Here is a 483,347-nt window from a genome sequence, read left to right on the forward strand (position 1 = left end):
GATAAAATTGGCCTACTTGCCCCATTAGTACATTTCCGAAAAAAATTGTAGTATGCAAACAATAGTGAATAAAATAAAAATAAATTGCAGAAATGTATTAAATAAAATCTACTTATTATCTAAACAAATACTCAGAGAGCTGCATAACAATGTAAGAACGAAAAACTGTAAGTAATTGTTTGCTTATATGATTTTTTGATAATGCTTCTTAAACAATATGCATTTGTGCCGATATTCCTATATTCAATTAGTCTTAGTCTCTTCTGTCTAAAATTTGATCGTTTCTTGCAGTCTAATTTGTGTGCTAACAAACATTTACAACAAATATATACTTATACATTATGTGTTATGCATGATTTCATGCGATAAAGGAACAGAAATAGTTGAACTTTCGTGTTTCATGTAAATTATATCTTCCAACGTTAAATATTTATACGTGTTTAAAAGTATTATATATTTGCAAGAGATATGAATTTATGTATGAAAGCGTAGCAGTACGCATTGGGAATACTCTGCATCTAGTAGTGTATAACAAGTTACTTTGCAGTGCAGAGGTGTAGTCACGTGCCAACTCGAAGCCCCAGAGAATTTTATATTGATGCTGTAGTTAGTTTTCTGCTCATAATTTTTTAAAGTTTGGCTTAGTACGCATGCCTGTATTATTCCCTAAAGAAAAATAAATTTACTGCGGTCAATGTATCAAGAAATACAATCTTCAATGAATAGGGAAATATTAATGGTACAGCGATCGACTAATCGTAGGCTGAGTTCAATTATAATTCACTACAACTTTATATTCTAAATTATCTTTTGCCCTTTTACAAAAAGATTACGAGTTTTGGCTAAAATAATTAAAGACTAATTAAATTGACCCAAAATTAGAGAAAATAAATTTTCATGATAAGTTCCATTGTTTTTATCGTCACTATTTTCCATTATTTTTTTATCTTTTGACACGAAAAAAATATAAAAACGACATTTGTCCAAACATTAAACAAAAATTCATACGTGGACAATATTAAATTTTGAAAATACATGTAATCATATTTCATGCATGTATATTATTTAAGTGTCTAAATGTTCAGTAATAAACATTTCAAGCTTCCGTATTTTTTCAGATAACAATTTTTTGCCGTTTCTTCTGTATATTCGGTAGTTTATTTTGGTGTATAAAATACTACATATTTTCGGAATACTTTCACGTCAAATAATACAGCAAAGCCATTACTTTATTATCAGTTGGAAAACAACTCATTGCACTCCGAATTAATCAGCAGAGAAGCGATGCGAGCTGCGCGGATTAAAAATTCTACATGCGCTGAAACAGTATTTTTCTTCGCTGACAGTTTTCTAGCGAAGTGAGCGACTCTATCTCTTCGTTGGCGCGTATATGTGTACGTATTCGTGTTCAATAGTTAACAAACTTAACAACATGCGACTGGTCCTTCATATATTCGATTGATACGCGCGCGAGAGAAGGTGTCTGAAGCGGTACGAAATTAATCCTAGTCCATTGCAAGGAAGGCTTTTATGGCTTTTCGATGCAATCCGGCCACCTGCGTGCGATTTTGCCTGCATTCGCCTGCGCGAATTATTTAGCCGGATAGAGTGCGATGAAACACGCACTTGGCGGTATTAACGGGGGATTATGGTGCATTTGAACCTGTATCTCGCCGGCAATAATTCTAGCTTTCCCTACATATGCAATAAGAAATGCATTCATGCTAGATGCATTCTAGCAAAATGTTTCCGAAAAAGATCGGTTTGCAACTAGAATGGCGTATTCGTGCACCATCTGCAACAGCGATATTTGTGCAGGTTCGGATTTACAGCGGCGGAAAGTAAGAACCGAATTGGTTCAGAACATCCCAAAACGACCGGACTTCTTTTCAATCACGGATATTACACGGAAGACCGAGAGAAATATATTGTTTTAATAACAAGAAGACAGGTAAATAGCAAACAGAATTTATGTAAATCTTAATTTTATCTTAATAGAAATTGAAGGCCTGAGTTTAATTGTCGAAATATTGAAAATTTATGAAATTTCAAGATTTGCCAATAATTTTTCATAAAATCGATAATACGCGAATGCAAAAATTGTCTCTTGATATTTACATCACGATTATAACTTTGAGGAATTCGATATATACTTACACTGAAAAAAAAAATTTAATTAAATTTTTCGACTCGATTAAATTCCTTCAGTTCCAATATTGATGTGTTTGACTTAATTACATAAAATATTTGAATCGCAGTTTAAGATTTATATATTTAATTCAAATGCATAAATACTTGAAGGAATATAATCAAGTTAAAAAATGTATTCTTGAGTTAACAACTTTTCTTTTTCAGTGTACAAGAATTTTATACTCCCAAGAATTTTATACTCTAATTTCATAACGCGCTGGCAGAAGATAATTTATAATTATCGAAAGAGACAAAATATTCACACATCACGAAATAATGTCGAAGTATTCTGAGCGACCTCGATTATGCTTCACGGCCTCGGTCGCTCTTTTATAAAATCGATTTTGTATACAAGCGAAATCTGTGCAAGGGGAAGGGGGAATGCAGCGGAGTGCATTATTGTCCTCGTTATTTACCGACGTGCCATGCGAAACGATCGTGCATCGTCTAGCCTCCACCATCGTGCAGTCACTACCGTTTCCGTTATGCCGACGTGTCTGGGCGCCGTCGATGGTTTGTTTACGCGACAGGAAAATTTGCGACGTTAGGAAGTTTTTACTGCCCGCTCGTACTCCTATCCACGGTACGATGATGATGCACTTACTTTGTAAGTGCAGTTAGTCGCCGGAGACTAATTGCTTGTCTGGACTGTCGTGCACTTTTTTACATTGAGCGAGCGTTCTCTCGAAAATCTATGCTCGTAATACGTGACCGGTTTTGCGAGAAGATACCCGAACGGTCGTTCCTATCTCGGCTACTAAACGGACAAACTATGTAAATTTTTTGAACTAAAGCGCACGAATCTTGTATCTTATGATATAATCTAGAGACGTAAAATTCCAAACTTTAACTATGTTATTTTTAACGAAACTCGCGTTAATTTAATTTTACCAATTTAATTAAATTGTTTTTCCCCGATATAAAAATTTTAATGTTTTGCAACAAATTATGGATCGCGTTTAACGTCGACCGTCATTGATAACACAATTCACGTCAACTACACATTATTCTCTAACCAGAGAGGTGCCATGGCTAGGTCAAACCGGATTGTGCACGAAGTTAATCTAGGGCAGTGTACACGCTGCGTAGAATAATCTTATTAAAGTTGCACCAAAGTCCAGTTAGATCATATCGCGAGACAAATAGTCCACGGTATATACATCATGCGGAGAAATCTGGCAATGGACCATAGAGTTCTATTCTTCTAAGTAAATAAAGTCATCCATCATGCAACGTATATCACGCAACACATTGACTTGTCCTTTGGTAAGAAAATGTATCTTATTGTGAGAAAAGTTCGTACTGCAGGAAAGCTTTTCCGCCAAGGGAAAACTAAGTTATGAGAAGATGGAATTTTCAAATTATATAAAAAGAATACTTGTGTGCGCGGAACATGAGTATACAAAAATGAGTAAAGGTATTTACAGAAAACGTTGCCTTTGTACATTTCTTTAAGTTTCTATATTTAAGCAAACTTTTGCGAGCACTCCAATATTTTTATTAAAGAATTTATTTCTGAAATAATTATTTCAAACGATCTAAAAGACTATATCTACCTCAATCAAATGGGATAAAAAGAAAGGAAAAATGATGTGCCACTTTTACATATTAGATTAACTTTTAATTTATATATTGGAGAGCAACTGTTTTCCAATAAAAGTAATTTACGTCATCTTCTTATACGATTACTTCGTTAATAGATTTGTTACATTTTCGAACTCGACTGTGAAAAATGTAGATTGTTAACCGCCTAATAGTACTAGGCGTTTATTGCACACGTATCTGGCGATGCATTCGGTGTCACGTATGCAGTTTACACTACGTTACGGAATGCAGAATGCATTTGCGATGTTCGCAATATCCAAGTACACGCAGGATATAAATTGTATCCGATACTCTCATCGCCAATCGATTAATCTAACTATGGCCGTACGTGCTACACGTCGTATAATCGATCTTTATATTACGACGCGCTATGTGTTAAACATGCACGACAACCATCGTAAGCCAGATTTATTTGTGTAATTTCAAGATTCCAAGAGATTCCAATATCCGTATTAAAAACGTTAATGGAATAAAACTAATTTAATTAAGCTTTGCATATTTCATCATTTTCATTGGAGATAATCATTATTTGAATCTAGAACAAACGCTGTTCCTTTTATATCAATGTACATTCGCAGTTTTAACGATTTTGTAATTGTTCACACCCAGATTGAAATCTCATTTGTGAAATCAAAGTTTTATACAATAATTTTATTTAAAATGTTTTACTGTAAGCTAATCTCTTTACCGATACCAAGAACGCAATTTTATTGTGATGTTGAACAATGGTTTCTATTTTTTCGCGTGTCACGTGATTATTAGTAACAACGAAGCTTCAATTTCAATGCAATTAACGCATTCGTTAGCGTTGCTTATTTTATTGTCTATGTGGAACTATTATATTTCTCTACGTGGAACAAGAAAACATTTATATAATTAATTTCCGTATAAATTGTCGGCCGTTCTCTCTGTCTCCATTCCGATTTGCGGTAATATGACCTGAAAAATCCCTCGAAATAATCGCTCGTGTAACGGGAGCGAGATGCGCGGCGGCGAAATCTACGAGCACGCGACTACATTTTCATAAATTTCATAGTTTATTGCATAAACGAAACTTGGCGTGTGGGACGGCTCGACGCGTTTGCGCCATTGTGCATTACGGGTCCACGTGTAGATACTGTCCTGTCGCGTTAAGTAATTCCATTAAAACGTGCGCGCATTTATCGCCGATCTCATCTCGTTTGATCGCGTTTCATTAATACTGGATCAACATCGGCTACGGAATTCTAAATGATATTTCATTCCGTAAACTATCTATTAAAGTTGCGAGTTCCAATAGTTTCTCGGTCTGACGTTAATTGACAATAAATGCGTTCCTCCAATCCCGTCTGATAATATTAAATTACTATCACTGCTTGTCTGCCAATCAGTGGCGAACGATTGACGAATAATGGATCACCATTGTATCTTTAGCCTGTCGTATTTTATTTTGAAACAATCACGTCTTTTTATTTGCGAATCTTTCGGTCAATTTATCACCGCTAATTTTTCTTTAATTATAATAAATTTTCACAGATGTTATCTATTTTCGTAACTCATTTCATTTTCAATTGGAAATAATGTTTCTGTAACATTTTTCAATCATTAAATCATTCAATTGCTATTTTTCCACAAATTCATTAAATTTCGAATAATATTAAATAACAATAATAATAATTGTTATTATAGAATTAATCTTTTATAAGAATTTTTGAAAATTTTATATATCTTTATAACAAACTTTAATAACTTTAATTAATAATTCTATTTTAATATAAAATGATGTTTACAAGATATCTCAGACTACCTAATACATCCTTTTTAAAATAAAGGAAAGTAAATTTTTAAAATTTTGATAAGTAAATTGGGTGTGCTTTATAAAATAGTGATGTTTTCAATTTCCAGCCAGAAACAGATTATTCAAATCAAATATTAAATTTTTTTAATGTAACATATATTTTTTATGGCAGATTCGGCTTGCATATAAAAAGAAATAAGAAACTTTTGTTTTCAAACTTTTTTTCTGGAAATACCTCTATTAACCTTAAAGTAAACGTAATGGAAAAAAGTAAACTTAAATAAAAGGTTAATGAAGGTAATTTTTAGAAAAAATGTTTAAGATAAAAGTTTATTATTTCCTTTTTACGTGTAATCTGAATCTACAATAAAAAAGTATCATATCCTTTTCATTTTAAAAAGGATATCCAGTTAGTCTGAGGCACTCTATATATTCTGTACATACTCATAATTATTTCTATAAAAATAATAGCAATGTATATCTTCCCTACGTTTCTTTACATTATTAATAACGAATGTGTTCTCAATCGCGAAATAAAATAGAAAGTTTGAAGCACTTATTTAAACCTTTAAGCGGATGTTAACAGTTTCTCGGGAGCTTCCCGAACCGTTAAAATTAATCATTTATGAGAATTTTTTAAAATTTTACGAACCTTTTGAATAAACGATAATTTTTAATTAACAATTGTTAAAAAATCCTCTAATTTTTAATAAAAATACGTTTGCATAGCCGCAATTATATCTACGAAAACAAAATTATATATATTTTTTTTAATTCAAGGCGTTCCTGTTATTATAAATAACGAATACGTTCTTAATTGCGAACAAAAGTATAAGAAATTTTGAAGCAGTTTTCATTGAATTTTCTGGACCATTCTGGGATATTAAAATTTATTTAAAAATTTTTTTAAATTTATGCATTTTTAAAATAAAGAATAATCTTTAATTAAAAATTGTTAAAAAATATTCTATGTTTAAATAAAAATACATTTAATATACCCTGTGCTTATCCGCAATTATTTTTACGAAAATAGCGATAATTAATATCTTTTTTACTTTTTTTGTGTTATTAATAATGAGTATATGCTTAATCACAAAACAAAAGGTATAAGGAATTTTGAAGATATGCACCTTCAAACGTTAACAGTTTTCGTGGGGCTGCCCAGAGTATTTTACGATGTTGAAATTAATCATTTATGAAAATGTTTTTTTAATTTCATGCATTTTTTGAATAAAGAAATTACCTTTAATTAACAATTGTTTCAAAATTCTCCGTTTTAAACTAAAAATACGTGTTGTATCCTGTGCGTATCCACAATTATTTCTACGAAAATAACAATTACCTATTTTTTTTACGTTCCTACGTTATTAATAACGAACGTGTTCTCAATCGCGAAATAAGGTATAAGAAATTATGAAGCACTAATCTGCACTTTGAAGCGTTAGCAGTTTTCCTGCAGAGGATGCCCGGATCACTCTGGGAAACGTTGCGAAAAAATGCTCTTCTTTAACGGGGATTTACGGAATGCGATAAGACCTGCTGGAGCGGGTGAAAAAGATGCTCGCGCGAAGTAGATAAGGAATTTCGAGAGGTGCCTCTTCTTTTTCGGCGAAGCATAAATCCTTTTGCCGGGCGAGAGGTCCTCTGCCCTCCAGGACGGTGCAACGAGAGAGAGAGAGAGAGAGAGAGAGAGAGGGAGGGAGGGAGAGGGACGCTAGGGCGCCCGTAGCGCGAATTAGATTGCACCCTACGTACATACATATAATGTAAATTGGATTCACGATGATTCGGAAGAGCGGCGCGTTCGTGCTCCGCGAAAAACTGTCACGTTTCGGGAATTTCTCAGCCAGGTGGGCGATCCCGCGTCCCGATTCTCATGAATATTTATGAAGTGGGAAATCTTCCCCCGAGTACGCGAGACTACTTGTCTCTTTCCTCCCCTCTCTTCCACTCTCCTCTCACCCTTTCTCACTCTCTGTCTCACGCAAATTGCGTGTGAAGCGTGCGACCTTTGCAACACATTTGTCGCGTTTAACGGTGCGAGAGTACCGAGATTCCTTGCCGCGACAAGGACGTTTCGCGTCGATTGTGCGCGCGTGTTTACAGACGCGTTGTACACGTTCTTTGCGCGCCGCTCGCTCGCTCCGAGCGAGACGGAAGGTAAACAACGGAACACTCGCGGAGACGCGTGCTACACCTGACTACACCTACGTCGCAGTTGATTGTGTCGTGCGCCGCGCCACCGGTTCGACGAAGAGACGCCTCCGTGTTACGCGTAAAGCGATTATTCCCGATATGCAAATCCGTGTGTCTGAAAGCCTCGTCGACGTTATTAAAGTCAAAATACTCTGACCACCACCGGCCGTGTTGGCGCGAAACCCTATCCCGCTTCCGGAGCAGCGCGGCATTTTCCTCGTGGCGCGGCGGTACGTTTATCGTGCTCCCATTGTGCGTAACTCTCTTGACTCCCGCCGCAGGAATCGTATTGACATTTCCCGGAGAATCGACGGATTTAAAAGACGCACAATGGATTCTCCCGCTCGTATTGCGTTCGGCGAGTTATTCCGGCGAGAATACCCTTCCATATATTATATACGTATACCGCAGCGTACAATCCGAGCATCGGTGCTCGAAATCAAATCGCATTACACCGCATTAATACCTGCAATTATCACAGAGCCGGTATCGTTGAATCATTAGTACGGTAATCGTATTGAGGCACACGATGACCGGGCGGTCTTTGTTACGGACACATCACGTTCGAACGCGCGACGATAATAAAGTCCCGTTGGAATCTCGCGACGCGAGCCCTCTATGCTTGATATATTTGGATGGTCACACTGTTTTGACTAGCGCGCCAACTTCGCGTTGTGCCAACGTCACGCGGGTGTGTGTATCGCGGCCGGCAGCCAAGGGTAAGACGCTCCTCGTTTTCGTCACATTCTTTATGTCGCGGCTGAATTCCGTGACACGGGAATGTCGAATCGAGAGAGATTGACGCACGACGATCACCGTAAGCGTTGATTAGCGTGATTCACTGTCGTTCGTTCCATGATTCTTTTAGTTTCGACGTGCATACATCTTGGGACGAGAGCGCGGCGACGGGGGGGGAGTCCGCCGAACGGACGGTTTCAAGACGGTTAAAGTGCGTGAGATAGCTATTAGCCGACTCGTAGATAGCAATTGAGTTCATATTTTGGATGCGAGAAGGTTTTCGACTCGCAATCGCGTCGCGGAATCGCATGATGCAGCGTAAATTTGGCGGCCTCGTCGTTCAGACTTGTCGGAACGCGCGCGAACGACACACGAACTCGCGTCTCGCGTTGTGTTCATGGCTCACATCCGATCTCACGCAAAATACGGGGCGCAAAATACGGGGCGGGATGTATCGGGAGTGCCGTGTGAATTGCGGGCGACGAGTGATTTATTCCTTATGGCGTTGCGACGCGATCGCGAAGGTGATCCGCTAGGAGCAGAAACGGCGAGATGGCGCTCGGGACGGCGAGACGATGGATCGGCCGGTGAGCAAATCCAGTTATTATATTTAACGTGATTAACTGTCTCGCTTGTTTGACTCGCGATGATTGAACGTTGTCGCGCCATAGGAATTGCGCTTTGGCGCGCGCTTTACATATCCTGCGTCAGCGCGTCGTCATGAATTAACCTCTGGATCGAAACACTGGCCTCCGGATACGTGACGTTGATTTATAATTCGAACGCTCGACAAAATGAAGTAAGTGGCAAAGTGAAACAAAGGAATGGAGTAACGAGGTTGATGAGATAAACTGATTAAATAATTTTTGTTTCATTGCTATCGCTTTATTCGCACGTTATGATATTGTAATTTCTTCGCCGAGAAGAAAAAAATTGTTATCGTGACTTTTTCGACTTGATTAAATTTTTTCAGTTCAAACATTTATGTATTTGACATAAAATACTTGAACTTTAGTTTAAACATTTATATATTTTTATATAACTTAAATACTTAAATACTTGAATAGAAGAAAATCAATTGAGTTGAAAAATTTAATTAAATTAACAAACTTTTTTTTCTCAGTGTTTTTCATAATATTATTATATTATAATATTATATTCTTCATAATAATATGATATTGTTATATTATATTATTATATTATATTATTTTCATAATATTATTATATTATATTATTGTTACTTCTTTATTAAAATTGTTTTTATTAATTCTCTATTATTGAGAAAAGTCACCAACACACTTATCTTATCCCTTCATTCCCGTATTTTTCGGAAACTGAATATTACACTGTTTTAATACGGATAAAAATATTATCTGTTTTAATAATTAAAGAAATAGAAACCCATAATTTATGCTTTTTTTCTGTATAAAATCTGCTGGAAATAAATTCTTGGAAAAGGGAAATAAAATTTGCACATGTTTCTTTTGCAAATTTCATATACAGTTAAAACAATAACGAAGATATTATTGATAATATTAAAACATTTTACATGTTTGCAGTATTTTAAAATTGTTTTGTTTATATTCTTTTTTATATTTTCCTCGTAATACAGTTTGAAACACAAAATCGCTGTGCAGCGTAAAACGGGTCACCTCTCTCTCTCTCCGTGAGAATAAAAAATAATTACGAAATCTTCAATATTGACAGATGTTTTATGAATTTTCTATACCTTCTTTAATATCTTAAAGTAGAAAAAATAGCGTCGGACACGACAGATCTATTATTAAATTACTAAAAACTGTAGAGATGCAGGAGGGTTCAATTCTAGTCTTTTAATTTTATTTTGTTTGATACATAAAAATATTTTTTTTATTACTTAGTTTATCAAGTTATTTTATAGTTAACTCCCACCCTGCTGTGTTTCAATGTTGCTATTACTGCCAGTTTTGGGCCCCAATTTTTCAGACGCTCTTTTTGGTTAATGTTGCAAAAACAATTATTATAAAATATGAAATAGCATTATGAAAACTGCCATTTGATAAAAAACATTTTTTAGTTTGTATTTGTGTTTTTAAATTTTTATTTTAGCCTTTTGTTTAAGAAATATTTAAAAACAAAATGTCATTGATGGTCCTCTATATTTTTTTCAAACAAAATAAAAGCTTTTAACAAAAACATGTTTATTTAATTAAATACTTTTACGAGATATTTCCATTTAAAAATTAAATCCACATTTATAACAGTTATCGTTTAATTGGAACATTAATTTAAGTTTGACGCTCTACATATTTGATAAATACACGTATAATGTGTGCATGCATTTGCGTAAATACGTAGTCAAGTTTATTTATTTCTTGATCTGCTTGTTTCTCATGATAAACAGAGATACATAAACACGTAACTGAACGCCATGATTAAACGCCGCGTTCGCTAAATTTATTGGAATCAGTTTACATCTATTTGACGTTTAACTTCCGTAAAAGCTGCATCTCGATGCAGACGTGACTTTACGTAGTTAATAGCGCCGCGCGCCGCGCGCCGCGCCGTCGAGAAAATATCGCTTATTTCCTGCCCTGCGCTTTTGTAAGAAGCCATTTTACTTTCCATCGTCGTGCATCTCGTCATCGTCGCATCCTCCTGCGGATGACGTTAAAAACCTACTTAAGGGAAAAACGGAGCGCGGCAGGATTACATCGCTCTCCCTTTCCCTCTCTCTCTCTCTCTCTCTCTCTCTCTCTCTCTCTCTGTTCCCGTGGCAAGGGACGGCTTCTTTTGCCTCCCAAGTCCATTACACGTCGAGATAAGCTCGCTCGGAGTGGCTCGTTTAAGAAAGCGCGGAATACGCGACATTTGGGTTGACCGCGTATCGAGCGCGCTTCCGTTAATATCTAAGATTTATAACGCTTCCACAAACGACAACTTCCGTTTTACGCGGACTATGCGCGCAAGATAAACGAGCGCCGTGAAACTTTGCTGCACTTTTGAAATAATTAATAACGGCAAAAAATTGTAGCGGTGCTGAATTAGCGGCGCGATCGAAAGCGCGTGTTCGCATCTCTATATAGAGCAGAATCTTAAATTATGTTTAAGTCAGCTTGAATGCACATACAGTACCTAGGACGTGAATAAGATTGCGTATTCACGAGAAATGACATTTTAGAAAATACGTTGCTGGCGTATAATTGCAATACAGGGTGTCTATGAAGTCTTTCCATTTCTCACATTTTGAAAATGGTTCGAAATTATGAGAAACTGCGAAATAATGTATTCGATAATTTCGAGAGGCTACTAACGGTTGGGAAGGAGAGATTAACTCCTCGAAATGATCAAAGATATTTTGCAGTTTTTTGTAAGATGGAGACAGATTTTATAGACATCCTCTATATTTGAAAAAAATATTGAAAATAGCTGGGATTATTTAATGTAGACTATACATCGTGATGTACAGGAGAGCAAAAAGTATCAGAGATTAATTTTTAAAAAAGTTATTTTTTGAAAATGATTATATGAAGAGTTTTTAAATTGTATTATTTTTTTAATATTATATAATTTCACTAATTATTTTTCATATAAAAGCATTAAAGTAGAGTTATTGAAAAGTTAATTGTTTACGAGATATTTTATACTTTATGTTGAAATGCCAAAATAAAATATGAAATATTTCGTAAACAATTTTTCGATGATTCTACTTTAATACTTTTATGCAAAATAATTAGAGGAATTGTATTTTGTGAAAAAAAATCATATGATTCTAATGACTTTCGATGTATTCCAACGTTTTCGAGAAATTTCACTGGTCTGATGCTTTTTGCTCGCTCTGTATACACGCTCTACTTTTGTGCACGTAATATTGTGGAGCATTATTTTGAAGATTTTAATGAGTTACGAGACATACGCTCGCTTCGATTTTACCGTGATTTTGTGAGCGAGAGAGAGAGAGAGAGAGAGAGAGAGAGAGAGAGAGAGAGAAAAGGTCGGGAGCATCTAATTTACAAATTAACGCACATCTCTTGCGAGACACAGACGACACCAGCAAATTGGATAAATAAAACTTGCAAACGGGAAACCACATTAACGTTAAATGTGTAACGTGTAGGAGCAGCATCAGTTCGTGCAACTAGCGACTAAATACATATTTATGAAAAGTGTTTACCTAATGATAAATTTGTTGTCATACTAGAAATGTACTAATTCCATTAGTATTTTTATTTTTTTATATATGCGTACACTGAGAAAGAAAATTTGTTGAAAAACTAAAATATTTAAAAAATTAGAAAATAAATACAAGGTTCAAGGCTCCTAAAATATTTAGTCCAATACGTGCAACTAAATAATATTGAACTGATTTAATTAATTCTTGATTAAAAAATTTGAACGGTTGACATGAATGAACTGTACCTTTTTTTGTGCAACTAAATAATTGTTGAATCAATCAACGTTTAGTCGATCGTATCGAACTAAATATTTTATTTTTTTAACACATTTTTTCTCAATGTAATATTGAATAATGTATAATGTTCCTTCTTAAAATATTTAGACTATACGAAAATAGGTCTAATTTATCTAATAATAGTTGAAATTATTACAAATGTATTTGCAATTGATCATACATTATAACGTAAAATAATGGATGTTTATTGAGCAGCGGCTTAATATTTGCGTATACCACAATTATTATACTTGTTTCAAACCTCACGGTAAATGCAATACCGGATGAATAATTTTGTCTCTACTGAAAACAACCGTGAAGATATTACAACCATCTACAACACGATGTTTGAAGCGTGGTGGAGATATATGCGTACAGAATCAGATTCGCTGATGTTACGACCGCGAATATATTTACGCGATGTTTTCCAACTTAATCCGATACAAAGTACCGAAAGATAATACAGTTAATTAAATAATCTGCAATGGGGAGGGAGAGGGAAGGAAATTCATTAAATCCGAGGAACATTGAAATGTGTGCACAATGGTATTATACATCCTGTTGTACGAAAACATTACGAAAGCATTACGAAAACAATTCAAGAAATGCGATCTATCTGCGATCGCATTACGCTTGGCGTTGATTTTTACCGATCGGAGGTGTCTTTTTCCCTCTACTTTTTTCCCTGTTTCTTTTTTTCATCCTCTCGCATCAGATAAACGAATGCGAAATTATCGGCAGTAGCAGAGCTAATAGTCGCGCCCTGGTCGGTTTATCTCGGGGTAGGGATGTGCGCACCGCTGCTCTTTGCTGAGCGACCCGGAAAATCCGCACACGTGTGCCGTTTAATCGAACATCGTGTAGAGACTTGCGCGCAAAGAAAGAAGAGTGAGAGAGAGAGAGGGAGATACAGAGAATGAGAGAGAGAGGGAGATAGTGAAAGAAGAGCACTGCAAAAAAAAATACGAGAGAAATCGTATGCCATTAAGTCAGAAAACTAAAGGGCCGATATCGATCGCGCCTGAAGAGACTGGTTTCATTTATTGCAGGATGCACTTCAGAAAATACCGAGCGTGCATACGGAGCGGTATCAAATACGAATTGTGCAGAGTACGCGCGAACTACAGCAGCTCTTTCTCTTTCTCTCTCTCTCTCTCTCTGTCGCTCTCTGTGCCGTCAAATGCACTTTGTCGTGCATAGAGCACGTAGAGCGTGGTTCGGGACGCAGCGACTTAATGGTCCTCGTTCAATTACCGTTATTAATTGTCATTGTGATATATATCGCGGTACATACATAGCGGTTGCTATTAACGTCTGACTGCGCTTACAGGAGCCTTTCAGACCAATGAGTGCTTGGTTCGCGTATTACCAAGTGTGCTTGTCGATTAGAAAATTGCGTTTCGATACATTTCGCGCCGATTACGAAATCATTCGTTCGCCACAAGCGGATACAAATGCAGGGGAGAATGCGCACGCGCGGTGAAATAAGAATGGGATATTGAAGTTCATTGAACATGAATACTGATTTGCAAACCTCTATTGCCATCAAAAGCTTTTGTATTTAGTACCAATTTCCTTAATAATGAAGTTTCAAATTAACTTTTTTACAGAGAACAAATATATGGCGAATTAATTACAAAATGAAAACACGCGCTACACGTAAATTTTTGATGCTGACAATAAGCTCGGTAAAGCTTTTTAATTATTGGTTATTAATAATCTTGATTATGATGCGAAATAATATTCGTCGAAAAAAGTTAAATGAATGCAGAATAAATTTTTGTTTTGCAAGTTTTTTATATGTTGGACTTAAAAAATGTGTGTGTGTGTGTGTGTGTGTGTGTGTGTGTGTGTAAACAAAGTGTGCAAAAATATTAAAAAAATCAATATTTAGTATTGTATGCAAGCGATGCTTTTAACACCGTAATGTTATATGCATAAACAAAAATGGTAGACTGTAACAATATTATTTTTTCATGAAAACTGAGTTACTAAAATAATGAAGAAAATAGATACGAAAATCCATTATGTTAACACTATCCAGGTTTCGCAGCGGTTGTGAGATATAATTAATATCGCGAAATTTTGTTTAGCAAATTAAGTTGGCTTAAATTTAGCATAGTAATACGCTTATATTTATAATTTATTTTATAAAAATAATCATATTATGTATTTATACATTAAATAGTTCTTATGAAAATTTTATTTGTTTTTTTATTAAATATAAAAATATTGACAGCTAATTTCTGAATAATTTTAGTTTTGTGAATTTTATTAAATCGTCTATAAATTATTAGCATTATATAATTTTGTTGCTATTATTATTAAGTATTTAACCGTTTATTATTAACTAGCTGATATAAGATAAAGATAAATATGAGACATTTATTTTATTTTTACAATTTCATGTTTTTTACTTTAATTTGATATGTTTTTAGAACTTCAAGATACTTTTATTTTAACAGTTTCTTTAAAATACTTAGTTAAAAGTTCTTGGATTTTCATCATTAAAGTAACAACGGGAATAAGCAGGAACTAAGGTATTGCCATCATGTTCTGGAGCCGTCAACAAGTTAGCGTTGAAATTCAATAATACTCGTATGACAAGTTCGTAGTTACTGATATTAATAATGGAAGAGGAGTTTAATTGGAAACTAACGCAATTCGAGCATCGCTATACATGTGAACGACGTCGACATGTTTTTGAATATGCAAATTTTACTATTACAAGAATTACATACAGCACAAGAAATAATTTTGATACCCCGGTCCGTGTACGATTATTTTGCGTTGACGAATGCTTCGTGTTCATTCACTTCTCATTATTTCTAGAATAACATTTATGTTCCGCATAACGGTCCGAATTTACTTCTCTCTGACATTTATTATTTTGCCGGAACTGCTTGACATGCAACTCGGATGTCACATATCATTCGAACTTCAAAATTTTATTATTTTTATGGAAAAAGAGACAAAGAGAGAAAGAGAGAGAGAGAGAGAAATAAAAATAGAGAAATGGAGATAGATATTAAATACTTAATTAATACTTAAAATTACTTGCCGTAATTTCAATCAGATTGAAGATTCAAACATTGGATTGAATAATAGACAGCTAATAAACAGCTTTCTTCCGTTTTTATGATTTATTTTTGCAAAAATATTAAAATATTTTTGAAAGCTAGAAAGAACTTCCGATAACGTTATTATATTATTCCATTTGAAATTGAACGATAAATCAGCAGAAAAAGAATTTTGTCTCCACGAGACTTAAGAGAAATTTATTTTTATCGATGTAAGAATTGAATCGCGGAAATGTTGGCGAGATCTCCGTTCGCGTTTTACCTTTATTAAAGCTGATATTACATATAAATCATGCATTAAACGTAAAGTTTTATGATTACCGACTTGATCTGGAGTATTCGGGTCGATATTGTAATAAAGTCTGGAATCTCATTTTCGTAAAGTTCATAAAATTGATTAAACTCAGAGCTTCCAGAAGCATTGGAGCGTCATTTTTGATATATTATAAGCGTAGGAAAATAATGGATTTCTAAGGAAATAAAGGGAGATGTTTTTTTTTACTGATAATCAAAATTCTTTCAGAAAAATCAACTCTCGGTTCGTACAATATAGAAAATCGAAATAAGTTTAAAGTCAATCACTCTAAATATACTTAAATTTCTCATTAAGAAGTTTAAAATTCAAATTTCCCATTAAAAATTTTAAAAAGATTTACGTAAACGATGTTATATAGGTTTCATTAAAATTTAAAAAAAAATTTACATTTTATAATAAAAATACGTTCATAATATTATACCAAGTCTAGAAAAAATATCGAATAATTATTATTATGTATGAAATATTAAATTAATAAACAAATAATTTCATGCCCTGTAATACATTGTAATAATCGATTTTTATCCTCTCTAGCTGTTTTTTACACTGAAGACAAAAATAGTTCCATAATTTAACAATAATTTATAATCATTTTCAGTGCCAACTATGCAGTTGTTTTAACCATGTAAATTAAGTACAGCTATAAATTACTATTCTACATACACAATGAGTAAATGATTAAAAAGTGATTGTATTCATTATAATTGCAATTGCATTATTTTGATTATGTATGTCTTGATGTTATATATACTGTACAATAATATATTTATATTTGAAATTATCAAGATTTATGGTATTAAAATGTTTTCATAACTGTGGTACAACATATAAGATTGTTATTAACATTACGCCATAATTATAAAAATGGACTTCTTAACCATAATTATTGTACTATGCAATTGTAGTACCAAACACTTTTCTCTCAATGTACTTACATCTCTTCATATTTCAATAATATTAATTCAAATAATATCAATTAATGTGACACCTGAGTTGCATATCAAACAGTTCCGTCCAAAATAATAAATGTCAGAGAGAAGTAAATTCGGACTATTATATGTGGGACATAAATGTTATTTTAGAAATGATGAGTCTATTAAATGCGAATTTATGTATATTAAAATATGGAGATCGTCGAAGAGACGAAGAGAAACTTAATCATTCTTTGATTTTGATTGCAGAAAGTAAACTGTGCCTGGACATATCTATGATTCATCTGCACAAACTACGGAACGAGACCCTGCGTGGACGCTGTGTAAACTGTAAGTCGATAGTCAATCCTCTATTGTAGCCGCATGCATGGCATATCGCGAGTAAGACAAAGAGGTGTCGGAATATCGCCACCGGCCGCACCGTTTTGCACATTCATCCTAGATTACAGGGATCGTTGGCCGAGTTCTATACTCGCGCCTGTATACTCGGCGTATTGTCATGGAAGCTTTTGTGGAACATCCCTTTTTTTACGTTCCGTTTGACTTTGTTGTTATCAATTCGGTCAAATCAATTCCGCCCATATCCGCCGATTGTACAATACGATTAAAGTTGATTGAAAAATGGTACGGTATCGAAGCGCCTTGAGCCTAAATTGAAGTTAAATGGCAAATTTTAACGTGATATTACGTGCGAGAAACTGACACGTTGAAGTGTGACATGTAATGCACGAGACATCTCTCTCCGCTTCTCGCACTTAAATAAGAGCTATTGCGAACAAAATGGCGATTCTATCTATTAACTTCAACGAAATTAGATACTTAACTGAAATGAGAATTAAATTCCTCGTTACATTTCTGATGGGAAACTTCATAATTTAACTTCAATAAAATCTAGAAATTTTTAAGATAGAAACTTTATTTTAGTGCCATATTTCTATTATTAAATTTTTCGTGTCATAGGATGTATCTAGATTTAAAATTGCATAGTAAAATATTTAGAATTCGTAAAAGCTTTGTAATTTTAAAATTGAAACAATTCTTCGAGAAAATTTAAGCAAAAGATCTCATGAAAGATTTTTTCAGTGTGTAAAGTTATAAAAAATGATGTTTAGTATACACGAAAAGAATTTCGCAATTTTTCTGAACTGTTTTGTATGCAACAATTCTGATACATAAATTATCTCAGCTCAAGGCTTCCGCGTTAATCTCCGTTGTAAGAGCGAACGGCATAAAACGTAATTAGTCGCGAACGTGCACTACTTTTGCTCGAGAATTCCAGCATAAAATGTAGAAATTGATGAGTAAAGCCTGCGCTCGTATACACTTTATTTTACGTTGCGGTTGCACTCGGTTTTATGGAGAAGCTCGTACCTAGCGTGGACGTGATGGTGTCCAATAAAAGTTAGGGTTTACATGTTTGCTAGGAGCTTGTCTCTATGCCCCAATATTATTCCATAGACCATTGGCGAAATGCTAGTCATATACCCGACTGAAGTCAAAGATTGCAAGATTGGGATCTTTATTGAAAGGACGTAGTTTTTGAAATATAATACGTCGTCGCATATCGAATTGCATAAAATTACAATAATTGATATATGCTGTTGTCTGTAAAAAAACAGATTGTACACAAAAAACTGTAATTTTCAAATTATTAATAGAACATATAAAATTTTAAAAGTTACCAAATCGAAATTACAATACTTTGATATTTAATGTCTTAACGCATGTATTAAAAAGTTAATAATTGAAAAAAAGTAGAAAAGTCTAAAAAAATAAAAAAAAACTGAAAAGAATGAAAAAATAAATAGAACGAAAATGTAGAATTTTCGACGCGATAAAAATTTTTCCATTAACTGGATTTTTCGCGTGACAGAAATGTGTATAAAATGCAATTTGTCGATTACACGAAAAATGGATTAAAAATTGCTTTTTATTTTATAGTAACTTATAGGCTTGTACAGATATATGAATTTTATTAAATTATTTACTGCTATCGGATATTTGATTCATCTCTTTTTATTTTTATTTCATTGTTAAAGGATTATTACTATGTGTGGATATATATGAAATTTAAACGCATCATATCTCTAAATGTGATTAATCAAGAATATAAAAAAGACTTTTTATAAAATTAAAAGATAGATAATAAATTACAGACATGTAACGAAAATGACAACGAAATACGAAAGTTTGAAAAGTGACGAAAAGCGCTATTACTTTACAATTCCATTGACAGTCCTTGACGCTTATTAGAAGTTCCGCAACAAAATTAATGGCTGTATTGTCCATCGTGTAATGAAGCAAAAACTTTGCGTTATAAAGACCAAGTCCAACATCACGCTTTCAAGAAGTAAATAATAGACGCTGTTCGCAAAGCAGCGTAGTACGACGTCGATGCATTTGATAAAAGTGACTGTTCTTTTATCAAAGATATGGCACGTTTGTTGAATAAACGGTTATTTTTGCGGTGATTATCAATTTATTATGCTTTGATCGTCTCATAATTACGTCATAATTAATTTGCTTTCCTGAAAGGTTAATTACGTTAAGAATTTTCTAGCTTCATTGCTGTTCATCACGAACAATTGGATCGGAAATCTAATTTTAATAATGCTGAAAGACGATGCGCCAATAGCTGTATTGAAAGAAAGAGAATGTCGCGTAATTATAATTTATTGCAATCATAATATTTCATAAGAAATAACAAAATTATATAGAATGATAAAATTCACGCAATTCCTAAACAAATCCCCTTCCGACTATAATTATTTTTTGATCAAATCGAACAGAATGCGTCAAAACATTTTATTCAAGTCTTTTATTTAATCATTATTTTATCGACTACTGTACTTGCCGCATAAGTAAAAAGATAGCAATGAGTGCATAGCAAATGCGTAACAAATTTAATGCCGAAAATAATTTCGCTTATATTCAGCCAAAAATAAAGAAATTCTATTCTTCCATAAATGAAAAATGAATCTACTATTTTACAACACATTTCTGTCATTGCAACAAAAATTGCGTAAAGCTGTGTAATAAATATAGCATTTTAATATTGCATGACCATATTCGTGATCGTATTTATAAATAGGAAATATCTTTTTTAATACAACTTTCAGAGAGAGAAAATTCTTGGTAGTCATTGAACATTACATTACGATTTTCTGGAGAAAACGTAAAATTCTTCATAAATATTGACATTTCTGCAGAAATAGGGAAACTATCCGTACGAAGCTATCTGGTTTAAAAATTGCGATATCGCGATTTAAAGAACTCATATATTGGAGTTAAAATCTTCCAACCGTATAATGCCAATTCTTTTCGATAGTAAGCCGATCAGTGTGAGTTAGCTTTCATGTAATCCAACATCAATATCAGTTCACATCGAAATACCTCGACGTGAAATCAATTTTGTTTCAAAATAACTCAAAGTGAACGTTAAAGGTAGCATTCTCATATGAAAGAGCACTTTAATTAATTTCGTTTAATGGTTTATTACATTTAAAAAGAGAATTATATAGGCTCATGTTGAGAATATTACTGTTAAAATTATTTTGGGATAATAAAATTTCAATTCTGAAAATTTTTCAAAACAGTACAATTGCTTATTCTTAAAACATTAATATGCAACTTTTTTTTAGCATTATTATAATTGTATAAATTTAAAAATTTATTTCGCTAATTGCAACTTTACAATAAGTCTGAAAAGTAAATAACTTTTACTATCTTTGTCTTGATTTCTTTTTCTTTTAAACAATTTTTTTTTTTTTACAGCATTGCTAAAATGTGTAAAAGATGAACATTTATTATATTTTTACTATATATCACAAGAAAGTTAAGTTACATTCCGATTATTCTGTTAAACATTTTCAATATTCTCTAATTTTTTTTTTGTTAAAGCTAATTAATATAATGCTTCAAATATTTCCAATATTCATAATAACTATGTAATCGATATTTACGAATTCTATAAATTCTCTGAAACCGTTGCATCGCGGCATAGCCTAAACTGCAATATTGAATTGCAGCGTTCGTTCTCTTGCAGTGCTGCTCGAACAACGTGCTGTAAAAGTACAGGCACCGAAATGAAAGTTTCACATATTCCTGCGGATTGTTTCAGCTCGTGTTATTTCGATACGGTCCATCATTGGCGATTTATTGGCACGTGAAATTATCCTTCGAAACTCCGCGGGCAAAATTCCACGCTTGCGTGATTCCACAGTTCTCTACGCGAACACGCATACGTAGACGCGCGCGCCTACAACAAATGGGAAACGTGTTAAACGATATCACATTGCATGCAACACTCGCGACGGACGAAAGTGCAGCAATCGAAATTCAGAGACGGTCGCCATCACGCGGATCTCGTTCCCCTTTTCTGTTCCACCAATGGTGCATTGAACGAAGTTAAACTCGCGTCCATCGATCCAGAACTTCCGCGGTGAATGGACCTCGCTCTTAAAATTTTATTCTACCGCGAGCTGCTGCATAGTAACAGAGGTGATATAAAAAAATCGTTCACGGAAAAAAAAATCTGTATTATTCGACAGGATATTGTAAAAGTACATGTACAATTGGCTCGAACCATTGGATATTTCAAAAACTTCAAAGTTACATGTTAAAGCACCTCACATGTTGAAACTGTATCCAATTACAATGTTAAACGAGAATTTTTTTTTTTTATAATATGGCAAAATGAATTTTTTTGCCTTTTGATATATGTATAAGTAAAAGATTTTTAAATGTTTGACATTATTTGGATGAAAATTGAATAAAAAAACCGTATATTTTATTTCTTTTCCGCAATTACAAACAAATTTTTAACGATTTTGTTGCCGCATACATAGTATGCGGAAAAAAAATAGTTACCAAATGTTTAGTGACATATCAATTAGATATTTGATCAATATAAACACAAATAATTTTATTTTTCTAAATATCTAGTAAGTATTACCAAACATTCGAAAAGTAAAATTATTTTTCAGCATATTGACCAAATATTTAATTAATATTATTTCACTGTACATTTGGTAGTTATTATCAAACTCTTTTTTCAGTTTATGCGACAGAAAAATTTGTTAAACATTTTTTTGTAATTGCGAAAGAGAAAAAATACATAGGTTTTTATTAAATTTGTTCGAATATCAAAATGCGATATGTTGGATAAATACTTCGTTATTTCATTTTTAATTAATTCAAAAGTTTTACCGATGTATGATTTATTTCGACAAGTGTCTAAGTGATTAAAATTACTGGAAGCCATCGTATCGTGCGATTGCCTTAACATAGAATGATGTGGTCGACAATAACTGGCGTGGTTCTACTGTAACACAACCACTGACGCGATAGCGGAGTCGTATCGCGCGTCACGAAAGTCGAAAGGGACACAAGTGGCTCTAGCAATCAGAATTCAGAGACCGTTTCCTTTGGCGACCAGCCCAGCCCGGGCCGACCCGGCCCTTAAAGTCGCCCTCTACCTCCCGGGGCTCTCTGTCGCCACATTGCGCGCAGATAAACAGGAGATCGTACGCTCTCGCTTTGAAACTTTCCCGGGTAAGTTTGCCAGCTGCCGGGGTCGGCGAACCAGAGGCGAGCCAGTCGCCTCTGTGTGGTGGTTCTTCGTGTCCACAGAGATTGCGTCGGACAGAATCGATATCCTGGCGGAAGCGCGCTGCGAGACTGCTGAAATGCTCCTAATTGAACAGCTTACTTCGAAAAAAAGATCTGGATCAGCGTGCATTTTAATTCCACGAGCGTTATATGATCGAATTGATCTTTTACATTTTTTTCTCGTGATAGAATTACCACCCCCTTTTTTTTAACTTTTTGATACATGTCGAAATTTTAAATGGAGCACTCAGTACAAATATGTTATTAAAGATATTTCTTTTTCTTTTATTTTTTATTTACGGAAAAGTAAGTTTTAAAGTTCTTCTCAAAGAGTAAACTCGTTGAGTCTTTATTTTAATTAAATTGATTGCACAATTACTAAATATGATTTTTTTACACTTGATCAGAATTGAGATTCGATTCATATTATATGTATATGTAACTTTAAAGAGAGCAATATAAACTCGCTTTCTAAGAAATTGTGGGTATACTAAACAAATCAAAGCAATGCTTCTTTAACAAACTAGAAGCATGTTTGAGGAACCGTTGCAATAACAAAAATTTCTATCGACATAGGATGAAGAATATTTTCTTCGCGTCCTTCCGTATCGGAATGTAAATTTCTCGTGTAATAAGAATATCTTATAATTAGGATAAAAGCGATTTAATTAAACAATTTAGAACATTATGCTCAACACAGGCAACAACATCGTCACGCATATACAGAATTGTTACAGATAATACGGGAAGGAAACCTTTCCGATCTACTGATCTATTGAAACTTTAGTTGTTGTTCTCTTGGTCCTTCAAAGTTCGTAATGGGAATTTTGATTCATCGTATATAGGGCATCCCATGTAACAATATGCTTCTTGTTTGCTACTGCATCTTGTACAAATAACGTTATCTTCGACTAAAATAACCAAAATAATTAAAATGACACTAAATGATGAAATAGATACGTAATTAAAAAAACAATAAGTAACAACAGATATTTCTGGAGTAAAATAGTTCAATAATAAATTGAGTTCTGTAAAGTGGATATAGTAAATCAAAAGGAAACTTTCTCAAAGCAACTTTTTTTTAAAAGGATGATAATATATTTTATGGTATTATACATATATGTTAGCGTAATTAATTTAACGCGTGATATACATTTTCACATCTGTAATTTTGAACAACTAGTTGTTTCTGAATCAAGTTGGATTTGTAAGTTCATTACGAGAGCAACTAGTTTTAGTTCGATCCTAACCAAATCCGGACCAAAACTCAATTCGTTCGCCACGTAAGTTTAACTGACGCCAAATCGAAGTCTCGGACACCTAAACCTAATGTCGATCAAGTCTTAACTCCATCTTAACTCGTTCGAAATTCTGTTGCGTAACAGCTCGGACTGACGTCTAAATTTATCTAAAGCGATTTTGCTTCACAATGCAAATTAAATCTTTTTCTAGATTTTACATAATCTTAAATGATTCTAACGGAACTCTAATTTGAATTCTGTAATTTGCTGATATAACGCGAAACTTCTACTAATTTTACCATAATCTGGAATAATTTTGCCACAAGGTAATCCTCAAATCAGAAAACCGAAAGTTATTAAAACTGTTATTTCTTAGGACGTAGCAAAATGAAAATTTTGTTAGTAGGTACCGATTATATAGAACCATTATTTACGCAAGATGTTCAACAACTATTGTATTTTCTTTCGTGTTTTTTTTTACGAGCTTTAATGAGATTAATGAGTTTTGCTTCATGGAACATTATAAATGTTATTTTCCTTCACTACTTTTTAAATTTAGAAATTTTCCTCACTTCTAATTCTCTTCGTGATTGTTTATTTTACACGTATATATTAACAACTAAATCTTAAAACTGTATATTACAAGGTCGTAATAAGCTTTATTATTTTAAGATTTAATGAAAGAATATAAAGATATTCACTGCATCATATATTAACAGTATCATATCTACCAAATATAAAAAGTATTTTTGTACAACCAAGCGTTAGCTCAAATAAAAATTTTGATATCGATATGTAGTGAAGAAAACAACTTCTCTTATAAAGGATTTATCCGAAATGGGAAGTGATTTATTGTTTCGTATAACATACCTTTCTTGTCGGCGCGTTTGATCTATACGACACGAACCAATTTCACGAGAGCAACCGCTATTTTTTCAAAAATTCGAATGCACAGGGTGTGACCAATTATACCTAGCAGAGAACCTAAACGTTCCATCTGTTACGAACGTATACAATACGTGATACTATAAGCTATATGTGTCAATCGAAAAAGCTGTTTGAAATGTTCAGATCAATACTGATACGTGCTGCAATTATTGTTCATATTGAATATCCAGTACAATGTTCAAGAACGTGCTTTTGGGAAAATCATGAAAAGACAATCAATAATATGTTCAGGTTTTTTTCCGATAATCTTTTCTACTCATAATTATAATGATGTTATTCAGGAGTCTAAGTACATAAAATAATGTATTATCAATACTAAAATCTTGTATTTCTTTCTCTCATTTTCTTTTGATTCCTATTTTACATGTGAATTACACACTGATCATAGATTACTTGTACATGTTATGAATTATCTCACACTATACATTATTATATACTAGTAAAATGAGAAAAATAAATTTATACATGATATCTAATTCTGAAAAATATAATTTCAAAGATTATAATTTTCGTCACAATAGAATTTAATATTCTTCTTATCAGTGTAGCGCGACATTAAAATTAATTTTTACGTTTCCATATTAGATTTCACCCCACGTAATTATGATGCAAGTATGCATCATACATTCATTTAGTAGTTATCGAAAGTTAACAATTAAAATATATTCACATTTAAAAATGTGTTCATATACGCGGCATAAAGTTTCCATATATAACCCTGCGCTTTTTTAACGAGAATTTAAATTGCTTGCAATGAGATTACACGACAAAGACGAATATAACATTTTCGCATATTTCTGCATCGCAGGCTGTGTCATACTGCGAGCGCGAGTAGATAGACATGACGAAGGCAATGGAAATTCTTTTACATTATTTTATTGTACATCGCTCTGCAAACACTAGACAGACGCCGTAATTTCTCTACGGACTCACACTAATGCGACTATTTTACAATGCCAGTAAAATGGCATCTCTGAGATTGTTTTAAAATGTGAACAATTAAGTTTAATCGACAATTAAATCGAAATCTGTAATATTTTCGATTGAGATACCTGCAACTGAATATTCCTAGCACTTAATATTCCCTGTGATTTTTGGATTTTATTAAATCCACATTTTTTGCATTGAGAATCAAAATACACTTATACTAGAGGTACATTTTAGTTTCGCCATTTCCCGTTGGTATAAGAACTGCAGTTCTCAGTTCGAATTAGCATAGAGTTTACGTGAGAAATAATCAATGGATTTTACATAATCGGGCTCTAATTAACAAAGTTCAATTATCAAAGTTGTCTGCATTTTAAATTGTCACTGAAATCTAATTATTCCGTCAGTAAATTATTGCAACTTTTCTCGTAACGTTTCTCAAGTTTTCTATGTAACTTCGTGTATTTGTTAGCCATGTTGCGCGACAGTTTTAATTCGCTTTGCACAATTAACGCAAATCGCGGTTAGTTCATTGCTGAATAAGTGCGGCATGTTTAGATAAACTTTAGAACAGCCACTTCAAAGAATCCTAATAAATTCATTGTTCTGTGTTACATTGTGAATGCCAAAAATTCTTTCATGTTAAATGCACACAAAAAATTGCATAATTATTTTTTAGTTTTTTATATTATTTAGGAACAAAAAAATATTCGAATAAAGTAAAATCTCTAAGATCTTGTAAGGCACTTTTTACGCGCAGTACGTTACTTCTATTTTCCAAAAGTGTTGAGCAAAATATAAGAAAAGTTTCTCTTTATTACAAATCCTCTATATTTTATACCTCATATCTTCATGCCGCTTATTTCTCCGTACCGTACCGTTCGTATTTTACGGTATATCATACAGGATTACGTCATGTTACACGCGAATGCAAACGCGTGTCATTCGAGCACAGGTTGAAACGCAAAGAAAATTGGATTTTGTTTTACGTCTCTGTGGCGATTCTTCGTCTCAAGCTCAGATGTTCGATAGTTCCTTATAGCACGGCTTCTATTCATTCGCCTTGGGCGAATGCTACGAAATAACGTCACCAGTAGCTCAGCTGCACTGATCTCTGTCAAACGGAAACTAATGAATGGCAATTTCGAGCTGTACAGTCTCTCTATTAAAATCACAATTTCATGTGAATATCGGTAACCTTATGTAGAGAAGTCAGAGAACGACATGAAACTGAAGACATTGGAAAGCTGGGATTTTTTTTTTATAATTGTGACATTAATCCCCTTGAAGCATGTGATTCGCAAAATTGTCACATAATATTACTTTAAAGATATATATACTAATCTCATTGCTTTTTTCAAAAGTAACGGGTATATTGAATGAATCTTAAATATCAGTGATATTGTACATACGAAGGATATAAGATGTTAAAAGCACTGCGCAACGCTTTCAAAGCGTTATAATGGAAGCTGTTCTCGAAATTTTATTAATACGAAAATACTTTTTTATCTTAATTAGATGCGTTATATCTATGAAATACATCATATTTAATGAGAACATTTTTCACCGAGGAAGTTTCCGGATAATTAAACAGGGCTGTAATTATCCCGAGCCTCTGAGCTCGAACGTAACCCTATCCCTGCATCTGGCGATGAAAGATTCATTGCTCATTCACAACGATCCCGATGTTCGCTAATTATTCATAGCACAGATGACCGTACTTGCGTCGCGTTTTAGAAAAGAAAAACATGTACAACGGAGAAACTCGGTGTAGAAAAAAAAAGCGAATCGCGCGGGGGTTCCGTTTCAGTATTCATGTAGACGCAGCTCCTGCGCGGTCCTCTATTCCGGAGTTCTATTCACATTTATCTCAGTCGATTTTTTTATTTTCCATTCAGTCTAACCGCCCATTGTTGGCATTTCGCCGCAACTAGCAAGAAAGTAAATAAATAAGTTATGCACTCGCGCACTCTGAATGCACTCGCTCGCGCACTCGGCATGTCAATTGTCACCCCGGGGAAACCAGCTGCATCGCGACGCGCATAGTTCGCTGGAAATTATGAACAGCAGCAGAACGTATCATTTGTTCCGTTTTTCAACATTTTCTCCGTCCGCGACAATCCGTTATATTCTGCCTATTGTTTGCACGAGTCATACTCTGCACGTAATTGTAAATGCAATTTTTTTTGTTTTTTTTTTAAAGCAAAAGTTGAATACACAAAGAAGCTCTCTATCTCATAAAAAAAAAAAAAAAAAAAACTACAAAGAAATGCGCTTGGAAATATAAAATTAAAAATAAAATTATATTGAATAATTTATGTTTATAATTTATGTATTATGTTATTTAAGTACACATATTATCTGTTTGAAAAGGATATCAAAGTATCAAGTTTTAATAAAGCTCAATAAATTGAAACAACATCGCATGATAAGCGAATGTAAATTGTAAAATTGTGCTGCTTACTTAAAACATTTTCCCGTTTCCAACTACTTTTGAGAGTGTTAAATAAACAATGTCGCGGTCGTCAGTTCAAACACTTAAAACTCATCTTTCAGCCTTTTCGTCGACCCACTATTATTTTAACATAATGCCAATTTTTCTCGTAAGATAGTTTTATTTTTGCAGTATAACAAACGTATGGTAACGTTAACACTAATTATTACTCGTGACAATATGACGATGACACAATCGAACAATGTTTTTTTTAAATTGGAGATGTCTAAAATAAAATTAGAAAAATATAATATTCCTATCATTTTCTCTTAGAAGTTCTTTATAAAGCTTTTTACATCCAATAGTATCTTCGACATCAAAATCGTCCAGTGAAATAGAATAAAAATATAAAAGAACAAGAGCGGAATAAAATCGCGTATTTCCTTTTTTCTTTTAACCTTTAAAAAGTGCTCGCCAACGAGCGCAACTTAAGAATTCCGAAAATTGAATTTTCTGCATATTGAATCATATTTCTCCGCTCTTGTACCACGTCCACAGAAACCTGCAATTCCCACGTGAAAAATTCTTTTTTGCGGAAACGACGAAGTTCTGAGTTATGGTCTGTGTTATGTTTATGTGCGCATTTGCATTTGCAAAATAAATATATTATGAGCCAAGACGCCGTTAGAATCCGTAACGAATTTTTTGCTACACCGAACTTACGTCAGATAAAGAGATTGAAGAAATAAGATTATGCAAACTAAATTCAAAACAGTAATACGAAATTATTAATTAATTGTTTTAGATAATAAATACTATATTAATATTTTATACATTAATTTAATTGATTCATTTATTACAATTTAGATTAAATTATTAATTTAATATTACATTTAATAACTTGAAATTTAATAATTTGAAAATTATATTAAATATTTCCGGAAAATTTCCGCGGCTAATGATATAACTGCATATTCTCTATTACATATAAATATAGGCATACAAATATAAAATCATAATATATCAAATATATTATATATTGCGTATTTTCTAAAAATACCAACCTTAATTAGACATGTGTTCAACAGTTATTTAAAAAAGTACATATTTAATTCTCTATTGTCATTATTACCACTTCGTTTGTCCATTCCTTCTATTGCTATTACTCCATTTTTATCGTTCTTAAATGCATAAAAAAAAATAGTTCGAGGAAGAAGTAGGACGCTGATTGTGAACTATCGCGCCATATTCCTTTCCGCGACCCCGCGCGAAATGAGATTTGCAAGGGGCTTAATGGACCGACGAACGACAATTGGATCTTACCAACCAGAGTATCTAATGTAGATACTCAGCCTCTTATCTTGAAACGTCACTGATTCCAACTTCAAGTTTCGTGCGTCTCGCATAATACCCGTTCGCGAAGAGATCTGGAGAACGCGAACGTCCGACGCGTCACCAAACTCGCGAAAGCATTCTCCTAGAAAATTATATCTTGCATCGCGTTATCTTGCGGTAGTGCGTGTCAATATCTTGTCAAAGTAACAATTTGAATATTGACGTTTCGCTCATCGTAAGTAAGATTCTCGTAACCGTGACGCGCGCCGCGCTGTCTGTCCTTCGTATGCATCAGATATTTTCAATTCAAACGCTTTTCCACCTGACAGACGAGAAGCGAATTATATCGCGGAGTGATACGAATTTCTCGCATATTGCATAGGAAATATTTAGAAGAGAGAACTTCACTCGAACTGATATTATCGTCTAGTTCAAATGTAAGGAAACATTTATCGATAGATATCTTTCACATGCTAAATTGTAAGTTAAAGATATTTTGACTATACAATATGAGCTAAAAGTTATCGAAATTTAAAAACTAAAAGCTTCTCTATTCTTTTTTTTTAATTAACGGCAAAAAATTTGGGTCGCGAATACCCGAATTTTGGCCCTGAAATTAGTTTCGAAGAAAAAAACAATGAAAATTTTGATTTATAATAAGTTTGAAGCGAAAATTATTTTATTTTGCTGCAGCTTTGAATAATTAGCTTTTAAATGAGTACGTAAAATTAAATGAATTTTTGCACGAATATTTATTATAATTTCATTAGTGTATGTAAAAATTTTGAATTTATTACCTACTATCCCCATTAAATTTGCAAATAAGTATAATATAATATTAGTATAAATGTAATATTAATATGAATACTACAAAACGCAATTTTACATAAGAATCAAGAATAAACAAAAAATTAAATAACATTATACCAATAAGTGAATTGTGCTCAAATTTCACAGATACTTAAACGTAATACTAGAATATTCTGTAAAATTTTTATATTTTTAGTAAGGTTTTGAAATATGACTCATATATCCTTAAATTGCACAAGTAAAATTTACAAGTTGAAATCTGGAATTTTTTTTCCAATTTAAACGCAAATCTTTGTAAGAAAATTTTTCATTAAAAAAATGTAAGGACATGATTTTGAAATAAAATGCCGACTTTGTGAAGTAAATCTCAATAAAAGTTATTACGTTATTTAACAATTAAGTCAGAAAGCTAGTAATTTTGTAACGGCTGTTATTATTTTATCACTTAATACAGGAAATTTATTTTCGTTTAATAAAATATATTTGTTTTCCTATAATGTAAGAATTGAGTTTGACACTCGATTTCCAATATTTGCCAATTTGTGCATAAAAATCGTCCTTCTATTGGATTTTGGATAGTCGAGAAACGAAAATTGCTAGTTCTAAATTCATCAATGAGAAACTCGTTAGCAGAAAAGCAAATATCGGTGGGCAGTTGTGTAACCATGGGAAAGATATAACGTCGATATCTCGAAACTCAAAGAGATACCAGATGTTATTGATTGCACACGTACACTGAACGCATTCCGCGCCATTGTGCGCGAAAGAGTAAGAAACTCGCGTTAACCCCGAAAAGAGATGAACGCGCGCGTTTACTCGAGCGGTAGTACGGTTCCGCGGCCAAAACTGCGAATGCAATTTAACCTTCCCGTTTGAGGAGCGCGTCCGGAGAAAAACACAGAAGCGGTCGGTATAGCTGAAGTTGCAACGTAATTCGGCTACCAGGCAGTATGCATATACCTTGGCTGCGCTCGACCCTTTAACCCCCGCGGAATCAAGAACATCGTCCGAAAAGACTGCAGACCATGGATGCAGCGAGCGTGAAACGCTCAGTTTTTCTACCTCGCGAGTGAGCGCACACGTCGGCCGCCAAAGCCACCACTTAAAACCCCGGGTAAAATGCTGCTGGCGAGTCACGACAATAAAAATAATCATCCTGGAAGCGAGTAAAGATCATAGAACCTCTGGACCCTCTGTGCGACGCATATTCGTTATCTTTCTCAAAAACAATCCCGCGCTCGCGAACAAATCTTTGATGTTTATCAACATTAAAAAAGCAAAACTGGAATTTCGACAGGATATTTTCGTACGTTATCCGTTGCATAAAGCGAAACACGAAAAAAAATTTCTTTTGGTCTATTGTGGAAATCGATGCTTTATTTTTATTTTTGAAATCACTGTTTTTTTTGGTCATAATTCGCAACGCTGACTGTAGATATTAGCAGCGGGGTTTTACATAATATTCATGTTGCAACGAAGTTCTTTTATTCGTTTAACTCACATGAAACTTTTAATTTTTACGATAAATATTTATAACGTTTACATATCGATTATAAACCTATCAACAAGTTTACAATCAAATCTTTTTGCTCCATTTTTCTTGTATATATAAAACGTATTTTTTAATTATTAGAAGAATCATATTTGCGCTTTCTATATAAAAGTGGACAAATGTAATTTATCAGAATGCAGAGAGAATTGCGTACTATTCAATAAACAGAGATTCTAAATTATATTTGGTCTTGTACGGCTGAAAAATCGTACATGAATAATTCGTGTGCTCTCGAATTTTTAACTTTATTGCTGTATTTGCCATTAATTATCGTTATTGCGCGATTAATTGCCGACAGTGTAGTTGAATGTGCAAGTCTGCAGCAAAGAACACGGACGAAATTTTACAATGGTTTGGCCGCATTGTTAACAGCGCGCCGTATTGTTAACGAGCGTGTACCTACGATATAATATGCACGTTCACGCCCCGAAAATGCCGCGAGGTGCTCGACGCAGTTTAGCATAATTGTTATTTAACACTCGCCACTATTACCGCTGAGCGTCGCGCTTACTGTTGAAATGCATACAAAGAAGTAACCTCGATCATTTGCAGCGATGTTACGACGTTGTTTGAAGTGAATCCGAATAGTTTAACGTCGCTTTTATTTACCTCAATCGTATTCCTACTATTTAAACTATTTAAAGTAAGCATTTGCGCGGTAAAGTAGAATGATAATGCTTTAATCGTGTTATTTGCTGAATGATTACATATACAATAATTTGAATAAAATAAATCATCGCTCACAATATTAAATATTTTTAAAAAAGTTAAACTATTTAAAGACAAAATATTATAGAGAAAAAAGATATTTTTAAAGGAGATTATTAAGTTAAAAGTTCTGAAGTTTTTGGAATCTTTATGCGATAGAAAAAAATTGAAAGTTTATTAAAATTTAGATTATTGACGTTTAAAGGAGTCACATAGTGATTTAATTCTTATATACGTAAATTTTATAATTCCTGAGATTATATTCTCGGGTATTACGCGTAGTAAATGTGTTTCTCTATTTATTTCTTAAAATTCACATTTCTCGTGTACGTTTTTATATGTGCGACAAGATTAGACTAATATAATCCGTTAGCTTAAGATCGAGCTACCTGCACCAAGAGTTTCTCTTGAAAATTCACGGTTGTTCGTTCCATTTTCTGTTTAACATCCAATGGCGCAATGCATAATTTAATTTTGCATAATTACGATTTAGCGTTCCCTTCATACTCGTACATGCTTTCGTTCACTCTTTCACGGCGATACGGCTGCACTTTGTTAAACGTAAATCGATGCTAATGCGAGTCTTGCATTTCTTATGTTAATCTTGGATTTAAAAATATAGAACGTTAATTTCTAAACTTTTTATAGAATATGTAATCCTGAAAATCTAAGCAAAAAGAATCAAGAATGTGGAAAAGTATAGAAATCTTTTTTCTCTTTTCAAATCGAGAAACGGCCAGCGGTCACGGCAAGATCTTAATGCTGAAAATAATGCTTTTCGTATGATTTTTAAATACTTTTTTTTCCTAATTTTTTGCGCGTAATTTTTGGTTTCAAATACAGCTCTTTAATTGATTCACAATGAGAAAAAGGACTTTGCTAATTCAACAAATGCCCAGTATTCGTAACGAATATTTGTACATATAGTGACAACAAAATAACATTTGCAAATTTTGTTAAATTAACAAAGTCTTTTCTCTCAGTGCAGAACAGTAAAGTATCACAGAATTAAATTGACAATCAATTTAATGGTATTGATGCTAACAAGCGTCGTTAACATCCTTGTCCTCGGAAAATATAAAGATTTTTTTCTCTTATATCTTCTGCTTCTGTCGTCCATAAAAATATTATTTGAGTATCTTCGAGTTTCCACTTTGCACGGATCGTTTCATATTTGTGAATATGTATAAAAATGCATACAAAAATATATTGCATACAGCGTATGGTACCGTCGAACGAAGGAAGGAAAAGTTTGCACGTTTACGATATCCGATACGTCTAAGCGACGACCAACACTTTCTTCTCGAGATAGTAGTCAGACGGATATAAAATCAAGTGAAAAATAAAATTTGACGACTGGATTTTCGGAAGTGTAGAAAATATTTTTTCTAACATATATAACAGAGATTATCACATAATATATAGTATTGCATGCATGATGCGTTGTATGTGTGTATGTTTGATTATAATAAATATACGTACAATAAAATTGCAGAATACTCGTTGAATTAAAATTTAAATATTTCCATTTATTAAAATTTAATGATTTTTTTATTGAGTTTTCGAAATATTAATTCAGAGAAAGTAATTTTTAGATGATGACAACAAGTCCTCAAAATAAAGCAGATAATTTATTTGTTCAAATTAATTAAAAATATGAGAAAAAAATTTTTTGCTGCACATTAATTTTATAAAGCGTTGAATATTTCGTAATACAACATTCGATGTTTAGTTTTTGCGGCGGTTTAGTTTTCGTAGTTTTCGTGTTTGCATCGAAGTCGCTTTGTTTATTATTCGTGTGGCGACTCGAGTGCGGGCAGGCAGTTCCATGTGCCATCGTATTAGTCCTCGTAACGCGACAAGTACCAGGGGAAAACGCAATTATTTCCCTGTGTACAATTAACGATTATCAGCCTACGCAATTGATTCACTCTCACGATTAACGATTCGTGAGCGTATCGAGGCGGTGGCTATTTATCCAAGCAGCTATTCGATGCAATTTATTCATTCGAAGTAAAGCGATAAGAGATGGGAAATATAAATTATTGTTTCATTGCGATATTTACGAGCGATTTCCAGTACAATTTATGTATTCGAAATGTATGGCGCGTACAACAGTGAACTCTTATTGTGTATTTTCAGATGATCAATCGTGTTTTATTCAGTCATTATTCGAGTTTATCAATTGCACTCTATCAGAATATTATTTTTAAATTTTTTGTTATTAACGCAATTTATGGACTAATAATCATTAATTGTTACAGAGAGAATGATCGATCGTACGCGTACGGAGATAGGTTTTAATAGTTACGCAGAGTACTATTACAATTAATCTCGCATTTTAATGTTTGTATCGTAAAATATAACTGCGATGTTTGTATTAAATTAGTGATTTGTTAACATTTTTTATTGAAATTTATTTTTGTAGATATCGAGCGAGTCGTTTCGTTTAATTATATACTTTGTTTTCTATTTTTTTTTTGTCATTGTAATGTAATAAAGCGTTTGATTAAAGGGAGTATCGTACAAAGTGTGATCATCATATTCTGATAATTAGCGCGATCGTAATTAACTGTTTTTCGAAAGTAAATGTGTGTTTTATGAAAGAGTAAAGCGAGAGAATAAGAGGAAAAAAGGGAGAAAAGAAAGAGATACAATGGCGGAACATGATATGAGTAGCTAATAGCATTATTCATTGTTTATTACTTGAATTATTTATATTAAATTATTTTTATCAAATTCTTGTAAAGTTTATATTAAAGACAAAGGTTTTTTTACAATTATTTTATTATTTATGCATAATACTTTTTTTTATCAATATTATTTTTTTTGAGCGCTAAAGAAATAATCGTACGAGCAGTCGATTTATTAGTTCATTATAATCAATCAATTTTTAGCGTATCATAAAATGGGAAATTTTAGTATATTCTCTATTTATTTATTAAAAGAGATAAATGGTTTTTACCATTTTAGTATTATTACAAGCATGTTTTTTTTCAATATAATTTTTTAAACTACTCACGATTTAAGCCGAAATGTAATAAAACATACAGTGATTTCTATTTTTGACGGTCGGAACAACGATCGATTATCGAGATTTAAAATCCATTTTATTTTTGTATTCATTTTGATGTTGCCTAGCAAATTAATTATTTAAGATAAATGATTTTACACTTAAAAGCATTAGAGTTTTATCTCTTGAGACCAAGAACAATTTGCTACCAGCTTGTTTAAAGATAAGGATAATTATATTAATCTGTGATCTCGATCTAGAGATGGAATTGACCGGCGCGCACGAACTTCATTAACTTCATACATAATCGGGAAGCACGTGACTACTACAAATCAGCTGATCAGCCGAGCGTATAGCATAGTAGCGTACACATCACATGTGTGCATCATTCATAATGATGCGCGCGCGCTGGATTTTTTGAAGACTATATCTCAATGAAATATTGACGTAACGATATGCGACTAATCGTCCGCATTTCCAGATGCTTATATTTAATGCATATGCGCGTATCATGTCCTTTCACGGATATATCATGACGTTGGTAAGAGGGCTTAACTGGAGCTTATCCTAAAGGAGAAAAGCTAAATACCCAAGAAGAGCACGATTTGATCTTGAGGATCGACACCAACCGGCACCTTTAACTCTTCATGTGTCTCTACCGTATGGACTCACTTCTAGCATTTCTCATGAATAGCAGTTAACCAGTCGACTGTATTAGACATGATTTATGCATGGAGACAAGAGGTTAGAACAATTCTCAATGGTTAAACTCTTGTCGCGTCTATTTATTATAATACAGTTTGGTGCCTAACAATGAGTCACAGTAACTAAGTCAAATTGGCGTTAAAAACGCATTAAAAAATATTAGGCATTCTATTCCGATTGATCTTGTTATCAATTTCGAATCCACGTTAATCGTTTTTTGACCTCATTTTTTGCGTTATCTCAAAAAAAAAAACAGATACGATATGTTCGTGGAGGACATTACATTAATAACAATATAAAAATATTAAATATAAGTATGACATTACGTTTGATTTCTTACATGTATATGCCGATTTTTTATGAAGATAAAAGCTAATAAAATTAACAATTTTTCTAATGCTTGTGAAAGTCTTAAAAAAGAACGCGACACAAAACAGAATTACTCTTTCAACGTACAGTAATTTAAATTTTATGCGGAGAATTTTTTACATATCCATAATTCTGGCGATTCATAAATCTATAATGAAGCGCGGCTATATCACTTTGTATTTCCTAGCTTTATATAACATTTATCTTACGAGCATAATATCATATTTTTTCATTCTTTTTGTGGAGAGATTTATTTTTATTGAACATCGCGTGTAAATTGTATGTTTTAAAAACGTATTTGCAATTTTGAATGATACTAAAATCTGCTAAAGCAATCTAACTTTGTCGTTAAATTGATAATATTTTCAACGATGTGTTGCTCATTATTTTTTGAAATAAAGCGGCTTACAAAATATTACATTTTTATATTTTTACACATTAATAAGTAAATCATTTTGAATCATCTGCTACAATTCTATCAAAATTTATATTTTTTGCTGTGCAATGCCTGCATGTTTATAATAACCAAACATTTATAAACAAAATTTGCTATTTTAAATTTCAAGTAAAACTTTTAAATATTGTTTTATTTAATCAGAAATAATATTTGACGACATAATAAAATTGTATTTAGATAGTATTTTAATGTTTTATTAAAAACACTAAAATTTTGTTGTCCGATTATTAATATTTACGTAATGTTGAGCTTTATACGTTAATTAAAACAATTTCTATATAGCTTTTACTGAAAATGTAGCCTCAGGCCATTTTCACGATGGCCATAAAACATGTTCTGGATAAGTTGAGCTTTTAAAAGCGATATGAAAGGGATACGTAGTGACTTGTCTCTCGATAATTTGGGAAGCTGAATTGAAGTCTGTAAAATAACGAATTACATCGCCTTGACGTAGCTGTAAAAATTCTCACAGGAGCGGAGCTCCTATGTAAGAAATGTCTAATCTCGCGCAGCTTTCACAGACCGTCGTATATCTTCTTCAACGTTCAATTTTCTCAACGGCTAATAGCGGGAAAGGGACGCGTATCGACCACGTATCAATCTTATTTAACGATAGCGCACTATACGATGCGTGCATTATAATACGACATTATAATGCAATTCGATGCGGCACGTGACAACGAAGATAACTATGTTAAAGGCTAATTATCTATTCGAGATTCTTAGATCTAGCTTTTAATTAACAAAAGCGCGTGTTATCTACGAAGAATCTTGATACAGTTCGAATCACGTTAATTAGCTGAATATTTTATATCGTCGAGAACGGCAAAGGTGTATAACTGTACGTGCGTTCATATCGATCGATAAACCGAGGCTTTGATGCTTAAAATTTCATGAAGAATGTAACGTGCCACTCTAGCGATGAAATGTATCCATTTCACAAAAAAAATCTGTTGAAGCGTTCAAAAAAAGCCTGCTAGTTCTTTATGAATTCTTGAACACTTGAGGGAGGAATGTCAAAAAATATAACATGGACAAATTCTAATTCCTTTAATACTTTAACACGACTCCAAATTTCAAAAAATTTTCGTTCCTCATTTACAGAAAAGAAAAAAAATTTAACAAAATTTATTTAACCTACTAAATGTGTAAAAAAAATTTTCATTTGATTAGATTAAATAATAGAGACGATTGCGTTTGTTTTCGGATAATAAGTTATGTATGCAAAACCGTTGGGTAAAATTTTTCAACCTCGAAATATGATACTGGACAAAACGGAAATTAACGTTACAGAATGCCACAAGTTATGAACAGTAATTAAACAAGATTAATGCTTGGCACAATTAAACCAACTATCAGATTATATACCTATCGTTAATCTTACAAATGTAATTACACGAATTGACTCAAAGCGATTTGCAATTTGTGTAAAATCTCTTCAAGGTCCTTGATTATTCTTTTATCTCTCTAATTGGTTAAAATTCAATAGACATATAGAAATTTAATTGCAAAACGCATTAATATCCATTATATTGTCATTATCAGCTTTATGTAATTATTTTTATTTTATTGTATATTTTATTATTTGAAAAAAATTTATACTTGAGATATTGTATATATAATACAAAAATTTTTACAGAAAAATCGCTTATGAGCTGCGTTACACTACGAGTGTTATTGCGTCATGCAAAATACTGATGATTGTAACTCTGCTCGTAGCTTCTTTAAACAGAAACGTATGACGTTCGTATAAATTATTTCTAATCAATTCCCTCAAATCGTGAGTATAGATGTGTAATCAACTAATGCAAGACGTAAGCTCGCTTGGGAGACGAGAGACGACATCGTAATCACGTTAATGCACGAAAGTTCACACCATAAAAGTTCGATAATGCAAATGACGTGTTGTGTGAAAAAAAAATCCTGAGAAGCTTTGCCGGTCGAAAACGCTTTCGCGAATTTCCCCGAGGGCGACACACTCACTTTCTCAAATTATAAAATTCATTGGTACTTGGTAGTTCACTTATCAGTACGAATCAATAACCTTATGTAAAGTTTTTGTATTTGCGCGCGTGTCCATTTTTAGCGTGTGAATTTAGAATGAAATAATTTGATGCAGCGCATGTATCTTTGTTATTAAGATATTCGAATTTTAATTTTCAATATTTTTTAACCATGTATATAATTTTTTTTATAAAATAGACATATAAAATGTCGTGAACATATTTTACATCTACGAATGCCGATTTCACTTAAAAAAATATATACATATAAATTATAACATAATATTGTGAAAATAGATTTGAAAATTCATAACTTTATTTTTTCTCAAGAAATTGATTGAAATGCGTAAAAAATCATTTCAAGAAATTTTTTGAGAGAAAAATGCAGATGCAATTGTAAAATGGAAAATATAAATATACAATTAGCATATTTTATATTTTTGAAACGCGTTTTTTTGAACGAAGTTATCAATTTATAAAATTCTGGGCTACGTGACTTTTTTCCTTGTTTTTGGAAACTATATACGATCGGGCGATAAACGAGCTATTCGAATTTTATACGGTAATTCTATCTGGTCTGCACATATTCCGCATGAATATAAATGTTGCTCTTTTACAACCGGCTATTTATTCAACTTTATAAAACACTTGTGTCGAACGTAGAACGTATTTCTTTTACTCCTTTCACATCTCATTTATTTCAGTACGAAGCTACGTGTGTCTTACACGGAATTGATTTAAAAGCGAACGTTAGTTTTAATCGTTTTTTGACAATTAATCTTCTTGCATTTCAAAACCTGCGAATACACTTTTCATGTGTTTTTCAGAAGGCATAAACTCATATAAAATGTGACGGCCTTGATATTGGCGTCATAGGAGTTGCATAGCTCCATCGTAAGTTTCATCATAAATTCTCTACCCATTGAATAAGTTATCTAACATTCATTGAATAAGTTATATTTTTAAAACTAGTTTATAAATTTTAGCTAGATGATTTTCCCCGATATACTTCCGTATATATCCATTTCGTACGATGATTTAACTTTATATAGTTCTCAATGGCTCATAAACCTGAACGTAAATACATTGTTCCCACGATCTGCTGTTTAGCATAGTATATACATGAGCACAAGTAATACGGTCTGCATGGGGTGCGCGCAGGCGGCTTTTAAATAAAATTTTCCGTACCACCTACCTGAGTTAGGTTGGCCATTGCTGTTAGGTCGTGCGGAAGGTGCTCCGTCTCGGGCTTCCACCTCCAGGGCGTAAGCACCCTGCTTCTCGCGATCGAACATTACTTTCGTGAAGATCTCGCCGGTTTCCCTGTTGATCTCGAAGTAATCCTTGCCCTCGTTCCTGTCGCTGTTTACCACGTAATATGTGACCTAGATAAATAACGTCAAATTTATTGACTCCACCTACGTGTCTCGCATGCGTAATTAACTGACAAAAATGTCATAATTCCGCTGAATATTGCATTATTAGCGAAGAAAGAGAATGAATTTATTTACATTTAATAGAATAATACTACGTCTCGTGATTCTTTAATTTAAAATTTTGTTACATTTTTGCGTAAAATATGAAACTACAGATGTAATAAATCGTATTAGAGTTATAACAATATTACATTACTATATAATATTTTATTCGCTACTGTATTTCCTTTTCTATACTAATATGTTTTATATTAATAATAATTCTTTTTTCCCTATAGTTACTAAAAGTTTTAAAAATCTTTCTAAAGCTTGTATAATAAATTGATTATAACTGGCTTTAACATATCTTTTATAAAGCGATTTAAGTCATCCGGATTAAATTTCAGTTCTTGCACAGTATATTGCGAACGTATGACCTATTCTACAATCCAAGTCGCTTCACCTTTATTCGCGGAAACTTTCTATTTTGTATTAAAATGCATGTATGTATGTAAAGTACGCGAAATGCATAAAAATGCCATCGTCCGCGCTGTATAATGGCGCCGAGAGCACGAAACTTTGAGATGATCGCGAAAGAAAATTTGAATGAATTTCTCACTACGAGACTTCACTCGGACAAGTTGTGAACGCGTCGGCACTTTGTGCCACTTCCACTTTTACCTTAATGAAACGGCAAACAATGTTACTGTAACCCGAACAGAAAGGTGCAATTTTATGTAACGACGGGATGGTTTTCTTTCAACGTACCCTTCTTTGTAATCCCTCAATTAACAGACGAAACGGAAAAACTTGATTAAGTCGATGTTAACAGTGTTCTTGTTACATAGTCCATTCAGCAGATCCCAAAATACATTGCGTAGCACACTTTCGCGTTGGATCTTGTGTAAATCTTCTTCTACATTTTACATCGTGCGATTACCATTTCCTAGTTATTACATTAGCATTCAGATTTCAGACGGAATTGACGGAATTATATGTTTTCTTTTCAAAATTATAATGTTTTTTTGATCGAATTCACAGACGTTTCTCAGTCTGTCTTTGTCTCGCGTATGATAAAATGTAGTACGTGAGACAAAGGCAGAATCTTGAGATCTAAGAGATGTGTATGAATTCGTATCTTAGACTAGCTTTCATTATGAGTATGAGAAATTTATATGTTTACGACCGAATTTTATCTTCTCCATTATTTACTAGCAAGTTTTGCAATTTTTGCATCTTTTTGCTCTTACGACATTCTTTATTTGCTAACACGATTGCCAATAACGGTGTGCATGCAAGAAGGAAGGAACGGAGAAAAGACGATATCGAGTTTGCAGCAACGCGATTACCGCGCTCGACTACATGTCGGATTCACGTTCGTCCTTTTGTCTCGGCCATTGTGCGTATTTCCGTTCCGCAGTCTCTACCGTCCGTTCACACTACGTACAAAATAGAATGTGCATATTTGACAAATCCTTCGCGCGCTTCCTCGTAACTAGTACAATTTACAATTGCACATATCTCATTTAATCGGCAAATTTCCATCCGGAAATTCCACAATATTTCACAGTTGCTCCACTCACGTTTACTGCTAAAGTAAAATTTTTCTTTTATTTTCCGGCAGTGCGCGTCACTTTTCTGTTGCTTGGCTATATAAGAGCAATTTTCATTTTTTGTTCAACGAAGAAAAAAGATATAAAAAAAATGTTCATTAGCTCATCGATTTAAAAAATCAGAAAGATTTTTTTCTTAATAAAAACTTGAAAATTGCAAGAAAAATTCCATCTCAACTTTTAAATCGCAAGATATTATATTACAATAATTTATTTGCAAATTCAAAGACCATTTACAGTACTGCGGTCTGTCTCTCCCAGAAACCAGCAGCTGGTTTGAGGAATATTCAGCACGTTTGCATCCACGTAATCAATGGTTGTATCGGCATTACAAAATGTATTTGGTAGCATAGCAACCCGGTTTCCGTGTAAAACGAAGAATGATAATCACGTGATTAAATGTCGGCGCGATATACATTCGCATTGCTGGTATCCGTTAATGCGATCATACGTGATAAATTCAACGCCACTCAAACGCGCTCGTCGGAATTGCGTTACTCCGTTACAGAGTTTATAACGTTCCGCCAACAGCGGCAGTGCATTTCTGCACGAAACATTAAAGTTTCGACGCGACATTCCAAGTTATGGCTACGCGTTTAAGTACCCTGTAACCACCCTTATTCCCCAATTCCCGGCTGCTCTTCGTCTCTCCTCAATCAGGACTTTGACGATTGAGCTGCCTTAAGTCCTACTCAAGCGCAATAGCGCAATATCAAACGTGTTCTTCTCGTTTCTTTTGTGCTTCGTCGCAATTCTCCTACGATCGATTACTCGGAATCGCATCTCTAAAGAAATGGGAAAACCTATGTCGAGTGTAATGCCTCTTCTCGAATGTCTTATTATTAATAATGATGTTGTTAATAAAATTAATCTTCAAAATTGAAGTATTTTATACGCGCATTTATTCTCACATATTTTAAATTAAAATCATTATAAATGCCGTAATATCTATTTACTAAACCAAATATAATAAAACAAAGAAATTTAGGTCGTTTAGTATAAAATATCGCTAAGATTTTTTACTCAAGTGAATACAACTTTCGACTGCATATTTTTATGCAAAAACTGATACCAAAAGATTTTATATTATATGATTTTTGTATGCTTCTCACAGTGTTTATATTTTAAGATTTGTTTTTTTTGTGATGAAAAGACGTCACATAGAAAGAATTTAGAACAAGCACGTTGTTTCTTAAATTGACCATTATCAAAATTAATTGAATGCTGTCTCAAAATACGTCTGTTTGTCTAACTACGCCATAACACGCGATATTGATTTACCTGATTATTTGGGAATGTCCCGTCCTTGTCGATTGCGTTCACTTGGGTGACTTTGCTGCCTACCGGTTCACCCTCGAGTACGGTTTCCTGTTCTCGTTCGGTGAACAGCGGTATCTCGTCGTTAACATCCTCCAGCATGATGTACACGGTTGCCTCGGAAGCCAGCTGTTGGGCTCCATTATTCTGGTAGGATTAAGTTGACCGCGATTACAAAACGATTATGCATCGTGTATTTCTTGATGCCGACTCTTTGTCTTTAATCCCGTGTAAAATTACAAATGCAGTTACATTTACTTGAAGCTACTCTTAAATTATGTGGCATTCAGCATTTTAATACAGTAATATAGAATTTACTACTTGATTACATCAATCTTTATTTCTTTATAATAATTTATATCTAATATTTAATGCTGAATACGCTAGACTTTAACTTTGACGCACTTATTTATTTGGCGTTAAAAGTTAGCATTTTATTGTCTGTGCAACAGAATATTATTGTATTAAAATTTTATTCTTATCAATCGTTGTAATGTGCGATTCGATTCTTATTTTTATCCATTGAAGTGAGATGCTTTTTTTTACATTTTTTTCTAAAAAAATATTTTAATTATGTGAAAGTTTTATCTACTTGCAAAAACGCGTTGTGCATAGAAAAAGAAAAAAAACGAATCGTACCTCCACTCGTATGGTAAGATTGTATTCTTTTATGCTCTCGTAGTCCAGCGGATGATTAACCTTAATATCGGCCCAAGTTGTCGACATTTCGGCGCGTTGCTGAAGGTAAAACGTATGAAACTTGTTCGTCTGCGCCGTGGAACCCGGCATTAAGTGGTAAAAGACCGTTGGATTATTGTCGATTCCAGAGCTGTCGACACACACAAAGGGGCGTATTACAAAGGCGCGCACCGGCTGCCCGGGAGCGCCGAGACAACTTAACGAAACGGAAACGGAAAACGGAAAAACAGAAACGAGAACGGAAATTTCCTAAGGTAGAAAAGAGAAAGAGAGAAGGACTCGTATATATACATATTGATATTTTGAAGTTGGAACAACCGATATATATCTTTACGTGACTCGGAAATAAAAAGGCAATTGTTACACATGTTATGTAATGTTTGTCCTACTATTTCCGATTCATAAAACGATACTGGTTGCTCTAATTCCAAGATACGGATATACGGGATGCTATCCGCCATATAACTGATCGCTATTCCCGTTGCCGATGCTATCCGCATTTAGATCGTACATTAAACGTTAAATAAAAAATATATAAAATTTGATTTTTTTTTTAGATAAAAAGTTGCATTTAATGTTATCGTATTGAAAATATAGTCGTATTCTGAAAATACAGCTCTAAATACATAATTGGATGCGGATTTGTTTGCAGAAAAAATGGTATTTACATAAATTTTTTACAACTTTTAAACAAAAGCTAATTTAATCTACTATATATGATGATGTAAATATGTATCTTAATATATTTAAACATACAAATCCATTGCGTTATATTTATTTGAACTTTGAATCTTAACTTTAGCTTATTGTTAAGTATCCATACTCCTTGTTTTTAATTATTTATAATATAAATATACATTTACTATGAACAATAAAATAATGCAAGTTATAAACACACATATAACACATTTTTTTTTAAATAATATTCAACACTGAAATAATATTCTTAATTTATATACTTCATTTTTTGGCTTTTATTAGTCCTAATAAACTTTATTGTAAGTAATGGTAATATTGTTTAATTGTTGAAATATTTCATATATGATTCAAGATTGTAGTAAATCAAATTCGATTAAACGTTTTGTTGAGGAAAAAAAATCCATTTTAATTGATTCAAAGACAAAAGGAATAGCGGTTGTTTCGGGATATCCTGTACATATGTATATTGAAAATAGGTCACTGATATAATAAGAGGAAAATATTTTGAAATAAAAAGATCGTCATGCGATGTGTCGCATACGCGTTCATTCACGCGCGAGCGTATGCGTACACGACTAGAGAAGAAAAAGAGAGAGAGAGAGAAAGAGATAAGTAAACGAATTAAACGTTCGATCGTCGTTATGGAAAAAAGAGACTCCTTCGCTGGAGCATGTTAATACATCTAGGGTAAAACGAGAGATAATAGTTCGACAATGGCATCTCACTGATCTCTATACATTAAACGTACGCGGCAGCAGAGCTCATCAACCGTATCTTTTTCTCATTATCTTCGACAACGCTCGGTGCAACGATCGCGACCGGTATAATCTCGGTGATTACAGAATCTCCGAACGGTGTTGTGCAAAAGTGGGTTAATCCGCGAAATAAAAAGGAAGAAAAAGGAGTTGTACACACAACTGGGCCAGCAACATGAAACTCCGCATTTCAAACTTAATTTACTGAAAACTACTCTGCTTACAATGAGTTAATCCGCTTTTTCATAACACCGTTTTCCTCTATGCTGCAGACGCGCGAAGCCGATCTCTTCGTTGCGATACTTAAAACACATAAAGATTATTATACACGTCTCCCAATTTCTTTTTATATCGGAAGTTAAATAGGTATTGAAACTATACCGGTCAAAATCAGTCTAACGCGACGTATAGTGATCAGTGGTGATTTTACCTAACGCGCCGCACGTCTTTGCTTCCCGTCGTCGCCCGTTCCTTTTTTTTGTTTCCCTTCCGTTTCTCTATTCGGTGCGCTTGGACACACAACTGCGCGTGTGTACAATTGTAAGTTATATTATATATGCGCGTGTTAACAAGAGCTCTTACCGAGAAGTGACCATAACCCTAGGCAAAGTTCACGCAGTCAAAAGGCACATATTTGCTGTTCTAGCTACATTCCCGTTCGCTCGCGCGGGCCAATTACTATCCACGACTGTTATCATTGTTAATTCGATGGCAGAAGTGTTGCAACCCTATTGCGTGTGCTGTATGTTAAAATGAACGAGTTCGAATGCGGAGTCGAGAATGAGCGATTTGTTGATCGGACTGTTATGTTTCAATGACGTATTATTAGTTGCTAATGTGGTTTGCAGATTATATTGCATTCCTGAACAACGGTAACGTATTCCAAGTTTATCTCACTATTGAAACTTATTAATGTTAGGTAAGATTAGGATTAAATACACTTCGAAACATGTTTCATTGCTCTTTTCTATAGTTCTTTAAAATCTAAAAAGCGATATTTGTTATTAAAAAAATAAGAAAGTTCTGCAGGAAAACGATATGATAAAAGAAGAATTAGTTTTATTACTTAAAGATTATATTGTATCATTACTGCATTCTCCACGGAATTTCTTCGGTAATTTAATTTGTTACAATTAGAAAATACACTGATAGTAAATGGCGTGTATTGTAAAAATTAGTATTGTTAATACGTTGAATAAAATTGGAAATTAATTTCAATTATGATGAAGATGAACTAAAATTGGCGTATCCTGTAAAATACTCGTTAACTGCAAAATTTGTTTAAAATCTAATTAGTGTGCATAATTAATTAACAAATACGTAAATTAAAATTAACTTTTGTTTAAATTACTTATCGTTCAATGCAGATATTGACATTTTTCTTTTAGTATAACCATTCAATATGTTATAGTGATTTATTATATAAATAAACAATTTAATAAAATAACGCTAAAATCGCTAATTAACGGAGCCAATCGATAAACAGCGCGTAGATGTTTATGCAATAAAATATTTTATTTTAAAATTTGATAAATCATTGAAATTGTTTCTATATGAGAGTTTATATCATGTAAAATATTAATTAATATTATAATTAAATACCGAATGAAAGAAACAGTGTAAACTTTTACCTTTGAAATCTCGCTCGAGCAATTATTGCACTCCAAGGCAATGAATATTATGCAGAATTCATTAATAACAATTAGCTTTTATTTACTAATTTATGATTCGCATAATTGCGCATAGCTCGTTCAAAATTAATTATTTTAATTATTCGTAAGCGCCAAATTTCTAATCTATTTGACAATAAGTTAAATTATTTGCCTTGCCAATAAGTTCATCATATAGGAATAACGATATTAAACCGAATAAATCGGAAATCAATATAAATTTTTTATAATCTTACTTGGCTATTGCTGACTCAGTATGTGATACAAATTTTTAATTTAATCTTTATTATTCGTATAGATTAAATGTCCAAATCTTCTCGTAAACGTGAATTGCTTTTAATTTATTTTAATTAAATGCATTTCTACTGGGATTGTCTCAAGGATAGCTTTCTTAATTAATTCCTGAGAAACCATAACAGTCTGATTCAATATAATCATTCTCATGTCCGAGCTCATCTCATTGATCGAACGAACCGCAGGGCTGTATTACATGCGTGTTCGATCATCCGCTCGTCCGATGTATACCGTCTATACACGCGTTTGCGCGTGTGTGTTTGCACGTATGTGTTTGCGTGTGTGTGTGTATATATGTATGTATGATGCGTGCGTTTCCTTGTCCCGCGCGTATGAACGTTGTACCGCGTTTACATACACATGGCTGTAGACAGCCGTCGTGTCATCCGTTAGACGTCCACGAAATGTTCATCGATCCGAAAGGAACCCGCTCTGTCTCCTGAGAGGGATTTCTCCCTGGTTCAAAGGGCGCACGATCGAAATTGACAGCGTCATTTGTCAATTCAATGGACACGACATCGATTCTTCCACAGAATGTCCCAGAACCGCCGGTCAATTTTAATAATTCATTAGCCACTTTTGAGAATTGTTTATATCTACTTAGAATATCCGAAAAAGAGGAGTGATTTTTAGATATAAAATAAAAAATAGGAAAACGTTTTTAAGCAATTAGACATAAGGAGTTTTTAAAATTAACTAGTATTATTTTTATGTAATTTTAAAAGATCTTTTCTTTTCTAGATTTTAGAAGTTTAACTGCTAAAGCGCTTAATATTGCATTTTAATAAGTGCCGCAAATGATAGTTTCCCGCAGAATTTCCAGGAAAGCTTTAAATTTGTAAGGTAATCTATTATTAAAATTGTGGTTGGTTCTGAAATAGAATATATATAAGAGTCGCGCAGATAGAAATAAGGAAGAAAAATAAAATCTTATTGAACTGTTTTAGAGAGAGTTTTTCCTTAGCGAAATTTTCATTGGAAGCGATTTTGTCTATTATAAATTTTTAATCTTAAATATTGCATTTTTAAGTGAATTTTCTTGAAGTTAGGTAAAAAAAAATCGAATTTTGTTATTTATTCGTGTTCTTTACAGAAGCTTATTTTAAAACTGTAAAAATCTTCACTAGACCTTTTAATTTATTAAATAATATAATCTTGAAAAATGTATTCTTATCACAATTTTTATACAGAGTGAACAAAAAATATTGGACCAGTAAAATATCTCGAAAACCAGACATTAAAAAAAATATTGTATAGAAAAGTAATATGATCTGGAAGAGAACAAATAATGGTAAAATTAATTTTCAAAAGAATTAATTTTTTATGATCATATCAAAATTATTTTTTAAAATAAAATTATGATAATTTATTTATATAATGTAACTCCTCTAATTATTCTGCATGAAAGTATTAAGATAGAGTTATCGAAAAATTAATAATTTACAAGATTTTTTATACTTTATTCGACATATTCGGCATAAAATATAAAATATAAAATATCTTGTAAACTATTTCTCGATAACTCTACCTTAATATTTTTACGTATATGCAGAGTGATTAAAGATATACATATTATGTGAAATTTATATATTACATAAAAATATTACATAAAATCATATAATTCCAATGTTTTATTTTCAAGATTTTACCGGTGCGATACTTTTTTCATTCTGTATAAAAGTGATTCCCACCCTTCCCATATGTAACCCTGTATATATAGAATCTTGAATTGAACGCGTTATTTAATGGCTGCTCGTAAAAGTCAAAGTTCGCTCTCGCAGACTACCACTTTTATTACATATGATTTACAGTATGGTATTAAAATGCCAATATAAATGTCAACTGTAAAATCATTGCCTTTTACAGGAAGATTATTGCGAACGTAGTAGTACTAGAAGGTACTAAAACGAGAACAAATCTTAAAGATTTATCTGTACTTTACATCTTGTAACATGTGCCTTGAAGAGATTTTGAATGGAAATGAAATCGCGTACTTTTATTACGGAGTCAGTAGTCTTATTACATAATATAAAGTCACGAAAACTAGATAAGACAATACAAGATAACGTAATAATAATTTTAATACGATAATGTTAATATCGCAATCTACCTTTGTTAGTTAACGAGTTGTATTCTCTGCAATTACCTCAATTATCCAATACCAAACGAGATAATTTCCATTAAATCAGATAATAGGTAGATAGCAAGCTCGTGAAAATTAAATCAAACGCATCGTTAAATACACGCGATCTTCGATGCAGATACAAATCCCGGATTTGAAGAGTTAAATGCAGCGAACGTCTCCAGCTATTGTACATCACGCTTAACGAGATCTTTGAAAGATTTAATCTTCTGGCATCGCCCCGGCAGCGTTGTTAGCGGAACAAGCTCGTTTGTGAATACGCGAGGATCTGTTAAGTGCTCATGTTACGCCCGGAGCTCAATCATTTACGCGGCGCCGTGTTACATTTTAAACATCGTCGCGTTTAAGTTCGCCGGAACCTAGATATTGCGAAACGTGCACTATCTCTCCCGTTCTTGTCGTTTAACTTCGAACGGAAAGCGAGTTTCAGTATTAAAATGTCATTTCCTGCGAATTCTTAAAACGTCATCCGGATCTTAAGTCACGTTTGTCTCCGGAGCGAAATGTATCTTCCGAACGCGCTTCGAGAACGATTTTATATTCGGATTTACTAGAAATTACGTCAGGACAAAGATTTTGTTGAAAAATCTGGAGGAGATGGTCTCGCGCGCGGACACGTTTCGAACAACTTTATTTAAATACGTGAAAGTATGTCCGAATTGCGGGAAATAGCACTTTCATGTATAGACGGAAGGATTTTCCGTGAAAAATGTTGGCATCTTTTTTCTGGAGATGATAAAACTGGCGTGGCTCGACATATTTTACGATTAATCCCGATAGCATCTGTTTTTTACGTCGGTCGTATTTTTTCTGGTCTAACATAGAAATCGAGCGACGTTATCTCTTTCATTGCGATAGCAACCAGTAAACGAAGTTTTTATGCTGTATAAATCAAATTTGTTTAAACATTTTTATCTTTTGTGTGTTAATGTTGAACGACAATTGAATTATTGACGAACAAAAAATAATTTCATAAAAATTTTCGTTAACGTTTACTGATACTGAAAATAAATACATTTCGTGACAAAAATGTTTTTAAGTATATATTGGTTTATACTTTTAGTCGCATTTACGACGATTTAATCATTTTTAGTCACTTACGATTGATAGAACAATCAATATTTTAGATTTTTGTCAATAATCCATTTATTATTTTTCGTAACAGAAAACATTTCGCTTTTTACGTTTGTCGAGCAAAAATCCGCAGGACGCCGAAAGCTGTGTGTGTGTCCTAGCTGATGCATCGAATTCTGCGATTGGCAGCGGTGCGGTGACGAGAAATACCGCGATCTATTGCATGAACAATAATATTGACACAAACATTTTTTTGATCATTAAAACTAGCGGAAGGCACTTTGTCGAAATGCAATAGAATATGAAAAGCGGCCATTTTTTTCATCATACGCAGTGTGTGTACATCACGACGTGTTTTTTCATATCGTTCGACGACCCGTATTCCGACGGTCAATATTGAATTTCAAAATAAATTTCTAGCGAAACTTAAGTGCACACGCGAATGCTCAATTCAGCTTGCGCGATTATAAATATATGAAAATGTATACACTTCCGATCTTTTGCTTTTAAATTTTGTGTTTGCAATACGTGCAAATAAATTATCTAAGGTTCGTCAATTTTACCGTTACAAACTCTTTAATTAAGTTAAGTAATAACATAGACGATCAAATAACTATCTTGAAATTAAATATACATATATCGCAAACTCACGAAATAAAACCTTACATTTCAATCAATTTCAAGACGTTTTTGCTTCAAAGAAAACTTTAACAACTTGCACGACTATAAATATATGCATTAAATGATTTTTTGCCCGTACATTTTCGATAAAATGTATTTTTTCTTTGTTTTGCAATGCAAATATACTACCCAAAGCTAATCAATTTAGTTGTTACAAGTTTTTAATTGCATTAAGTAACAGAGAAAATTAACAACTATCTTAAAAATTGTATACATCGTAAATACACAAACTAACATCTTGTATTTCAATTTCAACATATTTTTGCTTTGATAAAATTTTTAAAAAATTTTGTTATCGAGACGTTTAATATGAATATTGTTAAGAGAAAAAGATCAAATGGCTTCCAATTAAATTTTTGTCAAGGAAATGGCTGCGATAGTTGAAACGACTGCAAAGAATTTGTCGTTGAAAGAAAGACAGAGAATCTAGGACATAGTGCGTAGCCCATCAGATAATAAATAACGGTTCGAACGATTATCAGACCGGTGATATTGGGCACTCTATAGCGAGATTATTTCGATCAAAGGATAATTTTTGCAATATCAAAACTGTTCTGAAACACTCATTTAAAATTCGTTTAAAACACGGAATGCATATAGAACACATTAATATCGACAAAATCGAAACAGCTTTGAAACGCGCGATTAATATCATGAAATATATGACGATGCAACGCTCGATCAAATTTCAAGTCTGCCATTAAACACAAAAGATTCTAACAATGCCGCCATTTATTACACTGCATCTTCGGAAGATAAATTGCAATCAATTATATCATGTACTCTATACAACCGGAAAACACATGTTCTAATCTTTGCGATTTACGATCGCTCAATCAATTAAATTTAGCTCTAATCTCGACTGTTATTTTCATGTCTTATGTATGTGAAAATGAGATTATACCGAACATAATTGCATTGTTTCTCACAATGTAACATTAGTATGTAATTAATGTAAAGCATTAATCAATGTGAATGAATAGAATAGACTAATATATATATATATATACACACGGATAGATTTTTGCGAATCGCGAACAAATATCCTTTCAAATTTTTATTTGTTAAATTTTTCTGTGATTTTTTTACATTTTGCACTACGTTGTACAAATGGTTCGTGAAAAAATTCATTCGCTGAAATCGGGCTGACAGTAGAAAGGTTGCCCATTGCTTTAAAAAGCACGTTGGTTTACCCTCCGCAAGAATACTCTTGCGAAATTACACATTGTTAATGTTAGCTCACATGAAAGCCCGGAATCTCGTAATGTCAATATTGATTGACTGTTCTCCGTTTGGATAAAATCTCATAAAATTTTTCCGTAAAATTTAATTCTGTGCTTTATTAATATCACATGATATATATATATATATTGTAGTAAATTCACGTCGCCATACAATTTTTCTCTGATTAATTCCGATTGCTCGTTAGCGGCGCTATTGAAGCCGAATGTTAATTTAGGAGAATTTCTACATTACTGCCAGAATAATAGCGCAACCCGTGCCCCTGACAAATGACGCTCGTACGGCGATTTTAATTGCTCGTTACCTGTGGGCGACGTCTGACGGACGATATCACGTTTGCGTGTCGAGTGGTTGTGTACACCCGTAGTGTCGGTTAGTATGATAGTACAGCTCATAAGCGTGATCCTTAGTCCGAAGGTTTGCATTGTGAGTGTGTGAGTGTGTGCACGTACATGTTGTACAACTACGTTAAGTATGTGGGCAGAAAGCGAGCTTGTAAGAAGTAAGACTGTCGCATAGTGTGATTACGTGTAGTTAAGTTATGATTAAAAAAAAAGGACAAAGTTAGAAACCTTACAAACCCAATCTCTGTGCATAACCACCCCTGAACCACTTGGTGCGTGGTGACGATGCAAGTATGTCTGTGTATGTGTGTGTGTATGTATGTTTACTTATGTGATTACGAATACTAACGCGAGCGTATCATTAATTGTTTCCAATACAATTTTATCTCTATGCAAAAGAGAGAGAGAGAGAGAAAATTCTTTTGACATTATAGTATTTACGTTGATGCATATCTGGTCATACATACCCAATTAGACATGAAAATGTAATGGGAGATGATAGATTTGACTTATTTTCAATGGAAATGTTTTTTTCCCGCGATAAAATCGTACTGGAAAAATCTGCGTCGGATCACTTGCCAGACGTGGGAGATCAATAATACCGTTTTCATTTCGAGTTTCATGAATCCACAATGCCCCTCTCTTTCCTTTCTGCAAAGAGAGGAACGAAGAGGAAGAATTCCTCGCCGGCCGGTACGTTTCAATCCGCGAGCGTCACGTAGCGTCGCAGGTCAATTAGCAGATGCTCTTGCTCGCTCAATTTTAATTGGAGAGATATATAATCACTACTGTACTGTTCCGATATGATACGAGACGGTGACTTCAGCAATCAAAAAGATGCTCTAGCTATGTTCATCAATCTAAATCGTTACTCAACTTGCTGTCGAACGGCGCACAAGAAAGGTCTCGCCGACAAAAAGACACTACGAGAACACACTACGCTCTCGAAGAATAAGGGGGGAAAAAAGGGGGAAAAAACGAAAAACAAAACCAGAAAAAAAAAACGTGATTACACGTCATAACCTAACGCAAGGTAAGCAACTGACGAAACATGCCCAAAAATTAATTACGGCATTCATGAAACGTATGTCGATGATTGGAATACTGAATGAGTATGCATGTCCTGGCGACGAACCAAGATGTGAATCGATAGCGATAACGGACAAACTGATAATAACCAAGAACGGAGTATAAACGTATAACGTATGTACATACGACATACTTGAGACATACGCTCGACTGCGACTGCAAAGTCAGGCATCTGAGGGGAGGGGGGGGATCGACGAAAATCATAACTGCTCGATCATTTGCGGCCGCAACTATTATATAATACTCGACTGACTCACGCGACTCCGATCACCGCGGGTGACGGAGTCTCAACACGAGCACACACAACGAGAAAAACGAGACCAAAGTAAATTTTGAAAAAAGCCAATCCGGTGTGAAAAGAACGTGTGATAACTCAAACGGAGGAGAAAACAAACGAGGCACGCATGAACGATAAACTATATAACGAGAAAGAAATGAGAAGACGACAAAATGGTCAAAATCAATAATATATAATTCAGGGAAGCATCTATTCGTAAAACATGCCCAAAAATATGTTTACGGCACACACAACAAATGTATGAAAGATAGATAGATAGATAGATAGAGAGAGAGAGAGAGAGAGAGAGACAGAAAGTTCTGCGTTCTAATTCCGGGCGCGAGAGTTCGTCATATGATACAAAATAGCTGGCAATTACTGTAGTATACAATATCGCTATTGAATCGCAGCGCAGAAACAAACACGTGACTTAAAACACCCATCGCTCGTTAACGTTGCGGCTTAAACTCGCTGTGTGGCACGAATTAATGTTAATGCGTTTCTTGTCGGGCCGCGAATTCCCGACGAGAGAGAAGCGATTAATCGGCGGATAATGTCATGATGTGTGTGTATGTGTGTGTGTAATTATTATGGCTGGTGACATCTTTGCATTGAGGCTCGCGTGCGTGGCGCAACGTTGATGAGGAAAGTTCGTGGAAAATGGCGGACTAACGCGAATGACGAAACGTTTTGCTGCATCCCTTTCCGGCTGTCGTTAAAGCAAGGTCCTAACGAGTAAACTCTCCGGAATTAATCCTCCGAAATGTCACTAACGTTACTAACAGCGGTGTGTGGAATTTGTGATACCGCGAGAACATCGCCTGAATGTACAAGTTCGGCTGAATCTGACTCAACAAGAATACAAATGTTTATCACGTTGAGAACGTTACCCAAAGAAATTGCAAAAGAATTTGTACTGTAAAAAAGATGTTTATTCTTTTTAAGATATTTTTATTGTTTAACGGAATATGTTCTAAATACCACGTAAAAATGATTAATCTATCACATTTATAAAGTTATACAATGACATATCCTTGTCACGGGAAAAAAGTGAAAGAAGTAAGTAGAAAATAATTGGAGAATTAAAAAAAAAAGTGTTCTTGTGCAAATTATATCCTTCGTAGGATGTAATTTGCATCATGCAACGCGTGCTTTCTTTTAAACAAAAAAAAAAAAGTTGAATCAGATTACGGCTTTGCTTGCTACTTTGAATTATGCGCTGGCATTGTGTTCCTTGCTAATATACTAGCGAAGAATCGAATTGGCGCGTGTTTAAGCGAGATAAGCCAACGGAATATTTGCGTGACGCGGTATATAGAACTCGTAAACTGAATTTACAATAAAACGTCCTATCTTGCACCGACAAGCGCGTGACCGTTGCATCTGGCACCTCTCGTGCGGCGTGTACGTATGTAATTAGCCAATTCGTTCTCGCCGGAAGTCCATGTGTCTCCGCGAGAGACCGCTGTTAAAAGCGGTACGTCAAGCGCAAACTACCCATTACTAACGTTTTTTTTCGACGCAGCTTTTGGTGTGGCCGCTACAAAAAGATGCATTTGCGCCAGTTCAGCTATATTTTTCCGCCAACATGCTATCGCACCATTTCCATCGTGACTTATTAGCAATATTTTTTTGCAAAAGCATATATTTGGAAATTTTAAATAAAATATAAAATATTTTCTTCAATTTTTGTGAAACGTAATAAATATGATGTATAATATATAAAACACGTAAATCTCTCTACGTATATCTATATCTTAAACATCTAGCCATCAAAGTCGTAATATTAATTATAATACAGTTTTTTCCAATTTGTATCTTTCTTTTCATAATTATAAATACTTGTAAATATATTAAAAAGCTGTAAATAACTTAAATACATTAAGTTATTTACAGCTTTTTAACATATAGCATCATTATTAAATTTGACGATCAGACTGATTTAGTTATTATTTCAGCTTCAGTTTATGATTGCATTTTAAGTCCGACAATATTGACACATAATTCATGGAATTGCAAAATTGTATTTAATACTTGATACAAAGATGAAGAAAATGTTATTTAGCACCAAAATCCGCTTAGTCCGAGAAATTCGAGACACTCCCTCCAATTCTATTGCAATCGACATCTCTTGATCGTTAAAACTATCGTGTCTGCTCTTCCCGTTCACGCGAGTTAACAATAATTTTCACGCAACAATGGGCGACGCATAATTAATATTTAACGTAGTTATAGTTACGGCACCACTTGTGTCGATTACTATGTAACAATAGGGCTCGCGCTTTGTTCGGAGAATTGCACTTTAGTGATAAATCCTCGGAGACGGATACTCGACACGGATCTTCCTCAGTCCCGTTTCTTATATTCCCGCGAATTGCGAGGCACGAAAAGCCTGCGGATGAAAAGCCTTTGCGTCGTTATTCCATTTTAGTATACATGAGATACGCTTTACTGGTGTCGTGGTAAAATGAAATTAAACCTCGCTGGGGAATTGATTAAAGCACTCGCGGAAAAAAAAAATGAAAACATCTTTGTACCTGCGTGTCGAGATGCAGCAAAACGCTTCAAGAACATGATCCGCTCAACGGAGTCTACATAATCGTATTATTCGCAAGTGCGTTCGCGTTTAAACTGAAAAAGATAAAACGGCAACGCTAACGAGGCCGGCATCTCGCGAACATGTCATGTATATATGTATCGTGCACCGCGCCTACGAATGCATGTATCGATGTGCCCTAATCTGTGTAAATGCGTCTCGCGTGTTTTTTTTCCGTATGAATGCAAAAGTTTTATTTTCGAACGAGAGTTGCTCTGAATCGGAAGCGATGGTTCCTACGCAGTGTTTCGAAGAATTTAGTAGCTATCTTGAAAATAGAAAAAATGTTTTGCTTGCTGTTGATAATCGCGATAGTAACAATCAATATAAGGAATCTAGTTGCTTTTATCGACTTTTGCTAATTCTTCTGATCGTTATTTTGTTTTCACGGGAAGCGAGGTGTTGTTATTTCTTTGTCTGTTAATTCTATTATACAACTCAATGGAGATACCTCGATATACTTGAACTTTCTCTTTACGTTACTTAATCCGTTGCTAATCTGAGTCCCCAAGTTTTCACCAAGAACCATCGCTCTAGTGTCCACGTCCTGCGCCTCGGAAGATCCTCCAGTATTCTCCACGATCCCTGATCGTGTCTTCCACGAGCCACGACCCTATTATGCGAACATAAGTGTGTCTGCGTATGCTTGCGAGCGAGCGAGCGAGCGAGTAGTGGCGCGCGCCGCCTCTGCGAATGTTCGTGTGTATGAGTTGTGTTAAGATGCGTGTAATGTGGATTCGAACACAATATCAATTAACGTGCACAAGAACAATACTGCCACGAGATTGCGTGCAGGGCGGGTTCGTGCAGAGAGCCGCACGGAGCATTGACAGTGTGACAGACCTGGCTTTAATAGACACAACTTTAGCCCCGACGGCCATGTTCTCTTTAATGTAGATCGGGCCATACACTACGTGGTCCCATACGGGCGGATTATTCGCACGGTCCACAACGTCAATCTGAACCTCCACCGTTCGCGACAAGGGTGGGTAGCCCCTGTCTTTGGCCATCGCCTCCAGCTTGTACGTCTCGCGCTATGGCCAGACCGCGTGTATAACAAACGGGAACAAAAAACAACGGCGTTAGTGTTAAGGCGCCAAGGCCCGTGGCAGAGGGAGGAGAGTACATGGTACATGTCGCTCCCCGTTGTTCTTTCTCGAGAGAGAGAGGAGGGAAGAAGCCTCTCTCTCATCCGCTGGGCGCTCTCTTTCACTCGCGACGCCCTGCCTCGGTCATCCGCCAACGCCTGGAACGTTTGGCGCGAGCGCGAGCTCGCATTATGCACGCACCCTCGTGCACGAATTTGCACGCTCGGTGAGACTATACATTATAGCAAAAGCGCTCGCGCGATTGCAAGTTGCATGGTTCTCGAACAGTACGAGCTCCGGGTGACGAACGGCGTGATGGACGATCGACGATCCGCAACCTGTATTCTGCGCGTAAATATCGCAAAGACACAGCAGGTTCTCTCGCTACATCCTTGCCTAAACTATATGAGCACGCTATATGAAACGCCTGTAGGTCACCGCTCCGCCTTCCCGCATTTGCACAATTATGGTGTTGTTATTGCGAATATTCGCTATGATCCACACGGCTGTCGCTGCATCCTCGGAATCTTTGAAGAAGCGTGGTTCCTCATGGTCGCTCGTATTTGCCGAGAAAACGAAAGCCTGTTGAACTTTCAAGTGGAGTAAGTTTAGAATTATGCAACGACTTTTAATACAGACTGATATCATTTGATGTAATCTGTAATAATCTTGCAATTCTTTGTTACGTAAACCTAGCTAGAAAAAAAAACTAACTCCAAAGTCTGATCACGTAGTACTTTATTGTCAATTTAAAGATAAAAATTGTTGCTATTATTAAATTGCATGCGCAAAAAATAAATTGCTATTAGACAGTTTTTCAGAAAGATTTAATATAAATTTTTTTATTTTTCTCAAAAAGAAATGCTAAGAGAACTATTGAGACATTTTTTTTTCGAAGGTGATAACGCGATGTAATCACAAGACAATCAATTTTACGTTTATTTGCGATATTTAAAACTTACTCCACTTGAAAAGCAAGAGACTCCATCATTTCCGAAAAGATTTCTGCCCGATCGAACCCTCGCTGTCTCCAAATATCGTCGAAGAGCGATCGCCGCGGCTCGCTACAGTACATATTGGGAAAAGATAGTGGTAGCAGTATAGTAATAGTAGTTGTTGTAGTAATAGGAAAAGGAGTGTCCGCCAATCAGCGATCTACCGCGCCGCGCTTAACCATAAGTGCTCCCGTAACCAAAAAAAAAGAAAAACAAAAAGATAGTGTGCTCTGTAAAGAATCTAAAAAGGGTATGTAGAGATGAGAAAATTAACAAAATAGAAAGATCAAATGTTGTGTTAGGATCAGAAAAAGAATAGAAGAAAAGTAAAAAGAAGAGAAGAATCCAGAGTGTATTGGAAAGTAAATCCAAGTACATAAAGGAAATTGATTGGACAGAAAAACAAATAGAATACGTGAGTAATTGAATGGGAAATCAAAAAGTGGAAGAGACAAAATAAGTTAGGGGATGGTCGCAACGGACCAGAGAGAAAAAAAGAGATAGAAGGGACAGCACTGCATGGCACGGCACGGCATGTCACGTGTCTTGTCTCGGTCATGTCGTGGCATACAAACCTGGCTTTCACCGACGTCACTACAGTACCCACTGTGACATTTTCTTTGATGTGAATGGGGCCGTATACATTCGCATCCCACACAGGTGGTTTATTGTTTCTGTCTACGACGTCTAACTCAACGTCCACGTCTGCGGACAAGACTGGCATCCCTCTGTCGGAGGCCCGTACTCGCAGGCGATAGCTGTCACGCTAGTGGCAAAACATTGGGCCGTCAACTTATAGGACATTTTCTTTCGGGATTTTATAGTTGGCGGTTTTTTTTTGTTTTTGCGATTGTTTTCCGTTTCGTCACTCTTTTTACTTTTCTTTTCTTTCGTTTTTTTTTCTATTTCGTCTTTTTCGTTGGAGTTTACGAAAGAGTTAAGGCGTCACTCGGCGTCGAGCACGTCCACATGTGAAAGTACCCTCGACGGTCTTTCCGCTTTTTATTTCGCGAGCGAAATTGAAACAGAAGAAGAAGAAGAGAGAAAGACGAACAGATAGAAAAGATAGAAAGAAAAACAGAGAGATAAAGGACCGTGCAGTCTCGTAGGTATCCTGGTGGACATAGGATGACTCCGTTGCGTGTTACCTCGGTGATAGATCCACTGTCCTCCGAACGTACAAATCCATTAACTTCCCTAATAATTTTTGTCCAATTTAATAAAAGTGCATCGGTTAAGAGCAAGATTTACTGCAATGAACTCAAACATGCTGTAAGGTGGATTTTTCGTGAGTAATTCCGTGAATAATTGCAACATACAGAGTGACATGATGACGGTGATGAGAATCATGATGACGATGAGGGTGATGTTGATCGTGATTATGATGGTAATAACGATGAAGATACTACATCGCCGACTTCTGTTGATTAACAAAGCAATGATAACATCGATATAAACATGTGCATTCGATAATCAATTTTAATTAGATAAACAGATTACGTAAATTATGGACAAATGTAGACGATGTAGTTGCGATGGTATACCTACCTGTCGAATGCTTACGCTTGCATATTTGAGCTCATTGCTGTATTAATTGTATCAGTTGATTAATGCAAACAGATACTCTTGCCGGTGCCATTCGACTTAATTTGATTATATCAACAAAAGTGTTTGATTGCACAACATTATGTAGCAAATATTAAATCAGAAAGAATCTTTTTAATAGAAAAAGTGTGCGTTTTAAAGATCACTTATTAAACACTACATTAATTGTGTTAGAAAAATGCTGTGCTTATCCTTGCTCATCCGAGATAACACGAAAGCGGAAGTATACTAGATATTCTAGAATCGCTTCCTTCATCTGTAGATTCTTTGACCAACTTGCAGTTAATATTAATTCTTACATGTATTAATTATGCATTATTAATTTTTGATGTATCTTATTATTCCAAGCCAATATGTGCTAAAGTACAAAATGAAAAAAACAAAAATTTACTTGAGAAACTAGAAGACGCAAATTTTCGCATCCTTTGCAGCATATCTAATTTCCAAATATTACTTTATCTTCTAAGTATTACAAATTCTTATTAAAGTATTTAGAAGCATCAAAGAATCTATATCTATAAAGTAACAGATACTTCTAAAATTCTAAACTATCTAGTATAATAGAGTGCAATAGCGGGTGAATAGTAATAAGAGATAAATATATTGAAGTTATAATTAAAAATTATATTTAAAATTTGATAAACGTGAAAAATAGAATAAATCAAGACACAAATATATAGAAAAATTACTTGAATTAGATTGACAGAATTAAAAAACTGAGTGAATAAAGTGTTAATTTTTGAAACGTAATTTTTAACATTTTAATATAAAATTCTTTGCGATTCTATTCACCCGCTGATCTCAGGATAAATATCGACATCGTGATTTATATTAATAAAAGAGCCGCATTATGTCAGTCGTTCGGAAATTGATTCTACATTCGGCTTCGTTCCCAAGTGAACGTTTGTTTGCGAACATTTGTCTATAATCGGGATCTTGCTATCTCAAGATTTCTAGTAATGAAAACTACCGGCTCTCTTCCTGGAACATTAAAAGTAATTATTGAAGCTGTTCCAGTAAAATGGAACCAGATCCCCGTATAACATTTGATATCCAACGGACGGTTTAATCAAATGTATAGAACATGTACATTTTGAGTATGATCCTATTAAATATGTGATTTAAATACATTGAATATTACAAAAGGTGCTGCTATGTGAAATATCATCACAAACGGTGCTATTGCAAACTATACTAATACAAACAACAAACATATTATGTGACTTCAGCAAAGCAGATTGTTCTATTTTGTGCACAATTAAATTAAAAATATTGATGATATTATAAATTAAGTCAATTATAACGTTAACTTTGAATTTTTCATTGTATTGTGTAAATTTACTTTTATTAAAGATCAATGTATTTAAGTTTCTTCATTAAGACTAATTATATCAAAGCGCTAGTTACTCAATATTTTATGTAAAATATTTCTTTTAATTCTTAAATTTTTTAAATAATTTAGAAAAATAAAATTCCTTTAAATTCGATATATGTAAAGAAGATTTAATATAGATATCCGTTATTTATATTTGAAACGTCCGTTGGATATTCGGTACCGCGGACAAATTGACAGGTCACTGGTGGCGCAATATCGGCACAGTAAAGGCATCCTTCACCTACGGATACATACGAGACCAGGATGAAAGAGCGAAAATAGACAGCGCGATAGCACGTGTGTATGTACATATAAAATACATCGCGCGTGATATAAACTTTCGAACAAAAATGCTCGAGACGAAACTAGATATAGAAATTTTGTAGAAATTGAGCAACAAGAAGAGAAAAAGAATAGATTGAGAGAGAGAGAGAGAGAGAGAGAGAGAGAGAAAGAGCAAGAGAAACAGAGAGAGAGAGACAGAAAAAGAGAGTGACGTCTCCGAGTGACAACGATAACAACAGAGGCGAAAAATCATCGAAACGATATAATGTTGAATAATTGAACGGAAAGGCGCTCTAGTATTAGCAACGAATATTATACTTTTCTTTTGCGCTGGTATAACAATGGTCACATCATGATGTGTCTCGATGCAAGGTGTGAAACACAAGAATATAGATCCTACTTACTGGAAAACAGCCCTTTTTTTTTGTCATCATCAAATCCGAAGAAAGTAAATGGTGCAATGAACACAAACATAAACAATAAGAAGTTCAAATTAGTTTCGTTACGAAATCAACCAATGCAGGCATTTTCATGCAAGCGAGAATGCGATAAAGAGGCATCGGGAGACGGGGAGAGGGAAAAGAAAGAGGAAACACAAAGATTGGTGATAAAGGGTGAATTCGGAGGACGACTTTGGGGAAGAGGGTTGAGAAAAAAAACTATGACGACCCCTCGTCTGATTCGTTTTCGTTTTTAACGACACTCAAAAACCGATGGACGTTATTTCGTCGTGATAGTTAATCCGCACGTTTTCGGCTTTCCTTTCATTCCGTGATTACTTCCGTTCACTTTCATTCTTCCCGTTTCGACAGTGGTATGCCGCCCCAATCACAGAAGAAAAAATGTCACACCACGGACAGTTCTCTTATGATCTATACATATGTATATACACATATTTATACATTGGTAAACGCTCTCAATCAAAAATACTTTTCATGTTCTTTTCCTTTTCATTGTCAGTCACGTCGTGGTACACTGGGAGAGAGGGATGAAAATCGGGAAACGTCAGAGAGAAAGTATATTAGATAAAGAGAGAAAGAAGTAGAATGATAAAGAAACATACGAAATGTCATATAGATTAAAAGAAATAGCATCAAATAGAAAACTCAGGCTTGTATAACATACCAATAGATTAAAATATAGATACAGAAACTTATCAGAAAAGTTATCGACATAGTCAAAATCATAATAAATATTCAAGCAGATACTCAGGAAAAATAATTATCGACATGACAACCAAATGCAACATACTGAAAAATACTTTTTGTACGGAATTTTGAAATGGAAAATAAGAAATGTCAGAGATAAGAAATTAGAGATAGATGTAAGTAGAAAAAAATAATAGAGATTAAGATAATGAGAGAAAGAGAGGGCGAGGATGGATGTAGGAGCGAGAGCGAGATCCGTTCCTGTAAAGGAATCAAAAACACATTCATATAAAATATGCAAGCATTGTCAAAAATTGTTTATGTCTGATGCACCACAAAATGCGTAGAGGTTGAAGTACACCGTACGTGGGGCTCAAAAAATGTTGTTCCCACCTGCTCCTGGAAGTTCAAAAAACATCACTTCCCTTTTGAAAAACATTCACAATTAATAATGTTAGTTGAATTAATTAAAGATCATTAGTTTCCTCCGAACGTTTCCATCTCTTTTGTCATATCTCATATTATCATCGTATTTTTGCATCTTTCCTTTCCATTTTTTTCCCGTTTCTCCACAACGCGTAACACGTACAAAAATCACATACAATCTTTTCTTGGCTACTTTTGGGAAAAGTATGAAAAGTGCACACGTTCGCGTTCGGTCGGCCGTGCACACGCACGTACGGGGCCGATCCGCACGCGTCTTTTTTTTTCTGCAAAATCACACGCGTCGGCATTTTGCAACTCATCAAATCGATCGAAAATCATGATTGGCGTCGCGGCATAAAACCGGAAAACGCGACAAAACGAACGACGCACAAAGAAAATTAAGTGAAGAGAAAAAGAAGGACGAAAAAGAAATAAGTATGCGCGAGCGATTTCTTTTTTGGATTTTTCTCTTTTCTTTTCGACCGCTCATACGTAACTCGACGACCGATTTTCGACGAAAAGTGAATGAAAAAACTGGACAAGAGGCTTCGTTTGGAATCATTTAAAAAGGTACTCGCGCCGCGAGTATGTTCTCAATAGAGAGAATGAGAGAGACAGAGAGAGAGTGTTTTGTTGCAAAAATAGCCCGAACGGTCGATCGATTCAGGTACATGAAGCGTTTGAGGAAATCAGGCATAGCTAAGTATTTACCATAGTGAACACATTGTGCATATCAATGGGAATTAAAAAGTTCTATACATGTGCCGTAAAAAGGAAACTCATTTCGTTGCATATTAGTGATGAGAGAAATAATTGCCGACCAAACGTATATTAGTATACAAGTTTATCCGCTCAGCAACAAAACGGATTCGTGTTAAATATAACGTAAGTCAACGCAAACGTACAATATATCGGCAGAAGGTGTACACTCAAGTTTTATATATTTATACGAGATTTTATATATATATGTACGTATATATATATAAATAGACAATAGTATACTACGTATATAGCCTACACATTCCTGGGACACGCGACACTTGCTCGGGACGAGTAGAATCCGCAGGATCTCATTCTTGAAAATGTCACGAATAATATTAAATATCGTTTAATTATATACATATACAATGCAACAAAGATTATTGCGCGCGCTGTTAACATCGCTTGTATTGCTGAGACTTATCGTTTCCGAGGTATCGAGTGTATCTGAGAGCAAAAGAAGCTGGCAAGCCGCAAAGAAAAATTGCAAGCCTCGCCCACGAAAAAGTGGGTGTGTTCCAGGAAAACGATGCTGTCCATACTGCTAAAGAGAGACGATATGTAGATCAGCGATTTAATATGGATACTTACGTCTAGGGGCTTCTTTAACACGATCCAACCAGACTCTGGTTGGATCTCAAAGTACTCCAGATTCTGCTCGTTGTTGGGTGAGCTGAGCGAGTATACGATCGCACCATTGTTATCAGCATCCTCGTCGGATGCCGACACTCTCAATATGTTTGTTCCAATGCTCGCATCCTGCTTCACGTTTTCCACGTACCTCTGCGAAAGAACGAAGGATGTGTTCGATACTTTAGTTTGATATTTTTAAAGCTATCGCGAGATATTTAATTACGTCTGCTTTGCTAAAAGACATAATCACGTTATTTCAAAACCGAAAATTATATAATAAAATATTTAATTTCATAATTGTATTTAGTCAAACGACTCGTCTCTTTCGAAACAATATCCTTTAATGAATTTCCGGTCTCTTTCGACGAATTTTATCGACTAAAAAATATGGTAAAATAATTTAAATCTTCTTCAAATACACACGTAACGTGTTTAAAATAGAAAAATAGGCCGAGACTATAATTTACGAGATCCACTTTAGATACGGTTTCGTGTTACGGACTTTACAAATTACGGACTTGTTCTCCGCTTGCTATTACAAACTCTCGTCGGTACGTGTATTAAATCGATGGAGGGCAAAATGTATGTACTTCGATCAAGTGCATAAACGATAAAACTAGTCCAAAGTTACGCTGCGAACATTTTTGAGTTAAGTGCGTGCAGGTATAACGCACTGATGGCGGCTTCGTCACGCTCAGTCCGGAAGTAGTTCCGGACATCTGTTCTCGCGTTTCTAACCCGTATGGTATTCTAAATGCTTGTCTTGGGGCCGAGTGTACCCACCTGTCGGTCAAACAACGGCGGGTTGTCGTTCACGTCGGTTATTTCGACGGTAAATGAGCAAACACCTTCCAACGAGGGCTCGCCCTGATCTGTCGCCTTAACGGTGACGGATACAAATTTTCCATCGTCGCCTTCGCGATCGAACACCTGGAAACACAGCCGTTACTAAATGCAAACACATTAACGAAACATCTACAATAACTGTATGTAATTTGCAATATAAAATTTTAAAATTTCGCTGAGAGAAAAATTATTGAATTTTAATAAATATTTATTCGAATAGTACTAATGAAATATTTGTTAAATGTAAATATACATTTATTTAGTACATGAACCACTAATTGAAAATAAGTATCGTTTTTTTCTTATACAGTAAATATTTATGCAAATATTTCATTACTATTTGAATAAATGTTTCTTAAAATTTAGAAATGCTTTCTCTCAGTACATGTTATAACGAAAACTATAGGAAAAATGGCTTCTATATGCAACAATGATAAACTAGGTGATTAAATTAACAACTGGTCAAATTTATTATATTTTTGGAAGAACATAAAATTCATGTCAACACAGAAAAGAAGATTTGTTAAAATAACTTTACTGATTCAGCAAAATCTACTTTTTTTTATGAAAATTTTTTTGCTGTTTATTTAATAACAATAAGATTTTATTTTTATATTTTAACAGTGTATTCATATACTGTTTCTGATTACAGTGAAATAGATATCAAAAGCAAAGAGTAATAAAAATGTATAAAAAATAGCAGTAGATATATTGTTATATTGTATATACAATAGTATCTTTTTGTTAGGAATCTTTATAGACTCGTGGCACGAATAGTAATTACAATGTTAAGTACCTTGCATGCTTATCGTTCGGTCTAAAATACAAAAGATGAACGAGTAGAAGCTAGAGTTAACGAGTGTTAGATGTTTTTAATGCGTTTAGAATATTAAATGCACTCTCCAACGCGAATTGCATTCGTACTATCTTTCGAAGCTACATTCTGATACAGTCAACACGATATTTATAACTTTATCAAATGTTTGTTCGTTACTTCAAATTAAATATAAAAATGTTTAGACATGTACTTATAATTTATGCATCTATGAAAATAAGAATTTAACAATGGAATTAAAATATAGTATAATATAGAAATATAATAAAATAAATATATTGAAAATACATTAAAATATTTTCGCAGGAAAAAATAGCATGGAAATAGATGATCGTTAATCGAAGTACCTTATTGGTTAAGACCTGACCGGTTTCTTCATCAACAGTAAACTTTGTACCCTTCTGATTAGGCTGTTGCACGATCGAATACTTGACTTGTCCGTTGACACCTTTGTCCTCGTCAGTCGCCTGCACTTTAATGACCGTGCTGCCATTTGGCGCACCTTCCTCCACTTTCGGATAATACATCCCGCAATCCTTAAAGACCGGTTTATTGTCGTTCACGTCGGTTATAAAGACCACGACAACCGCGGTGCTAGTGTGAATGGTTTTGTCGCCATTCGGACAACACGCGCCGTCGTCCAAAGCAGTGACGTTCAGCTCGTATTTGTCCCTGTCTAACGAAATCTCCTTCCCGTGAAGACGAATCACACCCGTAATCTCCTCGATGACAAACTGCCCCGACGTAGTGTTCCCGCCGACAAAACGGAACCGCACATTGTCGCCGTCCTTGTCGGAAGCCACCACGGTGGTGACCAGGGTGTTCGGTCCGGCGTTCTCGTCGACGTTGGGCGTGTAAACCTGCTGAGAGAACTTTGGCTCCTCGTCGTTTTTATTCTTCGTATATATTCGTACTGTCGCTGTGCCAGTTTTCGATGGCTCACCTGAAAAGCGAACTTGTTTAATGATTTATCAAACACTTCGATCTAACAATTGGAACGTTCTAACTGAATTAATGATCAACAATAGCGTGACGCTTGCAGAAAGCGTAACCGTAAGAGATACATGACTTTTTAATCCGATTAAAACACGATACGAATCGCGAAACGTAACAATGACACGTATTGATTTAAATGTTACGAATCGCGCTATATAGTAATTTAAATTATTGAATTTGGGATGCGATGCGCATATTACGGAATATTTACTACAACGTCAAATTTCCCGATGTACTCGCGCTGCGTGGATGCGCGATAAATAAAAGCAGACGTGTTATACGTGCCAATTCGGCCGCTTTATTTCCAATTAAGCCGCGACTTGTTTGAAAACCATCCCGCATTCGCGCCGTATGCAAATAACGCAAATTCGCGTCTACGGATGTGAGCTTCATCCCGTGCGGCGGGGATTTGGACCTCGTTTGAAAACCAAATCCGTGAGATTTAGTCGCTCGGGCTGATCCTCGACTTGCTGACGGAACGCTAAAGGCGGGCCCGATTTCTGCTTTCTACGTGACCAAATCACTGCGTAACACGGGCATCTACTTTACGGTATTTGAATTTCTTAGAGCGAGGCAAACGTCGAGGAACTTTGGCGAAGCGATCGTCCGCCGACGCAAATCGACGATACGCGAAGTAGAATAAGCTACGCATAGAATTTAATTAATGAAAACATGGAGACGGCTCGAATCACGCAAAAAAAAATATATATATATTCTTCTACATTTCAAGTCACATTGTGTGTTGTAATCCAAGTGTAATTACTTTTTTCATTTAACTGACTTACCCTTATCCTTAGCAGTAACAATAAATTCGTAGTAGGCATTATTGTTGTCCGCATCGAGCTGCTTATTATTGACAATGATACCATTGTTGTCCACGCTGAAGTGATCGTCGGAGACTAAATACTCTATTTCCGCATTTGTTCCCGAATCGGCGTCAGTCGCTTTGACTTTCAGTATATTCGTGCCCAACGGGATATCCTCGTCAACATTGTGAGCTTGGTAATCCGGCAGCTCAAATTTAGGGGCATTATCATTCACGTCCGACACTCGGATTGTCAGCTATAAAAATGAAATAATTCGTAAGATGATTAATATAACGACGTCAATTCGACATTTGGTTTGAAATTAATATTCAACAAGAAGAGGAAAGATCGAACTCGTATTCAGATTTTGGTTGGTAGGCTGCATTTTCCGAAGGGAGAAATTGTTATTGCTCGGGGCGAAACAAAGTTTGAGAAACATAGATCTAGTTACCTCGACCGACGTTGAGAAACCACCAGAGTCCTCCGTGGCCGTCACTATCAGAGAATAAATGTGAGGCTGCCGAAGATCCTCAAAATCCAGTTCCTTCGCAAGTTTCACAATTCCGGAAGTCGGTCCGATGTTGAATGTACCCGCGGCTCCTTGACCTTGCGCTTTCAGCGTGTAGCGTATCTCTCGATCGGCGAACGACTTGGCTTTCACCGATATTATGCTGAAAAGTTTGAACACGTGACACTTGCACGAACATCCCGTTCGACCTGACAGCTCGGGAATAAGCAAAAGCTACGGAATAAATTTCGAGAAATCTTGATCATTTGTCACGCGAGCGGACAACTTGGTCGAATTTAGATTGAACTTTGAAAAGTCAACTAACCTCCGAAGATAAACAATTCCGACAGTAAAGTGAACTGAAGTCAAACAGTTACGATATTCAAATGCAAGCAATCTTGTACAAATAATGCTCCGGGAGAGCAAATGAAAGAATATTAATAAGCTGAACGTGAAAAAATAATCATATAAAAACAACAAATAAAACGTAATGTTTGTATATCCCATAACGAACAATTTTTAGAAAAAAAGAAGTGTAAATATTTTAGATTTTTACTTGTTTTTTTATAATATTTTATATTTCTCTAAAAAGAGCTATTACAAAAGATATTTTTAAAAGCACCATTAATTTACTGAAGCGATATAGTTATGACTTTTCATGAATTTTCGGAAACGTCATTCAGATTTTTTTTAAGAATTAACAATATTTTAGATGTCAAAATTTGGAGATTTATCTAAAAGTTGGGAAAATTATTTAATTATGCAAAAACGTCTTGAAAGAAGTTAAGGCCTCTTTAGTAAATACAAACTGAAAGGGTTAATTTGTTGTCGAAATAGGCTTGCGAACTAACTCGGAGTCTTTCTTCTGGTTTTCTGGTATCTCGGCCTCGTACGCCGTCATGTAGAACTGCGGTGCGCGTTTTCCACCGACGATCGATAGTCTCTCCTCAGGAGTCGACTGGAAACGCCTCTCGTCGATACGGCCGTTCTGATCCTCAGCTTTCACATAAAGGACGTACTCCATATCCAGCTGAAAGAGGTCGGTACCTCGAGTACGCACCACCCCTGATCTCTCGTCGACCTCAAAGCGACCGCCAGCTGTGTGCATATTAATTAATTAATTAATTAATTAATTAATTAATTGGTTAAAGGAGTCTTAGTTAGGATACATTATATCCGTTAGTTCTACCAATGAAAATCTCTCAGTGGACCTATATGAATTACATAGTAGTTATATTACAGTTTCTAGTTTTCGTTTGCTATTTAAGATCGAAATTAAAATCAAATTAGATTTCGATTAAAATAATAACTGATTTTATCCGTAAATTTAGTTTCGGAAGTATTCGAAATTTATCTAGGACTACAAATTTCATTAACAAATTTCATCATATTTTAATTATTTTAATTATTATTAGTTATCTGTCAATTTCATGCACTGAGCGTATCGCATTAATAACGTAGAATGAATTTATATATCATATTGTGCCGCGAAATAAAAATTGTTTGTGATATCGAAACACGATTGCATTGCATGTGTCGGAAAGCATTTCGCGTAATGGCGTCATTACTATATAATCCCGTAAATTGCGGAATATGATACTAGGTCACTGTTGTAATCATCAGGTCCATTTTCGATGAGAACAATGCACGATTTTACACCGACGCGATGCATGTACATAGATTAATAATTGGGCCGCCTGTAATCGTTCAGCATATTTCTATGTGACGGTTGTTAAATTCAATATATATCCTCTTATAATTAATGAAATATTCGACTGTTCAATTGACAGAATATTCTCCCGTTTAAAAAAAAAATTCGGTATTGAATTCTCGATTGATATTTTACTTAAACAAACGAGACAATTAGTTTTTCTAATTGATAGTAATATATCATTTGTCATGAGCGAGTTTTCATGTATTTTCCTGTCGTTATGAAAATTAATTTCTTCCTGACACGATTAAATAAGTGCACGTGCAATACTATACAGTAATCTCTACTATAAACAATATTGATAAAGAAACACTACTACAAATTACTTTTTACGATAGGTAATTAAATATATTTGCAAAAAGTTAATTGATTAGACTGGGTTATCATAGTAAAGGAATTTTATAACAATTGTTACGTTTACAAGTGTAAGAGTAATACATATATAGTTGATGTAAGGCAAACATTCAAAATGTCCATATAAAAACGAGCGGGGGAGTTATTTTATATAAAAAGGTTGTAATTTCATATCTTTATTTAAAATTTTTCTTTTGTGAAAATATTAATTACTCGTTAAAACAGAGATTTATTAAATTTTGTTTTAACATTCGATACCACGATGTGGATATACATGTATTCTCTCCATCTAGCTTTTCAAATGTAACATATATTTATCTGTTTTATTAACGAAAAGATATTTTAAGTAATTGTTGCTTAAATATTGTTCAAATGGACTATCGCTGCGTAACAATTATTGGAAAGTTGTACAGTATTCCACGTGCAAGATTACGTTCATTGTTTATTATTAGCCTGTACGCGGAACGTAAGCATTAATGCTCGAAATATCGAATCTCGATTACTTGTGATATTACGTACTTCGATCTCGCACGATGAAGTAATGGATGTTGTGGTCGGTGTCAGGATCCCTGGCTTGAAGGGTGAACACGTGAGTGTTCGGCGGTGCGTTCAGCTGAACGACCGTTTGCATCGGTAGTGGCCGATTAATGAAATACGGAGGCTCGTCATTCACATCCTTCATGTTGATGATGACGCGCTGATTGTCGGTATCTATAACGTCACATCGATTATCGCGTATACGTAACAGCCACGCGAACGCATTAACAATGTAGAGCAGCGTTGCTGGTACGCCACTTGCGTGTTGCGAAATTTTAATCGCTATTGCAATGCTATTTCAATGCTATTTTTTAATAGGGCACTTCAAAGATTAACGACCTCGAAGCGAATCTATATTTAACCGTACAATGAAAATAAATGACATGTTATTTTTTTTTATTATGTTTCACATGAGAGATACTAAATTGGATTTTATAAGGAAATGTATTGTTGGGAAGAAATTTAATTGCACAATACTGTATTCTTTCATATTGCTGATACATAGTTATCTTATATTTCAAAATGAGAGAAATTCAATTTAAAATTCAAATAACGTTTTCCTTTCTGTACTGCTTTTTGTGATAATATACATTGTATATATTCCCAGTTTTTCGTATGCAAATAGCGTTTGTAGCAGCGCTGATTGATAAACAGTAATTCGTTTTGCAATATCTAAAATACTACTCGAAGCGTGTGGGCAATAAGAATGCGCTTCTACGGAAAGATCTTTTGAGAGATATGAAAATGCAATATGAAAGCAATATGAAATATGTATGTTATAATGTTTGATTTATTTTTTTTTAAGTATGTAATGTAAGCGGGCGAGATATTAGAGATTGTTACTTACATTGAAATCCTTCGAAAGCCGATGATGCGAGAAAATAAAAGAGTTATAATTAATATTGGAAATATATTTGGCGGAAACATATTTTCCGAGATACACGGCAAACAAATACGACAATAAATATTCATATAATTAATTGCAATTATACTGGTTGATAACGTGTAGATAAAAAATACATAAGTGTCTGTGTAATTATTTTTGTATTACAATTATATACATATATTATTCTGCACTTGAAATGTGAATATTAGAAATGAGTGAAAAACAAACGTAGACAGAAACGTATTTATTGTCGTATGTATGTATTATAATGTCGCATATCTCTACCAAGTATACTTGATGCTAATCTTCTTATCTACGTTCGAAATCACTTAAATCAAAGATACCGCACCCTTTAGCGTAGAGCCCCAAAGATAGAGCATGAATTAAAAGAAAAGCATGAATGTGTTTGAGAAACGGGCCGTGAAATGTGCCAGTTGAGACTATTTCAGGCAATATACTTATCAAAATAAAATTTTACCATCGTAATATGGACACGGGACACCGGGTGGATATCGCACGCACGGCTCTTCACATGCGAAGAATACCGAAGCAAAAATTAATTAAACAATATAAAAACCTTAAAAAAATATATCCAAATACCATGGCATAAATTATACTAGAAAAATGCAATCAAAAATGAAATTATGCAAAATAAATATTTTCCAGAAAATATAGCTTCCGTACATAGCGATAAAATTAATAAAAAAGTTATGCGAAAACTTTTTTTTTTCACTAAAAGTCGACATCAAGTATGATTGTAATATTAATAGTTAAAAGTTGTGAAAATCTTTGTGATAGTACCTGTACCTGTGTTCGTAATGGTAACCCAGAAATCGATAGTCTTTTCTGGGCCCAGCTCTTCATAATCCCACTTTTGTTTGACCATCACAGAGCCATTGGCGCCCACGGTGACCCACTTGTTTTCGTCTCTTATCTTGTAAGTCTCCTTTTCGTTTTCCTTCTCTAGGTAAAACGCGATCTTGCCCTCGATATTTCCGTCTGCTTCTGTGAAGTCAACTTTCTTCGTCGGTCGCACCGCTCTGGTGACTCTCCTTTTCTGTATACGATGCACTTCCGGTGGGTCGTCCGGTTCTGAGGTAAGGAACCTCACGATAACCTTGGCCGGTTTTTCTGTGCTGCGGCTCGGCATGCGTAAGTCGTGCGCTTCAACGACCAACTCGCACGCGCTGTCCTGGTCCGGATTAACTTGGTCCGGATTAACTTCCGGCTCGCCGGCCAGCAGCAATTCACCGGTCTGCGGTACGACGATCAGTAGGCTACTAGGCGTGACCAACTTGTACGCGACCTTGTCCCCATCGGCGTCCTTGGCCGTGACTTTCCCCACGGTGGAGAACCTCTTCCAACCGGGCTGCGCCACGTTACCTTTGCGCATGGTGTCCAAGTTGGTCGGTCTGATCTCAAAAATGTACAGCTCGCGTTCGAAAATGGGACTGTTGTCGTTTTGATCGAGCACGTGAACGATACCACTGATTTTCGAAGTGCTGAGGAAATTACCATCCGACGCGTGTATCACGACGGTGTAGACACCGCGAATCTCGCGATCTAGAGGTTTCGCGGTGACCACCCTGACGCCCTGCATCTGACTCTTCAGAGTGAGATTGAAACCGGTGTTGTTGGATTCGCTCTCTCGAAGGGCGAAGGGACGTTCTCCGTCATCGTCCGCCAGGATTTTATAGTGAACCGGAAAGCTGCCGTGTGCTCGCAGAACCGGAAAACCGTCTATCCGCGTTCCAACCGGTGAGTTCTCTGGTACTTCACCCTCACCCAGACGGTCATGCGAGAAGGTCAGCATGTTCCGGCGATTGATGACGTACAGGTGAAGGTCGTGAGTCTGCGTGCCGTTGGCCAGTTCCTCCAGAACGATCAGGTTCACTGGACGATCCACCAGCGGCGTCAGGTCCGACGTCGTCATCACCAGGCCGTTGCCCAGCACGGTGAAGTACTTGGAGAAACCGGTCTCCAGAAGACGGAAATTAGAGGCGCGACTTGCATCGCGCCGGAATTGCGTCACCTCGTAACCGGGGTAGACATCGTGCGGCAACACGGCCACCTTGGCATAGATGACGGAAGTGATTGCTAGTAGGAAGACGACGACTCGTGCGCGCCACATCCTGCTCTTTTGTCTGCTCCTATTTGTACTGCTCTCCTGCTCTCTAGCCTCTCTCTCGCTCTCTCTCTCTCTCTTAGTACGCCGGGTACCTTTACTAGAGCATCAGTGTTGATACCAACTGAAAGTAGATCACAGAGAAAAATTGTTAGTCAAGGAGTTGAAATGTGATAAGTGTATATAAAATCTACGCTCGAGAAGTAAAGCACTGCGGAGTTTTGATGAACGAGGTCAAATAAAAGTTAGCAAAATAAAAAATTGACTTTAGGATATTTTTCGACTGAAAAATTTTTAAATTGAAATAAATAAATGAAAAGAATGCCACTACGAGCCAGCACCAGATTTTCGTGATGCACGTTCAATAATTTTATTCGGTAAAATAGTTGAAATGACGCTTATCTAATTATTGTACTGAAGAGAACTTGAAATTGTGAGTCGAAACGTTTGCTGCTATATTCACATTTTGCACTCTAGCATTAGATAAAAGCCCTTTTCAACCATTCATGCGCACGAACATTCAACGTTGGCTTTTTGTAACATTTGTTTTTTACATTTATTTATTTTAATTTAATTCAGTATTCAGTAGTCTTTGATTAAACTATTGTTAAAAATTTTACTTCTTCTTTGGATTTAAGATTATTTACAATAAGTTTTGCATAACAAAATGTGACACGTTACATTTAATTAATTTATCGTTTAAATATTATATAAAAAGTTATACATGATGAATTAATTATTATACGTTTTCAAATTATCTGTCAACATTATGAATGAAGTCAATCTAATGTCTGAATTAGATGTAGATTGGATAGTGTATGCATAAATTTTGTGATTAATAATAGACAAGCGATAAAGAATTATGCTGCGGGTAACACTTGTGCGTGACAAATACGCATCTATGAATTTATTGAAATAGATGAATTAATATAGCGATAATGAGACCGTGATAGCTAATGTTCGCGTTTAAGCGTTTCCAGTGATTTTGCATGCATTTTCAATCATTGCATTTGGAATTTGAACAGCCGAGCCGTAAATTCATTACGCGTGAACAATTTACGCGCGCATCCTGTGACGCTTATATATTCGCGTGCAATTACACGCGCGTCGGCCGCAACGTGAGAAAGCCCTCATATAACGTCATTAACGTGCCTCGCACAAAAGCTCATGACCCGTGTTACGTATTGGAAGCAACGCAGCAAATTAACCTTAATTTTATTTTCGATCGAACACTCCCTATACGCGGCCATAACGTGCATTTAACAGTCACTTCCTAACATAGCTTGTTGTGAAGTGCTATCGAGTGCCTCACATCGTTTATCTTCGAAAACGATGCAAGAGATATTAGGGAAATAAAAATAGTAATTTAGATAAAACTCGAAATATAATTGCTTCTGTGTCGTAGCGCATTTGTAATTTTAATTTTAAAAATACAAAAACGTTAAAAAGTTGATGAATTAAACCGCAATTATATTCATCTACAAGATACAATATCATATTGCAATATTATATCTATGAAATTATTTTATAACGTTATTTCATCGGACATATTTTAGTTTAATTTGAAATTGATAATAATATCAATTGTGTTAATAGTATTTCGCGAAAATTCTCATATCACGGTTACATAAATTTTATTTTAGTTTTATTATATGGTAAAACGGTATAAATAGCGTACAGCTTTCGTGGAATCTAATATGATCTCATATATCTTTTCGAAATGCGACTATCTTAATCTTGTGCTTTATATTCAATTACGGTGAGACTACTGTTATCATTCGCATAAAATCCGCATTGCACGAAACGCTTACTATTTCGGTATTATGATAATACTGCTGGAAAAGGGAAACATCGTAATTCTAAAGATAAAGATACAAGCCGCATGTAAAACAGTGCAAATTGAGTAATATGAATCGTAATGCTACATTTATGATAATCCCTGAATCAAACTTTTTATTTCAGACATATAAGTTTATATATTTACTGTATTTATACTTGTCTCGTAATGCGATTATAATTAAAATTTACAAAGAGTTGAATACAAAATAAAATTGACAATGTAAGTTGGTTTGGATATAAAATGTATACGTAGTATCCCATTTTAATCAATTATCTTCGAAATGATTGATATAAAAAATGTTTCAGATGAAAGTAAAACGGTTTTAAAAAAAACGTATTTTGATGTTCATGTTATTTTTCTCTGATGGTGTCAAAAAGATGTGAAGGTTTATTTTTTTACTTTTTTTAAATAAAATTATATAATTTTTTTACGTAATATTATCTCATCATTCTGTGCATAAAAGTATTAAGATGTAATTATTAATCGTTTATGAGATATTTTATACTTTATGTCAAAATATGGCATGATAAAATATAAAATACCTCGTAAACTTTTAATTTTTTTATAACTTTATCTTAACTTTTATATTCAGAATAAGTAGAAAAATTATATTATGAAAAAAATGATAAAATTCCATTTAAAAAAAGTGGAGATGGCTTTCATATCTTTTTAGCGTCTCTACCTAGAAAAAAAAACAACGTGACCAAAATACGTTCCCTTCAAAACCGTTCTAACTTTTATCTGAAACATTCTTTCAGTATCATCAATAAATTTGGAGAAAGTTAAATGGATTGATGAAAATGGAATATCCTGTATGTTAGCATTTTATGTTCATTACAAAAGAGAGCACATTTATAATGCATAATTTGAATTTTAAAGAACAAATGGTAACATCTTTCATCGGTCAATTTATTCTTCCCGAAATTCGATTGAAATGTAAATGTGTCTTATGAAGGAACATGAAGGTATAAGTTAAAAATTTAATTTAAAAAATTTCAATCGAAATTGAAATTTTTATAGAAATCGCGTATTGCGATTAAACATGCTTTAAGAAAGTATCTGAAGCGATCGGACTGTGCGATAAAGTGTGACGGTCAACGCGCCTTTGGCTGTCATACGCTACGCAGGATGCGCTGAACAATGTCCGCATGTACCGGAAATAAGAACCGGCGCGTACGAGTTGACCATTGTCATTTAGTAACCCTCCGTTCCATTTGATTCTATTCACGCCCCAAGAGAACCGGATGTGAGGTCAGCCGCGGCTCGTTTAAGTTCGAAACCGCTCCGACGGTCGTACCGAAAAAAGAAATGTGCAAACATAACTGTCTTTGTGATGTAGTACGGTTGTAACGTGAGCTGCAATATTGCCTTTATGTTATATCATCATACCAAATAAAACATGGATTTATATTTTCGACAGTTATCGATCCCCAGAGAGGACATGCGAAAATTATCAGCAAATAAAAAATTGAAATATGAGCAGATCAATTGTAATACGGGCTTTGGAACAATTTCGAAAATTTTGTAATTAGTAATTTAGTAGATTATTTTGATTGATTAGTAATTTGATAATTATTCTACAATAAATTTAATTAATGAATCTGATATGTATAATAGTTAAATAAAAACAGGATAATACAATTCCTGTATAATATTTACAACATTTGAATAGAAAGAAATGATATTCTTTATACTGTTATGTAAAAGCTAAAAACACTGTCGTTGAAAGTAACCAAAATTACGTCAATCTTTTATTAAAACATGTAAAGGTAGAGAAATGTATACATTCGACTTTCATTTGGATAATGTTCTTTTGGTCAATTAATTTCGACTCGCAATATAATTACACCGAAACGCGTCGGAAATACGCGCCGTCTACATTTCTGAAAATTATTTCGCACAGTCCCAGTCCTGTTTGCATGTTACCCGGCTTCTCTTACTTTTTGTTCGTCTTTTCTTCCCTAGTCTTTTTTATCCTTTTACGTAGTTACAAGCAGATGTTGTAATGTGCTGTTGAAAACTCGTTTCGCTACCAACTGTTGCGTTAATAATAAACAAATTTCTCGCAATTGCACGCAACGATAACAAATTCACGTGCGTCTTTTCGTGCGACGACACGAGCCGCCAAGTGTCTCGTTGCGAGTGCGCAAACCGCGTACTCGCAACAAGACAATACCGCAGAGTGTTTTCAAGAACTCAATCCATACCGCGAGGCAACTGTTCCTAACAACGTATCAGGTCCCGCATCCTCCGGTAACCGCTCGCAATGCAGGTTGCGCGAGAGTTTCCAATCTCCCGATACCTCGTGGTAATGCGCATGCAAGGGACCAATTCAAATTCGAAACCAGCAGCCACCGCAAAAGCGCGAACAAATCTTGAGACTAACTATTGATGGCGACAGTACCAAATTTGGAAGAAAGAATAGTCATGATCTTCGAACAAGTAATATTTTGTTTATTTAAATTAAGCAAAATTAGAATTGTTCGTGAACTCTCTTATATATTATTAATTAATGAAATGGGAACGATGAAGAAATTTACTTAATACTGTACATTTAAAAAAAAGGTATATTAAAAAGTTCTTCTAAAAAGTGTACAGCTGTCTGTTAAAATGATCAAGTTTTGATATCTATAATATATTGTATAATATTAGCAAACACGAAATTAGATTCCTAATTCGATATTAAACTATTATTAATTTATAGCATATTAATATTAATTGATCTACATATATAGATTTACAATTTGATAGAACACTGATATTTTTTTATAACTAATGAATTTGTTTAATTGTTAAGTTAAATGTTAAGTAATACAAAAATTTGAAAACGTTTGCAAAATTTGTACCGGAATATAATCAAATAACTTCGAATTTATTTAAATTCATCAGGTTATTGTTACATTTATATAATAATTATTGCAATAATAATTATAATAATAAAAAACACATCATAAATTTATAATAATAATTATTACAATAATTATTTCCACAAATTTACGATGTGTTTTCTATAATAAATAAAATAACAATCTAGACATGCGATGTTTTCTTTCAGTTTATATTATCTGAGTAGTGTCAAGATTTAATCCAGCACGTTCGAGCGTGCATGGATATGACATTTTAATACCAAGTACCTATCGGACACTTATTCGAAAACTCTCTAATTGATTTCTTGACAATTGAATCGCGTTAGCGGCAACGATACGTATTGAATTAACCCACCGCTATGTCATCCCCGTATCTATTTTCATCGTGGCCGTTACTCGTACACGTTCGCAATCCGTTTACGCCCGCGCAGAATAATCCTCTCTCTCTCTTACTCATTCTCTCGGCGTTTCCAATCTCCTCTTAGTCGTCTCCCCAGCGGCCTCTCCTGTCTCGAGAAGTCGAGACCTCGAGTCCCTCGGAGGGACCGGAGTCGAGGGCCCGTGGCTTGGGAGCAGATGCTCCGCCGGTTTGCAAGCCTACATTATACGGTTAAGACCGACGGAACACGACACCTAATCCCTTCTCGAAACGTATTAAATGACTTCAGCTGGGACAGCCGGGGGCCGGCCTCTCGAGCAGAAAACGATACATTCGCGCGCGGCCCTCAAAAAAAGATCCGGCTTATTCCGGCGCACTGACCTTGCGAGATCGACGACGATGCACTCGCGGGCGTAATACACCCGCATAAGATGCCCTAGTCCTTTCCAGAGATGATCGAAATAACGCCTTGAATTTTCTCACGGGCAAACAAAGTTTCTCAGAAGAACGCAGAATCTCAGACAGATGCCCGCTCTTTTTGAGTAATTCTCTAAAATCATAAATGAAAAAACTAATTCTCCCGTATCTATTTACCAAAATAATAAAATCTTATAATCTAATCTTGTGAAGAGGAAGTATATTTTCAATAAAGCAGCATCTGGATCATTTTTTGTTCAAAGAGACATCTCTAAAAATAAAATAAGTGCAAATTTAAGTAACGGTTTACATTTTTTAAATAAATTATAGCACATTGTTTTTTTTTCAAATTTTGAATATATTTCAGTTTTATACTTTATTAAATAGGCAATAAGGGTGCAATTAGTGAAATCACAATATCCAACTGAAATCTATTTTGTAGAAACGGTTTTGAAATATCATTTCCATTCATGTATTCTTCGATTATTGATTATCATCCATCATTACCTGAATTTAATTGTTGTACTTTGCTTTTCTCGAATGTAATTAAAATTTTTATTATGTATATTCTATTATTTTTAAATAAGAATTCATAAAATTGAATGACTAATTAATAAATAATTCCTGTCTAACAATTATTTGAGAAAATTGTTAGACAGGAATCTGTATTGAAAATATTTAACGATTCATTCAAACGCGTGTAAGAGTGTTAATAATTATACTACTGTCATTTAAATACGTCAAGGGACCAATCAATCTTTCTACGATTCCTCATTTTCATGACTAATGCACATCCATAATTATTGTTAGCAGCAAAGAGCATGAATCCGATGACTCGACTTTAATCAACGGAATTAATAACTATCCTGCGAAGTGTAATAGAGTCGGCATCTATCAAAAAGAGAATGGTAATTAAATCGTCGTTGAAACGGCACGATTACAGCGGAACGTAAGTTGCGCTACAAAGTAGGTACAACAATGCGAAGCATCCCCATTTGTGAAGCTAAATACTTACGAAGTGAAACGGAAATCGCACATTTACATCTAACAACATTCAGGAGTTCAGTGTCATTTAATTATTCTCAATGTTCGTATTTCCAAATGAGAGGCCTTACAAAGTTATTGACAAGAATCTGTTTCAGCGAAGCACAGTATTAAAACACAGATTGTTTAAAACAGTACGATAAAATTTCGTCATAAATTAAGAATTAGTATAAATTAGAAAGTCACAACGCTCTTACAAATATTACACGGGATGATTCGAGCAATTCTAGTTTTCATAAGTATTTTGTAAGTACATTGTCTCGTCAAAGTACAGCACACTTCTCCAACACTATCTCGTTTCTAGTTCTATTTTGCTCATAGCGATAAGAGTGACAAGAAATGCGCGAAATTTAGAGGAAAACTTTGTTCTATCACAATGTGCTGGAAATACCCTGTGCACCTTGATGTGCACATACGAATAATAATAGCGCATGCATAATGTTGCACAAGAGAAATACGTAAAACTACGTCCCTGCAAAACAAGCAATATGTTAAACATTGCAATTTTAGTTACCAACTCAATTTGCAAAGCCAACTAGTGTTTCTTATTTTTGAATGCCTTTTGCTTTTCTAGAATAAAAAAAATGTATTCTAATCCGTTGAAAACGTTTGTCAATTTCAAGGTAAAGGGATAAATTTTTTAAACTATTGAAATTTTATTTAATAGCAAATGTTTAATATTTTCAGCAACAAATAAATCACTGCCAAGTAATCTATTTGTAGACTCATAAAATTCCCTAAATTTTTAGATTTATTTTATATTATATAACAATATATTTTTATATAAATTGGTAACTTCAAGATTTTCTGATTTCTTTGATGTTTTTTTTTTTGTTAATATTATTAAAAAACTCCAGATAGTGTAATCAAAACTTTTCAAAATTCCATGTGTAAAAAATCTAAAGTCGAATAAATTTTACTTATTACAGATTTTTAAGGGCTATGTAATTTTAATTCTTTATTTCGCGAAATTCTCTCTGAGAGTATTCATTTCAGAGCAATATTGGAGAAAATATTACAGATAAAATACTGAAGACGCCGGAGCAGTTTCTTCCAATAAAGGTTCGTTGTAATTCCTAACGAAACGCGCGGTATAATAGATGAACTTCGGAAGAACGCTCAGGACCGTTATAAAATCGCTCTAAATGCGTGAAACCGCGGGGGCGCGCGTACTGCCGGCCAAGGATAAATCTTGTCAGGCTAATAGGCTTATGTAGCGGTTAAAACTCGCTCTCTTTAGATTGTTCGGCGAAGAGACGAGAGAAACTCTACTCTCCGTGGTTATGGCTACTTTATTCGTGAAAAAGAAAAATTAGCCATCACTCATCGCCCCCTGTGGGAAATCTAATTTTTCTATCCGAATCCATTTCGCTAACTTTGAAAACCATTTCTGGAAAATCAGTGACATTAATCTTTTCGTAGTTCATAAAATTCATCATTTGCGAAATTGCTTAAAATAGATATATTCTATCGATGCTTTATTTAAATTCACTTTTCTTCAATACTTGATTTGTGTGTGCCAGTTTTATAACCAAGAGTGTAGTAATGAAGTAGCAAAGTTTAGATTGCCAGGGCCGTAAACATTTTTTATTTGTATTACAGTGACTTATTTACAGAAAATCGAAATCGTTCAGAGCGTAATAAATACTGCGAGCTGCTTCGATTCAACTTGCTTGTAAAGGACCGCCTCAAACTTCATTCGTTTGCGCTTTATTTGTTCTCTATCGTAATTTCAAAGGCTCAGTTTATAATCTTATCAGCGAAGATCGTAGGTACGATCTTTACAACAACGGAAGAAAGGGCTTTTAAATGCACCAAAGGGTATATTGTCACAAACCTTTCGTGGCGTAAAGCCCTCGGCTTTGTGCATCGCGGAATGTTCATTACGGTTGTGATTTCTATGAAGGAGCACAACTCTTAGTCGTCGTAAGTTCTCAAACGCGATCGTCATCGAGAATTCTTAGTGAGTATTTTTTATCTGTCATTGTGCGTTAAAGTGCTTTCTTGAATTGAGTATGGAATATATCCAATTTAATTAGCTCTTATAATCAACTTATTTCTCTTTATATCAAATAAATATATAATACTTATACGTATAACTAAAAATATATATAAATTTATAATTATACAAAAATAATGATCATTTTTTATTCAAAAATATAGAGAACAAATTATTATTTAAAAATTTATGTAGCAATTATAAATATTTATATTAAGCAATTTTCTAAATTAATTTATTTCAAAATTTTGATATTAATTAAAATTTTGTTTTATAATTTTGTTTGCTTTATTGATATTTAAAAAAAATTAAATGAGCACATTTTATAAAATAGCACAAACTCTGTGATTGCATAATTCATTATGTATGCAAATTGACTAGTTAAAAATATACAATTATTCATGGAGCAAGTACTTGTAATTACACAAAAATACCTATAGAAGCTTGAAGCATTTGATTGATTTAACTCAACATATATGATCTTGTAGATAACGTATGTAGATATAAGATATTTCTTAATTGACAATACTATCGTAAAAAATTTTATCATAAAACATAATACCTTTAAAAATAATTTTTTCATCTAAAGGAACAGCAGCATCTCTTTTTCACAATTTAAATGGCTGCAAAGAGATAGAGAGAGAACAACTAATTAAAGTTGTTTTTAAACGTAGGTAAAATACATATTTGCTCAAATCTATAAGCGACTAAAATAAATCTGGGACGCATCATGATTGAAAAACATGAAACTGTAAACGACTACATTTATTTATCGTTGTTTGCCGTTGTAAATAGCAAGTTGTATATGCAGCGCGTATATTTGCAAATTACTGTGACCACTGTGTGCATATATAACAAACTTTGATCGTCATTGATTAAAAATTGGAGTTGTCTTTTTAAAACTGTTCTTGCAAATCAGCTTGCTAAATGATTCTTATTAAACATATATTTAACAAATATCATAATTTAACATTTTTCTAGCAAAATAAATTATATGATTCTATGTTAAAATTAAAATAATTCTTATCCGATACGCCGAATACATAATTAATCAATACAAATATGTAATTACGAGAATTTTGCATTATATATGCATTATATTATATTTAAAGTACGGTAGTTAATAAAATTGAAATGTATATATTTAATTTTGAAAATAGATTGAAAATAAAAAATAAAATTTTATGAATGTACAGATGAATTTACATGTTTACATCTATTAAAAATGTTAGAAAATAAAACAAGATGAATAATTAATAAATAAAAATTGCAAGAAATATATATATATATATATATATATATATATATATATGAAAATAAACACAAAGAGATAATGGTTAAATTATAGTTTAAATTGCGTTGTTGGCTTTATTTAACAAATTATTTCGAGTTGTACTTGCGTGTACGCTTGCGTTTATTACGGCCGTCGAACGTTATTTTCAATTAGAAGGTAACTGTTAGCGTTGTCCGAAAAAATATACGCTAATTGCTAGGGATACGAATTTTAATCGGGCATCACTATTCAGTTCGGCGTACGTTTGTACAAGCGTAGACACTGTTTGGTTGGCCGTTACGTATCGAAACAACGTGACTGTTTCGAACAAGTTATCTGATTCGATATATAGTGTGCAATTATTTGACCAGCTATTTTGCCGCAAATGCCTAATAAAATATCATTGACGTTTAATCGAAAATTCAACCTTGATTTTTTCACTGAACTCTCTCAAAATCAAGATGTTAATAAGCCGTTGATGTAAAATTACATTTTGTGAAAGCTGTCTTTTTTTTACTAAAGATTAAAGAAGTATTGAAGAGTAGAATAAACAATTAATTTTCACTTTTTATTTTAGAAAACTTTTTGCAGCTATTGTCTGCAATATGAGCTAATTGACTGCATCGTGGTAAGTGCAGTTAAGCGAAGTCTGTGTATTAAATTAAAGATCTTGAAAGAAGTTTGTTAAAATTGAATCAGATGAACTTCTACTCTTATATGAAGCTTTAACAATTTTTTGAATATTGAAATTGCACATTTAATTAAGCACATTTTAATTAATTATATAAAAATGTGATCAAATTTTTTTATATGTTCAGTGACAAGTATGAATAATTAAACTCAAAAATTCTTAATTTTTCATTTTTTTTACGTGAGATATAATAAGCGTGTCAGCAATCTATCTAGCGCTAATCAAAAGTGCTGAGAACAAGATTTCTTCACGACTCAAGAATTTGTTGTTCAACAAAGTTTTGTCGGCACTTCATACCACGTTCCGATGACAAATCAATATTTGTCTATACGTAGAAATTCGACACTACGAGGCGCGAACGCAGATTAAAAATTTTACCACGGCAAAAATCCGCCGCATTCGATGGAAAAAAAAGCATATCGGAAAGCGAGGTAGCGCGGATCGAGTGCAACCTGCATTGGGGAGGTCATCAGCGCTTATGAAATGAGGCAGTTGCAGCGCAGTGGGGATGGACGGTGCAGTTCGCAAAATCGACAAGCCGTCAGTTAACGTCAGTATCAATTTTAAAGTAAACCGGCCGGTTGTAGGGCAACATCGCTGCGGAAACAAAAAACGCTAACGTGACTGACGGCGATATGTTTGCTCTGATGCCGCGACAATTTTAATCAACCAATCAGCGGGTCAAGAACCTGTGAACTAAATGCTTTTACTATTCTAAAGTTTCGGTATATGCTCCGATTGGAAAATGTAAGCATGAAGCTGTAAAATATTACATCTATTAATTCTCCGCAATATCGGATAATAAAACTATTTCCGAATGCGCGACATGTTTGGTAATTACTCGCTTATCATCATCTTACTTAAAGCTATTTATATAAAAAAATTGTTAACAATCTATTCACAAATTCTCTCTGTTTAATAACAATCTTATACGCTCGTTATTTCTAAACAGTATAATGGTCTAGAAAGATAGGTCAGTAAGCGAGCAATTAAATGAATATAACAAATATATTATAATTTTATATTATAACACAGATTGAACTGTAATAAAATTTTAATAGTTTCTTTTATTATAGCTCAATATTGTGTTTTAAAATTATAAAATTATAATATCGTTATACCCTTTTAATTGCTTGCTTACTGTCCTATCTTTTAATATCATTCTTTCTGTTTAAATCTATTTTTAATATTCATTATGATATTGAAATCATATATGTTGTAACGCTCACAAAGGGAAATAAATTTGAGTCGCCACGCTCTTTGACATCTCTATCTTAAAGAGGGAATCGTTTTCGAAGGTAACGAAGCGATTGTCCGGACAAAGTATAACGACTCACCACGCATAGTGCATGATCAAGTGGCGGAACGTAGATCGAAGTAATATACGTAGGATACACTTTCATGGCGATGAAAATTGACATGCCATACGCGTCGTTTAACAAACACTTTGCACGCGCACGTGAAGACGATAATTTAAGACCGCTGGCGGGTACTGTTTGCGGGGTAGTATCATTATTAGAAGGAGCGATCCACTCTTTTATTAAAGACCGCACGCGCGATATTTCCTCTCGTGCGCACGTATCCCTATGATCCTCTTCTCGAGGATTAGAGAGACCTTTTAATCTTTTCAGCTGCTGCCCGCGTCAAAAGTTTAGCGAACGAACTCCCGTCGCGCATGTTACCGGCATTCTTTCAGAAGTTTAACCTTCGCTTTATCGACATACTCGTCTATAAAAATAAAGTGGATGACCGAAATCACGCAAAATCCGACGAAAGAAATTTGCTAATGCTTGATATTTTCTATTTTTTCTTTCCACAAACCGCACTACAGCACAATCTGACACCTCAAATTTTGTTTGAAATGCGACGATTTTTTTCGTTTTTTTTTTTTCAATTTTCGCTGTTCGAGTAGCATGAAAAAGCAATCGGAAATTACTGCAGGATGATTCTCCGTGAAAATGCGGCAACAATCGTTGTGTATTCAGGACTGAAAATTTTGCCAGCGACTTCTTTTTATTTTTAACACAACTCCGCGTGGATAACTCTTAAATCAATAAGACAGACGGTTAGTATTGAGAACAACTTTATAAAAATTTTTTCATTTTACTCGATTTTTATATTTCAAAAATAGTTTTTCCCATGAAATATTTCGCGCGTGTCTACGTGTTAAAACTTAAAAAATCTTTTGTACAAACTGTTGGCTGTGCTTGCGACTGTTGCCAATGCATTTTAGGAAAAAATAATTCGGTGTCAGATTACACCGACAAAATTCTATTCTCAAAATAAAAGATCTATATTTGTACTTTGCAAGAGCCCTTTTAATAAATAAAAATAAATTCTTCTTTTCTAAAATATTTGTTGAGGCTAAGAATATATTCTTTTGAATCTCTAAACAATATTAACAATGTCTACTATTGATCTATCCTTTAAAAAAATTTATTCTGAAGCTAAAAAAATCCCCCTGGTGCTTATTTTAAAAGAGGCTGCTATATAAATAAGAGAGAAAATTCTTAAGTTAAGAAGACAATTTTTTCGACGTACGACCGCGCTTTCGTGTCAGCGATTAGTGATGAACGTGAAGAGATCCATTGAGCCAATTAAGAGGTTGGGGAGAGCACATGCTAACGAGCTGCGTAATGCTTTCTGAGAAAGTGACGCGACCGTCTGGACAATGACGGAATGTCCGTTGCGACGAACAAAGGAGGGACGCGGCGAGAGAAAAAAAAGAAGCAGTAGGAGAAGATCGATGATGACTAAACAGTCCGGGGAGGGTTGAACGCGCACTGTAATCGCGTTCAACGGGGTTAATGAGGGGTTACGAGCGCACCGGCACAAGTCGTCGCGGCGAATGGAAAAGGGAGACAACCGCCGCCAAAGAGAAACTTTCGATCGATCTTTCCTTTTTTTCTCACTCTCCCCCCTCCCTTCTCCCCCCCCGTAGAGACGGTAATTCACTGTGTAAACTCGGAAACCGTAATATCACCACGAATATTCCCTCGCGACGTCTTCTCCGCGAAACGCGAATCCATCCGAGCTTGCTCTTGCGTCTGACGTTTTAATTGCTTGACGGATTAATCAGACGAGCTATGTATAACATTATTGCAAATTCTGCGCCTCCGTTATGTTAACTATAATACTATATCTATATATGTGTGTAATATATAATCTCGTATTAGCTATTGAATTGATCTTATCTCTCGCAACTATTATCTGGAATTCATGTTAATTGCGCTATTGGCGGTCTTCAATGCCAACTACTTTACAACAGAATTATAATTTGCATATTTATTTAAGAAATTGCTTAATTAATGTGAACTTTTAATTATTCGTTTATTATGCATTTTATTCGCATCAGAACTGCACTCTCTTTAAAATATAGTGCATAAAGGTGAAGTTATTTTCTGAAGTTTAGAAACAAATTAGCCATTTTCGAGTTGTCACCTGATTCTAATTAGCCGCAACGTTAGCGTACGCTGCATGCAATATGCAGCTCGCCGTAATTGCTTCTAGAGAAAAAGCACTTGTCGTTCAGCAATGCCCCTAATTAACACAGAACATTTCGAGCGATAAAATAAAACTGCCGTGTAATCTCAATGGCAAAATTGCTCTCAAATAATTATTTAAAATTATGCAAAATTAAAAACACTGAATCCAATGAATCGATTTAAAAACTACGCAGTATCGAAAGTTTTTTACATTATTGTTTATAAGTGGGAATGGAAAGTCTTCAATTAAGGCCAGACAAATTTTATTTTAATGGAGTTGTGATTTGCATATTTACTTACAGCTTTTATTTATAAAGATCTTTACTGTTGGACTCGAAAACAAAAAGAAAATATCTTGACTAGTTTTGTAAGATAATCCTCAAATTCATTATGAAATATTCTACGGAAGTATGATGTAATATAAACCCTTGCGACGCACCGCGCGGATTGTTTTACATTTCTCACAGTCAAAGAAGAATGTGATCCCCGAGCAGTCTTATGAAAAAAGAAAAATTACCAGAATTAATCCGTATTATAATACTTTCTACGGTCGAAAAACGGATATATCTATCTCGAAAATTTTCGAGAATAATTGTGCCTCTAATAATATCATTAAGCGAGATACCAGCATGGATCCTACGGAAATATCATAACGAGGACCCGCGTACTCGAGTCGGAGACCATTAGTTTCCACAACGAACTCTACGTCTCACGATCACTTCGAGATAGTTCGCCGGTATCTTCGATAAACTTGACAGGCAAATCTCTCTGACAATCGGCAGCTACGGACATAAAGGATGCAGAAGGTCTCTCGAGTTATCTGCGCTTCCTTTCCATTCATCTCTTGAAACAAGATAACGCTGTGACAATTTGATTTTAAATTCCCTTCCTAGTTAATTGAAGACACTTGATAATTTAAAACGTGTTCTGACAAGTAACATTTTCATCTACTAAAATTTACATAAGAAAAAAAAACGATCTTGGAAATTGGAATATTCTATAATAATACATCTTTGTCCTTTCTGCGTTAGTCTTAGGGTCGATTTACCCTATCTTCGAACATGCTCGATCGATATTACTCTTTGAGATGGACGGTACTCCGCGATCGATCGAGTATGCACGGAGCTTCTTTGGATAATCTGCAGTGGAGAGCGCGGCACGCGGCCGATTTTCCATCGTCGACGGATTTCACCGCGACGAAAGCTAAATCCCGATAGCGCCGGATAAGGGAAACTTGGCGATAAAATGGGAACCGTGGAGGAAAATGGCGGAATACGGCTATATGAGATTTCGTACGTGTGAAAGTGTATTACTGTGAGGCAGCAGAAAATTCGGCGGCCATTCTCCACATTCGTGAATTGAATTTTGCTTACACGGTCTCGAAAGATTCTGCTGACATGGGTTTGGAGAAATCTTAAGGCAACTTATTTTGGGTGCTTTGTTAGAAAACAATTTTTTACTCTCTTTTTATTTTAATTAATTATTACGACTTATTAAATTATTATTTATCTTATCCTGGTCTTGACAAAAATAAAAGTACCGCGATTATATTACTATTAAATTTTTGTTTTAGAAAAATTTTTTACCAATCTGGCAATCTTATTAATATCAATCACGACTCTTTTTTAACAATTGAAGGAATTCGATCCATTCTCGTTATTGAACGAAAAATAGCTGATAGAATTTCAATTCTGACCATGCTGAAATTTTTTATCACATTGCCGACTCAAGGGGAAAAAATTCTTTAATTATGTCAATTAAACTGTATAATTTTTATATACATCACGTAATTTTACGATTAATGTGGCTTTTGCAGTTTTCAATTTTTACAAACAATTAAGTTATATAGCGTTTCCACGTAATAAAATTGTAATTTGATTTAATATGTATGATTTAATATGTTGCTAACGTTTTTTGTTAAAACTATAATTTATTTAATATTAAAATGTGAATGCTATCACCGAAGAAGACTTTGTGCAGTGGAAACGTTTGATCAATACAGAATTTAAAATATCGAATAAAAAAGTATAACATTTATAATAATCGTTGTTAATCTGCTTGTTAGAGATTACGTTTGTAAATAAGCAAACCTCTCTGAATTTATTATCAAAAATAAGAAGTTGGAGAGTAAGACTGATTTCAGGGTTTTTATTTTCACGATATAAAAATTTTTTTTGTGATGGACTCAGTTAAGTTTTCGTTGCTTTTGATTTATAAATGATAAAAATATCGAGACTCGAAAATAACTTTAGCAACTTTATAGTACAGCATTAAGCTATCATCGGATGCTTCCGTTCAATCCTCTTCGGTATCTCGTATATCCTATTTATGGTTAATGCTCTCGCCGTAATTCAAAAGTTACACCTCCTGTAACTTCTTCCCTTGTACACGGTCGAACTTTATACTGATTTATGTGCGGCTTGTAGCCATGCATCTCCTCCTCATTGTCAACCGCGCACGACCATTATAAACTCCGAAAACCAACGCTTAATGGAATTTTACATGCCTCTAATTGTGCATAAAATGTATAGCTCTCGGAGCGTCTGCAAGAGGCGAGTATCCAGTTTCAGTTGATGCGGGGCCGCGGGATTGCGGGGAATCAAAATCCAAAGCTTGTAGTTTATTCTGCACGTACTTTTCCGACTCGACGGCAAACGCGTCGCGGGCGAGTAACCAATACCGCGAAGAGTTTTCCCGGCGGATCGCCGTTGGCGTTTGGTTAACTAGATTTTCCACTTTCTACTCGAGTGAACTCCCCGTTCCCATGGTCGCTTTATCTCCTTCGATAATTACGATTTCCGGACCCGATGTCGTCGGCGACGCCGACTTTTCGCGTTTGGGAAGAGAAGCGTTCAAGAAATCGAAAGGCTCCTGCTTCTGCCCTGCGGTCAAGAAGGCCTCACTTTCTCCGGTTATCGAGCAAGCTCGCGAAAAAGAAGCCTCCATTATAGCTTCGGTGGCGACAACGACGGCGGCGACGTCGGGACGGAAGGAAACAGACACCACTCCCGTCGCGACGTCTGATCTTCGCACATCGATTCTTGCGGCTAAAGGCCGCCGGCGCAGTTTAGCTCGTAAAATATTTCGGCTGCTGCCGTTAGAAGACGACCATTTCCCTCCTCTATCTGTCTATCTCCCTTGCTCTTTTTCTCTCTCTCTCTCTCTCTCTATTTAGCTCCTCCGCGTCGCTCGCTTTTTCTCCATCTTTTTCTTCGCTTCCCGTTACTCCCGTTCTCTCTCGCATTCTCTCTTTTTTGGCACTGCGCCTTTTAATATATCCGTCTTCTTTTCGCCCGCCTCTCGTTTAATATCCCTCGGTTTATCCTCGTCGCATCCTCTGTTCGTCTCCTTCCTTTTCTATCCCCTTTTAACGTCTTTGATCCTCTGCCTCCCGTCTTCTTGCTTCCCTCTCGCCCCCTCCCTCCTTCTCTTTCTCTCTTTCACAGCCTGTCGAGAGTCGGAGAAGAGGGGTCAGAACTTAGCGATCTATCTGTCTCTTTCCGTCTCGCCTGCTGCGCTCTGAGCATCTCTTGATATAAGGGAGAACACTAGAACAGGGGTTCGCGGAAATCCCGCAGCGACATGGGGAGTCGACCGAGACGATGACGACGACGACAAACTCCCAGCGGGAAAGGCACTCCGGAGTACAGCAGGCGTACAAGAGAAAGTGCGGAAGAGACGGAAGGGTGGGCGACGAGAGGGTTCTGGAAGGTCGAAAGAGAGATGAGAGAAAGAGAGAGGAAACGAGTGCGGATAAGAGGGATCGGAGGGAGAGGCGACTGCGTTGCGAGATGTGGAGGAGAGTCGACAAACGAGGAGACAAACGCGCTCCGGTCGAAGAAGCACGCGTGCAGTAGCGCTAGAGAATGTTGCAAAGAGGAGCAGAGACAGGATGACTAAAAGGACAGAATTGTAGAAATACGATGGAGGGAGAGGAAAATTGTCAGAAAAGGAGAGACAAAACGTGGGAAATTTATTTCCTTCTGGAATTAAACCCCCACGGACGATCAGAAATTTTACATATGTGAGTTTTATAACGATTTTATGTGACTATAAATGTGCGAACATGCTCCCAGAAAGAGACGGAAGCAAGATGAATAGGAGATCTATTGAAATATGGGAAGAGATGAGAAAAAGAGGAAAAAGAATTAAGGGAGACAAAGAGAGTGAGATTTACTTCGTTCTGGAATTAAATCTCCTGAGAGAGCGGTCAGATATTATAAAAACTGATACGAGATGTGTAATTTAATATAACTATAAAAAAAGGCGAACAGAATGCGAGAGAAACAGAAGCGAGACATGGCGAAAAAAGAAATGTAAAGAGGGAGAAAGGGATACGTAGAAAGATAGAAAAATTTATTTCATCCTAGAATTAAATTTTCCAAAGGTAATCAAGCTCGTTTCGATATTTTATTATACAGGTAGTGAAAGTTCAAATACTTATAAAAACATTCAAGCATGCGTAAAATAATAGGTTATAACGCAGAAAAAATCGTTAAAAAAATATGGGAAAAGATCAGGTACAGAGAAGGAAAAGCGACAGATGGAAAAGTTTATTATGCCCTGGGATTGAAAATCCTCACCAAAGACGAGATTATACAAAGTGGTCCGGTAAGACCTAACGTCATGTAACGCGCTAGCGCGCGCGATTCCAAATTAAGGCTAGATTCCAGGCGGTTCAGATATAAATTGTTGAAACGAGTTTGATAAGAGCGGATAAGAGAGATAGAAAGAGATAATACGCGGGAGGGGGGAGGTGTGTGGAGGTTACTTGAATTGATTAAGAGAAAAGTCAGAAGACGGTTGTTGGTAGAGGCTTGAGATGGTGTAGTAGATGGTGTAGCACTGGTGGTAGTAGCGACAGCGGTGAGGGTGATGGTGGCGACGGCAGCGTCGGCGGTGGTGATGGCGTAGCGGCGCTAGTGGGGTCGAGGGTTGTCAATCGATAGCGGTTGCATGCGTCTGAAACCACCCTCGTTGCTGCTCCGCCGCTGCGCTCTCTCGCTTCCTCTTCTCTTTTTCTCTTTAGCGCCGTCGCGCGCTATATCATTGCCAGAGGCAGTTAATCTGCGAAGTTTCCCTCGGCGGTTCCTCGCCGATGCGGAACGTATACGCAGCTTACTGTCGCGATAGCGTTTAAAACTTTCGGGATACGGTCGCGCTTACCGATACTTTTACGACGAGCGCACGGACGTGACACACGCGGACTGCTATTAGAGTCGCTTTGTGGCCGACACACTCTGCGTAATTGCGGTGTAAACGCGTCTACGGCGTTTAGCGAGATATCTTAAATCGTCTCTCGGTTAACGTTGCAACAACAGCACCTTCGCCATTGTATCGGTGACAATAGTAATGTCTTTATATATACGATAACGTTTACTGCACCTTTGTGAAACGGACCTAGCATTCAACAATCTTTTAACACACATGGTTCGTTTCCCAATAATGAAGCAATAACGTTATCTATCGTTTGATATGAGTTTAATCCCGCATAAAAGTAGATTATGCGTGAAATTAATGTTGGCAGTAACGTATTCATACTAACGAATGTTGGACGGATTTAATCAAAAAGAATAGCACAAGGCTATAATTTATTTAATGCCCAATCTTTTAGCTCGATTCTTTTTTTATTAACGAGGGAATGACGGCATCTGCGACATTTGAAATAAATAAGCGTTATAAATTTTGTACGAAGGTAATAAATGAAGATAAATGTCCGTTATATTTAGTTATGCATTTAGATAAAAATAGTTATTTCTTTATTTATAAAAAGAAAAGTATCATTTAACATCTTTTGGACTCCTACAAAATTTCATACATGTTTGTATGAACGTAGTTACAGCGACGCATCTGGAAATATGTATCACTGAAAAATAGCTCGCTCACATATAAAAAGAATCCAAGAATCTCGTTTTCACAAGAGCCGATCCACTTTTTGCGACGCGTCAACGCTTGAAAGCTCCCATTTATTTCTACGTTCCAAACGCAGTGACACACGGACGTGCCGCGGTGATATCGCGAAAAAGTGACTCGTGTAAAAAGGTTCTAACATACGATATCCCTTGCGAGTATCGAATCTTCCTATTGCACGATACAGCTTTCGCGGTACGCGGGTACTATGTAATACGGACGGTTCGCGGTTGTGACGAGATCGGGAAGCAAAATTACTGTGCGACTTCTAGTGGTGGGCGATACATACCAACAGTATCGATATTTCAAACTGATACGTATCGAAAGGCTTAGTTTCGACACTCGCAAATATCATCAGCAGAAGCATCGATATTGCCAATGTCGATACACAAATATTGGATTTTTATTTACATAATTTCAATAAATTTAATAATTTGTATTAAATTAATGCAATATAACTTCGTAAATGTTTATTATAAAAATGTAAGATTAATATTACATAGATCAAATGGTTTTACCAAATAGATTGTTTGGACCAAACCAATGTAGTAAATAATCCATGTGGATTTTTTAATAGAGCTTTCTCGACTCGCTTAAAATTACAAAAATATTAGATTGGAATTACGTGAACCCCAATCGTCAAGGCCCAAACAACCTAAAAATAATAAAGTTTGCAAATGTTTATCTTTAATCCGATTTCTCGACTCGCTCATAATTTGGCCTGCTTTAGAAAATAAACGCTCAGTAGGTACTGAGATTGCTATTACCAAGTATTGCATTGCTATCTATGATAACGGGGAATCTGATTAGAACTTGCTACACAATAAACTAATTGTAAACGAAGAAAAACAACTTTATTGTCCTCGCTGAACTCACCATCTTACCACAAGGTAGTTGATTAGTTCTTTTTAGAATCTCGCATACAGGAGTATGCATACACCAAGACACATATGTACAGCCCTCAAGGAAACCGATATTGAAAACCGATACAGGCAGACTAAGAATCGATATGGAAATATTGTTGCATGAAGTATCGATACAAAATATCGATATTCAAGATAAAAAATATCGATACTACTAGTATCGCTCACTCGCGCGCGCATAATGACCGAGCTCGTGATGAACACTAGGATCACGACATCTGGTAATTAGGGACTGTACGGAAAAACGCTGGATGTCAGTGTAGTCGCTTAGTAAATATAACATTAGTCGGGGTTAAATTTCATCGTTTGTCATAGTAATTGTCACGTTGATAACGGTTTAATGAAAATGGTTTAATAGAAACTTGAAGATGAATTTTTTCAGTTGCGCCTTGGTGCAATAAAATTGTTCTCATTATTTATTTTCCTCTAAAATTGTTTATCCATATTATAGTACATTATAAAGATTAGTACGTTTAACGTGTCAGTAGAAAGTTTCCAAGTATCTTGCTAGATAATCTAAATTACCCTTTTTTTTTATATTTATACCTTGCGGGTTTATTTACGTTAAAAATTATAATTAAGAAAATTACGAGACACTTTTACTTTATCAGATAAATAGAAATAAAAATTAATATTAATGTATGTCAAAGATAATAATTAATAATAATTTACGAAAATTATTCACCATGATTCATTCCTTTTTAAATAAAATTATAGAAATTTAATTATTTTACGAAATATTATTGCTGAATATTCATTCTACGATATAAAAATATTTCACATCGATTCGTCTTTCAAAATTATCTTTGATTCCGAATTATTCCGAGGATTAATACATGCAGTGCATATACAACTCATTGTTATGCTGTAAAACGGTGTCGACGTGGTAGTCGCACGCTCGTACAATGTTGATAGAAGGATGTCCGTGATGGGTTAGCAACCTGCCATTGCTCGACCCAACCATCTTCTCTAAATCAATGAACACGCTGGGACACAGCAGATGTTTGGGCAAAGCCGTGTCATTAGACACGGAAGAATATATCAATTTGTACCGCTGAGGTTGGATTGCCGTCTCGCATATTCCTTTGATACTGCGATCAATACTTTGATCTCCAACGCGCCTCAGGCCGCCATTTTTCAACGACCCTTTTGTCCGCACGCCGTAATTTATTCTACCTACATCTGGGTTTACTTAGTGACTCTAATCTATCTCAATTGATCTATGTCGCCGTCAATGGTTAGGTTTACAAATACGATATTTATCGAAAACTTTATTCTATTTTTCTGAAATAAAATATGGGTCACGAAAAATAAATTTTTCCGGACAAATAGGACAAACCGTGAAATAATTCTTCGAAACGAACGTAAATGTATTTACAATTTTTGAGCTTTGAATTGTTTTTTTTTTTTTAATATAGGTATATTTTTCTATATTTTCTGTATTTTCCGTTAGCCATTATGCCACGTCACAGTTCAGAGTAGATTAAACAAGGTCGGTTTTAGTCGGTGAATTTGCATGAAAATTACTCGTGGATAAAAAGTATTGACAGATGGACAGATCGTTAATAGGATTCATTTTATCGGGAGCAATTGCAGATAAAGCATACTGCGTCTAATTTATAATTTAAAATTAACTTTCAGTTCAGGGCTATGTATGTGTAAACATGTCCAGCCTTAAGAGTAATCAAAACTAAAATGGACAAAAATTAAACGTTAAAGACAGAATACTTTACGCACGCGAGATTTATTCATTTACTTAAAAGTATCCAGCGCTGAAAGGGTTAATGAACGGATAACAGACTCAGACACATAAATCATTTCAGATACGTATGAGATAGGAAGAGCATGCATATATGCGCACATATATTATCTTTGGTTGTTCAGTTTTGGCACCGAGATACGCATTTATGTTCAACTTTAATCTCAAAGGCAGTCGTACCGCTTCTGTTCGCGACGCAAATATTTTATGTTAAAATTTTCGATCTCTCTTGTAGAAATCAGTATAGCTTTACGTCCGCTCGAATGTCGTGCCCTACGATTTTCTGTGATGCGCGAGGGAGTATTTCTATCTGATGGAATAAATATGCCGGAATTTCAAAGAGAGAGAGAGAGAGAGAGAGAGAGCGCAGCGTGCACATGTATCTGAATATACGAAATTCAAACGGTGAAAGATATATTGTCGCGTAACGGAATAAATGACTTGACAGAATTGCGTGCCAACGTTGTCGTTTCGCCTTCGTGCGCGCTACAATTTTATAATCGCGTTAAACGACTTTTGTACGTAGAAGTAACTAGGAACGATATTTAACGTAATATTTTATTTATAATTCAATCTACCACCTCGATTTCGTTATACACGCACATTTTATTACATACACGTTGTTGTGAAGATAAAAAAATATAAAATCCAAAGTATAAATATTATAAATTTGTTTCCTGAAAACATTCAAATATTGCAAATATATTAAACATGCAAATATCACATTTATATTTCTTGTCAAGCTAAGTTTAATTTGAATTTAAAATATCTGAAAGGTATTAACAGAGAAAAATAAGATAAAAGTATTATCCACAGAAAAAAAAGTTGAATTTGTTTTACGATAATTATTGACGGAACAATCTTTTTCACAAAAAAAACTTTGGAAGAAGATAATCTTTTCGATAACTTTTTATAATATTTAACTTTAAAATTAAATTATCCTTGGCAATATTAATCTCGAATTTTAATTTCTTGTGTAATACTCTATTAACGCTTTTAATATTATCGATACATTCTGTGATATAAAAATGGCTACGTAAAAATAGTTAACTGCCTTTGAACTTTAAGCGGGGTTGCATTTTGCAACGTTTATGCAACTTTTTCTAAATGTAAGCCCAATCCTAACGCCTGTACGTAAAAGGAAATGAGCAAACTGCCGCAATGCAAGTAAACGCCTGCTGGTTTGCTGGTGGCTTTTGAGTACCGAGAAGAAATAGATGAAACCGGCTGGGCGTGCCGTTGCAAAACACACCACATCTACTTTGGCCAAGGTTCTTATTCCTTGAGCAATATTACGGGGACATTAAGAGTAAAGTAGATCAAGCTCGTATTGCAGTGACCCACTTGTATTTCTCGGTTTTCGATCTATTTTTTAGTCCGTCTGGAAAGTCACATAAGCCGGGATAAGCCATCGCTCGACGTGTGCTTGAAAAGCGTATACGTAACAGGATTTACACGGTGTACAGAATTTGGTGTGAGACTTGAAAAGTAATGCTCTGTAATTCTTCACGCAATGAAAATGCCAATGAGAAGCAGCACTTGTTTTGGACTTTATCTCTTTGTGCTTTAAAGCGCATTTAAAATGTTTCTTACGAATTACAGTATGCGAATGTAATTTTAAATGATTACTAACTCGAGATTATCAGCATGCAAATCAACATGAGCCGTGAAAATGCATTTTACAAATTTTATATATTTTCAAAGAATATACTATTTAAAAAGTAACAATTTGTATTGTTTCGAAATTCACGTAACATAAAAAGCACATACAATATTTGTTTTTCCTTTGCTTAGTTAACAGTAATATTATTGCAAATTTGACATATAAACACTTTATATTTGCTGGGTTTCAAATAGTTTTGCGGAATCAAACAGCAAAATACAAATATACCAAATTTATTTTTAGCAAAAATCTATTTGAAGAGAAAAATATATGCTTGCGTGTGCGTGGCAGATTTTTTAATTTAAAATTTGATCATCTAAATCGTTTATTCACAGCAGTATGATGTACGGCAATTAAAGGTAAAAATCTACAGGCGAATATTCCGCAATACCGGAACATGTTAAGAAACGTTTTTGCGACACCTTGCACCGCCTGTTGCGTGCATTATGCACGGCGAGGGGACCAATGACAATCACCAGACGTTGCAACGAGTCATTAAAATTGCCGAGCCCATGGTACCTTCTGTCTTTGCATTCACGCGTCACTGTCTCCAGAAATGAATAGCACCGTTCGCAACAGACGTCGTTGAAGAAACCGCGGAAGCGCATATCCCGGTCTGCAGTAGACTGTGAAACGCGTGTAAAGAGTGCCGATGGCCCGAACAAAAGGTTCCCGGAATCTTTCTGTAATGGTCTTGAGGAGCCTGTCGTGAGCCGAAGTGAAGAGTGAGCGCGAGTGCCGCGCGCCCGGCTTTCGAGAGTCTCGAGAACCGGCGGTAACCCCTTTACCCTCCATCGACACCATATGGCGTGACTAACACACTATAATACTCGGCGGATATGTAAAATCCGGGCGACGCGGAGTCAGCTCGGCGATTTACGTGAATGCCCGCTGCGACCAATCCGAAAAATACGCGCTTCGATGTCGAGCACCCTGAATAGGTCGTTCCTGCCTTCGTGACTTTCGCGAAATTCGCGATGCATTCGCGAGAATGCGCTTGCCGGCCGCGTCGACGCGATATTGTCCAGTTTCCGCATTATATTTTCATCACAGTTTGATTTCGACATGATTCTTGTTTAATAAAAGTGTAGAATTGTTGGCGTTTTCTTTTTTCAAGAAAATTCTACGAAAGTAAGGCCCTTTCCATAAGAATTATTGCGCAAATTAAATTTCTTGATAAAGTATGGGCTACCATTTGATATTGATTTTTATTTGATAACCAAGATTCTTGAAATAATAATTCGAAGTTGTAAGAATCCGAAGAATAATCTCCTCTTCCTGTGTATTTATTAACTTTTTAGTAATACAAAAAGAATGATTCAATGTATTTTCTTAACGGAATATTCTTAAAAGGTATTTTATCTATTTCATAAAACAACAGAAAAGTAATTAGATATCTCTTGTTTAATCCAGAAGAATATTTAATCAAAATAAAATATCAGAGTTAAGATATTAATTCATTTTTCTTATTAATATCCAACCGCATTAAAACGGTTATGAGTAATGTCCATCTTCATTCATCTGTGTAAAAAAAAAAAAAAAAAAAAAAAACAACGACTCCATGAACAAATATCCGTTAATTGACCAAGAACTGCAATTCTCCTGACAGCATTCCAACAAAATGGACTCGATTAAAGTCGATGCCAGATTTATTGCGTCTCACCATCATCTTTTAAACGAACGATCGCGAGTAAGTAACAGCGATAATGGGCAGTGATAAAACAAGCGTTACGTCGTCACGGCGGTCGTCGGGACGTTATTCGCTCGCGTAAATCGGCCGCGAGATAACCACCGGTGGTTGATATCCTCGACGGTGCTTAATCAGCAGTTAAATCCCCCCCCTCACACCCTCCCCCGTCTATTGCCTCTTTCTCTTACTCTACGAACCCCCTCACTGAGATTCGCAGCTGCTGGCTATAAAATTGTCCGATTGAATCATTCTAGCGCCTGGAATAATCCCAACGTAGCTATTTTCTATTTACAAAATTGCGCTTCGTCCTCGTATAACTGTCGACCTTCCCCGCTTCGATTCCTCCGTTCTTCATTGTACTTCCCCTCGATAGCACCCCTGCTCATTGTGTTACCGACCTATGAGGACCGTGGTTCGAGAGTGGTGAGAGATTTCCCTTGACAGCGACAGCACACCCCTGGGTCCGTTATTGGCTTGTGTGCGGACGCACTCCTAATTAGTATGGATGCGTGGCCTATTGCGGCCCTTCAATATTAGCGCGTATCCCGCGGAGCTTGCTCTCGATCAAGGTCGAGAGACGAGATACAAATGCCCGAAGGCACTGAAGAAGCGACGGGAGGAAGTCATCTAATTTACAAGCGTCTCACGTCATTTTTCTCGGTTACTTTTTTTTAAACGCTCTTAAAAACTATTTAGAATTTTAAAAATCTTATTAAATCAAAATAGATTTATGAACAGTTCAATATTATAATATCATTAAAATGTATATTTAAATAGAGACGAGGAATTATTTTAAATGATAATTTTATTTTATCTCGAAGTCAGTTATTTTTGTTTTTATACAGAAGAAATTAAATTTTGCATGATAGCAGCCGCTACTTATCTCCAACATACACAGGAAAAATTGCTCGTTAAATCATAATGTTTCCGCAAGCAGTCGCCTTTTTTTGCCCTCACCGTAAGGCCACTTTTTTATCCGTATGTTCCTACATTCGTGTTTTACCGAATAACCGCGAAGATTCATAGCTCTCATTAATAATCATTACAAGCGGAAAAGTCTCCGATTTATCAAGCAGATGGAGAAGACATGGAAAACTACGCAGCATGTAATCGTGCGTACGTTTATAGCTAACTGCGCAACATGCGAAACTTGTCTTGCTTTAAAGTTGTATTGACCTCTTTCGCAATATCACAACAAAATTATCTGATAATGAATATTTAACGCAAAACATGAATAATCCATTTATTGCGAAATTTTGAATACAAACGGAAGAAAGGGAAAGTAGAAAAAATTTTATAAAATGCATTTTTATTAAGTAATGAATTATATGCCGCAAATGCAATGCATTTTTTGTTATTTTTTTCTGCATTACGTAGAATGAAATCTATATCTTTTATACTCAAATAATAAATTTATTTTTATTTTAAAATAAAACGCTATAAATAAATTGCGCAGTCTCAAGTTTCAACGGTAATAATTTTTATTGATTGAATGTTTTATATATACATATATATATAATTGAGGAAATAAGAAAAGAGGATAACAGAAGAAATAAAACACACAAATTATTTGTATATAATTTAATCAAAATAATATATTTGAACATTTTGTGAAAAACAAAGAAAAAATACATTTTTCACTTTTACATTTTTAATAATGCTTAAGAAAATTTGTGTAACAGAATGTAACGCGCGACCACATTCGTATTTTCACATAACTTCCCAAAGTTATTTGTCAGGTACGATACGAGAGATTACGAATGCGATTACCTGCCAAGAACCGATATGTTCTAAGAAAGGTGACAGCATCGAATTCCGATATTACATAATAGCGCCTCGATATCGGAATTACTATAATGATACGTCACAAAATGTGCTTATCCGTGTCATTGGTAAGCAATCCGTGATACGACTCGAATAGAACATTGGAGAAAATATATAAAATATATAAAATTTACTCAGCTTGGCAAGCTGCGCTGAAATCAAATTGAAAATAGTTTTGTATTTTCCTGACCTGAATTTAAGCTAGATGTGAGCTCGCTAAATGCAGGAGAAATAAATTTTTCAAAACAATATAAATTTTATTTTATAATTCTCTTCTTCGATAGATGTTTTTTATTTAAAAAATGGAACAATTCAAGAGAAGCTATTTGACATACATATTGTATTTTTAAATAATCAAATAATTAAATATATTCCAAAAATATGGTAACTATCGTAAATCTATTTTAAAAACGTTATCAGATGAAGTGTCAGTAGTCATACAGACGTGGAATTATAATGAAATAGCAAAGAATATAAGATTTTTAACGAAAAAAAAATTAATTTTGCAAATTTTTGTTATTGGAGTGTATAGTTCGAGTTTCTGTAGGTAATCGCGTACTAAAGACCGACGCTGTGAAAGTTATACTTTATGCTTACGATACTATCTGGTCGCCTAAGTCGCGCTTGAAAGTTCGCTCATGAAGAGACGGCGCGATAACCAAGCGGAACGAAAGCGTTTTCATACCCCGGCCGTCCCAGCTTGCATACGATGAAATTTAAGTCTCATACGTGCGCAAATAACAATGAACCCTAATTAGACCCCGTTCCGGGGGATGTGGGATGCACGGCTTCGCAGGAACACCCATTCGCGGTAACGGGCCCTCAAAGTTCGCGCGATGCGACAAACTCGCGGGGGTGCGGGACGCAACGGGGGGCGAAGACTTAGCGGGTGCCTTCCCAATGGAGGTCCGCGCCCGACACGGTGCCGGCGTCTCTGAAAAGGCTCCTCCACGGCTCGTTAGCGACCGTGGCGAAAGGGCGCGAGAGCGGGATGAAGAGACAGCGCGCGGGGGACGGGGGAGGGTTGTATTCGGGGAGAACTATGTAAATTTCGTTCCCGATTCGCGGCGACATTACCTCAGGAATCGCGCGGTATACCGGGTGGAACGCCACGCTCGCACGAACGACGGAGATAACTCGACCTAACTTGGTCGCACGGACAATGACAAACGTCAGACGCCGGCGCTGCATATTTCAGGACATCACGGCGGCGGAGCTGTCGGTCGGTGGTGTGTCCTGCTTCGTGCCGTTCTACTCCGAGGCTGCGCGAACCGCGTGCGCGATGAGGGGTAGTTTACTCTCTTTCTCTCCCCCGTGAGGGAAACGAGGGTGGACGTCCGCCGAGAGTATACTGTGCAATTCATGCCTGCGCGTCGTGAAAAACCGCAAGGCGCACGCATTTTATTTCATCCTCTTTGTGGCGTTAATTTTTAATCATTCTCCTGAATAAAGCCGACAATTACTATAATGCAGCAAGTAATCTCTGCTATTAGCTTTAAGGGGCGCGAGTGATTTCGTAGCTCAAGCATACGACGGATGTTAGACGTGAAATTTTAATGAAACGACTAAACCTTGTATCATATATTTTATTAAAGACAAAATAAAATATTTTATTGGCATTTGACGTCATAAGTAGACATTTTAATTATAAATGAATGTAAAATGGATGTGCGATTATAAGTAAAGCAAATATTAACAAACGTATAATACATGTTTTAACTATAGACTTGAAATAGATACGTCATAAATCATCTCGCTTTAAATACAAATAGACCGGCGTGCTAATAACAACATACGCGGATTTGCAAATGTCACTTTCAGGATATATCGAACTGTTTTACATGCAGCAAGTCTCTGCGTGCAATATCTGGATACTTGTACAGGAACTGTTAAGATAAATTAAGATACTTAATAACGCTGCTCATGGCATTAAGAGTTTGAACATGACAGAATACTTAACGTCGTGAGGAGAATTAAACTCGGAGATGTTATATTGCGGCAACTCTAATTAACCCTTAACTGGTTTCATGAGGTCTTAGCCCGGACCATGATATCACATATGTAATATTATTCCTTAGGACCAGTCAAGAGTTAACAAGAGTAAATGGCAAGAAATATATTTTCTCTTAAGAATTTAACTATAATAGCTTCTCATCGCGTGTACAAGCTCGACATTACAATACAAACTTGATTCTCATTAATTAAGATTGTTTAAGATCTTATTCATTAACATCTCTCTAATTTATTAATATTGTGAAGTAAAATACTGTTTATATCTTCAGGCTGTTAGTTGTGATCCAATTATCATTAAAAAAAAAACGTAAGCAGAGATATATAAATAATTATAATTAAGCAGAGAATAGCAGAGAAATTATAATGATAGGAAATGTTAGAAAACTAAGAATAATGGCTATATAAATTTCAGATTTTGATTAGATGTATTTTGAAAAATAATTTTGATGTAAAATTGTCGCGTGTTGAACAGTGTTTACTTTATGAAACTTCAAGATTAATATTTGATACAAATGCCATATTCAGTAATGTGTGCCTATGTGCAGAGTTTCAGCGAATTCGCGACTTTGTCGATGTTTTCGTGCATGACTGCGACATATTTTTACGGTCAATCGGAAACGGCCAATTTTTGTGCCATAATTTCACGTTTGTTTCCAAGAATTATAATAGCCTTAAGGTCGTGATATAGTTATGCCCTCCCTCCCCCTTGTAATTACGAGGAAATGTACCTAGGTACCCTCATTCCTCGCGAATCGATCGACCACGAAGCGTACGTGAACTTTGATCTAAGCCATGGAGCTTAGAAATCTCGTCTCACGCAAATGTTAAAGAGTCTTACAATTAGCCGTGTACCGCTGGCGACAGGACGAGCGACAGAATCGGCATTAAGCCCCGTGCACAATGTTGGACTAAATCGGGAATTAACGTCTCGAGACTGACTCTCGATATGACTTAACAGCGATACTGGTGGGATGAAAGGTTTCGCGGGATTTGTAGGACGAAGCCATCTCGGGCGGTCGATAAGCAAGACTGTGTTAAGAATAACTAGTCCCATCATTTATTGACCGACAGATGAATCCGAAGGATCCAAAAAGCGTCTTCGTCGCTCTCTAACTCAGCTACAATTTGTCTAATCAAAAATAGTATGAAATTAAGATTAAATTAGAGAACTCATGTTAATCCTAGCTCCCCACACATGGCTACGACGTATCCTGTACCATTTTTTACATTGCACTAACTTTTTTATACAATTTGAAAACTAAGATTGAGGTTCAAAAGAAATTTTAACTATCCATAGATACAATAAACTTGCAGGCACATTTTTTTCATTATTCTTATTATCAACATGAGAATGCACGAAAGTTTAAAAAAGTATCTGGGACCCTTGTATGAATAATTTTTATAAATTTTTGGCATTCTAGATTTTCCTTTATGTTTTATTAAATATATGTTTACTGGGTTCCAAGTAATATGAAAGTAAATACATGAAACTGGAGAATTAAAAAAAAAGATTATTTTAATGTAGTGTATATGAATTATTACGCATTGTAATATTCTTTTGCCTTTTGCATGCTAACGCGCGCAAACATAAAATTTCCGGCGCTCTCCTCGAGATTCGTGTTCATTAATTATATGTACATAATAATATTTATTCATTACAAACTTTTATTTATCATTTTATATTCAAATAATGAAATTTTATTCATTAGTGTAAAGTCACGGTTTGCCAATTTTTCAAAAATAGAATCGATTTTCGATACTTTAAATAATTAAACTTTTTGGAACAATTCATATCGAGTTTTTTTTTGTTAGTTCAAAGGGTCAACTAAAACCTCGCTAGTTTTTTTTTGCTTTAAGTTAAAAATTGAGACTTTTTTACTGAAAGTACTTATTTTTGCGAATTTTTACAACACAATTTAAAAAAATATTGATTAATTACTTGAGAGTAAAATATTTTTTATTCGAGTTTCATTTATTGTCTTTAGAGATGACTCTGAGGTATTGATTTCATACATTATGTGAACTAAAATATATCCTTTCTGTTTAAAAATATAGCGTTAGAGGGTTCAAAGTTACAGGATTCTACAAACTCCATAGATGGAGAGAAAAGTAACCAAAAATACGTGTGGAGAGTTAGGGTTAATTTTCGATATTTTACCACCGACAATGTAACGTGGAGAATAGGAATCATTTTTCAACGAGCAGATTTCGATTCCTGTACAAATTATCATAGCAAACGTTAAATAACGATATCATAATAATTCATAATTAATCATCCACCGCATAATCATCACGATAATTTGTCGTACCTTTGTCACAAACGAATAGTTACTAACATATTAACTATTACCGCTTTATTGTCGACTGTTGCTCTTAAAAGTAATTTCTGTTGTCCCCATTTTTCTAATGCGCATGCCATACCTCTATTTTTACCCGACCAACTTTTATTGATGGATGGTACAGCAATTGGAGAGTAATCTTTCAAAATTTTTTGCCGCGTCCCAATATATATTGGATTTCTACTTTCTCTTCCGCATTTATTGAACAGAAAATAGTCTACATTGACCGACCAGATGCGGAATACTTCACATATACAAACAATCGCTGTCATCCGAACATTGTGTATGTACGTAGTTTAACGTAGACGCGCTCTGAATTCCACGCATCTCATGGCGCTCGGCATCGCGCTGTTCTCTGTCTCTCTCTCTCTCTCTCTGTGGTCCTCTACGCCACGAGTTCTCGGATACAAAAGAAGAGAGAACGCGTTTGGTTAGATGCGCATGCATCGCGTGCATATATCAACCGCGTCGGAATCGGATTAATATTTCCGTAAATCATCTGATGTTTTTACGTGCACGAGTATTTACGAATAATTTTATGTACTATTTCATGTACTGTCCTAGGCTTGCCAACAATCTCTAGTATTATTATTATTTTTCTGTAACATGATAACTAAATAGCAATTATAAATTTATTTAATATGTTTATAAGACTGTGGAATATTTTTAACAAATTTATTATTGCGATAAAATAATTTTTTATATTAAAATTCGAATAATTATGTGGAAACTTCCAATACCGAGTAGAAGAAAGTTTCATATCAATTTTCTTGAATTCAGATCAAGAAAATGTAAAATAGCTTTGGAAGCTAATAATGATTTCTCAGGAACCAAGAATAAGCGAATGCACCCGATGTCTTCTACATGAATACTACTAATTTTCATCACAAAACAGCGTTCGAAAAGTTCACGTTACTCGAAAGATATAAATACATTTTGAGCTCGTGAATTCCAAATATGACATTCTAAATTGGTCTAAGAATACTGATCGAATCCCGTTTGTCCCCAATGAATATCCCGGCCTGTGCAGAACACGCCGGAACTTCGCCGGTGCGGCACGTACGGCCGGTTTGGAAAACGTTGACCCGCGAATAGTACTTCCGCTGTATTTCGGGACACTGGCAGGGTTCCACGCTACCGCGACCGCTTGGTCATTGGCCTCATTTTGCAAACCGCTCGAGGGGATCGTAGCCAGCGACTTTGTTTTGATGCGACGAACACAATTAGCGTGCGCCGCGGCCGCTCTGCGGTTGCAGCGTTACGTCTGGGCTCCATCGACGTTGCCCTACGACATTATTCGGAAATTTCTGTTTGCGGAGATTGTCCCGAAAGTGCCAGCGTCCGGGGAAGCCTCATTACCGAAGGTGGATTGCGCTGGGATTACGTGTACTTGAATAATCACATAGCTGAATGTTTCGATGTAACTCGAAACTCCAAATAACACACGATGCAAAACGGATACGAATGTCATTACTTTTTAGATCTTCTGGCCTTTTAGACATACTTTATATTGTTCGAAATGAAATCTTTGACTCGTCGGTAAGCAATTATAACGTAAAACATACAGAAAAGTCACAAAAATAATAGTTGGTTAAACCGATTTGTCATGTATAGTGATGTAAGAATATCAGATGTAGTAATATTAATGTAATGGAAGCAAGAGATAAATTTGGACCTCTCCCAAATGTGCGCGCGTGCACATGTGTGTACATACGTGTATGCAAGTACGCGATATTCAAGTTTTAGAAAAAAAAAAACCACCTTTAAAAATAGGTAAGGAAAAATAAACGAAAAGTATAATGATCATTTTTCGTAAAATGAAGAATTCCTTAATAATGGCGATAAAATAATCAAAAAGTTTAACCCAGACGAAGAAATGTAACCGTTAATTTCATTAATGAGAGTTACCTACACCGCCCCATTTTCCAAAGTTCTCAATTATCCCAATTAAACATACCAGATAAATTGCGAAACTTCGTAATTCACTTAAATGCATACTGGTCTTACTGCTATTAGAAAATAGGTTGCAGCGTGTGACCATATTGGATATTCGCTTTTGGGTCAGAGTTTTGATGGAAGAGCCGCCATTAATTGGACAAACGGACACCTCCGTATATCTACGGCTAGACCTAATAATTTTACGTCACATAACTGATGATACATACATGTTTTAGAATACGGCAATCGCATACAATTGTGCTTTTGGAACCGAGAATACCAATAGTTTGGTAATACATCGTGCTTTATCGGGTGAATAGATTGTGGATCAAAATGCGATTCCAAATACCTAAATTTCGTGGCGAGCGCTTTTATGACCGCGACGCTTATTTCTGAAATTAATGCTTCAAATATTTATAGTGCGGGATAATGTACATTGTACCGTCTAATTACATCAGCATTGTGTTCACTACAATTTCATGCTATTATTTAACAAATTCAACTCCTCTTTACAGTATACAGCGAAAATGTCATTGTTTCTTCTCAATTTAACAACATTAAACATTAGCTGTTATAAATCTATACATAATTGCTTAAAATATTAATTAAAGAATAATGTTTCCCATAGGTGCACGAAAAGAACGGCTAAAGTGTCTAAAAGTTTAACTAGATCTTTGTGAAAATAATTTTATTAAGTACATCAATAATTATGTAAAACGCTAAAATTGGTTGCTAAAATTGCCTTGCTCATCATACCTGACTATCTTGCACAATTAGTTTAACAGTCCAATTATTTTATAAATCTATCTAGGTAAGTTTTTAGATACCTCAGCAAAACTATTTTTTTCGTGTACTATTAAAATTTAATTCTTGTTTTTTGATTTTGAATTCTCTCTATCTCCTTTCGAATTTTAGTGTTCATGGATAAAAGGATGTGCAATAATTTTGATTACGGATAAGCGCATATTTGTGTATAATAAATTTTATTTTATTTTGTTGACCGTTCTCGCGACGAAGGTAATCCGCCTTTATTTCCTGGACGTCATGACGCGGTCATGCCGCCGCTGCTCGATATTATTGACGTTTTCACCGAGATATTTGGGCCGTATTGATAAACTCGTTTTACGGAGCGACTTGCGCGCGAGATGAAAAACAACGATCGGTGATTCGATGGGACGAAAGCAATTAACCGTGCTCTCCCGATCGAGCTTCCGTGCAGTCATCAAGCGACAGATCATCATTGTCACAGATATATCGCGTCGCTATATCTCCGGCTTGCTGTCGCTTTCGTTCAGATCTCATCGATGTGAAAACATCATACAGAGAGAGAGAGAGAGAGAGAGAGAGAGAGAGGCACGAAGACCCACGATGCGACGCCACGAAAGCAATTAAATTGCGCGCCCGGGAATATAGTTACTGTGGTCGCGATGCTATACCTCGAGACTATTGACCGTTTCCCACCCTCCTACCGGAGGGACATACGGCGGGGATTTAGAGATGAATCCTATTTCGCGGGGCATCAAAAGCGAGGAAATTATACGAATCACTCCAATTTCGGGATTAACTCGAAAGCACTGACTGCACAAGTTTACCTACGCTGTTAAAGCAAACATCTAGTGCGCGTATTACAAGATAACGCTCGTACGCGGGTAATATCAAAAACGTCCGGAACGTTCTACCTTGTCCAATAAAGCGTACTCTCATTGAAAAAAAAAAGAAAAAAAAATGAAAAGCATCGTGAACCATTATGAACGCGGAGGCCTTTGAACGGTCGGTGAAAGGAATGTTAATGCACGATGTCTTTTGATATGATCCGCGCCGCGCTGAGTTTATAAGTGAGCTTTTTCCACGTTACGAGGTATTCCAGGCATGCCGTTGATGTGTCGCGGCGTGCCAAATAATTTCAAAAATAGTTGCGATACTTCTACTGCTGTCGCATGTGGCATGCACGGCGGATGCGCTGCGCTTCTATTTCTATTCGAGAAATACCCCCTTCGAAGACTCGCTTGACTCCGCGTTATTTTTTGAGATATCGCGAATATTTATAACGAGGCACATGTGTTAGCTGAAACACGAAATCCTTAATGAGACGGCGGTCATGCATATTTAAATCTCGCTCGCTTTAGATCTCCCGCGATAGCATTTGGGACAGAATTTTATTTATAATTTTTATACGCTGTATATTATAATACGCGCGTTTATACATACATGGACGTCGCATGCCGATATGTATTTATATTCCAATTCCTCGCGTGACACATAAATAAATATAATTGTCTTGAATCCCGTTGGGAATTATAGACCGTTTAAAATTGGTGGCTGGAATTACGTGTTCTTATTTTATCGTAACAGATCGTTCGTTATTTTAACAGTCGCGTTAACCGAGTAACGCAAGCTTGGTTGGAAATGTGAAGGGCGGTTTAATTATACATATAAATCCCGAATGTCCGACGGACGGGTTGATTAATGTTACATCTCTGAATAGCTCCTTTGTGAATTACCGGCGAAATCTGCACAAGAAGCGTTACGCGTGTTATTTATTCGATAACTCGCGAGTTGAGTAATTCTATACAATCGCTATTTAATTCATAAAACGTTTTACAACACTTGTGAAACGTGTCGTGTCACGCGTCTGCCCACACGCATCATCACGTCTTATCGCCACATTGGAGCGCGCAATATTATCAAAACGACAATTGTTTACGCAGGCACTTTTTATCACAAAGACTGGAGTTCATTATTCATCGAGAAATCTCATCTCTATAAATCCAAATAAGAGCACGGCGGATGTGTTTTCGACGGTATATTCCGGAGGATATAAACTAAGAAAAATGGCGAGAGATTGATGACGTTATAAAATTATTATTTCGATATCAGACGTTGACGAATTGAGCCTTAAGGATGCGAGATGAACGAAATATGGTTCATTTAATTTCGAGTGTATCTGAAGAAAAATGCAATTTATGATATTAAATTGATGACCCGTAAAGACTTTATTAAAGAATAATTCTCAAAAAAGAGACATTCCATGATTGCAGGAAATCCTGTACTAAACAAACATATTTATCATTTGCACTACAATATCGATCGGAATTCTCTACCACAATAGCTGTTGAGAGCCAATTAACTATTTATAGCAGAGGAGTCCTTTGTTCAGATTACGTTATTGAAAGTCATGAGCTTTACTACTTATTAAAACATCGAGTTGCATAAGAGCGGTTCGATAAGGAGTAAGTCCGGAAAACTGTCAGAGTTCAAAGGGTCAAATCCTTCTCGGAGGCGGCCTCAGCCGAATTATTATCGATCCGCTCTCGCTCGTCGAATTCACGAGGTCGCGCGGCCTTTCACGGAGCGTGACAGAGCGATCGTCCGTCGCGGGTTCACGTGGCTTCTATTGATTTACTACGAGCCCGCCGATTTCGCGAAAGACCACACCGCCCGTCGCCTCCACCGCCGCCTCTGCGACTGCCCGCCGTGAAAAGTTCCCCCGCGCGGCGGATCGATCCGCCGTGTCAGTTGGAATCTGCTCGTAACCTGCTGTCTGAAGTATACGGTCACGCTACTCCGCAACAATGTGTCACGGAGGTTCGTTGACACGGCGTGTCGCGAGCGACACGGCGCCAATTCCGCTTGACGATTCTCGAGAGTTTTCACAGAAGCGAGAGTTTCGATTCAGGATGTATTATTGTTCGATAAATCGCATAACCGTTGAAGATTAGTAGAACTGAGCTAATGTAATGATGATAGCGCGATTCTGACATTTAGTTGGCGCGAAACGTACCGAATTATAAAACCAAAAGTTCCCTGCTCGCGTTTATCTGCTCTTTCAAACTAGATGTCACTTACAAGGAAATCTCGCGGAGTGTTAAATTCTGATTTTAATGAAACTTTGTATACGTATAGGTTACATAAATAGAATTTAAAAAATATCACTTACTGTCCAAAAATGATTTTAAGGGATGAAATCACCCTTTATGTGTAAAACAATTTTCAGCTTTTTTTGCTATATTAAAAACTATTCAGGATATCAAAAAATATTTTATACAAAAGTTTAACAATTACTTCTATTTATCTCTGTTAATAATATTTTGAAAAAATAATTATTTTAAAAAAATTTCACATAATTACTTAACACTTTGCCGAATTCACTTGTTAGACTCAAATTTATGTTCATAAAAGTTTACGAATAAAATAAAACAACACAGCACTCTTTGACTCTTTAACGCGGGTGTTTTGAAAATCTAATAAATGTTATATACTTAATTTTAATATTTTACTTAATACATATATAATAAACGTGAGATGAACGATAATTTCATTTAGCAAAACGCTCAAGTTATCCACTTAACCATATTTTCTAAGTGGTCATTCAATGGCACGCTCGCAATGAGAAATCGATGGCGCGTTATTGCTTCAAGAGTGAAAGAAAAGTGAGAAGTGAGAAGTCATAAATCTTTTTGAACTTCTTGTTGAGTTATTCAAAAGAGATAAAAGAAACGTCGAACAGCCATCGCCAGTTGAACGGTGCACGGAATTCGTATCATCTCATTTTTTTCAAACGTGAAAAAGCAAAATTAAAAATAATTGGAATACTGGAATAATCGATATTTTAATGCCACGTAAGAGTTATGCTCTACACTGTGCAATCCATCGACGATGTACACGATAAGCTTTCACGTCGGACAACGTCAGTCGATAGAATTGAATATTTTCTGAATAAAGTATCAACTATATATTCAATAGCTTCTCTTATCGTTGAAAGACGTCGTGAAATCGTAATCGGCATAATAAATATTCGGCATGCCCGACTCGAAATATGTTGCTATATTAATACTTTATTCCGTGATAATCTCCGTCTTAATATGAATAATTATTGTTCATCTAAGTATGTAAAATTTTACTACGAGAAAGAGAGAAAGAGATTTGACCCACCAGAAAAAAAGAAGTACACAATTATATAAAGTACGTATTATAACAAGAAGCAAGTAAAAAGTAACATCGATTGCTTGTCTAAAGGCTTAATTAAACCTAAAGTTTAATTAAACGTTAAGTCGTGAGAAATGAATGATTGCTTGTATTGAGATTCAGAAGAGATCTGTTCCAAGAATACCGTCACGAAATAAAGTAATATTTCTTGGCACAGGCACGTCAGCGATCACATCAGTTGCGGTTGTAAGAATGTTTATCATACTAGAGCGTGATGCGTAGTATTCGATAAATCAGCCGAGGTTTTTAATTCTCTTACATGCGACTGCCGATTGATAGCGAGCTCAACGTGTGTGCATGTATTCTACTAGACGATCCAATCGCAAGTGTAACTCGATGCCGCGTGTCTTCCTCTATCTCAGTTACGTCATCTCAAGTGTCCAACACTCCATCCTTTCTCAATTCTCTTTGAAAACCAAATTAAGCGTACACCCGATACGGCGCGACGGTCCATGACGTATCGTCTAGCAGGATGCAACACAGCAACGCCACGCGCATTTTCCAAAGGAAACGTGTACGTATACGTATACGTATATATCTGCGGAAGGATCACGTAAGTCCACCTGCCGTCAGAGGCACGCAGGATCAAGGACAAGTCGCGCGACGAGGATGCGACGAGGACGGACAGTCAGACAGACGAACGTACGGACGCAGAGATGGATGGAGGGATGAAGCACGAGGGAGGGACAGAGAGAGAGAGAGAGAGAGAGAGAGAGAGAGAGAGGGAGAGCGTCGAGGGAGAGGACACGAGGGTGAAAGAGAGCAGGTCGCAGGGCGTACGCGGGCTACATCCGTACCTCCTTACTTCGGCAAAATCAATAACCTGTTTGGGGGGTGTAGGAGAGAATCTAAGGAGAAAGGCCGTAGCGCGGCACCGCCACGCCGAATCCGCGCGAGGTGATCCAGGTGATAGCGATTTTGATACATACGCTGTCCGTCAGCCAGGTGCTACAGCGTTCCCCGTGTGCGCCACCAAGTGTACGGCTCCTCCCGACCAGGTCTCTCCTCCGGTGCTTCGGTGTTGCGCAGGAGTGCAAGGACACACACCTTCCCTCACCCCCCCGCCCCCGATATATACGCCACCTTCCCTCCCCCGCGAACCGAGTTCCTCCGCACCTGCGACACTCCCCGGTTATACGGTATGCAACCTCCACCCCGGAAATCACCTCGGCAGGAATCACCTAACCACCGCGCTCCCGCTCTAAAGCAAACGAGGAGCACAGGCCAGGTATAATATCCGGATTCGTCGTAGGAGCGACCGCGAAATTCGAGCGGCGTGTCAACCTTCTACGCGACTCGCGTCTCGCTCGTCGGATTACACCATTCAGTCCACCGCTCACACTGGGACCGGCAACCTGGACGTCGACGATCACTGGAACTACGACGACCCCGTGTCAGAGGCGACAGGCGAACGCGGGTCCCCCCCGCGCGCACTTCCGCTCCGGGCACTTTCACCCGCAAGTCCCCACGGGAGCCGTGGCGCTCTCCTTCCGCGGCGGTGCATCCACCGGCGCGGCCCGAGTAACGATCGACGCGGTGCACGAGATTAACACGACTACTCTTGAAAAAAAAACTGACGCGACCACGCACTCCTGCGCGGCTGCTCCCTCTTCAACGGGGCACACTCTGCGAGCCCTTTTTCCGGATTTTAACGCGGGGAACGTTATCGCGCCGCGACCCCCTTTCGCGCTGGGTGGCGCCCTCGGGAGAGTCAGAGTACTCCGGTACGCGCGCGATCGTCGCTTACTCCGTACATACACCGTAGTACCGCACCACGCTTCTTCTCCTCTCCGGGCACCTCTGCTCCTCCGCTCCCTCACGCGCAACTCCGAAGCGAGGCGCAACTCGAGAGACGCGGCGCGCGCGCTTCGAGCTGTCGCGGCTGTGGGGCGCGGACCACTACCTCGACGAGCCTCCCGGATCGTTGGATAAAACTTGGTGGGGCCATTCCGGTCGACGTGCGAACTCCCCACCTCTTCGTCGTCGTCCCCACCATCGCGGATGGTCGACGGATGGTCCCTTCACCGCACCCTCTTCGTTCCCTGTACACGCGGCCCCTCGTCCTCTCTCACCCCTCGTCGTACGCGACTCCACTATCACAGCCAACACTGCCGCCGCCGTCACCGCCACCGCCACCATCGCTGCCATGAGGAACACCGAGCGGCGTCGTCACCCCCTTAGCAGAGGGGTTGCAGGGTGCGCGAGCGCACGTTCACCCTCGTGCACGAGCCACGCTTCGGTCGTGTACGTTGCCTGCGTGCCGTTAAAGTTGCCCTCGCGCGCGTCACCCCAACGCCAACATCCACGATCGAGAATGAAGATAACGGCTCTGAGTAGCGTGGTCGAGGGTGACCAAAGGGGGAAGGGGGGGGGTGGGTCAACGCGACGGGGTTGCCTCTTGGATCTGATGGCCTGCGGATTCTTGGCAAGCGAAGCGCTCGCCAGATAGAAGCTCAGGGGGAAACTTCTCATAACGTATTACACACGCGGAAAGCCAGAAGTTTGGGCGGAGGCAAGGGGAATTTGGCGAATCTGATTCTTTCACAATCGAATTTCGTGCGATTTCTTTTGTTGTCATCTCTTGTCTCACTGCCGGCGTTTGAGAAGAGCGAATGATAAATCGCACTCTTGCGAATCGTCGGGATTTTCTTGACTGAAGCAATATTTGTTCGTGTCGCCTTAGCGCTAATTTTTAGTCTTTTAACCATTGGATTCCAATAAGTTGTATACGAATACTTTTACTACTTCGTTCGAACTTCTACACAGGCATACGAAATTAAGGATCTTATTAAAATTGTTTGAGAATTATAAGTGATTTTCTACGTAATTTTGTACGCAGAATCAAGCCGCAAAAATTACCTCAAGTTTTAGCCTATCGTGTCAAGTTTTTGAGCTAAATGGGGTAAAACGGTCCAAAATGACGATTTTGGTTCATAAAAATATTACGGAAAAAAAAAAATTATTTCCAATTTTTTATCGATGGCCTCATATAATACTGCTCTTTCTCTTCAAAATTAATTTTTGTTTGTCAACGTACACTTTTTTTCGCTGAGATGTATCAGTTAGAAGTTATGAACTTTTGAAAGTGTAGGAGTATAGCCCTTTAACAGACTGAAGAAGCTGAGCACTAGCACAGGTAAACTGAATATATTTGAATGGCTTTCAATAGGCTTTGATTTTGACTTTAACTCACAAAAAGATGCGCGCACGTGTATGTATGTATATGTATATGTGTTTTTTTTTACTCCTATTCTTTCAAAAATTTATAACTTCTAATTGGTATCTCTCAGCAAAAAAAAATCGCAAAAATTGATTTTGGAGAGGAAGGATAGCACTAAATAAGGTTAAAATATTAGAAATAATTACCCTAAAATACTTTTGTGAATATTGCCAAAATCGTTATTTTTGAACCATTTTAATCCATTTATTTCAAAAACTTAATGTGACGGGCAATTTTGCGACCAGATTTGTGTTCAGCGTCTGCACAAAATTACATTGAAAATCATAATCCCTAAACAAAAAATCTCGCTGTGTAACCAATGATGGATAATAGATACATGTGAAAAAATGTATCTATGTACGGATACAGATTAAAATTTATACAGCTGTAGATGCTTAAATACTTTTAAAATATTTCAGATAAATATCAGATACTATTTTAACAGCTTAAATGTTGTGTTTTGTATTTAGATAATAGTTATAGATGCTTCATTTCAAATGTATCTTATTGTTAGATACAGACTCAAATATACAAAATGCATCTCGATACCGCTTATAGTTTGCTTTTGTAAAACTTAAAAGCTATATTCGAGCATACGTGACTCGTTATCGCAAAATTGTTAACGTACAAAGCTTACAGATAATGGATTCGATGTTATCGCGTCATTATTACAGAAAAATCTTTGTAATAAAACATGTAAAACATATAGCAATCTTCTCGCTGATACGTGAGTATACAAAGGTAGGCAAAGGTCCGCAGGAAGGCGAGTAAAGCGATCGTTGAAAAGATCGAGAGAGGAAGATCGCTTTGACGAGACCGTGTCATTTAACGACATTTTGAAGTTAATTAACGTTGCATATTCATTTTTTTTTCTATTTCCCTTTTCATACTTTCTTTTTATTACCGACGGGGTGAGCCGTCTCATTTGCATACTTTCTCCGAGGCGGTAGAGCATCTGGTTGCGATAAGGAATCGAAGCGGTAGACCGTATCTAGCTCGTTAATGAACCGGAAGATATATTAAACGCAAAAGAGAGACGCGCGGGTGAATAACTCCACCCTGGTGCGCGCCGTCTCGAAAAGTTTCGGTCTTTTCCACCTCACGATACCGCAATAGATATTGCGATACGTGGTTTTACTTCGTACAACATTAAGACATACCTAAAATTCATCGCGGCATACTTCGAACATCCAGTATCATAAATGTCAAAATACCTGAACGTTCCTTCTACGAAAGGAACTCCAAATCTTGCACGGTGTGCACGGATTGCGCGTCTATCTTTGCAGCTTTCGATTTCATGAGAAACGTCGCGTTGTTACGACGTAGAAATCATACTTTGCACTTATCTTCATGAATAAAATCAAGCCTGGTCGTACGTTATAGGGTCGAAAAAAATATTTTAGATACACGCATTACGTTTATTTGTTAATAAAACAGAGATGTATAGACAGATATTTTGCAGAAGTTGGTTAAATGTTCCAAAAGTGAAGTTATTTCTTCGGTGTTTATTTAAAGAACTGTAGACTGTAAACGCTAAAAGACTGTGACAACAGAGTCAGCAAAATAAGATTGAAAGGTAGAAACAGTTGCATGCTACGAGACACGTATTTGGGGTGACACGAATAACGGAAGGGTGAGAACTATTGATCTAGAATAACATGGAGCGAAATAGTGGCAATTCTCTTTTCCAAAAAAATAAGGATGTAATTATATCGATATAATTACAGTGTTTCCAACATCGACGTATTCTAACAATTCTAATAACCAAACAAGTTATAAAATAAAGTTTTGCTAAAGTAAACTTCACTTAAAGTAAATCTGAAATCGAAATTTCCTTATTTAATTATGTTCCCTTGAAACTTGGTTCTTTGAAAATTTTTAATGTAACTTCGTTAGTTCTGTAATTAACTTTTAACGTAATTGTTAGAAATCTTCTCATGTCTAATTATTTGACAAGAATAGAGTATTAAGAGCTTCAGTTGTCGTAACAATGCATAATTAATAACATCCTTTCAAAAAAATCAATGTAAATTCTTTTCAGTTTAATTTTTTCGTATCAATATTCTTTTATTTTTTTATTTTTAGCAAGTTCGTTTAAATAATGTATAAAACAATTACGGGGTAAAGACTGTTACATTTTTAGATGTCTAAAAAGTAATATCAGAAAGTATGTCAGCGTTAGTGATAATAATTTAATCATCTTATTGTTAGATTGATTTCTGGAACGATATTATTAAGTACCTATTTAACTGCGTCCTATATTCCCCATTATTCTCCACGTATCATTGACTCATCATTAAAATGACTAACCAAGTAACCATTGTTCTTTAAGTTCGTTCTGTAACAGTTTCTCTAATTATCTGTAGGACTGAACTGTAAAATAAAATGCCATATGGCAATACAATATTATGACAGTACCCTGACATCACTTTTCCGCATCAAAGCGTGTTTCCTCAGTGTATTCTACTTAAGTTTTGCCTACTCGCAAAAGTTTGTCCGAAGCCATTATTCCAGCCCTTATTATTATCGGCAGCCGGCCTCTACACACGTATGTTGCGTATTATGCACGACCGGATGCAAGAAGTGCAGCACGCGCCGTGCTCACTCGTGCACGATCCCCTTTTCCCCGTGGTTCAGCCGGTTATTGTCTTTCCCGTTCTTGGCGTTCTCGCTCCAAACGCCGCCGTCCGTCGTAACCCTCGTCGCGGGGTGCCCGAAATACAAAATGTCACGATTCACGGCTGCAGTCCGACGAATCCTGATAAATGACGCAATGACGATATCGACGCAAGTTGGAAGATTAATGGTCACGTTGTCGCATGGCGTTACGAGTCGATGCAAATCCAATATGGGACAAAATGTAATTGAATACGATTGCAATGGCAACGACTTAGTTAACTAATAAATTTTTTATTATCTTTTACGTAGTGATTTTTAAAAAATTTTTTATAAAATTTATTCAAAATTGAAAAAATGTAGAAGAAAGATATAATTCACAGTATAATGATAAAGTTTTTTTTTTGTAAAGGTTTTTGAATCACTTATATAGTTTTGGAGCAATTTTACATTGCGCTACTATTTTCTGATCTGTGCAATTTGTTATCACTTAAAAAAATTTTCTTGTAAGGATAAATGATAACTTGGACGTTGAAGCTAAGAACAATATTTCATACTCATTGTTCACATTAACGTAGATAATTTGAAAAGGACAACACTTCTTTTTTTTATTTAAAATATTGATCGAGATAATACAAAAATCTAATAAATTAGATAAAGGCAAAATAAAATTATTTTTTTGTCTAGATAATTATTTAGATAATTTTATATATAATAGATAACGGTAAACACTGCGATTAATTTGCGAGTGTTGAAATCATCGTCCCGAGATCAAAGATCCAGGACTTTTCTAGTATTTTACCCGCACGCATGACTTATGCGCGCACTATCTCCACGAATGCATTCAATTCAAACGGAATTATTCATGTATCTATGCGTTCATGCCACGCGAATAAACCGTCTTTACAGTTTCATCGGTTTCACCAGTTTATATATGGCACTACCGGCGAGAGAGATATACAGCGTGTACATATTAACGATATTTATTAGTGAAAACCAGTAAATTACGGCTCGTTGTTATACGGCCGTATCCTGTGGGAGTGCATGTAACGTCCGCTGTAATTCCTCTCGAAGTTGCCGGTATTATTTAGCGTAGAGTAACGCCCTTAACGAGAATTTACGACTTTTATGAAATATACGCATCTCGATTCGTGCGTGCGGAGGATCCAATACAGGGCTCTGAATTTTTCCGGCGAAATGAGATTGTCGCAGAAACGTAAATTAACGAGCTCACTTCTCTTTATGATCTTTCCGCAGACGCGTCTCGTCGTGCCAGCATTCAGATGCAAATTTATTGCCGATCTTAAATCCGCGTTAACAGTTTAAAGCACATACATAATGACGCGCTCGACTTTTTGTTCCGCGGAGACAATATATTTCCGAAATGTATTAAAAGCTATGTCGTATATATTTGGTGTCTGTGGCTAGATATCTACTTGTTTAATACATGAATTTGAGTCAGTTATCAAAGTTCCGATATCTTCACGTTATTATTTATAAATTCTAAGAAAAGTCACGTTGCATAACACTGACGTAAGTAATACTTCGAACATCTTTATCTCTTGTTTCGTGCAATCTCAGTCTTAGCTCATGTCTTATTTTCTCGAACTTTATAATTGAAAAATTATACTACAGATATTCAATGAAGAAGGCGTGTTAAGAAAAAAGTGATTATTTTTTGTACGTTCTACATGTGTCTCTCTCCTCTAGAAACTCAAACATCGCAAAATCGCCGGACAATCGAAACAGCGTATTGATATACAAACGTCTTAAACACGTAATTACTGAACTAATATGGCTGAAATTTATTAAATATGTAGAGGAAAGATGTACTAACGCATTAAAAATTTTTTAGAACATGTGTAGAACATGAGTGTTATGTCAAAACCTTCTTTTTGAACACATCCTACGTAACAAATAGCAAGTTAACAGCAAGATGTATGCAACACAAGACTAGGTGTATATTGAAACGATATAATTTTTGAGTTAATTTTTAGATGTGTATACATATGTGTGTACATTCGAGTACTACATTCAAGTTAGCGATGACATGCCCACCTGTTTTATAAGGAACTAGCATGAAATCGAGATATAAATCTTGGTTACCATTTGAAAAATATATTACTCTAGTTTTGTTATTATTATCTCGTCTGCTATTCGTTATTTTAACAGCAAAAACGGTGAAAATAATTATCTTTCTGACAGTATCAATAATGGGGAGAATGAATTATCGAAAGTAGCAGCGCTGTGAAGAGGAAACGTTTATTGGAAAAATTCTCTCAATTTTTTATTTCCTCGGATATTCGTTGCTCTGAATTATTTGATATATGTATAACGCGATATTCGGCAGTGAAACTCGTACATTGTACTCATCCTCAGCATATTCTACGTATATATTACGTTACTTAATTTTATTCATTCAGTAAATTAAGAAAATAATAATTTTATTGACTTTGTACTGAAAGCTGTCGCGCACATGTACACGCATAAATACTACACGGAAAAAACGGTTTTGCTAAAGTATCAACAAATTTAGCTAAATACAGATTTGAAAATAATTTTATTGGACTATTAAAATAATTATGTAGCCGTTCAAAAATGATGAGCAAATTGTTTTGACATTTTAGCAACTCATTTCACTGTCCTACACAATTATTTTGACAGTTCAACAAAATTATTTTTAGCTTCTTTGCATCCAGCTAAATTTCTAGCGAAACCGTTCTTTCTGTATGATATAAATTTCGATAAATTAAAAACATTATAAAGATTACAAAAGAGATTTATATTTAAAAAATTTGATATGAAGGGAAAATATTTATCAATATTACGAAATGGATTTATAATAAAAGTTTTTTAAATATGTTTAATAAAAACAATTATATTTATTATTTAAAAAATTTTTACAATTACCTTTATTCAAATTTTTATCAAATTTTATTATTTTTAATAATCATGCTATTTTAATAATCATACTATTTTATATCAAAAATGCGTCTAAAAAGATGATAGGGATATATACGTATACATTACATTGCAAGAAAGACAATTGGACTTGAAATCTGGGTGCCGACCCGGCATTGCGGCTGAATGTACCAGGTTGATCCAAGGCTGTTCAAAGTCTATGTATTCGCCACGGACGAGAAAATCCTCCCTAACAGCATCTGAATATTGCAGCCTCATCCACTCTGACGCATCCACTCCCCGAGCTTCGCTTACTCTGCTCGCGTGCGCGAGTTTACAATCTACTTTGAAGACCAATAGGTTCATTGCAAACACGCATACCAAAAACCCCAATAACAAAAGTTGGCGTACGACAACCGTTCACGTACAAAGAACATCTTTTTAAAGTTTAAATGTCTTAAGAAAATAAGTATTAGCAATGTACTTGAAAATTAATCGTGTTTATGTAATCGCTACCATACACTGTCAGTTTATCAATTATCACACATCTTTCGTAGTTAAATATTCCTTAATCTTTGATTTGACAACGTAACACATGATATAAAAAAAACATTCGTTCTTTGAAATTTATAATATCGTTTAGAATTAATACACGTACAAAACATTGAATTTTAATACATTAAAATAAACGATATTGTACTGGAAATATTTATCGGAGCAAAAGGTTTCTCGTATTATTAAAAATTATAAATATTTTACAATGTTGCACAAAGAACAGTTTTGCTGAAATATCTAAAAATTAATTATTTAAATAGAAATCTGAAAATAATTTTGTTGTACCATTAAAATAATTACGTATAACGCTCAAGCATAATGATAAATGCTGTAAAAATTTTTAACATTTTAGCAACCAATTTAAAAGTGTTATACATAATTATTTTGGAAATCCAATAAAATTATTTTTAGTTATATCTAATTAAATTTTTAGATACTTTACGTCTTTCTATATATGTATACAACTAGTAATTAACTTAATCTTATTATTGAATATAATTACACAAATGATTTTTGAATCTGATTATTAATTGCAATAAAAAGTAAAAAAAAAAACTAATGAGAGTGCTACGTGGTTATTTTTACACGAATAGTCAGTTATAGACTATTAATTCGTTAGAAAGATGCGTTTTTCTTGTAATTTTTGCTAATGAAGACTCCAAAGAGATTCGAAACGTTCAATTAAATAATTTTCGCTCTATAACTGACTACTCCACTTTCGTGCAAAAATAACCACGCAGCACTCTCATTAGTCTGTTTTACTTCTTATTGTATTTAATCTCGAGAGTTCTTATTAATTTGTTGTGAATTATTAATGTTTCCATAAAATCTTGATAAGATAGGATTTTGTGACAAGAATTTGAAGAACGTAACATTCTTTTTATATTTTCAAATTTATTCATTTTTTTACAAATGTTAACAATATTTTATTCTATATTTATTATAGGAACTCTGTTGAGTGTAAAATTGCTTGTAAAATAATAAACAAATAATTATTATTCCGACAATTGCATACGAGAAGATACATACAATGAATACACATAATGTTTTCTTTTGATGTTACGTGTAAGGCATTTAAAAATATTTAGTTTTTTTCCAGAGAAAGATAAAGGTAAAGTAACACTGACAGATCGCTTTGTAGTAATCGGCTTTTATTCAGCGGAAACAGCGGTTGAGTTTCAAAGTTCCGATCCGAGCATTGAATTAGATTGTCATTGCTCCTTAACCCTCTTCCACTTTAAGCGTTTGTTAAGCTTTCAAATAAGTCCAGCAACTCCCCGGGCTTTAACGCGGTTCAGATCGATAGACTTGTTTTCGCTGTCTCCAGACACCGGCAGTTCCGTCTAGAATAATATTTTGTCGATTGAAGATTAGTTATCAATCTGGACCATTCTACACGATCTGATCAACGCAATTGAATTACACTGAATTCGATAATTTCCACAAACACGAAGGACGCTTTCGCAATTTCTTCATTGTCGAGCCTTGATTTATCACAATTGATAATAGAGCGGATCGTGATAAAGATCGACCCGTTTCCGATTTTTCACGATCTACATTCGCGACGATGGATGGGTATGAAGACCTCGTCCGCGCGCGCGGAGCAATATCCGCTCGACTGCATTAGCGGCTGCTCGTCGTCGTCGTCGCCTTGATGAGATTAGTACTTAAAGCCTATCAAACCCGTTTCCCGACCTCGGTCTATTTATTGTCAGGGCGCATCCGAAGACGCGAGTGGATGGATCGAAGACCCCAATAGGAAACAGCAGGCGATGCGGTAATCGACCACTTTAGCCGAGGCATTCCGCCGAAAATGTCCCGCCTCCATTAGCCGCGACAAGACGTCGAACGTCTTACATATAATCTTATACAGGCGAGGAAAGATCGATATACGACAGCCACGGAATTTAAACTGCGATTGACCCGGTGGGAAAAACTCTTTTGAGACACTATTCGCACGGATGATGAGGTATTGTACGAAGATAACTTCTCTTATCCGAAAGCGAGACGCGCTGAGAATCGATGCAGCGCTTCTTAAATCTTCTATCACGATCGAATATGTGTGTAGGATGACATTTTAAAACCCGTATAAAATTGCCTTCTCTACGATAGCCGATTTGTTGTTCGTATAGAAAATCGATTTACTGATATTATTTCGCTCGTAATGTGTTTGATTTTAATTGAGACATATCACTAGCAATATACTGCGATAGTTTTTGTCCTAAATAAAATTTTAAGAATTATTACCATAGTAATCGAGTTCCAATTCTCATATATTTTTAGATCTGCTCAAATTAAATATTCTTACGTTCTGTGAGTATCAATAATAATGTAATTAAAAATGTCTTTTTGTGTTTTTAATAATTATACGTAATTTAAAATGCGTTTAAATTTTATGCTAAACTTAATTAATACATAATTATAAACTGTCAGTAAGAACATTTATATTAAAATAAAACCCTTACATAAAATGTATTGTTGAAGAGATTTTGCATCGATAATGAGTGAATTATATAAAACATTAATATGTCATATGAATATTACATTGTCTATTAAAAGTTTTTATAATTTAAAAGATGACTTTGTTGTCGCACGAAAATGTCAAAGTGACGCGACGATCTTACATAATAAATGGGCCAATCCGAGACTGGGATAAATTGTCCCAGAGAATCTACGTCATGACTCATGACTATAGATGCAGCGTTTAATACTTAAGTCTTGAGTCTTCACATCGTGTCATCGTACGTCGTGTTAAACCCCATCATTTTGAAGATAAACACATCTCAACGCTGATAATTGTATTTCTAAATGTGTCTGCAAACGCTTTAAGCTCAAAGAGTACTCCAGTTTTGACATGTTAAATTATTGCTAATATATAAGAATAACGTTGGCATTTTATCATTAAAAATATCAAGCTTTTTTGAATATGTATTTTATATATGCGTAGAACGTAAAAACAATTTTAATTACCATAATTACAATTATTTTATGCGTTTTACGTTTTCAGGAAATTCTCTGAAGCGCCATAAATCTTACATTCTTTTATGGACTTTTAATATCAAAGTGCTATACTTCTTTCATTAACTTTGCAACAGTAATATTTTGCCCCTGTAATATTTTATCGCACTAAACGTAATTTACTGTTAACGGATACATTCATACGCTTACGTGACTTATATTTTCCAATAATTTTGCTCCGAAAATGATGAAAATAACTGAAGCTGTATTTCTCTTCTCCATTTCTGTTCAAACTATAAATTGTAAATACAGCAAACAGTTGAGTGAATAAAATATTCACTTTGTTATTTCGATATTAATCCGTACTGAATACATATATTATGAAAGAAAAAACGCATAATTAAAGTTTCAAAAACAATCTTTCTATTGTTAAGCTGTAATAATTATTTTATACATTTTCTATTTTATTATTTTATTTTTATTATTTATTATTTTACCTTCCATCTTTTGTCACATTTTTTAGTTTACTATCTTGATGCCTCTTCGTTATATTTAGTATTCAGAGTGAATATTTACTTAAATGATACTTAGTATTTGTCCTTTGTCGGTATTATCTCTCACGTGAGAATTTACAACTTTGATGATCGCGCGCGTTCGCGAATCCAATTATACAGCCACGCCGGGCGTGCCGCCTTGAAATTATTAATCGGAGATCGCATTCGATTCGTACTAATCCCGTATTACATCCCGCTTTATCGGTTTCTATCTAGGACGGGCTATTCTGCACGTTCGCATTTACCTGCAATCCAACACTCTCGACTTTCGGTGGAGCGGAAAATTCCGCTGCGGAAAGCATTACATAGTGTAATGAAAAAAAGCTGGCTGTAAATTTATTTCCTTTCTACTTGTGTTTCAATTACAATTTATTATTTACAATAAAATTATTGCGATAAAAGTTACAATTTATTTAATTATTTATTTTTATAGTAACTGTACAAAAACATTATTTAAAATTAATTGTTGTTTTTTTTTATTAAAACAGAAATGTTGTCAATATAACGATTACATTTTTTATAAAGAAATTGTACACATATAAAATTCGCTATAATTATAATTATAATATAGTTATATTCCTTATAATTATAATATAGTTAAATTAACGTTATATGAATTCTTATATGTACTTACTAAAAAACGTACTAAAGTACCTACTAAAAAAAAAACCTTATACAAAATATTTAAAGAAACATCAAGTTAAAATAAATTTAATCAAAAAATTGATAAAGATATACATTCGAGTTTTATTGTGGCAGCGACGTATCCTTAGGCAAGAGTTAACTAAGTTCTGAATGGCTCAAATACAATGATGAGAGGCGCGAAGATTTACTCGGGTCTAACTTCCGCTTTCTTGGTAATGATATAATACCGCTTAATCATATCACACCACATCTCTTATACGCTTATGTTCACAAATTAATTGCTGCGCTTGACAATGTGGCATTCTAAACTGAAATTTCCATGAGCATTATTATTGTCGCTATTATACAAATCAAAGAAAAAGCGAGAGAGAGAGAAAGAGAGAGAGAGCGTGTGTGTGTATATGTGAACTTACTTTTACTCATTTTTATTTTGAAATGCTTTTATATAAATCTAGAAATAACTTAATTATTTACATGGTCTACTAGACGCTCTTAGTTTTATAAATATTTAAATAAATTTTATAAAATAAAGATAATTGATAATTTTAGATATTTTAGCACAAAATCTCGAATATTTCTGGTTTTATAAGTACTTATTTAAATCAGAAAATGAAAATGTCAGCGTCTGAATTTTCTTCATGAACAGTCGGATAAAGTGCAACATGTTTCCACGTTTACTACAATTACCAGCATCATTTGTCACGCGTACGCTCTGTGTACAGACTTAAAGAAAGAAAGTGTAACTTATGTTACTCCGTACTTTACATTTTATTACATATTTTGTTTGTTTGTTTCGTCGTTTATAATAGTGCAAAATTGAAAAGAGTTGTTTAGATTTATGTCAAGAAAGAGTGTTAGTTATCGTTCAATTTTCGCATAACAAAAAAGTGTTGAAATATAAATAAATGAGTTGTTGAAATGAGTTGAACAAATCGATTGATTACTTTAAAAGTTACAATATTTTATGTGAGTATAAAAAATTTTCAAAAATTTTTTTTTTAACGTTTCAAAGCACCTCCCTTAATTTATAAAAAAAAACTAAATTTTGAGGCTTATGATTAATTAAATTTTTTTATTATATAATATTTAAGCGACAATTTTTAATGAGTGCAACGTGTTAAAATATTTCCAGACGCTAATAATTAGAAAGAGAAAGATCTTCAATCTAAAATATTTAAAGATTATATATCGTGAAGCTCTTGTAATTAAAGGTACCTTTTGCCAAACAAGATGCGCGATATAAAAGGAGTAAATAACTTCTTGTTTCATAACTTGGGACACAAACGCTTAGTCAAGACTTTGACGTTTAAGCTTATCTTTCCAGCTTTCATGTTGTCTTCATAAGATACCGCTATAAAACTTTCCTTACGGTCTTCAAAATAAATAAACCTGCCTTGTTTTCCATCACAAGCTTAAAAAATTGCGATTCTAATAGCAATATATTTAAACCTTTTTTCAACATTATGTAGCTTCGCTATTCGCGAACGACTCTAATAATTAATAATATTAATGTAAGAGTATCGAAACGTCGACGACGAACAGTGAAGTAATGAACATATCGCAAATTACTGAAGAAGCGGCGAAGTTTCTCTTTTCTTTCGTTTCTCTGGCATGTCATACTCTTTTTTTTTACCAGAAAAACACGAATAGCAGTACAGCGTCTATGATTTATGATGAAAATAAATATCTATTAAAATATCGATTGACGTCATTCGGTTTTCCGATACCACGGCGCGCAGTTTGGATAGAAAACACATTCAGCGGATTTCACGAAAATTATTGTTCTCTTATTTTAGAAGGTAAACGCGCGCGTGCGGAAAAAAGCAGTGTAAGATACATGGAGAAGCTTTGGCGTAGCTTCAAATACAGAACATCTGAGATTTTTCATACTTCCTTTTATATAGGAACAATGTGCAATAGATTTCTCACCTTAAGAAAAAGTTCACAGATATCTAAGAACTTCAATGTTTTGTAGAAATCTTAGTTTTTGTTAAATTGCTACAAAAAGTTATTTTTTAAAGGATTTTAATGGAACGTTAATTAACAAATATTAAAAAAAAATTTTATAATTATAAAAAGAAATTGTCAGAATAAAAAATGCTTCGATCTTTTTTGCATTTTATTGCGATTGCGATAATCTTCCCTTCTCTCTCTCTCTCTCTCTCTCTCTTGTCACAATATAATTATATATAAAATTTTATTATATTTTTTATTGAATAGAAGCATTCAATAGCATTAACTCCGAAAGTGTTCAGTGAACTGTATGAATTATACAAAGCGCTTTCAAGTCTGGAAAGCTTCATGCAAATCAGTATATAATGCTTTTTCCAACAACTTGAATATAGTGACATCAGTATTGTCAAATTGTAATACATTTTATTGGGATAACATTTAAATTGTTGGGACTAAATTATTTGCACAGCCTATTAAATAAAATAGTAAGTGTTAATTATAAAATTCTAATTGATTTACACTAAAAGCTTTTTAAACATATTAACATATTATATGAAATGATAAACATATAAAATTACTTGATAAACATATATAAAATTACTTAAGGATTTTTTTGAAAAATAACAAAGAAATAATGCTTATTATAGAATACGAGTAATTAGAAATGTATGAAGATTTGAATTAAAGATGAGATTAGAAAGATTCTTAACAGGAAACGTTAGAAAAGTTGTAGAAAAATGTTTAACAAACATTTTTTAAGAAAGTCTAGAGCTTGTTTATGATCATATTTAAAATGAAAAGAATATTCTATTTTTATTTCTCATATGATGAACTTTTAGAAATAACAAATTTGTAGTTTTCTCTTAGTTTGTACGATTTATATTATTCATATACTCGCTACATATTCTCTATGGATCTTGAGTGAAAAATGTCTCAAAATCGTTACTATCATGTAGCAGCTCCTTAATTTGTAAATTGGTGCAAATCATTGTACAATATAATTCCGGAAATATACTGAACTCGTCTAGATCATTCACCTCGCGACGGTCAAATCCGTTTTCATTTGTTTCCTGCTGCTGATTTCACTTGACCTCATGAAAGGAGACTCATGCAATATCCGGTAACTTTAATAGAATGATAATTACTTTTATTTATTTGAAACTCAAATGAAAAAAAAATGGATGATATTACTATTTTATATATTTTATATTTAATATATTTAATATATTTTATATTTTATATATTATATTGGATTATAGTTTAATCGCGGAGAAAAGAGACTATGGGTTTATGAATCTCGCCACTCAGTTTATTTTTCTACAATTTACTCCAGTTCCGTTGTGTTCGACCATTTTGAACGTTCAGATTTCATGGTACCTCAATAAATCTTTATGTATGGGAATATAACGTCCGAATTTCACTTCCAATTAAGTATCTCGATAGCGCGTATCGATAGCCCAGCTATAGCTTGATTGCATCTCTAATTGAATTACTCGAGATTTACGCGGGCAGAGTTCATGATACCTATACGTTAGATTTCAGTAACGTTTCTGGTTTGTAATAAAATATAAAAATAAGACTCAAAGGAAGATCGAAACACAAGGAATAAAACGTAATATTAACGTAATAAAATTATATTTAGAGATAATAACGTAATAAAATTATAATCAATTACAATTGGTTGGCACCGATACAAGTTAAATTTTTGATAGATCGAGATCTTATGAAATTAATTATACAAACTGTACAAGCTTATTTCTGCATTTTGATATGCACAAATCGCGAGATAATAAGAATAACTCATCCTCGCGAAAAACAGCACGGCTCGCGCCTGGTATTTTCTCATTTCTGTACAACGCCGCTGCATCTCTTCGCGGCAAGATTTACAGCGGCCGCAATTTTTTCTCCATCCGTAGATTTTCGTGGTGAAAAAGAAGCTCTCCAACCTGAAACCACCTGGAGAGAGTGGCGGCTATAAAAATTATGCCCCCGACACACGCTACAGCGCGGCATAAAATTACGCGCGTAACATGACAGTCACGGGAGGATACGTACGCTTTGATTTTCGTAATGGCGCGGCAAATTAAATTTGAACAGATAAATTTGTAACTCGAACTGACGGTATATCTAAATCTAATTTGCAACGAAAATGATATTATGTTCGATATTATCAGATTTGCAAAAGTCACTTTTGATAAAATCAGAGTATCATCTACCTGAAAAAACCTGAAAAGTCAGGGATTTGAGACTGTGTCCCCTGGAATCAGGGATTTTCCTGGAAATTTTATTGATAGTCCTGAAAATTTTTGAAGTTTTTCTTCTAAATTTAAATTTTATATGTTTCCGATAAAAATATTTTTTTACATTTTTTTATGTCTAATGATGGAAAGCGCGACAAACGTATCGTTTGCTCCATAAGATGACTAGGAAGTTGTTGCAGTAGCTTAAAGAATAATTAATGTCACATCAACAAATTTGTATAAAACAAAATTGAACTAATGTATGAGGGTTATAACATAATTCTAAAATATTTTAAAAATTGTTTATTATGTGCATTATCCTTTCTTAATAATAATAGTTTTTATTTCATTTTTTTGTATGTATTTCTGTTAGGTTCAATGTTTAACGTTTTATCGTAATTTTTTGATAAATATATTGTTCAGACTAACTTTATAATTAATAACTCAATACTAATTCCTTAGTTCCTAATTCTTTAATATAAATTATTCAATTAATATAATATTTTGTATCGTTCTAAATAAGCGTTGTATGTTTTATTGTTGTTCGAATTCTGTACTTCTGTACTTCTAATAGCTAAATCCATATACATATTGTAGACAGATTATTGTGAATTCGTTGATATTATTTCCCAATTTAATATTCAAATTTTAAGTGACTTTTTTATGATTACACGTTTAAAAAATGTTAAAAAGCGCGTGTGTAATAAAATAAATTTATTTCAAAGCTATTGAATTTGCATACTGAAAAGCATATGTATATATTGCATCAATTTATGTTATATTTAATCCTACATAACAATATTTGGGAAGAGGAAAGATAAAAAAACAAAATAAATTATTTGTTATTTAATAATAAATATTGTTAATTTCTTTATATTGTCAACAATATTATCAGTTATATTTATATGTACATTTATATTATTTAATTTATTTCTCTCTTTTTTCATTTTTACCTTATTTTATATTTTATATTATATACGTGATTATTTTATTTATATTAATTTTTTTTTACTTTTTACTTTTCATATAACAAATGTATACAAATCTATTTATGTGATTCCAGAATGAAAGTTAAATTCTAATCTGTTTTAATCTATCTATTTTAAGGCAATAGATCTATGAAATATAATAATATGTAATGATTCTTTATCGCAGTTGTATATACAATAAATATGCTTTCATTATATTTGAAGTAATTATCACAGATCTATTACTTCTATTTTTATAGAAAAATTTACTCATCACTCACCTATGCGCTACAGCGGTTATTCTACAACGTCGCTTTGATGATTCTGTAACAAACAAATGTAAAATCCAAATTAAAACAGGACAGAAAAGGCATTCAATATTTAAAAAAATAATTACTGCATGTAATTTTTATGTTTCTTAAGTGAATTTTTAATTATTAGAATAATCATGTAATTTTTTAGAATACTTTAGCTATTAGCTATTAGACAAACTTCTATAGGATTTTATAACTGAAAAAGTTTCTTTTTCTAATTTTTATTTTCTAAATATTCAATTAAAAAATGAACAATATGTTCTTCCGCGCGTAAGGTATAATATATTTATAAATACATTATATTTACCGCATGTTGCTCCGCCGGCACCTGATGCCTCTATTAGGGCTTCCTCTTTCTTTCATAGATTGTCCGGATTTTCACCATTAAAAGCACAATATTCTTTTTTAATATAATACTCGCAAAAGCAGATCATGACAATACTTTGCACTGCACTCTCGAAATCGAAGCTAAAAAATGCGATGAAGCGAGATTTCATCAGCAAAAACATCTCAAACACTTCAATAAATGTTTAATCAACGTACAATTGTCGCCGGGGTCAGTACGCGTAAATTTACAGATTGAAAAAATGATACGAGTTTGTAACAATACGAGAATTCGATGCGACGCGAGTAAGTCTTGCTAACAGTATAAAATCGTTGAGTTGAGACCGCATTAGCTGAGGCGCACGCTGCTAACCAACGAACGGCCGTTGACCGCGGCGCAAGGTCAACGTCCGACAAGGCCACGCGTGGCATGTGTCTGGTCCGCGCTCAGACGTCTCCCCACTACCTACGTAACATAGGCAACGCGGCGTCGGCGACGCGACGTGCCGTATTGGCCTCTCGGCTACCTCCGCCGCCGTTCGGCAACCATCGTTAGATTGCCGCTGTCGCTGTCTCTCACCGCTAGTGCCGCTCACGCTACTGCTATTAGGGTTATGTCGCCACATTGCGCTGTATTTGTTATTATTTCGCCGGTTGTCGAACGTTATAATAACGAAGCGGCTCCGTGCCTCTCGCGTGTACCAAATTCGAATGGAGCAACTTGGTGAATATTTTATTAAGTATTTCTGCGTTTTTGCAAATGTATTTTTGTAATTTAAGACATCTTTAGACGATCTATAATTTGTGACAGAGTTTGAGATAGAATACTATTTATAATTTTATATAGAAAACATGTGAACAAACAAGTAACTTGCCCCTAGAACCAAGATATGATTATGTAGATGATCAATTAAATATGACAGGCTGCATTTCGATATACACTGCCAGTACTGAAAATCTATAGTTCATGTCACATAGATTTTCAATACTGGCAATGAATTTTGATACACAGCCATAATAAATTATTGATCATTTACAATTCACGAGTATTTATACACTGTATTTATACATTTCATGAAATATGCACAATGAATAAATATTCGTGAATTTTAAATGTCATAATCTACTGTGACTGTGTAACCAAACTTCACTGCCAGTACTAAAAATCTATAGTATACGTGATATGAACTAAAGATTTTTTCAGTACTGGCAGTGTATATCGGAACGCATCGGAATTTTATTTTTTGCATTGATTATTCTTTAAAGTAAAATATTAAAAAGGTAAATGACAATATTAAAGTATTAATTATCAAACACAGAGCTTTAAAAAAAATAAATCTTATTTTTATTTTTTGGAAATAATGCAACATTTATTGAAATAATATCTTTTTTTGTATAACTTTTAGAATTTAATTTAATTTTCTATTTCCTAAGCGTAAAACCTGAAACAACTTATAATTTTTATTATGTGAATTCTCTGGTAACAAGATCGATAGTAAGCACCTTCCATTTTTGAATTGATCTCTCCTCGTAATTCTCCCTTCAAATGAAATTCCAGCATGGCATGTAGCCAACGTCCTAAGTTCGATTGTAAGAAATAAGTTTTGTCAGAACCAATTCAACCATTTTTCCATGAATAAAGTGCGCAAACAGTTCTTACGAGTAGTACAATGATTATAATCGCCATTAGAAATGAATCAGGTCTGATTTAAAATTATTTAAATCGTTACATTTCCTGTGTCGATTAAAATTTTCAATTAATTATACAGTTTTATTCTTTGCACACAGTTTTATTTTCTTGAAATATAAAAATTTAATGAAAGATAACAGATATGTTAATTTATATAAGTAACAGAAGGGTTTTTTTCTATAAAAACTGAACAAATCCAAAAAGTTAAATTTTCAGAAAACAAAAACTTTATTTATAAAGATTTATTGTATAAAAATGGCAATTTTTGGGACGTCTAAGTACTGGAATGAAAGTAGTAGGCTTTCATTGATATTTCAAAGACTAATTTAAAAGAAAAAATTATCTTGTTTGATTCTTGCGGAAATTCTACATTTACCCTAATATTTTATCTTTATCTTTTTTTTAATATTAATAATAATAAATGTGAAGAAGATATTTCAAATATAAAACAATATTTTTTTACTCTCTGTTTACAAAATGTCCTTAATAAAAATATTTTTTTCTATTTCTTTCTGTATAATAATTTTTCTCCGTATATATATTTGATATAAAAACAAGATTATAGATTTTAATTAATATTTTGAGGCAAACCTTGAAAAACAAAGAAATTAAAAAACCTTTGGAATTATTTAATTCTCTTACACAAATTTTATATTTATTACCCCGCTATTTATATTTCTCATTTTCTACTTGATTCTTAAATAAATAAAATTGTTTACGAGATGACGCTATTGATAGCGAATGATCTGGCGTCATATTTCAGATTTAAAAAAAATGGTTTTATTTGGGTTTTGATTCAATTAGTCTTTACATTATTAAAACAGCGAGTTACAAAACGAAGTGCCTAATGTACTTGTTTATTCGTCTAAATTACAGTATATTGCAAAGAATGGAATATACATTTAGCATATATTTTTAAAACGTTACGTATTTCCCAATTATGTAAAATATTTTGTAGCGGCAAAACTGGCTAGACTTGTTTAAGTATTTCTCGTAAACAAGGTCAACGCGCTGTCATTCACAAGGAAACGTTCGGACGGACAGTGCCGTATTACTCAAGTCGCAATCATTTTGAACAACTAATATTCTTAAACAATTAACGATTATTGATCCAAATGGTCTCGAAACCTACACTATTTAGCCATTTGTAAGCGTTGTTCGCTATTCAAAGCGATGGTTATCGTCGAAATAGGTATATCCCGCGCTGTTTAGAAAGAGAAATCAAAGGGACTCGGGACAAAGATTGTACTCTATTGTTCCACGATATATATATATACGATATATGAAAATCATTTCTGTAAAGACTTCTTGAATTTGAACGCATTTCTCAATCGACAACGCAGTATAGAACGCACTATACCACTAAATCGAGTTATTCGTATAAGTACGCTATATCGATGTTTGTATCGATTTATTCATTTGTAATGCAAAAAGACAGAGAATATTCATTATACATTTATAAACATATCGTACGACATGACTCGCGTACGATATATTTACAGCTTTTGCGTTTATCTATTTATTTTTATTTTTATTTTTTTTTGCGGCATCCAGTACACTCTCACACACAAGGCTAACGTGTTGCTATTTACACGGCGCGAGCCGTTTCATTTGCCTATCCATTATTTCTCGAAACAATCTATCATTCTTACAATGTACAGTCACCGGTCAATCATATATTTAATTTAAATATTTAATTTAATATTTACGATATGTCAATCACAGAACGCTTGTTATATTCATTGATTTATTAAAATTCTCTCTGACATTCGAGATTCATACATCGCGATAATTTATGAAACCTCGCAAGTATCGAGTTTTGCAACTGTATTTTTGTTTTACATTATTCTTATTTACATCAAACTACATTTCATGCTAACTTTTGCAATTGGTTATTAGGTGTTTTCGCAAATGAGTGTGTACGAGTGTCATGGAAAAGCACCAACAGAAAAACATGAAATGGAAAGAAGAGAGAGAGCTAGAGAAGCGTCAAACGATGACGACGGCAGAACAACTGAAAAGTGAGTCACATATCATTTATGCATGCAACGATTATTTCTTTGAAGTTTGAATTAATTACTTTGGTATATTACTACTCTACTGCTGCGCTATGCAATCGCTGAATTTCAAACAATATTAATTTTCGAGATAAAAAATGTTGAAAAATGTATTTAGACCTTAATGTATATTAAGAACATTAGAAAGAAGAATATACATAGATATGATATGTCCATTGCTTATATGGAACGAAAATAAACCTAAAATCTTATATTATCAGAATATACTCAACTGGGAACAATCATGTTATTTGCAAGTAAACAAGAAATAAATAGCTTGGGTTAATCGATGATATAGCTTCGGTTTTGCGATAGTATTTGAAGCTCTAACCTTTGGGATTAGAATTATGATAATTATTTATTGTTATCGCCATTTATTTAGAATTAATTGAAAAACTTATTATAAGTACTCTTATCAAATATTTATTACATAATTACAGACATTTACAAGCAAGTTTGGTAGACACAAAAAAATAGATTATAATTATATATTTAAAGGTAAAAACATAAAAACAAAGATATACATATACACAAAATTAAAACTGAATAATTCTTTCTGAATTTAGGAGAATTCAGGGATCTGACCGGAAAAAAATGAGCGAGTTAATGCGGGTTAAAGTTTTAATTTTTGTCTATTTGATTATCGTTTTTTAATACGGAATCTCATTGGCGAAATTGTTCCTCCTCAACATCTCCGCCGTTTTATAATGATGCCTTTCACAGAATTCTTGAATTCTCTGACAAGCTTCCTCGAGCATGTTGTTTGGTACAGTTATTACCAGTCTCATGTAAGAAGGATAATCGAAACACTGGGGAAAAGACAAAAATACAAAAAATCAGTAAAATCGTTATATTTTTACACAACTAGCAAATCAATTATCTTTTATGTGATATAAGATTAAAACTCTGTTTATCGACTAAATTATTAGAGAACAAAATAAAAACATGAATAATAGGATTGTAAATTTGCAGGTAATAAATTGTATACACTTGCAATATGAACACAAATCTAATGTATCTAAATGTATGATATGTACAATTGAAAATTTTGAAAACACAAAGATTTATTATTATGTATTAGTATTTGTGAAAAGTTAAATAAATTCAAAAACAATACAATAAATTTTATAAGCTCTTAATCTATAACAGAATTTACTAAACTTTATAATTGTATTAATTAACAAAAAGGATTTATTTTGTTATTTATGCCGACGCGTTTCATTACATTATAACTCTTTGATTTTTCGTTAACAGTATTTTTAAGGAATAAATGAACCACTGAACATCAACGTACCATAAAATTCGATGAAAAATACTCGTGTACTTTTATACGGATTTGAGAGATATAATTAAAAGATTTTAAAGGGTCAATAAATTGATAATTTAAAATGTCAGAGAAACGCAAACCTGGCCGGGTAGGCAAAACACGGATTCTTCCATTAGCAGCCGCTGCACGAATTCCAGATCGGAATTAAATTCCGGAAAGCACGGTAGATCGATGTAGACCTGGAAATCGATTCAATAATTTATAGCTCGTAAATTGCAGTCGGACCCACCTTACTGATGGTATTTGCATTAACGTATAAATAGCGGTCGTGCACCGACTAATTGTACGACCTATTTATCGGGAGCTCGATTAACATTTACGGTTTTAGCCCGCGAACTACGGACTGTCAAACAATACGCTGTGATTCTTGAAATTATGCAAGGGTGTGGTCCAGGCTTATTACAATGGGGAATCATTACCATCATGTACATCGCCCCATCCGGCATTATCGGCTTCAATCCCGGGATCTTTACTATGCAGTTGTATGCCAATTTGGAATGTGACTGTAACCACATTTTTAATATAAATACTTTATGCTGAGTTTGTATATTTATATTATAATGCTTATAATGCTTTTTCAAATCGCGATAACTTACGTATAGAATACGTATGACATCGTCGAAGAACTTCTGTGGCGTTTTTCGGAGTATCGTTGGCAAGGCGCCTTGAACAATAGTATTACTGCCAATTATTCGCTGGCTCAAGCAAAGTAAACCTTTACGAATCTGAAGAACAAAAAAAATTAAGAATTTGTTAAATATATACGTTCTGTAATTAAATAACAAATACTATATAATGCAAAAGTGTTTTTGTCACATGTAAATTCATATTAGATGATCTGTAATTTGTGCTAGAATTTGGAATATTTTCTTATTTTATATGACACGAAAAACATAGAATTAGACATGTAAAATAAGTACTAAAATAAAATAAGACAACGATAAATATTTTAGTAAATAACATTTTCGTAAATTTCTTTCACACATTTAAAAAAGGATAAATTATGTTATAAGTAATATGTCGCCAATGAAACATTAAAACTGATTATAAAATTTGTAAAAGTTCTAAAAGAAAGAAATTTTACCAAAAGTCACATATTCGAATTTTTCGTTATCTCTCAGTAGATACAGAAATTCTGGAAAAGCAAACTCGTTTTACTTGGCCGTATCGAAATCAATATGAAATTACTTCCAAAAATAGTAGATATTAGATTTCTCACGGACTTCGGGTACAGTGAAATATCGAAACATGTTACACAACGACAGACTATTTACCAGCTTGTTCAATACTCGCCCGTGGGAGTATATCATAAAACGATCACAATCAACCTTTTCTTTTAAAGCGTTATAGGAAAAAAATACACGATAAAATACTGAATTTGTAGATACGTGGACAAAAATAAAAATAAAAAATAAAAAATATTTATATTTTATTAAAAAAAAAATTAATTGTTTAATTATATTTTAATGTTTTAAAAGTTGTATTAACAAATTATAGAATAATAATGAATTTATTTCAGTCAGGCTATATCGCGTAGAATAGACTTTAACAATTTATATAGCATAGAAAGACCTAAAATCTAAAATAAAACATTTTTCATACTCTTGTTTTTTTACGCGTCGTCTGAGTAACACGTATACGAAGCTTGTCGCAATAAAGGTTTTCCTACGAAACTCTCATCGTGATTACTTATCTAAGATCGCGACTCTGCAACTCCAGCAACTCCAACAAAGTTATTAAAGAGCACAGAAATATATCCGATAGAGATACTCGACGCGGCGATTTAAAGTTAGTCCGAGACGATGCCGCAGCTACAAGATGAGGAATTAAGAGCACGATCGACCAAAGAGCCGATTGCCAAAGGACTTTAATAGCGGAATAAAGTTTAAACAACGAAATTTAATCCAATCCGCAGTATGCGGTGCCGAACTCGACGAGACATGCTCGGGCCTCGTTACGGAAACAATACCGGCGGAGAAGCAATTATTTTCGGGCTGTCACGTATTGTGCTACGACCGTTTACCTACCTCTGCTTCTAGCACATTCTGATGATCGTGGATTATTATCCAACCCATACGCCAGCCTGGAACTAAAAATCTGCAAAGAAAAGAGAAATTAAAGTAGGAGGGATTATTGTTGTCAAATTCTACTTTACAGAGATCATTTTACTTTGGCTTACATTAAAAAAAGAGATTCCTAAAATAAAATAACATTTCTCTAGATGCAAAAATAATTATTAAATTATTATATAATAATTAAAAATAATTAATATTACAATTATAAATTTTTATTTTGATATTAAGGAATAACTAATTATTTCTTGATTTTTTTAATCGATTAAACATTGTTTTTTTTTTAATACGCTTCTCATGATTGTTTGATTGCAATGGAAATGAATTGTTTATAGATAATTAATCTATGAGCAGAAGCTATCTTTATTACAGCATGCAATTTTGTTGTTTAGCACACGCGAATATCGTGCAGTTACACAAAGATTAGTGTACGTTGCAAATTTAATAAACAATGCAATACGCTCTTTACTTTTTGAGGTAATTTTTTTATTTTTGATAATAAAAAGAGATACAAAAAGAAGTAGAATAATGTATTATTTTTTGTATTAATTTTGTTATGGATGCATGTACACTGAAAGAAAAAAATGGTTTCCCCAATTACCAACTATAATTATTTTTGGCATCAACTGTATAATTATAGATTTAACCATGCAAATTATAGTTTTTAGTTATTAATTACTACGTTAATGATAAGCAAATGTTGAAAAAAAAGTTGTATTTATATATACATGATTGCATTTACTACATATAAATGTTTAATTTATTTATACCGTCCATATCTTGAAATTTTATTGTACTATAAAGTATATAATATTTGAAATTATTATAATGCATAATAAAATTTTTTTTAATTGGTAGAACTATAAACATGAGGTTATTGCTAATATTATAACAGTAATAACTATATGAAAATAAAACTCCTAATTATTTTATCATGCAATAATAGTCACAAATACCACTTTTTTCTCAGTGTATATACCAATAATAACTATATTAAAGTAATATAATTATGCATATTTAATTTGCCTACGTAGTTTGTTCCTTCTTCTTGATTTCTCTTCTCAATTTGAGCATTCCTGTTAAATAAAAAAGTACTAAATATAACTGCACACGTATAACATTCACTTTTAATCCAGTTATCTACAATGGATCATGAAATTTCACGATGAGTACCACATATTAAAGCTCTTCGGGAAAGATTTAATTGGTTTTGAAATTCTCATTTTAAGATAACAATTCGTTATACGACGATTATTAAATAATCATCATGTTACAGCATATTCGCCATTCACTTATTCATTGATTTACCTCCACCGCTTTATATTTTTTAACCACATTTGCGTGTGCCGTGTACATCATTGAATTTTACATGAGAAACGCGAATTTGCCGTTGATACCAAAGTACCGCGTTGCAAAATCTGCGGTGTGTAAAATACATCGTGTCGGAATGAGAGACTTAGCAGCAAACTGCAGGAACTCATTTACAACTGGTATGGCGAGCGGTCGTAAATTAAGTTGCGTTTCAAATCTGATATCGTTAGAATAATGGAGGCATAATCGCGAAACTTCGGAATACCCGTCTCTCCAGTTTTGATCGCGACGCTTTATTCACGCTCAATCAACCCCTCGTTCTATTTTTAAAAAAATCAAGTGAAAAATTTTACAGCGGAGCGCTTCCGTCCCAAGAATTCCTTTCGTCAACTTCACGAATTGCTAGTTTTGCTCCACAGTTCTCGCGATAAAAGATAGTAGAAGGTAACGTACTGAAAATAACTGGGGATCCGATGTAAGAAAAACTGTCGCGGAAACGCATTTTTTAAATTATTTTAAAATGATTATTATCGCATTTATAATGCTAGAAACAATTGCAAAAATTTGTTTCCTCTTACTTTCCCAAATATGTTGTTATTAAAAAGCATTGTTTAAATTTTTCAATTTTAACGCTTACAAACATTTTCTAGATCGATTGTTGTTAAAAGCTCGGAAATTCTTCTTTTCATACCGACTTTTTGATCATTTGTTCTTGGCAAACCTTTTAGTAATGTTTAGCGAGATTTTGTTTCAAAGGGTAAATTAGCTACGAACCGTCTTGTTTAATACATGAAAATCACACACGTTTGCATGAAAAATTGTGGAATGTTCCAGCAAACCTCGCTCTTGTATTCCAGCATTGAGATGTTTTGTAGGAGTTTTATAATTATTTTACACATTACGACGTACCTTTTAGTCAGTCCGCTGCATGACAAAATAGGAACTTCGGTCGATAGAGAGGCTAACGAGTGAAAAGTCCGTCCTGGAAATACCTGAAAACAACGGCGAAAAATGAGGCGAAAAATGTATTTGCGCATAATAGACATGCATATTGTGTCTGCATGCGAAGGCAATATGATACAAAATAATACAAAATCGTGATAGTCTGATTTGTTACTCGATCACATTGAATTTTTCAAAATAGCTATTATCATTATTCATAATATTGTTTTTTATTTTAATTTATGAAAATTTATATCTTAAATTCTTTTAAGTAATATATTTTTAATCTTATGCACTTCTTAAATATCGTACAGTGAAACATGACTCTTAAAAAAGTGAAAATTGATTCCGTACAATTTTTTGAGTGATTTTTCACTCTACAAGATTTAATGAACAATTTTTATAATTCATTAAAATAAAATTCTCTCATAAATAATATTAGTAGGAAAACAGCGATTAAAGGTACATAATATAATTTATCTCTTTATTATTTTTATCAATTTTACGGTCATACTTTTTTGTTATATTTAATTTTATACTAAAGTTTGTTATATTAAATTTTCAAATTATCTGAATATCTTATGCATGCATCATAAACAAAGCATGTTTTTCTTAATTCGATAACGAAGTGCAGCGCGCCCCTTCCGGATTCGAGACACCGTGCATATCCGTTCTGAATTAATTTCACACTCCCTTCGAACGGAACGGCGCGGTGCGTGCGCTTTATTTGTTCCGCAAATGAAACGATTTGTCACTTGATACTTGGATGGTAAACGTAATATTAGGGCACGTACCATGTGCTCGTAAATCTCATCGGCTATAATGGGTACGTAGTAACGAGCAGCAATGTCGAGAATGTCAAGTATATGGTCACGACTGAATACGGAGCCGCATGGATTTGACGGATTGTTTACAACAATCGCCGCCGTCGATTCGTCGATTTGCTCCTTTAGGTCATCCAGATCGATCTCCCAACCGAGTTCAGGCTAGAAACGATTAATATTAATAGGATGCATTCGTGAGAAGCTTTCTTGAATCTTTATTTCCTCCCGTTTTTTTTTCCTGCTATACGATATTCTGTACGAGGTGACTCAGAAACCACGTCTTCTCTTGATAAGTTTTTCAGTAATTCTGAGCTTCTTGGCAAATAAAATTTTAACGTGGCACAAATATTTTCAAATTTTGTGCAAAACTTTTATATTAATTTTTAAAAGAAATTTTTATAAAATCTATCTAAATGTTTTTTTCTAATTTTTTAATAAAATTTGTATTTGGAGAATTGGCTATGAAAATATTTAATATTGAATATTTTTCTCTCATTTTTTTTCTCTTCTCTTTGTTAAAATATTATGAAAAGAAAAACTTGCTTGTGAAAAAAATAAATAAACTCGTCCAAAACATTTGTAATTAAAAATGAATAATGCTTGAATATTTGCTGTGTAAAATAATACAAATTGTTTTTAATATGTATTAAATAAATGATTGGATTTATACCTGTTTTCACTAAATTTTAAAATTATAATTTTTTGGGTAACTTTTTAAATTTAATTTGTTCCTAATTCTTAATAATATTATTTTTATTATGACTATACGTTTTCTGAATTATTTTTCAATTTGTAGGTATAAATTTATTATTAGACTTACAATGAAATTTGTATATTCTAAAATGTTATTTGACAGTTGAAAGCATTATAATGTTCAAATAACTTTTTGTCTATACGTGAGCATTTCTCTGTGAAATTATATCGTGAAAATAAAGGATTTATAATGCCAAAATAATTTTGAGACGTAATATATTTTTATAACTTTTAAATGGAATAATTTTAAAGAAATATTTTTAATAAAAGTGACAAAGAAAAAAAGAGAAAAATATTTGTATAAAGAATAATAAAATGCGTGTAGCAGAATATTTTTACGGATTTTATGAATATTTTATAAATATCAGAATATTTTTATGAAATTTATTTTTTATAAACAAATACACAGTATTTATGCGATTTATATATGATATATGAGTACATAAGCAATGTGTCAGGATTTACAAATTCCTTGCACATTCCGCCTTACACGCAATTAAAGCTGCATACTGTGGTTGTAATTACTGGAACATAAAATAGATTGCAACGACGCGCGGCTGAGAGTGAGACGTTAAAATTTGCCACCAAGCAAAGCTGAAAAGAGAGGGAACTGCCTTATTAGCACTTCAGTTTGAAGATCTTCAAGCGAAAGCTCTGATTTATCGTGTAAATAGCGAAAGGCGATTTAAATATGATTTTCGTGCCGTTTAAAGTCATTATGCAATGACGTCTCCAATTGACTTAACGTAAACTACTATACATATAAATATTTTGCAAATAAAAATAAAAAATTTTTGCAAAATTTATAATTAGCGTAATTATTTTAATTAAATAATAAATAATAAATTTGTTAATATTGATTAACATTTTTGGCAGTCAGAAAACTGCCTTTTGTGTAACATAATTTTTTTTACTATATATAGAAATAGAAATTTATGAATTAAATAACTTTTTAAATTTCGAAAAATGTTTCAAATTATAAGTATAAATTTCTATACAACTCTATACTTTATATACAATGCGCAAAGTAAATATTTCTATGCTATTACACAACGTAAGAATTTAATAAAGTTAATATAAGCGCGGCGTTTGCAACAAATCGTTATTTTAATTAAATTATCAGTAACGCTTAAAATTCTATTGTTTTTCTTTAAAATTTATTTATATTGCGTAAGAATATAAAAAAGTGAGAAAAATATTTACAAATCAATCTTACTATCGTTTTACATTAGCATATGAAATTGAATGAAATCTTGCTTAAGACTTTGCAGACTTTATTTTGTAAAAGGACAGTAATAATAATATTTTTGGCATGTATTTAAGAGAACATGTATGTAATTAACATAATAGCTATACTGAATGATTCCATTTGTCCTACTCACGCCCACTAAATAAACGGAATATTATGCCTTCATTGTTTTTCCTAATGAATGCATTCGCGCCCTAGGTGGTTAATAAATTTAAAGATACTAACGAAATGGTATATTTTTGCATATAAAACTGCTTACTAAGCCCGACTGTACCGCTTGAAGTGCGTTTTGTAATAACCCGTAACTTAAGAAATACTGCGGACGTTTCTTATTAATGACGATGCAACACGGTAGTACCACCTCTTTTACAAGCGCGATTATTACAGAGTAGCCACTACGCGCTCTGCGATATCGATCAATATTTTACACATTATCGCAGTAATATGTAGCTGATGTTCATTATGCTGTTGGTTTACAAACGCACACAAGGCAAGTAAATTAGGCAAGTAAATTAACAAATATTAATTGATTTAATATTTTAGAAATTAATTGGAACAAAATGACTTAAAACTTTTACATTTCTGCAAACAAAGAATTTCTCTTGCCGTTTGATTTTGACATGCTCTTTTCCCCGAATAATTGTTTCACGTGTGCTCGAGATGCTCAACAAAACTTTGATCTTTGTTTGCATAATCTTTAAGTCAGTGAAAATAATCGCATTTTCATGTGCGCAATTAGCAATACGTGCAAATCGCACTAATTTCTTTTTTTCGAGAAGAATACTCACACGCAAATTGTATGTTTTGACCGTAATACCGAGACCCTCCGCCAGCGTTCGATAGATAGAAAAACCAGGCCGTGGAATTAGGATGTTTTGACCTTCTCGAGCTAATGCCGTAATACACAAATCGAGTGCGCAAGAACATCCACTGCACAGTATTACGTCCTACAGTAAGTACAGAGACACGAAATATTTTATTTCTGCGTGTTTTATCTTCATTCACGTTCTATTAAATATAAAATAGAAACGAAAAATAATATTTTTATGATAAAAGAATATTTTTACGTTTTCACACTTTTGCATTTTTTTTTAAACCAGATTTACTTGATATAATGAAAAATTTTAGCATTCTGATATTAAAGTAATAAAAAAACACATCTACATGATAAAATAAAAGTTGACAAATTACTTATCGCAAGAATTTTATTACGGGCAAATAAATTCAATGCGATATTTATGTACTAACAAGCGTAATTGAATATAAATAAGATTAAAAATGTTTGAAAGCAAAATAATAAATACAATAACATTTTTCTGCAGTAAATTTTCCTGTTTCTATCTTTCGCAAAATTATATTATGTCCGTTATTTATTAATATCCGTTTGGGTAATTTAATAAACTGTAGAATTGTAAAAAAAAACTGATTTCTTTTATAGTATTATGTATTAATAACGTCGACGTATTTCTTTTTCTGTCTGGTTTTCATGGAAATTCGCGACATCAAGTTAATTAACTATCTTCGGGATTGTATGACTACTATTCGGAATATGCAATCTCGCAACTACGTCGTCCTTTTATAAAACCCACGCCTCTCTTTCTCGCGGCTGGAAGAAATTTACGGCTTTTCTTAATATTAAAATAACTTAGCGCAAAATTTGACTTGCTGCTATTCCGAATAAATAATAACAGTATCGTTGTTGAATAAGTAAAATGCAGTTTATACACGCAATGAGAAACCTTGGTGTCAGTGACTTTAAATTTGTAATTTGCTCATGGCACGTGTTACACCAATCGACCGGTGACATTCGATATAAACACGTGTTTAACTTACCTTGGGATCGACTTTCACGAATTCGTTAGAGCTATACTCAGCTACGGCTTCTCGCGCCTTTTGGTAACCTGTAAAAATTAATGTTTCGTTACTAAATAAGCAGAATTATCGAAAATATCTGTTTAAATATCTGTTTAAATATAATTCTATGATTTAACATATTAGATAGGCAGATGTGTCTTATACATCAATTTAATGAATAAACGCAGTAATTAATTATAGTATTGTTTATCTCTACTTGCTTGGAAAATTGGTAATGCAATAAGATGTATCTAAATGAAATTTATACAAACCATTAACAAATTTGTTTCTCATTATTTCTGTCGTTATCTTCAAAAAACGACGTGATTTGGGATAATTTGATGACATAAATTTGCAACCGATTTTGACAAAGCTAATTTTTATTTATACAGCTGTTTTTGTGTTACAAATGAATTAAATGACCGTCGCGCTACATCTTTGAGTAAATTAAAGACTTAGTTTCAACAATTGACTCAAATATGTAGCGCAACGATCATTCCATGCATTTATAATCCGAAAATAGTTGTATAAATGAAAATCAGCCTTATCGGAATCGATTGCAAATTTGTGTCATTGCCTCTCGGACTAATAGAAAATATTACAAATTTTTTTCGTAAATTAAACTAAATTTAGAGAACGTTCTAGAATGCATTTATAAATCTTATTAAAAATTACCTGTGGACGGTGCATATCCATTGTATAATTGCGAAGCAACGCTCTCCTGAACAGCCTCGATCACTTCCTTTGGTGGCTTTAAATTTCCGAAAGTTGTAGGATCGCCTTAAGACAAAATGACAGAAACTCAAAGCTCGAAATTTAAAAAAGATGAATATATTTATCTAATGATTATCGCGCAATTGTGATAAGTTGCTAATATCACATAAATTTGGTGTTTTCTGTTAAACAATCGTCGTTGTGTAGTTTCATGTAAATAATTACGCATATGTCATGTTGTTATAATTGATTACTAAATTCAAACTAGGATAACTGTTGGAAAACGCTGGTTTACGCGTTGTCAAAATGCAACGAAACACCCACCCAACGCGACTCGCGTTTTGAATATAATTGAAATTAATTAATTGTTTCCCGGAGGCTATCCACACCGTAGTCAATCCTTGTTGCGAAATTTCTGTTTACGAGGCGACGACGAAATAAAATCTAAGCCCCGCGAATGCCACGAGATTCATGTAATTACAACTTCGCCATTGTTAATCGGGAAGGATTGCATTTCGACGGCGTTGAAGTTAATATTTTCCGATTATATTTCGCATACCTATTATAGCAAATGTCAGTTAATGTATGCACGCACACACTGAAATCGTTGAGTTGTCAGCAAATTATTAATTACACGAGTTAATGACTTGTATGTATAACACAGAATCGTGTCTGAAATTTTTTGTTTTTATTTTAAATTTATTTTTTGCCATTAATTCATACGGATATGTTATTTCAAATTATATAAAAAAATGCAATAGAATAACAATTTTTATATTGCTGTTAGTTTTATATAAAGAAAAACAACACAGAAAATGTAATAAAATAGATTTGAATAAATCTGTTTTCATGTATACATATTTTTAATTTTTTTTATTAAATATTAATATTTTATTAATGTATTTTATTATCACTTTTATACATATATTATTTACTTATGTGTGTTATTAACTTTATATTATTATACGACATACCATATGCTCTATGTAATTTTTTACATTAATTAATATAATTTCAAGACTTGAATTGAAGTTAAAAAGGAGCTTTATAGATACGAACTTTGGAGCTTTTTACATTATTCTCAACATGAGAGTGCACGAAAGTTTAAAAAGGGTACCTTCGACTAGCTAACTCGTAAGTTTCATTGTTCTGGATACCCTTTTATTTTTTATTAAATGTTTACGTTTATTAATGGGTTCCAGTTAGTATAAAAATAAGTGCATGAAATTATAGAAGTAAAAAAATTATTTTAGTATAATGTATATATTGTACATTATAATATTCCTTTGTCTTTTGCATATTAACGTGTGTAAATACTGTGAAACTTTTGTGGAACTTTTTTTGAGATTCTTGCTCCTTAATTACATGTACAATAATAGAATATATATTCATTATAATTTTTTATCATTTCATATTGTTTAAATAATAAAATTTTGTTTCTTAATTGTAAAATCATCATTTATTGACTTTTCGAAAATGTCGATTTTGATAAAAATATCAAATAATTAAACCTGGAGCGATTCATATCGTACAATTTTTTTTTTGTTTTTTTTTGTTCCAAAGAGTCAACTAAAAAACTTTACTAGTTTCTTTGCATGAAATTAAAATTAAAGAATTGGAGTAAAAATTTGAAATTTCAAAATCAAAGTATTCATTTTTTGCGTATGTTTGCAGCACAATGTGTTTAAAAGTCGTTTTATATATTATGAATTTAAAAAATGTGCTTTTTATATATATATATAAAATTGTAGAGTACGTTATTATCTCTTAGCACTATCGAAATACAAATTTAATAAAAGTCTATATGCGCTTTTTTACTGGGAATAACTGTGTAACGAAAAGTGCATTAACAATATCTTTCCGAGTTAGAATTTCTTCTGAAATTTAATATATAGAACTTTTTTTGATATGGAGGAAAAAATGTAAATTGTAAATTCAATTTTTTATTATATGTCGTGTAATTAATAATTTGCTGCCGGTTTAAACAGTTTAACGCACCACTAATTAATATTATGAAACTCTTAAACCAGTTTCAAAATATATTTTAGAACATAGTTAAATACAGAAATTTTGTCAACAACATACGAGACATATGTACAGAGTGTCCTAGAATTTGTGCACGCGAAATGAATAGTGCGACTTTTATGTGCCAGAAGAAGCAACTTTTTCCCATGAGAAAAAATTGCGTCCGGGAAATAATTTTAAAACGTAGTTTAAAGCTACTGAAAGAACTCTGTTCTGTGCATTACGCATAAATCAGAAACGACTGAAGCGAATTCTAGCATACCTTGTATATGCACTACATGCAGCATACTGCATCTCCTACAAAAAAATTCTCAAAAAAAGTTTTTACTTCTGTCAACAATTTTTTTTAAATTTTATATTTTTTTTAAATCTAAAAATTGAGGAGTGCAAATTTCAAGATATTATTACGCCGATATTTTATCGTTAGAATATGTTCCTAATTTTTTCATTTTAAAAAGCGAAGGGTAACACTGTACGAAAATTCTCGTGTTACTACCGTTCTATTTTTCGACGCTGTAATCTTCTTCGAATTGCATATGTATATAAGAATAAAAGAAAGCCCTTGAAAATGTATACAGCCGCTAGCGCATCCAGTCGGGATTTGTATCGAAATATATTTAGATTAGCGTGCTCGTATGTCAGTTCTGTTCTATTCCACTATAAAATTTGCTGAGGACGTTTTTCCGATACATTCTGACACATCCGCATTCCGCGCCACTCGTGTTCTACAAATGTTAAGGGGACTCACGCGTCACTACCACTGCCTTTTAACTTTTTACCGTTTTTTTAAAACTTTGCTGTATAGTTAAAACCGCGTGTCTAACGTGGGGAAGGTGTAAGAAACTTTCTGAAGAATTAAGGAAGTTAAAAAGGCTGAAAGAAACAAAATTATACGATTAATTCTCGCAGACAAACCTTGGTGCTTCAATTTTATATGCGCAACTATTCAGGACGGTTCCGCAGTTTTTTCATCTCTACTGTCAGTCTTCGGAAGCTTTTCGAAAGACTTCTAATTAAACAGACTACATTTTTATTTATTTAATTTAACACTTTCTCTCAATGTTTTATTAAATATTATACCACTAAACACCAATTTTTGTTCGAAAAAATGTAACTTGAAATTAAAAACAAGATACAAAAATTTTTATTTTATAACTGTCGAAGCTTATTTTTCAAACATTATTATCATTTATTTTTACAATATCTAATGTCAGAAAAAAATATAATCACACAGTTATACCTCAAAAATCGTTATTCTGAAACTCGCTGTTTAAAACCGTAAAAAAATCTTCGGCCTTTAAAATTTAAAAATATTAGATGTCGCAGGAATTCGATCGCAAGCATGTTTTATCGCCGCGGAAACTGGTATCCGGTAAACCTTTGAAAAAGTTATTTCTTCTAGAAACAACGGCGGAGAGTCGGCAAACGAAATATTGTCTATCCTACGTCGCGTGTTTGCGAATCAATATTTTCCAGAGCGAACTGCGTATTAAGTTTTAATACTTCTGGAAGAGAGGGGAAACAAAGTTAGCCCGCATTTTTTAATCAGATTATTAAATAAAAAAGTAACGAAGTTACTTTGTCACCATAAAAATTAATACGAATGTAAGAATTTATGTTCTATTTATAAATACTACGGATGTATAGAAACACGACCAGAATTAGGCAGTTTATAGAGTCAGCGAATCACAGGTTAGATACAATTGAAACGAGTTGCGAGTTGCATTTTTGCAAATTGTAGGAACTAATAATAAAGATTTATTAGCGTATAAAATATAAACTTATACATATAGAGTTTACGGTAATCTACGTTTATTGAAATAATTTATATAGATGTGAAGCAAGAATTTACTGCAATCGTGTAAGAATGCGCAATATAAATAATTGCATTATTTACTGATATTTATAATAATTATGTACGTAACTTAGAAAAATAATATCTGATAAAAATAATAAAGTCTTGTTTTAGAATGATACATACATCGTTTATATCAATAGTGATCTATAGTTTAATGATAGAGTTCAAATAATGGAAACAATGTCTAACAATATTATAGTCTTACGTATTATGATAAAGAAGATTTAAACCTAAAATTACGACATAATTATCTTTCGTAAAAAATTTTATTTAGAGACTAAATTTCCAAATATTTAGTCGATAACAATATCACTTTATATACTGTGATAAAAGAGATCTAGGCCCAGATATTATGACAAGTATCTAAAAAAATTTCGGTTTGGAAACTACAATTCTAAATGATAATAGACTACCATGTGTATGACAGTAGAAATAGATTTGGCTATCCTAAAGATGACGCACGAAAAGTTACATGGATATTTCATGCGTTTCTATAAAAAAAAAAAAAAAAAAACGAATAGGTCGAACGCAGTTCGGTATTTCCAACCCAGTTCCTGCGGGACTTTACGGTTGCTCAAAATGCGCTTTTTCATATTCTAGCATATTTCCCTCGCATGGGATATTTGACCTTCCATTTTTCACCAATCCGTCAAACTTTTTTCACATCAAGCCCCGGAGATCATGCATATTGAGGATCTAACCGTACTCGCGGGAAACAGCGAAAGTTTGCAATTTGTATGCATTTACCCGCGTTTACCGGCAAAGCCGGTACGCAGAGCCTTTGTAGGTGGCCCTCTATTTGCGTAACGTTTTTCACAAAGTGTCGCAAGTGGAACGAATAGAACTAATAATTTTATTTTTTTTATTTTTATGAAGTTAATTTTCTATATATTAAATGCTGCATTTTAATCGCATCCGTTCTTATACATCAACAAGACTAATTATAATTTTACTTTGACGCACACGTTATCTTTTTGTAAAGAAACGCAATGTATTCCGAGTCGAAATTTCACCTCTACTTTCGACTTTTACCTTACACCTCATATGTTGATACTTTAAACATTCAAATAAATCTTTTTTAAATCTATTGATTACAACAGAGTCTCTATGGAGAGATTTAAGAGGTTTTAAGAAAATTTCCTTTTAAACTTACAATTAAGGTGGGAAATTTTCTGATAACTATTATTTTGAGATTCAAGAGCTCAAAGGTCTAATTGAGATTAAAAGTAGAAGTGAAATTTCGACTCAAATAATCCTCCAATTTATTTCAAAAGAAAATAGTAGCTTGTAGGTTTCTTTTCTCGCGTAAAAAAAAATGATCATTTGATTTACCGTTATGATAGATTTTTTATCTTTTTGTTTTGCGAAAGACGAAAAACAGAAAAGTATTATTTTATTTGTAAAAAATTAATTCAGAAAATTTTAAATGTTATAAGATAAATAAAAAGATTTTTATCATTAAGAAAATTTTTAAAAATCACGCAATAATCGAATTGTAACCTACTAAGCTCTAAAAGTCTCCTAAGCGCATTACTGTTAAATTTTTGTAACCCAAGTTTTAATAAAAATTTTTTTGAAATCGCAATTTAGAAGTGAAATATATTTAGAGATAAAAACAGTTGCTTTTTCTCTGAAAATCTAGTCGACAATGAGATTCAATAGTTTTGTTTTCCAAAAAGATATTCCACGGTAATACTTGAATATAATTCATTAATAATATTAAAAAAATGCAAAGCATTTTCATGTATTTTATATGAATTTTATACAACACGTAACAAATGCATATAACAAATGAGCGAATATTTTTTGTCTTTCCAAATTTTATATTGTTTAACTTTTCTTAAAAGTTTTATTCGCTTTATGTACTGCATATTTTTCCTTAAAAATTTTTTATGTTAAAATCTCTGAGAAATTAAAATTTTGTTTAATTATGCTTATTTTATAATATTGTTTTATCTGTACATAATTACGACCATACATCAATAATTTATTATCATAAGTATATGCGATAAAATATTGTATAATATAATTAAACAAGATTATATCTTAATGAATATTGAACTATTTATTTAATTAAAATTTTTCTATTGGCATTTATTTTTTACGTGAGTTTTAAAAAATTTTTGATAACGCCGTTTAACCGTGACCAGTTTTCAGGGCAGCGAAAACAATTTCATATTTGGCAATTTTTAATAAAAAAATTTTATTTTTTTTTTATAAAAAATAATTTTAAAATAATATGAATTAATTTATAAAATATGAATTACGAAAGATCGGAAAAGATCAAAGCTTTCAAAAATCACTAATGAACAGAAAATAATTATCTGCCTATGAATGCATTGTAATAAAAAATGAGTTTTTGTAACATAAAACGATAAAAATGAAAACATGTATATAAAACAAATTATTTTCTTTATATTATCTTGAATATAATGTGAAAACCTCGCGCATTTACTTTAATATGTTATTAATATAACATATCTCTTGTTTAGAAATAATAAATTAAAAAATATTGTCATATATTTTTTAACTTATAGGTAGATTTTTGGAGAAGAAACACACAGTTCTAAAAAAAATGTTTGAATAATGTCGTAAAATTACTTAAAAATTTATTTAACCATGGATGTAATAAGTTAATTTAGAAACGATTAATCAAGTTTTTTATTTTTAATTGTTTAAGTTAAATATTTTTTAAAACATTTTGATTAAAAAAAAAAATTTGTTATCCTATTTGGTGAAAAATTATCCATATAATATAGAAATGTATCTATATTATATTATATTATAAACAGAAATCAATTTTATTTTATCGCGTCTATATTTCTTCACTTGATTGTCCTTGTTTATTTTTAAGGGCAGAAAGATTCTTCTCATGCGGAGTAAACGTTTATATCACTAGACTTTATCACTAGTTTTTATCACTTGTAATAAGATGATTTTAACACGTGAAATAAACTCACCAATAGATAACGCGATCATCTGCTTACTGGGATTAGGCTCGACGACGATATTTTCCACGATCGATCTTATGGGATTGTGCGTTCTCCGTGCAATGTTGGAGGCTTGTACATTCCAACACTCACGGAAGCTAAACGCGGACATCTTGTCGCTCGCGAAGAAGTGTCTCTCGGAAGCTTCGAATTCGCTGATTTTGCCAATAGACAAATAGCGGACGCACGCGTATCTTCAAGAAAATGTTTGAATCTTTTACTCTTAGATAAGGTAAATGTCCCAGTGGCCGAGCATTTAACACCTAATCCTTATTGAAAACATGATTTTTTTTATGAACATAATCTCAAAATTTTTTTAAATATTTTTTATATACATAGTAAATATTACACTTTAAATAAAAAAAATAATCGAACGTTGAAATATTATTTATATATAAAATTAATTTAAATAAAAAACCGTATAGAATATACTCAAAGAATCATTAAAATATCAAAACATTTTTTTCAAAAGTTAATTATGAGGACTTGTTCTTCGTAAACTAATTAAAGATTCAAGTCTATCATCTCATGTAATGTACCTCAGCTCATTATATTAATTATTATTTAAGTAAATATTACGCAACTACTCTAAACTTTTAATATATATTAATGGCTTAAAAAAATATTTACTTTAAATGTTTATATTTATAAACATTTAATAACAACTGTTTCTTTTTTAATATACGGTTGGACACCGAAACATATCCGGCCACTGGAACATTTACCTTATGAATGTTGACTATGCTCGGTGACTAGTATATCTGATGCACTATCGATATGTGTGAGCGACGATTCTCGTACAGCTAGTTCTCGTACAGCTAGTTCTCTGTCACTGAGCCACGATCGGGACAGCGCGTTAATAATCAAAATGCTCGACGGAGGCTGGAGGACAAATGAACCGGTCGGATTGGTCTGTTCGGCACCACACCTTCTTTTATAATTAACTAAATGGATTCCCTACTTATACGTAGGGAATGAGCGTCTCGAGAAACTTCGACGTAGTTATCTACACAGAAACAAACAGAGTGCCTCTCCGTTTCTCCGTCTCTACTCCTGTCTCCGTCTCCGTCACGCCAACGGAGTTTAGAATGTAGAACCTTAACTCCACCAGTTCTACTTTGTTACGTCTCTCTAATGTTTATGCAATTATACCTTGTAACTGTTTACTCCGAGTTACAGTCGTGGAGATTATTTGAGCACTGTTTCGGTCTGACGACTACGACAACGACGAACATCGCGAACGTGCGTTCACTTGTTAATTGAGTTTAACGCGGCGCTGTATCTATGCGTTCGGGATGAATAAGTAAATCAGACGCAAAAATGATTGCTATCTGTGAAAAATCGGATTGAAATGCTCGATCGAAGAAGCACGGACGAATGAAAGCAAAATTCATCATTTCTCAATGTGTCACTCTACCTTAATTTTTCATTATGAGCTTCTATTTTTTGCTAATAAATTGAAATGGTCTTTAGATTTTGACTGATATAACCACTTCGAATACAGGTATTAATTATTACGATAAATTTCTAAATGCTATTTGTATATCGCTCTTCAAGCTATTGTTATACTAGATGCATTTAACGCAATGGGTGCACATGATGTGCGATAATGATGATTGCGTATATAACATTTTGCAAATCAATAAAATTAACCGACGAGTGAGCTACGAGCGACTGCCAAATGTGCCTCTATTGGAAAATGTAAATTCAAATGAAATCGTAACAGCACAAATACGCGGATTAAATAAAGCTTCAATATTATATTAAAGCGACACGAAACATTCGCTCTGATATTGGTCCGCAATTTTGCATAAAGACGATATTTCTTGTTAACACACATTGACGATATTATCATATATTTAATGACAGATGTAGGAAGATAATTAATATGAGAGAAATTAATGGAACGGATTTTGACAAAAAATTATTTGGCACTTATGAGGACAATTATTATCTGTAACAGAAAAAAATTGTAAGAAAAAAAATGTATTTAAATTATTAAATTTTCAAAATTTTGAAGATACTTGCAAATTTCGGGCGAAGAATTTTTTGTTTTGCTTAATTCGCGCGTCATTAGCAAAAAAGTGTATTTAGGGTGATGTAAGCATGAAACACACCCGAATAAATACCTATTTAAAATATATGTTACTTATTTACTATGACAACTCTACGTAACTTAAAAATTGTGATAAAATTTCAGTTTACTAAATGAAGAGAAAAAAAAGAGCTGATGACATTTTTATTCTTCTACAATCAATAGACTGAATCATTATACTAAAAGTTAAAAAATATTACAAAGTCTTAACGATCCAAAACATTCAAACTATTTTAGAAAATTTTGTTCTTTGAATTATGTCGTTATTGTAACAAATAAGCGATATTGTACTTTATTCATAATATTTGTTCAATGTTTAAATCTATATTAAAATTGAAAGAGACAAAAAAAGAGAAAGAAAATTGTTTTTCAATTTTGCATTTGTCAAACTTTTTCTTTAACAGGATAAACCATTTGAATCGACAGAATAAAAAACACAAGATAAAGCTAATTACAAACTCGCTTTTTATACTGCATAATAATTAGAAAAAGTGGGTCTTGTTTTTCTCTTGTATTTTTAATATATTTTTATAGTTTTTTTTTTCTTACGGAAGTATTAGCTCGTAGTTTAAAGATTTAACATGTTTTTATGAAATTTAAATATTTTTTGTATTTCTACACGCATGTATCTTATAAATTAAAAAAATTAAATAATAACGGAACATATTAAATATTCTTTTGTGAATAATTTTTTATATTAAAAATTTGATCAATGCTTTCACGTACTAGCACCTTCATTAGCAAGCAAATTTTTTGTAAAAGCGGATTTGTGTATAGAATTTTTACGTTAATATGTAAATATTTGAATCGAAAGTATAACTGATGTATAAAATATGTAATATTAATTTTAAATTAATTAATTTGAAATTTTTTACAATTATTTTGAACAAATATTTTTCTTAAAAACTTCTTTTGCAAAACTAATTTTATATAACAGGCGAAGGAAATATAAATTTCCTGTACAAATTTATAGATCACTAAAATAATAATAAAAAAAAAAAAATGCATTACATAAAACATGGACACATATTTGTCAGAGAACGTAACAACAGCAAATATTTTAATGTCGCTTGACACAAAATAAACATTTTACTTTTATTATCGTATTTACTAGTTTTTACGAGTGTTATATTACTATTCGTGAAATTTTATTGTTATCGATGACGATCCATGGCGTTGAAAATCGTGGACATTTTTATTAAAATAATGGAAAACTTGCAGTGCATATTTTTAAGAGAAGTAAAAGTACTCTTTTTCTTTTACTCTATCTGAATAGATCCGCTGAAAGACGAAATTAACTGGAAATGTACTGATTTCAAGCACGGTAGGAACTTTTTAGTGGGATTTTTCTCCTTTCAAAATGAATCTCAGAAGGAATGCTGCGATGCCGGTTTTGTGATGTTGTCAAATTTTGTCGAGCTGTCGGGAGTGGGCTAAGATGGAATTTCACGTTTCTTGGCTCTATTTTACAAGATGCGACACGTGTGTTGAAGCAAGGATCCTCTCGTTGGAGGCTCGACTTGCTTGCTATGCTAAACACATTGGCCTGCAGGATTCCTTTACGACGAACGTCTCTCCTAGCCGCGCTCTTTGAGATTCCCTCGTAAACTTTCCTACTACGACATCAATCGATACCAAAATATATCAGACTTTTCTTCGAAATGAGAACCTCGAGTAGGAAGTAACGTGATAGCAATGATACTTATCAAACGTAACACAAAATATTACCGAGTTTAAAATGAAAATAGTACTACGTATAACGTAAAAACATAAAATGTAACGGTAAAAATTGTTTGTGATAATAAAGATAAGAATTTTCTTTATACTGAACTCTTCGTTAGCGTGCCTCTATCTGTTCATTCAAAAACCGATTCTTTAATTCAATGTTGTCCTATTGTGCCACTTAATCTGTTAAAATTGAAATTAAAATATTGTTGACGAATAACGATATATATTGATATTTCTGTGATGTAATTTCACGAGCCAAGTAAATAGATTATAGTTCAATACAGTTTTATCCTGAACAAATTTCGTACAGTTTTGTTTCCTAAATATTTGCAAATTATCGTTTTGACAAATAAATGCCACTGTCCACGATTGGACATGAACTAATAAAATTAGCTGTATGTAAAATATAATTTGAGCAAACTTTAGAATGCTTATAATACTTTAGTAATTATAATTTATCATAGAATTATTTATTATAATTAATACTGGAATAATCAACATTTTTACGAATACGAAATGTAAATTTTTAACTCGAAATAAATACTCTCACGGATTCTTGAATTTTAAAATAGGTTTTGTAATACATTATTTCTTATTAGTAATTTATATTCTGATTCGTCATGCCATCAGCTAATTAATTTCGGTAATAACATTTAAACACATGACGTTACGCGCTGAGATATACATCTCTGACTGCTTTAGGTCTTTCGTAAGAAGAAGTTATTTGAATATTCATCATTTGAGTATTCTTGCTTCTTAAAGAAGTGCGTAGTTGGTTCTTTTTTGGAGGCTCGTCTCTCCGGTATGTTGGCAACGTTGACTATCCCCGAAAAGTCTTGTCGACGGCGCTTCCGACAAAAATGTCTTCTTCTTTATCGTTGCCAGATAAACTGACATAATAGTTTTTGTTGGTGAAATTGTTTGCTATATTCTGCGATTTAACATTAAAGAAATAAATAAGTATACATCCGCTCTGCAAAACTTTTATCCATCATAATACTCACTACACTTTGGCAACGCTTTTACATGTTTCTATATGTAATTTTGTGATTCTTTCAATTTTTAATTAGCCTGTAAGTGACAACTGATTTTACGCATCAAAAAACTCTTATTAAAAAAATACACTGTAAAATTTTTTTTTCAAAAATACCCAAAATGATATTTTTGGGGTGAAAAGTTACTAAATAGAAGTAAATTTCCACGCATTTGTCAATTTGCAGTATACAATGGTATGATTAATTTTGTAATTTGTAATTAAGCAGATTGCAGAAGTAACTTTACAACGTGTATGGAAAGTTATAGAAATGATAAGGTAACAATGTGTTTTGCAATTGTATTATTATACATTCAAATATTGTCTTTCTATCATACGTGTTGTAAACAATAGAATGACTACTTTATACTGTGCCCGCACATAGTGAGGCGGGACAGAGTTTTCACGCATGCATAGTGAACGCTGATTGCATTGCATTTTATACCTATACATGGAATATTGTTGTATTACGTAATGTTACAAAAAACAAGATAATTGCATATAATATTTAAAATATCCTATTATGTATGTAATTTTCCGTATAAAATAAGATATATTTACTCAATAAAAACAAATCTACATATTTTTTGTGGGACTACACAATTTCTATAAAATTACATGAGTTTTTTTTATATTTACGAGACTAATCGTGTGATTTTTACATCTATTATATATAAATTTACTGAATTTTTTACAGTGTATTTACAAGACTTATTTTTCTCATCATTCTTGATAATAAAGTTTAACGATAATCGATGAATGGCCAAGTTGTCAATAAAAAAAAAAATATATGCAGTGTTGCATTTAAGTCTTATCGTGCATATTTTTGTATAAACACATTTCATTACTATTTTGTAACAAGCTGATTTTTTCGAAAACAACGCATAAAATTTCACGAAACTTACTCGCATTATTAATCTTCTCATATTCGAAATTTATAGTCTCAACATTTATTTAACACTCTTTTTTAAGCGTGGACAACACAAAAAATTAGACAAACAACAGTAGAAAAGCGATAAGTGCTATATATTTTAAAAATAAATTTATATACTGTAACTCTATGCCGCGTATCGTATTCAGGAGCACTCAAAATATCGTTCGTGGTCGACTTGATGTATGTATGGGAAAATGTCGTAGTATCTCGACGGAAGCTCGCGGAAGAGTGCAAGCTCCGCGTGCATTACGGGCGCAGCATTGTGTTCCGTTCCGATTCAATCCTCGCACCATTCAACCAGGCGTCCGCTCACACTCTGATCGAATGTGGCGTTACAAACATGAGTGAGAGGTTGTTTGCAAGTAAGAAACGAAAACATATGCTAATGAATCAATTGACGGTATCAGTCACTACGAAGTAAATAATACGCAGCTGCATTTCATATTGCGTTCGCATCTTAATCGAAATCTGAGAAACCAAGAGATATCAATCTTCAAATAAATAAATTCGTAAAAAGTGTAAACATCAATTTTTTTCAGAATGATGCAGCGGAGAGTATATACATAATAAAATATATATTTGTAGATTTTATTTTATTGTGAAATATGAATGCATCTCTAAATATTTTTTGAATGCGAAATATTGATTTCTTATTCTCTGTCTTTCTTATATTAGCAATCTTAAAGTAATTCTAGAAAACTGGCTTTTGAATAATGTTATTTCTGTCACTTGTATTTCTGTTACTTATATTACCATTTATAGCCAGGTAGTGATCTAATTTCACCATGTTGTTTCAAAAATATTCTGCAGGGATTTCAGAAATCAAAATGTAATATATTAGATCGTTAAATTTTACTGATATAGACCTCGATAATTACGTTATGAAGATTTATTTATCAAATTGAAAAAAATATCTTTTTCAGAATCAAGAGAGAATATTTTAATTATGTATAAATAGAATATTTTAATTGTATATAAATTGTGCGTCTAAAGTAAAAAGAGAAAATTAAATATTATCAGCCACTGTTATTTTCAAGATTTTAAATTTAACATTATTTTTTTATTTTTTGAAATGGAAATTTTTAATTGGTTAATTTAACGACTTTTGACTGACATTGATCTTGATCAATTTCTTATAGAATTTTGCGAGCGTTTTAACTTTCTTGACACGAAGACAGCCCTTCGAAACTTTAAAGTGCTTCGCGACGTTAGTGCGCTATAACGATTTCCTTTCTTGAAAAACAGATTATCGTAACGAGACGACGCGATGTTTGAGCGTACGCATGAAATCGCCGCGAAAAATCGCACGGATGACAGTTTACTTGCGTGCTGCACGAGTAAACGAATAGCCTTGCGTGTAACGATGATAAAACACATACTTGTTTCACGGCGAGATTAACAGCACCAAGATTCTTTCGTGAATTTAAAGTAAACTTTAGTGAAAATTTAATATAATCAGCTATTCGTTACATATTTATACGATAGAATTTAAAAATATTTTCATCGAGTTGAAATTCATTAAAAATTTAGATGCTCATACATGTATTTGTAAAATTAGAACATTTAAGCTTAACTATTTATTTTTAATATTTTACATTGTCCTAATTAAGTTTTAATTTTTATTAACAAAAATTTAACGCAAGTTTCTCAAAATTTGTTATCAAATTGCTTTTTCAAATATTCTTACGCATATTATACTTGTAAATTTTATTGACTTTTTATAGCGATTATCTATAATAAAAATATAGCTGCGTCTTCTCTCTGTAAGTAAAATTAATTTACTATAGCCGTAGTAATTAACAGGCTAAATTTATTGCTTTTATGACAAAATAAGTAATCCGCGCAAAACATCTCTTGGCTTTAATTAAAGTCATACAGTAATTATGCATTGTGAGAAAAACATTCGAGAAAATATTTCCTATTATAATACCAGCGGAATAGTTCAAATATACTTTTCTCTGTGCACTTTTTTGCAAAACTGTGCGAAAAGGACGTGCATAACAGCAACATGGATATGGATATCAATCCGCTTTTGTCGTTTGCGAAATATTCGCGTATGAAATTAATGGACCAATATGAACCGAAAGAGTATATTCGCTACTTTTTTCCATTACATTTTCTCTCAGGATTTATAAAATTTTTCATTGTTTCATACGCGAAAATCGCACACTATTTAGGATCAGATATAAACAAGTAAAAATGAGTCAGTGAAGTTTGAAAATAGAATTTTATTAGCTACGTAGCAAAATACCTATTTATTTAAATATTTGGCGTCACACGATTACCAGGCTAAGATCGTTTATATTAATATACAATATGTAAAATGTGCCATATTGGATATGGGCAGTGTCCGTGGTGGTACAATAAACTTAGACTTCAATACGAGATTCATACGAGATATAAATATATATTATTTTACATGCTAGAATAGAGTACGCTATAAAGGCACTTGCTTGAATAGTTATACATATATATATATATAAAAAGAAAACACATATGGCGAAAGAGAGGAAGCGCAAAGATAAAAGAGCGGATAACGAATGAGAAGGGCGGTTCTCGGAGAAAGAAACTATCCGGGACGCGGAATGCCCTGGCAGCGTGGGGAGCGAGGAGGCAGGAAATAATGAAGACAAGACGTGGCTACGGAACACGTTTGAGGCAGAGGGAATCACAGGAGAGTGGGATACGTCCGTTCTCTTTATTTCTCGACGTCGTCGACGCGGATCGGACGATGTCGTCTGAACTTCCGTTCGCGAGACGTTACCGCTCCTTTCTTCCTTGTTATCAGAGAACGGAACCCAGCGCAATTCCGACGAGTTCAATTTTTCGTGCTGCAGAAAGAGAGAGACGCGACGCAAAATGCATCCCGCGCGCGCGCGAATCGAAACGCATTTTCATTGTCTCGGATAAACATGGAGATCGTTTTCGCGTGGGATCTTTAAACATCGAGACTCTGAACTCGATGAAATTGAATCGGTTTCAATCGTTGCTCATTTATACTCGTAATGACAGTTTCGCTTCTGTTCTCGTGTAAAAAAAGAGGGGGGGGGGAGAGAAGTGTATTGCGTGTCACGTGTACGTATGTGTGTGTTGTGTGCGTGTATGTGTTCCGTGTGTAAACGGTGGCGCGCGCGTTTACGTATTCTTTATACACACTTGGCAGCGACTTATTCGGGATCTAAGATTGCCCGCCTTTAGGGTCTGTTTCTCAGGGCTCCTGAACTGCTGGCTCTCCTCTATGGTCACCATCCAGAAGCTGTACTGATTAGAATAGTAATGGCAGTGTCCTTTGGCGCCGTTGCATTCGATGAACGGTGTGGCGCGGAAGTCCTCCAGGCAGGAGCCGGGACTCGACAGGGACTGGCCGCCGCCCTGGGCACCTGCGCCGGTGTGCTGAAACGATGTCAAAAAAATTTATTCGACAAATGTCCAAGCGCTCAAATGCCAACGGTCCTAAAAGCTATACGTGCCGAGTCCGCTTTGACTTCGTTTAAACATTAGAAATTGTTAATAAGTACAATCGCTCCATTTATTGGTCTACTCAAATGTTATCGTCGCGAAAGAGAGGATGTCCGAATAAAATGGATCTCTTTTTCGGCGAGAGACAATCTTCGTCCCCTGACAGCTCATAGGGACGAAAGTTTGCCTTATTTCGAATATGATTGATGTGAGCTTTTTATGAACTGAATTTAAAGCCAATTCCGAACTTTGGCGCTAGTTTAAGAGAAAAACAACCAAGATAAGGTAAAAATGCAATTTTGTGCGAGGTATAGATTTTCTCGATAAATGGATATTTATACAATATTATTATTAGTGCTATGTAATAAGTCTATTAATATATTAAATATGCTTTTGAGATAAAATCGATCAATCGAGTGATGTCATATTAAAATAATTCTTGAAAAATAATTGTCAGAGATTTTGTTCTTGTACACGCAAATAGCTGCTTCAGTTTAACCCATTTCTATTTTTCTACTGCTGTCATAATTTTTATATTTGTCAAAATTAGTACAGTGCGATCGAATTTATAATATTTCATGTTAATACTTCATCATCTCTTCTATACTATTTTATATTTTTAAACTTTATATTTAAATGAAATTATTGATTTATAAAATGACTGCAGCACGAGCATTAAAAATTCTATTTGATTAATAAATTATATCACATATTTTATCAAAAGACAATATTAAATAGAAAATATGAAATGCTATAATGGACTCAGTAAAACGTTACTTACCATTACAAAACTATAACCGATCCAAAGACCGGTCCATCCCGCCGGACATTCTGGAATGCTTATCGATTGACTGTGTATCGCTATCACATTAGCCGGAACTTCGCACACCACGCACCTGTCACAGAAATAGCAAATTTATTTAATTTAATGAGTAAATCTATATGGGCATAAACAAATGTCAAGCTTACATATTTAATATTTGAAAAAAAATATATATTGATAGGATAATTTTATACGTACAGAATATATAGGAAACGATGCAAAAAAAAGAATATTTTCAAATGCTTCTACGTATTGCCATATTTATACGAATGAGATAAAAGCTTGTCTTAAATAATTATGTAATAGAAGCACGTGAAAATATTATTCCTTTTTTGCGTCATTTCCTTGATGCTATGCACATTAATTATCTATAGAGTATTTCAAATATTGCATCGCTATATTTAACAAGCGACATAACATCGCGATTAAGGCTTAAAGATATGAGAAAACTTATTATTGTTTTTCATTAGATCCCTATTTTTACCTGATAAATGTTTAAGACTTAATTGTCAAAAGACATTTGATCGAAGAAGATATAATCGAAGATCGAAAAAAACAAAAACTAAAAATATAATTGGCTATAGTTATGCAATAAACGTCCAACTCACAAAATTATAATTTTTGAATTATTGTAATCAATGCGTAATTTGTAAATTTTTATGTCTTGAACAAAAAAGATCCAAGTCTAATATGTGCCTAAAATTAATAAAAAAACAGTTTTTACCTATATCTATTAATCACATCAAATATGATTTGCCTTTTTCTCGAAATGGACTTTATTTGAGTTGGACGTTTCTTACACAACTCTGATCAATTATTAACAATGGAATTTAAGAATAAAAATTAAACGTTAATTAAATGTTCTTTTGCGAAATTTAGTTTACAATTTACTGGAAGAACATTCAGTTTGTTATATATCTGGTATAATCATCCTTTCCAAAGGAATGGATGCAGAAACTTTTTGTGCGCTCGCAATAAAAAATCTAGGCGACACACGATTTGCATAGTGAACATTGTAACGTACCTGGATATATATTCTTCTATCGCCGTCTCTTCGACGGGCATCATGGGAATTGGGCTATTGGTAGACAGCCAGTAAGAACGATCATTGCGACTAGCGTAATGGCAGACGTTGTTGACGTCGCAGAACAGGAAGGGTATTGTTGAGAATTTTCTTACACACGAGCCGGCATAACCTGTTTTATAATAATTTATAGGACGAGTTTTATTAGTTTGCATTAAAAAAATGGAATTTTATCGTCGCTTTGAGATCAACAAATCGTATTATCTCGTGATCTGGCACCGAGGGTGGGAGACAGAAAGAAAAAACAGGCGTGACCTGTTTTACTGAACGCAAATATGTATTAGCTTAATCGATGCTGGAATCGCTTATAATTGTGTGAAAATATGTAATGCTATGCATATAAATCCGCTGAATAATGAATTTAAGTGTCTATTAATACTTAAATACGAGCCGTAATAAATTTAATCCAGATAATCGCGTAAATCTAGTAAATTTCCGACAAACTGTGGGCAATTTCCATAGAAAATGCGGGTCAAAAAGTTATGATAGGTTTACAAACATAATCCGATAAAATAACAATAATAATACTCGAAACGGGAGAGATTTCTCTAAATATTATTTTTCCTGATTTTACATGGGTGTACGCTGAAGTGAATAATAGAATCCAAAATATAATTGCGCTATAATTGCGCTTCACATTTTATAATAATAATTTTGAATTTATTTTTAAACCGAATACAAAAATTATATCGAACATTATCATCTTTAAAAATTTTATTCTCAATATAAAATTCTAATAATGCGAAGCTTACCTAAGTCTTGAGAGTGCGCTCTCTCGTCACCGTCGGTGTAGAGCAAACTGTATCCCTCCCAAAGTTTAATGTGGCCTGGCTCGCAAACCGGCAAGCTTTGACTTTGGCTGTGCTTGACCAGAAGAATACCAGTGAGATAGTCAGGTGTCGTTTCGCATGGTGCACCGGGCTCACCGACAGGTCCTGGCGCACCGACAGGACCTTGTAGACCCGGTAGACCAGGCACTCCGACAGGTCCAGGCAATCCCGGTAGTCCAACAGGTCCTGGTGGACCGATGTAACCTTGTGCGCCCTTAATACCATCTAAGCCAGGGAAACCGGGCGGACCCGGAAGTCCTTTCTCTCCCGGTGGACCAGACGGTCCGGCCGGTCCTATGAAAAGTTGTTTTGTTAGTTTCAGATTCATTGATCGTATTAGAAATCAAATAATATAATCAAATTTAAATAATATTTCAATTACATATGATAAATATAAATAACGTAAATAAAAAATTTTATTCTATTTTATTTATATTTTATCTAGCATATTTTTGCGCAATACATTTTTTACATAGTACTCATTTATATCATGTTTTTTTAATTTAATTAATAATATATTTTTTTTAATTTACACGAAAATATTATAATTTTTACAAATCTATCAGGTTTTCATAAATATGTAAAATATTGTATATTTGTAAAAATTATATTGTAAGCATACCAGGATATCCGCGATCTCCTTTAGGTCCTATTGGCGGCTCGAGACAGTCTTCACCCTTTTCTCCTTTTTGACCTTCGTAACCGACAGAACCCATTAACCCTTCTGGACCAGGATATCCTCTATCACCCTTCTCACCGAGTGGTCCAGGTAGACCATTTACACCATCCCAACCTCTGTCACCTTTTTCTCCTGGAGGTCCGTCCAATCCGCTTGGTCCTAAGAATGAATAATTAAACAGTCATATCATCGTTTAAGAAAAAATTATAATATAATATGATTTTTTTATCGTTTTAATAATAAATAAGAAATGATAAAAACACAATGGAAAAGTGTAATAAATATTAAATCACTATATTTATATAATGACTTAAAATAATTATTCTGTCCATGAGATTTAAATTTATTGCATATCTAACAAGAATATTTTTACATATGTATATTATTTAAACAAATTAATTTCTTTTCCTTTATAGTTACTTAATGTAGTAATATTTAGATGTACAATATTCTTAATTATTATAATTAAAAATAATTATAATAATTATTACCTGGATGACCGGATTCTCCCTTTAATCCTGGTGCACCGTATTCTCCAGGTGGTCCTCGATCTCCCTTCGAACCTCTCTCACCAGGTAATCCTGGTACACCTTCGAGACCTGGAGTTCCGTCACGTCCTGGTGCTCCGGTCAGACCCGGTGGTCCTTGATCACCTTTTTCACCTTGTGGTCCAACTGGTCCATATGGACCAGCGTCTCCCTTTGGTCCAGGCAAACCGGGCAATCCTGGTTCACCTTTCTCACCGGCTCGTCCTGGAAATCCGTCTCTACCGTGCTTACCCATTAGACCTGGCAAACCCTTTTCGCCCTTTACCGTAACTCCAGGAGCTCCAGGAATACCAGGAGGTCCTAGTTCACCTACGTAAGACATATAATGTTTTATAAACATGCATTAAAAATATTAATCTATATTATTAATTAATATTATTAATACGATTACTATAATATATAACGTCGGTAAAAAAATTGCAATATTGATTTAATGTTTTTTTTGTAATCTATTACCCACATTTATATTAAAATTGATTATTATTTGACGCAACATCATATGCATTGTAAGTAAAGAACGTACCTTTAGGTCCAGGAGCACCATGAGGTCCAGGAGATCCTTCAAGTCCAGGTACACCTCGGTCACCTTTTTCGCCATCATAACCAGGTATACCAGCCAGACCTTGATCTCCTTTCTCTCCTCTTGAGCCAGAAAGTCCATGAATACCTGGTTCACCTTTCTCACCTTTAACCTGAACTGTAGGTCCTGGAGGTCCACGATCTCCCTTTTCTCCAATATAACCTGGAGGACCAGGAAATCCGGCTAGTCCTGAAATTTTATTTAACACACATGAAATGCTTTACATAAAGATTCCACTTTTATATATTTATAAAATTTTATTAATTATCTTGCATAACGCAATATTAAATAAAACAATTAAGATACTGATTTATTTTGTTTTATAAATCTAACACATTATTAATTGAGAAATAATAACATTTTAAACGAAAATTTTTTCAAACTATACTATTTTTATATTATCGTAATTAATAACAATTTATAGTAAGATAATATGATTACCTGAAGGACCGCGATCTCCTTTATTACCAGCTAGTCCAGGCCGTCCAGGAGGACCAATTTCACCATCAAGCCCAGGGAAGCCAGGTGATCCCACTGGTCCGACGTCGCCCACTTCTCCAGGAAGTCCATCTATACCAGGCGGACCAGGTTCGCCGGGTATACCCGGTGGACCCTAATAATAACAACAAAGGGAAATAAAATTTTAATTATAAAATGCACTATTTTTTAATACTTTTGTTTTAGATTGTGGTGACTTACGAAGTCGCCTTTTATTCCAGGGAATCCTCGTACACCAGTATCACCTTTTTGACCTTGGGGTCCTGGTATTCCACTTCGACCCGGTATACCCGATTCACCCTTTTCTCCAGGTAATCCGTCACGACCAAAACCTGGTGTTCCAGCTTCACCTTTCGTTCCATCAATACCGTCTCGTCCCGGATAACCTGGAGGACCTCGAATTCCGGGCATTCCTGGTTCACCTTTCTGTCCTTTTTCCGAAACTTCTCCCGGTTCTCCTTTCCTTCCCTGATTGTACATAATTACATATATTGAATGTCATTACACATATACACGTAACAAATATATCTGCAAATACAATATTATAAAATTACGAATACAATATATAAATACAATTAATAATCCAAATCACTAATAACATTAATATATGAATAAATATAATGTTACAAATATATTATACATTAAAAATTACAAATATATTATACATAATTAATAATATATAACTATAAAATTGATAATGTTGAAAATATTTACCGGTGGACCTGGTGGACCAGTATTACCCTTAACTCCTTCATAACCGATGAGCCCTGGCAAACCAGGCGTACCAGATGGTCCTTGATCTCCTTTCAATCCGGATACACCAGGACGACCGGGCTTTCCTTCCATACCCGGTAATCCGGGGAATCCTGGTGAACCTTTGTCACCCCGTTCACCCTTTAAACCTGATATACCATCAACTCCAGGTCTTCCTGGAGGACCAGGCGATCCTCGTCTGCCAGGATATCCTTTTGGTCCATCTATACCCGGTTCACCGCGATCACCTTTTGCTCCTGGGAATCCTGGGAGACCTGCTCTACCTGGTTCTCCTGGTAATCCTGGTTCACCTTTAAATTAAATAATTACAATTAACGATATATTAATTTGTTACATAATTATTACATTGCCAAAGGACCCCGCACGAATCTTATAGAAAAGGTCCATGGAAATGGAGACTTTGGTTCGGGACGTTAAGAACAACAACGTACTTCAATTGCATCTAATTTAATCGAGAGACATTTTCTATAAGAGTCGTGCGGGGATTTTGAACAAATCGTGAACTTAAATCTTTTTTTTTTTTTTTTTTTTTTTTTTTTTTTAATGTAACAACATTATTGCATAAATACTCTTTAGCTATTGCCGAAATATAACATTCTTTATTATCATACCTTTGATTCCATCCGCTCCTGGAATACCAGCAACACCTGGAGGACCAGGTGGACCAATCGGACCTGTATCTCCTTTCCCACCAGGTGCTCCTGGTAAACCATTTATTCCCGGTGCGCCGATGTCTCCCTTCTCACCAACAAACCCTGGTAATCCCTGATAACCGGGTAAACCTTCTTTTCCTGGTGGTCCAGGAAGACCTTTCTCTCCCCTTTCACCTGGAGGACCCTGGAGGCCAGGACTGCCTTTAACTGATATTCCTGGTTCTCCCTTTTCACCCTTTGGAGCCGGAGCACCCGAGAAACCTCTAGGTCCTTCTCGACCAGGTTCTCCTGGGAAACCCATAGGACCCATGTTGCCCTTATCACCACGCGGGCCAGGTAAACCTCTTGGACCTACAGGTCCAGGAGCACCGATTGGACCAGGTGCGCCAGGTGGACCCTGATTTTTAAATTTAAATTTAAATTGCAACATTATATGAGATTATATTCTTCTGCAGATAAATAACATAATTTACCACTGGTGTATTGTTTACTTTATTTTTTATTTTATTACTATTATTATTTGTATTAATTAAATTATTATTAATCAAACTTTTTAATTTATTTTATTTATAATCATCTTTATATATTAATCATATATAAAATAGTGAAAAAAAGAAATACTTTTCTACAAGTTCTTTTTCTATTGATACGTACCGAGAAACCTTGCAATCCTTTATCACCGGGTAATCCATCGAAACCAGGTGGTCCTGGTTCTCCTTTGTCGCCAGTTAAACCTCGATCACCTTTGAAGCCTTTCATAAGGTCAAGTGGCGGGCATTGACCTGGTTACAGATATAATTGCAAACATAATTCAATGTATAAACACATACATTTTTCAAACATTTTTAAAGTAGTATAAAAAATTTTCTAAAATATCTGAAATATTTAATTAATTTTTTTTTTATTTTATATTGTTGATTTTATTTGACAGTGACTACTCTTATTTTGTATAGTACATATCATATTGATTTAACCCATAATATGGGTTACAATAATTTTATATATGACTTTTATTTTAATTATTTATTTATATTTTTTCTTCTTATTTGATTTCTTTTTGTTTTAACATATTTCTGCTGCTAAAGAGGACTTAATAAAGTTACGTCCATTATAGAAAACTATTTGTTTTTCTTGGAAAAATTATTTATTATTTACTTAATATTGCTCATTTATAATCTTTGTTTATTTTACTTTTTATAAAAATATATCTCTATCAATTTAATACTCTTTTTCTAAAAGATATTCCAGAATTGATAAAGTCTTACCAGGTTCACCCTTAAGCCCGTAGAAACCAGGTTCTCCTTTCTGCCCTGAAAATCCTGGTCGCCCTGGTTCTCCTGGTTCACCTTTTATACTTAATCCTTTCTCTCCCTTGCGTCCAGGTGTACCCGGTCTTCCTGGTACACCATCCTGTCCAGGGAAACCACGATCTCCCTAAAAGCGACGAGTTTGTAATCTGACATATTAAAAAGATTCGCCAAAAAAATATTAAATACATATTAATTAAAAGTAAGGAAAATAATTAAAAAAGTAATCTTACTGGCGTTCCTTTAAGTCCTGGGAAACCTTCGAACCCAGGTCTACCCTTTTCTCCCGCAGGTCCTTCTGGTCCCGGCGGACCTTGTCGGCCAGGCTCTCCTCGTGCTCCTTTTTCACCTTTTTCCAGTTTGAGCATGTTCCTTGTTACTGTTGCCGGCGTGCCAGGTTCTCCTTGAGGTCCTGGAGCACCGGGTATACCATCTTTTCCCTTATTAAAAAATCGGTACATTTCTTTTATTTGATAAGTTACAATTGTGACAATACATATATGTTTGTATAACATCTCTCCGTATTAATTTTCAAATTTAATATTTTAAATGAAGAATATATCAAGTAGAAATATACAAAATTTTTCTTAAAATTATTCTATGTAATAATGAAATAAAAAAAATATTTTCTTCTTTTTACAAGATATTAAAGGTTCAGTTTAAACGATTTAATGGATATTAGATTTTAAAATAGAATTTTATAATTATTACATAATTACATATACATATTTTTTCACATATATTTTTATTTTTTAAACGTTTTTTGTATGTAACACAACGTATAAAATTATAAGAGTTTTACTCTGAATTTTTATAATTTGAATGAATTATGTATATAATTAATAAACTACATTTATTAAAATGAGCTACATTGTGATTGTAATATTTTTAGTTTTAATATGCACATCACTATAAGATAAAAATAAATCCATATATTGTATTTGAAATATTAATTTTACAAAATTAACTAAATAAATATTAATAAACTCCCTAATCCAAATTAATAAAAAAAAAATTAACATACCGCCAGTCCTGGAGGTCCGATTGCGCCTGGCAAGCCATCCAATCCAGATTCGCCGGGAAAACCGCGTTCTCCGGGTGGTCCTCGAGGACCAGTAAGTCCGGGTATACCATCCATACCACGATCTCCTTTAGCGCCTCGCAATCCCGGTAAACAATCTATACAACGACCGCCAATATCTCCTTTCTCTCCCATCTCTCCAGGAAGACCAGGTACGCCATCTCGTCCTGGTGCTCCAGCTTCTCCAGGCGCGCCGGGTGCACCTGGTGCTCCTGGAATACCATCTAGAGAGTCTCCCGGTCGACCTCGAACACCCGCGTAACCCCGTTCGCCCTTCTGTCCCTTCTCCCCATCCAGACCAGGCGTCCCATCCATTCCTTTCGGTCCCTACACCAAACACAATAATTCAATTACTTATTCACATAACGATAAATATTATAATTGCAAAACATAATTGTATACTTTACCATTATTGAAAATCCTTTGTCTCCTGGCAGTCCTCGTGGTCCCACCGCTCCTGGTGGTCCATCAAATCCACGTGGCCCTGGACCTCCAGGGAACCCGGTCAAACCAGGTTCACCCTTGCTACCTTTTTCTCCTGGCAAACCTTCTGGACCTGGAATTCCAGGCAATCCAGGACCTCCTTGTAAACCTATGGGTCCTCTTGGTCCTGGGTCTCCTGGAAAACCATCTGATCCTCGCGGTCCGGTAGGTCCTGGAAAACCACGTGGTCCTTGCGGACCTGGTGGTCCCGGTCTTCCTTTACCACCCTATGTGATGTTCAAATTTCAAGTTTAAAACGATATTTTTAATTTCTTCGCATATTTACGTAAATGTTATAGAATTAAAAACAATATATTATATTATAAGAATAGAGTTTATAATTTAATGATATATATTAATTTTATAAATAACAAAACTTACCCCTGGTGGACCAGGAGGTCCTCGCAAACCCGGAACACCCATTGGTCCATCTCGACCGGGTTCTCCTTTTTTGCCGGGTCGTCCAGAAAGTCCTTCTAATCCGTCAATACCTCGATCACCCTTTCGTCCGGGAGGTCCAGGAGGTCCAGAGAAACCATCTCTACCCTAGAAAAAAATAATTTATTAAATAAAATGATAAACAGGAAAGAAATAATAAATCATTTGTATAAAATTTAATGCCCTGATAATAATTTATTTTACTAAAATTATGAACAAATGGTGTATATTTTATACACACACACACACACACGCACGCACGCACGCGCACACACACACACACACACACACACACACACCCACACCTGTAAGTATATATATATATATATATATATATATATATAGTATATATATATATATATATAATAATATAATGATAATATATAATGTAATGCATATTTAATTTTTTGATAAAACTTTAATACTTTTAATACAGAATAAATATATGAATTGCATTACATAATAAAAATCATAATTTTAAAGATAGTGATAAACTTTGTATAAATTTGAAAAATTTTTTTTGACAACTAATAAGTACCTGATATAGTAACATACACACAATCTTTTTATAATGAATGTACTTACACGAATGCCCGGTGCTCCTGGTAGACCCTTTTCTCCTTTCATACCTATTCCTCCAGGTATACCATGGTCACCTATGAATCCTGGTTCTCCTTTTTGTCCTTCCGGTCCCATTTCACCCTAAATTTTACTACAGTTATATAAAACAGAATTTTGCATGTAATGATATAATACAGAATATTTTCTACATACTTTATCTCCTCTGTAACCCTGTTCTCCGGGCGGACCTGTCACTTCCGAAGTACCCTGGAACGGCATGATGGGCGCGGTTGAACCGGGAGGTCCTGCTTCACCCTTCTGACCTTTGTCTCCCTTTAATCCTTCAAATCCAAGACCCATATTTCCTTTTTCTCCTTTCTGACCCGGTATGCCAGGAGAACCCTGGATTTACATGTAATATATAAAAGTATAATGTGTAAAAATGTTTTGAAGAGAAAACTATACTTTAGTATATAGATTTGAGTAAAACTTACGTAGGGACCTCGTTCACCCTTTGGACCAGGTAAACCGCGCTCTCCTTGAAAACCGGGGGGACCGGGCGGCCCTCTTACACCGTCCATACCAGGTTCACCCTTCTGACCAACTGGGAAAGAGCCAGCATATGCTGGCTGACCCTTTTCTCCTTTAGGTCCCGACGGACCTCGTATACCACGAGGTCCTGGTTCTCCTGGTAAACCATCACGCCCACGTTCTCCCTAAAAATCATAAATTATGATAATGTAATAATAACTCACTATTTTTAATAAATTACAAGAAATTGTTATTTTTAATAAATTACAATAAATTGTTAAATAATAGTCCTTTGTATAAAGTATTTGTAATGTCCTTGCAATATTTAACTTGTATATTTTTATATTTAAAGCATAAATATTTGATAAAATAATAAATGTAATTTATGCTAATTAAGAAACATAATTTATGATTCTCACGATTTGTGAAAAATACTCACATCCGTTCCGTTGCAACCATCACGACCAGGCAAGCCTGGAGAACCCGGAGATCCTTGTACTCCAGGAATACCGTTTATTCCAGGGAAACCAGGCATACCCATTTTTCCCTTTAAGAATTAAAAAAAAATTTTTTTTTTAATTTATATATATTACGATATTATGATTTTCTATTAAAAATACGTACTCTGTCACCTTTTGCACCATGTGGACCTTGCGGACCAGGATCTCCCTTCTCACCTTTAGGTCCTAGAAGTCCTTCTGCTCCTGGAAATCCTCGTTGTCCCTTAGGTCCTTGTGGTCCAATTAATCCTGGTGGTCCCTTGAATAAGAATATCACGATAAATCAAGCTGTTACTATTAAAAGTAATTCATGTATGAAGTATGAACATATTAGTTAATGGCAAAAAATATTTTTTTTTATCTGTAATCATAAAAATGTTATATACAATATCTATCTCGTACATCTCCAATTTTATGAAAAAATTTTTCCCTTTTTTATTTTATAAAAAAATTTGTCAAGAGACAGATGAAAACAATGAAACAAATATGTAAAAAGATTGTGTATTAATTGAATAAGAAGTGTTATGAAATGCAAGTTTATCTATTTTCGCAAAGTTCAGATATATGAATTGTCTCGCTTTAACATCTTTAATATTCTATTATCAATTCTCGAAAACCAACCCGCGATCCTTTTTCGGCGAAACATTTGGGCACGCAGCAACCTGACCCGGTGCAGTTTCGCGGTGCTCCTGGCATCGGTACCACTAGGTAATTGCTCGGATAATTTTCGTCATCTCCGGGAGCACCGTGACCGCCATAACCGCGCCCACGACCGTCATCGCTTCCTCGGCCACCGCTGTAAACGGGTCCACCACTACCACGACCGCGACTGTAAACGCTTCCGCTTCCACGATCATAGGAATCCGCGCCACGACTTCCTCCGTAACTGCCGTACGAATCGCCAGAACCTCCTTGACCGTAATTATAAGAACTTCCTCCTCGTTCACTTTCACCGGCACCTAAAAGAAAATTGTGATTAAAATTACCTCAACGATGTTGAAAAAATAAATTAAATATAAATGCATATCTGTGAGATAACACGCATATATACTCCTCCCAAAACATTTTCATAAATTTGTACAATTGTGTTGTAAGGGAAGGTAAGGCAAGACGGTGTACTTAAGGTTTAATAATGAATAAAAGTTAGGTTTTCATAATCAACAAATCATTCTTAAACATTCTTTGAACATCAATCTTTCAATATATCTTGTTAAAGAAAATCTTTAGAGAACTATAAATTTTAATTAAAAAAAAAAATTAAAGAACGGTATTTCTCACCATTTTGCCTCACCTTCTGTCCCACTTGTTTTTTCTATGATATTAAAAACAACTTAAAATATCTTTTCTTATATTGATCTTAAAGTGTGAAGTAAAACGCGTTAATACGCGTGTCCCATAATTTGCGAAGTTAAGATTGATTACCGCTGTACGTATCGTAATCTCCGTGACCATCGGGATAACCGCCTGGTCGATTTTCGTCAGTTCCGGAACCTGATGCGCCGCCACTGTCAGGATACCTGTCGTAGCCCTGCGGTGCTCGATCATAGGGAGATCGGCCCGAGGAAAATTGACCGTGAGGATCGCTCCTGTTTCTGTAGAGGTTCCACTGCCGCGTCCTTTCATCAGGGCTATAACCTGTTCTACTATAATAACTGCTGTTCCGCCTTTCCGCATCCTCGTATCCTAGACATGCCAATCATCGAACATAATGCCATGATGTCGAAATTCCTGACGGTTGTTTCCGATATTTATCCCCATTACGAATACTACTAAATTTTAGGGAACGGAAGACTGATTCGTTGCACGCGACGAAAATTGATAGCTCGAAGATGAATCGTCTGCACGAAACGGGTATTAGAGCGTATACTTCGTTTCTTAATACCTTTCAAACATAGTTTTGGAAACGTATCTTCTTACATAAAATCTATTGATTTAATAGACACGTTTTTTTTTATGTAAAGCTTTTTAGCTGGTTGAAAAATGAAAAAGCTATTATGAATTTTATCAGACGCAGCAGCATCCCCATTGCAAAAGCTACAATCCATTTTTTATATTGCCGGATGACATAAGGATGTTGAATGGGAAAGAAGGACGTAATTATTGTACTTCCTCCTATTTCTCACATAAATCATAGCAGCGAAAAGCATGAGGCGGCATGTTGTCCAAGTACCTTCGTTGTCCGTGATAAACCCTCTGTCTAAATAATTCCATCCCGGACCGCCATAATCGTCATCGCTACTGTTTGTAGGCCTCCCGATATCACCTCGTTCCAGCGGCACGACCGGTGGTGGATTCGCCCATGATGTGTGATTTAATTGCTAAAACAAATATTCGTGGATGAAAACTCCGTAAATGGAATCGGAAAAGTACCGGAGCGCACGTCGGTGCGATCAATAAAACGCGATATCAGCCACGTTCGTGCTAAAAGTACAGGTGTGCATGGTAAAAAAGAGTTACAAATCATAGTTTGTCAAACTTATAGAGCAAAATGTGCTCGAGCAACAATACCACGATTAACGGTGGTACGATAGAAAAAAGCATCCGATTGTTTTTTGAAAAATCTATCTTTTAAAGCATCGCGTTGTAAAACACTACACGAAGCATGATTGCATAGCCACGACTGTTTGCAGCCAATAGCTTCTTGTTTAATGGCTAGGTTTTTTTTTACTTTTAGACTTATAACGCAGAATGCAAATATTGAAATTTAATTTCGAGAAGAAGATATATCAATGAGAAAATACGAGTTTTATTGTATTATAATAAATGATCTCATAATTTTCTATATTTTCTATATTTATGAACGACTTCTCTTGAAGAACAAGTAAAAAAATAAGGTTAAAATTCACCGATAAAATTATTGGAAATCGAATCCAATGGTTCATACATTATTCATATTGCAATTATTACAGAGTGTCTCGACCTTTGCATCCAGAATCGATTTCAAGTTGATTAAAGAATCTTACTACGCAAAAAACATGCATTTTAATTTATAACAATCCAAGATATATATTTATGTATTTCTTGATTTATTAATATGTAAATTTAAGTTAAGTGCCTTCAACGTCGCTCGTAAAATGAATAACAGAAGACACATCTTTTCCTTAATTCGCGAAAAATTTAGCAACAAAGTTGCTTCCAGAAGCTCATGCGAGTGATGGTTTACTCATATAAATTAAACTCCGCATACGCTTATTAAATGGTATTCGTAGATTTATAGGCGTGCGTTCTGTGACGCGAGCGGCGTGGCCGTAAATTTTTAACGAGCTTGCATTTCGTGTGGCCAAGATTTACGCTTTATCCACTGAGTGCATTGTTCTTACAGTCTCATGGCGAGCGGTACGATGGTACAAAAAGAGCTGCTTTATCGACCGTTTGTACGAGTCTGAAGAGAAGATAAAACCGCCGTGGCGTTAGTGGTTACTTCTAATGTCTACCGTTTCTTTCTTCTTTTGTTTCTTTCGCTTAGCGCTCATTTCTGGCGGGATTAATTATGTTATCAGATTGGAACATTCAAAAGTCTCGTTTTATAACCAGAAAAACGTTAACGCTTAGCTTAGACAATTTTGACAAAAGCGAATAATAGAAGAAAATGATGAAATTATCTAATTGAAACCTCAATTAATTTAATTAAATCAACTAATTAATATTTCTATACTACGCTGGATACAAAATGTTATCTCTAAATTTGCTTAATTTTAAAGATTGCGTTTGCATAGAACTAAAACAGTTAATAAATTATTTATTCATATTGTTTTTAATTATATATATATATAATTTGTTATTATTATTATACTATAATATTATAATTAATTATATTATTATTTTAGCACATGTAATTTAATTAATATTGAAAAAGTGAAAAAATTTTTTAATTTGCGATACAATTTACAAAATATTAACAAAAGTAGTAAGATTTAATTAATGAATTATTAAAAGTCTAATATATTTATTAGCTTCTTGTCATATATTCTTTTAGTTTCGAATCACACCACATTTAAATATTACTCAGCGTTTAACATTAAAAAATTGAGTCAAAACAGTATTGTAACAGAGATTATTTTGTTAAAAATTTAAACATATATTACATGACAAACCTTTGTATTTAACGCAAGAAAAGAATCAAAACCCGAGTTTTCTTCCGCAGAAAACGTCGTTTCCCAGCGACACAGCGAGCGCATATAGATTTCGCGGTGAATGCGTCATCGTTTTCCCAGAAAGTCATTGTCTTGCCCTCGTTTTCACGTTTTTGTCCTTTTTTTTTCATATTTCCGAGGATGGCACGCGCTGACAGGAAGCGCGGGGAGATAGTCGGTTATCATTCCGAGATGACGTACCGCTCGCAGAGTGGCTGCGTCTGTGCCGCACATGCACCACGTACGGCAATAGAGAAGAAAACGATGATAGTGCCCTTTTAAAATTTCATTCATTGACGTGCAATCGTGAGACTCGAAAGAACGATCGGCGTATCGCGTAGACGCAAGAAATCACTGAGGCTCAAATCGAATGATGGATCGCATGTGCGAGTTGAAATTTTCTATAAAATTGGAGCAACCGAAAACTTCGTGCGATAGGGATTGCAATTAACAAACGTTCATTTGCATTTTATCCTCAAACTCGAGATTTACTTGAGATCTTAGATGTCACGTATAAAATAGATCATGCGATCACAAATATATTAGAAAAGTAGAACTTTAAAGTAGAACATTATTTAAACATTATCTTTTGTTCTTGGGACAACTGCTATTTATTATCCTCGAATTTCTTGTTCTAGCAGAATCGAAAATCAAATGGAACACGTATGAAAAAGAGGATCAAAACGATTAAAATGAATCGATTCCATCTCGTAGAAGAAATCGTGTTTAATACTCTCTCATTGCAAAGCGTTGCAAATTAAGATTATTCCTCTCATCTTGTATCGTAGATTAATCTGTTCATTGAACATTAATTCTCGATCTAAAATAGACGTCGGATTTAAGTGGACTTGATCGATGAAGTTCAGTGATACAGAGGTTTACCTCGTACATTGCGCAAACAGTTCGCGTCAAAGCGGCATGAAATCGTGAATTCCCTCTCCCCCACCCCTCTCTCTCTATCAATACAATCAAATTCGACTTATTGCGCGCTCATACGTCATTACGCTCGCACAGATCGTGCAAAGGGGAAGCAGAAATCAAAGCCGTACGCGGAAATTACTCGTGTCGGTCGGTAAACCTAACTGACAGGAAAGCAATGAGAGGGTGGAGGTTTCGTCTCAATGATAAACCCATCGTCCAACAATGAATCGGTCGCTCTATAGATAGAGCACGCTGCGTATCTGCAAACCGTGAAATTATCCTGCCCAACGTTACACGATTCATGAGTTATGCAGATGATAACTGCCGGATCGGGCTGATGCCGGATGATACTCGGATTAGAAGGCCGTTTAGCACTTTCAATCTCGGATATGAAGCGCGCGCGCGACAAGCTGCTCTCTTATGTTGTAATGACGTGTCCGCATGAAAAGCGCCGTAGCAAATGACGAGTGAAGTGCTCTGCAATTGCGAAGTGTCGGCAGGAAAGATGAAGTATGACGGTCACGGTTACTTTGACAAGATTTTGTATAACTTGTTATATTTAGTTAATTATTTTTAATTTTGAATTCAATTTATTACTCTAAGTTACGAATAAATTATAAAAATATTGCGAAAGTAATAACAATATAAAGGCATGCGCACATTAAAAATTAATAAATATTTACTTTATATTTAAAAATTTAATTCAAAGATCGAGGTACGTGTTAAGAATCAAATAGCTATGAAAAAAGTAGACTACTGTTAAAACTAGATTTCTGTTAAATAAGAATCGGCTCCGAAATGCAATGAAACCACGCGATTGTCAGAGAGACATTTCGTAAATCAAGAGGAGAGATAATTTCTTCTCAAAGGAGTCCTTTCTTTCGCGTTCGGTAAATTTAAAGAACGCCACAGCTATATTTTTCGCATTAACCGAAGGGTCCCACTAATTGCCACGAAAAAGCGCGGTCCAAATCGAAAATTATGCACATTAACTTCGCAACGCGTGACGCAACACCGTGACCAGGTCGGGTTAACGTCCCCCGGAGCCAAATCAAGGCTCCGATACTGATCGGTCGATTTGCAGCCATTACACCGACGGCTGACGACGGATAGGCAGCAGCCGAGAGACCATTGACTGAAGAAGCAAACGACCCTACGAAACCGACTGATTGAAATTCGCTCGTGCGAGGAACGATTCACGACGACGCTCGCCAGCAATTTCGTTTAACGAAACGCTTAACCTAATTCTCTTATTTTAGATACGAGATATCTTTTCGTGACGGTTCAAGAATTGTCCCTTTTATCGCCTATCTCGGCCGCCTGCGTGAATCCGCGATTACGCAACGCGGAGTATATTGTGACCAGCCGCGATGGCTGCGTGTCCCTCCTTCTGTCCCCTCCTCCCCCTCCCTTTTCCTCCCCTCGCCGACGACCTTCTTCTTCATCTTCTCTTCTTCTTGTCTCGGTGGTCTTCTTATTCTCCTTTTTCTGTACCTCGCGTCTCGGCCCGCCCGCGCGACTCTTTTTCATCTTTCGCCGTCACATTCGAGTCCGGCGTGCTTAACGACCGCGGCTGACGCTGACGTTAACTCTACGTGGGACGGAGTATACGCTAATTCGTTACTCGAGATTTTTTCTGATCCCGAGGCGGCACCACGCGTATTCATGAGCATAAATGCGCGGCAGCGTCGGATGACGGGATTCCGATGCGTCCGCCGATTTTAATCTGCCTCGCTGAAACAAGCGAGGGAATTTATCGGGGACGCATAGAGGGACGCGAAGAAATTTGCAATTCAATTAATTAACAACAAGTCAAAGTTGCCGATACTGGACTTGTTGACTTTGTGAAGAGAATGTTGATTGTGATATTATGTAATAACTAGAGCAACCAAAATTATGCTATAAAAATCTCGTTTGCGCCTAAAATATGATCGAAAAAGTTGAAAAAATGTTCTAAAACAGAAATATATGCTCTTAGGAGATTACATTTTATTGCACAAGTTCTTAAATATTACCGAAGTTATTTATAAAATTGGAGTAATAATTAATCTTATGGCATTAAAAAGAATCAAAATATTACATAAAACAAGCATACATCTTTAATATATATTAAGCAAGAAGTAATTATTGTAATAAAAATATGTTAGAAGCTTATTAATATAAAAACAAATAACAATTCGAAAATGACACGAGCACTAGAGCGGGGATGATAGCGCTTAATTACATGAATTTAAACATTAGTTATATTTTAATTTTTTTATTTTAAATAAAAAATACGTCTAAGTCACGATACATGTTTCAACTTTGCTTGGTTTTCTTCAGTCGTAAATATAAAATTTTAATTATAAAAATATACTTGATTGGAGATAGACTAGTTTAAGTGATAAAAAGTAATATCAAAATCAAGTTTTTTTTTAAGAATAGATTATTTTAATAAGATGTTAATAATCGCAGACGTATTGATGATATATATATATTAGGAAAATTAATCATAAATCTAAATCAGGAAATAATGTGAAATGTAAAAATGGATCCAATATGTAAATATTTGATCTTATCTAACAAATGCAATACAAAAATATTTACTTATAGGTGAAATATGCACTTATGTGTGAAACATGTAAAGATATGCTGTAATATAACAGAGCTCAAAATGCATTATTTCTTATAAAACAAATTTACATCTAATTAATTTCTTTATTAGTCAAATAAGAAAAAAATTTGTCTTTAGTATATTTTGGTTGACCTAGTAATAATAATTAACTATATTCGAAAAGAACAATGTTACTATAACGCCTAAAAATTTAGCTAGAGTCAGATTAGAAAATAATTTTACGTTGGCTTTTACTATCAAAATATAATTAAGACTTATACTCATAAAAGAAATATTTAATTTTAAGAAAATGTTTAATATTAAAATGTTTTTATCACATTTTAATATCTTAAAATTAAACCTGTTTATAAGTGCAAGCATGATATTATTACTATAAAAAGTTTTAATGTTCTAGCAATATTTCTAGCAAATAGCTCAAATATAATTTTTTGTAAATAGTTTAACATAATTATTTTCAGATTTATTTAAAAAAATCATTCTTTTTGTGTAATAATTATAAAAATCGCGAATTTTCTGTTGATCTTTGTTATATGTTTAATAAACATATCCTTTTCAATCTTTTCCGCAAATCGTGCATTAATACCAATTAAGAAAATTATAATTTTAAATAAAAAGAAATAAAGCGACATTAAATATAGTTTGTAACTTTTAACGTTAACAGTAATAGCAGTTAAATTAACCGTGAATCAAATCTTACATTTCTTGTTTTCGTTATTTCATTTGTCAAAACAGCACGATCGAGTGATATCAGGAGAAGTTTTGTCGAGAATACATGCTGTTCTTCAAATTCCAAATCTCAAATATCCACCATACTCCGATGTCACAAACAATCATTAATTCCTGCGTGGCACAACCTACACCTACGCGACAAAATCGCCGATCAACGAGATTCGTATTTCGTGCAAACTTCGCCTCTGTGTCTTTTATCATGCGAAAACTTTTCGAGCGAAAGCGAAATCGCGCGAGGAATGGGAACGGGGAGAAAACAGGTGCGGACGGGAGCACAACATGCTGTGTTCTCTATCCCGTTGCGCCCCCGCGGGCCTCCGACGAGTCTGCGAGTCTCGAGGAAATCAAGTCCCGAGCGCGCTCAATTGCCGACTATTTCCAGTAGGACTATTTCCAGTAGTGACTAAGCTGCCTCGCGTGCACGATGCGTGTACACGTGCGCGTACGAGGCGGTGGTAATAAAATTACAGCGAGCACAGTTACGGCGCCGTAGGCGGACTGGTCAGTAAGAGACGACTGCCCTATTTCGGATCTATAACACCTTCCCGTTCCTGCCGCCCAAGGAGAAATGTTAAGTAACTGCGAGGGGCTCGTAAAAGGACGGGGAGGATTGGACCGGAAGTGCGAGCGATCTTATATTGATCGTCTGCATGAAAAGAACGATTTTGCTAAAGCATCTAAAAATTTAACTGGATACACATTTGTAAAATAATTTTTAACTATCAAAATAATAATGTAGAACGCTCAAGCTGGTTACTGAAATGTCAAAATTTTATACAGCTTCTTCGTATCACTATTGAACGTTCCTCATAATTATTTTGATAATTGAAAAACATTATTTTCAGTGATCTAGCTGAATTTTCAATACCTAGCTAAATTTTTTTAATACTTCAGCAAAATGTACACTTTCCATGTATTTTTGGAATGATCTGCATTCATCATCTAGGTTTACAACAAATCTATCTCGAAAGATGTTATGTGTTAGAATGTCTGTTAGATATCGCTTTTAGGTATCCTGTGAATGTTTGAACAGTTTCTTGTATGTTTAATGGATTGCTGTTGAAATAAGCAATAATTCGTTTATTTTTCGCGTTTATAATTCACGATTTTCATGTGTCTTAGTGTAAACCGTCTATTAGCCAATAGCTTATTATAAATTAATATAAACGTGTCACGTAGACAGTATGCAGAGGCAGCCTACTTGACTACATCACTTTGTGAATAGAACCCCGATGCTTCCTATTATTATGTTATTCAGCTGCGGTCGGACATTTCAAGGAATTGGACCGAAGAAAGGTTGCGAAAGGGCGGCGCGAATAGATATGGGCAGTAGATATGATACAGAAAAAGAATCTGGTAGCCGTGGGTTACTGAACAGCTACCAATAGCGAAACCTAAGCGACCTATATAAATCGCGAAACTTAGTAGATTGGATAGATTGATTCTATCAACGAATTCTTAATAATTCATTGTACGATTTAAAAAAATTGAAGCTTACCGAGTCTCAGAACGTTTCAGCGTATCTGAAAACATTAATCGATTCTAAATGAATAAATATTGCACGCGCTGCTCGAAGCTTGCATCTCATTCGGTAAGCTTGAAAGCCATTTATGTTTATTTTAATTTTAATAAGTCCTAATAATGTTTTCGATTGGATGAATAACATTCTTGCGGTACATCGATGATAAAAATAATCGATACGAATTTATTTTAAAATATGAATTGTATCTGTCACATAATCGAAAAAGTTAAATAATAGATTGCATAATCAAGCGATAAACAAATCTGGTCAATATTGATTGTTGATAGTCGTCGCAAGACGATTTCGTTATTATCTCCGTAAGCGCGATGCAAGGACCGATTAGCGCAGCCCGAGTGAGCGAAATCCTGGTCACTTTTATTGCGTTCTCTATAATCACCGCTATATTTGTCACACGCCTTGGTAATTTTCCATAAAACGACTCTTATCGCCGAGTAGTAGTATGTAATGCGCTTAAAATACAGACCTCACCACTTACATGAGAACTCCCCTCCCCTTCACTTCTCTCTTTTATGACATTTCACATATGAACGAAATATAATGCGTAAAGAATCGTTTTCGTATCCAAACCCGTAAAAGATCCCGAAGTTAAACGACACTCCGACAAGATTTCAATCATGATGCAATGCAACAAAAATGCGAAAACTAAAAGATAAAAATTCGATCGTCATCGCTCGTCCTTCATTACTTCACGTATCGTCCGATCAACTTTAATGAACGTATCGCAGGACGTGGGAAATTTTTTTATAAATATCTTCCTATCGTGGAAAAGCGAGAATACGCGTGGGTGGGCACGTGCGGCGACTGTGATAAAATATCTCTTTGTAGGTTCAGCGTTCTCAGACCACACGCGCTTTCAACGACTACAGCGAACTACATACGATTCGATCGACTGAAATGCGATCCCTTTTGATGCCTCGGAATTAGCTTTTCTCAGCAGACAACAAATCGCGACGCGAGCGCGCCGTAACTTGAGCGCACGTGCTACGGATGCACTAGCTATGCGTCGGAAGTACGCGTGCATCGAGCAAACGCGTGCGATCGCGCTGATGAATGGACCAGCCAAATAACCTGCGAGCAGGTCGAACCGGTCGCGCGAGCACGATGTACGGCAAGATCGCATGTACACGAGTATCGACGTAAAAACAACATGCCCAAAACTGCGTTCGCGATATTCTTGCCTTGATTGTTCCGATAGCACGATGATTATTCCCCGCGATCGGTCGAGAGACGCCTATTGAACACGGAATCCATGTCGACGTCTGCTTTCATTGATTCGATCATGAAAACCGGTCACTTTCGATAATATAATTAAAATCGCGTCTGATTGCAAAGAATCGGGCAAACACATGTACTTGGAAAATAGCAGCTTGGATTATTATAGTTGAGAGAATTATGACAAAAACATTACGTTATATATTTTTCCTCCTTTCGAAGAAAATAAACAAGTATGAAAAGAGAAAAAATTCTGACGCAACATGCTGTTACGGCATTCGATAATTCCACGGTCACTCGCGAATTAATAAAAGTGAATTAATTTTTACATACCCCAGTAACAATCCCGGCCAGGCAAACTGCGGATGCGACGAATCTGAAAGCAGAATTGCGCCGGGATATTATTCCGATAAATTCTGTAGATGCGCATTGGCTTGCGCGAAGGAAGCGGAAGAATATAAAAATCACAAAAAATAGATAGAAAAAAATATCTTTTTATTTAAAAAATATATTTCATATTAAATTTACATTCGACAGTCTTTCAGAAATAATCGAACAAAAATTGTGCACGTCGCGCTCGAGTAAAACTGATGTCAAACTCGCGCAAAATTAAGAGAAGTCAAAGTGCGACGCGAACGCGATTTCGCGTAGAGGACCGCTGTATCTCGTGAGGATTCAATGCCATTGAGGCAGGAAGAGGAATAAATATTCGTCACCGAGGTAAAGAAACTCGACATATTGAAAGAAAAAGAAAAAAAAACTCGCGCGAGCGAGACGAAGAAACGCGGATGGCACGTACGGCGCACGATTCGCGGCTGCGTCGGAGCTACACCGGGAGGACGATCTCCTGCGCGCACGCGAGTTCGCCACTCGCGGTCGTCCTTGGGGGGATCCTCTCACCTTTCCGCGGTAGTCTACGCGCCACGGGGGTGAAACTATCCCCTCCGTGGGAGACAGAGCGAGATCGACGGCGGCGACGGCGGCGGCGGCGGCGGCGGTGGCGATTAGCCCGTGCGCCGATGAGCCAAAAGCAAAAACGAATCGCGAAGGAAACACTCGACAGCAGACGAAGGAAGAGACGAAGAAGAGGAAGAAGAGATAATGAGAAGGCGAAGAGGAAGCGACGGCCGCCGTGGAAATCGGGTCGCGAGGCAAGGAGAACCGAGGACGTCGGTAACGCGACGGAATATCGAAGAAAATGAGATGAATAGGAAACTTACCGCAATCCCAACCGGGTCATGTCGACCTCCCTATTCCTCGATGGGCCTAGGGAGCCGAGAAGCACAGGCTAAAGTACCGAGCACCGCACAGACAGGCAGTCACAAAATATCGCGCAGAACCGGGCACCGAGCAGACCGATGATGTGTGCGGACCGTCCCATCCAGGGAGGTCTCTGAATGGACTCCGGGTGGAGGGAAGGAAGGAAGGTGGAGGCGGCGGTCGCGCCGAGCCACGCCAGCTAGAATTCCTCCGCCGAAAGGACCGGGCCGCGAGAAGAGAGTGCCTTCTCTCGGCCTTCCGCGACGGGCGACGTCGCGCGCTCACACTCGCTTCGGCCCGCTCGTTTTCCCCGACGTCAACGGGGGATCGCCCCCTCCTCTCCCTGTCTTCTTCTCTCGCTCCTGCGAGAAGAAGGCGATCGTGGTCTCCTGCCTGGCTGGCTCCGGTTGAACTCCGGGGTCCGCGAGTCGGAAAGAAGAAGAAGAAGAAGAAGACGAAGAAGAAGAAGAAGAAGAAGAAGAGGAAGAAGACGGCAAGGAGCGAGCGAGGGAGTGCTGCGCAAGAGGAAGGGGAGGAAGGAACGAACGCGGACGCGGAGTACCGTCTCTCCTGCACACAGGGTTGGTAGGGGAAGAAGAAACAGCCGAAGAGAAAAGAAGAAGGAGGAAGAGGAGGTGAAGGAGGAGGAAAAGAGAAGGAGGAGGAGGTGGAGGAGGAAGCGCGGTGGAGTGCCGCTGGTCGGCTCCGAGCTGAGCGCTCGCTCGCGCGGTCGCGCGTCGCACGAGGACTGTTGCGCGGCCGCGAGGGACCCTACCGGTATCGGTCGTGCCGGTTCCGAGCTGCCAGCCCGAGCCAGCCCGAGCTTACGGAACTTAGCCGTGCTGCCGCGCGGGGGCAGAGCGCGGGGCCCGTGTGTCTGTGTCAGGGAGGCCGCGCACCACCGCCGAGCGTGCCGCGAGAGAGCCCGAGACGAGAGCGCGCGCAAGGATACAGCACGAGAGCGAGAGGAAAGGAGAAGGAGATCGAGACCAGACACAAGACAGTGATGGAAAGAGAAAAAAAAAGATAGAGCGAGAGGGTGGGAGGGACAGAGACGAAGAGGAAGAGAAGGGAGAGGGAGAGAGAGAGAGCGAGCACCTCCTCCGCCGCCTTCGGATCTGCCTCGTGTCCGCCCGTCTGTGTGTAGCGATCAGGAGGACGGGCTAACCGGGGCCGTCTGTCTGGCCCTTCGACACGCGGTGCGTCGACAGGCTGGCCGACGACGAGCTCAGCGACGCGGTTTCAACGCGATACTGCCGAGCCGCACGTCGTCGCTGCTGAGACGAACGAGACGAACGATTCCGGGGCACCGCACTCTCTCGGGGGTCCACGAGAAGCGAACGAAGGAAGGACCGGAGGTGAGGGACCGTCATCCCTCGGACCGTTCGCAGGATCACAGGTTTGATCGAAAAGGTAGACGAGAAGAAGAGGAGGAGGAGGAGGAGGAGGTGAAGGAAGAGGAGGAGGCGGAGGCGGCGGTGGAGAACCCCAGGCCAGCACGATGCGGCCCAGGGCCGCGGCGACGTCAAAAATCATCGGCGACGCGAGCCGCGGCATCTCGCGGCCGGTCCCGTTCGTCCTGCGAATCACCTGCGTCCTTGCCCTACTGGTGCACGCCGCCACGTGGATACCGATCGCCGAGGCTGTGGTGAGTGCGAAACGTCCTTGAAATGTATCGAGCATCATACGATATCGCGGATTCGTGCTTGCGACGTGGTAACCCTCTCGGCCAAATGCCGAGGTCCTGTCTTCGCGGGGATGATAGGAGTTACGATCGAGCGATGGTCCGGCGCGGGGAATGAACGCGACATCGACACGAATGCTAAGGGGGGGTGGCAGATCACTAAAGACGATTGAGTCAGGTGGATGGCGCGCGATAAGCTCGATGGTGGGATCAAACGTCAAGGTTCGAAGTCCGTGCGAATTGGAGAACCGGAAGTTGAGCGTGCACTAAAGATTACGTCGTGACAAATTTCCACGCGGCACATTTTTATGATTTGATCGAATTACCGTTGCTTTCAGAGTCATCAATATATGCGGTCGTAGTCATAATCGAAACGAACCCGAGGATATGGTGATTACGTAATTGCGATAACCATCTCTCATGGAGATCAGCTGTCTATTGTAGTAAGCGTGATCATTTCTCATGTTCAATATTTCTCTTCAACGGAAATCTCAAATGATATTTTTACCGAAAGTGTTTTTTTTTTTTAATCGTGACTTGGTACATCCATATTTCCTTAAAAAACAATTATCTTCCTTACTGCCAGAGGCATTAATCTTCCAAACAGAATCACCACACGCCTCCGACTGCTTTGTGCATTTTGGTCGGCCATGTTGGAACCGCCATTTTGGATTTCGGGGTTCTGATACCAAAGTCAATAACCTTGGAATGTTAAATAGCAAGTTTACTAAAGAAATATTTTCTTTTTAATGCTTGTTTCTTTTTGGCGTCTCATTATTTTTCTCGATATTCTGCTTATTACTCTTATAGAGAGTATAAGTTATAGCTATAGCCGTCTTTATTAATTTATGTTCCATTTCTACTTCCTACCATCTGGCGAGATGATTCATAAGCGCGAAAATTGGTTGTCGCTATCAAAGGCACGTACTCTGAGGTACATGATAAATTTGTGTAGAAATCATTTCTAAGTTGAAGCAAATGCTATTTTGTCAACCTTCTATTTTTGGTAAATCGTAAAACACAAGTACCGCTAAAATTATAACCGCATCTCGTTTACTTTTGACCCAGATTGACCCTCATCCGCTCTATCCTTGGATGAACTTTACTACTTAACATTCGAATTGCTGAATGTTAAATTTTTTACAAAAGATGATTGTATTTCTTTTTTTTAGTTTATTATAAAACAGTATTTAAAAAATTGTTAAAAAAATCTTTCTTTATTAAATTAGAAATTAATATAATTAATATTTTAATTATTTATTTAAACAATACATTAAATATGGTTTTATATTCGCTAAATTTTCTCAGTTTTAGAAAGAAATTATAAAATAAATTGATAATTGAAAAAGAATGTGTTAATTAACGACGTAAAATTTTATTTTGTATTTTGATACTTTTAATATTGTCAAAATTTTCTTTCTTATTTTGAAATCTCCAAGTTTTTCATTAACTGCAAATCAAGTCTTCCTCTCTCGTTTCCATTTCATTCATAAAATAGGACACTATTTTCCTATGCAGTCACCAACTCTCGGGCATTCCAATGTTAACGAATGTGGGTGTGTTTTGCTAACGTAGCGGATGGCGCGACGACATGCCAGAGGAATAGTTTGATATCGTTCCACATCTGGGGCAATTTCTATCGCTCTTAGGTAGGTTCTACGGAGCCTAATTCCGGCCTCTCGTGCCAGCCGGACAATGCGTGGGAACACCAGACGAGTGCTTTAAACACCAATCGGCTGACCTGCCGTTGTACCGTAACATAAATATTCGCTCGAGATGGGATTAATCTCATACTCGTATATTCTCTCGTGCATGGCCCATTGCCCGTCTATTCAACTCCGAAACGATATTATCTCGATCCCGATCATCAATCGTCCACCTGACTAATTATACCTTCAGCCGCAATTTGACTTATCAATCCGAAATTTGTGTTCTCAGATTAATATTACCGACCTTCATTTAATTGCACTAGTGAATTATAAATACTTTGCTTTCATTATTTTTAACAGATGATAAAATGTTTTGTGATATCCAATTTATAATTATTATTTAATAACATATCTTTGGTATGTAAGACTTTGATTTATTATTATATTCTTATAACCGCTTAATTCTTAATTTATCTTGATAAAACAATTTTTAATATTAAACGAATCAAATTTAAATGGTGGATATTTAATTGTATTAAGATAGAATCCGAGTTATAATTAATTCATTCTCGATATTTTAACATAGTAATATATACATACATACATACATACATACATACATACATACATATATATATATATATATATATATATATATGTATGTATGTATGTATGTATGTATGTATGTATATATTACTATGTTAAAATTTTTTTTTTGTTTCTATCACTCTAATTATTCTTTTTCTTTTATATATATATATAAAAGAAAAAGAATAATTAGAGTGATAGAAACAAAAAAAAAATTTAGATCGTAAACTTAACAAAGCACCGGAGAGAGAATTGTTACTTTCTATCTTTGAACGGATCGTTACGGACTTGGCATATATTGTTCATGCTTATTGGAGCGAAAAATATTCAAAATTCGAATTTCTTTTTATGCTGTGAGACATTATTAAATTACGCTAAATTTATGATGATTTGAGACATTGATCGTAACTGTTCGCAACATCTCGATTCAACTATACGATTTAAAAAATTGGAGCTTTTTATATCAATTTTGCATTATATCGCTGTTTAAAATTTTATAATATACTACGCATAGATTAATTATTAAAAAATTTTTAAAAAAAGTATTTGTCTGCTTTTTCCGTTTAATAATATATTTTATAATATATATTAAAAGCACAATTGCTAGACATATTTTTAATAAATATTTACTATTTTTTATTTTCTAATAATTTATAATAAACTTAAATATTAATATAATTTTGCTTAAAACGTTATGTCTATTTATATGAAAGAAACATTTACGAAGAAATTACTGAGGAATCAGTCCAAGGTTTGTTTCTCGCAATCAAAACAAATTAATCCCGAGAACTAAATAGAACTCCGCGGGAGGCAGATGACGAATGCAATGTGATTCCGTTATGCGCACAACGCGCAATTAGCTAACACAAAATTTCGTGGTATTAAACCGGTTCGTATAGCGATCATTGCGATGGGGGAGAGAAGACCGAGCGATGTGTAACGGATGATTAAATCGGGCGTGAAGCCGATAGTAACGTAAGAGACCCGCGTGGAAAGCGCTCATCAGCATGACTCCGGGCGCCGTGTAATCCGAGAGCCTGAAACTACAGCTATTCAGTATAATCTCGTTGCAAAATAGACGTTACGGCATTTCAGTTAATCGATGACGATGCGTATGTATCCACATGCCGATCATAGAGTACGCTCCACCATTCCGACTTTACTTTCCGCGAAACGTCAATATCTTTCCAGCTAAATCTTAAAGTGCGTATTCATCGAGAAAATTGTTAGACTCATGATCAATTTGTTTCATACAATCAACTAAGAGTGTGTATACTTCTTGGTCGATTATATGGAATTGTGGGGAAAATATTTTGAGAAAAAGAAATTAAGATCTCTTCTTTTATCACTAATATGAATGATGTGAGACTCATTTAATTATGATAATATATGTATTCGTAAATAATTGAAATATTTTCCATAGTTTGTATTTATTATTCTTATACAAGTAATATTTTTCTGCTCAAGTTAATAAATTTTTGTATTGGATATGTGCGTAATAACATATACATGTATTGTTATGTTAATTTGCATAATTGGCACAAAAACGAGTTATATTTGTCCATGTCATTGAAGTCACCCGGTAGAAAGATACGTAGGCGATTTCGACGCCCGAACAGAGGACGTATTCGTTGTGGAAAACATGAAAGAAAATTTTCGGCACAATAGGGAGAGAGCGAAAAGGCATTGCCCGGTATAGTTGGCATAGATCCGCGTTTTTATGTATGTTCTCGGACTGGTCATTCGTACCATTGTACCAAAGTCATTCAAAATCGTGAGAATCCGCTTCGTAGTGGGCTGAATCGTCCCCTTACCCAACATTCCAGCTAATATATGTCACAACGAAATTTTGTGCAGGTTAAGAAATACATAACAAATAGAGGGTATTGACAAGAAGCTGCTATATTTATAATTAAAATAAATTAAAATCCTAAAATTTTTGCTTTAATGAGAATTTTTTATTTAAATATTCTAAATATATTTATAATTATTTATAAATATATAATTATCTGTTATATTGAATGGCTAAAAATTTTAGGATTTTAATCAATATAATATCAATCATTCTACGAATGTCACATCTCAAAGCATTTTCAAAAATACAGAAATTTCATATATTGTTTTACTACTATGTTTGAGTATCTGTATAAAATTTGAGCACAATTCTTTTCTTATTGATTTAAAAAATTAATTTTTTGTTTGTTCTTGATTTTTATGTAAAATTGTATTTTTTTAGTACTTGTAAATTTAATGAGGAAATAGTATTATGAATTAAATCCAGTTTTTTTACATGTAAAACTTTTATAAATATTCATGCAAAAATTCTTTTAAATCCACTTGTTTTAAAAATTACTCATCTAAAACTACCATAAAACGATTATTTTTGCTGCGTACACGTCATTGTAAGTCAAAATTTCCGTTGTTTTATTTTTTGCATTATTTAATTTTCAAAATTGGTAATTTGCGATCAAAATTTGTTATCGTTAATTAAGAAAAAAAAGAAGAAACCTAAGAAGCTTGCAATTTTTAAATTTTAATAACTTTAACTGATATTGTGTAATCAAAACATTCTTAATAACATAATTATATCATAAGGAAATAGATAAAATATAGACATAACTGTTATACATTTCTATGATGGTATCTTCTTTACATTGATGTCTTTATCTCTATTATTCGTTTATATAAATATTTTTTGTAAATAATGGCGCTACGCAAACAATTTCATCTACACCTACTCAGCGTTCTTTTCTACTTCGAACGTCCAAAAGTTTGAAGGAATCTTCGATATTATCTTGTTCTAACACGTCCGAATTGTAGCTTTAGCTAATAGTCATTTCTCTTTGAGCTGACGCGACGCAAGAACACGGAGATTCACACTTGCGTAGGTTTTTATTACTAAATTATTCAATAAAAGTCAACATGTACATCGCTTGTCTTATTCACGAAATTATTAAACTTGATTGTACGATTTACATTATGTTAATGTTACGCGTGAAAACATACAGAAACGTTAAATAACCAAAATGAAATATTTGACAATGATCCGTATAAAAAGAAACAGTCTGCGAAGTTTATAATTAGTTACACAGGACGAATTGAAAAGAACGCTTACAGTTATTTTTATGCTCGTGAAATTAATAGCTTGACGTAAAGTACAACTTGCGTAACCTTGTAGAGAAGTATTTAATGCGATAATACGAAGATATTTATTGCAAGTGGCAATATTACGAAATAAGTCACAGAAGCGAACCGCAAATATGTAGGTTGACGATGAGCTGTAGGAAGAGAGTCTTGCATGTCGTTGCCGCGATAACGATAAAGCTTTCCTGTTGTTCTTCTAAAAGAGACAAGCATTGTGGGATGATGCGTAGCCCGGATCAAGTATTCGTTTTGCAGACGAATGACGGAGAGCGAGCGTTTGGGCGAGCTAACATCTGTCTTCTCGCGTGTGCGTCCACTTCTAAGTACTCTCGTATAACTCGAGGTCAGAAACTAGAACAAAACGGTTTTATGATGAAATGATTTATGCGCCGAAAGAAAGCACACAGCATTTAGACACATGCATTTGATACATATTTTATCGTTTAAGTCTGTCATCGAAATTTAAGAGGGGACAATAGAAGCTTTAATACGCTAACGTATTATTTGTCAACGTCGATACTTATGGATATATTTCTTTCACGATGGTTGATCGGACGTCAATGGTTAGTTAAGGAAAGACTCGAGTCAAGCTGAATAATACAGGCTTTGTCTGCATCATAAACTTACACCCACCGCGTCGATTCAGCATTTCGAAATATAACATATCGCTACGCGTGGTTTCCCAAAATGTGTCCGCATTGAAAAAAGATCACGCCGCGGAATATGTAAAACAGTTTTTCACCTACGCGCTCACACACCGCGGAAGTCGAACGATAATTTTATCTTGGGATCGTCACACATTACAACCTCTTTTTCCCATTCTTTTAACACGGATGTATATAGTTTTATGAAACGAGGCTAAATTAAAACAAAATTGATCACATATGTGTGAAAAATGGTTTTAATAAAGTATTCACGAATGCAATTAGCATTCAAATTGGCGCACTTGTTTTATTTTACACCGCAAAATCGTTATCGCGGCCCGTATCGTAGTTATAAATTCAACTCTTGAATTGCTTTATTGGACAACAGTGCATTTTCAACATTCCTGCAGATGACATCACGTTTTCGCGCAATTGAACCCAAACACGTCGTTCGCACATTGTTATTAACTGTTCCGCTTTGTGATGACATGTGATAGCATAAATGACAGGGCGGCAATTTAAAAGATACATTTAGCGGCAGCTATGTATTTCGTGTTTGAAAGCGAGCTTCGAATCTCGATGCATTTGTCTAGGCTCGTTAAGATGATACAATATGGGATGCGTCATCGTGAAGAAAGGAAAAGCCATTAGCGGTCGATGACATATTGGTATATGTCATTGCATCTTATTACAGCATTATGATATCATTCGGTCGCAAAATAGCCTAAAAGCATTTGAATTACCTATTATTACATTAACAATAATTAATATTAAATGATCCATAAACACGCGGGTTAATCGCTTTTACGTTTCTTTTACTCTCATAAGCATGAAAATTTAATTAAGATACACAGCGCGAAATGCTTTAAAGCTCTCAAGCTGTTTATTTGAAATGCGTTATTGCAGGCAATATTAATGCAATATTAATGCAATAGCGTAACTTCAAACAAATGACGTCACGTTTGAAATTAATTTATTGGAGACCGTAATTGACTCTTATGGGCTAGCCTACCACTTTGCGATGACGCGATTCAAATAAAGTTTGAGATAAACACAATAGTAAATTAATGCAATATGTTTTATAAAAATTGCATTGCCATCGTGAAGATAAGTGGAAAGGAATTTTATTACATACAATATTTATTAATAATTTAGCTTGATTTTTTCATAAAAATTTGTCAAAATAATATATTTAAAAAATTACGTATTTAAATGTTAGAACTTTTGGTAGTCTATTAAAATTCCAATATTTTTTGTTAATAATTTTGTTAATAATATTTGCAAACTTATTGCAATACCATGCAGTCACGTATAATTTATTTAGAGCGACAGACTCATGGATGATAAGCGCGAAATAGAAAGCAGATAAACGGCTCACAATTATCAATGACACGTTTGTGTCTAAGAATTGAAAGCTGAGATCATCGTTACACCCACGTCGCTAATATCGCGTAAATCCAATAATATGCACTTGAAATTACAGCTGATTTCGTGATTACTGGAGATAATTATAATTTTTAGAATTAATCATTCAGACTTTCAATTTCTTTGTCTTCTTCTTTTTTTTGCCTAAATATTATATTCAAGATGACACAGATAATTTTAACTTTTAGAGTTATCTTATTTTTTAAATTTTTATGAAATTTTACAAATTGGAAAAAACTTGATTTTCACACTAAATAATTTTGAGACGAAAAAATATTCCAATTATTAAAAAGAAAACTGAAAACGTTAATTACCTACGTTACTTTAATTTGAAAAATAGTAAAGACGCACGATATTTCTTTATCTTTAGAAACATATGAAATTTATTTATTGAAACCAGGTTGAAACGCAAGGAGTTAAGACTAGCATGTATTACCCGTTGTTTTACGACTATGTCGGGAACATTAAATTTGCTTGTACCTTCGACTATTTTTGTCGAAATTCAAATCGCCCGAAAGTGCTGGTTATTTTTAGGGTTACACGAAACGACTAGAGTTGCTTATGATTGCAACCGAAAATAACGATGTAGGGATTACCTCATGATAAAATACATACAAATTAGCTTCGAACGGGCTGAACGTGGCTATTATCGTCAGCTTAGTGACAATGTAGGCGCGATGATGATTGTCAATGACATCACGCGGTGCTGTCACTTGTTACGGCCCGCGTATGATCAACCGTTTATTGAAAGTGATCGCATTTATTCAAATGCGTGCCTATTCATTTTCATTCGCGGCTCTAATAGAGGCTTCACAGATATTAAAAAGTAATTTATCTAACTTTAGATTTACCTCATCAAAGATAATTTTTTTGATAATTCTTATCAAAAATTAATTACGACTAAAATTTGATTTTCGATCGAATTTTGGATGGCGAAATTAAAAACTCATTAGATACTACATATTTGTTAAAAAAAATTATAAAGTATAATTTATCTTTTATGCTTCTTCTGACTCTCTTCTCCTGCGAAAAATCTTATTCTTAGAACGCTTCTGATCTATTATTAATGTCGAATATTTAAGTTTCGAGTATGGCGTATAATTGAACATAAATTGTATCTGTCTGTCCATCTGTGATTTCTTCACGCATAACACATTCCGTGCGGCACGCGTTAGGACGAAAGCAGGGAAGGCGGTCAACAGTGGCCACTGACATGTTCGTATTAAATGGCTTCGGAGTATGATGTCATGAGTGTGTACGAGCAGACGATATTGTCTATACGTATAACAAACCGCAGGCGTGGAATAATGTTCCCAAGGCGACTGCAAACATTAATTTGCATCGTGCGTTGCGCGACATTGGTCTCCATTATGAGTAATAGTAATATAAACAGACGTATACGTAGGCGCTGTCGATAGATGTCGAAGTAACTCGTATCTGCGACTAACACGTCGGTTTAGATCTGATGATATTTTCAGACATCGTGATGCCTAAGATTGTGTCAAATAATTCTTAAGCTTTATGTGATTTCACCTTAAATATTCACGAAATATTCACGAATTCATCTCGAATAATATAATAATCACGTGTATGTGAATGCATATTTTTTTAAAATACAAAAATTCTTTCTCTTTTGCATATTAATATTTTGGATTAATATGAGTGACTGTTGTAATAAAAATATTTAAAACTTTAGCTTTTGTGTTAAATTGATTGATATCCAATATTGATCAATTGTGAGAAATACAAAGTCAGTAAACACGAGTTTCCTTAAGTCGAGTCTCGAAAATGAAAAATATCACTTATTGAAAATCCAATACTTTACGTTAGAATCTCTCGAGAATTTCGACGGGAAGTCTAATGGGAGTCTGATTTGGGATTCTCTCTAGCGCTCAACAACGAGTCTCCAGCTGGTAAACGTATCTCATGCGGCGGCGTGGGCGATATCCCGTGAATGATAGGTCTAAGATTACCCACTGGAGGCATGAATGAAAGGCTTCGGTCAATTCGATGAATGATCCTTCAATTAATTATACGTGTTATGATATGGGGCGAGTTGTTTCGTGGCCGCGGTGCCGGCTACGATTCCCGGCATTACGTCAGCTTAAATTCTAGCAGTTATCAACCATCCTGGCAACGAAATAAAATGAAAACGTAAAAAGAAGACGTGCGATAATCCGAGGCTTAAAATTTTACGCTACACTTTTGCCGATTGCATTGTCGATTGCATCATCGTACATTAATTTTTTTCGGGACAGTTTAAGTTCATTTTATTGCTTGCGGTCATAAGAAGCTCACAAGCAGCGTAATCCGTGGCGTAATCTTAATTCCGGCGTAATCGCAAAGTCCGATAATTAACGCGCGTTAACGCTCTCGCTGATATTACTTTCGTTACCCGCAAACATTTACTTCGCTGCGAATAAACGCTTCATTGCGAGTGATAAACGCGCGATAACGTAATTCTTCGAAGCCGTTTCGTGGCGGATGCTGCACGGAACAAGAGCACTTGTAATAACTCACGCTGGAGACTCGTTCGCGTGATCTTTCGCTCGTAAAAGTGTGTGTTTTTATATTATTATTATATTAGTACTATCAATACCGCGTTACCGATCATCTTCCTTGCCTTCCGCGAAATGGGGTCCCGACGCTATCGTGTCGAATGTTATCCAGGGGCACCACGTAAATCAAACGCTTTAAACAAACATGACTTTATTCCGTGAATAACGTACGTTTGGTCCTGTGTCGTCATCGCTTCAAAGCGCTGCTATGAATTACCAAAAAATCCCATTAGCAAATCATTTTAAATCGTACACAGAAAAAAAATTAATATCAAATCAACAATCATTGTTTCATATACATATATGCAAAAATATAAATTTTCTACGAAAAATTTATAAACAAACACGATTTGCTTACATGAAGAGAAAAATTTTCTTGTAAGCAAATTATGTCTGTTTAAGATTATAAATTTTTCCAAGAGGATTTTATATTTTTGCTTATATATGCAACAAAGATTATTGATTTGATACTAAATTTTTTTCTGTGTAGGGTGAGAATCTTTGAGATTCTTATGGATATTTTGGCTATACAATATGAGCTAAAAGTTATTAAAATTTATAAATTAAAGACAAAGGCTTTTCTATTATATTATTTTTTTTTAATTAACAATAAAAAATTTTTGTTGCAAACGCCCAAATTTTGGCTCTGAAATTAGCTTCAAAGAAGAAAACAATGAAAAATTTGATTTATAATGATTTTTGCAGCGAAAATAATTATTTTGCTGCAGTTTTAAATAAATAATGTTTAAACAAGCAAATAATTGAATTTTTGCATCAATAATTAGAGTTTTATTACACTGAGAGAAAAAATTACTAGATTTTAATAAATATTTATTTGAATAACTTGCTATGATAAAATTTATTTAATGTAAATAAATATTTGTTTAATACAAGATTCACCGATGTAATTTAACTATTACTTTTTTTTTAAATAAATTTTTATTTACATTTAATAAATTGTCATTACAAATATTCAAATAAAATTTTTTCTCAGTCTAATGTATACAAAAATGTTGATTTAATTGGAAATACTACTTCCTCCATTAAATTTGCAAATAAGTATAATCTAATACAATACAAATATATAAATTATTATTTTATTAGTATATAAATAATATAATATTAATACAAATGTTATAAAACGCAATTTAACATAAGAACCAAGAGTAAACAAAAAATTAAATAACTTTTAAATCGATAAGTGAATTGTGCTCAAATTTTACACAGATACTCAAACTAAAATATTCCATGACACTTTTATATTTTTGTTAATGCTTTGAGATATGACCTGTATACACTCTTTATTGTTTCTCAACTTAATTCTCTCGGTTTTATGGAATTTTAATATTTCTTTATGAGAATCTGTAATTACTACCCCTCGTCGTTAAAGTAGCATAAATACCGTTCGCGAATACCGCTAAATTCGTCGCCGACGCATTCCGTAAGGAATTAAGCACAGAATAGCTCCGCCGGTCGTCAGCCGGCGGCGATAAACTCCGCGCATAGTTCATTAAATTCGTGAGTCTCCGAATCATTTTTTTCCCTCCTCCCCCCTCTATGGTACACGCATACCGAGAACGCGCGGCGAACACAGAGCGACCGCGAACGGGAGCGACGAGAACGCGGTACAGGAATCTAGAGAAGAGCGCGCCAGCGCGCACGTGCGATTGGAGTACAGCGGGTTATCGGAACAACCATAAACGGCCTATCCTCCTTCACCCTCGAGCTCCGAAGCTGCCCTCTTATCAACGATTGTCACGCTGAACTGTTTCATTCACGTTTGTAATAAATAACTTTAGAGCGTGATGTCACTCGGTAGTCGCACCGCCTGGACGTCATTTGGCAAAGCCGTATTAATAGATAATCTGTAACAGATTAGTACACAACCGAGGCTTTTATTAATTTTTAATGCCGAGGTTGTTGTAGTACACGATTAAATATAAGAAATTTCTCTCTCGCACAATATCGTAATATACTTAAACATTTATACATATAATATATATATAAATACACGACAAAAGAAATCTCTCTCATAGTATCATAATACTATATAAACATATAATAGATCTACGCAACTGAAGGTAAGCGATAATTAACAGCCAGTAGAGATTCAGTGTTTTTCGACATTAAATCGAATCGAATCGAATCGTTGATTGATAGGGTACAGGATTACATAAAGAACTTTATGATATAATAAATAAAATTTAAGCCGAATTGATGATCGCTTGGCTAATTCGTACAGACATATCTTGTCCGTCGCGGGCGATCTATGTGGGACATTCAGGGGTGGACGCAATATCTCTTACGAAACAAGTAACCTCGATACACGTTATCGCCGAAGAAGTTGCGAAAGTTCAAAGGGTTAGGCATGATCAACACTTCTCTTTTGAATCCGACCGCACACACAAACTCGAGGAATCCGAAGAAAAAGCCGATCCGGAATTTTTTTGTCGATCATGAATACGTCATACGGTTTTTCTTCTTCTTCTTCTTCTTCTTCTTCTTCTTCTTCTCGGAAGAGGAATGGTTTCCCTCGGGAGTAATCGGTTTATACACAACCGGGGAATCTATTTTTATAAGAATCATGCGCACTGCCCGGGGAAAGCTTTAACACTTTCGTGGGGGATGGGTGACCTGGAACTCTTTAAAATAGTATCGTTCATGTCTGGAAAGCCGATAGCTTTCAAATACCGACTGCACCAGAATCCCCGATCTCTTAAATTTAATAGCGGATTCTACGATCAATTTGAAGTTGATTTTATCACAACGAAGATATCAATGTATCTATTATAAGAAAGAGAGTTACATCATATATACAATTTTATCTTATACTTTATTATAGCAAAAGAGCACTACCAGCAGTGAAGTATCTGAATACTTCGTAACCGAATAAGGCCCACTTTTGGAATTTACCATTTAAAAACGCATTTTACGTCTAAAATATGTGCTTAAAAGATATGTGTCATAGAAAGTAAGTGAACAAGAGCCGGGAATTATAATCGTAAATTAAATAAGCTTTATTCGGTTCATGTGTTATATATTTCATAAGAGAATTTTTACTATTATAAGATGCCAATTATAACGCGTATAATGATTTATCTCTCAAAGGAAAAATTATTTGTGTGCATTGTTTTAAAATTATAATTTATTTTATATTTTAATTAATGCTTCCGTAAAAAGAAACAGTAACATTAATTTTTTCTGAATTTAATTCTTCTGTAGAGATATCTTAATCTTAACTAGTTAAAGAGTAATACTTCTTAAATTGATTTAGTGAAAAGTATCATATATCATCAAGACAACTCAATCCGCTAAATAGGAAAAATGAGGTACGCCTCGCCGAACCGAGTCTTCACAACGAACGAAATTTCTCCGGCTCGTGTCAAATTATCTCTCACATTGTATCTGGCCGGTTAACAAATGGCCTCGCGCCTACCGGTCTACAACAGCATTGCTCATCTTTACGACGGTTGTTCTTCGCAGAGAGAGAGAAACGGGAGCCGCCTCATGTTCTCGGGCGCGCGAGAACGATTAACTTCTCAACGAGCTGATTCGAGAATTCCTCTCGCGGCCGTACGCACCCCCGGATATCGATTACGTGCCCCAAAATAGGGCGGCTGCATATCCGTTTCTATTTTCGCGGCGGTCGATATATCCATAGCGTACTACGCGAGATATTTTTCTTCCTCACGTGTCGCCGATAAATTAAGTCAGAAAGTAGATCGACGAAGCAACAAAAAATCGCTGCGTTTAAAAAAACAAAGTTTGAGAGATTCCCTGGTAAAAATTGTTGTTAGTGAGAAATTGGGTTTGTCTCTGTTTATAAGAAAAGTTCTATCGATGATTACACTTTATAAAGAATTTTATTGATAACACTGGAAGTACGTTTAGAGACACCTGATGAACTCTCTCCTGACAATAACATTTTTCGACACTTAGAAAACTATAATGGAATCCTTTGACTCTGTGTTATTAAACGCCACTTAAACACTTCATAGTCATAAACATCTCATAAACAATTCCATGTTTAAATTTCCATCTCATAAACAATTCAATAAATTTTTAAAGCTTAATGAAACATCTACTCAATTTAACCAAGCTTCTTATAAATTTTCAATAAACATGCTAGTTTCGCTAGAGATTGGGTTGTGACATCCGTATACAAAAAAAATACAATTACATTTTTCACTTGATCTTTTTATTGGTCACTATAATTTTTCTTGAGTGCCTCAACGATATCGTTGTAAGATCAGAGTACAATTTATAACATTAAAATAAGTGTCATAAGTGTGCAACATTATAAATATTATAAAATAAAAAGATATTTAAAAAAATGATATTCGAATCGTAATTAAAAACTATTTACGCTTTACACTCGTTTTAATATGTATCATTGAAATCTATTGTAGTTTTCTACTTTCTCATTGTTTGCCAGTTTGAGATAAGAATTAAAGTAAAACTTAAAGAATATTAAAAATGGAGAAGCGTTGATAATAAAATCGTTCTGAGTTATTCCTACGTAAAATTTTCCAAGACGATGTACTTCAACAATCCTAATACTGCTAACATTGATACAACATACACATATACAAACATTTACTTAGATGTTCGTCGAATGCGTAATGTAAAAAGAAATCGACATCGACTGATGTTTAATTGCATTACATGTCGACTCGTTGACGCGGCTAATAATCCAATGGCCCTGAATTCGATCGTAGGTTCGATAAATTATTGCACTTTCGAAATCAAGCCGGGGTCGACGGTCAGCAACGAAGGCGCCGCGTCGCGATTAATAATACGCGACAGTTAGGCGAGTACGCTAAACTTGACATTTAACCCGCGATGGAAACGCGTGCTAGTGATTAAAATTGGATGAAAATGCTAACGGATGCGCTCGCCACGCGCCGTGCCGCTCGTACACAGCCCATTTACGCAACGCGTAACGCAGAAAACCTTGCTCTTCACCCGTGAATGCTGCAACGCGATCTATTTTAATATCTGATGTCATAAACAAATGGAAGATAAATATCAATCGCAATACTCTCTCTTCGGGCACTTACGTCGCTATGATTTAATACTTACAATGTTGACAAAAAGTTTCCTCAGTTCTCGATAATCTTAACGATTCTGATAACTCCGGTTATTTTTCTTCGTAGAAACGATTGTAACGCTTAATCGTTCCAAATACTGTACGCTAAAAATAATGTTCAAGTAATCTTTGATTTTATTTGTAGAAGTCGCAATACAGGAAGATTCATTTCTTAACTTTCTCTACGAATAAGTCTAGTAATAAAATAATTAGTCTGGTCTAAAAAATGTTTATTTTTTTAATTGGATAATGTAATGTTAATATGTTTGATTCAATCATTATACATTTAATATAAAATAAATAGATATTTCAATATGAATTTGCCTTCATATTACAATAAAATATTTAATAAAGTATTATTTTAAATATTGTAATGACATAAATTATTTATGAAAGTTGAAAGTACTTAATAATACGATTATTACAAATAATAACCAACATTTTTGAGCACAAAAAAATAAACATTATAATTAATTCTAATTTATACAGTTTCCCTAAACACGTCTTTCTAAATACAAATACTAATGAACTCCATTAAAGTCTATTTTTCACTCGTAACTTTAATACAATTAACCTTTTAAATATATTTATAATGTTCTACCTCGCGGGTCTAAATTACGAGCTTTCACGCCACCATCAATACTTCACGGCACAGAAGAGTCACAAAAAAAGTTTCATGCCACGCTGCATGCATCCTATAGTGTTCGTTAACCCCGACGATCATAAATCATTGACAGCGTCCCATCTCTCGCGTTGTGCTGCAAACTCATCACACATTCCAGATTATACAATTTTTTGTCGTTATTTTCAATATCAAGATCGTATATTACAGTTTGATATAGAGGACAACAAGTTTTACATAAAAACGGATATAATAAAGAAAACTAAATTTTCGTTTAAAAAAATTTGTATAAAGCGAATATAAATGTGTGAAGAGAGTGTTTTCCCTGCGAATTCTATAAAATTAATTAATCTTTTGCAGATAATACAAATTTGTCAAAACGAGTACGATGTCTCTATAGTACTCTATACTAAAAAAAAAAACTAATTTAGTAATAGTAATCAATCTTTGGTAAAATAATTTTAATTAAATGTGTTATTCATATAACCAATTATTATTGAAAGGTTAATATTACTAAATATCTGATAAATTAACCGTACCTTTAATTCAAATTTTATTACGTAACCTTAGCAACTATCATTTAGATTTTATTATTATTATTATCATTACTACCAAATTGTTTTTTTTCAGTATAAATTTCATACAATAAGCAAATTTGTTCAAACTAATAATAAAATTCCTTCAAATTGACGATATAATTATTGTTTATTTCATTGATCGTTTGATTGTAGTTACTTTCGCAAATGATGACGCGAGACCATATGTAAAGAAGACTTTTACACTGTTTCACGTGTTCTGTCATATGTCATATGCCAATTTAAGCAATGCTGCACGTCGAACCGTTTGTGGAAAAAAAATCTTATAAATATTACGCAACGCTTATTGCGCAATGTAATTAAGCGCAACACGGTTTCTCGAGGTATAAAACAAGACTCGATATATATATATATATATATATATATATAAGGTATAAAACAAGACTCGATATATATATATATATATATATATATATAAAGGAACGAGAAGCGCTGCCTTCGGCTTCGTTCAAGTCCTTCGGCGAATTCCTCTTAGCGAGAACTGAAACCGGTACAATCTCTGCCAGGTCCAGATTTCGATGTGCTACAAACACATGATTTCTATTCTTACTCGTGTAAATCGAATTAAACAATTTGTAATGTCGAAACAAGATGATTCTGCGTTAAAAAAAAAGGTTGATAATAATAATCAAGCCTAGATGTTAATTATTAAGCTTTAATGAAATTTTAATTAAATATTTTGATTAATATAATCAAATATTTAGTAACTGCTTGGTTACTATAATTAATAAATATTATTAAATAAATATTAAAAATTTACTAAATGTATACATACATATATATGTATAATTTATATTAATCAAACATTTAATTGAAATTAGTTCACTAAAACTAGATCATTATGATCAAACTCTTTTTTTCAGTGTAGCTAAAATCAAATCATAACACGGATTTATAAACGTTCTATATTTACGACTTCCGCTTCAGAGACATTGGAAAATAGTCGCTACATATTGCGTTGATTTCAGAAAAGCTATCAGATTTCCTTCGGAGATTACGGACCCTTTGGAATGGAGGTACTCAATATTTTAAAGTAGTACAAAATTTTAGGGGAGCAGGTAGAATTTTGTAAATTCTATCGCAGAAATTATCGTAAAGAATACTTTTTTCGTACCCTCAACTGAAATTAAGCTCGACCACATTATATATCGTATTCGATACAATGTTCATAATGAAATCCCTCGCACGTGTTCCTTCGTAATATTCCTGTGATTTTTCAAGGATATCGTACGAGATAATACGCGATATCGACAGTGAGATCAGCGCTCGCGGCTTAACCACGAATTCTCAATACTCGTACAGATCCTCGATTGATCCTTCAAGAATGCTGCGGAGAATCTCTGGTTCATCTCGTTTAACCGTAATGGGAGGTCGATGCATGGGCGCTCGTAAAGACTTTTTTTTCTCACGCAATGATGTTGCAAATAATTTTTCTGAACTGTATGACGCGAAGTATGTACATACATACACTGACGAAAAAGATTGCTTGATTTAATAAATATGTTATTAGTACTATTCAAATAATTTATTTACATATATCACTTATTTACACGTATTATTTATTTACCTCAAACAAGTAAATATTACTTGTTTGAAGTAAATATAATATTATTTTGATATGAAATAGTTATTTGAATACTAGTACTAATAACATATTTATTTAAATCAAGTAATATTTTCTTGATACATAAAATCGAAGCAATCATTCAAATAATCATTCAAATAATGTAAAATGAATATTCTTTAATTCTCGGAATAAAAAAAATAGATTTAATTTATTTTTTCCGTGCAGTCCCTATTTTTTTAAATTCTCAGTTTTTAATAAAATTTATTTTTATTTTAGCAAATAAAATAATCCACTTTTATCACAATTTTAATTCAATTTTTGTAAACTTAATGGTTAAAGACTTCCTTTGCTTTTACAAATACAAATTACGTTAAAACTCGATTTTTTTAACGAGATTTTATTTTTTGCGCCTGCAATTAATTTTGCGTTATCGCTAAAAAAAATAAATGTTTGATTTAAAATTATAATATTTTTTTTCGTTGTTTAAATATTTAAAATGTTTTACTTTTAAACGATTTAGATTTGAAAAAACATTCAGATTTAACGTTTGAAACTAAAATCTTTAATAGCTATGTATTTTAGTGTTTAAAATCTAAACACCATTTAAAACTAAAACATTTTTAAGTAAAAAATTTTAAGTAAAAAATTAATTTAAGAAGCATAGAAACAGAACATTTTAATATGTTAAGATTGAGCACTTTTTCATACCTTCAATTACAATTCTGCGAATACTTTTTATTTTATTTTAAGCATCGTTCTCGGTACTTTAGTGATTCCCAGACACGCGATCGTCTAACGGGCCCCGATTAAGCCCCCCATTGCAGGCGCCCATGCGTCCACAGACGGCGACACGTGGATCCTTTATGGGGGTCAACACTTGCACGGGCCGTACTGGCACTTCGGCGAATGAGACGCATGATTACGGCCATAAGCTGACCTAAGCCCGTACGTCTCGATGATCCTCTGAGAAGACCCGACGTTAAAGCGAGGAAATCTAATACAGAAATAATCACTCAAATGATATCCCTGGCGCCATATTCGGGTTTTATCCGTATCATAATTAATTCAAACGCAGTGCGAGACATTTCCTAATAAATAAAAATGTGTCTTATTTTCATTTCACGCAACGAAATGTTAATTTTGTTTTATTATTATCAATAAGTTTCACACGATTCGATGGAATAACTTTTGATCAAGGAGCACAAATTAACGTTCGTTCTTTCGAGGCTTCTTTTCGATAAGACTGACCAATCTAGATTTATAAATATTTAATAATTATCATTGATCATGAAATGTTAATTTGCTGCTTACTTTTGCAACCCTTTTGCGACATTAATTTTGTATTTAAATCTGCGTTCTTTGCATTTCTATTTTTTTTTCTCAAGTTAAGCTCTAATTGTCTAGATCTTTCTTCATTAAACTTTTTTGATTTTTTTTGTATAAACTACAAACATAAATACCACAAATTTATATAATTATAGTTTTAATATTTTTTCATCCATCTCTTTTCACATTTCTCCGCTTTCTTCTCTGCTCTCTCTCTCTCTCTCTCTTCTTTTTTCTTTTTCTTTCTACACTCGTTTCATTGTGAGTACGGAAATGTAAAAAAGCACAACTAAAAGTAATATAGAGACCTAATAACTCTCCAGTCCGCGAATTGATTTTCGAGCGGCGCTGTCTCAAGTTCTTAAATATTTCTGCGCGCGACAGCCTTTACTCGGAGCGACGATCCGAGGCACGTTGAGAGAGAACGAGAAGAGAACCCGGACCAAAAAAAGGCGGCAGAGATCGATGAGAGGAGAAAAAAAATCCCTCGAGCCGGAGAAGATAGAAAGACGTAGCGAGGGGGAGGGAAGAGGGGAGAGGAAAAGAACGAGACGAACGAGAAGAAAGAGTAGTTCGAAACGATGAGAAAGACGTCGCGATGCGCGTATCTTCCTGCGAACGACGACGTTATCCGGCCAAACCAGGGGACGCTTAATATTACTGCACGTTATGCAGATTTCGAGGGAACATTGCCCCCCTGCCATTCGCGCAGAATCGTGCTTCGCTGATCTTTACACCACGTCGTAAGCCGTCAAGTTCGAAGAGATGATCGTCCGCCTTCTCGTTCGATACTATCGAGATAGAGTGACATTTATTAATGGCATTTGTGGCGTTTATTATTTAAAAAAAAAACGAGCAAATGGTACCTCGCGCAAAAAATCACTTGAAATAAATTATAAACTTATATTGTTAGTTCAATCATTATCTTTTAGGAACGACAGACAATAGAGAAATTAAAGAATAAATACGTGGGATTAAAAAATCGATATCTTGAAATATTAAAAATAAAAATATAAGTATCGATTCTCATGTTACAGATTTACTTAATGATGCCCAGTTATATAAAATAAATTAAATTTTTTGTAAGATATTTTAAGATATTAAAAATTAAAGTATATTGGTTTTTTAATCCCTCGAATTTAATTAATTTATGTAAATCTTTTTTCATACGCGATATGCGACGCATTATAAACTCTGATTTATAATATTATAATATTATATAAAATGAAGGATTTATTTTATTTATTCATATAAATAAAATAAATTATTTCGCAAATCAGCAACATGGAAATTCTTTCGATAATCGTAATAACGATATGAGCAAGCCGAGCAAGTAATGTGATAAAAAATTGAAATTTAGGGGGTTCTCTCGCAGCTGTGCGTAGGAACGCAGCTTTCTTTTTTACTACCACCACCTCAATGGTAAATCTTTTATCCCTCAGCGGAATCTGGACGCTCAAAAGTAAATGCAATTGAAAATTCTGCGTGAGAGCATGCCGAATGTCCGAGCGTTACCTCGCGCACGATTAATGCGATGCAGTTCGGCGAGAAAGTATGGCGTTGTCGGTATCGCGAAGATATCGCGGCCGCACTACCAAATGAACCGGTCGAACCGAGCCGCAGACGAGTTGCTTAAAACGACCAGATGAGACGGCTATATCGATTCGTCCCGCCGGAGTATTACGCGGTTAAATGTGACCGTAATTTAATGTCCGAGCCCGTTGCGCCACGATTTCATCTCGCGCGTTTCGGTTTAATTATATTGATCCCCACGCTTATCTCGTGAGTACATGTCGATGGACCTTTCGTGCACGACACTCTCTGACTCGCATAATAAATCTGTCACGTCTGTTCGGCGATAAAAATTAGTCACTTTGCGAATAAAATAATTATTTAACGAACCAGTCGTGATTCGCTCCTTAATTTTCAGTTGCTAACTTGTGTATCTGTAATATGCTGCAATCTGTGCCGTATATTTTAATCCTTGCATCGCAAGGTATAAAAGTATTAAGACATAATCTCGTAAATCGCACGCTTTAAAGTTTTTATTTGCTTTCATTCGTTTGTTATATTTTTAGCGGTCTTGGCCTATGTTTTTGAATGTAAAATGATAACAGAAATACATGTCATCAATTGTTATATTAAAAAATTGTTGGTTAAAAAGAAATGGCAATGGCATGTATTTTTAAATGCCGTTTACTCTCTCTTTTTGTCTCTCCCTTTTCACTCTTTCTCTATCTCTCTCATCCCGTTCGAATGCACCTGTTGATTCCCCGCTGAACTCAAACCGATTAGCCAACAGGCCATTTTGCGGCGAAGTTAAGGTTCGAAGCGTACATTATCGTTATCGTGGCGCTACGTACAATTGCGAGGGCGTCGCGTTGGCGATCCACAACTAATCGAGAATGGCATCGGGACGCACGTACTGGGTAGTCCTGAATAAACGGCTTTATCGGCGCAAGTACTTCCCGATCACAACATGTCGTAAGAATTTATCTGCTGTCATCAATCCTAATAATGTTTTGAAAAATATACAATTTAAAAAATCTATTTTTGAATATATAGAATTATAATATGTACATGTAAATCTATATATAGTTTTTAATATATATAAATATACGTATGAATACATGAATACAAATGATAAAACAAAATCGTTTTTCGTATCTATAAAAAAAACTGCATTTTTCTAAAGTATGTGAAAAATTGGTCTGCGAATAAAATTTAGTTAGATTTGAGAATAATTATTACACTATCAAAATAATTATGTAAACGTCAAAATTCGGCAGCATTGCTCATGATGCTTAAGCGTTCTACGAATTATTTTGATAATCACACAAAAATTTACTTTCAAATTTATATCTAAATTTTCAGATACGTCAATAAAATTATTTTTTAGGTACAGAAACAAATTACACACGGAAAGAAATTTTGCTGAGGTACAAATTTGAAAATAATTTATATTGAACCGTTAAAAAATTTATATTAGACGTTTAAGCGGCTTACTTTAATATCAAAATTTTTGGCAGCATTATTACCAAACTAGAACGTCTTACGTAATTATTTTGATAGTCATCATAAAATGATTTTCTGATCTGCACATAGCAAAATTTTTAGACTATATGCACTACAATAAAATTGTTCTTTCCGTGCAGTTATCATTACTATTCACGAATATTTATCTACAGAAATCACTGAAAAATCTCCCAAAGAGAAACTCCGTTTCCAGAATAATTTTCGTTGAACGTGAGGATAGTTGATTTGCCGCGCGACTCGGCGTTTCCACACGGGTGCGGAATTAAACTTCGATGTAATAAGAGAGCGTGTATCGTAATGGTGTAAATTTGGAATCGGGGTTCACGAACCTCCGGGCGCAAGCCTAAATATTTGGAACCGTCGGCTCGCGTAAACGTCCGCTGTTCGACGAAAACGGCTAACTACGCGGAGTCGCACTTAACTCTTTCGAGCACATGTACGACGGGCCGAGAGCAAAGTACGCCTCGCGTACTTCCACTTCATGTACTTATACCCGCCACGACCGTCTTTAGCGGTAGCGATTACGCCAGGCGGCTTAAATGAAAACACGCGCCATGTGGTTTCGTACTTCGCTGCGGAGCGAGCATATATTTGTGCGGCGTATATATAATTTTAAACACAGATTGTATATCAAAAGCCCTAGATTCAGTATGATTTATTGAGGCTGAGCTGATAACGTTAACGGCAATGCGAAATAATCCGTAAACAGTGCGACAAATTTCAGAAGCGCTCTCAGAAGATAACAGATAACTCTGAAAAGAGAGAAAAGATACTTTGATACAAGGGTTCTTTTTTCTGATAAAGAAGAAGAATATATCAGGGGAAACCTTGACCACTCTGACACTAGTCTAATCTACGACTTGACACTAATCTGACCTAACTTATACGTTACCCCGCGCGACCTCTATTTAACTGTGTTCTCCTATCTAAGTTAAACCACCTCAATCAATCTCGAATTTACTATAAACAAAGTCTCCTAATAACAAGAAAAAAATGTTTAATCTATATTCTAAAATCGGAATCTTCTGTGAATTGATGTTAGTTTCCTCATTCAGTTTTTCCTAACAAACATATATTGTAAATAAAAAGTCAACTTTCTCATCAAAGGAGTCATGAATATAGATAACAATTGGTTCTCAATTATGCTGCGTAAGAGAGTGATAATGTTCAGCCACTCTCAGATACATGTGCGAGACGCTTGAATGAGATGCGAGCATCTATTCCGCAAAATCAAGACGTTCTCGCGAGAGACGTCTGCCTTCTTGGCGGAGTCGACTTTGTCGCGACGCACAAACGACGCATAATTCCCGACGGATGATCGCTCGCCCTCTCGCCCGCGTAATCGCGGAATTATGTCACGGCGTAACTGCGCGAGAGACTCCTCCTCGGCGGGGCTGGTGCTGGTTACGTCATGTCGCCGATGCGTGGAAACAGGGAGAGTGCCGCCTGCGTTACATATTTGGTAGGATATCGTTCCGCGCGCGCCGAGCCGAGGTCGCGCGATCGAACGCACAAGACGCATCTCGCGGAATACCATCGTTACGGCACAGCTTGGCAAAGTTAAAAAGAAAGAGAAGAGGGACCTCCTCACGAACCGGTTTTTCGCGCGTCCAGTAATTGAATTGCTCAACCGAAAAGTCTTTTGCTAGTCCACGTATTTTTTTTTATTTTTTTTTTATTCTTTTTATATTTTATATTTACATTTTATATATTATGTTTATGTTATTTCAATAAATAAGTCTTTCTCTCTCGATAAAAAGAGGCTCTCGATAAAAGGAGGAGAAGGCTCGAAATCAACTTGCCCGCGTTCGCCGAGATTGTCAGAAGGAGTCGCGTTAAGCGATTCCACGCATTTAAGTTAATTGCATGAATTACACGCTCACGGCGCAATATTAATATTATGGAATAATATGCGCACGTGGTCGGCTTTGTAAAGTAGCAATGACGCGCGTGAATTTAGACATTTGACATTTTCGTGCGCCATTCGTTAAAAATGATTTATTTTTCGACACCAATAAAATTCGGTTATTGTTATCACGTTACATTATGATAAAACAGACTGATAGCTTTATTTATAGCTCATGTCATATATATGAATACTATCTAGCTCAAGCAATTACTTACAAAGAAATAAATATGTTTTATTTTATCAAAAGATATTAGTAGTAACAAATAAATACTAATAACAAAAAATACTAATAAATACCAATAATAAAAAAATAAGAGTTTTTGTGTAAGGTTATTAGAAATTACTTTTAAATATGATATTTTGTATTTTATTTAATGAAATAGAATAAAATAGCGACACGTTGAAATGTATCATGTTTTTAAAAGCGTCACTTCAAAACAGAATTTTTTTTTTACCACAGACAAATAAACGGGTTATGGCGAAAGTGCATAATTAAAAATGTAAATGTCACACTGATCTACTTCCCCCAATCTGTTTTATATTTAATTTAGCGAAATGAGTTTAACGAACACATACTTTCTCCACTTTATGAAAACTTTCAGTTGTCGATGATGGAGAAGAAATTACCTTCATCATTCACATTCTTATGCAATATACAGCTACACACTCCCCAGATCTTCTCTTCTACGACATTTAACTAGAACGGCACCGTCCTTCGCAGTAACGTAATAATGACATTGAGATTATACAGCAACGATTATATCATTGCATAAGTAACAATAGCCTTGAGATACGACTGAGCTTTTAAAGCTTAATAAAAAGTCTCTCTCAAATCATATCTGTCATATCATAATCATTTTATTCTTATATACGAAAAAAACGAATTTCTCTTTGAGGTATTATATTTAAACATTTAGTTAGACACAGATTTGAAATAGTTATATTAAATTATCAAAATAATTATGGAGGATGCTCAAGTTGGTTACTAGAATGTTCAAATTTTTGCAGCATTGCTTATTATTTTTTTAAAACGTTTTACATAATTATTTTGTACATAATTATTTTGATGGTCCAACAATGGTATCTAGCTAAATTTTTAAAATACTTTAATTAAAAAAAAAACATTTCTGTATATAAATTTTTGTAAAAATTAAAATTATATTGCAAACAATATTCATTATTAAAATTGTATAATTTACATATAATTTACATAATCCATGAATCAGAAAGAATTCGTATGACTTTAGAAATTTCATGCCTCTTTTATATTTTCTGAAGTTACGTTAGTTTCCAATTTGAAGAAAAGTTTCCAGACTATTCTGCACCCGTGTTTTACAATTGCTTCTTACTCATAAGTTATGGTAATCCTCGAGTCTTTATAAAAAATACTCACTGCCTCTGCCGCGCGCACCATATTTTGAGACAAACGATAAAGTGTCATAAGCTGTGGAACTAAAATGAGGCATGTGCAGAGATAAGCAAGAAAATGGGCAAGAGAAAAGAATAACGAGGAACGATGCTCGGGACGGCGTTTCTTGAGAACCCACTCGGTCCTGGAGTGCGTCGTTGACACAAGCAGAACTTTCATCTACAAGGCAAATGTGTGGAAGCACGATTCCGTTTTCGTTCTCTTCCACGTTATTCAAATAGAGCGCGGCCTTCGTGACGCAATGGCGTAGTCGTGAGATTTATATATATATATACATATATATATATATATATATATATGTGCGTGCGTGCGTGCGTGGTGTGTGTGTGTGTGTGTGTGTGTGTGTGTGTGTGTGTGTGTGTGTGTGTGTGTGTGTGTATGTATATATGTAAATTGATGTTATTAATTAGTTGATTTATTTACTTGCATCACCGGAAAATTTTTTAATATATGCAGATACTTTGTGAAATGGGAAGAAGAGCAAGGCATATTTTCCTCGATTTTTCAAATATCAAATAATTTTTCCGAAATAAACATTATCTAATATTAGATAAGTGTATTTCGTATGTGAGGCAATGAATTACATAAACGCTTCTTTATCAAACAATTAATCATTTTGTTAAAAAATAATTTTCTTGTGAACAAATTAACCAGCCATATACATATATTTTCAAAATTGCATTGTTTAATAAAATCGTTCAACAAGTTCATTTCATTAAACAGGCGTTATAACTAAAATTAAAATTATAATATCCCATTTTCTTATACAAAAGAGAATAAGAAAAATAAAAGTATAACGAATATCCTTAATGTTTCATTATTTTGAATCTCTCAGTGTCAAACTTACGCTTACGCTTACACGCTTACGTTTACACGCTTACGCCACTGGACGCAATCAATGTGCTCTTCCTCTGTGCTCTTCCCTCTGTCCCTGATTCCAATTTTTTAACGATATAACAAAATCGTTTTTAATCAATTTTTATCGCGACCCTCGCGCAACGAGATCCATCCTTTCAGATATTTTATTTCCATTCTAGATAACTTTAATTTATCAAGTTACGCAATATACGTTTTCTGTTAGTGCGCAGAGCGTATTTCCCAATTATCGTTGCAACGTTCAGCGTTCATAAAGTGGTGTTTTCGAGCATGAAATTAGAGTTAAACTCCCTCGGAGGTTTTCTTCCAAGAGACTCCTATTTTCGTGTTATGCGTTTTCAGAGGAGAAAAATAAAATTTCATAAACCCCGGGTTCGATCACGGCCGGCTTACGTACTAAAACCGCTTATTGGTAAAATCTAGTGGCGTTTAAGTCGGTTTAAGACCTCGTTGAAATCGATTCCGACAAAAGAAACGGTCTACCGCGATTTCTTTACAAAGAATTGCTCTAATAGATACCTTTAATGTGTTACAGATTTGCAAGGACTCGTACAAATGTGATTGTAAGGGAATAAAAGGGCATCAGGGATTTCCTGGGATACCTGGGCCCCAAGGAACAGAAGGACTTCCAGGTGAAATCGGACCCGATGGACCCCCCGGACCCAAAGGTGAAAAAGGAGCAGGAGGAGAATTTGGAGCTACCGGAGAAAAGGGCTACCGAGTAAGAAAAATTTATTTCATTTTATTAAAAAATAGATTCTATTATTCCTCTCTCTTTTATCGAAAAAATCTCCTCAACTCGAGTATTTCCCTCTTATTTTTGTAGTAGTCTTCTAAAATAGGCATCAAAAAAATTTTCTTATCTTCAGAGGAATTCTTCTAAATATAAATTAACAAAATTAAACTAATAAAATTATAAACATAGATCTTTGCATGTTGCCTGAGATGATTAAATTAGATCTTTAATTTATTTTTTATTATCGTCTCATTTACTGTTTAAATATCAAGATGTTTAAGGTTTCGAGTACCAAACATTACTACACTGCGTTGATTAAATTATAGAGATAATTTTCGTAAACACCGAATGAAACATGGTTTCCGTAGAACGTCATGATCAACAAATTTATTAGAAATATTTTCTTAATTTTAAAGGATGTTCTCTAAAAAAAAAAAAAGAATATATTCTTATCCATTAATTAAGAATATCTGTTAGGAAGACTTGTAAAACATGGTTCTCATTATTTCGAGAATACAATAATGAACGACTCTTTAGAATTTTCTAAAACATAGCTAGTCATGTAGTAATTATAATACATGGACGAAATGTGCGGATAATAAGAGCTTTTTAATTCTGTAGTAAAACAAATCCAGCACTGGCGATGTAAAATTTTTAAAAATGCAGTTTAATTTGCAGTGAAACCTGAAACTATTTGCTGAAAGTGTTGAATAAAACCCAATTTTATTTCATATTTCCATATCGGAAGGTTTAAATAAACCGTTACGTAAAACCATTCCTCGAAATTAACTCGCCTTTTCGAGAGGGTCTACGATCTATTTGATATTTTTAGACACTTTCAAAAATTTAAAAAAGATATTTGCTAAAAGAAAAAAAAAGATATCTATTAATTCCATGTAAGATATTTTTGCGAATTTGTGAATACATGAAGCAACAGTGCTCGGATACTTAATTTACGAAAATTACTTACCATATATACTTTTAGATAATTCTATTTATATTGCATATACATATGCATATGCAACTACCAATTAAACTAATTACAACAGTAATTAAATTTTTTATAATTAAGCGTTTTGCGTTATAATTAAAATTTGTTAGTTTGTTTGCAATAATTGTTGCTAACGGTTTTAATAAAATAACATATTTAATTTTGAAGATGTAGTGACATTTCCGTAAGAAGGGATTCTGTTTTAACTGATTAATTACATATAGAAAGTACAAAATGTACACGTGCCGTTTTGTTAAGTTGTTTAGAAGAGAAACCAATTTTTATTTTGCCAATTAGTAAGAGAACGCTCGTTTAGATCTTCTGAATCGCGAAATGAGTCTTTATACATTACTTCGCCCAACATTCCACTTATTGCTCCGTTCAGAAATCCCCAAATGCCAAATGACTTAAATTCGTGAATCAAAACGGCAATACCGAACGACTACGAAAAGAAACCATGTCTGTGCGACCATCAGAAAGATGAGAAAAAAGAAACATTTCTCCATAATTGGGTCGCCATGAGCTAAAGAGTTGAAAAAAGGAACGCTGATGAGAGCAGCAAACATATTCGCCGCATTCTGGATTCTCTATTCGAACGCGATTGTTCGCCGCTCGACATATGCTCCGAACGGGACGAGAGAGAAAAAAGAGACGAGGGGAAAAAGAAACGAGAAGGAGGAAAGAAGCGCCGTGGCGTCACCGACCAGAAACAGAACGCTTCCAAATGGGGAGGAAGAGGGAAGATCGCGAACACGAGAGAGGAATCACACACGGGCGGACGGACACCCACGACGCCCGCCCGCACTAGCGACGACGTGCTGTTACACAAAGTCGCGAATCCGCCGTTTCGCAATTTGTCGACCGACATCGATGCGCGACACCGTACGATATGATATGACATGAGACGAGACAGGGGGGAGGGGCAGAGGGGAGGCTCTACCCGCTTTTTGAAACAACACGCAGAGATCGTCGACGATTGTGATATCCTGAATATTCGAAGATGCGTTACGTTTCTAGATTACTTTGACGATACTTGCGCAGGAATATTCCAATTAATTCGCATTTGATCGTAATTTGTTTACTTATAAAATATCAAAGCTGTAAAATAGGTTGAGCTAAGAGATGATAGATGAAAATAGACTTAACCAACTAATAATTTTGCAGCAAAATGATAAAGCTGCACGTAATTCAAGAGCGAGATTTAGGTCGAAGTTCAATTTAAGCTTTTAATTAGCCTGAAATTTGAATTTTGCGAGAGAGAATTTTGAATTCTGTCTCGATATCAATTATGAATTTCAAAGACAATCGGAGATTATTTATATACTTTTCTCTTTCTCTTATTGTTTTATTTTTTTATTCATACTTAAGCAATTATTTCAGTCAGTTAGCATCGCAAAAAATTGATAAATTTTTTATTCTCACTTTTCTAACGGCGAATGTAAACATGTCTGCATATGTTAGTTCATATAAATTCTATGTCTTCTTTCAAATTGATTAAAAGAGTTATAACTTTTGCTTTATCGATAAATATAAACCGTACATGTGTTCGATGAATTTTTATTTATAATTACATATCGTAATTAACTATTTTACTTATTATACTTATTAATTGTTTGCTTACTTGGAAGTGACTTTTTAATTTGCGCGAGGGATAGAACAGCTTGAAGGAAATATGAATGTATTTTTGCGTGATAACTGTCGTACTGATAACTGTTTTGCGTTTAATAATCTACGCTATAATTGTAACTGCTATGAAAGAAGCGACAATTGCAAGAAATAAACGGACAATACTGACTTTGCGAATTAAAATTGCAGAAATTTGTATTTTGTCAGGATAATAAAATTAAATCGCGGAATCGTATTGTCGCGTCGTTACGCGGGGTGTAGAACAATTTAGTATAGCAATTACCGAAATGTCACGAATAAATAAAACGTTACAGCTGTACGTTACGATAAAAGTGTTGGTGCACGTACAAACGCGGTTGACACATCTCGTGCTTATTAATCGTGCAAATTATTCATTCGCGTGCGGACTGCGAAATAGGACGGTGTCAATCTTCGTAACTGAAACTTTAAATTAAATGCTTTACATGACGATTATAATTTGACGTTTTACACGTGCACATACCCTTTATAACTACTTACATATTCACTTGACTTTACTGATTGATGATGATAAATACACACAAGACGTTTCAAAAATAAATAAAGTGTTTAAGTAAGGAATGTTTGATTTGATCGATCTGTAGTAGAATTTTTTTTCTTACGAAAAAGAAATGGAAATTCAACATTAAGAATTAAGGAATTTTATTTAAAATAATTTGCATTCTAACGTATTATTAGTGCATTATATTATTACTGAAGACTTTGTCGTTATGAGAACAAAAGTTATCTTTTGCTTTTATAACTGTATAATATCTTATCTTCATATTTATCTTTTTAAAAATTCGTTCCCCTTCAAAGTTTCAAAGTTTGACCAAGAACATCTTTGTAAAGAAATGCTAATACTAGACCCTTCAACACGGTTCACTTACTCTATCGTAGGCGTATATTTCATAATCGCCTAACTGGAATTGGAGGAGAATTCTAAGAAAAATAACGTCGATAACCGGAAGAGGCTTGTCGGTCTTTTTGGTACGCGAACAGCCCACTTTCAGAAAACTTTCGACCGGCGCAGACGGGAAATGTCACTTCTGATATATATCAAAATTGTGCAAGAACGAAAATTCTGGTTGTTGCCACAGGATAATCGTGTTGCCACGTGTGCCACAATTCGCCAATTGCAACGACGCACAGCGTGTCACACGGTCTCATTTGCAGCGAGCATCACTTGCTAATTGTATTACATTGATCGTTCGACCGCGGTGCGTGTCAGTAACGTCTTGCGTCTTTGATCGATGAAGCGTATAATTATATTCGTCAAACTTGATCTTCATTCGCGTGTCATAAAAGTCACGAAAAAACCCGAATTATACACAGAGTTTCAATAAACTTTACCCGAAGAAAATCCCAATTTTAAGATTGCTTACACATGTAAAGGAAAAATTTAAAAAATTAGGAAATCAACTGTTTATTTCAGAAATGAATAAAGTAGCGCGAGAGATTTACACGCTTTATATATTTTTTCTTCGTGGGATTACAAATATAAGAAGAACGTAAGGATGAACAGGGCAATGCCGTGACAGAATCCACGACTTAAACTGAAGAAATAAAAACACAAGCCTATAATGGAATACATTTTCTTTAAAAGAATATCTCTTTTATTTAAAGAGAGTTTTTTAAATTTCACATTATAAATTACATAAACTTGATCTTCATTCGCGTGTCAAGATGTACCAATTCGGCAAGCAGATAAAAATCGATGGTTTGCAGAAACAGTTGGAAATTCGGTCGTCGAGAAGACGACGAGCCCGCAGAAAGGAAGAGAGAGCGAGGAGCCCGGGCTTATGCCAACCTGGCAATGCGAAAGGCCATTTAAAAGGCGCGAGGCATGACGAATTACGCATTATGTCGCCGTAATGAACGGCCGTCGATTTTGGAACGCGTTCACCCCTTCATCTTCTTCTTCCTCTTCTTCCTCCTCCTCCTACCGCGGCAAGTCTTCTCTGCCGCTCTTTCTCATTACTCCTTTTTTCGCGCCTCGTACCTTGCACGTACGCGCGGATTACATCAGGCGCGTCTCTCGCCTGTGGAAGGGAAAATGACGTCACGATCCTTTCTGGTCGGCCAGGGAGAAGAGATGCAGTTGCATACACCGGTACGATCTCTCTCGTACTGTCGAGCTGCAGTCGCGTCGCCGTTCGCCACTGTCGAGTTGATTTACGAGGTCCTCCCGAATTTTAAAGAAATAAAAAATAAAGGAAAGCATCGTCTCTCCTTTCTCCTTTTCTCGGCATCTTCGGATTTATCAGACCGCCCGAGACTTTTAATGCCCTCGTCTATACCGGGATCTACTCCTTCTCTTTAAGCCACTTTGTCGTAAGACGAGGACATTGATGGACTCGCGGATTAGAAGCGAATCCCCGTAGGTTTAAGGAGATTGCAGTTCGAGATCGTACGTGCGATCGGGGAGTTTCGGTGGAGAGTTTCCCTGGGACGAGTCCGAGAGAGTGGCGATTGTATCTTAATTCCAAAAGAGAAAGAGAACCCGGGAAGATAAAATTATATCGTGATGAAAATTATAAAAGATGATACTAGGAAGGTGTAAAAATGCCTCTTACAAACTTCTACGAATTCTTCCGAGAGCTCTTGCGATCTTATATTTGCTTAAATATCTACAGACAAATCAGACTTATTATTAGCTAAAAATATTTTTTTCTAACAGATAAAATTTTATTTAACATTAAATGAAGTTTAAGGTTTTATTATAAAACAAAATAAATTTGTTTTTTATTATTTAGAATGTAAAATTTTCTTGTATTATAATAATGTCATAACAAAGGCAATATTCTTTCAAAAATGTTTTATTTGAAAAGTTACGTATTTACTTCTAATATTTACAAAAATAAATGTTAATAATTTCAATTTAAGTAGAAATTACTAGTTTTTGTCGTGCTCTTTATAATTGATACAGAGTAACATTGACGATGTCTTGCAGTAAATTAAAATGTTTCATCATCTTCGTTGATGTTATGTAATTGAACGACGCATTCTAAAACACGCCTTAAACGTATTTAGACACAAGATTATTCCGTTCGCAAAGAATTTATAGCACCACTAATTTATAGCATAACGTATAGTATATTTCTCATTGGTCAGTTTACATAGTCTGAAACGAACAGACGCGAATTGACGTCATGATCTCTTTCAGTCCAGCAGAAGCAAAATAATTCAAGAAACGTTGAAGTCTTCCTTAAATCTAGTTTTCTTTCCCTCGTGGCTGCTTTCCGCCAGCTCCGTCATTTTAGAATTTTTTAGTTAGAATTACAAGGCATTTCTTAAACTTTTTACGATAAATTTTATTAGACTAATTTGTATACCTTGCAATTATCGTAATCTTTTTGAACGAATTCATCGACTTTTGAATTAAATCAAAAGAAATACTTTGAATTTGTTGTACGTATGTAGGATTTATTTTCTTGGTTATTTAAAATGTATATGTTGTTTTTAATGATATGAAAAAATAGCAAAGGGAAAAGTTATTCGTTTCGAGGGGGCAAATACGTATTATAATAAACAGCATTTCTTTCATGCTTGTTATTTTACGACAGATTTCAAAGTTCATCAACATTTTTTCCAATGGAACGACATATTTTTATTAACACTTTGTAAACCTAAATCACCTCAACGTCAATCATATAATTACTATATTAACGAAAATATGTCATTCCATTTGAAAAAAATATTGATCCTCGGTAAATGATCGAGTTACAGGAAACACCTTGTATACAACTTCATCGTGCAACTTTGATAGCTCCGCCAGTTTCGTTTTATTCCGCGATTTGGACTCAATTGGCGAACATGAATTTAAAGCGTGAACGCATCGGGCAGCGTCGTCGTGCAAATTTAACGCCGGCCGAAATTTACGACGAGGGCATCGGTTCCCTTGCCGCGGCGGCTTATACGGTGTCACTCGTAAAACGACGACGGGCCCGAACTGACGTCATGGTCCTTTCTGGCCGGCCGAGGGAGATCAGCTCGGCTCCACCGAGCGCGGTACACGCGCGCACATTGCACCAGACCTCGCTCTCGAAATTACCGCAGGAGTAGTGGGAATGGCACAATTCTGCCGCTTCGGGTTAACGATTCGGCCTGGCACGGCGGCGGCTTCCAGACGTGGGCGTTAATGATAAATTGCTAGCATCTCTCGCGCGTTCCTCGCCGCTTTGGCATTGATCCCTATCTACGTAACGATTACCCAGATATTACGTGGATAACCCACGTGCGAATGGCCGATCGAGCCCCCTCGTCTCGTCTCCGTCATCGTCTCGTTGTCCGGGATTGACACAAATTGACACGCTGAAGACGGGCTTCTATCGCGGCCAGCATCCGACCGCTTCTAAGCCGAAGTGGATCTAACTAATCTTCCATCGACGGAAGGTCTTTTCTTCAACGGTGCATCCGCGTGATCGATTGTCTACGGTACCTGCATTCGCCAAGCGCTACCTGACATTTTCTTTGAGTACAGAGACGAGAGAATTGTTAGATTACATCTGAAACCTCTCATTTCTTTCGTTCGTTGTCAATAAAATAGAAAAGTTTTAAACTGCCGTAGCCTCTTCTCGCTTTTAAGTACATCGGTTTTGATAAACATATCAGGAATCGATCATTTTAGTTTAATTGTCATACCTTTCTATCTCTATAAGTGAAAGAAATGATTTATCAGATCTGTTCTATTCAGCTTTTTTCCTCGAAAGGAAAAGAAAAAAGACGAACCACGTACAAGTTTAACTATAAAAAAAATGTAGATAATAATTTTGTATGCATTTGTTCATAGCCCGAAAAATGGTCTCGGAAACTTTAGGAAAAAGACAGATTTTCCCGGTTTTTTTCTAAGTTTTTTTCTTTTAAGATAATGTCATCTTTAGTGTCCTTTACGTCAATGGTTTTAAGATTTCTTTTACATTTAAGAGTAAGCTCTAATAGATAATTTATCAATAAAGTCTATCATTATCGCAATCGTATTTTTCTGTATTTTTCGGAAGAGAAGTGGAAAAAACCGAGTTTTTTTCCTCGGTTTATTTTCACGAAAAGTTAAAAGCACTAGTACCTCATTATCACATTATCATTTTTTCCATATTTTTCAGTTTTTCCCTCGATTTTATTTTTCCAGAAAATTAAGAACGCTAATCTTGCTTAACTAAAAAGAAATAATAATAAAAAGATGTAATATGAAATAATAATAGAGTAATTTCAATAATAATTTAAAATATATGATTTTTACGTTTTACTTCTAAATTTGTTTAAAAGGACTAGATCCTCTTGCCCCATATATTGTGCAAAATCGACCGGAAGAGGGAAGCGCGTGTGTAAACTCTAGAGGGCCGCTTTTCGCACATCCGGGAAAATTAAAGGAGAAGTCGATCCCCCTCCGTTGCGAGGTTGAGTGGACAGATTGTTATAACACACTGACAAAGCAGAAAGCACAATGATCGCGTGACCGGGCCCTATCAAGCGAGCCCCGCGAGCTTTTAGAGCGGCAATTTTAGAGCGCGCGCACGCCACACTTTCATTTTCACATTCTCTGTTGGCGTCTAAAACCGTCCCCGAGAATTTCACCGCCGCCCCTCCCGAAAGCCCGTTAAAACAAGCGATGCGGCACCGTTCTAATTAAAACGGGCGGCGATGACGGGTAGGCAGGGAGAGAGGGGGCGTGGGGGTGCGCGAGATAGATGAAAGAGCAAAAGAGCAAAGACAATTTTAACGGGGCGAGAGAGGATGGAGAGGAGGTCAGAGGCCGGCCGTACGCCCACGCTATGAAAGAGAAGACGCGAACGGGAATCGGGCAGCGCTTGGCGCGTGTGGCTCCCGTTTTGTTTTGCCACGTCCGGAAAAGTAGGGTATCTAAGCGCCGATAAAGAAATCTCCGCCTCGACGCGCCGCGCCGCTCCGCGCCGCTCCGCGCCGCGCTGCCTCGGTGGACCGTGGACTCTTCTTCTTCTCCTCGGCCACCGTGCAGCTATACGTGCTAAACTGACACCATCGTCCCTTGACACCACGCCGGGGATGGCCACGACAATTTACCGGCAGGAAACTCGATTCAGCATCTCGTAGAAAGTGCACAGCGCGTCCCTGGGTGTACTGAAAAACGTATTATGGTCGTGTTTCTTTTTTTCCGAAAATTTTATTTCGAAAACTTTATTGCAGTAACGTAATGAATATTCAATCGTATTTTTACGCAGATACTGTTGTTAACATTGCAAGGGCTACGCAGCACGTAACGATGCTGTTCTCCGCGCGTTTTGCGGAGTACAAACTCTTTGAAAAGTTGACGGTAAAAAGTTTCCTCTCCAGTTTACAGTATCTTAAATGAAAGGTTCTTCGTAAAGTGTAAAGTAGCCTGAAACTGCATAGCATAAAGTTTTTAAGATATTTAAAAATTAAGCTTTTATAATTCCCGTACGAAGCGTTCATTATCGTAATCGATGTATACGTCCAAACGAAGTGCCTCTTATGCAAACTTCACGAGAAGTATTCTTTGTTCAATTATTATTATCTTCCGTTTAGAATGTTTAAAAAATTAATAAAAAGTTTGACTCTAAGAGCTGGTTTTACTCTTTAAAATTGCAAATATTTCGCATGTTACGTAAAATTTCGTAAACTGCATTGACGTCAACTTGTGGGATATTAAAAACGATGTCTTGTAGGGGAAAGTTGCTGAATGCGTACCGGTCTTTTAAAGCGTACCTATCTAATACTTTACATTTTTACTTCATATAAGCATCATTTAATAACAAAAATAAAAAGTAAATAAGAAATAAGCAATATAGACAAAAACTTAACCATCCTTGAAGGATCAGCGTGAAGGACGATGTACTATTAACAATCAGCAATCTGTCTTCCTCATTTTCGCGTCCCATTCATTGTGAATTCGTCGCCGGTGCATTTCACGCACTGATAAGGAATGATAACGAGTACAAAACGGATACACGCGTTGCAGTCCTACGCGTCCCTTGCCGCTCCTTGATATCGCAAAATGCGGGGGTGAAGCGCACTTCCGGTCTGCCATCGAGCGAACATCGGAATGTATTACGATCTTACGCCTCGCGAAATTATTTCCGCGTAAAATTTGACACGTGTAAAATTGTTTGATAGACGCTTTGATTTTTTACGGTCTTATTTATAGAATACATCTTCTTTCTATTAAAATTATTAGCATTTCTCGTAATATTTTAGTATTAATATATGACCTCACTTGTAATTTTTAATATTATAATAGAGCAGAATACAGTATTGATGAAAGTTATATTACTTTTCTTAGACAAAGTAATCGAAGTTTTCTCAAGTATTTACTTTAAAGCTTCTGAAATACTTTATATAATAGCAAATAATATATCCAACTATTTCAAGATTCTGGTATTAATAAATATCTATTTAATATATTAACAGTGCCGAAAACAATATCGATCAAAGCCACATTAAATATTTTTTTAAAACAAATTTGTAGTCAAGATTTTCTAAAGTATTTGCCTTAAATAATTCTAGAACGCATACAGCAAATAATTTATCTAATTATTTCAAGCAATTATTTTATTACTAAATTTATTTAATATACATCAGTAGTACCGAATATAATATTCTTGATAAAAGCTATATCATTTTTTTAAATAAATTTCAAATCAAGATTACCTAAAATATTTGTGTCTAAAGTTTCTGGAACACGCTGCGCGATAGATAAATAATTCTTTCAATTATTTCGAAATCTCTTTTTAAATTGCAGCTCCCAGTTCATTGCCCAAATAAATTATCGTAATTCTCCGAGAAATCCGTTTTAATTAAAATAAAATATAATATAAAACACAAAAATCATATTGTATATTTTATTCGGTGCGTTTTTTATAAGTAAAATTATGATATAGCAGCTGTCTTCTTTCTTCTTCGCATGACAGGCTCTAAGTTAATCTTCGCGACCTACTTTCCGGGACTTTTGCGTTCGTTAAAAAATCAGGTCCCTCCGACGAAACTGTCAGAGATCAAGCGAGACACACAAAAGCTGGAAGTTGAGAACTGGAAAAGGGAGGATGGGGAGGCACCGCGCGCTGATAACGCACTTCCCATTGACAAGTCGCTCTGTGAACCCAACTCGCTCTCGAAACCGGATGTCCGTGATCTCATATTCAGATATCCGCTCTCTCTGCCTATCCTTCCTCCTCGAAATTTCTGCAGTATATATTCTAGCACGTCTCCCATGACGCGGTATCCGTTCCTCCATCTCTTCTTTCTCCATCTTCTCCTCCTCCTCCTTCTCCTCCTCCTCCTCCTTCTCCTCCTCCTCCTCCTCTTTCTCCTGGCCTCCTTTCGCGTCCAGCTTAATCTTACCTGTGCTCAAGAATTTCGGCCTTCGAAATAATCGAAATAACTTCCACAATAATTTAATTTCTAAATTAAATCAAGTTAATGGAAAAGCAAATCTGTATACAATATATAAACATTTATAATGAAATATGTATAACGAAATTTTTTTTATATATAAAATTTGATTGAGATAAAATTTATCTTCTAATATAAATTTAAATGAACGAAACCTAAATCTAGTCATATTGTTATTAATTTATTTGTAAATAATTATATGATTTATAATAAAATAAATATTATGGCAGCTAATACAATCAACAATGAAATTAAAGCGTCACCAATTCTTTTATCTCTAAAAATGGGCAAATTTCAAGAGAGTGTAACTTCGTAAAAATATCTTAATGAAATTTTTCAAAAAGCATTTTACAGCTTAAAATTTCTACTTTTTTAAATCGATACTTTAGTAAATAACTTACTGATTTTTTTACGCAGTTACACGGATACATAGACATGTGTCAAATCTCAAAATTATTTACGGACTTTGCGAAATTCCACTACGTGAATTAAAAATGCAGCATTCAGTTTTTGAAAGCAAAAATAGTCTCTTTTTGCTTCAATATTGAATAACTCGGTGAAAAAGAAAATCACACAACGCTCAACAAAATTAAATGTAAAGATTCACGCTTTCGAAAAAAAACTGTAAACCGCATTTAGAAAATTCCCCTGAAGTTACAAACTCTTGAAATTTGTCTATTTTTGAGGGGAGAGAACAGAACGATGCTTTAACTTAGCTGTCGAGTGTGCATAATAAAAAAATGTATGTAATGAAATATACATTTGATTATCACTGTTAATAAAATATACCTAAAATATACATATCTTCTCCCTTAAATTTCTCTCTTGTGCGCACACGCGCTTTCGTATTTCTCTTTGTAATGTTGTAGTATGTTAAAATTGCAATCTAACTTTGAGTAATGGAGAGAGAGAGAGAGAGAGAGCTTCTTTTATACATATGTAGTCTAATATATTGTATCTACGGCAAACAAAAGTGCACTCGAGTTGCGCTTTCAGAATTTTGATTACTACGTTAGCATGGATAATAAGCCGTGTCAATCTCATGAAGTATCTGGATTTCTTCCTTTCAAGGAAAGGAGAGAGGAAGAACGGTTCCTATGTTACGTTCGTTACATCCCATTTACAGATACAATGTCAGATTCGACCATGTCATAGCGGGTTTACCCTTTCGTTCACACGAGACAGCAGCTACCCAATCAATACCAGCCTTTAAAAGGCATCCTGTGTCAATTTTGTATCGGGCATGTCCATAAATGGCATCTCCCGTCCACCGCCATGAAAAATGCTCGTCCCTCGACGCCGCGATATTGACTTATGAATATATTATCTACAATGGATTTTTTCATGAAGTTTTCACTGTGCCACAGAACGAGATTTTCCCCAATCTTTCGTTCGAGCTAATAGCATATTACATAATCTGTAACTCATTTACTTTTACAAAATTACGTGAGAAAACATGTAATTGTGGCAATAAAAAAACGCATTTTATTATTATATTGCCGTGTTATTTTGCAAGATATTGTTTATGATGAACAAAATATTGTTACTTTTATAATGTAGCTTTTGATAATGCAAAAAATGCCACGCAACTTTTTAATTGCTAATTCTCATTCGGCTGTTGTAACGCTTATAATCGGATACATTTCTTACATCTTACGCAAGAGGTTAACCGATAACGACACCCGTTTTGAACGTCAAGTTACGCATGTAATACGCATTTATGCGTAGATGTTTATGCATGATAAGCGCATTGGCGTTCGACTAGTTAAAAAAATTTTATACTGCAATGGTAGCAAAACATTATTGCTACATTTTAATGCATCTGCAACTTTATTTGTCCGCATCATGCATTACATCTTGATTTTTTGATCGATGCAATGCTTCCTATACATTTTACATTTTTCAAATGATTAAACGCACATTTTTCAAAAATTATCTATCAGTTATCAATTTTAAAAACGATTAAACTGGCCTTAAAACGTTTGGCGAAAGAAAACTATAATTTCTGAGACATTCAGTGTATTTACAACTAAACTTCATTGTAACGCTATGTATATTTTTATGAATATAATTTATGATTTCATGATCACGTGTAACTTTGCAGCGCTCACTAGCAAAGTTGTCTGCAATTATAATCTTATAACATAACATCTTATTTTGTTGTTACTTAAATTGGATAACTGATACGAGAATATTGCACACGCTTAATAGCGATAAGCAATGTCTGCCCGACGATAAACTTCTAAAAAGCAAAACAGAGAAAGATGTCGGCGCCATCAAAACTTTTTAAGAAACGACAAGAAAATTATGTCATTAAAACGTGACGTGGTTTAAGTTACAACGCATGATAGTGTATTTTCAAAAATGTCTATAAAATTCATAAACTATACCGTACGCAAAAGAGCTATCACGCAAGTTCTAGCGTAATAATCTAAATCCGTCATAGTAATCGAAATAACTTCCACAATAATTTAATCTCTGAATTAAACCAAGCTAATTATTAATCCGAAATAATCACACCTGTCTACAATGCATAAACTATAGTACGCGAAAGAGCTATCACGCAAGTTCTAGCGTAATAATCGAAAGCCGTCACAGTAATCGCAATAACTTCCACAATAATTCAATCCCCAAATTAAATCAAGCTAATTAGTAATCCGGAATAATCACACCTATCTACAATATACAAACTTTGATAATAAAATGTGTACAACGAAATTTGATTGATGTAAAATTTGATTGAAATAAAATTTGTCTTCTAATATAAATTCATTTGAACGAAAGTAAGTCTAGTCATATCGTCAAATAAAGTTTTTCATTTTCTGCGAATTTATTGTTCTTCGTTTTAACGAAAAGAATTTAATTTCCAATAGACGCTAACGAAAGCAATAATAATTTTTAAAGTGAGGTGCAATCATTTTATTATAATGCATTTTACGCAGTGAGAAAAAGATCTAAAGTTTTACTTTATCGTGAAACGATTATACGCAAAATTATCAAGCACTAAAATTTTATTTTCTCTTTTCCTACCTTATAAAGCTTAAAGCACCAAATTTTTCTAACTGTGCTTCCTTTAGCGAGCTTTTTCTTTGCGGATTCTCATCGAAAGCACCGAACATTTATGCGACGAATACAATGACATCTTTGTAGAAAGACTCACGTAAATTCTTAAACGCACTTTCGACGAATGCAATAAACATGCTAAAAACTCAAAGAGGAGAAGTAATGACGTAACCGCATGCAACATCCGCGCGAGATGTTCAATGCAAATACGCCGCGAAAAACGACATGTAAAAGCCAACGAAAAGCTGTAAAATCCACTTATTTAGCGCCCACTACAAGCGTACCTCTCGCAGGAGAGATTAGCAGAAATACCCTAGTACTTTTTTTGTTTTTTTTGTTTTTTTTAACCGACTGTTCGCTTTTAAGAAATTGTTCATGCAGCCTTGAATTCGACATTTATTTTACTTATCTATTTTTACATGTGTTTTTTGAACTTGTGTTTTCTGGGGATAATTTATATTCTCTAATGTCAATTGTTATCTCGTACAAGTTATGTTTTATTTGTTCTGTTTATTGTGCATTTCAAAAGAATACAAATTCAGAAGTAATAGTAAAAAATTAGAAGTATAAGCGAGACATAAGCGCTCGCGAATTTCTGGCATCATGTTTCACAAACCTATATTTCTCTGGTGTGAAACGTGTTTATGTTGGATGTTACAAGATGAGAAACGTACGTCCGGGTTGTGTAAACGATGAAGAGAAAATGCTCTGACGCATCGTTAATTAGGCGGGGACGTGCCCAGATGTATAGTAGTTGCACCACCGCCCTTTAACCAGACTGAATTGAGCGCGGCGAACTCCGGCAGCGATGCACTTACGCGTTTCTGCATACGCGTATTGTACTTGTGCACGCATTTTCCGGGATTCCGACACCCAGCTGCGAATGCAATCGCGCTACTCGAATCGTAACGGCGAAAACGTCGTAGCGGTGACGCGACTTGGACAACCTTCCTACGGAATCAAGGATGCAACGCAATCAGATGTGCAATTGCAACGATATGGCTCGTTAGGAAATGTACTTGAGTGCGGTGATGGTCAAGTTAATTGCAATCGAGCGCGGAGATAATAGAGATCAATCATAAAGGCGCTCGGCGAGTAGTCCGATATTTGAAATTAAAATTGCGCGTGAATATTCGCAGTGCGTGAAATATTGCTATGTTATGCTATGAGTCGTCGCATTATTTCTTGAAATTTTATTGGATCCTCCGAAATGCAGATTTAATTATTAACCCTTAAACATCCCAGATAGCACAGGGAGTTTAAAAAGAATTCAGGCTTATGTCATCAATTCAGAATTTATTTTCAGATGCAAAAAGAATTTCTTTTTAGAAAATTCTTTTTGCATCTCAAAATGAATTCTTTTCTAATTCTTTTTTTAATCTCTGTGCTATCTGGGATGTCACTTCCGGCGCCAACTATAAACACAACACATGGATCTGAGAGTCGTCGCACTTTGAGAAATTATAATTTTGATTTCAATCAATATTTTTCAACAAACGTTTTTTTGTTAATGAAAATCAAAATCTCAGAAATGTGACAGTGTAAATGGCATTGCCGAAAAATGATTTATTGTGAAATTATTAAGGAAAAACCATTAAACGAAAATAAAGATTTGTAAAGAATCCATTTTTTTTTTAAATTAAATCATCTTTGCAACAAAAACTTTTAAAGACTTCATGATATAATGTTTTAAAGCTAAAGACTGATACTGTTAAGAAAAAATTATGGCATTATCATTCCTTTTAAAAAGTAAAATCATGAAATAAGGAAAATATGATGACAAAAAGTTTTACTTCCGTGCCGTTTAAATTCTATAGTTGAGCTCTGAAGCTGATAAACGCTGCGATCGATAGTGGAGACTTTTAACTTTTCCTTCCTCCTAACTCGAACTTTCTATCTTATTTCTTCTTCACACAACACACGATCGAAATTTCATAAAGGGTTTCCCAAATTCACTGATGTGTTTGAAAATTAATATACAAGTATAATTAATTAGTATTATTAGATAATTACCTAACGTTAATTACTGATTACTAATTATTAATTATTAATTAACATTGATTTTAAATAGGATGCTAGCAATGTGTATACACATGAATTCGTTGAAAATTGTAAGAAACTGTACATTATTTTCTGTTTCTTCTGTTTAGGGCGATGACGGTATACAAGGATTTGCGGGAGCCCCAGGACTTTCCGTACGTATATTAACTGCTTCATTACCTTTCAAAAAAATAAATCAAAACTAGTGTTTTGTCATTTATTTCCTTTTAGTAATTACATATCGCACATATAGACTTTGCTATTTCTATATTACATTATTTCATACACGATGAATTTTAGGCAACATAAAATTCTAATCGTTTAAAAGAAGAGGTGAACACATAAAGACAGACAAATTTTCCTGATACAGTTTAGTAATTGAAACAATATGTAAAAAAAATCTTAATTTAAGAATTCTCTGCCATATCTCCAGGTTTGTTTCTGTATTATAAAATAAAAAGGAAAGATATAAAAAGAAGAGAAATAGATAAGGTTCTCGCAATTCTGAGCTGAATTTAGGTGAATACTTTAAGCTGAATTTAGCCTTGCTTAGCCAAAGTTTTAGTCTTATTAGCTTTTAAATGCAAAAGAAATTATTCAGAGTGACTGTAGCAAGCGTTCCTTAGGGTAATCCTGGCGTACCCGGTGTGGTGGGTCCAGATGGATTGGACGGATGTAACGGAACTGACGGTCGCGCTGGTGCACCGGGTATACCCGGAGTTTTCGGGCCCCGTGGTCTACCAGGACCTGTAGGCGATTATGGCTTACCGGGAGAGCCTGGTGATGGAGGTATAAATTCGCTCGGCGTTAAAGGAGTTCGCGGGAAACCTGGTATCGATGGACTGGAGGTAAGAGAGCACCGTATCACATTTAACGTGAAATATACGTTATTCGTTGAGCTTAAACGTTCAAAATCATATTGATGATGTTACGCCGCCAAAAAATGTCAATATCTCAATATCGATTTTATTCATTTTCACATAATTATTTTATCGAGGAGAGAATTTACACCGTGCATTCTATTCAAAATTAATTAAATTAAATTAACAGTTATCGCACATGTTATTACGTATTTGTGTGACGCAATTATTGTCTGTATTGTATCATTGGCCGTAATTGAATCTCGTTAATAGCATATATCGTCCACTATTTAAGTTTATGAATTTCTCTATATATACATTTGATTTATAAATTAAAATATATATTAACGTTCAACCTACATGTATGATCGAAAATTGTTCATAATTGGAACTAAAATCGATCTCTTTACTTTACATATATATATATTTAAAAATTGTTTTATTTTGCTTATAAATACATTATTTCTCGTAAAACTATTGCGAATTAATTTTACTATTAAATCCACTACGATTAAATCCAACGATCACCGTCGTTCTAAAACGCGATCGTGTTTTTAGGGTTATCAAGGACAACAGGGATTCACCGGCGAGATGGGTTATCCAGGAAATACGGGCGACTTTGTAAGTAATAACAGAAACACGCTTGTATATCCCACGGTTGTTTAAGGTACCGTAACACCGGTCGATCGTTGCCGACTCTCGAGGGCCGGTGAACCCTCGCGCGAGCGTTTAGGCAGGTCCCCAAAGAGCGAATACGAAGAAAAAGAAAAAGGAGAAGGACGAGATGGCAGAGGAGGAGGAAAAGGACGATGAAGAAGGAGACGAGCTTGAGAGTCCGATTCTCGTGACGACTTTCGTTCCTTTTTTGCGAAATGCCACCTGCTCGCATGAAATATCGTTTACCGGCCCGAAGTGTTTCCCGACAATATTTAACGGGGTAAAGGGAGGAAGAAAAAAAGCGAAAAAAAAGAGAATCTGAAAGAATTGCGCGCGTGTCGCGATATCGCGCGATAAGCACCGCTCCGAGGAATCCTCTTACATGCCGCGCCGAGTTAAAAGTCACCTCTGAACGTGAGCGCGAATGCACGTTCTGGCTTTAGATGAAAATGCGTGATACAGGTTGAAATGAAGTTTCGAATTACTCCGAAAGAGGAGTAATTCTCATCTGTCTCAACAATGCAACAGAATATAATGCAGACAATATAAAATTTTTTTTTTTGGAGTAGTTAAAAAAAAGGAAATCGAACAAGAAAGAGTAAAAGTTATAAGAATAAAAAATTGTGAAATTTAATTTTTTATCTCGCTAATAAGCTTCTTTATATTATTTTCTTTTATTTTGGAAATTTAAAAAGAATCGCTGAAGTACTAAAATAGATCAAAATTTTTTAAATAGAAGAATTACGTTGCATGTTATATACTACTTAGGTGAATATACGGACGTCCAGGTTCGAATTATATTAATACCTCGCCAAGATATTATTTTTTACAATGAATTCTTTACAAGGTTTACTATACTCGTGCATTCAGAGAAAAAATTATTAAATTTTAATAATATTTGTTTGAATACTTGCAATGAAATATTTAGTAAATATAAATAAATATTCGTTTAGTACAAGAATTACTAATGTAATTTAACTCTTATTTTTTTTATTCAATAAATATTTATGTAAGTAAACATTTCATTCCAAGTATTCAAATAAATCTTTTTCTCAGTGCATCAGTATTATTCAATTGCTCGTTAATTTAATTCGTAATATTACGTAACGTTCTGGCTTCAGTTAAGAACCACGTTTCAAGACCAACGAATATGCGACGCTCAATTCACGTAAGTTGGGAGAGTGTAAAATTTCACCCTAAAGTTAATATTAAACACAAAATCCGCTACAAACCAATATTGGCTTTCTCTTTCTTATGTTTGACGTTTATATATTCACTTGAAACAAGATATTTTACATTTCAATATTTCGTGGTTAAATAAATTTTCTTAAGTTTCTATTGTTTGTTCATTATCTTTTACTTCATAATAAAATTGAAATAGTTTCCTTGGTTTATTTGGTAATCAATGACAAGCGAATTTATTTTAAAATATGTTCATAGAAAACAAGTTTTGTTCTAAACTATGTTTATAGAAAAATGAGTTACATCTATATATCCATGAAATATGTGTTTTAATCTTACTATAAAATAAATATCTTATTTCAAATAAAAGTATGCATAAATTTAATACTGCTTACTTTTTTTTTTTTTATTACAAAATTATTTATTTCAAATAGTACTTTGTATAGATACATTTTATAAATATTTCTATTAAATCTATTTCAATTTTTCCCCATCACTGTGCAAATATTCACTGAGGATTGTAGTGAGGAAGTAAACTTTTTCAAGTCAGAAAGAAAGTTTTAATTAAATTAAAAATACAAAGCCACATATTCATCCCAAAAAAGGGCAAATGGCGGATTTGCAATCTAGAAAGAATAGAGGGTCGTTGTACCTTTTAAATTACAACTGTGTGCGATATGGGAAGCACGATATGAAAATGTAACGTATGCCGCAAGTATTTCGGTTCGTATAAAGCGGACGAAGAAACTTTACGAGATTCTTAAAGCGCATAGAGTTAGACACGATGGCTACTCGAAAGTTATCTGCGCCACTTGTATCCACAGTATTCCGAGTTACGCCCGGTAAGGTTGAATTACGTGCGCGATGTTACACGTATCCCGAGGCACCAGGAAAACTGCTTTTTGCAGGAAAGGAAGGTTTAACGTTCCCAGCACGTGTAGTTTGATACAGTCGCTACTTATCAGCTACTTTCGCGTAAGAAACGAAGCTTTCTTCTCTTGTTGTAATTTACTTGACGCAACTAATTAACAAGCGATAAACTCTTTACTCGTGGAAGATTCATGGCTCCGCTAACAAAGGATCACGGAAGAAAGAGATTTCTTGATGTGTGACAAATTACTCAAATTCCAGTAAAAATGCCTTGGTTTCATTGATTAATTCATCTCGAGCCTTTTGTTTTTTAGAAAAAATTATTTAACTACAATTGTATAACTACAATTATAGTTATTAGTATAATTGTCAATTTTGCATATTGTTTTTTATTTAAAAAATTATTTTTTTCTTGTTATTTCTTAATATTTTTTATCGAGACATTACAGAAAAGAAGCTATCTCTTCATCATGATTTTGCATATCAATCTTTCTATTTTAGAGAAAATTATTTCAGTACACACATAGTTTTTTTATCACAGATTTATTTTTCTTCTTCATATTTTTTATTGAGACGCGTACTTCAGAAAAGAAGCTATTTCTTCATCACAATTTTGTATATCAATTCTTTTAAAATCATTAAAAAATATATATTTTACATATAACTCGTCAATTTTGTACGTATAAATCAATTTTTTCGTCAAAAATTAATATTTCTTCTTAATATTTTTTAAGAAGAAGAAATACAGAAAAGCTATCTCTTCGTCGCAATTTTTCAAACTTAACTTCTACAATCGTACCAGATTGAGGACGATCATACAACGTGGATATCTAAAGAGAATAAAGGAAAGAAAGTATTAAAATGCGCAAGGGCTTCGTACGTAATCGCTAAATACGAAACGCTGAAATCCGAAGCGTCGCGTCCGTCGTCAGCTGCTATCTGCTGACACGACTGTCACTGATAGTGCAAGAGCTGTCTCTTCGCGCGAGATGACGAAGGGAAGATTTTACTCGGCGATGAACGGCTTCCGAGAAACTCAACGCGTGCAGACTCTCCGTCTTGTTAACCCTCGGCAAAAGTCTACTGCACCGCTCGCGCCATTAAAGAAGACACAATCGGCTACCGAAAACCGGTTCCCTCATTAACAATGCATTAATCGTGCACACTGCGCAATTGCATGGGATTTTTTTAATGGAGATGGCACGAACTTCGAGGCGGCACCTTTTCTCCCGTATAAACGGAGGGCGGATCGAGTTAATTTACCAAATTGCGTTAATGAATTTCCGCCTTTTCTCGAGAAAAATCTCGAGAATGTCTCTAATTAATTTTGATATAATTTCGAATTTTTTAATTTAATAACTTGTCGCGTGATGGCACAAATTTTCCAGAATCACATTATCACTAATTATAAGCAAACTTCATTATACAATTGCGTCTACTAGTTAAAATGCTCCGAATATAATTACAAGATCAATAATTTTAATATCACAGAATAAAATCTAAAATAATAATTGTATGTATGAAAGAATTTAATGATAGAAACTATCACTTAGAATACGCAGCAAGAGGAAAAGGTTCAGTCCATAAAACGTCAATAATACAACTTGTTTTATCCAAATGCAACATTTCAATCTTGTCGCGTGAAATGATAAAAAGTGAAATGTTTCCCCGCAGATCTAATTAACTGTCGCACTGAAAAGTTTAATAAAAGTAAAATGTGACGTTTTGTTGATTGAAATAGCCTCTTGCAAAGTCCGCGTCTAGTAGCTGCATTTTGCTCGGAGTAAAAATAAACAGGGATGGACCAGGACATGCACTTAAATTAGCATTATAATGGACTCATAATACATGCACTTACGCTGTGCCACGCTAGATGTAACTTCAGCGTAATGCGTACGCAACATATAGGCAGAACTACATCAAAGTATACCGGGTGTCTCAAGGGTATCGCGCATGATCGCTCGATTACAAGTCTCTTGACGAATTTAGGCTTAATTAGCTAAACGGGAAACTGGTAATTTCAAACATTTTGCTATGAAACGCTAATTTGGGAGAACTTGGTACACTTAGACATACATTTGAATATATTTTTTAACAAATCAAGATTTAAAGATACTTTGAGAAAGAAACATATTTTTGTTTTTAATTTAAAGGATGATAATAATATATATACGAAGCGAATTAAAAATTAAAATGATGAAACGATGAAGCGAAAAAAAAAATCTGTATTCTCCTAGGGTTTCCCGGGTTCCCCTGGCTTACCAGGTATACAAGGTGACCGCGGTGACACTGTGTACGGTGTGAAGGGTCAACTTGGCGAACAGGGAGACAGAGGAGAACCTGGACAACCGGGTAGAGAAGAAAGTAGGAAACCGGAAAATTCGACGGTCGTGAAAGGAGCGCGGGGACCAAAGGGTATGAAGGGCATGTATGGTGATCGAGGTCGCAAGGGAGAGATGGGCGCTAAGGGTCCGCAGGTAATTATATTATATCGAATGTAATTATTTTAATACATTTAGAATAGTATGAATTGCATTCTATTAAAGATTACACTATAAAAAAAGTTTCCTATTTGAAAAAATTAATGTTAAATCGGTAGTCGCGCATCTCTCGAAGCTAATTGTTGACACTTTTCCATAATGCTGATTGGTTCTCCCGGAGTTTAGAATGGAAATAAAATTGAAAGGAGAAAGGAATTGAAAAAAGGATAAAAAAAACATCTTTAAACATATTTCTCAATTTATGTCCGGACATTTAATAATAAATCAAATCATATTCTGTTTTTATTTATTCATAATCTGTCATCAAGAACATAATCTGTCATTTGTCATAGTGAAGTCTATGATTCTTAATCATAAATGTATAATTACGTTTTGAAATTTTTATTATTTATATTTAATTATATGTAAACATGAAATTAAATAAATGGCGCGCGTATAGCACGCGCTTGTGTTGTTCTAATATTATAATAAATCCAAAGTAATGCTCGTAAATTATATGACCGTTTCGCGTATTAAAAATATATTTAAATTAAATATTGTGACATTTGAATAGATTGCAATTTTTATTTAGGGCCGACCAGGTTTCTTGGGTATTAAGGGTGTGAAAGGGGAACAAGGTGATGATGGACCAAGAGGTAAACAGGGTGTTGAGGGCCCTCCAGGCCCAGCTGGTGAGAAAGGAGAAAAAGGAGCTCCAGGATTTGCTGGACTACCTGGTCCGGATGGAGATGATGTAAATAAAACAATATAAATGATACACTTTTGCAAATAAATCAATTCTGACAGATCAAATTTTCTTGTTAATTTTTGCGTAAATATCTCGGTAATCAAGCTTTTAATTGTAGCATTTGTAAAATTCACTTAAAAGACATTTTTTTTTAAATATCGGCTTTATGCGCAACGATTTATTATTCTAAATTGTTATTCAAACTATAATGTATTTGCTAATATTTTTACTAGAATCAAATCAAATAAATATTTAAAGAATTGATAGTATTAGATATATCGTATTATTTAATATTGATACCAAGGGAGAATCAGGAGAAGAAGGAAATCGTGGTGCACCTGGAAAACAAGGAGCTGAGGGTGAACCTGGACAGTACATTCCAGAACTTGATGAGATTATCGCCGGAAATATCGGGATTCAAGGAGAACTTGGTCGGTATACACATTCAATATATTTTTATCACGAAAATATTTGAATATTTATTATTGTCTGTGTCAGAATAAATATTTAAAAAACATTTACTCTTATAACTTTAACAAAATTAATAATATTTCATATGCTATTGAAAATAAAACAATTGGACGTTTTTTACAATTAGCGTCATTTTGTTTTTGTTTTTTTTTTTTTTGTACAGGTCCTCCTGGTGAATCAGGTGAAACAGGAACACCGGGTCTGCCCGGAAAGGTTGGCTTCATAGGACCGCCAGGACCGCCAGGACCGCCGGGTATCTCTGGTCTGGCAGGAGAGAAAGGTTCCTCCATAAAAGGAGAACAAGGAGATGATGGTACATTTATTGTTTTTTATTTATTGATAATTATTTTATAAATGTAGTAAATAAAATAATAAAAGCCCATTTATAAATTATTTCAGGCTTAGCAGGTCCTACGGGACCTCAAGGACCTTCCGGATTACCCGGTTTACCCGGCATTATGGGGGCCAAAGGATTCCCGGGAGTAACAATAACTGGACCACCGGGGCCAGATGGTAATCCAGGTCTTCCAGGATTGTCAGGCCCACCTGGCGATCGCGGTGATCCTGGTCCTCCAGGTAAACTAATTTAATATTTATATTAATCAGAAAACTATTAAAATTCTGCAGTTATTAAATTTAAATTAAGAGTCCTATTAAAAATTTTAAAAAATGAATATAATACACAAAATACTTTACACCTTTTTTACATTTAACATTCTATTATTATCAAGTTTATTAATATCGCTTTAATAATTTTATTCAAAAGTATTTTTATTAATCACAAATTATAATTGCTGAACAGGAGAGAAAGGTTTTCCTGGAAAAGGAATAAGAATTCGTGGGCCAATGGGAGAACGGGGTCTACCCGGAACACCTGGTATTTCTGGTCCTGATGGTTGGCCTGGTTTTTTTGGCCCTAAGGGTGCCAAAGGTATTCGAGGAGATGACTGCGGCGTATGTGCCCCAGGTAAATATTAATTACAATTCATAATAAAGAACACTTGCGTAAAAGAGACATTTAAGAGATAAAGATACTTATTCCGTTTTGATCATCGCACAGGTTTACCCGGTCAGAAAGGGGAACGTGGAGAATCTGGTTTGGATGGATATCCTGGAGCTCCGGGATTCCCTGGTCTACCCGGACCGCGAGGATTCAAAGGAATACAAGGAAAGCGAGGTCCGCAAGGACCGGCGGGACTTGAGGGTGATAGTGGGAGATCTGGTATTGCGGGAGTTCAAGGACCTAAAGGAGAACATGGAAGAATATACTTCCCGCCGGATGAGAACCTCTTTAGTCCGCCAGGTGACATTGGCGAGAAAGGCTTACCTGGCATCGAGGGAATCAGAGGTTTGCGAGGACCACCAGGATCTATCGGTGACACGGGTGTACCGGGACCGAAAGGAGACAAGGTACTGTTTTTTTACTTTTATAAATTTAATCATTAAAATAATTTTAAATAATTATTTTAAGAATTTTAAAACTTTTAAATTTTAATTTATAAATTTCTACATTTTTAAATTATTTTTATGATAAGATTTTTCAATTACGAATTTACATAGCTGCTTAGTTTTTCTCATTCTTTTTAATCTGAGCTTAATCTTCAACTTTTAGGGTGAACATGGTCCTCCCGGATTATCGGGAAAAGACGGTTTGCCGGGATGGGATGGAATTCCTGGTGAAAAAGGTGAAGATGCTTCGATACCAATTGAGTTTTTACGTGGAGATCCAGGATTTCCAGGCGAAATAGGAATCAAAGGAATTCAAGGAGATATGGGTAACAAAGGAGAACCTGGTGATTCCGCGCAATTCTCAGAAGATGTCAGAGGTGACAAGGGTTATAAAGGTCCCAGAGGAGCTTCCGGTACATCAAACTAAAAATTTCTTAAATATTTAAACAAAATTTTAAGTTTTAATTACAACAAAATTTAATGATTTAAAACAAAACTGATTACTTTCGATATTCCCGTAGGTGAACCTGGATTCAAAGGTTTCCAAGGACATCCCGGCGACGAAGGTCTACCAGGTTTACCTGGTGAGCCCGGTTCCCCAGGACTTTCACTTCAAGGTTCTCTCGGTTTGAAAGGATATCCTGGAATGCCAGGAGACCAGGGGTTAAGGGGCCCATCAGGTTCACCTGGATCACAGGGACCAGAAGGTTTTCCGGTAAGTAAAATTCTGCTTTGATAATTTAATATAAATATATACGTAAATAAAAATTAATTTTAATTATTTTATTAGTTAAAGCCTTAAAAGAAATAATGCACATTGCTTTTTATAGGGTCGCGTCGGCAACAAAGGTGAACGAGGAGATCCAGGCTCGAATTTAACATACGGCGAAATTGGAGAACGCGGATGGTACGGTCCGAAGGGTGACATTGGTGATCCTGGGCCACAAGGATTGCCAGGTCGAACGGGAGGTGATGGCTCAAAGGGTATCAAAGGTGGTAAGGGTGCACCTGGTTACGAAGGATTGCCTGGACTTCAAGTAAGTACATTTTTATTTACGAATTTTCTATGAAAATTGCTTCAAATTAATTACCGTTTGTGAAAATAGTTTTTATACAAATTTTTATTAAAACATTTAATTTGGTAAATTTAGGGTGCCAAGGGTCAACGTGGAGATAGTATACAAGGTGACCGTGGATTCCCAGGAATACCTGGTCAACCTGGAATACCCGGAAGAATCGGAGATGTCGGTATCCGCGGTAAGTACAGAAGACTAATAATAAATTATCAGTTTTTGAAACAAGCAAGTCATTTTAAAGAGATAGAATTAGATTAAATAAAATTGAATGATGATTTGGATTTGGATTTAAATTAGAGGTTAAATTGAATTTTATATAAATCGTTCTCTCAATTTACATACTATATTAAATATATGTCATTCTATTTCTGTAAATTGGCTCGACCATTTTCGATAAGTTATTCTTGTTGTATCAGTACAAATTATAATCTTTGTCTTGAAATTAAAAATCTTAAAAGAAAAAAAATTAATGTAAATCTATTTTCAGGCCCTGACGGTTCTTCCGGTTTTGATGGAATAAAGGGTTTGAAAGGAGAAATCGGTTTTATTGGACGACGTGGTGATGACGGCGACCTGGGACCTCAAGGATATCAAGGAATGCATGGTATACAAGGTCAACCAGGTGCTCCAGGTGAAAAGGGAGATGTCGGCGAAAGCGGTGATCCAGGACCACGCGGTTGGCCCGGTTTCGACGGTATAGATGGAGCAATCGGTCCTAAAGGAGAGATGGGAGACGCCGGAGTCCCTGGTCTATCAGGAGAGACAGGACCACCTGGATTGAAGGGTATCACGGGTGATTTTGGTCTCGAAGGATTAGCGGGAGTTCCTGGCGAAAACTCCTTCAGCGGTCCTCAAGGTGACTTGGGTGAACCTGGTTTTATGGGAGAAGTTGGACCACCCGGTCTAGCTGGATTCGACGGACGGCCAGGTTTACCGGGAGAACCAGGAGTATCTACTGACGGTTTCAAAGGTTTGCCAGGACAGAAAGGTGAACCTGGATTTGATGGATACAATGGTGGTCCGGGCCTAAAGGTAAGCGCAGCTTTATTTTATCAAGAAATTTTGTTCTTTTTTAGAACCTTTTTTTTATATAATATATAATTTTATTTAATATATAAAAATATATAAAAAACAACGACACATCTTATTTCTTACTTATTATAATTAAAAACTAAAGAATATTTAAAATACATATTCTCTCAATTTAAAAAATAATTAATTAATAATTTTTTAAGTTATACATTATCTACATTTACAAAAAAATATACATATACGTTAATTACAACTAAATGTTTAAACTATATACAATTCTAATCATTATTTTTCTTCTCAAAAAATTTATAGTAAAAAATCTAAAATCTTTCATTATACAACTTTGCTATATAAAGAGCAAAAAAGTTTGCAGGAAATTTTATTAAAAAATTAACAGAATATATTTGTCTTTACAGGGAGAAATTGGTGACATGGGTCCTGATGGATTAAAAGGCGAACGAGGAGAACAAGGCTTCCCAGGGAGACCAGGCGCTCCTGGAATATCCGGTAGACACGGTGCGAAAGGTGAAAGAGGTCCGATCGGACCATCTGGATTTGATGGTTTGAAAGGAAAATCCGGTCTTGAAGGTGATCCGGGTATAATGGGCAGACCAGGTAAATATGACAACAGCATTCATTTTTATTAATTTAATTACACATTTTGATAATTTTGTATCTAACAATTGCCGCATACTTTCTTTCGTCAATTTATGTATTTATGAATAAAATTATATTATACACTTATAAAAATATAAAAAGATGTTATATCATGTACAATTCATTAATAAATTATAAATAAATACAATACATTTTACATTAGGAATGCCGGGTGATATGGGTGACAGGGGGCACCCAGGACTTCCAGGTACTCCTGGACAGAAAGGTCATGTAGGTGAACCTGGTTTACCATCTTATGCGTTCGCGGCAAAGGGTGAATTTGGTGATCCTGGTCACGATGGTTTCCCGGGTGTAAAAGGACAATCAGGTGAATCAGGATATATTGGCTTACCGGGTCGTAAGGTAAATGAATGACATTTGAGTTAGATATTTTTATTCTTCAACTTTCGAAAAAAATTACTTATTTGTCTATTATAGGGTCCAATTGGAGACAGAGGATATCCGGGTGCCGTCGGTTTTCCAGGATTACCCGGTTTTCCTGGACTGCCGGGTGATCAAGGACCACGCGGAGCTCCAGGTAATATAAAAATTAACAATAATCAATATGAGATATATTTGATCAATATGAGATATGATCTGAACTAATTAAAATTGCTTGTATCACATAATTTTTTATTTTTTAATACTCGAAATTTTTAGTCTATTTAATATATTACAAATTATCATGTCGTCTGTTTCATACAGTGTTATTAGAATTAATAGTCAGCATATACAATCAATCTTTTTTTAAATTCATAATTTAAGAAAATGAATACTATGTTTCATAAAAATTATAATTTTATTTTATTAATCTACACATTGCCTTCTTTCTATTTAAACATCTCAAAGTGGATATTTTATTTCAATTAATATACAGTATATTATACTTTCTTATATATTTGCCATAGGATTACCTGGTGAATTCGCTGAACCCGGTGAGCCTGGTCGCGCTGGTCTCGATGGTATGCCTGGTATCCCAGGACGTCCAGGACAAAAAGGAGCTCCTGGTGAATATGGTCCAAACGGACCTAAAGGAATCTCTGGCGACATAGGTTACAGCCTTCGTGGTTCTAAAGGAATAGTTGGAGAGCCAGGTAATAATCAATAAATTTATCCATTTCTTCTAGTGAAATAGATAATGACAAAATATATAAAAAATAATTGTTAATTAAAATTTATTCTTTTACGTTTTAATTAGGTCCGCGAGGATTCGTTGGTTTCCCGGGTGCACCAGGTTTAGAAGGATTGCCGGGCTTTCCTGGAGCATCAGGACCGAAAGGTTTCCGCGGAGATCCAGGAATAACTATGGGCGCTGCCAAAGGACAACCTGGCGAACCCGGATGGCCTGGATTAAATGGACGACCTGGACTGAAGGGAATGAAAGGTGATTCTGGTCTTCCTGGCTTCAATGGATTACCAGGACCGAAAGGAGAAAGAGGAGAAACCGGTATACCTGGCCTACCTGGTCTGCCTGGTCCTGAAGGACCACAGGTGAGATTTTCGAATTACAATTTTCTCGCAGTTACCAACAATTTAAATATTACATTTGATGGTTTGCTTACTAACTTCTTCTTACGTTTTTATTTTTAATTGTAAAAATCTTACAAAGAATTCCTTAAATTTTATTTTTTTTATACAGGGACCGAAAGGAGATGTTGGCATAAATCCTTTCCCGCCGTTCCCGAGACAAGGACTTCCCGGTGATATAGGAGTACCAGGATTACCAGGTGCTATATATTTTTTATTTTAGAAATAAAACTGATAATACGTGTATGTGTATGTGTATACATATAAATATACATATAGATAGTACGATGTATGTGTATACATATAAATTGTTGAACGGAATATAATATTGCATGGATATGCAGGATTCCCTGGATTACAAGGAATGATGGGTGAACCTGGTAAGGATGGCTTGCCGGGAAGACAGGGTGAGACGGGAATGATTGGAATTCCTGGGCTGCAAGGACCAGATGGTAAAGATGGACCTCCTGGATATCAAGGACCTCCAGGAACAACAGGACGACAAGGACAACCAGGTATATATTATGATTTATATTAAACGTTAAAACATTGTTTTATTGTCTTAACAAATTCACATAAAGTATTTTAACTATGCATTAAATTAGAGAACAATTTTTCTCGCAGGTTTCCGTGGCGCACCTGGAATACCTGCGCCGAGTGCAATTGGTCCGAGAGACAGAGGATTCTACTTTGCTCGTCACTCACAAACTGAAATGATACCGGTCTGTCCAAGGAACACCGTAAAGATATGGGAAGGATTTTCGCTATTGCACACTATGGGTAATGGACGAGCCTACGCACAGGACCTTGGTAAGCAATATTAACATACTTTAGATAATAATAATAATGTATAATACTTTACACTATAATAATGAATAATTCACTGAAAGTCGTAACTAACATAAATTTATCTTATATTTTCTGAAATAAGAATTGTTTTTATAAAATCCAAATAAAATTTTACTATTAAGTGTAATTATATTAATGGAAAGAATTTTAATGCGAGAAGAATATAAAGTAAATTAATAAAGCAAAAATTGATATTATGAGAATACGTGAATGCAATTTATGCAAGAGTATAATGCAATTGATAAATAATACAATACAAATGAATAACAATTCATAGGCGCTGCTGGCAGCTGCATCAAGAAGTTCTCCACTATGCCCTTCCTATTCTGCAATTTGAACAATGTGTGCGATTACGCCAATCGTAACGACTATAGTTATTGGCTCAGCACAACCGAGCCTATGCCGATGATGATGACACCAATACCAGCACCGGAAGTCGGTAGATACATATCGAGATGTTCTGTGTGCGAAGCACCAACTAGGGTAATAGCTATCCATAGTCAATCCATGGCAATACCTGAATGTCCGGGTGGCTGGGAGGAAATCTGGGTTGGATACAGTTTCCTCATGGTAAGATCAATTGTTGAACATTATACTAATCTCGATACAGATTCAATTAGGATTCAATAAACAATTAAAGTTTATAAAATTATTTTGTAAATTGTATGACTCTTAAAATTTTCATAGAAAATTAAATGACACTAAAAGGTATTTTGTATTATTAATGCATGTATTTTGTCATATTCTTAATAATATATCTTATTAACAGAATAAGTATTTTTTTAACTAAATTAAAGTTAATGATTTATAAAATTAATTTAGTTAAAGTTTTTACAAATTAAATGAACAAAAAGCCAACAATAAGATAAAAATTAACTTTTTAACTTTATTTAACTTTTAACTTTTTAACTAGTTACTCATTTGCTTATTAGTGATACACATATATTAGTGATATCTATGTAGAACTTTTAATAATAATTATATACGATTTTCAACAAATAGATATCAAATAGCTAATACTTTTCAAAACTATATATATAACATTACTGCCAACTGTAAATATATCATATTTAATAACAAAATTACAGCACAGAGATGCAGGCGCGGACGGCGGCGGCCAGTCCCTGGTCTCGCCCGGATCCTGCTTAGAGGAGTTCCGCGTCAGACCATTTATTGAGTGCCGTGGCCTCGGCACTTGTAACTATTTCGCCACGGCAACGTCGTACTGGTTGGCGACTATCCGCGACGAGGAGATGTTCCGCAAACCACTGCAGCAGACACTCAAAGCTGATTACACGTCCCGGGTCAGCCGCTGTACCGTATGCCTTCGCCGACGGGTCACAGAGGTCCTGAAACCTTTCACGTCTAATAACGAGCGAGCTCCCAATAATTGGGGCGCTGTTCCGCCGGCACCTAACCGCAATGTGCCTGATTACGAGAACAGGATACCACCTAACCGGGGAAGATATTCCCATCACAGACGTGTACCCTATCAGTACCGTAGAAGAAGTCGCGTACGCGGTAATAAGCCCTGGGAACGATCGACGGATTCACCCGACAATCTGTAGACGGAACATCAAAATTGCGTGTACATCTAGAACAAGCGACATCAGTGATGTGCAAGGGCGTAGCAAGCCTATGTATATAAAGACGCGAGAAAAACTTTTTTTCTATTAGTTAAGTTGTATATCTGGCCGGTTGCTCTAAGTTCGTAGACCTTGTATTGGATAGAAACACGGATAGAATGCTCAGGAACTGCATGACAAGAAGCCTAAGATAACGAACAACACACAGGTCTGGAAAACTTCGTAAAGTTTATTATGCTGTTTGGAAAAGAAATCGCATAAACGTCAATTTACCGAAGTATTTCTCCCCGGAAATTGAGATGAGATAAAAGAAAAGTTTTGTCAAAGTGGCTACTGTTGAATCAAAACCTGATATATAGCTGCTTATCTAAAAATTCTTATTTTAGACCATTTCTATCGCTCTCAGAAATTTGTCGTTATTCGTTCCCACCCTATGCAAGGAGGTCCACGATTCACACCTTCGGCCATCTTCCATCTCTTTCTGTGCGCTTGATAAAAAGTGCCGCCGGCTGCCGTGAAAGCCATATAACTGCCTTATGCCAAATAGAAAAAGAACCTGTCGCATCCGGCTATCACAAAACTGCCAATAACGTCGCGCTCGCCGATGCGATTTATGAGAGATCACACTATGATAATTAAATTAACGTTATGTATATTGTATGTTATCGCTGTCGTAACTATTACCTATGTATCTCGCATTGAATAAAGATACTTTTATATAAGCTAATCGACGCCTTTCCAGAACGTTTGACTCCCTTTCTTCTCATAAAGGTCTTGACGAATTACTCGTTTCACAACGCGAAAATAAATGAAAATATATTAATAAAATATTACTACATACATACATATATATATATATATAAATTTGATTGACTGGCTTGAAATTTTATCTATTCAATGAGAAAAATGAAGAACATTAAGCTTCATCGTTTTATTCGTAGTATTTCGTATTTAACAATTTATTTCTTGTCATCGCCTACAAAATAAAACGCAAAGGGTAATCATTTGAGAGATATAAACCAACATATTTTCTTAAATAAAATTCAATCGTAATAAAATTAATTCCTGCTTTTCGATAGATAAAAAATAAGAGTATATCTTGCGTTAGTTTTAGAGAGTACGTCTAAAAATAATATCACGCTAAGCTCTTGAGCGAGGGCAGATCTGGAAACGATACAAGGTGAGGATTATGATCGGAAGAGAAGGGAAAATGCCAGGGGACACTTAACGTGTTCACAGAACGCTTAAAAGAACCAACCAAATGAAGCAAGAACACTGAAATCATTTGACAGTTTAATAAAAGGCGAACGGGCCTTTTTTAGGACACGCGAAGTTCACATACAAGCTCGTCGTACGAAATGAACGTACACGGTGAGAGATCGATATTATATTTATATTTATAAAATTATTCATCATTAGAAAGCACATATGATCTATCTATGACGTAATTTGCTACGCACACCCGCGTACGAGCGTGCCTACGAACAACGCACGCTTCTCCACACGCACTCACGCATACACACCGCAACGCCTGAAACACCACTATGTTTTTCATCTTGCACCCTAGCATAAGCACGCACACGCGCGGACATACACAAACATGTACATACGCTAATCTCATTTTTCTTTTCGGTCTCTTTCTTTCTCTCTCTCTCTCTCTCTCTCTCTCTCTCACGCTCTTGTTCTTTCTCTCACTCCCTTTTTCTCACTATCTTTCTCTCATACGCGTAATATACGTATCCGCATTCACGGGCGAGTACATGCCTATGTATGTACGTGTACATATTCAGAGTACCTCACGATTGTGTTCTTTTCTTTTATTTTTACGGAGATTACAACTTTGTAACTGCTTTCGATTGGAAGAAAAAGCAACAAGGGACGAGCAGGCCAAGTACTAATGTCATCACAGTATCAACATCATCGCTATCATCATTATCCTCATCATCATCAATATCATCATCGTCGTTTCCTTGCGCCTCGAATTTCATGCAGTATAAAATATTTAAAAAAATGAAAAGTAACAACTGTACACGTCCAAAATCGTATCACGTACCTAATCGTTTTTTTTTTACTAGACATACGCAACAAATAAAAATTTAATTTCTTTAATTTTTCATTATGTATATCTCAACGACTCAAATATCAAACGACATGATACAAGCTAAATTTCCATTAAATAAATTCGAAAAACGCGAATCCCTTTTCCCTTCGATGAAAAACTTTCAAAATTAAAAAAAAAACATAAGACGGACGCATAACAATATAAATATAATACACGCCAAATAAAAACTAGAATTGCCACGTACGCGTCCGTCGTAATCACATTTGCAAATCACGGTCGAAACGAAATGAAAAAGAGAGACGGGTTGTACCCCGTAATTCATTACTCGCGCAGTTAAAACAATTTATATTTTGTCGTCGCGGAAGAAAATTCGTGACGTATGTTCTTATTCGTGTATACTATCCCCGACAATCTCATCCTCGATTTATCGTCATACATCATCCAAAAACCTCTAGTAGCAATTTCTTCCAACTTTTTAATAAGTGGTGAACTTCCTGGAAAAATAAGACACTTGCGTGAGATTTCTTTCATATGTATGTGTTACACGCGTATACACACACACACGCGCGCGCGCATAGCATCGTGTGCATATACACGTGTAGGTGTAATTAGATTTCCTCTTTTCTTCATTTATATAACAACAGATGTTCATTTAGAAGTAATTTAGTGTGCATCTAAGACCCAAAAGAGAATCATTACCGAGCTATGCAAAATAGAAGATCGATTTCCTTTTTTTTCTTTCTCCATCTCGCATGTATAGATATATAAATATACGTCAATTTATATATCGATTATACATAAATAATGTCCGCATCTATTATTTATATATAACGCGTACATAAACCCACTATACATATATATACATATACATTTATACAATATATTTATATTTATATTCATATTTATATTTATATAAAGGTACTCTTACTATTGAATAGAAATATGCATATTTCAAGTGTTCAATAATATCAATATTGATATATATATAATAATAAAATAATATAATTACTCTTATTATTATTATAATAATATAGCAATTGCAACAAGAATATTGGTAATAGTGATAATAATAATGTCGATAATAATAATAATAATAATAATATAATAATAAAATAAAATAAAATAATTAATAGTTATTACAATATAATAATAGTTATAATCATATTAACAACAACAAGTATTCTTTGTCACATTTTGGTTGCAGATTCTTACAATCACAAATATATTATCCATAAATGTAATAGTCGAAAAAGGATGTTAAATTAAGGAGAATACGTGAATAGAGTGCTCTATTTCTTTCTTTTTTTCTTTCTGTGTATAGAATAATTAAATCCTATAATCTATCTTCAACAGCCAGTGGTATAGTAAAGTATACCTTTTTTGAGGTACCTATATATAGTTTCCTCTCCTTTTTTCCCCGCTCTTGTGATATACCAAATACAATACTGACGGAGAACGCGATACACGCACACGCGCAGGCATTAACACATACACGCACGCATACACACGTATCGACAGGTAAAATGCGGATGTGGGTTCATCGCATGCCTGCGATCGTCACAGTATTATCCACGGTATACGATATATATCTTCAGGTGATCCGAAGCCCGAGACGAGAGCTCGACAAGAGAAAGACTTTCCTCAACAAACCAAACAAACAAAAATAATGTAAAATATAAAAGCGACGGGAACGAACGCCGCAAATCGATTCTCTCCGTGTCGCAATACGTCGCGACTTTGATACTTCTGGCGTAACTCAGCCAGGAAGTTTCGACACAGCCAAACAGAAACGGAAACTTTTGGTCCTTCGAGTTCGAAAAGCAAAAGGAAAGGGATAAGGTCCCGCCGTTTCCCCTTTTTTTCTGCGACTTTTTCTTTCTCTCATTCTCCTTCTCTATCTTTCTCTCTCGCGCTCTCGCTCGTTACTCTTTCTTCTGACTGATCGACGGGCAACATTCTAGAGAGCACCACGCACTAGTTTTGCATTGTATTTGGTGATACGTATATGAATACTGACTCCGTGTGTGACGTTACATATAATACAATAGTATCCATTACGTATAAGTGTATATGCATTTTATAACTCTCTTTCTTTCTCTCTCTCTCTTTCTCACGCATTTTCTCTCTCTTTCACGCTCTCACTCTCTTTCGCGTTTTTACGTCCTATATATCTCCGTTCCGCACACTCAAAAATATATTACATATAACTCTTTACTGCATGACGGGATGGTGGCCTGCAGTCACTCGGACTGCAGTAGCTTCTGCAGCAACGATGACTTCGTCGGATCACCTCGTGCCTCCTCTATAGAAATCTGAAATCAAAAGATTTCCGTTAGAATTGTATTCGTTATTCTTGACATCAATGAGAATTTCAAAACCGATTGCGAAGAATATACATCTATGTATAGAGTAGGGCATTTGCAAAAACTATAAAATATTAGAGAATCAATTTCTTGAACATTGAGATTTAAATCTCTGACACCGAAGTACCTTCGTTCTTTAATACCTCAAAAAATTTATAAGCTCAATTAAATCATAAAATTGTAATGGAACCAGGCACTATGGCACCAAAAATTATTTAATAAAATTGGATTCGTAAAAGTTAAGACCTATAACATTGAAAATTTGTGAAAATCAAAAATAGATAAAACGGAGAATTTACAATTAAAATGATACTAAATTGTATAGATTCAATGATGTTTTTGCAATTAAGCATTTATGGCACTGATTAGTTTCGGGAACGTGTGAATTCAGAATATGTGCATATAGAAATCACAAAACTATTTTTTTTTTTTAAATAAATTTTGTAAATCCAAAATTCAAAAGTTTGTAGTATTAACATTGAGTTAAGAGTTTTACAAAATCAAGAATTTACAACAATAAAGATTTAAGATTTCAGGGATTCGTAAAATTAAGGTTCTGCAAATCTAATATAACTTATGAAACAAAGGATCAATGAGTTCAAGATCTTTACAGTGAACAATATTTCTTCGACAATCGGTTTGAAATCGCTTTGATGATTGACAATCTACTGCATTATTTCCATTGTATAAAATTCGAACATTATTCTAAAATATTTTCAAATAGCAGCATTAATGGTGCAGCCGTGTCTCGTATATTTAGTACCCGTTTTCATATGGAATAATCGTTTGGAATATTTCGTAAGATTGCAAGGATCCATGCATTTGAAGTCCAGCTCGCTATTCAGATGTATGAATCCTTTTAGTTATATCCAAACGATATTTCGCCCTGACAAACTTAAAGAATAGAAATCTGAAGCCACATAGCAACTACACATCCAATATTTCAATGCACAATAATGATTACTACTGTAAAATTTTATAAACGAAATACTCCGCCTTTAATTGCCAATTGAATTGATTTTTTATTTCGCGATACGAGCGTAATTAAAAAAATTTCCTCATTTTTTAAGAATATATCCAGTAAGACAGCATTTGTTGCATTCTTTAATTTTTTTATCTCTGATCAATAGTTTGAATAAAAATCTTTAACTTAATAAATGATAAATATATTATATGCGGTACCATCTTAATTAAAATAAATTTTATTTTTTTGCATAGTACACGATTAATGTATTAGACAAATAAATTAGAAACTATCACTGCTAAAAAATATAGTCATTTTGTAATTTATTTTATAAGCAAATAGTATATATTATATAAACTTTAAAAATTAATTAATTCTAAATTAATGAATTAATCGCATTCCAGTCGAGTTTCTTTACAAATAGAACTATAACATACTCGATATACAGAAGCACATTTAGAAACTCGTACAAGTTTAAATTTAGAATGTCTTTCTAAACCCTCCTCTTTGTAGCATTAGCGGGTTTCCTCATGCAATAAGAATAATCGTTCTCGGAAAAAAAAGGAAATTAAGGACTACGCGTAGATATCTAGTTGGCTCACTGTGAAAAAGCATTACTAGACGTACGTTATACAATAAAACAAATGGTAGTATGATTACTGATTACTCCGAATGAGCTGAAGCTTACAACACCATCACCCTGTAGATACGAAAGGAAAACACTTTGCTTGGCATCCCCTATACGGACGCTCAATATGGGAATGAGTGCATATTGCGCTGAAATCTATAAAAATATCGAAAAAAAATCATGTGCGACGCACACGGGAAGAATCCCAAACGCTTCAATGCGAAGAATTAGTCTCCATTTTCAATTATTCATTTCTTGTGTAAGTAAAATGTCTTGAAAAGATTTAATTTAACAGTTAATACTATAGATTACAAATTAATTAATTTCATTTTATTTTGCTTAAGAACTGTCACAGTAAACAAGAGAAATAATGATTGTGAAAATGCATTTTTATATATTATAAAGATAAAATTTATTAATAAAGGTATACCTTATGTAAAATAATTTTCAAAATTATTTAACACAATAAAAATATTTTATTAAACTATTTTAATACAAAACTATTTTATTTATAAATATTCTATTTTTTTTCATAAATTTATGTCCCAATTTTTTGGCTCATTTTTAAATAAATGATATTATTTTTCTTATTTTTTTCATTTAAAAATAAATCTTCTAATAGTTTGACTTTAAATCAGGTTTCTTTTTGCAAAACCTGCTTAAGATTAATTAATAAAAAAATAAAATTTTTTGTATATCATACACTCACACACACATACAACTCTGTTCTCATTTTCAATTCTTTAGGAAACAATAATTCAAAATGTATATTGCAAGAAAAATAATAAAATTATAAACTCAACACAAGATTATAAAATCCTGAGCTTTACCTCTAATAATCGCAAAGTTTATACATTTCTATATTTCTTAAATATTTAAAGTTCTATTAATTATTTGTATAAAATAAAATATTATGAAATTAACAAAATTTTATGCTGGCGCTTACGCTGTATTAGCTGTACGCTTGCGTGAATGGACAAAAATTAAAAGTTACTCGCAGTTAATCCAGCCAGAAAAGTACAATTAGTCTTTGCACAAAATGTAATGTAACTCGTTGAACGCGCTACATTATGCAGATAGTAGAGGCAATTAACATGTTTAACTAATGCGCTTCGAATTAATCTATTTCGAACAAGAATCTACTTGGCGTGGCAACAAAATCAACTTGTTTATTACTAAACACAGCGTTTCTCATTGACACTGAGTGTAAAACTTAAACGTCTTTTTCAATAACATTTGACGCATTATTGCGTACGTATTAATGCGTACCTCTTAATAAAAAAATATGCAAAAAAATTTCATTTTTTCAAAAGATATACAAATATTAATTCTATTTTCATTTATAAATATTGCATTGCTTTTTTGTAAAATAAATTATAAAATTGAAAACTTTATAAAAATATAACTTTAATATATTTCATAGATTGAGAAAAAATACATTACTTAGTTTTAAAAATTTCTAAGATGTTCCAAGAAACCGAAATATATAACTGAATTTTAGTAATTTTATTGACTTATGTTAAACCAATTTAATTTATATTAAATAAAAAATGTATAATTTTTACTTTGTTAGTAATAAAATATAGATTTAAAAGTTATAAAAAATTGTCAAATTCTTTCTTCTCTTTAATCGATTATTGAAAAACTAAAGAAACTAAAGAAAAACATAAAACTAGTAGAAAGAAAAAGAAGTAGGAATAAATTCTACAACTATAAAGCCAATCCTTAATTTAGAAGATTAGAAATTCGTAGCTTCGCCAATTATAAATGCTCAATCTCCCTCAATTCTTCTTTAACTCAACTATAATTCTCATGGCACGTTCTACTTTTTTTAGCATACACAAGAGTTGGAATCTTCAACTCTGACTATTGCGGAAAATCCGGAAAGAATTATCGTCACGTGCGAGTACTGTAACGATAATGCCGAAATATAATCGTCAAACGACGACTTAGCATGCATATGTAGAGCGTTGTAAATTAAAAAAAAAATTAAGTAACCCCATACAAGTTTTACGCTCAGTGCGCAAATAGAGAGAGATCATTAAACAATGTTTCGTGCACAATCAGTTCTGAAGCCAAGCGTATAGAGGGAAGACATAGCATAACAAAATCAATTAAAAAAAAATATGTAAAAGTAATTATATATTGTCGGAATGGGGCTCTTACCCTGGAGGACGAGGGGGCACTTCCGGCGCTCCCCCAGATCTTGGCGGGGCCATCGCTAACCACAGCCTCACCTAGTTGGGACATCGTAACAGTAGGCGTTACCACAGTCTTTGTAGAACTAAAGTATTATGCCTCTCCTTACAAGAAGCGGGAGATTACGTATAACGATCGCGCGTGCTTCAGCCTGTACACTGATACGGATTTCGTACGACTCTCTCGCTCGACCGAGGACTCGCTTCTGTCTCTCTCGTGAAAGACTTTTTGCGACGATCATCGTGCTAATGTTCAAATTCAATCAAACGCGAAAAATCCACATTTGATTTTGTTTAATGTAAAATGCAAAATTTTAATCGCGATATATTCGAAACTAACTTGGAAGAGTTAAAACTCGTCACTTTCATTAGGTATCACTGAAATTTTTTACGTAGACCTCACGGAGAAACACACGGGGCCTCAGGAGATGCGTTGTAAACAAGTGTAATTAGTTGTAACAATAATCGCGTGCGATGACGAATCTAAAAAAATGTGCGTGATCTACGAGGGGAAACTATATATATATATGATGCTTGTAATACTTTTTCACAGTACTCGCTCATGAGACTCACGTCGTATGAAAGATTAATATATCGGGATTGCAAGACCGGAGTTAACACTGGAATTGTACGATCAAAGTTAGACAAAACTCGAAAAGAAGGAAAAGCAATGCCTCTCTATGTAGAAATGCAGATAAAAATACGAACTTATTTTAAATTTTACTCGCTTCACCGCGAAATGACAAATCGTCTTCTTAATTTTTTCATTCGAATACGCTGAAAGCGTATATACCGCCAGATCTCACATTTTAGAAATAAATAACTCTCATGCGTCTCACACTTTACGTAACTTACAAATAATAAAAGAAATTTGCATCTATATTTGATATATTAACACATTTACAAATTAATTTATATATACTTTTTAAAAGCGCGATGCTGAACTGATCAAATATACAGCTGCGCGAAATTCTTCGTTCAATTCGACTCTGCATTCTAATCTGGGTAGCGCGCAATTGTCATTGCGTCAAAATAAAAGGAAAAGAACAGAAAAAAATATTAACACGGAACGTAGCTTTTTGAAATTTGCTATGTCCAATTTTGCTATTTGGGCTCGCTCGCTAATCGTCTTTTGAGTAGCCGTTTTTATGCGATTTCGAAGTTTCAGAAAACAAAGATTCTACAGCTCAGCACGTACCTGCAGAAGCCATCTCGAATGACAGACCAAGTGCTTCAAAATCGTCCTGAGAAACTTGACCAGAAAGATTATTCTGTAGATTGTTAGGCACTCGCTGTTGCTGTTGTTGCTGCTGCTGCTGTTGCGTTCGCGCCCCGACAATCGCCCTCAATTCTTGCCGCACAAATTCCGAGGTGCTGGCATTACCTATAACAAGAAAAATCATCATGAGCACAATGTCACCGCAATATGTGTTGTATTTCCTTTGCACGATTCTTAATTTCCAATCTGTGCGGTTTTCTGTGTACGTGTATGCATATGTGTGTGTGCGTGTGATTTCAATATTAATTTCTTATGTCCGTTACAATACAGAATACTGCATTGGTGACATAAAAATTTTACGATATTTTGAGTAAAATTTAAATACATTTTATGTAATACATCCAATTCGAGTGAAAAACTATTCCATGTGTCGTTCAATAAGACATAAAAAAATGCTTCATACGTGGTATACCTTTTCTCGATAACATAGATTCTTTGAAATTGATCTTTATAAAAATTGAGTTATTTATAAGTATTAAAAATTATGACAATTAAAATTATCTAGTTAGTCTTATTTGGATACATAAATAAAAAATATTTACATTTTAAATATAATTTATAAATTACGAAAGACGAAAGCTTTTCATACACGAAATAACGTTTGAAAATTTTCCGATGCATCATTAAAACAAATAATAAAGCATGAAATTTATTATTATAATATTTTATATGTACAAGTTCTCTGAACTGATCGAAACTATCAGAAAAGAAAATTCTCAAGCATTCAAAGATTTTTCTCCCATAGACAATCAATATAGTAGAAATATTAATCATACAAATAAAATTTGAAGAATTTTCTTCTTTATTTTATTCTGTTTTAAAGGCTTGACTGTTTTACTTTCCTTGGGAGTTGATGCATTGTTTCTATCTCACTTGCAAAAAAAGCTATTTTTAAATCTTTTAAAATAACGAATATAAAGAATAAACATCATATCATTTTTCGCTAGATACAATATCCTATGTTCTATTGTAATTCAATGCATAGTGACATTTTCACAAAATGCATAGTGATATTTTCACATCCCTCTTCAACCCTAGCTTCGGCATCCTTTTTATGTGCTCAGGTACTTAAGGCCTAAAATAAGAAAGAAACTTTATGGGTAGCACGCAGAAAGTGCTAGGCAATTTCTAAGAAAGAGAATCTAGAATTTGCTTCCATCTATGAAGAATTGGAAACAATACTATGACATAGGCCGTGAGATAAGTATTCAAAAAAAGTTTGTACCTGAAAGGACCATACTCTTTTGAGTATGATCAAAAGTTTCGTATTTTAATTTTTTTTTAATTTTTGAGATTTTTCAGATATCCCCTTGTATAATAAATAACTAACAGTCATATTTAAAATAATTTTGAAAAATTTGATCTGTTATCAAGACAAAGTACACAACGTGCTCACGCTATCTTATCTATTTCTTTATCACAAAATTTCAACCTTAAAAATAAGTGCATATGTTATGACAGATCGATGAGGATTGACAGACAAAAATGCGCAAAATATATAAAAATATTAATCACGAAAGCTCGATGCACTGTACACAAAGAGGCCTCATTTGTTAGTAAATGTTTTCACAGCACGTAGAGATAAGCGGTGTTTGAATTCCATCTTTTTACATTGTGATGTTATATTACACAGATGAACACAAGATATTTGATCTTTTTAGCTAAAGTTCTTGCACAGTTTTCCTTTTTTTTCTTGAATGGAAAAAAAAGAGAATAATTGAACCGTGCAAGAAGCTCAGTTAAGAAAAACAAGCCGATGTGTGTAATCCTTCCTTCCCGAGAAATGAGAAAATAATTAAAATGTTACAAATCCGGACATCGCATTCGTCACTTTCAGAGCTTTTCGTGCTACGCAAAACGGGATATAACTTTTCACACTGAAATTAATCATCCCATGTCCTGGAAATACTTTAATAAGTCAATACCTTATTAACGTCAGCATTCTCGAAATTTTAATGCAAGCTTACGCTATGATATTTTCAATCATGTTACATTTTGCGTATCACAATTGAAAATGTGTAATAGTCGAACTATCTTAAATCTTGAACCTTCCCTATCTTCATCTCCAAAACTAGCACATCGTAAGCTGGAATTCTTTTATTCTCACTATCTCGCACTTGCGTACTTAGAATGAAAATGACTAGTAAAATTATAGGCACATATAGTAATGACTGCAACATTAATTACGTTCTGCCGAGATAACAATTTTGTATTGATTGATTCTTACCTTTAGATTCAACAAATTAGTCTCAAGTATTAGAGAAATTAAACACGATTCGCTATGCCGAACAAACCCAATTTCATTCTACGCATTGCTGTTAGAATGTGAGAAGGAAAAGTTGAGAACAGAGTCTGATTGGTCCCAGTAAATTGAAATTAAGGGAGTTCGGCTATATATCTCTTAATTGCTATCGCGTACATAATTACAATATAACACAATTTCTGTCGACATCTTTGACTATCAAAGCAAAGATGTCCACGCTTGTGTACAAACGGAAACAGATTAATGATAACAATATCCATAACATTAAATTACCTTCCAATAATTCAAGATAACTTAATGTTATTACGTTCATGGGCATTCATGATGATTTTATTCAATTAAGGAATTAAGGGAATGACGAAAATGATGTAAAGTTTTGAAAAATCAAAAAGGGCCCAGAGCAAGATAAGCATTTGATAATATTTTTTTACATACATACATACATACATACGTATGTACAATAAGACACATATTATAGTTCTTCAAACTGCGTGCTTGTTATTTTCGGTCTTGAATACAGTTCTAAACCAGAATAGTAACGTCGCAATGTTGAATTGACAATCAATATAATAATACTAATCAATTGAATGAGTATCAATTTAATATTGTGATATTATTATTCAATTTAGAACTGTATTTCAAGACCACAAATAATAAGCGCACAAAATTTGAAGAACCGTAATAGAATTATACAAAACATATTATCAAGCATTAAAATCCTGCACTGATTCTTTTCCATTTAATCGAGTAATTTACTTATAATCTTTATTATTAGCAAAATTTTGTTTCTCAAAATGTCATGTTTCTCAAACTATAGTCCGTCTGTAAGTAATACATAACAAAATATCTATATACATTATTTTCATATATGAGTAGCCAATATGCAAAAGCAGCTATATTAAAAATATAAATTAAATATTGAAGTTCTTAAATTCGTTAACTTCTTATTTACAAACTAAAATATTTAAAAAATATTTTTAAAATGCAACTCTGTAATATTGCAAATATAATTATATTTACTTAGTAGTATGCAGTTACTTATTTTTTAATTATTTTTCTTACTTTTTTATTTTATTATTTGAACTTATTTTGTTAATTTTTTCTCTGTATTTAGTATTTTATTTTACATTTAATAAAAATAAAAAAAATACTGTATTTTTTCAATAATTAAATGAATTTTGTACAACATAATATAAATTTTTATTTTTATATTTTTAAAATATTTTTTGTTTTAATAAAAATGATTTAAATCATTTTTATCAAAAGATCATTAAAATATCATGATTTATTATAATTATTTTTACATTTATGTAGAAAAGAAAATTTTTGTTTTCAGAACCTTCAGTTCTAAAATCAACTAAATTCTTTCTTCAACTATAAAAGCAGTCAAGTCGCATTTTAAAAATTTAATAAATAAAAATTGTATTTCTCATGTAAACATTTATTTACTAAAATAATCAATTTGTCTTAATAAAAAAAAATTATTAATAGCTTGAATGTGATAATTATACAAGTCTTTTCGCTTTAATAAAATAATATTTCAATAGAGATAACTGCTTTGGCTAATGGACTGCTCATATAATTTTAGTAATTCGAAAGAATAAGATAAATAATATTCAATGGTATATGACATCATTACGAAATTACACGATTTACAGTACAATAAACGCAACGATACATTGTCGTAGTGTTGTTCGAGTCACAGTACATATTCGTGAATAGTGCAGGTGATGATTAAGCCAAATCATGTATATTACTAGCTGTGATAGTGATGCTTGGATTACAAGCATATACATGTAGTGCAGGTATATATGGTACAAGTATAAATAAACCTATTTTGGGTACATATACAAATCTCATAAAAATGAGATATACAAATATTTCTTAAATTAACTAAATTCAGTCGTATTCTACATCAGAGCTGTCTAACTTATTGAAATTTGTTAAAATCACGCGAATAAATAGCAAAACAAGAGACAGAATAAAGCGATAGAAAAGAAGTGCAGAACAAGATTTACAAGCACAGTTAGATAGATCAATTCTATATTCAAAATAAGTAATAATTGATGAACAGCTCGTATTATGCAAAGCAATATAGAAAACAGTAAGATCAACAATAAACAAATTATTAATGTGATATATTAGGATGTCATTTATTAATCGCAATTACATATTCATGATAATTATAAGTCATATTAATTTGCTCATTGTTGACCTTACTGGTTTTTATATTGGTCCTTTATATCATTAGATTCACCTAGATTTATTAATTTGAATGATTCATTTCAATTTCCATACACGTTTTCCATTACATAATTTTCTTAAGATCAGAAAATTTTTTTGGTCTGTACATTTTAAGACATGTAATCTAGAAAGATGAGAGAACTCCATAGGAACTTTAATGATCACAGAAATATTCAAACTTACGATTTGGTTTTCCTAGTCTCATAAGATACAATATAACTAGTATAAAAAATTAGAAATGGAATTTAATGCAACAATAACAATTTGATAATAAAAGAGTCACAGTACAATATACCAAGAGATACAATAGAACATACACAGAGAATTCTCTATTTACAATATATAATTACAGCTCTCTCGATCTGACGTATCAGATGAGATTCGTATTTATATATGATAAATTACCAAAGACATAGAGCATGGATTGCGCCATCTGTAATTAAATAGTATATCAAAATTGATTAATAAAAAATAAAAAAGAGAAAGCGTAAAGACGCCCTCTCTTTTTAAAATTGTAGCACCATTCAATATAAAGAGATACAGATTAGTAATCTTCGCGTCTTATCTCTCTCATTTTTGTCAAATTTTATAAATAGAAGACGCATTAACTTAAATTACATGTTAATAAGATATGAGAAATATCAAATGCTTTAATAATTACTATTTTTTATAAATTTACTTCCACATTTTGATAGTAGAAGCTATTGAATTAACGAAAGAATATGACCATTTTTACTTCGCAATTTAAAACATATTTCTATTCAAACAATTAACAAATAAAGTCTTTCAAATAAATCCGGCACTGATTATTCCCGCTGTTATTATTTTAAGATTATGTTGTAAGATTAACATAATAAAGATTAACATAAAAAAGTTAATGTACCATAAATATACATATACAATTTTTAATTATTTAAAAAAGTTTATATTAATATGGCTAATATAAAATATTTTTTTTTTAATTTCCGCAATTTTTTAAATTAAACAATTTAAATAAAAAACAAGTTCAACTTTTATTCTCCTATCCATTCATATTAATGCATTAATTTATTTCTCAATCTTATACGGTCTATGTCTTTGTATATTACAGTGCGTATGTTGATATAAATGATTCTTTTTCTACGAATTGGCTACAACTAAAACTAAAAACATAAATTATTATCAACTTACACACATTTAGCGTTATAGTAATAGTTATAACATTTAATGAAAATTACAATTACGTATAAAGAAAGCAATACATGCAACATTTAGCGTATACTCTTGCATTTACATAGAATGACAGTTTATAATTAAATACATAAAAATGATTACCTCAAACAAGAAATGAATCATGAGTTTAATAATGTGAGTTTAACAATTGGAATGTCTAAGATGATAAATGACAATTTTTAAGAAATGTGCGCAATGATTAAAACTTCGATTTGTGAAAGTTGTTTAAATTTTAAAAATATTAAATAAAATTTGCGCTATTTTCTCTCTCATACTATATATAAATTAATTTTATAAGCCCCTAGATTATCTTTCTAACTAAATTTAGAAATTTAATGTAAAAAGCAAAATATATCAATAATAAATATAACTGCTAATATAAAATGACATTAAACCTCACTAATAAAACTAATCAATGATTTTAATTCTTATCAATAGATGTTAAGTATTCTGTTCTTTTATTTCAAAGTATATGAAATAAACTAGAAACTAGACTATCTTTCATTTTATGTAGATAAACTATCTCTCACTTTATGTAAAATATGCATGGCACTTTATATAAAGATAAAGTTATTTTTTAGATATATCAAATAATGAAAAGACGAACAACTAACCGAAACATGAACATCTTATTAAACATCGTTAAAAAGAAAAACAAGAAAAGGGTGAAAAGAGAGAAAAATTTACATGTTTCCAAATACCCAATACATGCTTTGCATCCGCTAATACTGCTGCTGCCGCTGTCGATAGTGAATATAATATTGGTTATGATAATACATATGTTGGTAAGGGTGGTGACGACAATTTTTATTTTTTAACGAGAGACAAGGTGGTGATGATGATAATGAAGTGTCACATGACATTAAGAAGTCACATGACTTACCACCCATTTGGTGATTCACAGGGTTACCGGAAGGCAGTGACCTGGCATCTTGCGCCTCCCCGCCAGATGAATAGAGTGGTACTGACGACCGATCGTAACAGTACTGACTGTTCTGCATGTCTGCCGTGTTGATAGTGTTGGCGTTCGTGTGTTGGTATAGCATAGGGGTATGTTGTTGACTCGTAAAGTGTTGTGTATTGGTAGCGTTGTGTTGATTATGGGTAGGTGTTGCCGAGTGTGAATGACTAGGTGAAGGAAGAGGTTGTTCCTTACTCACGCCGCCGTAGTGCCGAGGCGAGCCAATCCCACCTGCAACATCAATCGTGTATACCCGGGTTGCCCATCGCCAGCCTTTGTCGAAACATTTAAACGCCTCTAATTTCGCTTTCATGTACCATGCCAGCGCTCATCATCAAATAGCCACGCACATAATATCAAGATCGAAATCTATATGTTGAATAAATTAAACAACCGGCTGAATATAATTAATGCATCCGAATCGCGGGCGATTCCACTAGCCGAAAGTTAAAAGCAGGTAACAGTATGCCAAATAAATAAAACTTTCTTATTTCCGAGTTTGTTGATAAGTAGAGCTTTTGACATACAATACTATTTTGTTAGACTTTATACTCGCAAAGAACCACTAGTAAATATTATACGATAAAATCGAAGACCACTAAAAATTTTGCAAATATTGTCTAATATTTAATGATTAAAAAACTATAAATCCTTCATATAGAAAATGCATTCTATCTTATTCATTTTGTTAAAATATTTTAAATATCTTTATCCCATAATTATACTGGAATGCTGAGCTCGTGTTAAAGAAAGAAATTGATTGAAATTTCGCGCGACTAAAAAAATAAAATTATATTAAGTTTTTTGCTAAAGAGACAATTGATAGAAAAATTATGATAAGAAAGCATTTCAATCTCTAGTATAACACATCGTTCCAATCATAAATTATTAAAAGATTAAATCACAAATTATGCATAATCTGCTACATTACTCAGAGAATTGCGCTTTCCTTCTATAAAGAATTCGTATGACACAATATATTACGTAATTCTATTCACAGAAAAACATCGAGAGATATACAGGCATAAAAAAATACTAATAAAGTCTATGCGCATACCCGACTAATCTACGCACAGTTTAGTAGATTAAATAAAGTTAATCTTAATCTGTACGTACTTACCGCGACCTCGGAACAAAATCTTTGATATATACCAATCACAGCTTCCATCGCGCGTATAATTATATATTAAATCGCATACTGGATTTTACCGTAAAAATCAACTTCTATGTAGAAACTATACGCAAATACTTACTCGAGAATATCTTTGCTACTACCCGCGAATGAAGCGAAATCGAGCATTATTTAAACGCATTAAAATCGACGTAAACCGCCTATTTAAGAATTACGCAATAAATCTCCCTCTTATTAATAGATGACAAAAATATGACCGTTACGACTTAAACATTAAATAATATTACCCTAATCAGAATATTCTGTACAGAAGTCGATTTACCGATATTATATTTGAAAAATAGTCAAAGAATATGATAAAAAATAACTTTTTAATTGCAAAATTTTTTTTTAAAGTTGTTAATGTATTTTAATCAACTAACTCGAATTAAGTTAAACACGCGTTGGCACGGTAAAACGACTTTCCGACTACGCTTATATTTCTAATCTTACAACTAAATATATAAATATATAATTTTCATCAAATTGTTGTTTCACACACCGCATAAGACCCCATATTTACTATTACTTCATTGCTATTAAACAATGAAGGACTCAAATATAATTTTTTATTTAATTACCAATATATCCTAAATTATATATATATATATATATATATTTCCAATCAATATTATCCACACAAACATCTCTCATTATTGCAAATTCGAAGCAATGTTTTTTATACGGTCGCAAAATCGATTCCTTTCCTCTTTTTCTTCACATCCGATCCTAACTGTTTTAACTGCGATAATTCAAACGTTAAAGAGGAGGTATAACAATCACTTGAGTTCAACGATTTGACAATTCACGAGAAACAATACGTACCTGGCAACTGAGTCGTAGCAGAAGGCGTAGACGTAGTCCGTTGCAACCTATACTGGGCCGACGGATTTGGTGCACCAGTATTAGGACCCGGTGGGAACTGACTGGCCGTGGGCGATGTCGGTGGAGGAAACGCTTCGGCAGGAAACGGGGATTGCCGGGCGGAGGCTGCCGTCCCCGGCGAGGGCATCGATCGTTGTTGCTGCTGTTGTAACTGTTGTTGCGCCGTGACCTGCTGCTGCGATCTCACCTGGTTCACGTTGAATAATCTCGGTGTGTTGCCGTAATTGCCCTAGCGCATATATCGTGCAAACGTATAAAAATATTCAGAAAAATAAAACATATGTCAAATTTGAAAAAAATTAACAGAGAAAAACAATAAATGTATCATACTATAAAATATAAGTAGAAAGCTAACATATTATAATTTAAATAATTTTTATGCATTGCATTAACATTTAGCTTACATAGTTATTCACATAAAAAAAATTGGTTAAAGCTTTACATATTTCAAATTTCGCATCTTTCAAAACTAATAATAAGCCTCAATTAATTTTTCAATTAATTCTCAACTCTAATGCTTCTAGAAACAACTTGTGTATTTTTTAACTTGTTGTGTTATCTGATGTAAAAACAGTTTTCGTAATCAACTCACTTGTGCCACTCGTGGTGACAATGGTTGTGGGTGAGGAAACGACAGTATACCGGCCGGAGAATGTGGCGAAAGTCTTGCCGCGGCTGACACTTGTTGACCACTGTTGAAATTGTTATTCACAATATGACTGCAACAAAAAAGAAATCATGCGATAAGAACTTTAATGGATTCTCTTTCCATTTAACGACACAAGTTGACACAAACATCGTTCTATTATTCTTCAAAGAATAATAAAGAATGACACTTGTATTGACTTGTGTCACTAAATAGAAAGCACTAAATAAAGCTTTTTCCGGATTGAATAACACTTCCAGGATACTTAACATAACAGAGTTACTTACTGCTGTGGTATCGTTGATGGGTGGGAATACGAGTGAGTGACTCGATGACCAGAAGCCATCTGGACGGATGCCCCATAACCTGGAGAAACTTGAGAATCTGGGACACTCGATCGCTGAATAAGGGAAAATGCAACATTTGTAGCATTATTTTGTATCTAAACAATGAAACAGCAATTAACACTTTTATTACACATGAGTTAAAACAATTTATTAAAGATTACGAATAATTATATTTTGCACAATTCGACTTCAAAATTTCAGATATCTTTCGTTTTTATTTGATATAAAAATAGAGAGAAAAAAGTTGCTCTAATAATTTTTTATTTCTAATTTTTCTTTTAATTTTTTTATTCCTTATTCTTTTACGATGGGATGTCGTGTAGCTCCGTACAAGAACAATGGACTCGTCACAAATCACAAGTTTGAATCTATTTATCCCATAAATACAGATTTCTAAATTCATAATCTTTAATAGGAGTCACAGAGAAACTCTTTAAATCTAAGTAACATGTAAGGACTGATATATCTCATTACTACTATTAGTATTACTACTACTATTACTACTACTACTACTACTACTACTACTACTACTACTACTACTATTGTGCTTTCGTGATAAATTGTATACCTGCAACGACACATTCGGCGGCGCAACAGTATTGTTCAAAAGGTTGTCGATGTTATGAATGCCACTGGTAATTTGATCTGTCGCAGTAGCATTCGATGGGATAAGCAGTTGCTGTTGCTGTTGCTGTTGTAGCAAGCGTTGCTTCTGCTGCTGTTGTTGCTGCTGTTGTTGCTGATGTATAAGTTTAGAACGTTGCTGCTGTTGCAATTGCAACTGCGCAAACTGGCCGGTCTGTCTAATGCCTGGCTGAGCATTGAACCTCATCCTGGGCTGTTGGTACATGGGAGGTGGCTGGTAACTGTGACTGGCAGTCGTCACAGGCGCGGTTCCCAACTGTAATGAAATTCAACAATTTAGATTATTTTTATAAAATGACACAAATTTAAAAATTTTTTTAGCTAGCGATGGCTAATTGACTTAAAAAGATTACTCGTATACCTCCTTTATTACAAGAATGTAAATCATTTGAAACTCAAACACTGTTTTATATATTATACTTCTATGTAGCGTGACTTTTTGATTGTTCAATGAAGTAGAGGTAAAAAGTAATCCAACCACAATCCTTCGAAAGATGAGTTTTTCGGGTTAACAAAAACAAACAAGGCTAATTTAAAAAATAAGTAACTTAGAAAAAAAAAAGAAAATTTACCGCGGTGGAATAGGCTGGAGGCGTGCCAGACATAGTTATGCTGGAAGACGTCGAAATCAGACCACTCTCACAACCCATCAACATCTGCTGAATAGCGTGAATTTGCAATGACTCGTTATCCGGCACTTCGATAACATCTAGAGTTCCTGTCATAAACAAACAAATCCGTTAGATATATAAAAAGTATAATCTTTATAATAATATATAATTACTTTCGCTGCCACATACGACTGACTGCATTATTGTTCCCCGCAAACAATTAATTGTTCCTAAAACAGTTACACAATTACTCGAATCTATTGCAAATCGTATTCAAGCTAAAGCGAATCACCGTATCAAGTAATATTATCTAGTAAAAAATGTCACAAAAAGTAAACAAATTTGAGTTTACTTGATATGTACTGCAACAACGAAAGTTTAGATTATTTATAAAATGTATAATTTTCGATTCTATAAATAATTTACTAAAATCTCATGTATTATGCAATAAAATTTAAATATAATTTTATAAAAAAACATTGTAAAAATTTACAATCATATCAAAATATAATTTTAATATATCATATCTGCGAAATCAGAAAATCAAAATTTTGAAAGATTATAGTTTAGCATTTCATATAAACATAGCAATCGTGACGCAGAAGGTTGTGCGTCTAGTTTCTGTGCCAAAAGCCCAGGATTAAATCTAAGAAATGTCGGATTTTATTTTGATCACTATCTTTCGTAAGGCAATGGCAAACCATTGAAAGCATCTTATCATAAAAACCCCTCAAAATAGATCATTCAGAACTAATCGTTTAAACTTCAAATTTCATATATATGTAAAAATTACAAAAAGCGCACAATACAGAAATATGCTAAGAAAAGTTTATCGTTTCTAATAAAAGACTAAGAACACAAAGGAAGAAGCATTTCATAGTTATTATTACACTTACTTGTAATAGCTTCGCCTGGCATAATTTCGATAACTTGATCCAGAATTTCCGAGAGATCCGGATCTGATGACTGATTATCCCAGTTAGCTGGGTCGTTATCAGTCTGACGGTATTCTCCACTCGCAAACTTGGATTCAATTGGTCCCATTGGGGCCTGTTGCTGTAAAAACAATATATGTTTAAAATTATTAATGGTTCATAGTGTAAGTTTTAAATGCAATGATCAAGAATCAATATTTGTCCAAGAATTAATATATACAATGATATAGATAGGACATGGAATGTCCCGTCACCAAAAGATTTTCTTTTAACCTTTTAAAGTATACATTTTTCCGTACATCCTTCCTACATGAGTAATCAAAATTTCAAAAAATTATTAGCATTTCATATAAACATAGTATTTCATATAAACATGACGCAGAAAGTTATGTATCTGTTTTCTGTACCAAAGGGGTCAAATCTAATTAAAAATATTGGTTTTTCTCCCTCTTTTTAGTTACAAAAAATATATACACGCATTTCAAAAAAGTAATTTCTCATTGATAAAGCATATATATACACAGAGAAATTTCGTTATATTTTATCGTAAAATATGTTATGAACTTTATCATGCTTGATGATAAGCATGGAATAATTCTTGGTGATTTATCAAATATTATAACAATAAAAATTTTTGAAATATACATTTTATAAAGATATTTTATAATAAATCAGATTGAAGAGCTATCTTAATTAAAGAGCTATATTATAAAATAAATATAAAATATTTTATATGTTTACTATTATTTGATATCTAATTTATTTAAAATAATAAAAAATTGTAAACTGCTCAACTTATTTTTAAATTATTGAAATTTTACTGTATATTTTAATAAAGTTTATTCAAACGTTATTTTATATCTTATTGTAATGGATATTACTAAATCAAAGAATTACATTTTTTCAAAATATGTCGTCCCACAACTACTATGATTTTTATGATAAATTTTCAGACAAAATTCTTTATTTATAAGCGATTGTTAATAGAAAGGCAATATACATGCAACTATGTTCCAAGATTTTCGGTTAAAGCATTAATCTACAATTTTTAATGTTAATTAAATTAAATCGTGCTTACCTGACTTAGCACGTGAGTGAGGTAGGTATTGGTTGCTCGAGGTAGTTGTCTCGACTGGCTTTGGAGAGGACGCGTCGACGTTGCGGTCGTCGTGATCGCGTTATTACCAGCAATTTGCATATTGCCACCGGTCCAAGGCTGCTGCTGCTGTTGTGGTTGTTGCGGCTGCTGTTGTTGTTGCTGCTGCTGCTGCTGTTGCTGCTGCTGCTGCTGCTGTTGCTGCTGCTGTTGCTGTTTTAAGCGAGGCAGCTTGTCCTAATTAAAAAATAAATTATAATTTAATGTGACAAATTAAAAAAGCAAAGAGTCAAGTCAGTTATTAGCACTATTATAACTAGTGGTTGGTAATGTTATTATTTTTAATAATGGTTATTTAATTGATGTTAAATTTTAAAAATAGAATTCTGATTGGCAATTTAAATTTATCATATTAAATTTTTAATTTTTGGCGTCAACAAGCTAATTACGTGTTTCAATTATAAATTATTATTCTGAAAATTTAAATATTTCTTGTCTTAAGATAATTACATATAATATTAAAAATCATTAATCAGTATTAAGTCTTGACATTTTTCTATTTAGTGTCCATGAAATTGTCAATCTCTTTTTAATTACACGAATTGGTCAGTATATGCATTATTATCTTATTAGTTTATACTTTCAAAAAATTCATTTTTAAATCTGTAGAATAAAGAAACTACCTCAGAAATAAAGATTTTTGATGTTATGAATTTATTCAAATTGTTTGAATGTTTACTATTATCTATTTATTTTAAATAAATAAAAGTTTAATATATTATTTTTTTAATTTTATAAGAATTATTAATTGCAGAAAAAATTTAGTTTTAAATAATTTTGAAAATAATTTAAAAAGCAAGTAACGGGAGGGGGTGGTCTTCTAGATTGGAGACCTCTAGTGGATAGTCGCCCCTGATTGTACCATTTCTCTGCTCCATATATGCGCGCAACGTGTGTGCTGTTACAAAACGGAAGAAAAGGGATACTAGCGTACGCATGACGTCGCGCCACTAGCATGCATATATGGAATAAAGAAATGATACAACTCTTCCTATCTCTCTCTGTTCTGCCGACTTCATACAATCCCGACATATATTATAGCTGTACGCAGTCCATATATAATAGATCTATGATGCAAAAATGCAAGAAGTGCCTAAATTTAAAACATATACGTACTTGTAATAGGTTTGTTCGTGCTACTTAAAATTCCTAAAAATTTTTGCACTTAAAACGAGATAAATATATATTTGAGCATAGGAGCAGAGAGAGAGAGAGAGAGAGAGAGAGAGAGAGAGAGAGAGAGACACAGTGAAGATACTGAATGCAAAAAGTGCACTCAACGCGAGCACATGAGTAGACCTAATGCATCACCTGATAATTTCAATGATAAATGAATATCTATAAAAACTACATTCCGAAATTCACTGCAAATACTAAAATTCCAAGGCCTGTTCTTTTTAGCTAAACTGGCAGCGTTAGCTAACAGTTTATCTTTTACCCTTCACGTTGGAAAAAGAAAAATAAACTCTAGTGCAGCCAGTTTAGCTAAAAAGAACTGATCTTCATAGTTCATGTTACATTTATTATAGATTTTCAATATTTTGATTGAATAACGGAACGCATTCTAAATTATCGCTTCATGTAGAAAATTATATGTTTCGCTGTTTAATTGACCAATCGCAATTGTCTGTTATATGAAATGATAAATGCAATTCGTTAATTCCGATGAACTAGCTGGTCGGTTAGCTTATCGGAGTTTGGTTAAAGTTTGGGTGGCCCTAAGGTACACCCACGGTAATTGATTCTGTCCCTCAAAAAATTTTCCAAAGACGTCACCATCTATCTACATACTCGCAGTTCATGATTAATGTAACGACTAGAGCTTATTGGTCGTTACGTTAATCATGAACTATAAGTATGTAGAAAGATAGCGACTTTCTCAGTGTGGAAAATTTCCTCAAGAACAGAGTCAATGACCGTGGGTAGAAAACCTCTAGAAGAGAGAATCGCCAAGGGGGGGTCACGTGACCGACTCTGTGATTGGCTGGCGGAAATGTGCAGATTTCGCATTGCGACGTCAATGCGTTGACAGGCTTTGTCGCGAGAAACCATCGATGATTCCGCGTGATGCGTGCCGGCCAATGCATGGACGTTGCAATGCAAAATCTGCATATTTCCGCCAGCCAATCACAGATTCGATCACGTGACCCCCCTTGGCGATTCTCTCTTCTAGAAGTTCTCTAACCGTGGCAGCACTGAGATTTTGAGCTGCAAAAATAGATGCTGTTAGTAGTCTAGGGCTGCAAAATGAATGCCGTTAGCAGTCTAGGGCTGCGTTTAGAAACATCAAAAATATATGATTGGAGGTATACAACCTGGAGATATATAATCAAAGAGGCCTATATTCACAAAACTTAATATACTTAATGATACATGATGTGTAGGTACAAATTTAACAAAAAGAAATTTATTTGAGTCATACCTGTGGCGTTGCTGATATCACAGACGCAGGAATCGGCGTAATAGGCGTTGGCTGCGGCGGCTGTTTCGCTAATAAGGACGCCAACATTTTATTCTTCTCCCACAATTTACTCGTCGCACTACTCGATGAACTCGTCCCCGAAGAAGACACCTGATGCGAGCCGTCCACAGGTCGTTTCACAGCTATGTTCAAATCGCCGTCTTCTCCTGGCCTCTTTTGACCTACCTGCGTCGTATTCCCGAGACCGATGTGCTCACCTGACTGCGACGGAGATGGAGACGTGGAGACGGGATTGAATCCAAGACTCCGCAAAAGAGGATCGTTCTCTCGATTCTGCCACAGAACAATGATCGTTTAGTGAAGTTTCTACAAACAGAAAATGTTACGCCCCTTTCTACCCCTCCCCCCACTATACGTTTTTTCTCTCAACTTTACGTTCTTTCCCCCACTTTCCCATTTACTCTTTAGGATCAGTCATGAAGCAAGATTAAGGCTGGTATTCATAGTCGATTTATATTTAAAACCATCTTAAGTACCATCTTAAGATGTCATCAACCAATCAGAAAACCGTATTAGCATCTTAACTCAGCGAGAATGTAATGGGATATGACATACTGTTGTTTTCATTGGTATATTTTTTATTTTTTATTGCGATATTTTAGTAACTTCGAGTAGCTGGAGCTTAATATTATTTGCTTTTTATTAAAATTGTTTCTTATATTATCCCTTTTTATAATATATTGCAGTTATTTGATGTAATTTTGGCGTAAACAAAATTTTAGACACTATTGTATTAGGGTATGTCACACCCTGCCACATATTCAAAGTAATCTTTTTTCACCACATTCCCGCTAGGTTAAAACATTACTTAACCCGTAACACTTCCAAATAATAACATAATGGTCACATGGGGTCCACTGGAACCCTCTGCACAAAATCAGTCGTCATTTGCCAGCTTTTTGATATTTTGTCGCAAAAATTTTACTGGACATACCTTGAAGTCTACTCTTTATCATCTAATAATTTTTTTTTAAATTAGAATTTAACATAATAAAAAAAATCAAATAGAAAAAACTGCAAAATTTGACTTTTTTACAAAAATATTCATAACATTTTTAATTTTTGAGATAATTCAACAAAAATTTAGGAGTATTTTCTCAAGAGTGTACACTTTCAGATAAAAATTAGTTTCATAGAAGGTTGTTCGATTTTGAGTGGTCTGTCTACCCTTAAAGTTAGAAGAAGAACGCATGGAGTCTTTTGGACCCCGTGTGACCATTACGGGTTAAGACCGTTTTGAAATAAGAATAGACTATGAATACCGACCTAAAAAGACAAAACTGCAGAGATTGAAAGTGATCACAAAAAATGTTCCGTGAACCATAGCGTCGCCATCTTTGACCAAATGTTAGACAAACATAAAATACTAGCGTATATCGTTTTATCTTTAACATTTGATGAACAAGGATAAAATCAGTATTCAAGATGGCGACGTTATTGTCCACGGAACATTTTTCGTGACCAACTTTTTTCTCCCCAACCTATGCAGTTCCGTCTCCTTAATCTTTGTTCATGGTTTTACCTATTTCAACAAAGAATAACAATCTGCGTTTACGGAGAGGGGATAAAGATCTAAAACTCTGTTTAATGCTGCTTCGTTTTCTCTCTTCGCCTTGTCCGATCAATAATTTAAAAATGTCGAAGAAGTAAGAACATAACTTGATAAATTCATTTAGCAAGAAAATGACAATTTGAAAAAAAGCTTGTCAAATTAATTAGAATGTGTAGATGACAATATGATTACGATATTATAAAGAAGCGAATAGTAGCCGTTGATTCGTATATGCGTCCGTAATATGTATCGAATTGCCACGTTTATATTTCTAGTTACAATGTGAAACGTACCTGTTGTTCCTGTAACTTTCTCTCCTCGTCCTGATCTTTCATCAGTTGTTGCAAAAGTTCATTTCTTTTCTTCAACCCGGCACGTGTCTCTTCGTCGTCGTCATCAGTTTTGTCGTTTAATAACTTAAAAAGCAAAAAAAAAAGAAAAGTAGTGTAGGAATTAAAAATAATGAGATTCATTAAATATAACAATTTGTAGAGAAAAATGCAATAGTTATAAAATCAAAAGTAATATATTTGATTTATTTTAAAAATAATATATTTAATTAAAATTTCCGACTTTCAACCAAATGATAAAATTAATAGAAAACAAGAAGTACTTAATAACTTCATATCACAAATATATTGTAGTATTCTTACCCACCTAAGATGCAATTATGAATAATAAAACTAGTTTGTTCTTCATATTCTTTCAATACTTATATATTTGTTTTTCCCTATTTTACTTCCTTTATCTGATTATTGAGCCAATATATTGTATTTGAATTATTCTTTTTCTCATATATTGACTACATTTTTTGACCAATGTTTTTTCCTCAAACAACATTTCTACAATTTAATCCTAAGTTATTATTATATCATATCTAAAAGATGCCCTTTATCTGCTCATATCTCAAACAAATATTAATATTTTTTATTTTTTTTTTATCGATTAAGCGAACTACATAAGTTTTGTTATAGAACGATATAGACAAAAATTATAAAGGTAATAACCAAAGATTAATTAATTTGAAAAATATCAGTTTTTTATAACTTTTATTATTCATAATTTTTAATAAAATTATTAATTTTTTTTAAGTATCCGCTTTTACATTTCAGATAGCGAGAGAATTATATACCTAAGCTCTTCTGTTAAAGAATTAGGCATAAAAATTATAAACAAATGATATGAAAAAGGCTCAACAATGTAATAACACAAATTAAAGAAAAATAAACGAGCTCGAGAGCTGCGCTAGATGTTGTACACAATAATCAAAACAAAGAAATAAAATTCAAATTTCAAGTATACGTTTCAATCTTTAATAAACGGTCTTTTTCAGTACAAACAAAAGCAAGCATCAAATCTGTGGGAATCCGTAAATCAAAATCGTCCAGTGATTGTTAGTTATAAATTAATATAGAATAATCATGACCTCTCGAAAACGTGTATAGACACATATTTTGGAAACTTAAACTGTAAGTTCTGAAAAATTGTGTCTTAGTCATGGTCGAGTGTCTCAATTTAAAATAATAATATACAAATATCACATCCGAAATACTTAGAAGCAAAATATGTGTTTATACACATTTCCGAGAGGTCATGATTATTTTACGTTAATTTATAACTAACATCACTGGGCAATTTTAATTTACAAATTCCCACAGATTTAATGCTTGCTTTTGTTTGTACTGAAGAAAATCGTTTACTAAAGGTCAAAACGTCTACTTGAAATTTTAATTTATTTCTTTGTTTTGATTATTGCGTACAACATCTAGCGCGGCTCTCAAGCTCGTTTATTCTTCTTTAATTTGCATAAAAATTATATTATGTAGCTCAAAATATACAGAAAACTATTTTTTTTTTTCATTAAAAAAATTGATATTTTTCATTCTTTCTTTGATCTAATTTCTCTTTAAGGTATTAATATTACTAATAATCAGTTACAAACAGTCGATTTACCTGCAATAACATGTTGTTATTTCCTAGCGACGATTTCGAGTGCTCCATGCTTGGTTTTGGCATGTTGCTAGGGCTCGTACGCACTTTATGCTCCGAATGATAGTCGTCTTCGTCCTGTTGGTTTAACAGGATCTTCAATATCCGATGTTTCTGATTATCCGAATCGTTATTCGTATTGTCCTGGCTATCTTCACTAGCACTCGGGCCCTTCGTTAATAAGTTTCTGAGCCTACCGGACTCGGTGGACACAACACTATTCTGAGTCTCAACGGCGGTGGTAACGGCGTTGCTGGTCCTGGAGGTTGCACTGTCCATTGTAGAAGCACCGCCACCACTGTTGCTAGTAGGACATCCGCTCTTGTTGCTGTCTTCCGTCCTTTTGATAGCTGCCGGGACGGTATTACTGCCGACGCCACCAACACTGCTGCTAAGACCGCTACTGCCGGCATTGCTGCTGCCATTAGTGTTGACGCTACTAGCGGCATTGCTCAACGTAGCCGTCTGCGTGGTCTCCTGAAGGGGACTGAAGGGGAACGAATTACTGAAGGTAGGAGCGACGCTGGGGCTAAGACTTGGGCCCATAGGCATTAATGTCGAATTAGAGAAGGTTCCCTGTGGACTCGGTGATGTCGGGGATGGCTGGGAAGGTGGTCGTGAGTTTGGTGGCCCGCTCGCTCTCGACTCCGGCCTATCCGTCCACCCGGCGCTACTATCCAAGTCCCATACCGTGGAACTGGGGAAGAGCTCGAATTCCAGGTCCATGTTGCTCGAAAAATGATTGAACGGATTGCCGGTTGACGTGCTCAACGATGTCAGAGGGTTGCACGAGTCACCGCCACCGCCACCGGCACTCCCCGTGTTAAAGGCGATCGAGTTCGATGAGGTGGCGGCCGTCACCGCCATACCGCGAGCACTGATACCACTCACTTGACCGTTCAGATGCGTGACAGACATCAGCGGGCCACCCACGTTATTGTTATTGTTACCGTTATTATTATTACTATTATTCGCACAACGGTTGCTAGAGTGTCCTGAGCACACTTTGTTGTTGGAAAGCTGACCACCCTCGATAGACATTAAGTCATTGTCCCTATTATGGACAAGAAAAACAAACACATGAATTTGCGAGTTAACTGCATCTCTTTAGTGTGTATAATTTATTTAAAACTGTGTATAATTTATTTAATAATCGCACGATATTTAACATCAGCTCTGTTCATTCATCAAAAGTGACTTATATATATTACAATCAGTGCTATCTAAGACTTATAGAATAAAACTGTAAATTTAAAATCCGATTTTTCTAAATATTCAATACAATGGAAAACAAAAATATTATTTTCAAGTGTGATAAAATATACTTTCTCTCTCTATAAATCTTAATCCTTTTTTTAACGATTAGCTGATCGACTAAACAATTGGTTAGATAAAAAACATTTTTATTCTTGATTATACATAGCATCTTCTTGCCATATTTAATTATTATAAGAACAAAATCATTTATGATCAAAAGAAAAAGTAATGAAGCTGCTGCAAAACATCTAAATGATATATACGCTAAGATTTACTAACAAGCACAGATGCTGTTGTATTTAATATACAGTGACTCAAATAGTGTATTACATAATAATTATCTATGACCAATACAAAAATAGGTGATCGACGAAAGTGACCTTTCAATATCAACATAACATATAAGCAAACAAATATCTATAATATTATTACAAATATAGCTTCGTTAATAATAGCTTCAATAATTTTTAAAAGAGTCGTAATAAGAGAAGGATTTTATCAAAGTTTCGTGAATACACTGTACATATATTTCAAAGCATAATTCAAATATAAAAAAATTTAAAGCAGGAAACATTGTGGAAGTTAAACTAATACATTTTCCATTGCTAATCATTTCATTGCGTTAAAGATATGTTAATATTTTATTCGTGCATAAATATAAATATTAGCGTAGGTGCGATCTGTTTTGTCTTGTCAAGATTACTTTCCGTTAAGTGCTTGTATACAAGAGTGAAACAGTTATGAACATCCCATTCATGAGTAAACTTTTATTCTTAATTATAGTATCTTCTTGCTGTATTTAATTACCATAAGAACAAAGTATCTCAATTTATCATTTACAGTCAAGAAAGAAAATACTCTGAGAGAAAATTTTTAATGAAAAAAAAATTTCTTTGAGCCGTATCTTTTAATGCAAGTATTTGTGTGTTCTATTTAAGTAAAAATATTTATTTTTAAATATTAAATATATTACTCTAAAGTATATAATTTTGTATTTTTACATTTTTATATTTAAATAATGATTTTACAAATAAGCTAATAATATTTTTAAACTTTATTATTTTCCTAATCTAAAAAATTTGATTATTTTAAATATAAAAATGGTTTAACAGTACACATTTTCTAAAACTTCTAGAAAAAATTATTTGTTTAAAGATTATTTCTTTATTTTATTTACATATAAATATTTCAATTAAAAAAATTTTAACTTGACTGCAAGTAAATAAGCTATTAGAACACACCAAATAAATAATTTTTTTGAAATTGTTTAAAACTTTTTAAAAATATTTTTTCTCTCAGTATAATAAAGTTGCTGCAAAACGTCTCATTGAATAATAATATTAAATATTTTTCAATTTACAAATAAAAAAAATTACATAATACATACTAAATTGTTTAAATACAATTCGTTTAAATACAAAAACCACTAAATATACAAAATGCGTATAGAAAGATTATCTTCAATAATTTCTTTCGTATTAATATTCTAGAAACTGTAAATGACTCTAACAATTGGTAAAAGTAATTAATAATTTAAAACAAAATCCAATTTAAATTTAAAAAAAAGCTTACTAAAATACTAGGCAAATTTTATTACTTTATATATCTAAATTTTAAAGTTTTTATTTTTCTTCAATGCTGTACGAGCCCTTCAAAGAAATATTCGAGGCAAAAATTAACGGAAAGATCTCAAGTAGCAAAGTGATAAATTTCTTGAAGCATGAGTGCAGTAACAAGCAAATATTGTGCGCTTAAACCCTAATCATATCCACATAAACGTTACTGTCGCCAAAAATAAATAACGTAAATAAATTACATGTAATATTACATTGTTAGACCTTAGTAAAGTTAATGTGTGACAGACGTCGTCGCTGGGTTGGCATTAAAAGCAAACTGAAATATAACAATTACAGCGAAAGACAATAGTTCAAGAGTGGCCAGATCTCCAACACCAATAAGGAACCGTATTAATTTACATGCAAATGTTGTGCCGTTTGCAAACTCATTGTAAATCAAGTATGTACCATAATGCTGTGAAACGTAAAATAACTCCGTGATTTAATGGACCGAAATTAATAAATTGATGCAAATAAACGAAAGAACATGTAAACTGTATATCAGCAATTATACCTTCTTAAAACATAATCATATTAGGAGTCAAGATACCTAACAAATATATATTAAACTTTATAATTATTGTGCAAAGGTATTTAACACGTTCCGAATCAAACCAACTTTGATTTGTTCATCACGCCTCGTGGATCATTGATACAACATCGACCCATGTGGCATGGAACGTAAACAATTTTGTTACTAAGAATATAATTTCTTTTCAAAATACCAAATAATTAAATACCAAAAAAATTCTAAACCGAATTTTAAAATTAGTTACAATAAAAATTATGTAATACTATTCATAACTAAAAACTATCTATTTCTTTCTAAAAATAATTTTTTCTCTTCTCACATATTTCATACATCAAACTAAAAATATTAAAAATATGTCTTTGTGCTCGAAAAAAAGTTAGTGCTAATATGATAAGACAATTAATAATTACTTATACATTAATGTGTTAAAGAAAAGTTATTAAAGCAATAAAGCAAACTAGATGACATAAAATGCAAAATCAAGTGGAGATTCAAGATTGTGAATAGAATATTAAATTGATATAGTTATTCTTGTTTTAGATAAACTTATCTAAGATAAGAAATTATGTGAGAATTTATTGAATTTAATATTAGAAAAAATATTCTCATAATATTTATAAATTTTTTTCGCCTAAATATCATGTTTCATTAAAATGTCAAATATCATCTTCTTAAAACACGATGTGATATAACGAAATTATCTCGACTTCTATATTTTTTTCACAATCTCTTATTGTAGAGAGTATTTAGAATTTTATAATGATCGTGGCGCAGAGTCTGCTCTCTGTGCCGAAGATCTAGGTCAAATCCCACTGATTAAAAATATCTGATTTTATTCAATCGCTACACGGGAAAAAATTTGGAGCAACACAGACACCGCAATATCAACCCGTAACAGGCAGTTGCATTGAATCTAACGTGGACTGCTTGGTAGTGATATGGCTCGGCTTTTCGTGAGTTCTAATCATATCATAACCGTATCAACACACTTGCTTCACAGATAAAGACGTGGAGCCCCGCGCTGGAGCGACGCAATTCAAATCAGATTTTTAGTGCATTCAGCACAACATCTGAATATCAATTTTCTCTGCAAGAACTGGAACAGCTCCAACGTGAGATTGATGCTGTTAAATTTTTTCCCATGTATCTCTCAAAAGACAAATCACTGGTCTTGCCATGAAACCCCATCTAAATTAAGCCACCATGTAAACCGGTATTTAAACTTTAGATCCCGTATATCAGTGTAAATTGTAAAAAGCGCACCAAAGAAAAACGTTGAGGGGTTATCACGCTCTGACGAGAGCTAAGGACTAGAGAGATTTGGAATTTAAAGTCACTAGTGGAAGAATAAAAATGATCATGATTACCATTAAATATTATTCATAAGAACTGAAAGCAAACTTACCCTATGATGGAATTAGTTGCCATCATGAAGTCACTCTCTGGCTTATTCGCTTTGAAAAATTTTGACTTTGTTTGAACCTTAACGAACTTATCAGGACTGCGACTAATACACAGTCGGTATACATCACTCGTATTTTCTCCGGCTTGGATCGTATCGCTGAAATGCTTCATAAGCGTACTGAGATCATCAGGGTGGCACAAATTCTTAAATATTGTGCCGATCAGCTGGTCCTGCAATAGAAAACATGATCGTGAACACTTCTTGAAATTCAATTTTGAGATACAGAAAGAAAAAGATACATCTAAAAAATGTTTAAATATTAAAAAAATTAAATCACATAATTTTGGTAGTAAAATAATTAATTGTAAATTTAGTCATTACTTTTATAGTTACTCTAATTTCCCATTATTTTTATACCCATTCAATAGATCACGCGCTAATTACGCTAAAACTGGAGGAGTGAGCAACTCCAGTAAAAGTCAATTTAAATAAATTAAAATAAAAATTTTTTTACACATTAATAATCAATAAAAACATAAATATTAAAATTATTTATTATTCTTTTAAAAAAAATTCCTAAAAATCAGTAATTTTTCAGAATCAAAACAATATATATATATATATAAAATATATATATATATATATAAAATTTTTTAATAACACGTATAATATATGTAATAAAAAACAGTTCAATATATTGAATAAGGAAAACATATAAAACGTTTTTTATTCAACCTCTTGAATTGTTTCTTATATTCTTGGTTTTACAAGTATAAAATAGCATCACATTTTATAATACAAAAGTCAAGTCACGTGGAGGTATAACCACAAAATTCTCAATTTATCAAAACGTTCTTTCACGGAAAATAAATCAATATCATTTTTTTTTAGACACTCACTTTGTTTTAACTATTGCTCTTGCCAAAAGTATATTGATACTTCCTTTTTTTCCATTTGTTTATTAATTATCAGTAATAAATCGACCTTTACACACGTCCTGTGACGCTCATAGACTTAAAGCACACGGAAAAACTTGAGCAATAAGACGTACACAGTAAGGAAATCAACACAACGGATTTGCTATTGCTTACGTTTGACCTTACATTCTCGACTGTAATTGGCTGATTCGCTTACTGCCTAAGCTTTACTGCTTATGTTTTTCTGTATGTGGCAATGCTCCTCAATTAATCAAAAACACTGACAATTTTTTTTTAATTAATTTATATTTTTCCTTGATTAATTTTTTTGCCGATAAATCAATATTCAATATTTTTTTCATAACATTAGTAAACGGATTAGTTCTTCTTTTATCCGTTTATAGAACTTGTCTGTATTAGAAATCGAAATAGAGATTGGGTTGGAGTTTAACCAATCAGAAGGAAGAGAACTAATTTCAAATTTAGTGAAATTTGCTTTGATTGGTTAAATTCCAATGCAATCTTAATTTTAATCTGTAATTTTCTACAGTAAAAGCCTATCCAGACAAATTTGCATAGGTGCATAACTGTATGCGTAAAGAAAATTATCCATTCGCATTTATTTTATAAAAACGCGCATAATATATGATTGAGCAAGTTGTCTGGATAAACCCTAAATGCGGAATCTACAATGCAGTTGCAAATGCAAATTTCTCATTTTAATTAATAAAACTGATATTTTCCACAACTAGATATTGATATACATTAAAGACAATAAAAAAATAAAAATATTTTTTAAGATTAAAAAAATAAATTTAAAAACTACACATATAAAAATATATTTAAAAATATATTGATTAATCGTATTTCCGATAGTTTTTTTTATACATATTTGATGTCTTTTCATTTTTTTTTATTTTAATCAATTAAAAAAAATCGAGTTATTTTTAAACATCGTCCATCCCTACTTTAGACTATGAATGAGCAATCTACGATTTTCGGCAAAAACTAATTTCAAGTAATTTAGTAAAGTTTACTTTTATTAGTCTAATTTTAATAATCAAATTCTAATTTTAATCTACAGGTGCTTTTAGATTTCTCCCTGAACATTCCCTAAGTGTCATTTTATCGTTGTTATTTGCTGAATGTGTGTTAAAGAAAAATAAAATACCTAGGAATACTCAAGTAGGGAATCTGAACGCATCCCGGGATACGTTGGGATTCTCTCCGTCCTCTGCCACCCAACCGTCGTTCAAATTTTCCCTCCGATTCTCTTCTAAAATAACTATAATATCGCGCCTGGCTTGTATTAGCCGCTCTGTATTTTTTAATTTTTATTAATTACGCAAGGCTGTTTTATATTTTTTAAGTCTTTAATGTTAATCATAATTTATTGGGTGCTTAAGATAACTCAAGTTAAATTTCCATTAGGATGGAAAAATGATAGGAGTAACTCTCTAATACCTTTACGAAAGCATATTATTGTTACGTAATTAACAGAATGTTGTTTATTCTACAACATTATTCTAATACCTTAGCATTTAACTGTGATTAAATAGACATTTTCAGATAAGAAATAGATTTACGAGGTATATAGAAAGCATTTTTTAATAATTCATCTAACGAATTTAAATATTTGCCATCTGAAAGAAAACATTATAATAAAATTTTATTAATATGGATTTCCATATTATTTCAAAAATATTGTTTCGACATACTTTAACAGGTAAGAACAAACTTCAAAGAAAGAAGAAGAAAGAGAATTTTGTTGTATTACTTAAATTTATTTTTGCAAGTTGTTTTGTATTATATTAAAGTAAAATAGTATTAATATTGTTTGAACACATTTTAAATCACATTTTCTGATAAAGAAGCAAACATACCTCAACTCAACTCAGGCAATACAAGACATCGTTGAGTTGTCATGAATCATAAAGATACTAGAGAAGAGTAATGCCTATCATTTTCCGGCCCTAGTGAAAACTAACTTGATTTATCGTAAGCACCCATTGGAAACAATACTCTAGTAATTGGTAATACAAGAATGCAGACAAGAGCAGGTTAACTGCTTTTGTCTACAATGTTTACAGTAATTATTAAATATATTAAATAAAGATTTACAGCATTAAAGCAATCTCTTTTTCTTTTTAAAGATAATTTATACTATTACTCAAATTGTAAAAAAATTCACATCTTATTTAAAGTACAATTTGATATTGGCGTTAATTTATTATTATTAATGCGTATCGGAATGACATTATAATAATTAAGACGTGCGACATATATATTGATTTTACATAGCTTTACCTTGCTTAGATACTTGGAGTGACCGGGTGATAACCAACTTATGTCGACCGCGGTAATCTTCCAAGTGGTATCCAATCTGACGGTGAACTGCTCGATGGGACTAGCAATGGGCTTCTCGTCCGACGATATTTTACGTGCTACGCACATCACGCAAGGACCATTGTCTGACGATTCAGAGGACACATCACCGCTTTGATCGGGGTTACTGGGCAGAAGAAGAGAATAGATTTGCATAGACTCGTACTTCGATACTCGCTGTTGCTTCTCTTCCATAGTCTCGTCCTTATCATCAGGAGGCTTCACCAAGAAGCGGCAATTAAAGGTGCGATTCCTAGTCTGAGGCTGTGGCTCGCTGGTCCAGCCTGGAATGTACGAACTTAAGTGTTTTTTAAATGCAAAAAGATTAGTCGCGTTGTGATGAATTAGTGTTGATTAAGAATCTAATTTTAATCATTTATTTAAACAAGATTATTTCATCAAAGATTATTAGATTATTTCATCAAATAATACCAAATTAAAAAAATTGCAAGTAAAAAAATTTAATAATTTTTTTTTTTAATAGAAATATGCAATAATAATTTCTAAAAAATTTCTAATATTTCTATCAGTCTAAAGAGATCTCGTATTATTTCAATTAGTACAATAATAAACTACAAAAGAGGCTAAATCAAATTATAAAAAATTTAATTAATAATATATCTCAAATTTGTAAGAAAAAAATGACGTCAAAATTCGTCAAAGAATGAATTTAAGATACCAAATCTTATAAAACATCTTACACATAATAATAATTCCGCGATTATAATTTAAAAATTATTATTAGAGAGATTTTGAAGGATGTATAAAAGAAAGTAAATTGAGTTAGATCGTTGAAGTATGTTAGAAGTGCGGATATACATTATGAAGTATAGGCAGAACACGATGAAATGACATAATTTATCAAAAATGTCACCCTCTCGAGTTTGTAAAGATCCCCTTGAATTAAACGCATGAACAAGAAATTGAAAAATGAATCGCAAAGGAAGAGGGCCATTCATGAAGGAGTAAATTACTCGTGACCTGCTGATTGCGCCTATCTACAATCTACCCTACGAGCTACCCCCTATGGAAAATGTGTGTACAATAAAGATATATACCTAAAGACGACATGGGTAATAAACTAGGCATGAAGGTGTTGTGATCTCCATGATGAATAATATTGTAAATATCCTTTCCGAGTACATCGTCCTTCGTGTAGTTTATGAACTGCGTAATGTTATCCGTAACGTACTCCACGCAGCCCTCCGTATTTACAATGAATAGAAACCCGTCTAGCGTCTGCAAAGAAGAGATACGATGCTGTTGTATAACATAATTTTAAAGTGGCGCTCACCGTGGCCTTTTGAAAGGTGCGATTTCTGGTGCACCCGTGTTTGATTAATCGGTGAAAGTAATCTGATCTGTTTATTCGGACGGATAATACGAACCTCAAGTAACGTAGGACCATCTTTATCGTTGGAATTTGACGAGGACACTTCTCCCTGTTGCACGTCATGACTATTGGAAGCGTCTTGTTGCCTAAAGTGCCGAATCTGTAAGATAAAAAGAAAAAAAATAATTCAACACTTCTTATATAAATGTGTTTTAATTCGCTATATTATTCAAATAACAAGTATATTAAATAATTATGTTATAAAATAATATAGTAAATGAGGATTATTTAATAATATTTTAATTAAAACCGATTCATATTAAATATTAATTCTATTATTTAATATTAAATTAAGCAAAACTATGTAATAATTTAATTAACTATAGCAATTTATTTAAGGTTTCTTCGAATTTGTAATATCTTTTCAGGACAATGCAAGCTAATGCAACATATTATCAAGTGATCCAAAGAAATATGTAACATCAGGTAATATCCATAAATCCTTTGGATCTCGTAAGTATTTCAAAACACACACACACAAATATTCTACATAATTATTACTGTAATAAATACAATAAAAAATAAATAAATCACTATTTTTAATATCTATATTCTTGCTTACTTAAATCTCATTTGCATCAGTTTAGAAAGAGAGAGGGGGGGGAGAAAAGGAGAGAGAGAGAGAGAGAGAGAGAGAGAGAGAGTAAAAAAGATCATAAATAAAAAAGACCCAAGAAGTTCTAATTCATAATTGTAATTTACATTACAAGAGCGCAGAACAGAAGGTAGTCACATAAATCTCAATTTATTTAATTTTAATATCGAGGAAACTGCAAAAGCAACTTCCATTTCTGATATCTGTCACTATTAGGAAGCCAACACATGCGTCTCGGATCAAAACACAAACTGCACTACCTGCGTCTTTAAGACCAAATGGAGCATTTCGAAAACATCTGAGAGCGAACGGTCGAGTGACGAATTGTTGATACGTATTCGTAAAGGATATACGACTGCATTTTTTCACCATGAGACGATCGTGCGAGAGATATCGGTGAAATAGGAGACGGTATATCGCACCAGATAGAAGACAAATAATCCACTCGACTGGATAAGACTTTATTATCACGCACATTTGTTTTTTTGCACATAACACTTACGACGATGCGGATTTGTCAAGCCGGTTGAGGCACGAAGATGCTTACAATTAGTGGTTTCACGACAAAATGATGCGCCAGCAGATGTAGATAATAGGAGGACACGCAATATATCAACAAAGAAACGACAAAGGAAACATCGAATTATATATAACAGCGTGATAACAATTAATTGGTGATTAAAAACAGCAATGATATCATTGCCAAATTCAATTGGTAAATTAAAATGCATGACCCAAGCAATCACAGCGATATGAAGATTTATGTTCACAATGTATTTATATTCACAGTTTCAAAATATATTTTATAAAAAATAAAAGATCAAATGCTTTTTAGTCTTCAAAAAATTTTTTATTACTTTATATAAATTAGTAATTTTATATTTTGATACTTTATAATCAATTAATTTAATTATTTAACTTGATGTTGATTTTTCTTGAGTTTGCTATCGTGAAAACTTTAAGAATGTCTAAATTAAAATCTCAAGTTATTCAACTAAAAAATACTATACAGCAGCAAATACAAGAATTAAATCAAAACCAAAATTTATTTAAATAAAAAATTTGTATAAAAAATTACGAGAAGTCATTGGATATTTAAAAGTCATTATAAAACTATTTACGAAATACTCAAATACAAAAATTAAATTAAAATCAATACCTACTAAATAATATAAAAATTTCGTTAGAATATACTGCGGAGTTGTTTGACAAAATGCATTTATAAAATGTTACTTTTAGAATTGAATTCGTTATAAATAAATGGCAATGTAAAAAATTATTTATTTTATTTATTACCTTAGACTCCCTCATTCTCCCTCATTATTCTTTCATAACAAATCTCATATATTTCAAATTAATCGAGAAAGTGTCGCAATGAGACATTCAGGACGCCTGTCTTCTACTTAAATTTTATATGATCGGAAATGTCACGATTTAAAAATGTTCATGCAATTGTGCTGAAAAGGAAACCCTAGATTTTAATTCAGGTCATCTTTGTATATTCCCCCCCCCCCCCCGCTTTCGTCGAAGAGAAGAAACGCCGCCGCTTCTCGGTACGTGGGACCAAAATTTACTTTACTGAGCGAAGGGCTGAGCGACTATGTACGAACCCAGGAGAACGATCGGAAAGTGCATCATGCATGCGTGCGTGCATGCATGTGTGTGTGAGTGTACACCGTTCAGTTTTTGTACTGTATGCACAGTCCATTAGCCGCGTCGCCGTCGTGCGCGCGGACGCGAACGTCTGTGTTATTGCGTCATACCGTTAACGAAACAACGACACCGCTCCAGGGAAGGACTTAGGAAGTTGCTCATGCTCGAAGAAAGTCGTTGCTCAAATGTAACACGTCGACGAAAGTCATGTAACTCGATAACTCGTCGCGGACACACTGAGCTTCAAAGACATAAAACGCTGTCACCCGGTATATTATATCATGTATAGTCGTGAGCTAAAAGGTTGCAACACATTTTCTTCGATTGTTTTTGAAATGTAGACTTGCTCATCAAACGGCGAACATAATTGGTTCTTACCTGTGGATCCAACCAATTACGTTCGCCAATCAATGAGCAAGTCTAGATTCCAAAAACCATCGAAGAAAATGTGTTGCAACCTTTTAGCTCACGACTGTACAAAGTGAACGACGCTTTTGTTTCAATTGCGAATTTCGCGCGGCATGAAGAATACTTTGCATCAACAAATTGGATGAAGCAGAATCAATCGCCACATCAAGATTCTTATCGAGCAATAATAAAAAATTTTAAATATATACATATATATATTAAGATAAAAAATTGATATAAACATATATTATTGCATATTTCTAATTTCTTCAGAAAAATGTGACAGTGGAGAAAAAGAATCGAGACGATAACTCTAATGACGCTTATGCAGATCAAATTGTCGTTTACGATCAGTGACATAATTACATCACGCAATGCCATCGCCGGGTTGAAGAATCGAGACACTTTCTCCTCGTCAAAGAGATCGTATTCCGTGAACAAAGAATAAGAAACTTTTCCAGGCACGCTTAAGATTATCTTTCCCTCGTTTCTATCATCAATCGCGTAGCTTCATTATCATTCCCGGCGCATTTTAAGGAAGTGGTGTAAAAGCGCAAGTAGAGCGCATCGGATTATATCCGGTGTTCATACGAAAAAGAAGGCACTTTCGAAACTAATCCTTCAATGAAGATTCTTAATAAACATAAGGCAACATTTCGATTATTATCTCGAGCATGGATCTAATGCTAAATGTGCGCAAATACGAATTCTTGCATATTAGGGAAATGATGCATTTAACGTAAAAAGAGACCCAAGCAACAATTCAATATCGGGAGACGTCTGAAGTATGTTATGAAAAGTCCCGTTTATGTCGTTGAAAAATTGGACGTCTAAAATATGTCCCAAGAACATTGTTTGAACATTCTATACAAAGGACATTTACGGCAGACATTTTAGAGACGTCCAAGAGACGATGTCAATATAACGTCAATCTTTTAACTCATTAACATTAAATTTTTTTAAATTTTAATTTCATTAAATAACATTGAATGAGTTTATTCTACATATTTAACCTACGGATATTTCGATAGTAGTTCTAAAACGTCTAAAGAACGTCCGACATCTAAAGAAAGGACGTTTTGTGACAGTATGTGACATTGTAATCTATATCCGATAGAATAAAAGCATTATGAAACTTTTTTAATTTTGACAAGTGCATTTGGAAATAAGAGAATTTTTCTTGAAGTCAAGTCCCTAAAATGGAACTCTAAGGTAAAAGTAAATAGCAATATTTCGATAGTAAAATTTCATTTAAATCTTATTTAAAAATTAATTCAGACATTTGATATTCTTGGAAGATGTTAAAATATAAATATAACTGTTAAATAATTGTATTATTTTAATGCAATAAAATAACAAATTGCATGTCTCAAAGACATTTTTGCGATATCTTTTAAATATGCGTGTTACTCAGCAAACAAAAATAAATTGAAATGAACAGAAATAAATTCAGTTCGACATTTCCGAATTCGCGTTTCAGATTTTTTGAATCAATTTGAATCCAAAAATATAACGTGGATATGAATATATTTGAATTCAACATGATGAAATAGCTTATTTCGTATTGCAATTTATTTGAATCCAAAAATACTCCGAAACTCTAAAGCGCAAACTTGGATAAATTCAAATAAATCGCAATTTTCAATTAATTTGAAATTATTTTTGTTTGTCGGATATCTGAATTTTTTTAGGTTTTACGCCGTGCGTCCTAATAACGTCTTACGGACATCTTTGGGTCGAACACTGTATGTAGAAAAGGTGTTTTTAGGGCGTCTTCGGGTCATGTATGTCAAATAGATGTCCGTACTTGAAGAATGCAACATCGTTTGGACGTCAAATTGTTGCTTGAATAATTTTCCTATATCGACACCGTCTGAAATTGAGTCTCTGGAAAAAAATCGATTCGACCCAATTCATAATTCATAAAGGAATGGGGGAAGGCCGCGAATTACTATTTCAGACGATCCAAATACGGCGTCGGTGGTCCCTCCGAGAGGACGCGGATGGAATTCCTGCGTTACCGGCCGGAATTCACGGTCGCGCGCGCTCGCGCGTTCCGCGCGGAAAAGGCGCGTCCTTGAGCTCGTATCTCGCGACGCCGATAGATCGCGCGGCCCGTAATCGGCGCAGCGAGATCTGCGAGAGTGTTGCGGCACACACGCTCATTGCGCGCGCCCGCCGTGGCCTCGAAAAGTCGGTGACTCCGGGCCGTCGTCGGCGCGGCCGAGTCCGACAAACGGCTGGTGTATGGTCTATATATATGTGTATATATATATATATATGTGATATATATATATATATATATATATATATATATATATATATATATATATGTGTGTATATATATATAATACATATACATATATATGTATACGCGCACGCGCGCCTGTGTACGTGAGCGACGTTGCCGCTAATCGTTCCACCGCTGGAAACGACGGAACGCGTACGTGGGCACGCATACACGGACGCGTACGCGACTCATACGTATGTACGTGCATGTATGCATTTCTCTCGTCGCATCGCACATGTCGCCCGCTATAAATTCTTCTTCGGCTTTTCGCAGTGCGCGCGCGCGCACGCGCGCGCGACGTTTCCACACGGCCCACCATGGGCCGCAAAAAAGAGAACAAAATCGCGATTGCGGAGAGACCGCTTCTCGGGGGGACAAAGACAAGACGTGATAATTACATTAAAAAAAAACGGATAAAGATAGATTGGAAAGAAGCTAATTGATTAAATGTATAGCAAGGCTTCGAGAACCTCACGCTTCGCTAGGGGGCACAAGATGTGTTGAACCGTTCCTGGGTGATTCCTCCACTTCGCGACGACAACACGTCGCCATCGGCGGACGGACAGAATCTCCGACGAACCGACAAACAAATCGATGCGATGACATCCAAGAGGGAGACGCGAGATAAAGCGGATTGAAAAAGAGGTGCGACATTTATTATAATTTTCCTACTAGAAATTTTTCAATCGACTCCACCTCGATCGCGCCGACCAGGGTCGCCGCTGCGCATAGTGCTATCGCGCAAATGACGTCACAAAACGGATTCTCGCTCACATTTTCCCTCTCTTCCTCTCTTTCCATCTTTCTCCCTCTTCCGCTCAGATTCAGGTAGAACCGTGAATACGCGAACCGTTTGGAAGGTTTCCTATTGGCCTCGGTGACGTCACTCAAGGTCACTAAGGTCCAAGGCATACAGGAAAACGTAAGCAGTAATACAAATCAGCCAGTTGTCGACAATTTGAACATTGTCGAAAATGTAAAGTTATCATGTTAAAACTTTCAGCTCTCTGACTGATCAGTTTACATAAATGCTTAAATTTTACTGTTCATATTTTTCTACATGCCACTGGCTTAAGGCCCTGTGCGTAGTAGAGGAATATTAGATATTAGCGACAGGGATTTAAATTTTAGAGTCAGTTTTCTCAATGAATATTAAACGTAACGCAACACACAATGGATACGAATAAAACGTAAGACAGCATAGAAAAAGCATTGCAAAATATCGTTGCAATGTTTCAGCAACATCGCAGCAATGGTAAAATATTCGCTTCAGAAATAATGATACGTAATGTTGCAGCAACATAAAGTATTAACGTTGTTGCAACATTACATATCAATATTTCTGAAGCGGACATTTCATCGTTGCTGCAGTATTGCTGAAACATTGTAGCAATATTTTGCAATGTTTTTGCTATTCTATGCTCTACAGGAAATATGCCGTACGACTCATAACTTATTATTTATCTAGAGCATTCATTGAGGAAACTGATTCTAAAATTTTTAATTTCTCTCCCTAATATCCAATATTTCTCTATTGTGCGGAAGGTCTAACCCTCTCAACTCGGCCAAGAATGGCATGTGACAAATTCGATTGTTTTTTTTTTGCATGGCTTTCTCACGTAGTCCGCGTGGTCCCGCACTTCCGCAAATTGGTGCATCGTGACCAGGACCGACGAAATAAAATTTTCCAATTATATGGAGTTTCTAAGAGTAAATTAAGAAAGAAAGAGAAAAGAAGGATAAATAAATTTTCTTATATCTTTTCTATCATATGTTCCGTTAATTTCTACATGGCAAAACTAGCTGCTCTGATATTATTTTTTTAAATAAAGTTATTAATGAATTCCTCCGTGTTCAAATTATCGAAAATGTCTTGGTGAATATACATCGATATAGGCATTTTATATAGCATTGTTGATTAAAAGTAACTTTTTAAACATTTTAAATCAAAAAATGATCTTTTATTCGAATAATACTAGGATTGTTAAAAAAATGCGAATAAATGTTGTGCCTGCCATAAAGAGCTCTAACCAGATATCACATTTTTGTGAATTTCGTAACTTTTTATGACTTAATAATAATCTTAAATAATTTTTCATTGACTTTAATTTATTGAAACTTCTTCCACATAAAATCACTATTACTAGAATAGTTGAAAAGTAACTATTTTTTAAAGTATTTTTTAAAAGTAATTTTTATATTTATGTTTCTTTAAAAATACTTTTAAAAATAAATATTTTAAAGTAGCATGAAAAATACTTTGAAAATTAGTTAATTTTTAACTATTCCGGTAACAATGGTTTCATGTAAAAAAAGTTTTAGTAAATAAAAATCAATAAAAAATTAGTACTTTATGCTATTTTTTTTTTAAGTATTTAATTGTTACTTTAAAATATTTTTAATGCTACTTCCAAGTTCAGATACGATTCGATTAAAAAGTAATTATAAATTAGTTTTAAGACATTTTAAAAAGAAACTAACTTTATATTAATATTGCAAAAATTATTGATATTGCATATCCGTTTGCGGCAATCAGACGCGTTCTCCGAGGCGTATGGAATTCGGAACTCAATCGTAAGATGTGTTCGATGACACGTGCTCCTCCGTGAATCGCATGACTATGTTCAGGCAATTCACGTGGCTGCACAGGTGAAAACGCAGACGAGAAGGTTCCTTCCTTCTACCATGACTGTGCCCTGATAGAAGCAACCGACCCGAGAACATGAGCGAACAACGAATGAACCGATGAAAGGACGAACATGGCTGAGCATGCTTTTCAGCAGTCTACAAACTGCGAAACTCGGCCGGATTCCACACGCTTCGAGAAACACGCTCGATTGCTGCGCCGCATGTTGACAAGAATGTATGTGATAATATGGTTTCTTCTAAACTTTTGAGTTTTAAACAAGATAGAATATCAATGTTACCTAATGTTAAGTCAGCGTCTGTTTAAAATATTTTAAAACTAATTCATAAAATTACTCTTAATCGAATCATATCTGAACTTGGAATAGCACCAAAAATGTTTTTAACTATTTCAGTAACAATTTTATTGGTTTCATGCGAAAGAAATTTTAATAAATTGAAACTAATAAAAAACTTGCGTTTGACTCGCATTTCCTACGTTTTATTCTCTAATTTTAATAAAAAATTATTTAAAATCAATATTTAAGTCATGAAAAGTTATTCAATATAGTTTTTTTTAATTGAAAACAAAATATATAACAGTATAAATGTTAATATAATAATTGGCTAATTTTTCGACTATTACGGCAAAATATTACTTAAAATAAAAAAAATATATTTTATGTTAATTTTTACAAAACATTATTACTTACATAAAAGTAAAATATATACACATACTCTCTTTTTTTCATTTATTGTGATTTTTAACTATGTTTCATTCATTTATAACATACGTAATTATTTAATATTAACATTAAATACTACTAATTAACATTATTTCTTATTACATTTTAATATATATAAAATGCTATAAAAGAAATCTTGTTACTAAGGGACGTATATTTTCTTATGCCTCACCGAAATATCTAATCCTGACTCTGACTAGAATCACAATGACCATTTGACCTGGGTAGTAAAGGTTTAGAAGGAAGAAAAGATAAAATAGAAGAAAGAATAATAGCTTCAACCAGACCGATGTCTACCTAAAAAGCTTTCAGAAATTCACATAATGCATTATTTTCTTGCTCGTTTCCTTCCATGTGATCATTGCATTGTTCATTTCTCGGCTCGATGTTTGAAACGTCACAGTCATCATGCAAAGCTGGCACGATTGTGGAATATTTGTATAAAATCGCTGAAAAATTATTTTCTTGGAATTTATCCCCAAAATCGTGACAGTTACGGGATAACATATTTCAAAAAATTTGACTATAGTGAAATTTAATACTTTAATCAAATTTAGTAACATTTAATTAAACTATTTATATTACATTTTACTGTTATATTAAGGTATTAATAAATTCAAGAAAATCACATAAAATTTTTCGAAATATCATGTTATCCTATAACTACTATAATATTTTGAGCATAAATTCTAAGAAAAAATTCTCTCCATATATGATAAAATGCGTAATAAAATATATGCACTCAAAATATACTAGCAATTAAAAATTTGTAGACAAAAATAACGCCAAATATAGATAATATAATAGTTTTTAATTGAAATGAGTTAAAGTTGGTAAATCAAAGTGTCCCAAATTACGCACACTCAGATATGCACATCACATAGCAGTGAAGATGTTCCTAACTATGACATTTTTATTTTTCATTTTGATTTTGCGTACACCGTTGCGATTAGAACGCTCTCGTCGTCACATAGGGGCATGCGTCCGGGATTCGTATGCGTGTGCAACAAAAAAATTCGTGCCGAATGTGTAAGCATGTATTCGCAATTCGTTTTACGCGATTGTGCGCTATTATTGTAAGAGTAGTCGTACGAGCTTTCGCAAGACGGGTCGTGCGAGTAAGTCACAAGAGTATCATGTAAGAAAACTGTAATGTGGAAATAAACCCGAGTACAAAAGCACAAGCATTTTTCGAGAAGCGAACCATCTCTCTCACAAGGCAAGCGCCACAAGGCAAGAAGAGGAAAAGCGTATATACATACACAACATACACATAGGGGTAATAAGCTTTAGCAACAACACAAAGCATGGAAAAATTCTTACCTGAAATTTTGATAAAAATTCCTGGATAATCCTAGAATGTTCACAGAATCGATTTACAAATTTTGAATGAATATCCTGGTTATGCAACTGCTGCTTCGTCCGTTTATTCAATAGATGAGCATGAGAGCATGGCTTTAGCTTAACAAAGGGGTCCGAGACCTGTAATTATTGTTGTATATCGTTTAGCCAATTAATCGCGTTAGCCAATTAATGGATTCAGAAAAAAATCTAGCCGTAATTGCATTTTCGATCTTATGAGCGGAATAAACAATTTTTATAGATATAATTACAGGTTGGAAAACAAACTAAATTTCCGCCAAAATAAAACGGAGCTTGAAAAGTGGCCGGTGTTATATAAAAATAAGTTAACTTTCGTCAAGACAGCGCTTGACTCAGCGAATGAGTTAATTTTGAAATGCAAAGTCCCATCCCAGCGATCCGATTATGTATGATTTTCTTTTTTAATCTTTTTAAAGAAAAATGTTTTAAACACTTTTAATTCGATGCATAATTAATTTGCTGTTTTTGACTAATAATCCTTGAAAAAATGCGACATAATTGAAGGTTCACCGGATTAGAGTATGGCAAACTAGAGTAAAAAGCTGTGTTAATGAGAAAATAATCCGTATAAAGTTAGATTAATGTTAGTTTTTCTTTCTATTTTTGATAATATAAGTATGAAGGAAACAAAAAGCAAACCACAAAAAACAAATAAAAACAGAATGTATTTAAAAAAAAATAAAACGTACCTCTCTTGATAATTGTTAATATTCAAAATTCTTCACAAATAATTAACATAAATATTAACTTAAGTTAATCTTTAAACTAGTTGTTAGAATTACATTCGTTCTTACAATAATTTGTTTAATAATTAATAATTATTAAAACTCAAGTAATATTCTAAATATGAACATAAAAATTAGCTCAATATTAATACCAGCGCTTATACAAGATGTCTTATTTTATAATACTGTAAAATTAGGTAGCATGTTATTTACATAGCAACAACCATTTTTCGGCAAAAGCAATTTTTTAGAAAAATACCGGAATTTTTCTGATTTTTTCCCAGCAATTTAACAAAAGCGGTTTAAACTCTATTAAATACGCATGCAGACATATAGTCCAATCATTCCTAGGAAGAATATAAGGCTTTCACAATATATTAAACGCCATTTGGGTATCATCATGTAAAAGTTTTGGAAATCACAGAATTAAGGCGGATTCTTAATTATTCGTCCGATTTTAGCATTAAGGATTGCCAACCAAAATATTTAGAGGATATGTCTCGGTTCTCTATGTGGGTGTGTTCCTATATGCTGATTTCTGGTATAGCATCCAGTAGCCGTCATGTTGCACTCAATATTGTTACTGAACGAACGTTCCCTTTCTTCAGTAAAATAATTTCAATAAAAACTTAACCTGCAAGATAATCCGCTTTAGTTCCGTTTTCTAACATGTATTTGCATGATTAAATTTATGATTAAGAAGATATTAGTTTTCTTCTTTACTTTTCTTTGATATTATGTAAAGCTTGTTTAACCGTACAATTTCTAATAAATACGTAATTATTTAAAACATATCGAAGTCTTATGGATATCTGAAAAATATTTTATTAAAGATATCCTCAAAATATTTCTCAAAAAGACATCTTAAAATACATTTTTAAGATGTTTACCACATAAAATTAAGACTAATTTATGCAAACAATAACCATCAACTTATACCAAAACCGGTAAAATTCAATACTAGAATTTCAATGTTCCAGAATAAGTTAATGATTATTATCTACATAAACTAGCCTTTAGACTTCTAAAAAATATCTTCAAAGCATCTTCACAGATATCTGAAATATCTCAAAATATTACGTAAGATTTCTTTTAGATCGCTAAAAAATGTCCTTTCAAAAATTGCAAGACATCTTTCAAAAATCTAAATCTTTTCGTTTATGTGGGTATACATTGTTTTGTATATCTGTGTACCGACATAGCTATACCGAAAATTATTTTTAATTCTTGTCTCAAGTGCTGAAATGTAATTCATAACAAAAATACAGATTGTTTATTGAAAATTGTTTATGCAATTTAATTTAAGATATGATATTTGCCCAACATCTTTTCAATAGATTCAATTAAAACTTCACCATTTAAACACGTGCGAGAATATGGTCGGAGTACAATTATCTAGGTTAAGTTTTTACTAAAACTATTTTACTGGAGAAAGGGAACGCTTGTCCAATATTTAGTACAACATGGCGGCTACTGAATACTGAACTAGAAATCAGCAAATGAGAACACACCCTATATTGTGAGGGTGCTATCACATGCGGGGTAACTTGCGTAAGTGTAACTTGCGTATTCTAGTAATTCACTAAAACATATTACGCCATTCTAAAGGTCGATATTTACAAAAGGGGTATTTAGCGGAATTGCAAAAAATGTGTAAATAGTACAATCAATTGCGTCTCGAAAAAAAATTATCTTAATTTCGACAATGCATGCAAATGTATAAATGATACGTATATTTAATTAGCTTGATTCATATTGTACCAGCTTAATATACTATTCTTTAAATTTATTGCCGAAATTAAGATAATTTTATAGAAAGTTACTAGATAGTACAAGTATCAAGTGTAAACTAGGCCATAGTTTTGCCCAAAAATATTCCTAAAACATTTAGTGGAATTTTGAATATACCCAGGGTATATTCCGAACGATGTTGGTTTGACTTATTCTTTTTTCTAAAAGTTGGCAGCCATGTAACTAAACGGAGAAGTGTTCCGCACTCATCGTTTAATCTGCAAACATCGTAATAAATCATGGACGCTGTGTTAAACCAGAAAAGATGTCAAAAATGTATTCTTTAGAGATACAAGATGATAATGAAACTTATAATTTTTTGGTGCCAAAAGATATTAACGATTTAGCTCATAGTGATAAATATTGTAATAAATTATTACAAAAACAACTCCGTTTAATTACATGGCTACCAACTTTTAGAAAAAAGAAAAAGCCAAACTAACACCGTTCGGAATATACCTCCAAAGTATTTTACTTAGGTAGGTTTTTTACAAAGAATTATAATCCTCCCGCACTGTAATTCGATTAGGTTAATTTCATTTTCTTTTTTACTTTTTTTAATGTCTTGTAACATTAGCCGTATCTAAATTTATAGTTTGTATACTTAGAGAGCAAGTACTTTTAAAGCAATTATAATTCACTTTATGAGTTAAGATCCCAATTATCTGTTATTTAAAGTTAAAGTAATTTTTATTAGCTCGTGTATTTAATCAAATATTTAAATTGATTGTTAATGTTAGTGCAAGTAGAGAATATTATAATTTTAAGAAAAAGTTATTTCATAAATTGATTTTGTATTTAAAAAAAATTTTTTTTAAATATTTATGTACAAGCCGCAACTATATCGGCAAAATTAAACGTACATTAATGCACGTTAAAGTATGCTATATGTTTAGTATATTAAATACAATTTATTAGAATATATCTAAGGCCCAGAAGTTCCTGCGAAATCTGCGAGATGAGCACCGTTATGTACAAGTTGTGTTTGTGACGATCATCAATTCTCGTCTGGCGCACAATCTGTTGAACGTGACACCGACGTGCATCGATATAACTTGCATGCAGCGGTGCTCAAAGCACAATATGAAATCTCGCACAAATTTACAGGCCTTAAACATAACTCCAAAAAATTATTATAAAGGTATGTAAGTTCAAATATATTCAGAACATATGAGATTTTGAATCGATCATCATTTATTGGAATGCACCATTGAAAATATTTTTGTCAAGAATCACCATGGCGAATGAGACTACTTCTTCAGTCATGAAGGACTGACTTAAAAGAAAGGAATAATACTGTATTTGACAAATTCGGATTTTCTTTAAAAGGATTGAAAGTGCAAGAATAAGAGGAACATTGTTGAAAACAAAGAACATATAAACAAATTTACATGTAAATAGAAACATTTTCAAGTCGTTTTATGAATAAATGCCTGTTAAATATTAATAATTCCGAAAGGTTTGCTAGCAAGAGCTGATGAAGAAAGACAGAAGGAACATACAAAACTATAATTAGAAGAATTCTTAAAAAATTGATCGAGGTAATATTTTTCGCAATAAATTCTTTAGTTTTTTGAGATTAGGAGGAATAGTAGGGATGAGCACAAGCATCAAATAAATAATTAAATTGATTAGTAATTTAATTTCGTAATATTACATTCGCGAATTTTAAGTTTGGCAAAATTGCGGCGCGCAGTTTGGGGGAATCTTGTAAATGTATATAAATTCACTTAGAAAAAATTATTGAGTACTAACTGGTTTCGACCGATATTCATTATTTCAATTTGTTCTTCAAAAATTATTCTTTTACAACATACTCAGAAAATAATTATTACTCAGACATATAGTTAAATTAATTTTAAAAATAAAAACAATTTTTCAATGCTTTATGTTACAACCACAAATAGACTCGAAAATTCCAATATACGTATGCACGATTGTCTCTTCATTAATAAACACGAAGTAGGAGGTTTTGTATTAGATACACAATATTATGCGTGAGCTTCAATTTAAAATTGGAGAGCCAAATTGGCCTAGCAGATCGAGTTATATAAAAAAAAGGGAAAGGAAGCGGCGAAGGAAGAACTACCTGAAATCCATAAGATGGATCGAATTTGCTGACTCGCTCCAAAATCTTGCGTACCATCGACTATCTCAAGAGAATTCAAAAATGAAACTTTAAATTATCTACAAACAATACAAACGAACAGAAGCATCTACGGTACACGATGTAGGGCAACAGTGCAATAATGCAATGGTAGTAATGGTAGATAAAATATTTCTCTCACGGGTTTCATCTACCGCGAACTCTTTTGGAAGATCAATTCAAAGTTAATTTTTCTCTTAAAACTGTCAAAACAAAACTCTTCTGAATTAACAATAAAGACTAATGGGTTTCCCAGAAAGTAACCGCCAGAAAATAAAAATGCATTATAAAACTATCTGATCTTACTTGTTCTTCATTTGATTTCAATGAGACTTTGTTTCAACAAAGTTTTAATTCAAAGTTTAATTAACAAGATACCAAATGGCATAGACATAAAAAAATAATGAAAGGAACATCCCATTAATTTGCTATGTGTGCAAAAGTAGATAAATTAGTTCCATTTGAATCTCATATTATTCAAACAATAAATGATGAATTAAGAAAATCACGTATAATATTTAATTTTGCAATACGAAGAAATCTTTGATTTAGAAAATAATATTCTTGTGAATACAATAAATATATTTCGCACATGTATTAACAGTACGACTCCATCTTTGCATTTTGATATTTCTTAAGAAAAAATTTCAATTACCGATGTAATTACCAATACATCGTCGAAAATGAGCAATAAAACAACTTTTGAACAGAATAACAGAAAAACAGAAATGTCTGTATAAAAACTGTCGGCATTTCCTCTGAGAAAACATTTAATTACCAAGCTATTTAGCACCGAGATAAAAAGCTTACGATAAACTTGACATAAACGCTCCACTAAAAATATGTCAATGTACAATGCCTCCAAGAATGCAGTTACATTAAAAAATTTTTTTATACAATTTAAAATAAAAAAGTATATGTATCTTGATACCCGATTTACATAGAAGCAGCATGTGTTGAAGAAAGCTGAACATATTCACCTTAAAATAAGACAAATGTGTTGCCGATCAAAATTAGATCTTAACTGTAAGAGAATGCTTTATCTGATGGTATTAGACCCATGTGGACATACGGGATCCATCTGTGAGGATGTACAAAGAACTCTAACCGATTAATAATTCAACACCTGTAAAATGGTATCATTCGTGCAATCACGAATGCTAGTTGGTATCAGCGTAACGAAGACTTACACAGGGACCTAAACCTAAAATTTGTCAACAAAATAATAAAAGACTTCGCTGAATTACACGTAAGAAGCCTAACTCATCAGTCATCATACTAACATTGAAGCCATCCCATTTTTCAACTCTAGGGACGATCCGAGAAGACTCGAACGCAAAAAAACCTCTTGATTTCATCGTGCAATGACTTTGTAGCATATTTTTCTTTTTTTCTCAAATCTTAAATCAATAGCAAAGGGAGCTGGATAATGATCCAGCCTTTACAAATCAACAAATCTCTATCGGCGGTATTACTCATTTAAACGGAAGTTTGAGATTGTAATATGCAATATTAAATAAAATAAATAAATAAATATATGTGGAAATACACCACAGTAGATATTTCGTAACGCAAAGAAAGAATCGGCTAGTAGAGTATTGAAGTAACGGAGCTCGTTAAAAACGAGTTTTTCAATGTTACGCAAAATTCTCATTAAGCTATGATGACATTGTAATATCGCTTTCAAAAATGCTGTCGCTCTTTCTTTCGTTTAGATCGATATGGGAATATATCCTCTATAAAACAAGCCGACCTTTATGAGAGATCCACTCGCTCTGTAAACCTCTCAATAATCCTGAGTGCTTTCCCAAATATTTTATCATGCTTACGTCCTTGCAATCCGAAAACAAAGCCGATCAACATTTAATATCCGCCAATCGATTTCCTGACGAAAAAGATGCTTTGACATAGAATGAGATTCTCTCGGCTTCTGTGAGTTATCTAACGTCGTCTATCTACCTGAATTATACAAAGTGACCTCGTGCCATCTCTACGAACAAAGAGATAAAACGCGTGCACGTGGGACAAATTACGAAAAACTATGAAAATAATCTAAAAAATTTTATTACACATCTTCGCGTAAGAGAGAGCCTACAAAATGTCCTCTGACGACCATAAAATTGCCATTTTGTCTTAACACCGAGCAGGTTATCTTTAATTTTATGAACCAAGGGAACGATAAAAGTGTATATAATTTCGCGAGTGAAACGTGAGTATTTTTAAATAGCATTTTGTTGCTATTAACAATTTAATCAGACAAAGAATTCCTGAATGAGACAAGAAGGCTCCTCCTTGAGCCCAATGATTTTAACCTTATCACCGACAAGGTTATAAACAAGATAAAGCCGCTTCAAGGTGTAACAAAGCGCCCTGGGCATCGCTCTGTACGTGCAGAAAACCGTCGCCAAGTACGCGCGCACTCAGCCGTGTCGGCACCACCGCGCTACGCGCAATCGTCGAAATCGGCACGCTCCGACTGCGTGCTCGTGCTCTGGACCGATTCCGAGCGGCGGAAATGCTGGTCCCCAAGAGGACCCAAACATCCACCTCGAACGTCCCCGACGCTTCAGAATCAAAGTATATAAACAGAGAGACGTGAGAAAGCTGGGCTCTTCATCTCCAACTAATCGGACAATCCCGATCCGCCAACTAGTCTTTCCGGAGAAGTCTCCCAGGCTCGCCGTGGGGCAAAGCCTCTGCCGAACGTTCTCGGCGACGCGACGGACCGAATCTCGCCTCACGCTTCTATCAGCTACGGAATCAAGCTAGTATTTGGTCTCTGCCAAGAATTATTGGCAACCGGCGCCTCCTAGACCATCTTCATCTCGACGACACCGATCGAACGCGGGGTAAAGTGTCTTTGCTTCCGTTAAGCACTCTCGGTACGGCCAGTGCATCCTCGCTACACCGCACGATACAGCGTTCACGTATAACTCGCCGATAAACGGGCGCACCGAGTTAAAAGGTCGCGCGTCTATTGTTCCGTGGCGCAGGCTCCCGTCTGCGCGTCCCGTCGGCCACGAAGCGCGCCGCGCGCGTCGAGCAGACAGCCGCAAAAACCGTACACGGAATCCATGTGCGTATCTACAAATAGACCGGCTCAGCTGATCGCGCACAATACATCGCGAGCGCGTTATCTCCCGAATAATCGTCGCTGTCAAAGGCACCCGACGACGCTGCGAAATATGAGCCACGACCGAATCGATCACGAATCCGTAGCGGTCATAATTTGCACCGCGGATCAGACCCGTAAAGGAATCTGATCTACGTCAAATTGTAATGTTCGAATCAAGCCCTTCATGTACCAAGTAAACTTGTAACATGTTCTGAGTATCTGTTTCCGCTAACGCTTGTAATTGTTGTAATGTCACTTTAGCTTTTCTTAATAAACGTATTTCTGTTATTTTCGTAATCACACAAGTAATCTAATTCTCTCGGACCCCTCTCGTGCCCTGAAAGCCCGATAAGCTAATCCGTGCGTGAAAAAGACAAGTTGTTACAAAGGCTATAGATTAGGTAATAAAAATATAAATGTTATTTGTTAGACGACGTTATATTGATAGCTGAAAATAAAGACGACTTTCAACGCATGCTGCGCACGTTCGTAACAGAGGCGAAAAAGTATAACATGTTAGTTTTGACATCTAAATTTTTAGTAATATACAAAGAACCTATACGCTGTAAATTGAAAATAGAGTGATATATAATAGTACAAGTAATGATCTTCAAATACTTGAACATCAACATTTCCAGTTGTAAAAACGGATATCTTTGCCTAAAGCAACAAGCACTACAAGGAGCAAGGATATTAGAAAATCTCAGGATTTATATATATATACATATATATATATATATATATATATATATATATATATGCTATGGAAAAACAAATGCCTTAACACAGAAAGCAACATCAAGATCTATAAAACTATAGTAAAGCTAGTACTAATCTATGAAGCAGAAACAAGAGCGGACACGAGCAAGACAAAGCAATTAGTACACAAATGATCACACTGAGAACAATAATTGGAAAAACAAGAATGGACAGAATAAGGAATGAGACAGTGAAAGAACAATGTGAAATGATATTATGAAATTCTGCAAAAGGAGAAAAAAGAAATGGAATAATCGCGTAACAAGACCATATGAAAATTATTTGATAAAAATAGCAAGGGATCTCGAACCATGGAGAAAGAGACAATCGGGAAAATCACCAAAGAGATGGGCAGAAAGCTGGAAATCATCATCAGTAGAAAGCCTAAACGCGTGAAGAAAAACAGACATTCGAGTCTGAATAAAAAAGGAAGAAGAAGAATTTGATCCTAGAATTTGAATCCCTTTCAATGCATTATTAATGTAAAGTCACCAAACTTTTATCGTTAAAATTTTTATATCTGCGATCGCTTGGAAAAAATATAAACTTTTATTAAAATTATCTAAGAAATTAAATTATATTAATGCGATATGAAAAAATTTCTTATATCATTAGATTGATAACCACTATCATAAAGGCCGGGTATTCATAGTCGATTCTTATTTCAAGATCGTCATAAGTAACATCTTAAGATGCTAATACGGCTCTCTGATTGGTTGATGACATCTTAAGATGATACTTACAACAATCTTAAATATAAGAATCAACTATGAATACCGGCCAAAGTCCTCTAGTATATCTACTGTGTAACATCTATCTATTTTGGAGTATTTACTAATGTTTAAATATCGTAATCTATATAATTCTATGGCTCCTGATCTAATCTTGTCACTCAAGCTGATATGACATGCTATTTCGGAGAAATTAAAGACGATACTAACGATAAATATCGATGGTATGTTATCCAATGACACTATTATCAATCATATTCGCAAAGAAAGCAAGAGAAATCTGTCTTCTTACCTGCTCGATGGTTGTCTGAAGGATCTGGCATTTGTCAGTCTTGCCAGAGCTCATGTCCGTGGAGGAAATCAGCTCGGTAAGATCATCGACATACAAGTTCTCATGGGTCCGTCGTCTTTTTTCATTAAGGCACTTATTACTGTAAATAATAAAAATTTAAAATTAATGTACTTTCTATTCTAAGAGGATTGCTTTAAATTTAGCTCTGAAATGATACTGGCCTCAATACCAAATGACAAAATTAATTAAAAATTATTAAAAGTATACGTATATTATAAATAATTGAATTGCTAGAGATAACAGATAGAATTAAAGTTACTAAAGATAACAGATTTAAGTTACTGAAAAATTGAATTAAGTTACTAAGTTAAACAAAAATATTTAAATAAAAAAATTTGCGTTTCAATGTATAACTTTAAAAAACACATTAAAATAATTTTTTATTATATGTAGCCGATATATTATAAACAATCAAATATTCAGAATTTAAAATGATAAAATTTTTGTTAATATCTATACCTATAAAAATGTCAAAAAGTTGTCTAAAATATTTGTTTTCAAAAAATGCAGAAAGAAAAAGGATCAATCTTTCTTTGTTATTATTTTATAATGTTTCTTTAGTAGTTATGTCTTTCTAGTAAGTTTTCTAATTAATAAGTTTTAAAATAAAAATCGTTATATTTAGTAATTATAGTAAAAACAACAAGCGTCAGAAAGCATCGCCATTACTTCTGTGACTGCAATTTCCTCCTAGTTTTATCGCGTCGAAGAACGTTGGCGTTCGTGATAAGAAAAGTATCATGTTCTTCTGTATAACTGTATCGACTCGTAAATTTGTTCTGACACAGTTCGCCGTACTCGCGTTTTACGCTTTCGCACAGCTTTTTAATAACAGAATGCTAATTTCAACTACTTCTCTAAAAAATTTGGAAGATGATTGCTGTAATCTTTTAAATTCTGAACGCGTCCCAATATTCATACTTCGAATTTTAAAAAATTCACTAAAAGCGAGACTCAATTTTTTTTTAATTTAAAAAATTTAGTTAATTAACTATAACTCACGTTTTATTCGGAAAGTTATCAATCCTAATTGGTCAAAGAATCAGTTATTAAAATTGCAGATCTAAAAATTTTATTCTGAAAATTCTATATGCGCCGCGCACGTAACAAAATGCCGTAGAGCATTAATAAGTAAAAAAAGATTTCGCAATTTTATAAAAAAAAATTTCTTTAAATGCTGAACCAATTCTTTTCATCCCATTGAAACGTTTAGTTGACCTTGCGTGACGTCGGTCCAGTGACTCTCGCTTTGTTATAATACCACTCTGCAATTTTAATACTGTCTTGCCAGTTGCTATCTTGCTATATAAAAAACGAACAAAATTCAGCCGCAGCATTAAAATCGAGAGCGATATAAGCAAATTCACGTTTTTTCTACGTTACAAATATGAAACGTTACCAATAACTCGTAACATAAAAAAATATTTTTTTTTTATAAGAAGCTTTAAACTTCTTCGAGAAAGAGGTAAAACTCCAACAATTGTAATAAAATTCTAAAAATGGAGTATTAACATTGAGTATTAATTTTATACAGGTTGTTTTCTGCTGCTTTATATTAATTTTTTTTGTTCGTAATAATATATTACTTGGAAAAATAATTTTTTTTCTTAAAACCTTATTCTTTTCTTATTCTTAGTACTTACACCAAGTATCATTTTTTATATTGAAATAAAATTTAAATGTATCAGACCTCACAATTTTTTTTACATTCTTATATGAATAACATCGTATAAAAAAACGCAAATTAAGATTTAAATATACTATTGTATGCAAATGTTTCAATACCGTTTTCTATTAATCAATTAATTTTCATGAATAAAAAAAGATGCAATAATCATCAATATTTGATTATTGATACAAACATAAAATTAAATAATTACAATAACTCATTAATAACGCTAATATACAATTGTTACAGAAACAATAGCTAAATTTTCCATATCGTGTGTAAACACACAAATAAAGATGAAATTTATACAATTTAATTAAATTTTATTCGTACGCGACATTGACCAAACATTATTTTGACGTTAAAGTCTGTTCAATTAATAGCAAATACTCAAAACATGCATTATTTGTATTTACCATTAATAATTCGATCGGAACGATAAGCTCTTTAGCAAATTGGACGGCAACGGTTTACGGCGTGTACATACGCATCGTCGAGCCTTAAAATGAATTCCCAAACTTCAAAATCACACGCCCTATTTAATATTTTGGACATCCAGCCATTAAAAAAAAATTAACAAGAAATTAATCCAAGGTTTATTAAACATAAATAATTTGAGGATCCAAAATTATCACATTTCGTACTTCGTCAGGGTTCAAAGCAATTTAAGTTTCTCTTGCCTCTCTACTTTCTTGTCTTATCTTCCATTTCTTCCCTACTTCCAAATTATTTCGTAATATTATTGCACAAGTTGTTGACACAATAAATTGATCTAAAAGTATGTTAAAATTAGACTAACAATAAATTACATTTTCGTAATTCTTACAATAAAAAAATATTTCTATTTCGATGAACTTTTCGAGTCAGCTAAAAACGTGACATTAAACATTCGTTTAAAAAATAAAATTAAATACATCTAACTATTAATTTCTTTTCCATTAACAGAGATTAAAAAATAATTTATTTGTAAATTAATTAAAATAACTATTTGCAAAATCCGAGTTTTAATACATGTTTTCATTATTTCGTTGAAATACAATAACCATCGCAATTATAAATGTTAAAATTAATAATTACATACGTAAATCGAATTACATAATATAAAAGAACGAGTTATATATAATAAACCAATAACGTAGAAATATAAAAGTATCGTATTTATAATAAAAAATAATTTGACGCTGCATATTTTTGTCGTACATATCCAAAGTAACTCTCATTTTTTTTTCTATAATAATATTTCTGATAAATTAAATGCTAATATAAAATCGTCTTTAATCACTGATAGTCACTTTGGTTACCAAATATGCAGTGTGAAATGCAGGTATTTTTTTTCTCTCATTGTACCATCCAGATTGCAGATTCGAGCTTGCATCGCGAGAAAGAATAAAAAACAGGAGATTGATACTCACACCTGCGATTGAGGCTTCGCATCTGATTTCTTTCTTTTCTTGGTAATGCCGCCAGTAATCGCACTCATTTTGACCCACAACGGGTCTTGCAATTCACACGGGCCAGGTCTGTAACAAAAGCGCATTCACAATTAGAGAGAAGTACTTCATAAGGAGTACGAAAAATAAAAGTCCTTAAATGCAACAGGGAATCAATATTATTGAAATAAAATTCTAAGAAACGTTTCTTTATCCGTAAAAATCAAGTGATTTTTTTCAAATCAATAATTAAAGAGCTGTAAAATTTGAATTGTCAAAATGCCCGCAAAAAAATAACACAAAGGTGAATAAAAGTCTCGAAGGAATTAAAACAAAATTAATATCGCCTTTCGCACAGTAACGTCACGATAATCAGCGTCAAAGAGAAAAAAATATATATCAATGTCAAGTGTCACCAGACCCCGTACCCTATCCTTTGTCGAAGATACGTCTCGGAAAATTTCATCTTTCTGCGAAGATGACTCGTCTTCGAATAATCAAGCTCGTGCCCGACTGATTTGCTGCACGTGGACGAAAGTCGCACGTGCGATTCCTCCACTCCTACCTCGCCCCTCCTCCTTTCCCCTCCCTCTCCCTTCTGTGCGGTGTATAATTTCTTCGAGTATATACGCACGTGTATACGTCACCGCTGACATTTCTTCTTATTCACATTCACGCAACTCGTTTACCTCGAAATCGATAAAAGCTCAAGACGGAGATAAATCATTCTTAACAAACTCGGAATCCATAATAAGGTTTTTACATATGTATACGTATATGTGCGAAATGGTCCGACATTGTTGAAAGAAAATCAATTCGAGTACTCATATACGCCCACACTATCGACGAAACACGTCGAAAAATGGAACAATTAAATTTTGCAATTTAATAATTGAATTTATCGGCGCTGGCAGACATTTCAGTTTCGTCGGTCGAACGTCGCGTTTCTAAAAGCATATAAGTCGGAAATTCTTAAGAGATATCTGAGAAAAAGTATATTTTAATCTTTCGATCTTTCGCAGAACATATTTTAGTTCAAAAGAGCTAACACTATATTTAATACAATACGTAGGATAAAACGGTGTAACGATGTAATGTAATAGTTTCTCAGAAAAAGAGACAGGGAAATAAAGCAGACGGTTAAAATCTCATGGGACGTCTAAAGCGCAGTCTTAATTCACTCGATATTAAAACTTCAGCTTAATATCGAGCTTAACGGTTCTTCTGGCGCGCCTTCTGGACCTCCGCGTTATTTGAGCCCCCTTTCGCACGGCTTCCCGCAATTATTCTCTCTTCCTTTATCGAAATTGGATTTACCGAGGTCGCTATAAATACGCGGAGCGCACAAGAGCGACTCGAAATAATGCCTTGGACTACTCCCGGCGGCGTAATGCAGCGTGCGATTCCTTGAGATCGTCTTTTTTTCCTCACACTCGCTGCGGCCGCCGCAGTTTATCATAGCGCAAGCGACGGACGGCGCGAGCCTCCCTTCGCCCTTTGTGCATGCCTTTTCGGTTCGTTTCCCCCGAATCAATAAAATTCCTTTATGGCGACACACGGCCGGGGCAGCGTTATAATAAACCGGAGAATCGATCGCTAACAAAGTGCCTAAAGATAATAGATAATTGCGCGCACAATAATGAGTACTACACAACGATAGAAGCTGTCCCGAAATTATCAACCTTATCAAAGATCTCTATTTGTAATTCACGTGTTAACCCAGAATCTGAGATTCATTCTCTTTAAACAAAGATTGTACGCAATTAGATATTACTTACAAATTGAATAATTTGTCATTAAAGGTCAATTATAAATTTTGGCTGCTGGATTAATAAATTTAAAGCAAATTTTTCCGCAGCAAAAACTTTGAATATGACGCAAGTTAATTTTTATTAAACATGTTGACAATCTTATCTCAAACTTTTATGTTTTAAAAGTCAATCATGTCACCACAGTACAGAACAGCTTGTTATTCGTATTATACGCGCTCTTTCAAAACTTTAAAATTTTCGATATCGTGTGGTTGGTTTGATTTCGTCATTAAAATATAAATTTCTCTTTATTACTTAGAGAAGAAGAGATAATATAGCACCCATTTTTATTTTATTGTATAACTTTGTTTATAATCAATATATTTACATTGAAACTTTAACGATTATATTTGTCAAAGTGTTGTTTAACAGATTCGAGACTCAAAGTAACGAAATATTTATTACTTATAGGACGTGAAAGAAAAACGGCAAGTTACTAAATAAATAATTCCGTAATTGTTAGAATTCGTCACTTAATGACGGAAATAATGGAGGTAACCATAATGTTCACCATAATGCTCTCTTCTCCTCCATTATCTAGTATATCAAAACATATACATATAGCAAATATAAGATACCTGCACATCCAACAAGAGAATCAATCAAACAATTTATCTCATCAAGACTCCTGACTGAGATAATAGCTTAACGCACAAAATTACTTGTTTATTCGTTTTTATATAACCGCATAATAGTGTTTGCGAATTTTATGACGCACAAAAAATCGCAATTGTATAGTTTCTGAAAATTGAAGAACGAATGACGCGATTTTTATTCGTGATCAACGAGCGATAATAGGATCCACTATACAATACGAGTGACCACGTTCGGCGGGATGGAACACGGGCGCTTTGATAAATGCGTTACGTCCGCGACTCTCTCGTAGCCGTTAATTTATCGGTATGCCGATAACGCAATTAACGAGTTGTAAAGTGCATGGGTTACTGCATCGTAAATTAGACGCGTTGCATCACTTTTCTGGTTAGCTCGCGCGCGCAAACACTTTTTTTATCACGTTTGAATCCCGCTAACAATGAGAACGTTCTTTCTAAATACACTTCGTACACTTTTTTTCTTTCACGATCTCTTCCGTTCCTTTCTCTTTCTCTCTTTCTTGAAACGTACGTGTGCGCGTATGTGTGCGTCTGTGTGCTTGTTTCATTTTAAAAGTGGAAGATAAAGATAAATGCATGTAGCATTATTACATATAGGTCAAGTATATTTCTTTGCGCTCCACTTCTTTAATATGAATGCATTGTATTGTATTATCGACTGAAGAGTTCTTTTGCAAAATTGTTACGTATCGCACTAAAAAATTAATAAGAATCAGTATGATCAAACTTAAAGCTTCTGTTTTGCATAAATAAATCAGGTGAAATCTTTTGAAGAGTGATATAAAGTAACAATTAAATTTTATCGAAAACAAAAAAATTTGCTTATATCAAGAAATGTGAAATTTCTGAATTTTGTTTCTTTAAATGTATAAGTCTTATATAACCCAGCAACTTACGTTGCGAGTGTAAGATTTATTTTTTTTAATATCATATGTCGCTCTTTCGAGATGATCGGCGCCCTTTAGCAACTTCAGATACAAATAAAATATGTAAATACTAAAAAAAAAAAAAAAAAAAAAAATTAAACTGTAACAAAGAACGTGAATATTGAAAAATATAAAAGCTGAAGTTGCGAAAGACAAAAGCATGTAATTCCTAGGAGAGAGTTTGTACACGAAGAATATAGAAGTAATTTTGTATACCTGGAATGTATATAAATATTGATGTCGAATTGCATTATTGGCGAAATACCCACGAGATTATTCAAATCCTCTACAGCACGATCGGTAGCTGTTAAATTCGAAAAATCGACGGTAACTTGTATCAGACGATTCTTACGTCACTCTATAATCGGTTTCAGATTTCGGCATGATGCAGCAAAAAATCGAATGGGGAATCGTAAATGTCCGCGCATAAAATACTGCAATTTAAACCTCATTAGCCGGTAAGCAACGACCGATACGAGGATCCGTCTGTATGCGTTTCAAGACTGTGAAATCGCACGTGCGCACTTGTAAATGTCATCTCGACGAATTTGATATCGGTATACGCTTTTCTTTCAATTATGCAAATTGTTGCATTAACTTTTAATGACGGCTTCTTATCGATTTGTAATCCTGGCAACGAAATCATTTAAAAACTATCGTCGATATTTTTGTCAACAAAACATTTCCTGCAAACTAACGACCGAGAAGCCCTTTGCAAAATTTTACGTGGCAGGTCGGAATAATAAGAATCAATACTGTTATTCAAATGAGTCATTATGCTTAATGTAATTAAGCAATTCAAGTAATAAAACACTAGTCTTCATTAATTGCCAAAGCAAACTTTGGCTTCTTGAATTTATCAGGAATTTATAAGGAATTTATCGGGAATTAATTTTAACAATTTTTACGCGCAGATTTATAAAAGATCAATCGTTCAAAATGTTCGCAATTATTAATAATTCAATAGAAATGTTTAATGAATGGTAGAAAAATTAGCAGCAGATATGTGCAAAATTATTAAAAATTAATTTATTACTCAATTTAACGTAGTGAGTTCAAATCATTTGTTGATCATCAAATTAACATTAAGAATTAGTATACAAAAATAAATTTATTAATTTAATCGATGAATACTGAACTTTCGACAGTGTCGTAATATTGTAAGCAGCTTAAATACAAATTCTTGCAGTGAAGGCTTTCCTGTCTTACATTTCACTTACGATGAACCGCGTGATGAATGACGAAAGCAAGATAGCATTAATATATCTTAAGAGTATAAACTTAAGATAACATTCTTGTTCTAATTACCTTGACCCAAATTTATGACAAAACATATATTGCACCGTCGGATCGCAAACAAAAAAAAATAAAGATCAAATTAGATCGACGGAACGGATAGTTTTGTTCATATCCGCTACGTTTGTTCCGTTTTACGGAAACAGCAGTGCGTAAAAAAAACAAAAAATGATTGCGAATTGATTAAGCGTACTTGTCATAAAAATTCGATTGCGGCATAGCGTCTCGTTAGCATAGCGGAAATAATTTCACTATCTTTAGAACATACGCTCGGAAGCGAGTATCGTTTCTACCGTATCGAACAAACAGTCGTTCAGCGAGTTGTTACACGTCGTCTGAATTAACGAAGCGTCTATTAATGATCGATCACAACAAGATTATGCGATGATTTATGCGCGAAAATAGCGCGTTTGAAGCGAGCATAACGTGCCATTCTTTAATAACAGTTCGATAAAGCGAGAAATGTATTGAGTGTCGAAAGATTAACGATCGCAAAGACACTTCACGTAAATTAATGAAGCCGATGCGACGTGAATGTCCGATTGAAGTAAATTACGTGGTATAAAGTGACATTATATGGCCGCGTCGCACATTGGCGATGTAACGTCAATATAAGCATTATTTGGAAGATGAAAATTTAATCAATCACGGAAATGCCGGCGATTTTTAGCCTCTAGGACGAGTAATAACGGGTTTATCCATTATCATTGGCAATTTTATGCAGGCAAGTGATCGCGCGCGGCTTTATTTCTCTGCCGCCGATTTTCACCAGTTAAAAATACATACTCATTGACTGCCAAACACGCGACGATGCAGTTCTCGCCGAAACACGCAAAATAAAATGTGTATGGTCGCATCTATTTCAGGCGCTATCCATGTCAATGACCTTGTTTAAGAAATGTACGTAAAAGGGATTTTAAAGTACAAAAATCTGTTGCACATTACAGTAGCGATTGCAGTGACGAGAAGCAACGAGCGGAATGTCGAAACAGAATGCAAAAAAAGAATCGATAAAATGCGTTAATTGCTCAATAAAAAATATGTTAAACCTTTCAATAATAAAATCAATTAAAAAATTATTATCAGTTATGAGATGATGAAAAATGTACATCAGATGTACCTGATTTTTTTTAATGCTGAAAGCATGCACGAAACAAAATGAAGCTTGTTAAATTTGTGTGTGTGTGTGTGTGTGTGTGTGTGTGTGTGTGTGTGTGTGTGTGTGTGTGTGTGTGTGTGTTACTTATTTCTTATTTACTTTTTATTTTTGCCACTAAATGTTGCTTTGGAGTAAAAGTGTAAAATATTGAATAGATACTCTTTAAGTGAGCAGTACGCGTTCAGCAACTTTTCCCCTACATATCGTTCCAAAAAATTACAATCTTGGAAATCCGTGTATCCTCAATAAATTCGCGATTAATAAAAATTGTTCTCGTATTTTTATCACGCAAAAGATTAGAAAGAGCACGTGTATTACAAAAATATTCTTATTGAGAAAAATCAGTTGGTTGCATTCCTCAGAAGGGAGTTCGAGTGCAACAGTCGCGTGTTGTATTGCACAGGCTCTTAAAGCGATAAACGTGTAATAACGCAACATTCGGGACGGGCAGCAGCGATTGATCGAAAATTCGGCCTTGAACCGCCTCGATAGAATAATCGGACATTTTCGAAGGAGCCGGTTCTACGTCGACGTCAACGCCGCAAGTACGTTTCGTGATGCGAAACCAAAAAGAGATAAAAAAAAAACACAACGAAAGGCATCGATCGAGAAAATTGCTGACTAAACCGACAATCTTTAGCCGTACAAGTGGCTGTCGTAAAAAACGACTGACGAGACGAAAAGTGCTAAGTGGATGGCAAATAATCTGTTTGGGAGAACGATAAGTAACGTAAGCGGAAAATACGAAGAAAATCGATGCTGGTTAATTATAATATTAGATAATTCCAAAAAAAAACGTAGGTACATTCCGCATTGTAATAATTTCGCGAAGAGTTGCAATACCGTGGTAATTTAATGAGAGAACTTTCTCCAAATTAAAACACCGACAGACCGATAACGTCTGCCGCCGCTCGATAAGAAAACGTTACATAAACATAAGGAATAAATTTCCTTTGCTGGATCCTGCAATTCGTATCGCGTTGGCATTGTAAGCTCAACTTGGAACTACACTTATGAAAAATATTGACACCTCCGCTTTATACTTCACGTTCCTTTGTAAGTTTGATTCGTACTTATGAGAATATTGATACCTCTCGCAGTTTTACGTCGCGCCGACGCGACGCGCGGTGGCTTAAAGTGTCGAGACGTTGCGGCTTTCGCGATTGAAAAATGCGATCACTTGGACAAAGAGAGAGAGAGAGAGAGAGAGAGAGCTTACCGCGTCTTCCGTTCCTCCATCATCGAAGGATTTCTCTCCCCCTTTTCACGCGCTTCTATACACTCGCAGAGACACCCCCGACACGTCGTCGCGATCGCGCGAACGTTTCTTCAGCGCCAAAGACGTACTCCGATCCCACGGAACGTTCAGTTTCGATGACTCTTCGCCACGATGTTTTTCGACGATCGATCCCATAGCTGCCTTGGGGATTCGTAATTTCCTGCGCGAGGATCGTAATCTGACCATGGAATCAACATTCGCCGGCGCGAACTCCTCGAAGCGAAACTCATTCGAAATTTCTTGTCAGCAATTCGACCAATAAGAACACTCTCGCGTTGATGCTCGCTGAAAATTTTCATCAACTTCTGCAACCAACTTCTGTGTTTGAGGGAACCTCGCTTGAACCACTCGGCACCTTGCATTCGCGAATCCCCCGCGACAGACAATTCAGCATATTATCTCGACGATTCGTGATCAATTATATTATTATTATTATTATTATCCAAATGTTAATCTAAGATTTTTTCCAAGTACCAAACTCTTCATCCGATAAACTTTTTATCACTTTTCTACCTTTAAATTTATTTCGACGGCATCTCAAAGATCTATTGGAAAATCAAGATCACCGGCGAAGCACTGCACTAGTTGAGAATTCGAGTCACTCCGAAATTTTTAACTCACTGACCGATCCAGATCGCTGAGAAATCGCCGAGTCGTCTTAAAGATCTGGACCATAGCCAGATGTCGCGCGTTATCATCGCGTTATCTCGCGAACGTCCTTCCTTCTAGCCCATCCGTCTGATTCTCTGAACTCGCTCGGATCACTACTCGCTTCGCAGACACGCGCTCTAGCCGGCGCTCGATCCGGCTACAACTCTTCCTCCTCTGCGAGAGGGAAAACGCGCGCGCCCGCGCGCGCCTCGCTCGCAGTAGCGCAAGTTGTCGTTGCCGTCGTCGTCGTCGCGAAATGCTCTCGCGCTTCTGCCGACGTCACCACTTATCGCATAGGAAAGCACCTTGCATCACGAGCGGCGGCGTATATCCACGCAGCCGTCACCCAGTTGTCACGGGGGAGGGGAAGGAGCGCCTCTTTCCCCCCTCGTCGCCGGCTCTCGCCGTCTCTCCTCCTTTTTCCTCCTCTCACAGTGCGTCTATGAGCCTCCACTCTTTCCGTTCTTCCCACTCCACGCTGGTCTGCGCTGTACCGACGATAGACCACCTCTCTTCTCTTCTTCTCCTTCCTCCGTTGCGTCTATGTTGACCGCTAAACGAGCGGCGCGCACATGTGTGGTAGCGAAGGCTGGCTGATGTGTGCGTGTGTGTGCGTGTGTGTGCGTATGCCGGGCCGTTACGCACACGCAGACACACTGGAACAACGGCTGCTTGGAATCGACATACGGTGGATGTGGCGAAATTTTTGCTTAACCTAGTTGGCGCCGGTGATTTTTCGATCTTACTCGCATCGAGCGTCACACTCTCTTGTATCGCTCTTCTTTATTTAAATTCACGAGTTAGCTTCGCTCGTACCACACGTACGTTGTCTCATCACACATGTGCTTCACTTACGAACTTCGATCGCGCGAACTTCGTTTCGTATTTTCCGCGCGAGAGAGGCCATTTTTGCTTTATAGTTTCATATCTCGTGTGCCTCGACAGCTTCCCGCGGATCATCGAAGCTAGGATTCGTTTCGCAACGCGATCTAACTGAGCTCGCTTTAATCGAATCGTCGTCGTGGATAGAAGAAATTCACGCGGCGTTCGCCGCCGAGGCCGAGAGAGCGCGCATCGACTGACGCGGATTCAGCACGCGCGTGCCGAAGACACCGGACAGACACTGCCGAACACGCATAGACGGAGGCGCGCGCCGCGTTGCGTCGGCGCTTTTCGCGACACGGCGCGACGTATCGCGCCGCCGCGCCGCCGCGCCGCGCCGCGCGCCGTACGAGCACAAGTGATCGGCTGACTCTCAGCGTCCGCGAACCGGCGCGCGGTGTGATGCCCGGCGAGAGAAACCTGAAATTTTAATATTATCTGGAATGATGTAAGCACGGCATTCTTCGACGACGGATCGATGAGTGAGAGCTACCGAATTTTCTTTAAATTGTTCTTCGGAGAAAAAGGAACATTTTTTTGTTTTGAGAATTTTTATTTTAAAGAATGCTGAGATGAGATTGTATATTGCATATAATTTGCTTACATGTATCAATTTCGTCTAGTTTCATAGAAAAGTATACTCTCATTTTTCAACAATGATTTTCATGTGTTAAAATAAAAAAACTATTAGGTAACGATTAATCTTAAACCAGAGAATTAGAATTTTTTAATTATCGAAATGATCATGTGCTCTTTAAGTGACTGTTATAATATCGAAATAAAAATATATTTTGCGCTCAAATTTAAAATTATTAAATTCTTTAAAAAACTTAGATTATATATCAAGCAAGATTATCATTATTTCATATATAAGCAAAATATAATTTCTTGCTTATGTATAAAGCAATGATTGTTAAATAGATTATATTTAATTAAATAATTAAATAGGTTATATTTAATTAAATAATTAAATAGGTGTTATATTTAATTATAATAATTATTGTTATTAATAAGTTACTTAGTTATTGATTTTAATTTGAGACTAATGTTTGACACTGTTTCTTTCTACGATTTATAAATGTACGATTTATAAATGAAAGAGATGATAAAGAAATTCTTCACACTTATAAATTCGAAAACAAAGACATTATATCTGTAATTATCGATTAATAAACTTCTATAAGTTTACTATACGGAAAGAAGTCTTGTCCAAGTGTCTAAAAATTTAACTGGATCTCGGAAAATAATTTTGTTGAGTTATCAAAATAATTGTGTATAGAACAGTCAAATTAATTGTTAGAATGTCAAAACATTTTGCAGCCATGCTCATCATGTTTGTATGTCTCGTGTCAATTTCTATCAATATGGATTAATTACAATCTCAATTTAATTTATTTTTTCCTAATTCTTAGAACTAAAAAAAGATAAAAAATTAGTCAAACCGAGATTAAATTTAATGTGTATTAATGAATATTACATAATTATTTTGATGGTCCAACAAAATTTTTTTCAGATTTACATCTAGCTAAATTTTTACTTTACCAAAATCATTCTTTCCATGTATATGTATCGATATATAGCTTAAATAATAGCTTCTTGTTAACAAATCTTGCTTCATTATATTCTTAAAAAACTTTGTGCATAAAATTTCTCTTGGAAATAAAAATGTAAATGCTAAAATAGAGATTAGTGTTTATTATTATAAACATATTTAAGAGCTATTCTAGAATTATCAATTGCTTTTCACTATTCTGTTGCACCCTTACCAAATCTCACAATACTATTTTTATGTTTTTGTCTAATACTCCATATATCTTTTATATTAAAATACTTATAAAAATTTATAACAATGAAAATTTTATACATATTTTAAATAATAATTAACAGAGAAATTAGATCCAACATTTGAGTCATCGTTAATGACAATACCAATAATTAATAGTTTGCTGTAAATTTTTTTTTACGTAATACATCGTACACAAACGGTTTTACTAAAGTGATTTAAAATTTAGCTTAATGAAAATCTGAAAATAATTTTGTTGGCTCATCAAAATAGTTACGTAGGACGCTCAAGCATAATAATAAAAATGCTGCAAAAAAATTTTAATATATCAGCAACCAATTTCCAACGTCCTACATAATTACTTTACGGATCCAATAAAATTATTTTCAGATCTGTATCTAGCTAAATTTTCAGATAATTCAGTAGACCCGTTCTTTCCGTGCAGAAAGGGATAATCGACGCTCGAGTATCCAGCGGAAAGTATCCACACTATAATCTCGAGGCATCGATGGTCGGATAACGTAACGCGGTATCGCGTTAGCTGGCGCTTCGTTCCACTTGCGACGGGAAACACGTTTATACTCGGCGAAGTGGTGAATCCTCGACGCTATCTACGATAGTCTCGGGCTCGTCGGACGCCTTACACCTCACCAATCACGGAGGAATCGCGCGAACGCGGGTGAAACACGGCGCGGCCGAGCTATACGATTCCTTCGCTTCCAATCGTCCTTGACACACTTCCGCTCGCCCGTCCCGCGCACCGAATCGATGCAATCGCGGAAGTTACGCGCGCAATACCCGCTGCTCTTATCCCTCGTACAGGGTGTTTCACGCAAACGAGATGTTCGCATTCATTCACAGAGCGAGTCGGAGCGAGATTTATCTTGACAAATACGTCGGGCAAGAGGGGCTACAATTACAAAAGTGAAATCATAAGAAAAAATCTATGTACCGAGAAAAAAACGTTATCAAAAAATATTTAGTTCGATACGTTCAGCTAAGCATTAGATTGATTCAACAATTATTTAGTTATGCAAAAAGAAGGTACAGTCATTCATGTAAACCATTAAGTTTTTTTTTCATCAAGAATTAACTCGATCAACTCAATATTTAGTTGAACGTGTCGTCAAACTAAATATTTCAATCTTTCAATTAATTTTTTTTCTCAGTGTATGCGAACGATCTTTCAGAAATTGAAATTCACACTCGATAAAGAGGACTTTGCCTATCTTCGATTTTTTTTAAAAAAGAACACTCAAGAAGAATTCTTCTCCAAAACTTTTCAAAGATTAACGCCGAGCGAGAGGGGCAGCAGCGCTGACAAAAATATCCGCGTTGTGCCAAACGCAGATCTATAATGCGTGCACACGTGGATACTCATCGTACGTCAAACGTCTTACATTAACGCCTCGAGCGTTCCATTCGTTACTTCACACTTCGACGTGCTTTGGCAATCCTCCCTACACTCTCGCGAGCGCTCTACTCGCGATCAACTTTTTACCGAATGACATTAAGTAAATGAAAATGAATGATCAGCGTTTGCTCTAAACGTACTTGACTCTCCATATTCCCGCGCTACGGCAACACCAACAAGCGTCATCGTCTTCTGATTCGTCGTCGCGCGAATTTCCTTTTCCCTATCGCACGCCACGCACGCCACGCACGCCACGCACGCTACGCCACGCCACGCCACGCCACGCACGCACCAGGACGCGCACGTCTTTCGCAATCTCCCGCGGAGCCCCGAAGACGACCGAAGACGTCTCGCTGACGCACGAAAAGGCAGAAACAGGCAGCAGGCAAAGCAGGTACCGACGCGCGGCCGCGGCGTGGCCCGCTCCGAGACTTGGCGCGACCGAGTATCGCTTGTGGGTCGAGACTCGTATATGCGGGACCTGTACCCCGCGTGTAATATAGGTCAGTGGGCCAGGGCGATCACGGACGGCAACGCGGACGTGCGCGCCGCGTCGCGTCGCGCCGCCGCGCCGCGCGCGCAACGCGCGCGTTCGAACCGTGGCTGGCCTGCCTTTTGCCTGCCCGCTTGCTTGCCGACCTGCCCGTGGCCGCCTCTCGTTGCATCCCTACGTCCGTCGTGTCGGGGTGTTATCTTCATCTGGGATCCGCGCCGCGAATATTTAACCCTTAAACCGTAATGTCGGTCTTACGGACCTACTACTATTGAAACTTCACTTGCCAATAATTTCCTTAACATTTACAAGAGGCGCTCTACACTCGTAATACCTTCGTATGACATCTGTTCTCCCACCGAACACAGCAGTAGTCTCACATTATCATTCGCTTGGAAACGTATAACGTGAAACGCTTGAAAATTTGTAGCGGGCTCACAGACCACGGTTTTCACCGTTTACGTTACTTTTTCACAGAATTGGCTACTATATTTCTTCATCTGCGTCTTTGTACATTTGAACTCTTATTTAGCGGCGTGATGTTAGATTTTATTATTGAAAAAATTGGCATGTTTCAACTTTCTCAAGTCTTTTTAGGATTTTCAAAATTTTTCGACCGTCAGTAACGATTTTTTGAAAATTAGCCTTATAATAACTTCCGAATAGGTCACTGTCTCAATCTCTGTTTTGTATCAAAAATTTTCTTTTTTTATATTCTTTCAAATAATATATTACAATATAGAGGGTTCCATATTGCTGTGCATTATTTGAAATATTTGAATTGAGATCTCAAAAGAGCACCCCTTGAAAAAGAGGGGGGGGGGGGGCAATCTCTGCAATCCCCTCAAAAGAAGTCCCCCGAAATGATGATCAAATATGTATTGCGCGACTTTTTATAATTTTTAAAACTGTTTCCGAAATACATCGGATAAAGTTCTACAACTTTTAGGGACACCTTGTGATGAGATTTTTTTACTAATCCTAAAGATGTTAAAGCATCTTTCTGCGTCTCTCTTATTTACAAATATTCAGAGAATAATTGGAAATATAAATATTTTTCATTATAGGGAGCTTATAAAATTGGCGAAAACATGATAGCGGTTTGTCAGACCGCTGTTTGCCAATCGTATAATTTTTTTTTAACGTTACAGCTGAAGAGTGGACTCGTTCGCGACGCGAACCCGGAGAAGTGGCCCTCGCGACTTTTCGAACGACGATAAAACGCGACGTCGACGCGAGATCGCTATTAGGAATGTTTACGTTTAAACGGGCTATTGATCAAGAGACTCACCGACATACGTGTCTCGCGACAAGCATGTGATAGCGATAATAGATATGTAAATGAAACGTTGCGCGGAAAATGAAAATGATGAATGGATCGCGCGCAAGATTGAAAGTGATAAATGACTGCGTGGAGGATCGCCGCTCGCATATATCTCTTCCGCGGAGCGAGACGGCATTTTTGAAAATAAGTGGCCCGTATATCCTTTAAACTGGAGCGTGTTACACGTGGCAAATCGAAAATGGCTGAGCAGTACATAGATAAATGAGGATAAATGAACGATATCGATTTTATTACATTATCCAAGATTTGTATGTAAAGTGGGTCGAAAGGAGATGATTACACAAACTTGTAAAAACAGCAATATATCATACAAATCTCACGATTCAAGTTAGTATTGTTTTGAGTAGCATTATAATATCATCATGCTACACCCAGAGAAAAGTTTATCTTCAAATCGCTGAAATTGTATCTTTAACTTGAATTTTTTAATTTCAAGAAATGGCACTATTAGAAATTTTTTAAGTATATAAATTATTTATTTAGTTTAATAATTCTTTAATTCAAAGAAAATACTGATAGAAACGTACGAAATAATTTAGTTGCTCCGATTTTAGAAATACATTTTTTCAGTTAAAAAAAGAGATTTACGTTGCACAACCAGAACTTTCTTTAACCGCATAACAATGCACAAGTTTCTTCCTTGGGTGTATTTTTGTCAACATTTATTATCTCGAAAGATATTAATATTGTAATATTTTACGTAAGTTATATTGCAGTCGATTTCGCAAGAAATCGAAAACCATTTATTTTTAATCCTTGCATAATCGTCCTTGTAATTCTTTAAATATATACACGCAATATTTCATAAAAATAAATACAATAAATTAACACCGATTCGCAACCTACAATTTTTATGATAATCGTAGAAAATTAAGTGTGTTACAGTATGTATAAAAATATATCGTCGCAGGTAAAGGCAAGCTTCGTTAAAGCCTCTGATCGATAAACTGACTAGCATAAAAAGCGTAGTCGAAGGTTAATTCCAAGAGATTTTTCGCTCGCGGCTTGCAGCACTTTATTGTTACTCGTTGGGTACAATCCGCTGGATTTTATCATTAACTTGACAACATATGTAAGCAAATAGTTAAGGAAAGCGACTTATTTCCAGTAAGTAAAGGGCGGAATGTAGGTATCGAAAAAGCCCGGAAAAAAGCGGGTTAATACCAGTACGCGCTCCTAATGCCTCGAATGCCGTTTTGTTTTTAATAATGTCGTACTCCGCGCGCACTTTGTCCGACGAGAAACCGCGGAAAATTTAATTTCGTCGTCTCGACGGAATAAATGAAAGACATGAATAGCAAGTGGCCAGCATCTCTGAGCGACTTAAGTATTTCCAGCGGCGAACTCTCGGCGGAGTGCAACGGCGGCGGCAGTCCGCCGTCGCTGTAATCTCCAGAGAAAGGAGAATGCGAACAAAAGAGGGAAAGAAAGAAAGAGAAAGAGAAGGAAGAAAGAGACCAGCGGCGAACTGTGCAATACGCACGTAACCACCCGCGAACGTGAAATTAATATCGATAACGGAAACGACGCGATGCGACGCGACCAGGCGCACAGAGTACGCTCGGCGTCGCTCTGTTTTTTCCATCGGCAAGAATTAAAGTTCACGCCCGAAATAAAAATACACACGCGTGTAAATTTCGCGATTGCGCGAGACGTGACAGTTCGCTTATTTTTCTAGTTTAACGGCCTTAACTAACTTTGGTCATCGTCGTAAAACGTTCCGCCGTTTAATATCGGCACGCCTCGTTTCGCCGTCGCGCGTTTAACGCGCCTGTATATCCGATCTTTATCTCGCATCGATGATCTCTATATTAGCCGAATAAAGCCGCGAAGTCGAGCGATCGTATTTAGATTTAATTGTAATTGGAAGATAGAAGATGAGGTATTAATAACGGAAAATCAATTATACTCGTTCTTCCGTTTGCAAATTTTACGTAGTCAAAATTTCACTTGTCTCTTATTCAACTGCATTTTGCATAAATGTGTATTGCGGTACATTCGTTGACGTATCGATTCGCTACGAATATTATGTATAGCATTCAATTTTAATTTAGCTATTTACCTATCGCATTAGCTTTCATAAATTCATTTGTAATTTTACGCAAATGCATTTGTAATTTTCTATCGATTTATGAAATTCATACGTAATAACGTAATTTAAATAGTCCTTAACTATTCGTTAATATTATCCCGTTATTGCAAAATAATTATTATCGGATTTATTTGCGGTTTAGTGTCAATGTCACAATAATTCATATAGATTTCAATTACAAATCCTGCAAATCAAAATAATAATTCGCTGATAATATTTATGTTATAAACGTTAAAAATTTAAAAACCTCTCAAAATCGGTATTCCGATTGAAAATGGCGACACTTCTGGGACACCCTGTATGAAAGATTCGCGCGCCTGTAATAGTGACACTCGCACTTTCACGGAACACCTGTTCTCGCGGTGATCAAACACGACGAGATATCGCGTATCAATCGCGAGGATCGACTGAGAATACTCGCCAAGATTAGCATCCGTCAATTCTTAAGACATGAAGAGTGCCGCGTCATTTTTATTCTTCAACATTTGCTCGCGAGGAACGTAATTTGGTCGGTCATTTCACAAAAATTTTCTACTTGCGTCTCTAAGAAGATTACGATAAAAAATTTTCCACGATAAAATTTCCCGAGATTTTGAAACGACTTTAGATGATTCGGCTAAAAAAAAATCAAATTCAGTATCAAATTAAATATTAAAAGCATTAAAATTGGAGATTTACTGATAAAAAGACGCTTTACAATTGTATAAATTAAAACTTAAATAGGAAAAGCAATGGGAGTAAAAAAAAAATATACTGAGATTTGCCGAGAAAAGAAGGTGGTGAAAAAACTTTTCCGCGAAGAAAAACTTTTCTCCCGTTTCGCTACTCCAGATTTTGTCTTACTTTTTGTATAGCGCTAACTCAATTCATTATAAAATTTTGCTCCTTTCTTTCTAAATATTCTCTTTCTATTACCTAATTTTAAAGTTATATTTGGACAATGTTCTTTTAATATACATTTGTGAGATTGTGTCATAATAAGATTAAATTAATGCGACGATGTAGTCATCGACGCAATATGACGCGAGTAATTATTTTTACATTAAGAAAATCTCAATTTTTTTTATTAAAGTAGTATTCAAGGTGATTTATACAAAGTTTTATTGTGATTATCTGTTTAGTTATTTTATAAATAAATAAATAAATAAATGTTTATTTTACAAAACTGATCTTTGCATTGCAATGAAACTTTACATAAATATGTTAAGTATGTAAAGTACTTAATTAAAAAAATTCAGATTTCCTTCATTATTTCTTACTACATTATTTCATTGTTAATTATATTTTCATTAGCGCACATGTTCACTTCCTATTGTGAAATAACTTTTTATACAGATAGAAAATCGCTGGCAAATTTTTCTTTTACTACTTTCAAATGTAGTACAAAACAAATCTGTAATTTTTTTCATAATTTTCTTAATGTTTTGAGAAATGTTTTATACATTCTTAAATTTTGTGAATGAACAAAAATAATTCGTTTTTGGGGAGATTAAAGGGCGGTCGACTCGAGGAACGAGGCGCACCGTTATTCGCGTGTCGAGTCAGTCCACCTAGTCGCCAAGTTTCATACTCGGATTGACGTGCCTCTCGGGGTCGGAACAGCAGCGCGGCCCGAAGTCAGAACGTTAATCTACACCGCGAATCGGAGTCAGTGGCGATCCGTAGAAGGCGATCGCGCATTTAAATTGGTCGAGGTCTCTCGGTTACGCTCGAGTAGTAACACACTTCCCCGGCTCGAGTATGCAGCTGTAAACTGTTCTGCAGACGCGAGCGCAGCCACGGCCATCGACCAGAGTTCCCTCAGCTCGCCTATACACGGTGTCCCGGAAACCGTCGCTACATCACTTTGACCGCGAATTCCTCGATCGATTTCCAACCGGAATTTTGCTCTGCCAAAATAGAGGTACCGAAAATGGCTGTTTTCCATGCGACAAATAATACAGAGCCGTTCGTTAATATTGATGCGGATATTTATGACTGCTCTGTTTTAAGAATACCTCGATTTATCTTTTTCCGTAACTGCTCTTCAGAATCATTGATACAGCGCAGATCTCTGAAACTCGTAGATTATAAATTCGAGTCGTGAAAAATTATGTCTTCCGTCGCTTTTATTCTTTCGTCGATACTGCACAACAATCCTATGCAGAAAGAACGGATTTGCTAAGATATATTTAAAAATTTAACTAGATATAGATCTGAAAGTAATTTTATTGGATCCTCGAAATAATTATATAGGACGCTTAAATCGATGACTAAAATATTGAAATTTTTTTTTCAACATCCATCATTATACTTAAGTGTCCTACATAACTTTAACGGTTCAATAAAATTATTTTTAGATTTGTATCAAGCTAAATTTTTAGATACTTCAGCGAAACCGTTTCTTTTCGTTTATCATGAAGTTTTTCCTAGGAAAAAAATTCTATCGCGATTTCGTGGGAGAATTGGTGCAGTTTTGCGGGGCCACCCGGTAGGTCTGAGGTATTCCGTATATACCTTTCGCCGCTCCAGTCTTCCTACCAGAGTTCAGGTTCACACCCGCGTACCCTCCTTTATCACCGGGACGCGAGGGAAGGGAACCCTAAAATGTCGTACGTTTCTTTTTCTTTTAGCCTTCGCGTCGTGAAGTTGATTCATACCATCGGCGAAATAGAAAGTCTCCGCATCGTGTATACGCGATACAAGGCGAACGGAACTCTGCGGAGCGACGCAAATATCAACGCTATTCTTAGCTTTTATTTATTGCAATTGCATGATAGCGGTCTTGCACAATGTTTATGTAAGGAATAAAGATAGCGGAGCTCCTCGCATTTTTATAGGGAACTTTAAAAGCTTTGCCTCCCTTTTTTGTTCGTCCCAATTGCATAACGTCCCGTACCTTGCATAACATTTGAATTATATGAGATGCTATTTCAATCGTTTGTATGCGATTTAATCCTCTATTGCCCAATGTAATTTCCAAGTCACGTATCGGTTTTATTATTGTCTCTTTCTTTTTTTGTGCATCACGCTCGTCTGCTGTACACATATCGTTCCTTTGTGCAGTTATCTAAACCCACTAGACCCGCACACGAGTATTCTTTGATACGTAATGATTGTCTCTATCAAGAAAGACAAACACACAGTCGTGAAACTAATTGTCCGAGCATAACCTTGGAAGCTTATTTTACGCTGCAAATTCATCAAATATTATAATTTTGCAGAAAAAAACTTTAAAAATAAAAACTCTTGCTAGTGATACATTTCCGCTAAAAGCAAACTTGTGTTCAAATTGAAAAAATTACTAGCTTCTTGTTTAGAAAATCAGGTTGAAAGATATATTTAAATAAAGTAAAATGTCCATTCTATTTTATCTCGTTATATATTCTTACTAAAGTTTAAAAATGTGTGTAAAAAGTAGCAAAACTGCGACAAAATAATATTAAATAAACGGAATAATATAATCATCAGTAATCAAAACGGAAACCTAAAATATTGGGAGTTTATTTTATACCACAAATTAAAAGCACATTTTTTATAAAAATGCATTCCTGTCAAGTGATAATTGATTTTCACTTTAAATCAAATTTTCCCTAAAAAAATTTGACGAATCTATAAAACAATCTTCCACGGTCTGTGTCCGGATAATTAGTTTCGTGACTGCATTTTGAACATCTTATATCCCGGAAAAAAGTTTCTTACGTTGACACACATATCGCGGTCAACGGTACATCCCGATTTTCTCTCTCGTCGAGCGAGCAGATACTCCTCATGAACGCGATGCGCCAGATCAGCCGCTGACCGAGGAACGATGATAATTTGAAAGTGAATTCAGTTACCAGGTGAAAGCAGCCACTGCCGATGTCCCTGGCGCGAGCGGTGAACGTGACACGGTGACCAAATTCGATTCTAAGCTCGAAAGCTTCAGAACTCAGAACCGTAAAATTGAACATTGTGAAATTGTTACTTTTTACTTTTGAAAGGACAAACGCGTTTTTAAACAATTAAAAAAGAACCGTCTAAAGCTAATCGTTGAAACATCTATTTTTTAATTATTATTAATTTAGGAAAACATTAAATAAAAGTTTCATTCGAATGTACGTAAAAGTTACAACAGTTTTTACCCGGTACAAAAAATTGTACCATTCTTTGTCGACGATCTTTTTCTTCAATTGTGCAAGTTTTTTATTTTTAACGTCCGAAAAGTGGAACGTTCTAAAGATCGAATGAGCGACGGGGAAATATTGGCCCGTACGCTCGCCATACATTCAGCACTAAATGTGACAAACGCGAACTGATCCAAGTTTTGTTTGCTTAACGCGAAGATCGCGGTCAATGTCAGCGTGAGATGAGAATCGGAATAAGCACATTCAACGTTAAATGCATGGCAGGAATATGGCCCAATATATTACACCACTCACCCGATTTTGGTGGGCTAAATGCTCCGCTATTCTAACAATAGCTTCAAATTTTTAATTTTGATCAATTCTCTCGTTATATCAAAGCGGAATACCTGTACATCCAATTATTACAGTAAAATAAAATAATTTTAAAGTAATTCTACACATATTTTTCTATATAATAGAATAAAATAATTTCAATATCTAAATAAAAATATGTTTGTTTTCTCTTTATTAGAACGGAAGAGATATTTTCAAGCTGTAACATCGATGTCCCACTTTCATAACTTAAAAATCTGGTTAGTCTTAAGCGACCGACTCTTCTCCACATAGCTGTCCCTCCTTGCCCTTTTTATTAGGAATTCAGATCGCGTACCCTTTGTATCGAAGAAACTCACCCGTCAACGGTACGCGGCGATATTGCGCAATGGATTTAATTCTCGACAGAATAATTCCGGAATACGAAACTACGCGCCGACCGTAGTGACTTTTTTCCTCTCTTCTGCGGCCGGATTGCATCGATTTTGTAAATGGCTCGTGGACTTTTTTTTAAAGCAAACGTGTGACTTAAGCGCTCGAAAGTACGTCTTGCATTCCATTTAATTCACTTAATTTACTTCAAGGCCTTTAAATTGAGATATAAATGAGACACATACGTTAATTGCATGCCGCGTAAGAGTTAATGCTTCCGATATTTCTGGATTATTACTCCCGATACTTTCCGTGCAAATTTTGCTCATCGTGTATCTCTTATTTACGATACTTTAGTTATATTTAACATCATGATGCCAATTTTTCCGCAGGAAGTATCAAGTAAGATTAACATTTTAGAGATTAATTAAAGCTCGACAGCGATGACATAAGATATTCTCGCTCCAAAACATTCATACAGGGTGTCCAAAAATTGTAAACTTACGTACAATCGGGGCACAAAACTTGGCGAAATTTAATGTTCAAATTAAAAATGTATTCCGTGAATTCTTTAATAGCAGTATGCGTGCTATATCGTTCTTAAAATAAATTTCGATGTTCAATATCTGCTGGTTCGCGGGTAAGATGACGATGATAGATCACGTACTCGGAGCTCTCGGAAGGACGTGTCTCCTTGAAATTGAAAGCGGAGCACAGCGAGACACGTGTTTATACGTCACGATCAATCAAGCGAGGTTTTCATCGACGATACCGCACTTTGCTTATTTTCGTTGCTCCCTTCAAAATTGACTTTAAGACACGTCCTTGCGACTTGTGGAAAAAGTTATTATAGAAAAACTCGTATTAAACTAGATTTGAACCTGCGCGTGGCGCGGAAAGTAGTAGCGGATGTAACTTGTCAGACACGCAATTCCCAACCGCTCATTTGCAATGTATCAATCTCGTATAATCATTCCGAAAACTGTAATACCTTACATAATTGCACACTCTGACTAATTTTCAGTTACACAATTATTATTTTAAAGATTTAAATTACCATTTTTTGGTCACTCACTATTTATTCCACGTGCAGTACCTACCTACCAAACTTTTTCAAAAGTCAATGCAACGCTCAAATGTGCACCTTGATTTTTCAAAATAATTAAGTTGCCAATATACATTATAAATTTTGCCTTTATATTTTACCAGAAATATTATTTCCAACATTTTTTGTTTTTCGAAATAAAAAGCTAAAAAGCTTAAAAAGACAAGCAGAATATAACACATTTATTTATAATTGAAGACTATAATAATTATAATAATGTGAAATTACTACAATGCTTAAATCACGTCATGATCCGGGAGAGTTCACTTTCTCAAATCAGAGATAAATTTTCCAAAGATATTTTAGTCCGAAAGGATCATTCGTCCTGACCGCAAGTGCATTGACAAATTTTATCGGACGCCATCAAGTCAGTGTCAAACGTGAAAAGGATTAGATCAACAGGTCCCCGGTGACAAATGCACTTTGAGCTGCAGCACTTCAAGCAAATTCCTCACACACGTCGAGAACTTGAACGCACTGTATCAAAGTGCTCTTTGGCGTAAAGTATTTTTCGAAAATGTAGTTTAACTTTCTCTCTTTGACAATCGTAATACCAAGTTGATTCTCCTATTTCCCACGCCACTCTTTCTTTCTCGTCGCACCGAACGAGTTCCGACCCATCGAACCGTGATAATTTCATCATGGAAAAAAAAAACCCAAACCTCCTGTGTCCAAATTGCGAAAAAGGTAAACGGCTTTACCTCTCGTTTCTCCGTTGATATCGTACTACAAAATGATGTGACAGGTAAGAAATATCTCGAAAATGATCGTTGACGGACATTGTGACGGCCGAGGGCACAACGAAGACGGAACGAAGAGGAAGACGAAGGTGGAATCCGCGGAATGATATTTAATACCTGCAGCCCGAGCATGGCGGATGAGATGAGATATGCTAATGGTAAACACGACGACGCAAACGCGGCGCGAGGGGGTGGACAGGAAGGGTTGACGAGGGTAGCAGATCGCGCGCGCATCGAGTTGCCATGTCGACGGATACGACGCGACTCCGCGATGACGTAACCCGCGTCTTTGCGTCACGGGGGACGTTACGGGGGGGATGGAGAATATAGCCGGAGAGACGGCGCGGGGCAAAAGGGGAATCGCGGAGAACGCGCGAGAGAGAGAGAGAGAGAGAGAGAGAGAGAGAGAGCGAGAGAGCGAGAGAGCAGCAGTTTTAGGCTCGCGCTTGTAGGGCACCAACGGCCGGTTACGTAATCTACAACGCCGAGATGGTGCGGATCGATCGTTTTCGCTGGCGAAAAAAGGGCCTGCGCGTCCCGCTTGGGCGCGCAAAGGTGCCCAAGGACCCCGGCCAGACGGGTTGCAGGGCAACCTGAACCGTCTCGAGTCCGGCGGAATGGTGCGTTCCAGTTGCTACTCTCGAAATACTGTGTCCAGACGAATACTACATTTTACATATTCTATTTATTTAGTAAAAATAATTAGCTTATTATAAATTTGTTCTCATTTGGTGAGATTCATAATATATATCTGTCCGAATTTAGATTTTAATTTAGTAAATGCTGGTTCTATGATTCACATAAAGTGTGATTAATTTAAGGAACATTTTACACGCTCGAAAAATAAAAAACCATATTTGGACAAATATTTTAGAAATAAATAGATAACAAAATTAAAAAATATGATTTTTACATCCAAAAAAATTCTCAATTTAAGAATTTTCCTCTAACCTTAATTTTTAGCAATTTCTTCTAAAACAAGCATCACGAAAATTTTTTTAACTTTAAAAGAGATTCTTCTAAAGGATAAATTAGTAACAGATATTTTTCATTTTTATAAGGAGATGTATAAGTAAGATTAAATTTTATAAGATTAACTCTAGAACTAATTTTTCACAAATGTAAACGAAAATGCAATTTTAAAACATTGAATCTTATTGGAGCACACTAGTTTCCACTGATCATAAAAATTAAAAATAACCTAATAAAAATTATAAAGACCGATTTTTTAAACATGCACGTTATCTGAGACAATTAAGTTAGAGTTCTTCAAGCTACTTTTTATTACTTATTCTATTAGTTTTATTATCATCTCATCCATTACTTAAATATCACGAAATTGGAGATTTTTTAAACACCAAATATATTACGCTGAACTATGTTAAAATATAATAAAATAATGTTATCGTAAATTGTTACAAGCAAACTGAAACATAATCTGCATAATATAATGACAATGTTCGTTTTTTTATTAGAAAAAAATGTATTCTTAAAAAAGTTTCTAAAAAAGAATATTTTTTTAGAAAAAAAGGAATATATTCTTATTCATTAAATATATGTGTTAGGAGGACCTGCAAAGTATGCAGTTCTCTTATTTCAAAAATACAATTTTTTTCAGTGTTTGTTTAATAAAACACGAAATCGATAAATAGCCAGATAATCGATAGTAACCTAGGATAATCGATTAAAATTTAGAATAATTGCCCCAGCTTGTTAATTTAGAGTGTCAGATTGTTCCAGAGGTCCTTGAAATTTCTAAACTCGCACTTCAACATTTTCAATTTTTACAGCATGTCGATACATATATAGATCGACACAATATCGATATTTCCTTTCGTCCTCGCTAGAAAAAGACATAGTTTCTCAACATTTTAAATGGCGACATTCGCGGATAGCCTTGGATAACTAATTTCGCTTAACCAGTTCACACGTAATTTTCCTCTCGGGGCTTCTTTGTGAAATACGCTGCCCAATTATAATGGAAAAGATCGAAATAAACTTGCAAAGAAAATAAGTTCGAGAATCACTGTCTAGTCGAAACGTGAAGGTGTTGGGTAAAATGTTGCAATTAAGAACAAAGCGTCTCTCGAGATTTATTGACCAACGTGTATCGCGTGTTGTTTATCTACGAGGGTGAATGCCACCTTCTCCATCTATTTTTTACGAAAAAAAACTTTCCCTAATCTCTGCACCTGTCACGCGACAGCGTACAAAAAAAGCAACATCCGAAAATTGATAGAATGTCTTATGTAAATGGTTACCTTAAAAATATCGCATCACACCAAAACGGTAAATAAAACAAATAAAATCGAGGACAGGCTCGAATAGATTCTTTTTTAGATCATCTATCGAAAAATCAATTCGCTTTATTCAATGTTTCGTACGCTTTTCACCAGTCGTTATTTTTACCGCGATATTTTGTAGTGAAAAAAAGTACTTTGAAACGAGATATTATATATGTTAAAATATCTCGTTTCAAAGTGCTTTTTTTCACTATAAAATATCGCGGTAAAATATACCGACTGATAAAAAGCGTAATAAATATTGAATAAAACGAATTGATTTTTCGATAGATCGTCTAAAAAAAAAAAAAAAAAAATTCTTTCGAGCTTGTCCTCGACTTTATTTGTTTCATTTACAGTTTTGGTGTAATGCGACATTTTTTTTAGATAACGACAGATGTATGCAATCGTAAATTACGTCAAGCATATTTTAAGCACGCGTGTTTTGAGCACTGAAATGATAATGGGTCGGAACTACGTGTACGTTCTATTTTGCGATGAAACGTAGCGTGCGAGTATTGAGATCAAACGTCCCTTAATAATTTAAAATCCATATTCCTTCCACACGCCTTCATCCACGCGTTCACGTACGCGTGTTAATGGAAATTATAGATCCGATAAGCGACAAAAAAGATTCTTACATTCGTGTCATCCAGTTGATAGGCTGCGATACACGCTCTCGTCTCTCGCCAGAAAATCACAGAAAGTGGCCGTAACGCGCGATTCCGCGTGGCGTGACGCGCGAAGCAATTTCCCCCCGGATCGAGATGCACTCGCGCGTGACGAGGATGATTGTCGCACGGCGGTTTGAGCGATATTTAATTACACACGAGAATGAGGCGCGCACGAGCGCGAGCGGGCACGGTGCGACGACCGTGGTGCGATTATTATCCTACTTGACGACACGGCCGCGCGAAAAACGCATCGGACTAGTCGGTCGGCCGGTGTCGTCGATCGCGCGTAGGCGTGCTTGCGAATCGGCGACGACGATGACGAAGATGTGAACAAAAAATTCCGAGTTTTCTCTGACGCGAGATAAAAAACCGCGACAATTCGTTGCATTTTAAGCGCGCGTTAACTAAACGCTCCCTGACACCGAATGCGACTACTAACGACATGCAAATTCATCTCGCGCTTTGCATATCGTACGCGGTAGTTTGTACTTCGCAATTTACGGCTTACGTCTTGTAACCCTAAATCCACTATATTTCTCCCGCCGTTCGTATAGTACTTCATATTCTCTTACCCTGCATTTTGTAACATTGAATTATATTAGTCTTTACAGAGAGAAAAAGAGAGAGAGAGAGAGAGAGTCATATTGTGCAAACTTAATTAATAAAATTTTGAATTAATTAAAAATGATGCGTCCTAAATAATTCCGTGATAATACTTTTGCATATAATACGTATTTTTTAACGGCCATCTCTTCTCATTTTTAACTTTTTATTTAACAATATTTTTTTCTTCCTGACCTCCTATTTCATCTTCAAGTAATACTCAATAAAAAAATGATTACCAGTATTTATTATCTCGTGTTTTCTTTTATTTTAACTGTGTTCATAAATACACCCAAAGAAAAAATCGTAAAGCAAAATTTACTTAACACAAAAAAACTATTTACTCAATAGATAAATAATAGCTTATTTACTTGTAGTCAAATTAAAAATTTCTCAATTAAAATATTTATGTAAATAAAATGAAGCAATAATATTTAATATCAAGTAATTTTTTCTTGCAATTTAGAACATATTTATTGTTAAATTGTTTTCATATTCAAGATAATCAGATGTTTTATCTTAAAAAAAAAAAAAAAAAAAACAATTTAAGTTTAATAACGTTATTAGCTTATTTGTAAAATAATTACTTAAATGTAAAAAATTAAAAAATACAAAATCATATATTTAAGGTAATATGTCTATTTACTTAAAAGTAAATATTTTATTTAAATTGAATAAACAAATGCTTGCGTCAAAATATATGATTTTAAGAAAATGTATTTTTTATTAAAAAAAATTTTTCTCAGTGTATATCTCCAATTCAAAAATCGATTGTAGCATTTTCATAGATCCATGACGGCACACTGAACGAACGGTTTTGCTAAATTACGTAAAAATTTAACTGGACACAAATTAAAAAATTATTTTGCCGGACCAAAATAATTTTCAGATTTGTATCTAAATTTTTAGATACATCAGTAATCGTTCCTCCATGCGTGCTTCTCATCGCGTTATCTTCAACGCTCTCTCTTCGTCACTGCGATATAATAATTACGGTGTTGCCTTAGCGAACCGTCTGTAACGAACGAGCTCGCGGTCGTGCATATCAATATTTGTGTAGGTGGAGGCACTTACTGCCACGGGGGAACGGCATTGTTCACGGTTTTGTAGAACCAGCCGTATCGCCGGTTTGTTTAACGCGGAGGATACCCGTCAATTCCCGCGGACTTCTGCATTGGCAGCGACGGTAAAAGTGACTCGCCGCCGGCTGCGAGCGTTATCGAATCACTTTCGCGAAGTGAGTTACTCCTCTCTATGGACTCTTCGTATTTTCACCGCCGCATTTAGCCGCTAAGCGCGGCGAGCCTTAATTGAAACGTCGGCCGAAGTAACGTGCTGTGAAACACCGAACGGCACATTTTCCATAGAATTTTGATTTTGCAATTTTACCGATGATACGAACGGCCCGCATATATTTGTCGAAACATTATTACAGCATTTTGTATCACGCGTCGTTGAAACTAAGTATAAAAATTAGTTTTTTAATGACATTAAAGTCACGTCATTAAAGCGTGATAGAACACGGAGAATAAACAAAATAATTGAAAAACCAATCAATCTATTTTCTTTATGTCATTTGATATTATTGTATAAAATTTCTTAATTTTATATAATTTTACATGAATGCGTTATAATTATTTTATTTCAGTATCATAAAATAATTAATTATCTTACTTCAAATTAATCTTCTTAATATTTCAAGCCCGTTGCTTTTTCCTCCTCTTCTAATCAAGTATAATTATTAACTATGAGTGATTATTACATAATTACTTAAATAATTTCCAAATTTGTTAAATTTTGCTTAAGAATAAAACAAAATGGCAGGGAGAGAATTTGCTCGTGTGCGCATCGTCCAATTATTCATGCACTCTTCAGTTGGACAGTAGTCGCAAGCGAAACCGGATGGCACAAAATAAAGACGAGACAAAATCGTTACGCGCGCAACCCCCGTTATATTACAATACATGTATCCCGTTACGTTATGCGTTGCCGCATAAGCACTCGTGACGTTAAAGAACGTTAAAAGCACTTTCTCTCATGAATCTTTATCCCGGCTGACGTTTAAGCCGCATCGAAAGTCCGGATCCTGTTGCGAAATACGCCGAATTTCATCGCGCACGTATAACTCATCACATTTGATTTACGAGTATTGCACGCGTTATTGTTTAATTGCCCGATTAATCCGTTCGTCGTGAAATAGCCGAATGCATTTTTAATTTGACGAGCTTGTAAACTAGAGCTCCTGCCATAAAACTGCAGTAAAAAGAAGTACACGGTAATGCCTGGTTTCATTCAGCGTTTTATTTTTAGTGATCTTCAATACCGCATGACTTACACGAGAAACCACCAATCCATTTAAACGATCTTTAATGAGCAATTTATAATAACCAAGTACCACATCACACGATTTTTTTTTATCGCGAAGTGTGCTATCGTCTATCTAAGGAAGAAATTGCTGCAAACACCGATTCAAGTTATTAGACCCTCATTTCAATCATTTCTAACTTAATACCGAATCGCACGCGCGCATAAAGACGATTTATAATTAGCAAAACGTCAGGTTAAAAGTCTTTTCGGCAATCAAGATTTCTGAGAAGGCGCGTATTGATCGTAAAGTAATAACCATAATTCGGCCGGCACAATTCATGCGAGATGTTAAAACGATTTTAAAGCGACACTCGAAAGCTGTTAAGGGCCGAATGCAATTTACGTCTTCTCGCGACTGAGGAGATAAGAGGCCGGCTTCTCGCGGTTAATTTTCCATTTCTTAGCGCGTTGCGACGCCAATCGCCGCGAGGCAGAAGCGGCCTCTTCCTCTTCCTCGGTTTCACCCGCCGTTGTTCCAACTGGCCATAAAGTTACAGTCGAATAAAGAGATAATTGATTCTGTCGTTCAATTTGCATCGCAAACCAGCCACCAGTTTAGCAGCTTGCAAGTTCTACGTCGCGCAACTCCGTAAGATGTGTCAGCAAGAAATTGATGGTTTGAATAGATTCGCATTAACGTGACGATTGTTAGAAAGTTCGGTTTGCAGTATAAATCTGGGCGAGATTCGATAAAGAGATCGCTTAAATTCAATCAGGTCGCTTAAACCGAGATTAAGTAATAGAATGTCGATTCGTAATAGTATAAGTATTTGAAAGAATTAATCATCAGAGAACAAAAAATTAATCATCAGAGAGCAAATTACCTAATAGATTATTCAAATTGACTTCGACAAAGAATTAATTAGGTCTTATAAATTTACTGGCAGCGCCGTTCCACTTATACTTAAGTGCATCAGATTAACTAATAAAATATTTTATATCGCAATATAAAACGATTTAGAAAATCGAAATATATACGATAAAAGAAAAAATTTTTTGTAACGAAAAAAATGCATTTTTTTAAAACCATATATTTTGATACAAGCGTTTATTTCTTCTGTTTAAGTAAAAATATTTACTTTTAAGTAAATTGACTTTTAAGTAAATTACTTTAAATATATAACTTTATGTTTTTACGTTTTCTACATTAAACTGAATTTTATAAATCTTTTAAAATTACTGAATTATTATATAAAATATTCTCACTGAATTAAAAACAAGCATCTTTACAATTTGACATAATACTGTCATGAAAATTAGTGAAGAGATAAATCCAATAAATTTGATTAAACTTAAATAAATAATGTTACAAGAAAATGAAAATTACAATGTCGATAATTAAAAAAACAGATTTTGCAATTGCACATACATTGCATTACAATTATTTTAATTTAAAAATTATTTCAGTTAAAAAAAAAAGAATCTCCCTCTTTCGTTTATGGCACATCGGTCAAGATACAGTCATCAAAGATAATTAATATAATAAAAGAGAGAGGGAGAGAGAGAGAGAGAAAGAGAGAAATAATTAATGTGTTACACGAGCTCAAAACTCTCGATGAAAATGTTTGCGAATCTCGACACACTGATCCAGTGACACCGAGTATGCAGACAGTTGATAGAATACAGCCACGTCAAAAGTAGCAAATCTCGCGGAGAGAGAGAGAGAGAGAGAGAGAGAGAGAGAGAGAGACTCTCGCTGGTTCATTCATAGAAGCCGTTTCTCTCATGTACACACGACCACAAACGCCAGCCTCTTCGTGTGTGTATTCACGACGCATTCGCATTCTCCGCTCCCGCATCTCTCGATATCCCGATCGCGAAGTAGGTAACTCGATTTTACTATCTACTCTCGAGTTTGCGCAACACTTGCCGCGCAACGCGAGCGCGCGAATCCGGCACATTCACCGATAATCGTGAAATCATCGTCGATGTTGCAGCTCGCGCTAAAATGCCCGTTGTGATTCGCGTGTATTACGCGTACGTAACGTATCGACAGCCGTGAGCGCCGAGCATATATCCGTCACACGGTTGAATTTCATTTCGCGACGTATGCAAATGCGCCCGTCAAAAGATAGATATTTTGTTCTATTCCGACAAGACGATATAAAATTCATTGTTGAAATGCTTTTTCATTTTCGTAACGTTCCTCCATTTGCGTATGCCTCCATAAAACGGCTTTTAACGCATTTCTGCCTTTCGTATCGCGAAACGGAAGGGGATAGAAATTAAATTAAACACCAATGAAATAAAAGAAAATAAAATACAGAGCAAAATTGAATAAAATTAAATTAAATGTAGATTAAATAATTTTGCTTTTGATAACTTTCGTACTTTCGGTATCGCATCAAACGGTATCGCATCAAATTTCGCACGTGCATAATTCGGTAACACGTTTCTCTGACGTACGTAGACACACACGATTATTCCGTTTTCGTCATTTCACTTTTAATTTGCGATTCAAAAGCGTATCTTGTATAATTATTAAACATCAGGTTTATAAATAAATGTAATACGCAAAATGCGCATCGTAGAATGAAGAATGGTGCTTTAATCTCAACAGCCGGATGACAACGGGCAAGTTTCCGTGTTCATGAGATAATTATCTCGCTGGTGTATAATAAAGGATGGTGCACGCGTCATAACTATGCATTTAGGACAAGCTTATTTAAGTTATATCGCAACTCGAATGTATGTTGCAAACGCCACTGTATGAATCCCTGTTGTGTTTTCCGTCTATTCAATAAACAAATGCAAGACCGGCCGGAATTCAATTTAATTTAATGACACACTGACGCTCTCTTAATTAAAAAAATAATACTCTCCAAAATTATCAGAATTAACCATCATTTTCAAATTTTCTTTTTAAATATTATATTTTGTTCATCTACTTATTTTTCAACAACTTCTTATTAATTTTAGGTTCGAAGTCAACTGAGAATACAAATAATTAATTAAAAGCTTGAGTTGTGTTTCTCTTTCTCTGCGTTAGTTATAATTGAAATTAAACGGAAATTGATGTTTATATATGCACAACAATATACTGATAACGATGACGCTATGGTGAGAAACAATTATACTCCCCCGCGTCTTTAGAATATCGGCTATCATAATAATAATAAGCGTATCCACGAAAGCCACGCTCAGTGAAATCGTACCGGTATCAATCCTCGAAAATAGTTTCGGATTTCATATTGACGCCTCGCTGACGAGACGCTACGCTCCGCAGGATATACCGAGATAAACTGAAAACGATTTCAGATAAGTTGTTAAATAAAAATAAATTGCAAATTATACAAAGTGCGCAAGAAGGTATAAAGAAAATGTAAATCCCTTGTCGTATAAAAGTCGTCATTAAAATTGTGAAAAAGTACCAGATTTTATCCAATACGAAAGATTATACCTTTAATAATCAATAATAATATATGATGTGACAAATAAGATTTTAGCAAAAGATTTTTCTGCGAAATTAAATTGTTTTTAACATTCTTTGATAAAGAAATATTAAGAGAAATTTTATATTAATGCTATCATCAATCTTTCCGAATTTTTCACCAAGATCGACATCTAATCTTACGAATTCCTGAAATATTCTTCGCTGAGACACCTCGTATATAAAATCAACGGCGATACGCGTACACGTTTGACGTGCCAAGACTCGGATCGATACTCGGAGGCACTCGCGGCCTCTCTGGGAGGGAAAGGGCCGTCCTTCCTCTCGTTCGTTCCCACTAGGGAGGAGGGTTCGAGGGATCGCAGATAAAGGCAGGCAATGAGAAAAGCGAATAGCGTGGAAAAAATTCCGCTCGAAAATTCAATGATCAAAGAGTCTTTCGAAATGGAAAAAACAATGTGTATAAAGTTTATTTATGATTATTTAAGTATTATTTCAACGCTATTCGAAAACGATCTCTAAACAACATCCTTACATTATTCCCAAACTTCTACTAAAAATCTTTTAAATAATAATAAACATACCATTTGGAAAAATCTAATAATTAAAAAATTCCAATATTTAAAATGTATACCCGAAATATTCTGATGCGATATTCTGATGCGATTCGTCTGTGATTAATTAAATATTAACACTATAATTCTAAAGACTGTTTTGAGTAAAAAAAAAAACCTACGAATAAATATGTACCTTCGTGCAACTTTGTTAAGAAATTATTGTCATTCCTCCGAAACTAGAATTAGAAAGAAACAAAGAAGCAGTTCGAACAACGTCGAAGTTAATTAATGCTATATTAAACCGGGCATTAATAAGAGACTTTATCTCGAGCAATTTTAATTATCTTTTTTTGTTTGCGTGGGGCTGGTCGTGTTACAATATTCGCACGGACACTCGCTCGCGTATAGGTACTCGGCGTAGGTAAGAGCGAAACGAGAAGCCAAGATGGAATAAGAAGAAGGCATCAGAAGCGGGCTCGTTATAAATTACGATTGCATTTCGGATGCGCCGTCCGCCGGACGCTTTTCACCGCGCCAGATAAACGCGTGTTTCATTAAACGAGACGCATTTATCGGGCAGCGTCGTGCGCATGTTCGCAATTAATATCGGCATATTGTGCTCGCTGGTACGCGGATAAATTGCAACAGCCTGGATAATCGAGGCGCGCCCTCGTGGGCGTTCAAGTCGCCGTGCCTGCGTTTCGGGGCTTCGAAAAATTGCGCTGAATCAACTTCAAAACATGAACATACGTCTTACGATCGAGCCACGGACAACAGAAATCTAATACAGGATATAATTCGCGTTCGGTTAGATTGAAATTATTTCATTTAATACTCTTATATAATTACTTTATTTGCCAAACTCAAACCAGCAACGTCATCTTCCTAAGCAAAAATGATATCACAGATATATATATATACATAATTGTATTAAACATTGAAATAAACAAAATAATGCATAATGCTCGGAGGACAGATATTTAATTCAAGAATCCAATTCAGTTCAAATTTGAATCCGACAGAATCGGGTTAGCGGGATAAAGATTAAATTTTAAAGTTAATTAACAATTTAAGTGATTGCTAATTTGAAAGTTAATTTCCTATTCAGGAAAAAGTAACTCAATTTTAATATGAAGATATTCTCTACCGCTTGTTTACTTCTGTCCTGTGTTCTTCATGCTCTTTCTCTCCCTCGAAATCCTTCACTCAGAGAAAGACGAGAAAGCAGAGAGAAAGAGTACGCGAATTCTCCGAACCCCAACACTGCTGACAATGTTAAAATTAAAATGCAGTCGATGTGCAACAGCTGCCCCAGAGGAAGAAGAAGAAGAAAGAGAGAAGGAGAAGGAGAAACGGAGCAAGGAGAAAGAGAGAAAATGATATTTATTGCGTGCTTTAAAGTCACATTTCTTAAAAACCATTAAATCCTATATACAAAATGCATTACAGAGCAATTTAATTGTAAGATCCCGATACTGTTCTTGACGAGCATAACAAAAGTAATGTACAAAACGCGTAAAGAAATAAATGTAAAATCTTGTTATATAGCGGGCGACGGAGAAAACGTAAAAAGAGAAAAAAAAGAAGAAGATTTAGGGACATTATTCTAAATTTGAAAAAGATTTTTAGTCTCGGAGAAGCTGGTCCCTTTTTAGAACCAGCGTTTCAGGATGCTTGGGAAAAAAAAATGGCAAAAAGAATCTATGTGGAATCTCTCTGTTCTCAACTAAGGGATATCGCTCCTTTCTCGTTTCTAAGGAATACCGAACAAAACTGGGCCTGAGCAGCCGCCGGGCAGATTATTGCAGTACGCACGCATCCGCAAACGTACGAAACGACGCGGTAATGGCGCCGACAAGGTCAAGTCGACTGCCAAGAGCCGGTGAGGCGCTCCAGAAATTCCCAAGTACCGCACGCGAGCCATTACTTCCGTCGCCGGGTGCTGCCACCCTCTCAGAGAGAGGAGGAACAGAAAGAGAAAGAAAGAGAGAGCGAGATAAGCTTTTCTCAGTGGGGCCCCGCGCGCGTCTACGACCTCTGTCGGGCGCCTTTATCGTGGGACTTGCCTTCAATGAACAGGTAGAACGGCAGATTAAGGCCGCGGTAATTAGGCGGAATCCTAGGCTGGCAGGATATCCCGGTGCTGGTGTTATCTGACGTTTGATGCGCAATGTCTATTACGTACACAAAGCTCAGCGAGAAGACGAGATTCCGAGAGGCCCTCTGCCCTACACCGAGAGAAACGTGTTTGGTATTTGTGACTATAATTGCATGGTAAAATAATTATAGTTAGGAGCTCCATTTTTATATTAATGCTATAATAACTTTATGTTGTTTATAATTCTACCAACTATAAAAACATTTTACTATAATTTATATTAAATTTCAAATATTAATATAATAAAATATCAAGATATGGATGGTAAAAATAAAATAAGCGTAATGAACATAATTTTTTAACATTTTAGCTATAATTTATATGGTTACTTAAAACATATAAATATATAGTTGGCAAAAATGACTATAAATTATAGTTAAGGAAGATACAACAATTTTTTTTCTCTCAGTATAACTTGATTTTTTAATTCCTTTAAGAAAAATAATTCCATATAATTTGTGTAATAAAAAAAAACTTTTTTTAAATTTAAAAGGTTAATAATAATTATATTAATTGTCCGTTAAAACGGTCAAATTTTGTATACATTTTAAAAACAGCAGAATCATAAAAATGTGAAAGATCTGCCACTCCAATGTGAACGCTGCTTAACCATGTATCGCGTGCTAATGAACGAGGTTGCTCAACGTACATTAACGTTCCCGCGTGAGATCTTTTTCGCGGACGGTACAGTAAATTATATCGCGATCGTATTTTCAAAGCGCATTCTTCAGACGAGCACAGTACATAGGAACTGGCTGGTACATTTACTATATTACGAATAAATTAGTATTCGATTTAACTAACGTGAAATTAGTTTTTTAATGTAACTTTCAACATGGCGATAATCATCAACGCTATTTATTGATCACTTTTAATGAAAACATGCAGCTTAGTTTTTACACTGAGAGAAAAGTTGTTAACTTGATTAAATTTTTCAACTTGATCTCTTCAAGTGTTTATGCACTTAACTTAATTAAAATATAATACTTGAACTTCAATCTAAACATTTATATATTTCACTCGAATACATAAACACTCGAATAGAAGAAATTTAATTAAATCGAAAAATTTAGTCAAGTCAACGATGTTTTTCTCTCGTTATTAGTATAGCAACCAACTTTTCTCCAAATGTCGAAGGAAAAAGTAAACTGTACTCTTCTATCTAAGAATATTCTAAATTTCAAAATTTTCAAAAAAAAAAAAAAAACATTTCTTTCTCTTTTCGATCCTCAGAACACGCGCGCGAGTAGTTTAAGACTTTCTCTCCGCAAATAAAAGTTGCTTGAACAATGTTCTAAGTGGCAGCTACGATAGATTAGATTTGATAAGCGTTGCGACAGCACATCTTTCGCGCACGTATTTTTCCCGTGTGTAGTTCCCAGTGTACATTATATAGTACATAGTCCTGAACTTCGAACCTCAAGTGCGAGTTTACACTCGTTACGAGATTTCTGAGTACCTCGCGCACTTGTCGCAATCCTTTATTTGAGAAACGGAAAAGAATACAAGCGTTCTCGAATTCTCGATTTCTCGTCATATTAATATCGCTGTAATGAAAACAAATTCTACAAGAGTAGAAAAAGCTGTACGGAACTTTCAAATACTGCAATTTAAAAATAAGATAAATCTGCAATAAATTTGCAACGTTGCAATTTTACATAGAAACTATATTTACATTTAAAATACATAAACTCCAGCTCTCTCTCCATTTTCTCTGCATTTGTTTACTCAGTTTATTTTAAAGTACGTACTTATATTTTTCGCTATTGTAACATGAAAGAAAACTAATATTAATATTTTTTAACATTGTGTGTTGAAATCGCTTACGAGGCGGCTTTATTCTTTTCGAAAAAACGTCAGCCGATGAAACTAATTTCAGAAACTGTTCGCGAACCGGCGTGGCGGCATTATAATAAACCTAACGATTTCCCGACAACTTTTTTTTACCGAACTTTGTATAAAAGGTGCGTATCTGGAAGCCATCGAGGTCAATCCTGAGCAAAAGTTTGTGAGAGCCGCATCGTGTAGAGCGTTGCATTAAATATTTCAATCCTGACTTTGCGTCGAAAATCATTTTCCTTTTTCCATCATTTCCATAACATTCCTACACTATTAAACTCGCATTTTTACACTTCTTAAATACAGAATTGCTGCAGCCAATAAGGATTGATGCATTGAACGAGCATTACATCGAAGCAAAACACCGTCCAAGAGATCTATAACAAGCTTATAGGATTGGAAAAAATAATTAAGAGCGAGAAAGAAATGACGACGCGTACCGATGACGTAAATGGGGACAATAACTGCGCCTTTGTGACATTCTATTTCTATTTCGAGTGCTACAAGACACAACAGTGAAGATATGCTGACTCTCTCTTTTTACGAGCGAACGGATAAGAATCAATGCTAAAGTCAATAGCTCAACAGCTGCAACTGGGACGTATTATCGAAGATTATCGTTCCGATAACAGACGTTTCTAAGCTAAATGCCGCATGGATGTTCTTGTCGGACTTCATGTCGCACAGATTCAATAAGTCTCAAGTGTCTCGATTATAAATCCTCACAAATGTAGATATTATTTATTGATCACTCTAAAAAAATTGGTCTTCAAGAAGAATAGAGAGTATTTAGTAGATAAGATATGCCTATTTTTCAAACTAATATCAAACCCATATTTCTTATTTCTTCCATCTCTTTAACTTTTCGAAGAAATAAGATTAGACTATTGCACACACACGCACACACGCACGCACACGCACGCGCACGCACACGCACGCACGCGCACACACACACACGTTTAATGAATTACATAAATAATTACATAAATTCTAAAGTAACGATTATCCATTATTTGCCCTCCATTTGAGTAGATAATTTTTGCATTCCTGAATCTGAAAGTTAATAACTAAGAATTTATAATAATAGAAATTTAGAAAATCTTAAGAAACCATCTTTTTTTCGCGCTTTCGCCAAGAACGTAATTAATTGCATTGTTCAGTAATTTATTTAAACAATATAATTTATAATAATTTATTACATTTATTATGTCTAATTCAATCTTCTTTATTCCTCACTATTCTCGATTCTCTCGAGCCACCAACTTTAACTGCATTCCCGTTCAATCGTTACTAACAATCGAACGAGGAAGAAAAATTTGTGCAATTGCAAGAAAGTTTTTTCCCACCTTGAAAACCGTACGATCTAGTACGCCGCTTCGCTCGAGATACAAAGAGAGGCGTCGCGGGTGATCGATCGATCGTAGCGCGCGATTCGATCTGGTCACGGGCGGACGGTACGATCGGTGCACGCTATTACGGTGCAGAGGTGCCATAAATCGCCATTTCGTGCGTCGGGCGAAACACGAGGCCGAAAAAGCGAGGCCGGCCGGCTGACCGGGCCCGGCGCGGCAGGCACTTTTTTCACGCTCGGGAATCCGCGCGCGCGAATCTCGCTCGCGATCGTTGATGCAGACAGTGACCTCCACACTCTAGTGACACGTAGTTCCGCGCTCGGCGTTCCCGTTCGGCTGCGGACAGCAGCAGCAGCAGCAACGTGTACGCCGCGTACAGTTGCGCTCGTGCTGTGCAAAAAGCAAAAAAAAAAAAAAAAACGGGAACGGCGAGACACACCTGAGCAAGTATAGCAATATTATGGCTGCGCAGTGTTGGAGATTTTTCGCCGCTGTGCAGTGCTCCAACTTCTCTTCGGATCTTATGCAGCCCGGAAACGCGCGTGAAAGCAAACTTCGATACGCGATAAAAATAGAAATGCAAGCGCTTCCGAAAAACAGAAGAAGAATCGTATATCGCTCGGTTGCTCCGATTTAAATACTTTCAAAACTTCCATAATTCCCAAATTATTTAAATTTAAATTTAATTTCTCGGTTTTCTCTATTATAGATTTCCTATTTCTGCGTCGCGATTACGATAAATCATTTCATCTCTTGTAAGAAGTATAAACTTGATGTGAATTTTAAAGAAGCCGATGTGTGATAAAACCGGTAAATGTTGATAACACACCCAACAAGTTAATGGAAACCCGAAACTTTATTAACGGTTGACTGCTATTGCAATTTAGCACGAGAGTGAGGCGTCGCGCGTCACAGAGGCATCACTCTCACCTTTTTTTTTCAGTTACATAAATCGACCGCAACTTTCGATCTCACGACGTGGGCTTTTTTTTTAGAAGAGTTTCCTCTTTCTTGTGCCGAGAAGCACAGAAACGAATACATTCATCACGCTTCGATGAGTGAAAGAAAAGGACAGGCAACTAATTGACTTCTTTCTCAAAAGGAAATTCGTTCTTCTTAGCAAAAATTAATTCCAAGCTAAAATGAAGGGAATTATCGATTTAGCGTAAAAAAAATTGAAGCGAATGTAACGGACGCGTTCCGACTACCAAAAGTTTAATTAATTGCCACCTCTGTTCGCAGCTTGTAAGCAAATACCTTGATGATTCAGGCTCAAATTAAAAGTAGCACTCGAATTTAACTGCGGAGTAAGCTTTTGCTTATTCATTGAGTCCCGGAATTCAATTTACGAAGGGCTTTTCAATTCCCGAGCGTACGAAATGTAAGTTAATTAGTCAGAGAACTTCACCTTACGAATTTATAGCCGCTTTGTATGCGTGTCGTGTATTATCTCAACATTTTTTCTAATTAAACGATATAAATGAAAAAATCTTTCTTACCTCGCCTATATAAAATGCATGTATATCGGTTTTAGTATACTATGTGTCGCTCGTGTATTCATAAACTTAAGTGTGAAAAAACACTTAAGTATTTTTCACACTTAAGTATATCGGTTTTATATTTATTATTTTTTTACTTTATTCCCTATTATTTTCTAATTAGGTTATATTTTACTTTCGCTCTCAAATGTTTATTACGCTGTCACATGTAAAAATATAAATGCATGTACGTATGTAAATGTATGTTAATATCCGTAGTGTATTGAACTCGGGCATGTGGGATCGCTAAGCTCAAATGACTGGGCGGATCCTTGCGAGATCAATAACATTTATCTAAGCAAAATTATTTGACGAAACTCATTCGAATTAGCCACCCATTGAAAAAATCAGGCAATGGAAAAAGTTTAGGGAGTAACGAGTTTTCAATAAAATCAAACAGTCAACGCTCATTCGCGAGGCGAGAAGACACCGCGGAGAGCTTCAATTAGCAGCGCTATTATGAAGCCAGTTGCGTTATCAATCGTGTCAACAATCATCCTTTTCGCGTGTTAAAAAAATTTTCGACCGTAGCAACTCTCCTCATTTGACATGCTTACGATGTTATCACGTATCGTAATATTCCACGATAAAATATTATAAGATACCGAGAATATGTTGGATATGTCGAGAACATGACAATATTTCAAATAAATTCTTCCATGTCACGTGAAAATGTTCTCTACACGTATTCGAAACAATAAAGATGATTGACATAATGTCGTCCTATAATGTTAAAATGAAATCTGTCAAGTTATATATCGCAATCTGGTAAGTTAGATATCTGCGAAGTTATATATGTATAACAGTTTCGAAATCCCTAATAGTTGACGTAAACTCGAGATGAAGCGAGATAATGGTATTCGAATAAATGCCATATGCAGCATAACGAGTGCAATTTATGAGTAAGAATAAAGAATACTTGCCAGTTCAGATATTTTTCAAATTGCAATACCTTTTTCAAACAGAAGAAAATTATTTGAACTACTTTAATATGTGAATTATTAAAAAGTACATATTAAAATGATGAAAAAAATTATATAAACAATAGGAAGATAAACTTAAAATTAAAGTAACATATTTTTTATTGTACAAATTAAAGAGATTGGTTATAAGAATTAAAGATTAATTAAAAAATATAAAAGAGAATAAGACATGTCATTTGTAGCAATCGACATTAAAAATTTTTTCCGTCTAACTTCTTGTTCGAAATACAAATTAAAAAGCCACCTTCGCAAGAGATTGTTTTCAATTATGATTTAAGCTCTGTTTGGAAATCAGATTTTCATCCACCCTCCCTTTTCCACTGCTTGTGCTTTTATAAAGAACGAGTGAATTAATTTATGCGACTGTTATTTTTCGATATCGATGCTAAATAATTTTGCTAAATGGATTTTTAAATTGCAGGAAAGCATAGTGTATTCGCGAATTTGCAAAGAGAAACATTTATCATTCCCAATATTTTCCAATATTTTGCTTCATTCCACATACAATAAAATAAAAAATAAATACAGGTTTTCCCAAACAAATTCACCAAAATGCAATTAAGAAATTTATATTTTTTTTCACAATTTCCATTATTTTGAACGAATGCTGTATCCATCAATTCTTATAAAGGCTTACAATGAAAAATGAATTACGAATGACAAGGCTGCAAATTATAAAATATTTTGAAAGCAAGTATTAGCGAATAAAAAGTTTTTTTAATTGAAATTCTTTTAATTGGAAATTTTGAAGATTAAGAATGTTAAGCAGAGCCGGCGATCAAAAGATGGACACACGCAGTATGCGTGCTCGGTACTGCGAACAAGACGGCAGTTAAAAGATTACGTTTTCGAAGGGGGCCGAGGTTTACCCATCTCGGTTTATTCCAAACCGCGGTACGTTAAACCCAAGTGCGCAAATCTCTCGCGGGGTGAGAGGCAGAATTGGCCACTTAAGCTCAATGCATGTTGAATATATGTAAGATCCATTGTGCCGCACCGTGATGTTGATGTTCCCTGCGTTGCCCTTCGTCTGGTTTTATAACGTTTTGCACGGACTCACGTAACAACATTCGGACAAGAAAGGGGATTTCTTATTCGAATATCTATCGAGGGGACACTCGCATTTCAACTCAACCGCCTTTGTATCCTCATAATATGATCCCGTACTATCATTGCGTATCGATAATGGCATGTATTCATTGTATTATATTCATTATATTATACTCTTGTATTCTGATCTTCAAAAGATGAATATAAGACTTGAACAATCGCCCTCTTATAACTTAAAAATTTGCTTGTGTACATTTTATTATTGATATTACATCCTGTTTTTTTTTTATATCTTCGTTGTTACACCTCATCGTGCACCGACCCTCGCCCAGAAAGGGAACCCCAAAACGGGATGATCGTCAACGGTTGGCCGCGCAAATGCCGTGTGCGCGTCGCCGATCGACTGGTTGGTCGTGCACGAGAAAAGAGAGAAAGAGAGAAAGAGAGAAAGGGAGAGAGAGAGAGAGAGAGAGAGAGAGAGAGAGAGACCAACTTGACCTGCCCCAAAATCGAGGCGAGATACGAACGTGCGCGAATACAAATGGATACCGACGAACGAGGAACGAAGGCGGGGACGCGTTCTCTCGTCGCCATTAGCTCTTGATGAAATTTCACTCCATCCGGTGCGGGGCATCTTCCACGGCTGTCGGTTACAGTCATTGTCACAGCAATTTTCAGCTACACACTTTTAACAGAACCCTAAACGATGTTATTTGACTCTCGCGCCTCTCCTCTAATCTCTTGACTTTAGAAACGCGCTACGGATTGCTTATCGAATGAATTTTGTAATGGACCATCTATAAATTTGTACAAAGATAAGCCATTACAAAATTCTTATTTCTGAAAAAACGTTTGCTGATAGCTACTAAACGTTGAATGAAATAATACCAATTAAATATTTGGTTAATATTACTAAAAAAAATTGTACTTTTCTGAATATCTAGCAAGTATTATTAAATTTAAAAATATTTCCAATATATTTAGAGAAGTAAAATTATTATTGGCCATATTAATTATTTTGGTACTGGTCACATTTAATTAGCGTTACTTTTCGTTCAACATTTGACAGCTATTACCAAATTCTTTTTTCAGTGTCTAGATGCAAAATATACGATCTGCAATTGTTCATTTTACTATTGTCAAAAAAAGATCCATGTAAAATAGTACGATGCAATCATTGCTACAATTGGATTAATATTTTCTCAAAAACTCAAGAGTTTTTACAGTGCAAAAGAAAAAAAAGACGTCTCGCTGATGTCTTCGATCTAGTTTGGAGAACGCAGTAAAACCGACAAATATACATGAAAAATATAAATTTGCATTTGTTTAAATAAAATATTTGGACGCGGAAGCCAACTCCGAAACGAGAATCGACCGTCATCGCCGATCCTTTCCTACACACCTTTTCACGGACACCCTGTATACGTCGGTCGCGCGCTCGAAAGTAGGTGACTGGCTGGATGTTGCGCTGTTGGGCGGCGCTGCTGCCCGTAGCCGCCATCGCCATCGCCGTATCCAGCCGGATTCACACGCAGATGCCGCGCGGAATGACCTTCCGGCCCCCGCGCGCATTCGCGGCCCCGCAAATCACGTCGTTCCCCGTCAAAGCCACGGCATCGACTCGAGAGCCGCTCGTTTCGCTCGTTTCGCTCAGAACGAACGCGAGCTTTTTGTCTCTCCTCCGTAAGCGATCCCCACATTAGGCATAACTGGCACTTTCCCGTTAGCCGCGCGGATGCTGACAGAAATTGCCAGTGATAAGATTATAGACAACGCCGGTTAGCAATTGATAATGAACGTCTTACACATCATAGATTAACGCACACTATGAATATGAAAGTGAAGGAGATAAGCGCGCGAGTGTTATTTCCATGTCGAATAAATTAGTAAAAAAATTATCTTTTGAAGAACGAAGAAAAAAATTGTTCTCGAGTCAAGATACACGAATGTATCGAACGATATTTGGGAACTCCTTAGAAACGGCTCTTTTTCTACAACTTTTCTCGAACGGATGAAATCAATGTTAGCCAATTTGAAATATCTAAGACGAGAAATACGGTGGAATGTGGTTGCATCACACCTTACATCTGGGGTTAATTGAAAGAAGGCCGGTTTGTCAACGCTAAACGGGTTTATCGAATTATTTTCATAAGCCGACGATTTAAACGCGACCTTTGATACAAACGCCAGGCCTCGGAGTAATCTTTTTATTATCGGTTGTCAGATCACGTTATAGCATATTTGGTATTAACAAAAGCAAAAGGATCACGCAAACTGCTTTTTTTACCGCTTCATTAGAAAATTTTGTTACACAATCCGTTTCGACCTTCGACTATGGAGAAATCAAGGAAAAAAAAAAAAAAACCGATCAAAAATTCCTGCAAATAAACCCGTGATCAAGAGAGGAGACGCGAAGCCTGAAAATGGGTTTCCATAATTTATTATAACTTCAAAGTTTTATAATAAGAGCGGACGCGTGACTCGAAAGCTACGGGGAAACTTAAAAATATATTTTCGACGAGCGAGGGGTCCATCTAAAACCCGCATTTCCACATCAAGCACCACACGTCGACGACCTTCTCTCCTCTCGTCAGCTGCGCACACAACCCCCAGCTGGTCTCCTCCCGCGCCACCATGATGGCGTTCGCCAGCCTCGCCGCGTGACCCTCCGAAAGCCTCGCCTACGCTGCTGTGCGGTGCGCCGTCACGGTCGCAGTTACGACCTTTTCGGAACTTCGTTACGAAACGTGACGGTCCGGTCGCCACCGTCGAGGGATCGATACGCCGACGCTCACCAACACATCGCCAATACCCAGTGGGTCCTTCGTCCTAGCGCAACCACGACGACGACGACGACGACGACGACGAGGATCGTTGCCAGCGCTGGCGTCGCCGCGCAGTAACTACGACAACGACGATGACGATGTCGATGTCGACGACGACGACGACGCCGACGCCGACGCCGTCGTTGGTATGCGTGAACATATCGACCAGTCGGCCTATCTGGCGGTGAGGAACAAGCGCCAGTCGAGGACGAGGGTCAAGGTCGCCACAGATGTACCACGCCTCTGCCTCCACACTGTTGCCCCGTCAACACATAACATGATGATGATAATAATGACGACGACGATGATGATATACTCATGTTGATGATTACGATTATGAGACTGATGACGACGGTGATGATGCTAATGATACTAATATTGATGATACTAAATGTCTTTCTCACGCTGTGCCTTTACTTGGCACAGGACACTACTGCGTGTCTCTGACTGATGACGACAGTAACGATACAGCAGCAACAACGTCGAAGACGTCGCCACGTGCGACAGCATTTTCTATCTTTTCTCTCCCCCCGTTACGATCTCTACCTCTCTTTGTCTCCAGGTCGACCACCCTCTTTCTCGATTTCTCCATCACTCCTGCGAGCCCAAGATTAAAAAGCACTTTGACCATTTGCGAAAAATTGCAAACAGTGCCATCGCGCGTGCTGCTAATTAATTGCTTTCATTAATGTGTTTCATTAACACAAGTCAAATTTTCCTTTAGCTTTTTAAGCTAATTTGTTTATTATAATAAATATAATTTTTTATGTGCATCTTGCAAACGTGCACTTGAAAATGAGTCATAATATTTACTCAAATATTGGATAAATAAGTATGACTTATGTTCAACCAATGATGCTAAATTTACAAAACAATTTAAATATTATTACTCATTCTCAAGTGTGTGTTTGCAAGATGCAAATAAAAAATTATATTTATTATAATCAGTTTAAAAACTAAAGAAAATTTTCCACGAAGCAAATATACTAGAAATTCAGTATTTTCACTTGTATATATATATATATATATATGTATATATATATATATATCTCACGCAACGTAATTCCTAAGTTTGATCAATTTCTTTGTCATCGTAATGATAAGATACGTTACAAATATAAGAATAAATATCGTGTGCACCGATTAATGTTTATTATGAACATCGCCAGACCGAATTATTTCCTTGATCTTTTTTTTCCTCTCATAGCTCTGCAACGGAATGAATTCGTCGACTTCCACAAGCACGCTCCGCTAAGTGCAAGAGGATGCCACTAATTAAATTCTTGGACACTGGCGCCTGGAGGCATGAGCAAGCTACGTACACTATACCATCGTCGTCTTTCTCTCACGAAGCTCGTTAACTCCGCTGAGGTTTCATCGATACCGAGGGAAGAAGGAAGGAAGTACCTAACGATGTTGTCATATTCTAGAGCTCAGCTCTGCGACGGAACTATCTCGTATCACGCGAAGAAGCGTCGGAGAATATTTTATCAGAATATTCCTTTTCTGATCGACGAAATAATACAAGAGCGACGCAAAATGCACGATAGACGATGCAATATATCGCACTTTGTCGCGTAATTGCTCGAGTCATTAATTAAGAGAACAATTAAGAATGTTAAAAGCGCCCGTGCAATTACCTATAAAAAGATAAACGCAATCTAAACTATGAAAAAATACGCATTTGATAAAAATTATCATCTATTATAATTAATTTTCATTTATATAATTGTAGATAATAAATCCAGATAAGTTCAACAGATCATGTATAACACGTGTAAAGGATACAAATAAATATGATACATATGAGCAATTAAAAAATTTGATACGTAATTTCTTAATTTACAAGATTTACATTTAGAGTTTAAATTAATATTTTTTACCGAATTATGTCGCATATAATATTATATCACGTGTTTACTAAATTTTTCATAATAAAAACATTGATTTTTGATTTACGAAAAACGTTTTAGCATGTTACATTTTGGATACATTTATGCATTAGGTAGAGTTTGTCACATTGTTACATCGTGTTTAATGCGCGTTTGTTACTAACCGGCATTAAATTCTCTTTTAAAATGTGAATAAATTTAAAGCGGTTTATCAGAATAACAAGGGACAATCGCACAAAGAAATCGCGCATGTATATATATATATATATATATATATATATATATATATATACAATTAATAGCGTCACGTTATCTAACAGCCAAGTTATCTAATAGCAGTCTTACTGGCTAATTAGATTACGACATAGCAATATTCGTTATGAATAATGCGCGCGATTCTGTTAAATAGGCGGCACTCATCATTATTCAGACGATATGATGATGCGAAAACACTAGATAATAAACCGGTTGTAAAATGAATGAAGAAAATAAATTAGTGCAATAAATTATAGAAAGATGCTGAAGTGTACTCTATTGTTATTTCATCCATAACTCTTCCAATTCAAATTATAATTTCCTCTCGTGAACATATTACAGCTATATACATGTACCTACGTGCATAGATGTATGTGTACATACACATATGTTACGAAGATTTTCTTTTTTGCTTTTACGGTATCTCGCAAAATACCCGATATGATTACGTTACGTAACTATTTTTACCACGCTTTAAATTACGAATCTTTAATAATAAAAACTGAAAAATAAAAAATATTCGAAACCGAGCTATACCTACTTATCCTATTTTATTTAAAATTAATTTTCTTCTATATTTGTACTCTAATAAACTCACACCAATCAATTCCGTGAATATATTACCATTCAATAATCACTTATAATTAATTTTTTATAGCCGATCGTGAATATAAAATTTATTACGTCTTTACATTATTATTATTCAGACAATATCAAACATTTTCTTATTACACAAAAATAAAAATGATATTTATACAAACTGTACTTGACAACTGTTTTTTTTTTAATTTATTGATAGAATTTTGCATAATGAGTTCTATTTTATGAACTTTTATGTGATACGTGCTTGCAACATTTTCATACCTACAATAAATCGGCAAAAAATGTGCCCCAGGATTAAATGTTGCTTTTCAACACGAAGCACTAATCTGCTTTAGTCTATACATTTTAACGTAATAAATCTGTAAAATATTACGTTTATCCGTAATATTTCCGTAAATTTTATTTATATGCATTTATTTACATCAGTACAGTATACACATATAACATAATTTGCACAGATTTATTACCTCGAGATAAATTTCTTAAAATTCGCCAATTTATTCCAAATATAATAACATTTCAAAAAGTAATTACCGAATATATTATTATTTATCCATTAACTCTGAATTTCCTCCCTTTTGGTTTTTTTTTATGTATCATTCACTCGCGAAAACACGATTAATTATGGTTGTGAGCGCGATCATTAAAATACAAAAATCACGCGGTCAGTCGCATCGCCGACAGCCGATCTCACTTTATAAATAGAAGTATAACGCAAGGAAAATGCAATTGTGTAAAGCTGTGCAATTCGCTTGGAACCCGCGGACATTCCGCAAATTAGCGTAACAGGTAAAACAGCAGAAGGGAATCGAAAATCGCACGGCGAAACTCACGCGCCACCCGTCGCGGTTGCACCTGTTGCTCTTGCACTTTCCGTACTTTGAATAACAATATAGAACGATTTCTACGTCGTGTTTTATGCGGATAAATACAAGTTGAAATTCAAGACAAATATTGGTTTCGGTCGATAGCCGCCGGTCACGACACGAGTCACTTACACGTGGGGTAATGATTAACCATTTGTAAGAAATAATCGTGTCGGAAGAGTAAACTTTCCCAATATTCATTACGATCGCGTTTCAAAAATAACTCGATGGTAAACGAGAACGATCACGTGTGTGAAAGGGCAGCGAAAAAGATTCGCACCGATTGTCGTCGTCGCGAAATATTCAAAGCACTGTGAAGTAAATCGCGGAAGTCAACATAATTGCCGCTAATGTAACAAGAGAAAGAGATTGTGTTTCCCGAGAAATGATAAGAACTGACACGCGCAATTACCCGCGTTACTGCCTGTCTAAACTTTGCCGTAAGAATAGTAGATCGGCGATCGAACGTAAACAACAGCGCGTTGCACAGCGTCGCAAAAACAAGCGTCGAGTGCTCGGGTGTCGTCTGTCAACAAAGTCGTCGCCGCTATGAAAGACTTAACGTTCGTGAAATAAACGCACATACCGAATATTTTTGTTAACTTTTTTTTTCGAACTAATCGTCACGTAAACATTATCGCGGGCATCGCGTTTTATCGTCATCTAAGATAACGATTAATTATCAACATTTTATTTCGCTTGATTAGGAGCGTTTTGCGTGTGAAAATTTAATGCAGATATCGTTATTAAATTCTAATTCGATAAATGTCAGTTATTAAAATTTTAATTTTTCAGATAACCCCTCAATTTAATTGATATGTATTATGTATATTTTTCAATATACATTACAATTTATAGTACATATATTCTATATATTGTATTTTATTACTCTTTCTATTTATTATTCATTATCATAAATAATATGTACATTATTACGAATTTATATCGATGAATAACATTAAAATAAATTGTGAAATCGTGTTAAAGTTATTTCAATTTATTTTTCTTTCAAATCGAAGATTACCTTTATATCTTTTTTCATATCTTTATAGCGTACAATAATTCTGTAGCAATAAAAAGCAATAAAAAAAAAAAGAAAAGAACTAATCGCCCAAACCTAAGATAACTTATATTTAAACTTTAGTCTTTAGTGTTACACGCCTTTTTTTAAATTGACCTAAAATAGCTTATCTCGCTTCGTTATCGTCAGATAATTCAATGTCAACTATAGGCTGAGTGGGACAGGCAATGAAATCGGATGACGAATTTTCCGCCTTACAAATAAAATTGAGTTATCCGTGCCATACTTGTGTAAAAGTGAATAATCGACGTAGTCAACGAGTTAACGAACGCACGAAGCTACGGCAACGGTAAAATATTTCGATGACACCGATTCGCTCTCATTGTGTCGTTGTTACGTCCCCTAATTCGACGTGTCTACGCCGGAGTGATTCGGCGAGGCGACTATCGCCTCGAACCTTGACCCATAATGTTGACGACTGCATCATGGACGACCGCGCGGGAGAGATTTGCTCCTCTCTCGTCAACGACCGAGTGCACGAGTGAAATATTTCCGAACGTAGTTCATCGATAAATTTAACGAACGCAAGTTTCTCTCAACGGAGACATTTTACAAAAATCTTTGTTAACAATTTATGTTCTTTGAGATAATTTATTGGTAAGTAGACGAGAGTATCACATTGTGTAATTATATTGTGAAAAATATTGGTAGATTTAAACGCAGATAGATTTCAATTATTGTCACATAATGATTCTTTCAAGCACTCGCAAAATAGAAAGATGTTTAACATAAAAAATTATATAAAATGATTGTGTGCAATTTAGGATACAGATTAATAAATGTGTTCGTGAAATGAGAGAGCACAGCACTCACTGCGTATCAACTTGTATAACAATTGTTCGCTACGAAATTACTCAAGCAAAAATTCGGTAGTAGAAAAAAATTGCGGAAGGAAATATTTTTAGAAACTCACTTCTCTTCTAGTCGGTAAAAGTTTACGAGAATATCTGCGTGTTTCAACGGTGCTTCTTAAGCGAGAATGAATACATAAATAGAAATTGTAAGATATTATAAAGAATATTTAGTATTTTTCTCTCACATATATTTTCAATATGACGTCTTATATCTTCCTTTCTGATTAACATCTCATATAAGTTTTTCTATATTATTAAAAAGATTATAAGCAAGATCTCCTAACGGTCATACTCATTAGCGCTTTATCGCTACCGATTATCAAACATTAATCGTCAAAGTCGCAATTTTTCGCTGTCGCGAAGTACAACGAACGCCCTCGTAAGTAGCACGCGATTCTGGCGTGCTATTCTATCGATTTTTCTTTTATTTCGGCGATCACGAGGAGGAAAGTACAGCATGCAAGTGCGCCTGCTTTGGACGTATGCCACCAAGCTCATAAAAATATCGTCCTCGCGTCACGGACTCGCAACTCGCTAGTTTGTCCATCGTGTCGTTCTCCTCGTGTCCTCTCGCAATTTCGGCCGAGGGAAAGAGAGCGGGAACAAAAGAAAAAAAAAGAGAAAAAGAGAAAAAAACAGCACGACACTTCTGCGAATCCACCCGCTTTTCGCGACGAGAGACGGGGACGGATAATTAAGCCGAGGCGATTAGATCTTGTCTGCTAATGACGCTCCCCCTTAATATCGAGAAGCACTCGGCACACGTTACACGGCGAAACAAAATTTAAGAATTAATTGCTAATATTAAATAAAGCTAAATATTTAAAAAATAGAAATTTAAAAATTTAGGATGTAAAAAATTAGGATAGAAAAAAATATCCAGCGCGTACGCTGGGAGAAAAAATTTTTTTAATGAAAAAGAAATACATCTTCTTAAAACCATATATTTTGATACAAACATTTATTTGTTTAGTTAAAATATTTACTAAATAGTAAGTAATAGATATATTACTTTTAGTATGTAATATTATAGTTTATATTTAAATAATGAATTTACAAGTAAGCTAATAATATTATTAAATTTAATTAAATTGTTTTCTTAGATTTAAAAAAATCTGATTATCTTGAATATAAAAACAGTCTTTTGTATTTTCTAAACTGCATGAAAAAATTACTTGATTAAAAACTATTTCTTCATTTTATTTACATAAATATTTCAATTAAGAAATTTTTAACTTAACTACAATAAGCTATTATCTACCTACTGAATAAATAAATTTTTTTTTTGTTTTACGATATTTTTTTCTCTCAATGTATGTGTATATTCATATTTGTTTTATCGTTACTTTATTCTCTTGTTCCAAAAAAGGATTTCTTTCCAAACAATTTTTCTTTCCCTTTCTCTTTTTTCCTTAATCGTCCACCTCTTCAAAAGTACGTTCTTTCTTTCTCTAAACGTTCTCTTGCGGCGACACGTCGGGACGCGAACGGGGGAGAGGAACGAGCGCCGTAAGCGAGGCTCGTGAGCTTGTGTAACGTCATTTCCATGGCCATACGTCGTCGTCACGTAACTTTCTAAACAAAACTACTCTACCCACCTATCGCCGCTACCGTCGCCGTCGCTCGCCGCGCCTCGGTATACTACACACGCGTTCGTCGTCCCTCCTTGTACCGCGATTCGGAATTTACGAGCGCCCGGCTATGCCGTTATCATACGGGACCGGTCAATATTCCCTGTCTATTCGAGATTCGACACTCGCCGGAAAGTGCCTCGACGCTTCTCAATGGCGTCAAAGTCATCCGCGCGGCGAACCGAGATTTCCGACTTCTGCTCGCGCTCCGTATTCTCGCGATTAAAAACAGTCGGATTTGAAAAGCGGAGGAAAAAGTCGATGTATGAATAGAAGTTCGCCCCATTCCCTTTCTCTAAACCGGCATTCCCTTAAATTATCCTTTGCGAATTTAGATTTATAAAGGTGCATACCTTTTTTGTGTAGACCCACGTCCATCTAACGAAACCTATCGCTGTATGATTTCGGAGAATTCTCAATTGACAATAATTCCAAGAAAGTAACTCAATTACAATAAATTGCTCATTGCGTTACATCAATCGTCTGTTGCCTAAGGAGGAAATAATCGGCGAAACGCGACGATTTGTGCGAGGAGAAGTGAACGACGGCGTTATAAGAGCGTCGTAAATATCGATAAATGTACAGCCGGCCGAGCGAAATTATGATAACGCCGCCGTTTGAAAAGAAATTTATTTTCAGCCAGACATTCTACTCGTTTCGTCTAATTTCATCATCGCGTCCCGAACGTGGCCCGACGCAGTTCGGCCGGTACAAAGTATAATGAAGGACACCGAAAAGGGTAATGTACGACGGCGACGAACGAACGATATAAATCCGATAGCAACGATGTCGTTGGAAACGCGCCAACACGGACGTCCAAGTCTCTCCGGACCTCGAATTCGTGCCTGGCACGCGCGAACGATCTCCGTACGGTTCGCCATGAATAAACAAATAAATAATTAAGTATCGAACGTGTACGTAGAGGGACGATAATGGGAAAAAAGTTCGAGATAAAATGTCGATTAAAAATTAGCGCAAATCTCTAGGAAAGTTAAATAACTTATCAATTCGCTCTCATTTTAATTACAAATTCCTATCTTGTAAAATAAACTTTACAAATTTACGAATCTGTCATGTTTCTGCGCTGTTGCATTTGCATACTGGTTGCATACTGGCAATATCTAATTTAATTATTAGACGCGCACAAGTAATAATATAGATTAAGCGTAAATTTATTACCTGATATAAGAAGTCGGGTCCAAAACAAGCAAGTGAGTGCGAACAAACACGAATGAATAACCTGCTTGAGACGAGTGCGAATCGCACTCACTGAAGTTATTCATTCGCGTTTCTTCGCGCTCGTTTGCTTAATCTGCCTCTGATTTAAAAAAAGTCGACGGAATGAATGATACTTTATTACACGATATTACAGAATTGAATTTAAACACTGAGAGAAAAAATTACTAAATTTTTGTTTGAATAGTTGCAATGCGAATATTTAATAAATGTAAATAAATATTTATTTAGTACGAGAACCTTTAATTTAACTATAACTTTGTTCATTGAGCAAATGTTCATGTACTGTAAGTATTTCACTGCAATTATTCAAATGAACACTTAATACAATTTTTTTAGTAATTTTTTTTTCCAATATATGCACATTGAAAAAAAGTTAAGTTGATTAAATTTTTCAACCGGATGAAACTTATCCAGTTCAAACATTTACGTATTTAAATTAAATATTTATGTACTTAAATACGTACTCGTATAAATGCTTAAACTGAAGATCAAATATTTTATATATTCAGGTCAAATACATAAATAGTTGAACTGAAAACATTTAATTGAATTGCAAATTTAGTCAAGTTAATAACTTTTTTCTCCGTGTATTATTGAACTATAACAGATTATATTTTAAAATGTTGAATTTTATAAATATCGAAATGCCTTCACGTTTTTCTACACAGAAAAAGTCATTATTAAATCAAGATATATGAGCAAGAGTATAAAATCTACTTGAAAGAATTTAATAGTCTTAAACAGAAATAAGTTGCCTAAGTGAAGAATTCTGTTTCTTCGTGTAAGTTACATCTGTTTAAGATTATCAAATTTTTTTCAAGAATATTTTATACATATATGAGAACATTGTTGATTTGAAACCAATTTTTATTCTGTATAAGCGGAGCGAACCAATTCTTTCTGCGACAGAACTTCATTTGGAGATCGCGTGCGTATCGAGCGAGACGCATTCCATAAATAAAGCAGAGGATGCCTCACGATCGATCTAGACAGTGCTCGGCTCTTTCCTTCGCGATAAGGGCGAACAGTGCCGCGTTCGATAAATGAGAATACGGGACGCCAAACGTGCGACCCACTTAATCGGGACTGATCTAATTAAGATCAAGATAGCGCTTTTCGCTTTCGGATTACTTTTGTCCAGCGCAGAGACTATTTTGAGGTGGCCTACTCTATCCAACTGGAACAACGACTTGCACGTAATAGAATATTGATGGCTTCGCATTACGGTGTTCGATATAACGGAACGTCGAACGGAGAATGGAAAAAATATTATTTTCGTTGACACGAATGATGTTTTCGATGGTTTCGATTATAAACACCGAAGGTCAGCAGTATTCGATAAGAATCGTAGTTGGAGAAGCGTGAAGAAACCGTTACTCCACAGCTTTTCCCAGAAACTTCATTTTCTATGTCTTATGTAACATTAGAAGGCCAAATAATAAAATGTTTAGAATTTATAAAATATTCATTTTAATATGAGATACTTCAAAGATGCATAGAATATTTTAATAAGTCTTTTAAAATTAAATAAATAAAAAATATGCATGAAATTTGTTCATGTTGTAATTAAAAGTAATTGATTTTCACTCTCACATTTATTGTGTATATTTGACCTTCATATTCAAGCATCTTTTCTATTTGGATGTATCATTAAAGTCGTAAGGATCGACTTTTCAATTGTTCATCGCCATAAATTCCGCTACTCAAAATTATTACGATCGCCATGCGGCTTATTAGTAGAATATTATAAAATATGGCGTTGGCTGCGCAAAATTTATTATTAGCAAGCTGCACGATGTGTTAAGAGCCCATCTTGCACTTGCAATAATAATTTTACAGCTCTCGCTTCTCGCGCGGCAGTAACAGCGCGCGCAAAGTGTTCGCTTGAGAAATGCAGCGTGCCGCGTGTAGAGAGTCCTGAATTTTTCAAATCAATCTTCCTCGCCTCGATGGCGCCGCGAGTCGCGAGACGTCCCGCGGTGAGCCAGAACGCGCTCAAAACGGGACAAGCCTTAAAGAATGACTTGTTCCCTCCGCAAAAATAGCCGACGCGAAAGTAAACAAACCGCCACACACATGCGATTTCGGCATAGCGTCGTTTTTAAACGTTTATCTCACTCGAATTGATAAATCTAACCCCGCAGCTTATCCTCAAAGTACGAGAGAGAGAGAGAGAGAGATGTAAATCTAAAGATGTAATAATTTTTAAATAATAATATAGAATAATATTATAAATTGTGTAACAAAAATAATAAAATAAATGAAATAATAAGTCTTCATTTCATGAGATATTTTTCGTCAATGTAATATTTTTATATGCAATATTTAATAGTAAATATTGTATATCTTTTTCCATCAATCGTTATAATTAATGTCATAATATCAAACATCCAGAGAAAAGTTATGTTTAAATTGAAGAAATGATTACTTTAACTTTTTTTTTACAATAAGTTGAAGTAAAAGTACCTTAGAAGAAATAAAAATTTATTTGATTTTAAGAAACGACAGTATCAACCTTTTTCAAAATAAATAAAATGTTTGTTTAATTTTATTTGTTTAATTTTAATTGTTTAAATCAAAGAAATTTTTCTTTAGCCGTATAGCAATACACAATCTTTTTCTTCAAATAAATATTTTTTTAATCGGAGAAATTTTGCTCTGGCTGTAATTTTATTCTAAAAAAATATATTCTTTTTTTAATGTAAGATAAAATTATGCATATAATAAATATGTATAGGAGCCGTATAGGTTTGATAAATACAGGTTTCACATGTATGTATCAAACCTATAAAGCTCCTATATCAAATCACGTAGCGGATCTTTTTTATTTTTTATTTTTTTTTTCATTCCACATCGCTATTCCGATTTAAGATGAAAGATCACATAGCCGGTCCACGTTCTGTTCCGACTGGTTCCGTGAGAAGCTCCAGGTTCCTACTCCCCGTAGTCCACCTTTCTCTTCGCGCACTCGTTTCCCTTCTCCGCCTCCTTCCTGCCCGCCACTTCCGACGACATGCGGATTCTATTCCCCGGCTCTCGTTCGCGCGACGAACAAACGTCTCATCGGAGTGAACGTTAAAGCCCATAGCGGACAGGTGGTTTCCTCGACGACGTCGTCATCGCAAGCAACGGCAAGGGTTTAAGGAAATATGAACGGCGCGGCGGGCGCCGCGTTTACGGCGGTTCGGCGACCTTCGGCCAGCTGGACGATCGTTCGCATGAATCGCCGTTGGTATGCTCTCCTATACACGTTCTCTCCTGCACGCTTTGTCTCCCGCTGCGTGAAGGCACACGAGTTTGCGCGGTGCACAATAGCCCCGGCGGCAGTAAGACTCGAGATTTTATGCCCAACCGACTAAAGTACGGTAGCCACCCCGGTAGCGGAATTGATAAGCGACGGAACGAACGACGGCGACACCGCGGCGTGTCCGCTGCCATTCGCCGGCACGAGAATCCACGTTTCGAGCGAAGCAGCGGAGTAGGAACAGATACGAACGACTATCTGACGACGATGTCGAAATAAAAAAGATGCGGCGTGTGTGATAATAATCCATTGGGATAAGTAAAAGCGCGATAATTTTATTTATAGCGTAGAAAATTAAACTTATAAAAATTAACGACAAATCTTATCTCCTCCGAAAAGATTTCTAATAACAAGGCTAAAAATATTCTTGACTTACTGCAATCTTGTGCAATATAAAAATAAAGCAATAATATTAAAATGAAGTCTATGATTCTTATTCTCCTCCATCGAATTAAATAAGATCGACTTATTATTTTGAGACAAGAGTAACGCAAATTTCAGCTTATACGTTCGTACACTTTAGAATAAAAATTTGCTCAATGTTGTAACGCACGATGATTAATCGTAGCGCAGTTCGGAATGCCACCATTAGGAGACTGTGCGATTAAGCGTTCTCTCGTATTATACACTGAAAGAACAATTTTGTTGCAAATACAGATATGAAAATAATTACATTGCACTAAAAAAAGGATTTGATAAATATTACCAAATTTTTCAGTAATTATTTTAATGATCTAACATAATTATTTTCATATCTGTATTTTTAACAAAATTGTTTTTTCCACTTCTTTCAGTGTAAGAAAACTTTGCATGCGATGCATTATTATAATCGACGCATTCACGGAGACTCAATAACACTTACTTACGCGTATAATGAAAGTCGTTATGGAACTAATGAATCATTTGGCTATGAAACGAGATATTTTTGGTGTTTATAAAACAAGCAACTCCGTTATGAGTCTTTATGATATTTTATTAGAAAGAACATTCTTTAAATTTTCCTCAAATCCAATCTATCGTTAAATCAAGAATATTCATCATAAAGTTCCATTGTCTAAACTAAATCTGAGAAAATTAATGAGATCAAGATCATTTTATTCCAGACTTAAGAATTTTTCTATTTAAGATGATATTCTTTTCTTCCAATAATAATTATGATTGTCTCTATATATCAATCTTATTTTATACATAGAAGAGTAACAGCATCGAATCCAGAAATCTTTTCCGTGAGCGCGGGAATTAAATGTACTTTTTCATATCGACATGAAAGTTTGCACCCGCACATTTAACGTTAAAATTATTTGTCCCGCTTTTATTTCTTATTAACGCTTTGTGCTGCGTTTATATATACATACACAAAGTGTTGCAAAGTCGGAAATTAAATCGGGGGACAGTAAATTCACACCAAGGAAACGTACGCCTATATTTCTTCTATCAACAATGACGTCCTCGCTCTCATTTCTCCATCTTAATCACGAAGGATGATAAAGTATCTGACAACGACCGCTTCGAATGTAGCCTAACGCATCTCGAGAGCCTCGAGATCTTTAAAAAAATAAGTTAAATGCTTAATCCAGCAAGGAACTTCGAGTTCTAAGCTTTCGATGTTATAAAAATTGCAAGATAAACAGATAGAGTAGAAAGAGATAAATTTAATGACGTTGTTGTTAAAGCGACCTATGTCAATGTTTGTGCGAACTAGGTGATAAAGTTTCACACTGCGATATAAACTTGACCGTGGAAGGCATGTTCTAAACATCAAAACGATTTCTAGTTTAACATTACGTACCATTTCCATACAAAGAGAAAGATGCTTCATACATAAATATGATAACCTTATTAAAATAATGATTATTGTCATAAAACAAAGATCCCTTATTATTTCAACGAGGTACATTAATAAAATATTGTCAGACTTTTCTTTTACTTGCGGACGCTTCTACAACCAACGATCCCAAGACTATTAACAACAATGGCAACGATAACAATAATTATAATAATAATAATAACGATAATTCGCCTGACATTTGGCACTTTCGGGAAAATGTTCAACGCTCTGCGCAGCAAACCACTACAATTAACTCGATTAAGGAAAATAAATTGTACATCAGTGTCACGCATTGCAAACAGCCGTGCACCGACGATTAAAGATATCTTCGCATTATGTGTATAGTAAGCGCGGTTGAAAGCAGAGGCAACTAAAAATAACGTATTTACGACAACCATTGATATCGCTCGCGCTCGCTGGCCTCCTTGATTCCTCGCTCTCCTCGTCGAGCGCCGCTTTATTCTGAGTAGTGCTTATATATTATAAGCTACACGATATTTTCATTAACACCACGCCATAGTCCATTTGTTAAAAAAAAAATCTATATTTCATGCTGTTCATTCTAGAGATATAAAAGAATTCAATTTATGATGTTCGGATAAAGTTAAAAAACTAAGGTGTCGTTAATTATAAATAAATTAAGTGTATGGATGTTTTCTTTATTTATATCGATTTATGTATAATGAATTGTATGGTTATCTTTTATTTTAACTTTTTATTAAATAAACTGTTCTGACATTGTAACTATAGAAATGATAGAATTATTAAAAATAAAGGATAACAGATAAATGATTTGTCAATAATTTATCTATTGCTTTCAGTGTTGCTTAATAGGTTTATAAATCAGCATCGAATGATTCTTCGACCAATTCGGTAATATATACATATTTTAGAGTTATAAAGTATAAATATATAAAAAATTTCAAATTATTATTTCAAATATCGATAGCAATTTGATGTGTATTATTAATTGAAAATTGCCATGTGATCTCGCATTACACAAAATCAGCAATCAATTTTATATAAATTTTTGCGCAATGGTATACCCAACGACAATTTAATATCAAGCATCAATAAACTGTTTTTTTTTACGAGACTCATTCAAATGATAATACGTAGATAGCATGTAGCAATAAACATTTTAATTTCGCATTACGTAACAAGATTTATTTGCAAAATTTGTATAATCTATCTAAAATTCTTGAACGTCAAAATATGTCTTCCGCAAGAATATTTCACGTACCAAAGTTCTTTTTTTTATACCAGAAAAAATATTAAAAGTAGATAAAAAAAATGGCAACCACGAAATCATTTTTTATTTGAAGATGTCATAAAAAAATGTTTACGACACACACAATCGAGCGCTCGCACGTGAAAGATTAGAATCGTTTCATTTAATTGTATAATTCCATGTAACTTTTTTCCTTAAATGCAATTCTTGCGAGAAAGACAAATTCGTATCACATGTGACTTCGTTCTGTTAAATATGCGACCTTTATTGCTGAAGGGATTTCTTTCTCTCGAAGGAAAGTCTTCAACCGATTGTCCTAAGATCTCAGCGTAATTAAACTCGTCGTTTTCATCGGAATATAGCTACTTGATAGAAAAATAATATTTTGGAAAACGTAGTTCGCGAGAGAATGAAAAGCGGAGACGGGACTTTCTCTCGAAAACTTCGTTCAACGCTGCCCTACTTGCACTTCGCTCGCTATTTCGTTACGAAGATGTATTAGTGGGTGTTAAATGCTAGAAATAAACTCTCTAACTACTCGCATATCCCTCGGTTCGCGTGTCACCTCCAAAATTAATATGCAACTAAAGCCGCGAACTTTAACTCTACCAAGATAAGGTGGCATTCTTTTCCTTTGCGACAATCAGCAATTTTACAAATTGCAAGCTTGCAAACTATATTTTATCGGCAGTATTAATCGCAAACCAAGCATTAATATAGCACAAATTGTACACGCAAAAGCATTCTATTATAAATACAAAAATTTATAATTATTTCATAATACAAATGTGTGCTCCATTTTTTCCCCCCCAATAATAGCCTTTTTATTTTCATTTTGAACAAAGCAAGCGTGTAATTGAAATTTAAATGAGCACGCAACAAAGGATTAAAAATATTGCGCGGAATTACGCACGATTCCCGCACTCGTCCCGAGAATTTAATGCATCGAAATGAGAGAGAGACGCGCGCTTTTATCAGAAGATGATAAATTAAAGCAGATAAGTTCGCGCGCGCGAAGTCCTTCATTATGTGTGTACATATGTACACATGCGATATATATTCGAGCTGTGCGTTGAGAGTTACGACCAAGAGAAACATAAGCAAGAGAGTTATAATATTCCGAGAGATGATCGAAGAATAGGTTACGCCAAGGCTCTATAAGCCGGTATGTGTCTCGGCGCAACTTGATGAAGTATAATTGGCGGCGTGATTGGTTTTCTAACCTTTCACTAATGTGAATGATTAGAGGATAGATAAGTGAAACGCGTCAGGCATTCGCAAGAGCGAGCGAGCAAGCGAGCGCGCGCGAAGTCTTTGGCAAGAGGGAATGATTAAAACTTCACTTCGCGCGAACGTAGCAAACGCGGCGAACGAACGAGCGAGCACGCCTGTATCTCAGCACGAAGTTAATATGTAAGGATCGATAGATAAGGCATTAACTTTCGCTCGAGAGACGAAGTGTTGCCGTTTGATGAAGACGTCGGTGGAATTAGAGGACGGAATATTTATTGGTTGCTTTATCCAAGTGTCAATCTCTTTTCCTCGCGCAATCGGAATAAAAGACAAAATAGAAACTAATTGAATTTACAATAATTGTAATTTAATTTTAAAGTGTGCTGTCGTTGCTTAATTCCCGAATACATTAAACGAGAGGACAGATATTGCTTTATAAAAATGTATTAAAGTGAATGGCAAGATGATTTCAAAATATGTACAAAAATAAAGTCTTAGAGAAAGACAGTGACTTGATTAATAAAGTTTGAGAATTTATGTTGAAAGATAAATCAATGTTTTAAATTATTTATAAAAATATTAATCAAATAAACTATCTTACATTGAGAGAAAAATTCCCAAATTTCAATAAATATTTTTATTTATTCGAATTATTTTATTCGAAATATTTTATTTATTCGAATAGTACTAATAAAATATTTACTTACGGTACTTAAATATTTACTTTATAAGAAAAAATTTACCTAAAAGTACCTAATTAGTAATTTTTGTACTATAAATTTTGTAATAAATACATATTTACATTTATTAAATATTTTACTAGTATTTTGCGAATAAATATTTATTAAAATTTAGTAATTTCTCATTGAATCAACTGTTTTATAAATATTAAACCGAAAAGCAAAATATTATAATATCTAAAATGTAAAAAATATATCGGTTAAAACGTAATATTTTTAATACTTTGCAGAACATGGAATCATAATTGAAATAGAAGCACTGTCTAGAGTTATCTAAACATTTATGAATGTATCAATTATCATGTAAAAAAATCTAATTAATTTTCGAGTTTAGGATTACAAAGTATCGCATTAACCAACTATAAAAATGTCGAGCTGAATGAAGGACTTTCAGCTGGCTATAAAGTAGTCACGGATAGTTTATGCAAGCATCAGTGCGATAATAATATCGCCTCGAACGCGCAATGCAAAAAAAACCATTTTAAAGTTGTTACATAATTGCAAAGTATAGGTCCGCTAGTCCGATACAATTATTAAGAGACGATAATGAGCGTATGCGATAATAACCTGCGTGCAGATAACGCATGCTGAAATATTAGAAAACCGGTTATGTCGAATGTAAAGATACGGGGCGGCATTAAAATATAAATTATTTCAAGGGGCATGTTTCATTTCCGGTGACTCTCTCTCTCTCTTTCTCTCTCCTCCTCTTTCCCTTTCTCTATCTGTCTCTTTCTTTCTCGAAATATGCTAAAATGGCCACTAATTACCTGCTTAAATGAATTTTCGCACGTCAAGCAGTAAATGCACCCGCATGCCACGCATTTTCCATAACCGGCACAAGCAAACGTTACGAGTCGCTGAACATCTTTCGACGCCGTATTAATAATGTTTCGCGTAACTCGTATTAAATCGTACGAGAAACACCTACGGTTTTCAATTTAAATTCCCGCGCGCTCATTGCGCGCCGGCGAGCATTAAGTCTGAAATTAATCAAACGGAAAATCCGATTAACCCCCCGGCCGCAACCCGACCTCCATTCATCGCGAATAGCGTGCATCGCGTGGGCCGCCGAATGTGCCGAAATTTCCGCTAAATTGTTTCACGGCTGTCAAGCGGATAATCACGCGTTACTTGCGTACGAGAAACTGTCATTCTATTTTCCAGCGTTGAGAAAATTTTTTTTCCAAAATTTACGACACTTCGAGAAGCACGACTAGCTCAATAACGACGTCCCCCAATGTTACCCCGGACTGAAGCCTCCACATCGAGACACAACCAGTTTGCAAATGTTAAGTTTTGCCATCGTGCTTTATACGCATGTTATTCCACACGGTATGTTTTATCGTGGCAGTAGATCAGCGCGTAAACGAAACGAAGAACCGTTCGTGAGCGCGGCGTCATCCGGTGGATCGGCGAACGTACGTGCGAAATGGTTGAAACCTGATTTATGACGCGATTTGTAACGAACCGTACAACTCCGCGTGTGTCATTGTGTAATTACAGTGTCAGAGATTACGATGCACTTTTAATTCCACCCGATGAATTTTGCCCATTTTTTATTCGATCACTTAAAAAAATGAAATAAAAATAAACTGTGTTGTGTAACAAGAATTAAAAAAAAAAAAAAACAAATATACATATATAAACATAACAATAAAAATAAATTTTAATCAAGAAATTAATTATTGAAAAAAAATTATCCAAAGATTATTTACAAACTCCATCAGTAAACTTATTTGATAAATAGCATAAATAAGAATCGAATAAGAATATTTAAAATTGAGAAAAAATCGAATTTCAAAATTCAAGATTTTACCTGCGTAATACATACTTGTACGCAATATTTTTAATTCGGCTTTAATTTTTGCATAATAAATTTCTTCCCGAATAAAATAAAAATCGACTTTCAGTGAGAATGTATTATCGAGATCTAATTTCACTGAGATTTTACCGAATGTAAATTTCATTCACGATTCAGATGTAATGTGAATCTAGTAAATCTATGGTATTACCATTATAATTCGCGAAACGCGATCCCTTAGAAATAATATGCAACCTGGCTACATCCTTTGCAAAGCTTCTTACTCAAGGAATATAGAAAAGTACATTCTTTCGGGTGAATCCTATCCCCCCCCCCCCCCGAGTGGCAGGCATTTATTCTGATTGGATAAAAGCAGCAAGGACGAGGAACGGGGATTAAGCATACTTCTCTTACACGTGTTACATAATCCGGCGGATAATCATGCCGTACAATAACGAGAATTTTCTATAATATGACGAAAGATGGTAACGAACGAACGTATAGAAAATTTGTTATTCATCTTGAATGCAAACGTAAATTGACCTAGAATTCAAAATACTAGATAGTCAGATACTGTTGAAATTAATTACACTAATTATTTGTTGGTTTTGTGATATAAATTTAAAAGTTAATCAAATCGTCGTGGACATTCATAGATACGAGAGAACAATTTAAAAAATTGATTGATATCAAACAAATCAATAAAAATAATAAATAAATACTTTCGTGTGACGTAAATATTTTTAGAGAAATATGTGAAAGAGAAAAAAGATAGGAATCAAAATGAAATATCTTAAACGATAGAATTTAATTTATTCATGCATTAAAAAAGTTGTTAAATTGACTAAATTTTTCAACTTGATTAAATTTCTTCAGTCCAGGTATTTATGTATTTAATTTAAGCATTTATAAATTTAACTTAAATAAATAAATGCTTGAATTAAAGATTTAATCAAATAAATTTAATTAAGTGGAAAATTTTAATCAAGTTTACAACATTTTTTTTTCAGTGCATTTATTTTAAATTTTTTCTTATTATTACTTTTAATACCTTGTATTATTTTTTTAATAATCACCAACGTATCTGTTCAAACATGCACTTGATTATCAACAGGAAATAACATAAATTCCGTAATGCGTGACTCAACTTGTCCAAATAAGTATGCAAACAGGCCCTAGAAGAGATACAAAAGGTATCATATATTTTGCTTTCCTCGCATTCTTCATTTTGCTTCGCTCTCTTCCCTCGCTTTGTTTCTCTTTCCCTGAATTGATAACAAGTATGCTGACTCTTGCGAAACAATAGCTTGTCGGTATCACTGATTATTATCTATTTACTGTCGTTGTCATTACACTCATTACTATTATTTCTTATATATGTACTTTCACGTAAACCAGAGACAACAAAGAAACATGTCCATTTCGATCAATGCAGATTAACTTTAATCTAGGTTCAGCTTATTCTTTATCTTTTTCTGATCCTAAGAATAAGATTAACTTAATCTTTTTCTTTAGATTAAAGTTAATCTACATTGGTGGAAATGAACATAAGAAGTTTACCAGGTATAAACCATTGATTAAAGTACTAAAGAATTAAAATTAACATTGTTTAAATGAAAATTAGTTAAAACCAAGCAAAGTAACGTCCTACTAGTAACACACTTTAATTTCTAATTTCCAACAAAAATTTCTAATTTCTATAAATTATATAAAAAGATAAATTTCAGGTATCGGAAGAAAATAAAAATAGACATTTTTTTTTTTAATTCGATAGCAATAGAAGATGTGGGTCAGATGGAATTATAAAATTATAAAATCCCTGAAATTCCCGTCAATTCACGAGGGTTCTAACATTTACTAGAATTGTTTGCGAAATCGGTTAACATTCTCGCGTGGAACGGTGCAGCGAGAGCGGCAAGGAGATCGCGCGTAAGGAGAACAGCATAGGATAATAATAATTCCGCATCCGCACGCGTGTTATATTATAATCTCGGAGCGCCGCGAGCAAGCGTCGGCGTGAACGCGCGAGATTTCACGAACGAACGGCCGCGACACGACTTTCATTCGCGCCACGGATAAATATCAGAGATGCTGCGGCACGATAAAGTCTGTTTTCACGCCGTCTCGGTAAAATGTATCACTCATATCGCTCATTAGCCACGCGGCGCACACGTCGCAAATTGTGTGTTCCACCTGCGATCGAACGGCCAACCTGTTCCGCCCCGCGCAATCTGTACCCGCATTTCTGCGATTTCGACACAACGATCGTGCCCCGGGATCCCTTTCGATATCGCACCCCCAGCTATACAGTTGGTAAGAATAGAATCGAATGTAGGCGAAGCGGCTTAAACTAGGATTATATTCAAAGAAAATAAATATAAACTGCGAGTGTGATTTAAAAATATCGCGGAAGCAGAGGCGAATTAAGCTGCGGAGTTAATAAGAAGTTAATAGAAAATTTCTTGTTTTAACGAGACTTTTTACATAATTTATCTTGAATATTTAAAAAACTTACACAAAAACTGAGATTTTTCTTAAAGTTATAAAAAGTAATTTCATTTTTAATAACAGGAGTAAATATACTGAGTAAATATACTGTAGTAAATATGTTATTAAATAAAAATATTATCTTATTCACACAACTTTCATGTGTAGATTGAGAGAAAACATTACTAAACGTTAATAAATATTTGTTTAAATAATTGCAATGAAATATTTACTTACGGTAAATATTTACTGAATAAAAGTAATAATAGTTAAATTAAATATAAAATTGTACTAAATATTTATTTACATTTAGTAAACATTTCATTGCAACTAGCTATTCAAAGAAATATTTATTAAAATTTAGTACCTTTTTCTCTCAGTATATAATTTATTTAAAGTATTAATAACAAACACATTTTATTTATTTTGCGGGACTGTATGTCCAATGCATCGTTAAACTTGAATACATCTTGTTTCTTGAAGCTCTTCAAAAAAAAAAAAACTGCAATAATAATAATAATAATAGTTGGAACTGTGCGAGATACAATACTGCTAAGTAGAATCGATTTCTAAAAGCGTCCGTTCGAATCATTTAATTACATATACGTGGCGTGTGTAATTAAAAATAAAATTACGCGTAAATACGTAATAAGCACTTGGTCGAAAATTGCAAGTAAGTACTGGTTCAACCTTCGTCATTAATCTCTCCCCTTTCTCCCTTCTCCGCGCCATTCGTCCCACTATATCACACAAAACCAATATAACAAGGCTCGAGTGCTATTTTTCAGGAAACTTCGATATTTACTGAATTCTCGAGGCACTCGGTCGTACAATTTCGAGAAGCTGAATGATCTTTCCCGGCCGTTACGGGTCTCGATATGCGATTGTACAAAGTACTCCGCAAACACGTCAAATGAAATACGATGAAACTTGGGTAACGAATTGACTCGAAACGCAATCCCGGCCCCAGTCGACAGTACATAAATCACATAAGATGCGAGCTTCGTCCCGGTCGGAGAGATACATAGAAACGCCCGTGCGTTTGCTATTACGATTCCTACATTTATCGTCAACAGGTCAGACCGGCTCTGGAGAACGAACGCGTCTCGCTTTCCTCGATACGAGAGCAAGGGACGAAAAGTTTTACGCGGGAAAGAGAAGGACATGTTATACATCAATGTTGCGTCAAGTCGAGTAAGACGGTGTCGAGTGTTGTGTTTTGCGTCAGGAAAATATCTGCGACATTTAAGAAAAAAAAAGAAAAAAAAACCTGCAGTTTGCAACGCTTAATGTTAATGCTTGATCGTTTACGAGAGCCATATTACGAGCTCTGGACGAGAACTAAATCGACCACTAATTATATCGCATGCATCGATTGTTTAAAAAAATCTCGTCAGCATGCACTTTGTATTTTCTTCGCTCCGGATTAATGTTTTAACATAGTAATTACACACACACACACACACACACACACACACACACACACACGATGCGTTATATTGTAAGAAAAGTGCGATTAATCTATATATTCGTTGAAATTAAAGCCGCCTTTATATGTATCACAAGCAGCACGCGTTATTTCACAAAGGTTTCTAATATTTTATTACCGAATAAGTATTTCAATCAAGCAGATTTCGTTATTTGTGTACATATGTACCAATTTAAGTTTGACAGGGTCGAAACATTGTGCGCCCCTCATTCATTGTGGATGTCCAACTTGTATTCGATCAATTATTTTTTTCTTTCTTTTTCACTTCACGAGGAGAGAGAGTGCGGGACAATAGACGCGTTTGGAGTGTTCGTCATCGCGAGATAAGATGGACACGTCCCGGCGGCGACTCGATTGTCTCGTCACGTGAAATCTATCTACGCAACAAAGTAGCGTAAGTGACGACAGAGGAATGTTTTTCTAGTCTGGTCAAACGGCTATAAGCTGTTACTATTTTTATGATTAGCACGAAAGTCACGTGCCAAGCCCGAAAAAAAGAGAGCCTGTCTCATACGTTAGTTATCTCTGACGCATTCGGAGCGGTTGCATTGCTCATGCAGGTGACATATTTATAGGCGAGCGTGATCTTTTCTTTTGTAATTCATTAGATAAAAAGCAAATCGATCGAACCAATCGCGTGTGCGCAAATGCAGCCGCGTACGATTAACGATCGGTAAAAAGTTATGCACAGGTAACTTTAGTAGGTCACTCTTTTTCAAAGAACAGTAAATTTGCAAAAGATTGTATACAAAATGTTATAAGCATAGTTAAGATCAATTATATGTATGACGCATTTACATTTCTTATAGGTTTCAAGAATCAGTTTTTCCGTAATTCAAATTTTACGAAATGTTTCTGATAGCTTCGTTACAATTTTTAACAATAAAAATAAGATTACAGAATTGAATTCAAATAGAAATTCATTTCAATACCAAAACCGATGATTTACTTTATCTGTCTATACACTGAAACAACAATTTTATGAAAAATAATTATGTTGAAAGATTAAAATAATTACACTGCACTAAAAAAGGATTACCAAATCCTTTTTTCAGTGCAATGTAATTATTTTAATGGTCCAGCATAATTATTTTCACATCTGTATTTTCAACAATATCGTTCCTTCCACTTCTTTCAATTGCTAAAATTCATGTTCTAATATCTAGTATCGAGTAACTTTGATCGTTATCAACGTCAAAACAATTGTTATTTCTTTCTTAATTTATCGTGCTTTTAAATTCAATTTCTCGGTATATGAAAATATGTATATAAAAGAAATCTCTCTATTTCACCACAACATCGCTCGCTCGTGTATTTCGTTCGACGGAAAATAACGAGAGAAATATCGTGCAGTGAGTTTTCCTGATTGTCGGGATGTGGCGTAATTATTTTTCAATGCCACGCATCCCGCTAACGAGTTATCACAGGCGGGTTACGCTTATTATACAACAATAAGAGCGGCAATAAGGTTACCTACATTATGCCACTTTCTCTCGAGCGACGACGACAACGGGCGCCAGTAGTAACGCATGGTTGATGCGTTTACAAAAGTCTTTCGACCCATTTCTGATTGAGTTTCGCCGCTCACCATGGTAAGAAATATATATGCGCATAAAAACAATGGTAAATCCACCATGCATATCAGGTGAAGTTACGCAGCTTCAAAAGCTAACAAAAACATGTTATTCGCTTATCTAATTCTGCTTACAGTTATTCAGGTTTGAAAGTTAGAAAAGAATATTTTACTAATAAAATATTTCATTTACTTAATCAAGCAACTTATTCGTAATCAAGAATATATTTCATAAAGAAAATTAATAAAATTTATTGCTGTGGCGATTAGCATTGTGATTAGTATTTCATCGCTCCGTGTTAATTAGTAGTTATTTGTTGCGGCAGTATGGTATAGGATTACCATCGTTTTTACGTTTCCTCATCCCCCTTTTTAAATCGGACATCTGGTTGGTAAAAAAAGAATATGCGTGATATTGGTAATCTCTTAAAATAGAAGACGATTTATAGACGTTCAAGCACATTTACTATTTTTTTTTCAAGAGCATCTTGTCTATTTCAATAACAGTTTCCGAATGCTATTTAACTAAAATATCGAATATTAATAGTTATCAAGTTACAAAGAAATTAAAAAGCATTTAACAACTCGCGACAAGCAAAACATAATAGTTGATAATCATCACAAATCAAAATTTTAATCGAATCTCAATTTAATATCAACTCGATACTAATCAGGAAGTTTTATTTTACATGATAAAAAAAAATCTCTTTATTCGGCAGAAATTTAAATTTTCAATATTAAATAAATTTCTCCTATATCGAGATTTAAACTTATAGTTTCAAATAAGCACGTTAAATACGTTATAAAATAGCTAAATATACGTATATATTCAAAAATAAACGAGTTAAAAGACGTGATTGACGAGCGTAGCTTATTCTCAGCGTTTTGATACTTAACCACCGTGCGAACACGTCAACACTTGGCCGCGTCTCGCACAAACATTAATGAAATTATTGCTAGGTGCACGCGCTTTATCCCGCCAAGTGGACTGCTGCGTGAAGTTTCCAATGAATTTGCGCGAAGCCTAACTGTAAAATAATTATTCTAGCCGAAGAATATATACGTTCAGCATAGATAAAAGCTGAAAATGATAATAAATAAAAAATTGGAAAAATCGTCAAAAATTTATGCACGCTGTACGATAAGAATAATGTTGCCCACAGATTCGTCAGGTTTCTACTAAACTACGACTATAGAGATGACGTTTCCTTCTTTCTCTCTCCCACTCTCTCTATCCGACGATAAGAGAAACATTATACAACAGAAATGCCATGTATACGATATGTAAAAGCTGCGAACTTTTTTCCATAGTGAAAATATATTCGATCTTCCAAGATTACGTCGCTTTCACGCCTGAAGAGACCAATGTGAAATTTTGCGATCGCGATTCGCTGGTAACAAAACCGCCGTAACACATGCATTCCGGAATTCCGCAACGCCGCGCCGCAGCTGAGTCAGAGCGAGCGCGGCGTGCGACTAATCCGGCGACCGTTCGTTAAAATTAACTAATTGTAGGTCGGAATACCGCGCGCGAGGCACAAATATATTCGCCGCGAGCTCTGCTTTAGATCGACAAGAAAGAAACTCGTGCAAGTGCGTCGAAAGGGAGTAAATTATTCGCGCGTTTTTATCGCGACAATTATGTCTATCAGTAATATAAATGCGCTCTAATCATGTGCATAACTTCAGCGTGCAGCATGACGTCAAGTGTATCACGGGCTAAGGGAATTTTAGTGTCAGTAAATTTATTTAAACTGCATGTCTATCACGCTGTTTTTCACCTACAAAGTACCTAATTAAATCCAAGTCGATATTTACTTAATAAAATTTCAAAAGCATCAATAATATTCATGCACAGAGAACAAAATGATGCTGACACAACAACGTCAGTCTCTATATAGTTGAAAACATTTTATTAATTCAACAACAGTAATAAAACAAGAAGATTAATAGTAAAGACAATAACACAGTAGTTGAATGAATAAAATTTAGTTGTTGAATCAACATATATTAATAACAGCCCGTGACTCAATGTTTAATTGAATCAAACTACGTTTTAATTCGTATTACAGTATTTTTTTCAATGTAAAAATTAAGTTCTAAATAAGATTCTGTACAAGAATTGCATCTTTTAATTCGTTTTATTCAAATAATGTTTCTAATAAAACAGTATTGTATATATAATACTTAAATTATAGAAATATTCAATACTAAGAAACAATGTTGCAATCTATAATCGTCTGTTTTAAATAATTACACCTTAACAGAATCATATTAATTTTTTTTTACTTGTTGCGTACACATGATAAAACTTGCTTGAGAATTTGCAACTGGCAATGATGTTGATATAAAACTTTGATTATGAAAAGATGAAACTTACAATAGAGCGTGTAACGTAAACGATAGCGATCGAGCTAGATATAGAATATATTGTGCTGGGGCGTTTTGCGGGAAGATGTATCCCACTTTCGTGCGAAGATACATCCCGGCGTTCTCCGTTCTCCCGCTAAATAAATCCGACTGGACTGGCGCGCCGAGACTACACACGGCGAGATTAATGTGATTACCTGTTCAGGTAACAGTGACACGGTGTGAACTGCCCTTGGGTGCCCGTCTCTCTTTCTCTCCCCGGCATGGCGTCGGCAACGCCGCAATTCTATGTCGTATTCGCGACGATAGCACGCACCGCGCGACCGCGATTTAAGAATTTTCCGCGCGAAAAGGAACTCGCGTTACCTCGCGCGTGACTCTACCACGCAATTTTTGCATACCTCAACTCGATTACGATAAACTACGCGTGTACAGCAGCAGCGGCGGCGGTGGCGGCGGCAGTAGTGGTGGCAACGACGGCAAGATCGCAGAAATTGTTTTTGTCGATAGCGATCGCGAAAATGCTCGATCGATGAAATCGCTCGTCACGAGTCGAAACTTGATCATCGTCATCGGACACGGTATCGTTTTAGTAAGTTACCGTTAAAATATCGAAAATTAGTACAACTGTAGATCATAAACATTATGTACGTCATAAACGCTTTAATACCAGTTCATCAAAAAATGTAATAAAAACTTTGAGATTTAAAAAGGAATTTTAAGTTTCTTCAGTTTAAACTCGTAATTGTTAATTAAGTTCTTGGCCCCATTTATATTACAATACCATTTATACTACCTCATGTACAAAACTATTGGCTTTTATTAAAAAGTTATGTAAATTGGACGATATCAAACTTTGAAACTGTGAAACGTGATTATAACATGCAATATTACTCTTATTAAAGGTTTCTATTAATCCTCTAAAGAACACTGAGAGAAAAAAAAAGAATACCTACATTTTCTTAAAACCATAAATTTTGACGCAAGCATTTGTTCGTTCAATTTAAGTAAAAATATTTACTTTAAAGTAAGTACATATTATCTTAAGTATATAATTTTATATTTTTACATTTTTTTACATTTAAATAATAATTTTACAAATTGATTAAAAATTATGTTTTCATTTTATTTACAATTTATCGCAAGTAAATAACATATTATTTACCTACTGATTGTAACTAATTTTTTGTATTAAGTAAAATTCTTTGTTTTACGATATTTTTCCTCTCGGTGCAAGTATTTCCTAGTACTTTGAAAAAACTCAAACAGCAGGAAAATTATTTCGATAAACATCAGTGTATCAAAAAATCAAGATTTCTTTATAAGGAAAAGATTTGATCAAAGATAAAAATATCTAAAAATAAATAAATAACGGAATGCCTTAAAAACAACTTTTATATATTTAATTAATTGAAAATTTAGTAACTACTGCGTCGCATAACGCTGAAGAACATTTTTTTCCTGAGAATGAGGTCACATTATAATAAGAAGACTGCAAAACTTTTATAAAGGAGATACTATAAACATCCAATATTATTTTCAGAGATCTCTAACGCGATCGATTAAGAGACCAGAATAGATAAAAAAAACATAAAGGAGACAAATATTTCGCGGAGAATCTCGTAGCGCTTGGCTGACGAAACGTCACGACCGTAAAGGAAATCGCAACAGTCGGGGTGAATAATAGGCGGTGAATAATCTCGAGTCTTATAAAAGTTGATCCGTTGCAAATTTGCTTATCTGGCTCGGAAGTTCCATCTCCGTGACGGGCATCTCCAATTGCGCACCGCGCCAATCTCGCAAAATTCTTATTCTACAGGAACTGGATAGTGGTATCTCGGTTTATGTACAGGACGACAACAGATATATGTTTACGTCTACGTTTTCCTATAATGAATTTTTTGTTCAATTCATCGTCGATTTCTCCGCAACGAGAATTTAGTTGCATATCTCACGCGATCTTTTGACATTTAATCTAAGATTTATTTAGATATTATTCAACTTGAGATTAATTATTCCCGAATACTAAACATTTCCATGGCAGTAATAGTATTATATTAGTACATAAAAGATGAGAAGGATATATTGAATAAGCTTAAGCAACATGGCATTTTTTTTTAAACGTATGTTGAAATGAAGAATGACGTGATTATAATAACAGAAAATATATAGATTGTATCGCGAGGCAGTGGCAGGATATGATAATCAAGTTGATAATCAAGAAATAATCCATAAGTAGTATAATATAATAATAAGAAGATCCCGTGTGATAGAAAAATCGATTTGGAAAAACACAATTCAGTTTTTGAGCGTGTTATGATCTGCGTCACGACAAAATTACCATAGCGATACTGTAATTACCGTACCTATTTTTAGTATCTATTTTTAGAGCAATGAAAACAAAAGAGCAGTCATTTATAATCATGCATGAACAACTGCAACTTCTACACGCTTCTTAATTAAAAATTTTTTTTTCACAAAATTTTATCAAAAATACATATACCAAATAAAAATTAAACAAAAATTAGACACCTACGAACTTTGCGTTATTAGCAAAGGGAGACTTCGATCTTGCAAACGCGCAATGACGAAGAGAGAAAGAGAGGGAAAAATAAATGATTTTGCGCCAGCGATCATAATCGCTGCAACCCGGTCGTTATTCTTCGCTGCTTGGAAAAGTCGTTTCTCTTATTGCCATTGTCGTTTCGCACCATTCGACTACTTTGACCCTCGACCTTCTGCATCCGTCGAGCACACTTATATGTACAATGCATACAGATACGAGTGCATCACGCTTCTATATACGAGTCTGGTTCCAAGTTCACTGCAGCAATCCGTTTTATCAGCGCGTCCGTGAGTTGATTTGCCTTCAACTCCGGCTTTGCTTTAACGAAACTTCGACTTGACGAGTAAATTATAAAGATTTGAAGATTGCGAAATTTCTCGAGTATGCTAAAGAAAAAATTTAAAGATGTATCGGACATACAGTTCCTGCAAAGTAAATAATATTTGAAAATGTGTTTAATATTAACAATTCAAATAAACAAGTGAAAGTTGTCATAAGATTATATTTCTATTTTACAACCTATTTTTATAGTTTATTTACTGTATTTGTTATTAACAATTAAATTATTTATCGTTGAGAAAAATCTCAATTTTTTTGTGTAAGTACTTTAGGTATCCAAAATGATTTATACAAAGTTTTATTGTGTCTGTTTAGTTATTTTGTAAATAAATTTTGTTTATTTTACAGAACTGATCTCTGCATCGCAATAAAATTTTTGAAATTATCTTGAATATTTAAAGTACTTAAAAAAAAATTCTAATCTTTTTCATTATTTCTTATTTCATTACTAAATATATTTTAATTAAAGCTCATGTCTACTTCTAACTTTTTATCCAGATAGCAAATCCCCGCAAAAAATTTTTTTCTATTTCTTTCAAATGCAACATGAAACTTGTAACTTTTTTAATGTTTTAATATTTTAATGTTTCAAGAAATGTCCTACATCTTTCACAGGAATCTAATAACACTTTTCTACAGAAACGACAACAAGAACATATTGCGTAGACATGTTGATCATGACACGTCTATTTTCCTCGATTGATTAATATCTTTTTTCGAACTTTTGTCTTTGAACCTGACGTAATTATGCGAGAGACGCTACGCGTATACATACGATTATGAGATTTTAAAGATTAATTTACACAAATATGAATGATATTAACCTTTGTTATGTCAAACTGATAAAAGAATTCGAAGATTGATGGCAATGTGCAACGAAAATTATGTATGTTAACGTTTTTAAGTAAAGTCGTACGAATTGTATGTTAATAACAGTTACGATATAATTCATTGCTCACTCAAGTTGAGTATAACAAAAAGTTTTAGCATACGATGACGTGGTCGCGTACATTGTCACGAAATGCATTGCGCGAATGTAATGTGGAAACTTTTGTTTCCCAGGGATTACACGTGCTGTATGCGCTGAAAAGACATGATGAAAAATAAAATCCCATTTGCACGTGTCGAATGCGATAATTCCTACTAATATTTAGCAATAGCTTTTCAAAATCGCCGAGATTGCGTGTCTCCCTATAAGATAAATACAAAGAATAAAATATCGCGAGATCTTTAGCCAGAAGCAATAAAAAAAGCAACAGAACAAAAATATGTTCTCTTGATCTCAATTCGAATGACGCAACTCTTCCTTTGTTTTCTTTTCTGTTCGCGGGTGGGTGTTGGAGGCGAGCGACACCATGAAGAAAAAAAAAAGAAGTTGATCGTCAGCGGAATTAAACATAAGGCGCATTTTAAAGCACTCCTGTCAAATTTTATTCCCCCCCCCCCTCCTCTCTCTCTCTCTTTCTCTCGAGACAGAAGCAGACCGTCATTGGGCGCGCATCGCGATGCGATGGTGATGTAACTTCTCCTTCTTTGTTCTGCCTCGCCAGCCGCGCGCCCGTCGTGCGTGTTTGCCGACAGTTCGGCTATCTGGGCAGCTGAGAAACGGACGGACCGGATCTTTCCTCGAATCGTGCGAATCGACGCGTTTGGTATCGCAATTTCACGGCGCGCCGTAATTCTACCCTCCGAGAGCGGACTGATAAAAGTCTTCTGAGCAGACCACGGACGAGCATCCGCGAAGTACGAGTATCCGCCGAATTAACATTCGGTCTAACTGCCTACTGCCGCGCGTAATCGACGATCATTGACGAGCACGGATTTTTTCAGATGCTTCAAGTCGTAACTTAAAAAAAAAAAAAAAAAAAAACCCTTGGGGTATCGAAAAAAAAGAAACTTTAGATAACCTAATTAAAGTTTAAAAAGCAAAAAATCACTCTCTTGAACTTTGTATGTGTGAAAGATACAAAAATATAAGACCGTCTTTTTTTTACGTTTGCATAAGTTATTTTTCAAAAATGAACAAAAAATAATTTTTTATACAGTTTTTTAAAATTTTAATTTCTTGAAATACGTTCTTAAAGATGAATAACGGAAAAGAAGAACACTGCTTGTTTTTTTAATTATAAGTTTTGATGGAATTGCTTAAACAAAAGATAAGAAAGGTTTGGGGAAAAAGAGAGAACCGAAAGAATTATGTAACACTAATTATAAGCGATAGTACAAGATTCGTATAAAATTTACGAAGCAATCGTCGTGATGATATTTAATGAGCTGCAAATGCATCGAATTATCTCATGCTACTCGATATGTGAACCGCTTCGTACCGCTCCTTATCGTTCGTTATCGTTCGTACGAACCCAAGATAGTGTTATTTAGTCAGGAGAAATAACAGATAATCGCGAAATTAAACTCACAGTCCTTATTTAGATCAAGATTTGCTGTGAATGTCTTACGGTATTTACCTCTATAAAACAGTTATTTCACGAGCACTTTATCAATAATGAATATTTATAGTTATTGTTCGATAGCGATATTATCTACTATTGTAAGATATATTTTATATGTGATAAGGAACGTACAAAATAAAATGAGATAAAGCCGAAATTTTCAGCAGCACAGATTACTGATTAAGTTAACTCGTAATTTGTATTGAACGTATATATATATATATATATATATGTGTGTCATATCTCAAAACAATACCAAAAATAAAAAATTTCATAGATTGTTCTATTATTATATTTGAGAAAAAAAAATAAATCTGAAAAGTCTTCAATTTTTAAATTTCGATAACTTTTAACTTATATTGTATATCTAAAATATTCAATAGTCGAGCCATCCTTTCATTGAGAAATTTTCTTCCTTTCTCGGTTTTGCGACTCGCGATAAGCAAGAGGAAAAGTTTTCTCGGCACGTTACACAGAACAAAAACAGAAACGCAAATATCGGAAACAACGTCGCGAGTTACCGAATCCCACCTTAACGGTTAACATCAGTGGTATAGTGGCAGTTCACAATGCGCTCATAAAATTTACAACGTTGTAAAAGCATCGCGCGTGCCAGCTCGACCACCAACAGCAGCAGCAACAGCAAACGCAACGGAAACGATGTCCTCCCATAGAGAATATTTCCCGGCGCTGATATCCTAGTTTACGTTAGGTTCCCTCCCGCCCACCGTCTGTCGTCCGTGAATGCGACGGTCGTGCGCATTAACAAAAATCAATAACCAATAATTATGGTCGCCGTGTGGTGGCTGTCGTCTCCTCTATCTCTCTCTCTCTCTCTCTCTCTACCATGTCGTCGTCGTCGTCGTCGTCGTCTTTGACGCCTTTGTCTCGTCATAATGATCGTACGTTCGTCGCTGAGATCGTGACGGCTAACGGCTTCCACGGCGTACGAGTCTCTCCCGAGGGCGCATTTTTACAAGAGGCAAAACGCGGTCACGCAGACGTGGAGCAAGGAAAGAAAGCCAAGGCGACGCTATTTTTCCCGCACGGACGGGCGGACGGACGGATGGACGTGTATGGACGAAAGAACGGACGGACGGATGGATGGACGGACGAACGCACGAATGCGTACGACTCGCTCGCGGCTGGCTGGCTGGTTGGGTTGGTTGGTTGGTTGGCCGGCCGGCTCGACGATAAGAGAAGCCTTGGCAACGTTGGAGCACGCACCGGAGAGAGGATCTATATCCCGACTCGGTGCGGTGCGACGCGACGCGACACGACGCAACGCAACGCGACGCGACGCGACGCGACGCAGCACGCCGCGGTGCGCGTTCGGCTCGGCTCGGCTCGGCAACGCTCGCGGCCGACGCAACCATGTGACTCACAAACGCATTCTATTCGGACCGATTTCGCATCTTCCGTGCGGTCGGCCTGCCGCTAGCCGAGGCGCAATGGAACGGAAAGATAATCCCGAGGGGAATTATTTATTGAAATTTTCTAGGTGTCACGGTAGGCTGATGCGAGAGAATACCAAGTCGAGCAAACGTATTTATTCACGGATTATCTCATTGTCCCGTTGCAATATGATAAGTGCGAACAGACTGTAGTCGAGAAATATAATTAAATGAAAGAATAATATACCGTGATGAGTTTGTAATCTAATTTTTATATAGTTCTCTGACGTTGAATGTGAAATCTACCGGATAATCTGATGAATTAGGCTTTGCTCTTTGTCAGAAAACATTTTGTATAAGTACTTAGAGTACTTATGCAAAAAAAAATTGCAACTTTTCATTGTTTTTTAAATTCTAGTATAATAATAATAAAGTAAATAAGTCATAAAAATAGCGCTTAATAAAAAAGTAAAATGTCATAAACATATATAGGTTATTTAAAATATAATATTCATCGACATATTTGTAAAGACAGATGTAAAACATTCTTAATTTCGAACAAAATTCAACCCAATAAAATTTTTATCCGAGTTTTAATTACGGAAATATCTAACATTAATGTTAGACATTTCAAACACAGACAAAGGAACCGAGATAAAATTTTCATTGTGCAGAAAGCCTAGAATTCGGTAGAGAATATACCGATGCAGTAATCAGGCTTTTTGATATACCTCATAACTCTGCTTTCGATGCGCGATGAACTATTTAGTAGTCGCGCTACTCAACATTACTGCTGACGGCGGAATCAGTTACACGGCGCCTACCGCCGGCTAGCCAAGTTTCTATTTTGCTACATGTGGCTTGCACGCCGCGTGCAGCATGCGTCGACAGTGACGCATTGCGTACGCGATGTGCTACTTGCAGCCAAGGATAGCGTACGATAACACGACACCCGCTATCGAGATACCGCTATCACAATTTCCCGCTAAGTATATTAGATATTATAGAGTGGCACGTTATTTAATTAGCGCTACTTAATGTTGTTTAATTAATTATATTTAATCACTGCTAAGTGCTATATATCCAGTCGAGCCCAATTCATAAAAGGCGATGTACGTAAACCGAGAAGCACGTGTCGTAATAATTCACCCACTCAGTCGCTGTGTATCGGGAAGTGAAAAAATGATCTCGTAGCAAAGTTGCTTACAATATCAGGAAGTTGATTGCAGTGGGTCTTTTTTTTTATACTCCGAGTTGAACCGCCGCTGTAGCGTCTGGTAACAAAACCGGTGGTAGAGATCGGTTGGCGTGCAAAAGGCGGTCTCTCACAAACACGTGCGCTGACGCAAAAATGCAGCTCCCGCGCGGGCTGCTGCGCTGCTGTTGCTGCTGCATTCATTTGCAACACACACCTCGTCCATGCCACTCTCTTTCTCTTTCTCGCGCCTCAATCCGCCACACCGGTGACTCAGTATCGTTGAATTCAAACTTCTGCCTTATGCACATTCTGCCACCCATACACTCGCGTCTTTGACCGACCGACGACGCGACGCGACGCGACTTGTTTCACGCGCGACCGAATGCAGGAACGCGAGCGCGCACCAGTTATGAAGAAATGTTACAAATATTAGACTAACGAGCGAATAAACACCATAGAGACACTGACCTACAATTTTCACTATCTCATTCGAACGATAAACGTTTAATGGGTTTGACAAGTGCTAAGTCCATAATTATAGCCTTGAATCTTATCTCAAAAAACTTGTATCAAATGAGATACTCATAAAGAGGTTTTATATCTTCAGAAGTGTTACTGAGACAGTCCAACAGTCGCATTTTGATTAGAGTTTAAACTGAGATTATTTAAATTGAGAAGCAGTTATGATTATTCGAGTAAAAAAATCTGACTTTTGAATATATACATATATGATATACATAAATTGCTACAAAATACGTAGTCATAAATATATATACCAAACAAATATATTCTTATATACTTCTAATCTGAGCTGTTCGATATTATACATGTTATAAAAAACGTTTTCTTTCTTTTTTTATACCTATTTATTTAAAATAAATTTAACATGAAATTTAACATGAATGTTACTACTGAATGATTCCTTTTTAATTAAAGTAAATTATCAATAGATATGTGGGTGGACAGACTAAGAGAAATTTACGCATTAAAATAAAATTAGTGGGTATTATAACAATATTATTAAAAATTATTAGCATAATTTTTCATAACCTAAACTAGAAAGGATATGCTATACAAATATTTTTTTCTCTCTATTATCTACGTATACATATATTAAATTGGAATTAGATATATAGAAGAAATTTATTTTTATTTTATATACAAATATATATAACCCATAAATATCTTACTTTACACTTCATCTTCGTCCATCTAAAGTTATAAATATCATGAAGAAATTTAAATAAAAATTTATATGCCAAAAATGCCAATATTTTATTGATTACAATTTTTTTTTCTTTTTATTTGTCACTATCTAAGCAATAAAATTTATTTAAAATTTAATTTAAAATAAAAATTTAATTAATTATGCGTACTTGGTACTACACGGCTTTTCAAATAAATATATGGTATTTTGACGGAGTTTTCAATGCTTTTTAAAAAATTTTTGTTTATAAAATAATTGGTAAAATATGTAAGATATATGTAGGATATCTTTACAAATGTAGAAACAGATATAGAAATATTTCTAGTATTGAAATCACTTTTTACCGAATTTACTCTGTAAAATTCAATATTTCCTATCAGTTTTTGACATGTATATTTCTGAGTTTGTACTATAAATTTCAAACAACTCGCGTAATAATATACTGATCTAATGAGCTGTTTTATGAACCGAACGTATACGAGTGTTTGTATGTATTCTCGTATGCATAATAAATCAACGGATAATTGTACGATTATATATTAGCATTAATCTGCAGTAGAGCCTTTCCATTTAAAAGCATTGGACTTAGGCGATTTACTTGTAAGATTCTAATGCTATTAATTTAAATTTCTGATTATCAATTATATTAATAGATGCACATATATGCCACTATATATGTATTATATATATTTGTATATATGAAAAATGTATAATTAAAAAGAATTATATTATTAATTTGATTTTATATATAACTATACATATAAAATCAAAATTTCATAGATTTATCATCTCGTGTTCAAAGATTTTTGCACTCACTGATACAATGCGCAGCGACGGAGTTGCATAATACAGCTACGTTAATCTGTAAAACATAAATATATTCAAATTACAATTCCATTTAAGACAATTAATACTTCAAAAAATAATTATGCTGCTCGTTAAATTTTATATATTCTTTTTCCTTTCAAACAGATGTTTAATGATACATAATTATTTTTTTTCAATTCTTTTTCTTATATAATATAAATATTTTTATTGAAACAATATTAATATTTAAAAATATGATGAAAGTTTCTCAGCATGTACGAGTCAAGCGCGGTAAACAGTGCAAAAAGAATAATAATCACAAAATAAAATTAATTACATAAGAATTTATTGGACGTTTCGGCTCATCCTTCGAGTCATCTTCACCATATATTAACGATGATGTAACAAAAATAGTCACTGCTGATCTTGAGATGGAGAGCTTCCTTGTTGAGCTTGAGCCATGTGCATTATATTCGAACTTAACAACTCGCATAATTTTGTAACATCTTCCTGACAAGGAAACTCTCTAAATTACGTTAAAATTAATGAAATTGATAATAAAATTAATTTAATTACGTTAAAAGTTACATGAAGAAAAAACTCCATTAACAGTTATATTCAAATTTAACTTAAATTAAAAATTAATTTTAAAAAGTATTATTTATGTCAAATTAGAGAACTACAATTTTTTTAAGTAGATTATTCAAAACAATGATAATATCCATCATCAAATAAATTTAATGTGTTTTACGTGTAAATTAAATTTATATGAAATAACAAAGAAATATTGTTTTTATGAAAATGGTATTTTTTTCATTTTTATGTAGACCAATTTTTTACTTAGGAGAAAAGTTAAAGTATATGTTTAAAAAAATAAGTACAGTTAAAAATTAAGTCACTTAAAATTAAGTAAATTAATTAACTAATTTAAGCTAAAAATTATATAACTCTTTAACTATTTTTCATTTTTAACTTTTAACTAGTTATTCAACCCTGATTGTATTTCATAAAATAATGCAAAATGATGCAAAAGACGACATACAGAAATGCTAGAGTTTCTATAATAAGAGTCAAGACAAACCGCTGCTATCCATACATAGCCACATTAACACTGATTTTCATATTTAAATTAGGATTGCTATAAATAATGTACAAAATAAATCAATGTCAATATCATCAATCATAATAAATAATATATTGGCATTAATTTAAATAATACATATATAACGCTGTCAACGATCTAAAATATAAAAGTGAACAGCGTACAGGCTGTATTATATTGTTGCATTAATTATTATTAAATGTTATATTCAAATCACGCGATTGCTTGGGAAGCGTTCAGATTCCCTCTTGAATGTCTTCCATCAGTTTATTCTTCTCTAACATTTAATAAGCAATAAGGATGTAAAATGACATTTGGGGAACACTCGATGAATCTGAACTCACTTTGGCTGTTAAATCAAACGCACAATTAAATACACAGGCTATAGGAGCAGAGAATTAAGAGAATGTAACCTCAAAAGAGCGCGTATAAAATCGAATTACTGGGCCTGGTTAGGTTAGGTTAGATACAGGCAACAGAGAATATTTATTACTTGCATTAGACTTTACATGGCAGATTTAGGCAAACAATGAAGAATTGTACTGATTTAACTCTTATTATAGTAACCGTACGCCACGCGACTGCCGCGGGACCAGACGCGGTAAACAATAAAACAAAAATAAATAAATGAAAGATTACTCACCCCACAATTGCACCGCCGTGGCCCGACGCCTCCTCGAGCTATTCCTCCTTTCAATCTCTCTTTTTCGTGTCTCCGTAGTCGTTCGTTTATCGTAGCACTGGCACAACACTCACTCGCGAGAACAAGGTTAAGTACGACCACGCGCGCGCGCGCGGGCGTCACTTGCGGATACGATGATCGAGCGACGCTTTGCACGACGCTCTCGACGTTAATCGCGCCGCGACGCGCACTTTATTGCCACCGCAACGGCGTAGCGAGTAAAGTCACTGTTCCTACACATTTCGGGCCGATTTCTGAGGAAACGCCTCTCTCCCCACTAGCGCTCGAGGCTCGACTGCCGATCGCGCGCAGAGCGCTGTGACCTCAGGGACGTCCCCATCTCCGAAATACGCTGAGTATCCCTTCGGCCAAACCATTATTACAGCATTAATCGAAATAATTTATTTTCACATTTAAACATTAAATGTTCTATTATTAATGTGTTATGTGTTTCTTGTAATAATACCATTGTAACAATGTATAATAATGAAGTATGAGAAGTCGCGCGCCCACGACACTAGATGTTTCGTAAATTAACGTAATGGCCGAATCCGAAAATGGCAGAGTGAAGATACCGCGAGCAACTTCACGCCTCTTCCCCCCCCCTTCTCCTTCTCCACGTCACTGTGTAGCGGTGCCTACGTCCGAACGCTCGCGCATTTTCGATCGATAATTGTGTCGTCTTAGAATACAGACTAGAGATGAAAATGAGATTCAATCTAACGGTAACTTACTCGGTGAATTATTTAGCATAGATTATTTAATGGGTCATTTTGAAAAGCTGGTCAAACGGTAAGTTAGAAATTTAAAAATTTCAAAAATAAAAAAATTTTGACATGAAGCTTAAAAGGAACATTCAGTTTTTGATATAAGTAAAATGTTCTATTCAATTTTCATATTCTTCATAAAATATGTATTTTAACTGTATGTTCATACGCTACACGATTAAAAGTCGGCAACAGCATTTAACGTAACAGAAGCGAATTTCAAGCAGGTACATTAAAAAACATTTAATGTTGCTAAAAGTGCACTAAATTTCACGCACATACTTTTCAATTATGACTACATTAAATTTAATGTACTTTAAATTTTAGCTTAAAAATACATTGAATTTCCTGACATTTTTAACAGTGTGCATATAGCACATAGTAATTAGGAATCTAGTTGCACAGCAACTAGTAAAACAATTTTTTATTAGGACTTTTAAAACGCAAGGTAAAATATCTTTTAACTTATATTTTCCATATCGCCATATTTTAAAGGCTTACAACATTTTTATTTATTACCTTATAATTATGTTTTAGCGATAATGGTGGTACGTAATTTTTTAATATAACAAAAAACAAAAACATTTAAATTTACAATTGTAAATAAACTTTCTGTAATAACACTGCAAAAATATCTAAAATGCAGAATAATTTTAAGTAATAAAACAAAAAACTAATTTAAAAATTCTAATAAAAATTAAAAATTATGTAAAAAATGTTCAGTTCACATTGCTCTTTAATAAACTCACCAATAAATTACCGTCTACCGTAATTCTCATATTGAATCTGACGATAATTTTACATCTCTAGTTCAGACACAATAAACGGAAGGAATAGAGAACAGAAAATAAGGAACAGATCAGTATATCGAAATAAAGAACATTTCATATGTTTTTCTTATTTAACATATTAAACTGTCTCTTGTTCCCTGTTTCCTACTTCGTTTATTATGTCTGCGCCCTTAAATCGTAAATGGGCACCCAAGCGGGCAAACATCCGCGGAATGCCAAGACTCTGTTTTAATATTTAAGTTCGACCGATGTAATCCGCGAAGCCTTTTATTTTGGATTCGAACGCTATCTGAGGAGTGCGCGCGTGCACCTTGTAGTTTTAGAACAATGTCCTTTAGCGATATAAGATTTTTGCGTTATAAAAAAAAAAGAATATATTACATCTACGTGGACTGTTCACGTATTATTTACGTTATGTTTACACGAATCTTTTTTATATATAGGCAATACAGGCAATGTATCTTATCATAAATTGGATAATAAAATAAAAAGAAAATAATAAATTATAAAATTGTTATAAGAATGAAAATTTTTGATTATGGAAATGTCATTGAGACGCGCGCGTGAAATAGTCCAAGAAAGTTAGCTAATCGCACACGCCAATAATGTTGCGATCACGTTTCGAGGAAAGATGAGCAGACACGCGGAGCGATACGCATCGTCGCGCGAACGTCGTACGAATGGTGAACGAACGTAAACAAGACGACGCGACGCGCTGCGTAGAGTCACACAAACAATCGAGCGCCGCGCGCTCGAGACTCATTGTATACACATATTTATATAAATACGCATACGTATTTATCCATTTCCATAAATATAGATTTACTTAAATCTCAGTTTAACTTATTCCTGTTCTAATTCTTAGAAAAGATAAGAAAAACTTACTCTTTATCTTTTTAATTCTTAGAACTAGAAAAAGATAAAAAATTAACTTAAGAAAGAGATTAAAGTTAATTTATAGTGCTAGAAATGGACAAGAGTCGTCGCCGCTATGAAATGCTTAATGTTTTACGAACTAAAACATATACGCCGAGTAGTCGCATTCTGAATTGAATGGATTATCATCGTACGTCTGGGGCTCCGTTTTGTGAACTCGACATCATGTAAGTTAGTGAGTAACTCTCTTTGATTGAGAGCAATTTGAAAGCTTAATGACACTTAAGTTCGATAAGTATTTTGCAATTTGATTAACATGTGGATATTGATGGAAATTTGAATACTGTTGATTCAAGATTTATTCGAAAGATGAAATTTGTATTACAAATTTCGAAAATATATTTATATGCTTTAAATCAATGCTGATTTTCTTTTCCAATTTTTTTTTTTATCAAAAAGAAGTAAAATCACATTTGATTTTAACGAATTAATTGTGATTTTTAATCATAAATGAAAAAAATAAATTATATCATTTCAAGAGATACTGCAACATAATCACATATTTTCTTATGTTCATCAGAATCAAAATTTTACTTACTCTCGAAACAGAGATGTGAAAACAAATTACAATAATCAATTGATGTTCCTATATTCTTTTTTTTTATCAAAACAAATAAAAAGATAAATTTTATTTGTCGAATAAATCTTTATTGTAAAATTTGAGGACTGATGTGTCTACATATCAAGTTTATAAAAAAGATTAATTTCAAGATTAATTTCAAGCAAGAAAATGCGTTAACTTTTTTAACTAATAAGTAATAACAGAAAATTATTTAACATTATTATTCAGTGCACAGGAATGTAATATTATACAAGACAGTATTCTGTAACTTTTGCAGATTATAAGACCAGTGAACACTTCTTGAATTTTAAATCAGGTTTTTTTACGAAAGTAATTTTCTTCCGTTTTTTCAATTAAACATTTAAGCTATTGGAATTATTTAAACGCTTGATCTCTTCTCAAATCATCTACGAAATACGCTTGAGTGATATGCATTTCTTCCTCGACTCAACTGGCAAGACAAGATTCAAGAACTATTAATACATCCTTTTGCAAGAATCGATTATTAAATCGCGATAAACGGGCTGAGTCTCGAAACGAATTTTATTTAAACGTTTTTACAATAAATCACGATTAAAAATATGTTATTATAAATATAAAATTAACTGTCAAGATCCATTTATTAAACATCTCGAGATTGATTTTGTTTTGAATTCAACAGAAATGTGATTACAAAGTGTGAATCTGAATCTGAATTATTAAAATACAATAGAAATCGAAACAATCGTAAACAAAATACTGATATTATAAAGAAATCAGTTTTCAAAAAAGAATTCAATTAAAGTTTGTATTCTCACAAAATATTTGAAGCTAGTCGCAAAAATTATTATTGTTAATCATGTAAAATATTTTATGACTCAATGCTTTTAAACGCACTTTTCTACAATTTAAACTTAAGTGCGTATAACATTTAACAAACGGAGTACAGTGTCATCACATAATTCGATTGTATTCGAAATACATGACATCGATCTTCGTCTTACGCAGTCGTAGATATCCGAAACCTTACTGTTACATTGCGACAAATTAGAATGTCACGTCATCCATCTGAAGTCTTTAAAAGTATCAGAGATGTTCTTTTTCCAATTATTAACTCCGCTTGTGGCAAATTTAGTTGATAATAATAATTTTAAAAAATTATTATGCGATATAATGAGGAATTTCGGAATAATCATTTAATAAAATTAATAAGAATCATTATTAATTATATTAACATCATATGTGTTCAATGTTTATATAAAAATCTATTATTTTTTGCTTATAAAATTTCTCTCTCTATCTCTCTATCTCTAACATTTATAATTTTACAATAATCGTTAATGTATATGATATATATATCATTTAGAAAATCAATACTACCATTTTAATTTTCATTTTACTTTACACATATGTATACACTGAGAGAAAAAATATTGTAAAACAACAAAATTTTATTTAACACAAAACAATTATTTAATAAATAAATAATAGCTTATTTATTTGCAGTCAAGTTAAAAATTTCTTAATTAAAATATTTATGTAAATAAAATGAAATAATTTTTAGTCAAGTAATTTTTCTTTACAATTTAAAAAATATATACCGATAGTTTTTATTTTCAAAATAACCAGATTTTTAGAAGCTAAGAAAACAATTTAAATTTAATAATATTATTAGCTTATTTTTAAAAAAATTATTTAAGTGTAAAAAATACAAGATTATATACTTAAAGTAACATGTCTGTAAGTACTTAAAAGTAAATATCTTTACTTAAGCTGAACAAATAAATGTAAATAATTGGCAAAATATAAGAAAATGTATTTTTTCACTTAAAAACTTTTTTCTCTGAATGTATGTGTTTTGCAAGATTTATAAAAAAATTGTAAGCAAGATTAACAAATCAACACCGTAATTTGTGAAAATTGTTTAAAACTAATATAACACAAATATAAAATCCTTTACTCTCCCAACCAAGGTATTAAACAATCTCATGTTATTTAGAAATTCACCGTAGACGATAATGTGGGGAATCTGATCATAAATATTGCAAAAAAAAAGAGGTTCATTGATCGCAGCATGATATCTCTGGGGAACGTGCCCTGTTTTTCTTTACTGTCGAGTACGGTAACCCTATAGTCTCACACTAATACCGTTATACGAGTCCACATACTGCAACCAACCGATCGCGCGAAATGCGATTCGGAGGAGTGCGTCGTTGCGCAAATTTCTTATCGCGGCCACCGCTCGTTTTCCCTGCATAACGCTCATTCTCTTCTCGTTGCACCGCATAGCGTTTTATGCTCCGTCTAGGAGCGGTTCTATCCGCGGGAATATCTCGCGGCGTAAAAGTTTATCGATAATTTAACACGCGGCCACGTGCGGAGAAGTCTATTGCGGCAATGGAGTGTTAAGCGACCAAGAACCGTTGTATATACTTAACACTCGTCTCGTAAAACGAGAAGCTTGAGTTATCGGCGGACATGTTTTCCATTACGCGCGAATTATTGCGAGATTTTATTGGCGAAAAATGCGAACACAATGTTACGGAGGCGCGATGTTGGATACCGGTTGGAATTATGAAAGACGCTTGTAAGATGTTAATTATTGCACTTGCGCGTGCGCGCGTTTAATCGATTCGTATATCGCGGAACATTCCGTTTTACTTTTGCTGAAAAAAAAGATCAAGGACATCTCGCCAAACTTGTATGATCCCCGTATTATCTCGACTCTCTCTCTCTCTTTCTCTCTGCATTTCTCACGATTGACAAATTTGTCATCGAGATGAATTTCATCGAGATTGAATGTGCTGTTTTATTTCATTCAAAGTGTGTAATTAGCATTCTCTTTTGGATTATATTATCTAGACACTAAAAGAAAAGCATAAAATCTTGTATTAAACGGAATTACGAAGTTGGAAGCTCAAAAAGTTGAGAACGAGACCAAAATTGAATAGTAGTGAATGCACTTAAATTCGAGTAGTGTCGAATTCCACACAATGAGTTATTTTTAATCATTCTTGTAAGTCGCCATTGCTCCTACTTAATGTCGTCAATTTAAATTAAAATGAGGTTAAACAAGTTAGCTATCAAAACGTTAAATTTGTCTCAAATTTAATTTATTATTTACTAGGTGCTACGTGAATACGAACACTTACTTTGAAACTAAATATAATTTAATCTCAGAAATGAGTTGATTAGATAATTGTTCTTTTAATTACACATTTTGTGTTAAAATAATAAGTTTTTGACACGCATAGAAGTCGGAAATAACGAAACGTTATTTAACCGCGAAGGATTGGTTCAAATTTGATTCTTTAATATTTAACAGTGTGTAGATCCGCAAAAAACACGTAGTCTTATTGATAATAACGAATAATAACGAAAGAATAAAATACGAGTTTCTCGATTCCCGATCCAATTAATTCCCCAATTTTTCGCATAACAATCTCCACGCGTGCACGTAACGATGTCCCACGCTACATTCGCTGTCAGACCGTAATCCCGTGCCGTTCCCTTCCCTGTTATCCGCGGACCCGCGAAAAATCCCAAGTCCGCCCGTTATTAGCGATGGGACCGAGAACCGCCGAAGAGAATAGGCGGCGGTCGCTCGATCGCGCGGCGGTAACGGATACTTATAGGCGTCTACGAGCTACGAGGGAGGGGCCGGCCGGTCGCGTCGCGCAGGGATATGAGGGAGGTAGGTATCCGTCTATCCCAGGTTACAGACAAAGGGGCATCCGGAGGTGGAAAGAAGGGGAGCGAATTCGGCGGAAACCGCGCGGAAGGCGCCCGAGGAGGATGCGGGAGGAGCACCATCCCTTCGAAAAAGGAGCAGTCGGCCGCAGGATCGGGGCCGCGGCGCGCGTTCTCAAAGGACTCTCTCAAAGGCCGCTCTTTCTCCTTCTGCTTGAAACCTAAATATAACAGCCAGTCAACTGCGGTTCCTTTCCTCGATCGCGCTCCCCGCGCCATATTGGGCACGCACGCACGTGGTGGACAGCGCGACAGGTCGACGCTGCTGCTGTCGGGACACCACCATGTGTACCATGGATGATGTCGAAAGTGAAAGTATCAGAAACCAAAGTGCTCAATACTTTGGCACCGCTGACGCCAGTCAGATACACACAATGTCCCGAAATCTCTATCATCCTTTTTAATTAATAGGCGCGTTCCACGATAAATCTGCGGTCGATTTTTAAAAAGAGTTTCGAACAAGATTATCATCCAATGAAGTTTCTTTATATTCAGCATTATGTCGCAAATAAAGGGTATAAAAAAGTTTAATGAGTTATGAGAAAGTAGATACACGACGCCCACGTACGATAACGTGTTTCTGTACGCTGTTTATATTTCTCTCTCTCTCTCTCTCTCTCTCTCTCTCAAACGTTATTTTGTTTTTTATTTATATTTCAAATCTACCATATTAAAATTATGGAGTAAATTCGTTAATTTATTCCGTTATTTGTGGTAGAAATATATTTCATTTGTTTTTCGCGTGGAAACGAATATAAATTGCTATGCTATAAACCGCGACAGCACACTAACATTTTTCGAAACTTGTAGATTGAAGAACATGACCTACTTCTCGTTATTCAAATGCTCTGATGTAATTTCTCCTGGTTTATAATAAATGTTACCCAGTTCTCGTTTTCTCTCCCGAATCGACCTACGGTCAAGCGCAACGATTGAACTGTAATGACGCATGCGTCGTGATTCTCGAAAATTGAGAAGCGATAGCGTGACGTCATTGGCATCTCTGACGTAGTTCCCAGCAGTATTAAACTCGCCGACCGGGTCAGGACATTACCCGAAATAACTAAAAACATCTTGATAACCTGCCGGCGAACAATGAAACTCGGTCTATCTCACGGAAAACTAATGGTCTCTATCAATGTACAATTAATGTGGTTCTAAGAACTCTTAGAACTGAAAAAAATAAAAATCTTTATCTTTTTTTAATCCTTACAAGGGAAGGATCAGAAGTGGAAACGCCCTATTGAAATAGGGCGTTCGTTGCGAAAGACAGTCCTTCATGCCCATATTAAGAATCCCCTTAGCTTCAGATACCACTTAAGTTTTTTTTTTCACAAAACACCAATAAATATAAACATGTTGAAGTCATCGGATCTAAATTACTTGGTAGAATGATAGAATTTAGGAAATGATGGAAAAAGTTAATTTTACGTTATTACGGAACCAATCAACTTTTTTCCGATGCACAGGTATAAATACAGTTTGGATTAATGCATTTTCGTGACTACCTTGACAGTGCAGTGAACAACTAGTACTCGGGCGACCCGCATCGCATTAATTCAAATTGTATTTATATGCAACAAAAAGTCAATTGGTTCTGGAATATTGTAACACTTAACCTTTTTCCTTGATTTCCCAAGATTTATCATCTTATCAAGTAGTTTATAAGTTCGATGATTTCAAAATTTACATATTTACTGTTGTCTTTTGAAAAAACTAAGAGCTATCAGAAAATGGAGTTCAAGATTCTTAATGTAAGCACGAGATCAAATTAAGACTGTCTTTTGTAACAAAACGCAATTCAAAAGGGTGTTCCCACTTCTGATCCTGCCCTCGTACAAATAGAAAAAGATAAAAAGCGAGTTAAGTTCAGACTAATCTACATTAGTAGAAATTGATATTATAAATTTTTTTATTCTTCCTAATTTTCGTCCTAATTTAAGTCGCTTGACATGTCATAAAATGACAGAAATCGATACTCCACTTTCGAAATACATATGTATATTTTAAATCAACTTTTTCGATAAACAGAAATGTATTTCTGGATTGAAACGTTCAACAATTTGATGTAAAAACGCCTACGAGTGCCGCATATACTCGGAACATTTTCGGAACATTAAAAAAATATCTATGTATAGAATAACGAATGCTGTCGTATTACGTCAAAAATATACTTCTTAAAGATTTTCTGTGTCAAGTAATAAATAGAAATCTGTACAAATTTTTCTCATGATTTATATGAAATATAAAATAGTATATCTTATTCCATATATATTCTTTTGAAACAAAGTATTGATCGGAAAAAGTAATTGTCTACACTGAGAGAAAGAAATCTTAAAACAAAAAAATTTACTTAACACAACAAAATTATTTATTCCTGATAATAACTTGTGTTTACGTGTAGTCAAGTTACAAATTTCTCAACAAAAATATTTATATAAATAAAATAAAAAAATTATTTTTTAATGAAATAATTTTTTTCTCTTGCTGCTCTAGAAAATATTTACTGTTAGATTATTTCTATATTCAAAATAATCGAATTTTTTAATCTAAGAAAACGATTTAATTAAGTTTAACAATATTAATTTATTTGAAAAATCATTATTTAAAGGTAAAAAATGTAAAAATGCAAAATTATATACTTAGGGTAATATGTCTATATTTATTTAAAAGTAACTATTTGTACTTAAACAAAACAAACAAATGCTTGCATCGAAATGTATGGTTTTAAGAAAATGTTCTTTTTTTCATTTAAACATTTTTCTCTCAGTGTAGAAATTTTTATTTTTGGTACTTAAGTATTGAATTTTTATATCAATTCATTAATAGCACATGCACGACAACAGTTCGAGCCACTTTGTGTGAGCGATTAAACCCAATTAAACCTAATTTTCACAATTTTATCTTCGATTAAAACCATGTCTGACATGCAAAGAGAGCAATTGGCAGGCACTTTCAATTTGTCATTTTGAATTCAATGTTTCAACCCATATCTGAGAACTGGGACATGTACTTCTAGTAGATGTGGACTCATAAAAATTGGATTTATTCACTCCTGAATCAATCAAATCCGCAGCCGAACGCTATAATTAAATCGATCAATTTGAAAACATTATAAGCCCGATAATTGAAATCATTCATCGCGACACAGTAATATCGTTGTCCTTCACATATCGATAACTGTATCATTCTATAAAAAGTTTATCCGAAAAATTATGTAAATTAGACTTTGTAATGTTATTCTCAAAGAATAATCCTTCAGTCAACTCTGCAAAGTTTCACGCTTTCTAATTCATCGAAAATTTTTCACCAATTTCAAAGATTACTGTTCGCGCTCTCGAACATGTATTGTTCTCAAACGATTTAATATCTAGAACGTAGCATTCTGCTACAGGTGTAGTATGAACTTACTCTTATCATTTCCGCGCGCAAAAAAAAAAGAAAAAACAGAGCGAACTACGCGCCCCGTTAACTGTCTCGTTTTCTGAAAATTACGATCTGCCATTGTTCTCGAACTGACCGATTTAATCCTGTTGGGGCTGTCGTCATAGGTTCGCGCGACAAATGATAATTGTGATCAAGATAAATGGATCTGAGAGAGACTCACTCTGCATTTTCAGTGGCTTCAATGGACATGTGCTCCTTCTCATCGGGGGCGGCATCGAATTGCCGAGGGAGATCCGTGGTAATGAATTGAAAGTCACGCGTGCACGAGAGATGTTTTCTCTCTCTCTTTCCTTCCGTGTTTCTCTTCTCTCTTGTGGGCACTACCCTCGCGTACCAACAGAACTTCTCACCACTACACTGTCGATATCACCACTGAGCCGACAACAGGGTCGTTAACCACCACGCGCGACACCAGTATCACAGAAATCAACACGCTTCTCTCGGTCGCGATTCAGATAAAAGAAAAAAAAAAAAAACAGAAGAAAAAGAAACCGACGGGAAAGGATAACCGAATCCGTTCAAATCCGCCTTTTCCCACGGTTTGGTCCATATACCTCACACAAACACACGCGCGCGCGCACGACGTCCCGAAAATATATCTCTCCTCGAGTACCTCGCGGGGAGAAAACAAAGTTGTACGTTGCGCGCGAATGAATATCGTTCTCGCGATATTAATCGTCGATATTAGCCGACGGAGCTCGACGGTGACATCCGATGATGAGTCGGAAGCTGCTGCTGCATCGTTCTTCCGTCGACGGTTTTCAGACGTCTTCCCGAACTCGACGACATTCGATACAGCCTGTCTCCTGCTTCTCGTTCCTCCTCACTGAATGTGTGATGCACACGCTCGGCAGGTGCAGGAGGCGAGGGAGCCTCACACGAAGTCGGATCAGGACTTTTAGGATTTCGAGCGCCGTCGCCCTGAAAGTTCGAGCGAGAACGATAGCGTGATCGACGAACTACGTGATCTAAACTACTCTATCGAGTAGACGCGTACACGTTTCGTCGTCAGGGTGGGCCCGTGAGCACGAGCGATGGGAGTGTCTCTTCCCCGAAGCTGGGCCCTCCTCCGACTCTTCCTTTCTTCCTTCCTTTTCTCGGATTGCTCTCGATCTTTTCGAGATCACGCTTCGAGGCCCGCGGAGTTGTTTTTACTTCAAGCTCTTCCTGCAGACGAAAGCTCGAATCGACCAAGTTTCACGTTCCGCCACCGTGGATGTTGATCCTCCTGAACTTCCTCGCAGTCCACAAAGTTCAAGGGCTTTTTGCGTCGAGCAGGCAACCTCGATGAAGCGGATCGATCCTGGAAATGACAATAGTTAACGTAAGGTAAGCGAGAGAGCGACAATATCGTTGAACGATGGAAAAGAAGAAAGAAGTGTTGTACTATAAAAATGAATCCACATAACGCGTTAATGAGCGGAACGAATAAAAAAAAAAAAAATTGCGCGACGCGTTACGTCGAACGCGTTACGCGTTGCGTCCTACGCGTTAGTATTCGGTGACGAGCTCGTAATGCGCGCGAGTCGTTTCGAGCTTATCTGCGAAGTAAATCAGCGGGATCGTTAGCGAACAAACGGTTACCGATACTCCCGTCGGAACTGATACAAAAGTAACAGCTGCAATTCAGAAATAGATTCGCATCTTCCTGGTAAATATATATCATTCAAACAGCTATTGTTATCCTAGCATTATTACTTGATAATTGCTCTTAATTCGACCACCACTAGCACTCGCCATTTTGATTAGCATTCTGGTTATTTTTACAACATATTTATATATTGTTTAAAAAAAAGAGTAGAAGGGGATAATATGACATTCATTGTCATCTTATTGAATAACTTTGTTAATAAATAATCAATATTTTATATTGAGACTTGAACAATTATATTCGCCAAAGTGTTGTTTATGACGAAATTTATAATGAAATATTTATCACTTAAAGCGTGATTTATAAAAATGTGACACATTACATAATCGGTGGAAGAGAAAAAGTGGTGACATCATAGCTAAGCCAAAAATAAATTTAAAAATTTGGTTTAGTTTAAAAAATATACAGTATTTTGTTATAAAATTACATACTTTTGATTTTCCATCGTTTAGAATTTTCCTGCTTTCAGAAACATTAGAAATATCATTGGAGATATCATTTTATTTTTGTTTAATATTAAACAATAAGCACAAAATGATATCTCTAACGTTTCTAAACACAGCCCTTTAGAGTGACAATCAATGTAAGAAATATTTCGGTAAGAATTTCGCTTAAAAAGCTATATTCTCAAAATTCTATGCTGTTGTTTAATTTTGAATAATTCAAAATGTCTACAGCCGAATAAAGAGTTAAATAACAAAAAAAAAAAATAAAAACACTCGAATGTACGCACATTCATGTGATAATACGCTCAAATTTAAGAACAATGAGAAAGTATATGTGTTATCAAGTGCTAAAATGTAGCTTGAAAAAATAAAAATGTCTTATAACAACTGTCACTTATTATTTATTTAGTGATATTAAAAAACGGCGACTACTAAACAAATAATTCCATAATTATTAGAATTCGTCACATAATAATGAAGATAACCGTAATGTCCACAATAGCAATATCCCCCTTTTCTCAAATATAAAATAAAATATATGTTTGTAAAATCTAATCAAACCGTATCATTAGTAAACTAATAAAATAACTTTTATTGAAGTTGTAACTTGCCAAGGAATTGTGGGTAATAATAAGAAGTAATTAAGTAAGAAATTAATTTTATATCTCTTAGAAATCACTGGATGTTATTTTCCTTCACAACGACGTGTGTGTACGCGTGTGTGGGTGTGCGCGCGCGTGTGAGAAAAGACAACAAATGTGATGTTCAGCCTTCTAGAACAATGTTACCATTGTAACGCCTTACGAGATAACGCAACTCGCGATTATTACTCGCGGCGAGTCGCGCGTTATTGCGATAGAAATATTTCAATAATCGTGTATTTCCGAAAAAAATCACCTCTCTTCGATTCAAAGCTAAAAGCTGTAATTTTATTTATTAAATCAAAGCCTGCGACAAATATCATTCACGATGGAAACTTCCTCCGGAATATCAAATTACTTAATTCTAATTGCACACTATAAAATAAAAATGTTATATTACATTCGATTATTACGTTCACGTGCTCACTGTGCCGTTTAATCGCACGCACCGTAGCTGGAATCTTCCGCGATCGGCTATTGCTTTCCGAACAACTGTGACGTGTCTCTCCGCACGGAATCGCGCCTTCCGCAAAGCCGGCGCGAGAACGCTCGCCTGGTGGACAACGTTTTTCCCCGTTTTTGGCGGAGGCACGGAGCGGAGCGGGAAGGTTAAACGCATCCGCAACTAATGGCGGGTTTCGAAATCGCCTCTCCGCAACACACAACAACTGTCGTTCCCGTCGTCGCGGCGGCCACGGTGTAACCTCGCGCATCACATGGCGTCGCGCTCGACGAGAGACACTGCCATTAATACAATAGCCCCCGGTGCGTGCATGCGCGGTGCATGTCCACACGGCCCATTCTCTCGCTTCCGAAACATATGTAGACCGTGGGCGCGTTTAGGAAAACTCGGGAGATCGATATCGTCGTCGGCCGTCGCGTCGACGTCGACGTCGACGTCGACGACGACGACGACGACGACGCTCCGTCGCGAATTTGCGCAATTTATCGTCGGGTCTACAGGGTGTCCGGATTAATTCCGATGGTCGGACCTACGTCGACAGATAGCGAAAAGGAAAGCAAACCGCACGCTTGAAAATATTCGCGATTAACGATAAAAATGCTCTCTCCGTTTAGTCGTTTCGATGAGAGAATGGCTTGCGCGTTCGACGTCAGCGTTTTAGCGTATGGTGACATTCTTCTGGAAGGCTGAACATCACGTTTGTTCTCTCATTTCAAAGCCACACAGCACTGTGAAAGAAAATGATACGCGGTAAGATTTCTAAGATGCAAAATTAATTTCTTATACCTACAATTTCTTGACAATTTACAACTTCATTACTTTGTCGTTTTACTAATTATACAGAAGATACGACTAGATTAAACATACACTAAGAGGAAAAGTGTTTAGTGATTCTATGATTGCATATAGCGAAATAATTATGGTTAGGAGCGCTATATTCTTATAATTATTATTGCTATAATGTTAGCAATATTATAATGTTAATAACATTATGCTTATGGTCCTATCTTCTCAAACATTTTTTTTCCTTCTATATTTTATTTTATATTATCTATTATATTTTTTTACTAACAAAATATAAAAATAATCAAAACGAACGTCCTTATTCTTATCCGCGCGTGTCTCAAAAATGTTATTAGAACTGTACAGAGTTACTAGCCGGAAATTATACGTTTCTTTATACATATCAATGAGATTGGGGTCAAGGCTTTCGGACGTCACCATATACCTACGATCGGAATTTTTTTTCTAAAAAGGCATCACACTCCGAGCTGAACATTTTGAAGTATCGTTTGTGATGCATAAAATAATTTTTCTCGTTACCCGCGGATAAATTAAATGACTCACCGTGCAGCGATCGCGTACCACTACAGACGCGGATGCGAAAAATCACGGACACACGGTCGCACAACGTGAATTTAGAGGCCGCGAAGTAGCGATTGGCCCGCGTTTCTTTCTTTTTCGGCTCCGCCGCGTACTTGAGCACGCCTCGTCGACTTCGCGCCTGAAATGCGCCGAATGTAATTAATTCGGAAACCGCGGATCGCGCGCTGTTGCATTGCGCTAAAAGGAGCGCCGCATCGTCAATCATCATTTTCAGATGTGTTCTCCCAAACAAACGTAATGCTCGCTTTAAGGTGCTTACGTCACGCGAAAAACACGACCTGGCAGTAACCGCCGTTTTTTTACCCCGAACCGCATCGCGTTATCCGGGCAAGACGGTTTCCACGAAAATAATGCAATTGTATCGCACGTACGAAAACGTCGGAGTATACGCTGCAAGAGTCTCCCGTTGTCCTTTTTATAAAATAATTAAGGATGTATGATTCGTATCTCAAAACATTATCAAAAATATAACAATTTCATAGAATATTCTAGTATTATATTTGAGTGTCTGTATAAAATTTGAGCACAATTTACTTTTAAATTTAAAAGTTATTTAATTTCGTGTTTACTCATGTAAAATCAAGTCTTGCAATACTTATTTGCAAATTTGATGGGAAAATAGCAATACCAATTAAATCACAATTTTTACTAATAAAACTCTACTAAATATTCGTGCAAAAATTCATTTAGATTCACTGGTTTGGAAGTCGTTGAAAGTTATCTATTTAAAATTGTAAAAAAGCATAGTAATGTTCGCTACAAAAACCATTATAAATCAAATTTTTCATTGTTTTTTTCTTTGCAGCTAGTTTCAAAATCAAAATTTGGACATTCGCGACCAAAATTTCTTATTGTTCGATTAGAGGAAAAAAAAGGAATAAATCTAGAGAAATCTTTAGTTTTTCAAGAACTTGCAGTGACTTTTGTTGACTTGCTCGTATTGTATAGCTAAAGCATTCTTAAAAATTGCACAATCGAAATACATCATCGCGAATATGCAAGTGCATGCAATATCTTCTTCCATAAAACTGGAGGTTTCTATAGACAACAGGCTATTTCGCAACGCCCATGATTATTATTTCACGGCGAACGAATGCAATTTACAATAGCAAGAAGTTGAGATAAGATCCATGGAAATCGATTCCAATTACAGAAAATGCCGATAAAAAAACGAGATTCTGCGAGAGAAAGAGAGAATGAGGCACTTACAGTCCTATCGACTTAGGTCGTAACGTTTACGACACGTCAGCATTATGAAGTTAGCACTCTTCCAAGTGTGGGACTATTTAAATAACCCCGTTGCCCCCCATGTTACGCAATTTAAAGGGCCTCGGAAAAACTCGTACCTTTGTCGGCTCGTTAAGCAAAAGACTAAACAGACGTTAGAAAGCTGTGAATAAAGCTGTATTCCTTTTCTTTGTATTGATACTATTACACCATTTCCTCAACTCTCTGTCTCTTTAGTGTAACGTTAAATACATTATTTACAATTTTAGTTTTCAGTCTGATCCTATGATTTTTCTCTCCTAAAATGATATGTTTCAAATTATATAACTGTGTAAAATATTCACTCCTATTTCTAGAAAGAATTTGGAATTGAAAATTCTATTTAATTATATATTGTGATTGGAATAATTTTAACAGTAAATAATCTTCTTACAGAGTCTTCTTCAATGTAAAGAATGTTTTGGCTGTACAATACTAGCTAAAAGTTATCGAAATTAAAAAACTGAAGGTTTCTCTTATTTTTTTAATTCTTAATTAACAAAAACTTTGGTCGCAAATGTCCGAACTAGCTGCAAAGAAGAAAACAATGAAAAATTTGATTTATAATGGTTTTTGCAGCGAAAATCATTATATTTTGCTGTAGTTTTAAATTAATAAAATTTTAAACGAGTAAGTAAATCAAATAAATTTTTACACAAATATTTATTAGAATTTTATTAGTACGTGTAACAATTTTGATTTAATTGGTAATACTACCTTCACCTCAAATTTACAAATAAGTACTATAAAACGCTATTTTACATAAGAGAAAGAGAGAGTAAATAAAATTAAATAACTTAAACCAATAAATAATTATTTTCAAATTTTACACAGATACTCGAACATAACACTAGAATATTCCGTAAATTTTTATATTTTTGATAATATTTTGAGGTATGACCCATACATCCTTAATATAAAATTTTTAGAAAACAAAACTAATGTGGTCTGAAACAAAATTTTTTGCTTTGTTAGCATAATATATCATATGTTGCCAAAAGTGTATAAAAATGTCAGTAATATACTAGCGCAAGCATTAGCTTTCCTTTTGGATTCCCCAAAATGGCCAATTTCGCCGTATAAAAGTAGTTTCACAAAAAACCAGGACGTTTCGTAGTCTTCTTTTAAAAAATGAAAGGTTTTGCGTAACCACGGCGATTCTCAGGCGTTCCGTACGAGACACAATCCTCGAAACACACATCGAAATATCGGCCGCAGAGGCAGGCCTATACAATTTCGTGTATACAATGACATTACATTGTAACTCCTTCTCCGAATAGTGGCTTAGGCGATGCGATCGCGTGACATGCCCTTAGGGCGACCGTGAGCTCTCCCGAGCTCATTAGACCGAGAAAAAGTTTAACGCAGAAATGAGAGAATCCACAGGACCGAAAATTAGGCAGACTCCGCGTTTGTTCGTAGAAAATGTGCCACTGCCATTGTCCAATTTTTATCTTCCCATTATTGTGATTTGACCCCCGGGGGCAAGCGTGTGAGAGAAGAGTGGAAGGAAGGAAATGTTTGTTTCCTTCGAAAAATGTATTCGCTGCACCATGAAGTAATCAATCGTTCGCTATCGCGGTCGAGCCCTCCTTCCTCTTTCCTGAGATAATGGACGTATACGTGTAAATGAGTCCAAATAGTTGACCGCTGTGAAACAAAATTGTGGAATTTATTCTGAAAGGGCTACCGGGCCACTAATGGTAGAATTTTTGGTAGAAAAAAAAACCGCAATAGCTCGCACGTTCCGAGAAAGATAACATATAAAGAGTATGTAAGAGTTATTTTACACTGAATTACGATCAACCGAACGCGGTTTATGTAATTTATATACTTGTATGTTTAGTAGCGAGCGAACAGAAAGATAAGGCCGAAAGATATAATACTTTCTCTTGGAGTTTACATCGCAAAGACATTGATACTACAATTTGATAATCCGCCAATAATAGTAACACTGCGCTAAAAATACTACAGAAATTCTAGAGAGACAACAGATACCGGAGTCAAGTTTACAAAGTCTACCTATTTATTTAGTAATGAATATCTAACAATGAAGTCTCTCAGGTATCAACATCGAAAGAATTGTACGTTTGAAATAAGAAAATTCTATATTTTGCAAAGCCCTCTTAGCACATACTCTTCATGAATAAGAATATATCTTCTTTTCTAGAATTCCCTTTAAAACTAAAAATGTATATGTTCTAACAATCTTGTGAACAGTGACATTTCATACAGACCATGTTTTATTTGGCGTTTATAATTACAATCGCATTATAATTTAGCATAATCAATGTAATATAATATGTGTTCAATGCTCAAAACTTCAAACATCGTGATATTTAAATAATTTAGAGATTCTTAGAAAAATAAAAAATATTTACTAATCTATCTCCTTTAGAAGAATTCTGAAGTTAAAAAAGTCTTTTTGATGCCTATTTTAGATTACTGTAGTAAAAATAAGAGGAAAATACTGATAAGAGTACAATTTTTTCGATGTAAGATAATATTATTTGTCATCATTTTGATGACATCTTCGACGATACTTTAGACTTCTTTTCTTGTCATTACATTGGACAGCATTAAAGAGGTATGATCGAAAAATCAAAATGTCTCAATCTATCCAAGAGATTATATATTGAAGGCGACACTAATATTAAATTTTCAAACTGATCGCCAATAATAATCTCATGGAATCTAAGTATATGTTAAAATTTCAACAGTAAAAATGTATGCAGTTTTCCTAGACAAATATTATTGTATTCTCATTAATTGTAACAATATTACGTAAAAATGAACAAAAACTTCACAGAGTGTTTTATTCAGTGGTTGCCAAATTTTTCTGGTAAAAATATATGTAGATACCTACGAGTTATTGTCTAGTATTAATAGACTTAGATTAGCTTAGATTAGTTCGTTTCCCGACTTACTTATTAATCAATTGAATAATCCATTTATTGTCTGGTTTTTGTTCAGTAAATAGGTTCAGATGTTGCGCATATTTGTGTGTAGTAACTGCAAGCAAAGCATTACAACTTGATTGGGATCCTCGGTAGTTTTACTTTTGAGTTACTAGATAAAAGTAATAAAACTGTTTACTAATAACTATTCAAAAAATGCATAAAATTTTTGCCAGCAATTTGTCATGTTCTCAGTAATATGAGTCAATTTTTGCTGAAATCTATACCGATCATACCCCTTAAGCTTTCCTTCAAACCTCCTACTTTCCTTCTCGTTTTTGTCAAATTTAAAATACATCTGTTTCCTTTTAAATACAAATGTACACTTGTTCGGTCACAAAGAACCTTTTGACACCAAAACGATCACAAATGACCTGCTAACCTATGGTTGTTTCAAATATAAACCAGGCCTCCTAAGAGTTTCCGAAATCCTGGAAATCCTGCGATGATCCGGCCCAAAGGGATCACATTACTCCAAACGTCACGCAGTGTCACTCTTTCGAAATAAAAGGCATGAGAATCCATTTCTCTCGGCACCTCTCTTTCCGCTCGCCACAACAAAACACGAGTGTTTACACGGATTTATACGCCGGCACCTCGAGAAAAAGGAAAAGAATCAGCATGTGGGAAAATAACTGTGGAAACTGTCGTCGAAAAAAACAGACCTGCCGAGGCACGAAACTCGACTCGGGAAGAAAAATGCAAAAAAAATACAAAACACGCGTCTCACCTTGTCCCCGCAGACGGCTTCCCTCCGTCACTCTCTTTCTCTCTCACTCTCTCTCTCCCGTCTTCGTTTCGCAGGTAGACAGAAAGCCAGGAGTGTGGTGCGGTGCGGCGCAACGCGACGAGATGCGGCGCGGCGACGCACAATCGAAAGCGCGATGGTGAACGCCGCGCGAGAGCGCGCCACGGATGCGGCGGCGGCGGTGGCGGTGGCGGTGGCGGTGGCGGCGCGCACAGCGGAGCGCGACGAACTTGACTCTCAGCGGAGCAGCGGACCGTCCGACGACGAGCGAATAAAAACGGAACGTAGAAACCCGGCCGCTGCTTTCTTGCGGCGCCGCGCGCGATCCGGTGCGCCGCCGTGCATTATAACGCTCGTCGCGACGTGTCCGCGCGATGTGGATACTCGGCGTAGGCACTGGAACCCGTGGAAGCAGCGTTTTCGCGAACGGCGCACAACACGCGGCGAGACAGACGGACGGATGGACGGACCGACTGACTGACTGACCGACCGACTTATTCGCGAAACAACGACAATTCCATTCTCGCCTCGCGCTGCCGTCGCGAGTTTGAGGTCGAGGTTGCCCGTCCGTGTAGCTTCTCTTTCACTCTCTCGCCCCCTCCTTTCCTCTTCCTTTCTTTCGTAAGAAAGACCGAAGTCTTCTGGAGCGCCGCGCTCCGAAAAATGTTGCTCGGGGGCCGGACGGCGGCGGAAACGAGCGCGCGCGCACACAGTCGCGAGCCGCGCGCGGCCAGCTGCCGAGAGAAATATCTGAGAAACACACAGCGACGTGTACGTTTCTCTCTCACTCACTCACTCACTCTCTCTCTCTCTCCTCCTCTTCCTCTTTCTACCCTCGCTCTTTCCGCAGAAAAACACAGTAGGGCGCCACGAGATGCGATTGGTACGTCCGCTTTATCTCCTTTTTATATTCCGCTTCGCCGTGTGTCGGAAACGCCGCGTGCCAGCGCGACGTCGGTAATAGCGGCGACGACGACGACGACGACGACGAGGCGCCGCGCCGCGCGCGCGAACCTTTCCAGAAGGGTCTATCTGGTGTAGCGTTGTCTCGCGGCCGGCGGCCTCGCCGCTCTTCTCATCCTCCTCCTCGCAGCGGCGGGCGCTGCTGCTGGACAGTACACGCAAGTAACGTCCCGCCGCGCGCCCGCCTCGCCGCTCCCCGTCGCCCCCTCCCCCTTGCTCCCGTCGACTCCGCGCTGCTCACGGCGAGAGCGCATATATGTGTGCGTGTCCTGTATCTTTCTCTTCTTTTCTCTTCTCTCTCTCTCTCTTCCGACGCTCTCGCTGTCCTTATCTAGCTTGGCTCCCGCTCCTTCTCGCCCCGACGATTCTCGCGATCCTACCAGCAGCGCGAAGTCTGTCCTTCCTCCTGTCTCGCTCTGTCTCACCGTGCACGCAACACACACACACACACACCGTGTGCGAGCGCGCTGCTCCTCTCTTCTCCTTCCTCTTTCTCTCTCGCTTGCCTGCGTATTGCCTATAACGAACGGGCGAGCGTGGCTGTGTGTGTGTCACGCGGCGGGCAGGGAATGCAGAAGATAGAGACGTAGCGAGCGAGCGAGCGACGTCGACGACGACGACGACAAACGGAGAACGCGCGCGCACTGTTCGCTCAGGGTGCGAGTTCGGCGCGCACGTATATGTATACGTGTGTATGCGCGCACTCCTCGATTAGCGCGACCCGACGTGCGTGACGTCACAGCGCGACGACGTTACATCGCCGCTCTCCGGCCGATTGTCACACTCGCAGCGAGAGATCGGCGATCGAGTCGATCGCCGCGCGACGACGACGGGAAAGCGGGGCTCTCTCGCCGGAGTCGCCGCGCGAAACGGGCTGGTGTACGACGAAATCGCGCGGTGAAGGAGAGACACGGTGACTCCAACGACGACGACGACGGCGGCGGCGGCGGCGGCAGCGACGACGACGACGACGACCAGCGGCGCCGCACGCGAAAGCAAGAAACGAGAGGAGAGCGGGTGTGCGCGGGGTGGCCCGTGTTATCGCGGTATTTCGTGTGTATATATCACCGACGTGGATGCGACGTCCCGTCGAGTGTACGCGAGACGCGAAAACGTTTGGAAAATGTGACAGGGACACGGGCGCGAGCGACGCCACGCTTGCTTGACGGCACGCGCGAACAACCCGCGGTTGGTACCACTCGTGAAACGACTGCCGACTCCCCGTCGTGCAACGACTGGCGCGCGGACGCACTGCGAACGACACGGCTCTCGGGGAAGGTGTATCGCGCCGCTAGGTGGCAGCGCCGTTTATCGTGAGCGCGACTCCGCGCCGCTCCACCGGGACAGTCCGGGGACGGCCACCCCCGCGCTCCGCGCCTCGCCGCCGCTGTTGCCGTCGCCGCCACGGTAACGTGCGCCGCGTACCGCGACTCATCGAGAACACCCGGAGACGGCCGAGCGCGACCGATGCGCCGCGAAGCCGCTTCAATATCAAGTGCACGACCCTCCGCGGCCGCATGTCCGTCGCGCGCGCAGACGAACGGACGGTTCGCGTATGTATGTATCGCGCTCTTTGACGAGACGTGGCTCGCGTCGCCTCGCCGCCGCACTGCGCCTGTATTTGTGCCGTTGGCGAATTTTCGGCGCATTGAATTTTTAATCTGGAAAATTTAGAAGGAAAATTTATCGGAATTGCATTGCGGGAATTAACTGATAAAATTTTACGCTATCTCGCGATTACGAGATAGCATTTCTATTATGAGAAAAGGTAAATTTGTTCTTTTTTTTGTGAAATTCGTATTATCAATAGAATTTATCACATAATACTCTTCTATTTGTAATTTGGCGTGCTATCTAAATTTGAATCTTATATTCTTTTCGATTGGTTGTAAATTTGTTAATTTAATAATTGTTTAATTAATATAAACATAATAATTGCGTAATTGGTTAATTATGATAAATATTTAAAGAAGAGGGTAATATAGCACCCATTTTCATTTTATTGTATATAAATTTTGTTAATCAATATTTTATATTGAAACTTGAACGATTATATTTGTTAAAGTATTGTTTAACTAATTCTAGATTCCAAATAATGAAATATTCATTACTTAGAACGTAATTTATAAAAAATATAACGCACTGCATAATTGATGGAAGAAAAAAAGTGGTAATATGGTTAGCCCAAAAATAATTTGGAAATTTTGTTTAAAAAAAAATACATAGTATTTTGTTACAAAATTATACATTTTCAATTTTCCATTGTTTAGAATTTTTCTTATTTAAAATTTCCTGTGTTCAAAGAGACTTTAGAGATATAAGAAATATCATTTTATCCCTGTGTAACATTAAACATACAATGATATCTTATTTATCACTTAATTATTTGTTCCTAAATATGTTTAATAGATATTAAAAATATTAATTATTTACTGTTTATTAAAAGAAAAGGGAATGGATTACATTAGGATTTATTTAAGATCACGTCTTTAAATATAAATTTTATAAACGCGATTCTGCTTCCAATAATTATAAAGATTTTTTTATTCTACTTCTTGAACGTCGAGAAATCTTTTCACAAAAACTCAATCTTTCTTTCACTTATTACCTATAGAGATTCACTTTTGTTTGTAAGTGAATAAAAAAATTACAAATTTTTTAATACATTACAATTATGTGTACACTTACAGTATTCTTTATCTTGCTTCTAACAAGTAACTTTTTCTCAACTGTTACACATACTTCTTTCTTTTTCTTTTTTGGATTTTGTTTCAAGCTAACGAAAAATAATTACTGATTATTAATTGTAACGCTTATACGCAATATTTCATTTTTATAATGGAATAAAATGCTTCAGAACCAACACATGTTTCACACTTCTTTTGAAATCAAATAACTTTTATTCAAAACATTCGTTAGGGAAATACGTCGTTCCTACATTTTATTTATATAAAAAAAAAGACACCGTATATAAGCATTGCGCTTAATATGAAACAATTATTTATCGCATAAAAAATCACACTTTGATATCTTAAATCAAAATTCAAATAACGGAAAAAGTTGGTAACATTTGAAAAATTATTTGTAAGAGGAGACTGCAAATCACGTGCCCAAGTTTAATCTTTGGTGTCAATGTACTTTCACAAATTTTTCACCGATTCTCACTACGCGTAAAACAATCTCTTCACTACCTCTACCCTTTCGACATCACTCTCTGTAGCTTTCCAGCGTTCGAACACATCATCGACGGTGTGCCCGTGTTTGTCTTTGACGGTGCGGTCGGTGATCGGTAGTAGTTTTCTAATGACCTCGACACCGCCGACGGAGCCGGCCACCATTGGGATCGCCCGGTGCAGGGCCGTTCTACCGTCCGCGTCTGTCAGGTTGGGCGACGCGCCGTAACGCAGCAATAAATCGACGACTTCGACGCGGTCCATGCAGGCTGCGCGGTGCAGAGGCGTCGCTCTCATGCTGCGGGTGCGCGAATCCACCTTCGCACCGTGCTCCAGCAGAATCTCGCACACGCGGATGTGCCCGCTCCGCGTTGCATAATGCAGCGCCGTGTAGCCGGCGGAGTCCGGCGTGTCGACAAAGACGCCCTTCTGCAGCAGCCTATTGACACGATCCACATCGCCTTCCAGCGCTGAAAGAAAATGCAGCGTGAAAGGCCAATGTGAGAACGTGGAGAAAGAAGCACGAACCAAAATTTCTGCAAACGCTTATTCAAACTTATATTATACTATATTATAAGGAAAATTTACATTATAAACAACGTAAATAATAAAGTTCCAATATTTATTGTAATAGTAATTAAATATTTTTATATTAAATACATTAAAACAATCTATAGATATTGCGCATAAATCCACATGACTGCTTAACTTCTTTAATTGTACGCGTTTTCGGAATAAATAATAATTTGTTCAGAAATCTCCAATTTATACTACGCTTTCCTCTATGAATTCTTTAAATATATAAGACAATAACGACAATAATAATAATAATAATAGTTAATATAAAATTCCGCTGTAAGATCAAAACTCAATGTATAATGTATGATCATCCCCGTTTTTGCGATCTTTGTTCGTAATGCTTCATCATTTACTATCTCATTCCGTACCAACAACGGTACCGCTTTCATTTACCTGCTGTCCAAATCCCGCGCTCGAAACTAATTTCGTCTATAGTCTGACAGACATTGTACCGTGGAACGCCTGACTCACAACATGTTTTGTGATCGTGAGAGTGCTCCATGATTTATTATATCTGCAAATGACTATTAAAAATTCTACATTAAGATTAAGACTAGGTTAGGCACACACATTTATATGAAAATAATAATTAAAGAATTTTGCAGATCCTCATTAGCATTATATTCATTATCAATTTAATTCGTAATATCATTATTCCGCTTTAAATAAGAACAGCGTTTCAAAATCTTTAAATAATCGACAGGCAGTTTACTGCTGCAAAATGGAGAATGTAAATAAATTAATGCAGAAAATATTAGGCACTAAGATCCGCTTTAAACGCGCTAAGAATAGAAAGACATGTTTCTCTTATAAAAAAAAAATCACTTCGAGTTTAAAAGAGGCAAAGATTCTTTGGTGTATAAATTCTATGACACAGACTTGATTCTTCATCGATATATTTATTTCTTATATATTGTAACATAAACGTACATCATGTACAATGTTCAATTGTACGCCGAGTATATACTCGTGTACAATTGTCGTACATACAAAATATAGTTTCAAAGTTCCGATATCTATTAGCGCAAACAAGAATTAGCGCTGCTAGTGAATTATATTAACTACTCAGACTATGAAATTATAACGCTAAATATTCTTTCGTTCCCATCACCAACTATAACTTTTGATTTTCTTACTTATGTATGTATTAATATATACTTGTACTATGAGATAATAATAACTCTTTTCTTTAAATTTGCTCGATTTATAGATTAATTCTTAATGAGTATAGGAAACACCAATTGCAATAACTCTTTAGATTGACACAATAAGTTTACAATAAGTTTGACAAACAAATAAATAACGTCATAAACATCATAACAGTTTGTTGAGGGGATTCTCTTATATCCCTAAACTCTCTGGACCACAGTCGATCCGGAGGGATATCAGCCATTTCGCGTATAACATTAATTGTACGATAAATCATCTATTAAAGCACATGAAAAAGAGCACATTACATAGGCGCTATTATCGATAATACTATACTATATAGATATAAGTATAAATGGTACTTGCACGTGTAATAAGATTTAATTCTTCATAAATATAAATAGACAAAGTTTTAAGAGCCAGTATGGACCAATTTAACTCAATCTGAACGACGATGTGCCAATTTGGCCCAATCTGGATCTTACGAGACTTACGAGTCCTCAATAAAGCAATAAAAAACCCATTTTCCACACAACGAGGTAAAGATATCACAAATCATTGTATAATTAATACTTCCATATTGCATATAGCGGATATAATGCAATCAACGCACGTTCCTTTGGTTTGATGAAATTTTCACGTTCACTGGTATTATCCGCAACGCAATTATTTTGCTCGTTACAGAAGTGTTAACATGGTTCAATTTACGTAATCAAATCCCCCCCCACCCACCCCTCCCTTCCCAGCAGTCTTATCATGATTATACAATTTTACCGCGTCATATTCGAAGTCGTAAAAGAAACTTAACATTGCTCCGCGGTACACAAAATATCACGTCCGAAAACATAAGAATTCTTCCTGTCATTTCGTACAAGAATTAAGCTTCCTAAGGAAAAGATAGAATATCTTATTTTCCGACTATTCTAATAGTAAGCTGCACTTCACCATCCAATTTTGCAAAATACAATTATCTTGAAAAAATAAAACCTTTTTATTTGGTCCGCACATATATACACTTAACTCGTAAAAATGCGCCAAGACGCAGTTGCAGATGTAATTTTAGACCAACACATGTATTTTAAAATATAAAAATAAGTGCAACAAAATATTGCAAAAAGATATTGCGAATTTCATCGATTTCTCAATCAATTTCTACAATTTGATTCATAAAGACACACATACATATATACATATAGAATATATGTCACAAGAGAATACGTTTAAATGTATAATACGCTTGCAGTAAGGCCCATTTTTATAGCGTTAATTTTCCCGCTGCAATGTCCAAAGTATCTCGGCTTCTCCGGTACTACAAATAACTCGATAGCCGAGCTCAGCTAGAGCATTTATGACGGAGAATGGTGTGCCTGAAATCAATTTATCGCAACATAAGTTCCTAAAAGATGTCCTAAAAGATGCTAACATTATTACTATTTAGATCGTAGCTGGTTTCGTCCAAAACTTTTATAAATTATATCGTTTATCTTATAATAAAATCTTATATATCTCTATTAGCTTAAGTAAACTTTTAAAAATTATAATTACTGTCACAGTCAACGAAATGACTTACGATAAAATTAGTAATATAGCTATAACAAAAAACTCCCGCGAAAGATCCAAAATCTCACAAGTCTCGCAAATATAATGCTTAAAAGAGTTTCCTCATAAATAAATCGATATAATGTTTATTTAATGTATATTTCGGTCATAGAAATTGAAACTTATTTTTAATGAATTACATTGAACATTAAAGAAACTGTCAACTTTTTTCACACAAGAATGTTAATTTTCAACTCTATTTTCTTAAATCGACTAACAAATAAAATAAAAATGCATGCTCACTCTATCGATTTATTCCCGTATCATATTCTTTCTATATTAAACAACATAAAATGATGTTAATTGTATCACTTAAGAAGTCACGGATCTTAATAGATTATTTACAATTTTAATTATTTTGTGAATGTCTTAATTTTTTTTAGAAAATCCATCGCAATTGACATTTCTTCTTTCTATAAATTGTTAACGCGATTCTATAGTTACTGATGACTCTTATAAAAAAATCCGAAATCAAGGATATTTCCTGTAATTTTCGTATAATCAAAACTGATGTGTTTACTTCATATGTTCTTATAAAATCACCAATAATTTTATAACATCGCGCAGATGATTGTACGGATCGTTTAAATTTCTTAAGTTTGCCACAGCTGATAATTCTATATAAATGACAGAAACATTTCACAATCAAATTGAATACCTACACTGCTATACTCTCTGACATGCATACGCGTTCGCAGAGTTAACGTAAAAAATGTAACCGAGAAACTGTAGATCTTTTGGGGATTTTACAGAGCAAATCATGCAATCTTGATCTCGTCGAAATGCTGAATCATTAACCTTTTAGCATAATTCCATTCACGACAACGGCATTATTGGGGGTCAGCGGAAAGCGACTGCGTAAAGCCGATGCCTCCTTCGGTGGTAAACCGAAGACCGCGCAATCGGTCGCAAACGGGGACGCTTTTACACCGACGTAATAGAAAGTGTCGTCATCCTCCTCAATAAACTCCTTTTTGGTTGTCGTTGCCATTGCCGCGCTAAAAGTATCGTTATACCTGGTTGTGCTTTACTTCTAGAAGAAAAGCAAATATGACGCACGTGAGTGATGATCGGAGCCGTTTATCTCGAAAGTGATGCAAGAATTATCCTTCGAGCAGTTTCTTTACGAGATTTAATGCAAAATTCAGAAAACATCTGCGATCGCGAAGTGCTTTTGTTATCGTAAGATTTCTTTCCGTGATATTTTCTCCCATCGAATACGAAGTTACGGTAACGTTTGATCAGAATAAAAATGAAAGCTTCTCTCTGAGTTTCCTTTAAAGCTAGAAAAATACGATTGATCTTCAAGCTATTTTTTCAAAAGTATGTATACAACTTTAGAATTCAATAAAGAAATAATTAAATAAAGCTTACATAAATAAAAAATTTCAAGTGCTTCCTCGACAAAAAAATATCCTGCATTGATTTTTTTATCTTTTAATTAACTTGTAAGAACATAAAATTAAAGGCACAATTACCTTGTACGAGAAATAGTTCTCACAGATTGAAATATCTATCGTGAGAAGATATTAAAATGTGATTTATAAAGTTACTTTCAGGATAAATGGCACATTCCGATCGAATGAAACATTGTTGAAGCTGATACGCGTTAGTGCGCTATCTCCATTAGAAAACAAACAATTAGGGAATATTGGGAGAAATGATAACAAAAGATAGTACAAAATGATTCGAATTTGATCAAAATATCAAATAGTTCGAGGCAAATGACTTTATATACAAGTTACAGTTATGATTCTTTTCTATCGATTTCTTGTTAAGTATATTATTTAAAGTATTGCAAGTAACTTCTAAATAAATGTTTTTCTATTAATAAAGTGATATTAGCACATATATAAACAAATAATGCTAAAACTAGAATACGTGAATTTTCAACGAAAGCTCACGTATTTTCCGATAATGCATAAAATTCCAAGTAAAGAACATTGCAATTAAAGCTTTGTAATATTAAGTGATATTAGACTGTTTACGATTTTTCTGCAAATAATCTGAAAATTATAAATAAAAATATACTTGATATAAATATTTGTGCAGTTAATTATTTAAAATATTTAATATTTTGTATATTATTTTAAAAATTATATTGCATTAAGTATTAATTTAAAATTATTTATTTCTGTTAAATTTAGCAAATGTCAGATCCTATAATTCTCGTTTTATACATTAACAGAAAAAATAAAAGTTTATTAAATTTTTACCATACATTATTGCGTAATGCACGAAAAAATTACGCATTTGTAAAATAAATATGGAATTTTATACGGAACATATAAAGCTTAAATTATAATATATGTAGCTTAGCCAAAAATATTAGGCACTTTATATTTTTTCAAATATTTTTAACTAGGATTTAAACAAAAGTTAAAATGTGAATTACATTTTGTTTCAAAAACCCTTTAAATTTACATATACCAGTAATCAATATAAAATAACACAGATGAAAGAATAGATAAACGAAAAAAATATAGATGCCTAATAATTTTGGCCAAAACTGTATCTTATTGCTGTGAATCGTTATGGTGCAAAAAACAAGTTGTTACGTGTACAAAATACAATAAACTTTAAAAAAACAATTGTTTATCGTTAATTATATGCATACATAGCATTTAATAAATATAATTCAAAAATATGATACAAATCATTCTATGGAGGAAAATACTTCGAATCTTTTTCAATATAACACTTTCTTCTAAAAATATACAAATCGTATAAAATTCTGTATTCTATCATTGAGCCCAGGTGCTGTACTCTTTCTTTCTTTTCCAATTCTCTTTCATATTTTACCTACATATTCAGTCTTCTTTCGTATTCATGTGCACAAAATGGAAATGTACGCACAATCAATTTAGGGTAAAAAAAGAGCAAAAGATCGAACAGAAGATATAACGCGTAATCAAGTAGCAAATATGAAATGTAGTGAAAGAATAGCGCAAAAGAAATATTGCGTTTACTGAGATTAGATAGAAAGAGGATGGGAAAGAATAAGGAACCGCTGTATATAAATTATTTTAAGGCATTCTTGAATTATTTTAAGTAGACAGTGAAGGAATTGTAGTTGATAATTAATGTTACATGCGGCATCATTCATTCTTTACTTTGCCAATTAACTACTTCTCATGCTCTTCATTATAATGCATCATATACGATTTCGTGCGCCTATTTTACTTATTTATATTTTGTACAGAATGATTCCTAAGCACAAAAAATTTTAAAGAATAATCTTTAGTTCATTTAATGAAGAAAAGATCGTGAAAAAGATAAACCAAGCGTAAGGTGCGAGATCTAAATTCACGTAGAAAAAGACGGAAGACAATTAACAGTAAGAGAGAAAAAAGACAATTGTGCGAATTAGAGAAAGAATGCATACGGCAATTGCTTTTTGTTTTTTTCTACCTAATCTTCAATATCTGACGTTAGACACGCTCATTGTCAGTCTATTCTTACAAAGATATTTATTATTCATCATAAAATAAGCCAAGAACATCCACCCTTAATTTTTACACTAAGGAATCACCCTATACTGTATTGTTGCTTACTGCCTGAGAAAGACAAAAGATTTCCGTGAGAGAAACTATGAGATTTTAGGCAAAAACACATAAAGGGGTTGATATATTGGATAGCCTCCATCGGATATATGAAATTGGATTTCTTTCATATTTTACTTTTACGACATTTCTAGAACTTTTACGTAAATGTATAGGCCGCCACACGCACAGTGACAATCGGCATATCTTTAACAGACTTATCGTATATAAAAAAATATTAGCCTCATTCAAACATCTTTGAGTAATGCGTTTGGCATCCACATGTGATAAACGTGAAGATAAAGAGAATCTCATTTTATGAATATATCTATAAGCTATATTTGACCACCGTAATAACTCGATATGTGCACAAGATAGAATATAATTTTTATATCAGAAATATATTTATATATCCTTTACGATAACGCATAAGAAAAGATAACTTCTTGATACAATCATGAGTATCTCGCGTCTCCGACCATTCTTTTTATCTATTTAAAGTGGTCTAAGAGATCTCTAAAAATTCATGAACATATTTTCAAGTTTCTAAAACAAATGTCTGCACTTTATTTTAAAAAATAATAAAATGTAGTATAATTTAATTACCAAAAATTAATCACACATATTATGAATAAAAGAATTATATAAAGAGTTAAAAAACTGTAATTTTATATAATAAATGAGGATTAAAAAAAGATTAAAAGTTTAACTATAAAGCTTTAAAAATACATATAAAAATTTCGAATTCTTCAAAAAGTATTATTCGAATACATGAATATGAGTGTTTTTCAATATGAATCAAACAGGAACAATTGAACATTAGAAAAAAGCATTTTTTATATTTTGCAAAAATAACGTCTTCCTCAAGAGGTTCAATGTTCCCTTGCTCACACATAATGTGTCTCAATTCTGTTCTCCAAATCCATTTTTTTTTAAATTCCCAAGTAGTTTTCTTTAAAAACAACAAAGTTTTAAATAAAAACAGATATTTAGACATTAATTTAGAATAAATACTTGCAATACTTGATAAAATAGAATACTTATAGTTTTATGCTTATAGATTTTCAATATTATTCACAGCATTTTTCGGCAAAAACCGTCATGGCGCAAAATTTAATTTCTAAAGCATGGAAATGCAGGAAAAATCGGAAAAGCAGAATTGTAGCAGTCTGGCGTAGAACCAGTTATTTTAGAAAGTAACCTTGACGACTCATTGCACGACTCTTATTAAAGGGTCTCTATATTATATTACTAATTTTGTTAAATTTTCCAAACGTATCATTTTTCACAAACCATGTTAATATACTTATATCAATCAATGCTTTCTCACATTGTAATACATAAATACAGCTAATTTGTTGTTAACTTTCTCTAATGTACTTACAATAGAATTAACGATAATAATTAAATCCATTCTGAAGTGCAAACATGCGAGTATATTTAACAGTTTCAATACAACATGCTGTCTCTGAATTAATTTTAATGTATGCATATGCTGTAACAACTTGTTTACACGAGAGTGAGTTAAGGTTGTTAAATCAGACTAGATAATGAAGTAGGTGAAGCAGTATCTTAGAAGCTTTATCTTAGCTTTAGGTTAGAAGCATTAAAATGATTGTGCCTAATGAACATCACACTTGTGCCGTGTGATGTCTGGTGCTCTTGAAGTAGCAGTATATACGAAATTTCGAGCCATACCAGCTGCTTTTACAACAGGTTCTGAGGCTTCTTTTATAACAGTTCGGATATCAGGTTCGGGTTCTGAGAATTCTTTTCTCATAGTCCACATGTACTCATTATAATCCTGCTTAATGCTAGTGCTGGATGATGCGACGACTTTATAACCGAGTACCTCTAAAGCGGTCAATATTATGCAGGGATGCTGCAAATATACTATCGTCGAGTCGTCGCAATATCCTATAGAGGAGAAACGACTCAACTGCTCTATATCGGCCGCTATAACATAATTGAATATTACTTGCACCTTAAAATCTTGATTTAAAATTACACCAATATTTCTAGCTATAACTTTATCTGCCCTAATCTTCAAAGTACGTATCAATTTACCCAAAGTATATACATTATATCTGCTATCTATTATCTATGTGTAGTGATTACTAGAAAGAAACGATACACAGAGATACACAAATATGACTCATGATACGAGTCACGGAGAGTGTTATCTAATTGAAAAAGTTTGAAAAAGCAAATAGTAATGAGTATATTTGTGTAAGGGCGAATATAAATATCGTACCTTTAAGCCCTGATACTAAAACCCTCCAGGGATACTTATGACTGTACGACGCTAGGTTACCACGTACTAGAATGTATGGCATCTGTAATAATCGGCTAAGACAATCTGTAATAGATGACATATCCTATAGCCTATATATCCTATATGGATATATAATAAGCAACACATTCAAATAATATGCGTTAGACCTCTGTATAACTACTAAACCAATATTATCTGATGAGAATTATTACTTTATGCTGATTGACATAGAAATTGGAGCCCACTTAAACTAGAACCTTAGCTTAGCTTATCAAAATTGGATGTAAATATTAGACTGGGTCCAGAGAGTTTAAAAAGATTGAGATATCGCTCACAAACGTTTTTATTCTGATTACAAAATTGACAAACCAATCACTTATCAATATTACATAAAAAATTAGAATTAAAATAGCCTAAAATATGAAATAACTAAATGAACTAAAGACTACACTCGGACAGAATATAAAACCTTGAATAAAAATAAAAAATTTCCAGAGAATTTCCAAAAACAATTTTCAGAAGAATCAACAAGTATTTCAGAAATTATAATAAAAGTTCGTTCAACTTTCAACATATTTACTGATGCTTATTAGAAAACTATTGTGTATTTGTACCAATACAAATTAATTAAAAATGTTGAAATATTCATTTGCAAATAAAAATAAAACAATTGAAAGTCTAAAAATAAAACAACAGAACAAACTCAAGGTTACATTTAGTCAGAAAGATTAAAGATTGATCAATAAGAATGAAAAATTTCCAGCGATTTTCAGAAAAAGAGACAAGTATTTCAAGAATGCTGATAAAAGTTTCTTCAGTGGTTCCTTTAGTAAAAATGGACAATAATTTTCTAATAAGCATCAATAAACTTGCTGATAATAAAAGTTTCCTTCAACTTCAGCAAGTTTATTAATGCTTATTAGAAAACTACTGGCATTTTTAACTGGCAAAAATAGATTAATCTCAGTTATTTACTTTGTATCTTCTTCTAGTTTAAAGAACTTAAATTAACTTTAATCTCGGTTTAACTTGCTTTTTATCTTTTTCTAGTTCTAAGAATTAGAAAAAGATAAAGAGCTTGTCAAATCGAAATTAAAACTTACATTAAAAAAAAAACAAGATTTGCTACATAAGGAGCCAGCCTTTATTTTATTCTTCTCTATAATTTGATTCTCCTATTTCTCTCCTAATTTTGTAACCATCAAGTGACTTTTCATTTTTAAAATACATGAAACATAATCTTATGATACATAGCAAATTAAAAATATGGAAATGTATATTTTACAAAATTTCATCAATATACAAATGAATATAGACTGTTTCTTTATAATCTTGTATGATCTACAGTTAGAAGTGTAAATATCTTTGATCAATCTGTTAAGAGATTGGGCACAAATGTCACGAACTTTGTTTGCACATCTAAATACTCTTATTTTGTAAAATTTTATAACAAATTAATCAAACGAAAAGAGACACATTTCAGACAACAACGCGTATCTAAAATAAAAAAAAAAAACATCTTTGACACATCTTTTACACATGCGTGTTGTCTGCGATCGTTAAATAAAACGTGTACATACGTCGTATGAATCAGCATTTCATAAGAATTGTTAAATAAATCCGCTACTGCGAATGATATTGTATCAAACGTGACTCGAAAAACTTTATGCCGACACATGCGTCGTACGAATTTTCCTAGTTGCTGTTGACATATATGTTGATTCTTACCAATATACGAAGAGAACTAAGAGGAACGAGGAGAGTTCCAACGAAGCTCAAGCGGTTTATAAAGCAACACGCCCTTTTCAGCGATACAGTTCGGACAGTCGGCCACGTGTGTGATGTGGACTACCTTAGTTCTTTCTGCCCTTTGTTTTCTATCTAAATGACGTATTATTTTACCTTTTTATTGCCCGTATCGTAATACGCTCAGATTCACAAGCGGAATGAACACAAAAGCAACAAACATACGCAGTACTTGATACCAGGGAATGTTCATAAACGTAAAAGACAACTAGACGCGGAACGTAACGTGAAATTACGAACATGAAGCAGTGACTTCTGATTGGTTGCGTCATTTAACTCGTTCTGTACGCGCCAATTTTGAATGATTTGTCCATCACTAGTGATAACGATATATTTCTTTTCTGAAATTATTGTATTTGGCTGTTTTTCTTTTAGAGAACGCAGCCGACACTTTTAATACAAAGCGACACACTTCGCTTTTCATTTACAAACTTAATCGACATTTTTCTACTCTACTCAGAAGGAAAGTAGAGTCAGACGTGTCACGCAGAGCACATGGTCACGGTTTATAGGGTATACACAGTTAAAAACTGTTGTACAAAATGAAATAACGTCTATTCTTTTTAATTAAACTTGTTGCATTCAGCCCTCTGTCTCTGTCTCTGTCTCTGTCTCTCTCTCTCTCTCTCTCTCTCTAACGAGCTTGCCCGTTAATTGGCTGTCGCGTTTAGCGTGTCCGGTGTGCAAGAGCAGGAGCCCTATTCTTGAAAACATACGAATTTCTTACGTATACGAAAGTGACAAAATAGCCAATGGAAAAATACCATCAAATAATTCTATTCGTTATTTTATTTTTGTATGCTTTCGTAATAACAAAAGTTATTCGAATGTTTTCAAAAATATGGTCCCAGAGAGAAACCGAGATCTCGCTGATCGATCTCTAGCAACGTGGAAATAAGATTTTATGAAGTATAAAAACAAAAAAAAAGCCGGCATGGCCGCTCTCAGCTCTCTTCCATCAGCTCTCTCCAACTTGGAAATACATCGCCCAACTTGGCTCATCTGGCGAAGGCAGCGCCGAGCGCGCTTACATACACGAATATGTCAACTTCAAATTGTTCCTAATCACTTTTGCGCGACCAATTCATTTGTTTCGTCAAATACCGAATTGTAAGAGTGAATACAAGTACATACAAATTAACTCACCGTTCGTCGCTCCGTTCAGCTCCGTCTCGGCCACAGAAGTCGAACATATGCATACGTTAGAGATCCAAGTCCTCTTCACGACAATTTGTCTCAATTCGCGCTTGGCACGAACACGCGACCCTTCGTTTCGGGCACTTTCAAAACACTCTCGGTACTTATGCGCGTTAAAAACTCGGGATACGAGGCAATGGAGAAAATGCGAAACACGGTTGAACCATGTCACAACTTCGTTCCATGCATCGTATCCGACACAGGTCGACACGACGGGACGGATGTTAGCCCGAATACCAACGGCCCGACACCACTTCACTCTCGACACTCCATGGTACTCTCGAAAAACTCGCTTGTGACATAAACTCCAATAAACTCATACGGGACGACGAGGATACGAGTTGAAACACGCCGTGACGCGCCGCGACCTTCCGCCGTCCTACCTAACCGACCGACTGCTGCCACTGCGTAGCACTGCGTAGCGGCGTGACGCATGACGTGGCTCACGTGACTGGCGCGAGGTCGCGCCTGCGCGCCGATACCGCCGCCGCTACGCGCTACGCAGCGCTACGCAGTAGTAGCAGTCAGCAGCAGTCAGTCGGTTAGACAGGACGGCAGAAGGTTGCGGCGCGTTTCAACTTGCATCCTTGTCGTCCCGTACATACAAGTTTTTGATGCGAACGTTTCGAGAATGTCGTGAAATGTCGAAAGTGAAGTGAAATATCGAGCGTTTGTGCCAACATCCGTCGTCACTGTCGATGCGTGGTACGAAGTCGTGTCGCGTTCAATTAATCATGTTTCGCATCTTCTCCATTGCCTCGTATCTCAAGTTTTATTGCGTTTTTCACTGGGAAAACTAGTGCGCACTGATTGTGAGTGTGCACTCGCCACTGGCAATTGGACGTTTCGGTTCGCGCGATGATGATACCAACGGAAACGCTCAATTAGCCTGCAGCGAGTGCACACTCAGTGCGCACTAGTTTTCCCAGTGAAAAACGCTATCAGATGCATATGAATGTGAATACCAGAAATGTTTTTTTTTTTCTGTTAGATCGTATTCGAGTGTGTTAACTTGTGTCTATTTGTGTCTTCTAAAAGGAAAGCAGCCTTTGTTAAGTAAATACAGTTCGAAATGATTAAAAATTATAAAAGTTATTATAAAAAGATCTAATATACCAATTGTATTATAAATATGTATGTATTCACATAATACCAGAAATTATTTTACAATTATTTTATAACGTCTTTTTTTATAATTAACTTATATTACGGATTAAATAATAACGGCAATAACACCCGGCCAGACTTACACGCTCTGTAATCTAATTTATTTTTTTTTAATAATTCTTAATTTTCTTTGATTTTCAAACTTTGATTTCTATTACTTGAAGGGGCCTCTCGACGAATCCGATTCACGCTTCAGGGCGTCGCGCGAGACGCGAGAAGCAGCGCCGCAGCGAGCAAAGTTGCGGCACAATTGCGCGGTAGGCGGTAGGTCGAGCCAGGTCGAGCGAGGAGTGCGAGGGCTGCGAGGAGTCGATCGAGAGCGAGCTTACGGACGGACGGACGGTTTGCGCGAGTGACAGGTGGTTTTCTGACGTTTCGCTCATCGTCATCGTCGTCGCTAGCGACAGAGCGCGGCTGCCTGCCATATTGCGCGTGAATACCAGTAAGGCAAGCGTTCGTCCGCGTCGTCGTGCGACCCGATGACAGAGTGAGTTCACGTTCGAAGAGCAATCAAGTCCGCGGACCGTCAGCCGCCGCGGCGTTCCTTGTACACACCCCCTTGGTCACGGCCCAGCGGTCACGGCGAGCAGCCTTTCCACTGTACACAGCGCCGATTCACGAACGTGTGAGTAATCCCCCAACGCGTTGTTGACATCGAAGATTCCGATCCGTCAGTTATCGCTAATCCAACGTGTCCGACAACGCGGCGACACGTACGCGACGTCCGCGAGACGAGACGTTGCGGGACATCTCGCGCTGTCCTTGCCGATCGCCGATCGTGCTAATTAGTTGTAACGTAATTATGGGAGTGGGCGGCGCAGCGTGTATTGTTGATGTATCGTTGGCTCGATCCGCGTCCACGGAGCTCAGGCAAACTCGGCCGTGGCGAACACATGCCCTGCGTCTCGTCGTATATCAAATTCAATCCATCTCGGGAGTCGCGCAATATCGAGTTTGCGAAGCAACGAGAAATTTTTATCCCAGGCTGTTCATGAATTATTGATAACTTTATAAACGGTGTTTTATATGCGTCATGAAAAGTCGCTATTAAACGTTATATCTCTTTCTCAGAACCTAAGAAATACCACATATTGTATACATTTGTAATATAAAAAGTAGATTAGATCAATTTCTCAAGTAACATCAAATGGATGTTGCTTAGCAAAACTGTATAATTTACTTTAAAAAAAATTGAGGAGTTTAATATTTCTTTATCAAAGTTGATAATAATTCAAAGTTTTTTTATTAATTTTAACATAATAAAAATAACAAAATTATTGACTACTATAAAAGAATCTCACCTATTGTTGATATACTCCTGTCAGCCATGTCTTATCATGATATTAAAGGAGACAAAAGATCATGTGATATTCTGTGAAATGTGAGATTAGTATAATCACTGATATCTCGAGAATAAGCTTAATAATAAGCTTAATAATAAGCTTAATAATAAGCTAATAAATTATGAAAGCATCTCTTATAAAGAACTTTCACTCTAGATTATAAATTTTATTCTGTTCTCTTGTGGAATCGTTTGAAATAGACAGTTCCATTAAAATATAAAAATCGTCATTAAAAAATACTCTTGATTGCAGGTGCAAAATGTCGACCGGTCCATATAATTATTCCTATATCTTCAAATACATCATCATAGGGGATATGGGAGTAGGCAAGTCATGCCTACTTCATCAGTTTACAGAAAAAAAATGTAAGTATAATGAAAGAAATCATTTTATATATATATATATATGTACAGGATGTTTTAGAAATAAATGATCAAACTTTAAGAGCTTTCCTTACAACATTCTGTTGTAAGGAAAAAAAGAGCATATGAATGTGAGTCTGAAAAGGCTTCCTTTAACTTCCTTTTGTTTACAAAATACTTTTGTAATAATAATTATATTGATCAATGAGTAACAAAGAATTAATTGCACAATCTGCACATATACTCTTGATTTAAACTCTTTGGATTTTTATTTATGGGAACATCTAAGCACCATATTTATGGGAACATTAAGTCTATTGTTTATAATACTTCTAGTGTTACTATTCCAAAATCATTTCGTATAACAATACAAAATATTCTAGGAATTTTTTAATGTCTTTAACAATCCATAAGGCAAAGCATGCATTAATGTGGAAGAAAATTATTTCCAGCAATTATTTTAATGAAGTATTCCTACTAGAGTCTATTGTAAATTTAAAAAATGTTTATAATATAAAAAGGAAGCGTTTCTGGACTTTATACAACTTTTTTTCTTTGCAGTGAGTAAAATATACTATTAAAGTTTGGTTACCTATTTTTTTTAAAGATACCCGCTATATTTGTTAATACTTGTGTATAAAATCTTGAATAAGAATTGTGCTAAATAAATTTTGTGATTTATCATTGTTTTTTTACATTACATTCTTAAAGGATGTGCTGTAATCATATGCGTACATAATTATATATCTGTTGCATATTATGCTATGTATGCTGTGCATGATGTGAACAGCGTTTGTAGTTGCAACAGTACACTGACTTTTGTTTCAGTATATCTATGATAAAAAATTATTCTTTGATTTAAAGAAAAATTAAATGAAAAATTATGTGTGCAAATTATAATATAAATAATGTTACATTTTTTGTTTTTGAAAGAAATTAGATATTTAATTTATTTTTTACATAAGAAATTTCAGTAAAATTGATAAATTGGTGTGCAGTTACTATAATTTTTATAAATATTTATATAATTCTCTTAAATATAATTAAATAAATTTTTAAATGAATTTAATTCAATTCAAATAACAATTAATATTTGTATATTCTATAAGTAAATTACATATAAAATTATTTTCTTCAAATGTGACAAAAATATAACTATAAATTATTTCATAGTATATTCCACCTTGTATTTATATAAAAAAGTTTAAAAATTGAAATTTTTTATATAAATGTTCTTTTAAATTTAGTTATGGCAGATTGTCCACATACCATTGGTGTTGAATTTGGCACTAGGATTATAGAAGTAGCAGGACAGAAGATAAAACTGCAGATATGGGACACTGCTGGACAAGAACGATTTAGAGCAGTTACTAGGTAATAATTGCAATATTTCAGGCGACAATCATACTTAACAAATTATAAGTGTATGTAGAAAAGAGAAAATATTTTCTTCTTAGATCATACTATCGTGGTGCAGCTGGAGCATTAATGGTGTATGATATTACACGCCGTTCAACTTATAATCATCTCAGTAGCTGGCTGACAGACACAAGAAATTTAACAAATCCGAGCACTGTACGCATATTGTTATACTACCATTATAAGAATCCTGATTAATTAAATTTGTAATTTAACAATTACATTAATAATTTAATAATTATAATAAGAGAAGGATCATTTTTCTAAAATATTTTATACTCAAGTAATATAAAAATAAATAAATTACTTGTGCAGGTTATATTCTTAATTGGTAACAAAAGTGATCTCGAAGGTCAACGTGACGTTACCTATGAAGAAGCGAAGCAGTTTGCTGACGAACATGGCTTAATGTTTGTCGAAGCTAGCGCAAAGACGTGAGTATTTCTATTATCTTAAACGATTTAAATATTCAAATTAAAGATGATATATTAAAATTTAAATGTTTCAAGTTTTACATGATTATAAATGAAATTGTATATTCTAATTTCTCAAACAGAGGACACAATGTGGAGGAAGCCTTCTTGGAAACTGCAAAGAAAATATTCCAAAGTATACAAGACGGGCGGTAAGTTTAATGATAATTCGTAACTACATAGGATAAAAAATATCTAGTACGTTGGATAAAATTCTACCAAATTGAGAATTATAAAATATACATTGATAAAATAATAAATTGATGATATAAATATATGAACTAATACATATCTCGAACAATGTTAATTCGTAAATTAATTATACTCGTTTGATAGATTGGACCTAAATGCAGCAGAATCTGGTGTACAGCATAATCCCAGTCAACCGGGTCGCACCAGTCTCCAAGGAGTATCTAATGAACAGCAGGGAGGCAAGGACTCCTGCTCTTGTTAGGTCTTATTATTTGTTTGTATATAGATATATTAATTGATCGGTACTATTAATGCATATATGATTTGTACTAAGTGTAGTTGACAGATTATCTCGTAGCCTGTATCCTCCCTTTGATAAGCAAAGTCCACTTAAAAAAAAAGAATGAAATATGTTGAAAATGTCCTTTTTTTAATTAGCGTCAATTTACGATGTTCAATATAATGTTATAAGTACACGATATAATATAGAGACGTGCATTGTAAAAATGATAATCCGGTAATGCTACTAATTTTTGACGCGCGGAAAGTCGATGATCGATAAAACGTCTTTTGTATGATTATTGCAATTTATACACTGTTTTCACATAGACGTTTTTTTTCTATATTTTATGCATTTTTTGTGAAACTAGGTAAAGAAAGATTCGTTTAGAATATACATATTCTATAAATTTGTTTAGAATATACATATAATAGCACATATGTAGAAGCTGATTAACCTTTATCATATGTTTGACAGAAAATTTTTGTTAGACCAACTTAACAGCGAACATGAGCGATAGAATTTAAATTTAACTAATTTATATCTGCATGTGGGAAGATCACATGTTTGTTATAACATGCAAATTCTTGCTTTAAAAGATTTATTCAATGAAAATTAAATTATGCGGTCAGATTTTTCTCACTCTCACTTTTTAAATCTGCTTTACTTGTTAAAATATGCACATTCATGTATTGTGAGCTTGGTGATTTCAATTATCTTTTGAATTATAGATAAAGAGAGAAAGTAGGGATCAAAAATTTACTTTTTTTTTTTAAATTTATCATTTAAAGATATATCTATTCTTGATGAAACAAATACATATACATATGCATACATGTGTAAATTTAACATTGTTTTTAGTGACAAATTAAAAATGGAATTATTCGTCTTTTGTTTATGATGTTAATTGAAAATCCATATTTTGATTTGTAGAAAATTTATATTAGCAAATATAGTCATATATGTAACTTGAATATCACATGAAATGATGTAGCTTAAAATATTGTCACACATTTTTTCTACGTTTTTTTTATCTGCCCAGGAGATCTTTAACTTGTTATATAATGCTTCTATGCTTCATATTAGAGAACAGTATTAGCAAGATCTTATTTTTCACATTATATATTATATTAAGGGCTTAAGAAACATAAACTAATTCAGTTGATAAATTGATGTGCTTTCACATGAACACAGAATTACATAAGCTCTATTTTGTTATGATTTGAGGCTCCATAAAGAAATGAGAAAAAGAGAAAATAAATTGAAAGGCAGCATGTAACAAACACAATGATTTACGTTCTCTTCAACGTTGTAGGTCTTGTAAACAATTTGTATTTGATAGTTTAAGAAAGTGCGAGGAATTGCCTCGAATAAACCTGACCAAAACTTTATTTGATCTATTTGAATCCTTGGGCGTAGTCATTACGCACCCCTTATTTGTGTTATCTTAAAATATATATTTTAAGAAACAAGATCAATTGCTACTCTATCTTTTTTGTGTATCATAAAGATGCAGATACTTTTGTATCTATTTATTTGATGGAACAAATATTCACTTTCTCACAAATCTTTGTTATATTTTTGTATCTTGTATACATTATAATTATGAGAAAATGCCACAAAAAAATAAATGCTTCTACATGATGCTATAACAAAGAGAACGACAATCTTTGTTTTTGTTAATGAAAACTTTCCTAAGAATTGTATTGATTCGTTAAAATGAATATATGATATATATATATATATTTTTTTTTACTATACAGTATCATTGTTTTTCACTAAAATCTTTAATGTAATTCTTGTGAAATTTATATTTCACTGGTTAATATATTCTACTTGTATATTATAATCACATGCAAAACTTGTATAATAAAGAATTTAACTTTTCGCATCATTTATAGAGTAGGATATTACAATTTCTTAAAAATCTTATTACAATCAAACCATCTTTTTTTCTCTCATAACAAAAGATATACATTTCAATATTAAACAAGTTTTGCCTAAGAAAATTAATAATTAATAATTATAATTTTTATAAGCAAAGCTTGATTTAAGAAAAATTGATCATTGTACTTTTTTTATTTTCAAAGATGACAATGGATTTAAGTCATTCGCAATAGCCGGAAAAAGGTTAAAGAATAACCTCAAAGTATAATATAATATTAGAAAATATACGTATTTTATTTTTCATTTTTTAACGTCTACTTTCTTGTCGTTCGCCAAAGCATCTCATCACATTTTTTATCATTATATAACGCTCTGCTAAATATCACGGCTATTATTACCGCAAATGCTGTGATGTGCAGAGTGGTGCCGAGGGCACGTAGCACATATTATATGGTATTATAACTGTATACAGGTTCCAAACAATATGATCACGTTGCATCGTTGCATGTCAACAAAATGTCAGTATTAGTAGCTATTGTCCACATCGTCGAAGAGCGACCGGTTCAACTTGATTGGTCTCTGCGAACTCGTGTCATCTCCGGCGAAGATAACATATCTTGAAGCGTTGAAACATGAATTTACGAACAATCGTCGTTTTTATCGTGACTTGTCACTTTGCGAGAGGGTGAGGTGTAATTATATCATCATTATTATCACAATGCGCTCGAAAATTACACTTGCGGGATTATGCATTCGGAAGAGCGAAAAGTTCCCATGATCGTTACTCTGAAGGAAAATCACAAATTACCGAGACTCTTTCATGAATTAACCTCCACGAGTTCCGACTGTAAATAAAAGACAAATTTCTATTTCTCATATTTAGTCTCAAACGGACTTTTAATGTACATGATGATTAAGTGACTTTGAAAAACATTTTTGTGTAATTGATTTCATAATATTATATATTGTGTATATATATATATATATATATATATATATATATATATATATATATATATATATATATATATATATCACTTCTTGTCCGATTAATTAAGACACTGGCTATAATTCAACTTCATTTACGATTCATATTAGATTTTAGAATGCAATTCTATTTATAATTTTATGCATCATGTATTTGAATTTATATATTACTTTATATTCTGATTTTTCAGATTCTTTTCCATATTATAAAATACATAAAATTCTAACGAGAGTCCTGTTCTGAATTTTGACATGTATTATAGATTATTTAAAATAGAAATCATTTTAGTTGAAATTATTATCCTGGTGTGAAAATTTTTCATATTTTTTTAAAATTTTATATAAATTTCAGAATTCTTCAGAATTTCTATATAATGTTACAACTTTTTAAAGTCTCAAATTTTTTATAGTTGAAATACTTTTTTTAGAAATGTTAAAGTCTATCTTTTTTAGCACTTTTATATATATAAATTTTGAAATTTCCTGAGATGTCTCATTCTACAATTTCTGATAAAATATTATAAAATCTAAAAAAGTTTGAAGCATTTTTCAAAAATTATTGGATGAGAAATCTCAGAATATTTTAAAATTCACATATTTGAAAAATTCTCAAAATTGTTTCAGTATTTTTGAAAATTGTCCTAATTTATATGAAAATTCTGAGAGAACAATTTTCACCAGGTGAGGAGTTTAAATAATAAAAATGAAGATTAATGAATTGTTATGTTTTCATCTTTGTTTTTTTCTCTACTCTCAGATGGGTCTCAGAAAATACTTGTATGATATTTATATGAATTGAGTTTATCCAATTGTTCGAAGCATAAGCCTACATATGTTCGCATCATTTGAATTTAATTAGGGATAAAATGATGCTGTTCGATTTCACGGATGCGCAGAGTGTGAACGATTGGCGGGAGATGTCCGATACTGTGAGAACAGTGGGAAAATCCAAAGCCGTTCTGACGTTGCAGACGAGCCAGTTGTTCCAGAGAGCAGTCTTCTTTACTCTATTGAATCCGCAACCAAACGGTGCCGGTTTCGCCGGCGTCAGGAAGCTGACGAATCTGGATCTCTCAAGATTCAGAAATATTGAGATCATTTGTCGAGGACAAGGGCAAAACAGCCACTACAAAGTATCCCTAAGACATCGAGGACAAAACTCTAATATGGATCTCAGCTATGAGCAATTCTTCATGGTAAAAGCTTCAAAGTCCTACCGTGGTTTTAACTTCGATTATTCATTTCTTATTCACTAACTTCAAAATTTCTGCATTGATGAAATATCGCATAGGAAAAGCACCTTTCTTTCAATAAACATTCTTTGACAATTTTTGCTTTAGGTATCGACGTCAGATGACGAATTTTCCACAGTGACTTTACCCTTGCATGATTTCAAACCTTATTATCGTGGACGTGAGATTCCAGATGGTGAACCTCTAGACATTGCAAATATTACTATGTTCGAATTTCAAATTTACGGAGGTGTTTACCTGCCCATTAAACAACGTGGTGTATCGGCATTAGAGATAGAAACCGTAAAAGTGTCCTAATAATCATTCTGGTCTTCTAGTCATAATATAAAGAAGCATCTTCCGAAGAACTTTTATTTATGTACACATCAAATATTTACATCAATGAATGACAAACATGTATATCGGATATTTTATATTAAAAATAAATAATTGCTTTTTACATCTTCGCAATTGTTAACAAAATTTAAAGTTTTAAAAGTGTAAATTTTTATAAACACCTTTCGAATTTTTCTCGTTGTTTGTGCGAAAAAGCAAAAAATGGAATGGAAACACCATTATTAAAATAGTAAGTAGTGCTATTAATATTATTTACATGTATTGTTATTGCTTTGTATTAAACATGTATATATTAAATCTTTAATATCATTTTTCACATCAAAATTCATACATCAAGTAAAATTTCTCAAATCAATTAAAAAAAAAGAGCATAAAATATGTTTAAAATCTTAGATGTTTCTCAAGATTTTAATTGATAAATCTTACCTTTTTTTTAATTAATAAAGCTTTATTTGTTTTTACGTTTTTTTAAATAGTATTGAATAAGCTTCTTTGAAACTGTTATATGTATTAAAACTATGATCCATTCTGTAAGAAAAAAGAAAAATTACATTTATTATTCAAAAATAAGAGAAGAGAAAGACGTGACAAGAATATTACTTACTCTTTGAAAGCCTCTTCTATTGCCGAGACGTTAGAGGTATGACATACGATAACAGTCTTACATAATTCCGGATCGAATAATGGCGTGATATATTGATTCGCTACACGAGTCATGTCGTCTTTGGTAACGGTGGAAACACTTCGTATCAGTGGAAGACAATAGTCAAGCGGCACACCGCGACAACATCTTAACGATTCATTCGCTCTATTGCTTACGGCGTTTTTCATTTTGACGAGCTGATAGATCGCAAGCGATTTAGCTGATTCGTAAAAAATGTCGGTCCATCCGGATAAACGATTTTCCTACAACAGGAAATTCACGCTGCAAAAAATTCTCTATCTTATACAATTTCTACTTTCTTATGTAATTATAGCGCGTTATATATTTATATAATTTATATATTCCATATATGAATAATCTATTATTGTTCGTACCATATTCTTTTTGGCCGCGGCATACGCTTTTATCAAATCCGTAGCATCGTTAATAACCATATACAACAATCCTTCGTGCAACGACACGAAAAATTCGAAATCACGCGCACGTTCAGAATGTCGAATTAATAACGATAAGGGTCCCTACAATCATAAATTTTTGAAATAACGATGACAGATTTGCGTTTTTCATCAAGTATCACAACTCTTACATCCATCTGATCAAAATACATCAAACAAACGAGCAAAGCTGGCAGATCAGGGCTTCGATAGTCGTTTATGCACGGATGAGTCCGTAGGAAAAATACATTCGTTTTACTTTCCAATCCCACGATGCAATTGCTGATAGCAATATGGTTTGTGGAAGGCATCAGTGTCCAATCATCGGTAACGTTGAGCCTAAAAATAGATTTCTATTGATGTATTACGCATTTTCAATGATGGTTATTTCAGAATCGAGTTATGCATCAATTAAGTTTAAAAATATGACCAAATTTACGCGCAAGTTTAAACAAATTATTACTAAAAAATATTGAGAAAAATTATTCTTTCTAAAAAATATTTTCAACAATAAACAAATAAATACTTTAAGTTTTATAATATTTTCAATTTCATATATAAATTATATATATATATATATATAATGGAAAGAAAGTTTTCTTATTAAATACTGACTTGGTCTTCTCCGGAGCTGCTACATCAGAAAAAAATATTTTCCATGGGGTGTAGACATTTGAAACTGCCTTAATCAATTTGGTAACATTAGCAGTCATATATAAAACTATATTTGTAGATAACGTCAAGGCTTTTCTGCTTGATTCAATATTTGCCATAATTTCCTTTTGACCTACATCATCGTTTAGATGTTCCAGAATATCAACGAGAAATTTTTCTTGTTGTACTAAGCTGAATATGTAAGGATTGCTATCTACAAATATTAAAAAAATATTGCATATTTTTCTTATATATTTTATTTTATTTATCTTTTATTTAATATATATTGTTTTATTCTTCCAGTATGGAATTATTGATTTGAAAAATCTTGTATATATTTAAAAATGAGAATTTACCTTCATTGTACAGTAATATTTTCATTAAATCGTCCACAACTCTTTCTCCCTCTTTCTTTAATTGAGCGATATCATTTACTTTCTTTGTTGCTATTGTTTTTAATCTGTCGACTATTAACACAGTGTTATATAAAAGCTCTTTAATCCACTTTATGCCTTTTTCATATTTTTCATATTCAACCTATATGAACAACCATTTATATCATGTGAACAACAAAGTAACAATTATAATTGATTTGAAATAAATGTAATTACTGCTTTATAAAAAAATAAAAAAAATATAATAATTATTGTATACATAATTATACTTACTTGAAGCATCAAATAAACTTCTGAGGACCTATATGAAAATCCTGTAGGTTTGCAAAGACTAGTGTGAGTAGCAACCACTGCAGTATCTGCTTTCAATTCGTCTATTACTTCCTCGTAAGGAATCAGTTGATCGGCTCTTTTCACTGGAGATTCCATAATAAGCTCTAACAATAGTGGAATATATTTTTTATATCCCTTAGTAATGGAAGTAGTGTCCATGACAACAAATATCTGGATTTAAATAAAGACTACAATTATCGTACTTGATAATCGATACAATTATTAAATATAAATGTACAATCAAATATTTTTAAATCGATGACTTTTATGCTTCCAATAGAATTGTGCAATAAGAGAAAATAAAAATACTTACATGAACAAAGTTTGTATCAGCATGATCTAAATAGGTAAATAATGGCAGTTGAGTGACATCTAATTCAGAATGCTGCTCCAAGGTTTCTGTACTGTAACTTTTAATGTGATGGAAGTCAATGGAATCTGTGCCAGGTTCAGATATACTTTCTAGTACTTCGTCGGGTATATGTGACTTAAGAAAAAACATTATCAATAGCAAAAGAATTGCCAGTGGTAAACTTTGAATATATAAAATACTTTAGTTATACAAATACTTTTGATCTTTTAATAAGAACATGTTCACATACATTTTCGCTCATGGCGTGAGAAATAAGTATATCGTTTCTTGCTAAACCGAGCATGCCAAACTCGAGTATCCTTTCAAACTTTCTTTTTCTCTCCTCTTCTGAAAATATCTTTAGCATCTCACGGCTGGGTGTACCCCTAACAACAACCATTGGGGTATCGACAAAATATTTCTTGAAAAGATTTGTCCAATAAATCTTTGATTCATTTTCCAATTTTTTGGCATAACGTATAAGATTCAATCTGTAATCCAGCTATTAACAAAAACAAGCAATTGTAATCAGTATTTCTGATAAAATGCGGTTTATAAATAAAATATGCGTATCACATACATCTTTATTTGTCTTTCCATATAACATATGTTTAAACAGCCCAATTGCGATTGTATTGTGTAGATTATTTTCCAAGTCGCTTAAAATTTTAATAATATATCTACGAATTACAGTCTTCATTTCTTTTAATTGTATACCAATGTCAGACGTGTGTTTAAGTACTTTTATCACAGATTCTTTGATTAAAGGAACTTTACTACCCGGTACATTCGGAAACATCAAACTTAAAGCTGAAGTCGAAAATTCGTGTAAGTAATACTCATAAGAAATGTGCTCCTTGATAAATTCTCTTTGCAATGCACCGACGGACGTGTCGGCGAGATATTGCGAGATTAAGCAAAAGCCAAGATAATCAGACAATTTATTAACTATGGACGGTCCTTGCCAAGCTATACGAACATATGCCCCAGTACATAAGTAGCAAGGATACTGGAATTCCACATCTATGCTTTTTGTAAGCGGTTTAACTGGAGTCTGCCAGGGTCTTTTAAATTCTCCTCTCTCTCCCTACAATTTTGATGATCTTAAATATCAAGACTATGGTGAATACAAGGAATGAGTAATCACACATTTCTCAATTAATATGTAATAATAATCTGCAATGATTTTGCTTATTCCTGACATGTCTATTTTTCTGATTTCTAAAATTAATAATTTTAATAATTATAATATTAAAATTAAAATTAAATATTTTTTTTAATATCAACTTACCCTTGATATTATTTTTTCTTCTAAAGACTTTAATATTTGAAAAATTTCAATATGGTTTACTTGACCTACTATTAACACAGTTAAGTTTTCTGGTCTGTAATATTCCTTATGATACTTCCTAATATCCTCGAGAACGAGATATTCCGATATATAATGCGATGTACCTACGCATATAAAATAAATAATATAAGTAAGAAACACAATAGTATTATGTTTTGATGTTTACACATCCATTTTTTTTGTACCTTGAACAATCGAGCTATATCCACAATTTTCAGGATACATCGCTTTCATTAATTCAGTATAAGTTACATGTTCACCGTCTAATTCTTTAGTCCTGGTATCAAAATAAAATGTACCTCCATTGTCTCCATACTTAGTAAGATGATGTATGTTTATAATATATGCTGCTTCCTATTATCAAAGTGTTAAATATTTCTTCATATCTCATATAATTCTTAGATAGTTTATAATCATCTGTGCATTAATCTATATATTAATAACTTATAATCAGGATGCAATGGGTCCTACAGAATATAAAATTATTTCTTGTTTATACAGGATGTGCCATGGTTCATATATCTCTTTTATCTATTAAATTATAAATAAAAAGTAGTTTTAAATTAGAAAATAGATTTGTAATATTTTGAAACATATTATATTAAATAATAAAAATACTTTGCTTTTTATAGAACAAAATTATACATCATTATACAATATAAAATTGAAAATTTTACCGTAAGAGATGGATAAAGAATATGATCGAGATACACGGGCAGTAAGGACAAAAATCCTTTGCTTACAGTTGTTTTCATGCTATAACAAGTGTAATCTTGAAACGTATGAGTCTCAGGATCAAGCGAAAAGCATTTATGAGACCAGCGATTCAAAAGATTTACATAGGGATACTCCTCGCTGCCCATAAATACAAGCTGTGCCACTGCTTCAGGAAGACCATCGTCATTAAGCACTTCGGTTGCTGAGAAAAAAAGTGATATAAAAAAATTAAGCATAAAAGCATTAATACAGATTTTGATGTTTTTTAAAAATTTTCTTATTAAGATAGATAAGAATTAATCCTTTCAGAGTTCTCATCTAATTATGTTTAAGAAGAGAAACATATCTAGTTGAATTATTGTGAAAAATTTTTAGACTCAATGAATACAAAAATAGGATCAGAACATTAAAAGCACAGAATACAAGATATATTTTCAAATGTTGCAATGTCCTCAAATCTGCTAGCAAAATAGTACTAATATTTTACTTACTAGACACATAGCATAAATATTATTTTTATTATTGAGCCATATTTAAATGTTCACGCATATTGCTGTAATTCATGTTGAACCATTTTTAATTCAAGAATGTTTGCAAATATTGCTCAGTAAATGTTATGTCTGTTATAAAATATTATATAATTATTTCAATTGGATTGGTTCCAAAAGAAATTATATAAAAATTGATTTAAAAAATTAATATAAAATTCATTATTGTAAAATATTAAATAATTATTTATTATTTTATAACTTTACTTTTTAATCAAATCTTTAGTCAAACAATTTCTTTTAAAACCAATCCCAGTTTGACTTCAGTTAACGAATGCTTGCTGATATATGATTTTTCAAATATGCTGGAATATTTGCTAGATCCCATCAAATGTCAAAAATATCTTAGTAATCAAAATTATAATTATAGTATGTACACAGACAGCTTATTAGCAAGTTCAAGCAGAAATTGGCATCAACTACATCCACTGTAGTCCACATTCATGCGTTTTGCTGGCAGGATTGGCTGACATAACATGATAACAGATTGATAGCAGAAATTGAGCAGAATCTTTTGAACATCAATCTGTGTCAAATTGTGTGGCAAATCATGTCAAAGTCTGTTTGATTTCTGACATCAATTTGCTGTTATATATAAATTCTATTAATGCAACATGAGTTTACAGTAGACACAATCAATGTTAATTTTGTTGACATATTTCATTACACTTCTGCTAACGTTCCGCCAAAGATTGGAAATCATCCAAGGCCGTGAAGTAGAGGAATTATTAAATAAATACATATATGTCATCCTTTGTTAACGCGCGTGTCTAAAAATTACCGAAGGCAAAGTGGCAGTTGACAAACGCGTCTTCTACGTCTGCGATACAAACTGTCAGGCCAGTCCTCGTGGATTTGTACATGGAGAACGGAACTGTATCGTTGATTTTCAGCGAGTGCTGAAGTCTAAATCCCTCTAGGTCCTCTTCCGATGGATTGTCGACGGTCCCCGCAACGCGGGGACCCGGGTACACGAGCCTTGCAAGGTTCATTCACAACTTCCAGCCTCGTGCCGTGCGTACTGTTGATCGATAACTGTCAATGCCGTACCGCTGGTTGACGTTAAGTACTATCGATGCAGTATTCGTATGCATGTGTATACGAACACATGTGTACTATTAGTGCGTTCCGAAGTGTCCTAACAGAAAATATAATACGCGTCACGTATACTATAGATTTTCATTATTGTCGGCGCATTTCAGCGTATTTTGGAACGCATCCTACACGGCGGAGCGGGTGGAACTATCTCAGATTGAACTATCTGGAGCTATCCTCTGATTGTTGGGTCTGGTTGGGTCGTGCTGATTCCTAGATAAGTAAAAAAGGCTACTTTGACATCCATGGCGAGATATTCCAGTGAATCGGACTCGGATCACAGCAGCAGATACCGAAGAAAGAGGAATCGAAAGTCGAGGTAAAGCATATATAGGATTTGTACATCCAATTATTATTAATTAGAGGTTAGGAGTTTACAGAATTTTCAGTTTACATCTTACATTTCAATTTGTATCAGCGTTGTGTGTAACATTTTATTAATATTTTATTAAATTTAATTAATTAAATATGTTATTACATTTTTAATTCATTAAATGTTAATGTATTTTTACTAAACTGTATTTGCGCAAAATCATTTGAGGGATTATTTATTTTTAGATTTTTTTCATTAGTGAGAAGAATCTCAGTATTATAATAATTCTTACAGATCTAGCAGCTCAGATAGTAGCGAATCCTCGCCGCATCGGAGAAGATCATCAAAACATTCGAAAACAAAACGCAAACACCGTTCACACTCGAGAAGCAGGGGAAGAGATCGGAATTTAAAGAGCCATAAAGGATCCAGAAGTAGTCATTCGAGAGATCGAGATAAGAGGCGTTATCGTTCCAGCACTGGCAGATCGTACTCTTCAGATCGTACAAGAAGAAAAGCTAGATCCACATCCAGAGAGAAGTCACGAAGTCCTTCTAGCAGCTCGCAATCGAATCAACAAAAAATTAATACAGAGAAAAGTCAAGTTCTAGTAAAAGGTAGAAACATTGATGTTTTATAAATATTATAAACATTTGAATTTGAATGATTTATATTAAGAGATATAAATTACATATATCATTTTTCAGATGATTTTCCTATTGAACCACGTTTCAAAGAGGGTGTGCTTGATGAGATAAACGCTGAGGGTTTCACGCCTAAGACGTTTACTTCGTCTGCTACCAAAGAAAATAAATTGAAAAATATTGTAATAGACATTAGTTCGGATACCATACAGATTCCACCAGTATCTAACGTTGCTAGTGGCTCAGAAAGCATATTTCACACATCGGTAAATTGTATCTTATCTTTAAGGTTCTTCAGTTTTTTCACATAGTACAAAAATTTGATCAACTTTTGAGAATGAGTTTATGAATAATATATAAGATGATTAATATATATTAAATGACAATTTATCATTCTTATTACTTAAATTTTGTCCATTATTTTAAAGATACAATGTCAAAAAGTTTTGTATTAAAAGATATATATGGATGAAAATTGCTCTCCTTCATTTTAAACTAAAGAACTTCCTTAAATTTTTTAATGTACTCATAAGTAACGTTTGTTTTTTCTTCTCAGATTATGATGGATCAAGAAGCAAGATTCGACAAATGGGTAAAAAAGCTCTACACTCTCAGACAAAAAGCCATAGCTGACTTGATGCATACAAATGTAATTTGATTAAGACTACGTTAGTATTTTTTTATACACAATTATATATGATGTTCTGTATGCAAAGCATAAAATAAAATAAATTGATAAATCTTTATTAATAATTAATTTGACAAATTGATATATGGATAAAAAGTAAACAATTTTTGTAAAATAAACTTCAAAGATTGAAATAATAAAAGGCTTTTGTATAACCATTTTTTGCTTTGATAAAAACTTCAAGAAGCATAATATTCATTACAATTGCCAATACTGACATTCATATGTATCGTTTATTTTTTCGTCAGACTTTACAATTAATTCGCGTACAGTTTTACAAATTTGATTTCTTAAAGCTATAAAGCTAAGGAAACTTCTCAAACTCATGAAGATAGAAATATAGTGACTATAGGAACTTAACTATAATCACACGAAACGTGAATCGTGTAATTCTATAATAAAATTTAAATGTTCACGCATATAAAATTACGCGTTGTCGTCGGAATTAACAGAAATTAATCAATTATCAACAAGACATTCTGCATTTCCATCCCCACTTGAAAATGTGGTGGAACTAACTAATATACTATTTATTGCCACCAGTGTTTAAACTACATATCTACGGATACATTTAAAACGGCGTGTACGCACCGCATGTTTATACATTTGAGTGTTTATTGAGCTGATAATACAAGCAAGAATACGTAACTGATATGAAATGGATTAAAAATATTCAGGCACTCGGTCCATAACTCAGTGATCTATGCATACATTAATACATACATATTTTCTTCATCTCGGTTGATTTATAAAAAAAATTTAATAAGTTTTTTTCATGTGAGTATTGAATAGTTCAACTATTTTAAATTCGAAAATACAATGCAGTATTTTTGTGTACATCTAATTGTTCGTCAATATCAAAATCATTCTACAAAATAATATATATTTAATGTGCCATCTTAATTTCGACATTATTTAATAAATAATAATGATCACATGAATCAATCTATCACATGAAACAAACTATAAAATTTTTATTTTTTTCGTATGCCATTAGAATCTGAGGTCCAATTTTTATTATAAAATATTCTAAATTGAATTTAGAGACTCATTTCATAAATATTAGAGATTTAGGCAGTATTTAAGATTAAAGTATATAAGACTATGAATATCAGAGTATATCTCTGAATGTCGACAATGAATGCCGTACGCGTGTAATAAAAAATGAAAAACAAAATAAAAACGATTTCTTTTTATTTACGTGTGACAATACATCAAAATAAACTAATGGTAAAATTGTATTTAGTCACGAATATCTTATCTATTCCAGTTCTGGTTTACAGTTTCAGCTTTCATGCATGATAAATTGGCAATGAACTGGTACATAAAACATTTAAATACGATACTGTATTCATATTATATATATATATTAAAGTATGTAATTCTATTTATGATTAGAAATGCAGAAGAGATAAGCAAGTCTCTTATATGGAATGTCAAAACATACCAAAACTTTTTTTAAATCAATATTCTGCGTAACCTCTTTTCAATTCAATTGCGTTTTGTAAAAATATTTATATAGTCATAGCAATCTTATAAACGTTTAATGTGTTTTACAGAAATCACCTTCATTTTACATGAATTACAACTGCAAAACCAATATATCTCTTATAGAAACATATCTTGAAAATTATTTTCAATTCTGCGATATAAGTAATTCGTGTTTTATATCTCGAGCTTATACTGTGTTTAAGCATTGTCCATAACGCGATAGATTTTCTAAATAGAATTCACAAATGAATATATATCTATAGTACTGATAATAACGCATCGTAAAACTGCGTCGTAAGCGCGACCACTTAGTGCACGGCTACTCTACTGATTTCATCGATTATTAACGCAGACATTCATAAATATAGTCAACAAGCTGTGTATGCCAGAATTCATAATAATAAACGTTTTATTATTATGGCTTAACACATTTGCTACCTGTTTAAATAATATACCACGAGAATATGGAAGAAATATTAATTTTCCTATAAGAACCTGCAGGCAATGTATCTTACTAAACTTCTCTTGCATCTTTTTATAGTGATTCAGTCGTTCACGCAGTTTAACCTCTCATGAAGATGATATATTATAAAGAAGTATTTCTCATGATATATTATATACTTCAGATCGATAACCATGTACTTCAAATAACATTCATAATGTTATATATCTAAAATTAAAATGGAACAACTATACTTACAAGAGAAGTGTTTAATTATAAGATATTAAAAATGTTTTAGTTTTAAATAATGGATAAATTTAAAAACACTAAAACATTTAAAGCTAAAATCTTTGATAACTTTAAATGTTTCAGTGTTTTAAACACTGTTTAAAACTAAAACATTTGTAAGTTAAAAAAACGGGGACAAAAATAAAACATTTTAATATCTTAAAATTAAACGTTTCTTTTTTAAGTGTAATGAAAATGGAAAGACTCATGGAGGTTTCGATATAAATGTGGGAATATACCTGAAACATAATTTGGAAAAAAGCTAAAAACATGAAATTAATTGTAGCATTTGATAAAAAGAGTAACAATTTTAAATTCGACGGAATATTTACCTAAGTTTGCCCTGGACAGCTTATAATTTTTATACATTGATCTACTGGTGGTTTTAATATTCTAGAATAATTGAAAATTCTCACTGCTCAATTTCTTGTAGTTTCATTCGAAGTCCTCTAAATTCACGATATCGACTTCCATAATACTATTGCCGGCGAACTGACCGAACACTCCGCTCTGCGATGCGCTGCGTTTTACAACTGGAATATTCAAAAACATGATAATACATTAGTATGAGGGAATATTTTATTTTGTACAACTTGAAATTTGATAACTAACCACTAGTAGAATTAACTTTCTGCAGCATGTAGGTAGGCAAGTCTTGGCATTCACGTGCTATATACGTTCCGACGATTGACATGTCGGTAATTGGTGGTGTGATTACTTTCATAGTTTCACGTACGACCGCGGTGTCGACCTCATAGTAACCTGATTTGAAAGAATTTGTACGTGCAAAGTTTTAATATTTTATTAAGAATAAATAAAAATTAATAAAAATCAATTAATCACTAATAAACTTGATTCAAACTTACCGTTGTACATTTTTCTAAGGAGATCATACATATTACGAGGCGGTAATACGCGTTGACGATTCAGAGGCATGACAAAGCAAGACTGACCATCAATATCTATGATACCTGTTTTATTCTATAAATACAATATGGTATCAGAAAAATTGTCCCATGCGAAAGATCGTGAATACGAGAATAGAATATTAACTCACAATGTTGAAATCGTGTATGAAGCGGCCTTGTCGTCCACCGCGAAAATCAGGCACGTCGATCTTTTCATAGTGTTCATTCTCAAGATCAATCTCAAATCTCTCTTTGAAGAAATTATTGATATCATGATCTATGTGCCTCGCGATGTCCAGCGCATCCTGCTCCATGGCCCTGGTGAGACTCTTGGTAAAGAGATCAGAATCAGCCAACAGTCCCTGATGAACCGCATTACTGCCATAGGACGCTTTATTTGAGCTGTCGTAAGGAATGCTGTACCAGCCAGTACGGAATCTGCGCATCTGAGTCCTCGCATATTGTTTGTAGATGTACAAGCCGCCGATCATGCCAATAAGCAGTATCAGCAGCGCGAGAAGAAAGAGCAAAAATGTCGCTGTCATATGTATACGATGGATACTCCTTCTGGAAATAAAGTAACGGCTGGTCGGAACTGCATCTGCTTTTGAACGTGCTGCTTCAGGATCAGCTTTCGTATCCTGTTAAAGAAAAATATCCATTTAATTCACATTAATAGTTCCAATCATTTTATATTAATAATTAAATATTAAATGTAAAATCACACATCAAATATCAACTATGATTGAATAAGGCTCTTCTTTAATTTGTTGTTTTTATATTTATATTTAATATTATTTTTATAATTTAATTCTCTTATTCTAAAAGAATTATCTCTAAATTAATTTACATTAATTCTACAATTCTCTAATAAACATTCTGATTAATTCTTTAATAAAATAGTAAATTATATGAAAGTATTATCTCTATGTGAAAAATACATGAAATTTATGAAAACACGTGTAATTGTCAGCAACTACAGAAGTGTCTTCTCGAATGGATAAAACAAAACTAACGTGGATAAATAATTCAATTACTCCTAGAAATGCAATTAAATTTGTCTGCCTATAAAAAAACATATATAACAAAAATTTAATAGTTTCAAGGATTAGTTCTTTAAGATCTCCATTTTTAGATCACTTGATCAATTGTGCGATGGAAAACGATCCAATGTTTTAAAAATTAATAGAAACAGGAGAGGGTCGGTCTCATCTCTTGTAAATACCCCTCCTTAGACGGTTTATTTCTCTGTCTGTGAAGTCAGTGCGTCATCTTCGTTAAGACATGAAAAGGTGCAAAGTGTGCATCTATCACGTAGCAGTAAATTTTGTCGTTTAATTAACTCGACCTAGCTCTTGTCGGTGGACACGCATACACTCGCGCGGGTGTGCGCGCGGTGCATGTCAACACGGCTCGACGGCCGAGCCCAAACGCGCACTTGCGCTGACAGCATAGAGACAAGCGCAAGTATAGATACTATGTACTCCGATATATAAATTGACAATTTGTGAAATACGTACATACACGCATATACATATGTTCGTTAAGATTTATTGCTAGATATATGCATGTATACATATATATATGTACCAAGGGTTCTGTTAAGTGGCTTTGCTGCGCACAACGCGGCCGATTAAAAGTAGCAATGTTTTTCAATCAACCAAAAGGGGCGTCGAAGAGAAATGTCGTACAAGAAGCGCGATAGCGAGCGTCGCCAGCGAGCGATGCTTGTATACCAACCGTTGCATTTTCCTCCACAAACAATGGCTGCTCCATTTTGTCGGACGCCTTCTTCTCCGTGATCGCTTTCGTGATCACCGTCATCTTGGTGGCTTTTTACACTGCAAACACTGACGAGAAATCCGAGCTCGAGTGTTCTGGCTGTCGCTAAATGCCAAATGGCGATAACCGTTTATCGCAACGAGAGCGATAAGAGTCCGCGAAACCGGAGACGCGGAGTAGGGGAAGTCGTGACCGAACCGACGTATACAACCCCGCAGTCAACTCAAAGCGACTGCGTCGCTAGTGGAAGTTCGTGGGACACGGATAACCCCCCTTCGAAGAGTTCGAAGCAGAATACGCTATACGCATGCATATAGCTACGTCACCGACCACGTGACCAATAGACATACTCGTACCCTGATACTTGTCAAAGTGGGTTTTTTGAGAACTATACAGATTATTTTTTATTATATCATTTTATTTTTTATCCTTTCTTATTTATGTTAATAATGCGAAAGACATTTTAAATGCTATATATTATATGTATATGTAATATCAATATATAATAAAATGTTTAGGGATTATAATTAATTAGAATTGAATAAATTAAGATATTTTTTAACTGAAGTTAAAGTGAATGACTTGTAAAATTAATTCAGCTATGTTAAATTTAAATTAACTTGAAGTTAATTTAAAAAGCATTATTCATATTAAATTAGAATTTTGTCATTTTTTAAAGTTAGATTACTCAAAACATGTATAATATGGATCATAAAATTCAATATTTTATTTGTAAATTAAATTTATATGAAATAACAAAGAAATATTGTTTTTTATATGGGAATTTATTTTTTCTTTAATTGTAGTTGTGTTTTCACATATATATCGGTCTGTATTCTCCTATTATTATCTAATATTATTAACATTAAAATTAATTTTTCGGATATTTTCTTTCTTTTTTACCATTTTTTTTATATATTTCTTGCTATTATTTTTTTTTTCATTTTCTGTTTCTTTTCCGTGAGGAATCTAAACATACCTTTTGTTACAGTAAAATAGGTACGCGACTGAGCTTAATAGCGGCTGCTAGTGCTTACTGCTTATCTCATCGCGCATGCCCTAGTATCTCTCAACTAATGCAAACGCCGAGATTGATCGCCAACAACTGCGTTTACTGTGTGCCGCCGCCGATGATGTAATCGTTTCTACTGGTTCTTGATGCGACAATTGTTGACATGTGAAGCTCGACGTCGCGCTTAATTAAAAATCCGAGAAACTTTCTGTAATTAAAAAACAGTTATATAGAAACTCGTAAAGAAAAAGAGATAGGCGATTTTTGAGATTAATATTTGAATGGAATCCTAACGCAAAGATTTTACGACTATATATTTCTTATAAATTGAAAAGAGCTGCTAAGATAGGTTAATATTCCAAAGTAATACAAAAGTAACAGCATGAATGCTGGCGAAAAAGCAAAAGGAGCTGAAGAGCAATTGACCGAAGAGAAATATATCGAGGCTGAAATTAAGCTGGAAACCACGCGGCTTGGTCACCAAGAATTGGTAAAGTTGACTAAGACGACCATAAACAATCTCGTTGAGCGCGAGCCACTGCTCTTTGGTTTGCCCTCTGATGTTACGATAGAAGAGCTCAAATCGCAGATCGCGGTTGCGCAGGGACAGGCGATTACTTTGTTCTTGAACCGTGGGGAACTGCCAAAGCTCGCAGTAGTGGTAATGATTTTCGTTGCTGACATTTCATAATGCAATTGTATTGTGTCGCTTCAACCATTATCATTTTCTTCACTTTATTTCAGGTACCTCCACATGACACAACTGTGCTCGATCTGAAAAAGGCCATCAAGCGGCACATGAGCTTATCTTTGAAGAGGGAGAACGTTAGAAAGAAGATAAGTTGGAAGCGCATCTGGAAGAAATATCATCTCTGCTTTGAAGATATTAGACTTTCTAATGACAATGAAAACATCAAAGCTTATGGTATTGCCAATAAGGTGGAATTACATTTCACAAAAAGACGCAGAGAAAAGAATAAATTGAAAAGTTAGCACGAATGTTCTGTATAAATTATAATTCACACTGTAACTAGTATTTCATTCAACGCTCTGTACACATGTTGCTTTTCGATACTTTCCATGTACACTGTGGATCAGAACACCTCTGAGATAATTTTTATTTCTAAAAGTATAAAAAAAATTCTTCAATGACTGGAATGATGTACTTTAATATCTTTAAAAAATATTTGTATAGTTTATTCACAAAAAATTGTATATATACCAACTCACAAAAAATTGTATATATACCAACTCACAAAAAATTGTATATATACCAAAATTGTTTATATAGCCTTTTTTTAGAGACAAATTTACAGAACAAAATTGTTGAATTGTGTGTATAGTGTGTCTGATGATCAAGATTGCATAAATAATAATTAAATAGTATGTAAATAAATCTTGATACCTTATACAAGCTATATTATTCTAATTTCTTATTGACATTAGTCTTTTGGTTTTTTGTCAGGTATAAGAATTTCACAAGTCAGTCCAGGTATACAGTCCTCCAGCATAAAGCAGGCCAGCTCGAACGCAACTGTTTTGTAATGATTCGTCACAATTAGTTTCTTCAAATTGGTCATTCTGTAGAGACATTCCAGTCCCCTCTCGGTGATCTTCTCACAGCCGGAGATGTCCAGATACTCCAGTTTGGGGAACTCTGCCGAGATCTTGTCCAAGCCCCAATCGTCAATGTTCTTGCAATCCTTGAGACTGAGCCACTTCAGCTTCATGAGACCACACAAGTTACTTAGGCCCTCATAATGTAGATCAAACCCATTGATGTCCACCGCCTCGAGAACGTAGCTTGGATCGTAAGTGTTGGGTAACTGGTATCGGCCCTTTTCATCCCGTTCCGTCCAGTAAGAGTTACCCTTGAATCTGACCCGGCCGCCGCGATGGACCAGAAAATGAGCGGTGGCCAGATTGGCGCCTAGTATCTCATGCCTCTCCGGATTAAACGCTTGGCTGGTCTTGTTGTACTGCACCTTATGGTACCTATACCACTTCATAATAGTGCCGAGGGAGAAATCGGTCTCCTTTGGTGCAGCCGTAGGAAACCAGAAGAATGTCTTGGGTTTCTCCGGATCATCTCCGATTTTGGATGTTACTGCATCATCCTCTTTCTCTCTCCACTTATATTGTCGTTTCTCATGTTCCACGCTGTAACCACGTACTGACTGAGCGAGCGTGTTATTTGGAAAGCACGAACGCTCGCACAGTTGTTTGCCGAGTGCGAATGTTAATCGTTTCGTTAGCATTATCAGTTAAAAACTTGATCAATTTAGGGTAAGCTTTTGATTGCCTTTGATTAGAGAACGATGGCAATGCGCGTGTACCGCATTCTAACCTAATCTCACTTGACCTTGCTTGACCTAACATGATTGATCAAGCAGTTTGATTTTGAATATGTTTAGTCAGATTTATAGTCAATTTTATAATTTACGCAATAAAATTTTAGAACACAGTTAAAATAATAAATAAAAATAAACATAACGTTTTAAAACTACATTTTTTAAATGATTTTCCTTAGATTAAAAACTGTAGAAGTTGTATATATAAATTACAATAAAAAAAAAAATTGAAAATATTAACAACTAACCTGAATAAATTAACATGAAAAAATATCATTTATTTTTTTTTCATCTAATATAGTTTTTTAAAATAGAATTTTAAAAACTCTAATAGAATTTTTAAAAATAGTTTAAAAAATTTTATTTAATAGTTTTTAAGAAATAAATTAAGTGAGACTAATTTAATATAGATATTTTCTTGGTGAAAATTTTTCTCAGAATTTTTATACAAATTATTTTCGAAATACTTGACAAAAACACTGAAAGTCTACGTCATGTTTTAGAATTTTTCATATATTTAAATTTTGAAATGTTCCAAGATTTTTTATCCTATAAATTTCTAAAAAGTATTTGAAACTCTTTTAGATTTTATAAAATTTCATCAGAAAATATAGAATAAGAAATTTAAAAAGTTAGAAATTATACAGAAATTATAAAATTTATACATAAATTTTACTAAAAAAATTATATAAAAATTTCTGAGAAAAATTTTCATTAAGATTTATATTGAGAATTCAGAAAGCTTTGAAATCAAGTCCCCTTCTCGGCCAATTTATATGCTGAAGTAATAAATGTATATATTAAAAATTCAGAAAAGTATCAGTTTCTTCAGTGATGATAAAAATCTAACAGGTGCATCAAACATCTTTAAATAAATAACGTGTGTATGTATTGTCAATTTTATTTTGTATAACTATGTATTCTTTTTTCGCATACAAATGTATATTCCTATTTTGTACATGATTTCGAGACCTTGGAATTATCTCAGTCATAAGGCCGGTTTCTCCGACTTCAATTAACTTAATTAACCAATTAAATTTATGGGATGCAAAACTTAAAACTAATTTTTTCTAATCTAATTTTTCAATTATTTTCATTAAAATTTAATTATAAAAGTATTATATTTACATGAATTATAATTCGCAAAAAATATTACATAAAATAATAAGATCAATTTTACATACTTTTTTGTGTAAGAAAAAAATAATATGATCAATTTTAAGTTTTGCAATTGACTATTCTGAAATTTAATTGACCAATCAAGCTAATTGGAGATGGTTAGATCAGCCCATAGCTATAATTCATTAAAGTTCATTAAAGATTTATATAAACTTAGTCATTAGGGAAAGCTCTATAAGCAGGATTGCACTTTTGCAGTAATGCTAGACTCAACATTACTTAAAATATGAATCGTTCGTCTTCGAGTTATTTGTACATCATAACATCTGGAGATTGATACATGCACATATACGCGTCGCAAAGAAGTCGTTTCGCATGTTCCGGTAAATGCCGATCGTCTGTCAGTTCGGTTAAGTAATTTCCTCCGTCTTCGCTCAACCAGTAAGGAAAATCTGGACATGGCACCATTTCCGGTATATTATATCCATTTTGCTCTCCTAATAATAATAAATGAGCTTACATCAGTAAGAAGAAATTATTAATAATTATTTTAATATTTAAATTAAAAGATTGTGAACAATGAGGTAGTAGTTAGTGAAAAATGCAAAATAAACGATATAAAAAATATATAAAGCAAGTTATTTCATTATACATATGTAAACATGAATGTAAGAAAAAATACCTTTTCTGTCAGCCATGGAATCGAAAAAGCACCATGGTGCTTCCGAACCAGGGCCGCATTTTACAAATGAAACGTAGTGCGAAGTTTCGATGCAAACCACCGCGGACAGCTCTAAATACAAACGAGGTACAGGACAATGTTCTTGCAGAATTGTAAATTCCATAGGTACGTTCAGCTTCTTTGGTTCATGATTCGTTCTCCGTTCATGACGATGTACCTAAGAAAAATACATAAAATAAATTATTTCTATGTGAATTTATGTTACATTTATATATCTCTCTTTTACTTTACGAACTTTTTCGAGGCACTGTAAACAGAAGGCTATACTTTCGAGACCGACGCCGCATTGTCCGTAACACTCTTTACACTCAAATTCTGCTAATTTGCCGCACACTGTGCATTGTCTAGGTGCTGCAAAATGATATGTAAATGTTACTACAACTTGTCTCAGACAGAAGCGACTATTATAATACAATTTGCAAATAAGACATAACGATACTTAACAGTCTTCAATAATGTCTGTCACGTCAAGTAACAACGTAGGTTGTATCTTCTGATACATTTTAAATGATTTTCCAAAGCGCGGCATTTGTATGATGAGACAGGAAGGAACTTCCTTCAGTCTGATATTACTAGTCAGAAAACTTTGCTCCAATAATTGCTGCACTGTCGGTAGATTCAAATGATCATCTTTTTCGACAAATAATTGATAATGGTAGGCGTCCTGTCCGGAGCTTAATTTGAGAAATGGTTCGGCATTCAAAATCTGGGCGACCAGCGATGTTAAGAATTCTTCCGGATCTAAGTAGAAGGGATATATTAAAAGTTGTTAAATTGATTAAAAATAAAAACTATAATATTTCGGAATACAAAAATAAACCTTTCTCTTCGCTAGTGAGTCCGGATACTGACGACAACTTTTCGAGTAATGTTCTGAGCTTCATTACACGATCCGCTCTGACAAACATATTTTTTCTCAACGGGTTCACAATCTCCTCCCTCAAAACTCTCTGCACTTCTTCATACTGCGGACAATCTTTCTCATTCGGCGGACTAAAAAGCCATTAAAATTTTTTGAGAAAACACTATACTGCTATTACATTTACATAACAAAATTCATTTTTTTCTTTCAGAGAGAAATAATTTTTAATTAACAAATACATTCATTTGCATTGAAGCGAAATTAATTACCGAAACAGAAGATTGTCGAATACGCTGGTAAATGTGAACATGCTAAAAAGAGTTGCATCCAAGTAGCATGAATTATGATGACCCTGAATACCACGATACTTTCCGCATATACTTTCTAAGTCTCCCTTGACGGAGATAGGCCGTACTATGCCCGTGATTACAGAGCTCTCCATATTACCGAAATTATCGTTGTTTGTTAGTGCAGGCCGTTCGTTGAGCTTCGTCTGTTTGAGAAAGATATTAATTAATAAACATGGCGTATTAACGTCACGAAGATAATAGATAACTCATTTTATTTACGTTTTCGTAATGAGAACAGTGTTCGATGTCTATAAATACAGCTTTGTAAGGTCTACAATGAAAATACCTGATGTCTTTGTAAGTTCCATCAGTACCTAAAGGATGTCCGTTATCCTATGAATGATAGAATGTCTAATTTCGTTCTATTGTTTTTATATTTTATATCATCCATTCATTTAATAAGTTCATTTTGCTTACCAGCTCGACAGCTGCCATCAATTTGCCAGGAGTTGTACCAGGTGGGGTGCCGATCCATCGAATAACACCATAATGAACATCAGTATCCAAAAATACTTTTACATTAGAACCAACCATCAATTCTCCTTTATTCTCTACTTTGTTGAATTTCTTGATTTCGTTCTTCTCGTCATTACCTATTGCAATTAACAGTTTGTTGTAATCGATTGTCGTATTATTCGAGTATTTCTATATAATACAATGCTCAAAAACAATATATCAGAAAATAAACGATCGCTTCTGATGTAAAAAAATACGTATTATCGCGAAAAAAGGAAAGCATTTGAGTTCAAAGTGCAATAGAGGTAGCGTGCCAATTGTATCTTACTGTAATCCAACAAGCTTACGCCACGCGCATCTTCCACGTCACTGTATATATTTGATTCTATATCACTACTCCATTTGTGCTCCAATACAAAAATAGGAATGTTCTGCAGTTCTGCTGCCATTGTTAAACAAAAATACAATAACCGCAGAGCGTCGTATAACCTGGCGGCAGCCCTCGAGGAAGTCGGGCTAGGTTTTGTACGTCTATTTTTAAATACTTGAGCTATTATTAACTCCCTCTATCGCACGGGAGAAATTAAAGTCCGTCACTAGCTAATTTTGTGTTTTAGGGTTCTTAGGGAAAAGTATCAACAGAATAAGTATATTGTTTCTTTGAAATTACCACATTTAAAAAGAGCGTGATCGACGTTTTTAGCGTAATTATTAACATCGTTTTCAAGATCCAATTTTCCAGCTTGACGTTCTTTTAGTAAGTTGACAGATTCTTGATTGTTGTTTTTGTTGTCATCAAACAGCGTGAATTGCTCTAATAAAACAGCCGGTGTACTGTCGAGCACAGATCTCTTCTTATCATTGATATAGTCAGTTGTATTATTTTTCAAGAACGATGCTGAAATATAAAAATATGTAAACTACATGATTATAAAACTAACAAAGAAACATTGATTTGTAAATGTAAATACTTTTTTCAATACCGCCAGAGATTGGATCGATATCCTTATAAAATATTATATTATTTATAGGGGCAAATATTGCAGCAGCATTCCAATGTGTGGAAGCAAAATATTCCTTGGCTAATAAGGATGTTTTAGATAATTCCTGATTCTCCTGTAATATATACATATATACACAGCATTATGTTTATGTCACTGTGTTCTATATTATACATATGTATTTATTTATTGCAAATTCATTGTAAAAGTCATGTACATTCTTTTTTTCAGCATATATTTTTTTGTTTTATAACAGCTAATTTTTGATACACTATAATTTTACATTTAATTCATCTTTATTTTTTAAATTAAATATTTTTTTATATAATTGTTTTTATATATAATTGTTTTGTATTATATATTAATATAATTTTTATCATATTTTATAATAAAACTGTTAAATATCTTCAACATAAGACTTATTTGGAATTAATTAAAAAGTAAAAGCACTTGCTTATTTTTTAATTTAATTTACTTCTAATAATTTAAAAAATTTGTTTATCTTAAATCATATTTAATAAAAAACTTTAATACATGAAAACATAACATAAATAGTTGAAATGCCTCATCGGTAGATTTTAATCTGATATTGTATGATTTTATAAACGTTTCATAAAACTGTGCTCCAAATAAATTTTCAGTCCTAAAACACAGTTCTAAGTTATACAAGAAATAGTAATAATAATAATAATAAATTTTTTACAATGTTAAGGAGAAAGGGTTCTCATTGACATCAGTGCTATATTAGATGCTTATTAGCATCATTAATTATTAACTTAATTTTTAATTTAATAACATGATATTACTATATCTTATTCAACTGTATTTTAAGACCAAAAATTTATTTGATTTACAGTTTCATGAACTTTCAAGAGGTATCACACATAAAATACTTGTAAAATCACACAATAAGTATCAGCATTAAAATCTAGCAATGATGGACAAGGCATTGATTGTTTATATTTTATTTTATTTCAGTTCACATAGGCAATATTTATAGACAAGAGGAAGGACTTTGTATATACATGACTTTGTATATACATGATATATTTTCTACTTTTAAGTTATAAAATCGAAGATCTTTAACAAAAGTGACAGTAACTAAAAGCAGCTTTAGTTAATTCACCACTAGTTCTAGGCCAAAGTAATGTCCAGGTCCAAGTTGCTGCACAGGTCCGATGTATCTGACAAATGCTAATTCTTTGGCGCGTCTGTTAGCAGGATCGGAACAGTACCAAACTACATCGTTTACAGATGTATTTCGTATCTGTTCACACAGAGCCTCGTCGTTCGCTATTCGGATCCTCTCCTGAGGAGATTGTACGGCGAGCAGGCACTGCCAGACCATCGGCGACACAGGGATCAGGTCGTATTTGTGGCAACGCCATTCCGTGCCGCACCAGGTCTTAGATCCGCCGACGGTGTCGGTCACGCGCACCCTCAACACGCTCTCCTTCAAATCCTCCAGTGCTTCTACAAGCATTCCCAGACGCAACTTGTTAACGTTAACGTCGCACGCACCGAATATCCGTATCAGTACCGTGTCTTGCTTGGCAACATAGTGCTGCAGGACCCGGCGTTCCTTGCTACTGTCCTCCATGATCTGGTTTTATTAAATGATCATCGTCATTCATCAGAGGAGAAATCGATCTCGCTCGCGATTAACAACCTTGCGTTTGCAACCTGTCAACGGAAGTTGACGTTTACCTTGTACTTCACTTTTCTCGAGAATCACATGTTATTTAGTTAATTGAACAATTTTACTTTTCTTCGAATTTCTGATTCTTCGAGTTCTTTTTTCTTGTGCTACATATTTTGGCGGATTGCACCGACAAGATTTACTTAAACCTTTCACATACAAAGCACGGTGCGGAGAAATTGATAATAATCGAAGCAGAAGCGAAGGCTGTCAAATTAACTGGGGAATTTTTTTATCATGCGTTGCACGTCAGGGCTGCGTTCCAAAATTTTACTCGTTGAGTAGAGTGACCAATCAGGATAAAGAAATCTTCAGATTTCTAGTTGGACATAGGCTGCGTTCCGAAATTCACTGCCAGTACTGAAAATCTATAGTATACGTAACATGAACTATAGATTTTCAGTACTTGCAGTGTATATCGGAACGCAGCCATAATAGTAAGAAATTGACCAATCATATTCAATTTATAGAAGAATAATCGATTATGATTGGCTAATTTCTTATGGTAATAACCATTATAAACCAACCTGACGAATAGAATTTTCGAACACACTCCTGTAGATGCACCCATTTTGTGCGTTGTGATCTTTGCCCAAAGAGATTGTACATTCTTTGCCGCGTGATTTTTGCAAGATCCTCGCGCCGATAATATTCAGGTTACGAATATGGGTGATACCGGTCACGCGGATATGTTACCCGCCGACACGTTGCGATTAACCGCCGATTCCGGCTTCAGCGAATTGCTGAGATCGGCGGAACAGTTGTCCGCAGCCGTCGAGGGAAACGAGGATCTACCGCAGGTCGAGAGAAATCTGCGACAGATATTACAGATATTAGAGGCATCTAATGAGCTGTGGTCTCGCGTCACGCAAACAAGCACGCAGGATAACGAAGCGCAAGCGTAAGTTTATGCCGATCTATCGCTGGATATGATACATAAATATGATAAATTTCGTACATATTTTTCACACAACAGTTTAAAGTTTCTTGGTACTCCAATTTTTTGCACGCGGTATGCGTAATCTCTTGTTAAAGTAACTGGAACTCTTGATGCTTAACTTCCAAGAATACTCCCGAAAAATGTATTACTTCTTTATTTCTGTTGTTAATAATTAATTTTATTGTTAATTGTAAATTATTAAGCAATTATAATTATGTAATATAATAATCATTTAAATATATTGTTCCCCATTTAAATATGGATGATAATTTAGTTCACTTTTTTATTCATAATTTTAAAAATTTTTTAATTAATTTTATAAACTATAACTAAGGAATATACAGGATAAGAATTGGATTGAATTCAAGATTCACTAATTACAAATCAGTTATTGTTGTTAATTACGAGTTGTTCTCACATGAATTCATTATCTCTATATTTTTTTGTTATAATAATAAGATAAAAATTAATATAATAACATCAGCTACTAGATATTGCTGCTTATTTCAAATATTCTCAGATTTCTTTTAATAAGCAAAAATAAATGTATTAAAGAAAAATTCCATTATGAAGTCATTTCATTATTCTATTATTGTAACCACAGAATATTGTAATATTGTAAGAATATTATAATATTTTAATTAATATTTTTTTTAATAAATACATAAACTTTTATTTTAACTTTGTTTTAGTTTTACTTTCATATAAATTACATACATGAATTTATAGTTTAATCGAAACCACTGAGATAAATAGTAATACCTCCATAAACAGTAATATGAATGAATTAAGCAATTTGTCTGTATATGTTTAAATTATAGATTTATATTAAAAATTATATTTTTATGTATTAATATACATATTAAACATAAAATTTTTTGTAATGTTGCTAACACTTAGATATCTTATGCATTAATACTTAGATTTTTACATTGTTGAGCAATGTGACATTGTATCATAATTGAGTGTCACACTGCATTGTCTGTGTATCTTGTTGGAAAACACCTAAATGTTAATATAAAAATTAATGTTTCAGTCATGTCTTACTAGGCTCTCGAGGGGTAGATTTATCTCAAATCTCGCAAAAGCTTAATTCACTCAGCGCAAGACGCACGTTTGAGCCTCTAGATCCTATTGCTGACACGGACATTGTAAGTTATCTTAGGAATGAAAAGGAGAATGCAATTCTTTCCATTATTGAACAGGTCCACAAGGATGTACGTACAGTATTATTGAAATATTTACATACTTATTTGTATGCAATGTAAAGATTGACACTAGACTTACTTTTTAGACATTTGAACTTACTAGAGCACAACAAATGGAACATATGTTAGGAGAATGGAAGCAAATGCGTTTTGAGATAATAAACGCCATGACCGCGCCATCCGGCGAGCTGGTGGATTTACGCGGTGCTCCGCAACGTACAAAACTAGCTGGTTCTATGGTCAGTGGACTCTCCAATATAGAAGTCGCCTATGTGAAGGAATTGCAGACTTATAACGATCATGTACTTAGAGGCGTAACACGACCCAGTCTGTTCAATGCGTTCTACAAAGCTTCTGAGTCCTTTAATGACAAGAAAATCGTAGATCTATGGCAAATGGTAAAGTGTATGGTCGATATTCCACCGACACCCAGAGGAGACCAAATTAAATCAAGAAGCAGCTCCGCGATTGAACAGCGAATTGTCTTGCAAGCCAAAAAATATCTGGAAAATCGATATAAAGATTTTATGAACTCCATAATCAATGATAATCTGATGCAAGCAAAACGAGGTGGCCTTCCAGGCACCAAACATCTGGTTAAAAGTTTCGTGGGTGTCAAAGTACAAAATTTGAGAGATTTGGAGCAGGATATCATGGTGGAGGATAAGCCGTTGTGGCCACTGGTGTACTACTGCATGCGATCCGGGGACTACAAAACCGCATTGCAATGCCTGAATCAATGCAGTATAGAATTCCCGGAATTTAAAACTGCTCTCGAGGAAGCCTGCGACGATCAGCAACATCATCCGAGCAATCGCGCTGAATCCATCCTGAAGCTGCACTATAGGAAGCAAGTGCGATCCATTACCGATCCGTACAAGAGAGCGGCATATTGCGCATTAGTTCCCTGCGAGCCGGATGATTTGCACTCCGAAGTAATATCCACGGCCGACGATTACTTGTGGCTGAAGCTGTGCCAAGTAAGAGATCAAGCGGATGTTGAGAATAAACTTACGTTGGACTACCTGCAGAGTACAATTTCAGAAATATATGGTAATAATTTTTTAGACCAGTAGATTATCCTCGGAATTTTTTCTAGAAATCTTAATTGATATATTGTTTTAGGAGAAACTTATTATCACGCGCACGAACAGCCATTTTTGTACTTTTCGATGCTGTTCTTGACCGGACAGTTTGAAGCAGCAATAGAATTCTTGGCCACGGGCGCTGGAGCGAGGCATTTACCGCATGCTGTCCATCTGGCAGCTGCTATGCACGAACATAATTTATTGGCCGTTAGTCAAAGTGTTTTAGCGCCTTTGATAAGCGTAGATCCTGCTGATAAGCCACCAGCGAAGAGACTGAATTTCGCTAGACTGATATTGTTGTACGTTAAAAGATTCGAATCGTCAGACCCGAAAGAGAGCCTTCATTATTTATTTTTATTACGGTAAAATCTTTAATTGCTATTATTATTATAAATTATTTAATTATTATAAGTGTGATATTATATTGACGCTTTGCTTTTAGATGTATGAAGGATCCGTATGATCGTAATATGTTTGCTGCATCTGCTGCGGAAATGGTGGTAGACGCTTCCCCTGCGAACCGCGTTTTACTAGTCGGAAGACTTGACAAAGATCGCAGACTTCCAGGGATTTTGGATCAATTCCAGATCAATACTGACGACGTAATAAATATATGTGCCGAAACATTGTATAGAAAAGGTCTGCTAGAAGATGCAGTCATGATGTACGATCTGGCTAGAAATCACGAAAAGGTTCTCAGTTTGATGTGCACACTTTTGACGCAAGTTGTTAGCCAAAAAGGAGCGCCTGGCTCTCTCAGGGCACGATTACAAGTCACAGCCATGGATATCAGTACAAGGTACGTAATTTACACGGGTTCGATCAAATATTCTTCAAATTATAAATTTATAAATTATAAATCAAATTTTCAAATCATACATTTAGATTATAAATTGAATGCAAATTTTAAGTTTATTATTTATAACTTCTATAAATCTTTTCAGATACAAGGATATTGCAATCCAAGCGCCTTCGGAAGTAGTGTCTTCATTCTATACCTTAAGAGATCTTATGGTTTTCTTCGATCAATTTCACAACGAGCAATATCAGAGCGCGCTTAGAGTAAGTATATTTTTTAACAAAGTATAAATAAGTGAGAATAATGCTTTAGTTAGTTTAAAATTTAAATATTATATTTTTTTTAGACAATCGCGGATTCGAAGATGTTGCCTCTTCAAGTGAAAGAAGTCGACGAAAGAGTGAATGCTTTACGTCGAGTGTCGCCTGAAGTGGCTGGCACACTAGCCGATGTTCTTCTAGCCACCATGACGATACTGTATCGTCAATATCAAAAATTGCGATCGGTGGAACCAGGAGATAAAATCGCGAGGGAGCAGCAATTACATGATCTCCGAGAGCAAGCCCGAGCATTAACGAGTTTCGCAGGCACGTTACCATATCGTATGCCGAATGAGACGAATAGCAAACTTGTACAAATGGAGATCCTTATGCACTAGAATTAAATGCAAAATTTATATACCTTTATATACCTTTAGTATTTAAGTATAGTTTATACATTTGTTAGCTAACGTTATTTAAAAGGTTTGATTTTTAAATTTGATTTATAGATAAATATTCCAATAAAATTTTTTATTTTTAATTAAAAGTGCAATGAGATTGCATATATTCCATCAAAACGTTTATAGGTGACAAAAATAAGTAAATATTCTTTCAGATTAAATCTAAATATTGTATTATACGTTGCAAGAGACTTTGTAGAATGCAAGAGAAAGACTCAGTACGATACTCGAATTATTTTTGTATTTCTATTTATAAATATACGCGATGTACTGAATATAGAATTTTGCAGACATGTTAATTTAATAAATATTGAACACAATGATTAATTCCAGTTTATATTATATTTTACGCCGCTTTTACTCGTATGTTCTATCCTCTAGCTTTCATCTAAAAGACTATTTTAGTGTGAAAATAATTTTTATTATCTTGGATCCTTGCAACTTTCTGCATTACAAGATTTCAAAGACGTTACAGATATCCCACAGCTGAGATCTGCAACCTTGCCTTCTTTTACCTACAAAGAACTCTTATTATTATGTGCATATAAAACAATGAAAAAAAATTAAATAATCTTGTACTTACTGCTCTGTAATCCAGGAACATTTCCTTAAAAGCCAAGAAGTCCGTTATTGTTGACAGTACCTCGAAAACTTCACCTTCTAGCTCCTTTTGCTTCTTACTGCATTTTATTTGTAGGCATGCACGAGAAGGAGAGATTTATTAGAGAAGTCCATGAAATTGTTTCTATTATTGATTCATCTATATACTTTAATTATAATCACTTTAATTGGTGTAAAAGAGTATCAACTGTAAACTGTGGCATGACTTTCTTCAGGTAATCTACGAGATATGTCTCCACTGCTTTATTCTGAAATAATGATTAAAGTATATCTTAATAAATCTGTAACAACTCAGAGGATTACAAGGCTTTTTTTGAAACTCACATATTCGTTAAATATATCAGTGTAAATTAACTTGTTATCTTCCACTGGTTCAAAAACGTCCCAATACTTCTCTAGAAATTTATGCTGAAGAGCTTGAAAGTCTTCCTCTGGAAAATTGATTCGTTACGTTATAAAACTATCAATTCAAGACTGAGATCAATCCGATAAAACTCTATTGATTAAAAAGTCAGAATGATGTTATACCTAACAACAAATCCTCGATATGACCGATTGTTTCGTCGAACGAGCGGTCCTCCTCGCTTTTCGAAATCTGCTTTATGTCCTCTGGACTCGACAAAGTTGGCTCGTCTGAAACAATTATTTCAGTACGTTTATCAATATATAAATTATTGCATATATTTTTTTATCGAATTATTGTACGACGAGCCTTAGATTTTTCGCGGCAAACGTTAAACCTCACGAAACTGAGTAAATACAAACGAATACTAACCCATGCTTTTCTCGCTTCTTTATCGTAAAAAATAAGGCACTCTCTTAAATTGCAAGATAAAATCGCGTCACTCGTAAGCAGCCAGTTTTCCGTTGAATTAAGTAGTTGCCGGAACGACGGAGGCGATCGTTTTATTGATCAGAGTTTTTTGGAGGTTAACATAGATTAGTTTTCAGTTTGACTGAAAAAAATTACAGAACAATTGACGCATTTGCAAAAAAATATTAACTTTATTTCACTTATCATGATGTATTGGATGCAAATTTAATGTTAATTTATCGTGTTAAGTATTATAAATATCAGAGAGCAATCTGTTCCTCTGTTCGATTTTAGGTGCAACCAGGTGCAACTGGGTGCAACCTTATTTCGAAACGCCTGTCCACAAAATATATCTATAAAATATGGACACTGAACTACGTAGCCAATATATTTCGCGTTGGGAATGCCCACGTTTTCTTTCTCTCAGGTTTTTCTCTGGCGCAGATGTTCACGTGTAAACACATTGGAGAAAAAAAAAATTCTGATCACTGTAGCATTTTTTTCCCTTCTATCAGTAATACAATTTCTGATAATGACGTCGATCGTCTCGTCAGAGAGAAGTCTGACGATAAGGTAATCGATTATTTTTGATTACTCGATATGTTAATCGATATGTTAATCGTCATGTGGAGGATCAATTTACTCAGATTTTAATTTATTTATACTTTTAATTTTTATTTTAAGAATTATAAGATTTGAGACACGTTTTGAACGTAAAATAATAATAATTATCATCATAATGCAAAAAATGTATGAACATGAAATCAAGGAGCGGAATATGTAGTGTCAACCTTGGCGCGTGAAGTTGACCGCGCGGGAGACGAAGCCGCTTCTTCCCATCCTAAACTGTATTCACGTTTCTTTTACAGAACACGGGGGACACGGAGCGGACCGACTCTAGATGCGTACGTCAACGCTGCTCGTTTAACAGGTGAGTGACACTTATCGCATTAATATTTACTGCAAATTCAATCATCGCGTAATGTAAATTCGATGCTCGCGTGCAGCGCGGCTGCGGCGCGAGTGCGGCGTCGATCTTGATGCGTAAAGTTAACCGCGCGCGCGGAAATGAAGCCGACTCGCCATCTTTGCATTTTCGTCTGTTTAGAGAACACGGGGGACGCGATGCGGATCGGAGTGCGAGAACGAGTGGCGTCGCAAACTAACTAAATATATAAGCGAAATCTATATTAATCTCGCAATAATATTTACCGTCGAATTAATCGTCGCATAATGAAGATTCGGTGCTTATATATCGATAACCTATGAAAACGCTACGCGCATTCGCAATAATTAATGCCAAAAAAATGTATTGCGAATAATTGATATAACGACGAGCATATTATCGTGTATTACAAGTATCGCGTGCAGATCTTTTGATAAAATTAACATGCTTACTCTAGCGAATACGAAATAAACATAATAAAAGATAGCGTATTTATTCGTTAATTCGACAATGTTCCTGAAAATGCATGAACGAGAAATGAACAGCGGGACACCTAGCGTCGCCATGGCAAGGTGCGCGGATGCGGCGTCGATCTTGTCGCGTGAAGTTGACCGCGCGAGAGACGAAGCCGCTTCTCGCCGTCTTCTCATTGTCAGTTACATTCACGTTTCATTTACAGAACGCAACGGACGCGGGACGGACTTGCTGCAGAACGGAGGTGTCGTCGCGGCTCGTTTAACAGGTGAGCGAGACTTATGTCAAGCTTGCATTAATATTTTACTGCCAACACAATCATCACGTAATGTAAATTCGATGTTTGTGTGCAGCGCGGCGGCGGCGCGATCGCGGCGTCGATCTTGATGCGTTGGCCGCGCGTGCGGAACGAAGCCGGCTCGCCATCTTGATCCGCATTTACACGTCTGATTGCGGAACGCGGCGAACGCAAGATGAATCGGAACCGAAACGAACGGCGACGCGACTCGTTTAACAGGTGAGCGAAATCAATCTCAATCTCGATCGTATCAATATCGTCAGTTTAACCATCGCGCAATACAAATTCTGTACTCAGATCGATGATTCGTACAAATGCGTATTTCGCGATAATTACTCGGTCGAATGTATATCGCGCTACCTGTTGACAACGACGATATATGCATATATTATCGGATTGCAAGTAACGCGCGCGGATGTCGAAGTTTATAATATTAATATGCTTCTAACGTATAATACGAAATAATAATCGTCATAAAAGACAACGTACATACATTTGTTGTTTGAGACGCGGACCAGTACATGCATGTGAAGTTGAAAGCGGAATGAATAGCATCACTACGTCACAAGTGCGGCGTCGCTATGAAGTTGTCCGCGCGGGAAATGAAATTGTTTTGTCTTCTTAATTGCATTTATTTTTTATTTGCAGAACGCGGCGTACACAGCAAGAAACATTTGGAACGAATAGCGTTACGATTCATTTAATTAGTAAGTAAAGTTTACATTAACCATGCATTTATTTTTAAACAACACTTAATTATTGCGTAAAACATGGATTCGATATTTGTTTGCGACATAGCGCGCGATTCTTGTATTTTAGTAATTTATTTTTATTAAAACTATATTTTGTTACATATCTATTGAAATTATAAATAAAAAAAAGATACTTGCATGCAAAAATAATTTTCCCATATATTTATTTTTAATATTATTTCTATTTAAACATTTTTTTGTATTTGAACACTTTTTCTGTTACAGATCGTATAGTATCGTATGTACTACAATTTTATTGCACATCGTGGAAATATAATCTGACGATCTGACAACTTGGAAACAAATTAGACTTAAGCAAGGTATCGGGTTTTGATGGAGAAACTTTGCGGTAAGCATTATTGCTTACATACGTAACATTAATTATTTATTTCCGTTTCTTTAGTCATTTGCTTTCAATTTTTAAAAAATAATAATTAGAGAAAAAAATATTTTATTACACAATTTTATAAATTTATTTTTATAAGGTTATTCTTTTTGAAAATATTTAATTAAAATATTTAATTAATTTAAAAGCAATTAAAAAATTCAACGCGTGTAAAAATTATTTTTTGAATCATTGATTATTTTAAGAGCTACTTTAATAAGGATTATATTTATATTTATATTTATATATTGCAGATTCATCCTAGCAACGTATCTGATAACTGTTGCGGATCGATCGAGGTAACGAAACTATGAAATATAGCAAGCCATTTTACTTTTTAATAATATAAAAGAAATGTTCTCTAATAAAAATATTTTTAAAAAATTGTCTCAAAAACTTATGAGTTTAAATAAATAAAATTATGTCCAGACATAGCAATTTCACGAATTAAAATTATGGACGCGACATAATAAAAATACGGAAATTATTTTTAAAATATATTAATTTTAATTCATGGATTTAATCTTACGTTGCGACATAATTTTAATTATTATTATGCTTTGATATAATTTTAATTCACTTTTATTATCCCCCAATACAGTAATACTTCGACAAATTAAAATTATATCGCAACGAAATAATAATTCCATAAATTAAAATTGACATAAAAATAATTCTGTATTTCTATTATGTCACATCCATTACTTTTATTCGTGCAATTATTATTATGTTCAAGCATAATAAGAATCGTAATTTTTATTATGGCTATAAACATAATTCTGTCAAAACATAAATTTAATTAAATAAATTAAAATTATAATATGACAAAAAATAATGATAATTTATTAAAATTATGTCGTGACATAATAATAATTCCATAAATTAAAATTATTGCAAGACATAATAATTCCCAATTATTATTATGTAATTATAAAATTTTAAATGGATTAATTAAAATTAAGTAACGGCATAAAACAATTCCATAAATTAAAATTATGTTGTGACATAATAATTCCGTGAATAATAATTACTTCAAGACATACTAAATCCGAATTTTGATCGTGTTTCACTAATAATAATTTAATGAATAAAAACTATGTGTATACTAAAATGAATAATGACAAATTGAAAAACATAGAATTGAAAAAAATATAATGCTTTAGTATATATAAAGGTACTTTGAAGAAACATAGATAAAAAAATTAATGCAAAAATACAATTTGTTACACTCATTTGAAATAACCATAATATTAAAAATTTGTTTGCCTGTTTTATACGGAACTCATGTTACTGAATACACGAATTGTCCACAAAAGATTTATGCTATCCAAATTCTAACAAGACAGGTTATTCATATTTCTCATTAGAACACATTAAAATCCAAACAAAAATGTACAACTAGTATTAAATTTTTGTAAAGGATTATAAATGGACTTGAATATAGACAATAAGATATTTGCTTACACTTTAATAAACAAATTAATAAATTGTATTAATTTGATACAGGCAGTAGATAAAATTCTAATAAGTCTAATGTTTAGAAATAATTCCATAATCAAAATGAACAAAATAAATGAATTCTGAAATTCTGCTTTTGGGTTCACCATAAACTCTCAATTCTACAAGATTTGTTAATATAATTAGATCATTTTTTCAGTGTAAGCAAGAATATAAAATTTTTGTAAAAGATTTTATAATCTTAAATAGACGTAATTTGCTTAAACAAAAGAATATTTTTTCTTCATGTAAATATGTCTGTTTAGAAATTATTTGAAAAACATTTATAGTCTCGCATATATACAACATAATGCATTGTTAATTTAACACTATTTTTTTTCTGAATGATTGCGTTTTGGTGAAACTAACAGAATTTCCGATTATTATAATAGAACTCGATATCTTAGAATCAAAATGTTTGATAGATTTTATTATAAACTAAATTCTACAATATTTCTGATTCATCCATTTTTGAACAGACGTATTGGTTGACTCAATCTTATTGTAAAACATCGCAAAAAACTTTATTTTCTCGATGCATTCATATTTCTATTTCATCATTTTCATGGTATGCGCACAAGACATTGCGACTCATTGAAAATAATTTTCGAGTCGCATGGACTCACGTGCAATCATTACGGGGTACGATTCGGTATCGGAGACCGTTGCAATGTGCACTCTGACTTCTCGTCACGTTATCGGTTCAGTGAGACCATGTCTCATTGCATCTAGAGTGCTGGAGATGCTGGATTAACCACGATTTGTGAGCATGTCGCGGGTTGACAAAAGCACCCCAGAAAGTGCGTCTCCTTTAAGTGACATGCTGCCTGCGACTACGGCTTGTAACAAATACAAGTGTCGTATGAATCGTGGTTGAGAAAGCTTAGTCGACGTTAAACGTGCGTTAAACGTAATACAACAAGCAGAACGCATTCGCAACGAGCTCACTATCGATTCCGTATCCATCGCATCCGAAATGCTAATTCGTCATTTCGCCAATCGCGTACAAGTAAGGTCTCTTGCACATTCTACGAAGAAGATACTTGCAAAGATACAAAATAATTTTTTTTAAGTTAAACTTTGTCATGTGGAAAAAGGGTTTTGTTGCATCATTTACAAATCCTGTAGAATAATCGCGCGTGATCGGTAGAATAATCGGCATGATTCGTGAGTGAAGTGTAAAGCATCATCGTGCGATCGTATATTTGCGAATGAGTAGAGTGCAACGAATCCCGATAATTTGAGGAAAAGGAAGAGGAGAAAGCCTTGAAAGCAATATCGAGGTGAGTAATATTTGCAACATGTACAAGGTTTATAATGTATCTAGATTAACCAATGGATATTTCAATCGCATGTTACAGATGTTCGTCGGGGTAAGAATTGAGGAAAGGAAGCCAACGTCCACCGTTGCTAAATTATTATGAAATAAACGAACCTTAGCCGGTTCGTCGCGTCGCGCGCTTATTCCGGGAGTGTCGTTTAAAGTAATTGGAACTTAATTAGTCTACGGGCGCAATTATTCATGTGTGTTTCGCGAGTGCAATGGGAAGTGGAGGAGAAACCTGACCAGTCAGATCTGAGAGGATGAGGAGGAGGCCTAGGAGGCATTGTGTGTCAGCATACCATTTTTCGATTAGTTATTTATTTTTTATTTAACAAAGAAATGTTTCTTGTGAAATTATAAGATCTTATACTTGAAAGAAACAGATTTTGAAAAATTATATACTTTTTTCTATTAATATTTGTTTAATGTACAATTAAAATTTAATGAGCGCATATTTCTATTTATCAACCCAAATTATTGCTGCTGATAATTAAGTTTAATAATTAAATTTAATGTTTTCTTAACGATACACGTAAGTAGGCGTAGATTTGAATTTCATGTGATTGTCAGCAAAGAGGTCTCTGTTCTGTAAATGTTTATTATGTTTATCAACCTACAAAGTTGCGCGTACATAGTACTGTAGGAAATCGACAGATGGCACCACAATTCACTTTTCATATTTCGAACAGCAGAATATTTAAAAATGCGATTTATTAACGCGTTTTACGAGATATGAGCAAATTAAATTCAAATTGCGAGACTCATCTCAATTTTCAAAATAGGAGCTTGGTTTTCTTTTAATAAATGAATTTTTGTTTAACTCTTGTATTTCTGTTTCTACTTTTGCGTGTTGACCATTTAAAAATTTTTTTTTTCTCACTCAATATATGAGCTGCATTTCAGAAAAAGTAGCTGAACAAATGTAAGATTTTTTTAATACAATTTGTTCTCATCCTTAAGACCTATTGGATTTAAATGTACAAAGTAATTGTATTAAAGTAGTTTACTACAGTTGTGTGTGTAAAGTTATCTCAAAGCAGTTGCATTGCTTTACGATTAACATAATTTAAAAGTTTATAGCAGAAATTAAAAGAAAGTCACAAATATTATCATTTTATTTTATTTTTGGATATAATATTTCTTAGACACAAAAGCTTTAAATACGGAAAAATTTTTTCATATAATTTTGTGTAATTATATACCAAATATGTTCAAATATATTTAAATGTATATAATTATATATAATTATACATATGTATATAATTATATATACAAAATTTTTTTCGAGTATAAAACTTTAAAAACATAAATACAAGCTAGGAAGTGTTTTCTTTCAAATGGTATAGAAGTTTTTATAATATTATGTATTTTATAATAATTAATATTTTTATAACAACATCCAAAAAAGTGTTTGAGAAATTAGGCTCCAAAACTGTCATCTTATAATTAGACAGTAATATCAGAATTCAAACACAGCCAAAAAAATTAACTATAAAATAAATTGATGTGCTAAATTATAAAATATATTTTTATAAACAATTTTATATTTTGATAAATGTTAAAGTTTATAAAAGTAGAAGATTAAAATTGAATTCTACTTTATACGTTTTTTTGACACTTAGTGAATTTTGTCACGTCCAATGCTATTTTTCTTATTTTAAAGTATTTGAAAGAATTTGAAAAAATTCATCCAACATCTGTCAACATTGTAGTTGAAGATTCCGTGGTTATTATCTTCACGGAGAGGTGGTTCTGTGCGCTTTATACTGCACAGCAATTTTTTATTTTAAACCGCATTACGAAGAAAATATAAAAGAGAAAAATATAAACACAACAGTTTTAGCAAGCTGCAAACATGTAAAATGATTTTACATTATCAATAATGTACTTACTATTGTTTCAACTATGCAATTTGCAAGTAAAAATGGTACAAATTTTATTTTTATCGTTCTTCAAAAATTAATTTTTAACAGATTTTAGATAAAAAAGCCACGAACGTATGAACTATGCATTTATATTTCTTCTTCAATTATCTAAGCAGATCATATTTTTATTAGTATTAATACAGTGCAATGTTCAGTTTTCGAAAAATATCCAGATACCTCTAGGAAGATTAGGTGTATTAGCGACTTTGCTCTAGGACTAAATTGTGAACAATAAGAAATCCATACAAAATAATTCTTTCAAAAATACAATACAATATTTCGATTCAACGAAACGACCAAAAATTTGTTTTACAACTTATATTCAAGTTTAAATTCTGCGAATAATTAACGAAATAGCAACATATGTTAACGCGTACATTTATATTGCGTCAATAAAATTAAATTTATAATTTTATCAAAAACTTATCATTATTCCGGTCCTTTTCGTCCGTTGCAATCGCTTTCGGACAATTTTGATCCGGTTTAATTAAATCATCGCACGGCAAAGAGCCATTGCAACGCTGTTGCAACGGAGGGAATATTCACGGAGAGAAAATTCTTCTGTCCATTTGCTGTATATGTAACCCCTATAATGCGCGCAACAATTTTATACTCCATAGAGCAACTTTATAAATCGGAATCTTTATCGTCGTCCGTGCCTGGCACCAATATTTATGGAATTCGTACAAACTCGAGCGAGACCGCTTACGTGCGTCACGGCGAAATACTGTGTGACGCAAATAGAATCATAGAGAGCACGTCGAATTAAATTTCAACGTGAATGCCGTTGTTGACGTATCGGGCCCGGCGAAACGATTTCCAATTTGCTCGCGATATACACGGAAAAATCGTCGGGGGTACGTAGGAAAATAATACCGCTTTACTTTCTAGTCCAGTGGTTTTAATTATTAAATGCGATACACATTTTACAATTGTCGTTCGTCTCTTGATGCAAATTATTCGTAAATAAGCGGCAGTAATACAAGGCAAAATATTCATTTTTTTATCGTCGATACAATGACTCATATTTGCCTTCAATAATTAGCATCAAATTAATTAATATCAGTCATTTATATCATTTGTTTCGCGTCATATTTTGTTAAAAATTAATAACTCTCTGTTTAAGCAGAACAATTGTCGTCGTGATATCTAAATGGCTACAAATAATTATTAAAAGTCACTTTTCGATCACTTTATCACGCGATTTATTTTAATAAAATTTTGACGCTATCGTAACCCGTTGTTTTGCTTAGATGCAGCCTCATCATTACGTTAAACGTGCTTTCGCTAACGCTTGGTAATTTCTTGGAATGAGAGTGGGATGGGAAACCCTCCGGCAATTCCTCGAATTCTTCAACTTCGGGGGGGACACTGGACACTGAATCTCGCTCGTTTGGCGACTTCGGACAAGCCCCGATCAACTTAATCGGCAATTAGATCGAGAGTAGCAGAGGGCCGCTCGCGGCAAAATTTTTGACTGTGCAATTTGTTGTCCCATCCTGATCTTTCGATTCCGCGTAACGAAGAATTAATTATTAGTCCATGCCAGCAAAAAAATAGCATTGCTATTGCTTGATGAGTTAATTAAGCCAATCGGATTAAGTTAATCGAAGTTTAGTCAAATTCCTGTTTGGCGTATTAGCTAGTTTTTTTTTAATTCTGGAAATCAAAAACAAAATCCTCCTTATGGAGGATTACAATATGGAGTTTTCCATATCCAGAGCTCTCATGGATGTGGAATTTCACACTCAAAATTGGGGGTATTTAAAAAAATGTTTTGATTTTTGATAAATTTTAAGAAAATTAATAAGATAATCGCTTGTATTTTTAAATGATAAAAAGACCGATGACGAGCAAAAAAGATGTACGTTTTTAATTAAAATTTATTTCCGTTTAATTATTAAATAAACTGAACGTTTCGACTCACTTAAAATTTTAAAAACTTTGAGTGATTTGACAAAAACATTTGATTAGGATGTCCACTCTGCTCGCTACAGTATAGAAGAATATATTTAAAAAAATATATTTTGCACAAACAAAAGAGATAAAATATTTGTGTCTTATTGAAACCAATCTTTCCTCCTTCCTCGGTTTGGATGAGATACTCAGATAAATGAGAAATCTTTACCTATCCCTGCTAGAAATTTTAAGGGGATATTCTAAAGTGTGAACAAATTTGCCAATTTTTGATAACTTTTTAAGAAAAACTGCTGCACATATTTTTTACTTTTTTGCACACATATTAGTAAAGACTTACATATTTTGGTAGGGCTGAATATTCATCAACTTTTATGTTACGTAAATTTAAAATCAAACTCATTTTTTTTCCCAAGTTAACTGATACGATTGCTCAGAATTTACTGGAGTTATTGACTTCAATCTTTGCTGTATTTGTAAAATAAACACGGAAAGAATAACTTTCTCAAAGTATCTAAATGTTTAGCTGCATACAGACTTGAACATTTTAATGAACCATTAAGTAATAACTGTGACGGATGTTCAAGCATGAGCAATACTGCAAAAAATTTTAACATTTTAGGAATTCAGTTTGAGAGTCTAGCACAATTATTTTGATGGTGTAACATAATTATTTTCAGATCTGTATCTAACTAAATTTTTATATACTTCAGCGTGACTCTGTTTATTACTTGAATTAGGATTATTATTTGTAAATTAATTGCTTTTTCATACATATTACATTCAATTAATTTTGTGAAAAAATCAATACTTGTTTTTTAAAACTGTGACATTTTAATCATTTGCATTATTTTTCATTAATCCTAGTAGAGCGATAAACAGACATATATTTTGCACATATATGCAAAAGTTGAAATCAAATAGTTTTAGTAGTATCTGAAAAATCGTGTCAACCAAAAATGGGTTTATTTTTAAATTTACGTAACAGAAAAACTAACAAACATCTAGCCACACTTATAATATAATGAAAGATATATTATGTGTTACATAAATTATTCTTAATCAATCCTAACTAAAGATATAATTAACAGTTAATTTCATTAAATCTAGTTAACTAATTTCAACAACCAACAATAGCATTAATTATCATACGTACGTGTGTGTTAAATTACATTTATATTATCCAGTATGAAATTATAATATTGATGTTATAATTTCACACTAGACAATATAAATGTAATTTAACACACACGTACGTATGTATAACAATTAGATAAGCGTGAAATTATAACAGTGATGTTTTACTTTACTCTGTTCGTCGGGGTTTAGAAATATATAAGAATACAAAATAAATAATATAATTTTCTATATAATTTTCCTTCTGGTAACAATATTGTGGAAAGGAATGTCATTTCGCAATCTAAATAATTTTAATTGAGGAACATAATTCCCACGTCATTACTGTTCAACGACAGCACTATCCGCGTATGTCGTAATTATAAAGAAATATTGCCATAAAAATACTGTTACATCAAGTTTTAATATTTGTATCTTTTAATTAGATACAACGTATAAGACACGAAAATTTACGACCAAGAGAATCATATTTTTACCCTCTCCATCCGAATCTTTTCCGTCCAGACCAAATTTTTTATTGTTTTATTAAAAGTTGAAACGTTTTTAATTACATATGGTTATATTATTATTAATTATTGGCAAAAACACCCAGCACGGCACATAAACTCGATTATTGTACATAATGGTGAATTATATTCACACGAGCCTTATGTATCTATTGTTAATTGATTTGTTGTTAATCGTTTCATTGGTTTTTTTTACTGTTTATTGTAAGTTTTCTAGACTTTCGAAAATTTTGAAAAAATTTAAGAATACTTTTCAACAACTTTTCTCTATTGTATTACCAACAGTTTTTAAACTCAAACGTTAAAACTTTTTATTTAATTTTAGAGTGCTACTCATATTTTTTATAGTGTAATATTACTCTGGGTGAAAGTTCACACACATAACTAAGAATATTTTTACTAGAATTTTAAGATATTTTTACATTTTTTTTTATATTTTACAGATTTGCAAAGTATTACAATAACTGAGCAAACACTATTTTAAAGAAATCTTATGAAATTATTTTAAACTATCAAAGTTTTGATAGTTTGATAAAAACTGCACTTAAACTAGTACCGAGTGAAAACTCACTTATAATAACATTCCACAATCAATAAAAATTAAATTTTCAACGGAGAAATTTAAGAATGAAATTTTGCTTGTACCAAAAAAAAGACTCAGATTATAAATGGAGGATTAAGTTTACTCACACGATATGCTCACAACAAAAAGAATAGTAATAGGCAATAATCTTCTATTATGCTAAGGAGAGTAAATCGATGTTTAATCATCCAAAATGATATCTTCAATAGTCTATCGGGCTGATTCCGTATGCACTAATTATCAGAACTGTATATTACACTTATCGATTCGCGTTACTGATAGATATTATCGCGCGAGAAGTTGCGTTCGATAATTCAAGACACCGACAAATCTTGTTAACAGAATGCCGCGGCAGTTGCGGTATCTTGTGCATCGTGTCAGCCCGACACTTGTTGGTACGCTAATTAACTAAAAGCATCGTATCGCGATAACGGCGACGATACTAGTCGAGCATCTCCGGTTTCGCCCTCACGACGGGGAATTTCTACGAAACTGTATAAAACCCGTCAATTCGTCGGTGACGTTATCGCAAGCTTGACACCGTTCGATAATTTGGGATCGACATCTCATTAACGTACGTTATAGGATAGTCGTAGAGGAAATCGTCGTTTCCATCACGCGCTATTTCCTTGATCTTGAGCTCATGTTTTTTTGAAACGAGCAGTTTGATAGGCAGAAAAGTATTAGAGATAGAGATTAAGGATGTTTTGATTATATAATATAAGCTTAAATTATCAAAATTTAAAAACTGAAGGCTTCTCTGGGTTTATTCTTTTTTTTTCCTAATTAACAACAAAAATTTTAGTAGCAAATGCTCGAATTTAGCCTTGAAACTAGCTACAAAGAAGAAAACAATGAAAAATTTGATTTACAATGATTTTTGCAGCAAAAATTATTATACTTTGCTGCAGTTTTAAATAAATAACTTTTAAACGAGTAAGTGTATCTAAATAAATTTTTGCACGAATATTTTTTAGAGTTTTATTAGTATACGTACAAATTTTAATTTAATTCGTAATGTATGTTACTTCCCATCAAATTTGCAAATAAGTTCTGCAAAATGTGATTTTACACAAGAACCAACAGAATCATGAATAAACAAAAAATTAAATAACGTTTAAACCAGTAAGTGATTGTGCTTAAATTTTATACAGATACTCAAACGTAATACGAGATTATTCCATGAAATTTTTATATTTTTGGTAACGTTTTGAGGTATGATCGATACATCCTTCAAGATATGAACCCCTGGATAGATTATTTTTCTTGCTAGCGTAAAATAATAATTTACCTCAATAAAGATCCTATTAAAACGTCATTTTCATCACGCGGGCTATCTTCTTGAACTTGGGTTCTCGTTCTTGAAATTCAACGAGGAATATGATACTTAAAACATGGACAGAGGCAAAAGCATTGAAAATAAAAATTAATCCGAAGTTACCTGTTTTTTATATCCCAGCATCAAAAAAATAAAACGTTACAGCAAATTTTTTTTACTGATACAAAATCCATATCTACTTTTTATTCGAAGATTCCGAGATACAATACATACAGTAAAAACAAGTTATGAGTAATATGTATATATTCACAGTGTCGATAGATCTGTTGAAACTATACGAGTATAGCTAGGATGTAGCAAACAGCCCAGGTGATCGTTTACATTGTAAAATGAATCAGATATGGTAAGAGTTTATATTGTAAATTCGAAATAAATTTGAATAAGTTTTAAATTAAAAAGTATTATAATAATAAATATCTTTATGCTTATACAAAATAAAAAGTTCATATCATATGTCTATAAATGTTTATTTTTATTTTTGTTAAAAAACATTATATTTCATATCATTTTTATACTTATAATCAATAGATATAATAAAAATAAAACATTTTTAGTAATTTTGCAACAGCAAATACAATATAAATAACTTTAAATAATGGCGATTATTTAGCTTTATTTTAAATTGCTATAAAATAGATATTATACTTTCTTTTTTTCCAATGTTATTTCTAACTGTTTTTTACAAACTTCTAAATATATAATTTCAACAAAAAAAAATTTGCAGTGTAAAAACGTTTTATTAAGTGATTTCTTCATTTATTGACTGATTTCTTCATTTTTTAGAAATAGATTGTCATAATCAGTTGCTCAATGTGTTTCTTTTGTTTGTTTAATATTCTCTTCGATTTTCCTTACACTTTTTGATCTGTTGTTTGCAATTAAACATTGATAAACAATATTAGCAGAGTACTGGTATATTTGTTAGTCAAATACCGATCATGTACAATTTAGCAGTACTATTTTACAGTATATGTTTAACAACAAAAGATATTGACGTTATATTGATTACTTTCTTCAGATTAGGTTTTAAATTACCAATATAATTATTAATTACTATAATCATATTAACTGTTACTATTTTTATGTTCACGCATAAACAAAAAAGATTTAAATTGTACGTTGGTAAAAAAAGTATTTAATTAATACGAGATGGAGCAAGAAAAAGATCAATAAATTAGTTTAAAGTACGGGTTCTTTAAACTGCCAAAGTTTAAAAGGCTAAGTGTCGAAGTTTTTTTTTACGCAAACTTTATTATACATGTTTTGTTTGATATTGAAAAATGACAAATGTTAATTTAAAGCAAAATATTAATTAAAATATGTATTTTATTTATTATTAATATACATTCAAACACATTTATTTATTCAATCATTATTTAATTTCTGAATAAGGATATTCGATTTACACGAGAGAATTGAAAACTGGTAACATATGATATGAAACTTCTTCCCTTAGCGTTTTTCATATGCACACATGTATGGATTAATAAATTAATACATTTTTTTACTAATAAATAAAAATATAATTTTTAAATATATAAATATAATATGTGTGTGTGTGTGAATATTATTATAAATTTAAGTAAAAATTGACTTTATTACAAATAATTGAATTTTATATTATTATGTATTTAATTGTGTATTAGTAATCATTAGTAAAATACATTATTATGTATGTAATTGTGTATTAGGTATCAAAAAAAAGAAATAACATTTTATAAATTTATTTACCAAGCACGTGTGTTAAAATATTATTTTATTTTGATATAAGAAAAATATTTATGTATTCCTTCTTTTAATGTTATTTCTTCTTTTAATGTTATACACACTGACAATATAGCAAGAGTTTTAAGGGGGCACATACTTTTTCGACGCTGAAAAAATTACTGATTTTTAAGAATTTTTTTAAAAAGGATAATAAATAAATTTGATATTTACAAAAAACAAATATTTGATTGATTATTAATATGTAAAAAAAAATAATTTTTAAAAATTATTTCAATTTATTTACATTGATTTATAATAAAGCTGCTCTTGATCCTTCCTTTGCATGATAACTTCAACAATTTTCAATTCTTTTTATAAAATAAATTTTTACTTGTGTAAAATACAATTCTCTAAGACTTGACAAACTATGTTCTTAAAATTTTAATTATGATAATTTTTAAATGCTAAAACTTCTCGATTTTTACAAAATTTGAAAAACCGTCTCATCAAGTCTTAATGACAATATTATTCTACAAAATAATCATTTTTTTTATTTCCGTTTATTTCACAGATCACTAGAGTGCAAATACTGAAAGAATATTTTCAAAACAATATTTTGTATACGTTAACAATCAATTAAACGTGTCCTTTTTGTAGATATAAAATTTATTTATTATCCTTTCCAAAAAATACCCAACAATCGGTAATTTTTCACCGTAAAGAAGATATATGCCTTCGTAAGCAGTACAAATGGTAAGTACAACAGCACTGCTGAAAATCACCATTAATTGATTTTAAACTGATATTGGCATATAGTACTAAAACAGTACCGAATTCTAATACGATGTTGATGATCGATACTGCGCCAGACTTATTATTCCAATATCAAGCCAATATTGAACCAATATTCGACTACCAATACCAAAATTTCAGCACCCGATATTGGGCCAACAGTGGGCCGTTTGTAAATTTCTACTTGGGATTGCGCATGATTGATTGTTACTCTCGTATCTCGTGAGATAAGTGCGGATTCTAATACGAATTTGTGAACTCCGACCTGTCTTGCATAAGTACACCTATGAAAAGTTATGTTTAAATTGAGGAAATTGTTTCTTTAACTTGATTTTTGTAAGTTAAAGTGAAAATAACTTTGAGGAAAATAAAAATTTATTTGATATCAAGAAATGACGTTATTAAAGTATTTTTAAAGTAAACCAATTATTTGTTTAATTAACAAATAATTATTTGATTCAAAGAAAGTACTGACAGAAGTGTAAAAAATAACTTAGTCTGGTTTTCTTTAAGAAACATATATTTCTAATATATTTCTATTTAAAAAAGAGAGTTGCGTTGTACAAGCAAACTATTTCTTTTTTAATAAAAGAAATGATTATAAAATTTCTTCAAATCAAAGAAACTTTTTTTTTAATCATATAGCGATGTACAACTTTCTTTAATTCAAACAAATTTTTTTGAAAATTTTTTTCTCGAATTAATTACAATTTAATGGATTCTTTTTCTCTTTCCAATATTTAAAATTAAAAACAGATTAAAAAATCAAGAAAAGTTATATTGAGTTTAAAATCAATTTACATAAATAAATTGTTTTAATTATAAGATGTGAGTTAAAAAAGTATTCCTTCTTCTTATTTTTAAAATATTTACAAGGAATAAAATTTGAAACGTATGCCGTTGCAAGTTTCAAAGTTCGAAATATTATATCGGATAACAATTCTTGTCAATTTTTAAATTTGTGTGTAAAATTAGTTCAATTAATAATTCTGAATATCGCTTATTTAAGAAAAAAAAATCTCTTTTATGTTTGCAGACTCCCTCGATTTCTTCCTTTCTCACGGACGAGGCATTTTCCAACTATTTCGTTTGAAGAAAATTATTTAAATGTCTGTTTACAATAGTCTGCACTTGGCGAAATGTGCACACCGCGCGCTGCTGGTCACGGACGGGGTCGGCGGCGCGGCAGCGCGGCAGCGCGGCGGCGGTTACCGGCCGCGCAGCGTGGCGGCGCGGCGGGGCGCTCGGTCGGCCTCGGTCGCGCTCGGCCGCCTCCGTCGATCTCTGCGGGGGCAGAGGCCTCCTACCCTCGCGCGCAGTCTCGCGCAGTCTTCACACTCTCGCGTAAGCGAACGGCGGCGCACGCAACGCGACATCTCACATCTACGGGTCCGTCGTCCCTTCGTCCCGCGAGTGCTTTCTCTCTTGGCTCCTTTATCTGGTGCGTCGGAATAAATCCGGGCGGCGTAATCTCTTTCGGTCGTAGCCCCCGTCTGTCGTTGCCTGGAACGTCGTGGTCCGTTGTGGTCCGAACCGGCCAGCCGCCGCAGCCGCCGTCGCTGCCGCCGCCGTCGTTGCCGTAGCTGTCGTAGCTGTCGTCTCGCGCCTCGCGAAACGCGATAATCGGATACGCGCCACCTGCTGTGCGCGATCCGCTCGCCACCCTCGCACCACCACCCATCCCCGATTGTCGTCCTTGTCGCCACTCCTCCCCGCCGTCTCGACGCCTCGCTACATTGT

The 483,347-nt window shown here is 34.4% G+C and overlaps 18 protein-coding genes and 1 long non-coding RNA gene across 49 annotated transcripts; 7 read left to right on the top strand and 12 right to left on the bottom strand.

The window, feature by feature from the left end:
* Positions 1 to 44,396: 44,396 nt before the first annotated feature.
* Positions 44,397 to 116,144, bottom strand: LOC105197263 (neural-cadherin). 5 transcript variants are annotated; one of them, XM_039447281.1, is made up of 12 exons: positions 115,171 to 116,144; positions 73,878 to 75,325; positions 73,555 to 73,602; positions 72,173 to 72,364; positions 70,440 to 70,686; positions 69,532 to 69,751; positions 69,060 to 69,336; positions 67,626 to 68,221; positions 66,381 to 66,527; positions 65,556 to 65,747; positions 64,173 to 64,178; positions 59,256 to 60,132 (listed from the first exon to the last, which is right to left on the bottom strand). In XM_039447281.1, exons 2-12 carry the CDS (start codon positions 75,205 to 75,207, stop codon positions 59,671 to 59,673), a joined length of 3,717 nt encoding a protein of 1,238 aa, XP_039303215.1. In that variant the 5' UTR covers positions 75,208 to 75,325; positions 115,171 to 116,144; the 3' UTR covers positions 59,256 to 59,670. The 5 variants fall into 5 exon arrangements, with proteins under 5 accessions (XP_039303217.1, XP_025988991.2, XP_025988992.2 ...); XM_039447283.1 differs by lacking the exons at positions 59,256 to 60,132; positions 64,173 to 64,178 and adding an exon at positions 44,397 to 44,549 and having other exon boundaries at positions 115,171 to 116,142; XM_026133206.2 differs by lacking the exons at positions 59,256 to 60,132; positions 64,173 to 64,178 and adding an exon at positions 51,303 to 58,317 and having other exon boundaries at positions 115,171 to 116,142.
* A 21,453-nt stretch (positions 116,145 to 137,597) lies between these two features.
* On the bottom strand, positions 137,598 to 155,967 carry LOC105197229 (tyrosine aminotransferase). 2 transcript variants are annotated; one of them, XM_011163521.3, is made up of 12 exons: positions 155,881 to 155,967; positions 155,126 to 155,349; positions 148,244 to 148,348; positions 147,548 to 147,615; positions 146,503 to 146,661; positions 143,683 to 143,874; positions 142,856 to 142,938; positions 140,591 to 140,660; positions 139,160 to 139,288; positions 138,983 to 139,066; positions 138,644 to 138,742; positions 137,598 to 138,045 (listed from the first exon to the last, which is right to left on the bottom strand). In XM_011163521.3, exons 2-12 carry the CDS (start codon positions 155,265 to 155,267, stop codon positions 137,887 to 137,889), a joined length of 1,290 nt encoding a protein of 429 aa, XP_011161823.1. In that variant the 5' UTR covers positions 155,268 to 155,349; positions 155,881 to 155,967; the 3' UTR covers positions 137,598 to 137,886. The 2 variants fall into 2 exon arrangements, with proteins under 2 accessions (XP_011161823.1, XP_039303229.1); XM_039447295.1 differs by having other exon boundaries at positions 155,126 to 155,424.
* Positions 155,968 to 163,153: 7,186 nt separating this feature from the next.
* Positions 163,154 to 188,401, bottom strand: LOC105197228 (collagen alpha-1(IV) chain). Its single transcript, XM_011163520.3, has 27 exons — positions 188,147 to 188,401; positions 187,260 to 187,302; positions 177,945 to 178,092; positions 177,197 to 177,457; positions 176,396 to 176,733; positions 175,899 to 176,033; positions 175,714 to 175,821; positions 175,238 to 175,459; positions 174,957 to 175,145; positions 174,768 to 174,884; positions 174,126 to 174,290; positions 173,669 to 173,971; positions 173,205 to 173,588; positions 172,414 to 172,620; positions 172,139 to 172,307; positions 171,528 to 171,655; positions 170,832 to 171,270; positions 170,161 to 170,510; positions 169,648 to 169,914; positions 169,390 to 169,561; positions 168,892 to 169,137; positions 168,312 to 168,677; positions 167,764 to 167,979; positions 167,064 to 167,435; positions 166,252 to 166,423; positions 165,186 to 165,300; positions 163,154 to 164,338 (listed from the first exon to the last, which is right to left on the bottom strand). Exons 1-27 carry the CDS (start codon positions 188,164 to 188,166, stop codon positions 164,081 to 164,083), a joined length of 5,910 nt encoding a protein of 1,969 aa, XP_011161822.1. The 5' UTR covers positions 188,167 to 188,401; the 3' UTR covers positions 163,154 to 164,080.
* Positions 188,402 to 189,687: 1,286 nt separating this feature from the next.
* Positions 189,688 to 249,358, top strand: LOC105197227 (collagen alpha-5(IV) chain). The gene is made up of 27 exons (XM_011163519.3): positions 189,688 to 189,834; positions 216,864 to 217,049; positions 233,298 to 233,342; positions 233,814 to 234,035; positions 234,606 to 234,668; positions 238,994 to 239,233; positions 239,829 to 239,990; positions 240,289 to 240,415; positions 240,619 to 240,768; positions 240,855 to 241,031; positions 241,258 to 241,422; positions 241,516 to 241,865; positions 242,068 to 242,317; positions 242,426 to 242,619; positions 242,735 to 242,941; positions 243,056 to 243,161; positions 243,468 to 244,012; positions 244,429 to 244,627; positions 244,833 to 245,032; positions 245,108 to 245,207; positions 245,578 to 245,763; positions 245,868 to 246,160; positions 246,309 to 246,396; positions 246,541 to 246,711; positions 246,821 to 247,006; positions 247,323 to 247,615; positions 248,134 to 249,358. The coding sequence occupies exons 1-27, from the start codon at positions 189,688 to 189,690 to the stop codon at positions 248,611 to 248,613; spliced, it is 5,532 nt and encodes a 1,843-aa protein (XP_011161821.1). The 3' UTR covers positions 248,614 to 249,358.
* A 552-nt stretch (positions 249,359 to 249,910) lies between these two features.
* LOC105197264 (nuclear receptor coactivator 3) lies at positions 249,911 to 413,381 on the bottom strand. Of its 14 annotated transcripts, XM_026133192.2 has the most exons (26): positions 411,144 to 413,379; positions 401,764 to 402,906; positions 391,333 to 391,733; positions 389,597 to 389,642; positions 309,130 to 309,237; positions 305,989 to 306,127; positions 296,370 to 296,528; positions 286,725 to 286,829; positions 286,395 to 286,575; positions 285,259 to 285,620; positions 282,035 to 282,264; positions 277,189 to 278,278; positions 275,529 to 275,651; positions 273,624 to 273,956; positions 271,124 to 271,378; positions 270,007 to 270,166; positions 269,284 to 269,340; positions 269,072 to 269,217; positions 268,423 to 268,755; positions 267,795 to 267,949; positions 267,454 to 267,580; positions 266,802 to 267,090; positions 264,728 to 265,036; positions 258,045 to 258,230; positions 256,815 to 256,885; positions 249,911 to 253,005 (listed from the first exon to the last, which is right to left on the bottom strand). In XM_026133192.2, exons 4-26 carry the CDS (start codon positions 389,623 to 389,625, stop codon positions 252,934 to 252,936), a joined length of 5,019 nt encoding a protein of 1,672 aa, XP_025988977.2. In that variant the 5' UTR covers positions 389,626 to 389,642; positions 391,333 to 391,733; positions 401,764 to 402,906; positions 411,144 to 413,379; the 3' UTR covers positions 249,911 to 252,933. The 14 variants fall into 14 exon arrangements, with proteins under 14 accessions (XP_025988977.2, XP_025988979.2, XP_039303213.1 ...); XM_026133194.2 differs by lacking the exon at positions 391,333 to 391,733; XM_039447279.1 differs by lacking the exons at positions 389,597 to 389,642; positions 391,333 to 391,733 and adding an exon at positions 410,796 to 411,009.
* Positions 413,382 to 414,579: 1,198 nt separating this feature from the next.
* Positions 414,580 to 427,850, bottom strand: LOC105197235 (ankyrin repeat domain-containing protein 39). 2 transcript variants are annotated; one of them, XM_011163529.3, is made up of 3 exons: positions 427,394 to 427,850; positions 416,270 to 416,400; positions 414,580 to 415,767 (listed from the first exon to the last, which is right to left on the bottom strand). In XM_011163529.3, exons 2-3 carry the CDS (start codon positions 416,376 to 416,378, stop codon positions 415,289 to 415,291), a joined length of 588 nt encoding a protein of 195 aa, XP_011161831.2. In that variant the 5' UTR covers positions 416,379 to 416,400; positions 427,394 to 427,850; the 3' UTR covers positions 414,580 to 415,288. The 2 variants fall into 2 exon arrangements, with proteins under 2 accessions (XP_011161831.2, XP_011161830.2); XM_011163528.3 differs by lacking the exon at positions 427,394 to 427,850 and adding an exon at positions 426,170 to 426,460.
* Positions 416,756 to 424,502, bottom strand: LOC113003507. 2 transcript variants are annotated; one of them, XM_026133164.2, is made up of 4 exons: positions 424,421 to 424,502; positions 423,865 to 424,122; positions 419,423 to 419,657; positions 416,756 to 418,392 (listed from the first exon to the last, which is right to left on the bottom strand). In XM_026133164.2, exons 3-4 carry the CDS (start codon positions 419,613 to 419,615, stop codon positions 418,289 to 418,291), a joined length of 297 nt encoding a protein of 98 aa, XP_025988949.1. In that variant the 5' UTR covers positions 419,616 to 419,657; positions 423,865 to 424,122; positions 424,421 to 424,502; the 3' UTR covers positions 416,756 to 418,288. The 2 variants fall into 2 exon arrangements, with proteins under 2 accessions (XP_025988949.1, XP_025988950.1); XM_026133165.2 differs by lacking the exon at positions 424,421 to 424,502 and having other exon boundaries at positions 419,423 to 419,622; positions 423,865 to 424,096.
* On the bottom strand, positions 423,788 to 424,541 carry LOC105197265. The gene is made up of 2 exons (XM_011163561.1): positions 424,421 to 424,541; positions 423,788 to 424,122 (listed from the first exon to the last, which is right to left on the bottom strand). The coding sequence occupies exons 1-2, from the start codon at positions 424,539 to 424,541 to the stop codon at positions 423,788 to 423,790; spliced, it is 456 nt and encodes a 151-aa protein (XP_011161863.1).
* Positions 427,851 to 428,843: 993 nt separating the features above from the next.
* Positions 428,844 to 434,071, top strand: LOC105197236 (ras-related protein Rab-14). The gene is made up of 7 exons (XM_026133162.2): positions 428,844 to 429,236; positions 430,207 to 430,319; positions 431,564 to 431,690; positions 431,774 to 431,891; positions 432,051 to 432,169; positions 432,292 to 432,360; positions 432,545 to 434,071. The coding sequence occupies exons 2-7, from the start codon at positions 430,214 to 430,216 to the stop codon at positions 432,660 to 432,662; spliced, it is 657 nt and encodes a 218-aa protein (XP_025988947.1). The 5' UTR covers positions 428,844 to 429,236; positions 430,207 to 430,213; the 3' UTR covers positions 432,663 to 434,071.
* A 604-nt stretch (positions 434,072 to 434,675) lies between these two features.
* On the top strand, positions 434,676 to 437,252 carry LOC105197239. 2 transcript variants are annotated; one of them, XM_011163536.3, is made up of 3 exons: positions 434,676 to 435,414; positions 436,414 to 436,750; positions 436,895 to 437,252. In XM_011163536.3, the coding sequence occupies exons 2-3, from the start codon at positions 436,421 to 436,423 to the stop codon at positions 437,102 to 437,104; spliced, it is 540 nt and encodes a 179-aa protein (XP_011161838.1). In that variant the 5' UTR covers positions 434,676 to 435,414; positions 436,414 to 436,420; the 3' UTR covers positions 437,105 to 437,252. The 2 variants fall into 2 exon arrangements, with proteins under 2 accessions (XP_011161838.1, XP_011161837.1); XM_011163535.3 differs by having other exon boundaries at positions 434,702 to 435,252.
* A 318-nt stretch (positions 437,253 to 437,570) lies between these two features.
* LOC105197238 (uncharacterized protein C05D11.1) lies at positions 437,571 to 443,696 on the bottom strand. 5 transcript variants are annotated; one of them, XM_011163533.3, is made up of 14 exons: positions 443,373 to 443,696; positions 442,070 to 442,245; positions 441,512 to 441,680; positions 441,267 to 441,430; positions 440,556 to 441,062; positions 440,226 to 440,477; positions 439,937 to 440,110; positions 439,564 to 439,794; positions 439,252 to 439,432; positions 438,857 to 439,109; positions 438,394 to 438,580; positions 438,182 to 438,325; positions 437,748 to 438,049; positions 437,571 to 437,671 (listed from the first exon to the last, which is right to left on the bottom strand). In XM_011163533.3, the coding sequence occupies exons 1-14, from the start codon at positions 443,581 to 443,583 to the stop codon at positions 437,602 to 437,604; spliced, it is 3,021 nt and encodes a 1,006-aa protein (XP_011161835.1). In that variant the 5' UTR covers positions 443,584 to 443,696; the 3' UTR covers positions 437,571 to 437,601. The 5 variants fall into 5 exon arrangements, with proteins under 5 accessions (XP_011161835.1, XP_011161834.1, XP_039303218.1 ...); XM_011163532.3 differs by having other exon boundaries at positions 442,004 to 442,245; XM_039447284.1 differs by lacking the exon at positions 440,556 to 441,062 and having other exon boundaries at positions 442,004 to 442,245; positions 443,373 to 443,695.
* A 113-nt stretch (positions 443,697 to 443,809) lies between these two features.
* Positions 443,810 to 445,396, top strand: LOC105197237 (zinc finger Ran-binding domain-containing protein 2). The gene is made up of 4 exons (XM_011163531.3): positions 443,810 to 444,005; positions 444,294 to 444,616; positions 444,707 to 444,909; positions 445,200 to 445,396. Exons 1-4 carry the CDS (start codon positions 443,932 to 443,934, stop codon positions 445,299 to 445,301), a joined length of 702 nt encoding a protein of 233 aa, XP_011161833.1. The 5' UTR covers positions 443,810 to 443,931; the 3' UTR covers positions 445,302 to 445,396.
* A 129-nt stretch (positions 445,397 to 445,525) lies between these two features.
* On the bottom strand, positions 445,526 to 450,496 carry LOC105197240 (integral membrane protein 2C). 2 transcript variants are annotated; one of them, XR_003268524.2, is made up of 6 exons: positions 450,201 to 450,284; positions 448,610 to 449,101; positions 448,419 to 448,533; positions 448,165 to 448,314; positions 447,885 to 448,085; positions 445,526 to 447,791 (listed from the first exon to the last, which is right to left on the bottom strand). XR_003268524.2 is itself a non-coding variant. In XM_026133167.2 (5 exons), exons 1-5 carry the CDS (start codon positions 450,282 to 450,284, stop codon positions 447,988 to 447,990), a joined length of 939 nt encoding a protein of 312 aa, XP_025988952.1. In that variant the 5' UTR covers positions 450,285 to 450,496; the 3' UTR covers positions 445,526 to 447,987. The 2 variants fall into 2 exon arrangements, 1 of the variants encoding a protein (XP_025988952.1); XM_026133167.2 differs by having other exon boundaries at positions 445,526 to 448,085; positions 450,201 to 450,496.
* A 648-nt stretch (positions 450,497 to 451,144) lies between these two features.
* Positions 451,145 to 453,639, bottom strand: LOC105197241 (distal membrane-arm assembly complex protein 2). 2 transcript variants are annotated; one of them, XM_026133168.2, is made up of 2 exons: positions 452,660 to 453,639; positions 451,145 to 451,462 (listed from the first exon to the last, which is right to left on the bottom strand). In XM_026133168.2, the coding sequence occupies exon 1, from the start codon at positions 453,510 to 453,512 to the stop codon at positions 452,697 to 452,699; it is 816 nt and encodes a 271-aa protein (XP_025988953.1). In that variant the 5' UTR covers positions 453,513 to 453,639; the 3' UTR covers positions 451,145 to 451,462; positions 452,660 to 452,696. The 2 variants fall into 2 exon arrangements, with proteins under 2 accessions (XP_025988953.1, XP_011161841.1); XM_011163539.3 differs by lacking the exon at positions 451,145 to 451,462 and adding an exon at positions 451,984 to 452,028 and having other exon boundaries at positions 452,660 to 453,637.
* On the top strand, positions 451,424 to 452,668 carry LOC105197242 (U11/U12 small nuclear ribonucleoprotein 25 kDa protein). Its single transcript, XM_011163540.3, has 2 exons — positions 451,424 to 451,915; positions 451,999 to 452,668. The coding sequence occupies exons 1-2, from the start codon at positions 451,637 to 451,639 to the stop codon at positions 452,245 to 452,247; spliced, it is 528 nt and encodes a 175-aa protein (XP_011161842.1). The 5' UTR covers positions 451,424 to 451,636; the 3' UTR covers positions 452,248 to 452,668.
* An 849-nt stretch (positions 453,640 to 454,488) lies between the features above and the next one.
* On the bottom strand, positions 454,489 to 460,046 carry LOC105197243 (ubiquitin carboxyl-terminal hydrolase CYLD). Of its 4 annotated transcripts, none has more exons than XM_039447291.1 (12): positions 459,843 to 460,046; positions 459,262 to 459,738; positions 458,106 to 458,250; positions 457,805 to 458,032; positions 457,096 to 457,271; positions 456,898 to 457,011; positions 456,598 to 456,821; positions 456,287 to 456,459; positions 455,911 to 456,207; positions 455,702 to 455,817; positions 455,407 to 455,623; positions 454,489 to 455,221 (listed from the first exon to the last, which is right to left on the bottom strand). In XM_039447291.1, the coding sequence occupies exons 2-12, from the start codon at positions 459,733 to 459,735 to the stop codon at positions 455,031 to 455,033; spliced, it is 2,355 nt and encodes a 784-aa protein (XP_039303225.1). In that variant the 5' UTR covers positions 459,736 to 459,738; positions 459,843 to 460,046; the 3' UTR covers positions 454,489 to 455,030. The 4 variants fall into 4 exon arrangements, with proteins under 4 accessions (XP_039303225.1, XP_025988936.1, XP_011161845.1 ...); XM_026133151.2 differs by having other exon boundaries at positions 459,262 to 459,608; positions 459,676 to 460,045; XM_011163543.3 differs by having other exon boundaries at positions 458,118 to 458,250; positions 459,262 to 460,046.
* A 453-nt stretch (positions 460,047 to 460,499) lies between these two features.
* Positions 460,500 to 464,917, top strand: LOC105197248 (nuclear pore complex protein Nup93). Its single transcript, XM_011163545.3, has 7 exons — positions 460,500 to 460,735; positions 461,811 to 461,991; positions 462,069 to 463,035; positions 463,108 to 463,432; positions 463,513 to 463,869; positions 464,015 to 464,132; positions 464,216 to 464,917. Exons 1-7 carry the CDS (start codon positions 460,500 to 460,502, stop codon positions 464,525 to 464,527), a joined length of 2,496 nt encoding a protein of 831 aa, XP_011161847.2. The 3' UTR covers positions 464,528 to 464,917.
* LOC105197247 (ADP-ribosylation factor-like protein 2-binding protein) lies at positions 464,914 to 466,489 on the bottom strand. The gene is made up of 6 exons (XM_011163544.3): positions 465,987 to 466,489; positions 465,740 to 465,844; positions 465,536 to 465,642; positions 465,374 to 465,459; positions 465,174 to 465,270; positions 464,914 to 465,105 (listed from the first exon to the last, which is right to left on the bottom strand). Exons 1-6 carry the CDS (start codon positions 465,988 to 465,990, stop codon positions 465,013 to 465,015), a joined length of 492 nt encoding a protein of 163 aa, XP_011161846.1. The 5' UTR covers positions 465,991 to 466,489; the 3' UTR covers positions 464,914 to 465,012.
* A 375-nt stretch (positions 466,490 to 466,864) lies between these two features.
* Positions 466,865 to 469,264, top strand: LOC105197249. The gene is made up of 6 exons (XR_850807.3): positions 466,865 to 466,956; positions 467,651 to 467,713; positions 467,799 to 467,962; positions 468,392 to 468,450; positions 468,721 to 468,844; positions 469,135 to 469,264. It is a non-coding gene; the product is annotated as an uncharacterized LOC105197249 (long non-coding RNA).
* Positions 469,265 to 483,347: the final 14,083 nt, after the last annotated feature.

Source organism: Solenopsis invicta, chromosome 3 (genome assembly GCF_016802725.1).
Source record: "Solenopsis invicta isolate M01_SB chromosome 3, UNIL_Sinv_3.0, whole genome shotgun sequence".
Taxonomy (NCBI): Eukaryota; Metazoa; Arthropoda; class Insecta; order Hymenoptera; family Formicidae; genus Solenopsis; species Solenopsis invicta.

Coding starts and splice junctions, on each gene's coding strand:
- LOC105197263 (XM_039447281.1), bottom strand. CDS start 75,207: ATGTGGCGCGCACGAGTCGTCGTCTTCCTACTAGCAATCACTTCCGTC. Junction 73,603..73,877: donor CATTACGAACACAGGTACAG/GTACTATCACAA, acceptor TCGCATGTGAAG/AGCCGTGCGTGCGATATCCA. Junction 68,222..69,059: donor TGTTACTGCTAAGGATAAGG/GTAAGTCAGTTA, acceptor TTCGCTTTTCAG/GTGAGCCATCGAAAACTGGC.
- LOC105197229 (XM_011163521.3), bottom strand. CDS start 155,267: ATGTCCGCGTTTAGCTTCCGTGAGTGTTGGAATGTACAAGCCTCCAAC. Junction 140,661..142,855: donor TGCAGCGGACTGACTAAAAG/GTACGTCGTAAT, acceptor TTTTCTTTGCAG/ATTTTTAGTTCCAGGCTGGC. Junction 138,046..138,643: donor TGTTTTGCCTACCCGGCCAG/GTTTGCGTTTCT, acceptor TCTTTTCCCCAG/TGTTTCGATTATCCTTCTTA.
- LOC105197228 (XM_011163520.3), bottom strand. CDS start 188,166: ATGACCCGGTTGGGATTGCG. Junction 166,424..167,063: donor AGCGCACTCTCAAGACTTAG/GTAAGCTTCGCA, acceptor ATTATAAAACAG/GTTATGCCGGCTCGTGTGTA. Junction 164,339..165,185: donor TCGGTTATAGTTTTGTAATG/GTAAGTAACGTT, acceptor ACATCGTTTCAG/CACACCGGCGCAGGTGCCCA.
- LOC105197227 (XM_011163519.3), top strand. CDS start 189,688: ATGCGGCCCAGGGCCGCGGCGACGTCAAAAATCATCGGCGACGCGAGC. Junction 241,423..241,515: donor CTGCGGCGTATGTGCCCCAG/GTAAATATTAAT, acceptor ATCATCGCACAG/GTTTACCCGGTCAGAAAGGG. Junction 242,620..242,734: donor AGGGACCAGAAGGTTTTCCG/GTAAGTAAAATT, acceptor TGCTTTTTATAG/GGTCGCGTCGGCAACAAAGG.
- LOC105197264 (XM_026133191.2), bottom strand. CDS start 401,792: ATGTCCATTGAAGCCACTGAAAATGCAGA. Junction 286,576..286,724: donor ATGGTCCTACGTTACTTGAG/GTTCGTATTATC, acceptor TCTTCTTTGCAG/ACGCTAGACGGGTTTCTATT. Junction 285,621..286,394: donor ATTACCCATGTCGTCTTTAG/GTATATATCTTT, acceptor CGTACATTCCAG/GCTGGACCAGCGAGCCACAG.
- LOC105197235 (XM_011163529.3), bottom strand. CDS start 416,378: ATGGAGCACTCTCACGATCACAAAACATGTTGTGAGTCAGGCGTTCCA. Junction 415,768..416,269: donor GCGCGGGATTTGGACAGCAG/GTAAATGAAAGC, acceptor ATTTTCTTTCAG/CGCTGGAAGGCGATGTGGAT.
- LOC113003507 (XM_026133164.2), bottom strand. CDS start 419,615: ATGGCAACGACAACCAAAAAGGAGTTTATTGAGGAGGATGACGACACT. Junction 418,393..419,422: donor GAATGGAATTATGCTAAAAG/GTTAATGATTCA, acceptor AATTGATTTCAG/GCACACCATTCTCCGTCATA.
- LOC105197265 (XM_011163561.1), bottom strand. CDS start 424,541: ATGTCATCTATTACAGATTGTCTTAGCCGATTATTACAGATGCCATAC. Junction 424,123..424,420: donor TTTAGTATCAGGGCTTAAAG/GTACGATATTTA, acceptor ATTATGTTATAG/CGGCCGATATAGAGCAGTTG.
- LOC105197236 (XM_026133162.2), top strand. CDS start 430,214: ATGTCGACCGGTCCATATAATTATTCCTATATCTTCAAATACATCATC. Junction 430,320..431,563: donor TCAGTTTACAGAAAAAAAAT/GTAAGTATAATG, acceptor TTTTAAATTTAG/TTATGGCAGATTGTCCACAT. Junction 431,691..431,773: donor CGATTTAGAGCAGTTACTAG/GTAATAATTGCA, acceptor TTTTCTTCTTAG/ATCATACTATCGTGGTGCAG.
- LOC105197239 (XM_011163535.3), top strand. CDS start 435,200: ATGAATTTACGAACAATCGTCGTTTTTATCGTGACTTGTCACTTTGCG. Junction 435,253..436,413: donor ACTTGTCACTTTGCGAGAGG/GTGAGGTGTAAT, acceptor GAATTTAATTAG/GGATAAAATGATGCTGTTCG. Junction 436,751..436,894: donor GCTATGAGCAATTCTTCATG/GTAAAAGCTTCA, acceptor TTTTTGCTTTAG/GTATCGACGTCAGATGACGA.
- LOC105197238 (XM_011163532.3), bottom strand. CDS start 443,583: ATGAACCTTGCAAGGCTCGTGTACCCGGGTCCCCGCGTTGCGGGGACC. Junction 441,681..442,003: donor TTCTTTATCCATCTCTTACG/GTAAAATTTTCA, acceptor CTTTGATAATAG/GAAGCAGCATATATTATAAA. Junction 439,795..439,936: donor CTGATACAAACTTTGTTCAT/GTAAGTATTTTT, acceptor ATTTAAATCCAG/ATATTTGTTGTCATGGACAC.
- LOC105197237 (XM_011163531.3), top strand. CDS start 443,932: ATGGCGAGATATTCCAGTGAATCGGACTCGGATCACAGCAGCAGATAC. Junction 444,006..444,293: donor AAGAGGAATCGAAAGTCGAG/GTAAAGCATATA, acceptor TAATTCTTACAG/ATCTAGCAGCTCAGATAGTA. Junction 444,910..445,199: donor AAAGCATATTTCACACATCG/GTAAATTGTATC, acceptor TTTTCTTCTCAG/ATTATGATGGATCAAGAAGC.
- LOC105197240 (XM_026133167.2), bottom strand. CDS start 450,284: ATGACGGTGATCACGAAAGCGATCACGGAGAAGAAGGCGTCCGACAAA. Junction 448,315..448,418: donor CCTTAGAAAAATGTACAACG/GTAAGTTTGAAT, acceptor CTTTCAAATCAG/GTTACTATGAGGTCGACACC. Junction 448,086..448,164: donor GAAAGTTAATTCTACTAGTG/GTTAGTTATCAA, acceptor TGAATATTCCAG/TTGTAAAACGCAGCGCATCG.
- LOC105197242 (XM_011163540.3), top strand. CDS start 451,637: ATGAATGCTGGCGAAAAAGCAAAAGGAGCTGAAGAGCAATTGACCGAA. Junction 451,916..451,998: donor TGCCAAAGCTCGCAGTAGTG/GTAATGATTTTC, acceptor ACTTTATTTCAG/GTACCTCCACATGACACAAC.
- LOC105197241 (XM_026133168.2), bottom strand. CDS start 453,512: ATGCTAACGAAACGATTAACATTCGCACTCGGCAAACAACTGTGCGAG.
- LOC105197243 (XM_039447291.1), bottom strand. CDS start 459,735: ATGGAGGACAGTAGCAAGGAACGCCGGGTCCTGCAGCACTATGTTGCC. Junction 458,033..458,105: donor CTCTGGCGGTATTGAAAAAA/GTATTTACATTT, acceptor TTTATATTTCAG/CATCGTTCTTGAAAAATAAT. Junction 455,624..455,701: donor GTTTACAGTGCCTCGAAAAA/GTTCGTAAAGTA, acceptor TATTTTTCTTAG/GTACATCGTCATGAACGGAG.
- LOC105197248 (XM_011163545.3), top strand. CDS start 460,500: ATGGGTGATACCGGTCACGCGGATATGTTACCCGCCGACACGTTGCGA. Junction 460,736..461,810: donor CAGGATAACGAAGCGCAAGC/GTAAGTTTATGC, acceptor TTAATGTTTCAG/TCATGTCTTACTAGGCTCTC. Junction 464,133..464,215: donor AATATCAGAGCGCGCTTAGA/GTAAGTATATTT, acceptor TATTTTTTTTAG/ACAATCGCGGATTCGAAGAT.
- LOC105197247 (XM_011163544.3), bottom strand. Junction 465,643..465,739: donor TATCGAGGATTTGTTGTTAG/GTATAACATCAT, acceptor TCAATTTTCCAG/AGGAAGACTTTCAAGCTCTT. Junction 465,271..465,373: donor ACTCTTTTACACCAATTAAA/GTGATTATAATT, acceptor AATAAAATGCAG/TAAGAAGCAAAAGGAGCTAG.